General features: G+C 44.8%; 6 protein-coding genes and 1 pseudogene across 10 annotated transcripts; 4 read left to right on the plus strand and 3 right to left on the minus strand.

Annotated features, from left to right (window-relative positions):
- Positions 1–4,746: 4,746 nt before the first annotated feature.
- On the plus strand, positions 4,747–321,310 carry PLCH2 (phospholipase C eta 2). Its single transcript, XM_048824566.2, has 23 exons — positions 4,747–4,960; positions 37,580–37,962; positions 220,608–220,754; positions 225,617–225,860; positions 228,116–228,245; positions 241,656–241,826; positions 247,214–247,307; positions 257,751–257,954; positions 259,608–259,728; positions 263,488–263,659; positions 268,352–268,459; positions 272,340–272,498; positions 285,659–285,751; positions 288,958–289,058; positions 290,373–290,470; positions 291,352–291,534; positions 292,023–292,130; positions 295,305–295,429; positions 298,649–298,733; positions 299,385–299,531; positions 300,899–300,978; positions 313,340–314,399; positions 318,278–321,310. The coding sequence occupies exons 2-23, from the start codon at positions 37,851–37,853 to the stop codon at positions 320,020–320,022; spliced, it is 5,487 nt and encodes a 1,828-aa protein (XP_048680523.2). The 5' UTR covers positions 4,747–4,960; positions 37,580–37,850; the 3' UTR covers positions 320,023–321,310.
- LOC125624524 (large ribosomal subunit protein eL14 pseudogene) lies at positions 23,062–31,985 on the plus strand (annotated as a pseudogene).
- A 7,548-nt stretch (positions 321,311–328,858) lies between the features above and the next one.
- On the plus strand, positions 328,859–349,273 carry LOC125624195 (putative glutamate receptor). Of its 4 annotated transcripts, none has more exons than XM_048824572.2 (11): positions 328,859–328,963; positions 332,136–332,244; positions 335,452–335,483; positions 339,147–339,209; positions 339,945–340,124; positions 341,719–341,945; positions 343,325–343,422; positions 344,048–344,265; positions 344,688–344,913; positions 345,737–345,984; positions 346,955–349,273. In XM_048824572.2, the coding sequence occupies exons 2-11, from the start codon at positions 332,172–332,174 to the stop codon at positions 347,045–347,047; spliced, it is 1,458 nt and encodes a 485-aa protein (XP_048680529.1). In that variant the 5' UTR covers positions 328,859–328,963; positions 332,136–332,171; the 3' UTR covers positions 347,048–349,273. The 4 variants fall into 4 exon arrangements, with proteins under 4 accessions (XP_048680529.1, XP_048680531.1, XP_048680533.1 ...); XM_048824574.2 differs by having other exon boundaries at positions 328,860–328,963; positions 332,139–332,244; XM_048824575.2 differs by lacking the exons at positions 328,859–328,963; positions 332,136–332,244; positions 335,452–335,483 and adding an exon at positions 336,031–336,241.
- Positions 349,274–350,702: 1,429 nt separating this feature from the next.
- Positions 350,703–379,573, minus strand: PANK4 (pantothenate kinase 4 (inactive)). 2 transcript variants are annotated; one of them, XM_048824567.2, is made up of 19 exons: positions 379,442–379,573; positions 374,637–374,719; positions 372,719–372,927; positions 371,648–371,831; positions 369,815–369,907; positions 367,399–367,552; positions 367,020–367,201; positions 365,361–365,442; positions 363,962–364,062; positions 362,325–362,480; positions 361,304–361,416; positions 359,573–359,660; positions 358,676–358,827; positions 356,950–357,005; positions 356,246–356,295; positions 355,258–355,365; positions 354,130–354,230; positions 353,101–353,169; positions 350,703–351,295 (listed from the first exon to the last, which is right to left on the minus strand). In XM_048824567.2, the coding sequence occupies exons 1-19, from the start codon at positions 379,566–379,568 to the stop codon at positions 351,082–351,084; spliced, it is 2,322 nt and encodes a 773-aa protein (XP_048680524.1). In that variant the 5' UTR covers positions 379,569–379,573; the 3' UTR covers positions 350,703–351,081. The 2 variants fall into 2 exon arrangements, with proteins under 2 accessions (XP_048680524.1, XP_048680525.1); XM_048824568.2 differs by lacking the exon at positions 379,442–379,573 and adding an exon at positions 376,443–377,551.
- Positions 379,574–382,767: 3,194 nt separating this feature from the next.
- LOC125624202 (transcription factor HES-5) lies at positions 382,768–384,561 on the minus strand. Its single transcript, XM_048824587.2, has 3 exons — positions 384,453–384,561; positions 384,144–384,309; positions 382,768–384,026 (listed from the first exon to the last, which is right to left on the minus strand). The coding sequence occupies exons 1-3, from the start codon at positions 384,504–384,506 to the stop codon at positions 383,773–383,775; spliced, it is 474 nt and encodes a 157-aa protein (XP_048680544.1). The 5' UTR covers positions 384,507–384,561; the 3' UTR covers positions 382,768–383,772.
- Positions 384,562–395,041: 10,480 nt separating this feature from the next.
- LOC125624200 (transcription factor HES-5-like) lies at positions 395,042–397,350 on the minus strand. Its single transcript, XM_048824583.2, has 3 exons — positions 396,922–397,350; positions 396,329–396,509; positions 395,042–396,078 (listed from the first exon to the last, which is right to left on the minus strand). Exons 1-3 carry the CDS (start codon positions 396,985–396,987, stop codon positions 395,810–395,812), a joined length of 516 nt encoding a protein of 171 aa, XP_048680540.1. The 5' UTR covers positions 396,988–397,350; the 3' UTR covers positions 395,042–395,809.
- A 15,137-nt stretch (positions 397,351–412,487) lies between these two features.
- On the plus strand, positions 412,488–415,292 carry LOC125624201 (transcription factor HES-5). Its single transcript, XM_048824584.2, has 3 exons — positions 412,488–413,597; positions 413,821–414,001; positions 414,137–415,292. Exons 1-3 carry the CDS (start codon positions 413,535–413,537, stop codon positions 414,376–414,378), a joined length of 486 nt encoding a protein of 161 aa, XP_048680541.2. The 5' UTR covers positions 412,488–413,534; the 3' UTR covers positions 414,379–415,292.
- The last annotated feature ends 10,668 nt before the right edge of the window (positions 415,293–425,960 follow it).

The following is a 425,960-nucleotide window of genomic DNA, read 5'->3' on the forward strand; positions in this document are numbered from 1 at the left end:
GCTATATAAAAATAATTATTTGACATTTTATATTACTACAGTGCCTAAAAGTTCCAGTCAGGAATACGCAGGGTGCTGTAGGTTTTGTGTATGTGTTATGTTTGGTGTGTTCTCTGCATCAGTCGCTCAGCTTTAAGGGTGAACTCATTAATGTTTGTTTCACTAATTGTGAAAATGTATGTTAACTGTAACACCCCATAGTGCTCAGACCTGTTAAGGACCTGATCCTGCAAAGACTTACGTGAGTGCTTACTTTTATATGAGTGATCCCATCAAATCAGTGGATTTAATCAAGGTAAGCTCATTTGTAAGCCTTTGAAGAATCAGGGCCCTTTCTAAGCAGTTTGGTACTTTACTAAATATAAATTGTGTACTCCAGTCAGAGTAATATGAATCACCCATGTCTGAAGGGCAATTTCATCACTTTTTAAAGAATCATAGAATATCAGGGTTGGAGGGGACCTCAGGAGGTCATCTAGTCCAACCCCCTGCTCAAAGCAGGACCAATCCCCAAAGTGAGTTTATAACCCAGAATAGCGCCTTCATTAGGCCCAGACAGCTTCCACTTGTTCCCTTAAGAAAATTCAACCATTGGCTTGTGCCTTCTGTGAGGTCGCTGTGGTGCACTTGCTGTAGGAGTGAACCTGATCAAAGTTTTTATTTCACATCAGATTCCTACAAAGTCATGTTTTTTACATGTTTAAAATCAGGTGACAGTTAGCAAGTTAAACTGAGTTTCACTTTTGGGTTTGAACCTCTTGTTTCACAGTCCTCCGTAATCAATATTGTCTTGTAGGTGACAGTGGCAGAGCAAGGAGAAAAAGGAGCGAAGCAGCAGATCTTAAAAAGCAAATGAAGATTGCCATTTGAGAATTGTGTGGGCCACTTAGAAGTGGGATTGTTAAAGCACTTAGAAAAATATACTGTATGCAACTTTTCCTGCACTGGATGTTGCAAGAGGCTAATGGAGGGCTATGGCTCTTTTGTCATCTTTGATTTTTACTGGGCTCATTCTTCTTAATTTGTTGACTTCCAGCATTGTGGACTGTTACACAGATGCTGGGTTCCACCCTAGAAGAGGTTGTATTTGTGATGGGTGAAGTCTCTAGTGTATATATAATACCTAAATGTTACAATGCTTTCCATCAGTAGATCTCAAAGTACTTTACAATGGAGGACAATATCATTATCCCCATTTTACAGATGGGGAAACTGAGGCACGGAGAGACAAGGTCACCCAGTAGTCCATTGGCAGAGCCAGGAATAGAACCTGTGACTACTGAATACCACAGGGCTATAGTTTATTCAGAGTTTTGGAATCCTTATTGTATAAATGTAAGACGATGATGTCATAAAGAATGTGAAGATCTGAGTAATGTCAGTTTTACTTTATTATAAAACCCCCCTGTGCACTGAGAGAAAAACAGGATTAATCCATATCTGCAGTACAGGGGACTTGTGGCTCAGTGGTTTGAGCATTGGCCTGCTAAACCCAGGGTTGTGAGTTCAATCCTTGAGGGGGCCATTTAGGGATCTGGAGCAAAAATTGGGGATTGGTCCTGCTTCAAGCAGGGGGTTGGACTAGATGACCTCCTGAGGTCCCTTCCAACCCTAACCTTCTATGAATCTATGAAACCTCCAAGCTAGTTAATATTTGTACTGTGCTCTGTAGAGATGAAGTGCTGTGTGATTTTGTTAAAAAATAAAGGATGGCAACATTCTAGAGCTGCCTAGGGGGCAGCATTGACTTGTAATGTAGTTTCCTTAAAAAATAAAAAATTGCTACAACAAATATCCCATCACTTGAAATGCACACAACTTCCTAATGCTTCCAAAACCAAGACATATTGGGGACTGTTACCAGGTGTAGCTTTTATATTGCATCAATACAGTTTAAATATGGACAGGTTTGGGGAGGAGGGCATTTAACAGAAATGGTTCCATTCCCTCATCTGTTCCTGTCTTAAGATCTTAACTTCTCTTATGCAGAAAGGAATAAGAATGTGAATATTTTACAACTTTTAACACAAAAGGAAGATGCAATTGTTATGGGGGAATCTGGAGATTTCTTCCCAGAAATCATGGATCTGAGCCCTAGGTAGGAATTGAGATCTCTATAACTTAGAGCCAGGTTGTGTGACTCTGTTGTCCCATTGGTGAGCAGTTATTTGCATGACTAGTCCCCTTAGCTTCAGTGGGGGCTACTCATTCAAGTAACTCCTCCCCAGTGGGAGTAAGCAGTTAATGGCCTGACCCTTAGTTCATAAACCTAGTAAAAAATTACTTACAAACTTGTGGTCACTCAGGTTGAAATATTAAGTGCTCAAATTTCAGAAAATATTTAAAGTTAAGGCAAACTTGCATGCAGGAGTAGCTGTTTGTAGGACGGGGCCACTAGTTAAGATGTGACATGGCGAGGTAACTGAATGGTCTTCTCAGAAGCACTCTAGATACCTAGTTAATAAAAGAACATATCCTTGTGGGTCGCCTCCTGCTCTCGCCCACCTGTTTATTCTCTGCCTCATTTTGTTTCTTGCTGTCCTGCCCTGACTCTCTCCGCTCTCATGAACAGGCTAGTGAAGGAATGGAAAAGCAGATTCTCTGTCTGCCTCCCTGAGGGCCAATGACAGGCTGCAGGGGTCAATTCATACTCCAGCTTGTTTTCCTCTCCACTTATTTCTCATCACTGCTCTTTTCTTCTCGAGGAGAGCTGTGGGAGTGGAACCATGCAGCTGTTCTTCTCTTGTAAAACTGGCCTTTCCAACAGAAAGGTCTATCAGTGTCAACTTACATACTGGTTTGTAGGTATGGATTCATAGCCCCAGTGGGGCAAATAGTTTGGAATGTGGTGGTTGACTTATCAATTGTGTCCCCCCCCCCCGCATTTGGAACAATAATTACTTTGAAACAGCACTGTAATAAAATGGGTTAGTAATTAAGTGTCTTTTGGTAGCAATGTGAATGAATGGCACAAGTTAGTTCTGGTTCTAAAGTTATACAGGATTTGGCTTTGGTGTTCTGTTTGCAGTCTACTGACATGCATTCACATAGATCTATATTTGCAAAGGTTATTGTCTTTCTTCTGATTAATATTTTGCATGCTGTGGAAGCTCATATTGGACCAAATTCTGCTCTTGGGTGCCCCATGCATCCCTGTGGACCACACTTGAGTTTGTATGGGGGCAGCTGAGAACAGAATTTGGCCCAGTATGTGTTGCAACATTGATGGGGTTTGGTGATGTACACAATAGGAAACTGTAATTAGTCAAATTCCAGTCATCTCTGTGAGTGGGCTTGTGCCCCAAAAAACCCCCGGACTGAAGAGTGACTGTAGGGCATAAATCTTGCACTCTGAGCCCTACAGAGGAGGTTGGCTGGGGTGGCTTTGGGAATATTGTCTGCATGTTTCCAGATCAGATGTCCCGTGACCTGCCTATCCCATGTGTCTCACAAATTCCTTCCCCTGGCAGGATTACACTGAGTGCTGGAAGATGTAGAATAGGGAGGGGTGGCTGATCTGAATATGTGCCCGTGTTGGTGCTGTTTATGTGTGTCTAGGCCAACATATAGCTAGCATACTGTAATGGGAATTGCAGTGAGAAGAAGGCTGAAGTTAGAGTGAGATACGTAAGCTGCCTTTACAAAAGATACTGAAGCATGTTGCTTTTTCTTAGTTGCACACAGAGTAGTTTATTCCTGTTGCACTAGAGGAAATAATGTGGTGTAGCACGAGACCTAGGGCTTGTCTACACTACTGCTTAAGTGGTGTGAAAAAGCCACCCCCAATAGCGCTGCAAGTTACATCGACCTAAGCGTTGTCCACACCAGTGCTCAGTCGGTGAGAGAGGCTCTCCAGCTGGCATAGCTTCTGCCGTTCGTTGAGGTGGAGTAATTATGCTGACGGGAGAGCACTCTCCTGTCAGCATAGCCTGTCTTCACCAGACATGCTATAGGGGTGCAACTGCGCTGATGTAGCACGGTAGTGTAGACTAGCTCCTAGTACATTCCAAACATCAACTGCTAATCGCTGGCTATTCTGAATATTAGATAATTGAAATTGCCACAGCAGATCATAGCTGTAGCCCATCATGTATCCTCCCTCCAGCAGTGAAGATTGTCTGATTCTGCAGTGGAAAGTGAAAACCCCTTGAATGCACCTGGCTAATTGTTCTGTATTATGTGTGGTGGGAGGAACAGTTCCTTCCTGACCTGCAAGGTGATCATTTTATGCCCGGAAGCATAAGAGTGATTTTTTTACCCCTCCCTTTGCACTTACTCTGTAATTGCAAATATTGATCAGAAAACTATTTAGACCTTCTAAACTTCTGCTACACTGGCTTGAGTATAGGACTCAGAATTTTGCAAGACTGAAACTCTTTGCAGACCTGATCACTATTGAAATCTAGCATCCTGTTCGCCACTATTGCCTACAACAGACATGATAAGGGATTTATTCCACTAGCAACTAAACAAGGAAGTCTGAAATGTAAAACAAATGCAGTATACGCTAATGATTAACTTGTTCTCCCATGTATTGCGTGAGTGTGCATTATTAAATATGGTTTTATCTCCATGGGCTTGTTAATGTGGAAGAGGCTTGGAGTGTAATATTCAAACATGGCAACAAACAGATGTTTCAATTTCCAACCTGAAGAACAGGTTCCCCTGATAAAAAAGGGGCTTAACGTCTGTCCAAGACTGTTACCACCCTCTGCTTCCCTTTGCCTCCTCCCACTCTGAACTTGTTACCCTGGAGCTGAACTGTTTGAACAAGGACTGTAAGAGTTGCTTTGTGATCAGTGAGCTGAGAGCCTTTACCATGTAAAATGCAGGGGAGGAGCCTTTAACTTCAGATTGTGCTGAATTTTTTGTTTGTTATACATATGAAAGACTCCGGATACACAATGCAAAGAGGCTGGAACAGAACTGACTCTGCACAGTCCAGAGAAAAGAGATAAAGGTGTGTTCTTTATTTTTCTCCCCTGTCTCCTCTCCCCAAGCCTAGATTCTTTTCTTTGTACTTCTAACACTTCTTCAGTTCTCTGGTCTGAGAGGTTAGTTCAAAACTTCTAACAAGCTGCGGCAGGAATATCGACACAGTTGCAATAGCTTTACAGTTGCAACAGAACTCGCTAATTCTGTTGGCCTCTGCTGTTACCTAAGGAAAATAGCATGGAAAAGCATCCAGTTTGGGTGCTAAATTTATGTTTGTATATGCTTTTCCTTTGTATATTTGTATATGCTAGGAAAATGTGTTAAGCTTTGGATTGGGGTCAGCCCTAGGCTTCAAACTTTTCTAGCCACATAGGAAGGATGGGGACTGCACTTGTGTATAGACCAAAATAATATCGGCAGGTGGTGTTTTTTTTTTTATTGGGCAACTTTTTCCAACAAGGAGATTTGGTGCACTCATATCTCCAAAATGACAATCCCAGGCACTTCGGAGCACTGAGCTCATGCAAAGTCTGTGAGTCTAATGGGAGGTGGACTTGCAAAGGGAAAAGTTGATCATAAAAAGAACAAATAGCAGCTAGGTAAAAGCAAACAAACAAGCCAATCTACCTCTGTGATTGAGCAGTAAATGAAACTCGACTTGGAAATAAATGCCAGCATCATTTCGTGTCCCTTTTGCCTTTGAACAGCATGTCATATAGCATGGCAAAGGAATTCCCAGTTACATTCCTGTGCCAAGGATGCAAGTAGGATGTTGGAGACATGACAAAAGCAGGGATAGGTGAACTCTAGTGTACTGGAGATGAGCTCAAGTTGTGAAGTTTGGATGTGGATCTTGAGCGTGTCCAAAGTTCTATAGTGTTCAGCTCTAAAGTCTTGCTTTGACCCATTGTGGAGAGGGGGAGCAACTGTAAAAACGCACAGATCTGGGTTTGGATTCACTGCAAAGGCTGGGGATGTTGGACTCCCAGATTTTTGTTTGGGGCTCTCTGCAGTATCTAGCTCTAATTCCGTGTAACTGTTGGAGAGAAAGTGGTCAAAGTTTTTCTATTTAAGAGAGAAAGTCTCTGCTGTGATGGGGAGGAGGGGGCAGAGGCAGGAGTGCTCCCTGGGTACCATTCCTGTTTTTTTGTTGTTGTTGATTGTGTACAGGAGTGAGGGATGGTTGGGGACTGTTTGATCAGATAAAGGACAAGAATTTTATACATTATGAGAGGAGGTCAGTGGCTGCAAATGAAGTATGCTAATTATGTAAACACAAGAGAGGCTGAACAGAGTCTCAATTCACATCCCCGCCAGAGCTGCATTCTAGTATTGACCTGAACACCAGTGTGTGGAGAGCAGAACATCTGCCTGTGCATAAATGTCTCCTCTCTGCTAACTCACTTCACAGCTCTTTGCTAAGAGAGAGAGAGAGAGTGAGTATGTGCGTGTTTGTGCTACCAGGGCTTGCCTGTTCCCGAGGGCTGGTGTGATGCAGGAGAGGAGGATCAGATTCTATGAGAATTTGAGACTTTAGTCCAACTATGTGTGGGCTTTTGTGGTTTATTTAATAAACCAGCAGGTTCACCAGACCCTCTTATCTCGCTGTCAGACACATATCTGCCTTACAGTTGCATGATCGTGAAACAGAGAGGCCTGCATAGCTGAAACTGAAAGCATTAAGTGTCTGTGTCCCCCGCCCCTCCCTTCCCGACAGCTCACAGATTGTGTTGGAGAAGGATCAGCTGCTGTCATGTATTGAAATTCTTTGGCCTGCTTATGCAGAAAGTCAGATTAAATGATCAGAATGGTCCCTTATGACCCAACCTGTCCTGCTTACTAGAAAAGGATTTTAAGTGAGTTTTGTGCTAATGAAAGGTGTTGCATTGGTGGCCCTAGAGGGTAATGCCCTTTGCTTAGCCCCAGGACAAGTGCAGTGGCAGTAGAAGGTTGCCTCTATGCTGCTGTCAATGTGCTTCACTCCTGCGTTGCAGGAATCACTGATCCTGATCCATTCGATCCTTGGTACCTCTGCTGATCCTGCTAACAAGAGTTTGTGGTACTGGTGGCTGTTATGATACCTGGCTACTAGGAACTGGATTGAGACTCACCAAACTCGTTTCACACAAGTCACCAAGCGGCCTTCAGTCATTCCTAGCTTTGGGGTCACTTGTGATGAGTTTGAAACCATGACCGAAACTGTCTGATCTCCTACCAAGCTACTGAGCCATTAAATCTGCCCCTGCCACTTGGAAAGACTTCTGCCTTCCTCTGAAGCATTCCTCTCTTGTACTGAAAGTCTGGTCTGGTCATTCCAGACTCATCACAGACTGTATGAGAGGGCAGCTAAGTGAGCATTGCTGCTGAGAGCCCTTTCCACAACACAGGCTTGTTGATAGCAGCCACAAATCAGCAAAAGCCAGCTGCAAACATACTTCCCTCCCTCACCCCGCATTGCTGCTTTCTTTTTCTCCAGACATGCATCTGTGCCAGGGATTCCTGAAACTGATCCACCTCTGGCCTGTTGTAAAGGCTTCCCAACATTTCCCCAGACTTGCCCATCGCAGGTTTGTCGGGTCAGACAGGGTGTGCGTGAATTTCTAACTCGAGCAAACCAGTGAAAACACCACCTGCCAGCTGCTTCTGCTGTATCCCTTTCAAATTGTTTTAAAGCTACCTAGTACTTTTCAAAGGGTTCCTTTTTATGAGTGCAGAACTGCAAGAGAGGTGAAAGGCGGGAGAGCTTTTAAAAAGGGGCCTTTTCTTCTTGCTAAGAATACATGAGATACTGAAGAATACATGAGATACTATATGTATGTTCCTTTGTAAGGTTCTGCTTTATCTCTTTCACAAGGCCACGGAGGCACTCCTCTCCCGGCCTAGCAAGAGATCATTAAAATTGCTTTGATTATGGTGTTCACTTGATTTAAACTGAAATTTGCAAAGCACTCGACTCCTAAATACAATCCAAGGGAACCATCCTGCTGCAAATGCCATTGGACTCTGGTTATGGATGCAAATAAGAAGTACCATCTGGTTTAATAATCCAGACTGGAGCAAATGGCTGTAGGAGTAATATCTGGGTGGGTTAAGCAGGATGTGGATGAACAGCCCTTCTATAAAGATATTCTCCTTGAGTTTTCTGAGCTTGCCTGACACTTATTGCAGTTTGTTGGGTGCCTAGCAGGGAGTGTGATGTGTCCGATTAATGAACATGAAATTAGGTGAATAGGAACACTCTGCCAAGAGACTCTTGGATTGATATTAAATTCCTTCCAGACAGGCACTATCAGCAGTTCAGTTCTCTATTTTATTGTGTTGTCCTGAAATGACACATACGGCAGTTCCGAGTGAGCCCAATTGATTCTCAAGCTCTTCGCTGCTGAGAGCAATGGCAGAGTATTAAGCTGTGGAAGTGCAAGGGAGATTATTTCATGTGATGTAATTAGTGACCAGTGTGGGCCAGAGTCTCTTCTCAGCTATACCAGTGTAAATCTGGAGTTACTTCAGTGGAGTTATTCTTGATTTTATATCAGGGTGGCAGAGGGCAAAATCTAGACCTGCCTACTTAATCTAGTTGATGACAAAGTCCAGATTGTACTCACCTTTATGCTTGTACAGTCCTCTTGAATGAAGTGGGTCTGCCTGGCGTAACAGATGGCAGAATTGGTGCCACGGAGCGTCCCTGGCATCTGGAGTGCTCCCCTGTCACAAACCAGGGGCTTGATTCTCTATTGTCCTGCACCCAATATCAGTCCAAGAGCGGGTGTAAAGGGCTTCCGTTCTGATTTGGAAATGTTCCACCTCCACTTTGTACTGGGTGAGTAGAGATCCGGAGACTCAGTCCCTAGACTTCAGGGCATGGTGGTTTCCATAGCAGCATATTTTGGCAACCCTTGTTTTCAGGCTCAACCTCAGATTGGAGGCCCTGTGTAAAGACAGAAGTACTTGGGCTCCAGGCAGCCACCTGTAAGCAGTGCTGTGATAGGGGGACAATTATATGCTCATCACAGGGACTCTTAGAGGGTTTGGTAGGGCGTACTGGGGTCTTGATTGGGGGTGCTTATCACTTGGGAGGGGGGATGCTGGCTCCCCAAACTTTTCAAGGGGGTGTGGGAAGGTGTTTGTGGCATGCTAATACCTGGCGAAGGTTGTGGATACATGATGGGAGCGAGAGGCTAGTCAAAGGGCTACCCAAAAACTACACTCTAGCTCCCTGGTACGACAAGGTGGCCTTCTCCTTTAAGGCCCAGAAGCCAGGTGTCAGCCAGCCCTGTTCAATTAGCTTCACCCCACCAAACCTGGGCATGATGTGGGTCTCAAAGAAAGACCAGTGGTAGGAGGGTAACTGGGGAGGGGTTTAGACTGACTGCTCCTTCCTGAGGGCTGGCTGAGGATGAGACCTGAGGGAGAGTAGGGCTTTTCTCAACAGCTACACCTGCTTTGCTCTCAAGTCTTTCAGTGTGTTGGGGGGGTCTCTTGAGAAGGGTCTGGGGAAGGAACCTGAGTGAGCCTAGGACCAGGGCAGGGGAGGGGATTTTTCACAGACCCTAGTGGGAGGGAGCAGGGAGAGAACCCAGGCTGAAGAAAACCGAGGATGTGCAGAGTGGATGTTTCCTACCAGTGTCGGTGAGTGGTGGGGGTGAAGGAAGGCCTGGTAAAGTTCTGCTGTTCCATACAAGGAGAAAGAACAAGCTTGGAAAGAAGTCAGGAGGGACATGAGGCTTCTGTTAAGTTCAGGGAAGGGAGATGGTGGTGGTTGTTGCTTTGTTTTGAAGGAAGATTGTGGTGTGAAGAAGAGTTGAGAGTGACAGAAGGTGTCAGAGACTAAGGTGTCGAGAGTTACATTGTGGAACCTCAGAGTGTGCCTTTGAGAGGGGTAATAATAAATTAGCCTGTGACAAGGGACCCTTAGCCCAAGAGAGAGTTTAGAGTCACCCTGAGAGGGAAGGAAACTGAGGCTGGGCCTCTGCGGGGTGCCTTGCAGCCATGAGGGGCCCGCCTGAGGAGGGCCTGACATGTAACGTCTCCCCCCACCTGCTTCCTAGAGTGCCCTGCCTTCTGAGGGTCTGTGTTCCGGTCTGCAAGCTCTTTGGGGCAGGAACTGTCTCTCTGACTGTGTAGAACATGTTGTGCAAATACTAATATATGCTAAAGGCTGGTCTGTGCATGTGACTGTCTGTATTGAGAGGAAACTCATTGTACCAGTGTGTTTCTTGGGGGTAAAATGTGTTTTTATAATCTCAAAGCCTCTTTTGTACAGTTTAAACCCCAGTTCCCTGTGTCTAATGGGGGTATGCTGGGACTGAATGGGGGGCTGTGTGCAGTTCTAGAAGGGGACTGGAGTCAGAAGGAACAAGTCTCCTTTTTCTTTATAGCTTTAAGAGTAACATTATGTATTCAACCTAAATATAATTGATTTTTTTTAATAGTGAAAGGTGCCTTGGTTACTGTACCTGGAGGGCAGAAGTTATTTACACAGCATTATGCCGGCTCCGCTTTTCTGTTTGCTCTCTTATGCAGTCACAAATGCATATTTATCAAGACAACTCCTGCCTCACCTGGTGATAGCAATGAAACCACTGCCTTCAGGAGATAGGAGGAGGAACTGTGCTGACATGTCTGTCTTGCAGTCGGCATGCAGGAAAAAACCCCATTGGCTTCACTGATGTGCAGGAGATTGTGCAATATTGCACAGGGGAAAAGTTATGCTCTTGCATGTTTAAGATTTTTCATTGTGTCTATGTATATGTGTGAATTTTATTTATAAATTAAAATCCTTTCTTTATTTCTTTCAAAATACCTCATCTGGGGGCTATAAAGCAAGAGTAGATCTGTACTTACAGCCTTAGAATATTTGTGGGTGTGAACTGCTACAGTAAACGGGTTGGGCTGTGAATTATGGGAAGAGTCTAGGTTCGTGCCATCCTAAACATCTGTTTCTCTTTTCCTGTGTGATGAAAATAGAAATATTAATTGCATGGGGTTGATGCCAAAGCTTCATAGCATTCTGTAGCCTGGTCACAGTCAGTGCTGCCTGTATCCATCTCCATCAGCATCCCTGCCCCTCTCTGTCCTGGAAGGCAGAGCACCTAAAGGATATGTAGGATATGCCTGCACGTATAAGAAGTTTTGCATCTGAAGTAGGATGCATTGCCATTTTTGGAATAAATGAATAGTTTATTCCTGACTCCTTGTGGAGCAGAAGGAATCTGCTGTTGTTTTAGATTACTACTATTTAGAACTGTATCTCTTCAAAGCACTTTACTAACCAAATCTAATCTCACAATAGCCACTGTGAGGCCGGTCACTATTATTATCCCCCATTTTACAGATGTGGAAACTGAGTCACAGGGATTAACTGACTTGCCCAAGGCAGTAGATGGAGTCAGTGTCAGAACCATGATTAGAACTTGAAAGCGTTCAGGCCCATAGACCATATCTCTCTAATAGTCCAAAAGTCTGGACAGCATCTACCTGTGGCATGAACCATTTGGAAAATCTAGTTTATTACCTGCTAACATTTGAATTTCATATTCTCTTAGCAGTAAATGGTGCCTCGATTGGTAGCTGAAGCAAGTCAGGGGCGGTCTAGTGCATGGAGCACAAGAGAAGACTGATTTCTACACTCAGCTCCGCTTGCCATGTGGCCTTGTATAAGCTACTGTACCTCTCTATGACTTGGTTATCCTACTTGTAAAATGCGGAGCAATAGTTCTCCACACATTCTCTGTAAAGTGCCCTCAGATCTGTGGAGAAAAAAGCAATGTAACTGCAAAACTGGATTATTATTAATTGGCTCCTTAGTGTGGGAAGAACCTGTAATATTTGTTCTAAACAGATTGTACCAGATGTCTCTCTAGTTTACTCCGTGAAATCATTTTGATGGGTGTTTATAAATCTGTAAGTAATGTTTACTGATTTATATTACTTTTTAGGTATTTTTACTGGAATATGGAATAACATTCCTGTTGTACTTACTGTCATCTTTTCAATTTACTAAGATTTTGCTCGAGCTTGTTATCCATCATGGTAAAAGGCAGATAAATAAATACTGCAGCTGCTTGCCATAAATACAGCTTCTGTAGAATGCAATGGCAGAGAGGACTTATGAAAGAAACAGTTTTAAACTGCCTGTTCCAGCATTTGCCTCTCCCAAGTGCTCAAAAATCATGAGTCAGATTCCCCAAAAACTTAGATTGCCTTAAAGGTGACACCCACTTTTTCCCCTAAACTTCTGCAAGCCAAAAAAGGGGAAATTAATCCTCTTTAAAAAGAACAAACCCTTCACCAAGTAGAGTTTTGATCTTAGACGTGCCAGAGACTCCATTAAATCCATTACGGTCTCTGCTATTGCTATTGAGTTTACAGTACGTGGAAGGCACTCAGACAGAAACTACACTGTTAGCAGAAGAATAAAACCCTAAAACAGGTAAAAATGGTCTTTTTAATTGAGTTTTAATCTTAGGTCACACTTTCACACTTTTCTCTGCAACCAGGAGGGCTTGAAACTTCTTAAAATGAAAGCTGAGATTCTCACCTAGTAATTTGTCTCCAGGAACTGGGGCTTTAAATAAAACCACCACATGCCATAAGACTTTCAGTAAAATCACAAGAGTTGCAACACTGCCTTAGCTAAAAAATCCATGAAGTGACATACTAAAGTAGGGAACAATGGACGGTATTAACCCTGCTCACTGTGTCAAACAGAAGATTTGGAAGGATCATCTGAGCTGATGCTAGAAAATCCCTTTTAAAGGCCTTGTCTAAACACAGAAGCTGCACCAGAAGCTGGTCTGCACACAAACGTGCACTGAAATAATGAACCCAGTGCAGTCCCAGTATGTACACAGTTCTATTAGGCCATGTCTACATTGCACATCTTAAAACGGTGCGGCTGTGTGACTGCAGCCGTGCCATTGTAAGGCGCGCAATTTAGCTGCCCTTTTGTCGCCAGGAGAGAGCTATAAGCCATAAACAGCTATAAGCAAGGGGTAAATCAGTAAGATGTAATTAAACCAGTGTTAAAAATGCACCTTTAGTTATGCTATATCTACATTACAAATCACTTCGACACAATTTACATTGCTCAGGGATATGAATAATCCACACCATTGAGCGACATAAATGACACCGACCTAAGCGTCAGTGTGGACAGCACTGTGTCGGCAGGAGAGTTTCTCCCGCCGGCATAGCTACCGACTCTCGCGAAGGTAGGAGTTATTAAGCCGCATTATTAAGTTATTAAGCTGTGCTGCTGTAAATGTAGTACAGACATAGCCTTAAACTGAGGCAGGTTTGTGTGTGTGTGAACTGGGCCTAAGATACATGCAAGGGACTTTCTCAGACCTGGTGTATGTTGGGGATCTGGTCATTTCTTTCAGTGTGAAATTCCTCCCCAGGTCAGGGGGCCTGCGCAAGGCCTAGGTGCTAATTAATTCTCACTTATGGTTTAAAGTGGGGCAGAGGAGTCTCATGCTGGCTCTCTGCACAGACTTGGTGAATTTCACCCTCAGTACAGAGTTTCTTGTTTTTCAAAGATTGCATCATTGTGGAAATTGGCCATAATATCATAAAAAGAAAAGGAGTACTTGTGGCACCTTAGAGACTAACCAATTTATTTGAACATAAGCTTTCGTGAGCTACAGCTCACTTCATCAGATGCATTCAAAAGCTCACAAAAGCTTATGCTCAAATAAATTGGTTAGTCTCTAAGGTGCCACAAGTACTCCTTTTCTTTTTGCGAATACAGACTAACACGGCTGCTACTCTGAAACCTGTCATAATATCATAATATCTCATAGAAAGAATCTTGTTGCGACTGAAGACATTGTCTCTTACCAAATGTCTTTCTGTTTTTGTCATTGATTCACTAAACAGGTCTTTAAATATATTTAATTTAAATTCCAATTACATCCCTAGCACTCAGTCAAAATATCTTGTTTTAAAAGAAAATGATGGAAGTCTGGAAACTTGTTATGTGATAATGCTATAATTGTGTACCATATATAGATAGAGGACTCTCTGTTCCTTCTTCTGTACTCAAGCCAGACATAATAATAATAAAACAAAAACTATTTGTAGAGAGAAAAACTTCTCTCCTCTGTTTAAAAACTTGGACTGACTTGAAATCACTTGGATTCCAGTGGTGGAAAATAATCAGGAAACAATGCACTGATCTTAAAATTCCTGTAATTCACAGTTTAATGCCAGGCAAACAGAATTTTCCCTGACATTGTTATTGTAAAGCATTATCATTTGGATCGGACACGGCTTGTGTATGTGTTTCCTTTTTTTAAATGATCTCCTTTGCTATTGGATGATATAGTCCTTTCTCAGTTTATTTTGGAATGAGTGCACAGTTTGTCCTGAAGAGCAAATGTCATATTTAAACAACTGGCAAATAATTTTAGGAGAACTGTATTTTGGGAGGGAGAGTATACATCAGAATTAAAAGTAGCTTCATTGGACAAATGGGTGATTACTGAATCATAGAATCAAATAAATTAGCAGTAAGAAAGATTCACACTGGGCTAAGCTCATCCAAGTTGTCCTCAGAGTCACACCAGAGATGGATCTGGCCAATGCAGAATTATCCCCGTAGTGTATCGGCAATGCAGCTTTCCCCAGTCTGCCTGGGAGACTATTCCCCAGTCTAACTGATCTCACAGTTATGGTGTTACTGCCAACATTTAGTTTGAATTTCTTTTTCATTTCATCCCCTTATTCCTAGCTGTGGGCTGAAACCTGTTGTCACTGAAACTATTGGGAAAACTCTATGGCAGCAGGATTGTCCTGTATGTTGCTTGTAAGACTATAAACAATGCCTTGAGGCATGGGCTTGGTAGTAGGTTATGGGGCCAGGTATGGAAGACTTAAGGCAGTAATAGTTACCATCAGATGGCAGTTCAGAGGCCTTTGTGGTGCAAATGCTGTGCCTCGGTTTACTTGCTCCTGGACAGCTGTCCCCATCGCTAACCAAATGCAGCACCACGGTGGCCCTTGTGTTGTTGATCTCAGCCAGCAGGCCTAGGTTTGCAGGCAGTCAGCACGATGTTCTAATCTCTGTCATGTTACCACTTGGAACATAGACTCTAGCGGAGCAGAGAATTTCCAAATCTTTTATTCACTGTGTTACCAATTTTGCCTTTGGGGTGGGAGGCTTTTTCCCCTAGCATACTTAGCACTCAGCAGACTCCTTGGCTGTCATGCTTTCAGTCTGGAGCTCTGTAAATGACAGAGGAGGGATAACTGGAAAGCTGCAGGCTCTGGCACAAACGGTTACTCCTGCTAAGACAAATCTCTCTGTCTCTCTCTTCCTCCCTTTCTGTTGTTTTTCTGTAACCTGCTATTTGACAGTTTGCATGTGTGCTGTCAATGGCAATTTCATTGGCGAAACCCAAATGACTAGGCAGGCAGGCCCAGCACTCCAGTTGGGTCTGGAATGTTGGTTTGCACTGTGCAGCAAGATGCTTATGAGCTCACTAAAGAACAGTGACAGCTGGAGTCAAGACCCCCATGTATTTGTGTTTTCAAAGGTGAACTGCACTGGAGCTGTGCAAAATGTTCACGGATGGGAAGCCGTGGGGCTTAGGGAACAGAGCACTGGACTAGGACTTGGGAGACCTGGATTCTGTTGCCAGCTCTGCCACTGGCCTGCAGGGTAACATTGGGCAAATCACTTCAACTCTCTGTGGCTCAGTTTTCCCATCTGTGAAATGGCTGTAATGATACTGAGTTCCTTTATAAAGCACTGTGTGATCTATTGATGAAAAGTGCTATAGAAGAGCTAGGTATTTATTTTTGTATTTATTACACAGCCTCAAACCAGGGGAAACTGTCCAGCTATCACTAACACAAAATTCAGACCCAGTTGGTCAGACCCTGTGATCAAACCTGGGCCTGGTTTCAAAGCCCAGATCTTTGGTTTGGCACTGAAATCTCCCCAAACTTGTGGCTCCCAACTGACATGAAACCCACATGCTTTGGCTGAGTTGAGTGAGCTTTTCACTTTTTCTGAATTTGAAATTCAAAATGCAACTCATGGTATATGCCCCACACACAATTCCAGTCTGGGTCTGAACTACCCCAGAGTGTAAGGCAGCCTAGATTGGGCCAACGGTAGTGGTGGACTAGGTTGTCTCTGATCCTTGTCCAGGGGTTGAGGAACTCCCTCTCTGTAAAAAGAAAAGGAGTACTCATGGCACCTTAGAGACTAATACATTTATTTGAGCATAAGCTTTCGTGAGCTACAGCTCACTTCATCGGATGCATTCAGTGGAAAATACAGTGGGGAGATTTATATACATAGATAACATGAAACAATGGGTGTTACCATACACACTGTAAAGAGAGTGATCACTTAAGGTGACAGGTAAGCTGTAGCTCACGAAAGCTTATGCTCAAATAAATTGGTTAGTCTCTAAGTGCCACAAGTACTCCTTTTCTTTTCACTTAAAGTGAGTTATTACCAGCAGGAGATGGGAACAGCAACAGCCCCTGCATGTCATCTACATACCATGGAGCACAATTTGCCACAAAAAGGGTGGGGACAAGGTAAGCATGGCCCTTCCCCCTCTGCAGCAGCCTCTGGAGACAACTGGGCACACTGGGGAAGCAGTTTGCACCAGCCAAAAGACTATCCTGAATCTCAATCCCTGCCTGAGCTCCCCCAGGGGTGTACTGCTCTGCACCACTCCTGACGGGGGTCTGTCTGTGGCTGAAAGCCTGTTTTGCCATTAGATTGAGCTGGCTTCTGAAGCTTCATCTCTCTTCCCCACAGTTTGCCATGGGATCTTGAATGCCTTGGGGGTTAAAATAGAAACAAGGTGGGGAAGGGAAGGCGTCTACTGGACAGTCAACAAGCATGAGAGGCCGAGGGCTCTAGCGAGTGGGCTCCATTTCCTCCAGGTCTAGGTTGCTGAGGGGCATTGTAGGGAAACTTACATTGCCTCTGCTCATGGTGAACCTGTTTGATATTGAGGTCTTGGCTCCCCATGGTGGTCAATCCCAGACAAGTCACCCTGCAATATTTGAAAGGGGCACTGTTTATTTTACCTGTGATTCCAGATTTGTCAGCATCTTCTCTTAACTATAGCACAACTAGCTGAGGGCTGGGGGTGCACTGATGCAGTATTGGGAGGTTTCTTTTGTGGTACTCATGTTTCATTACATCAAAATAAAACCTGGGTTTTTAAGAAACAAACAAACTTTTTCAAACTCCTGTTTTTTGAGACCAGTAGCTGGTAGAATTGTAACTAACAAACAGCACTTCTGTGATATTCCTCTGCTTTCAGTGGAACAGAGCCGCAAATATATTATTGTGGTAACAATTCTTTTGTTCTTTAAAAAAAACAAACCAACCCAAAACTGGTGCTACATAAGTGCTGCATTTTCGTATTATCTACATTCACAAAAGTCCCTGTTTTCTGTAAATATATTATGCAAACTTGGCCATTAGCGTCAGAATGTTTAATCAAAGCTTCTTTTGATCCTTCAGTTGAAAGGAGAACTTAAGCAGGAAGGAATACTGTAGATTTGTTACAACTTCTACAAATGGGAACTATCCCCTCACTTTCCTTTGATGTATTTGGCTGTTTGTATTCCCTTCTGAGCTTCCTAAGCCTGTCCAAAGACTACTGAGGTCAAGACGCCAGTGACTTCAGTTGGCTTTGGATCATAATAGGCAGCAGGTTTAAAACAAACATAAGGAAGTGCTTCTTCACTCAATGCAGTTAACCTGTGGAACTTGTTGCTAGGGGATGTTGTGAGGGCCAAAAGTATAAATGGGTTCAGAAAAGAATTATGTTCCTGAAGGATAGGTCCATCAATAGGTATAGATAGTCAGGGACAAAAACCCTGTGCTGCAGGTGCCCCTAAACCAGAAGCTGGGGCTGGACAACAGGAGATGGATCACTGCCTTGTTCTGTTTATTCCCTCTGAAGCATCCAACATCGGGCACTGTCGGAAGACAGGTTATTGGGCTAGATGGACCATTGGTCTGACCCAGTATATCTGTTCTTATGTTCTTAAACCTATGGGAGGGGAGTGTTGGGGTATTTGTGTATGTTTTTACTGTAGATTTGGAGAGTGGGTCAAAACAAGATTTTGTTTTTTCAGTTCTGCACCCTCTGGTTTTAATGTTGATAATTTTTAGTAATCCACTTTGACTTTTGTGGAAGATATGTCTGTCTCTTATTGCATCTGGTGAGATTCCCAGAGGCTTCTAGGCATGGATTGCTGGAGAAATACAGATGTAGAATAATAATAGCTCTATCATTAATCATTAATAATAGCTCTATCATTAATTCTGGGGATCTCACTTCAGTCTTTCACCAGTAAATCAGCCATTCAAACCCAGCTCATATTGGTAGCAGACAGGTGTCCAGATCACAAACCCAACCACCTAACTGGCACTCTCAGTAGAGAGGCCAAAAGACTGAAAAGGCCATAGAAACTAAACTTGCTTGCTCACCCCAGAGGTGGCTCCTCTCTGTCAGGATATGGTCATGTTGGTGGGGCAAACTGGCTAGGCCTTGTCAGAACTGATGGGAGGGAGGGAATCTCCAGAGGCTGTCAGTATAGCACATTTTTTGGCTACTAAATGGACAGAACATTTTCAAAAATACCAACAAAAAAGAAGCTTGATCGCTAAAGCTTATTAATGCTCCAGGTGTTTTCTGACACAAGGACTGAAGTAGTCCAACCTTTCCGATCACTGATGCTGTGGGTTTAAAATAATGGCTTTCTCCACAGATATGTGGCTAACCCTGTACTTAGTGCTTTGTCCGTGTCTTGGCTGAGCTGATTGACTCATCTCTGGGTTTCCCATGTTGTGGTTTGTGGCTAAGTAAACAGACATTTATTCTTTAGCTTTCAATGAGTGCCATAGACACTCCATAGCTTTCTCACATCAATAAAACGTTGTTTACCGAGGGTAGATTATGAACCAGTTTTAAGAAGAGGGATTCCTGCTATTGTCCCCTAATCCTTCTGCAGATTGTTGTGCACTTTTGAGGATGTGTGACGACTTCACAATTCCAACACACAAAACTCGTTTGAGGCAGAAGTTACTGGGGAAAACTTGACTCTGATTGCTAGGTGGAATTGCTCACGGATAGAGTAAGAGACGTCAGTTTGATCAACACCACAGGGGAGCACACAAGGGTAGGTGGGATGGATAACAAGGGAATGACATAGAGCAGGAAGCAAATGTTTCATGTGCATTTTGAGGTCGTTGCTCAGAATTATCTTTGCGGAAATGGCCTTGTGAGATCTTTTAACACAAAATTTTTGTCCCTCCTACTATGCCCCCTACTCTCTGTGGTGTAATCAAATCATGGGGATCTCTATAAGGTAACAAGGGTCCACTTGGGAAATTGACTGTGTAAAAGGAATGGATGGAAGGGAGCAGAATGCGGGGCTGTATCTTGCTAAGTGATATGAACTGGGTAGTAGACTGGTGCTGTTGCTTCCACTGGTTGAGGAAGGCTTGCTTTATGGCCACGGAAGTTTATCACTTCAGAATAACTAATTGGTGGAGTGGTCCCTGGGAAGAGAACTGTTCTTTGTACCCTACTGTTTCTGTATCCATTGTCTGGCTCCTCCTCCTAGACAGATCCCATATCCTCTCTCTGGAGAGCGGATCGGCTGTTCTGATGTGTCAGACTTGTCTCCGGTGTCTTTGGGGGCCAGAAGCACCCCTTCTCTCCCCATTCTGGCTTGGAGAAGGGCTCCTCTCCCCCTGAATCTGGTGGGATGAAGGGTCACCAAACAGGGACTCCTGAAGTGGGAACAATGGGTTGAGCAAGTGCCCCCAGCCACCTCACCAGTAGATGGAGCAACAGCACCGCCACCTTCATGGTACAAGAAAATGTTGCCCAGCCTGGGAGTCCCCTGTCCACCATCTTGACCTCCACAGAAAGATCTGGGTCCCCCTTCCTTCTTGGCGCGGAGAGGGGGGAGATGCTGCTTTTGCTTCTAGGGAGAAAAGACAGGCCCATCTGATCCCAGAGGTAAGAGAAGAGCAATGTCAGCTCTGTCTCCCCCCCTGGGTCTCATTAGGGGTCTGTGGCTGGAATATGGAGGAGGTGGAATGGGAGCCCACGGAGGATTGAGCGAAAAGGGAAGGGGGTGGGATGGAGGAATGATGGAGGAATAGAGGAGGACTGTGGCTGGAGGACAGACAGGGAATGCAGGGTATGGACAGTGAGTGGGGATGAGGGATGAAGTGGCAGAGGGATGAGGGGTTACGGGCTAGTAGAATAAAATGTGAAGGAGAAAGGAAGAGTAGAGAGCCTGGGAGACCTAGTGAGAGAGCTGTATTGCTTAGGGAGCCCCGTGCTGGAACGATTGCATTGAAATGCATTTTGCTGCTTGCTTTGGGTGCCAGGGATATGACCGCGTAAGAGGAAGAGAACAGAGAGGCCTGGTGGTGCATGGGAGACGTGACCAATATGCTGGCATAGGGGCTGAACCAAATCTCATTGAAGTCAGTACACTCCCATTACCTGCAGTCTGCCATGGCTCTGGCCCATGGAGGGGACGCGATAACTGCTCATGTTTTGCCCTGTCGATGCTAGCCTTCAGCATAGTTCAGCGTGGCTGCTAGGGAATAAGAGAATAGGATTGGGGGCTCTGGGCTGTGGTGTGCTTTGCCTGAATGTTTTAACTAGGATGCAGCTTTCCACTGGCAGATGCCAGTCTGTGGTTGCAGTTCAGGGCCATCTCTGGTTAAATGGCTCAGATGGTAGCTTTCTCTCCTCTCCTTCCAGAGACTTTGCTGACAGAACATCACATCTACTTTGGAAGGCAGAGTAAGCGCCATGTGGGATATAAGTTACTAGAGCAGTGTTACTTAGATTGAGGCTCTTTAATGTGTCTCCTGCGGCTCTTTGCAGCACTTGATGCATGATCTCAAAACACTGCATGATTTAATTATTAACAAATCAGGCTGCTTTCACTATGTTACTAACTATGTTATTAAGTAGACTACTTGGTTGGTCATTTTGCTGTAAGAATAATTTTTATATATAGATATATATAGTAAATGAAACAGTGAATTCACATTACTGTGGCTCTTTTGGGTAATGTTGATGGCTAATTTGGCTCCTGAACCACTGAGGTCGGAGTATCCCTGTACTGGAGTAATCATCTCATTTTATTGAATAGCAAAATACCAAAGTCCATGGCAAAAATACCAAAGTCCATGGCAAGGACCATAAAGCAAGACACAGGGATACTTTGGCAGTTACAGGCTGGTGCTGTTTAAAACTCCCTTTCTTATAGTAAATCCAATGCTCCTGTGTGCCCCTGCCCTCTACTGGACAAAACTAGAACTGCTCAGCTGTGTCATAAGCTCTATACTGACAGGTTTCAGAGGAACAGCCGTGTTAGTCTGTATTCGCAAAAAGAAAAGGAGTACTTGTGGCACCTTAGAGACTAACCAATTTATTTGAGCATGAGCTTTCGTGAGCTACAGCTCACTGATAACAACTAATGAAGATTCTCCTTTGGTTCAAATGGTAGGAGCCTGAACTCCAGAGCAAGAGGATTTGGCTTCTGTCTCTTTCACTTGTTGCTGTGAAGTTCCTAAATGTGGCCATGGATTTCTTGTGCATATGTGCAGTGGTCATTTTAAAGGCCCACTTCCTGTGTTGATGTTACTATGGCAGGGTGGGGCAGGGGGATACCCACTTGAGCCTTAGCTATATCTACACTGCAGTTAGACACCCGCGGCTGGCCCGTGCCAGCTGACTTGGGCTCATGGGGCTTGGGCTAAAAGGCTATTAAACTGCGGTATAGACATTCAAGCTCAGGCTGGAGCTTGCGCTCTGGGACCCTCCCTCCTTGCAGGATCCTAGAGCCTGGGCTCCAGCCCAAGCCTGAACGTCTACACTGCAATTAAACAGTCCCTTAGCCCAAGCTCTGCAAGCCTGAATCAGCTGGCATGGACCAGCCATGGGTTTTTAACTGCGATGAAGACATACCCTTAGCGAGCATGCTCTTAATCCTAGTTGGATTATTCATAGCAGGGAGCGGGGATGGTTCAGCTATGAAAATCCTAATTAAACATTTTATCTGTGTCTGCCCCTCCTTAGAGCGAGTCATTCCTTGGACTCATGGAGAAGAGCTGTCAGATGGTGAGAGGGTTGGCAAGGAAGAATGCAGGAAGCACTCAAAGGGCTGAGATAGTTTCATTTTACACCAGAAGTGACCACCTGATCTTCTAGTCTGACCTCTGCACATCACAGGCCATTAATTCTCACCCAGATACCCCCTCTGTTGAGCCCAGTGACATTAGATAGACCTCAAGGCATTTCAGTCCTCAGGAGACGGAACTGTTGTGTGCTACAGGCAGAGAATAGGAGAGCCTGAGGTGTCACATTGCCCGGGACTGCTGCCCAGGTAATCATAACAGGAGAGCCATACTCCATGCTACAGAGGAAAGCGAACCCCACCAAGGTCTGTGCCAATCTGATTTGAGGGAAAACTCCTTCTCTGTCCCCAATGTGACTATCAGTATGACCACGAGGAAGCTATAATAAGCATCTATAACTGGTTTGGCTATCTCCAGCTAGCGTGGAGTCTAAAGGTGATCCATCTACCTGCAGTGGCAGCAATGTTCAAATATGAAGAGCATGAGTGATCTGAGAAACAGGATGAATTCCTCACTAAAACAGCCATCCTCCAGCTAGTCTAACCAAACAAAAGGGCTTTTAACGTGATGGTATCTTGGATGAATTTACCTCTTGTGACAAATAGCAGCTCATGTCAACTCAAGCCCCCCCTGTCTCTAGGATCTTCCACAGAGCTGCTGCGTTCAACTCTCTCTGTCTCTAGTCGTGTTATTCATGTAGTACACCATGGCTTTAATGCATGCCTATAGTTCAGAGCTACCTTGGGCCCCATGGGGAGGGGATGTTGGAATGTCCAGGCACTCCAGAACTGATGGCCAGTTCTGAGCAACTGTGAACTTCTGTGGAGCTGGGACCCTCTGAGATGGCGTCTGGCTTCATTTGCATTTAGCTGCTCCCCCGCTGTAAGGCTGAGCTTGTGTCCCCTCCGAGGGAGGTGGGAGGAAAGAAAAATGTAGCTCTACTAAGAGTCACACCCACAGCTCTCACAATGCTCTTCACAGCAACGTCTTCTACTAGAGCTTCCTGTGCACGGCCAGCTAAGGAGCTGCTGACAGACATAGCCTGTGGCAGTGGAAAAAGACAGGCAAGTGAGAGAGAGAGAGAGAGTGCACGCTCACACATAGAACTACTCCATCTGCACCCTCTCTCTGCACTGTTTGGCCTGAAGGTACCTCTATGGGACATGCTGCCTGAATTGCAAACCATGAGGGCTCCACGTTCAGCTGACTCATTTGTGCTTTTACAATAAGAGCATATATGTAAATCATCTGTCAATGGGAGAGACATCAATATTTGGCCCTAACTACAATGGAAAGGGATTACAGCTGAGATGTTCAAAGCGAGCCAGGCACCAAGTAACATTAAACTGCAGTGTGATTTGGACCCTAACCTCACTTGAACTCCCTGAAAAAATCTCAGCCCACACATTCAAGCAACAAGGAAGCCCAAGATAGACCAGGTTCACTGGTAAAGACTCTTCTTTCCAAACTCCATCAGTCAGTCTTCACACCATCTGCTGTCCTCTATTTAAGTCTCTTCAGGTAGCATTGTGACAGTCAGTGTTTCAGAATGGACCCAGCACTCTTTTCATGCCCACTTCTGCAGGGCTCATTGCAGGAAGGTCACATCAGTATTTTGATCTCATATCATCTCCAATTTTGAAGTCTTTCATAACTCACCTATATTTTGGCTTTCCTGCAAGCCATACGGAGTTTTTGCACATTAAAGCAATGCTTTACATGTCTATAGTACCTCTTCATTTGGGATCTGGAAGCTCTCTGAGAACTCTCATTGAGCCTCACAACAATGCCCATTGTGAAGTATTATGTATCCATTTTACAGGTGTGCAAACACAGGCATAGAGAGGGGAAGTGACTTACCCAAGGATATATAGTAAATTAATGGCAGAGTTGTGGTGCAGTTAATTACAGTAGTCCTGCCATTAGTCTTGCATCCCAGTCCCACGCTCTAATCTAGCGGTGTCCAATACATTCGCCACTAGCCACATGTGGCTAATAGGCTACTGAATTGTGGCTAATGCATGTGGCTTTTTTATAATGTGGCTAATAAGAAAAATTCAAAACCACAAGTGTGGCTAGCATCGAATTTCTGTTGGACACCGCTGCTCTAATCCATACCTAGACTGTTCTCCTTGCAGCTGTTCTGAAGGCTAGGAGTCATGGGTTCTTACACTATAGTTACGTGCTGCTATAAACTATATTGATATAGCTCTACCTTGGAGATCCTTACATGGAAAATGCAAATCACAAAAGTGCAAACCATTATCCTCCTCCCAGTCTCAGACGATAGATTGTCTGAAACTGGGTCCTGTGAATTACCTGCTGACTCTGACTGCGCATTCCAGCTGTCCCATTATCAGCCCTGTTTCATGCCTCTCCACAGGAAATAAAGCCATTCTCTTCCCTTGCGCATGAAAGCTGAGGTGAATCAAACACTGTGGTTTCCTGTCTCCTAACTCACTCAGTGAATCACTTTCTAACATCGCAGGGAGCTTTTGGTTTTAGGTTACATCTACATTTCAAACTAAGGGTGTAATTTCCAGTTTGAGGAGATGTACCTTCCTTAGCTCAGATTGAGGCATCATGCTAAGAACAGAAGTGTAGTCGTGGTGGCGGAGGGGCTAAGCGTTTGAGTACATACCTAGTGTCTGAAATGGGATTGTATTTGGAGGGGCTAGCCTCCCACCACCCAGGCTGCCATGGCTACACGGCTATTTTTAGCACACCAGCTCAGTCATAGCTAGTAGGAGTGTGTTTCCTTGAGCTGAAAATGACACCTTGTTTCTGATCTTTACTTGCACCCAGGGTGATCTTTGCAAACTCTTTGGGGCTGGCCCTGTTTTTATGTTTGTACAGTGCCTAGTGTCTTGTGGTCTCTAGGTGCAACTGCAATACAAATAATAAATATTCAAAATAACCAGCTGAACTGTTCAGAGCATCGCATGTGGTCAAGAACCTCCTAGAACTCTTGGTGCTCACTTTGTTTTAATTGCCTGTTATTTTTCAATCTCGGATTCTAATTCTACACTTTAACTTAATGCTAGACATCCTTCTATTGCCCAGTATTGTTGGACATCACTTGGGCCACCGCTAGTGTTTGATACTCACCACTGACTATAGGTATCCAAAGCTGGTCTTGTCAATTTGTAGGCCTTGCCTGATCCATTACATCCAGAGTTTTATCCCTTCTCAATTCTCTATAAGTAGGCCAGATAAGCACTGATCAAAGCTCTCCAGGTATACTAGTATCCACTCTATTCAGACTATCAGGCTGTCTGTGCTAGGAAGTGCAGTCATTATCAGTGTTGTTAAATCTCTGATTGCTTTGTAGATCTATTCATGTGTATCAAAGAGGTTTTTAATTTGATTTAATTGAGTTTTCAAATTGCTCAGATCTGACTGTATATATATTTTTGCTGTAGAATATGGCCAAATGATACAACTAATGGATAATTACAATTATTATGTGCCAAAAGATTGCTGGAATAGCGCAGGCAAAAAAGATCTCGACTTGTATTCAGGTTGGGTGATGTATTATTATTTTTTAATTTAGATTTAGGAGCTGTAAAATAGATACATTATTTAACAAGTGATAGCACTTTGCAAAATGTTTATTATTTTTCTCTCTGATCTTCTCCTTCCCCTTACCTATTGGGCCTGATCTTGGCCAGTGCTGAGCACTTTCAGAGGGATGCTGAGTGCCCTTAACTTCTATTGACTTGAGTGGGAGTATAGGATACTTATTGGATAGCTGGAATAGGCTGTTGCTCTATATCCAAGAGCAGGGGTGGGCAAACTACGGCCCACGGGCCGGATCCGGCCCCTTAGGGCTTTGGATTTGGCCCATGGAATTGCCCCCCTGTGGGGCCGCAGGCCCCGCGCCACTCTCAGAAGTGGCCGGCACCACATCCCTGGGGCCCCGGAGGCGGGGCAGAGGGCTTCATGTGTTGCCCTTGCCTCCAGGCACCGCCCCGCACAGCTCCCATTGGCCGGGAACTGGGAACCACGGCCAATGGGAGCTTCGGGGGAGGTACCTGGAGGTGTGGCAAGGGCAGCACGTGGAGCCCTGTGCCCCCCACCCCCACCCCAGGGGCAGGGTAGGGACCTGGTTCTGGCCGCTTTCTGGAGTGGCGCCACATGAGGCCAGGGCAGGCAGGCAGGGAGCCTGCCCTGGTCCCGGTGCATGCTGCTGCCACCCTGGAGCCGCTTTAGGTAAGCAGTGCCGGGCCAGAGCCTGAACCCCTCCTGCACCCTGCCCCCCAACTCCATGCCCTAAGCCCCCTGCCTGCACCTCGCACCCCTCCTGCACCCCAACCCCCTGCCCTGAGCCCCCGTCACACCTCGCATCCCTCCTGCATCCCAACCCCCTGCCCTGAGCTCCCTCCCCCAGTCTGCACCCCTCCTGCACCCCTGCCCTGAGCCCCCCTGCACTCCGCACCACTCCTGCACCCCAACCCCCTTCTCTGAGCCCCCTCATATGCCCTGCAGCCCTCCTCTGCCACAATGCCTTGCCCTGAGCCCGTTCCTGCACACTGCACTGCCTCCCACACCCCGCAGTCCATCCCGCACCCCAATCCCCGCCCCCAGCCCTGCATACAATTTCCCCACCCAGATGTGGCCCTTGGCCCAAAAAGTTTGCCCACCCGTGTCCAAGAGACTAATGGCTACTGTAATGGACTATTGGTTGGAATTGGAATGGCTCAACTATATGTCATATGTCGCCTCGTGCTAATGGAGATTCCTTTTTAGATGAAGTAGTAGGGAGACAGAGGCTGCTAGCCAGATTTCAATGGTATTGAAGAGTATGAATATTATCCAAATGCAGTCCTCCTCCTGAATACAAACAGCCTCAGAACCTAGAGCCTGCTCACCCTGCTAATGTAACCTGCTAATCCCTTGGGCAGTGTAAACCTCATTTTTCTTGCGGACGTCACCTCCTACAGAGCTGTCCCAGCGCTTCTGAGTGATGGCTGGAATAAGAGCACTTTAGGGAGTGCCTCCAATCCTAAGCCTCCTGGGAAAAGACAGAATTGCCAAGCCTTCTCAGGACTGAACCGATGGCCCCTCTTTCCTCTGATTCCCAAGTCTGCACAAAGCATTGCTTAATTCCTATTCACCCCTTACAGGCTGGATAACAATGTTGATTGATTTTCTTTCCTTTGTTCTGTGGGCCCCTGTGTGAGCTGTAGCTCACGAAAGCTTATGCTCAAATAAATTGGTTAGTCTCTAAGGTGCCACAAGTACTCCTTTTCTTTGTGTGAATCTTGTTATAGGATCACTTCACTCTCTAGATTTCAGTGTTAACTAGTGAACAGCAGCATTTAAAAAAAAATAGAAAGGAAAAAAGAAAGAAAAGCAAATAAGAGAGGGTTAAAACGACTCTCCCAAAACAAAACAGGGCAAAGGGGAAGTTTAAAAAAAATGGGAAATGAAAGAAAAAGGGTTATGTGTTGCTTCTCTCTTCCCTCCTTCCCTCTCTCCTGGGTTTGTGTGCTGTCTCCTGAAACTGTTAGCTCTTCAGAGCAGGGATCTGTCTTCTGATGTGTCTGTAAAGCACCTAACACATTTTAGAGTACTATATACTTAGGGCCAGATTTGTGTCTTTAAGGTGTGTCTGGAGTGGCAGCATGTAGCTACACTTCTGCAGGAGGAGCTGAGCTAGGACATAACCCCTTGAACCGCAATTCCCTCCTCCTTTCCCTGGCTTGCAGTCTGCACTGTCAGTTAGGGGCATCCATTGACGTTGGTGGAATCTAGATTTATGCTGGTATAATCAAGATCTGAATTTGGTCCTGGGATATAGTCACTGATGGGCTCTCATATCTTATATCAAACTGTTAGAATCCTTAGAGGAATAAAAGTTTTTCACAGGAAATCTTGCAAATTTCATATTGTACCATGCAGAATGAAACTTGAAACTTCCAAGTGCTTCATGAGATGAGCTCTCAGACAGCATCTTGTTCGTTGCCAACCAGTTCCCTGTGCTTTCTATGCACAATCTCCTAACACACATTTCTGAGTCTCCCCCTCTGCTCTACCTCCCCGTCCCCACTGAGAAATGCAGGTGCTTTTGGGAGATCACTTCTTTGGCAGTTGTGCAATGTGCTGCATCACCATGTCAATTTCAAGCTTAAGGTGTGTGTGAGCTGTCTTTCTGCAAGAAGAGGCTGGACTCCAAGAGGCCTTCTGGTAGCTCTTGGTAAGTAAGAAAACAGAACAAATGATGCAAGTAGAGCTGGCTTCTGCATATTCTCTTCCCTGGGTTCACCTTCCAAAAATTGCCACAATGTTAAATTTAGATTTGTAAAGCAGATGCTGAAATACATGTTATATAAGCTTATTGGTATAATTGGGCTCTTCAAGCCCGGACTGAATATTCTTTAGGCTTAATAACCATATTTAATTATTTGAGGAACGAATGTGTAATTATATCATTCTCCAGAAATGCAGAGCTACTTCTGCATTGTATACATACCCCTTCAGCTCTAGCTGTAAGAAAGACCTGCCAAGATTTAGAAGGTGTTCTCCGTAGGTACACGAAAAAAGAAAAGGAGTACTTGTGGCACCTTAGAGACTAACCAATTTATTTGAGCATGAGCTTTCGTGAGAAGTGAGCTGTAGCTCACGAAAGCTCATGCTCAAATAAATTGGTTAGTCTCTAAGGTGCCACAAGTACTCCTTTTCTTTTTGCGAATACAGACTAACACGGCTGTTCCTCTGAATCCGTAGGTACAACAGATCAACTGTGTTTAGGTTTTAACTGAAAGACTGGGCTGCTAGAGAAATGCGCCAGTAAATGTCATCTTTTCCTTTGATGTTGTTTGGTTATTTTATTTTTTAACCAAATCATTTTGCCATCCAGCTCCGTGTGAGGACAGTTTACAACATGCATGCTCTGTCCCCATGGAAATGGAATGCTACGTCACACCCTAAGGTGTGGGTTTACCCACTTGTTCCAGAGTACTAAAACAGCCTGCTTTCCTCTTGCAGTTGCCTTGGATGTGAAACAACTTGCTTGGGCGTGTAAATATCTCAACTGGAATTGCCTGACAAATGATTTTGCATTTTAAAAGTGAATAGTGTGTCATAGGGAACAGCAGCTAAGGTTAAAAACAACCCCCAAATTTCACTTGTTAATGCTTTTGAGTATCTCTTTGGTATCATTTTTGACCTCCCTTCCTTTTGATCTGCTTCTTGAGCAGATTCAGATTAATCTGGTGTCTTGTTTTTGTGAATTTTGTGTCTGTCATGTACTGTGGCTATTTTGTTATTTACTCTGAGAGGAAATCAAAGCTGATCTGTATGCCATTAGACACCAAGTGGTAGCTGTCTAAACACAAAAACATGGCCTTTTTCAAGTGAGATTTTAAATAGTTTATTAGCAGTGATCAAAACAATGGCAAAGAGGATTAGTAATGGCATATGCAGTCTTTCATCTCCCAGGTTTATGTACCCTGCTGTGAGGATTCCAATCACATTGCCTTCCCAAGGAATGTTGGATGTGACAAAGATGGTAGGATATGGCCCTGAGCCAGGGTCACCAGTTCAAATCCTGGTCTTATGGGTTTGAGCAAAAATTGTTAACCTCTGCTGGCTGTTCTGTGGCCTGTGTCAATGACCTGGTGGGCCTCAAGAGAGTTCCTAGTGTGCAAGAGCCCTTGTCAATACAAACTATTGTGGACTGTGATTCGCTGCAAGAAGAGCACTTAAGCATGTGCTGAACTCACATGAAAGCCAGCGGGCCTTTAGCACATACTTAATGTTAAGCACATGCTTAATGATTTCCTGAACTGGGGAACCACACTTTGTGTAGTTGTTTATGTTCTGAAACAGGAAGCTCTGGGCCCAGAATGAACTCTTCTCTTTCCATTAGTAGCGGCTCCTTCAGTCCATGCCAGCAGAGGATGGTGTGGGGGAATGCTTTAATTGTGCCAAACCTGTCCCTGTTCTGGGGATTCACATTATTAATTCTACACTCTTGTCTTGCAGTAGTACTTACAGGCCAACCAAGCATGGTCCAGTTGTGCTAGGTACTGTACAAACACAATAAATAGCAGTCCTTGTCCCAAACATTTTGTGTCTAAGCCACAAGACATGAGGAGGCTGAGACAGACAAGCAGGCTGCCATTGGGGAAGATGGGGTGACTAAAATACTAGGTGCATGCAATTCTTAGCCTGTCAGGATGAGTGAATGAAGGGACATCACTTTCCAGCTGATGTCAATTCATCACCTTTGCCACAGGGTGGTTTTTTTACATAGTTACCAGGTGTTTGCGAAAATACTTATTGATGTGGTAAAACAGAAAGTTGGTCACTTTTTTTAAACACTTCCTTTTAGGCAGTGTGGGCTAGAAGGTGGGGCACTGGGCTGGAACTCGTAAGATTGGGTTCTATTTGCAGATATGCTACTGACCTGCTGGATGACTTTCTCTCTGCCTCAGTTTCCCCTTACATAAAATGGGGATAATGGCTACTGATCTCCTTGCTTTGCTCTCTGCTGATGAAAAATGCTAAACCAGAACTAGGTGGTGGTAGTGTATCTTGCATGTATGGCAAAGGGAACATTTCATGTGTATGTAGCTTTAGCTGCATTGCAGTGAAACTCGTGAAGCCTAGCACTGGAAAAAATGTGAATGGCTCCAGAGTAGTGACAGTGAATTTTCTTTAAGGTACGTCCCCAGGAATGTAATTCTGAACACCTTCTTCTGGCAAAACTCCCGCTTGTAGTCAGAGCAAATTTGCCTGAAGAAAGAGTTCAGACCAGGACTGAGCTGAACTGCTACCTTCTGTGATAGCATTGGCATCTTGTGTCTGTAACTCAAATTAATAACATTGCGTGGATGTAAAGTACTTCGTTTATCACTGGTACAGACACAGCATGAGCAGCTCGTACAAGCTTCCCCCCACACCATCCTCCTGTTCATGTACCTCAGTTCTGACCATGAGGGACCATTTCTTGGGGCATAGTTCAAAGTCCATTTGGTCTCCCTTTCTGCTGAGGTTCCCAACAAGGCGGGCAGTTGTGGTGGTGGTTTTGTGATATGGACACCAGGGACCAGATAGTCAGCTAGTGTAAATGGACACTGCTCCACTGACTTCACTGACATTTCATCCTCTGAGCTCACCAAAGAAACTCACCATTTGCATTATGTTAAACTGTCTACAAAGATTAATTGTCCACCCTTCCATTGGCACCCCTTGGCTAAGACATGGCTGCCTGGGGAAGGTGAGGGCAGAGCTATACTTGGTGGTCAGAGGTGCTCACTCAGCTTTGTTACAGCTCCAGCAGTGCTGAGGCTGACAATGCTCTGGAGAGAACCTGGGCCCAATTTCAAGAACATGAGCCCAGTTCATGGCTGTGGGTCCAGAGAATGTGAGAAATGAACTGAAGGCGAATTTCAGGGAGTGAGAACCCCCACCTGCTCCCAAACTAAAGACAATGTACTAGTGAACCCCTTGCAAGAGATTGGCCGAGTTGCCTACATCTCCTTTGGGCCACATGTTGGCAAGCTGGTGGCACTTGTGGATGTTATTGACCAGAACAGGGTGCTAGTTGATGGCCCCTGCAGTGGTGTAAGAAGGCAGGCTATGCCCTTCAAGTGCATGCAGCTAACCGATTTTGTACTCAAATTCCCACACAGTGCTCGTCTGAAGCACGTGCGAGTTGCCGGGGAGAAAGAAAATATTAATGAAAAATGGATAGGTACAAGGTGGGCAAAGAAGATTGAAGCCAGAGAAAAGAAAGCCAAGATGACAGACTTTGATCGCTACAAGGTCATGAAGGCAAAGAAAATGAGGAACAGGATCATCAAGCATGAAGTAAAGAAGCTCCAGAAGCAATCTTCCAAAAAAGCATAAACTGTCAGTAGTCAAATAAAGTTCCAGTTTACTACTTTAAAAAAAAAAAAAAAGAGTCTCTGCTGGCATAAAGCATGGTAGCAAAATTGACAGAGCTCTAGCGAGGACAATTGGCACTAGCAGAGGATCTGGCCTGCTGAACTTTGCCCATGTCTGAAGGACACACTGCTTGGTGTGTAATCAGTCACGATTGAACTTCCTGTAGCGGGAGCCACTCAAACAAATCCTAAAGCAAACTGTTAGGAGTGTTTGGCAAAGCAATTGCCACCCAGCTCTGCTCTCTGAAGAGTGAATGGACAGATCCTGACTCACTTTTAAGCATTTCCTTCTCTCCCTGGGAATCATCCAGGAAGCCATGATTCCTTTCGTAAGACATGCAGTGTACACCTACCACAGCAGTGGTGTGGCTGGTGGGTGTACAACTATCAGTGCGGAATAGGCTGGGAGGAGAAATTACTTAAATGATTGAAAGTGCCAGATAAACTCTCCTGCTCTGAGGCCAGGCCTGTTTTTTAGCCCAGGTTCTCGGTATGCACAGAACCGTGGGCCAGCACTGCTGCAGCAAAGCAATTAACCACTTTTCTGGCTTCTTCAACTCACAACTTCCATGTTTTTCTCTCTGTCTCCTACACATCTTGGCTGAACACTGGAGGCACCTTTTGACCTATGCTCAATTCTCCCCCAAAGATCTAAGAAAACTGTGAGGCCTCTCTCTCTTCTTATTCATATCGGTGTAAGTCAGGAACCACTCCACTGGAGCGAAAGGAGTTACCAAGCTATAAGTGAGCGCAGTCTCTCTTGTTATGGGCCAACAGCTTCTCTGTCGCAGGTTTTATTTACTCTCATTGGATAATTGCCTGTGGCAGGCTCAGCCAGTCTCTGAAGATGTCCACTGGCTGGGGTGTAAAAATTAGACGAGGAGTAATCTGTTGCCACCTCCCAAAACATGAGAAAGGCGTGAGGTATAAGAGCAACACAGAGAGAGATCCTGATGCAGGATTGTATCCTGAGGCTTTTGCTGAGGCACACTCCCAGTGCAAACTCACTGATTTCAGTGGGAGATTGTCTGACTAAGGGCCGAGAGCAAACAAACGTAAGGAGCTAAGGGTTTGGCCTGCAGTGAATATTGCTAACATTACCTAAGAGCAGCTCTGTTTTACTGCACAGCATTTGCATGCCTTAGCGAAACATCTGTTCTGGATAAGGTGCTGCTGCTAACAGGCCTCAGCAACTGTTAGCTTGTATAGGCGCTTTGTTGTCTCTGCGTAAGCATGGGTATCCTTTACTCATTCTTGGTCTTTGATCACAGCAAGGGTTTGATATTGACAGGGGGATTAGTCAGAGTGAGATAAGCATCATATGTACTGTAATTCCTAGACCTACACTGAAGGTGGCCTGACAGCCTCAGATGTGGAGTCTGACTTTTTAAAAAACAGATGCACAATTGCTTGCCTAATGTGTACACTCAGTTATAGCAACTGCACATACAAATAGCTCATTGTGCTCACAATTGTCTTCTCTCCATTTGCACTCACAATTGCCTGATTTGCACATGTAATTATAGCTAAACTTTTCCAGGTTGTTGTGTGCGGGGGGGTTTTGTACCTCATCACAACATTATTTCCCTGTAACAGCTAACGCACAGTTCCTTAAGGAGATTTCTTATCCTTTGTACATGATATTATTACTATTTGTTTCAGAGTAACAGCCGTGTTAGTCTGTATTCGCAAAAAGAAAAGGAGTACTTGTGGCACCTTAGAGACTAACCAATTTATTTGAGCATAAGCTTTCGTGAGCTACAGCTCACTTCATCGGATGCATACTGTGGAAAGTGTAGAAGATCTTTTTATACACACAAAGCATGAAAAAAACCTGGATTTGTGCTGAAAATGGCCCAACTTGATTATCATACACATTGTAAGGAGAGTGATCACTTTAGATAAGCTATTACCAGCAGGAGAGTGGGGTGGGAGGAGGTATTTTTTCATGCTTTGTGTGTATAAAAAGATCTTCTACACTTTCCACAGTATGCATCCGATGAAGTGAGCTGTAGCTCACGAAAGCTTATGCTCAAATAAATTGGTTAGTCTCTAAGGTGCCACAAGTACTCCTTTTCTTATTACTATTTGTATTTCAGTAGCACTTAGGAGCCCCAGTTCCAGACCAGGACCCCACTGGGCTAGGCGCTGTACAAACAGATAATGAAAAGGCTGCCCCGACTCCAAAAATCATACAGTCTAAGTATAAGACAAAAGATAACAGGTGGATACAGATGGGGGAGCACAAAGAAATAAGGCAATGGAGTGTGTTTATTACACTGGGCTATGTATTTTGAAGATCCATTAGCAGAATGCATGGTAGTTTGAACCAAAAGTGGCTTCAGATTTTCCTCTCTTTCTAGAAAGTGTGTGTCTGTGTGTGTGATAGACAGATCAGGCACTGCGTTCCCCCGTGACTCCCACACTGAAAGGCAGACACAATGCCATTCTTTCTCTGACTACCTCTTCATCAGCTGCTTAGGATTCTGGAGCGCTCTAGAAATGCCGTTGCAGAGGACTGGTTGTGGGAGGTGGGGCAGTGGCTGTGTGTCAAAGTCTCTTGTGTTCTTTTATTTGCTCTAAGACGTGGTTAGGGATTGGTGTTTGGAGACAAGCCGAAGCCTGTAGAGATTTCCTGTCCCTGGGTGTATGGAAAGCAAGGGGCAGTATATAGTAACATTTAAAAAAGAGCTAGAAAGTTCACATGCACGAAGGAGAGTCTGGGTGTTTATTAAGTGAGGTGAGCAGTGCTGGTGTGTTGGATCCTTTAGTCGGGGAGTGGTGAGCATTACTGGATGGAGAACCCTGGAGACTGAAATCTTCCAACCACTGAACAGACACAGCCCAGAAAGTGGCAGTGCAAATTTCCCACACTGCCTTGTTAACGTGCTTCGGCCCTGACCAGGCTGGGATTGGCTGTGGGGATGGGGTTGGAATTCAGTCTCCCCCTAACCCATTCCATTTTTCACCTCTCTGGTGAAAGTGCCAACAAGGAGGCATCCATGAAGCTGGGTGTTGCTGTGTGGATGCTAGCATCTGGGAGTGGGATCAAAACCACCCACCCATTGAAACTATCTTTTTCTTTTCTTTTTTGGTATTGCAGTAGTGTTTAGAGGCAGCCATCGGGGACCAAGACCCGATTATGCTAAATACTGTGCAAACACGCACCAAAAAGATGGCCCATACCCCAAAGAGCTTACAGACAGCTTTGGGTCACTGTGCACCTGGGTAGCGTACAGCTCAATAGCAACTCCCTCAGCAATGACAGGTTTCGGAGTAGCAGCCGTGTTAGTCTATATTTGCAAAAAGAAAAGGAGTACTAGTGGCACCTTAGAAACTAACCAATTTATTTGAGCATAAGCTTTTGTGAGCTACAGCTCACTTCATCGGATGCATCCCTCAGCAATGGGCTCTCACAAGTTATCTCCGGGGTGGATGCTGTCTGGACTCCTCCTTCACCCACATGGTATTAAGGCAGTCCTAGTGCAGGCACTGAGAAAGGAACGGCTGCAGCCTTGATGGAACATCTAGATAGATAATAAATATTTAAAGGCTTTTAGCTAGGTCCACTGGAACTGAATCAGATGGTTCCGACGTTGCCAGCTCAGTCCAAACAGAGGAGCATCACACCCCAGTGAGAGCCGACTTTTGGGAGGGGGGATGATGCAGAAGAGTCTGATCAGAGTCCTGCCTCCTTTTCCCTGGCCCATGGAAGGGGAATGGCTGACGGGGTGGGGAGAGCGCCTGCAATATAAATATAAGGACACTGCTGGGTTGGGAAGGTGTGGGTGTGGCTAAGATGTGTCTTATGATGGAGAAGGGTCAGGAGTGATTGTATTGAATATAATGGCTGTATAACAATTCTCCTGAGCAAGGCTCCTGGATGCAGACAGACTTTGTGGCTCTTTCAGCCTTTCAAGGTCCCAGGCTGACGGCAGTCTGTGCTACTGAACGTCACCACACGGGGTCGCTGCAAGTCCTGGCTTGGGATAAGCAGGGGGTGATGTGCTGATGGAAGGAGATTGCTGGGATTATCGGGGGGACAATGGTACTCCTGACACCTCGTAGAGCCCGCGTTGTGCTTGCACACACTCATGCCAATGTATAGGGGTCTCTCCTCTGCAGTCAAGGTTCCCTGGTGCTGAGACCCTCCTGAGTGAAGCAACCCCACTCCTGAAGGATGCCCTTGTCTCTGGTGAGATCCTCTCCCATGTGGGTGTAAAAATGCTGTGGTTTCAGTGGCATTAACATTTTCCACTGCATAAATATTGCTAAGCCCTGACGTCCCGTATGTGAAGGAACTGTGCATTCAACTCACTGTCTAAGGATTAGTTTGCTGGCTGAGGCGTTCCTTCCTCCAGGGTACCTGGGGCAAGACAGACTGGGGGAGAAAAGGCTTGCAGTGTTGCAGTATGGAGAGGAAACTGTTTCCTGCTGTAGTTGGATGAGGGAGCAAACGTGGAAGGCCCCTCTCACTTTGACTGGCACTTGCTGTAAAAGGGACACCTTTGAACTAGATTTTTGTTTTGCTACAAGCAAAACACCTTAATATTCCCCCCTCGCCTCTTACAAATTCTGTAGTGATGCCTCATTGCCATCTCTGTCTAGAAGTTCACTTCAGACTAGATCTCTGTTATTACAGCAAAACCTGTCCGGACAACGTTCCAGGGCTTAACTTGTAATTAAAAGCATGGAGTCAAATGGTTACAGTGTTAATACAAGAATCGCAGAGTTTTCTCCCACAGCCTTTTCTGATCATTGCGTCAGAGTCGGCTCTAATTTCTTTGAGAGGAAGGAGGCCCAGGGAGATTTGTGCGGAGCAGAAAGTTGCCTTTCCTGCAGCCCATGCGAGAAGGATGCCTGGCTGGAAGGGCGGGGGGTGGGGTGGGGATGCAGGTATGGAGATGAGGTGACAGCAGGTAAGAGAAAAGGGAAATGAAGATATGGAAGCTAAGAGGAGGGGTGGATGAGCAAACAAACATCCTAACAGACGCTGCTCCCAGCTATTTGTGTCCATTAGGGACGTGGTGTATTCTCTGATTTCTCCTGAAACAGGGTTGCATTTGAAATATATGTGATAAACTGTAACTACAGCAAGATACATCTGATAGTGTCTAGAGAACCTGTAGCTGGCAGAACTGATCTCTCCCCGCTTCTACTCCAGCGCTCTTAAATTAAATGAATTGAATGAAATACCAGAGTCCTCTGTGCGGCTCTGCTCTCACTCCCACCTGTGAATCATGGGAGTTACTTTGGCTTTATACTAGCATAAATGAGATCACAATCTGCCCAATGTGTGTAAGCAGGAGCAGAGTTTGGTCCATTGTGGATAATCCAGCATGGTGCTATTATAAGCTTTGCTCTTCATGATAGAATAGATGAGGTTATTTCAACTATTTGGAAAAAAAAATGTCTTCACTAGGTGTGTAACACGCAGTACGTACTGGGAGGAGATGCTGAATTCCAGCTCCTGTCACTCTGACCACCTGGAATGCAAAGGCCAAGGGATTCACTACATCAAGGCAGAAGAGTGTGGTAACTTCTCTTTAGCAGCAGTACCTGAACATCTGTCCTCCATCTTGTATTGTAGGTGTCAATCAGACTGAGACAGGACAGTCTTCTGGACCTGGCAAGGCGAGCTTGGAATTCCAGAGAGGAGACTCTGCATGAATTCTATAGGAACCTGGGACTATCCTCTAAATGGCAGGAGAAAGCCCCTGATTCCCTGAAGATTCTTTTTATCACTGGAACTGAATCTTTTGTGCCAATATGACATTTTCCATTTTCCAGTCTGAGAATTGAAATAACACGCTGCGTGGCTTGGAGTGGACGTTCTGAAGGGGCAGCTTTGAGAGGCTACAATGGCTCTGGCATATCCAAAGGCCATGCTAGGGGACCTGCTGCATCCAGAAGAACCATCACTTGATAATGAAAAGTGTCACCACTTCCTGTCTGCAAACATCATCGCAGTAGGTAAGTGAAAGCTGAATAGCTCCTGATTTTATTGTTGTTGGGTATTTAAAACTTCTTTTCTTGTGGTTTTTCGTTTGGAAGCTGTGGTCTTACATGGGGCATCTAGTTTTCTTGATTATGGGCTGTACTACGGCAGTGGCTCTCAACCTTTCCAAACTACTGCACCCCTTTCAAGAGTCTGATTTGTCTTGTGTATCCCCAAGCTTCACCTCACTTAAAAACTTACAAAATCAGACATAAAAATACAAACATGTCACTATTACTGACAAATTGCTGACTTTCTCATTTTTACCATAGAATTATAAAATAAATCAATTGGAATATAAATATTTACTTACATTTTAGTGTATAGTATACAGAGCAGTACAAACAAATAATTGTCTATGGAATTTTAGTTTGTACTGACTTTGCTGGTGCTTTTTACATAGCCTGTTGTAAAACTAGGCCAATATCTAGATGAATTAAGTACCCCCTGGAAGACCTCTGAGTACCCCCAGGGGTACACGTACCCCAGGTTGAGAACCACTGCACTAGGGCATTGTACTGTGGTTGGCTTACAAACGATTGGGGCGGATTCTCTGATCTGTCCCACTCCCTTTGCACCACTCAGACAGTGCAGAGGGATGTGTTGAGACATGAAGGCAGAGTGGCCAGAATGTCATCTGCTCCAGCAATCCTGGGCTGGTACATGGTCCCTAGGAGACCATGAACCAGTGGCATAGCCCAGGACTCAACAGAGAATCTCGCCTCTTAAGTTTCACTGAACAGTAAATGTTCTGAAAGGCTTTTGTGATCAGTCTTAGTAGCGTATACAACACAACAGACCAGTCAGTCAGTCTGTGTCTGTCTGTCTGTCTCACTCACACACAGACTTTGGACAAGCCTGTTGCCCTTTTCCATGCCTCTACTGGTGTAAAGCTGGGTAAATTAAAATATGCTCTTTCCAGCACCTTTCACCTGAGCATCTCAAAGCACTAAACGAATAAAACCTCTGATCCCTGCCTCAGGTAAGTAAGGGGTATAGAGGGATCACGTCTTACAGCAGCTGTTTGATAGATGTCTGTTCTAGGATTTAGTATGCATCATTATCATCTCTAAGATTGCAGCAACACCACATAACTGTTCAACTGAACTGAAAAAGGATGCAGAATCCAGTTAAAACAACAGTCACTTGGTGTGGCAAAATGTATCTGCACTGGAACTTGCCCAGACGCCTGGGGTTAACCCCCAATGCTTACTAAGAGATGCACGGGATCTTTAATGACCATGAGTTGAAAGGACTTTGTTTGACAAGCTGTCCTTATGATGACACCTTAGCAACGCAATTTTTCATAGTACTATTCTGGCCCAATTCTAATTTGGAGGGAAGAATGTCCCCTTGCAAAGTCATTAGCGCCACTTCCCATAGCATCTCTTCATTCCTTTGAGGTCCCCTGCCCAAGTACTGACCGAAGCCAGCACAGCTTACCTTGGGAGAGCTGGGAGGATCGCTGTCTGTAGTGGTATTGGTTTACTTAGCCTTGATCTTTATGTTGGCACAGTGCACAGAAACCTCATGGTAACTATTAGATGGAAAGGTTGAGTCATTTGCCCAAAATTGCACATTGTGTCTGTGTTACAGACAGGATTAAAACCCAGCCTGCAGTGTGTTGTGTTCGACCCTAGTCTATAACTCATCCTCAATGCCTGTGTTACTGGCTATCATTTAAGGAGATTGAAATTGGAGCTGTGTTTATATATGTTGCTTTGCATAAAAGAGCTGCTTACTTTGTCTGTGTTCATAAGTGCATCCCATAGAATCTGTGGGATAATTGTGTTATGAATTTGTGGTACATAGTACCATAAGATTATTGTGGTAGTAAAGAGAGATTCATGTAGCAGTAAATGAAGCTTTCAAATGCTTCCCGAGTCATGCTAGGCCTAATAATCTCTTTATGTAGGCAATCACATTTAGGCCCCAATAGACTGTCTTAATGTTTTTGAGATCCACTTGAATAAATGGGAAACTGAACTGTGGTCACCAGGGCTTTAACACAGTGTTAACCAACATCACAAACTGGGCACTCCAGCTTGTTGGGGGTCTTATAATGACAATCCATATTTGATGTCATTCCCTAATGTGCCAAAATTGGGAAGCCTGGCACTAAAAAGTGGCATGGGCCCAATTTCACAGGGAAGTTGGGAAGGCAGAATAAAAGTACCCTTTATACTTACCAGTCTTCAAACAGCACTGGACTGTGTGGGGCAAGGAGGCCATCAAACCAGCTGTGATCCACCATCTCTTAGGAGGGATATGCTTTTGCAACAGAAATGGGTCTTTATGGGAATGAGGTGACTTACATCGACAGCTGGACCAGATGGGGCAATTTGGCCCCTGATTTGCTAAATGGTTCAGTATAAACCCAAAGTGGGACAGTGGGTGTGCCTGTAGAAATGCACACGTGCCCACAGAATGTGTGCACACACACACACATGCACCTATTATTCCAGACACAAGAATTCAAATCCCATCTGATGCGGCCACAAAATCAGTGCATTTGCACATGCAAATAAGCACTTTCAAATACAAATCCCAACAACTGTACACATAGGCATCTAAATATCTGGTTTGTGCATCCAAATGCAGGTTGTAGCAGGCAATGGCAACACGTTGTTCACCCTCCCTTTCACCTACTGTGACAGTTTGGCCTGAAGCGTCAATCTGACTGATAGAGGCTAACAGTCTTCTGAGGGAAAAGCTGAACAGCCCCTGCTAAGGTTCACCATCTGAATCTCTCACCATGCACGTTCATCTGCCGCTGAAGCCTGGTTAACAGTGATGCCCCTGACAAATAAGTTAATTAAATGGAACATCCTCATTGGACAGTGGGCAACTTGGTGACTCGTTCTCTTTGCTAATTTGCTGATGTAGGCTGAAAGCAATTAATATTATATGTAAAAATGAAGCTGGCAAGAGAGTTAATTACAGGTAGAAAGTTGATTTCTCCCCACATGAGAGAGAGGGAATTTAAGGCCAAGTCAAAACAGTCCTTTGAGGTCACCATTAGAAGTTCAGTGGAATGTGCATCATTTCTTGTTCAGGGCAAGTAACAGGAAACTGACCAAACACGTGTACTCTAGATCAGTGCTACTCAAAGTGGTGGTCCGTGGACTGGTGGCGGTCTGCGAGCCATCGGCTGCCGGTCTGCACGCATATTGGAAAAAAAAATTGCCAGTCCCCCACATCAGATAGCACTTGAAATCAGATTACAGGGATGAAACCTGTTGATCAAGTCAATGGGCTAGATCCTTAGATGGCATAGCTCCATTCCAGGTTGGGACAGCGACTTCAGATGGTATACGCATAGAAAATGATGGAATTGTCCAACGAGGGTGTGTTGAATTCTATTAGACACCTAAATCATTGGCTTGTCCAGGAAAAAATATTCATTAGAAACTACTGGGCATCCCCTTAAAATGGTTAAATTTAAAATGGTCAGTAAATGTAGGAACAGTTGATGCAATTCGTTGTGTGTGTGTGTGTGGTATGGGATTCTCTCGATGTGTATGAAGTTTTGGGAAAAAATTTGATGTTTCATGCAAATAGCATGCTGGCGCCAGAATGAGTTATGTTAGCGATCTCGGGGACTTGTCAATTATACATAAAATGGGTGAACAACTTCTCCTTTGAGCAAACTTGATACAACTAAAAGGGATAAGATGGGAAACACTGAAAATTCTGAATGCTACCAAATGGTATGTTGTCCTAACAGATCTGACTGGCCTTGAAAAGGTAGCTTAGCAAATGAATAACTAGCAGGAGTTCAATCTTTTTTAAAGACATGGATGATTAATGTAATTGTTGTTCGCTCTTCCCTCTCCTGTACTGGGAAGTAGCACAGAAGCCTGTCTTAGAAAAAAGTATGTCTAGGTATGTGTATGCTCAGCCAGGCTGTATCTGTGGGTTAGCATCCATACGACTGCATTACATTTAACTGTGGAAAATACAAAATTGTTAAAACAAACAGCCTGCAAAGCCTGTGTGTGAACATAGGATGTGAACTGGGGACCTGAGGCAGTGAGTTAATGCACTGACTGTTCTTTAGGCCCAGAGACCAGAGCAATGTGTAGTTCCAGTTCAACAGCAAGGCTGAGTAGCTGGTTTTGCAAATTCTTTCCATCCTTTAGCTCACAGTTCAGTGTTTTTTCTCCATGTTCAGGGGTTTCTGCTTTTCTGGGTCTTGTGCACTCTGATCTGTTGGGGCCCTCATGGGAGAGGAAGAAATGAGGCCAGTCCTAGTCATTGTTTCAAGAGGAGCATTAACTTTCAATCTACCATGGGCCAAATCTTAGCTCACTTATTTACTGATTGCTAAACTCCCATTGACTCATGGGACTAATGGAAATTGGCTTAGTTTTGAGCCATTGGAAAGCCTGGGATTGTTTACTATAGAAAAGAGACGAGTGAAAGGGAACATGATAAAATAATGAATGGAATAGATAAGGTAGCTCAAAAGATTCTGTTTTCCCTGTCTCATACCACAAAAACAAGGAGACAGTAAATGAAATTAAAAGGGGGCAAATTCAGTACAGATAAGAGAAATATCTTTTTACACAACGTGTAATTAGACCATGGAACGCCTGAAAATCATGGAGGCGAAGAACTTAGCAAGATTCAAAAAGGGACTGGACGTCTTATATGGATTAGCTGCCCTCACATCTGCTACTGTGTGGTTCTTACACCTTCCTCTGAAACTTCCTCTGATGCTGGCCACTGTCATGCAGGATAGTTGGCTAGATCCAGTCTGGCAATTTCTGTATTCCTAAAGTCCGTGAAAAAATGTATAAAGAACTCAGGGTTTAGCCCCATGCAAACTGTCAGCAGTAAAAATGTGTGCCTCGGGCTCCCTCACAGTCTCCTGAGAAGGGGAACAGCACACGTGCTGTGTCTGTTTGCAAGTCTGCTGAAACTTTTGGGAGGGCAAAAGATCACTGTGGTTTTTGCCCTTGTTCGTTTGTTTCCCTTCTTGTGGTAAGAGCAGTTGATACTAATAAGAAAGAAATGTCAAAAATTGTGTGACCTTATATCAGTGTTGGGAAACCTACAACCCGCAGGCCGCACGCGGCCCGTCAGGGCAATCCGCTGACGGGCCGCCACACACTTTGTTTACATTTGCATGACTGCCCACAGCTCCTGGCCAATGGGAGCTGCGGGAAGCCGCGCGGGCCACAGGGACGTAGGTTGCCCACCATTGCCTTATATAGAATTAAATGTCCCTTTTTATGGCTTGTGCTAATGCAACTTCCATGGCTACCTTTCATCTTTCACCTTTGCATCTTTCAGCCATCAGCGCTGAATTCACTTAAATAATTTTCTTCTTCTCTAATTTTTAATGAGTAAGTTCCAGAGGGAACACTGGATGGTGGAAACTTGTGAGGGAGTTTCGATAATCATCCCCTCATCATTCAGGTGTGAGGACAGTATGAAGAGCAAGTGAAACCCAATGATTACTTTTTAAAAGCCAAAGGTTCCGAGTAAGATCCTTGACTGGTGTAAATCAGTGACTTAGGGGAAGACTTTCAAAAGCTGCTATGTTATTTAGGAGCATCAATTGAAGATTGGGACTTATGCTCCTGCATTCCTTAGGTGTTTTGGAAAATCTTCCTGTTAAGTCAGTGGAGCAATCCGAATTTATACCCGCTGATGTTCAGGCCCCTTAACCCTAAAGTGTTTCAACATCTGAGTTGAGAGCTTACATATTTACCCTAAGAATGATGATCGCTCACTGTTGCTGCTGTTTGTTGAGTGCTGTCAGGGTGTTTGCAGGAAGAAATGGTCCCTAAAGAGTTTCTCATGCTACAGACAATTTAAAACATCAGCTGTTGAGAGAGCAGAGGAATTGTCCAGTGGCCATTGTTGAAAGTCTTTGTGGGCTCATGGGTGTTGTAAGAAGGGATTTGAAGGAGATGGGGCAGGTTGCTTGATGCACAAGAGGAGCACTGAATTTGGCTCCCATGGGAGTTGCACCTCTTAAAGCTAGGCTGCATTTGATTGAATCTAGCCCATGAGATGAAATTCACCCCTGTGCATTGGCATGTGCACTGCTTAAGCACTTAAAGTAGGGTTTAAGTTGTGCCTAGGTCTTGTCCTGGTCTTGCACAGGGATGAATTTCACCTGATGGGTCAAATCCCCATTTGGTATAAACCAGTGTAGCTTCACCCTTTTTACACAAGCTGAGGGTCTGGACCTACATGTGTTGCTCCTACTAATATTGATGGGAGTGAAACCCACTTCACTGGTTACAGCACGTCAGTGGAAAGATAGATCCATAAGGGATGGCAGCTGTGCCAGTTCTTGTCTCTAGTTACCTAAGTGGGTTTTTTTCCCCAGTAGAGCTAGTCCATCTAAACATGCTTCTTGGGTTCACAGGGAGAAGTAACTAGTGAGATATTCTGCACCATTTAGTAAGCTGTTGTGTAATTTGTTCCATGTAATGCAAGATAATCATCTGGCCACAAAAAAGAACCCCAGCTTATTCCAGCAATGCTTTTTACTTTTTCAAAGTAATCATCTGAAGAGTGAGAGGAAATTAACTGTTTCAAAATTTCCTGCAGTAGCAATTACAGTTCTGAGTTAACATGTGAAGACATGCACACTTTGTCTTCCTGGTCTCTCCTCAGGCATTTTGTCCCCATCTCTGGAAGGTAAGATGTAATTATAATTCAGTGGCCACAATAAGATTCAGGCCCTGATCCTGCAAGTTGTTCCATGTGGGCAGATCCCTGCATCCATGCAGAGCCCCAGTGGTTTAAATAGAGGAAGTACTTGCAGGATCCTAGCCTAAGTGTAGTCCCTTTTGAAAAAATCCTGTAGAATTCAATAAAGAATAGTAATTCTTCTATGGGATATTTTAGACTGTCTCATAGCAATATAGTTATAGATACAAACATTGATGTAATTCTCTGTTCAACTCTCTCTACGCTGGATTACTTTCCATAGAAAGTTTGTTTATTTTTCTGGAACCCCATTAAATGTCTGCTAGAATTGTATTTGTTTCATGGCAAATTACCAAAGCTCTTAAGCACGTGTCTGAATTAAGCTTGTGCTTAAGTGCTTTGCTGAACCGGGATGGACTGAAGTATTGCTTAAATGCGCTGATGAACTGGGGCCTTAATTCCATAGGCTATTTCCATAAGGTATATCAATTTATTGTTTGATGCATTCTGTGTTCTGCGGAAAAGGACCTAGGGGTGACAGTGGACGAGAAGCTGGATATGAGTCAGCAGTGTGCCCTTGTTGCCAAGAAGGCCAGTGGCATTTTGGGATGTATAAGTAGGGGCATAGCGAGCAGATCGAGGGACGTGATCGTCCCCCTCTATTCGACATTGGTGAGGCCTCATCTGGAGTAGTGTGTCCAGTTTTGGGCCCCACACTACAAGAAGGATGTGGATAAATTGGAGAGAGTCCAGCGAAGGGCAACAAAAATGATTAGGGGTCTGGAACACATGACTTATGAGGAGAGGCTGAGGGAACTGTGATTGTTTAGCCTGCAGAAGAGAAGAATGAGGGGGGATTTGATAGCTGCTTTCAACGACCTGAGAGGTGGTTCCAGAGAGGATGGTTCTAGACTATTCTCAGTGGTAGAAGACGACAGGACAAGGAGTAATGGTCTCAAGTTGCAGTGGGGGAGGTTTAGGTTGGATATTAGGAAAAACTTTTTCACTAGGAGGGTGGTGAAACACTGGAATGCGTTACCTAGGGACGTGGTAGAATCTCCTTCCTTAGAAGTTTTGAAGGTCAGGCTTGACAAAGCCCTGGCTGGGATGATTTAATTGGGGATTGGTCCTGCTTTGAGCAGGGGATTGGACTAGATGACCTCCTGAGGTCCCTTCCAACCCTGATATTCTATGATTCTATGAATACTGTCTGTCTGATCCAAAGTTCATAGAAGTCAAAAGAAAGACTTCTCTAAAAGCAGACCTTGCAGGGTTATGGATGCCTAGTGAAATTTGCTCCCATGTAGGGGGCTACTCCAGCACAAAGTTTAGGCTAGGGATGTAAAACTTTAACTGGTTAACCGATTAGCATCAGTCTTATTGGTTTCGGTTAACGATTAAACTCTGCTGCCCCACAGAGCCCAGGACTCTGACTGCTGCCCCGGGCGCAGCGGCAGGGGCAGGCGGCAGAGACCCTGGCCGTGGTGGCGGGCCACTGGGGCTGGCAATGGGCAGCGGAGTCCCTGGTCATGGCAGTTGGCTGTGGGGGCTGGCGGTGGACGGCAGAGTCCCTGAGCACAGCGGCTGGCAGCTGGGACCCCAAGCGCTGATGTGAGCAGTCCCATTAACTTCAATGGTACTCCTTTCATGAGGAAAGGTATGCACGCACTTAGGTGTTTGCAAGATTGGGGCCTAACTAACTACTCAGTCTTTTACAACATTGTCATGAGGTAGCTGGGTAAATAGTAGTATCTCCATTTTATAGATGGTGAAACTGAGGCACAGAAGGGGGAGGTGCCTGTCCAAGGCTAAAGAATGAGTCAGAGGTAGGGCCAGGATTAGACTGCAGGACCTCCTGACTCCTAGTTTTGTGAAGATTCCAGGGCAGAACAGGGGACTAGAAGTTGAGACTGCTGGGATCTAATCCTATCTCTGCCACCGACTTTGTTTAAGCAGGTCCTATGACCTCAGCATGGCTCAGTTACCTAATATACAAACTGGGATAATTCTCACTTATAGGAGGGTTTTCAGCTTTCTTCTTTGAGACCCTTTGAGATGTGCAAAGTATCTGTATAATATGCTCTGTCACTGCCTTCCGCTGGATGGAATGTCCTTTCCATGCCGGCTGGAGCAGATGTAATTATCTTTCCCAGTGGCTGCAGCCTACAAAAGTGACCCTATATAGTATCAAGGTAGAGTTGAGATTATTATCTAATAAATTTCAGGGGTCTAGCATTGCTTCCTAATGCAAATATCTGTCATATTGCTATTAGTTGTTCTAGATTTTCAAAGTTTAGGTATATGTTACAAGCATAAAGTGCTGTTTGTTGCACCTACTGAGTACGGCCTTAATGGAGTCCAGAAAATTGTATTAATCTTTAAAAAAATCTAATGTCAATTTCTTTGATGTTAGAACACACAGCATTCTATGTCTGTCCAGAAAATCCTGTTTCATCTGAGATCTATAATAGCTTTTAGCTTCTGAAATAAAATGGTTTTGAATCAGGGCTGCACAGCCGCTGACAGATCTGATTATTATTATTTATTCACTTTAGGAGTTCTGTCCATTTTTATAGTCTATTCAAATTAAGTTCTATGATGTTACAGACCTCTCTCTTATTTGCAAACCACATTGACAGCGATTGCTTTCTTTGTCTCTCTTGTAAATTGGGTTTGCGAGGGATTTGAAAAGGAGATAATGGAATCACAGAAATTTAGAGATGAAAAAGATGCATTAGATCATCTAGTCCATTCCACATGCTCCCAGTAGCACAGGATTAAGAAGAGCTATTCTGCTTGCTGCTGCCTTATATAAACTACCTTGCAAGAGGATTGTCATGGTTCCCTCCCCACTCTGAACTCTAGGGTACAGATGTGGGGACCTGCATGAAAACCCCCTAAGCTTATTTTTACCAGTTTAGGTTAAAACTTCCCCAAGGTACAAACTATTTTACCTTTTGCCCTTGGACTTTATTGCTGCCACCACCAAGCGTCTAACAAATATATAACAGCGAAAGAGCCTGCTTGGAAACGACTTTCCCCGCAAAATCCTTCCCAAACCCTACACCCCCTTTCCTGGGGAAGGCTTGATAAAAATCCTCACCAATTTGCATAGGTGAGCACAGACGCAAACCCTTGGATCTTAAGAACAATGAAAAAGCAATCAGGTTCTTAAAAGAACTTTAATTGAAGAAAAAAAGTAAAAGAATCACCTCTGTAAAATCAGGATGGTAAATACCTTACAGGGGTAATCAGATTCAAAACATAGAGAATCCCTCTAGGCAAAACCTTAAGTTACAAAAAGACACAAAAACAGGAATATACATTCCATTCAGCACAGCTTATTTTATCAGCCATTTAAACAAAACAGAATCTAACGCATATCTAGCTAGATTACTTACTAAATTCTAAGACTCCATTCCTTTTCTGTTCCCGGCAAAAGCATCACACAGACAGAGAGAACCCTTTGTTCCCCCCCCTCTCCAGCTTTGAAAGTATCTTGTCTCCTCATTTGTCATTTGGGTCACGTGCCAGTGAGGTTATCTTAGCTTCTTAACCCTTTACAGGTGAAAGGGTTTTTCCTCTGGCCAGGAGGGATTTAAAGGTGTTTTACCCTTCCTTTTATATTTATGACAAGGATATTTTTATTTTTAGGATAGATTATATTTTTGGGGCCTCTCAAACAATAAGTGCCTTTTACACGTAGAAATATTACAGATGGCTGTATGTACATGTGTTTTGATAAGGGGGGTGAGGGATAAAGGCTGTGAAGGGATGCTATGAAAAATAGCTGCAAGGAGCCAACAGCATCTTTATTGTCACAGTGCCGCTCTTGCAGCATTCCAGGGAAAGCGGGCTTGATCCCAAACAAAAGCTGGCCTTCTACAGAGGAATCCTTCTGCAGCCCTGCTCGTGACCTTACTTGCACCCTCTAGAGTCTGTTCTGTTCTTCTTAATTCCTAAATCGCTTTTGTGGCTAAGACTGACTGTTGTCTAGCTGTCACCATCCTACTGCACCCATCACTGATTTCAGCCTTCACATCACAATAAGTGCAAAGCAAAGCAATCCTCATTGCAGTGATAATGTTGGTGTTGGGCTGTTGCCTAATTCTTTGGAGGAAGGCAAAAAATCCTCTCACAGTGAAACAGGCCAGTTGTTCCATTTGGCACATGATGAGGTGGGATGACTTCTAGAACTCTGTGTTGATTAATTAGTTTATACTCTGAAATATGAAGCTTCGTTTGGATCAGTTAGGTGAGCATATGTGCAAGAAAGGGTTGAAGGAAAAGAGGAAGAAGGTTAGCTTTCTCACTGATATAAATCAGCGTAGCTCCATTGATGATAACCAGAGTATCACCAGATGCCTACAGTCTGCTACTGCATCTTGATTCATTGCTTTCAGGGGGTGCTTGAAACTCTGTGTTCTCTGTGATCCCCCCCCCACACCCTTTTGTCGATAAAGAGAGCAACTGCTTGTTAGAGCTGTTATGTCCTAAGGGAGGGAAATGCCCCTTTTCTGTGTGGGTCATGACTAACTGGTTGATCAGACATATTAGTAAGTAAAAATGATGGAACATGGATAAGGGGCTGCTACTAATCAGTTTTCTTGTTAATAGCTACATGTCCTCAACAAAGTAGCATTATTAGCAAAGTCAACATTAAGACGGATGTGGTAAATTCAGTAATCCTCTATTTCTAAAATATGCTCTGACACATCTGGGCCTACTTTGCCCTGTGGGTATGATGAAAGATTGCTATGCACAGACATGCAATCCCCATCCACTTTGGGTTACCATGCACCAGAGGAGAGAGAGGCACTGGTAAGACTGCCTTGGCTATGAGAAGATAGCGCACTGCTTGTCCACGTGGGCCATACGACCCGCATAGCAGGTTTTCGCATTCAGGGCTGCGTTAAGGCGACTACAATGAATGAAAGGCTGTTTGAATTGACATCAGCTCTCTGAACACAATGTTAATTGGAGTTGGATCATTGTGAACTCTCTCTGCGTCAGGAGTGAGATTTGAACTAATGCTAGGATTGTGCTAGTGACGTGGGTAGCCGGGAGAGTACTTGCTTAGAATTAGATGGCGCATCTCTTTATTGGTAAGGTTTCTCCAGGGTGTTTCAATTTAGCTGCAACCAGCCTATTGTGTTGCTAATGTGTAGTCAATGGACACTATAGAATCATAAGGCCACATCAGAATGGATAAAAATCAATGATTTTTTAAAAAAAAAGAAAAAAAAGCAGATTTTTAAAATTTAAATCGGATTTTTTTGATAAAATGGTTTTGAGGAAAAAACTTATCTAAAGATAGATACATTGTAGCTCAAAGATATCTCATTATGGAATAGGGATTATAAATTCTAATTCTATAGTAAGAGACAATATATTCATGTAATGTTTAAGAAAAGTTTTGTAAATGAGTTCCAATAGTTCACAGATTAGGGACCCAATCTTATGGGGTTCCACAGGCTTCTGTATAGGTTATTTAGGTTAATCTTTCTATCTAACGAATGGGACTCAGTGCTCAGTCTAGAAGATTCCACAGAGATACTTAGTTTTGCAGTTCTCAAACTGTGGATTTGTGTCTCCAGAGGTAACATGCTTGTTAACAGCAAAAATTTGATTTAAATCAAATCCACCCTGGGCCAAATCCTGAAATCTTTATTTAGTCACTACTCAGAGAAAACTCACTGGTTTAAATAAGAATTTTGCCTGAACAGAGACCAAATGAAAATAGAGTAAAGGCTGTAGTCTAGTGGATAAGGTGTTAGACTGTGAGTTGGTAGACCCCACGTTCTGTTCCCTGTTTTGCCAGATCCTGGGCAAGTTACTTCGCCTTTGTCTAATTTGTTTAGATTGTAAACACTGACTGTGTCTTAGTGTGAGTTAGCACAGCGCCTAGGGCCTGAATCCTGGTGGAGGCCTCTAGCCAGGACTGAAATAAAAATAAAGACAGCAGGACTTGACCCAAAGAATTTAGAGACGGGAGACACATGGGAGGTTCCGTTGTCAGGTGGAATTGTCAGGGATTGAGTTAATTATCAGCCATTTGTGAACCAACCTGCAGGCTATTGTTAGTGAATCCCAAGAGGAACAGAGTCCTGTGGGGTTTGCAGAACTAGAAGTATGGTCAGCTTCGAGTAAGTAGGGGATCTGTTGGAAAAGCATTCCCCTCACACAAAGATATTCTATTACAGAGACCCATAGGTATATTCCCAAGAAAAACAGTGGTATGCCTTTTGCAGTGAAGACTGTGTAATAAGTGAAGAGCATGTTGCAAAAGGCAAAGGTTGATTTACCAAAATCATTATGTATCCTAGGTAACATGCAGTTTAGTTTAGAGCTACCTAATCTAATTTTGTGAGTGAGATGATGTGCTAAGAATGGAAAAACGATGCAATTAATTTTTGTTAACATTAAGAGTAAAAATCAGAGAGGGACACAGAGGTGAGTTAAAATAAGTGTCAGTCAGTCCACATCTACTAGAGGCAGTGTAATCTTGTGAATTGAGCATCAGGATGGGAGCCAGGAACTCTCAGATTCTAATCCCCAAGCTCGGCCAGTGTCAAAGTTTCCATCAGATCCCAAAGCTGGTTCTTCCCCACCCGCCCCACGCACACCCTGACTTTCCAAAGCAAAGTAAATGTTACAATAATAATAGTACCCAGCTGTTGCTTAGCTTTTTTGGCCCATAGACCTCAAAGCACTTTACAAAGGCGCTGTCTTTATCCTCATTTCATGGATAGTGAAACTGAGGCCCAGAGGGAAGTGACTTATCCAAGGTCAGAGTTGGGAGAACTCTCAGGTGTACATAGTCCCAGGCTAGTCCCTTTCCATCTGCCAACCAAGGAATACAGACTGAAGACCCTTCTTCATCACACAGGAACAGGCCAGTCTGTCTCCTTAAGTAGCCTGCTTCCCTTCTTTCTGGAAGCTGCATGCATGTATCTAAATAGCAGAATTTGGCCTAGAATATTGAAAACTGAAGATGGGTAGTAAGTAAAACCAAAAGTGATTGCATTGGAGGAACACCTCCTCCCCCTTGAGGCCGCTAATGTGACATGCTGAATTAGTGACAGATTGTTATATCTGCACAGTGAGAGATGGACCCCTAAGTGCTATGCATCGTGTATGCACCTCCAGTCCCAGCTAACTCTTAGAGAGGGATCCATACTACCCTCTGATCTGAACATCCCCAAACCTAAGGGGAATTGGGATCCAGAATTACACTGGAACTTTATAGCTAGGCCCCAGCTCTATGGTGAGTCTGTTCCCAACTGTGGGATGAAATATTGGGTTAGTTTGCGTCCAGTGCTGGATTTGTACTCCGTTGCTTGGGCCTGTCCCTAGCTGGCAGTGCGCTGAGGCTATACTTCTGACATTTCCTGATGCAGCTTCTAACTATCGGTTTCAGCTCCAGCCACATTTTCAACAGGCCTCACGAAAAACAACCTGTGCTATTTACAGGTGCATCTGTTTATGCATGCAAGGAGGCAGCCAGAAGCACGGACTCATGTTTGCATGAGCAGGCACAAATAAACGCATTACGGTCTCAGCTCCTGGCCTGGAATAAGCAGGGGGGACCTTGCGAATTGAAAATAATAGTGCAGTTGAATTAATTTACTTGCGGTTTGTAGTTTAGGAAAATCTTTCCTCTGCAGCTCGTTTTAAATACCTTTCCCTGATGTGGGATACAAAATGTATGGGGCCCCCAGCAGGAGTAAGTTCTGGTTACAAAATCATCTGAGACTTCACGCCACACGTTGTTTTATCTCCTACTGTGAAAATCTCCCATTAAATTATGCCAAAGTGGTTATAAATTTGGCCTCTTATTTAAAGTGATGTATAATTTTAATGAGTAATATGTGCATGGGGCATGAGGGGGAAGGGAGGTTGTAACATCAGAACCTTCAGGGTCACTTATTTGCAAGAGGGAATACTTGCTATAAAGTTAACACTAGGGGGCGGGGGTGTTCTTTGTAATTTCCATGCTCAGTAAGATATAGGGCAGAGAGTTACAATTCATATATTTCAGAGTAGCAGCCGTGTTAATCTGTATTCGCAAAAAGATAAAGAGTACTTGTGGCACCTTAGAGACTAACCAAGAAGTGAGCTGTAGCTCACAAAAGCTTATGCTCAAATAAATTGGTTAGTCTCTAAGGTGCCACAAGTACTCCTTATCTTAATTCATATATTGGAGGAGGTACCAGGAAGACATCAAGTTTATATTCTGTTCTTGGCTTTTGCCAGAGTTGGCTGAATCTCTGATGTTCAGCCTGGAGAATTCAGGTGGAATCGCCTGGCCCAGAAATGGTGTGAGAGCTGATTTGTACACCCGACAGGGATTTCATCTTCTGGGTCCAGATAAAAATGGCAAGGTCAGAGAAACATCAGTCATTTAAACTGCAAATTTCTGTGAACATTTTGTATTTGTTCTTTCTTTGTTGGAACTAGTTTCCCCCCCTCGCTCCTTTTTTTTATTATTATGGATAAAATTGGATGTAACGGGGGAAATTATTGGGACCTAAACATGTGCTTAAGTGCTTGGCTGAATTGAGACCTAAGTGGTGCGAACTTCCTATGGTTGAGTCTACAGATGGTGACGCATAAAGAGAGAAGTCTGTTACTTTACAGTATGTGGAGGGGGGACGGTAAAAGGAGAGACAGAAGTCCTCAGCATAGATACATTGAAATAGCTCTGACGTTGGCCCTATATTTACAGCTCACTACTCTAAGCAGTTCTCTCATTTGTGACTCTTTGCAGACTCCTTGCACTTGGCTTGCCATGGTTTAGTGGTAAAACCATATGAGCTCCACACAGTTTTAATGCCATTTTTGATGCAACCAGATCAGCCATTGCTTGCTAACATCGAGCTCTAATGTTTTGTCTGCTTGCCGTAGTAGCTCTGCTAACTGGCATTGCAGGATTCATTTCTTTTAACTGATTTTGACAAGCAAGCATTCTTTTTTGGCTTATAGACAGTATTTATGTCAAAAGGAAATGATACAGTGCAATACAGGCCGCTGACTCGTGGCAGGAAGGATGGTCTTATGGTTCAAGCAAAGACACTTTGCCTGATTCTCTGCCTGGGCTCTGACACTGACACTCAAATCCTTTCAGTGCTACTTAGAATCATAGAAGATTAGGGTTGGAAGAGACCTCAGGAGGTCATCTAGTCCAACCTCCTTCTCAAAGCAGGACTAACCCCAACTAAATCATCCCAGCCAGGGCTTTGTCAAGACGGGCCTTAAAAACTTCTAAGGATGGAGATTCCACCACCTCCCTAGGTAACCCATTCCAGTGCTTCACCACCCTCTTAGTGAAATAGTTTTTCCTAATATCCAACCTAGACCTCCCCACTGCAACTTGAGGCCATTGCTTCTTGTTCTGCCATCTGCCACCACTGAGGACAGCCGAGCTCCATCCTCTTTGGAACCCCCCCTTCAGGTAGTTGAAAGCTGCTATCAAATTCCCCCTCATGCTTCTCTTCTGCAGACTAAATAAGCTCAGTTTCCCTCAGCCTCTCCTCGTAAATCATGTGCCCCAGCCCCCTAATCATTTTTGTTGGCCTCCGCTGGACTCTCTCCAATTTGTCCACATCCTTTCTGTAGTGAGGGGCCCAAAACTGGACACAGTACTCCATGTGAGGCCTCACCAATGTCGAATAGAGGGGAACGATCACGTCCCTCGATCTGCTGGCAATGTCCCTACTTATATATCCCAAAATGCCATTAGCCTTCTTGGCAACAAGGGCACACTGTTGACTCATATCCAGCTTCTCGTCCACTGTAATCCCCAGGTCCTTTTCTGCAGAACTGCCGCCTAGCCAGTCGGTCCCCAGCCTGTAGCGGTGCATGGGATTCTTCCGTCCTAAGCGCAGGACTCTGCACTTGTCCTTGTTGAACTTCATCAGATTTCTTTTGGCCCAATCCTCCAATGTTTTAAAGTCACTCTGGACTTTATCCCTACCCTCCAGCGTCTCTCTCCCCCCAAGCTTAGTGTCATCCGTGAACTTGCTGAGAGCGCAATCCAACCCATCCTCCAGATCATTAATGAAGATGTTGAATAAAACTGGCCCCAGAACTGATCCCTGGGGCACTCTTCTTGATACCAGCTGCCAACTAGACATCGAGCCGTTGATCCCTTTGAGCCCGATGATCTAGCCAGCTTTCTATCCACCTTATAGTCCATTCATCCAATCAATACTTCTTTAACTTGCTTGCAAGAATACTGTGGGAGACCATATCAAAAGTTTTGCTTGCCTCAAGTTCTCCATCTGTAATGTGGAGTTGAGGCTTCACTTTTAAGAAATTATCAGATCACATGGCGATCATTGGATGGAAGACGCTATAGAAATGCAAAGTATTTTTTACAGTTGTTTAGAGATGGGGAAAAAATTCAAAATTTGAAAAGTTTAAGCCTAAAAATGGAAAATTTCATTAAAACTTCTTCCAAGAAAATTACTATTTTTCTACCAGTCCTGAAAGTAATGACTCTGGATCCAAGTGTGTGTGTACATGTCTGAGACAGACAGACACATATGCATTTTAACCGTAGCAAATAATTATTAAATTTTAATACTTTTGCTTAATTGCAACTAATTTATTCAGCTAAAGCCACCACACTAGTTTTCAAGGTGATTTTAACTATATGGAAAGTTTCAAGTGGTACTAACAAGTCATTTTTGAACTAGAGGTTTGAACTAGCTACATTTCAAATTGGGGTAATCTTTATTGACCTGCAGTTCAAAATCAATTTGACCAGGCTTTCCAGAAAAACTCCCTTTTGCCTCCAGAGTAAAACTGGAATATTTCAGGCCAGTTCAGTTTTTCATAAATTCTAAGGCCAGAAGGGACCATTATGATAATTTAATCTGACCTTTTTGCAAAAAAATGCCTTAGAATGTCGCCTCGTGATTCTTCCATCAAGCCCAGTAACGTGGTTATGCAACAAGGATTAAATTAGGTTTATAATACAACCTGGCTACACCCTTAGGTATGGAAATATGACCAGAATTGTGTTGTAATATTAAGGTTGCCAACTTTCTAATTGCATAAAACTGAACACCTCTGCCCCGCCCCTTCTCTGAGGCCCCCCCCCCACTTACTCCATCCCCTCTCCCTCCGTCGCTACCTCTCCCTCACCCTCACTCACATGCACTGGGCAGGGGTAGGGGTTGGAGTGCGGGAGGGGGGTGAGGGCTCTAGCTGTGGGGGTGGGCTCTGGGGTGGGGCCGGGGATGAGGGGTTTAGGGTGCAGGAGTGGGATCAGGGCTGGGGCAGAGGGTTGGGGCACAGCGGGGAGGTGAGGGCTCCTGCTGGGGGTATGGGCTCTGGGGTGGGGCCAGGGATGATGGGTTTGGGGAGCAGGTGGGGACTCCAGGCTGGGACCGAGGGGTTGGGAGAGAGTGCGGGGTGCAGGCTCTGGGAGAGGACTCAGGGCTGGGGTAGGGGGCTGGATGTGGGAGTGTGTGTGTGAGGGCTCCAGCTGGGGGTGTCAGCTCTGGGTGGGACTGGGGTGGGGTGGGGATGAGAGGAGTGGGAGGGGGCTTAGGGCTGGGACAGGGGTTTGGGGGGGTGTGGGCTCTAGAGGGGAGTTTGGGTGCAGAAGGGGGCTCCAGGCTGGGGTAGGGGGCTGGATGCGGGGGGTTGGGGGGTGAGGGTTCCGGCTGGGGGTGTGGGCTCTGCGAGGGAGTTTGGGTGTGGGAGGGGACTCCGGGTTGGGGCATAGGGTTGGGGTGTGGGAGAGGGTTTGAGGTGTGGAGTCCTGGCAGTGCTTACCATGGCTCCCAGGAAGTGGCTGCCAGGTCCCTGCAGCCCCTAGGCGCATGGGTAGCCAGGTAGGCTCCGTGCACTGCCCTCATGCACGCCGGTGCCGCCCCTGCACCTCCCGTTGGTCACGGTTCCCAGACAATGGGAGCTGCGGAGCCGCCACTTGGGGTGGGGGCAGTGCGTGGAGCCTCCCTGCGCCTGCGGGCCTCAGGGACCTGGCGGCTGCTTCTGGGAGCTGCGCAGAGCTAGAGCAGGCAGGGAGCCTGCCTTAGCCCCTCCCCTGCTACGCCACCGACCGGACTTTTAACAGCTTGGTTGGCAGTGCCGGCTGGAGCCACCAGGATCCCTTTTCGACCGGGCATTCCGGTCAAAAACTGGATGCCTGGCAACTCTATGTAATATGGCAAGCCAGACACCAATGATCTGGATAGGAGGGTTGAATTTGATAAGTGCCATTGGCTTGCCAGTAAAATATTGCCGGTTAAAATGCCCATATAAAATGACAACCAAAGAGTGCATTCAAAAGAGGATGGCAAAGAAACAATCAGCTCAGTGATACTCACCAAAGAGGAAGTGATTAATGATTGTCCCTACCCATCTGTACATGTCTCTAGACTGTACTAATCTAGGGAGAGATACAGACAGGCGAAAAGGGAATTAAGGAAAAAAGCATCTTCTGAGCAGTGCATGTACACTGAACCTGATGGATGATACAAGACTGATTTTTCTAGCTGTTTAGCTGCCCAGGAACAGCATTTGTCTATCTCTGTATTATCTGACAGCTTGTGGTGTTGCTGGCTAGCAGCAGTGTATAATTTAAAAATAAATCTCTTACCCAAGTGGAACTTTCCTTAACAACAACAATAATGCCACAGTTTATGAAACATATTACCAGTTTCTCCTCTGAGATTTTGCAGTTTGCTTTTATTCAGTCTTCCTCATTTATCTGATTCTGTTTTCCGCTCTCCTCTGCACCTGTGGAAAAAGGCCTGCGATTCATTAAGAGTTTATATATCTTAAGGAGCATTGTTGTTTTCTTTGTTTGAAGCAGCATATAGTCTGTTTGCGCTGTCTTTGTCTACTTAAAAACCTGCTGCAGTATCAAAACCAGCATTGGAAGTATTAATCTGTCTTGGTAGCGACAAACCTGTGGGATGCTGATTGGTGGAGGGACATGGAAAATTCCAGCCAAATTCAAAACTGGTTGGAATTTTACTGCTCAGACCATTTGCATTAAAAACTTGGCTTGGCTTTTTTGAGTGAAGTGCATCCATTTCTGCTGAGAAGTGGACCTGTTTTCTGAGCCAGTTTGAGCCCGCTTTAGAGTAAAGAGGGCTTTGAATTAAAAATGTTCTAAAATTCATATATTTGCTGTAAAAAGTTACTTCTCTTAAATTCACATTAAAGCAAGATTTTGGAGAGTGCAAATGTGACAACACCTGGGGACTGAATTGGCTTTGTCCCCCTGTGCTGAACTGCATCCACAGTCTGTCTTCATTAAAACTTCGGGATCCAAAGTAAATGAGTTTGTCCTTGGCTGTAGATTATTGGCACCACAGTGACATGCTCATTAACATTAGCCAATGTATTCTCCTTCCCCTTCCTTAGGCGCCGTCATCTTTCATAAATAAAAAAAAATCTGCTTTTAGTGGTTTGTATCAAATTGGCAGGATTACACAAATTTATTTCCTAGGCTCAAGAAAGAAATCCCTACCTGCATATTAGAGCTCTGCTATACTTTAATCATTGTCTGGACACCAGAGAGATGTTTTCAAAAGTCCTCCTTTTATTGCACTTGCAATATTTGTAGACATGCACCTGTTTACGTGCATACAGCTGCCCACACATGTACACACTGTTATGCACAAGTGAGTGCTTGCACATGCATTTTGAGTAACAGGGAGAAGAATTGATTTGTAGGCATAATGCAAGTTTTTATACACTGTGCTGTGAAGAAGGTTTAGCCCACATTTCCTTTGACTCCTTTCATAGAAGGAGTGAGAGCAGTACAGTGCGGGGAAGATGGGATAAATGTTAATCCTGTATCAAGAGACAAGGTGGGGGAGGTAACATCTTTTATTGGACCAACTTCAGTTGGTGCGAGAGACAAGCATTTGAGCCACACAGAGCTCTTCTTCACATCTGGGAAAGACACTCAGAATGTCATTGCTAAATACAAGTTGGAACAGCTAATTTAGCATAAGTAGTTAGCACATATTCAGGGACCTTTCCCAGACCTGAAGAAGAGCTCTGTATAGCTCGAAAGCGTGTCCCTCCCACAAACAAGTTGGTCCAATAAAAGATATACCTCACCCACCTTGTCTCTCTAGTATCTTGGGACCGACACACGCTGCTTAATTTGTAACGAAAGAGGTGCCAGGGTTCAAGCAATTAGGTGCCAGGGCTCAAGCAGTTTTTTTACATTTATAACTTATGCAGCAAGCCTAGAGGTGCCAGGGCTATGAACTGTCAAGCCCACAGGTGTTGAGACTGTGAACTGCCAAGCCTAGAGGTGCTGGGGCTCAGCCCTGGCACAAATTAAGCGCTGCTGACATGGCTAGAACAACACTTTGTGCAATCCTGTATTGACACACTATAAGTCCCACGTTGTTCCCAGCACAACTAGTCCCCCTTTTATCTGTGTCGCTGTAGCAGGTTATCAAACCTAGCACCATTCACAGGTGTGCTCATATGCCTGCGAATGCAGCTGCAAATATTCATCATTGCTGCTAGATCTGATAAGTGTCGATCAGAACCTAATGAGTTCCAGCCACTTTATGGCCACAATCAGATTGCAGAGGGAATGACTTTTCAAAGTGACAAGCTTCTCCAGATGCAGTCTGAATTGGTGGGACATGGAGCAAAGGACTAAGAGGAACAGCACTGACAGCTGCAGTTCAGGAACTACAGTCAGAGCTGATTTCATAATGTAACTTATGCACCAAGCAGAGTGAGTACATCCCATCCTTTTGGGTTCAGAGGGGCTGCTCTCTTGCCATCTGAGCTGAGGCTTTCTCACCTGGTTGGCTAAAAAGGCTTTGATATGTTTCAAGAGAGATAGTGGATAGAGGCAAAGAACATTTATACACAATCTCTTGGGTGCTGCGCAGGATAAATATTCCTATACTGTACTGTCCCTGCACATTCTTCCATTCAGCAAAAGAATGAAAAGACACCATGTGCCACTAACCCCTCAAAACAGTATTAGGGCCAAACCTTGAAGTCCTTGGCCCTCGTTCTCCTCCCAGCATGTATAATCATTTACCCACCATGTAAAATGAGCTTAAAATGTTACTATTTTGGTTTGGAAATGTTTCACACTCACTTTGCACTGGTGTAAATGTTGCCATGAGGTACAGGGCAATGGAGAAGCTAGACCCAGTAGTCTAGTGGACTGAATGACACATGTTTTTCCTGCTGTTATTCATGCTCGTTTTCAGTAGACTCACTAGCGTTGGAGTTCCATTTCTTCAAGGATAGTGGTTTGACTCAAATGGTCTCTTGGACATCACCATTTAACCATATTGACTCTTTTTCTGGCCTTTGGGCTGAGGCAACTGGGTCTCTTTTGACTAGTTTTCTCCACTTTTTTTAATTGACGTCAATAAGATTTAGATTAAGTCAATAAGATAGGAGAGGAAAGATTGCCTAGTGATTAACGCTTCAGCCTGGGCCTTGGGAGACCAGAGTTTAATTCCTATCTCTGTCACAGACTTCCTGTTTGACCGTGGGCACGCCACCTAGGCCTTGTCTATGCTTGCTACAGAGTGTAGGGTGCATGTAGCTTACATACAGCAGGGAACGCAGGCTAAGTCCACACTATGAAGTGTAGCCACACCCTGCCGGAGCCTTTCCCTACTGCCTGCCAGAGCCTTTTCTTCACACCGGAGTCTTTCGATGTGGGCGGGAAAGGCTTCAGGGCACTGCCACGCTAAAAATAGCAGTGTAGATGAGGGTGGCACCACTCGGGCGTGCAAAGACCCATATAGGGTACATGCCCTAGGGTTCTGGTGTGTCTCTGCTCTGCTCACCTAAGCCTCACTGTCTACACTGCTGTGTATGCCTAGGCTGGCTGGGTGTGTAGTGTCTGTGCACTACACGCTGCCATAATTGTAGACCTTCCCTTAATTTCCACGCCTTAGTTCCCCATCTGTAAAATTAGTGATAGTAACACTGCCCTGCCTCACATGGGTGTGGTGAAAATAAATATGTTAAAGGTGCTAAAGCACTATGGTAGTGTGAGTCACAAAAGTACCTACATAGATTGACGTCAGGAGGGTAGCTGGGATCAACTAACTCATAGATTAGTCTCCATTATTGGAGGGAAGTTTGTAGTACAGATGTAGTTTTCTCCCCAGTCTTGGGGAAAATCTGTCTAGAGCACAGACATGACTGATAAAAAGACCGGAGCCATTTGCCTACCTAACCATGTTTCCTGCATTAGTTCCATCTCTCCTGTGTAAGACTCTTCACTCATTCGGCAGTTGTTGTAAAATAGAATAAAATCTATCTGAGAATTTATGCTGGAGAATCAATTTTTTTCTGTAAAGTTAAAAAATATCTACCAATGCCACACATATAATTATAGCCATATGGCTCTGTTATGGGAGAAATCTGTGTCTTAGTCAAATTTTGGGTGCTGTCATTTAAAATCCTTATGCTGCCCTGGATACTTTTGGGTTTGAAAAGCAAATTGACACATGGCGGGTGGATGGGATCGCTCTCCTTTCTGCTGTCTAGGATTTTCCTCTTCTGCAGATAAGGAGAGCTGTCAACCCCTTCCACCTGCACAGAACTCACTAAAAGACACAAGAGATGGATGATACCCCAAAGTTACATGAGTGCCTTGGCATCACAAGGGGCCGTTGAAAAGTTTCAGGCTTGGCAAGGGTCCTAACAATTAACATTGTGTCTTCTCAGGTGAGGTATCTGCCACTTTTTATGCTACACAGGCAGCCTAATTCACGCTGCTTAGCATTTGGCAGAGGAGGGATGCACAGGTTGAAAGATGCGTCAGACTTTAAAATTCCCCCTCAGCACTCTAGGTATTTCATTCAGTCTGTGCTTTGATATCAGTAATGGGTTCATTAGTTGGTGTTTTCATAACTCGCTCTCACACATACATACGGTTGACAGTGTCAGGCATTTATAGTGAAGGGATGGCTGAAAAATGCTCCTTCTCCACAGTTATAACCGTACAGCAGGGAATAGTTTTTCCTGTCACACTTTGAAAGCACCAGCTCCGTTTTAAGAGGAGAAGAAAAATTATCTCTCTCCACAGAACGGTTTGGAAATAATGCTAGAGCTCACACCTCTCTGCAGATGGAGTTATAATGGATAAGTGGCTATCATGGGCCAGAAGTGATTTCCAAAAACAAAAGTCATAACATTTTTCTCTGGTTATACAGAAGAGAAACATAATTTGCACAGGACAATTTCAGGGCTCCTGTGGGCATTGCCAGCAGTGGTGTGAAGTTCATTAATTTTACTTCACAGGGATTTGTGCCCCTGAGCTTGACTCTGAATTTTGTGTTTGAACAAAATCCAAAGCACAGTGCAAAACTCGGTTGAAACTCCAGAGTTTAAAAGGGGCTCGACTTCACTTGAAACTGGCCCCTGGTTTGTTTTGTTAGCTGGATTGTCGGCTGCTGTAAATCCATGTTGCGCTATTGAAGGTATTGGAGCTATGCCAGTTTATGCTGACTGAGGATCTGGCCCGGGAAGCTTAAATCAGCGCATGTGGAATCAGAAGCGTGCACCTAGAGTTGCTTTTGCTGTATTGATATTTTTGCACGGTTGTTAGAATTTGGCTAACACCTGAAGCTCCTCTCTTGTATTCCTGTAGTGTCCTGCAGGATTGTTCACAGTAGGCTTCCATGCCTGTATTTTGAATGGACCGGTGAGGCTCTGAATCAATACCAGCAAATAGCTCCAGGGGTGTTAAAGTTAACCTAATGCCACTGAAAGGTGCAATGAAAAGAAATAGGTCTACCCAGATGGAAGAAACTCTCTCTGGCCCCTTGGAGGGAGAGTAGATAAACAGGGAATGTGGCTGTTCATTACGTTCTCTTTCCACAAGTCTGTTTTTAAAATCAATGCTTCACTTTTGGTAAAGTTCCAGGTTGTCCATCCTATAATCATTGCTCTACCTCAATAGGGGCAGTGACCATTACCTGGCTGCTGCTTCCCCTCAACTCTCCCCAGAAATCACCTACCTGGGGGATGTTTGGGTGTAAGACTTTCCCTGGGCTGGTCTGTTTCTCTCTTGCTTTCCCCTTTACTCAGACCATGCACACCCAGATGGTCTGAGAGGGGACTTGTACTATGTTCCACTGAGTGAGCAGCAGAGGCGATGATACCAAAGAAGTTCTGGTTCCCAGCCCCTTGTCGATCTCTGACAGAGAACTGCTCTAGCAGTTATATGGATGTGGGTGTGGGTGCATCTTTCCAAGCGAAATTATTCACACATGAGATAGACTGGGCCATGACAAAGGACCTTTAACAAAGCCTGCTGGCACTGAGATAAAGAAAGCCCACACTCCTGTAGAGAGACATAATTTATTCAGACTTTGATTCTCCAATGAAGAAGAATCCCATATTTAACCAAGTAAAGGCCTTTTTTAATTCCTGTGGTGTCCTGAGTTCTTTGCTGCAGTCATTACAATGCCCAAGGTAAATGACAAATTAATTCTTTGCACAATACAGCAATTTGTAGCTGCATTTTAATTCCTTTTCTTTCTGGTGTCTGTGTGCCCTCCCTAAAGTTCTCCCGATGATGATAAGATTTCTTACTGCTGTGCGGTGACACCTACTGGTGCGGGTTGGAAATCCAGGCTCCCAATTCTGGAGCTCGGAACCAGTGGGCTGCTCTCTTCCTTGGGGGATGCTTCTGCTTTTAGACCAGTGTAGCCTTATGCCCCATCCCCTTAGGGGATAGATAGAAAAATAAGCCCTTATGTGGTTCTAACTATTTTGTGGCAGAACAGAAGGTGTAATTGACTTCTGCCCTGACATATTTAATCACTGAACTAAATTAAACCCATTTACTGCAGGCTTCAGATACAGTGATTTATTTATAGACCTTCCTATGGCGCTCATCAGCATAGCGTCCGAGCACTACAGAAATATGAATGGATTTCTTCTCCTAACACCCCTGTGGGACAAGTGGTGTCATCCTCAATTTTTACAGATGGGGAAACTGAGGCACAGACCTTGTGACTTGCCCAAGGTTATGTAGGGAGTCTGTGGTAGAATTGGGGTCACCTGACCCCTATACCCGAAGTGCATCCTTTCCTTTCTCCTTCTTCTGTATGTCTGCTACATACAGTAATTGCCTTTCCCACCTGCATTGCGAAGCAGAGTGTTAAAAAGTCTGCTTGAAAAGTACTGTTAAATGTAGACTCATGTGTCATGGGCCTTAAACTGCTAGCAAAGTAAAAATTACAGCGACATTTCAGCTGAAGTCCACCTGTCGCATCACTACCAATTCCCAGAGAATTCAAGCTAAGCCTTCTCCTCACAGAATTAATATTATTATTTGTAGTGTGATAGCACCCAAAAACCCCAATCACAGACTGGGGCCCTGTGGTGCTAGGCCCAAAAAGAGGGCCCCAGACCTCTTACAATATGAGGTTTGTCTATGCAGCAAGTTCCTGTGGAGCAAGCCAGGGCGTGAATCTACAGTGCATCAGGTTGCCGTGCGGTACCATCCTGTGAGGGCACAGTTACAGCGCACTGAAAGTTCCGGAATAGTGTACTGTATGACAGGAGGAGTTCAGCTGGCAGGCCTCTGTAAGTTTTACTTTGCTACATAGTTCGTTGATGCTGCACTTCTTAAGAAACATCCATCATGATTTTAAAACCAAAGCTGCCTGTTTAACAAATCGATAAATGCAGCAGCATATGCTACTGACAGAGTCTCACCTGGAGTGAAAACTCATTGACGACTTCTACGCCAAGCCATGGTCTGGGGCTTTCATTGGGCTGTGGCAGGATCCACACGGGACATCACTGCATAGCAAGCAGGTGCACTGTAGATTCACACCCTGGCTCGCTTTCTGGTAACTTGCTGTGTAGACAGAATAAAGTAAAATCTGGCCCTCTGTGTTTTCTAAGCATTACCTAAACAAGCAAAGGGGATATTGGAAATAGCTCCTGTCATTTGAGTGGAACTTCAGCAACATGAAAATAACCGTCAGCTAGTGAGATGTAAGTATCCAGCTTCTTTCTGCTTGTTCTAGCATTTAAATGTATCACCTGTACTAGTGTTTACAGTGAATGCAGCAGGAGATGTTACCTACCCTATTGGATAAACACATGTAGCGATCCCTCTGAAACACACAATTTCTTGTTACTCTTAATACTGCGCCTGTAAATGCCATTTTCAAATAGCAGGGAGATTTTTGTTCTTTTTTGCGCTGAAGGCTACAGATTATTTATATTTTTGTTGTATTGAGACTGTGAAGGTTGCTGGCATTTGAAAAGCATATCACAAAATGTGAGCATCAGCATGCCATTTAAACAGAAGGTGTAATCAGTAGGGTGACCAGATAGCAAGTGTGAAAAACTGGGACAGGGGATGGGGGATAATAGGTGCCTATCTAAGAAAAAGCCCCCAAAATCTGGACTGTCTCTATAAAATAAGGACATCTGGTCACCCTAATGCAATGTAACTACAGCCTAGCTACAGACACTGTCAGATCTCTCCCCACCCAGTCAGTCTTGGGGAGAGGATAAGCCACTAGAATGTCTGCATGGGGTCTTGCTGCTGAGAATAAAAGCAAAAGCCATTTTAAAGACCTGGTTTTTCCGACCATCTGATCCTGATGCGTCCTCCTCACTTCCTGACTGTGATGGAGTAGCCAGCACCACAGCAGTTTGGTGTGCTGCCACCAGAGTGGCTAGTGGTCGGAGCATCACAGTGGGGGTCAGGAATGCCTCAATTCTAATCCTGGCTCTGCCACTGATCTCTTGGGTGAGTCATTTCACCTCTTCATGGTTGCGCTCTGAGGATCAAATGCTTAGAGCTAGCTCTTTGATCCCTCCTTAATCCCAAAATTCAAGCTTTTGCTTGAAGCTGCCTGAATGCAGTGGTGGTGGAGACCTCTAGCATAAGGAAATCCTGAATTGGACCAGCACTATGCCAGTCCCCCTGCCTCCCCCTGCCCCTGCGTAGGGAGCATTCCAGAATGGGAAAGGGGCATGCCAAGGCAGAAGGGGGCAAGGCCAAAGTGTGATGTATTCTGGTGATGCCTGGTGGCAGAGTGCCTCCATGGCTTCTGCTAGAGCAGCCTTCAGACTGCTCTAACTTGCACTGAGGGCCATTTTGGCCCCCAGTGTTCCTCAGCATTTGGGGAGCAGAATGGTGGAACCACTGTTTTCCCCCTCCTCATAAGTGATGACTGCTTCTGAGGCATACATGGGGATTCACCCCTTGGGGTTACACATGTATATCAATGGGGGAAATGAGTCTGTTGGTTACGTTACTGCCATACTATCTACAATCACCCAGAAATAGCCACCTCGGCTACTTGTGGTGGCTGGCCTTTCCCACTGGGTACATACCACAGCAGAACTCAGTGATCTGCACTGGCTGCTGGTCGATTGCAGGTGGCTTTAACCCACAAAAGCCCTCCATGGATTGGTTTGAATCCCATCTACTGGAGAGACGTCTTTCCCCCTCATGGTATTATAGAAGTTGTGTTTCTCCAAGTCCTTCTGAGCTCGCTCCGAAGAAGGATCTGGGGCTCTGGAATTCACTTTCCATATTGTTTTTCCAGAGCCTGCTTCTGGTGGTCTGCAATATGGGTCGTAAGAGCCACCAGTTATCTCAGGTGATTCCTAGAGAGGAGGACTGGTGTGTTGGGAGGTAAGAAGTGGTAGGGGAGATGATGTTGGAGGTCATAAAGAAGTCTTTAATGGTGGCCAGGATGTACAGTTAGGTTTTGTACTGAGGCTTGTGCTGTAAGGGGGTTTGGGCCAGGCCTGGGAATGTTTTTCGGAGCTGTTTGTGAGGTACGTTTTTTGCGTATTGTTAATCACTGTGCTTTTAAAACTGTAATGTGCTTAGTGTTTGTGAGATTGAGATAAAAGTTCAGGCAAATTACCGTGGCATCAGTCAGCACCTGCATGGGATATAACCCACCTGTCCGTGATTTCTCTACCCAGCAGTTGTAACAACAAAATCAACACACGTCCTGCCTTTCAGAAGGTCATTCATTACTTTGAGGCTGTTTGGATGGGATACTGGATTGGGACTGGTTCTGGTTCTGTTCTTGGCTTTACCACTTCCCTGTTGTGTGACCTTGGACAAATCCCTTTCGCTCCCTATGCCTCTGTTTCCCCTCTCAAGATTGTAAGCTGTATGCTTGTAGAGCATCTGCCATAACAGAGGCCAGATCTGGCTTGGAGCCTATAGCTGCTTCTCTAACAAAAAGTTAGGAAAATACGTTAATATTGTGTTCCTAGTTCATGCCTCTGTCCTTACTTGTGTTCTTAAAGGGAGGTAGAGTAATAATAGATATTAGTCATTTGTAGTGTTTATATATCAAATACTCCTAAGCAGTTATCTAGAAAGGGACTTTTTGTTCGTATACTACATTTAAACACTAGTGATCTCTGAAGAAAATGGGATCACATTCTTACAATACTTCCTGTGCTTAGTTAACGTAATTGAGCAATACATTAGTGTCTGATACAGGCTGTAATTTATTTGGCGTGCTATGAAATCTTCAGTATATTTAGGAATTATCTGTGATACTAATCAGACTCTGACAGGTTTTTGTGCAAGTTGGGGGGAAAATGAACTTCCTATTAAAGCTTCCTTGCAGCTGTTAAAGCATTGACATCAGCGACAGGTGAGCCTCCCGAGTGCAGAGATGCCAGCCCCAGGCAGTCATGAGCGTGGGAGCCCCAGAAGTGCTCTGGGCAGGAATCTGTTCCTCCTCCTGCACCCACTTCAGATTCCCTTGCCTGGGTACACTCCTACCACTAGCTCAGGAGGAGAGGGAGCTCTGGTGGTACAGGGCTCCAGCAGCTGAGGTGATAGGGTTGTGCTCCAGGGAGTAGTATTGTTATGGGTTTCAGAGTAACAGCCGTGTTAGTCTGTATTCGCAAAAAGCTCACTTCATCGGGTGCACGAAAGCTGATGCTCAAATAAATTGGTTAGTCTCTAAGGTGCCACAAGTCCTCCTTTTCTTTTTAGTATTGTTATGGTAGGAGTCACTAGATGGCACTGATAGTCTTACAAGTTGTTTTTAGCATGCAAGCATTGTATAGTCTTTGAAGAAATGCTGTACAGTTGTTAGTTTTGTGATGGAGAGACTTTATGGGGATCTGTTGCAAACAGCAGGGAGATTGCTCTCTGCCTTAATGTCTCTAACTAGTGTCAATTCTTGGGGCAGAGTTGCTTCCTAGAAACAGGGCATTGATGATGTGTGTCACGGAGTCCCTGGGCGATGCTCTGGAACTGCTCCCCATGAAGTCAGTCAGGACTCTGGGGTAGTCGCCTTTCTGTGAGCAGCCTGTCTTCAGGACACACAGCTCACACAGCTTCCACCTTCCTGGGTCTGACCTCGGAGCATTCAGCATCCTCTGCCTCTCCGTGCGCTTTCCCCCAGCGAGTCCGCTCAGGCGGGGCTCCTGGGGAAGCCAGAGGGTCCTGCACCCCAACTTCGCAGTCAGACGTGACTCTCAGCCAGCCAGTAAAACAGAAGGTTTATTAGACGACAGGAACATGGTCTAAAACAGAGCTTGCAGGTGCAGAGAATGGGACCCCTCAGCTGGGTCCATTCTGGGGGGCAGTGAGCCAGACAACCACGTCTGCACTTCACTCCATGTCCCAGCCAGCCCCAAACTGAAAACCCCCTCCAGCCCCTCCTCCTCTGGGCTTTGTTCCTTTCCCGGGCCAGGTGGTCACCTGATTCCTTTGTTCTCCAACCCTTTAGCTCTCACCTTGCAGGGGGGAAGGGCCCAGGCCATCAGTTGCCAGGAAACAGGGTGTCGGCCATTCTCTGTGTCCAGACTCCTGCACACACCTGCCCTCTAGGGCTCTGCAATGATCATACACCCTTACCCCACCCCCTAGATACTTAAGAACTGCCTAGGGGAAACTGAGGCACCCCCACACTATTCAGAGGAAACATTAAGAACAGTCCCACTTCGTCACAATGTGGGCTTTGATCCCTGAAAGGGGGATTGCCTGCTTGCTGTTTGAGTTCAAGGACAGGTGTATACACTATAAGCAAATAAGTTGCACGAAGAAAATATCCAGATTTCTGCATCCCTGATTTTTTCCCCTCCATTGGGAAACCAGCCTGCAAGGCCCCAACTTTTGTTATTGCTCAGCAGAGTGGCAACGTTGTAGCTTAATATTTGTGTTGTGGTAGCACGGAGACAGCTTATTATGCTAACTACCAAGCATACTTAAAACAGCCTCTGCCCCAAATAGCTTCAGCCTAAGTATAAAGGGAGAGAGAACAGGAGACTAGAACAAGCAGATAGGAGGATGGAAGGAACCCAGAGATGCTTAGGAGTAGTGTAACAAGCAGCAGTCCCAACACACACAGCTGCATAGCCATTGTTGACTGTTCTGTATGCATAACAGCATAGCTGAATTTTAAAGAGTGATTTGAAGGAGAATGGCTTTGCAGATGTTCACAGTTAGCTCCTCCCCTGGATAAGCTATATATTGGTGGCCTGTATTTCAGGTTCCTTGTGGCACAGATGTGTCTGAACTCTGCCCATCACTGGTGCAGCACAAGGAATAAGTAATGTTAACACTGCTCTCTTGTTGCTATCTGCCTCTCTGGCTTATAGCCTTGCTGTAGCAGCATTGCTGAATCTCACGCAGAGCAGATAATGAAGATTTAATGAAGTATTTTGTCTTCGGTCCTTTCCAGTGTTGCATCTAAGAACAGGACATTTTTCAGAGCAGTTGCTTGTGGGGGGGAAAAGCATCCTAACATTAGACTATTGTGAATTTCACATTTACTCCGTTAGCCATATTGATTTAATTCCATCTTTAATTTTGTTTTTACACCCAGACTTAGAAAGAGTAGATGATAAAGCTCATGCTACCTCAGTGCCATTTGCATTGGCAGAAATATTTCCGGAGCTACTGTATCTGACCGTTCTCGAGGGTTACTGCATATGCCAACTATTCTCCAGTCTTTATTTTGTCCTGACAATGGACAACATATTTAAAGGATACACCATGGGTCTATGACAGCAGGAAGGCATGTTTGTCTATGTTTGATCCTTTGGAAATAATAATAATAATAATTAATAAGGAAAAATGTTCAGTCAGAAGCTTAAAATAAGTGCAATTTGTTTAGCGAAAACAGTGGAATGAATAAGCTAATTTCTGATTGGCTGAAATACTGGTGAAATAATTTCTCTCTTAGCCAATCAACTTTCCAATAAAGGTGACCCTTGTGATTTCTGTTTCATTGTCCCTATAACTTAAGGTTCCTGGAATAAAGTCTGGCCAGGACATTCACGTGGATGCTTGCCTGTCAGCCATATCCCTGGCTTAGCATCTGCATTTGTCTCAGGGGGAAAATACCATTACCCATGATAAAGTTTTACTCCGTTGACATTATCGCTAAGAAGTTGTTAAGATCTGGTCATTAAATGTGAATAAATCTGTCAATCACATCTGCTAGCAAAAATATCCAATACTCGTAAATATTGTTAAATAAAAGTCGACTCTCTCTCCCTCATGGACATTTTCTTACACATAAATTATTTGCATCTGATGATAGTTCTGGTGAATTTAGTCCTTTAAAAGTCACTGGATGCAGATACAACCAAGCTATTCTTAGCAAATCTGCCTTGCAGCATGGACTCATGCCTGGCTTCTAATTTGCATTTAAAGTTTGGTAAATGGCTTTTAAAGATGCAAGCCATCCGTCTCTCTGGGTTGTGATAATGGGAACATTGCCAAGATCTAGATCCACTCACCTGCCAGAATATAAATACCATTCACCCGTGTATAGGAATTTTTTTTTTATCTGTGTTCATAATCTTGTTTATCAGACAGGTCTAAAGTTAAATAGTTCATTGTAGGTTTAACAAAAGGATTTTCCTTTTTCTGCATTTCCTGCAGAGCAGATAATGACGGTTTGCAATTGTAATTAACTAACTAATGAACTGGTCTGTGTGTGCACGCATGTATGTGACTGCACTTCGCTGGATGGAGTCGGAATTTCTGAACTGTGTTCTAGACCCTATATGGCAAATAGGGAAAGGAGACTAGTTTAACTCAAGTGGTATGAAACTGTGGTGTTAGAGAAGGAGGATCTGAGTTGTATCCATGCTGTCACTGTGAAATAACAACTGCTTTCATATGAATCCTTCATTTGGAAGAGGCTCTGCATGAAAGTAACAGCTGCGAGTGATGCATGGAATTGGGGTGAAGGGGATTTTTTTGGTTATGTTTGACTTTTGCTTTTATTTACTCCTTGTTCTGAATGTGGCATAGGATGACCAGATAGCAAGTATGAAAAATCGGGGAAAAGGGGGGGGGAATAGGCGCCTATATAAGAAAACGCCGCAAATATTGGGACTGTCTCTATAAAACTGGGACATCTGGTCACCCTAATGTGGCAGAGCCCCAGTGTCAATCTGGTACAGTGCCTGTGTGCCCAGCATAGCTATAGCGTAAAGGACGGTTCTGTTTTATTTTAAAAATCCCCCATCTATTGAGCAGAGTGAGTATTGGGACCTCATGCCTTCAGGGACAGGGGATCAGGCTGGCTGGTGAATACAATACTTGGATTACACTCGATCAAGCCCAAAGTCTTGTAAACAACTGGATGCAAAAATCAGGTCTCATTGGTGCCACTCAGGTCTAAACTAAGTGTGACACTTGAGTAATCCCTCCCATGTGGCATGCAGAGGGGATATGCTGAAGGATGGAGCTTCCTGCTTCAGCAGAGGGATCCAGGGTCTAGTTCCAGCTTCCTCAGGTCTATGTGACGGATCTAGCAATTGTCTGTTGGCTGTATAGCACAGGGTTTAATCACAGTCCCACTAGGTCAGGTTGCAGCATGTTGTTGTCGGGGGATGGATGGGGGTGTGTGTCTGTCATTGTTTGTATTGTGTTCGTTCTTTGGTGCTCAGTGCTTTTGGACCAGAAGCACCAAGTTCACCCTGTTGATTTAGTCATGTATTTGAGCGAGTACTCTCTTCTCTCCCTCTGGAAGGTCTCTGAAGGTGAATCCCAACATTAAGCTCCTCTGTGAGTGCTAAGTTCGGAGAGTAGTGCCCTGGGGACCTCAGGTTTGTGCGATTCTGAAATGCTTCATCACATAAATTCCAAATAACCCCTTTGGTCTGTAGTGTCACCTCAGATAGATTAGCACCAACAAGAATAGCAAAATGGGATATGGAGAAGGCAGGAGAACAGTGGCAAGCTGGGGCTTTGGCATAGCTGCTGGACCTGGGAAGTGCTGCTGCTATTCTGAGTGATGAAGGGGTTTCTGCTGGTAAATCAGGTGACTGTTGTTTTCTCTGTACTTAGGCTTCTGGGACACTGCCTGATCTGAGTCCCCTTAGACAACGGCTGGCAGAGCAGCTCCAATGCCTGGCATCAGCTAGTGGAGATGATTAGCTGAGCAGTTGGAGGGCTCATACAAAGCACGCATGGAACTTGCTCAGTGCATGTTGGCTTATAATGGCAAAAGTGAAGCTCGCCATTCTGCAAACATGCACTTATTAATGATGTCCCTAGTTAATCAACTTGCTTGTTATACAGCCCTTCTCTAGCGTGGCAGATGCAGCTCCAGTCCCTCCTACAGCCGGTCCTGGGGTGCCTTAGCACACATTTTATCTCTTACCCACAAAAAGTAAACTCTGAGGCAGTTCTGTTTACAGTACTATGTTTTAAAAATGTTAATAATCTTCCTTAAAGTTTTGATTTAGAGTTAGGGAGCCACTTCTTTGGGAAGAGAGACAAAGCCGGTGCTCTCGCAGATTATGCCATTGATGATCTTTTGGCACTTCTTGCAAGAACTGGGGGCGTTAGTCTCCAGTGTCTTGACCAAATTCCAGCTGAGCATAGCATCCTGCCTCCCTTAATTTCCCTTGTACTTATAATTGGATATGGTACTCTCAACCACTACCAGTTCTAAAGCTCTCATTGGTCAGACCCTAATTTGTCAATTACCAATCACAAAAAATAAAAGAATCTTGGGAGCCTTCTCTGGCTGCGATGTGGGTGAATGAATGAAGTGGTTTCCCATCTAGCTATGCACACGTAATGGCAGATATTAATACAGTAAACAGGGGGAGCAACGCTCAATATGACCCGATTTTCAAAAGCATTCAGCAACCTGCTGCCGTTTTTGAGCTGAACATCTCTGAATATCTCACCATACACAACCCTCAAAGCTTAGGACCTAGCTACCTGAGACATCTCTCCCCCAATGGGAACAGTAGAGGCGCCCAAGCCAGAGTCCTGTTGGCAGGGCATATTCTGGGAGGACCATGTGGCTTTGGAATTCATGCTCTCTCCTTTGGTATAGAAGAGCATCTGAAGACCTTAGGGCATACTGAAAACATGTCTTTCTCTCCCCCCATCACCGCCCAACATGTGAAAATGAGGAAGGTGGAGAAGGAAACTGTAACTCTAATTTATAGACGGGTAATTGTTGGACAAGGAGGGGATTTGAAAGCATTTAAGTGGCTTACTGGTGGTGAGTTATCTGAAATGTCACTGCTGCACTTGAAGTTTATTGAAGCTATGTCAAGGACACTTACAATGTATGGAACAGGTGCTTGTTTTGCTGTAAATCTACATTCATACCAGCAGTCTTGCAGTAGCATGTGCTACGTGGGTAATTGCCGGCATTGATCTGTATGCATTATTGTAGCTCCGTCCTGCAATAGTAGACATTTGCTGGAAGTCAGTCTGTGTGATTTGAGTGAGGGATGTTGGGATAAGAAGCATTTTTTATTTAGGTACCATTTCAAGAGAGAATATATTTTTATATTGTTATGCTTAATCCAGCAGGCTTTCCCCAGAGCGTCATGGTCATTCCAGACAATCTGTTTCTCTTGACCCCATTTTTCTTGTGCAGCTCTCCATAAAAATGTGCAGCTGAGAAATTTTCTCCAGGGATGGGGATTAAAAACAAAGTTGAGTCCCTGCATTGAGAGACAGACCTCTAGCAAATGCAAATACTGCATTTCAAAGGCTCCCACTGTTCCAAATGACTGCACTCAACTGAGTAAAGGGAAATGCCAGCATTGGTGTCTTCTGAGACATTGTGTGAACGGCACCTGCATTGTAGAAGCCTGTAAGTAAGGGGGTGTTGCCTGGTAGGTGTGTAAGAGTAGAGTGAGAGTAGTGGGGGCAAAGCCTACTTACAGTTATGGCAGTGTAAATCTGGAGTAATTCTACTGAAATTATTCTACTCTGTTAGCTTGGATTGGAAAATGCTTTAAGATCTTTGGATGAAAGGTGCATAAAAGTGCAAAGTATTGCATCTCTCTCTCTCTCTCTCTCGCTCTCTCTCTCTGGTCTGCCTATCCTGTCTCACTTTCTTGACTTTTTTTTTTAATGACTGATCACATCTGACTGTATCTGGAATCTAAAATGTTAAGAAATTCCTTTTTCTAAAGGTAGTGAGTTAGTTTCTTTGGGAATAGTTTATGCTGTAGCACTTTTGGCTGTGACTATAAAACGTTTTAAACAATTAAACTTTAGGAAATGATGAGCACTAAGTCAATCGGATTTGTGCTCCTATGTCACTTAGATAGTACTGGAAAAAGTAGATTTTCAGTCTACGCTAAGTAGATTTGTCCTGGCAATTCTGCCTGTGTTGTATTGTCCTATTGAGCAATGGAGGGGGATGCCCTGGAGATCTTAAAGGAAGAAGCACTACTTAAATAATTGCCATTAAATAAAAGAAGGAAGAAAAGAAAGGAAAAAGAGGAAGATTCTCTATTGTCTTAGAAGAATTGATTCTTAGGCACTGGAGATCATATTACTAAAAAATAGTCATCAGTCTGTGAAGGGTTAATAATTCTAGCAAAAAGTAATGTAGCTAAAATCCTGCCCCTTCCCTCTGCTCCAGTGTTTTCTACAGTGAAGGAACATGTACCATCAAGAGCGGGGAGAAAAGGGAAACTGACAGTGATTCCTCAGTGGCTGAGCTAATAAAATGGGATGAAATTTAAACTACCTTCTCATACAAACACAGAGAGAGAGAGAGAGAGACGCACACACACACACGCACACACACAGACACATACACACACACACACACACACACACAAGCTACAGCAAAAGAGGGAGAGAGACAGAGAGGGAGAGAATGCTGGGAGTATTTATATTCTAATCTAGGCAACTGAAAAAAGTCTTATCTCTAGAAGACAATGGATTTAGGAAGCCTACCGCAGAAGCACAGTAGGTGGATTTATTCTTTCTACCGTATATTTTTTAATTTTTAGCCAGAGGGTAGATTGTACTTCTGCTTGCAAAATATGGCACAGTTGTTCTCTCTAGCCTTACTCAGGTTGATAGCAGAGCGGTTTGTACCCCCCTTTCTTTCTGTTCTGCACAGATATTTGTCTAGTTGAAAGAATACCTGTTACTTTTGGGACTGTAAAGGTTTTTTGTTTTTGTTTTTAATTTTATCAGTACAGTAGTTGGTTCAGAAGCTCCTCTTTCTCTAAATAGATATGGTTTATTAATTATGGCAATGGTATCCAGATTAAAAAAAAGTCTCTGCTAAATAAATGAAACTCCATTCCAGCGCTCAGAAACCAAATATATGCAGCAGCAATGAAACCTTGGTGGCAAAGCGATGTACTGAGTTAACATTTTATGTCAAATTTCAGCTGCTCCAGAGGAGTTTCAGCAGCTGTAGAGACAGCATATAAGCAGATCTTGCAAACTTTACCCACGGAGGAAGAGAAGATTTCGTTCTAAGTAGGAGGCAAGGAAGGTGATGCTTTAAGGAAGAGTCTTGCACTGCATTCCCAAGGAGTTAGGAATTGGTTCACATATTATTTGATAATGGCATTACCATGATAATTGCCACTTGGTAAACACAAAGCACTGTATTCCAAGTGTGGCAGTCACTCAGATGTGGCTGCATTCTTACTGTGGTTATGCAGTAGTTTTGCTTGTGTAGATGATGCTAATACCTTTTGACTGTGCAGCCATTCTTATCCTTAGTTATAGTGCACATTTCACTTAAGCATTAAATAGACATCTTAAATCTTAAATGAGGTTTTTTCTTCAGTACAGCATGTGTGTGTGTGTGTGTGTGCGTGTGCGCCAGCTGCATGTTGTATGACACAAGGCATTATCCGGGAGACAGCATTTTTCATATCTGTGCATTTGTTTAAGATAAGTCACTCAGATCTTTGGTGGTGGTTGTAAAATGTCAGGCATGCTATGTGATAAGCCATCTTGGGTAGATAATCAGTTAAATAAATGACTGACAGGTAAATTGCAGCTACCAGATGGAATACATCTGACTGGTAACAGCACCTGTAGGCATTAAAGCACAGTGTAATGCCAGCTCTTAACAAAATGCAAAGTAGGGAGATTAGAGAACCGAAGACTGTTTGAAATGTACACCAAGACTCACACAGGACAGAGTGATATCTTATAGTTCTCTCCATAGCCAAGAAGGCATACGTGATCTTAGTGATACCCTTCCAGTGGAGAACTTCTCTTCTCACGTCTGTCTTCTCCCTTCAGGCTTCTGATTTTAGTGATTTTGCTCCATTTTTCTAATGTGTTTTGGACCCGGTGATATGGACATATCTAAGCTTTCTCAATAAAAATATTGATAGGTTTCCCCTACCCCCTTTTAAATAGGGATAACTTGCAGACACCGGCTGGCCTAACTTGCAGACACCGGCTCAGTTTAGATTCTTAGACAGGGACTAGGGGAGGAAATAGTTTGTATTGTATGTGTGCCACATCAGAGCCAAGGTGTACCACAGTAAATGTGGGGCTAGATCCTCAGCAGATTTGTCCTCAATGGGGCTATGCCAGTTTACTCCTGCTAAGAATTCATCCCATGGTATTTTGTCTCTGGGTTAAATTGTGATATCATGTATGTCTGTGTAAATCCAGAGTAACTCAGTCAAATCCACTGAATGAGTGAGCTGCAGTTATTTTATACAGTAAAAGTTATTAAACAATACAAAATAGTATTGAGGTATGCAGGACCTGGATTTCCCACATAGATCAGAGCCAATGAGTTAATGATCGAATCATAGGAATTGGAGATGGAAGAGAGCTCCAATATTCGGTTAGCTACTCCAGCTGGGGCAGGATTTTCCCTGCCTCTCTGCACACCAGGACTTAGTTTGAAGTGTCCCAGGCAGTATGCACAGGAAGTTTCTTCTAATATTCTGAATTTCTTTCTATCATTGCATCCCTCTCCAGGCTGGGGACACTGATATTAGAGCTAGGCAAATATTTTTCAGTGAATGGTTTATCCAAGTTGACCTGAAATTCCCCCGCCCCTCCGTGATTTTTTGGTTCAGCCATTGAACTGAAAAATCAATTATTAGGCCAGCTGGAGCTGCTATAGAAAGGACAGCTTAAAATAAGCCTCATGCCCCCTCTGGCAGTTAGTAAGCCAACAGTAGCATAGACCCTTCAAAGGGACTTTGCTTTCAGTTATGCTGGTGTAAATGTGGAGTAAATCCACTCAAGGCAGTAGTTACACTGTGGAAGAATTTGGTCCTTCCCAGGGGCTTTGCGCATTGCTGCCTTTCCCATTCGCACTGCTGTCGATCCAGAGTCACTGCACCAATGCCAATGACGTTAAACATCAGTATAAAAATGGCATGAGAGCAGAACTGTGCCTCTTACCTTGTTTGATGTTACATCCGTCACTGTCCCTGCCTGTACGTTCCAAGGGGCTGATTCTGATCCCGCTTACATTGTGTTTATACTGGTTGGTGTTGCTCCATTGGAGTCAATCCTGTTTTACACTGGTGTAAGTGAGAGGAGAATTCAGCCCCAGGTCACCAGCTTGTGAGGATGCAGTGTCCTGTTTCATCAGACCTCTTGCCCTTTAAGTTTGAACGTTCTGACTCTATCAGACCTCGGCACTCGAAAACAGTTAGAAGTGGATATTTTAAAAGAAAAAACCAAACCCTTCTAGGAGGGCTCCCAGGAAGCCCCAGGTTCAAACTGGCTGGGATGGACTCTTTATCCTTTGGTGGTAGATAGGTGGATACCATGCTGCTTACTAAGTGGCTGGGGTTTATAATTTTTTCTTAATGAGGTCCCATCTACTCAGTATAGATATTACAGATCCCCAGGCACTTTATAGAAGAGCAGGGGAGTACACTTATAGCCTGGAAAAATCGGTTTTCCACGCCCTTCCCTAACTCCGGAGGCTGCCCTCCAGCCTACAGGTGGATGTATTTCAGTTACATTGCATATTAGGGGATGAGTCTGCTCTTGGTCACACCAGTGTAATCCAGAGTAACTCCCATCTAAATCCAGGGCGTTTAGATCACTCAGAGAATTTAGCCTTGCATCTAGATTGCAGAGCTCTGCAATTGAAGAGCTGATTGGCTGCCTTTGTGTGGAGTAGGCCCTGATTCCCTAAGTAGTCCCATTGCAGAGGAAGGTATACCTCAGGGCGAGTCCGTGGACAGAATTGGGCACATGGAGAGCTTCAGAAATGCAGATTATCAGTTTGGGTCCTGGCTGAAATATTCAGTGTAAAAGCTGTCCTAAAGCAAGTTGTGATGGGATTCTGGAGTCCAGTCTGGGTTCCTTAGGGAGATATGCTGGAGTCGTGGAGTTGGGATCTTGACTCCAAGGTGGTGCATGGGCCTGGTGTTTTGGTTTGAGGGGAAGGCCGGCTCTATAGCTAAGATGCTGGGCTGGGACTTCAGGTATGTCTACATGGCAGTTAGACACCCGCGGCTGGCCCGTGCCAGCTGACTCAGGCTCGGGGGGCTTGGGCTAAGGGGCTGTTTGACTGCAGTGCGGACATTTGGGCTTGAGCTACAGCCCGGGATCTAGGACCCTGCAGGGTGGGAGGGTCCCAGAGCTTGGGCAGCCTGAGCCCAACATGTCCACCACAATTAAACAGCCCCTTAGCCTGAGCCCAACATGTCCACCACAATTAAACAGCCCCTTAGCCCGAGCCCCAGTCAGCTGGCATGGGCCAGCTGTGGGTGTCTAACTGTAGTGTAGACATGCCCTTAGAAGATCTGGGTTCAATTCCTGGTTGCTCTGTGTGAACTCTGGCAGGTCACTGAGTCTCCTTGGGCCTCAGTTTCCTCTCTTTCCTTTCTGTCATCCTTTGGTTGTCTTGTCTGCTTAGACTGTAGGCTCTTCAGGGCAGGGACACTTACTATGTCTCTTTACCTTGACCTCAGATGGAGCCTTCCGGTTCCATTGTAATACAAACAAATACATAATAATGGTTTGGGTCCATATTTCTCCCTGCAGGAAACATGGCTGTTGTGGGTAAATCTATTTCCCTTTGCCCCTTGCCACTAACAATTCCTTGAAATGGAAGCTCAGTGTCTGCCAAGCTGTTGGATAGACACTTTGTCTCACAGAGAATCTGCCAAGTGATCGATGATTCCCCCTTGTGTCCTCTGCTTGTCACTCTTTGACCATCTCTCCTGCTCTGCAGGATGGCAGCACCCCCAGCAGCACCAGGCAGGGAATAGTTCCCCATAGAGAAATGGGATGTTATGAAAGGATTATGAAATTTGTTTTTCTTTCTTTCTTTGCTTGCTTGCTTGCTCTGCAGATTCTTCAGGATCGATCATGTACTGTCATTAAATTGCTCTGAGAGTCACTTCTGCTGCTCTGTACACAGAGCTGGTCTGTGATTTTTGTCTCTCTCTTTTGATCTTGAGAAACCTGCTAGCTGTGATGTTTGGAGAAACATTTCTTGGGGATTGGTAGTACATTTTAGCTTAAGATATATAGGTACTCAGGAGGAATGGTGTAGATAGTACTCCTGTCTGTCCATCACACAGTACCTATATAAGGACCAAGAAGGCAGTTCTTTCCCTTTCCTCAGCATTGGTTAGATCAGAGCTGGAGTGCTGCATACAGTTACTGGATGCTGCGCTATAGGAGAGACAGAGAGAAGAGCTCAGAGACCAGAACAAAGATGAGATAGGATTCAAAGGGAAGGTGCTATGAGAGACAGGGGCTGGGGAGGATGGATTTATGGGTAGAACAAAGAGTTGAGCATTTCCCTTTCTACCTCTGTCTCTGGCTAGAAGTGTGACTTTGTGTAATGCACTTAATTGCTCTGTGCCTCGGTTTCCCCATCTGCAATTTCATTTTGGTATACTCGTCAACTTCCGAACTGTCCTGAAGTGTAGCTGCGTGCTTTTAATCAGCTGCCATATTTTACCTGAGAGGTGGCTGAATTTCAGTGTCAGTTGAAGCGATTCTTGCATACAAGTTAAATATTTATTTTTAACTGTGCTTTGTGATCTTTCGATATTATAGGTTCTATATAAAAACTAAGATCTAGCCACCCTACAAATATCTCAATGTGGTTTTATCACCTTAGCACTCACTAGCACAGTAGCTGAGGTGAGCAGGTTAAGATTTGTGTGTTTACAAATATTAAAATGTTGACTTGATTCGTGTCAAGGGTGACAGAATGTTAAAGTGAACATGATAAAAAGGTGTAATATGAAAACATGTTTTCAGTTTAAAGAAACAAATTTGTTTTAACTGCATTTTCTTGGTAAAACACAAGACCACGACGCATCCCTGATGCAATAGCATTGACTCCATGGGAGCTACACCAAATATGTGGTTGCCCCATAATATTTAACAGTATCTTTTTGATTATCCAGTCATCAGTCTAAAATGTTTTGGCTTCTCAGGGTGTTGGTCTAATAATATCCAGTGTATTTTTATTTCCTGACCAGAATCCATGGTGCACCAGTGTTCCTACCTTTTGTAACGACAGTGCAACACACCTAGGTGTTTGTTTCTAGCGACAGTAGGCTCTGCAATATCAAGTAATTTCTGCTCCATTTTCACTTTGCAGTGGAGAAACAATTGTGATGTCTCCTGCCCTCAGCACCTGACCAAGTGATGCTTATGTTTTTTGAAGGAGGCTGCAGACAATGTAATATGCTCAGAGGTTTAGTGCATGACTTGAAAACATTGCCCTGCACAGGGCTAGCCTCTCAGCTCCTTGGATGATTGCAATAACGAGCTTTCTGTGGTTGTGTTAGAGATGTGGAAACAGAGTTATAATGATTGTCATGCTCAGTAACCAGCCGTTTACAATAATAGTTGTAATTAGATTTTAATTTTTAATGTTTCAAACAGGTTAAGAGCTGTGGTTCAGTTTATATATTTTCAGTTATCATTAGTGCAATGACAGTAACGATGAGCTGTTTGCTGTTAAAATCAGCAGTACGCCACCCCCAGGAATGGAATAATACACTGAAAAATAAACAGATTTTGGCAATCACCTTGAAGAAAGTAGCTTAGTTTGGCACAGTTTGAGGCGCTTAAGAATCATAATTTGTGCAGTGGATTGTATCCCTGAAGACCAGCGCCCGCCTTCAGAATGAAATAATTAGAGGCATCTTTCCATCCCCTCTGATGCTTTGGGGTTCTGTAGACATGCCATTGTGAGACTTATCTAACTGCGCCCTTGTCCATGACCAGATTATACGGCCCGATTCAAAGCTCACTGAAGCCAATGGGGGCTTTCCTTCGACATCAAGGGCTTCTGGCTCAGACCTTTAAAGTTACATCTCTGATGTTTCACATGGGGCTGTCAAGGGAATGCCATAATTGTCTCTGTTAAGGATTCCTTAGCTGGACATACGTTGTACTGGCCAAAGATTCAATTCTCTATCATCCTGTATCCCTGCTAAAAATGGTGGTCACTGCTCCTCTTGCATAGAGAACTGGAGTGCAGAGGATTCAGGGACTTGGGAAGGACAGCTGGCCTGCAGCTGATGTCTGGGTTTCATGATAAGGCTGAAATAATGGCACTTCTCAGGCCCGATTCTGCCCTTCCTTACACCGCTATAAACGAAGAGTGACTCCATTAAAGCCAATGGAGCTGGTGTAAAAGAGGAGAGACTCCACTGAAGCCAAAAAGAGTCATACTGGTGTAAGTGAGAGAAGAATCAGGACCACTGAGTCTATTTTGGCAGTATCCAGCGGTGGATTAAGGCAGGATCTTTGAATCCTTGGGATCTTTGGAACTATAATGGGTGAGGGTCCAGATGTAGCAGGTGGGGTTGCAGCGCAGCATGAACCACTGTGCTGGAGGGCAGTGCTTTTTGGGGGGAGAGCTAAAGCTTTGGTAGATCTTAATCCACCTCTGGTGATACTGTAACCAGTCTGTGGCCACGTGCTGCACACCGTGGCCTGCTCCAGAAGCCCCAACCCAAGCTACAGCAGAATCTCCATTAGCTGTGCATGCAGTATGGAGCACATGACACACAACCGAGCATGTAGAAGGCAATGGTGACAGTGTCTTTCTTTTATGAGTCCTCTTGGGAAAAGCCCTGAATCTGCATCCTGAAATGTGGCCAATGAATAGGGCCCAGGGCTGGGAGATGGGACACTTGGCTTTTATCCCTAGCTCTGTCATTGGCCTTCTGTGTGACCTTGAGGGAGCCACTTCACCCCTCTGTACCTCAATTTCCCCATCTGTAACATGAAGATAAGAGTAGGGCTGGTCTACACATGGAAATTGCTTCGATTTTAACCAAACTGGTTTCTAAATCACTTTAACTAAATCAGTGCAGCTTTCTCGTTAAGCTAAGTCAGTATTGGTTATGCTTTTATTGAAAACGATATCAGATATGATTCAAGAGTGTCTTTACAAATGGGTTGTACCAATTTATTATTAGGGAAAAAAGGGTTCCTTGTACTCCCCTGTCTGTATCTATCTGCTGTCTTTTGTCTTATACTTCGATTGTAAGCTACTTTGGGTCTGAACCGTCTTTTTGTTCTGTTTGCACAGCATCTAGCATAATGGGGTCAGGTCTATGACTAGGGTTCCCAGACACAATGGTAATACAAATAATAATAAGGACAAATCTGTTACCAGAACTGCTAGATAAACAGCCAAATTCCCCAAAACCAGACACTTTTCTGCCCTCCATGACTGGTTTTGATAGTGTAGGGGGAGAATTTGACGTAGTTAATTCTGTGTCCCTGAATCCTCAAATCCCTCTTTCCAGGATTCAGGAAGATTTCATTCCTTTTTTCTGCCCCAACTTATTATAATACACATGGGGGGCAGCGGGGGAAATGGAGGTGGGAGATGGAGAATTCGATAGCTCCCATGGATTTTTAAAAAATTCTCCAGGCATATTTATGATTTTTATCCTATTGTACAAATTTCTTTATGGTTTGAGACTGATAAAATCAAAGGCTCTGAATATTCAGATATGTCTGCAGAGACTGCTAGAAATCTGTACAGAATATACAGGTCGTGGGAAGTCTTTTATGTTCTGTTCTTGCAAAGCAGAATCCGACTAGCCTTTGAAAGTGATGGTTCAATCTGTGTTCGGAAATCTCAGTGTGAACCCCACACGCACACAGAAAGCAATCAGTCCTGGCCTAAATTTATGTCAAATAAATTCATAGCTGAGATTACTTAAGAAATGACTCATCACAGAGGGGCAGGAGCCAGGGCTTCTGTTCCAGTGTCTGACGGGAGTTGCATCCCTAACAAGAGGAGGTCATTGCTAGAAGAAGCTTGAAGTTGGGGGGGGGGGGGGAATCTTCCTCCTTTTCAGCTTCCTTCCACAGCTTCCTCCTTTTCTTTTCCTCATATCAGAATTATTCATGGGCCTGTTTTACACCAGGCGAGCCATGACCTCACTGTTTGGTCACTAGTAAACTGAGCACATGCGGGATCACTTTCTGTCCCTGTATTGTCTGGGTTTTGCAGTATAATGAAAACATTTCAAATTTCCAGCTTTTCAAATGCTGGAAAATATGAGCACCATTCATTGGAGGATCTTAAAGCACTTCAAAAATACTTGTTAAGCCTCACACGACCCCCACCAAGGAGCGAGTAGGTGTAAGCTCTGTGGAGCAGGGGCAGTCTCCGTGTTCTGTTTGTACACCTAACACAATGGGATGCTGGCCCATGACTGCATCTGCTAAGCGCTACAAATATTTAATAATTATGGTAGCCTGGTGACAGATGACTTTCCAAAAACCTGAGAAGATCTTGCATTGGGGATACTGAGACAGAGGTTAAGCCACTGGCCCAAAGTCCATACTGTGAATCAGCAGCTGAGGTAAGTAATGGATCTCCTGGGTGCCTTGCCTGGTAACACCCCTTCTGATATAGTCATTAGGGTAGACCAAAACAAGAGTAACATGAAGTCATTAGCTATATTGTCTTGACCTGTTTTTAATGATCTGCTAGCGAACTAGTAGCTGTTATCCAACAGCTGTTAACTGTTAGCACCAATAACCTCTCTGGCCATTGGGACAGGCATTATTCACAGTCTCAGCCCAGATGCATTGTTTCTTGGAGAGCACACAGATTGGAAGGATAAAACACATGTGTCTCCCATTCACCCACTGCCCTGGGGAAGTATTGGTAGCAAAAACATCTGACTTTCCTGTCTGTCTCCAAGCTCCTGTGTTATGTGCTACTTATGGCTCAAGGTCATCCCTCTGATCAGGACCTGGCCCTTTTTTCTTTTAGGATTATTTACAGATGCTTAGGTGTTGGGTTTGATGTGATATTAGATCTACTGGGAATAGCCAGGAAATGATTAAGCCATCAGGATAACCAAGTGAAAAATAGAGACATCAAATAGCTGTCATGAATGGCTGGCTCATCAGAGGTGGAGGAATGGATTTGCACTCAGAAGCTTGGGGCAGGGATTTATTTTAGGGGGATGCTAAAATGATTTGCTTGGATCGTTCAAGTGAGCACTTTGGAGACTGGACAGAGACACCCACCCACGCACATAACAGCCTTAAAAGCACCTCTAGCTCCTTTTCTTTCTCCTATTTCTTTCACTTGAAAAAAGTATGTAGGGCTTGTGAAAGCTGCCGGATTAAGAGCCATGAAGATGAGCTGCGATGCAGTTTAGGCCACGCTGGCAGTGTGAGCTTCTCCAGTGTTTCCCAACAGTATGCCTCACCTACTCACGTGGAGCCATTTGTATATGTGAAAAGATTTGGGCTAGCGAAAAGGAACTTCTCACAGCCTCTCTGCTGGGACTGCAAGCCTGGGTGTAAGTTGGTGCCAGCTAGTCTCAGTTAATTTCCTAGCAGTTAATAGGCTGTCCTGCAGCCACCAAATGGAAACAGCTTTCAGTCACTACCAGTTTGGGACCCATTTAGAACTAGTGAAGAGGTTTGCTTTCACTCAGTCCTTGCCCTCCTACACAATCATGTGGCTGGCAGTCTGAAAAGTGCCTTGTACTCATAATATTCTAGTACTCAGGTTTTCAGCTGTATAGTCACTGACCGGTACAAATGGAGACATAAAGAGCGTAGTGGCTAAACAATAATAGAAGAGCCTGTTCCAAGGAGACACCTTTTGGGTTGGTGCCCTTTGGATCTCATTATTTTGCTTTTTTGTTGTTGTTGTTTTTTCCCCTTCCTTCCAACACCTCTGGGAATTGAGTTTGAGTTTGAGGCGGTAATAAAATGAAGACATAGCAGCGAACTGAAAATTTTTAAAATAAATAACTTGTTCAGATTCCAATTTGCTTACAGAATATATTGTCCATGCAGAAAAATAGTTGAAAATCATTTCCAACCTCTACTTATCTGCTAAGAGCTGAGTTCAGGAGAGCAGATGGCTTTTTCTCTGCAACAGCTGTAGCACTAAGTTTACTCACAGTATTTTTAAAAAGACTATTAATGTGAGGGCCCTGAAGAAGTGGCTCACTCAGGTGGGGAATGCTTGCACCCTCTCTCAGATAAATAGTAAACTAGTGATTCATGCATCAATCAAAGGAATATGTATGATCCACTGGGCACGTTTGGGGGCCTGATAAGTTACAGATTTTCAAAAGTGCCCAACATTGGCCTAACTCTACTACCTCCACTGATGTTTGAGAATTCTTCCATTGACTTCAGTGGTTGTAATTAGATCAGTGCTGTGTGCTTTCGAAAAATCTCGCCTATGTATATGTACAGTGTGTGTTTGAAAATTAACTACTTTAATGGAGCTGTCTTTATGTAAAATAATATGCTAGAGATGTACGCCATACCAACATTTGCGGTGAATTTATCATCTTATGTGAGCTACGTATGGTTGGACTGGACCAGGACTTCAGATGGAACACCTAGTTTTTCTGCCACTCAGTCAAGTGCTATCATAATGAGACTAGCATGGCAAGAGCCCATGTTTGTGTCTCAATGGCTTTAAGAGGATGCTTGCTCTGTAAACAACCCAAAAGATTATTTTTATAATTGCTGTTGCTGTAAGCTCCACCTAAGATGTGGAACCCAGTGGGTTTCTGCAGTGTGTAGGAACTGCGCTGCAGTGCTTATTGAGATGATACTTGACTGCAACAAGGAGACAGACTTGCTATGATGTCCCACAAACAGTGTTGCACCCCCCCAGATTGTTATGTTCACTTGGTAGATTTCTGGCACCTCCGATCCTGCAGTTGCTGCCAAAAAGAACTGAATGGCAAATACTGTTAAAAAACCTTCAGTCATAGAGTCAGGCTGAGGGTGTGTAGTACTCCTTTTCTTTTTGTTAGATTACGTACTTCTGGAATCTGGCAGGTCATACAATGTCATGTAGAAAGTGAATTCCCAAAAGAAAAAGACAAAGTGAAGTGGGTAATAGAACTCCATGTGCACTGATCAACGGTGACAATCATAGTGTTAGGTGGCCACAATGAAGACGAATACTCCAAGCAGCACTTATCGTTAGCTAACTTTCCTGTACACCTTTAACGATGGCTTTAATAAATGGATCATCCATCTTTAATAAGAATTTAAGTCTATTAATAACACATACCATCGCTGCTAACAGCTGTAATGGGAAAAGCAAAGGGGTTTTCATGGAGAGCATTAGAGTCGGTAAACATAGCCTTAAGTCTCATTTTAATCAAACATACACTTCCCTTTTATCTGCGGGCGGGGGGGGGGGGGGGGAAGAACACCAAAGAGAGAACATTGCTGTAAGTTAATTGCTCTTGGCAGCAGGAAGTAAGTTCAAATTGCTCAGTTTGGTTCAAGAGAATGGGGGGGATTGGAAAAAGATTATGCAAATCTAATTGGCCCCTTGATGATTGCAAATTTATGTGGTTTTTATACAACCAATTAAATGCTTTAGGAAAAGAGGGTTTGTTTCTTGTTTCTTGCTGGTCTAATTCATTCCATCAGTAGTGACCCATGTCCAGATCAGAGGTTGTGGAACTATATGGGGTACAGGAGGGATTAGTGATGGGACACACACTCATCGCTGGTTCAGTTCAGGAGTAGGTTTGGAGTGGCCAAAAGTGATTACTGTCTGAATGCATCCGATGAAGTGAGCTGTAGCTCACGAAAGCTAATGCTCAAATAAATTTGTTAGTGTCTTAAGGTGCCACAAGTCCTCCTTTTCTTTTTGTCTGATGGTTGTTTCAAGGCCTGTATTTAATAAATTTGTGAGCTCAGTCCACGTTGCAGATGCCGAGCAATGACACTGACAGCTGAGATGTCGCGGACTGAATGGTCCTGGGTATTGTCCCATGGGGTTATTTCTCTGGGCACATTGGTGAGGTAGCCCACACTGTATCCTTTTGACTTCAAAGGTGTCAATGTGGCATGTTTCAGAAGCACAATGGGCTAATTTCTCTGCCTCCGTAACTTCATTGCCTTTGATGGAGTTATGCTTGCACAGAAGTTGGCCCACTGTACTTCTGAAACTCCATTGCCTTGGATGGAGCATTGTGAGCAGAGACTTTGCGCCTTTTTAATTATTAAAGGTTTTGGTGAGGAGTGGGAAGGGAAAGGAAAGTGAAGGGGCCAGGTTTTTATTGTTGGGTTTTGTATGGACACTGGCAATTTATCTACAATCATCTTCAAATATTCAGAACTGTATTTGATGCACTGCTTCTGTCAGTAATGGGTTATGAAAGAAAATCAATACCCGCTTACATTTACAATTTAATACCCTTTATGATAGGCAGATTTCCTTCACCACAGTCCTTTAAATCCAGTGTATCTCTGCCAAGTCAATGGCATACACAGAGCAGGTTGTTAGCTGTTTTCACTTGAGATGGTCCCTCATTTGGGGAGCTGGAGAACCTAACTTTTAGTCTGAGCGCATTCTAAGCATGTCCATTTCTCTTTGATAGTTTGCTACTGATAAAGTCATGAGAAAAAAGTCCTTTGGTTCAAGAAGTGAAATTGATCGCAACAGGATTTGGAATCCAGCATCTGTTGCTGAGGCATAGAGTTCTCTGCAATGTTTATGGAAAAACAGAAATAACCACAGTTTATTCCGAGCTCTGTACCCAACACTGTATCACACACTTCTGAATGTAGAATGTTCCCTTCTACCAGGTATATCTCAAGTCTGATACATCAGTAACAGAGAGAGGAGAAGCCAAACACATTCGGTATTGTTCGGTTTTTTGTTTTTATTTCCAATTTTCAGCCATATTTTCAGTCACCTTATCTGCACTGTGTCTGCATCCACACATACTTCTTTTTGCATGTGCTAAAGCAAGTTTTTTCCTGTACAAATTTTCAGAGTGTATTTTAGGAGGCTCTTTTTGAAAATGAGGCTTCATATATGTGAGATCAGTAACCTATTTGTGTAGACTGACATGAGCCTGTGAAACATTGCTGAAGGAGGAACATGGGTTACATGATCCGTCATGTGCTATCTCACTGCTACAGAGAGGACTATACCGGAAGCGTTAAAGAAAGTTACTGTGATGCACATGGTAAATTATGCAGTGGTGTTCTTTGGGGGAAGCTGGGAATTCTTTCCTGGCTCTTGTGGTGATCAGTTTATGCCTTGAAACACACAATGTTATTTACCTTCTCTTGACATGTTAAACCACAAATGTTGTATTGGTAACAAAATTATCCAGCTCTTAAAATCCAGCCTCAGCATTTTACTTTGACCTCCTGCAGCAGTGAATATTTGTTGGAGGTCTGTGACTTTATCACAGTGCTTAGGTATGAAGCCAGCTGATCACCTCAATGCCAGCATCTTTTATTTAATTAACTGAATCCCTTTCCTTCATTATGATGTGTTGTTTAGACATAGTTTTACAACATGTCAAAGGCACTAGATCATAGTCACCAAAGGTGTGACATCACTGAAGTCATAACACTATAAGTCAGTGGAATTACACCTGAGATGAATTTGGTCTATTGCGCTTAAAAATAAAATAAAATAAACATCAAGCCTGGATTTTGCTGCATGTTTGGTTTTAGCATTCTCCAGAAAAAGCCTGTTCATTGTAGATTTTGGTTCATGTTTGGGAATATTTATATCTGTCTTTAACACCCTTTATGTTTTCCACAAGATTTTTTTCACTCTCCATGAAAATTGAGAAATTTTTTAAAAGAAAGTTTTAAACCTTCCAAAGAATCCTCCTGAATTACAGAAGAACAAATTGCCCCAGACCTAGACCATAATATTTCCACACTGTACGTGTAAGTAAGTGTAACAGCATGAGCAAGATAAGTCATTTTGACAATTCAATCTGCAACCTTTCTTATGTGCAATATTGTAAGGAGATATTTTTAATATTTCACCCAGAAGCTAAAGCTAAAAATCAGTTAGGATATAAATTGATTGGTTAGAATAGAATCCATCTAAAATCTCAGAAACAATTTCTTCAGTATTTTCACTTATAGCAAGTGTGAATTTGGCAGGTGGGGAGGAAATTTGTGGAAAGGAGTTGTCAAGGTTCCTTCCCCACTGTGAACTGTAGGGCACAGATGTGGGGACCTGCATGAAAGACCGCCTAAGCTTATTCTTACCAGCTTAGGTTAAAAACTTCCTCAGGGTAGAAACTTTGCCTTGTCCTTGAACCCTATGCTGCCACCACCAAGCGTGTTAAACAAAGAACAGGGAAAGAGCCCACTTGGAGACGTCTTCCCCCCAAAATATTCCCCCCAAGCCCTACACCCCCTTTCCTGGGGAAGGTTTGATAAAACTCCTCAGCAATTTGCATAGGTGAATCCAGACCCATCTTAAGATCTTAAGAACAATGAAAAAGGAATCAGGTTCTTAAAAGAAGAATTTTAATTAAAGAAAAAGTAAAAGAATCACCTCTGTAAAATCAGGATGGTAAATACCTTACAGGGTAATCCGATTCAAAACATAGAGAATCCCTCTAGGCAAAACCTTAAGTTACAAAAAGACAAAAAAAAAGGAATATATATTCCATTCAGCACTGCTATTTTACCAGCCATTAAACAAGAGAAAATCTAATGCATTTCTAGCTAGATTACTTACTAACTTTTTACAGGAGTTCTGAAGAGCATTCCTGATCAGTTCCCGGCAAAAGCATCACACAGACAGACAGACCCTTTGTCCCCCCCTCCCTTCCAACTTTGAAAGTATCTTGTCTCCTCATTGGTCATTTTGGTCAGGTGCCAGTGAGATTATCTTAGCTTCTTAACCCTTTTCTGGCCAGGAGGGATTTTATAGTTCTGTATACAGAAAGGTGGTTACCCTCCCCTTTATATTTATGACAGGAGTGGTTTCCATGTTCAACTTGTGTAGGAGTGATTAAGTCCATATGTGTATTTCAACACAATTTTCACTGGTTTCAGAGGAACAGCCGTGTTAGTCTGTATTCGCAAAAAGAAAAGGAGTACTTGTGGCACCTTAGAGACTAACCAATTTATTTGAGCATGAGCTTTCGTGAGCCACAGCTCACTTCATCAGATGTGTACCGTGGAAACTGCAGCAGACTTTATATACACACAGAGAATATGAAACAATTTTCACTGCTTTGCTCTTTCCTAAATAGTGCAGGAGGAAGTGTGCAATGCACATTAAGTGTGTATAATTTTTTTCTTTTTTTCCCAGCATTTATATCAAGCCTGTTTTACATCTTGCATTGCTGCACATCACTGAAGCGGCACACTTAGTATCTCATTATATTGTAATGAAAATTCCCAGATTTATGAATAATTTTACACAGATACGTATGGCTTGTATTTTCCATTAATAGAATTTCATCAGGAAAAAAAGAGACAAACATGATTGCCTGTGACTGTGGCACTAAGATGTCTTGTGGGACACTTTTTCTGTTTTGCTTTCATGAAAATGTAAAAGAAACATTTTGTTAATTAAAAAAAAGTCTGGTGATGGTGCATTTCTAAAGAATGTGGGATCACTTATACGTGCCCTCCAGCTCCCCTAGGAGTTTCACTGGCAAACGCTGTTCTGCATTCTGTTGGCTCAGTGAGCCTTTAGTGTATTGAGTTGTCATCAAGTTCATATTGTTAATTTCTTGTCACTTTCAGGGACATGACATCTGTCACTCTTTTCTAACAGGGTAGTAAGGAGAACTGGGAAGATGGAATATCAGTTGTGTTGCTCATCCACTAAGCAAATGTTTTTCTGCTTTTGCTACTTCTTACATGTACATTTTGCTTTCAAGTTCTCCTGACATGAGTTTGACACATCACTAAAAGTGACAGGGTACTGAGAATCTAGCAATTTTTTTTTTTTTGGTGTGATGATTTACAAGCTGGTTAGTGTTAACTCTGGGCATTTCATGGTCTTGCTACTGATCTTGGATTGCATGCTGGGACTGGGACGTCTTATATGTGTGGACAGGGTAGCATGTTGTGAGTGCCATTATGATACAGACAACAAAAGAGCAATATAAAATCCCATGATGTGTAAAATGTGTGCAGATAGGATCTGAGAGCTGAGGAAGTGGACAGAGCACCTGAGGGTGGAGGCAGGAGTGAAATGATAAAATGTCAGGAAAAAGTTTATTATTTGCATTTGCTTAAAAGCCGCAACCAGGCACAGTACAAGTCCATAGTAAGAAACAGCCCCTACCATGCACGATCTAAATAAACAAGAAAAACAGACTGGATGGGAGGGAGAAAGAAAGAAAGAATTATCCCTGTTTTACAGATGGGGAACTGAGGCCCAGAGAGAGTAAGTGGCTTGCCCAACGCCCGCAGGGAGTCTGTGGCAGGGCAGGGAATTGACTCCACATCTCCTGAGTTGCAGCCCAAGCCCTTACTCACAAGGTCGTTCCTCATCACTAAGCAAACCCTTTAATAATCTATATAATATTATCTGTGAAAAAAGATTGAGATCTTGTTTCGGTTTTAAAACTTGGTGAAGGTGTAGGGCGGTGTGCCTAGCCCCATTTTCTACCCGGTCTAGAGGAAGGTCAGAACCGAAACCCTCAGGTCAGAATGCCCTTGAACTTTGGAGATATTTGGATCTGGAGTTGAACTTTTATTAAGTATTGTGCTCTGAATATACATGGAAACAAGCTACTAAGAATTGTCTGCAGGAAAGTCAGAGCTGTCATTCTGCTGCACTTCAGTAGGCATGAAAAAGTGGCACAGATGACCTCCAGATGTCTCCATTCCACACCTCCTCCACTGTAATGAGCTCTCCAGCTCTATTAGAAAGTTTAACTCCATATAAATAGACTCCTACGAAGAGCTAAACATTTGGATTCACTTGCTTTTCACTATTTCCCATTTTTAAAAGTTAAATACTGCGAAGAATTAGCCTAAATTATGCTACTCAGTAACTTGTATTTGTATGGGGGTGGGGGGGTTTCACCCTAAAGGATCTCAGAATTCTTCACAGATCTTGCACACAGAAATCATTACTCCCAGCACTGACATGCATTCACCTCTGTGATAGTGCATGATAGTTGTTTAATACCTCAGAACAGTTTAGGAAAGGAAGTGAGGAGCACCCCACTCAAATGAAACTGCAGAGGGAATCATAATACCTGTTAGGCAAAATGTGATACTATAAGTCACGGTGGACCAAGGCCAAAATCTCCAGTCCAGCACAGCTCTGGAGCACGTGTTTAACTTTATGGGTGTGAGTGGTCCCACTGAAATCTCCTGAAACTCTAAAAACTTATCTCTGCCGATCCAAATGGAATGGATACATAAAATCAGATAAAAGAAAAGGAGTTCTTGTGGCACCTTAGAGACTAACCAATTTATTTGAACATAAGCTTTTGTGAGCTACAGCTCACTTCATCGGATCCGATGAAGGCAGTGTTTTAATGGTAATATTCCCAATTTAAGTTTGCTTCTGTTCAGATGCGAAATAAAACTAAAAGTTACTATAACTTAGACTGAATTTATTTATTGGATTAAATAATTCAGGGAGGTTTTTGGTGACGGCATGTACTTTCACTGAAATTCTATCACCTAGGAAGGCTGTATGTGACATTTCGCGCTCTTCTATATACATAATTTACACTGCCTCCTAAATATGCAAATATGCGATAGCACTGTTATGCCCGCGTAGCCCCCAAACCAGCCACTTTCAATATGTATTTATATTTTGCTATTCTTTCTGGAGATCCTGCATATTTTTCCATAAATAATAACACTAAATTTAATTTCCAACTAAGATTTCTTTTGTCAGTGTTTTGTAGCATGCTTCTAAAGGCAGTTGTGTGCAATAGTTCCATAACAACACATCATGCAACTTGTAAATAAATATTTGAGGCTATGCCTATTGCTTTATTACAAGCTGGTGATCAGTTATAAATTAAAGTCAGACTGTGCTAATTGCTTTATAAAAGTATATGACCAAAAATAACAGTTCACTGAGATATTTTTTTTAAAAGCTAGAAATGTATTTTTAAAAAGTCTTTGAGAGCTTAGCTTCTGGATCCCAGTAATGATGTATTCCAGTAATGAGAGAGTGAGACTTTGGCATCATTTGGATATGTATCATGTCAGCAAATGTATTGGAATTGAATTGAGATTGTATAAGGATGTTCTGGAGAGCTCTCAAGCTGTTAGCATATTTACAGCAAGGAATCAAATATCTGGACTTTCCTTACTGTAAAATATTAGTGTTTTTATTAATTGGCTTGATTTCACTCTAGTAGATTTTAAGTGCTTTGTTCCTTTGATCTCTTTGGCTCTTCACTCTTTAGAGCACTGCTTCTTGAGGCCCCATTTCTGCCACCCTTCTTATTGATTCCAGTGAGAGTGCTTGTGTAGCGAGATACCATTTAGCGTGAGTAAGAGGGGCAGAATCTGGCCCTATATGTTTGAGCAAGGACCCTATTATACCCTACCAGATTATGGACTTGGTTCAAGTAACTTGAAACTTCGGATAACGTTTACTATTTGAGATGGGGGGAAATTTTCATTCTGCCGTTTTTTTAGATGGAAAATTGGGTTTACAAGTCAATGAAAATTTTCACAGAAAACATCTTCTTTCCTCAATAATGTTGGATTTTTCAGCAGAGAGTCATCAAAATATTGTGAGTTAGATGGTTCTTGGGGTAGAGGGCTGGCCATTAGGTGTGTTGTTGCCAAGGGTGAAAAATGTTTTTGGTGCCCTTCTGAATGGCCGAGCAAAACAACAACAACAGCAGCCCTGGTTTGGCTCCCCTGGAAGCTGGCATCCCAGGTTACTGCCCGGATTGCCTGCCCCTGAGGTCAGCCCTGTCAGGGTATGTCCTTCCCAATTAGAAGCAAAAGTACTAGAAATCTCATGACCGAGCTTGTTCGTGTGAGTTCACCAGCCTCTTGTCTCTGTCCTACTCCTAATGGGGGTGAAATCTTGACCCCATTGCAGCCAATGGCTAAGAGTTTAGCCATTGACTTCAATAGGAGTAGGACCAGGCACTAACTTTGTAGATAGTGGGATAGTTTGAGAAAACATCCAAGCTTTGGTATGTTTACACAAACCTTTTAAAGTTTACCCATTACTACATTTGATGCTTGGGTGAGATTCAGTTGCCTGATGAGATACATGTATTCTGAATATGCACAAATCTGAGAATTAGACTGAAAATGTGGTTTTTATATTTGTGATGAACCTTTACATTTTGTACAATTACAAAGTAAATCAGTGTGGAGCTTACTAAACGCCGGGGCTTCAGTTAGAGAACATGGCACATGTTAGAACTTCTAATATTGGAAAATCTAATTTTTAGCATGTGGTTTCCTCTGTCATACATGGAAATCAATGGGAGATTTTCACAGAACCCTATTAGCCTGAATCAGCTGGCATGGGCCAGCCGTGGGTTTTTTATTGCAATGTTGACATACCCTTTGAGTCCCAGACCAATTCACTGACCACTAGAGGACACTGCCTCTGTCTTATCACTCTGATCGTTAATTTTCTCTTTATTTTATCTACAGTTCCTGTTAATGTAATCTATTTTAGCTATCTCCTATACTTCCTATCTATTAATCTTTGGAGGGAGGGGGCTGTTAAAGCGCCTTTTGCTGTAGTATCTACTGTTGGACAAACTATTCATTGCAAACAATTAATCTGGTGCATTAGGCTCTTTTCTCTATTTGCAAAGGACCCAGGAACAGACTTTGATTTCATATGAATTTGCTTGTTCAGCGAGTATAATAATAATAATACTGTAAATTAATAGATTTGCTAACGCTGCTCCACTTAGTTTATATGCTTGTTTTTATTTAACCTTCTGCCTTTATTTGTTTATATTTTCATTTGCAGTAAATTTGACTGTTGTGGTTGAACAACTGTTTAAATGAAGCCAGATTATTTGTACCACAAACACTCCCTGTTGATGGTTTTTGGTTTTTTTGGCATGCATCTTTATGTACCTTAACACATGCAAATTCTGGCTACTGCTAATCTCTCTTTGCGGGCTGGTGGTAATTGACTTTATAGGTCAGATTCAAAGCCCACTGTAAGAGTTCACAATAATTATCCCCCTTTCCAACACTGTGTGTCTGTCTAATCCTGCTTTCTGGTCCCTTATGAGAAAGTCCTGTACAATTTTATAGACAACGTTCAGTAGGGTTTTTTTAGCCATGCTGTAGAATTTAAAACCGTATGCTTGCTATAGAGACGTTAACATTCTCTATAGACTTCAGTGGAGCTGTGCTCATTTACACCAGTTGTGGATCTGGCCCTGTAGATTTTAAGACTGTTGTAATTTCTGTAGTGTCCAATTAAAGTGTCTACAGAATTGTAGCAGGGATGCCAATCCAGCATTGGCAGCTGCCTCAGTTTCCCTTCTTCCCCAGTTAATCAAACTTCACCCTCCTTGTGTTTTCACAAGAACCCTGCCTTCTGGGAGTCTGAGTGATTAACACCAATCTTCCACCCTGATGGGTCACAGCCCTAGCTGCAGGGTTCTCAGCTGGGGCAGCCTTTCTCCCCTTGCTTTCCTAGCTGACTTGTACTTCCCATGTGTTCTACCTGGGAGCTCTGGATAGTCTACTCCATTGTGTGGGATCCCCTAATTCACGTTGACTTGAGCCCACAAGCTCCATATAAACTGTAGCCTTGTAAGACATAAAAGTCCTGCATCTGTCCCATAACCTGTACTAAATGAGGCACAGGTAAGGCTGAACCCTTTGAACAGAGATGCTTGGATGTGCATGCCCCCGGGGGCCAGTGTCGTTTTACAAGGACCATGTCCTATTGAGTGATATAGGACTCTTCTATAAGGGGTGTCGATCCTGGCCTGTGGTAGCTGAGCGCTCACAGGGTTGTAGTTACTGCCTGGAAGGAATCAGGCCACTGAGTCAGGTGAGGAAATCACATTCTGGAGTGTCTGGATAATCAGCATGTTGCACAGGAGTGCAGGGCAGCAGGAATTGATGTAATTTCATCTTCGACTTAATTGTAACAGCATAACACGAGCTAGACCTCCTTATCGGGTTGAGAACATTTCAGATTAACTGGTTATCACATTGGTACCATTGTTTAGAAAGCCACCTGCAGTTTAGACTTCTGTCAATGAGAGAATAATAGAATGAAGCACTTGTTCTCCCTCCCAGGGAGCATAGAAGGAAAGATTGAATGACTTCATCTGTCTTCCCACTAAGATTTGCCTGCTATGTTTACTATGTAAGATGCATCGGAAGACTTAGTACAGCTCTATTATATTGTGCTGTTGGGGAAGTCAGCTCTTCCAAGCTAAGCAGGCGTGGGCTGGATCAGGAGTGGATATCTGATCCTGTTATACCTGGCCCATGTAGTAGTAATAGTTCCTTACTTAGATGACAGGTTTCAGAGTGGTAGCCGTGTTAGTCTGTATCAGCAAAAACAATGAGGAGTCCTTGTGGCACCTTAGAGACTAACAAATTTATTTGGGCATAAGCTTTCGTGGGTTAGAACCCACGAAAGCTTATGCCCAAATAAATTTGTTAGTCTCTAAGGTGCCACAAGGACTCCTCATTGTTTTCACTTAGATGAGAAGGCCAGATACTATTGTGATAAGCATCATAGGAATTATTATAAATGCGACATAGGTTTACCCACTGTTGTCGCAACTGATGTGATGCTACTAAAGGAAATGTAGAATATCTGACTAGCAAGAAAGTCAAGATGTTCAGCTGTGGTAATGAAGGGCATATAGGTACATTGGCTGATAGAGGGAATGCTTCAGGGTCACAAACTCTGCTTTTAGAAAAGGAGTAATTGTGGCACCTTAGAGACTAACCAATTTATTTGAGCATGAGCTTTCGTGAGCTACAGCTCACTTCATCGGATGCATACCGTGGATACTGCAGCAGACTTTATATACACACAGAGATCATGAAACAATACCTCCTCCCACCCCACTGTCCTGCTGGTAATAGCTTATCTAAAGTGATCATCAAGTTGGGCCATTTCCAGCACAAATCCAGATTTTCTCACCCTCCAACCCCCCCCCCCCCCACAAACTCACTCTCCTGCTGGTAATAGCCCATCCAAAGTGACAACTCTCTACACAATGTGCATGATAATCAAGGTGGGCCATTTCCTGCACAAATCCAGGTTCTCTCACCCCCTCACCCCCCTCCAAAAACCACACACACAAACTCACTATCCTGCTGGTAATAGCTCATCCAAAGTGACCACTCTCCCTACAATGTGCATGATAATCAAGGTGGGCCATTTCCAGCACAAATCCAGGTTTTCTCACCCCCCCACCCCCATACACACACAAACTCACTCTCCCGCTGGCAATAGCTCATCCAAACTGACCACTCTCCAAGTTTAAATCCAAGTTTAACCAGAATGTCTGGGGGGGGGGGGGTAGGAAAAAACAAGGGGAAATAGGCTACCTTGCATAATGACTTAGCCACTCCCAGTCTCTATTTAAGCCTAAATTAATAGTATCCAATTTGCAAATGAATTCCAATTCAGCAGTTTCTCGCTGGAGTCTGGATTTGAAGTTTTTTTGTTTTAAGATAGTGACCTTCATGTCTGTGATTGCGTGACCAGAGAGATTGAAGTGTTCTCCGACTGGTTTATGAATGTTATAATTCTTGACATCTGATTTGTGTCCATTTATTCTTTTACGTAGAGACTGTCCAGTTTGACCAATGTAAATGGCAGAGGGGCATTGCTGGCACAAGGAACTTATCCTTGCAACAAAGCCCGTTGCCAACTGTGCCCACATATCTATTCAGCGGACACCATCACAGGGCCTAATAACATCAGCCACACTATCAGAGGCTCGTTCACCTGCACATCCACCAATGTGATATATGCCATCATGTGCCAATGGATACTTTATTCTAGCTTCATCAGAGAGAACGCATCACTGTGGCATATCCTGTGTAGCCACAATATTTAATAAAAGGTAACAACATAGTTCAGCCCAAGCAATGTTAAATAATTGATCTTATATGTAACAAGAATATTTTCGTGGAGCTGAGGAGTGCCACAGATGCTCACACTGTTGTGGAAAAAGAGGACGGTAATGGTGTGTGTAACGGATGGATTTAAAGGTGGGTCTACCAGATTGATAAATGGTATTAAGTTTTACCATTGCCCTGGGATGAGACTTAAATTGGTGTCCCCAGGCTCTACCCACTTACTGGCAGAAGGAAAAAAGATTTGCTCCCTCATAGGATCTTGGTGAAGAGTTCGGCAAGCAGACAAACCTTCAGGTATAGATAATAGCACATTGGACCTGGAGTCTGTTGGATCAGAGAGCATCTGATGAGCTATTTCAAAATATGCAACTGAGCCAAAGCAAAAGAGAAAAATAAATTGTTCTGTGGAAAATCATCTGTGTCTCCCCTTTTCTTACTTTCTTGACCACAGGATGCTGGCCCATTTGGTTTATAGGTAAACATGTCCTTCCCTAACATGCTTTCACTGGATGTTCAAGGAATATGCTTTGGAGATGTTTTATATATGTTGTTTGTGGAGATGCAGCCTAATGAATTACAAAGAGGCTCATGCAAAACAGAAGCTCTTTTCTCCAAATAGGATGATGTTTTGCAGTATCTTTATGCAGATTATTTTCCCTGAAGCAACAGTGGAATCTGGCATAATAGAAACTACTTTTCTGTGCACGTGTGTGTTTACAAACTCATGAGGTCTGATCCTGGACTGCTGAAGTTAATGAAAAAATTGCTATTGGCTTCAATGGGAACAGGATTGAGACCATATTAAGCTAGATAAATATTATCATGACGTTGCTTCCCCTTAACTTGGCCCCTTAGCCCTCCCCTCTCCACTCCTCCCCCCCCCCCTTTTTTTTTTTCTGTTTGTCTGCTTGCCTTTTTAGCTACTAATCTCTTTGGGGCAGGGACATTATTGGTGTTACTGGAAATCAGTTGTGCAAATAACCCCGCTGCTGTTTCACGGACAAGGCTATCTGCACCATGCAAGTAGCCGATTCCATTGGACCCTTCCAGGAGAGCTTAGAATCTCAGGTGCAGGATACCAGAGCCTGTTGATCCTGTATGATTCTGCAAAGGTTTCCTTCCCTGGGTGCCATCTTTTCCCTATATATTTCTCCCCACATCTTTTCTGAGTCAGTCACTTCGATGTTGGACCCCTGCTTTCTAGCCATTCATGTTCATAAAATTCAGCATTAGCCTTTATTAAAAAAAAAAATCATCTGGGATCAGAGCTGATGGTAAAGCTTTGATGCTTGCTGCCGTAGCACACCATTCAAAGTTCAGTCCCCCATGGCGCCCTTGACTCACTCAAGTCTCTTTGTTCATTCATATATTATTTAGCTAGCAATCTGAGTAGAAGATGCAAATAGGCAGCATTCATAATTTATCACTGAGGATGAGCACACAGTGGTCTATGGACAGGGAAGTGAGGACAAAATCAACTCGGGGTTGGCTTTTCATTAAAGAAAGAGTAAGACTGATGCTCTCACACAGCTGCCATGGACGACAAGGGCAGTCTCTGCTGGTCATCAGAGGGCTGCGTGTGTTACCTTTAGTGATGGGCCATAGCAGTTCAGGGCATTGCCAAACAAAATCAATCTGTGCAAAACGATGGGGTGGGGTAGTGCAAACTACTCTCCAGAAGACAGCACTCTCAGTAAGCTAATTGGGGAAGGGGGCCTGTGACTTTTCCTTTAATAGCAGTGAAGAATCTTACTAACACAGTGAGACTCATGTAGAGACCCATCTGCAACAGGTTCCCCTGTTTTATGACAGTTGAAGCATCCCCGTGGGATCTGTAGTACAATCTTAATAATGCCTACTTTGCCTAATTGGAAATCCGGCCCTGCTAGCACCTGGTCCTGATTGGAGCCTCTAGGTGCTACCTCAGTAGAAATAATAATAGCAAGGTGTGCGGCGCCCTCCCCTTGGCAGGACTCAGACTGTCCTCACCTCTGAGTGGGAGTGCTAGGATGTTCACTTGCCCCTTCTTTCCGGGCTACTTTTACCCTGGGTTTTTTCATAGGCCCAAAGTCTAATTTCCATTTGTTGCTGCTAGTATTGAGGCTTGCTCCTCTCTTTTGGCCTCTAGTTACTATAGGGCAATATAACGGATAATAAGTTAGCAGGTCTGTAGCCAGTATGCTATCCATAGTAGTCCTCACTGTAGACATGGGTGGGCAGAACGCTCCTCCATAATGGTATGGTCTATGGAATCACAGTCCATTTTAAACAGGGGCGTTTATGTAATAAGGCAGCTACAGACACAAAAGAAGCAGGCTTCCCACACAGCTTGTCTCACTTGTTCACCCTCCTGGGAACTCTGTACACAGAGGCAGCTAGTGGCTGAATAATGTACTGCAAGAAAACTTATTACTAGAGCTGGTTGGAAATTATTTTATGACAGTTTTTTATCAGATAATGCCAGGTGGTCAAAACAGGAAGTTTTGTGGGAAAGGGTCAATTTTGACAAAAGATTTGCCAGGAAAGTTTTTCAGGTCTAGGATGGAAATTTTTGGTCAAACTGAGGCAGAACGCTACCCATACTCCCCTCTTCTGCCTGATCTGGGGCAGGAACTCCTATATCCCAGCTGAGTGCCCTGAGCACTGGACTATAGAGTCCAGGTTGCTCTCTCTTGCCAGCTGGTTATTTCATTATTTATACAAAATGGAACAGCTCCACCAGGAGAGATTTTAAAAAAGAGACTGACTTGATAGGCTGGTAATGAGGGCACTTAGCTGGGAAATGTAAATCAGGGAGAGCAGGACTTTGAACCTGGGTTTCTCACATCCCAGCTGAGTGCCCTGACCCTCAGGTGGGGTCTCTTCTCAGGAGACATTTTAAAAGGTCTCCATTTCGTCCCAGTGTGGAACAAAATTAAATGGCAAAACCTCCAAACTATTAACAAAATGGAATTCTTGTTTTGTGCTCAGCCCTAATTTTGCATTCTGGCCTCCAAACAGAATTGGAGAGCAATGCAGATGAACTCTTCCCATCCTCCCCTTGGGCATTCAGAGCACCTTTAGCAAAGCTGTCAGCCAGATCTCTCCACATGCAGGTCTTTTGCTTGGCAGCCTGGCACGCTAATGGCTGAGCCATCCAGCTGCCTCCTCATGCCACCAAAGCTCTAGGAAACCTGACACAAACATTTTGCAGTGCTTTGATTCATAACACCTCAGGTCCCATTGGGTGTGTCTTGTAAGCTGTTCCAGCTAACCGTACAATGATGAAAGGACCCCTGCATATTGGGTACATCAAAGGGCTTTCAGTCCGTAGATAATTAACTTTGTGCTTCCTTGGGTGTGGCACCCTGCCTCTTCTTGGTGCTCTGGATCCATTTCTGCCTCCTTGGATCTGTGTAGGAATAATACTCAGTATGAGAGATGGAAACTGCAGCCTCCTTTCTGATAACAGATGCCTCCCACTTCAGGTTTTAAATATCTTATTGTACCATTTCACATTGCGGGTAGGGCACAGAAAATTTTCTCCTGATTCCCAAGTGAACCTCCATGTCATCATGACATAGTCTGTGTGCACTCCAACCAGCATTACTACTGGAAAATATTGATGTCATAAAACAAAAAACTGCATTTTATTGCCAGAAGCTTCCAAGGTACAAAAATCCTTCAGGAAAATGAGACTTTATATAAAGTGTCTTCAAGGCAAGTAATCAGCGTTCCCAAAGAGATACTGATTAACTGCTGTCCATCCCTCCCCGGAAGCCAGAAACAAACATGAATTTGAAGAAGAATCTTTCACTTCTCTCCCAAAAGCTGCACTGTTTTTATTATTACTATGGTTACTTATCATTCTGAGCCTTCCAACAAGCTCAGGATCTTCTCCACAGAAGGATTGCTGGAGGTTTATGGGAAATTGCCGAGGGAATCTGAATAAGATCGACTTTGGGCTTGTCTATATGGTGCTTTTGTCTGGACCGGGGAGGGGTGTACATTTTAGTCTGCACTAGTGTGCCATGCACTAACTGGCCCGTGTGGACCCAGCTGGCATGCACTAAAAGTTCCCTTGTGCTTATCAACATAGTCCTGCTAGTTAGTGCACAGGGTCCTGGTGCACACTACAGTTTACCCCTCTCTGGTATTGGCTAACTCAGTGTGTAGACAAGCCCTGCCAGTTTGGATAAATTTCCACTCAGTACTAGGATGAAACCTTCGGGCTGGATGGTCAGCTGCACTGAGCTGAGTGTAGCAGATGGGGGCTGTAAAGGAGCTGTCTGTGGCTCCCCTGTTTTGGATTTTGAGTTGAATAGACTTTGGGTACAAATAGTTCGGGGCTGCTCTAAACTGTGGCAGCTCGCTATAACCACCAGCAGCTGCTTCATCAGCTAGAAATTGAAAGGTAGCAGTGTTTTGGCTGCACCCTGTGTGTTGGAGAATATGCTGTAAGAACCAGCATAGCTGGCTCCATTCCACCCAGCTGGCTGGGTCTAGTGGCTTTATTGAACCCCTTTGCACTGGTGGACTGGAGCAAAGGGCTGTGTCATGGGGGAGAACCTGGCTCTTGAAGTTCTTTAGGTTAAACCCAGCTTTTTTTTCATGCACTGGCCTTTCCCATCAGAGAATCGTGCCTCAGAGTTCAACATGGCTGTGCAGCAGAGATCAGAGGGCCTTGGTCCAGAATTTGGGTTCAGGGAGCGTAGAAGTAGTATAGACATATCCTAAGTAGAGCAAGTCTATTGAAATGTGTTTGTGCAGTTTCCTGTGGCACGTTCTGCATGTGGGCTGGACCCAGGCTCAGTATACTTGAATTCTGTGCCTTCATCCCCAGATTTCTGCAGCAGAGCTGTTCAGGATTATGTTGCACTATGAAATGTATGTACCAGTTTCAGGTTCCTTCCATAGCAGCATTTTACTGACCTGAATATGAAAAGAGATAATGCAATTAGTAGAGTCTTCCCCCTAGTATAACAGCACAGGGCACGTACATGTGAATGTCCCAAATGGGTAATTGCATGCACAGAGTGGTCTCTAGGTGCAGTTTCAGAGGCTGCTTTGAAAATTTGCTTCCTAATCTGAACCACTGAGTTCCACTGTAGGGAAATAGCATCGGAAGACAGATTTTTTTCTGCCTTGCAGCTTTCCTGTCTAAATGATCTGCTCTCTTGCTCTGTGCACCCAGAGAGCCTGCATTCAGTTTGAATAGAGCTCTTTGTGTGCTAAGCACCCTTCTTTATCAAATGCATTGTGGAGCTGTCCATCCACAGTGAATACAGTTTGATCTATGTTATTTTTAAGTTGGGTGTCACTGGACATGTTTGGAATTTCTGCAAAGATGGTGAATGGGTTTTCATTGCAAACAACAAGGCTGACCATGGAATACAATAATGTTCATTCTCACTGAAATAATTTAATACATTCTCTCAGTGGTGCATAGTTAAGGACGAAGATGCTTTCATATCTTTATGACAGTATATCGCAAATGGCGATAAGAAAGCCATTGATTTCCTAAGGATATTATTGATTCTTTTGGAGCTATGAATGGCTTTTTAGAAAGCACTGCATGCTAATAACTTCAGATTAAAATGAAAATCAATCTCTTATAGCAGAATGCAAAGCTCAAAGTTAACATTCGGCCCAGTTATGGTAAAACAGCAGTGCAAGCCCCATATAGGATGTCCAGGCACCAGGAAGTCCAATAGGCACTTACGGCTGGGTTAATTCACATCAGTGTGTGGACTCCAGGTTCATAATTTTTAAGAAAACGTTCGAATGATTGAACTTCTAAAGACCTATTACTGGGTCAGCTTCTCAGGTACCTAGATAACATCGAGTCCAGATGAACTAAATTTTACTGCCCTTGTAGTAATCGTGACAAAAGTTATATAGTAAGATGTCCAGTATTTAAGTTGCTCAGACAGCTGTCTTCGCTGGAAGTGTGGGACATTTTCAGTGGGTTAGCTGGCTAGCCCATGGCTTTGCAACATCTCTTCTTGTGACAGTCGGATGGGCAATCACTTTACGTTTGGGAGTGTAAAGAAGAGATTGTCACATCGTAACCAGGCTGAGCAGCTCATTTTTTTGAAGCCCTGCTGTTAAACTGTAATATCCCCTCATTCTCATTTTGGAGAACAGATGGTGAAGATTGTTTGATGAATCTAGAACATGTTAGGGGTGGTGAGCCACCAAGCTTAGCTGATCGTTGGATCTTTTGTATTAAGGGATCCGTGGAAAGCTTTTGGAGTTGAGAAAGATTTTTGTTGTGTTTCATGGATTGCCTGGAGTGCAACGTGCTCATTCATTTGCAAGCAAATTGAAGGCCTGGAGGACTGTGGTTTAACTTTCTCTCACATCTGTGGTATTTTGCTGCTTTGGCTCAGAAACTGGAAAAAGAAAAGCGAACTTCTCTGGCTATAAAAACGCAAAGGAATGTGGAGTTTGGTGGTTTGTGGCTTTCAAATTTCAGGGTGGAAGACTTTTTTAAACACATTTTGACATAAGTGAAATCTGTATGTTTTTGGAGGATATGACATTGAGAAGCATCTTGCATTTCCACAGCTATTTTGCACCCACAGTTAAGTGTGGGCATATTACATAGCTTTTAGACAACTAGCTACCTGATCAGAGATGTCTACATGCTACAGATTCCACCTGCAGTTTATAGTGGGAGCAGGATTTGGGGGCAGTTTCCCTTTTTATAGGCATAAAATTGCATCTACAAAACTCAAAGACTGGTTTGAGGGGAAATGAAGACCTTAGTGGCTAAAATATATTGTCAGTAAAACTGGCCAAAACCAACCAACCAAAATCCTTCTACTTTCTATGCATTTAGACAAGGATCACCACAAGCCAAGAGAGAGGTCAGTTTATCATGTCCGTTCAGTCCTTGGTCTCTGCTGGAAAGCACTATCTAAGTTACTCTAATACACCAAACTTCTTGATTTAATGAGTGCTACAATATATTACTGTGAAATCAAACAAATGAACTGATTGTGTATGTGCATTAGTACAAATCTACCAAAAATAATGGCTGTTAATGACACTAGAATGATAGCTTTAGATGAGATTAACATACCTCTGAGCAGTGTAGATTAGTTGTTTTATACAGTACAATGCATCAAGGGTTTTTGGTATTTGTAGCATGTACATTCCTTAATTAGAATTAATTGAAATAGTAATTCTCACTACCTGGTTTATTATAAAAATAATGACTGCCTTATTTTTGGAAGCATGTGGGCAATAGGCATGCTGTTAAATTATAACAATTCTAGACAGAGTGGAGCGCTGACAATGACTGGATTAAAGGGAACAATACAATTATAGGCTCCAGCAGATGTAGCAGTATCTTTACGGGGAGGAGTGTGGGGAATGGCACATAAAATTCCACTCTTTACCAGTTTTTGAAATCAGTGACTAACTATGTTAGCCTGCGAGCTAAAGGTCCAGAAAATACAAAAATTGGCTACCACATTTTCTGTTCTATTGACAAATCCATATAATTTCTTAAATCGCCTACAGAGCATATCAAGGTCTATATTTTGGGTGTCACCATGTATTTGTGCATCCAGAAATACTCTGTAATTGATTGAATAGCATGGATTTCACAGTCAAATTTATTACAAATTTTGGTAGACAGTTTCAGCTGCATCAAGGAGTAAATTCTATCCTCTGTTACACCTGCATAACCCCACTACAATCAATGGAGTTGTACCGGTATAGCAAAGAACAAGCTTGAATCTATTTTTCTCCTCTACTGCATAATGGTAATTTGGAGATGTATCTTTTCCAAATGGGAGGTGACCCCGACATACCAAATTAATTTATAACCAAGAGGTTGAAACTAAATTTGCTCCAAGTAAATAGAATGTATTCACCTGTGATTAAGGAAAGTTTTTCCTTTTGTAAATTGCAAGCTGGGTTTTTTGTGGGGAGAGATTTGTTTTATTTTTTTGCCTTTGTTAGTTGTCTGTTGCTTGGTCAATCAGTTTCTTAAAGAATTCTGGGAGGAGACAGGAAGGTGGAGATTATTGGTGTCTTTTCTCATGGGTTGGGATCAGGAAGGATCTTAGAAAGGGGTTGGGTGGAAATCATTGGGAGCTAACTATTTTGGGGAGGTACTTCAAGGCGAGCCAGAGTGGATGTGGAACCTGTTGTGGGGGGTGAATTTGGGCTGATCCTTTGTGCAGAGAATATTAGTGCCAGTAACTGAATATTGGATTGGGAGAATTGCAAAATAGTAAGAGTCAGATGTTCAGCTGGTATAAACTGGTGTCAAACATCAGGTGTTATCCCGATGAAGAATATTGGACTTCAGAAAAGCAGACTTTGACAACCTAGGGAACTGATGGGCAGGATCCCCTGGGAGAATAACATGAGGGGGAAAGGCGTCCAGGAGAGCTGGCTGTATTTTAAAGAATCCTTATTGAGGTTACAGGGACAAACCATCCCGATGTGTAGAAAGAATAGTAAATATGGCAGGCGACCAGCTTGGCTTAACAGTGAAATCCTTGCTGATCTTAAACACAAAAAAGGAGCTTACAAGAAGTGGAAGATTGGACAAATGACCAGGGGAGAGTATAAAAATATTGCTCGGGCATACAGGAGTGAAATCAGGAAGGCCAAATCACACCTGGAGTTGCAGCTAGCAAGAGATGTTAAGAGTAACAAGAAGCGTTTCTTCAGGTATGTTAGCAACAAAAAGAAAGTCAAGGAAAGTGTGGGCCCCTTACTGAATGAGGGAGGCAACCTCGTGACAGAGGATGTGGAAAAAGCTAATGTACTCAATGCTTTTTTTGCCTCTGTCTTCACGAACAAGGTCAGCTCCCAGACTACTGCACTGGGCAGCACAGCATGGGGAGGAGGAGACCAGCCCTCTGTGAAGAAAGAAGTGGTTCGGGACTATTTAGAAAAGCTGGACGAGCACAGGTCCATGGGGCCAGATGTGCTGCATCCGAGAGTGCTAAAGGAGTTGGCGGATGTGATTGCAGAGCCATTGGCCATTATCTTTGGAAACTCATGGTGATCGGGGGAGGTCCTGGACGACTGGAAAAAGGCTAATGTAGTGCCCATCTTTAAAAAAGGGAAGGAGGAGGATCCTGGGAACTACAGGCCAGTCAGCCTCAACTCAGTCCCTGGAAAAATCATGGGGCAGGTCCTCAAGGAATCAATTCTGAAGCACTTAGAGGAGAGGAAAGTGATCAGGAACAGTCAGCATGGATTCACCAAGGGCAAGTCATTCCTGACTAATCTAATTGCCTTCTATGACAAGATAACTGGCTCTGTGGATGAGGGGAAAGCAGAGGACGTGTTGTTCCTTGACTTTAGCAAAGCTTTTGACACTGTTTCCCACAGTATTCTTGCCAGCAAGTTAAAGAAGTATGGGCTGGATGAAGGGACTATAAGGTGGATAGAAAGCTGGCTAGATTGTCGGGCTCAACGGGTAGTGATCAATGGCTCCATGTCTAGTTGGCATCCGGTATCAAGTGGAGTGCCCCAAGGGTCGGTCCTGGGGCCAGTTTTGTTCAATATCTTCATTAATGATCTGGAGGATGGTGTGGATTGCACCCTCAGCAAGTTTGCAGATGACACTATACTGGGAGGAGAGGTAGATACAATGGAGGGTAGGGATAGGATACAGAGGGACCTAGACAAATTAGAGGATTGGGCCAAAAGAAATCTGATGAGGTTCAACAAGGACAAGTGCACAGTCCTGCACTTAGGATGGAAGAATCCCATGCACCGCTACAGACTAGGGACCGAATGGCTAGGCAGCAGTTCTGCAGAAAAGGACCTAGGGGTTACAGTGGACAAGAAGCTGGATATGAGTCAACAGTGTGTCCTTGTTGCCAAGAAGGCCAGTGGCATTTTGGGATGTATAAGTAGGGGCATTGCCAGCAGATCGAGGGATGTGATCGTTCCCCTCTATTCGACATTGGTGAGGCCTCATCTGGAATACTGTGTCCAGTTTTGAGCCCCACACTACAAGAAGGATGTGGAAAAATTGGAAAGCGTCCAGCGGAGGGCAACAAAAATGATTCGGGGACTGGAACACATGACTTATGAGAAGAGGCTGAGGGAACTGGGATTGTTTAGTCTGCGGAAGAGAAGAATGATGGGGGATTTCATAGCTGCTTTCAACGACCTGAAAGGGGGTTCCAAAGAGGATGGATCTAGACTGTTCTCAGTGGTAGCAGATGACAGAACGAGGAGTAATGGTCTCAAGTTGCAGTGGGGGAGGTTTAGGTTGGATATTAGGAAAAACTTTTTCAGTAGGTGGGTGGTGAAACACTGGAATGTGTTACCTAGGGAGGTGGTGGAATCTCTTTCCTTAGAGGTTTTTAAGGTCAGTCTTGACAAAGCCCTGGCTGGGATGATTTAATTGGGGATTGGTCCTGCTTTGAGCAGGGGGTTGGACTAGATGACCTCCTGAGGTCCCTTCCAACCCTGATATTCTATGATTCTGTGATTCTATTATCTGGTGGCTTGTTCTTACTATGGAGTAGGGGCAGTAATTGGCAAATGCAGATTTTTCTCCCTGTTTGTCACTCAGAGAAGCTCTGTGATTTAGAAAACCTCATTGTCATAATAAACCCTGTGGCAGCATTGGGATTGCTGTCTGCTTCCATTTCAATTCCCCTGTAGGTACAGTGAAGCATAGCACATTCCTGCACTTTATACGCAGCGCTTAGAAGTGGAGTAGCCTGTCGCCAAACTCTGGCTAGTATAGAAGAAAGAGTATAAGGAGTTATTGGCATGAATATTGGGCCTAATCCTGTAGCCCTTACTTAGACACAATTACTGATGATGCTAGCAGGCCAAATTCCTCTCTGGTGACTCCTGTTGATTTCATTGGACTTACACTTCGGGTGGATTTAGCCCAGTAGGAACTTTGCCCCAAATCATTGAAGTAAAAAAAGGGTGTGGGGGGAACTGGAGATGTCCTAAACTCAAATATCCACACTTTATACACACGGAAATTCTACTACCATATTATGCTATAGAACAGAGTGGTCTGAAATGGATTTGCTCTCCCAGTGTTCAGCTCTTTCACACAGAGGAACTAAGGGCAGATTTCCAGTGTAGGAGAGAAATCCCTAGTAGCAGGCCCTCTGTCTGAAGAGAGCTCCCCAAGTGGACTGGGTTTGAGTCCCACTCACTCACATCACTTTTATGCTGGTGTAAGTCAGTTTATGTTAATGGCTGGGGTAATGTCACAGACAGGCCCACTGCGAACCATTCTCATGCACTTTCAGTAGAAGATCCACCTCCGTCAAGCAGCCAGTTTTAAGAGTCCTTTTTCAGTATACCCAAGCCCTCTCTGGGATAGCAATAAACAGCCACTCTACAAATGTAAACAGAATAGATGTGTCTTCCAGATGTATCCACTGTATTGCATCCCAATCAAAATCCCCCAAAGCACCATTAGGTCAAGAAAGCAGCTGTGTTAAGGGATATAACAAGGTCCTGTATTTTGTTCTCCCTTGACCATTTACATATCAGATCTGCTTCGTGCTCAAAACGAGGTTTTTCTGTCTACCAGCCAGGTCTGGTATCTGAAAAATCAAGCTGTGCTCTTCCCGCTTAGTACATGTGGAAGAAAGGCCTCTGGAAAAATGGCTCGGCAGGTTCCCCATGCCCTGCAGAGTAGCATGGAGGCACCACAGGGAAGAGAAGCCTGGACTCCCTGGAGAGGGGCCAATGTGGGACAACCCAGTGAGGGGGAAAGAGAAAAATCAAGGACTTGGAGCCCCTGCACCAGTGCTTTTCCCCCTGATCCTGCTAGATGTAATGTGACTAGAGCATGGCCCTACAGTTGTGGAGCCAGAGAGAGCTTTGCTAGTGAAGAAAGAGGCAGAACAGCATCCACTTTGCACTCTTGTGGCAACTCCGCCAACTCTGTCATGCTGACAAGAGGAGAAAGTTGTTTTTGTCGCTCCTCTGAGCAGATATGACTCAGAGAGGCATAGGAAGAAGTGTACCTCTCTGTTACGCCTCACTGGGTACGTCACTCACTTCAGGCCCAAATTTACCTCCAACCCTCACAAACCTGCTGTCGCCTCATGGTTTATTTCAGTGCCTTAAATGACTTCAGTTGAAAGGCTGAATCTTGAGGCTGGGGTTATGGAAAAGTTTATGGCATGTCACTCCCAGCTCCATCCTCTGCTAATAAATCTGCAATGTCACCGGGGGTCTTTGTCATGTATTTCAAAGGCCAGTGTATCACCTTTCAATCTTGCTGGGTTGGGAGCTGTGCATAGAACTGAGACAAGCACCAGGAAGGGGTGGGTTGGAGAGAATCACTTTTTGGCCATAACCAGATTTTCCAGAAGGGTTTCTGGTTGTATTCACATAGTTTTGAGACTGTATAGGCAATAGAACAATAGTTTGTTTGTTTTTCATTTGACCCAAAATTACATTTTACTGTAAAAAAGAGCAAGGGAACATGTATAGATCCTGGAATGGAATCTGCAATTAGTTATGCTGTCTGTATCACAGTATCTGATCTAGTCAGTCATATATCTAAGGTACCTGTCATATCTGTTTTACCTGCCACAGAACTCTTATTGTGGATAGGAATCTCTCTTTCTTAGGGACTTATGGCCCCATTTCCACAGTATCTGTGCACCTCTCAGTCTTTACTGGACTTGTCCTCACAGTACGCTGGTGAGGTAGGGAAGTATTAATCTTCTTTCTACACATAGGAAGCTGAGGCATGAAGAGACTTAGTGACTTGCCCAAGGTCACCCCGGTAGTCCTAGGCAAAGCAAGTAACTGAGCCTAGTTCTCACAGGTTCCAGGCTAGCACCTTATGCACAAGGAAATCATTCCTCCTACAGATAATGTAGTAAGAAGTATTCCTACATGATCACAAAGAACTCACTGGGGCACATTTTCAAATGCACATCACAGGTTGCCAAGCTTGACACAGCAATATGGGCCAAGTTCTGCTCATGGCTGTGCCAGCGTAAGGCTGGAGTAACTTCGCTGACTTTGGATTAACGCTGGTGTAACTAAGTACAGAATTCAGTTATCTCGGTTTAACCACAGGTTGCTGTCTCAGCACTGAATTCCATCCAGTCTGGCAGAATGGACTCCTTTGTGGGCGTTACCAGGATGAGGATAAGGCTTTCTCTGGGCTGCCAACATATTTATGTGCAGAGCTCTTTGGGACTGTCTTTCTGTTCTCTGTTTTGTATAGCACCTAGCACAATGGAGTCTTGGTCCATGACTGGGGTTACTAGGATGGTACAACCACACTAGAAAGAATTAATAACAACACATGACTTGACTGGACAATAGGTCACTCTGGCCTTTAGAAGGGGCCCCAAATATAAAGAATGAAAAGTCAGCCTCCATGGAGAGCATGAGGTCAGAACAGCAATGAAACCGTGTTGCAGACAGCAGGTGCTTGATAGATCACTAGATTAAGACCAGCGGTGCAATGGTGGCTCCACTGGACTAAAAGGCAAAATCTCATTGACTTCAGTGGGGCCAGGCCCTTCCTTAAAAAACTCTGATAACTGGTAGCAGTTGGCATCCTCTCTATGGCCCAACTGTAGAGGTCAGTATCACATGTAAATGTACACATGTGTGCACAGACAACAAAGGACCCCAGACAAAAAAGTAACTCATTTATTGTAACTAATCATTGGTGGGTTGTGCCTGTTTTTCATTGCTCAGAAGCAGAGCAGTGTAAGTTCTCTAGGATAAAAGGATAAATCATCTGCAACAGGGTGCAAGGGCACTGCCAGGGCCCCGACACACAAGGGGTTGACTCCTGCACCCCTTTTCCCTCTTTTTGCAGAGCTGTTCAGAATAAAGGCTGGTGGGGACCAGAATTAGAATATCTGGGAGTGACGAAGAACAGTGCAGGGCAGGCTCTGCTCAGCTCTGATTTGAGGGTTCTGTAGAGCCCCAAGTTGGAGACATTTTTGTTGGCTGTTCGTAGTGCTTGTATTACCTGGTTCTGATTTGGATTTCTCCCAATTGTCCCCTGCTGGACAGACCTCTTTTCCTGTTGCTGTGTTACTGCTTGGCTGTCCCTTGCCACCCAGCCTTATACCATCTTCCAAAAGCAACAAGAAAATGGTTACTCTGAGTCTCTGGCTCCATGCAGCATCTGCTTTCTTTTGAGTGTCATGAGCAGAGATGCGTAACAAATAGGTTAAAACACTTAGCAGGCTCACTGTGAAGGGTCAACAAAGTTCCTGATTCAACCAAAAGGCCTGCAAGCTACATAGGCAAACCCTGCATGTGGTCTGTTAGGATAGAAACAGCTAGAGCTCTCATCACGGCTTCCCAGCTGGAGTTCCCATCGTTTTCTTCAGTCAAGGAGCAGCTGCCACCATGTTGCGTTCAGACCAGAGCAGCTCAGCAGGAGCCCCGCAGATAACTGTGACAGCCTTGCTCTCATTATGTATCCACTGTATTCACTTCCTTAGGCACATGTATTCACTTCCTTAGGCAGCAAGCCCTTTCCTTCACACTGGAGATCACTCTTTACTCTTCAGAGGGAAAAAAGGAAGGAAAAACACCGATCGGGAGAGAAGAACTTTGGTTTAAAAACAATGAGCATTAAAAGTGAGAATAGATGTATGTAATACAGGCACATTTGCATACTTGGGTGCCTCATATTCAGGCAGCTCAACACGGTGGCCTGATTTTCAGAGGTGCTGAGTACCCACAAATCCCATTGAAATCCATGGGAGCTGCAGGTTTTCAGCATCCTTGAAAAGATCTTTTATTTTGGTACCTAGACATGAATTTAGGCAGGGGTTTTCAGAAGCACCCGAGTAATTTCAGAGCACAAATTCTCTTGGCTTTCAATGTGGCTTGTGTTCCTAAATCACTTGGATGCTTTTGAAAAACTCACCCTTATGTGCTAACTTCATGCACCCAAGCTTGAAAAGTTTGACCTACATAGAGGGGCTCAGGAGACTGGTCATGGTATATAAAGCCTTTCATGTTTACTGCACAGGCCAAATCCAGCTCAGTCTGGTGGTAACCAAGAGCTGTATGATGTTTTTCATGAAATAAATTGGTGCTTCCAGGAACAGTTCTTGATGGACAAAAATCTACAAACCACAAAAGCCACCATCATCATTGGCATGACTTTTGAACTCTCGGGGTTGGCAGTACGGATAGTTACACTTAACACGCTTGCGAAGTGTTTGTGGTCTAAGGATGGGAAAATGCTATGTAAATCCTAAGTACTAGGGATTTAGAAGCAAATTTGCCTCCACTGCATGAGAACTACTATGCTGCTTTTATTATTATATTTTTACTTTCACCCAGTATGCTGCATCATGAAATTGTTATTTTATGCTTAAAGTAATTTATCCCACCACAGCATTTTAACTAGTCTTTACGATCTTAGCAGCTGAGTGGTAAAGATTGATAAGGTATTTGATCATGTATTTTGCAAGAAAGTTTTAGAATGCAGCTTTGTCAGGGCCAGTTGCTCCTTGGGAATTCAGGAGATGATGCATTTTGGATGTTATTTTGAGCTCAGTGTGATTTGAGAATTATTATATTTTCAACTCATAAGGGCAGTTCCAATGGCTGGGTGATAAATCAAGCTGAACATTGTCAAAGGGGTGTTATTATTTGGTGAGGTTTTGCATTAGATAGAAACAGCGTGGTGTGACAGTGTTAATAAGTGTTAGACCTGGTAGTTTATTGAAATGTTCTAATTGTGTCCTGAAGGCCAGGTTTAGTACAGTAAAATATTATCAATATGAATTTCATATCAGCTTGTAAAGGATTCTTGTTTTGTCTAATTTATGTGTGAAATTAAGACCAAGGAATTTCAGATCTTCATTCACATACTAACGAATTTCAAACACACACACAAAGTGGCATGGGGAGTGGAAAGAAAAGAAATTTGATCCAGTGACAGAAGGCCCTGACCAATAGCATGGAGGCTTATTCACGTGGCAATGTGGAAAACAAGGCCACAGCTGAAATGTGTTCTAACTAATTACTGGATAATTGGGAAAAAATGTTTCATTTGCTGCCAAAAAATAGTGTGTGGTTATTGAAAAGTATATCTGTCCATCCATCCATCCTTCCTCTTTGTTCCAGCACCCATCTACCCTTCCTACTGCGCCTGTCAGTCGAGTGCACGCTTGATTCTGTATGCCCTAGGGCTGCTTAGAACATCCATTTATCCTCCTTTTGCTCTCGTGAATTAAGCAGGGATAGTGAGTAAGAGATCACTGACTGGCTGTAGCCTGCTAAGATTTCAGAATCCCCATTCTAGCCCTATTCTACCCCTGTCCTGAATAGCAAACTGAGACATGTGAAGAGAAAGGCTTAGCTGGTGATTTAAAACCAATTTGTGGCTTTTGAGTGTCAACTATTATGAAGAATAGAATCCTAAGGACTTTACAGGCATACTGTTTTGATAGCTGTCATTTTCCCTTTTGTCTGTTCCTCCGTTTCTAATCTATTTTCCTCTCCTCTCCTCTCACCTTTTAATCCCCTCACTTCTCCTCTTTTCCTCCTGGAGATTCCCAGGATCAGAAGAGCAGTCCAAAACTCAAGAAAAAATACAAGAGAAATCCCCCTAGAAGACAGCAGCTTTGGTTTGGGGGTCCTCCAATGTAGTGTGTGCGCTTGTACTCTCTCTCTTTCTCTTTCAGATAAGCCCTTTATATGTTATACTATTATTAATGATCACATATGTGGAATTTTCAAAAGCACAAAGCATAGACTTAACTTTACTCTTTAAATCTTTTAAATTAAATCTTTTACTGTCAATGGTGAGGTCAATGGTGAGGCCAGAGAAGAGTGCCCTTGGAAACCCTACCCATGAATATTATGATCAGCCAGGACCTTGATACGTTGCAGAATAAAATAAAATAAACCATGACAGCATTTGGAAACATCTGCGCCATTGGCCTCCTCCAAGATACTTGTTCAGCGCATCATTTATATAGGTGAAGTTACATCAGCTGCTCTGATGGAGAGACACAAATTAGGAATCTTTACAGGAATTGCTCGCATGTGAAGTTCCATTCCGAATTGGGACAGATATGGGCTTACATGCTTAGGGATGAACTTGCGCTAATACCCACTGAAGAGCTTATTATACTTGTTTCCTGCTCCTGCTGCTGCTCAGATTTTTCTGCTCCATCGTCCTTTCCTTAATGGCAGTGCTCATGATATTCTAACAGATCGCTGGTTCATGTCTTTTTATGGTAAACTCAGCCTCCTCTGTCTGTAATGCAGAGGGCATGAGGCTGTTTTCCATCCAGTTTTAGGTTTTATGCTTTTCAAAACATATCTGGGGCAGAAAACTCATTTTCTAGAGAGTCTGGCTAAATTGCAGCACAGTTTACCTGTGAAATTATTTAGCCCATGTTAAGAATTAGGGCTGGTTGAAAATTTTCCATCCTTCTTTTTTCCCAATGGAAACTGGAGGTTTTAACAAAATGAAATGTTTACTGGAAGTGTCTGCTTTGTGTGAAATGTTCCATCTTTCATTGAAGTTTTTCAGCTGAAAACAAAACTTTTTTTTAGTTTTTAGCAGTTTCTGTCCTAAAATTTTTTCAGATTTTGGCCAGATTTTGAAGGGGGTTCAGTTGCTGAAATAAAATAAAATAAAATAAAATTTAATCGACAAAAAGACAAACTTTTCCACAGAAAATGTTGACAAAAACAAAAATTTTCTTCAAGGAGAAAATTTTTTCTGACCAGCTCTATGTAGGGTATTAAGCTTTTGTGTTTTAAAAATACCAAATGATTAAATAGAAGAAGTTGGTGAATTAGCACTGTGTGAAAAGAGCCTGAGTGACAGCTCTGTAGACTACAGTCTCTCTTTATCCCCCTAACTGGTACAGCATGCGTCAGCAGCAGGGCATGCTTCTCCCGAACTGCCCCTCCTCTGGGCCTTAACCCTGACCAGGAAGGATGTCAATGGTTGTTCGTTCTCTGTTCTCATTCAGTCCTTGGTGTCTCTGCCTTGACTGCGAAGTGCTGACAGTTACTAACTAGAGCTAAGTGTGGTGGTGTTTGTGTGTTGATACTAGGCCATTAGGAACTGGGCTGAGACCCACCAAACTCATTTCACACATGCTCTTAGACAGCCATGAGATGGTTCTAGGGTTTTGGGACAACTAATGAAATAATGCGTCACATTCCGCCCTGACCTAACCAGTTGCGAGTCCTGCTGAAGCCAATGAAGTAGCACCCACTTACCCTAAGGGCCAAATTCGTCCCTGCTGTATGTCTACACTGCAGTCAGGGTTGTGACTTCAGCAGGTGTAGACATACCCCAGCTAGCTTTACGTGCTGCATCATGGACTAGCTGCTCGAATACGTAGCCAGGGTCCTGAGCGGAGTTGTACAGCAGTAGCTTTGCTGCTATTGTTTTCAAGCTAGCTAGATCAAAGCTCGCCCAGGTATGTCTGTGCCTGCGGCAGTCACGCCCCTGAGTGCAGAGCAGACATCCCCGCAGAGCAGTGTTCTGGTTTGGTGAAGCTCAGGTTTACCCCTTACTGTGTCATGAAAAGAGACACATTATAGAATGAAACCTTGCAGTCTCTTCTCGTTATCTGTTGACCAGCGACGCCCTTCATTGCTCCATGTGATAGGATTCTTCTTCTGCTTGGCTCAAGTCTTTGCCTGCATCAGGACCCCTAGAACACAGAGACTGAGCTGGCATAATCCCTGGAATTTCCAGATCTGAAACAGGAGAGCATGAGGATTATGGGCCATCTGTTCAGCGGCTCTGAGATCACCAGAAAGACACAAGATCCTGTGTACTTGATTGGAATTAATAGGGCTGCTGGCTTCCCTCAGCCTGGGTCAATAATTCAGCTGGTAATGCCACCAACAGCATTTCAGAGGCTGAGCTCTTTAAATGTTTAATTCCTTAAATCATGGGACATCACATTCTCTGAACCCTGCGAGTTTCAAACAGCATGAGCCTCCTTCAATATTTAGAGCAAAAGGAAGTGTGAAAATGCATGTCATTAGCAGGCTCTCTCGGTCCCCAGGCTGCTGTTTCACATCAAAGCTCTATAGGCAAAGAAGGCAGCAGAGCTGCACCAGGGAGGGATTTTGTCCTTTAGGAAGGCTCAGCTCACCCAAGTGGAGTGATAGCAGCAAGGGAATTCCTTCTGCCCCAAATCTAAACCCCCTGTGCCCTGGTGGTAAGCATCTGGGGTCAGTTTGTGGCAGATAATTGCAGCCCTGCACTGGGGGCTGTTCAGAACGGCACTGTCCCATGGTGCTTCCAGGAGGGATTGAATAGATCGTGGTCAAAATGCAGATGAGGGGCAGACCCAGCCAGCCAGAACAAAGGTCAGATTGCCTGGGTCAGGGATGCAGCTAGCAACACTCCAGTCTCCCATCAGAGCTGGCTCTGATCACAGAAAGTCTAAGTGACCTGCCAAGGGTCACACAGGGGGTCTGTGTCAGAGCAAGGAATTGAACCTTATCTCCCTAGTCCCAGGCTAATACCCTAGCCACTGGACTAGATCATCCTTCCAGATAACTCCCACCCTAATTTACCCACTAACACTTGAAACCTCTCGACCTTTAAGACCTTTCAGCTTTAAACTCCACTGAACTTTATTAGGAAACTTCTGAATTTGTGGGCCACTGTTGCCAGGTGCCCAGCTCCTCCTCCGAGGTGGTGAGTGCCTTCGAGTGCCATTGAGTGTAATCAGATTGAGGGCACTCAGCACCTTCCTGATGAGATCCTTGCTGTAGGGTCAAAGCTACAGGATGAGCTGGCTGCCCAAATCAGGAAACATTTTCATTACCAAGAAGCTATGTGATCAGAATTTCCTGCACCCAGGCAAAGCGAAAGCTTGGGCACCATGCCATGCGCACATCTGCCTTTGGCAAAGGACAGACTTTGCTTCCTAATGCTACCTGAAGGGCACCCTTCTTGATAATAATAATAAAACAAACAAATGCGTAAGCCCTGAATGTTGTAGTTTGAGATAAATGGTGGGATTGGGGAAGTTTGCAGGAGAACAAATCATTCCCTTTTCCAGTCATTCCGTGCGATGGTGTGCCAGACCTGAGCAGCTCCTGTCTCTTATGCTGCCGGACAAAGTCATGCATAGTTCTAAAACTGTGATGCTGCAAAGGAAAATAAAGAGAGACATTCTCTCTCACTATTCTATCCCTTCGCTGGTGCCGGAGTATGTTCAAAATGATTCCCATTGGCCTGGGTGATATAGTAGAGTGTACAAAAAGGAATAAATGTCTGCTTCAATATCCATGCACCGTGTGTGTCCAGATGAAGGGTGAAGAGGGGAGTTTCTAAGGAGCTTCAGGCTTGAAGGCAGAGGGAATTGGTGATAGGATGCTGGGTCAAATCAAACCCTGTGGCTCGCTGGCCTTGCAGGGCTCAGTGCTTCTCAGGATTGGGCCTGTGGTTGCTGCCATCTAAAGCAGTTTATGCAAAATGAGTTGGTGATCAGACTAATTCTTGGTGGACAGGTGTCCACATCATGCATGGGACTAACCTCTGGCAGTCTAAGCAGAGAAACTCAGGACTGAGTCAGCCATAGTTTGAATTTGCCTTTTGCTCCTAACCGAAGAGCCCTCCTGGGAAGCTTAAAGACCTGCTGCCTGATGTGAAGACTGAATTCTTCAGGAGTTGTCAGTCGAGTGCTGTTCCCCTGCAGAATACATAGGCATGAGATCAGAGTCCTGGACACTCAGGAATGGGTATGTCAGAGACTGTGCTGTCCAGCTGGGATCAGAAATCGCTCACATGAAGGATTGTTGTTGGCTTTGTCATTAATATAGTTGTGAAGTTTTGTAATCTGTAATTTACCATTCCATCCAGAGGAACATTGCTCTTCATTTGAGTTTCTCCAGCAGCACAACTTATTGGCTGCTCCGATAGAGCTTGTTTCCCTCTTTAAAGGTCACATTTCTGTGTCTTGTTTTTTTGGGGGGGGGGAGGGAATCCTATTTCTTGCCCTAATTTAACCAAAATGCCACAACACTGCAACTATTGTCTTGAAAATTAGTTAATCTTTTTCATTTTCTTTTGCAAAGCTAGGTTTCCATGATAAAATAACAAGGATCAAAATGTTATTTTTTAAATTCAGTTTTCATGGAAAGAGAGTTTAAAAAAAACCCCAAACCTGCGAACTTATCTATACCTGTATCTGTGTAATTCTGGTTTGTGGTTAGCCATAGTACAGTAGTGTGCATGTCTTATTTTAGGGATTGCTTCCTGTGTTAACATAAATGGTGCATTTGTGACCATCTCTATGAGAGGGCAGGTATTTGTCTGCCTTTCGGGGCTGGTTAGGATATAAGCGTCTCATACTGCCTGTAGGGCACTTAGTCTCTTGCTCAGCAGTAGAAGCTCATGCTTGTAGCTCTAAATGCCCCAGATACAAACCCACCTGTTGGTCCAGTCAGCACTGGTAAATGTTCCTTTCTCCATCAGCACTACGTTGTTCATTACGTAACAGGACATTTTCCTCCAACAAGACCAGCACCTGCTATGCATTCAACACTTAACTGACATGCAGCACACTGAAAGGAAAGACAGATGTGACACACAAGTGAGGAATGCTACCCAAATGCAGAGCCTTTATGATCCCCGACATTAATGGAGCTGTGCAATCCGCACGGGGCATCAACCCCTTTTTGCTTGATTATTACCAGCAGATCTTTGCACAACTTTGATTGGACATGGATTCTCTTGGAACTGATTGTTCGGTTTCCACACCCTGACTCACTTGTGCAGATGCAGGAAAGGATGGGGTTGTCTTCCACAGGGACCTGATCTGGAGAGGTGCTGAGCATCTGCAACTTCCTCTGGAATATATCTCACTAAATATTAACCCTAAGTGCTGTATTTCCTGAGAACAGAGCTTCAACAGAGAACAGTGAACATCCTCCTGGTTCCTTCCCCTTGCTTTCTAGCACACCCCTGTACATACCTCGAGAGATGGGCTAATGCCCCCACCTGCCTATCAGAGGGGATTCTCACTCTAAACTCCTCTAAATAGAAATGGGTTGGCAACTACATATCAGGGTTTCATTGTGTGTGTGTCTGTGTGTATATATATATATACATATACTGTGAAAACAATGATTATTACTTTATTTATTTACAGTAGCCTCCATGAAGAGCTTGGTGGTTTCCAAAAACTCAAGAAGGGTACAGTCCTTTCTCCCAGGAGCTCACAACCTGAGGACAGAGGTTTAGGGGAAAAGCATGGAGACAATAGGCAATTGACAGTCCTCTCAACTCACTGTAGGTAGCAGAAGTGGGTCTGTAAGAGGGACCTAAATGGGGTCACGATAGGGGCATCATGGATGAGGTGAGAGAGGTTGTACCATGACAGGAGGCCCTGTAAAAGAAGGCACATGGGTGATTTGGGATGGGGGGTAGGATGGTAAATGGGCATGTTATTTAATATAAAGGAACTTTGCATAATAGGAAAATGATCTGTGATTGAGAACTGGAAATAGAGAGAGGAGGGGGAGAAAGAGAGAAGGATCCATTGTTAAGGGCAAGACACAGCTCCAGATTTTAGCTACACACAGCAGAATCTCCTTTCTTAAATATCCCTTCCTTCTCTCAGAGAAATTCAGTTTTTACAATCTCCATAAGGGTTCACAGAGGCAGAAGATGCTAATTTTAGAAACACTGTGGCAGCATGTCTCTGATTTCCCCCACCCCCCTAGTTCGCTGAAAAAATGTATCAAAACAAATGATACATTGCATAAAGAGCAAAGCTGGGAGCGCTCAGGTCACCAGCCTCATTCCAATGGCATCTTCAGGAAAGTTAGGACTGCTTAAGGAAAAACCCAGGAGGCTTTACACATTCCCCTCCTTCTGGGTCCAGAGTTCACAGGAGCACACAGAAAGACAGGAGTAATAACTGAGCTGAAAGCATTTAACGGTGCAGTAACTAGGACTAGTCTTCCACTCTCGGTGAGCCGTTTAATCATGCAGCAGAACCAGAGGGAGCTCCAAGTTTAATATTTTATTTCCCTGGTGCCAAAAGTATGCTAAGGCACTTCATAGACAGGTGCAATGTCTAATGTATAATCTGGACTGATCTAGCTGTAGATCTGTTATTGAGCAGAGACTAGCTGATCACTCAAAGAGCTTCTCGTCTCTCTCTTACCCAGTAATCCCAATTCAAGGAGGCGCTGTTAGAAGTGATTGTATGTGTCTGTTAGAATGCATGCATTCTTGTACAATGCAGGGGATAGAATCGACTAGATGGAGCATTCGCCCACTCCTTCCTCATTTATCTCTCCCAGTTTATGACAGAGAATGGTAAGAATGATGGGACAAAGCAGTGAATACAAATTTTGTCCATCTACAAAACATCATAACATAAAGGTTGACTGTATTTGGGACATGAATAGTAAATAGTTACCAAGGACAGCTCTCCTGTTCTTATACCCTGTCCCTCTGCATTTTAGGAGCTGAAAGACCAATCCATGGGCTTGGCATTGACGTTGTGTTGACACTGAGGGCTGGAGCAGTGAGTTCTCAGGGTATGGTTGCCAGGTGACATTGCCGACCAGGCTGTTAAAAGTCCAGTCAGTGGCACAGCGGGAGTCTGGGGCTCCCTGCCTGCCCTAGCTCCATGCAGGTCCCAGAAATGGTCACCAGGTCCTTGCAGCCTCTAGGCGCATGGGCGGCCAGGGAGGCTCCACGTGCTGCCCCCCGCCCCCAGTGCCAGCTCCGGGGCTCCTATTGGCTGGGAACCGCGACCAATGGGAGCTGTGGGGTTGGTGCCTATGGGTGCGAGGGCAGTGTTTGGAGCCTCTCTGGCCACCCATGCACCTAGGGGCTGCACTGCAGGGACCTGGTGGCCGCTTCCTAGGAGCCGCGGTAAGCACCGCCAGGACCCCGCGCCTCAAACCCCCTCCCACCCCCCCAACTCCCTGCCCCAGCCCGTTGAAAGTGAGTGAGGATGGAGGGAGAGTGAGCAATGGAGGGAGGAGGGGATGGAGCGAGTGGAGGCGGGGCCTCAGAGAAGGGGTGGGGGGCCTTGGGGCAGGACAGAGGTATTCCATTTTGTGCGATTAGAAAGTTGGCAACCCTAACTCAGGGCCATGTGTGAATCCAAAGTAACTCCACTGAAGTCAGTGGGGTAACTATACCAGCAGCAATTATGATTCCCCCTGTGCTGGTTCAGCTGTTATCCAGAGCACGGGGGAGGGTGGAGCCAATGCCTCTCTCTGTCCACCTGCTCCAGGACGTGAGGACCTGTGTTAGGCCCCTACGCCCAGCTAGCTAGCAGGCATGTAGGGTGTGGCCTTACTCCATATGGTTGTGTAATTCAAGGCATGTTCTGCCTCCTAAGTCTGCCTGGGGGTTTCCGTCTCTGGTTTATACCCGCCTCTGCCCACCCACATAGGGAAACATTCCAAGTCTCTTTCTTTAAAGGGCCCTGGCTCTGCTAGGAAACTAAATGAACTGGGTAGTTACAGTGAGCTCACATCGAAATCTCTGTGCAGAGACTGGCTTCACTGGCAGCCCTTGTGCTTCATCTTAGAAAAAGAAGCGCGAGACACAAGAGAAAGGAGGAACAGCCGCTCTCTCTCCCTGGAGATGCAGGTGCGTCATCAGGGAGCCAGCTGAATGGTAAGGAGTGCATCTGAAGTGACTTGAAAGGTGTTGGATTCAGCACCGATCTGGTGGGAGAAGAGCCATTGTCAGTGTCTTTCCATTGCACTCATGCGCTGCAAAATTAGAGCACGCTGAGACAAGGCAGGCAAAATCTTAATATCTTAACAGGATGGAGGGCAGCTAAGGGCTTGTCTACACTACGCAGCTTTTGGTGACAAGGCTGTGTCGACACAGCCTTGTCGCTAAAGGCCAGTGTGTGTGAACGCTCTCTGTTGGTATTTTGTTGGCACTTTTGCTGACAAAATACTTCCAGCCCCGCAAGCGGCGTTAGCTTTGTCGACAGGAGAGTGCTCCTGCTGACAAAGCCACATTCACACTGCCACTTGCCTCGGCAAAACTTTTGTCTTTTACAGGGGGGCTTTTTAAAGTACCTGTGAAAGACAAAAGTTTTGTCAGCAACATCGCAGTGTGGACAAGCCAAGTGACACCAGTGTCCAAAGATGATGGGTTCTCAGTTGTTCTGTGCATCATACTCTGCTGCTTAATGTGACCCAATCCACAGGAACTTGAGCTATACAGGAGGCTTGCAACATAGACTAATAGCAGGAGCTAAAGCTGCTGCTGCATCAGCATGTGAGCTGCAGGATGGAAACAGGTTAGGAAAGAGAAAAGATGAAAGCAAATGTTTGTGGCCGTGTGGGGCCTCCCTGGGGCCATGAGAGAAACGATGATGATAGTAGTTTATTATTATTATTGGAGGGAAGAGAAGCTGAGGTGCTGATGTAGAGAGGATAATAGTAAAGAAAACAGGAACAATGATTGTATCTAAAACAGTGCGTGGTTAAAAGATGTGAGGACACAGAAAGGAGATTAAAGGGGGAAAATGCCCAAGGATTATATAGGGTAAAATGGATGAAGCTTAATAGAAATGGACTCTGGATCTGCACAGACCTGAATTCTGGGAAAGATCCAGGCTTTGCCCCCACCCATCTCTGGAACAAGCCCCATTTAAAGGCTTGATCTCATGAGGATGAGGGCTATTGACTGCTATTGATTTAAATGGAAGTTGAGGCTGCTCAGCACTTCCAAGATTGGGCCCTTACTTAACAGAAAATGACAACCCCTCCTTCTGGGAAATATGCACATCTGGATCACACCATCTCAAATTCTGATGAAGTTTCAATGAAAAATTGAAGTTTTAGGTCTTCATCCTGCAAAGCGCTTCTGCATGGGCACTTAAGCTGGAAAGCAGCCACATTAACTCAGCGGAACCACTCACATGTAAAAATTTGGCACCTGCTTTGGTGGAGCTGGACTTCAGTTTCCTCTCAGTTCCTATTCCCACCCTAAAAACTGAAGCGGCCTTGACATGAGAGTGTCCAGATATGGAAGGAGAAAGGGCACATGCTTCTCTGTATAGTTATCTGGAAACTTTTAGCGTATGTCTATGCTGTAAGTGAAGGTATTATTATAGCACAGATAGGCATGTGTGTGCTATCTTTACACTAGCTAGCATGGGTAATCAATGGTAGTGTCAACGGTGGCATAAGTTAGCAACCCCAGTATGTACCCATGATTCCTGATGGGTTTATACTCAAGTTGCTGGCCTATGCTGAAGCTCATGCTGCTATGTCTACACTACTGTTGTTATCTGGGTAACCATGCAACAATCACACCTTTAGTCGTAGAGTAGACAGACCCTGGAAGCGCCATGTCAGATCTAGATGTGAAGGAGTTACGATCTCTGAGCGACCCCCATGGCTCTGTGGAAGAACAAAGCAAAGCAATTTACAGTACATTTGTGCCTAGCTATATGCAATGATGGTGTCTTGTTTATAAAGTATAAGGCTGCAAATGCATAAAACAATTTAAAGAGCTTATTGCAAAGGCTTAAGCATAATCCTGTTGGATCTGATGTATGAGTCAATCACAATGTGTAATTTAAAAAGAATCTAAGATTGGTATCTTCTTTAGGGAAAAAATGAACTTTTAAAAATATAAAATAGGAAACTCTCTTAAATCCAAAATGCCTTTGTGTCTCTTGTCCAGATTGTAGCTCAAGTGTCTTCTGAGATCCTAAAACCCAAGTGTTGTGAAAGTTTTGGTTATCCCCCAAGTTCACATTTTATTTGTGACTGACACATGATCTTTCTTGCATATTTTGCTAGTGTTTTATGCCTCTGAACAGCCTGATGGAGAATTGGTATGTTCCAAAGCCTTGAGCAATGGAACTATAAGTCCCATAGGCTGAATGCTCTTACCTTCTTTAATGTAACTTTTGCTTCCTGCCTATACTTGATTCTCTTTCATTAATATGCAGTGAGGGGACACTGTGCATGCACACCAGCTGTGCTATTGTCCACCCTGTCAAACAAACCAGCAAGCCTCCATTATAGCAATGATCTTTTATTGCTTCCATCCAAGGCAGAATTTAGGAAAGAATGGTGGTTGTGGTTACCTTTTATCTTTCCACTGTTTCTGGCTTGTGGCATTGTAATGAGGTGAATCCAGAGTAGAGCATCACTACAGCCATGTTGGAAGAAACTGTCCAAATTCTGCAGGTCAAAGTTGAGACTAAGCGTTCAGAATTCTGGATCAAATGGCAGGATGCTGGGTAGAGACATGGGTTGGTCTATCTTTGATTAACCTAACCCGGTCAGAAGCCTGCAGAATCGCATAGGGCCATATCCAGTCCAGGTGTGACTCACCTGACTTAAGTTACACACTTCTGAAATGGCTGGCAGATTTGCATCCTTGGGGAAGCTGATGGGAAGCATGATGTGAAACACCATGAGAAGTGATGGAGTGTTTCCTAGCTAGGCATGGGAATGCCCAGTTATTTATACTTTCCTTTGGGATCTGGGGTGCAACGGTTGTATACAGTGATCTTGGAAATGGCCATATCAGTCCTGAATGGGGCTAAAGTGAGGGAAGAATCACAGCAAATGAAGCCTGTAAGAAGCTGAGAGTCAGGCATAGTTTTCTTATTTAGCAAATGCATTTTGAATGCATATAGCAATGCAGGAGAAAGGCCTGACTTTGGCAGGTTTTCAGGGGCCTGTATGGTAAAGCTATCTCAACCCTTTGTTTATGAAATTCTAATTGCTCTGCAACCCTTGTTAAAAGATGGAGTATTCACCATATTTCAAGCAGCTACATCTGAACTGTACATTGCTCAAAGAGCAGCCTGGGAGAAGGGCTTCATCAGAATTCCAGAGGTGCCTTCCATATGGTCACACAAAGGAACAGAACTTGGGTATTTGTGCTCTGCTCACACTCCTTTGCAGATGCTATCTCTCTGTTTTAAATCCTTCTGTAGCTGGGTTTTTCCCCCTAGCTAAAAAACTCAGAGATTCTGGGGAGTTTTCTGCAGATGCATTGCCTGTTCCGTGGATGATAATATTAGTATAGAAAGCCCATATTTATCTTGTTGTGATAACCAGAACAAATACATTCAAAGCTGAACTCAACCCCAGCCAACCAGCGCTGCTCAAGCAGCGTGCAAGCACCAGGATCTCATTTTTTATTTAATCTCTATGGTTAATGTGACAATTATTTTCAGCATAGCACAAAAAAGGTTCCTAAATCGTTAAATGCATGTAATGCTGGCTTATGTATATTTTGTCATCTTCTTTCATGGAGATGAGCAGACAGAGCCTGTTCTGTATAGATCTTCATTTTAGCAGAAACTGTGCTTTCAATTATTCCATGGGATCAGTTAACAAACAATTTTGCAATATTTTAAACATTTCTATCCTCTTTATAGAGAATGTGGACACATTTGATCAGGTAGGAGGTCTCTGTCCAGCCCCCTCCAAATGACAATGACCCTCAATGAACCAGCATCTTAGAGTGGTGGAAGCTAATCCTGCTTCAGGCTGAGATTTTGACAGGCATTTTTAAAGGTGTGTATGCATCGCTGTGCTCAGCATTGCCTTGCCTAGCTAATTCAGGATCCTAAATCTCATTTTCAAAAGGGATTTAGGCACTCTTAAATTTAGGCTCCCGAATTAGTTCGGCATTGCAACACTGAGCACAGCAACGCCTACATACTTTTTGAAATCTCATCTTAAGGTCCAACTCCCACTCAAAAAACCTCAACAGTGATCTCCGAACTCCACTGAATTTCAGTGGGATTTGGATATCTCTCGGCCTTAGGCACCTCTGACAATCCAAGCCAAAATGCGTATTGATTTCTTTTTAATCTTTATTTGTTAGTCCACATATGGCCACTGATCCCTTACACTAGGCTCTCTTTGGCAATTCTCTTTCTCTGTCTATTGTGCTTATCTGTGACCCCCTGCACAATCATGCAAACAATCTTTAATGTATTTATCCTACAACATTGCAAACAATCTTTAATATATTTATCCAGCGAGGTAAGAGGAGCACTGATTTCCCTTAACTCCTACTCCAACCAAAATCCCTACGAGAAGAGAGAATAAATGTGACATGAGGAGCGTGGAGGGAGATTTTAGCTGCACCGTTAGGTTTTCAGTCTGACAAAGTGACTTTTCCCCCCTGATGGATTTCTTAAAAGAAACTTTACTCATGGTGCTTCTTAAATATTTTTTTCTTTCAATACAAGCTACTGAAGCATTTGCCTCTGAGGGCTAAATGAAGGTGAAGTGCGCTCTCTCTCTCTCTCTTCCTCTCTTCTTACACAGCTGATAATATTTAACTCTTTGCCGGCTGAAAATGATGTCTAGGGTTCTGACCTATATCTTGATAAAGTTGTTTAGGCTCCTCACGGTCACAACCATCCAGAAGGTCACAGCCCTCAGGCATCCCAAGCACTGACCCTCCAGAGACGTTGCTCAACCTGTGCTCCTGGTGAGAAATTACAAAGCATCTGAGGGACAGCTGGTTGGAAAATGCTAATTATTTGATGTGGGCAATTTGATTGTTTTTTCAAAAATTCCTGTAAAATTTTCCAATTTTCCCACTGCTTTTGATTTCAAAAAAAGGTTTTGTTTTCTGTTTCTGATTTTGACCAAAATGACATTTTTCTGTGAAAGTGTGTGTGTGTGTGTGTGTGTGTGAGAGAGAGAGAATTCCAAGCCTGAAAACTTTTTTAGGCTAGAAAAAGTTTGCTTAACTTTATTTTTCCAACTCTGTTTCTTTTGTCTTTTGATCCATTAATTAAATGTTTTCAAGGTGCTTGGAGTCTAAGAATTCTGTAGAATCTCTCTTCAGATTGAGTTGTGTTGATTTCAAAATAAAAATGATGAGCAAAAATTCATACGATTTGTAACAAAGAGGTGAATTATTTTAGACTTGTAATCACATCCCAGATTTCAAGATGTTGGGAGACAGAAATTTCAAACTCATCCAGATGCCAAGCACTGGAGTAAGAAAGGCCTTGAAGTTGGAATATACTTAGAGTTAATATACTCAATCATGATACTATAATGAGTCTCATGATATGTTTCATTTAAAGCCTCAGCTCCTAGGGTCATGTGAAGAGAAGATAACCTTGGCTTTATTTTTTTTAAAGGAAGTTTCTAGCTCTCCTGGTTGCAGAGAAAAGCTTGAAAACATAACTTGAGAGTATCCTACATGCTGGAAACCCAGAGGGTAAATAAAAGGAATCCAAAATGTATTTTTAATCTCATGATTTTTAAGTCAATCTTATGATTTTTGCAGGGCTGACCCATGATTTGTGACTGCTAGGATTGGCAAGAGAAGACTGTACTATACTAGCATTGAAATGTGTCTTCTAGTCAAAAGCTTAAAGGAACACCAGAAGTTTGAATTTGGCTCAACCTTTAGGCTTTGTAAAACCAAGCTCATGATTTTTAAACTAACCGTATCCCTTTAATGTAGTACTCCTTGTTGTTCTGATTATCCATAATTAGTACGGCTCTGATCTGTGCTGCAGTAATTGTTTATTCCCTCAAAACATCTTTAGATCATCTCTCTTCATTACAAAGAGAATAATGCTCAAGTGAGCTAAATTAGGAAGTGTTGAGGCTTTTGTTTTTCTTTCCTTTGTGGTTTTGAAAATGCAAATTTTGTTGTTGAAAGTTCTTTATCCCCAATTTTAGTGCAGCCTCCTGGGGTCATTAGGGATGGCAGTTCAGTAGATGCTGATTGCAGTTGCTCATGCACCTTTTATCATGGTTACTGCACTGATTTCAGTGGAGAAGCTCCTGATTTACTCCAATGCAAATGAGAACAGAAATCCCTAGTTTGTGACTTTTCTTTTCAAAGTGGATAAGTGTAAGGAATTGAATCAGCTCCCATTTACACTCCCAAAGCCTGTGATGTGGAACATAAATCTATCCTGATTTGTGTTCTGAGTACAGAGAAACTCTTTGGACTTTACTTGATAGTGACCAAATAAGTAGAGCTCAGCATATCCGTGGATATCTGCTTTATATCCATGGACTATGTTTGGGATTGCGAGTTGGATGCAGATAAAAATTTTGTATCCGCGCAGGGCTCTACACATAAATGCATATGTGATCTAAGAGTTTGCTTGTCACTTAGACTTACTGTATGTCCAAAAATAATTTCCCTTTGACAGTAGTTGCCTAAAAACAGAAATAACAAATCTGTATCCTGGTATTTACTATGTCTGCTTTTATTCTTTACTTGACTCGCCTGCATAACTCACAATAATTAGCTGTTTGCAGAGGGTCAGGAAACGCAGAGACTTACAGGGGGTAGAAGAAGTGAGATGAGAACTTAAGCTCTCTTGGCATTAAGGCTGTGCACATTCCACTAGGTTAAGGGGAAAGCATGATGGTTAAGCTGCAGGAGGAGCAGAAGGAGAGGCCCTTTTTAAGTAGGACTAGTTCAGATTTTTCATTTGAAAGGTTTTTTCAATGAGAAATGTTTATTTGCCAAAAATCTGAAAACATTTCCATTTACCTCAAAAAAATTTATGGGAACAAACGCAATTTCCCAATCAGATATACTTCTAAGACCCTGGGTTTCAAAAACATTTGGAAAGGTGTCTGCTGTCATGGGAGCCTAGGAACTACCCAGCTTATTCTGTATTTCATTTAGAAATGCCCAGTGTTCCAATCAGGGTACAGAACAAAACCACTAGCACATGTGCTCAGTCAAAACCAATTTTTTCTGACCACAGGCCATTCACTGCTCCATGAGGAGTGCTTTTTCTGTGCCAAGTTGTACCTCTCAAGCCTGAGCTATTTAATAAGAGGTCACAAAGAATTGTTTTGTCATGGGAAAACTATTTCCCCCCACTCTTCTCTCGTTCAAAAATGACTGGAATCAGTTTTGCCCAAACTTTCCAAAATGAAGCCTGGAAAATGTTGGCCCAAAAGGTGAAAGTTCCACGAAGTTCTGGCCATCTGAGAATAGGGCTTTATAATGGAAACCATTTTGCAACCATTTCTACTGCAGCTTAATTTTCAAAGTTTACAGAAGGTAAACTTGGTGCTGAGGTGCTGAGTAGAAAGGTGCTGAGTAGGGCTGGTCAGAAACTGCCCATTGAAACTGTTTTCTGATGAAAAATCGCATTTTTGAAGGAAAAGTCAAATTTTCACAAAAAGTATCTGATTTCCTTAGAAAATTTTGACTTTTTGTTGAAAAACAGAAAACTGAAAATTTTCAGGTTTTGGTTTTTTGGGGGGAAAAGTTTAAATTTTCCATGGGTGAAAAACCCTTTATCCAAACAGCTTTAGGGCAGAATACCCAAAGTTCCCACTAACTTTGCATGGTTGCAGGTGCTTGGCACCTTGGTAATTGGTCCCATTGTGGTCACTGCTGTTAATTCTGTAGCGATCACAGTTACTAGGAGCTGTAAGTTGAGAGGCAGGATAATGATGCTGTGTAAAATAAGGCATTACCAGTTATTTCAGAGCAGATGCATTACTCAAAGCGTTTTTGGTTTCCCACAAGACCCACAACATTGATTTTTAAAATGTAAACATTGCTAATGAGGGGTCTGCTTAGGAAGGACTTTTTCTCTTCCTCTAGAGCTGGAAATGAAATGCACCAAAGTGTTCATTACATTCAGAACACAATGAAAACAAATCTGCTTAAATCTTACACACATCATAGTTTTAAACACCCTCCAGTGTTTGCAAGGGGTAACAGAGCATGAATCCATCCACTCAGTGCTGACGCAGAACAACATTTCTCTGTCTCTCTCGTCAGCCTGTTTGGGGGGATGAAATTGAGCATCGTGCAAATGTTCTGTTCCATAGCTAACTTGGGTTTGGAACAACACTGCTGTATATTCAGTAAGTGTTAGTAGCCCAGGCCCCAAAACATGTATATATTAACCTTTCACAAGACACTGTAGAGATCTTGCAGACACTTATCTGTGTAGCAAGGACATCCAGTTATGTTTGTAACAATAAATACTGTTTGTATGAACTTTCCTGTTGCAGACTACAGGCCATCCATTAACTAATGTGGGCAGGAAGAAAGTTCCTCTATACACAGGTTATTCCATAATTGTCCACTATGGGATTTTGTTGTAAGCATCCGGTACTGAGCACAGTGAGAGAGAGGATACCAAGCTATGTGAACAAACCACTGGTCTGATCTAGTCTATCAATTGCTGTGTGGGAGAGCCAGGTCACGTGTGTGACTGTGGATGAGCCAGGCATTAGGATTCTGCAAAGAGAACTCTTAGCTCCGAGCACATGTCACTGCTGACCTCCTTTCCCTACAGCATACACCTGTCCCCAGAAGACATTGCTGTAGTTATTGTTTAATGCTATTATGTCTATCTGCTTTTTTTGAAAAATAAAAACAATAGCCTATTTTGTGAATGCTCCACTCCTGTCTTTGGTTTTTAAAAATATGCAGCCTAGATACAATCTACGGGCAGGTATGTTATTATGGCCTTTCTCGAAGGGCTGTTTTGTGTGGTTCTGGCGGCAGCAATACCATTTTGGCTGTGGTGGTTTTCCACCCTCCCCATGGTGCTGTAGTAGCAAATATGGGAAGGGGAGCTCAGCACTTATCCCCTGCTCCATTCTCCACGACCGTCAGAGGAAGCTAGAATCTGAACAATCTGCTGCATGTGCTGTCCAGGTAAGTTCTTGTAGTTTTGTCTCTTAAAGAAAAATAAAAGATTAAATGGAGGGATACAGGAGTTTAAGGTCACTGTGAACTGCTGTCTGTCTGTCTTATAGTAGCACCTCCAGGCCCCAACCAAGATCAGGCCTCTACTGTGCTAGGTGCTGTACATACATGGAGAGAAAGACAGCCCTTGACCATAGCATTTACAAATCTAAACAGACAAGACCAGGGGAACCAGTGGCACAGAGAGGGGAAGGTCTCACAGAGAGCCAGTAGCAGAGCCAGGAATAGAACCCATTGCTCTGTTCACTAGAGCAGTGGTTCTCAAACTAGGGGTGCCACTTGTTCAGGGAAAGCCCCTGGCGGGCTGGGCCGGTTTGTTTACCTGCTGCGTCCGCAGGTTTGGCTGATCGTGGCTCCCACTGGCCGCGGTTTGCTGCTCCAGGCCAATGGGGGCTGCGGGAAGGGCGGCCAGCACATCCCTCGGCCCGCACCACTTCCCACAGGCCCCATTGCCCTGGAGCGGTGAACTGCGCCCAGTGGGAGCCGCGATTGGCCGAACCTGCGGACGCAGCAGGTGAACAAACCGGCCCGGCCCGCCAGGGGCTTTCCCTGAACAAGCGGCACCCCTAGTTTGAGAACCACTGGTTTACAGGCTTTAGCAAGGGTTTCATTTATTGGATTTTTAATGGATATGCAGTGAATGTAGGGACAGTGGGCCCACTCCTGCTCCCACTGAAGTCATTGAGAGTTTTGCCATTGACTCCAGTGCAATAAGGATCAGGCCCTATCTTAGTAGTTCATTGTAGGTACATATATTCAGCAAAAACCAAAACCTTACCACCAACAAAAAACCTGAGGCATTGAGTCTCAGTGCCTGGGTCAACTGGCTCATCCTGCAGGGCTAAAAACAGCAGTTTAGGCATTCAGGCTCAGGCTGGAATCTGGGCTCTCTGAGACCTTCCCACTCACCAGGTTTCATAGCCCAGGCTCCAGCCCGAACCTGGACCTCTACACTGCCCTTTTTAGAGCTGTAGCATGAACCCAAGTCAGTGGACCTGGGCTCTGAGACTTACTGCCATGGGCGTTTTTGCTGTATAGACGTCCCCTCTTCTGCCAGAAGACCTTAGTGCTTTATTCCCTGTGCTGCAGAGGTTCAGCCACACTCCCCTGGCTAACCAGCGGCTACTCTGTGCAGGCTGTAATCACGAATGTGCTCAGGGGGTGATGGGCTCAGCAGGAGATGCAGATGGGAGGGGACAGAGAGAGAGAGATTAGGCAGATTATTTTCTTTAGGTTCAACTCGTCTTTTCCCTTTAGGAGTTCCACCCTTTTAGCATCCCACATTGTGTCTCTTCTTCCTTCTCTCTTTTAGCACCTGCTTTCTCTCCATCCCCGCTGCCTTTTATCTACAATGTTATTTTTACTCATTCTCTGGCCACCACTGCCAGCCCAGCAGTGGGGGTCCTGGCAACCTGCTGGAGACTAGCCATTTGTTTACCTTATTGGCATTATTTCTCCAGCAAAACTAGTCAATAAGCCAGAATTTTGCTAACAACTTAAAATTCAGAAGGAAAGCCGCCCTGCGGCGCACAAAGGTACCCTGCAGCTTTAGAGATTAGTTGTTACCTCAGTCAGTTCCAAGAGGAAAACGCACCAGAAGCAGCAGTCATGAAGGGCAGCCTTCTGTTCAGCCAGAGGAATGTAGAGCTGATGAGTCTGGGGGGGAAAACACACCGCACTTTTAGTCCAGTGTTCTAGAGGCCCAGCTATATAAGGACCATCCCTGTTTCAGAAGATGCCCAGAGAAAAACTAAAAATATGTACTTAGGCCTTGGATGGAAAGATATGAATGATACCTAGACTGAGAACCAAATGGTGGCGGAAACCCACTGCAGCCAGTTGGGGTTGGAAGGGAGGACTCCTAGGGATCCTGGGCCAGAAACTCCTCTCTGCCACTTGGGTGTTAATCCTGGCTATCAGCACCATAGTCAGCGGAGCACCTTTGGATTTACGCTTGCGTAACTGAAGCAGAATGTGACCTGTTGTGCCTAGCTCAGGCTCAATGGGACCTCCTTCTGATCTCACTTATGCCAATGTCAATCAGGAGCTACATCCATGAGGGAAGGATGATGTAGCAGTTAATTCGCTGGAATAGGACTCAGGAGTCCTCCGTGTTAGGTTCCCAGTTTTGTCACAGACTCCCTGCGTGAGCTTAGCTGAATCAGTTCAGACTTGATCCAGAGCCCACTGAAGTCACTGGAAAGACTCAGATTGGCTTCAAAGAACTTTGGATCAGGTGTCCAGTCTGTCAGGGCCTCAGTTATCCCATCTGCAAAATGGGGATTGTAACCCATACCTGCCTTGTTACTGTGTGGGACACTGTGGTGATGGGACCATTCAAGGGCCCACTGATGCTGTGGGTGAGAGCAGAGCAGAGCATCCCATGAAAGCCTGCAGGGCATGATCCCACAACACTGCTTTAGCTCCCCAGGCTAGTGAGGAGGGGCGTGGGGCCATCACCTCCACTCTGCGCTCCCTGCTGTAGCATATTCCTATCTCCCATGTTCCTCATGGACAGCAAGGGAAACATTTAATCTTTTATCTAAGGCCAGAGCTGTGCACCCTGTTTGTGGCGGAGGGCTCTGCAGCTAGGATATTGTAATGGAAATTCACAGGATCACGGCGTCTGTGTTGTCACCACGATATTAGCAGCAGAAGCACTGTAAGGTATTTTAATTAATCCAGAGGCTTTGGAGACAGCTTTGGAGACAGATTTGGTGAATGAAAAAGCCATGGACAGTAGTCTGTAAAGGGCTTTGGAAGACTGTAAAATCCTTTTGACTAAAAATGTGTAAGTTTTAAACAAGGCTGAGGAGAGCATGCCCATTAACCTGTGTACTGCTGGCATCTCCAGCAACAGTCACCCACTGACATGGCGATCAATGGGCTGTTTGGACATGCCAGTTATACACCATCTCTGCAAATGTGTTTTACCTGGGCATCCCTGGAATGTCTGACAGCACTGCAGGTGCCTTCCACCTCGCAATGCTACAAGGTGGCAAAGTAGTTCAAGCAACTCTTCTCTTGGGGCACCAGAATTGCTTCTCCTCCTATTCCATTAGATTTTAGATTTCTTTTTATGGGCATGTTAAACACTTAAAATATTACCCGTGTGCTGACCTGTTAGTTATTAATTTAACAGCAAGACTATGGATCACTGAGCTTATGCTCATTTGGGATTCCAGCTCACTTTCTCAAATAGATCATGTACTTTGCATCACAGGATTATTGTGGATTGCTGCTTGCAGTGATCCTTTGGCTGTGTGGATCCAGACTTACCTTCCAGAAGCTGGTGTGTTATGTGTGCCCCAATTATACTAATCTGTGGGGTCGTTCACCCATCAGGCTCCCGTTAGAAGTGCTTCACTTAACATTTTTGCCAGGCTTCAGTTAAAATATGTCTCATTTTAGGGTAGTGTTATAGATCCAATGGTAATTTGACTGACTTTTCCAGCGCTAACATAGAATGTCTGTCATCCCTGCAGAATGGCATACCTTGCTGTCCCCTCTTCCCTTCTAGGGATAGCTCATGATTTCATGGATCTGCTCCTTGTGATTATTTGGAGGTAAAGATCACAAGAAGTCAGGTCCTTCTCACTGAATCTGACTGAATCCGCAACACAGTAAAACAACAGACTCTTCTGGTGGTGGGATGGAGAAATTCCTGGGTGTAGTCAGGGTCCAATGAAGGCAACAGATTGCCTTCCCAGGCACACCCCTTATCAGGCCTCCCATGGGCCAGCCCTTGTGCTGAGATTGCCTCTTTCTGGGTGGCATAGGGTTCAGTGTTAAAATGAATAAGGCAGGTCACACCTTTTGGAACTATTGTTTCGGGCTGTCTTCATGCTCAGGCAGGCATCATTTGCACTTAGTTTGTGTTATCAAGCTTTTTTTTTCCCTTTGCATCTATTAGGGCTAGAAACTTTAAAAAAAAAAAAAGAAAACTGAGATTCTGATCTCATCACTTGTCTGTAGGAGCTGGGCTGTAGGCATGGTCCTACTGTATCTATGCTTTAATCCAACCCGTGTGTAGGGTAATCCTTCCACACTAAAGTTTCACCCCAGATTTTCTTGTACACAATTGACAGTATGTGGATAATACATCTTCATAGTACCCACCAAACAGCGAGTGACCTCTCACATAGTTGTAAAATTCATCCCAGCTACCCATGCACTCCTCTTACATTGCAGGCGGCAGAATAAAGAGGCTTTCACGTGGATTGCCACACTTGTGGTGAATATTATCAAACCTAAGTTAAAAGGCTGGGATAATTTCAGTTGATTCCATTAGCACTTCATATGAATGGCAGCTACCTGAACACTGGCTGTTGCTGTAGGTAGTGCACACGGCATTCTTGCTGTACACATTGTAACAGGAGAGAATAGCTCTCTGTTCATTTTCTTTTTCTAATGTTTTAAAAATCCATATTAGACTTCTTGCTGTGACCGTGTTTCCCCTGTAGGGGGAGCTCTAAAAATACTCTGCAACCCATACTCATGTGAGTGGCTTTTGCTTATGCAAACATTGACTTTAGCAAGTAAGGACAACTCTGTGAGGGAGGGTGGCAGGATTGGGCCCTTATTGATGGAGAGCCTTAAAAAGCTTGGCATCTGTGTTCAGCTTGGGTGAACATCCAATAAAAGTTCAGCTGATTCTCGGAGGCATGGAGCCCCTTGACGCTGCAGAAGCAGTAATCTCATGAGAACAGGCCTTGCGAAATGTCAGTCCCATCCACACATCAGATGTATGGTTAAAAAACAGAAGAGTCCCTCTTTCCCAAAGTGTTGAGAACTTTTAAAAGATTCATTTCATGTTTCGTTCCAGAAATGAGCAAAAGTTTCAGAACATCTTACTTTTGTTTAAGTGGTGTCTCCATCTCCAGTGACCACCATTGATTTTGAGAGTCATTGAGTAAGTTTCATATCCTGACAGGATCTTGGAAACTGTCTGTTTCTTTGGCCATCCGATGGCCAGGTAATAACAATCTCTACCTCTTATGCAGCACTTTTCATCTTTTCATCTCAAAGCACTTTACAAAGGAGGTCAATCTCATTATCCCCATTTGAGAACTGGGGAAACTGAGTTACAGAGAGGAGTAGTGATTTGGCTGAGGTCACCCTTCAAGCCACTGGCAAAGCAGGGATTAGAACCCAGGTTTCCTGAGTCTCGGTCCAGTTCTCCATCCACTGGGCAGCACAGCCTCCAGAGACTTGTGTTTTAGTCACCACTGTGCCACTGACTCAGTGTGTGACCTTGGGCAAGGGACTTAACTTTTCTGTGGCTGAGATTCCCCATCTCTCCAATGGAAATATTGATACTTGCCCACCTCTGTGAAAACCCTAAGATTTATGGATGGTCATTGTCATGCATTACTATTTTTGAATAACTTGGAAGCTTTCCAAAGCTCTAATAACATTCTCTAAATGTCAACACTTGCCAGCACCGTACAGAAATCAATTTCCAGCTGCTATAGGCTATGTGGTAGGACACAGCATTTGCTGCTAATATGAAAATATTGTTGGCACTTTTTTTTTCCCCTTCCCCTTTGTGGACTGAGCTGATAATGCAATTGAATGTAAAGCTGGTCTGGTTGCCTCTGTTCTCCAGGCTGTTGCCTTCTGCTTTGTTGGAGCAAAGAGTAATTTTGTATTGAAGATGGGATTATGTGGGAGACAAGGCACGTGTGAGAGCAAGGAATATAAACAGGAGAGGGGTCAGTTTCCTAAAGCATTGTCCTGAGTGACACGCACATGCACACACACGCACACCCTCCCCCTCCCCCCCGGGGTAGTTAGATGTCTGGCAGACTGTGACATCCACTATGTTGTCTTTTATACAGAGTGCCAGCTGCGATGATCCCTTTTTGTCATGAGAAAACCCATTGAGAACTAAACTCGGGCCAACTAAACTCGGGCCCAATATCTCATTTCATGTAAGCCTCTGAACAACGCTCTGAAAGCAGTGGTGTTTGGTCATGAGCTGCAAGGTCTGTACTGAGCTGGTGAGCTAAGGAGAAAGGCTCCGTGTCCCAGCGCCATCCCGCATTGAGTTCAGTTGGTAGGACTGCTGAGAAGAGCTAGCTCAGTGACCTGACAGTACTGTAATGAAGGATCTGAGTTTCCAAATGTGTCAGCATTAGAGGATGGATAAATAATGAACAGGAATCTAATAACGTGTGTTCATGATGACAGTGAAGAATGTCTGCCTGTTATCCCATGAATGAGTCTGCCTTCTAGGGGACCAGTGATACACTCTCATGAGTCCCTTTCAGTCTATGTGCAGGGAACAAACACGTTATGTCGTGCAGAAAGCACAGTGTATAGACTGGAGTGCCTTGTAGTGTCCCTCTTCCAAGATCATCAGTGCAAATAAAACCTGGGAACTTCAGCATCACTAGCATTCTACTTTGTTGTTTGAGCTAAGGGGCAACTTAATTTACTAACTGGTACCAGTAGTAGTTTCTTATCCTGCATGTAGATCAGCCACAAGACCAGGACACGGCATGCTTAGTTAGACTGTTACATTCTGATAGACTCAAGTCCTGAATGTCCATTTTATACACTCAAGAGTTACATTCATGAGCTGGAAAGAAATAATTCATTAATTTGTCTTATTAATGGGACCCAGACAAAGAAAACTTCAGGGGTGGGGAAAAGTGGAGGGGTTAAGCAGAGTTGCTATGTTCTTAGTGATCACTTCTAGGACTAACACTCTTATGAAACTTTTGTTTACTAATTTCTAGGATTAGAGGATCCTTTCTATGTTGAATAAATCCAGGGAATTAAAATGTTCCAGCAGTCTGTGTGAGAAACTGTCTTGCTCATTTCACCCTTCCACTAACATCTAGTCTGATCCAGGTTCATACTGAATCGTATCCAGGTTTTGTATATGGTTTGGACTGCGGGGCTGTACTCAGGGGAGTCAGTAGATTTTGACATTTATCATGTAGTGAGTTATAAACTTTAGTAACCTTGAGAGGGGCAGGAAAAAATCTCTCACCAGCCCTCCTGAATGTAACACCTTAAGTGTAAGCAGAAACTACCGTAGTCTTGGCAGAGTCCTGTGGCACCTTATAGACTCCAATATGTCTGCTAGTCTATAAGGTGCCACAGGACTCTTTGCCGCTTTTACAGATCCAGACTAACACGGTTACCCCTCTGATACTTGATACCCTAGTCTTGCACTGGATCCTATCACACTTTGGTACTGTGTTTGGACTTTTGCTGGAGCACAACACATTATATACCATTCTGAATCCAGCTGTTGCCTGTCAAATCAAGGAAATCAGAAACCCCCTTTGAGCCTTGGATTCAGCTGTTTTCCTGCCCAAAATAACTAACAGTATGTAGCAATTAACCATTAATTGGTAGGCATTAAAGTTAATGTGCTAACATTAATTGATATTAATGAATGGTATTAACATACAACAGCAATAATTATTAATAGTTTCTACATTTTATACACTATTGCCAACCCCAACTGTTCAAAAATAATGAGTTTTTTAAAAAATATAATTTATTTTGGATGCTTTTTATTTACCTCCTTTTTTTGAGCCTTTAGGGTACATTTTCTTTGTGTTTTCAAGCTTTGCTCTGCAACCAGGAAGCTGGAACCTTTCTTTTTTTAGGGGAAAGCTGACATTCACATATCACATGACACCAGGAGCTGGAGCTTTAAGAAAAAGACAAGTTTTCCAAGACTTGCAATGAAATCTCAAGAGCTGGCAGCACTGCTTTCATCCCAGAAATTTCCAAAGCAACATCCCTTCAAGATTCAGCACTTGACAAGCCTTCCAACACTGCTGTGAGATGGAGAAGGATGATTAGCTCTCTGTTACAGGAAGTGTACAGAGTTAAAGGACGTACCCAAGGTCCTCAGGAAGTCCGTGGCAGAGCTGTGAACATTTGCTTCAAGACAAGCCTTTTCCTTACCTCAGATGTTATCTCAAAGTAGAAACAACCCAGTGCATCTCTTGTGGGCTCTTGACTAGTACATGCATGCATAAACAGAAGTAGAGCAAAGCCATGAAAATTCTGCTGCTGGATATTTCTCTTCCTAGGCATAAACCGGAACAATAACTTGGACAGGGATCTGGGTGTGATTCAGTAAACAATGCTATTTTAATAAGCATTTCTATCTTGGTTACACAGTTAAACCATGCCTGTGGACTGCATTCATCTCTGGCATAAGCTGACCCCATTCCACTGCCTTCCCTGGAGTTGTGGGGGCTTATACCGGGTTGGTTCTGGATCTCTGTCTCAATAAAACAACAGCCTGCAGAACCAAAATGGCAAGAAGCTATTCATTTTCTTGTCAGCCTTTCTATTGTTTATAAAAGCCCATCTCAGCCATGCGATATCAGTGACATTTAGAAGCATTAAATCAATGGACACATCGAAATATTGTTTTGTGCGGTGCAAACTAGTGAAAGTCCCAAGTAGAGAAACACAATGAATGGGTGGCAGGAAAGTGAGTGCATCGTCTGTCCAACAAGTCCCTGAAGCATATTGAAAGTAAAATGATTCTCTGTCAGTGATAATTGTTACATCAAGATTGGATGTTTTTGCTCAAAGATCTGCTCTAGGAATTATTTTGGGGGAAGTTCTGTGGCCTGTGTTGTACAGGAGGTCAGACTAGATAATCTCTGAATTGACCTGGAGTCTAGGTTACTTTGCCCAAGGTTTCTTTATTGCTATACATCCGACAGGAAAATTATAGGGCATGATTAGATCAGCTGGAAATTTTCCAACTCTGCATTTTTCCATTGGAAAATGCTGTTTTATCAAAATCAAAATGTTTTGTGGAAACATAGATTTTGATGAAATTTTGTTTAGATGATGTTGTTTTATGTTTTATAATTTTATATAATGTTTTTAACAAGTCAAAATTGGAACAAAACATTAAGATTATGTCAAAACAAATGTTTTGATTGGATTGAAAACAATTTTATTTCAGAATTGTCTTCTCAGGAAATTTAAAAATTTTTTTGTTTTGTTCCAATTCAGAATAAAAAATTTTGAAATGTCAGAATTTTCTATGGTACAGAAATTCCAAGTTTCAATCAGCTCTAGGCCTGATATTGATCTCGCTTACAGTATACCACTTATATCTACCCAAGTCCATAGATTTCAGTGGAGTTTCTCCTGATGTACATTAGTGTCAGTGAGAGCAGAATCTTTACCACAATGTGAAATATCTTTGGAAACAGAGACATTGCCACAGTAGAAGGATAATCTGCCCCCCACATTAGGTCTGATCCTCATTTATGGTAGTCAGAGATTGGCTTCACCCCTGAAGCATGAAGTTTAATATCCCTTCCAAAATGTTTGTTTGTAATCATTATAACAACTTGGAATATCTTTGTTATCCATGATTTTATCCTTTAATGACCTTGCATTCAGAGATCCTGAGCCCAAACCTCTCCAGTTGAAGCCTCTGAAAATCAGACCACAAGTGCTTAAGAGGTGATCTATCAAATCTGAGGTCTGACAGTAGCCTGAGTTGCAAAATGTGTTAGTGAAGAAAAGCTAGGAGTGCTAACTAGTCCTGAGCCCTTTCTTTCAGCAGGACGGCAATCACACCGAAGCTTCTGGTCCTTGCTGTATCTGAAGGCACCTTTTCATGAGCCTGGCCTGTGTGATCAACATTTCCACTACCCTACGTTTGTGTCCCAAATCTGCAATGTTTGTGACTTCTTATTTCTCTCTTTTTCCTCTCCACATCCATCCAGTTTAACAGATAATCTAGTTAGTCTCATGGGCAAATTTACTATGAAATTTAGGTCACATTGATGCAAATTAAATAAATAAATTAGCCTTGAACAGCTATGAAAGTCTGGATGTCAGGAAATAACAGACGGTGGTTTGAGTTGGGCGCTGCCTTCCCTTCCTGCTGTTGTACCTTGCCTATGTTGTCCCCAGTTTACCTGCAAGCCACTTTGTTTGATCACATCTGATTGAGTGAAAGACAGATATCGTCTACTGATCTTTTTCCTTCCCCTTTGTTATTGACACCCTCTAAATTAATCTGAGTGTAAGAGATCTGCAGCAATGCCTCAGCTCTTGTCCTGGATGGTCTGTCTATGGTAAATATAAATAAAAAGAAGAAATAGATTCACATGGTCTGGAAACTCTCTTGCTTATAAGTTGTTTGTCGTAAGTTGTGCCTTTGTTTTTGGAGTGTCTCATTGATCAGGGGGCAGTAGCAGTTTGTAAAAGCTGGGGGGGTGGCTTCGAAAATACACTCACAGCAAATTGGTAGCCATGGAGCCTCCTACCGTGGAGGCGTTTAGGGAGATGGTCATTTGTGCTGCCTAAAGCTGGGGCTGGGGGGTTGGGGTTAAAGACAATGTGACCTACTTCTATTAAGCCAAAGTCATATGTATGCAGCAGACAGGAAAACACAGGAGCTTTGTCATTTGGAAATTTCAGTGGCCAGTATCCATTGGAGCTGATGATAATTGTACATAGGTAGACTGAATACCAGTTCCTAAGCTTCAGAGCCCGAACTCCAGCCTAAACTGTAATGTCTACTCAGCTATTTTTAGCACCTTAGCATAAGCCCCGTGAACCTGAGTTGGTCAACCTAGGCTCTGAGACTCTGCCGCGGGCTGCAGCTCGCTGTGTAGACATAGCTATGGGAACCTGCAACAGAGCCAGGACCTAAACCCAAATCTGAGTCCCAAGGCAGTGCCTTAATTACAAGCTCATCATTCCTGCCCTCAAGCCTTTCTGTAGTCATTGGACTTGGGGTTAGCTTTAGTCTCACTCCTTATCCATCTCTGATAAAAGCAAAAGGCCATGAACAATGGGGCAGTACCAAATGATCTTATTTTATTTGTCTGAATGAGGCAAGAGACATTGCAGATGAACTCCAGACATCATGATGTTATTTGAAGCACATTTAATTTCAGGGTAACATGTCACAGCATTTTACCTTTCTCTTAGTTGAAAATGGCAAAGGTAGTGGCTTACAGGCAGTGATGGATTTGACAGGAACTTTCAAGGAAATTGTTATGTTGGGCAAACAGCTTGTTTGGATATGCTTTCACTGTTATTTTTCTATCACTGGGATAATTTCATTGCAAGAAACCCAAATGTGCTGCTCTCCATGTAGCTGGGCTTTTACCTTCCTCACCATTTCTCTGCAGAAAGCCCATGAAAAGTATTGGCCAGAGCTAGTGATTAGTGCTTAGTTCCTGTTAACATATGATTTAACAGTTGTCCAGTGTGAGACCCAGAAGTGAATAAAATGTCTGTAATGCTGTGGATACAGACTGTGTACAATCAGCTACGTGGTAGCATCTCATGGCTGCACGTAACAGCCCCTTCACAGCATCTCCACCTGTGAGAAAATCTGTGGCAAAAGGGGGAGGAGTCAGCTGCACAACACAGCATGGTCTCTACCTTAAAGCAGCAGAAGCCACAGTGGTGTTTGGGTTAATTCTGCATTATCCTCCCTGGAGGCATCACATGGCTGACACTTAGAGACCAGTGAGAACAGGGTAACTGAGCCTGCCATCTCGCCAGTGCTGGGGAGAAGCATGGGAGATCGGCAGCAGTTATGGAGTTAGGTGCACAAGACCGCAATCTGCAGCAAGTGGGTAGTTTCTGTGGCGTTGGCTGTGATTTGGAGGCCATGTCCCCAGTTCTTTGGGCTCCACTCTGCTTTGGAGGCCATGTTGCCCAGTTCTTTGGGCTCTGCCCTGCTCTACCAAAGTGCAAATACAGTTTCCTCAGACAGCAAAGTCTGGGATATTTCTTGGAAAGAGGAGAACCCATGGGAAAAAAACGATCACAAATTACATAGAATTAGCTGCTGAGATTCTTAATAGTCATAAAAGAATCAGGCCATTATATAAGTTATGGGCTAATTGATAGTAATTAAACATGAACTTCTTCATTTGCCAAGACGTGAATTGACTTCTCTTCACGTGCAGGATAAATATTATTTTTATTAAGTAATTCAATTGTGTGGTCGTTTCCCAAAATGTATTTATTAATCTTAATTAATTTTAGATAAGCAGGAGTAAAGAGTCAAGTAATTTTTTTTTTTTTTAATAAAAACAGTAATGGTAAAATAATTCTTTTCCCATCTATGTCCCTTAAAGATGAGGATTTCAAAGCATTTTCAAAAGACTAAATTTCCTCCTTCTCCTGGGAAGTAGGTTAGTGTTTGTAACCTCATTTCCAAGGCAGTGTGGTGGTGAAGCAAGCGAGTCAGGAATAGAACGCAGGAGTTCTGACTCTGTCTCTGCCCTGCTCTAAATATGAGCTCACACGTCTTCCTGGAAGCAGGAGTTGAGCCCAGGAATCCTGACTCCCAGGCCTGTGTGCTACTGCTAGTTCACGCTCCCCTTGCTCTCCAAGGAATGGTTGTGGCTGCATTTTCATAATGTGGCCCGAGTCCTGCATACCCCTTAAGCTAACTCTCTGATGAGCAAATCTTTTATAGTACTTGCAGCTTGGAACAGCAATTTGTAAACGTCCTCGGCTCATCTCCTTTGTTTTCTAAGTGGCAGAAGCAGCAGCAGCAGATGAAGTCTGAGACAGAATTTGGTTGGTGCAATGAATCATATTTCATCCTGGCAGGTTATTAGGAATTGTTTCCCTGGAGGTTTATGTAGAATAGAAGCCAGAACCAGAAACCTCAGAAATGTAATAGAGGGTTCACCCTGTAGAATATCCCCTGATTTTATTTACCAAAAAATATTTTAAAAATCTTCATTAAATGTTAGGTGCAAGTTTCTTGAGTTTCCCAAAGTCTGAGGGATAAAGCAGATGATTCTCATCTCACGGTAGTGCAAATGAGACCTGTGGGGGGTCAGTGCATTCTGCTAGTGCTTGTTTGTGTAGAGAAATCAGGGGCTCCATGGTAATAGCTGCTTCTGCGAGTGCAGAGGAGCCCAACCCATGCAGCTGGCTGATGAGGGGCGCCGGGGGTACGGAAGTGGGAGGAGGGGCGTGGCAGTGCTGTTTCCAGCCTGTGCTTCCCATTTCCATTCAACCCTGCGTAAGCCCCTAGCGGGAACCCTGGGTTGTGACTGGGCGATGGGTCCAGATGGTTCTCCCAGATCTGCAGGGCAAGTAGAAAGTAGTTACTGCAGCCACGTGGGTGGTGCACTCTCCCTCCCTGCCTGAGCAGGGCTCTTGGGCAGCTGGTGGGCAGGAGGGGTGGGAGCTCATTGGAGGTAAGAGATCTTCAGGCAAAGGCCTCTGAGGATACCCAGGAAGTACGGTTGCCAGGTATCCGGTTTTTGACCAGAACGCCCGGTCAACAAGTTTGTCTGTACCTGTGTTCCAAGCTCTGACCTTCCGCTAGCAAAGCTTTCTGGTAGAGGGAAACCATTGGCCACTTTCATGAGCTAATAACCAAGGGTTATCCTGTGGCTATAATAGCTCCAGTGACATTGATTCCTTCCCCTTTTGACTTGCCCCTGTCCCTACATCTTCAGTTCTTATCCCCACTTCACCCTCCGCCATCTGTCGCTGTAAATAACCTCACAGCTCGTATATCAGGGGCTCAGTCTGCCTGCCAGAGTGCTGTCAGAAATCACCACTCCCACATGTGCAAGTGGGCCCAGTAGATGGTGCCTAAGGTGCACAAAGCCGTGAGACGCAAGTGCAAAATCAAGGGTCTGCTCTTGAATACTGGCCCCTGTTGTGGTTAAGTGCCTGAGTAGACAACCAGGACAATTTGCAGATGGGGCAGTAGAGGGTGCTGCATGTTAGAAGCAGCCTCTGACCCCTTCCTTTTTTTCTTGTCCAGGGTACATGTGGTGCATTGGCAGATTTCTCTGCTATCCCCAGACAAGTGGTTAAAATCCTGCTCCAGCATATGAGCACTGTTGCTCTGGGAGAGCTGGCTTCCAAGGAGAAGAAAAGCCCTGTGCTATATTTTATTCTAAACAGGGTTTCTGTATTTAAACATCATTAATTCGTTTGAAAAATCAATAATTGCACTGAAAATCCCCTCCCTGCCTTTGTTTGCTGTGTAACTAGCAGAACAGCAGGATGCTGCTGTCCGTGATCATCCTTTGTCTCAATGCACATACACAGCTTCCAGATGAGAGAGGGTCATCACTAGCAGTGCCAGCAGCATCTAGCTCCTTTGCAGACTTCTGGGCAGGGCGGGTGGATGAGGACAGAGTAGGATGAGGATGGAGTGACTTGTCAGACTGTGAAGTTGTTAAGCTTGTATCCAGTTAGTTGGGCCGCCTTGTATTTAGGAATGTCTGGGATTTATACATGTCTGCCTCTTGGTTCAGGATAGATTCCTTGGGAAGTTTATGGCAGGACCTCTTGAAGGAGAAAAATGTTTCCTTCCCTTTGGCTAGCTCTGTACAGGGTGGGATACTAATGCCTGCCCCTTATAGGATTGGATTCTACCCTCTAATATGCACATGCATTTCCAGTTTTGATCAATGGGACCTATACATGCTTATGCGAAGGCAGAATTTGGCTCATGTAACACCTTCTTTCAGAGGATCCCATAGTGCTTTGCTTGTACCCATAGCAATACATTTAGCCTCACATTGGGAGGTACCTCAATACCATTATCAGAGGATGCACATAGAGTTTTAAGGGACTTATCCAACTTCTAATGGAGAGTCAGGGGCAGAGCTGGGAATGGAACCCAGGAGTCCTGACTCTCAGTCCCTTTCTTCCAGCCACTACTCCATACTGCCTCTGACGCGCTTAAGGGCTCCCTCCTGAATGGAATGATCACCAAGCGGTGGAGCTCTGCAGTTTTAAACCATCTTCATCCTTCTGCTACGACCTCTCTCCTACCACCATACCAAACAAATGTTTTTAGAAATGGCCTGATCCAGTCTACTGAAGCCAATGGAGAGACTCCCATGGACTGCAATGGGTGGCCTGAAATGGGCAGTTGGGCTACTCCCCTTCCACCTCAGAGCTGCATCAGCACCACTGTAGAACCATTGTCAAGGGAGGGCACATAAAGAAGATGGGGTGACCTTGTGTCAAGAAGGCGGAGATGGCTGGAGGGCAATTCCGACAGAGCACGGGAACTTACTTGATCAGACAGGAGGGGGTGGGGGAAAGGCGAGAGAAACAAAGGACTATATGAGAGCGAGGGAGAATCTCTGGAAGACATGGCGAGTTTGAGTGGTTTGTACATGCCACAGAACCCTACGATAATAAACCAATGGTTTATCATAGGCTCAGTTCACCTGCAGCTTACTACTTCTGACACTCAGACCCCAGTCCTTCTCAGATCAGAATCTCCAGTATTTGTCCCCTGGCTAGCGAGGTCACATCCCTCTTGCTGTTTATCTACTTTCTTTTTAGGTTGGTTTTATGTCCCCAACATGTTTCTCTTCATTCTTCCCATGCAGCAGCAGAACCGGGGGACACTGCAGCAAAAGCACAGGAAATTCCTTATTTAAAAGCAAAAAAGTCACAGAGGTTTTACATGGGATATCATGTGCTGCTATGCTATATCACAGGGCACGTTGCTCTGTCAGGCTCAACACTGCAAATGTGCAAATTTATTGGCAGCTTGTGGAATTACTCTCAGGGGGCAAATAGATTAGCCCCGGGGGATGCTGCAGGTTGCTGGGCCTAGTGCATTGCTCCTGGGGTAGTTTCACAGCTTTTCCTAAACATTTGGCAATGAAATCCTTTTCTGGAACCTCCCCATTCATCACATGTTTTGTTGCTGCCCTGTGTTTTGCTTACGTATTTTGTGCTATTTTTTTTAGCTGCCCTCTGCTTTTTCCCCTCTGAAGTACACTCGTAACTATGGGAACAAAAGTACCGTTGGTATGGGGGGACTTTGCGACACCCACATGTGCCAAACCAAGTCAGTTTATAAAAGGGTTTTGAAGTGATGCCATGAATTGTGAGGTTTGGGATGGGATTCAACAGCTTTCAGTGGGAGCTAGGTGTCTAACTCCCTTAAGCTATCTTGAAAAATCCCACTAAAGAGTAGATCTGATGTTCTCCACTTTCTGTCCTACCCTGTGGTGGTGTTGCTGTGCTCTGTCAAACAGCTGCTGCGTTTTGCCCCAGAGGTGGCAGCATGGAAATGATTTCTGCCTATTTGTGGCGGGAGAGTTGTGCAAACTAGGGCTCTGAGCGTGGTACTGAATGGCAGAAACTCCTGATGGACTGTGGGTCATGCCAGCTTGCAGTGCACTTTGGGGATCTTCGGGGGGAAAGTGCCAAAGGCATGTAGGAGAATAGATAGACAAGTGCTTATGTAATCCAGTGGTGTGTCACATGTCCTTGGTCCACAGAGGATGTGAGTCTGTTATGGTGCCACCTGGCAAGCATTGCTTATGCTTTTAGCTATGGAGGGACCCCAGTTCGACCTCTGGTGTGGAGCTGTCAAATACATGGCTCTAGAAATAAAAGCTTCAGCTGCTAGAGCTAAAGAGCCCAGTCTCACTACCTGAGAGCCATAGCAGACTCTCATCCTGTGTGCATTAAACAGGGAAGGTGACCGTAAGACACACTCACCAGTAACAGTGAATATCAGAACAGGTGATAAGGCCCCTGAGATGCAGAGAACCACTGTGGTTCCAAATAAAGAAGTTGTGCACCAGATATGGAGCCATGAGTTTCAGCATTCGAATGGAGTATACAAGTGTCCAGCAGGCACAAGGTCAGTGGATTCTTCTTCCCTGTCTGCCTCTGGTGTTTGTTCTGATGGCAGCTGCCTTTGGTGCGAGCTCCTCACTCCTCTCCCCTTGTGCTGTGGTGTCCAGTCCCTCTCCAAGAACATGAAGTGTCCTGCTTGGCTGGTTTGAAAGATCGAAAGAATGATGGAAATTGAAATACTTGCATCTGTCTCTGCCACCGCCTGGGCTGTGTCCCCGCTGTTGCCTGATATCTCTCCCTGTGTGGGGCCATCAGGGCGCCGAGCATGTAAAGGGGAGAGCGGAGGAGGCAGCGGTGTGCCACAGGGTCCGTCATCTGGGCAGAGGGAGGGGGATGAAGACAGATAGTGTGTCCAGAGCAGTGTGGGTGTGTGGGGTGATCCATGTGCTCGGAGAGCAGGAGTGGCGCTCTGTTCTGCAGCACAGGGAGGCGTGTTATATCACTGAGTCACACTCTGCATCACAGCTATCCCAGCCCTTCACCGTAGGCATGATAGGGTCGGGAAGAAACACCTGCTTCTGCAATCCCAACTCAGGACTCAGGGTGAGTGGAGATTTTTGGAGGTGACATCTCAAAGACAGCAGACGCAACGTGGGGAGGAAATGAGACCTCCCCGTGTTCACTCAGCCAACACCAGGCTGAGCTGTTGGTCTGATCTGTTCCCTCACTGCTGGGCAGGCTGAACAATCCAGCATCTCAGAGCAACGGGCTGGAACCCAGCCATGCCGTGAGGAGGCAGAGATGGAGACAGGGAAAGCAGCGCCAAGAGAACCGGATCCCAGCTGGACGTCTCTGGGGCACAGCGGCGGTAGGAAGATGTGTTCACACCAGCAAGGGACAAGGCCTCCAAAGCCCTCAAAGTTCAGCTGTTTCTCCAGACAAGTCTGTACAGCAGCAGGTGTGGAAATCTCCTGAGATGAAGCTTTCTAGCTAGATTTCAAGGGCTCCCTGGATTAATCAGAAATAGGAACACTGATGGGAACTAATGACAGATTAAAGCTCCCTGCTGCCCATGCTCAAGGCTAAAACCCTAGCCCCCGGAGTAGGTGCTTGCCGCACAAGAATGCAGGAAGTAAAACCACTTGGCCACATTCTCTCCAGGAAGCCCAAGGTTTACTAGGGCCAAGCTCCGTAAACGAGCACTGCTTCAAGCACACACAACATTGCGCTGGATGTGGTGTCCAGGGAACTGAAGAACATTGCAGCATCATAATGAGACACGGAGCCAAGTCCCATCATCACTAGCAGAATGATGAAAATCAGTTTTGTATCCCATCTATCTGCCCCTGTCCCCCGTCCAGCCCAGATCTATCTGTACTTCTTCCTGGGACAAAGCGTCTATCCCAATGTTTACCCTTGTCTAGTGCCTCCTACTGGAGGATCTCAGAATTTCAGTATACTTCTGTTGGCAGATAAACTATTTCAGCTACTAGTGTGTGCAAAGACATTGTACTGTGTCCTATATGTGTTATCAAATCAGATTTAATAGGCATGGAAACTAGACAACTTTCCCTGCTCTCTGCTCAGTGGAGGATGCATCCACAGATCGCGCTGTGGTGCTAGAACAGATAAGGCCTTGAGATGATGGAACGCTACAATTCAACACATGGGCGTTGCAGCTGTAGTGAAAGATCTCATGGAATCATGATTTCCTGTGTGAATCATTCCCACTGTAAACTGACAGCAGTGTGCTCAAAAGACTCACTCTGGGAAAAGGGGTCTTTTCACCAGGAAGCCATAGGGAAAGGTTCAGAATGACGTGAACAAGGGCAATTCGAGGACGGGTCTGCTCTATTCTATTCTATTCCATTCCATTCCATTCCATTCTATTCTATTCCATATATGTTTTTATACTACGCTTATCACCTTAGTATCTGAGTACCTTCCAGCAGTGCATTAAGCAACATGACTAACACCTGTCACATGGTGTTTGTTCAGCCACTGGAGTGGAGCCATCCACAGTGTTTCAGCATCCCTAGCCTGCTTCTTGCAAGAGGACAAATGATTCTTGTCTCTTTATATCCCACTGTTGTTAAGATGACTGTTATTTAGTGAGCAGTCAAAGCGGTAACCAAGCTCCCCGTAAGTAACAACTGAAGTTGCTGAAATCATTATCATAATTTTTTTAATTGAATATATTTAATGTCATCCTACAAGGAAAAATAAATAAATGGCAATAGCTACAAAGCCGTAAAGTCTCAATACAGAACCAGGCAAGCCAGCTACAGTTAGCCCTTGTTTAGAAAAGGCTGCAGAGGGGGAAAGCTGTCCCCTGCAGGCAGGTGACCAAAGGTAAATTGACATCAGAAGACAGCATGTCACATTGTGTGATGCTGACATCACCTTCTCTGCTCTGTGGGATGGATTCCACATCTGCATGCCAGCGCTCGCTACATTTGTCAGGTTTCAGAGGAACAGCCGTGTTAGTCTGTATTCGCAAAAAGAAAAGGAGTACTTGTGGCACCTTAGAGACTAACCAATTTATCTGAGCATGAGCTTTCGTGAGCTACAGCTCACTTGAGCTGTAGCTCACGAAAGCTCATGCTCAGATAAATTGGTTAGTCTCTAAGGTGCCACAAGTACTCCTTTTCTTTTTACATTTGTCAGGTAATTTTGTGTAAAGATATTGCTTCCAGCTCTAATGGACAGAGATTTATTTCCGCCCAAAGAAAATAAAATACAAACTTTGTCTTTAAGGTGCCACTAGTACTCCTTTTCTTTTTGCGAATACAGACTAACACGGCTGCTACTCTGAAACCTTTCTGTGCTGTATTGCAATAGCCGTCCAGTGGATTTATTAGCCTGGAATCTTTAAAGACTATTTTGTGACTGGAAATTGGAGGGAGCACCCCAGATCTCTGTACTGCACAGGAAAGCTCCCCACATTGAAGGTCTGGGCATGGGGGAGAGGAAAGAGCCACCATGCTACAATTCTCCCCACCTGAGCCCTCCTGAGCTGTCGGATAATTGTTCTTTGTTAAGGGCTGTAGCATCCTACTTCCCCTCTGGAGCAAAGGGGAAGTAATTGGATCTCTCAGCATTATATAATTCCTTTCCAGATCCCCTCTTGGAGTGGCGCTGCCAGGCGCTTCTCAGTGCTTGGAGCAAAGGCAGTTCTGCTCCTTCCAGGAGCACAAGAGGCTTTTCAGCCTCCTCACAAGCTAGTCTCCTTAGTGGGCTCATCTACAGTCCATGCCCCATCCCAGCCCTGTTCCACCGTGCCAGTATTCCAAGGTGGCTGCTGAGGGCTGTACACAGCCCTATACTGCACCTCTGCTGGGGTAATTCCCCAGAGCCCATTGTGTCTCCTTTATGGGACAGTCCCCATATGTTGCCAGAGTGACATGTGGGGGCTGGTCTGGGGGCCAGAATTTGGCCCTCAATCTAGCCCTAAAGGAGCAGTTATTTATATAGGACCAAATCCTGCCAACCTTACACTGCAATATTTTTCTCCACAAAGAGCTCTTAAGTATTATTTGTTGTGAGAGCAGCAGGATTTGGCCCTTATTTTGCAGACTACATTTTTTCCTGTGCAGGTTATTTATCCTGCACTGGGGACGTCCCCCTAAAGAAAGATGGATCACTGAAAATTAAAATCCTCACAAGCCCAACAGGTTCTCTTTCCAGATGACACAGTTTGTTTTCCCGTCCGTTTTGTAAACCCACTCGGTCATCAAGCAGCCAATGATGATGAATTGATGACATTTTACCCTCAAAGACAAGATACAGCTTAAATACTCAGGAAGAACATTGACAGCATCAGAATTTTAAGCAAATTAATATAAAATGTAGCATGCCATTTCTAAATGAGATGCCTTAATCACAGGGACTGTCATAAAAGACACAATCTCGCTCTTTATTTCAGTTCAGTGGCTCTGGACTGGCAGCATTTGAGAAACTATTGAATCTAATTTTGCAGATGTTTGTTTGTTTTTGTATTCTGTGCAGACACGAGGGTAAAATGTCACATCATATGATGGAGTGGAGCTTGGCATGACATCAGTTTGGCATCATCACACACTAGAAAATTTCTTTCTTTCGTTCTTTCCTTCCACCAGAAGTGAGTCAGGTGCCTGCTTTTTAAATCTACCCTTTGTAGGACTCCAGCATGTCCCACTGTATTTGGGGCATTCTCTCACCAGATCCGTCTGTGACCCATTAGGGCCTTGGGGAAGTTGAGTTTACAGACCGGTATTCGATAGCCATTATTTTTAGCCACAAATATATTGAATGGGTCTAAAATCATCCAGCTCTTTCAGATGATGATGTTTGTCTTATGGGAGTAGGCAAAGCTTTCTCCTAATTGAATCCTGTGTAGTGTCTAAGACAAGAGACAAGGCTCCCGACTGCTATAAGGGACCTGATTTTCCAAGTTGTTCCTTGAAAGGTTGTCAGCCATTATTGCTGTGTAAAAATAATTATAGGTCCCATAAAAGGCTGAAAGAAAAGAAAGGAGGGAAGAAGGAAAGGAAGAGAATCATACAGATAATGAAAACCTCAGATTTCTTAAGAGCTTCATAAAAGAAACCAGGCTCTTAAAACAATAACCCAGAGATTGTATTAACCTATGCTCCTGTTTTTATGAACAAGGCCTCAGGGCTCGCAACCTGGCTTGTAGAGTAGATCTGAACCGATGGGAAAGCCCGCCTTAATCCTCTGTTGTTTGTTCTTTGCTTCTTAGTCTTTCAAGAAAGTGTCCACAAACCTCCCTCAGGGGACCCACTCGTCTAAACATATCTCCTGTCATGTAATCTCTTCCCTCCCAGATCTGTTGAGGTGGGAGGGAAAGCTTTTGTCTCACAAGTGCTGGCCTATAATTTTCTTGTCAAGTGCCTGTGTAACCAAACAGTCTGAAGTGGGTCTGAGATCTGTAGGCTCAGAAACTGGATCACATTGTAAGGGAAGAGGGAATACATCCCCATAAAAGAGAATGGGGGTGCACAAGCTAAAGACCTGCCGGATGTGCACAAGAGACTGCTGCTTATTAAAATAGCAAGGGTTATGGTGACATGATCAGCAAGACTGACTGGGCAGTGCAGATAGTGTCACTTGAAAGATCTGCACTTTTAATCAAGATGGAGAACAATCTTTCCACCTCTGCATGTTGTAGCCCCATAGCATTAGCCTGCCATCTGCAGAGGCCTAGATTTAGTTCCAGGGGTTCCAAGGGTTAATTAGACAACATTAGTAGGACACTTTGAGATCCTCAGCTGGGAGAACTAGACAGTTTCAAAGAATGACTGTTACAAACTGGTTTTCAGGAAATGCTTTGGGCCTGATTCTCCATTGTAACCCACCTTGTGTTGTCATTTATACATGTGCAAAACGCTACCCTATCACAGTGGCTGCATCTAACCTCATTTTGCACAGGTGTAAATGACAATTGCAGGTTTGAGGCAAGTGGGGAAGATCAATCTCTTTGGCTTTGTTCGTAAAAGACATTTAGTGAGATGGAGAAAGTCCATTTGATGAATTCTGAATGTGTCAGAGTTTACTGGAAGCTTAAACATTATTTGCTTGACAACCGTTTGCATGACAGCCATTAAGTGCTTAAGAAGGCAGAGATTTAATTATTTCTCTGCTTCATAATATCTTATTAAAATTTCTGCAAGGTACTAGGAGCCTCATTTGAACAGTTGCTTTGTTATGGTGTAGATCATTTGTTTGTGTCAGGCTGTGTCTCCTCTGATTGCTTTCCTAATCTTTTTTTGCTTAGCTTGCTCCCAAGGACATCGTTTGAGACTGTGCATCTAGAATTTAATTTCTGATGCACCAGTGGGGCTCTAGTGAAAAACTGAAGGAGGTCTTTTAATGACTCAATTGCAGTCACTCTAGTGCTGCAGGGCAGAGCAATATAGGAAGGCCAGGGTGAATAGTTTGAGGTGGAAGGAGGAAACCATGCTTATCAGAGGACTTGACGCCCTCTAAGCAACCAGAGCAGAACTGCACTCCAACATCCTGCTCTGAAATCTAGAGATCTTTCCAAGCTGTTATTAGATTGGTTTGCAGCAAGGGGTCTTGTGCACTATTGCCAGAAACCCTGCAAGACCTGCTTTGCCTGTGATGTTTTGGCATAGCTGGATCCAGCTGGCTGGAATGTATAATTCCACAACCATGAAAAATAAACTGAAACATATGTTAATCAAACTCTTCTGAGCCTCCAGCAAGGGTTTGGGTTTGGCTTGATTTTTGAGTGAAGATCCAGGTTGTTTTTTGCCCATTCCTGGTACAAAATTTAGGGCCAGATTCTGCTAACCTTATGCTGAATATCCCCTTAGTTCTGAGGTGACCACGCTACTTACTGTCTGCCACTGTGGCAGAATTAGGTTTTTACAAAACTGAACAGCTTGACATGAGAAAAAAACAGATGGAGAAGATGATTGTGCAGTGGCCACAGGATACCATTTGCAGAGTGCCCTTTCGCACTGCTGGAGATGCTGGAAGCTGGAGTCTCGCCCACTCTGATCTTTACTGGGTTAGAGTCTCTAACAGATTCCTACCCTCTTTTCAGGGTGGGAGGAGTTCGCTTCAGGGAAACGCTCCTTTCCCTCCCTCCATTCCTGGCCTTTCAATTCCGTGCCATGTCTCAAAGGCGCTTCAGATCAAAGCACTCTTTTGCACAGTCATTCCAGTGATTAAATTCAGTGACTGTGGGCACTGAGAACTTCACAGGATTGGGCCTTTAGGACCCAATCCCACATCATTGACGTCAATAGGGAGTTTTGCCATTTGGTGTCAGTAGGAAGCAGGATCAGGCCCTTGGTGGGTTACAGACCAGTGTAGCTCTATTCTAATTACATACACTAGCCAGTCTATACAGCCAGGGGTAGATTGTGCCTATCTTGCATGGGTGTGAAAGGAGAGAAGTGTGCAAGGACCCTTCACTCCCTGTGCTCACCTGCCCAAGATCCAAGCCCTTGTGCTCATGGCATAAAAGGATGGGGGAGTCCGGCTTGGACACCACAAAGAGGACAGAAAGGAGAATGGAAGTGTGGCAAGGCCATGCCTCAAGCCACACCTCCTCCCTGGCCAGTGGGGCTGGGCAGGGGCAGAGGATATCGGGGTGGCTCAGGCTTTTGTTCTGCTAAGCGCAGCACTTTGTGAGGTGGAGATCCTCCAAGAGCAGCTGCCAGCCCCTTTCCACCCACTGCCCCATGTTGTTTCTTTGGGCCGGATTCCAAGCCAGTGGATAGACTCCCATTGATATCAAGGGAGATTGGAGTAGGCCAGGGGTTCTCAAACTTCATTGCACCATGACCCCCTTCTGACAACAAAAATTACTACATGACCCCAAGACGGGGCACTGAAGCCTGGGCCTGCCCAAGCCCTGCTTCCCTGGGTGGGGTGGGGAGGGGAGGGGCAAAGCCAAAGCCCAAGGGGTTCAGACCCGAGTCGGGTGGGGGGGCCTGTAGCCTGAGCCCCTCTACCCAGGGCTGAAGCTGAAGCCCCAGGCAGCAGGCCTTGGGTTTAGGTTTTGGCCCCAGGTGGTGGGGCTTGGGCTTCAGCAAGTCTAACACCAGCCCTGGCGACCCCATTAAAATGGGGTCACAACCCACGGCTTGAGAACCGCTGGATTAGGCTCTTTCTGCATAAATCTCCCGTGCTTAAAGCCATCATCTTGCTGTCCATGGAGGGCATCTTCAGTTGAAGAACGATCATAATAGGGCAGCCTGTTTTCTCTTTGCCTGCAAAACATTTCCATGCATCAAAATGTTTGTGGGACATTGGCTGCGTGACCCTTTTATAACCACCTGGTGGAAAACACAGAGAAATAAACCCTTTTCCCTGCTGTGTTTTGAGTATTTATATGTAGATCTCTAATAACCCATATTGATTCTGAATATGTAATGTCCTCATAGGTTAGGTGTTATCATTTAAAAACAAACTGTCCCCGCGAAAAGCAGCAAACCTTGATGAGTTTGAAATCAGAGGCTAACCTGAGAGTGAATTAGCCCGAGAGATTTGGAGCTGGTGTCTTGATTTTCTTTGTCTCTGAGCAAACTTCCGTAGAATAATAATCTACTGAGGGCAAGATTGTTCCTTTAAGCTCCCCAGAGGTGCCGTGCCTCAAAGGCACCCCTGAGAGTCGCAACCCCTGTCCTGCACCTCCCCTGTCAAGGGGAGTAGTCATTCATTGGTGGCCTACTTTTCCCACCTCTTCCTGTCCACTCTCTGCACACCTACTCCAGGAAGGGAGCAAGCACGCAAATAGCCCTGCTTACTTGTACACGGCGGGAGTCGAGGGCCAGGCCTGTCGAGAGAAATTGGAGGTTCCTCCCATTTCACTTTATTTACACAGATCTGTTACAGACGTTTTGGAGGCCCCGCTGAGCTCTGGGCCCCAGTACAACTCTCCCGCCCCATCTCCCTCTCTCATCAGCCCTGCCAAGGTCTAGGTAGCCTTTTTGAGGGCCCTGCAGCAGTGGACAGTCTGAGTCATAGCCTAGCCCTTAGAGAACACCTTTCATCCCAAGGCATATTACAGACTGTCTCCAGAGAGGGCATATTCAGCCACTGCCAGAACGCAGTGGCCTAAGGGGTGGAGGGCAGCAGGCTTGCTGACATCTGCTGTGCAACACTCTGCACAACTGTATGGGTAAGGGTAGACTTAGCCAAGGTCATTCGGCTACAGGCTGACTCTTCCCAGAAGTGCTCTAGGAGCTTTAATGCCCAAAAAGAACCTTGGGTGTTTATTATGGATTGTTCCCCTCCAGACAACATAACAAATAGTTTTACACAATACAGAGACAAAGGAAAACACAACAAGATAGGAAAAACTGCTTTGTAAGTTTATCCATATCTAGACAAATAAAGCAACTCAGCCATGGGGCTGTCAGAAGATAAAGTAGTATGTTGACACAGAAGTATTTTTGTACACATCCAAAATCAGATCAAAACTCCATCAGATTTGTGCTCCAAGAAATTAGGATCTTCATTCGTATTCGTTAAGATCAGACTCATTAATAACTTCATTAAATTGACCATTGTTTGATGTTGGCTTTCTTGGAAGCTTTGAAAATAGAATAAAAGAGTAATCATTGTAGCCTCATCGAAATCTGGAAGCTGTGCAGGATGAAACATTTCTACCTGAGTGCTTGTTTTATCGACCTCTTGCTTCAAGAATCTAAGACTCCTTCTGGGAGGTTGAGTTTCCTTCGTGGGTTCTGGAAACATTAAAGTGCCATGTGCCACATAATTGACTTGTGTTTGCCGTTTGCAGTGTTGGTCCCAGGACATTGGAGAGACAAGGTGGGTCCAATAAAAGATCATACCCCTCCCCCCAGACACACCCCTTGTTTCTCGTGTTAGCTGGTTTAGTTATGGGGGACATAGACATCTGAAAAATCCCCCTCTACTATGCTGCATGGAACTCATCTTCTCTCCTTCAGCAGGACAGAGGGGTGACCTGGGCTTCCAGACAGCATTAGGCTGCCATACTTCATGTTTAAACAACAAAACCATCCCCTGTTCTAGCCTTACCCTTGATGAGGATCAGCATCTACTAATAGCAACTCATTTACCAGCCCAGCAGGACGAGTGACGGGTTGGTGAGATGTGTTTTGCTCTTCCGTTGCTGCCTGGAGAATTCAGAAGGGATGTTCCTTTTTATCCTTAAATCTCTGATGAACCAATGGGAGAGCAAACCCCACAATCTCTCATGTAATGATTACATCCCTTTGAAAACTTGGCAAGGCTTTCTGTGTAGGGATCTTCTCTGTTGGTCAGCATTTCTTCTGCGTGTTTTTTTCCTTATGCAAATCACCTACATGCAAACAGGTGCAGCTTGAGCATTTCACCTGCTGCTGCTGTTTATTTCTCCACTTAGTTTCACAAATAGAGGATTATAACTTGTTATTATTTATATGGAACACGAGGTGTGCACCGTGTGTACAATGGGCAAGGCATGCCAGGCAATTGGCAGTCCCCTGCCCTGAGGAGCTCCCATTATAAAAGGCCCAGCAGCTACAATAGAAAACAAAACAAATGCTGAACAGTGTGAGTTTATGATGTCCCAGAGGCCTCCTGCAATAAGTGCTCCTATGGTAATAGGTTGCTGTGGAGATAGTTGCAATGTCTCAGAGGGCATGGTGGCTTTAGGGGAACAGTAAGCAACAGAGATCCTATTTTCATGCAGCTGTGCTTGAGCCAAGTCCTGACGTCCTTACACGGGCAATGATGTCAGCGGGAGTGTTGCATGAGTGAGGATGGAGCAGCACGTAGGAATTGCCAGATTGGATTAGACAGACTGATGGGCTGTCTAGTCTCCTGTCTTAGTCAGTGGCGATAACCAGACCCTACAGTGATGAGTGCCTGAGACAGATGAGATAGAATGAAAACCCAGCAGAACCATCAGATGCTGACAATGGAGAGTAATACGCATGCATTTCTTGCCATTCCTCTAGTTTGACCAGGCTGAATATAGTCATCACTCCCCAGCGTCTTTCAACCCAAAGGACTCCACAGCCCTTCACAGACTTTCTTACGTCTACCATTGCAATGCAGCCACCTCGGAAATGAAATGCCACAGCAGCATAACAACTCCACACAGCCAGTCAGGGAAGGAATGGCCTGATCCTGCAAGGAAATGAGTGTGTCTTACCTGTGGGATGCTAAGAACCCACGTGAATCATCCTCCTTCTCACTCACTGCAATCAATGGAAGCTGAGTTCTCAGCCTCTCTCAGGATTGCGGTGAAGAGGAACTCCGTGCCTGTTGAAACCTACAGAGGGTGAAGAGACCTGGGTTCAGTTCCTGGCTCTGCCATATACTTCCTGTGTGACTCTGGGCAAGTCACTTCATCCCCCCTGTGCCTCAGTTCCCCTTCTGTGAAACAGGGATAGTCACACTTCCTTTGTCTGCCTTGCCTATTTAGATAGTGTGCTCTTTGAAGCAAGAACTGTCTCATTCTCTGTATATGTACATCACCTAGCACAATGGCAGCCCGTTCTGGGTTGGGGCCAGCAAGCTTTCATGTACTATAAATTAGTGAGACGGAATGTATTTATTTCCTTTACAAGTTATCCAGGACACAGAGGTTTGTGCCCATCTTGTTGGGACACAGCAAACAGAGTGCCAGGCATTTGCATTATTCGCTGACTAGTGTCCATCAATTCTAAGTGACTATTTCCTGGCAAATTAAAAAGGAGAGAAACATGGGTTGTTTGCCAGAAAAATTAACAAAAAATTTAAAAAAACAAACAAAACAAAAACGAGACAAAAGTCCAAAGACAACAGCTTGCATGTCTTTATGAGTAACTCTACACTTGCATTCTGAAAACTAGCCGAGTAGGAGTGAGGATCTTAACAGGCTGGAGGGTACAGAGCTGGCGCAGGGGAGGTGTTAAAGCATACAACACCAGAGCAAGCAGTGAAGACCAAAGTAACGCTAAGATAAAGAAATGAACTGACGTCCTGCTGGTGAGAAGTGAAATTAGTGACAGCTGCCAACTGAATGAAACAGGTCCCAGGGAAACATGGCTGTCAGTTACCTGTTTGTTATTTATTTCCCAGCATCTACCATCCTTTCCTCTGGCACTTCCATGAGGGAACCAAGACTCCCATATCCCAGTTGAGAGTGGGGAGCAAAGAGTTAATTCACGATTATCCCAGGTGGCTGAACACTTGAGTTGCAGTGAAAGGCTGGTAAAATTCATTTAACTCCTGCGCTGGTTTCTACCTATCAACGGCTCCTGACATACTGTACAGGGAGTAAAATGAGCCTGTACAATCCAGAGGAAGCAGAAAGCATTCTTAGGAACTTTCTGACATTGCATTAAAGGCCAATGTGCATGCATTATTATTATTTGAGAGGATGCTTTTAAAGGCTCAGTGATGAGCATTGCTTTGGTCTTCATTGCTTTCTTTGGTGTTTCTTTCACTTGAGTCCGGCTGGAATATGGACGATGCAAGCACCATTAGATGCCTCAGTCAAGATAAAGGTAAGGGAAGATTTTTTTAAATCACCTTTTCAAAGATTTCGTTACACTGAGATGGAATGCTTAGTTCCGCCTACATTCTGAGTTGATTATTATGTGTTATTCAAACTGAGATGTCTAGTGCAAAGATGTGGCAGTTTCTTGAGTGAGTCTTTGCAGTAACTTGGCTTTTCCTGACGTTACCGACAAGCCTTAATAAATGTATACATACACACATGCACATATATGTTTGTAGCCAGGGTCTGCTTCTCACCGATGAGCAGAAAGGAGGCACAAGTTGCATCTATCTCCCTTTTCTCTTGTCTAGGTAGCTGGCTCTCACTGTAAAGAAGAAATTTCAATGTTTATCCTCAGACCTTTTGCTACCCACAGCAGAAGAGGAAAAAAAGGCTCCCAGAACTATTGCGAGTCAGCTGTTTGCTTTTCAAAGAATGCCTGTGATTAGTTTTTAATTTTAAACCTACCAGGCTAGACACACACTGAGCCATACTCATCCCTGGTGGAACCCCAGGTCTTCTCTGTGAATTGCCTCCAGCTGGTTTGATGTTGCTGCAGACGTTACCAGTCACTTGAATTTGGGGGTCATACCCTCAGCTCCTAAGGTCACCGGGAGAAATTATAATAATTTGAGCAGAAACTTGTGCAGTCTCTGGGCAGATCTACACTGAAAATGCCTCAGCGGCACAGCTGTAGCACTTCAGTGAAGATGCTATTACACTGAGGGGAGGGTTTCTCTGTTCGGTGTAGGTAACCCACCTCCTCGAGAGGTGGGAGCTATGTCAGTGGGAGACTTCTCCCCTCGACATAGCGCTGTCTACACTGGAGGTGAGATTGTTTTAACTGCATCGCTCACGGGTGGGGATTTTTCACACTCCTGAGTACCATCATTATACTGACTTAATTGCCTAGTATAGACCTGGCCTCTCTCTCTCTATTTTTAAAGCTGTATCATTGTTATTGACTTCTTTGGAAAGAGTCCAGTAACAGCAACCCTGAGTTGCTGTAACATTACATTAATGGAGTCAAATGCCTAACTGCTTATCTCTGCATATTTTATAGCACTGTATTTTATGCCTGGTAGTCATGCAGTTTTATAATCGTTTTGCAGGAAGTAAAGAGGTGTGACTTCTTATATGGCTTCTCTGTGTGCACTGGGTGGGGTATGTCAGTTATCTCCTTCACATCTGTTGGAATGAATCCCTAGATAATGCCACACCAGACCAGGGACATATTCACCGGGCTTACATCCCTTTCACACCACTGAAGATGGGTCCTGGCTGGAAGATTCACAGCCGGATTCAAACTTCCCCAAAGTTAGAACGGCACAGACCGGTGTGGCTGGGACCATTTCAATCATTCATCACTGAAGCAGTTGATGCTTTGGCAACCCGAAGACGTGGAAGCCAACTGGATTTTAAAAGCCTTGCTATACTGCAGTATTTCAGCAGTGTTAGAATAACAAGGGAAGTCTGGGGAACTTCACCTATGATTTGACATGTTTTCAGAGTAAACGGCCAGACTGTGGGCCCCTTACTCACAATGTTGAGCAGTACTCACCCAAGTAATTCAGTGAAGTTCACAGTCTGAACCCAGGTAGCTTGGATGCCCAACAAAATTCCTGAAGACCCTCTAATCTGTAACCACTAGCCCATGGGGTTTGCGAAGAATTAAACAAAATGGTAGAAGTATTTGAGATTCAACGGGGGACATGCTTTAATGATGACATCAACTTAACTCTGAGTGTGTTACAAGAGTATTGAGATACTGTCAGTGCTTTGATTTGGTTTTTTAATATGGTCAACTTGGTGGCAGTCATCTTGCTAAACTAATACTCTAAAAAAATCTTATTGTTTAAGCAAAGTTCTTAAAAACAGACTTGCTCATGGTAAGGGTTAATTTTGTGTATGGCAATAGAGACAGTGCTTGTGAATCTCTTGCGGTGACGCTAGATGACACCAAGGATTGGGAGCATAAAAGATTTTATCCTTAAAGGAGCTAAGAAGAGCTGGGTAGGAAATGGTTTCCCTGTTCCATAAGAATTGTTGAGGTATAAAAAATTCCTATCACAAACTGTGACAAAAAGTCAATCCCGGAAATCCAAGAGAATTTTTGGATTGTGTCAATTGAAACAGTTTTGATTAGACAGTTTTGAAAAGTTTCAATTTCAACCTTTTAAAAAATTTGATAAATTAACTTAAATTTCAAAATGAAAAGCCATTTTGAACCAAAACCCAGAACTTTTCATTTTCAAAAGTGTTGAAATGGACATTTCAACTATTTGAAACTTTTTTTTTCAAAATTGTTCTGAAACGGGAGAGTTGTCAAAAGTTTCAGTTTTGACAGATCGGCATTTCCCATGACAGAATGTTTTGTTGAAACATTCCCAACCAGTTCTAGTGTTGAGTGCCTCCAGGAGGATACTGAGTGCCCCCAATTCCTGGTAACCTGACTAAAGGTTGACAGCACTCCACGTTTCAGGTTTGGGTCTAATCTTTGCTCTCTGAGGTCAGCCACTCCACACCTAGGAATCGTCAGGTGGGGAAGCAATGGTAGAGTGGGAAGCATACCACCTGCAGCACCTTAGCCTCTTAGTCGCAACCCTGCTACTGCTTGTTAGTCTATCTGGGAAGAACAGACTCGGGGCACACCGGAGCGATGAGTTCTCAGACTTCCATCTCCCAGGCCCCAGGGAAGCAGTCAATCTCAGTTACTTATTTGAGTCCCATTGTTTAAGCCCCAGCATTGTCCAACTGTGGTTTGTGAACATTCACCAAGTCTGTGTTTTTGCCAGCGGGGGTCATTCTAAGCCAGTGATAGGAAGCATCTTGGAAGCAAAGGGTGCTGGGGCAAGAAGAAAGAGCAAAAGTACTACAAGACTCTGCTGTAAGGCTAGCAGCGAGGCCATTACATCATGTTTCTTTTGTACCAGGCAGGTGTTTCCTTCCTGTCACTTTGTGTTAATTGAGAACCTGATTCTCCTCTCACTTTCTCTAGTGTAAAGCAGGGATGACTGCACTGAAGCCAGTGGAGTTGCACCAGGATAGGAGAGAGCAGAACCAGCCCCTTACTGGAATGTTTTGTATCCCTGAATTACAGCCTGGTAGCGATGAAAGGTGTCAGCTCAACAGCTCTCGCGGCCAAAGCCCTCAAGTGACCCACAAGTTGGTAAGAAACAGAGAGCTTTTCCCCTGCAGAGACACTGTAAGATCACCCCTGAAGTGTTTAAAAAACGCTGCACTGCTCGGTAGCAGATTCCCAAATTTTCAGCAATTGCTCAGGACACAAGGGAGATTGGAAACAAGCATCAGTGAGAGCAGGGTTGGGCCCATAGGCAATAGAGCCCAAAGTCTGCGGAAGAGACTTTATGATATTAGGAATTTCCTTTCCATTTGGCATTGGTAAGAATCCCTACTGCCCTGATACGCAGCACCTTGTGGGTCAGTTCTAGGGTGTTGGTTAGGAAGTCAAATATATGTTCCCATTAGATGTGACCACAGAATCAAGCTGGAATTGCAGCTGTGATGAAACATCTGTAATTTTGGAAACACCAATATTCTGCTCTGAGTTAAACTGAGGTAAATCTGAGTAACTTTACTGAAGTGAATGGAGCTGCTGTGGATTTACATCATCTTAACTTGGAGCAGAATTAGGCCTCCAGTATACAATGGGATGGGGGCCAATTTATCAGATGTGAACGGGCATCTTTTATGGGCATCCTAGTTGCTCCTATTAGTTAGCTGTCTCTTTGCTGCTGCCTGACATTCATCTCACTGTGCTCAGTCCCGGCTGTCAGTTTAGCTAGTGTCAGGTGGAAAATGCCCGTTGCGGTGCTCAGTGTCCTTTCCTATCCATCAATCTAGAAGTGGTCCTGAGCTAGCTGACAGGACACTTTGAAATAGCACTCCAGGATCAGTTTCTATTTTGAAACCTTTTACTTACTACACACCTCACAAGAGCAACATATTCCTGTTTGCATTACTCCCAGAAATGGAATCTGATAACAAGCTTTATTGATGTGAAGTAGGGTCGGGCCAAAGAGCTGGTGTTCATTTGAGATGGGGATTCAGGTTTTGAGACTGAACGAGGGCTTGGATTTGATGGTGATGAAATCTCATGAGCTGCTGCAAGGTTGCTGCCCCCAAATTATAGCAATCTGCAAGAACAGCTGCTTTTGTGAGCTTTTTGCCATTTTGGGCTGAATCCCAATCTGAACAGACTCCTTCCTGGCTTGGATCCTCAGCCAAAAGCATTGGGCAGGATTGGATTCATGGAACTAAATCTGAAACAACCCCAGTGATTTGGTCCAATCTTTAGTAGGAGATAAATACATAACTGGTCTCTTCCATTATGGGTAAAGTTCTCCCCTCTGGCGGATCTGCATCGCAGACTCCACTCAGTCTTATACACGTAGCTTCCATTTTCATTCAGCTATGGTGATTGATGCAATATATTTGTCTTCCAACGGAGAAAGATATAGGGGAGGAAGGATGGTCTATCGAGTAGAGTACGAGTCTGGGTCTTGGCACACCTGGATTCAATTCCCAGCTTGGCTACAGACTTAGTTGTGTGACTTAGGGCATGTCACTTAGTTTAGCCTGAGCCTTGGTTTCCTATCTATGAGATGGGATGTAGCCTAATCAATTATTACACTTATCAGATCATTATCGAGGTGCAACATGCACTTATCACACACGACAGGTTCTTTTTTCAGGTGGCTACTTAGAGTTAATGGAGAAGATGAAATTTGGTGAAACACATAAACAAACTTTGAGCTTTACTTCATACAGACAAATATAATTGAAATAATAAAAAAATCAGTACACATAAATATCAGAATAAGAAGTACAGTAATATGGTTTCCAGCATTGTTCATATTTGTAATCTTGCATTGTGTATACTTACAACTTTATGAAGATCATTGGAAACAAAGACAGTATGAAAAGTAAATGGAGCTCATCAGCAGGGAGGCCCTGATTTGGTTTACACTGTCTCGGGGACCCAATGAATTCAAAAATAGGAACTAGATTTATCCCCCTTCTTTATGTTTGTTATCGGCTGTACAACCATATTTGGTCAATGTCCATGCATGCAACAAGATTAATACCTGCCCCTTATCCATATGTGGCATTCCAGCTTTCCATAGCTATGCCTTTAATCATGAATATTGCTAAACTATATCACACATTTCTGAATAATTCCTATACATTACTACGGTCTAACTACCTAGTTACAGCCTAGTAACCAGATTCCCTCTCCGCAAACTCCCTTCTGGCAGAATTCTGCAGCGTACTGCACTCTTTGTGGTTACTCATTTGTCTCTCGAAATGAGAGTGCAGAATTTGTGACCTGGAGTTATCTTCTTGGGCCTACCAGCTTTTAGCTAAACTTCAGCCTTTAGCATGACTACTCCCACAAGGCCTCACACTAATAACACAGGTCTTTAACTATAGCAAAACCTAACAATCCAATTATTTGTTCTCCTACTTGCTGTTACAGCTTTGATACCTTCCATTAAACATGCTTAACAAAGAAATTATATTTTACCCAAAACTATAAACCCTCCAAGGTCAGGTCAGAGTCATTGGTCAACAGGGGATGATGCCTCCTTATCACATAGTAGAGTTTTGAGATGACAAAATGAGTTAATGGCTGAGAGCTGCACTGTTACTATGATGAGGAGGGCCTCGGTAAGTTGATTTATAAACTAGGTTCGGTGGGTTCTTATGGGTGAGTCTACTGGACTGTCTGTTCTTGCAAGGTCGTTTGGGGGGCAGGGGGGGAGAAAACCTGGATTTGTGCTGGAAATGGCCCATCTTGATTATCATACACGTTGTAAGGAGAGTGATCACTTTAGATAAGCTGTTACCAGCAGGAGAGTAGGGTGAGGGGAGAGAAAACCTTTTGTAGTGATAAACACCCATTTTTTCATGGTTTGTGTGTATAAAAACATCTTCTGTATTTTTCACAGTATGCATCCGATGAAGTGAGCTGTAGCTCACGAAAGCTTATGCTCAAATAAATTGGTTAGTCTCTAAGGTGCCACAAGTACTCCTTGTCTTTTTAGTGGGATCAGTGTCTAAAGAGGAAACGCTCTAATTTATGATGGGGAGGAACATTTCTGATATTCCATCTGTGGAGGAGGTTTGTGCTAGTCACTTTTTGGTGTGAAAAGTGAACAAATGACAAAATTCCACTTGAAGAAGTAGGCACAGCCTTCCCTGAGCTGCTTTCATGATGTGTGTCGAAGTGAGATGAACAATAAGTCTGATACATCAAAGAGCCTATTACACTTGCCAATTGTCAGTGAATTAATTAAGGTGGAGGAATTTATTTTTATCTTTAGGAAACATTTGGGCCTAACTCTGTGACCTTTCACTTTGCATGGTCATTTGTAGGTGTAAACAGTGGTTTTAAAAAGTTACCTGAGTAACTTTCCACTCACAGCAAGTGATAGCATTTTCACACTTACTTTGCACAGGCATAACAGCTGACACAGAGTGCAAAGGAGCAGAGAATGGGGGCTCAGATAGGTAGCTACATACTGTAAATGTGTAAAAAAAATTATTCTGTCCAAATCTGAACTACATGGTTGGCCCTACTGTTGCATCATGAGTGGGGTTGGTAGCACCACCTAATATTAAGGTTGCCTGACACTTCCCAGTGCAAGACTCTGTTTTGAGTTGCTTATAACTTTGCCAAACTTTAACAGTTTGGGCTGAAATTTTCCATGGAGGGTGTCTGCTTCAGGAGGATTTTGAATTTTTTAGCCAGAATGGTTCAGTTGTTTACGACAACAAGGTTAAGGAAAAGTATGTTGCTTTGCAATGCAATGAATAAATAAATCAGGTAACCTTTCCTTTGTAGAGCTCTAGAGCCTCAATGCTTTCAAACAGGGACTGGAAATGTGGCAGGAGGGTGCCTTTATGTCAGGGATGTGCTTTTGTCTTCCTGGTGAAAATCTGCCCACGTCTGAGCATGTTGTAAACATAGGTGCTGGAACTAGGAGTGCTGGGGATGTGGCTGACCTCCTGGCTTGAAGTCATTTCCATCATATACAGGGTTTGCAGTTTACTTCAATGGCTCTCAGCACCCCCACTGTACAAATTGTTCCAGCTGCCCTGGTTATAAGTAAGGCTGCGATTTGATCACGGAGGTTGCAGAAGTCACAGAATCCGTGACTTCCACAGACCTCCGTGACTTCAACACACAGCAGTTGGGAGCTGCAGGCTACCCCCACCTCCCCTGGTGCCTGGGAGCTTCGGGGTATCGCTGCCGCCTGGAGTGGGGGGTTCCCCACAGCTCCCCAGCAGCCGTGGGTGCAGAGGAAATCCCCCAGAGCTCCCCAGTCTCCGCGGGTGCTGGGGATCCCCAGAGCTCCCCAGCCACCATAGGCGGAGGGGTGGGGAGAATTCCCTGGCAGCTCCCCAGTCCCCAGGTGGAGGGGTATCCCTCCCAGCTCCCCAGCCGCCATAGGCGGAGTCCCTCCCAGCTCCTAGTCACAGGGCAGGGACCGCAGCTTCCAGCCACAGCAGGGCAGGGTGCTGGACCCTCTTCCCTCCCACTTTTTGTCATGGACAATTTTAGTAAAAGTCAGGGACAGGTCACAGCTGCCCTGAATTTTTGTTAATTGCCCGTGACCTGTCCATGATCTTAACTAAAAATGTCCATAACAAAATCGTAGCCTTAGTTAAAAGCCTTGGAAGAATCTCAGTTTGCATATGCTCAACAGAGACTTAGATTTTAGAAGCTAAAATCTCTGAAATGTCAGAATTAAGATTGTCTGGGCAAACTTAATCCGCACCTCTTGTGTGTATGCTTTATGATCGTCTTTAATTATATGATCACATACTATTTTGTCCACGGGATCCCTGCCTCAGTCAGTGCACAGAGTGGATCTGCTCTGGGAATGAATCAGGGTTGTGTAGTTAAGGAGACTTGTGTGCAGGACCCCAGCTTTGTTTCTTGTAGACATCGGAAGAAGTGTAGTGTATGTGGCAGGGACTACAGGAGGAGAAAGGATAATCTCATGGCTAAGGCACCTGAATGGAGAACCATATTCTATCCCTGCCTCTGCTGTTCGTGTATGATGCTGGGCAAGTTGCTTAAACCAGACTTTTCACAGGGGGTCACTAACTGTGTTCCTCATTTTCTGGGTGTCTGACTTATGATCCGATAGCAGAAGTGCTGAGCACGCATAGCTGCAAGTGAAGGCCCTGGGAGCTGTGCTTTGAACAAATAAAGTGCTGTATGATGGTAAGGACTCTGAAAAATCAGGTCTCAAATTGGGCACCTAAAGCAATGTCCCACAGATCCCCATCTATGAAATAGTACCCTCTCACCTCACAGCGGTGCTGGGAAGGTAAGTTAATGTTTTTGAAGCACTGAGACATCATGGTGCTGAGTGCCATAGAAAAGCCATTGAGGAAGTTTGTAACTCTTCATAGCAGGGTTTAAACAGTGTGCAGTAAATAAGGCATAAGGCCCCACACTGAACAAAAGGGACAAAACAAAATATTGAATAGGTGCTCATTAAGTGGGCACCATCCATTCTGTGCATTAAATGAGGCAGGAGGCCTGGAATAAATAATACATGATCTTGTAGTTAAAGACTGTCGTAATTCATATGCACAAGAGGGTTGAATTAAGATTACAGAGACAACCTTATTTCTGACATTCCCTAACTTTACAGGGCTTGACTTTGCAAGCTTAATATTCTTTTAACATAACTGTTTTGTGCATAACATCTATGGAAGATAGCTACTATAATTTGTAGTCTAAAATTTGTAGAACTGTTAAAAAAGGAGAGAGCACAAGTTAATACCAAAAGCACAACAAATTGATGTGTTTCTCATTTAATGACGTCCCTAAGCGGCATATAAAGGATTATTCTCAGAATCTCGACCCTTTGTGGGCCTCTGGTAGATAATTTAACATAAATCTATATTTCTACACACATTAGCTGTACTATTTACGCTCCGCTCCTTGCTTTAAACATATTATCAGGGTATTTATTGCCTCAAAAAAAGCTGACTTTCCCTGTTAATAATACATGTGTTGAATCAAGCAGTTTGCTAGGCAACAGATCAAGGAGATAAAATTCAATTTTGAAAGATTATATATCCTGTGTTATGGAGGAATGAAATGGGGGGGGAATACTTTATTCATAAAACAACAAAGTGGGGAGAGGGCTGAGGGAAATGGTGTTGAGAAAGAGGAAGGAGAAGCCCTCTGAATACATTACACTGCACTTGTTAAAGAGAAACATAGCCAAGCCAGATTACCTGGGGGAAATTCATCCCTCTTCAGAGGGGATAATGCACCACATAATTCCCCACTTAAGTCTGCAGAACAGGTTTTAAGTGGTGCCTAAGACTTGTGCTTGTCTTTGTTCACTGGGGTGATTTCAGAATTTGTATAACTGAGGTCAGAACCTGGCCTTTGGACTCTACCTGGATTTCACTGGCTCTGCAACAGCTAGAGTTCATGAACCAAAGTTTTAGTAAAAATTTCTAGCTGAAATGAACTTCTTCTTGTGCTATCTTTCTTTTTTTTTCTTTTGTTATTGTTGTGAGCAAATTGGACTTTGTTTGTAGAGGACAGTGAGCTGTAACTATAACCATACAGAAACTGAATAAAAATGAATGCTGCTCATTCAAGATTTTTACCCTTTATAGGGGAGTCTGATTTTTTAAAGATGGTTGACAGCAAAACTTCACAGTCTGTGTCATACAGCATCCCATAAGCTAAGCAAATAGCCTGCAAATAATCATTTCTTCAGATTTAGCCTCCTTTTATCTTCACAGGTGGCAATGCTGTTAAATGTATTTCTCTGTCAAATTTAATCAACAAATATCTTTTCCGATTTTGTTCTCCAGGGACTGGTCACAGATACTTTACATTCCCGCTGGGTTGCTTAATTTTGATTGGCCAAATAAGTCAACGTGTACTGCTCCTTGATTGGATGCTCAGGCAAGCACTTCCAACACAGATTCTCTTATGTATAAATTCCATATTTGGTTTCTGTGAATGTTCACATATGAAAGCTTGAAATTTGCTTTCTGACAACTTTTATTGCTTGAACATGTATGGGAAACATGCACAAAACGGGTGTGAGCATTGCAAAGTGAATTCTTGTCAAAAAGGATATTTGCCTTATTCTCTCCCAGATCTATCTGTGATCAAGATTACCTTAGCTGGGGAGATCATTGCATGACGGCTTGATTCACTGCACAACAGAAGTTCACTGCACATAAACTGGTGGATTAGATGAAGGAAGAATCAGACATTCAGGGCAAACTGTCTTTTCTCACTTTGGTTTGTTTAATTTGGCCCATTTAAGTAGACGTCTTTAGCACTGGAAGGAGGGGAAATGATAAATGTCCTGCTTTTGAGAGGAGGAATGCACTGTCACTCATAATAATATACAGGAGCTACTGGGAATCTTTGTCTAGCTTTAGGACTGTAAATCAGGATTTCTCAGTGGAGAAATTTCACTGTCTTTGGTGTAAATCAAGATCAGTCATTATCTTTAGTAGTAGATGAAAGAATAGGAGAGATCCTTGTTGCTGTGATATATGCACCATTTTCTTCCAGGAGCTTTAAAACCCTCTAGCTATTCTTCTCAGACCTCTTAAACTGTAACAAAATGAATTGAATAATGCAATTCTTAGCTCTTTACATTTAAAAAGATTTTTAGATCGCAAAGGATTTTAGACTCATTAGGCCATGCAAACCTTTATGTTTAGTATGTTCCTGATACTGAGTGGTGGGGAATAGGGATAAAAGCTTCCCAGGAAACTGACATTGTGAGCTTTATCTTCCTTCTGGACAAATTTCTTCTGAGATTAGATCACATCATGGCCTTTGAGCTAAGCTCAAGGATCTGATTCTGATCTCACTCTTCTTTATAACAAGGGAGCGACTCCAGATTTACTGGTGTACGTGACAGGAGAATCATGCCCCAAGCATTGAATGATGAGGATGGGTGGACCTCAAAGAATGTGGAGGTTTGTTTCAAATCCAAGAGTCTGAATAATTGCCCAGATTTCTCTGGATCTCTTTGGTCTTGAATTCTGGTTACAGCTCCCATAAGAGGATCCTGAGGCTTCCAGTAGATTTCTGGTAACTACAAGTTACAGTTCAGTTGGAGGTATTGCAAAAATAGTCTTTCATGAGAGTTTAACATTTCCACTTCCTATACTAGCCCAAGCCAGCTAGTGCAGAGACCACACAGGGATTTTTCCAAGTTAACTGAACTTTTTAAAACATCAGGAAGGGTTATCTACACATTCTGGGGAAGATTCAAGATCAATTTTGATTGTGTCCCAGCCAGTCTTCCCATTGCAAATTCACAGTCCCCAGCTCTCTGGTTTTCCTGTGTAATGAGGAAAATGATCCAAGTCCAGGGGAAGTTCTTTTAGGGAAGTCAACTGGTAAAGTGAGTCCCCATATGAAAGTCAGTGTCATTTCATGCGATGGGTGGAGTCTTTAACATTCAGCCAGCAGCTTGAGATATAAAACAGAGATGGCCGGAGAACGTTCTATTAGTAAAGCCCTGCGCGGATACAAAATTGGTATCTGCATCTGATCCGTGATCCACTAACATGGTCCATGGATATCCGCATCCGTCCATGATCTCCAAACGGTCCATGGATATAAACCTCATATCCGCAGATTTGCAGGGCTCTATCTATCAGGACCCAAGACATTATGTTCCAAAGTGGACCTTGATCTGTTAAAGGATGTCTGCTCAACTTACCGCCTCGTATTTCAGGGCAGTGCTCAGATGTTGCTTAGAAGTTAAACAATTCACCCATCAGCTCACTTGCTGGTTTCCTTATTTCCATTTGTATATTTGAGCTTGTGGAGAGCTTAGATGCTGTCAGAGTAATTGTGGGAGAGTAAAATTTACCTTCAGTTCCAGTCTCTGGTTACATGTTTCAGACCTTGCTGTTCCTCAGCCATTCAAACCTGTTTAAAATTAAACATCAAATAACATTACCAAAGCTCCCACAGGCTTCAGTGGAAGACAAGGCACTCAGCACCTCAAAGGATTGGGACCTAACACATGGCATGCTGTATCCCCTTTTACAAGAAACTCACTTTTGGCTTATTTCAGTTGCCTTTTCTATATGCACATATTAAAGTTCTTATAGTTACAACTTGCTTGTGGTTCTGTTCTCAGCTCAGAGACCATGGCGATGGGCGTGCTATATGTGCTCCCTCCATCTATTCTATCCACCTGTTGCCTACAGTTTTATGTGAAGATTGTAAGCTCTTCAAGGCAGAGACTGTCGCTGTAATTTGTTTGTACAGTGCCTAGCACCATGGGGCTGGAGCCCTTAGGCACTACCATGCTACACAGCCACACAGCCAAAACACGTGTCCAGCCTCTCATTATCTCGCACCTCAACTTCTGCAACATCCTTCTGTCTGGCCTTGACAAATGCAATCTTGCCCTGTTCAGGTTGTTCAGAGTGCTGCTGCAAAGATCATATCCATAGCTCATTGCTTTAACCGTATCACCCCTCTCTTGACGGCTATACACTGGCTCCTCCTTCTCCATCACATCAGACACAAAATACGTGTCTTCCTGTTCAAGGCCCCTCGCTTTATATCCTCATCCCACCTATCATTTCTCATCTGCTATCGAGTTGCTGACCCCAGCCTCCAATCAGCCAGTCATCCCAGCCACCATCGCCCACTTGTTACATTCTCAAACCCACTCCGTTGTGCTTTCTCCCATGCTGTCCGTCATGCTTAGAATGAGCTTCCTGTAAGCATCCGCAGAGCTACTGCCTTGTCCTCTTTCACATCCCTCTTATAAGTCTCCTTTACTGTGATGCCAGCAAAAAAAGAATGATAATGGTTAGGAACTGGTGTGTTGAAACCACTGTCGGTCCTACTGATCCATATTGCCTCATTGTTTCCTTGTGCTCCACCACCTCTGTCTGTCTGTCTATCCACCTGTTTTCTCTTCTCTTACACTTAGATTGTAAGTTCTTTGCGGCAGGCACCATTGTTTGTTTTGTGTTTCTACCCTGCTTAGCACTACAGGGTCTTTGTCTGTGACTGGGGCTCTTAGGATACGTCTACATGGTTAGCAGAACCCTGCGGCAGTGAGTCTCAGAGCCCAGGTCTACAGAATCAGGCTTGCAGGGCTTGCACCACGGCACTCAAAATACCTGTGTAGATGTTTGGGCTTAGACTGGAACTTGGGCTCCGAAGTCTAGGGAGGGGGTGGGCTTCAGGCTCTGAGTGCCAGTCTGAGCCCGAAGGTCTACACAGCTATTTTTATAAGCCTAGCATGAATCCTGCAAGCTGAATCTGTCGATCCTGGCTCCGATACACACTACCGTGCATTTCTGGTTGCCGGTTAGACTTACCTTTAGGTTCCACTGCAATGCAAATAAATAAATAGTAATACCAGAACAGGTATGCAGAATGATGGAATTCATCACTTGTGGACTTGTACCTTTACGAGTTAAGTTTTGGCTAGGGAATAATATATAATGAAATAGTGAATGAAACTGTGTTTTGTGCTTTGCTCCCATTTGAAACCTTGATCAGGGTTGTATTAGCAGGGGGCAAAGTTCTCCTTTGGCACTGAGCTTCTCCTTCTCTAGTGAAGGCTTCATGGAGCCTTCACTGTCCTAGAGGCAATCAAGGGAAATCTCTAGCACAGATTCCCACATTGCTTCCTGCAGTCAATTAGCTGCAGGCCTCCTCTGAATTTTTGACCAATCTTCTATCACAAGGCACCATGCAGACAGCTATCCTGGTTCTCTCTGGACTACAGATGAATGAATGAGTACAGATAAAATAAAAACCAACTGGGGCCTTCATCAAAAACTCAGACTAAGCTTGAACAGATAGGTTCAGTCACTTTGTTAGGATTTTGCCTCCGGGTTCTGGCTGAGGTGGGAAGTGTAGGCAGGAATGAGAAATACTGTTTTCACGTATTTCTGCCCTAGGTACAAGCAGGAAGGTGCGGAAAACTTAGGCTCCCAGAAGTAGACCTGGGCAAAAGTTTTTGGCTGAAGCTTTTTTTCAGGAAAGAATGCAGATTTGGTGACACCAGAACATTTCACAAATTTGTGTCTATTTTGCCAAATAGTTTTAGTTAAAAAAAGAAAAGGAAAACAAACAAATTCTGACAAAGTGTAAATGTTTAATTGTTTGACATTTTCAAAATGAAATGTGATTTTTTGGTTCGAAATTACTCTTCATTTCAGAGTTTCCTTTAATTTTGTACAGAACCAATCCAAAACACTTTGAAATGGTCAGAATTGAAATGAAACATTTCATTTGAACTGAAACCATTTTTTTTTATTCAACTTTTCAATTTGCCAAAAATTTTGGTTTTGGCTCGACCCAAAAACTCTCTTTTAAAGTTATTTTTTGGGATTTCCAGCAAACTAAAGATTCCATTATTCACACAGCTCTGCCCATGAGCCTTTCATGTCTGGATAGTTCATAGAAGCTTCCAGACCTCTGGATGCTGACCTGAACAAGATCTCTGACCCTTTTGAGGCTTCCCATAAATCACAGATGATTGGGCTGCTAGGGACCCATTTGATAACTTGCTAGATTTACAGGATTGAACCAGATGATCTGGGAAGTCCTATCCAATTGCATCACCAAGGAGTCTGAATTATTGACCATAGCTACATCTGTCTGGCGCACATGATTGACTTGTATTGATAAAGACAAGATGCTGGCTGTCCAAGTGGGGGTTTCTATACAACACCTGGGCTTTGAGAGTTCATTTCTGGTATAAATATCATGGGCTGAATCTGTGCTGACTCTAGTTCGGGGGTTCTCAAACTGGGGGTCGTGACCCTTCAGGGGGTCATGAGGTTATTACATGGAAGGTCACGAGCTGTCAGCCTCCACCCCTAAACCCTGCTTCTCTTCCAGCTTTTATAATAGAGTTAAATATAAAAAATGTGTTTTTAATTTATAAGGAGGGTTGCAGTCAGAAGCTTGCTGTGTGAAAGGCATCACCAATGCAAAGTTTGAGAACCATTGCTCTAGCTGGCTTACACAGGGTGTGCATCAGAACTGAATTTGGCTGTGCTACTGTTGTTGTTTCTTTATTATTTCACTATTTTTATTTGTTGCCGGTGGCAGGGAGCTGTTTTGCGAAATGAATGTTGATAATTTGCTCTTGGCTTTGCAGAGCTTTGTGCTAATAAAAGAGGAATCAGTAATAAATTAAAAACCCAACAGGAGTGAACAGGAAAATGTTGTATGAGCAATAATTCCATTTCTAGTTATTGCAATGAGAAGACAGTCCCTAGGGTAGCCCCTGACTGACATCCTTGGGAGGCAGTTTGGTCTAGTCAGGAGACTAGGTTAGTTCTAATCCTGTCTTTGCCATTAAGGTGCCCTGTTACCTTAAACAAGTCACTTCGCCTCTCTGTGCCTGTTTCCCATCCTGCTGTTTGTTGTCTTGTCTGTTTAGACTGTAAGATGCTTGAGTCAGGGACTGTCTTATTATTTGTATGTGCAGCACCTAATGCAATGGGCCCTGATCTCAGTTGAGTCTCAGTGCTATGGTTATATGAGTATATGATAATAATTGTGCTGAGTACTGTGAGGGCATTGAAACTACTCACGTGCATAGTGTTAATCATATGTTAAATGCTTTGCTGGATTGAGGACAGAATGCTCAGGACCTTATGTGATTGAGCCCTAAGATAGTGAAGCAAATCTCAGGGTTCAGGAAGGAATTTGTATTTTCCCATTTATAACATAGCAATGTGCATGAGTGGGAATGGTTTGGGATTCCTTGGAAGCATCAAGCATAGGTCAGATACAAAAAACAGACTTGATCCAAGGCAATGTAAGGCAAATCCTGCTAAAGTTCCTGCTGAACAGAAAGACACTGTTGCCTGTCGTTTCTAAGCAGATACAACCAATGCGGATGAAAGGTCCTGGGTCGACAGTCCTAGAGACTGAGGGTATGGCTACCCTGCAGTTGGATTGCAGTTCAGGTAGGCATACCCACACTAGCTTTAATCTAGCTAATGTGGCCAAAAATAGCAGTGAAGTTATGGCGGCATGGACCCCGGTGCCAGCTAGCAATGTGAGCACATGCCCAGGGTTCCAGGCAGGGGTGAGCCCTGGTTTGTGTCACTGGAGTGCTACATCTTATTACAGATGGAGAAATGGAGGCCCAGAGAAGATGAGTGAAATGGCTGAGTTCACCTTGCCCGATCAGTGCCAGCTGTGGAAATAACGCCCAGGAGTCCTAACGCCCACTCTCCTGCTCTAACCACTAGGGAACACAAAGTGTATAAACCATCTGATGGGACTTCAGAAGTCTTGTCTTTTAGTGGGGGACATTTTGAATGCCATTCAGAAGACTCTGATATAGGCCTCTCTGTCTGCCATCAAATGGGCTATAAATCAAGAGTGAGTAATACAATCAGTGCTGCCCTTTGAGCCTATATTTTATAGCCTTGTGAATGAACACAGTGGAGGAGGGATGAGCACAGAATCCCAGAGAAAGCCAGTGTAACTGATGCTTATGGCAGAATCCAGTCGAGGGTTATTAATATGAAGAATCAGGCAGTGCATAAAGCTGTGAAATGGGCTATTTATAGAGTTGGTTTAGTCTTGATGGGCCTGTCGAACATGATTAATGTGAACAAGAATGCTGTCCATGCTGAACCTGGTTACATGCTGCAGATCTATCCAGAAGAGATTTATAAAGTAAAGGAATTTTTTAAAAGGTTAATCGTCGACAAAAATGCCAGATTCTGAAGAAAGTTACGACATGTGAGTAAAACCCTAATTACATCAAATGCAGAAACCCTTGAAAAGGTTTAACAGGTACTTACAAGTCTTCATTCAGACTCAAGGTTCTGTCTCGAGGGAATCCACTCACACACATAGGTGCACCCTTGAGGACCCTCCATATTCTGCTTAGAGCAGGGGTCGGCAACCTTTTAGAAGTGGTCTTCATTTATTCACTTTAATTTAAGGTTTCACGTGCCCATACTACATTTGAACGTTTTTTAGAAGGTCTCTCTCTATAAGTCTATATATTATATAACTAAACTATTGTTGTATGTAAACAAGGTTTTCAAAATGTTTAAGAAGCTTCATTTAAATTTAAATTAAAATGCTGATCTTACACCCCTGGCCCACTCAGCCTGCTGCCGGCCTGGGGTTCCATTCACCTAGGCCGGCAGCAGACTGAGCGGGGCCTGCGGCCGGGACCCCAGCTGGCAAGGGGCCGGCAGCCAGAACCCCAGACCGGCAGCAGGCTGAGCGGGTGGGCTGAGCGGCTCAGTGGGCTGAGTGGCTCAGCCCGCTGCCGCTCAGCCTGCTGCCGGTCTGGGGTTCCGTCCACAGTCTCTTGCCAGCCAGGGTCCCGGCTGCCGGCCCCGCTCAGCCCGCTGCCGGTCTGGGGTCCTGGCCCTGTCCACATAGAGTAGGTACCTACTTTCTCCCTGGTTCTGGCCCATTCTCTTCCTTTCCCTGCACTGAGCTGAGGGTGAGAGTGCACTGAGCACAGGGCTGGGGGTGAAGGAGCAGGCTGGGTGTGTATGAGGAGGGTTCAGGGATCAGGGCAAAGGGCTGGGTGTGTGTGAGGGAAGTGCAGGGGTCAGGGCAGAGGGCTGGGGGGGTTCAGGGTCAGGGCAGAGGGTGGGTGTGTGAGAAGGGTGCAGGGGTCAGGGCAGAGGGCTGGGTGTGTGTGAGGAGGGTTCAGGGGTCAGGGCAGAGGGCTGGGGGTGCGTGAGGGAGGTGCAGGGGTCAGGGCAGAGGGCTGGGGGGGTTCAGGGTCAGGGCAGAGGGCTGGGTGTGTGTGAGGGAGGGTTCAGGGATCAGGGCAGAGGGCTGGGGGGGTTCAGGGTCAGGGCAGAGGGCTGGGTGTGTGTGAGGAGGGTTCAGGGATCAGGGCAGAGGGCTGGGGGTGTGGGCTGGGGTCGTGGGGGTGCTCCCAGCCCCCTGCCCTGAGCAGTTCACGGCAGGGGGCTGGAGGGGATATGCCGATTCCACTCCCTTCCCCAATGTCCCCAGAGCAGAGAGTGCGCTGCGGCTCCGCTTTTCCCTCTCCCCTCCTTAGCAAGGGCCTGTCAGCTGATGGGCTGCAGGGAGGGAGAGAAGGAGGGGCAGGAACCCTGCACACTGGGGGAAGAGGCGGGGGGAGGGGAACGCTTGCCTGCCCTGCAAGGAGAGAGCAGTGGGTGGGGGCAGAGAAGAGTGGGCCGGGCCGGGCAGGATTTTTAATTGCATGCTGCTGTCCCCGGCAGACAGCAGTGTGCCATTAAAAATTGGCTCGCATGCCGTGTTTGGCACGTGTGCCATAGGTTGCCAACCCCTGGGTTAGAGCATGGGCTTTTGTTTCTGGCTTTCCTATTGACTTCACATGTGACCCTGGGCACATCACTATGAGGATGATACCCTCACTTGGGGTAATTCATATTTGTAAAGTGTGTTCAGGTCCTTGAAGGAAAAGTGCCAAGTAACATTACTTTTAGTAGAGCTGGGAGAGTGCTTATTTGCACAATTCATGTCAGAAGTGGATCTATATCTACTTTAGAAGAGAATTAAGCCAATTGAATAAGGCACACTTACTCCACAATAACAGCTTTCACACATGAAGTTAATCAGGAATAGGTAATCCACTTTAAATTCATACCCTCCCTTATTCCAGATTAATTTTCATGTACAGGTAAGCCCTAGGTACGTGACAAGAGATAACAATCAGGCGGGGGAGCACAAGGTAATAGTGAGATGATGGTGATTAGTGTCAGACATCAGTCACAGCATGCCAGATGACCAGTTATTGTCAAGCATTGGTTGATTGACCACTGCATTACAGCACTTTGACATCAGCGGGGGGCATGTGTTTGTTGTTCCTTTAATAAACCAGCAGCTAGCAGTAAAAAGAAAAGGAGTACTTGTGGCACCTTAGAGACTAACCAATTTATTTGAGCATGAGCTTTCGTGAGCTACAGCTCACTTCATCGGATGCATCCGATGAAGTGAGCTGTAGCTCACGAAAGCTCATGCTCAAATAAATTGGTTAGTCTCTAAGGTGCCACAAGTACTCCTTTTCTTTTTGCGAATACAGACTAACACGGCTGTTACTCTGAAACCAGCTAGCAGTAAGTCATTCCCTTTAAATATGCCATACTCAGCACTTTTGTTGCTCTTGGTTTCAAAGGGGTTTTGATTTTGAAATAATTGGTGCTTTTGGAGGCGGGATTGCAGCACAGGAATACCCAGATTTCAGCATGTTCTGGTTGAATTATCAGCTTGTTACAGGTTAATATTATGGGGTGTCCTGATTATTCGCATGCTTACAGCTTTGGTTTTCAGAGAGAATTTCTTTACAAGGATTTTATTGTCACTATTGTTGTTGTTTGTACTTATTTTATTCTGAGTTGATTAAAGCAGGGAGAAAGGAGCCAGAGTTTGCTCCCCAGCTCAACTGACTCACATGGCTTTGAATTAAGTTGCCTTACCCGAGAATGCTTTATAGCATACAATCCCCCTTATCAAAAGCATTTCTCCTGCTCTGCTCTTTGCAAAGGTCCTTTGAAAGGCTTGCAGTGAGCAGTCGAAAAAATCAAGGTGATTATTTATGGAGGCTAGGTTGCCACATAGAATCAGTGCACAAGTGTTCTCTTCCCCCTTCCCCCATGGCATCTTATCAACTCATGTTTTGTTAGTACCTAAGAACACACACACATTGCACTGTGCTTGTGGCCTTAAGTTCAAAGAGGTGTGCACATTTCTCTCCTTCATTTTTGCATACATAATTTCCTGTCGGTGCCTGATTGGCAGCCTTGGAGGTGGAGATCTGATCCAGTGTTTGCCCCTATCTGCGTGTACTCGGCTTGTTCTCCAGGGAACAGATGGGAAAGGAGAGTTCAAGTCTCCCTGCCCCATACCATCCTGTCCTCTTTGTGGAGACGGCCCTGCAGGAGGCAAGTCAGTGCCCATTCTCTTGGTGGGTTTTGACATGTGGATTTGTGTTATTGGCACGAACGTGACTCAGTTCCTGTAAGTGGCTGAATGGCCTTCTGATGGCAAGAATTTAAAGGGCCAAATTCAGAGAGGCCATAAATGGGTGGTAAGTTATAAACTGTCAAGTGGGTGTAAGGTAGTCCATGTGTCACGGAAGGGGATGTAAACTACACTAAGGGAAGACACTTCCTCTGCTTGAACACTTACATCCTCCTGTTAGTTCCTTGGCCTGCTGCACCTCGTTCTTCCACCCCGTGACATATAAGGAGTATCAGTTTAGACACCATTCGACCCATGACCAGCCTAGAGTTTAGCACCACTTTGCACATCACCTCTGACTTTGGCCCAGCGTCACTGCTCACCTGGGTCACTGCTCACTCTGGAACCGATGATGTTGTAGCAAAACATGCCATATCCCATTCGCAATACCAGTCTTCTGAGCCCCCCCCCCCCCCCCCCTTGCCCCAGAGCACATGAACCAATCAGCATAAGAATGCCGCTAGAAGTAAAAACAACAACAACAACAAGCCCTTATGTGAACTGCATTAATAACAGAAGCATGTATAAAACGTGCCTTTCACTGTGTCGTCACTACAGTGGTGGGCACAAGTTGGCCAAGAGCTGCTGCCATGTTTTCGATAAAGCTGTTTTCTTTGCCATAAACTGAAACGCTGGGAATGGTTTGTGTTCACCCTGCAGCTGCAGAATGTCTCCAGCATCACAAGAGAACCTATTCATTCCCCACTTAGCTAACTGTCTGCGAGAGCTGCCTGGTGGCCTTGATCTCTCCTTCCCTGGTATAATAATCTTGCCCATATTTGGGTCAAAGGGAATCCAATTTGGGAAACAACTCAAAGATTGGCTGCGTTTTATTTGCAGCTCATCTCATTAGTCAGCCTGCTTTGCAGGTAGGCAGCAGTAGCTGTCTCTCCAAGAGGCCAAGTGCAGCTGTCCTTTGTGAGCGGTGCAGTGTAATACCAGGAAGGGGCCCTTGGGTGAAGGAGCCTTGAAGTTAGTGTCTGAGTCAGTGCATGGTCTAGGAGGGGATGGTACACATTGGTGTGTGGGAGAGAGCTGTTCCTACACTGCACTGGGGTCCAGGCCCTCCAGGTATGAGCATTCTTGGCTTCCCCTGACATCAGTGAGAGCTGAAGGTGCTCGGGACCTCACAGGATTGGGCCTGAAAGGGTCAGCTGATGGGATGTCGGATGGGGCAAGAGTCCTGCTCATTCATAGAATCATAGAATATCAGGGTTGGAAGGGACCCAGAAGGTCATCTAGTCCAACCCCCTGCTCGAAGCAGGACCAATTCCCAGTTAAATCATCCCAGCCAGGGCTTTGTCAAGCCTGACCTTAAAAACCTCTAAGGAAGGAGATTCTACCACCTCCCTAGGTAACACATTCCAGTGTTTCACCACCCTCTTAGTGAAAAAGTTTTTCCTAATATCCAATCTAAACCTCCCCCACTGCAACTTGAGACCATTACTCCTCGTTCTGTCATCTGCTACCATTGAGAACAGTCTAGAGCCATCCACTTTGGAACCCCCTTTCAGGTAGTTGAAAGCAGCTATCAAATCCCCCCTCATTCTTCTCTTCTGCAGGCTAAACAATCCCAGCTCCCTCAGCCTCTCCTCATAAGTCATGTGTTCCAGACCCCTAATCATTTTTGTTGCCCTTCGCTGGACTCTCTCCAATTTATCCACATCCTTCTTGAAGTGTGGGGCCCAAAACTGGACACAACACTCCAGATGAGGCCTCACCAATGTCGAATAGAGGGGAACTATCACGTTTCTCGATCTGCTCGCTATGCCCCTACTTATACATCCCAAAATGCCATTGGCCTTCTTGGCAACAAGGGCACACTGCTGACTCATATCCAGCTTCTCATCCACTGTCACCCCTAGGTCCTTTTCCGCAGAACTGCTGCCTAGCCATTCGGTCCCTAGTCTGTAGCTGTGCATTGGGTTCTTCCGTCCTAAGTGCAGGACCCTGCACTTATCCTTATTGAACCTCATCAGATTTCTTTTGGCCCAATCCTCCAATTTGTCTAGGTCCTTCTGTATCCTATCCCTCCCCTCCAGCGTATCTACCACTCCTCCCAGTTTAGTATCATCCGCAAATTTGCTGAGAGTGCAATCCACACCATCCTCCAGATCATTTATGAAGATATTGAACAAAACCGGCCCCAGGACCGACCCTTGGGGCACTCCACTTGATACCGGCTGCCAACTAGACATGGAGCCATTGATCACTACCCGTTGAGCCCGACAATCTAGCCAGCTTTCTACCCACCTTATAGTGCATTCATCCAGCCCATACTTCCTTAACTTGCTGACAAGAATACTGTGGGAGACCATGTCAAAAGCTTTGCTAAAGTCAAGAAACAATACATCCACTGCTTTCCCTTCATCCACAGATCCAGTAATCTCATCATAAAAGGCGATTAGATTAGTCAGGCATGACCTTCCCTTGGTGAATCCATGCTGGCTGTTCCTGATCACTTTCCTCTCATGCAAGTGCTTCAGGATTGATTCTTTGAGGACCTGCTCCATGATTTTTCCAGGGACTGATTTGAGGCTGACTGGCCTGTAGTTCCCAGGATCCTCCTTCTTCCCTTTTTTTCCATTCGGATAATTCCTGCAGGAAGCTTCCCACACACCAGCTCCTCTGCATGCTGAGTTCCAGTGGGATGGGTGTTCTCGCCCAGTTAGTTGTTTGTGCCTCCCATTTCCTTCCTTCATCCTTCCTCCCCCTGCTAGTGGCAAGTGTCACACGTGGCTACTCTGGAGGCTGTCGGCACAGATCTCAGGGGGTGCTCAGGATCCCATTTTTGCCTCCTCCTTCTCTCTGTGCTTTGCACCCCCACCTCCACCCAGCACTAAGAGCCTGATCCAGGCACGACTGTTGCTATTAACTGTGTTGGGAGCAGGCCTGGTGTGCTCTGGGAGGGGAGACTTCGGGAAGTCACCAGAGTAGCTGTCGCTAATTATAAGAGAAGCACTGATTGTTCGGGAAGCTTGTCCCACATCCCAGCTCAACTGTACAGAAAGAAAGGGTGGGTTGGGGAAGGTTATTGGGGTGCACAGAGCCTTTAATCTCCAGTTAGCAGTTGCAGTCCAGGCCATTTGGTGGTCTCTTTGGAATGAGCGGAAGTGTCTCAGGCTAGTTACTAGCAGACAGATGTCTCTGTTACGAGACCATCTTTGAAATTACCCCCCTTGGATAGTTGTATCCTAGGCCCAAAGGAATGAATGGAACTGGAACTCCCCTGTCCCCTTCACCCCGCTCCTGGTCACGCTCTTGGGGTGGAGAGCAGTGGGGGAAGCTGGTACTGCCTCGCTGCTCCCTTCTGGAGATAAACAGTTGAGACTCTGTTTTCTAGGGCCACAAACAGAGCCCCCGTCACCAGCAGGAACTTCCTGTAGCACCAGATTGTTCCCCTTGCACTGGTGAACAGCGACTTGCATGGGCAGTGCTACTGAAATCACTGAGCTGCTCACCTGTGCGAATGAGGCCTTCACAATCTTCCCATCATTCAGGGGAAACGGTGCACAATGCTAAAGTGATCAAATCTGAGCGTATTCCTTCTTTAAAGAGTCTCCCCAAATCAGAATTGGGGCTGAGCAGGTGACTGTGCCGTGTGCATCCCAAGTGTCTTGTATTCTTCTCCCTGCTCTCCAACAGATTCAGTACTCGTTGCTGAGTATACGGACGTCCCTCAGCATTGCGCTGTCAAGAATACAATGCTCTGAATGTAAGTGTAGAAATAAGAGCAGCAGCCAGCATCCCTCTAGCCTCATGCTGGAAAGAGCTTTCCATTTCCATGGCTCTGGCATGTCTGAATGTTTTGCAGGTAACATTGTCCCTGCCCCTAACAAGGAAGCGGCACATCCCATCTGCTGTCCTCTCTCTTGCCTTGGTTTGTTTATTAGTAATTTTCCCATTTGCCAACTTGGGTGACTAAGGAAAGTACTTTCTTGGGTTTTGGATCTAGATCTGCAGCCGCCGAAGGCACCGTGCAGCAAGTACCATTCTTGTGTGTTTGCTTGTGAACAATGGGAGATGAGTTTGCAGTTACCAAAATCTGAATTCTTCCCTGCATTAACCACTGAAGGGTGCCAGGGGCTCCTCCCCTCACACCTCTCCTTTAGCAAGGAGAAAGCTTTAATGTAAGCAGGCTCAAGCCCCTGTGGCCATCACTCTTAAGAGACCTGGATTGGATTCCTTGGGCCCATCTCTGTCTCCTTAGGCCAGCAGGAGATACAACAGTGGAAAGAACAGTTCAGCTTCTAGGGAGGAGGCTGCAACGAAAGACAGAGCTCATGGGCGGCGCATGAACCGCCGACTGGGGGAGACTAGCCCTCAGCCCCGCCCCTTCTGCCTGAGGCCCCGTCCCTTCTACCCCCCTGCAGGAGCCCAGAGGTCCCCTCCCCCATTGCAGCTACCAGTCCCACCACAGGCTAGTACCCCCGCAGTCCCAGAGCGCCGGGAGAGCGGGCAGCACATGGCCGCAGCCCCCCCATCCCGGAGTGGGGAGCAGGACGCAGGGGGGGGCTGGGGTGGAGCATGAGCAGGGCCACGCCTGGCTGTTTGGGAAGGCACAGACCTATGCTACCCACCGCCCATGAGAGAGCACCGTGCCCTGGGAGAATGTGCCGGCTGCAATAAGAAAGGGAGAGCTCTCTGCTCAGGGAGAATGTGCAGGGTGCAGTGAGAGAGCGAGCACTCCCTGCCCAGGGAAAGGTGCAGGCTGCACGGAGAGAAAGCTCTCCTTGTCTGGAGAGAGCATGAGAGCTGTAATTAGTGTTGGCATGTGCAAATCTAATGAGTCCATCTGATGGGGAGCAACGTAAGCCTGCGACTGGACGTGCTGAAACCAGCACCGCTGTGCTCAAGGAAGTTCAGCAATGCTGTAAAATCTGGATCTCTGCTAAGTGTTATTCCCAAGGAGCCTACTTTCACAGTTCAGCCAGCAAGCCGACTCTCTCCAAGCTGCAACCAGCTGCCTATCTTCTGCTCCTGCAGCCCAGAGGGGAATGTCTATCTGACAGCTAAGTTTCAAACTGAAGGGGTTATTGGGGGACCTTGCAAAAAATAGAAACACTCTTCCCTTAAGAGCCCAGAAGCAAAATTGTTTTCCCTCCTCTGTGAATACCCTACCCTACCTACTGCATCCAAGCCTCATAAATATTCTGCAGTGAGCTTTATTGACTTGCAGCCATTGAGACAGTGTTGGGACTTGAACTCGCAAATGTCAGATGCAGAGGGCTACTGCTTTATTTGTTATCAGTTTGAGCCATGGTAGAAAGAACCAGAATTCACCTTTTATACCACATCCATCATATCTCATATAATTTTGTTAACATTTCCGCTTTGGGAATACAATAGATGATTGCTGCTAAAGGCAGGATAAAGTACAGTTGTATCCTTCATCCAAATTATTACAAAAAGATCTGTGATCAATTCCCAAGAGCCGCAGACTCTGGCTTCTCAAAAGTGTAATATTTTGCAAAATAAAGAAATAAATAAGAAACTGCTGGATAGCTGTTTTTCAAAAGCATTTGATCAAAATGTTAAAAAATGTTCCACTTCAGGGGGACCTCCAGGTAATGTTCCCAAATGGAAATGGGCTTGTCTGGACATGTGTGCTCAGCGTGAAACCACCACTCACTTCAGACCATGTGGCCATCAGCTCAGGAAGAGACATGGGGCCTGGAAAAGCAAGGAAATTGCAAGTGAGGTTGGAGGGGTTGTTGGCAGAGCCGTGAGAAAGGTCGGTCCTCGGCATTTCCTGAGTCTAATCTCATGCTTTTTGGAGTCCAATGCTCCCAGCAATCCTCTTACTTATAACTCCCCAGTCCAGCACCCCAGTCGCAGCTATTGAATCCCTCCCAGGTTCTGGAGTAAAAAGTACCATGAAGCCCCACTCGGTTGACAGTTTCCCAAACACCCACTCAGACTGAGCAGGCTGTAGATGTCTTCCTGAGGCTGCTGCAGATTTTACTTGGCACAGGGCAGCCCTAATCTTGGTAGGACCCTAAGGCCAGTTATGGGACAGCAGCCGTGGAGGCAGGCAGCACTGAGATGCATTTGTAGATCTGGGAACCCAGGAGAGCAGTGGGGTTTAGAATAGAAGGACTGTGCTGTGCTAGCAGAAGTATCTGGAGGAAGCCAGCAAAGTGCCTATCTGCACCATGTCTGGTTTTAGCTACTGCTATCAGTCATTCATTTTTATGAGCATGAGATTCACCCAATTAAAAAATATACAGCATATAAAAAAGCCATAAATTCTGCTTGATGGGCCTGTAACACAACCAGGTTCCAAAGCGATAAATCTAATATGTTACAGTTGCCAAGAATGCAGGAAACTAGAATAGTCAACTGTCCATTATCATTCAGTAAAATATTATGAGCCTAGAGAGATAAACACTGAATCCATGATTCATACATATTCTCCATCTGAAGAAATGTGGTTGACACAGAAACTTCTAGGGAGTGTCGGACCATTGATAATAGTCCTAACCAGGTCAGCAGTGATCAAGTGTTGTGTCATTGGAAAGCTGTTTTGTGGCTGGTGTGACATGAACTGGCTGTTCCATGTGGACTGGTGTCCACTTTGCGATTGATTTTCTTGCTGGCATACTCAGCGAGGGAGGCCCAGGAGAGAATGGAGATGGAGAATGAAATGACCAACTCCAACGGTGGTCCTTTGATAGCAGGCTGAAGTACACCAGCTGGGGCTGGTTGCCTGGGTAGCTTGTTGTGCCACTACACCAGTTCTATGGCAAAAGTCTTCAGCTCTGTTCCCCAGAGCTGGTCCAAGACTGTCACTTAGTTCTGGCAGGAAATTTTGAAAAAAAAAATTCCCTGTGAAATTATAATTTTTTCAAAAGCCATTTTCAGTTTTAAAAAGAATGGGTGGTGGTGGGGCGTGGTAAAAATGATCAGTTTTTGTAAATCGAACATTTTTACCAAAAACTGAATTGTTTTCCTAAAAATCCTTTGGCTTTCAGAGGGCTTTTTGGTTATAAAACCAGAAAATTTTGACCAAGAAAAAATCTTAAGTGAAAATACTCATTTTGGTTAAAAAAAATGTTTTGCAAGAAAATTTTCAACCAGTGTACTATTCACAAGTGCTAAATCCACTTAAAATGAATGCATACAATCACTTTGCAGGGGCCTGAGGTCTCACAGTGGGTTGATCGTTTTATTTCAGAATACCATTAATTGCATTAATTAAATGTAATGTTTCCCATGGGCTAATAGAAAAATACTATCGCCAGAAGGAGACAAGTGCAGATCTACACATTTTCTCTGCACTTTTTAGAAAAGAGATCAGTAGCACTCTGTATCGGTTTGATGAATAGTTGGCCCATTAAATAAAAACATTAATATTCATAGCTCCAAAGGACTAATTTGAAGGAAAACGCCAATATCTGAGCAGCAATACACCAAAAAAAAAAAAAATCTGATGTGACATAAATCCACAAAAACAAGGAAGTCAGAGCTAAAGTTAAAAGCGCATTCCTTTTCTTCATAAGACACCTGGATATGCCTTGGGTTTGCAGCTGATTACTGTCACGGTTCTTGCCACTGTCTCATAGCGATAGGTAAGGTCTCACTTGTTTTCCAATGGCGCACAGGAACTGATCAAATACATGCTCTATCCCTGACTCCAACTGTGGGCAGTTCTAGATGCTTCAATACGCAGGGAGTTGTAACATCATGCCTTTGGAGCACGTTTCTCTCTAACCCTGGGAAGCCAGGTTGGCTAGTGCCTTGCATCATGAGAGTTTAAGTCTTTTATTAATTTAGTCCGTAATCCAAACCCACTAGAATCTATGGGAGTCTCTCTGTTGGAACAGGCCTGCATATCCTAGCCAGTCTAACTGGGGGTGATGGTGTTCTTTTATCATTTATATAAATGTCTAATCCCTATATAAAATCCTGCCCTGCTTTGTACCTCTTTCCCTTAGGAACTGGAGACTCCAGCGGTATTGGGGGTGGGAAGGAGCAGGGATATTTTAAATTGGAGCATTCAAATTAAGGCCTTGGGAAGCCAGGCTTGTGGGGAGATTTACTGCAAGCTCGTGAAGTTTGGCATAAGAACGAGGATGAATTCTTTACATGCATTAGTTTAGCAACATGCATTTAATTACATGCATTAGAGTAGGAACAAGAATCAATTCTTTACATGTATCCATAGCCTCCACGAGAAAAGGTCACCATGTGGGACCGCTCTGTTTTTTGCCATGGCTGTGTGTGTGCAGGAGCACACAATATTACAGAGTCAGAATGTGAAATCCATTCCACCTGGTTTTATTATTCCTCATGTGGCGTTCTTGTAAAAGACATGGAGAACAGAGCCATATGCTGCCCTTGATCCGCATGCGCCGCTTCTGTGGACATCACGGAGAGCCTTCTGAGCAGAATGCGGGCTGGTCATGGCCCTTGCTAGGCTGAAAGTATCCAAGTTAGTTAACATCTCCACACTCCCGTCCCGGCTCATCATGGTCACAAGTGTCAGTGTGCTTGGTTGGCTCATTCTTTTTGCCTGTCGCCATGGTTTGGTACCATTCAGCCTGCCTTATGCTCTGTGCCCGCAGAGGGCCCAGATAGGAGATGCTGAAGGTCAGGTCTGAGAAGCAATTTGACACCAAACATCTTAACAAAAAATGATTCTCTCTCATTACTTAGATATTTAACGATGGGCTGAGCTTTGTGGTCCCAGAGAATGGGTGTCCCTGGCACAGAGGGAAAAGCTAGTTTTGCGGGTAATGTTTTGGCGAAGGAGACCTTGGTTCAGTTCCTGGCTCTGCCACAGACTCCCTGGGTCACCTTGGACCAGTCACTCGGTCGTCTCTGAGCCTCAGTTCCTGGTTTGTATAATGGGGATAAGGATAGTCCTTCACCCTGTGTCTGTCCGGTCTGTTGGGAAAGGGACTGCCTCACACTGTGTCTCTACAGCAGCAGCAGGGCTTCGATCTCGGCTGTGGTCGCCAGCCACTAGCGTAACCCCCGTCATACGCAGTGTGGCCCCGGGCACTGTTTGGTACCTTGGCTGGGAGTCTAAGCAGGGAGGCCCAGGATTTGTTGGCAGTTCAAGGCACATGAAGATTTGAGCCAGTGGAAGGAATGAGGTTGGCAGGAGGACAGTGTGTAGGGAAGCCAGTGGTGATGCACACATTGTACTTGTTGCGTGGATGAACAGAGGACTTAATTTTCCAGGACTCTGCACCTTGCACAAGGAGCAAAGGGACATTCCTGTTATTGAAATGGACAGATTTCTTGTAAAAGTGGTTAACTTTCCATCTCTGGAAAGCTTTTACATCAAATTTCAGGCTGGAAAAAGGTTTGAGATTTTACAAATCTTTGAAAATAAAGAGTGTTCTAATGGGAACATGAACAAACTCTCAAGCAGGTGCTAACACAACACTGCAATAAATAAATAGATCCTGCAATACATCATTTCCTCCCAAGTACTCTCTCAGAATAAGAGGTAATTGCCAGTTAAAAGTTTGTATAAGAAATAATGTTTTAGCAAACCCAAAGGTTGATCTATTGCTGTGCTGTATGTATTAATCACCTTGAAGAAATGCTGGTTAATTACACAGGACAAGTCGGATCCTCAGCTAGTGTAAATCGGCATGGTGCCATTGACTTTAATGAAGCCAGGCTGATTTTCACCACATGACGATCTGAATCTCTGTTCTCTCAGATTTAGGATTTCAGCTGGATTGTGTTTTTTAAGGGGGAAGTGGTGCATTCCAACTAAAGCCAATCCTCCATCTTCATCAACTCACAAAGGACTGTAGAAATTGGATATGACCTTTAAGGGCAGCTAGCTCAATTCAAGGTGTTCCAGGACAATGTATTATCCAAGACACAGAGACAGATGGTTTAAAACAAACATCAGAGAAACCAGTTGCACCCAAAAGAGAATGATCCCTTTTAGGGCTTGATCTTGCCCTCACTGAAATCAATGTCAGACTTCAGAGTTCAGAGTAGCAGCCGTGTTAGTCTGTATTTGCAAAAAGAACAGGAGGACTTGCGGCACCTTAGAGACTAACCAATTTATTTGAGCATAAGCTTTCGTGAGCTACAGCTCACTTCATCGGATGCATTCAGTGGTATTTTCCAATAAATTTGTTAGTCTCTAAGGTGCCACAAGTACTCCTTTTCTTTTAGACTTCAGAGTGAGCCTTTTCCACCAATGTGTGAGCTGCCCCCTGCTGTTAGAACTCCAGACACGCGGGAGTTTTGTCTCATTAGGATTCTATCTGTCTCTCCATCCATGTTAGGTTTCTCTGTAACAGCCATCACTGTAATACCAAGGCCCCGATTCAGCAAAGCACTTAAGCACATGCTTAACTTTGTGCATGTGCATAAATCCCAGTGTCACTGGGACTTGAGCACATGCTGGCGTTCTTTGCTGAATAGGGATGAACTCTCTCGTGTCTTAGTCCAGTGCATTAACTACCAGACCATTCCTCCTTCCTAGACAGTCAACAGAAACAAACTTTCTTAGAAGGAAGCAGCTCACACACAGCGAACGTTGCGGATCTGACACAGCAGGTGAGACTGGCAGGAGGGAGGGAGAGCATCTGGATGGCTGCAATATAGCATAATGCAGCCAAACTCTTGTGGTTTTCCTTTTATACTGGAATATTTTAATTACTTTAAAGGTCCAAAGCTAAATTAAAAGTCAGGAAGGGAATTTGCCCTGATCTTGTGCTTAGTGCAGACTGCAGATTAGCTGCCTGTGCCAATTGTTGTTGAAGCTTTGGGAGCGTCTCTCAGCATCCTGGTTTGTGCTGATGGCTTCGTCCTGAGACACACGTTGTATTTTTGTTTATGTCTGTCTCTGTAATTTAACGGAAGGTTCTGGTCCAAATATTTTACAGGAGCCATATCAAGAAGATGCAGTTCCCTGCAGAGCAAGTACCTTAGGTAGAAACTAAAAGTGCTAATTAGGTTCAGTAATATGGCTCAAACAGACACAATGGCTACAGATCCACCCTTTCTATATGGGTTACATGGATAGCATAGACACTTAACGTTTGCTTTGATGTTGCTCTTTGTAATCCTGTAGGAATCACTCTGCTCATTCTAAACACCTGAAAACATTTTGAAAGTTTAGGTGTTAGAGTACAGCTCCTTGATGTCTAGGTGTAGTTGGATTTGGATGGTTTACCCTAATTGCTAGGAAATGAAGATTCACCAAGGCGAGTTGTGCTGGGGGGTTGAGGGTGCGTGTGCAGTGAAATGCTTAGGATCAGGGTTTCAGAACTCCTAGATTTTATTCCTACCTACCTCTGCTCCCCAGTACAAGTAGCTCTGCTGGAATTTACAGAGCAGCCCAAGGGATTTAGCTACCCATCTCCCATTGAAAGTCAGTTTGCTTCTTTAAAAATTCCAGCCGAGTCTCCATGTTCAAACTGGGGTGCCTTCAGTTTACCACTTAAATCCATAGTCAGGCACCTAAATAAATGGGCTGATTTTTAGAAGTGCAATCAGCACCCTCATCTCCCACTGACTTATTCGTGGCCTAAATATGGTTGTAGGTGCCTAACATTAGGCATCAAGATTTCCTGTGCCTTAGTTTTGCCCTCTATAAAAGTGCTATCAAAATACTTCGCTACGTCGTGTTCCTTTCTTTACCTACATTTGAGTTCAATAGATGAAGGATGCTACAGAATAGGGGGATGCTATTATAACCTGTATGTGATATCAAAGTGAACCAAGCTATTTCTCACAAGTGGTGAAAATGGCTTTGCACCAAAATAAACAAACAAAATGCACATTTCCAAACCCCCCCCCCATCCATCTGAGATTGGTTGTGCACCACAATTAACTAGGCAAAGCAGCTTCCTGAAGAACGACCCTATCCCTTTGTAAGGTACCTGCTTGCGGTCTGTCTCATTTGATCCTTAACTAGGAGACAGAGACCTGCAAAATCTCATGGATTCAGGAGTGCTGCTGAGATGCTCCAGTGAATCTGTAATCTGCACTGACAAGGCTGAGATGAAGCCGAGATGGCGGTGTCCTGCCAGAGGCCGGGGCAGTCTCTGAACCCCGAGTGATACTGTGGTTAAAGGAAAATTGCTTTCCCTCCCGGCCTGAAGATTGGAGCCATCAGTAGCTGCGCTCAGATTTAATCATAACTCCCTTAGATGGATTGAGGTGGTCAGGGGTGTTTCTCAATTCTTGATTTTTATCAAGGGGATAAAATAGATTGTTCTGTGGAGATAGAAAACCTAGGCCTGGATTTTAGCAGAGTGAGGGAACGTGCTGTGCCTTTCAGAAATGAAGCTTCAGCACAACATTTAGGGCCTGATCCAACGCCCTTTGAATCAGTCAGAGTCTTTCCATTAATTTCTGTGGGTGTTGATTGGGCCCTTTAGAGCATGATGGTGTGAAGTGCTGAGCATCCCCAGCTCCCATCTAAATGTATGAGTGCTCAGAACCTTGCAGAATCTGGCCTTAAGTTAAGAAGCCCTATTGGTCTGAAACTGCAATGGACCCATCTCCAGGATCCGGAAGAGACGTAAAAATCTTCCTTTCATGTGAGCATGGGCTTCCCTTGAGGATGCATTTTTGACTGTTATTTTGAGAAGGGATTTGTTGATTATCATTAATCATAATAAAGGATGTGTATGTTGCTGGCACTTTCCATCCAAGGACTGCAAAACACTTTACAAGTGTGAATTAAACCTCACAGCATAGTGAGGTAGGAAAGCATTATTATCCCCATTTTACAGATGGGGAAACTGAGGCACAGAGTCGTGAAATGAGTTGCTCAAGGTCACACAGCAGTTAGTGTCAGAGCTAGGATTAGAATCCATGAGTCCTTTTTCCTGGCTCCCTGTTCAATCATACCTTGAGGCCCAGCCACAATTAGTGAGCATGATGAATTAACAAAGGACTCTTTCCTAGGAGTAATAATTAGATCTTTGTAACATCTGGGGCCTTTATGTCTTGCATCTGAAATGTTTGTACAATGCTATTCTGTGGTTTTATCCCCCAAAGTCCCTGCTCACAGCCAAACTTCAGGACTTTGTGTATCCCATTTCCAAGATGGGTTAATGCAAAGAAAGACAATGCAGAGAGGAGTTTGTAATCATCTCCAGCTAACAAGGCATACACACATATAATAGAATTGCTGGCAAGGAAGCAGTTTGCTTAGAGAGATCTAAGGTACAGGCATTAGCTGACAGTAAAATCATGACAAATAACATGAACCTTTCATCACAAGTCTCTGAATCACCTCACCCCATGTTGAAATGCAGCCACCTGCGGGGGGTGGAACTGAGCAGGTGCATTTCACTTTGGAGCTTCTTTGCCCTTTGTGCAGTTGCTTGTACCTTTGCTAAGGGAGTGTAGAGTGGGCGTAAGGTGCTCCTAGTGGGGCAAATGAGTTGAGAGTTCTGGTTTGGTAGCACGTTACATGATAACACAAGGTACAAGGCAGGGGAGAGTCCAGCCACTGATGTTCAGCAGCACACAGCAATGCTACACAGCAAGAGAAACATTGAATTCAGGTGAAACTGCAGAGGAAGCTAATACAGTTTGGGATATGGGCAGGACTAACAACCCTGCTCTTGTTCAGCGTGTGGTGGGTTTTTTAATGGGCACATTTGGTCAGGAAGATTTCAGTTGCTAACACTAGGCTGGGCCTCGAGTTCAGTGCTGAATTATAGAGAAGAACTATACCTACCTAAACACCTACCCCACTGCAGGAGCACTCTGGACTTAGAGGGTCCTCCATCCAAGTGCTGATCCAGCCCAACTCTGTTTAATATATGACAGCTGAGTTGAACACAGGCCAAGGCTGTGGACCATGGAGCACAAACCAAAGTCGATCCCTTGTAACAAAGCATGCAACCCTAATCTGATGTCTCTTGACACTAGGAGGGTCATCTCATGCTGGAGATGTTGTCTGGATTATGCATCATCTAATGGCTGCCTTTGTACAAGGTGGCACAGAGGCCTTGTTAAAAATGGACACACATGCTTTTAGACTGCCTGAGTGATAGGTGTTCAGTATGCATCTGGGAGTGGACTTGCCAAAGAGCCAATCTGCATATCATTTAACAGGACAGGCTGTCATCATAAAAATGTTACCGCAGCAGTCCACTCAGACTAGTTTTGGTGCCCAAGGGCATCATGTCAGCACCAGTCCAGCTCAGAGCTGGGCTGCCTTTGAAAATCCCAAAACAGTTTCTGCAAATGCATGAAGTGAGTTTATGGCTCGGGTGGTTCAGGATTTGTGCTCCCTGCAGGGGAAGGAAGGCAGTATTAGAGAAGTTTCAGAGGAGCAGCCGTGTTAGTCTGTATCCGCAAAAAGAAAAGGAGGACTTGTGGCACCTTAGAGACTAACCAATTTGTTAGTCTCGAAGGTGCCACAAGTACTCCTAGTATTAGAGAAGTCTCAGCTCCCCCCAACACCTCTTGCTAGGGAGACTTCCGCTACTCTGGGCAAAACTGCTTCCCCAGTGAACGTCTCTGGAGAGTGCTGGCCTTGATTTCCCTTCGCTTCCTTAGGCTGCTGCACTGGAGAGTATATAGCTCAGCATATACTTTGTGCTGAAGAGGCCCAGGGCTGCACCGCCCAAGGGAAACAGCCAGACTGGCGGGAAGAATTCCTTGCTGGTATAAAACTCGGTCTAATGGGAGCTATGCCTGAGTAAGGATTGAATAAAAACTGGCGAAGGACTTCAGTATGATGAATACTATGATTTTCTAAAGAGCCTATGTGATTTAGGAGCAGAAGTCAAATGAGCTCTCAGTGGGAATTGTGTTCTCAAATTACTTTGGCTCTCTTGAAAATCCTACCTTGTGTTTACAGTAATGGTAGTTTTCCTGCTAGGCTTAAGCTTAAATAGCAAAGAAAGCCAATGAATGCTGAGCTTGAGAGTCAGGGGGAGCCTTTGCTGGAGTACGGCGCTGAGCAATAGTGTATAACCCTCTGCTGCCTTGAGTAATCTGGCTGTAGGGCTCAGAAGGCCAGTATGGGGCATAATAGATACATCAGGGACTGGTAGAGGGATATGGAGCTTTTTAACTTCATTGGGGGAACATAGATCAAAGCATTGCTGTTGGAAGTTACTGGTATGGTCTGGTGAGTGCTGAGGAATGCATAGATTCTAGCCAACAGGCATTCATGCTCTCAAAAGCACTCTCTTGCCTGGCATCTGATGGTACCACCACTGGCAGCCAAGGGGCCAAAGATAGACTAGGCCATGGAAACTGAACTCCCCTCTTGTCCCTAGAGCGGATTTCTGGAACATATTGATGGGGAAGCTTGCACTGCTGAAGCCCCTGGTGCAGCTGCTCTGTGGATGATTAAAAGGACTTTATTGACAAAGGGTCAATTCCTTCTCCTCTTATTCACTGAATGAATGGCAATGAGCAGGGCAAGCAGGATTTAAACTAGTGCTGCTCCCAGAGAAGTCAATGGAAAAGCCCCTTAGGACCACCCCTGCTCTTGGTTACACGGGCATAAAACAGAAGTGACTCCATTGGACTCAAGGGAGTGGCACTGGTGTGTGAGGAGAATCAGGCCCCTTGACTTCAGCAGGAGCAGGACTGGTTCCTAAGCCATTGCCTAAGACTGCAGAGCAAGTCACAGGCAGAGCCAGGATCAGAACTCAGGTCCCGGTGGTCCGTATCATGCGCCATCCACTATATCGTGCTGTCTTTTGGCACTCTATATCCTGCACTTACAGGGAATACCTATAACGGTTTGACTCAGCCAGCAAGACAGCTGGTTAATTAACGTTTTCCCCAGCTGAGAACCTATGTGCTAAGACAGCTTGAATTTCTGTTGGTCAGTGACAGAATATTAACGCCGCCGTAGGCACGTCTGTTAAGAAAATGCCACTGCAGTGTAGGGAGTGCCAGCATTTTGAGATCCCATTTTTCTTTCCGTTGCTCTGAATGCTGCATGCTTCCCTTCTGCTCAGAATAAACATTATCAGTAGGATGTTATAAACTGTCCCATAGACTGAGATTATACGATTCCTGCTCTATCCTATTATACCAGCGTCATGAGTGATCTCCCATTAAAATGTAAACGAGGGATGTGAACCCGAGCCTGACATAAAGTTACAGATGAGAAACAACTAAAGAACGTGTCAGCTGAATGTATTCATAACTAGTAAAAGTGAAGCAATGAACACCCTGTCCCCTAAACCAGGCAGAAAGAAATGCCTAAACCAGGCATCAGCCACAGTTCCTAAGGTAGGTTGGCAGTAAGGATGAGCAAGACTAGCATTGTTTTGGTTGGGTGAATCCAGAATACAGGGATGCTTCAGAGCTAAATGCCCTTTTACCCAACCCACTGCCATTTGAACAATTCAGATCAGTGGTTCTGGTTGAGACTGCCTGCTAGCAGACCCTTGTAAAGTCCATTGTAGTGGAAAAGAGACAGGACTTGATTGTAATGAGTAGAAAGGGGGGCTCTTTATTGAGGGTGGACACAGATGGGACCCTGCAGCTCCAAGATGAATTAAATACAAACCATGTGCTATGCATCATTGCAGAGGGAGTTCTAGGTCCCTCACATGGTGGTTTCTGGCAAGCTGCTCTCAGGGCCAAGGGTAGCATCTGGATCACCTGCAGGGGGAGTTTGGCCCAGATCTTGAAAGGTATTTAGGCACCTAACTCCCATTGAAATCAATGAGAGTTAGGCAACTAAATACCTTTCAGGATCTGGGCCTTCGGCACTCCCACCTACTAGATGTCTCACATCTGTGCAAACACTCTGCAGTGGCTCATGGGGACTGCATCCAGTCCAGAGGATAGGTTCTTATGACTTCTTCTCAGGGTATCCGCAGCTGCATCCCCATGTATACCACCAGCCTTTCTTACTCCGAGGCAGCAAAGCAGACCTTATGTTGTACTCCATCTCCTTTGTGTATTTAAGCCTGGCACCAGTTTTGCTGCCCTGGTGGATAAGTGATCAGCTTGACTCTCTAGGGAAGCACATTTATCTCAGACTTCTCCAAGGGATTTCAGAACTCCTGCTATCTCCCTGCAGCAGCAGCCAGCATTAACACATCCACAACAGGGGTCTAAGGCCCGGAAGTGGGGAGAGGGAGCTATGGATAACACAGATGTGTAAATAGAGCAGGAGGACTAAGAAATCTGGTGAGGAGCCTAGGAAGAGAAGGTGAAGAAAACAATGAGGCCCTCAATATGGGATTCCCTAGTTCCAGAAAATGGGAATGAGTCAGTGGAGGGAAAAGACTCGATTCTTTGTCTGACCCACACAAACACAGTGTGAGTCACATACCCCTTGGGGGAGGGGGAGCTGGGCTACTATAGGATAACAGCCTACTACAGCTACCAGCTAGAGGAGTTACTCTTTTAGCTCTAATGGAAGAAGCTCATGTTTTTTGCAAAGTAAGTGCATCTTGGTTCCAACCCTGATGATGACCTAAGTGGGATGCGGGGAGAAGTGGAGGGCATTGTATTTGCACTTCCGTGGTTTGCTTTGCAGACCTGTTTCCATTCAGTATGCTGTCCCACCTATTACTCATTCCCTCTGCTGCTGGAAAAAAAGGAGCTCTCCCTATATGCTCATTAGTGCTTTGCCACAAGGGAGATACAGGTTTGATCCAGGGTGGTAGAGGCTCAGAGAGCTAGAGTTGTGCAAGTTCAGGGACCAGTGTAACTGGTCAAATTCGCAAGATGGATGTAGGCCCAGTCCACACAGAACTCATATCCTTTGCTGCTCAGAAGACCAATGGGAGGGGAGAGAAGCTGGCCTAGCAGCCAACACCATTCACACCAGGACCTGCCTTTGGCCGCTGTACTGGGTATCTTAGCTAGCAGCAAAGGAAAGCCAGTGCATTCAGACCCTGCAGGGAATAGCGGGGACCTCAGTGCTATTCCTTAGCCCTGTTCTGCACACTGTCTGACTGTGGGGTTTTTAATTTATGTAAAAATCCATTAAGTGACTTACTTTTTGTAAGCAGCTGCCTACTTTTGCGTTTCACTGGCATTCTCCGTGGTCTTTCCTTCTTGTTCTGCAGTCTCACACTGTCTGTCAAGCACCGGTTTAAAGCAAATAGCTACAACTGAGTTATATAAACCACTAACCAAAGGGACCCAAATAGCCCCATTACAGTCCTTGAGCTGGGAAGCTTCAGTGCCTGGGCTTTTAGGACATGAAGCTTTCTAGGACTGCATCTAGATCTACAGCATGGGGGGAAGCCAGCAGCCTTGAGAGTGTCTCCCTGAGATGGCTGACTCCTGGGTAATTCAAGAGCTAGGGAGTACACTCAGGGAGGGTGGAGAGTGGGCTCCTCCCACAGCAAACGCTGTTTCAAAGACCTGCTTGCCTCAGTGTCTAGCATGGGGGAAACAAGTTCTCACGCCCTGCCCTAGGCAATAGGTCAAGTCTCATCCTTGCAGTTTGGAGCTTCCACTTAGTGTCTCAGTCCTCTGAGTCACAATCTTTGTTCCTTTTTGATGAGGCATAAAACCCTTGGTATAAAAGGCCTGAAAGAGAGAGTTGTTACATGTGGAATAAAGCTGCAGCATCTGTGGGATTCCCGTTTCCTTTAAGGTAGTGCGGCTGCAAATCCCACAGGGGAGTTGGTGGGGACTACCGCCCTGACTGCTGCCTTGGGGAATGGTGACTTGAGCAGCAGGTTTGTTCCCTGATCAAGTTGACTCCACATACACTAGATTCAGGGAGCCATTCTCCCAGCTAGGTGAGCAGAGCTAGTGAGCTCACGAAGACTTGCAGTGGTGGACAAGTGTAGTGCATCTCTGTGAAGAGGGCTTTGCTTGCTGTCTTTAAATCTGTCTTGCTCTGACTTTGTTCCACTTTTTAAAAGTGTTTTGGTGTGAGGCTAATGGTTCAGTAACAGTGATAGATTGATTTTCTTCTCATCTAAATCTCCTTTCCCATGTTTGTTACTCATGTCACTGAACAGATGGTAAAGTGTTGAGAGATCTTTGGATGTAAAGAGTTTAAGATCTTACCTCGGTGATGGTGTAGGGTATCTTATTATGTCAGCGAGAGGTTGGCAAACAAGGTGACCTTAGAGCAGGATTTATAGTCCCTATTTCGGGCATAGAGGGGGGGAAAGGATATTCTATCCTGACATTTCTCTTGCAAACATGCAAACTTGCACTTTTAAAATTTTCATGTAAAATAGTTAATACACATTTTGTTCCTTGTTTCACTGAAGAGATCTTGAAAGCTGAAATTTTTCTACCAAATAGCTTCAGAATTCTTAGTGGAGTTCATTAGTAGCTCTCTCTTTTTATATCCTTGTAGGCAGAAAGCTAGATAAATATTGCAATGCTGATATATATTTTAAATGGAAAAGGGATAATGCTGCTTGTAGTGGTAACAGAATTTAATTAAGGCATTTTAAAATGTCAGACCCTGTTTCATCCTTTTTTTTTTTTTTTATAAATGCCTTAGGGACAAATCCATGGTACACTTATAATGCTTAATTGGTAAAACATGATAAAAACCTTAGTGTGTATTTATTAAAGCAACTGCCTTCCTCTAGGTGAGAGAAGCTATTTGGAGACTTTAAAAGCCAGGGATAAACACTCACTTAAGATAAATTAGGGATTTTTATTTATTTGAATGTGTTGGAGTATTTTGGATGCCATGAAGGAAGTAAGTCCACTGTGATTATTAAATGGATATATCGATAATAGATCTTGATCCTGCAAATGCTTAACTATTACATGGGGCTACTCCTGAGAGTAGATTTATACATGGGGCTCAAGTGACTGCAGGATCAGGGACTGCCTTTTACATAAATTTGCATGTTAATAATGAGGGAAATGCTTTGTTTGGGTTTTTTTAATATACAAAAAATAAGTTTGCAAATGGAGCTTTATTTTGTCTGACTACTGAAAACAAATAAACCTTTGCAGGAAGTTCCTGGATCTCACTAGGTTTTCATTTTTGTGGAATGTATGTGATGAGCTGTGTGCATTTGGAAGGAGCTGCCCTGAATAACGAATACATTGTGTTATTTCCAAGTCCTCTCTTGTGTGACTCTACATTTCCAATTTTATTTCATGAATCTTAAGAAAAACCTGGCCAGAGAAGAGCCGCTGAACGGTGCTGCTCTCACTGTCCAGAACTAGACAGGATAGGCCCTGGTCCTGCAATGAGCTCCGCAAGGACAGGCCCCTGTACTGGCCTGGAGCCCTGTTGGCAGTCAGTGGTGCTGAAGACTGGCACCATTACCAGAATACCCAATATCTGTGTATTTGTAAATAGTTCAGGTACCAGGAAATGGCACTCAGGAATATTTGTTGTAGTTCCTGGAACTTATAGACCCAATAAAGCTTGTTCTTGCGTGTGCTACAATTGATTTTTCTTTACACAAATCATTACATCAGCTCTTAAAAGCACAAGGGTCTGCCTACGTGGCTCATTGGGACTTTAGGTCCTATAACTTTCTTAGGCTCTGCTTTGCAGGCAGTTTGCTGTCTGATCACACAGTCCTTGCCTTGACTGTGCAGGCTAAAGATTGACATAATCTGATGATATGGAATGTGACATTGTTGCTCTTCCACTTCCTTGCTAGAAAGAATAGTAGCTTCCTGTAAGGACTCCTGTTAGCTGTGCAGTTTGACTGGGATTTTCAGAGGAGCTTAAGAAAGTTAAACACCCAAATCTCAATGACTCTGAAACTCCCATGGGCTCTCTTGAAAGTCCTGCTCTGCATGCATAGCTTGCCTCGCTACAAAATAGACATTGGTACTTTCACTATTCTTTTATTATTTAAAAATGCTCCCATCAGTCCTGAGGAGGCACTTCCACTCACATTTGCAATTTGTGTGTCACTAACGTTCAAAATATAACAGCTTCCCAAAGCCAGCCACAGTAGGACACTACCCTGTCCGCCCATCCAGCCACCTTTCCCAGCAAACACTTGGAGCTGGGGGAAGTGAGCTTTGCAGCATGAAAGCCAATCTACTTGACCTCTAGAGGGCAAGTTCCAGAATCAAGGACCAGGCCCCGAAAGACTGCTTTATAATCAAATGGCTACAGATTGAATTATATGTAAAATGAGAGGAGAAACTCTTTTAAAAATTGGTAGGTGACAAGCATAAATAAAGTCAATGAGCCCTGAAAAGGAACTTCCTAATGTGGCTAAAGGGGCCACTTCCAGGATTGTCATCGAGATAAGAGAGAAGGAATCCTCTAGCTCTGGGGGAGCAATCATAGCTGGGGACTGGCCCTATGTGTATGTTCCTATAAAAATGCTCTCTGCTTCGAGCAACCCTACTGAGGCCATGTCACGGTGCCTATGATAGGGGCAATGCCAGCGGTATCACAGTCTAAAATCTGTACTAGTGCATGTGTAATTGCTCCATGTCCAAGCCCATGAAACAATGAAACCAAGCTAAAAAGGAACCCTAAGTACTTTGTGATGGCACATTGCTTGGAACTCCTGTTAGCCTGAAGTGTTGCCAAGCAATTAAATTGATAGTTCTCCCTTTCCTGTGTCCCGTCCTGTTCCTGCCCCCCCCCACAATTGTCTCACTGTTTGCAGAGCCCCTTTGAGTTGCGCTATTGCGGTGGGTGATGGGTTACTTAGGCTCCAATACCTGTGAGTCTCCTCTCAATGAGCTTCCATAGAAATGAAGCCAGCTACTTCCATCTGTCTAAAGAAAAGGAATACTTGTGGCACCTTAGAGACAGCAAGGTGCCACAAGTACTCCTTTTCTTTTTGCGGATACAGACCAACACGGCTGCTACTCTGAAACCTTCCATCCATCTGTCTGTCCATCCACACACTGCTTGGCTCTTAATTCTTTAAACTGAGTTTCCTTTACGACTTCCCCCAAATAGCAGGGAATACACTAGAAAGCCTTATAAAGGATGGATGCATTGCGGGGAAAATCCTCCTCCCTCCAAAAGCTTACTGAATCTGTGCACAGAAATTGCAACATTCCCTTCTTCTGCTACAATTGTTGCACCTGCAGGAGGAATCCTACACGGAAAAGTCGTATAGGGCCATGCAGTCCATTGGAGTATGGGCCAGGCTCCTGCTAGCTCTGCTTTTAGGGCCATGTGGTTTTGAAGCCTAATTCTTGTACATTACCGTCCATTCTTCAGTACTTGAAAGCTGGAGTTCTTTCTCTGCTGATTTGGTCCATTTTTTTCAGCTGTCAAACAGATTCCTCACATAAGTCTCCACATAAAGCTGCGCATAAAGGGGATATCTCTTTGTGTCTGGGTGCAGCATGCCTGTAAGAAGGCATATGCCTTGCCTGGGGGCTCATGCTGTAGCAGAGATACCCCAGAGTGTACATCTTGCTGAAGAATCTGCCTGTCTGGGATATTTTTGCTTTCCAAAGACAATTGTGAGTTGGCTGCCAAGAGGAAGTGTCGTGGGGTCTCTTTTTCGGGAGCAGGTTATTGGACCCATACAGAGAAGGGAAAGAATGATGAAAGACACTTTCTCCCCTGAGAAAGAGGAGGCTGAAAGAGCCCGGCTTATTTTGCTAGGAGTGTTGTTCACAACCTCATCCCTAGCTCCTGCACGTTTATTTTGTGGCAGAAAAATCTTCAGCAAAAGACACTGGTTACGTTCTGGTGTCTTCCTTAATAAACCTGCTTGGTGCAGATGAGGCCTCACTAAGATCTATAAAACAATTGCTGGCCTTAGCTTTACCGCTAAATAAGGAGGGCAAAATGCATCTGTTGTTGAGAACGCCCTGTGATCTTGCACTGGTAAGTCATAGTCCCCTTTCTCATTCTTGACTTTAACAATAGGCTTCTCTGGGGCTGGTAGAGAATATTCTTATTAGCTGACCTACTTACTGGGCAATTATAGGTTAATGCTTTCTAATCCTTTAGCAGTGAAGTGGGTCAAGTGGATAGCAGGTATGTTTGTGTGTGCAGGAGGCTGTCTATTTTATCTGGGTTTCTAAAGAGAATGAGATAATATAGATTTTAAAAAAATCAGTACTTGGGTTTGATGTCTTTAAGAAGATCGGTCTGTATGGATTTCTTTGATATGGTAGCTCTGGCACAAGCCATCCAGAGGTGTCAGAACTCTTCCGACCCATATTCTGTTCTTTCTTTCTCTCACTCTCTCTGTCAAATTGCCACTCGTTGGCATCCTTTTGTCTACGAGAGACAGTGGGAATTGCAGCCTATGATGTAGATAGTTTGCAATGTGACTGAATAGTCCAATCTGAAATTTGCATGGTCTTTGGCAGTTATTACAAATGTATGTACCTGATGTCAGAGGAAACTCAGCTAGTCGAATATATAGTCTTTAAGAATGAGGCTGGCAGCCTTCATTCTGCTAGGCAAATGAATGCTCTGATTGTGTTGCACACATCTGCACTCCACAAAGGGTTGCAAGGGAATATGACAAATGTTACAGTGCATTCAGATGACTTTCATCTATGAGATTTCCATTCAGATTCCTGCCGAGAATGAAAGATGTGGGTGCTCTCCTGGTGCCAGCCAGCCTTATTCCTTCACTGCTGTGCTAACGAGTGCTGGCTCTAATCCTCAGAGAGTGATGCGTCACAGGAATTAGAGTGTCAGTTTTCAAACCCAGAGTCAGGCGAGGCAATAAAGACACACAGCGTATGACTGTGAAATGGGTTTTATTTATTTTGTACTAGCACCCAAATATTTGGAAAATGCCTCTGCTAGAGTGGGGCTGGAAATCATGTTCCTGTCCCATGAGAAATTTTGATTTCTCTTTCCCTTAGCAAATTAAGCTGAAAAGTCAAAACCTCACTTTTCCCCCACAGATTATCAGTTCATGAAAATTTTGAATCTGCTCAATCAAAACATTTTATATCAATCCTGACCTTTTTATTAGATATAAAATCATTTTAATGTTTTTACCTTGGTATAAATCAACATTTCAAAACAGAGTCATTTTGAATTTAAAAAATAACCCAAAGTTTTCATTTCAAAAACATTGAAACAGGAGTTTTTGACAATTTCAAAACTTATTTTAAAAAACTTATTTTAATTGGAGATTTGTCGAAACCGACCCTGTCCCATGAACTGTTTCAGATTTGGAAAATTGCCATTTTCCGATTTAGGGGGAGAAATGTTTCGTGGGAAAATTCCTGACCAGTTCCACCCTCCACCCTTGTTTCTGGGTTGGCAATGGAAATTTACTTAGCTGTACCTCCCCATTAGAATAATTCCCACCCTCCCCCAAATTCGCCTTCTCATTGAACTGGCTCTGTATTGCTTTTAAGATGACGCTGCCCATAGACTAGAACATGGGTGTCAAAGCACCTTTCAGATCCCAAAGTATGTTACAAAACCTTCCCATTGAAGTCGGTTGTGAATTAGATACTAGTTATGTGCTGATTAAGTAAAGGCAGCAGCTCCTGTCATTACATGTATAGCACTTTAAGCATTAGTCTTGGACACTAGGACTTCTGCTGGTGAGTGAGGGAATGTAAGGTGTGACTTGAGTTCCCTACTCACTTTTTATTGTTCGGGGGGTGGGAGGAGTGATGGACAGCTAAATGCAAGGGGTTTCTTAATTGGTCAGGGAATAGGACCTAGGGTTTAAATCTTGCCTGCAGGGCAAGATCATATGAAAGAGGAATAGATGGGGGATGTTCTTTAACAGGCATATTAATGAAGGAGTTCTCTTCTGTAAGATGGATGTGTGGGTAATATATAAGCAACTGTAGCACTTGGTTTATCTCTTTTGGGGGGGGGGGAATATGTTGCCTTTAACCCTCTATCCTCTTTGCTCCACGCTGTCTGTACTTGCACAATATCCTGCCGAAGCCTTTTCCCCCCCAACAAGGCACTCACCAAGCCATTAGAAAATATAAGTAAGACTCTGCAGCACTGAATAAAAGAAAGTGGACCTTGTCAGCTCATCCCACTCCAACAGAAAAGGGGTCAAAAGCAGGAGATGCCATTAATATCTGGCTGCTAGTGCATAAACTTGGGGTTTTCTTAACCTCGAACCTCTCCAGTTCAGCTAGAGATCCTCCTTGAATAAGGAGTGAGCCACCCAGCCTATCCATAACCAAGCCCCCATTACTGCAGAGTGGGCCATTGGATCACTGGCTGTTGAAAGTCTTGGATGACTGATTTCAACTGTATCCTTGCTATCCATCAGTCCCCTCTAGATTCAGATAATTTATTATCTCACCAAGTTTTTTGCTATTCCACAGAGGATAATTACTCTGGGGCTGCTAGATGACCAGGTGAGGCTTTGAGGGTGCGGTTTGGTCCCATGTGCATTGCCTGTTTCCTGGCGCCAATCACTTGCTTATTGGCAAGTTTTAGGATTGTTTCTCCTCTTCCAACTTAAGAAATAGTGTTGTCCTCCCAACCAGACGTGTGCTGTACTGCTTTCTAAAGGGAGAAAAACAGACAATGACTAGTTAACACCACACATGCCTTTTCTACTGGCCCTTGTAACTTGAGGCATGTGATAGGCACGCGGACTTAATGAGCAGTTGCCAGCTAGTCCACCCATCCAGCATTTCTCTGACTCAAACCTCTTGAAATTCACACCAAGGCCTTAGCTACTTGGCTTATTCACAAGACCTCATCCAGTTCTGGGAGAACACTTCCTCCAGGTCTCTGAGACACAAAAAACTCTAGAGACTAACCAATTTATTTGAGCATAAGCTTTCATGAGCTACAGCTCACTTCATCCGATGAAGTGTGCTGTAGCTCACGAAAACTTATGCTCAAATAAATTGGTTAGTCTCTAAGGTGCCACAAGTACTCCTTTTCTTTTTGCGAATACAGACTAACACGGCTGTTACTCTGAAACAAAAAACTCTGTTCAGCTTCAGCTCATCACTCAGGTTACTTTATTAGGAATAAAGAAAAGGAGTACTTGTGGCACCTTAGAGACTAACCAATTTATTTGAGCATGAGCTTTCGTGAGCTACAGCTCACTGAAGTGAGCTGTAGCTCACGAAAGCTCATGCTCAAATAAATTGGTTAGTCTCTAAGGTGCCACAAGTACTCCTTTTCTTTTTGCGAATACAGACTAACACGGCTGTTCCTCTGAAACCTTTATTAGGAATGTAACTACTCTCAGCCCAGGCTGGCTAGGTCCAGACACAGTTGGTTTATGTACAGGGTGATACCACACTTCCAATTCATGTCACACACCCCACAGTTTGTTAGTAGCAAGGAAAGATGTATATATTTACAGTTCTTCCATGTAAAGACCAATTGCTTTGCAAATTGCGTAAGGCAAGCCTATCAGCTTAGAGTGTTTCTGCTTACTTTGTTTTGTTTGTTTCTGCCTCCTTTATTTACTCTTTATTTACTCTTCACAATAGTTTCTAGAGCTTGTTCAGCAGTTACTCATTCAGGCATGTCTTGTCTTAACTTGGGCCTGCTCATGTCTGCTAAGCCAGCCCTACGTACATACGGTTGTGAAACCTGCTCATCTTGTCAGAGAAAGCTCTCTAGTGACAGAGGAGCTCATTAGAAGGAAGGTTTAAATAATCTCAAAGACAGCTGCTCACTAATACCATGGCTCAGCACTGGCTCCCTCCTCTCTAAACCACTTCCTTTCCTGAAGTTCTTGGTGGTTTGACCAGTAGGGTAATTAGGATAAATCCTTCCTATAAGAGATAGGCCAAGTGGAATGGTTAAAACCAGATTATGCCCTGTGTATGTGATGAAATAGTGTGTGCATATCATTGTCCTCTTCCAAATGGAATTGGAAGCGCTCAGCTGTGCCACATGCCCTATTCTGCTAGAAGTTAGCTTGTGATCATGGAGCAGGTTGACTGGAGTTCTATCCCTGTGGATGGCTGAATGGCCACACTGTGCAGCCCAGTGACAACTGTGAGATCTTGCATAACTCAGGATTTGTCATAATCAGCCTTGGAAAATTCACTAACCTAGGCACAAAATCTGCTTACCTGGCCTCCACCATTACAAGAAAACTACTTAATGAAAATTGCCTCCATTTGTACCCTCCAAAAAAAATTATTCACCCAAAGTGAGACTGATTAAGTAGAATTTTGCAAGGCTCAGCTCAATACATACTTATCTATTTTTTATTTATTTATTGTAAAATTGGAATTTCCCTGTGTTTCTGTCAAAGCTAGGATGTGCAGAGGCTGTTAGCAGAAATACCATGCAGTAGACTAGTTACTTATAACATTTCCAACTTTTGGCTGAAATCAGGAAGCACTGAAAATCTCCAAATTTATGGCTGTTCATCTGAAGCGACCCTCTGGAGGTTTTCCCTGTCACGAATTCCAATGCTGAAGTTGTCTTAGGCTGCAGAATGCACAATGGAGTGTGTCGGGTTTCAGCTGTAACACTGCTCTCAACGGGACTGCTTGCCATTTAAATTTGTGCAAATTAAAGAGGTGTATTGTGTGATATAACTGAGTCACTTAGGTCAGCTCTGGCTCTGTGTGAGGTTGCCGGGCTTTGGCTTAGTTCATGCGGTGTTAAAAACTGGGTGAATGTGTATGAGACAGTAAACAACAAAATCCCCACCTGCCATGGGGAAGATATGTGGCTTCAAGCATGACCATGGATTGATTAGAGTGCTTAGCGCTGCTGCCCATCTGGTGTCGCAGTTTGTAGTCGGATATTACTCCGATTGTGTCCATGTTGAAGTTCATTTAAAGACATATAACCATTCTAAATGTTCGAGTTAAGGAAAAAGCAGCTTATAAACTGTCATGGTATTGCTGTGACCCAGCTGGTCTTGTGAAAATGCCTCCTCAGTCTGTGAATTCATGAACCGGGGGGTGCAGGAAACTCAGCCATGACTCTGCATGTGTCTTCAGACATCTGTGGGTACTTTTCCCCTGGGAGTTGATGGAGCTGTGTGAAAGTGACAGCGCCAGGGAGCTTTTAATCTGAGATAACTATTCGGTATCCAGACTGGGCCTAACATACATCTGTTTACTTAAGTGCATGATCCTGGTTGCTTTGCCCAGAAAGGAACTAAACTAGAAATACAACCAATTAAAAGACTTGGTTCCCTGATGACATTTCTTTTTCCTTAATCCACTCCCCCTCATAGCAAGGGCTGCAGCACTGACAGAACCTGTTCCTCTGAGGGACCCAGTGGCCAACTCAGTGATGGATTTGTCACAGGCACGTGTGGTGACTTCCCCTGAAGTCTCTTGTAGAGAGAAGTTGGGACTCTCACAGAAAATAATAAATTTAAAAAAAAACCCTTAATGTTCATTATTGCTGCTGGTGGTTCCTTCTGGCTCTGTAGCTCCTGGAAAATCTCAGTTTGTGCTGCCTGGTGTCACCAGACAGGGTTTTCCCAACTCCTGGCCTAGATTGGCGAGGCATGGAGTAGATTGTTGTCTACATTACTCCCCTTTCTGTGAGACAAAAGGGTATTGGAATGGAGACATGCAGGACACACCACAGGGGAAACGACTCCAGGGCAACCAGCCTGACAGAAGACAGGCTGAAACTAGGAGATGCTGCTCTCCTTCGCTGTCTGAGAGGCGCTTGCTTGCATTCTCAGGAATGGGAAGACAGTTTCTCCTGGGAAAAGGCAGAAGTGGAAACCCTGTGTTTTGAAAGCTTGAGCCCCTCACTAGTGTCATGACTTTAGGTGACCAGGTCAATCTCTCTTGTGCTCCTGGCATGACTGTTTCTGCTGTGAGAGGGTAGTCAACATGGACATGATTTTGGGTAGGTGGGGTGGGGGAGGGGGAAGGGAGGTGGACCTGGATCTGTGCCTTAATTAATTAGAAACGGATTAGAAAAGTATCTGCATTTACTGATGGTGGGTTTTAAAAAATATATATATATTTCCCCTCTATCGGGTTTCAGAATCTCTTGTGTCTCTTGGCTAAATTACCGTCTCTCATAATTATTCATTTGAAATGTTGCTGCTTGGAAACTCTTGCATTTAACGTCCTAGTTTTTTGATTACACATTTCACATGCCGCCACTTCTAAACAGGCTCTCTTCTCCCTCCCCTCCAATCTCTCTCTTAGATTTACATAATTTCTGTCACAGTTGGGGTACCCACCAAGCTGTTAATGGCTTTAGTTTCCAGTGCTCTTCTGTGGGTCATGGGGTCCTTGCTGTCCCTTGGAGACCTGTAAAAAGCCGAGAAGCTACTTGGGCTGTATTTCTGGCTTGGAAGTTCCAGAAACATGGTGAATTCTTCTTTGTTCTCTTGAAACTTTTTTTGGGGAGGGAGGGGAGATGTGTCTAGAAATCTCATGAAGCATCAGAACCAGCATTTTGGAGATACCCCCAAGCATTGATGGGTGAATCATGTCACGTACCCATTCACCCTTCGGGATCTCCATTCCTTGTCCTTTTCTTACATGATCCTGGTTTATGTACTGTATCTTCTCAAAGGTGCTCGTGTCTCTCTTAGGAAACTACCCCTTTCCTTGACTCTTGCTACAGAAGTCACTTAGATTAAGACTACCCAACATCACAGCGCTGCTCTTGAAGACTTTAAAGTTCTGCTGCTAGCTACACCACAGAGCAAAGTTGGACACTTCCATTGGAAAAAAAAAGCAAACAAAACTCTGGTGACTGCTGGGAATAATGGGAAGTCTCTAAGAGTGCAATAGAAACAAGGCTTTAATCTGTGCGTTGTGTCACTCGAGGAAGATTTTTCTAAGGATGTTAAGTGAGGCAAGAATAGAAACCCTTTTCAATAGGCTTATGTCTAAGTACTTCAGCTCAATATGCTCTATGAAGAAGTTGGAGGAGGGATTTTGTCACATTTAACCCTTTTTGGTTTCCGATCTCCTCCCTGCATGGTTGGCCAGTGCCCGCCGTGGGTGATCAGTGGATGGAGGGGTTTTTGTTTGCATTTTTTAAATATTATGTTTGTTTTTGCTGTCTATGTGAGCCTCTTTGTAAGTGGCCTGAAGGACTGATTGATTGTCAACTGCAGTGATTACATTGATGGAAAGCTTCCTCTCTGCTTGTCTTGCAAATCTGTTGTTAGCTGTATATGAAGATGGCTTTTTCCACACCTCATCCTCCGCTGGGTTCAAAACCACCAGCATTTCTTAGTTCTGAGCTCTGGAAGTGCCAAGCCAAACATCTGAAGGCTCTTGTTCAAGAGCCTGCCTATAGGGAGGGAATTCTAACTCAGGACTGCTGTCAACTTAATATCTTGCGTAATGCTGCTATAGGAGCTTTGTTCCACCTCCCTCCCACCCCGTGCCCAGATTGATATCACATGAATGGTTAATGCTGAATCTAGGGTGTCCCTGCTGCAAATGTTGCTGCTTAGAAAGAGTGCTGCTCCTCGTGCATGGCGAGCCGGCTCCCAGGATTTAGCACTCCGAGCACTGCAGCCCGTTCTTCTCCCCGGGGATTCAGACTTGCCGTGGTAATGGTGCATGGGAATGAAGGCGCTCGATGGGACACCCTTTCTTTTCTTGGGAGAGGAGGGGGAGCAGGTGAGCACAGTCCTAAATCTTAGCTCAGTTCAACAGGCGCCATGTTCTATAACACCCCACCAGGTACTGTGGCACAGGCATTTCAGATTGTTTTACACAAACACGAGTGCAGACACTGCACGCTCAGCTAGCAGTGTAGATGGTGAGGCAAGAAGAATGCCTTGCACCCCTGAACCGTCAGGTGTGTTCCCTAAACGCTCAGACAGTGCTTCCCCTGTCTATGCTGCTGTTTTTAAGCAGCGTAGAGTCCTGCTACCAGAGCTTTTCTCTGCTGCCTCCACCTTGCTGGAGCCTTTCACTGTGGCATGCAGCTGCAGGCACTCTACATGTTGCTGCAAGCATAGATAGGGCCTCAGGTGTACTACGTCTTTGGTACCACCATCAGTGTAGTAGCTGAGCAGTTTAGTCCTTAATGTAGTTACCCTACCAACAGTGCTGTGTGGCAGGGAAGTGCTATTTTCCCCATTGTACAGATGGGGGAACTGAGGCCCAGAGAGGCTAAGGAGGTTGCCTAGCAGCACGTAGGAAGCCTCTGGTGGGGCAGCGAATTGAACCCAGCTCTTCCAAGTCCTAGACTAGTGCCCTTACCACTGGGCCGTTATTCCCCTTAAAAAAGATTCAAGTGTCTTTAGAACCAGGCTGTGTGGATCCCTGCCTCTTTCTCTCCAAAGCAGCAGGTTTTCATCCATAGATCTCGGAGCACACCACAAAGGAAGTCCCCATTCCTCAGATGGGGAGCCTGAGACCCAGAAGTTGGGAGGGGAGTGACTTGCCCAAGGCCATGCACTTAAGCCAGTGGCAGAGCCAGCTGTAGAACCCAGGTTTCCTGACTCTAGTCTGGTGCAGTATCCACTGTCTCTGTCCTGAGAAATGACATGAGGCAGCCGCAAGGTGTTTGTGGCAAGCTCATGAGCACATACATGTGCTCCTCACCCTCCCTCCAGTCCCAATCAGCAGTCTTCCCCCTGTGCTGTGCCAGATTCTACTCAGAACAGATCTCCAAGCTGGGAAACCAGCAGTCCATCCCAACTTGTGACCCTGTCCTGAGATGTGAACTCTGGACTTGAGGCAAAAAGACTGTCAAACTCCTCCTTTTTGAGAGTCACTTCTTTCTAGGTTTAGCTATTCCGCAGCTCCACTGAGCTGTGAAATGGGGAGTGGAGGATATTTTAGGGAGTGCTGCTTAATATGCAAAGGTCTTGCTCGGCACCCAGAGAGGTAAGTGGATCTGTTCTTAAACAGAACTGACAGGCAGACCCCCGCCGTCACCGAAGCCATAAGATGCATATTACACTCCCCGTCTGGCCCAGGAATGGCAGGAGTGAACTGGGTGCATATCCATGATCTACTGTAGGCAAGAAAAACTTGACACCGTTCCAAAAGGTGAATGCAGCTACTCTGAAGATTTAGGGAGACGGTTCTCCTGGAAGGTTCCCACTGGATGAGAAATGGCAGCTTTATGGTTTAGAAGAACCTTGCCAGTTTTGAGCTCTGCCTTTTTCCCGGCACTTGGAATGCTCTTTCCACGCCCCGCTAGCCGTGCTTGTGCTGTGGTGGCTGGCTGGTGTCCTGAGCAGGCGTCTTTTGGGGGCCGTCTGTTCGTTAGGGCTTGGCACTCTTGAATGGGCAGTGCAGTTGGAGAGAGGCTGCCAAGTTAGACTGGAGGAAAAATAATCGGAGGTTTTGTTGTGGTGGTGTTTTTTCCTTTTCCCTCCCCCTTCTCCTTTTTCTATGGCTGCAGAATGTGCCCCCTAAATGCCATGACTGGATAGGGCAGAAGCCAGAGCTTTAGGATTAGTGCGTAGGGAGGATTTAGGATTACAGGCGGACATGTATTGCTGTGTTTGGATTGTGTGTGGTTTCTCCTGGCCGGAAAGAAATAGTCTTCCTCTTCTAAACATGCCAGTTAGAATATTCAAAAGGCCCGTCTGAGGCTTGAAAGGGAGGAAGGTTTGAAGCAAGGCTTTGAAAGAGCTACATGAGAAGGGCATGTGAGCACACAGAGATGGAAAGAGAATGAAGAACTCAGGCACCTGGATGGACTCGTGGCGTGGAAGATGTTCTGAACGGTGTCCTTTGTGTTTATTCCAACAGACATTATTGTTCATGGGTGTAGGAGGTAGAGGCTGATCCTCACAGGAGCGAGACTTCAAGTGCTTTACAAATCCAGCATGTGTGAGGGATAAATTCACCTGTGTGTAAAGTCGCAGCTGAAAGGGGGAAGCGTCCTACAGACTCCCGACAGCTGAGGGCTGGTGTAATGGCGCGCTGGGTTCCCAACAGCTGATGACTTTTGGAAGGGAAATAAAAATATGCTTGAGAGGTCTTTCTGTGCGCCTTGAATGCATTCTTCCAAATCCTGCCTTACCTCATGGGACTATTGGAGCTCCTCGTGTCCCCTCTTTTTAAATAGCAAACTTGAAAAACACCTTCTTAACTACGAGATTCAAAACCAAAACCTCGTCATATAGAGTGACAACTGAATGTATTTTAATATTCAGTTTTGCAGCAGGTGGGAAGAGTCTAAATTAAACCATGAAATTGCTGTGTAACAAAACAGCCTGAAGAAACATCGTACTCTTTACTTCACTGATTAGCTTGAAGATTTTTTTTTCAGATTTTTGTTTTTGTTGGTTTTTTTTTGTTTATGGTGGTGTACTGGAAATTGCAACCACAGAACATTGGCCTCCGCTCGGGGGAAGAGCTGCCTGGAGCCCTGGCATACAATTCAGAAGCTCCCTTTTGTCTCCAACATGGACACCTCCAAATCTCCCTTGCTTCAAAATAAGTTTTCTGTCGCCCGCTTGGCTGAGGAGTTTTTCTGGATTGGTGGCAGCATCGTGGCTACGCCGAAATGGAAAATGGGCCAGATTGGTAAGACAGGGAATGTCAGAGTCCCTGCTGCTTAATTGCACAAGATAATAGTATCTTAAAGGCTTTCACATTTACATCTTATTTAATGACAGCTTTGTCTAGCCATAGCTGGGGTTGGGAGGAGGATGTTGACACACATTTGCAGAGCATGCAGCCCCTATGTTCTTTTATCTTTCATTGCTTTATGAGTTCCTGGCATGTCTCTCTCTTTTATTGTGAAAGATTCAAGAACTTTTGAATTATATTTTGACTCTTGATTTCATTTTTTTTATGACCATCTGAATAAAATGTGTATGTCTTAACACACGTTGACTTTGAAAATCCCTATTTTGCCATAGATTCCCCCCCCCCGAACACCCCCTCCGAAAAAGTAAAGTAAGTTGGTTGACTGGGCAGATCTGGTGTTAGCAGCAAGAGTTTGTGCAGTGTGAACCATTCCTCCTGGCTCATCGCTTTTCACAGTCTGTCCACTTTCAGCAAACTGAATCCTTCACCGTTGTAAATTTGAAGGAGCCGTGTTTAGAAGGAGCCATGTTGCCTTTTCCCAGATTCAGATCCCTTCCTGGGTGTTTAATTGTAAGTGCTGATAAGCTGTGGCACAATCCTTTGACCTCAGGATTGAAATTCTGTACTAGCTGGATGAGGTAAGAGCACTTTATTATTTAGGGAATAAAAAGGGGACACCTGGCTAGAAATGATATCATAAATATCTGCATGGTACAGTATAGTAATGTGATAGAACAAACAAAGCCTCCTGTTACATTGGTGCATTGTCACTCGATAACCGTGGGCTTGCCCAGATGTAACTGAGACTCTGTAGAAAAGGGGTTTGCCTACAGAGCCTTCTATTACTTACACCCTTCAAAGATCTACTTCTTAAAAGGAAGCCTGGGTTGGGGCTTGCTTGAAAACTGATCAGAGCTAGCTGCTTCTACTCTGGCCAGAACCACCGTCGTGAGTGGAGCACAGTGCTTCGGCAGCACCCCCGTCTGTAGGTGGGTTGAATGGATGTTAACATAACATAAGAGCATAAGAATGGCCAAAGGTCCATCCAGCCTAGTATCCTGTCTACTGACAGTGGCCAATGCCAGGTGTCCCTGAGGGAGTGAACCTAACAGGTAATGATCAAGTGATCTGTCTCCTGCCATCCATCTCCACCCTCTGACAAACAGAGGCTAGGGACACCATTCCTTACCTATCCTGGCTAATAGCCATTAACAGACTTAACCTCCATGAATTTATCCAGTTCTCTTTTAAACTCTGTTACAGTCCTAGCCTTATAGTTCCAGTCCAGAGGAGCAACTGCAGAAGCAACAGGTTGCCCGTAAATTAAGCTTTTTAATTTTTGCAGCGTTTCCAGTGTCTCTTTTCGCATTAACCTCTTTGTTAATGATTGTGCGCTTTAATAATGGAAGCATTCCAATACACTCTGCTTTGTATAGTACCATTTGTACAAACACTGCCCATCCCTCCACTTGCAGGTTTAAGCAGCCAGTAACTCAGTTCCCCTCTCCCTGATGTTTTAAGGGCTGTCTGCCCGGGGGAGGAGAAATGGGGTTCAGCTGAGAATTGAAATGAGACGTGAGTCAATGCAGCCAAGAACTTCAGAGGAGAAGGCTCTTGCACCAAGGGTGACGAGACAGTGTGCAGGGACAAAGGAGACCTGTTTATCCAGCACTGAGGCAACAGAGAGGCAGGAGTACAAAGAGAAACCAGGTAGAGGGAAGCTGAAGAAGTCTGAGAAAGGCAATTATTGAGCTGGGTCCTGGAATCAAGTGTGCAAATTGCTATCAAGGCAGCCCTCTGTGCCTGGTGCAGCTGTGACTTAAGTGAGTCTCCTTGGCTCTGCCGACTGACTGTACCAGTCACTGCAACACAATAGCCTGCTCTCTGTCTGAAATGGAGTCAACCCAGTGAACAGCAGCCCATGCATTGTGTAAAAAGAGATTTTCCCTCTCTCCCCGAATGCTGCAAAGAAAAGCATTTGCAGAACATCTGTCCTCCACTTCCATTTGTGTGCAGAGCCTCAATCGCTCTTGATCACAGGGGTAATTTAAAAGAAACAGGCATAGCTATGACTGCTCACCCATCAGCATAGGGGCGTCTGCTGCTAGTGGGAAAAGCCCACTCTGGAGCCAGTGGCAGATCGTCACGTTTCTGTAGTAACAGAACTCAGGGGTGAATTTCTGCAGGGTAAGAGTGAGTGGAATGCAAGGCACCTTACACTGAGCACTCTAAGGTGAGTTGCCAGGGAAAGGACTAGCTCCCAGGAAGCCACTGTGCCGCTAGTGGGTTGGCTTTTTAATATGTCCTCCAGTTCTGTGGCCCTTCAATGGAACAGAATTCTCAGAGCTGAAGTAGGATACCGGGGTCTAAATTGTATGTGGGCCTCGTTCCTCCTCCCCCGTGTAAACAGGGACTAATGTCGCTGAGGGCAATGAGACTGCAGCCGTGTACAGCTGGGGTGCGCTTTAGACCATGCAGGGGCTGCTTCGGGCTGGCAAATGTCACATACTTGGAGATCCCTGAAAGGGAAATGAGACTCTCGTTAAGCAGGTGCTCTCTCTGTCTCCGCCACCCCCTGCAGCGAAAAGATGAGCCGTTGTCATGCAGGATGCAGAAAACATGCACTTTGTAGGTTTCCAAGTCAGACTCTGTTAACAAAACTGGGCTGAAAAGTTCAGCAGAGCTGTGAGCGGCTGGGCTTCTGACCTTCCTAGGGAGCCTGGCTGTGCTAGCAAAGCTGCATGATGCACCCTGGAACCGGGCCAAGCTGTGTTTCTGAATGTTCTGAGAAAAATCTGAGCCCAGGTGTGAAGATACCCAACTGCTCCCTCCCCTCTGCTACCTTGCATCCAGTACAGGCAGTCTCTTCCCCTGGCCCCCCCTCCGCCCCCCCCCCCCCCCCCACTGAAAGCAGTAAGAAAAGTTACAGTGTTACAGTGGGGAGATTTATATTTTCTCTACCTGGGTTTCTCAATCTGTAAAGTAGGGCTGCATCCCTGTGTCACAAGAGTATTGTGAAGCTGAATTAGCGTTTGCAGGAAGGTGCTGCGGGGGTTTAGTGAAAGGGCAGAAATGAGCAGTTAAGGAAGGTAGCTGAGCTCTGAGCGCATAGGAATATTTATCCACCTTCTCATGACTGTTCTCATACATTAAGATTTTTCTACCTGTAACTTTCCTTGGTATAAATACCACCATGGAGCTCCTTTCCGTAGAGCTGCCACATCTCCTCTAGGGGAAGGAGCTCTTCCAGACCTTAGGAGGTGCCTAAGAAAGGAGTGTAATGTATGTTTGGGCTCCCCACCCTACCCCAGAAATTCCTCTGCTCTCTCTACCACCACCACCCCCAAACCTCCCCAGGGCTGCCTTCTTTCCACGTTAGTAGGAATTTGCAGTTGTGTGCACCCGCAGGATGCTGCACCGCCGAAATGCTTGTCGGCGGCATGTGTGGCGCCCTCCACAGGCTTCTGGGAATAGGAATGTGCTGTTCCCACAGAAAGGTTGGGGACCACTGGTCTAACCTAAAAGAGCCTTGCTCCCCCTGCCCCCCTTTGAATCTTGGCTTCTTTTGAGTCAAAGTCAAAACATGGCCATTGAGCGAAACTCTTATTACTGGAGCTCCTGCACCAATCCAGCCGACTGGAGGAATAGATATTCAAATACACAAGAGCAGTTAGGCTCCTGCTCAGATTGACTTTCAATAGCAGTTAAGTGCCTAGCTGTCTTTTTTCAGAGTAGCAGCCATGTTAGTCTGTATTCGCAAAAAGAAAAGGAGGACTTGTGGCACCTTAGAGACTAACAAATTTGTTAGAGCATAAGCTTTCGTGAGCTACAGCTCACTTCATCAGATGCATTCAGTGGAAAATACAGTGGGGAGATTTATATACATAGAGAACATGAAACAATGGGGGTTACCATACACGCTGTCTTTTGTGCCTCTGAAAATCCACTCCATGAATAACAAATAAAAGTGTTGCACAAGAAACGCCTCTGTGACACTGGATGGTCTGGGTGTTAAACGGATACAGGTGTCTTTACTTGTGCATTGGGTGCAACATTTGAAGATTTTTCTTAACTTGGAAAGAATCATATCTTTGTTCCATTGCTTCTCAAACAGACAAAAAGGAATTTCCGAAAGAATATTGCTGATAAATTCACATTAAGCTTGTTCCAGATTCTTTTCTTTCTTATTCATTTATTTTTATTTTATTTATTTATTCTATCCTTTCAAATCACACCAAAATATTTCTCATTTCTTTCTTCTTTACAAACTTTGCTACAAAGTGCAGTGCACATTGGAGTACCCTGGTGTGCTACCAGACAAGTTAAGGACTGCAAATCAATCTTGCCTCTGAACTTCCATGCATTTTATGCAAGAAACTTCTAACAGCTTCATGTTTTCTCCTGATCTTGCTCTAAATTATGGGAATGAGTTTACCTGAGACATGCCAACATTTGGGAACAGTTTTAGTTTTGCAAACCTAGGGGTGGTTCTGTTCTACTCCACTTATCACCATGGTTCTCAGATGTGGTTTCTCTTCTACCACAATCTGCAGATGTCAGGGTGGGATGGATAAGTGTTTGTCTCCTAAGCTTTAATGACTATATTAAATAGTATTGGACCACTAGACTTTAGGCTCCAATCTTGCAAATACCTAAACAACACGAGGCGTTTTACGGGGACTGCTCATGTGCTAAAAGTTGACTAATTTGTGTAAGCGTTTGCCCGATCTGGGTTCTAGACTTCAAGTGCTTTTTGGGCAAGGACTGTCTTCACTCTGGGCCTTGAGCAGTACTCAGTATTCAGTCAACATTTTAATAAAGTGTTCCATGAACTCCTATTTTTCAAATCCACATGAAAACAGACGGGGGGGATGGGTGGGTTTTCTTACTGCTTTTCTTGTACTGCCACCTTTGTTTTCTATTCTGTATAGGTGCTCATCACTGTAGTATCTGAGTGCCTTCCAGTCAGGGCATCAAGCAACACGGCTAACATCTGGCCTGTGTTTTGTTCTCTCCTTAGGAGAGTGTGCAGTTGAGGGGTTTTTTTTTTTGTTATTTATGGTTTGGATTTTTTTAAAATATATATTACACACCTTGCTCTGTTTGTTAGAGAAGGCAGGTCAAGGAAATGTGCATGGCACTGAATAGAAGGCAGACCGGTTTGGATCCTTAGTCCCTGGGGCAGTTCAGGCTAGTCTTGGGCTGGCTCCCAAGAAAGCTCTGTCTCCTGCACAGATGAACTTTATTTACCCTAATGGTAGAAAGTTCCAGTGTGCTTGAGGAGCGAAGCTGTCAACCACAATCTTCATCCTGGAGCTTTAGTTGATCTTTTAGATACCTTGTGCCCAGGCCATTGAGCACCTTGAACTTGATTAAATATTCTCGGAGAAGCCAGCTTGTGCTGCTTTTTGCTATCCGACTGTCACAGCTGTAAGCAGACCAAGTTTAATGATCCTCTCTTGAATAGTTCAGCAGCAGATGGGAGTGCTTTATTGTCTGCTGGAGTTCAGAGCTCGGAGCCATAACCAGAGCATTCAAAGAAAGGCAACTGCATATTTATCTTCAAAAAAAAATTTTTTTAAAGTATTAACCCTGAAGCTGGCACATTAGAAACTCCCTCCATTGCAGACTTAGCCACTGCTTCGTATTGCTGGTTTTTATTAATAAATCTGTTTCATTTTTATCTACGAACTTACCTTAACATTGGGCTCAGATGGCCCATTAACATGAAATGAGCCTGAGAATATTGGCATCTAACTCACAGCAGTGCAGAGAGTGATGCATGTTGGGGTTTTTTTTTTTTTTTAAATCTTACAGAAGTATATGATGCATAAGGAGAATGAGCATGAGTATTGATACTGTGGTGAGCAGCAAACAATTACCAAGCTCTAGTAATAGTCACTTGAGCATCAAACTGACTCACGGCTTCCGCTGCTCAGTTCCTAATGATGGGATGCAGGAGGTAGCAATGGTGCAAAGTTGGTTTGTTGCTTCTTCGAAGAACAGAACATTTAGGGAGATGGAGGGAATTGTTTTGGAATGCTTTGTTCAGCTCTGCGTCTCTCTGGCTATCGTACAAGGCACTTAGCATTACACAGAAGATAACTGCAGACTATTTTATAAGAATGTAGCCTCTGAGGCTGCCTTCGTCTTAGCAGATGGCCCTTTTAAAAAATAAATAAATGAATTGAATCCAGTGTGTGTTTCTAATAACCTTTGTGCTGTTAATTTTTAATGCCTCCCCTCTATAGTGGAAAAATGGTTTTTAGTTCTAAAGCAATTTGTACGCTAAGGACTTTTGTGAATTATTTATCAGGTTCCAGAATATTTGCTATATTCTGAGTGGCCAAGTTGGGTAATTAATTTTTTTTCCCTTTAGTTAATTGGGCTCCGGGTAGGCAGGATGCTAATTCAGCCACTTCCCAGGAAGCAAATTTATTTCTAACTGGGGATGCTGCTGCCCAAAACTTCTGACTTTGTAGTGAGAAATGGTGGGGAGGAGGGGAAAGTTATCTTTTTGTTAAAGAGGCAGTTGGAAGTTTAAAGGTCAGCTCTCAGCTGGTCGGTGTAAATCTGTGTAGCTCCACTGATGGTAACAGTTATGCCAGTTTTACATCTGCTGATCATTTGACCTAAAGGTTGAAATTCCCCCGCCATGCAGAGGGTCAGCAGGAGGCCTAGACATCATAAAAGTCCAGCTTAAGTGGTGCCTAGTTCTTGTGCTGACCTCCTGTGCTAGTGTGGATTCCACCTTAGATGTGGAGGTGGAGCTTTTCAAAGGCACAGCTGGGAGCTGTCGGCGAGAAGGGACCCCTGTGATCATCTGGTCTGACTTCCTGTGCTACTGAGGCCAAAGAACCTCCCCCTTTGACTTCCTGGGGCAGTTGAGTGCCTAACTGCACGTTGTGCCTTTCAGAATTTTGAAGAATTTCAGTCTTGTGTCTAACTCAGGCTGTCCTTTATTTCTCTCTCCAGTGGAAAGATGTATGAGCTGCATGCAAGCTGGTACCCAGATGATCAAACTCCGGGGCAGTTCCAAAGGGCTAGTCCGGTTCTATTACCTCGATGAGCACAAGTCGTGTATTCGCTGGAGACCGTCGCGAAAGAATGAGAAAGCCAAAAGTAAGTGCCGGCCACCGGGTCTTTCTACTGAGAATGAGAGGTTTGCGTTGGCACTGAGCAGCCGACATGAGGGATTCGGTAACATGGAAGATGACCAAGGCAAAAGCTGTTGCTGGATTGGCAGGACTGTGCCTGACTTGTATGAATGTTAATAACACGTCTGCTAGTTGAGGGCTAAAATAACCCCACAGACTTGGAGATGAGCTCCAAGCAAATCCTATGTGAATAACCCCAGATTTAGGAGAGTCTGCAGTTTGACGTTTGGGTCTTCCCTAGAAATGTCTGTGGGAGAAGGAAGGGATATTCCCTCCCCTCCACATCCATATCCCATGTGGCACAGCTAGCTAGCTGTATTTATGGTTAAGGCAATGTTCCTCTGAAGCACCTGCTAGTGATCATTGCTGGAGACAAGATCCGAGGTCACGTGGACCAGTTGTCTGATGGGTTGAGGGAGCTCTGGTAGGGTTTATCGTGCACCAGAAGGGTAATGATTATTGGTTGCAAATAAAGACCCCCAATCCTGCAACCAGGTCTATGTGGACAAAACCCCATTAGAGTCAATCAGGATCCATTTAGACACAGGGATCTGCCCTTGCAGATCATGCTGCATATTCTGGCTCCAAGAGCTGATATGTCTACATGTTGTGTTGTATTAGTCATCCTGAGAGCCCCCCACTGAAATCGGGGCTCCATTGTGCTAGATGCTGGAGAAAAAGATAGTGAAAGGCTCCCTGCCACAAGGGGCTTGCAATGAAATCGACAAGACGGATGAAGTTTGGGAGCCCCACCCCATCTCCCAGTGGCCTAAGGGTAAGGGTTTTTACCTGTCAGGACTTTTGTTCTTTAACTGGGCCGCTTTGTAATATTTTCCCCAAATGTGTGTGCATGTGTGTGTGTGTTTTTTTCAGTGTCTTTTTTCACCAGATGGTGGCTGATCCACTCCAATGAACATATACATGATTGAAAAGCAATGATTGCTTCACAGACACGAGTTGTAACCTGCACTAAAACAGGGCCTTCAATTATTTGTTTAACAAGATGTGTGAAACTGTGCTGGCAAGGAAATGCTGCAGAGAGGTGTCTGACAACCATCATGTTGAGGGGAGGAGCAGGGAGACTGAGATCTTGGGGACCAAATTAATCTTATTGTTTCCCCTTTCAAAACTACAAATATGAATGTAAATGTTGGCACAATCTGCATCTCTGCTTGTGACCTGTTTGTTGGTATGTAAAGATGCACAGGGAGGACACCTAATCTGAGAGAGGTGCTGGCATAGTGGTTAGGGACATAGTAGATTAGGACTTGGAAGATCTCTATTCAATTCCTGGCTCTACAATAAACTGCGTTGTGACTTCTGACAAGTCATTTAATCTCTCTGTGTCTCAGTTTCCCATCTGTGAAATGGGATAATAATCCCTCCTTTGTCTGTTTTAGCATAGATTGTTCAAAAGTGCCCACCATCCCTGGGTGACTACAATGGGAGCTTGAGGAGCACTTTGAAAATGTGACCCTTTTCCAGTGTTGACCCTAAACTCTTCAGGGCAGAGGTTGTCCCCCGCTAGCATGTTCATAGGGTGCCTAGCACAATGAGGCACCAATCGCAGTTGGAGCCTCTTGATTCTACTGAAATACAGATGAATAATAATGCACAGGAACGAATATTGAATAGTGAACTTAAACCTCTACTGAAATCTAGCTCTAGACTTTTCCTTTTGCCTCCTGTTGCATTATTCAGAACCAGCTTTTTAAACTGCATGCAGAAGACCTAAAAATTCCTTCAAGTATGTGAGTTAGAATTACTTGGCTGGTTGTTTAAGCAAAGATACTAACCCTAATAATAATTAATAACATGCACATCTTCTCCGACTAAGCTGTAACGGATTAGTTTAACCAGCTACCATTACGTTAAAGACATTTAGGAAATTGGTTTTTTCAAAGTCTGTGTCTCCTTGATCAGGCTTTTTTAATTTGCGTTGAGTGGCACAGTAAAGCTAGAAGCACTAGCATACCAAGCCACCTTGATAATGTCCAAAGTGTTAAATTTTTGCCCCGTTCTATAAAATGACTGCACGTAAATCGACTGCTCTAGACTATTAAAGGCTGGGCTTGGCGTTGACATTATCCTTGGCGTGAGTTGTGCCGTCAGCACAGAGGGCTCATAAACCGGAGGTTAAGTCTTTTTGCATTTCCTCTTTTGACATTTGCTTTGACTAGTGCTATTTGAGCTCTGTGTGTCTGTGACTGTCCCATACCCCCTTGCTAAATAACAGTAAGCCCAGAGGGCAGTGATGTAACACAACACGAATTCACTGGTTTCTGCTTCGTTTAATTTCATATGAAGAAAATCTGCCAGGGTCTGGAGTCTGTGTTGGATTTTAAATGTTTTCCTCCCGTCCGCTTTGAGCTAACTGCTTCCCCCCTAGAAACAGTTAATGGTGCAGTTTGGATTTTGGCCCTGCTGCAACACTTTTCCTTTTTTAAATCTTTTAAACTTCTGGCACGTGTAGATCTGGGTAATATATCCTCTGTAGCTGCCCAGTACACATACCATAGCAAACAGCTGTCTGCTTCTAGGGAGAGCCATGCTTCTTGTAATCTCAGGAGGACACTGTAATCTGCAAAATTAAATTCTGTGCTGGGGTTTATTTTATTGTTAAAATTTCTCTTCTTGACACTCAGGATCTAGGATCTTTAGAAGGGAAACAAATTATTCAAATAATTATCGGATGTGCTGGCTCTGAGTGCATGTGGATACTAGACACCGTTTCATTAAACGTAAGGGCACTCTATAGCATTTTAAGATTTGTATATTCAAGGGGAAGAGGAATGGGGGTTGACAACCATGGTAATTTACTCCCAAACCTAGATGTAGGAAGGAACCTGGTAGCTAGAAATGTGAACGATTAGTTGGATCAAGTCCTGCAAAGGCAAGAATTCATTCCTGAGTAAATGACACTAGGTGGTTCAGTGGATTGTTTCAGAGTCAGGGTACCTGGGTTCTGATCCTGGCTCTGCCACTGAACTATTGTGTGACCTGGGGCAAGTTACTTCACCTCTCTGTTCCTCTGTTTTGTCTCTCTTTGCCTGTGTTGTCTATTTAGATCAGAAGCTTCTCGGTGCAGAGACCATCTCACTGTGTATGTACAGTGCCTAGCACAATGGATCTCAGTGCTTAGAGCCCTCAACTATCATAATTATAGCTGTTCTACTGATATTGTGTTTCATCTTAGCCAAGAAGATTTACAGGATGCTTCACAACAGACTAGGATGTGCCTAATGTCCCTTGTTGGCTGAGCTTGCAAATGCCTAAACCCAACTCAGCGGCATTTCTCTATCTATAATATTAGAGAGACAAGGTGGGTGAGGTAATATCTTTAATTGGACAAACTTCTGTTGGCGAGAGATACAAGCTTTCGAGCCACACAGCGCTTTTCTTGGGGTCTGGGAAAGGTGCTCCCAGTGTCATGGCAAAATGCAAGGGGGAACAGATTGTTCAGTATTTGCATTTTCCTGTGACGCTGGGAATACCTTTCCGAGACCTGAAGAAGAGCTCTGGGCTTGTCTGCGCTTACAGCGCTGCAGCTGAACCGGTGGAGCTGCGCCACTGAAGCACTCAGTGAAGACACTACTGCGTGGATGGGAGAGCTTCTCCCTTCGGCGTAGGCCCTGCTTCTTGGGGAGAGGAAACCCTCCTGCTGACCTAATGCTCTCTACACCGGGAATTGGGTCAGTATAACTGTGTCACTCAAGGGTGTGGCTTGTCCGCATGCCTGAGCGATTTAGTTTTACTGCCATAAGTTGGTAGTATAGACCAAGCCTCTGTGTGGCTTGAAAGCTTGTCTCTCACCAACAGGAGTTGGTCCGATAAAATATATTGCCTCCCCCACCTCGTAGGCGTGTCAGTCCCAGGATATTAGACAGACAACACTGCGTAGTATCTGTAACATAACTTTGAATGCTCTAGCTGATCCATTCCAAACCTCACGGCATGTTCGAGGTATAAGTGGCTAGAACCCAACTGATTTGGAGAAAGGGGAAGAAATGGGGGCAGTAGGACACCTCTGCCAGCTCTTTAGCACTGTCACAGCCTCAGTGTGGGAAACTAGTTTTAAGAGCAACCATTCCTGGGGCAATTCTGAGGCTACGACTCATAAGAAATACTAGTTTTTAAGGTGTTTCTCTGAATTCTGCAAAGAGTTTTACCCACCTCTCCAGTGTTAGAGGCCTAGGATATTGACTGCCTGCTGCACAAAATCCGTTGACATTGGTGCTAAATGCTGGTGAGAACATGGGGGGCTGGCTGGCTGCATGTGCCTCTGACTCTTCCATAGACAATGTGTAGGCTCTCTTTACAATGGGTTGTGTGTGGGGAAGCAACTGTAATGTGCAAACTGTGTTCGATTTTATTTCTAGCTGGAGAATATAGCAAACCAAATATTGCCACAAAGAATAGTGGAAAAGTGTCACTAACAATTGATTGTCAATGCAGACAGGCTACAAAAGCTTAAAGGAAAGGCACGAGAGTACTAGAAACTAAACGGTGTATCATAAGATCCTGTTGTATTAATATGTAGATTACCTCATGCTCCTTCACCTTCTCAGACTAAAATAAGATCTGGATGCTTGTCTGGGCTCATTTTGTTACAAATCCTTTCCCCCCCCCCACCCCCATGGAAAAGCTCTTTCATTTATTAAGTCATCCTCCAAGTGATAATGCTCAGCAATGAGGATAAAGGGGGTGATTTGTTTTTCCAGGACAAAAAAAAGGACCCTTTTCCCTCCAAGAGTCTGATTGTAACTAACACAAATGATCTTCCACTGACCATCTCTAACGAGCCACCCACCTCTCTTGTTCTTCTAGTCTCCATTGACTCCATGCAGGAGGTGTGTGAGGGGAAGCAGTCGGAGATCTTCCAGCGCTACGCCGATGGCAGCTTCGACCCCAACTGCTGCTTCAGCATCTATTATGGAGACCACATGGAGTCTCTCGACCTGGTGTCCTCCAGCGGGGAGGAGGCACGCACCTGGATCACGGGGCTCAAGTACCTGATGGCAGGGATCAGTGATGAAGACAGCCTGTCAAAACGGCAGAGGACCAGAGACCAATATCCTTCTGTGCTGTGGGGGAGGGTGCCTAGCAGGGTGGGGCGGTATCACTCCTAAAGGAATTTGTGGAGCTGTCCTTAGTGCTTTATTTCACTGGCAGCAAGTGTGAGGCATAGGATTGCACAACAAGTCCTATGATACGTTCCTGTTCCCATGGGGCCCTACACAACCGAGTATGGGGTGCAGCGTTCCATGCTCTATTTCATCCCAGAGCAGATTCCCACTTCTGCGCGCTCCCATTTAGATCCCCTCCTCCAGTCCAGCCCACACACCCACTCTCCTGTTATCTGTGTCTCACCCATGCACATCCTGAAAAAGCCAGGGGGATATTTTCAAAGGCACAAATTAAGTGCATGACTCCCATTGACGTTCGGTGGGAGATGGGCTCCTACCTGCCCTTTGTGTCTTTGCCAATACCCTTAGCGGGTAGTTTTCAGCCTTCTGGGCTGAGAATAAGGGGCAAATGAGTGAGAGAGGCTGGGGGGTGGAGAAGGTGGGTTCTGTGTCCTATCACTGGTTGTCATCCTGCAGGAAAGTCTCAACAGCTGACACTTTGCATGTCAAAAGTCCTTCATTAGGATTAGAGGCTTGTGCTAGGCATATGGTGAAGGGAGAATGGAATTTTAAAAAAATAGAGGGCCACATTCTGCCTTCAGTTAGACCCTGTGCAGCCGTATCTATCTCTGCAGGTTGCAGAATTCAACCCTAAGTTTATATTTGTTCAGAGCTTAAAGCCATTTCTCATTGTGTATCTGTGGGTATATAGCCGGTGCTGCTGCTGAGGAGATTCACATGCGCAGGATTTTAATAGGCATCATTTAAAGCGCACGCGCAAGCAGACCAAAATCCTCTCCCCACATCTTAACATCAGGGACCGGAGAAAATTGTATTCATGGACAAAACTACATCAAACCCCAAATCAGGCAGTGAGATCCTGGCTTGGGGCTGCTTCTGAGATGCTAAAGGCCCCATCACTCTCTGCTTATTGCAATTCCTGGATCACTCCGCTATGCTGGGCTATTGCAGGGTATCTGCTGTGGTCACCACTGGAAGACAGAATTTGCTGCCAGTGCCCATACAGTGAGATCTCTCCGAGATGCCATCATTTTCTTTCCCTGTATTTAGAATAGGAAACAGATTGTAGACTTGCCAAATATTGTCCCTTTGGTAATCGCCACTGTACGGTATCTCTGATGTTAACTCTGGCAGGTAGGAAGCCTTTGCTGCTTATTAGATCCTGTTCTGTAGAGGAAAGCCTGTCCCCTGCTATTGCATGTAGCCATCTATTGTTATTTCCTTGTACGGAATGTTCTTGTGCTGGTGAGAAGAAAAGGGCATTGGGGTCCCTTTAGCTAACTGCTGCAAGGCAACGTTAGGTCGAGCAGTCTGAGATCCTGGCCTGGGAAAGAGGCACCATAACAAGGTGTGTAACAAACTGTCAGCCTTCAGGAAGGCTGCAAAGAACTTCAGCTTTTTTGGGGACCAATAACCTGTTTAACAAGCGCCAGCCAGGAAAGGGGCTGGGAACCTGTTAAAAGCTTGTATACAGCACCTGACGTGCATTTGCATCCTTTGGATTAGGGGGTTTTTATATCCAGCTTAGGCTGTCAGGGTTCCCAGTGACAAATCTAGTTCATGGGCAATAAAGCTGCTTTTATTGTTTTTCTAGTTAAGCTATCTTTGGTTAGATAGTAAGAAAACCTTTCTAACTATAAGTGTGGTGGAGCTCTGGAAAAGGCTTCTAAGGGAAGTTGTGGAATCCCTGTCAATGGAGGTTTTTAAGAGCTGGTTAGACAGACACCTGTTGGGACAGTCTAGGTTTAGTTGGTCCTGCCTCAGCACAGGGGCTCAGACCTGATGACCTCCTGAGATCCCTTTCAGCTCTGTTTCTTTGATTTTTATGTGTGGTTTACAGCCTCAGTAGAAAGTCCACTAGTCTGTAGTGCTACGGCTGTGCTGCTGTTCACTTGCAGCGTTGACACTTTCTGCGGTGAGAGAGGGGGATTTTCCACCACTGTAATAAATGTACCACCTGGAGAGGGGGTAGCTAGGTCAACAGAAGGTGATTTTAGTGGTCAATGGAAGTATCTTCTTCCATTTACCTAGGGGTGTCTATACTGGGGGCGTAGAGCAGCTTAACTACGTCTCTCCGGGTGTGAATTAGGTCCACGTACGTTTTAGGTATAGACTGGGCCTAAGTAATGTTCAGTAAGGTCCCTTGATGCTCCATTGCCTTCCTTAACTCCAATTAAATGTGGTTGAAGCAAACCTTTGATGAGGCCGATAAGAATGGTGATGGCAGTTTGAGTATTAACGAGGTGCTCCAGCTGATGCACAAACTGAATGTGAACCTCCCCCGACAGAAAGTCAAGCAAATGTTTAAGGTAAGACGTGAGAATGATCATTTCTAAGGGAAAAAGGGCTGAGCTGCAGAGATCTAATGTGCAACACGGCAGGAGAGAGAGTAAATGCTTCGCTAGCAAATTCCTTTTCGTTTCCTCAGTGGATACTGCATTGTGCATTTCAGCAAGTCGGAGAGAACTTTGGAAACAAAGGGGTCGTGAGTAAATTCTTAGCTGCAAAAGGAAAAGATACTTGCACCAAGTTGCTTCTGGAGTTTTACAGTGTAAGGACAAGCACAGCGCATCTGCCTCTGTCAGCTTCCGTGCCCTACCCTCCTGTGCTCGGGGCCGGATTCCAATACCCTTATTTGCATTGAACCATGCCTTCTCACTGGAGGAATCTCAATCTCCATCATGGGAGGTTTTTCGGAGCAGGTTAAACAAACACCTGTCAGGGATGATCTAGATAATACTTACCCCTGCCATGACTGCAGGGGACTGGATTAGATGACCTATTGAAGTCCCTTCCAGTTTTATGATTCCCCTAACTCCAGAAGTAAGGAACTCAATAGGACCACTCATGGAGTAGGGTGATACCCTTTCTCTCACAGAGTATCAAAATTTAACCAGTATTGTTATAAACCTGGTCTTCTATGGCCATTGATTTGATTATCCTTCATCATTTCCAGCTGTGAAGTGACATGGGCATTCTTCCATGTGCAATGGACTGCTCATTTGGTGATGGTGACTAGGTGGACTGTGCTCGCAAACCATATGCTTCATCCAAAAGCCAGCTGCTACCAAGTAATTTCTGTTACTAGATCTATTGCTCTACAAATACCTGGGGAGCCTTTTCGAAGTTTGAAAGGAAGAAATGACTCCGAAGGAGTACTATGGGAGGCGAATGCAGATACAAATTTAAAGATCCTATGGATTGACTGAGAAACACGTTAAATAGCAGAACCTGAATTTAGGTCCAATGACTATGAAAGCGACCCACTCTAAGGGGCTACGTTTCCATTGACCTGATCTGTAGCTAAATCCCCATTTCACTAACCTAATTGTCCTAATTTTTAATGCTCAAGCAAAGTGCTGTTGCTAAATAAGGTGAAGTGACTCACGCATGATGCCAGGTGCTGTTGGCAAACAGGGAAGTCATTGCATTTCTGTGGACAGCTGCTTGGGGTGATTACTGTGTGCAACAGTGGGGCTGTGGCTTCACCTTCCTTCTCTGTGATTCCCTTTCCTCCCTTTTCACTGTGCCTCTTCTTCTTTAAGTTTGGCCTAGAATTAGGTCACATGAGTTGCTGAGACATTATCTCCCTCTTGACTCCAGGGATCTCTCTTGGCATTTCCTCCTCTCTTCAAAGTGCTCTGACTGCTCTTTCAAATGAAGTCTTAATCCTCCTGCCAAATCTCTGAGTAATTATGACTGGCCTGCTCCCTTTCGCACAGCACTTTGTGAAATGCACTGCTTGTAGTGGGTAAATTATGGGACACCAGGTGATGTGCCCAACCTTTCTCCTCCGATATGCTCAGTGCTTCACCCAGAATACGTCACTCCTACTTAGTGGAGAAGGAAAAGTTCTCTCTGTGGCTGGGCTTGGAGTCGATCTCTGTTTAAATGTCCACTTGAGTTGGGCTAAAACGCTCTTGTAGATGTTCCGGCTAAGGGGAGCAATGAGTGAGGTGAAAGGAACTGATTGTCTGCGGGGAGAGGGAGTGTGTACGTAAGAGAGATTGAGAATGTGATTGGCTTAATACAGGGGATAACTGGCTGTCCAAATTCTTGCTATTTTTGTCCTGCTGTTGAAAATATGCCCTTAAGCTGTCAGGCAGTAAACCCAGAAGCCCACCAATGGGACCCTCTTTTTGTATGTGCAAGATGGGGAGAGAAGGGGTTAGTCTCCTTAGGAGCTGAATTGTGGTCCTCGGTGGTGAATTCTGTATACATGGGCAGCTACTCGGTGTGGTGGTGAACCTATTAAGCTAGTTTTTAATTACAATTCAGACTAGACATGAGCCATCACCCCAGGGATGATAGTGAATGTAGAATGAAGAGAAGTTTTTTTTTTTTAAGATGTGGCATTAGTGTTTTTTCAGGAGCCCTGAATCTGAGATCTGTTCTCTAGTTCTGTTGGGCTGTGCCTGTTCTGACCATCATCACGGTACTTGTGTACTAATCTGTCTTGTAGAATATGGACCAAATCCATTTTGGAAGCTGTAGCTTGATTATAATTATTTCCTTTAAAAAGCCTCAAATCATGCTAATAACAGGTTTCAGAGTAGCAGCCGTGTTAGTCTGTATTTGCAAAAAGAAAAGGAGTACTTGTGGCACCTTAGAGACTAATCAGTTTATTTGAGCATAAGCTTTCGTGAGCTACAGCTCACTTCATCGGAGCTGTAGCTCACGAAAGCTTATGCTCAAATAAATTGGTTAGTCTCTAAGGTGCCATAAGTACTCTTTTTCTTTTTGCAAATCATGCTAAGACATTCACAGAAAACATAACTTACATCCTAAATAAAGTCATCGCATAACAGATGGCTGCTGGAAGAACAAAAGCAGTCAGGAAACTTGACTACAGTAAGATCTTTGTTCATTAGAATGAGATGTTGCTGACCTCTGGGTCTTGCATGTTTTGTTTAAAATCTACGCTGCTGGTAAGATGCAGAGGATTCCTCCAAAAGTTCCCTGATCAAGGAAGGACATTTGTAAGGTGCATGTGTTTTAGAATCACATCCTGTCCTGGGGTCAAGTCCTCAGCTGGTGTAACTGTCCTAGCCCCATTGACAGCAGCTGAGGATCTGTCCTCTGAAGCCTTCATAGTGGAGAACTTAACAAGTTATATCTCCCATTTATACAGCAGCGTTGTTTCTTAAAGTCTGGTTTGGTGATAGACTTCTCTGCAGAGAAGTGTAAAGTCTGGTTCTTTTATATCCAAAGACATTCACTGGCCAAAAAAAAAAATTAAAAAAAAAATTTAAACCTACTCGATATTTGATAACTTTCTGCTAAATTGCTTTACCAGGGTTTCCTGTTGGGGCAGCCAGACATCAAAGATAATATTGCTAGATATGGCCAAAGCATGTATGACTGTTGCAGAGAAATCTTTCTTGACCTACCTGGTGATCTGAAGTCCAGTCACCGACTTGGTGTCCTCTGATCACACCTGCTACAATCTCTGTTTTTGTTGGAGTGTTGTATCAGGTGTGCAGACGCTCATATATGTCATGTTGACACAGCTACAACACTGCATACATGTCTGTTGCAATGCAGATAGCTGCTCCTTTGCAGTTAGTTCTGCTGTTGTCCTTGGCCCACTTTATTGTCTAATTGAATAGGAGAGGATTAAGGATACATCTGTGCCTCCACACCAATGATCAAAAAGCTGATTGTGCATGGGACCCTGCTGGGAATGAAGTCAGTGCGGTGTTTTTATAGTAGGCAAACAACGGCAGCCTTTGCTGTATGCCATGTGCCTCAGAAACATGCCAACAGTAGCAGAATTTTAAAGAGGCGGCTTTGCTGTTGATGATGTGCTGGAGATTGGAGAGAAGGGATGTTTTCAAAAAATCTAAATGGTGGGATTTCAATGGAGCGCGGCACCCAGTTCCCAATGACCCTCTGAGATTTTGGGCTCCATCGAAATCCAGCCTAAATCAATTTATCTTAGATGCTTACATGGCCCCCGTTACAGTAGTATCTGAGAACCTCAGTCTTTAATGTTGTTACCCTCACAACACTCCAGTGGGGTAGGGCAGTGCTATTATCCTCATTTTACAGATAGGGAAACTGAGGTAGACCAAGTCACTTGTCTAAGGTCACATGGAAAATCTGTGGCAGGGTAGGGAATTGAACCGAGGTCTCCCAAGTTCTAGATCTGTGCCCTAACCACAAGACCATCCTTCCTCTTTTACCATTTGTCCAGGTAGTGTCTCCAGCTCCTGTGCAGACTTGTACAGCTCTTGTACAGACTGCAACCGGTTTAAGACTCAGTGGTGAAAGATTTCTCTCAAAGTCCATCCCTTCATCTTCCAAGAGTTTTTCTATCCAGACTTCTGGACTCTCTGTGGTTGTGCTGGTCCAACAGGACTGGAATGAGGCTGCCTTGACATAGTGGGCCTCTCCTCTCGCTCTGTAGCGAGACAAATAAGGAATCTGGGCGTCATAGCCAGTGTTAAATTGCCATGGATCTGTATATGTAATCAGTTGGGTAAAAACCATTCCAAAGCTGCAGTCAGGGGAAATGCAGTTGAGGCACAATACGGTTTGAACTGTTACCAGATTCCTTTGAAATCCTAGTGTGGTGGTCACTGTGCCATGAGACCTTGTTTGACTGAGCTCAGATGCTTTGCGTCTCCGTGGGGAGGAGTCCCCAAATGATCTTCCAGTAACCATTCAGGAGCAGGCAGTGCCAATCTCTGTAGTCCGGTGTTCCCAGGTATGTTGTCTAGGGATGTCTGTAACTTGGGCTTCTGGGTTCTCTCACGGCTGCGTGACCGTAGACAAGCCTCTTACTTCACTGTGGGTGACATGCAACCCTGTGCAGAGGGCTAGACACTGCTTCAATCCTATTTGCAGGGCTTAAGTGGTGCATGGATTCACTGTCTGGGCAGTGCATTGAGATCCTTGAATGAAAGGCACTAGGAAAATGGATTCACTACTAGTAACAATAACAACTAGTCATAACATTGCCCTAGGGCGGGAGCAGAGCTCAGAAGAAAGAGTCCAGCCTTGATTTTTCCTTTGCAATGCAGACCCTGTCTGAATAGGTATCGTCACTCACGGAGAGCCCTTACTGTCCCATCCTGAGCTGCCTGTATTGTGTACACTCAGAGTGGCTCCTTTGGCAGTGGGGTAGCTGCTGGTGTGACCAGCAGAAATCAAGTCAGTCAATCCGTTTTTTACAGAGATCCCAGCCGGAACAAAAACACCCGTCCCCAGCTGGGTTTCCCAGCCCTCAGTACCCGTTCTGGATTCCTCTCCTTCCACTCTTGTTCATGCAACTGGGGAGAGAAAGAAAGGCAAAGTTAATCCCTTGCTTACTGGAAAGCAGCACTACCCTCACACCCGCCACCAGCAGCCTTTGTGGATAGACTTTTTGGCCTTTGATTTTGTTTTTTGCCTTGAGTTTTTTAGGAAAATGAGAAGGGGAGGCAGGGGGAAGGTGGCGCTTTGGAAATGATCTGTCTTGATTCTGGGGAGAGAAGAAGATGCCTCTGGATTCCTTCCCCTGCCTCATGACTGTGGTAGCAGATTTATTCCAGTGCCTCCGGGCAGAAAATATTTTTAGCCTGCAACTCTTTCTGCTGTGTTTTCTTCATCCTGCGGACAGCTGATGCTAAAGCCTGCCCTGCTGTCTCTAGTGTCCAATGTAGATTCCTCTATGGATATACAATGGTAGGATTTGCTCAGCTGGAGCATGGAAAACAGAATGGCTCTGTGGCTTGCAGCAGCGCAGGGTCTGGGGGAGGGGCGGAGAAGCTATTGCAGAGGCTGAGAACCCTCCAGCAACTGCAAAATACAGGTTACCCTGGCATATACTGTACCTGTAACTTCGGTGTCTCTGGTGCTCTGCAGGTATAGACATTGCTGCACTGATAACCGCTCACAGCTAAAAGATGGAAACACCAGGGCAGGAGCTGCTTATAGTGATGTCTTTCAGCCATAAACTTCACACACCCAGCAAGTCTGTGTTACTGAATAAAGTCTTGGATGAATAAAATAGGAGAGATTTTAAAACTCTGGGCTGAGGCTTTTTTTCAAAGGTGCCCTTGGGATTTGGGCACTTTGTTCCCCTGGTCAGCTTGGCCATCACAGCCCTGACCTTTGTAACAATTGGCACTGTTTCAGATTAATAAAATGCACGTGCAAATGGAAACTTAATAGGTGTGTTCTGGAACTTGTGCACTAGTGCAAAGTCTGGGCTCACAGCACTGCAGGGGATACCTCTCAGCGTAGAAATTAGCTTGAACTGCATGGAAACACTTGCAACCTAGTTAGGTTGTGGCCAGCCCTGCACATTAACTTAAAGGTTTTCCCCATCCTCCCTACACCGCATTCCTGACACACTTGCATCCACGTGCTCAGAGAATGCAAGGACTACGAGAGTTTGTAGCACCTCTGGGGGTGCTGGGTTCCTCAGGGGGTGTGGTAGGGTTTCTGACCCTAATCCAAGCCACAGAAGGCCATTAAATGCTGGCCTGTGGAATCATGTCACCCTCTAGTGGCTGCCCTGCTACCCACAGCTAAGGGAGAGTTTCCTAGAAATCCCAGGCCAGCTGGAGGGAAGGAGTCCAGGCCCATCTCCAAGGAGCATGTGTTACTCTGGCTGGTAACTGTCTTAGCTCAGTGCCTGGCTTCATTCTGCTCCTCTTGAACGGATGTTACAGGCACCACGCTCCCCCTGCACTGCAGGACGCATTGCTGCTTAATGGACCCACCACTGGGAATGCAAAGACTTTTTTTTTGGTTTTTGCCTTGAGTTTTATAGTTGTTTTTTTTTTGGTTTTTGCCTATGAGGAGGGGAGGCAGGGGGAAGGTAGCACTTTGGAAACGATCTGGCACTGGAGATCTGCGTTCTATTGCTGGCCCTGTCACTGGCCAGCTGGCTGACCTTGGGCAGGTCCATTCCCCTTGTGCCTCAGTTTTCCCCATCTGCAAAAGGGGGGTGATGATACTAGCCTCCCTGGATGGTGGTGTTACTGCCGGATGCAGCGTCGGAGGAGGCGAAGAAGCAGCTTCTCCCCAGTGCAGCCTGCTGAGCCACGCTCCGCACCTGAGCGCCTCTAACCAGGCGGGGCCTGAGTGCCTTGTGAGCATCTTTACCTTGAGCTGAAAGCAAATGTGCTGAGTGCGTACACACGTCTAGGTACCCCAGCTTTAGCCCAATGGGCCCATGCACCTCAGTGCATTTCCTTCCATTTGGGGGCAGATGCCAGGCTAAAAAGCTTTGTAGAAACATATACGTGTCCGCACCCGCAACAAGAGGCCCTTGTCAAAAGCTTGTTTTTGAACAAAGGCTCTTCCCTCCCATGGCAATGGGAAGATAATACTCATACATCTATTAATATGCACGCTGCCTGGCAGCGCTATAATCTGCTGATCCCTGTGTTATTAGACCCTGTGCACCATGGACTTCTGCTCCACTGAGAATCCTGTCCTTTCATCAATTGTGCTGGACTGTAATGAGGCTTTTGGAGCGGGGCAGGGGGGACATGGTGTCTCTGTACAAGCAGAACATTTTAATAATGTTTTAATAAAACTTCTTTGCAATGCCAGCAAATACCACACTCACAAATGCAGCACTGTGGAAAACAAAATTTCAGAAACTCATTACAATTAGTGGATTAAAGGGAGTTGCTTTCTAGGATAAATCATTCGGATTAACTGGAGCCAAAGGGTAGAGACTGGTATAACTTCTGTGACCAGAGAATGGGTTTCTACTAGTAGCATGCTAGACTCTTGTCTTAATAGTTTCAGATGAATGGCAATAATTAGAAATCCTGTTAAGGGAGGAAAAAATGGATGAGCCTTTTCCATATGAAAGTGTATAAATGAGAGCAGCCTGGTCTGAATTATGGATGTAATTGGTGTTCTGTGATATAAAATTCCTGATATTAAGCAGCCTTGAATTGCCTAATCAAAGCAGAAATCTCTGCCTTGGTTAACGAAAGAGCTAAACAGAACGTTGTTAAAACTAACATTGTATATCATACATGGGGTTTGAAGGCAGTCCCCTTGGGTTCAATTTTTCTAATTAATATCCTTTCACTGACTTGGATGAATGCCTGCTTTTATTAAAGTGCTGTATTTTCATTCTACCCAGAACTTTATTTTTAAAGGAGATGAATGTTGTGTGTTTGTGGCCCCCCGCTGCCCCATTCATTCATGGTGGTGGGAGGAAACAGTGCAATTTTATTATTAGCAAGGTTTTGCTCACAAGTACATTCAGATATGTTTCACTGGGCTCCTTTAATAAGTTCAGTGTCTCTGCATTGATTGACCTGTTTTATATTGGTGTCTAATTCTATTAACCATTTCAGAGCCTACACAAAATTTGGCTTCAGTGTTGTAGTTGCTACAATTCTAGAGTTGTTAAAGTGTCAGGCTGCTAAATAGAAATCTAACATCCAGGGCAATCAAGAGTTAGAAAGTGTGTGTGGATTCCTTGGGGGCTGAGAATAGACTAGGAAGCTGATAATGTATCGCTGATAACCTATTGAGTGTCTCTCTCTAAGTAAATCAAGGATTTTCAGTTTTGCCGTGTTCCTGGAGAACTAGCTGAGCATGGGTACTTAACCCTGGGGCTCCTAAATGGAATTTGTGCTGTTAGTTCAGTGCTGTTTGTCCATGGTCTTGGTGTGCTCTTGTCCATCGTCTTGAGACGTTTCCCAACTAACTGATAAAACTGCAGCCTTCATGGCACCAGCCCAAGGGAATGCAGCGAAGAAGTATTATCTGGGCTGTACAAGAAGTCTGAAACTTTGTCTCTGATCTGTAATGTGCTTAGGTTTGTCTACAGCAAAAATGTGCAAAGCAACCAGCTGACAACTCAATTGCTGGAAAACAAAGTGGGGGATGTGGGAGGAGCTCAACATTAAAGCAGGTCTGTGGAATCTTCAGTCCTGACACTATGCGAGACACACACATCCTGGCTTGATAATGCAGCAGTTTAATTCCAAAGGACAATGTCTGAAAGGGATGGTTAAGCTCTGTATGGTAAATGAGCACAGGCGTCTTACACTGGGAAATAATATATGCAATGTTGTTGTAGCTGTGTCAGTCCCAGGATATGAGAGAGACAAGGTGGGGGAGGTAATATTTTTTATTGGACCAACTTCTGTTGGTGAGAGAGACAAGCTTCCCAGCTACACAGAGTTCTCTTTCAGGAAAGGAAACAATGAGGAGTCCGGTGGCACCTTAAAGACTAACCGATTTATTTGGGCATAAGCTTTCATCGGTAAAAAACCACTTCTTCAGATGCATGAAGTGAAAATTACAGATACAAGCATAAATATACTGGCATGTGAAGACAAGGGAGTTACCTTACAAGTAAAGAACCAGTGATGACCAGGCCAATCCAACTCCTCGTTGTTTTTGTGGATACAGACTAACACGGCTACCCCTCTGATACTTTCAGAAAGGAGTCGGTTAGCACCATCCTAGCAAGATAATTACTGAGCAAATTTTTGATTCTCTTTTCAAACTTTTTCTTTCTCTCTCATGCTCCTGCAACAAGACACATTTCCCATTTTGTCTAGCCAGTGGGTTGATTCTCCAGCCTCACTGACAGGCACATTCATAAAAATGGGACCAAGTGAGAATAAGGATGGGAAGTGCTGATTCAGAGCTATCCTAAAAGTTCCGCACATGTGGCATCTGACTGGATAGTGCATTGTTCTGCCTGCCATCTGCCAAACTGCCAGGTGCATTTTCTCATAGTCTGAAATGGAGGTGTCTGGAGTTGTCACCTAAGGGTATGACCACACCGCAGTGAGGAGGTATGTAGATATACCCAAACTAGCTTACATCTAGCTAGATAAAAAGCTAGCTCAAGGAACAAGAGCAATGAAGCCATAACAGCATAGGTGGCTTCCTGCGCCCTGGCTACATACTTACGCAGTAGTTATACTGCTGTTGTTACTTGAAGTCGCTTTGATCTACCCATGCTGCAGTCACACCTCCTGATTGCAGTGTAGACATACACTGAGTAGCTCAACATTCCTATACTTGTCTGCCCAATTGAGTCTGAGGATGCTGGACTAGCTGTTCCCTAAACCATCTGCGAGAACCCTTCTCCGTTCGAATGCTTGGTGAGGTCTGACCTGACCGCTGCACCTTTGGTGGGAGATGTTCATTGGACTGAGATCTTCCAGAAGAGTATTTTTCAGGGGGGCCACGCTCAACAAACAAAATTCAGATCGGAGTTTGGATTTTAAGCATTCTTAAGCTTTTGATGGGTTCTGGTCTGTGAATGTTTTGGTTCAGGCTGATGTCTAAATGGTTTGCCTTCCTACATTTCTCATAGTTCGTCTATGGCTGATAGTGGCCCTGAATTTTACAGTAACCGCAGCAGAAATGTGCACTGGCTGACTCGGATCAGCAGTACTACAAACCTATTCAGCAGCTGTCTTAGCTTTTCCCCTGGCATCATCAGTATGTATGCCTTACTGGAGACTTCAGAACCTATTCCTAAGCATCACCCAGATACAATCAGATAATGTGTCATCAGACAAAGCGACTGAGCCCTGCGGCCTTCAAGGGGCTCTTTTTAATCCTTATGATTTACTCGTTGATTTTTTTCTTCTTCCTCCTCTCCTCTTCATAACAGCTGCTCAACTTTAATTGAAACTTCAGTGTTGATGTGGTGGACTCTACACTGAAGCACTGAGCTGCATTCAGATTCCTCTCGCTGTTCAGGAGATCTGCTGGCTGTTCTGGATGGCTGGCTTTTTTTCATTATACTCCAGTCGTCTTATGCCATTGTATTGACTTTACTCTGCCTTATCTGCCCTGCTCATTAAACAGAGCTCGTTTTGCATATTTCATATGCCTGCATTGTACGAAGTATTTTTCCCTCTATCTGCCCATCATAGACTGTTCCTAATTTAATTTTTAGGGAGGGATTAGCCATGGGAAGGGTGGACCATTCGTTCTCAATAATCTTTTTAAAACTCTGCCATTGGTATTGCTCAGCCCAGCAGCTCTGGGAGATTTGATTAGTCCTTTTCATTAGGCACAAAACCTTATGCCTCACATCAGCGGTTCTTTTTTTATGAGACACTTTATGGCAGTGGAGCTCCCCTCTATTCAGTTTGTGGGTGTGAGGGGTCTTTTCACAGCTAGCTTCCATAAGCTGACATGCAAACGAACAGCCATATTTACTCCGGCCACTTTTGTGGGTGGGTCGGTGGGGTCAAGGGGAATAGTGGTACAATACACATCTGCAGAATTTCTGCCTATGCTTTCTTTAGGCTTGCAGCTTGTTGTGGGTAGAAATCTGAGTTCTTTAATTGACAGATACCTAGCTGCAGTCACAAATCAGGTGCATAGCCCCTGCGTGGCTGGACTTTGTACGTTGTGCATTTCAAAAATACAGGTGCAATTTTTGCCATTGCATGTTTTGTCTACCAAAAAAAAGTTACCCTTTAAAAATCAGATCTCATACAAATTGCTCCCCCCCACACACCCCCAATCAATAGAAAAATCATTGAGACTCTTGCCTAGGGCACGGAGCTGGGTTTTGTTTGGTTCTGATCATGGCGGTTCCACTGACTGCATAGGCATCCCTGGGGCTCACTTCACCCGTCTGTAGAATCACTGGCTGTAATGTATTTACTTCACATGTTCTTGTGAGGTTCAATGCCTGTAACGGGCTTTTGAGACTGCTGGATGAAAGGCACGCTAGAGGTGCATCGTGAATGGCAATCCAAATGCCAAACCTCTTGTCCGTCTGTAATTCTCCACACTTCTCCTGTCATGCTCCCCTCTAATTTTAGGATATGTTAGTCCAAAAAGCTGGGGCTCCCTTTAATAGAGAGCAAGAGGACTGAAGTGAAGGAGAGGACCAAGAGTCACAGTACTCCTTGAGACTTATGGGTAATGGAAATAGGAGCTGATCTATATTCCAGAGGACATCAGAAAGCATTATTGCACAGGAGTTCTGTGTCATTAGCACTAATGGAGCGTGAGGCCTGCGTGGTGGCAGAGTGAAAATGGAATCAGATTTTTGTACTCAAAGCAGTTATAGGTGTAAACCAACTCTTGATAAACCGGCAATGCAGTTAAGATACAATGTGAAATTGCTAATCCAAACTGATGTGTGGTTATTTTGGTATCGTCAAAGCTGAATTCCAACAGGCTCTGATATCTTGGCATTTGCTGACATGGGACTATATTTGCACTTCATCCAGCTTTAAAATCCTGTGAAGAATCCTGTTGTTGATGGGTTGCAAAGGGGAAAAAGTGCTTCTCCCATTTGAAACATCAGAGCAATGATTCTCAACATGTGGCCCGTGGGCCGCTTGAGGGCCAATCAGCACGCAGCTGCTGCCCATGTGACATCCTCAGGGCTATACAGGTAGTATTGGATGCGGTAAATAGGTTGAGAATTACTTCATCAGAGGATAATTAGGGACAATGTAATGGGGAGAATTGGCTCATTTTCTGTGGTGTGGTTTGTTTGGGATTTTTTTTTTATGGCTACTTTGCTTCAAGGGATATTTTCACACTCCTGTATCTCCATGTATTTCTAATTGATGAATAATGTTTTTTTTAATTAGCGTTTTCACAAAGTGTGCCAAGGGAGAAACATGCCGAATGAATGTACAACATCTCTGGAGATGGTGTGTGTGGCTCACTGAATCCTATAGCTATACAGAAGAAGCATGGCCTTGTGGTTAAGGCACTGGCCTGAGAGGCTGAGGATCTGGGGTCTATCCTCAGCTCTGTGGTATACTTTATGGTGCCTTATTTTCCTTCAGTAAAATGGGGGAAATATTTGCTGTTCCATCGTTTGTCTGTCCTGTTTAGATTGTAAGCTGTCTGGGCAGGGATGGTCTCTAGTATCATGTGTTTGTACAACACCTAGCACGATGGGTGCAGGAACTCTGCTGGGACCTTTATGCAGGCACTACGGTAATATGGTATGTATCTCAGTGGCCTCCAGCACTTGGCGGTGCTCTAAGGATCAACGATAAGCTTCTGTGTTGGGCCCCACTGGTGTCCTGACACTCACGAGACTGGTCTGGAGCAGCCCCATTTCAGCAGTGATCAAATGGAAGGTTTTGTGCCGGGTAGGCTGGTGCAATTGGTCAAAGAGTGGAGAACTGCTGAGATGTGTAAACTTATTAGGCTGGGTGCCCGAGGGCAGTGTATTTTGCTGCTGCTTTATTTCCTCCGTAGGACCCTATTAAATTAACGTGTGTATGTGTCTCTGCCCTAGGAATTCACAGGCGTGCTCCTGAGCCATGGGCTTCTTGGCAGGATGGTGTTGTTTCTAGTGACCTTCCCAAATACACCACAAGTGTCCCCTTTTTCCTGGACACCTGCATGTCCTCTCCCCAGTACTCAATTGCATAGTGCCCTGCCTCATTGCCATAGATGGGAGAACCCTCCCAATGTGGGGGACCTAGTGAAGACTGCTGCCTCTGGGAAAGTGAGCTCTGGAAGCCTGCATTAAAATACAGATGTTTGGGAAGGTTGAAAGGGGTGGGGGTGGGGGGGTTGCAAGCCATTCATGATACCAGTTTCAGCCTGGTGAGCCAAATCTTCCTGAGCAGTGTGTTGCTAGGCGAGACTGCATTCAGGTTAAAAATGACTTTCTTGTGAAACACAAGGGTTTGTGTATTTTGGTTTTAGTTTTGGTTTCTTTTTCAATTCCCTCCATTGTAATGATCTTGCTGGGAACCGGGGCACCTTTAACGGCACCTTGCTGTTGCGTATCGCAGGAGGCTGATACGGATGATAACCAGGGCACGCTGGGCTTCGACGAGTTCTGCGCCTTCTACAAGATGATGTCGACGCGGCGCGATCTGTACCTGCTCATGCTCACCTACAGCAACCACAAGGACTATCTAGATGCAGATGACCTGAAGCGCTTCCTTGAGATTGAGCAAAAGGTAGGTGGGCACTGGGGAGAGAAGTGCAGCTTGGGTGCAGAACCCTGGTATCTCTCCCTTAGAAAGCTACAATGTTCCAACCTTCCACTTAAAGGTGACCTTTTAATGGTTCGCTCGTGGCTTCTTCCCAAAGTGGATAGAAACCCTATCAAACCTTGACATTTTATGTGATAACAAGGTCACCTGCAGAGCATGTCCAAACCTGTGCACAGAAACTTCAAGCCTATTGCCACTCAATGTTATTTATCCCAGCTGAGTTCTTGGTTTTGATGTCTTAAAATGGAAAGAGATTCTGATAAGCTAGTGCTACCTCTTTTTCTCTTTATATGCAGCACCCTTGGCAGGTTTGAATAATCGGCCTGCTCATTTAGGGAACATTGGAGAAATTAATACTCTCCATAAACTGGGAGAGCAAAGATGGGCTAACCATCTAATTTAGCATGGAAGATGGATTGTGTTTTACTCCTGTGGATCTCACCTGGTATGTTGATTTCTTAATGATCATAATTTGCACGCCCCACCTAATATCAAAATTGGATGTCATTGTACATAGCGTACTCTGTATGCACTGGACAGCTTTTTTAATTTAATTTTTTAAAGCAGTAATAATTGAGTGCTTTAATTGCGCACAGCAGAGCGTGGGCATGACTCTTGGTGACAGAGGGAATAATCCAAGAAAGAGTTAATGTTTGCCATATGTTTGATTCAAGGCCTCTTCCTAATACTGGTTTATGTTAATTTCATGCTTGTAAAAGAGAAGGACAAATAGAACTGGCCAGAAGCAGGCAGGAGATGGGCAGGTACTATACAAACATGCCATTCATATGTCTGAAAATGTATCCCAAGGTACCCCTTCTGTTGCAGTTATTAGTCTCCCAAAGCCAGAGCCTTCTGATCAGGCCAAACTCCATATGGCCTAGAAAAATGCATCCGTGTCCACCTCAGACCACTGAATTCACCTTTCCCATTTTCAGTGACTTTTTGAATAAAGATTTAGTTTCACGCTACAGACTGTAATATTGTTGAACAAACAATTGTCACTGTAGGAACATGTTTTGCAGTATCACACCTACCAGCTGCTTTGATGGGCCCTGCCTCACGAGCTTGGTTCACAATGGTTTTTACTCTACTAGACACTTATTACTGGAAAGATACATGGCTAGCTTTATAACTAAGCATTACTGTAAGGTTTCTGACCAGCCCCCTGGGTTCTAAATCTGCCATGTTTTAATTCTGTGGGTGGTATGAATTTTTACATTTGTTTCAAGTAGAGAGCATTTCCGAGGTGCAATTGAAAAGTTTAGTAGCTACCTACGTCTGGCCACTCCAATCACGGGGCATGTGGGGCACTCAGACAATTGGGTGACTTAGACAAAAGCCACTGATACCACTTCAGGCCTGGTGTGGATGTTTCCTGGAATCTCCTTATTCCCTCCCTATCTCCCTAATGCAGATCATTCTGCTGTAGCTTCCCTCCTTCCCCTTACTTTTCCTTTAGAAAAATCCTGCAGACATGTGGCTAGATGGAGACATTTGACTCTTTCCAGTATGAGAGATGGGAGTGGGAGGTAATATCTTTTACTGGGCCAACATCTGTTGGTGAGAGAGACAGGCTTTCACAGAGCTCTTCTTCAGGTCTGGAAAAGATACCCTGAGTGTCACAGCTAAATAAAAGATGGAACAGATTGTTTAGCATAAGTAGTTAATACACATTTCAAGGGACCATTCAATTGTTAACACCTCTCCAGTTATCACCTTCCCAGTATGAGGCAACCTGATCCAGTGGTGATGTTTTTGCCTCTGTCTCTGTCTTGCTGCATGGCCTTGTGGGTAGAGTAATGAAGTGATTTGCTTACTGGACAGTGGCCATCTTTTCCAGGCTTATTGAGAGGATTCACTGCTGGGTTGGATAGCCCTTTGGAGATAGAAAGGACTAACTGTTTGGTCCTTCTCTTGCCACTCTAGTGGGTTTTACAAGCCACACAATGTTCTGTCAGTTCATCTGATTTGAAAGAGATGAAGAGTTTATGGTCCAACAGAACAGGTGATTCTCTAGTAGAAGCCAATACCTAATGGCAAGCGTTACACCTAACGCTGTTCATAAAATCAGACCTTTCATATGTCTTCAGAGACTTTAACTCCTGGGTTTATAAGCTTTACTAGTCAAATATTGAATTTTACCTTGATGCCCTTGCCATAGTTATCAATGGGCTATCAGTTAAATAGCAGCAAACTAATCTCCGTGCACCCTGTTGCAATAGCTGCTATGTACAGTGGAATTAATGATTTGCTCCTTGTAGGCGAGGGCTAAACAGGAAGGTTTGCATTCTTTATGCATATTAGTCACTTTTATCCATCAACCAGTGCTGCAGATTAAAGATGTTGGCTCCCTTTCCTGACAGCTCCTGTAGGCTTTTGTGAAAAGGAAATAAATAGAGGTGTACCGTGCTTTTATTTTCTCATGGCTAAAGCTAAGTAGCTTCCTCTCTGCACACGTACGTACACATGCTTATACAAATGCATTGATCTATTTCATCTTCTGCATCAAATCTCAACAATACCCACCTTGGTGGGAACAGCCAACTGCCAGCTACGTGATCATCTTGGTTATTGGTGGCTTCAGTGGGCTGATCGTTTTAAAATAAGCCATGAATGATGAAAAATACAAATGTTAATATCACCCCTCTCAGCAGCCATAGGAATGGAACAAAGGCTGCCACATATTAGGGCATCTATGCCAGCAAACACTGGTATGTACCGAGGACGGCTGCAAATAGCTGGTAGACCTTGCCAGAAGTGCCAGTTAACCAGATTTTGTGACCCATTCATCTGTTGCTTAGTGTGAATGTGCTTTACTGTACCTGTACTATACTGTACCTATACCTTACCAGTTGTTCCTCTTATCAGGTTTTGAGCGGCTTCTGATGCATAGCTGTCTAAACCTTTTGGACTGCAAGGTTGTTGGCTGGTCTGTTCTGGGAAAGTTAAAGCCCATTGCAGTGAAGAGGCTGGTGGTTATTTTAAGTTGGCTGGTAATGGAGGAGCAATTTAGTAAGCTAGAGTGCCACTAGCAATGGGGACAGGGAAACCAGCCCACTATAAATGTGACCGAAGGAACATGTAATAAAAGACCACATTGCAATGCTTAAATAAAAGGGGAGAGGGAAGGCGGATGCCAGAAGCTGAAGGGTCAGTATGGCCCCAGAGGAAGACAGGAGCTATGAAGTTAAGGTAAAATCCAACCAGAGAGCCCTGCAGTTTAGAGTATTTCTTTTCATAGAGGAGAGAGGGATTCCAGTGGAATTTTTTTTTCAAGATTTCATTAAGTCTGAGAATTTAGTGAAGTTGTTTTGTTTCTCTCGCTCCACTTTAACATCCTCAGGAGAAAGGGAGCATTTCAACTGCCCATTGGCCCCACCCCACCCCACCCGATATAAAACCCCTTCTCTCCTCTACTTCTGCCCTGGAGGCTCCTCTGTCAGGATGAGGCTGGGGCATTCCTGGTTTTAGGGAGGCAGCAAAATAATAGCTCAGCCAGGACTTTTTTTTTCTCGCCAGAATTGTAGAAGTAGATGGGGTGGGAAAGAAAAACTACCATGGACAGCAATGGCGAAGTCAGCACGAAAACTCCTAGGCTGGGCTATCTCTGTCCATGTGCTTCTGCTTTTCATGCTCTGATAGAGTCTCATGAGTCATCTGCTAATTAAATAAATGAACACCCATCCCTTTGTGCCTATTGTCTCTTTAAATGAGTTATGCAGTGTGTCTGTTTCCCTGGGCCTATTGATCCTCTTCATGCTGAGAGAAAAAAATTAACTTCAGCCATAGGACTCAATCAGTTCAGCTCATCGCTGGCACTGAGCACTAAAAGCTCTCCAGCTTTCCTCCCACAGATAGTGCTGCCCTCTCTAATGCAATATGTCTAGAACGAGCAGGTGTTGCTGCTGTAGGTTTGAACCTTGTCAAAAACAGAACAAAAGCATGCAACAGCAGTGCTGAGCTAGCAGCAGGGAAAGGCCTTGTTGTGGGATTGGGACGAGAAATCTCATGAAAACCAATTTTCTTATGAGATCCTGCCTTTGCTGGTCATGGCCAAAATGTAAATGCTGCAAGAAAGGTGTTTTGGTAGGGAGACTTCTGGGCTTTTGTGTCTCAGCCCAGCCCAGCCAAGCCAGGACATTCAGTGGAAGGAGAATGCTTTTTTCATGCTCCTTAATCTGTTGTGTTTTGAACCTCCCCACAAGAAGGCTCCAGTCCAGTGTCAAAACTGCTGACCCTTTGGGCATGGGTCCACCTTGCCCAACCCACCACCATAATTAGTCCCTTTGTTGGCAGACTCAGCAGAGAGGGCAAGGACGGAACGGTCCATGCACTCTGAAGTCCCCTTGCAAGTGGTTCCTCCTGGGCAGGATACAGTTCTGTTTGTGCACTTCCAGAGAAGCTTGCACGGCCACTGCCATGCTGTAGGTCTTCTGTGGCTAGATGGAGAACGCCCTGCTCCAGGCATCTGTCATGAGATGTTAACTCCTCGTCCCGCTTTATGCTTTACTTTGGTTTTACGTGTGTATTTTTGAAAGATTCTGCTTGGCTTTTTAATCTGCTCCACTCTTTGGGACAGGCACCATATGGTCGTGTGTGTGCACAGCACCTCACACAGTGAAGCCTTGATCCTGATTTGTAGCACTGCTGATGACAGATGTAGTAAATAATTGGTCATCCAGTTCTGTTTACATAATGCAGGGCTATATGGTTCCTTTTTAAACATAAATGGAGCTAACCATAAATGGCCTAACTTTCAATTGTCAATGTCTCAGAACATGCAGAATTTTCTCTGTGCACACATCTTGAGGACCAGAATGAAATCCTACCATTGATCAAAGTAACGGATGCACTAGAAATGCTTCCAATAATCTCCTGTCCTTCTGATACCTGGCCAATTTATTATAATTGATACTTCTCTCCACTGGCTCCTGGAGTTCTGTTTTGTTGCATGCCTCTAAAGTAAAAACCTTTTGACAACACAAATTAATCCTGCAGCCAAAAGACCCTATTGGGCCATAGCAAAACACGTGCTGTTTGGTTGCCCTGTGGGCTTAAAAACACTAAACAAAATTGACCTACAAAGCAGAAATCGGGTTCTGTGTTTTATTGTGTGCTATCAGGCAGCTGCCAATGGGACTAACTTTTCACTAAGCAGCCTGATTCTTATCTGACCTGACACTGAGTGGCAGGAGTGGGAATTTTAGTGAACAGTGTAAAAATCCTAGTACTAGTGCAGAAAATACAGCCAGTTCTCATACTACACAGAGAGAAGAGAACTAGGGGAGCAGTGGATGATTATTTAGTTAACGAGATGTTCTCCACTTCATGTTCTGTTTCCTTTCTAGATGACTAATGTGACCAAGGAGTACTGCCTGCAAATTATCAATCAGTTTGAACCGTGTCTGGAGAACAAGAAGCAGCGGGCTCTGGGAATAGACGGTAAGTTGGTTTTTGCTGCTGTTCTGGAAAATGCCCAATGGACGGTAAATGCTAGTTCGAATTTGACACTTGTTTGAGTACTGTATGGTGTCACCTTGCATAGGGGATGCTTTGTCTGTGCTTTTCCGTTAATGTTGTTGACGTGGGCTGGGATTTTCAAAGGAGCCTAAGGGAGTTAGACACCCGGAGGGATGAGGCTCCTGTCATTGCAAGTCAATGGAGGTTGGATGCCTGTCTGTCATTTATGCCTTTGAAAGTCTCTCCCCAGGTCCTACTGAAATGCAATGGAATTTGGCACTTAACTCCCCTAGGCATCTGTGACAATCCCAGACAAAGTGTTAATCCCCCTCACCCCCCAAAGAACAACAAATGTTAGAGTGTTCATAAAACCAGTGTTCTGAGCATGTGTCGAAATTTACAATGGGGGTGGTAAATAATGTTGCCCCAAGAAGCACACTCTCTGCAGGCCCGGTGCTGATGGGCTCTCACTGAACACCAGGTGCTGCACTGAACAAGACTTCAGTGGTGGCCAGGTGGTACAGGTTGCTTTAGGGCTGATTCTGAATCCCTTACTCAGTACAGTGGCCCCTTTATCCACGGTGGTCCCATCAACTTCAAAAGCAGACAAGGAGTGCTAGTCAGGCCCTGGAAATGTTGTTTGGCAATAGATTGTGTGGGAAGTGTCTTGAGCTATGTTTTTAAAAAAAAAGCCGTAATATGCACATCTGTGGCTGTGTTGAACTAATGCAGAATGGCCAAGTATAAATTGGTACAGTCTGTTCTTCAACCCAAATGAATGGGGTAGTTTCCAATACCTGGAGTCGCCTCTTTGTCGTTGGTGAAGGATGGTTCCTATATAATGGATTCAGGTCTCTCCTGCTCTGGGGACTGAAATCGCTGTTGCCCTGTCCCTTTACAGCAGGTAAAACACTCCATTCGGGATGTGTTGTGCTTTACGCCCACTTCACCTGAGTGTGAGAACAAAGAATTGGGTCCATCAGCTTGGCTGCCTTGTGATTGGACATTAGCCTGATCTTACCTGAGACTTAGACATGTTAGACAAGAAGGGATTATTGTGATCATCTCATCTGACCTCCTGCATAACAGAGTAATTCCTGCAATGAACCCAGGTTGTCTGAGTGAGAGAGAACATCTGACTTTACTCTCATTATGTTTTAACACAACTTCTCTTCCTTCTTACCGTTAAACTCAAAGTGCATGGGAGTTACTGCTCACTCCTGGGCTCAGAAGACAGGTTGCACAGATATTAGCGACATTGGATTGCCTGTTAGGGTCTATAAGCATTGCTTATGAAGAAGTCAAGCCTATGAGCAACAGTACTTACCCCTAACAGGCAAAGCATAGACTGTGGGGTCACCTTGACAAGAGGCACAGAACTACATTACTCACGGCTGGTTGTGCTGCTGTGAGAGATTCTGGAGCACAGGTGTTACTCTACCATGAAATGGAAGTCTAGCACAGGAGCCAGTAGCTTGGTCCTCATTTGAGAAGTTATTGCAGAGGGACTCCATATGATTTCTTTCTTACTTTTTATATATACAGTTTCTTATGGATGGAAAAGATGCTCTTGTGCTTAAGGCACAAAATAGGGAGGCAGACTTGGTGTCTACTCTTAGCCAGTGGTGAGCTGGAGCTAGTTCGCTAGAACCGGCTGTTAAATTCCACGAGGGACAACCGGGCCTAAAAAGGCTTCTAAATTTAACCGGCCAAAAGTGGCGCCTTAGGTACCGACTCCATTTTCCAAGGGGAAAATTTGATGGGTGCAGAGCACCCACCGGCAGCTCCCCGCCCTACCCCCAGCCCCAGCTCACCTTTGCTCCGCCTCCTCCCCTGAATGCGCTGCCCCGCTCTGCTTCTCCGACCCCCCCCCCCGGCTTCCCGCAAATCAGCTGTTGTCACGGGAAGCTGGGGCGGGCTGAGAAGCCGGCGGCGGCTTCGCACTCAGGCCCAGGGAGGTGGAGGTGAGCTGGGGCGGGGGGACGCGAGGAAGGCTGCCCACGCCGCAGCATGTAACCGGGGGGGCTCAGGGGAACCACTCCCCGCCCCAGCTCACCTCCGCCACCCTCGGCCCGAGCGGGAAGCCGCTGCCTGCTTCTCAGCCCTCCCAGGCTTCCCGCTGAACAGCTTATTTGCTCTGCACCCACCAAATTTCCCCCTGGGTGTTCCAGCCCCGGAGCACCCAGGGAGCCGGTGCCTAAGGCGCCACTTTTGATGGGATCAGTGGGGGGAGCGGTTGCTCCCCCTGCTCCCCCCCTAGCTACGCTCTCCCACCCCTAGAAGCCAGAGGGACCTGCCGGATGCTTCCTGTGAGCTGCCCCAGGTAAGCACTGCCGGGACTCCCCACCTCGCCCTCCAGTAGGTCCATCTGGCTCTTAGGGGTGGGGTGGGCACCCACTACAGTGGCCCACGAGACCCTCCTGCCCAGTTCTGGGGGAAGTCAGGGGACAGGGGAGGGGGTGGATGGGGCAGGGGTCATGGAGGGGGCATCAAGGAACGTGAGGGGTTGGATGGGGCAGGAGTCCCAGGGGAGTGGGGGTGGGCAACGACCCCCTCGTGGGGTGAGGAGGGAACTGGTTGTTAAGATTTTGGCAGCTCGTCACTGCTCTTAGCTCTGTGCCAGATGCCCTATATACCCTTGGGTTTAGATTAGTCTCTGTCAGTTTTCCCACCTGCAAATGGGAGTAATAATAACTCTGACCTCCATTCTTCCCAGGAGGCTGTAAAGCTTCACTTCGCTAATCTTTTATGAAGCACTTTGAGATCCTGGCGCTACAGAAGCACAGAGCGTTGCTCTTTATTATTGTGGTTTGAAAATATAAAACAAGTGCTTGGGGTAGTTGACGGAGTTTATGATGAAACATGCTCCATTTCTCCGCAACTTTTTATTGATAATTGGTTGCAGTTCTAAGATCCTACCTGGTATTGACCAAGCTTTTGGTCTGCCAAAAACTGCTGAGAGAGAGAGAGAAAGTCTGGTAAATGTCTTGTCTGGGCTGCCTATCTAGGAAATACACCTGTCCCTGTTTTGAAATGTGCAGAAGACTGACAAGTTATGTATATCCAGGACTCTTGTTTGCAGGCATTGCAATTATTGCAATTCTTTCTGCTGGTCTACACATCTCATTTACCCATATCTTATCCCAGGACTTGATTTTGAGAGCCTGAATGCCTAATCAAATAGCTAATATATTTGGGGAGGAGGGATTGAGAACACACTTTATAGATTACTAGATTTTGCTGAGGATGGACAATAGCCAGGCCTGAGACTAATGAGTGAGCTCCAGGAGTTATTTTTCATTAGGATGAAGACAGGATGGAGAGGGACAAAGCCCCTCTGTTTTGCTCAGATAGTGTCTGAGGGGGGCTGTGTAGGGCTGTTTCCCAAGCATTCTCCCTCTTACTCCATTACCTTTTTTAAATTGGCATCTTCTCAGGGAAAAGTTCATTCTTCAGGGCTGTCCACTCTGGCACGTCTAGCTAGCCCCATGTCCTCTAAATGTTTTTTTTTTAATTCACATAGGGGGTTATGTAATCTTATAACCTCCTTAGACTTCAGAATGCTGCTGCTTCATTTATGTAATCTAGTACAGAGTTGTTCTTTTCATGGCTTTGTGTTCTCTAGACTTTAGGTCTCTCTTGCCCTCTATAAAGGCTAGCTGGAAGAGGGCTAGCTAGAGAGGCTGGACTGTAATAGTGCTGAAGACAGAAGTCCTCTGTTTTTCCTCGGAACCAGTATGGCCACACGCAATGCAGTGCAAGTTCCCTGCCAATGACTTGGAGGGCCCATTCTCTCCTGGTGATCTGTTGAGATTGCCAAGTAGGGATCTAATTTATGTCCTCTGTAGTTGGTGGCTTCTTGTCATGTGGCACCTGACTAGTAGGAACTGGATAATTTTAATAGGATCACGGTTTGCTGCTGAGCAAAATAAAGCACCTTGTGTGACAGGAGGCTTTCCTGAGAATGGAGTCAAGCTCTTGAGGTCTTCGTTTCACACTGCTGACAGCATCCCGAGGCATTCATTTTTCTTCATTCTAGAGCTGACGGACACAGTTAGTGTTAGCTAATTACAGCAGTTTCAGCATTAAACTTCAGCAAGTGCATGAAACAAGCACCAGGGCCAGTTCACAGGGGGCCCAATTAGCGATACACAGAACCGCTCCTTCAGCAGTCAAATCTATCATCCAGAATGAGGGAATGATTAATTTGCTGCAAGCAGCTGGTACTATTTTTGCTAGTGTGCAATACATCCTATTGATTTTTCATCCTAGCTGATCTTACTTGGGTAGCCTCTTGCTTTTACGCAAGCTATGGTAATGGTTTGCTGGAGGAGGTGTTCCGATCATGATATGTTCAATTCTCTTGCAAGCTGGCCTAAAGCTGCCATGTCTTAGTGTTGGCTACAGGAGTTATGAGCCTGCTGATTTGAAAGTGACTCCCTGCTACATTGCATTCAACACAGGCCATCAAATAGGGTGAAATCTTGTTATCAATAGTTGGTGGAAGTGGGGTGGCTAGTGCTATTATTGGGCCTGATTGCTTATTTCTGTTTGAGACATGTTTGATGGAAAGAGAAAATGCTACAGTGCAAACATTATGCTCCCCTCTACTGAGATAGTCTTGAGATAGCAGTGTGACTTGCCTATGTAGTTCGTTGGTATTTTTGCAGTTCTAGCAAAGATGTTGTTTTTAAAGAAAAATCTAAGTGGTATGAATGCAAATCAAGCAAATAATGATTTAATCAATGAAGATCAGGTGTCAGTTTATCTGCATAGATCCACAACTGAGCAATTAAATACAATAATAATTAATGAACAATTGTTTTTCTTTCAACATGTATTAACCCAGTTACTCTTATGGAAAAGTTCCTGTTGTGTTTAATAGGAATTAAACCAATTGGGTTCCACAGAAATTACTTTCACATATAGAATGTTAATAGATAATGAGAATCTTTTCTGTAGGTGGTATTTGAATTTTCTGTTGCAGGAACAGAATTCTCTGTTACATTCTGTAGCAGTGGTCCCCTGGGGGGAGCACTGAAGAATGTTTTGGGCGGATGCATCGGGCCCCGGGCCAGCCCCCATGGGGGGCAGGGAGGGAGCACCGCCAAGCTCTTCTCTCAGCCTCAGCTTCTCTCTGCCCCCAGTCCAGTTCCTCCCCCATCCCCAGTTCTGCCCCCAGCTCTGCCTTCAGCTGAAACTCCTCTGAGCCAACTGTGCAGTAACAGAAGGGGACATGGACTGATTCTATTACTGGTAAGGGAGGGGAGTGACAGGAAATGTTTCGGTACCACTGGTCTATGGGATGGCTGGAAAGCCTATAAAATGGTTACTGTTTTCCATTACGTCCTATAGAACTCTTCCATAAGAGTAGCGTGACCTAACTTTAGTTTTTGAACCTTCATGCTACGTCCTATAGAATTGTATGGAAAGGGAGGACACAGCTGAATACAACTGACAGTCTCTACTAGGAGTGTTATTACATTTTTGCAAGTCTTTGTGAGAACTTGCAGACTTTTGTTCTGAAGGTGAAACTTTTGGCATCTAAGATGGCATAGACAGGGATTTCCCTTGCAGGAAAAAATAAAATCCCTATGGAGACAAACATCTGAAAAATTGAGCTTTTCCCATTTGTTGCCTTCGTTTTTACCAGCAAAGAGGTGTCTGAGCTAAAATGACTGTGTTGCACTCTTTTTTTAATTTTACACAAGTGTTTGCTTCTGGTCTGACTTGTTTTTTTTTCTTTTTTCTTTTTTTCCCCATGGTTTCTAGGCAGGGAAGGATTGCCTGGCTTTGCACACCATTGTGAAAACTTAACAGCACTTAGTGCTTGCTCATGGGATTACTTGACTACTTAAAGTTAAGCCTGTGTTGAAGAGCCATGCTTTTGTTCAGAGCCTACCCAGGCAGGGACTGCACTAGGGCTAGGTTGAGGCTTTGGAGAGCTGTCTCAGGGTGGATTATTCAGCACTTAACTACCAAAGTTCTCATTGTAGCCTGTGTTTAACAGCTCAGTTTAATAAGCATGTTTAATTAACACTCAAAGTCAGAATTTGAAGCCAGCAAGAACCATCATAAAGGAAATGTTTTTGCAGCAATTTATCCCCAAGTTAATTTTCTCTGCAGCTTGAAGGTCAGTATTGGGAGGCTGATTCAGATTGTTTCTGTTTTCATTTCCTGGGTAGTCCTCTACTCTGTGACGGACTGATGTATTGTTTCACTAGAATCATAGAAGATTAGGGTTGGAAGAGACCTCAGGAGGTCATCTAGTCCAACCCCCTGCTCAAAGCAGGACCAACCCCAACAAGTGAGCGTGTTAATTCATTTAGGAGGTAGCAGCATCTTCTTATAGTCCCCACTTTGCTTATGGACTAGTGAGAGAGATGTCAGGGGAATGATTCATGGCAAAGCAGAGATTCCAGGGAATAAAGTCTTCATTGTTGTGGAGAGCTGTTAAGACCCAGTTGCAAATGGGGAACATGCAGCATTTCAGTGGAGTTTAACAAAAGGGATTTGTGGGACACTTAGGATAGAAGTTATGGTTTTTACTAATCCTCTGTCCTGCACGTACTGGGATGTGAGGCAACAGTTTCTCAACTATGGGAGAAAATCATCGTCCCAAAGCTACTTCTCCAGTCCCTTCTTCCCCCCAAGTCTGTAAAGGGACGTACAAAAAGATGGCATGATGGATCATTGTGCAGTGTCCTTCAAGGCAAGGAGTCTGCATGATCAACAAAAATTCCATCGCTTTGGGAAGCTAATTCTTCAGGTAGCATCTCTGTGCCTAGTCCAGCTGATGAGCGGCCTGGTGCAAAATCCACAGTATTTCAGCGACCTGCAAGCTTGATAAAGATACAGACAATAATGTGGTGCTGGCCTCTCTTGTCAGCATGCATATGTGGAAATGTGGTGGCCCGTTAAAGTCAGGGATTCAAGTATCTGTCTGCAGGAGCCAGGCAGAAGGGCAGACCAAGAACCAATGCACAGCCATGCCAGACAGGTTGGGGGCTGAGGCTTTCTCAGGAAGGCTCTCATGGGAGTTGGAGGAAAGAGAGGAATCCTTTCACGTTGTCCCTGGCTGTGGCCGGGCATCGGAGACTGTCTGCATGGATGACAGTAACCCCTGCAGCTGTTACTCTCCCTCTGCATGTAGGAGAATGGCCGGTGCAGCTATGTAATCATGGCTCAACTAGCCAGAAACCTTCATACTCCGGACACTGTGGTGCAGGGAACACCTGAGGAACAGCACTCTGGAGCATGCATGATGCCAGCAGCCCCTGAGAGAGTGGTCCTCAAATCCTGCCTTTCTTTGTGGAGTGAACCCACACTAGATTTGCCAAGTTAGGGGGGCAAGGTTTGGTCCAGACAATCTCATATGACCCTTACTCCTGACATGCAACACTGTTCTCTCAATATGAAATTCCTGACTGGGGGGCCTCTGAATGAGCCAAGTAGAAGTGTGGCTTTGTCATGTCCCCAAGGGACTGGAACGAGACTCCCGTCCCCCAAACTCATCTCACTGATAAGCAAAGGTCTCCAGAGGCTTCCATCTGCTCAACCCTTGGCCAGCATCTGTTTAATGAAATTAACCTGAATCATCAAATCTAGGCAGTAAAGAAACACTGCAGCCCTCTGTGCTGCAGAAGGCAGTCCAGGGCAATGTAGAAGGCAACCAGGAGAGATTCCAGACACCTTTTCCCTTTAACAATACATCCTCAGAACTAATTATCAGACTCTAGCCATGTGACAGTTTTGAGTTCTGTCTATTCTGGGTCTGGATTTTTTTGTTTTTATTTTTTTTTAACTACAGACTTTCAAGGTGAATGTAAAGATGCGTTCAGGGACTAGTTACTCCGAAGGTTACAGCAACAAATCTGTCACAGCCCAAGTACAGACACAAAGTCAAACAGCAGCACTGTTGGGAAGATTAGGATATAGCTAGACCAAGCAGCATCAGAGAGCTGAAAAGATACAGAAGCCACAACTGAAAAGTAAAAGGAATATTAAGACAGGCCGATGGAAGGTTTAAGGACTTGTATGTTGTGTCTGAACTGGTATTTAAGACCAATTATCAGCTGTTTGTAGCTTTATAGTGAGTTTGCCAAAGAGAAAGCATCCGCTGCCCTGGATGGAATGCTAGAATTTTGACAGTGCCAAATAGATTTCAGATTCTTAATATAGTAATATACTTAGGAATTCTGTAACTCTGACTTGTCTTGCAGCCTTTCACTTCCAAATCTGACATTTGGGTCAGCTTTTCTAGTCTAATTAAATCTCCATAGAGCTGGCTTGCTACTGTATTGGAAATCGTGAGTCAGTTGTGGCATATACTGTCCACAGAGGACATTAATTGCTGGAAGTCAGTCGTGGAGATAACCCAGTTGTTCGGTAGGAATTAGGATTAGTATCACAAATGGAACCTGGACACACACTGTCATGAATGATGAGAAGAAACTGTGGGCCAAAGTACACAAGCCTAAATGAACCTGATCTGAATTAATACTGTGACATAAAACCAGGTTACTTTCACATAGCTTCCAGTTCTGTTGCCCACCTAACTTTGTGTCACACAGGCCACCCATCACTTCTGTTATGATTTATTGCTTCTATTTTTCAAGCACCGAGATGCTAGGGCCCTGTGCTGCTAGGTGCTGTGCAAACATGTAACAAAAAGACTGTATTTGCCCAGAAGAATTTACATTTGAAGTCTAATAGTAACACCTAACCAGAGCTGAATCAGGTTAGTAACACCTAACCTGGACTGGCTACCTTTTGGAGAAAAGATCTCCATCCTGATCCTGATCCCCTTGGCCAGAGTTATCCCAATTAATTCATAACAAATTTTGGAAGAGATATTTAATCTCCTGCTTCAGGGTTAAGCCAGTCTCTAATTATTAGAGACCAGGATGACAGTTTACCCCACATATGGTACTGCAGGGGTTCTTTGCACCTTCTTCTGAAACATCGTCTACTGGCCACACCTGGAGCAGGATATTGAACTAGATGGACCTTGGGTCTGGTCTAGTTTGGCAACTTCTAGGTATGTGAAAGATGGCAAGAGCAACAAAGTGTTACCCTTCTGGAAGCGCAGAGAGATATGTGAGCGAGACCATTCTGAGCTGTTGTTCGAATCCCACTGAGGGGAGTAAAACAACATTCGTAGGGACAGCCAGGATGGATCAAATGGATCCGAGGATCAGGGGTCTATCTCGTGTAGTATCCTGGCTCCAACTGTGACCCACACCACATGCTCCAGAGAAGGTGCAAGAACCCTGTATTGATATTTATGGGATCACCTTCCCCTGAAGAAGGTTTTCCATGAATCCCCAATAGGATTCATGCCCTGAAGTAGAGAGGTTTGTATTCCTTCCAAAATGTATCTTAAAATCGTTGCTCTTGAAACTCTGAATGTTCTTCTTATCCGTATAAATGTTCATTCCTTTATTGCATCCTGCTAAGCTCTTGGCCTCAAAATGGAGCATTTAAAAAGCGTGTTCAGTAGGGTTATAGGAGAGGGAAGGTCTAGCAACTCTGCCTAACAATCTGTCTGCAGCATAGTTCCTTTCCTCTGGGGTTAGCAGCTTCACAGCATCGTCTCTGGTGACCTCCAGGAATAACAGTGGACACTGGGAATAAACACAGAGGGAGCAGAAAAGCATGAATAACCTTTTCATTTACACTTTATAAATGCAGATATGATTGCTCTCCAAGTGGGTGCATTTGTTTCGTTGTTTTCACAGACCCATATGCTCAGTAATTCCCATCAGAGAGCTGTCACTTTGCAAAAGAAAGTAAGGGTTTCTGAAAGACATCATGTTGGAAAAGAACCTGAGCATCTTGTCTTGCTTCTATAGTTCCCATCATCTCAGGGGCCAACATAACAAGGAGCTCTCTTAAACTGGGACTGGTTTTTCCGCAGGTCAGGGGATTGGAACCACTTGGTTTTGCCATTTGGGAGTTATTGGCCTGGTGGATGTAGAAATGTGCTCTGCATGGAACTGAAGCTGATAGGCGGCCAAAATGGTCAGTGGCCAAGGTTTAGAGTACATCATTTGAAAGGACTTTGACAGCTGTATGACTGTGTCTTCTCTCTGATTGCTGATTTTAAACCATGAAATTAGGTGATCTTGGTCTCCCAGTTTCTCTGCTTGCTTTTTCTTGAATCTCAATGAGCCCGTTAGACATGGAAAGAGTCAAAACCCTCCATCCTGTAAAAGGAAAACTCACCACTGCTCTCATGAGAATTTGGTGTTCAGACTGTTTCACGGCAGATGGGGTGCAGAGGGGTTTGTGTCAGACTGGTGTGTGTTGGGAAAGAGGAAGAATGTAGATAAAGGAGAGTTTATACCGAGCAATCTCTGATTCACATTCTGCTCTCAAACAGAACAACAAACGCTGTTGCTAGCCTATCGGTTTTTCCTACAGGCTTCACCAATTACACACGGAGCCCGTCGGGGGACATCTTCAATCCAGAACACTACCAGGTGAACCAGGACATGACCCAGCCTTTGAGCCACTACTTCATCACCTCTTCCCATAACACCTACCTCATGGGGGATCAGCTGATGTCTCAGTCTAGGGTGGACATGTATGCCTGGGTGCTGCAGTCTGGCTGCCGCTGCGTGGAAGGTAAAGACAGAAGGGAATAACTGTGAGGTAATCAGGAGGCTCCATAGTTCATGTGTCTCGTCTTTTAGGGAAAGAATCATGAGAGCAAAGTAGGTGGGTTGGGGGAAAGGTTTAGCACAATGTGCATTTCCTGTATAAGCAATGGCAAAACAGGGCTTCTATGACAGCAGTATTTATGGCCTCCTCGCTGGTGCACTTTCCATGACACAGCAATAGGAAGAGGCCTGAGGCCAGTGTTGTTGTTTATACTCATAAAAAATTTTGAATCCGTCTTTTAAGGGAGAAGGCTCTTTTCCCAAAGCTATTCTATGCTTGTTCTCCATTTGCTGCACAGGGCTTGTGATGTATGGTTGAGCTATACCGATTCCATCTAGTACAGGGCATTGGTGCACATACACACTAGCCTGGGATTTGCAGCCATGTTGCTAAGTGGGAGGGAGTCCCCCTTGGAAAAGGGGGTCACGCTATGAAACTGTTGTGACAACCCTTGCACTCCACAATGGGTCTGTTGTTTGTTGCTGGGGAATCAATCGTGGAGTCTGTTAGCGTAAAGTATCCTGTCGGTAGCAGTACCCATGTAGTCCCTGTCTCCAAAGTCTTGACCACTATATAGAGGGTCACCGTCTCCAGGAGGTAAATATGGCAGCCTGCTCAGGTTGAGGTTTGTGAATGTGGTAACACATTCTTAGGGGAATGAAGCATTACATGGAAATATGCCTATAGGTGAATGTAAAGCTTGGGAAATTCACTGGAGGGACAGAGGTGCTTAGATCTTAGCATTACTGCTACCCTGAGGAGCTCTGCTGAGACTCTGCTCTCTAGTCTAGTGCTGAATCCGAATGGGATTTTTACGCTTTAATATCTTTCTCCAGGAAGATATTCCTCTGCACTCACAAAAGAACATCTTCTTTGCTTGGGGCTTTCTCAACTGAAGGGATCTGGGTCAACTGTTCACAACATAATTTCATGGCAAGCAAGTGCCTGCAGAGGAAACCGCTCAGGGACCTATAGGGAGAGACACACATGAGGTGGGGGGAGGAGGCAAGCCTGCACTCAGCTGCAGGACAGTGGGGGGCAGATGCTGTGTCTGGGTCACAATGGGGAGTTGCAGGTTCTCAGCACCTTTCACAGCGGCACGGCCCCAAGTCACTCCTGGCAGGATGACACTACTGTAATGGGTGGTTATGCTGTTCAGCAAGATGCGCCCAGTACCAGGAAAATCTCTGGCTCTCTTTTTAATAGGCTTGAGTCTGTCTGTCTGTCTGTCTGAATTATCTGTTATAACAGGGGTGGCCAAACATGCTGACTTGCTGAGCTGCATATGATGGTCTTCAGAAGTTCAAGAGTGGGGTGCACCTGCCGGGGCTTGGGGTTTCAGCCCTGCTCCTGCTGAGCTCCCCCTCCTCTCTGGGCATAAGGCCCTATCCCACCACCCTGCTGCAAGGCAGAGGTCCCAGGCCTCCTCCCTCCCTTCCTCCCCCCCCCGCCCATGTCTAGTAAGTGGAGAGCAGGGATGGCATGGGGGGCTCCACGGGCTGCACTTTAACTGTAAAAGAGACACATGCAGCTTGCGAGCCATGGTTTGGCCACCCTGGGTTATAATCTATGATTCTAAGATCTAAAGATAAATGGGACCTTTTTTCCCCTCTGTAGTTGACTGTTGGGATGGGCCAGACGGCGAGCCAATTGTCCACCATGGATACACCCTCACCTCCAAGATACTCTTCAAAGATGTGATTGAAACCATCAACAAATATGCTTTCATCAAGAATGAGTACGTACCCAGCCTGCTGCTAGCTCCCTTGGTATCCCCTGGCTCCGTGGTCCTAGATCCCTGTTTAGGCAGCCTTGCTTCGTGCAAAGGCAGTATGCAAAGCTGACTCGGTACTGTATGAGCCAGACAAGCCTTTGCTCTCATGAGTCTGTATGAGCCAGACGTGCTTGCTTCTTCCTGCGGTGAATAACTCCTGTATGGGAGGCGTAATAAGGCAGAGATGCTTGTTGGCCTGATAACTTGCCCTGTTCTATTCATTCACTCTGAAGCATCGGGCACTGGCCACTGTTGGAAGACAGGATACTGGGCTAGGTGGACCGTTGGTCTGACCCAGTAAGGCCTCTCTTATGTGGAAGGGCAAAATTTAATTAGACCAAGTGGGGCTTTCCATAATCTCGTGTCTAAAAGTCAGAGACTCTAACACATTTTGACAATGAGTGCCCTGCTTATCCATGTGCCAGTAATACCAGCGTCACTGGGTGGGAAGTTGGGCAGCAAAGGGCTAGACAGAGGCAGTAGCCTGGACCTGGGTTACTCAACCCATTCAAGGGAAATGGGATTTGTCTGAGTCCAGGATCTGGCAGGAGACCAGAGAATCACCAGGGGGGAAGATGTTTCATACAGCTGACCATACACACAACCTGCACTTACGATGTGAGGAGTTGGGATTCTCTGGATATTGAGATGAAAGGGCAGGGCAGCCACCCAAGTGTCCCTGTAAAGGATGCTGTGAAAGGCAGGGGACCGGTGCCTATGGCAGTTATCTGTTTTGTTTTGTTTTTTTTTCTCTTTCCTTGAATTTTTGTCAGATGAAGCAACGTGCCTGCTGAAGAATGCTGGGGTTGGGGTACAGATGGGTGTTTCAGTTAAGCTTCCCCTGTTGCACAGCTGCTTTCTGAATTACCTCTACAACATGTGCCTGTGTGCAATGAAGGGTGGTTATTGTATCTCTAGTAACCCTAAGTAGGCAGGGACTGTTACCTGATGCTGAAAATCTGTTCCTGGGTCCTCTGTGTTTGCCTGGTCTGACGTTTTCTACAAAGCAGCAAATCTGATGAGCGCGTGAGCAAGGTGTGAGAGCACAAGGCTTTCACGCAGTTCTGGAGACCTGTATAACACCGCACTGGGAACATCTGGGTTTCCAGTATCACACCCATCTTTGTTCTCTGCCAGAGAGACAAAAAGCTGTGCAGAGCCATTGTAACCCCAGAGCCCGTACCCCACAGTATATGTCTGCTGCACCCCAAACACAGCCATGCTTGGCCTTTTCTCCTGATCTATAGTTCTGGGAGTGTGGAAGTGGTATGTGTGTGGGGAGAGTTATAGCAGCTTGTTCCACAACTGACTTCCAGGAACCCAAGCAATTCCCCAAACCATCTGCTTGGGTAGAGCAAACTCGTTACATAGACTTGTGCTTCTCCAGAGTAGCTTACACAGAAAAGCCCTGGTAAGTTATGGCCACTGTGGGCAGCAACAACTAGCTATTGACAAAAGCTGCACTGTGGGGTGGAGTGGTATAAATATTCCCGTGGAAGGATATGTGTGTGTGGTGGGAAGGCCTGCACCTCAGGCAGCTCCAAAACCCCAACCTGCATAAACACTAGACTCTGTAGCACACTTCTGCAGAAGCTCCAATGTGTTCAGGGCCATGTTTCCTCCCCATTATGTTGTTCATGGTGTTTAGCTTCTAGGCAGTGGATGTTTTCAGCTGCGTCCCATACCACCGACCAGATCTTTGTCTTTTCACTGGAGGGCATGGCGTGCCTCAGAGGAGAGAGCGTTCGGGGAGGAGGTTCCTGCTGACACTAGCCCTTACTTGGTACTTTTTAGAGCAGGCCCGTGGGTGCTGATTCCGCAGTTTTTGGAGGTTTCAAAATTTGTTTTCATTCCGCACTGGAAGGGAAGCCAGATCTTCTTAACGTGTCTGCGAAACAGAACTGTGTCAAGATTTCCATTTTCTGATCAAAGCCCAAGCTTTTCTATTCAGCAGGGCAGGTGACACAGCCGGTACTTGTATCCCACCATCTGCGTTACTTTCTGAAATCACACTTTAAAAAAAATAATATGTCTTTGCGTGTTGGATTCTGCATTTGTCCCAGAATCGTGTCCCCTGTAAGCTAAACAGAAATCCATCTGGCTTCGGTTTATATATAGTGCTGATCACCTTGGTTTCAAATTCTATGAATCCTTCTTGACGAGTTCTAAGGAGTGCAATGTGATTTCCCAGCCTCAGCCGGAAGGACCCAAAAATAGATGCTGAAAATGAAAAATAACCCTGGAAATTGATTGCCCTTTACACGATGCTGTCTGGGTTGTTAGACCTTGATAATGAACTTGTTTTGGCAGTAGTTCCGTGTGTGTGTGTGTTTCTTTTTGGTGGTCTTTTCTTATCAATAATCTAGAGCTAAGCTTCAAACTGAGTCCTGTAACCATGTGCTGTTGTAGGTGGTCCACATAGCTTTGATGCTGTTCCCTTTTGGGTGCAGTGTAACCCTTGGGAGCAATCTGGAATTAATCTTTCCAAATCCTAAAACTTCTGGCTATGTTTTCCAGTATGGAAAAAAATAGGAGAATTCTAGACCTGGTCCAAAGCCCACTGAAGTCAATAGAAACTCTCTCACTGACTTGAACTGATCCAAAGATCACTGATCTGTTAGCAGAAGCATGTATCCCCAAGAACATCCAAATGAATAGTGTCCTATAAATAGTGTCTGAGGGCTCTGGTTTGCCCACTTTCCATTTATATAGTGAGGTGGCTGATTATAAGACCTGTGGATGTCTGTGCTGGATAAATTGGGTGGTATTTCATACTGCATTTATCGAGCTGCCATCATTTTTATGGGGCTTTCCATCTCATTGTTTATCACCTCTGAATGTCTTGTCTTTGGAAGAGCGATTCATATATTTTTTTTTAAATGGCCTGGAGCCCTGCCGTGATCATGAATAGAATGAGGCACCATTAGGATTTGCCTGGGTATTTGTCAACAAGCTACTTATGACTCCTGTAGCTATTACACAATTGTTAGACAATGAAAGATGCTATGAGTAAGGTGAGGCTGTTAGAGACCAGATGGATGGTAAGCGTTTTAATAGAACAATCCTGCGGGGGCAGGAATGAGAGGCTCTGCCCACTTTGTTTGATATGTTTTTTGTAAAATACTGACTGAAAATAATTTTGATTTTTTTAAAAACGACATTTGTTTAAAAATGACGTTTGTTGCAAACCTAAAAAAACAAGTAAAAACAACTTTGTACCAGAGTGTATGATGACTAGCAGCATGGTCATGTGAATCAGATGCTGGCCTGGCATTTAGAAAAGCTTGGACAAGTCACTTTACTGCTCACTGCCTCAGTTTCCCAATACAGGATAATGATGCTGACCTTCCGTAAAAAAGCACCTGTAGATTTATGGATGAAAATCTCTAGATGAGTGACCATTAAACGTCACACTTTATATAGTGCTTTTATTCTCTCAAATCCAGGAACAATCTCCACAGAACCGCTTTGTGAGAAGCACGTAGGCAAATGTTATCCCCAGACATGAAAACCAAGATATGCCGAGAGGTTGCAATTAATTTTGGGTCTGTAACAGGACACTACCCTGTACACTGATTGGCTGAGTCAGTCCCTTGAGAGTGTCAGTAACTGTCCCTAGTCAGACTGAGCTGCTGAATTGGTTGGATTCTAATGGTTCTTTCTCCATCAGCTCTGTAAAAAGCTGACTCTGCAGATGGTCTTTCCTGGTTTTTTCTTTTCCAGGTATCCTGTTGTTTTATCCATTGAGAACCACTGCAGCGTTCTCCAGCAGAAGAAGATGGCTCAGTATCTTATTGAAATCTTAGGGGACAAGCTGGACCTGTCTTCAGTGCGCAGTGAGGATTCCACCAAACTCCCTTCCCCGGAAAGTCTTAAAGGAAAGATATTAGTGAAGGTAAAAGACCTGCTTGTGCTTGCTCTCTAGCCCTCTTCTTTGGTGGTTTTAAGCTCATTCTGGGTTATGAACCCCTTGCAGCTTCACTTAAATCAGATCATTAGAGGTGCTCTCAAGTCACAGAACTTGGATCCAGATTTCAGATTACTCAAAAGGCTTGTAAAAACCCAGGCGATGACCCAGATGAAACACAGCTACTGGGGACGGTAGGAACAAGGACTGAATGTGCTTGTCATACCATCCCTTTGCACTTTCCCCATCACCTTATATCAGTGAGCAATGGAGTGCCTGTTGCTCTGTCCTTGCACCACTGGCTGCCTTTAGTATGGTGGGGTGGCAATCAGAATTGAATGATCATCGTTCACTCAGCTCAACTAGGAGGTTCTGATTTTAACCCAAATTAAGATAAATATGTCCGGCTGGCTCTCACTGTAAACTTGATCTTTCTGTATTTATTTTACATTTGCACAAAACATCACGGTTTCTTGCTTAGATATTAAGTTGCTCTTCTGTGAATTGGAAGATGTCACCTGTATGTGCGTGTTTGTGTTTATACAAGCTAACATTTTTCAGGCCGTTAGTTTGTGATGCTGACTCTGATGCCTCTGGGTATCTGTTGGTGGGGGGAAATAAATAAGAGATGACAGGGTTATAGGATTTAGAATCCTGGTTCCCTTCACCTGCACATGCTGTAAATTATTTTAACAAATTGTTTGTAAGAGTATTTTCTTGCACCAAGACTCTGGCTGATGTCTTTTGCGCTTCCTTGGGGGTGGAGCACATAAGTGCTTTTAATGCTAATGACCCATTGAGAAGGATGTGTTCCTAACTGGCATGAACGGCACTCAGGCTGATGTAATATAAGAGCTGTTCTCTAATCTTTCCAGTCCAGAACCTGTTAAATATAAAGAAGTGTAGCTGTTTCAGGGAAGCCTGTGTTATCTATTGGCTCAGTAATGCATGCACTGACGTGAAAACCTTACCTGCAAATCTGTCCTGGCTCATTTTGGAAATGTCCTAAACTTTTAGGTCTATTGTATGTGCTTTCTTACAGTCCAGATGAAAGGGAAGGGTGCTAATTTGGCAGGTCTTGTGGCTTCATTAGAGCACCAGGGTCAAACTTCTGTCCTTCGCTTATGGTAGCTTAAGGAGTACCTGGGTGCCCCTCAGAGGAACTCGTGTGGGAGAAGGGGTATGTTTTCTCTTGCTGAAGAGGGGCTCTGAGTGCTTTAGCCTTCCCCCATGAAAACAGTTTGCTCCTGATCTGGTCTGTTAAGAGTGGCCTATGTGTGGAGGGATGAGATGCAGACTGAAGGCTTCATTGAAGGGAGGGTTTGTGGTCTAAGCAATGTTAGAGCCAGAGAAGAGGTTTGGGGTCAGCTCCTGGCTCTACCTCTCACTCACTGAGGCACCTAGGCCAACCACTCCGCAAACTAGGACTGTTTTCCCCCCCTGCACTTTGCCCCTCGTGCATGGACATAGAATTACCTGTGCAGATGGATGAAGATGTGCAAAGCAGCATCCATTGCCTGGTTGAAAGGAGCATTTGTATTCGGTCCCTAGTTCTTTTCAAAGTCAGGGCTGTTCCATATGACTCTTCCTTAAGGCACTTGAAATAGTCGCTGCTTAAAGTAGGTTTTACCTATCTAAATAAATAACTCTTTGACCGCAGCTAAATTCAACATCTCTGTGGAATCCTTCCAGCATCAATCAAGAGCTAATGCCATGTGTGATGTAGCCTGTAAAATTTGCCTCAGGAGGGCAGGGCCAGTCTTGGATCAACTAAGTGAAAAAAATATACAGTTCCTATTATCTATGTGTTGTGCAAGTAACAGGGCAGAGGCACAGTGGGCTGCTAGCCATGACTGGCAGTAGATTCCAGGTGTGCATCCAAACCAGCCATTCTGCACTTTTTACTGGAAAAACTAAATGTATAAAAACAAAGTCTCCTGAAGTCCATGTATGTTCTTAGATTAATTCAAACATAGCAATGTAAAGGGTTGAAATAAAAATGATTTTTCTTCACCCTACTCTGAACATTTAATGGTAGGTTTCCAGTGTAGCTCATGAGGGAGGTTCATTTTACATGGTGCTGAGTGCAGGACGCAAACACTAAAAACCAAATCACTTCTGTTTGTGGAGGTTTAAATATTAATACAGTCATACAGCCTTCCTCACTACAGTCTGCCAGCCTTTCTCCTTCTCTCCAGTCCAGAATAATAATGGGTTTTCAGCACCTCTTTTACCCTGGGAATCCAAATAACTTTACAGCGGTTTGTTAGTTAACTAAAACCTCTCTGTGCCCTGTGCTATACCTGTGTTGCCTGTCATATTCTTGAACTGGTTCCATGGTTCAAAGATGGGATTTTTCTTTGTTTCTTTTAACCTGCCTAGGTCTGGGTTTCATTTCTGATGCACAGGACACTGGCATCTCCATAACAGATGCAGTAGGTGAATCTCAAGACTATTAGAGTCCATTAGGTACCTAGTCAGACTTAGCACAAGTTCTTCAAATCTTGTCATCTCCCAGGCACCTGCTAACGAGAAATAACTTTCAGCTGCTTTTAACTTATTCAAGGCTAATCTATCAAAAGGGCCACTGGAAATGTCAAGGACGTTTTCAGAGATGGAATGAAACCAGAACAAATGGGATTAAGGGTAGGTTACAGCTGTGCTATTGTAGTGCCATAGAGTAGACGCATCCTACAGCGATGGAAGGGGTTTTTCCATTGATGTTAGGAAGTCCACCTCTCAGAGAGGCAGTAGCTAGGTCAACAGAAGAATTCTTTCATCAGTCTAGCCACGTCTACACAAGGGGTTAGGTGAACCTAACTTCAGGTCTCAGGGCATGATATTTTTTCCTTGCCCTGAGCAACATAGGTAGGTCAATCTAATTTTTAAGTGTAGACCAGGCCTAATATAACACAGAATAAAGCGGAGAGATACACTGGTGAGTGAAGATATTGTGGTGAGTGCCCTGGGACTGAGATGAGCTAGGCCCCAATCATCTACTCTCTGAATTGGGATGGCCACCTGGCTTAAATCAATTAAGAGACCCACTCAAAACTTGTGCCAGTCTTTGAGGTTTGAGAAAACCCTGGGGCAACTTATTTCTACAGCTCTATTTCTCTATCCCCTGTATTCTTCACATCCTTCTCTCTTCAAGTTTCATACCCAACTGGAAATGCCCTAAGAAATTTTCCTTGTGGCATTTCTGACCTACCCCATACCAAAGAGGTGCAAGGAATCTCATGAGACAAATGGTTCTGTGCAGGGGATGGACTGCCAAAGAGTGGCATGATGGTCTCAGACCAAGCCTTCACCTCAAACTGATCCAGAAATGAATGCTGCTTGCCCAGCTCCGATTCAGCCAGGCGATAAATACCTGTCTTCAGGAATAATCACACTGCAGCTGACGTTACTTATCTGTTAAATGTCCGCAGTTTCAATATGAATTACTTTACCCATGCTGCTATTCTGGTGGAGTCAGAAATGCTGGGGCACCGGGCTGGCACACTCTGTGGTTCTGGTGGTGTGAATATTTGCTTACTAGGTCAAAGGGTTTCTGCTGGGGCTGTACAGATTAATTGCTTTAATTGTACATGCTGAGTTTGCTTTTGTGCTGGCAAATATCAGTGACAGCCCTTTCAAATGAAATGAAATCTCTTTCCTGTGTGGACTGAATGGACAGGGCAGCTGGCGACTCAGCTCTTTAAATAATATCACCAGCTCCTGTTCTTCCTCTTTTGCTGCCATTTCAGCTACTGCAAATGGTGATAAGCATCCGTCGAGGAGATTTAAACTCCCATTAAATCCTGCTCATCAGCAGCAGTGATGGCTCTTAGACCAGAAGGCTCTGAAAGGTTCCATGATTCTACCCTTTCTTGAAAAAGCTCCAAGCCCAGCCTCTGTCCAGGTCACTGCCTGAAGCTGTAATTCAGGCTCATTCCCCTCTGCCACCCTTTGCTCTGTAGGTTGGGGCACACATTGAAGAATACTATCAAATCTGGAGTTTCCACTCTGGCTTGAGGTGGCTCATAGCAGCTACTGTGAGGGGCAGTAGCAGCTAGGTTTGGAGGAAAGAAAGGGAGATGGGCAGCAATGGAAGGGAAGGTATCTCCTTTGGGCAGGCAGGATAGATGTGCAGTACCCTTTTCCTAGGTGTATATGTAATGTGAGAAGGAAGCTAGGCTTTTCCAAGCCATGTCCACTCACCAACGACAGATTCTGTCCCCTTTTCAGTCTGTGATTTCACGGCCAGACCTTCAGAACTGCTCATTGCTCATGAGCTCCCATTGAGAACCTCTGGAGCAGCTGGACACTGAACTCTTCTGAAAATCTGGCCCCTCACATCCGCTCTCCTCATAGCCATTTCCTTCCTGACTATGTTTCTTGCATTAGTTCAGTCCACCTTGGGATTACTCAAGGCAAGAATTACAGCAAAAGGACCAAGGAGGTGGAACGCTTTCTTCCCTACAATATGGGCTAAAGGAGAGTCCTTTCTTATTCTTGAGTGGGTCACTTGACAACCTTAAACTTAATTGAACCCATGATATACTGACTCCACAGACCACAGAAAACCGGTCTGGACTCCCAGCCCTTCTTATGTCTCCAGTTGCACATTATCACTTTCCTCTCGTCATACCAAGAGATGCATGGTGACCTGCGTGTCTAATCCTTTTCGTTTTCCAGGGCAAGAAACTTCCAGCCACCATTAGTGATGATGCAGAGGAAGGGGAAGTGTCTGATGAGGACAGTGCTGATGAGATTGATGATGACTGCAAACTAATGAATGGAGATGTAAGTAAAACAGATACATGAATATAAATGTATGTTGACCTATTCCACTGCAGTGGGATGAATGCTGAGTTCATATGGTGTCTGGAATGTGAAATTAGGTTCAGGCGCATAGGGTTCTCAAACTTTGTGAGACTCTTTTTTTAAGGAGTGTGTGTGTGCGTGTGTGTGTGTGTGAAATAGAGCTGACCTGATGGTGACAAATCTGTTTCACGACAACTTTTCAAGGCTTCAAAATCTGGGAGATCTGCATTGGAATTTGGGAGGAAAACTAAACTTTCAAATATTTTTCACAAAATCGGAATTGTCTAAATGTCTGTTTTGGTATCAAAACCTGAGGTTTTCAATTCAGGCAGAGGTACCTCCATGAGTGAGTGAGTGGGTAAGTGGCCTTGTTGTGAGGCCACCGGCCTGGCATTCCATGTGGGAGAGTCCGGTTCACGTCCCTGCTATGTCTGACTCAAAACAGAGTTGTTAATCCCAGATGACTCTGATGCAGACAGAGCAGGGACTTGAATCTGGCTCTCCCATGCTATAGAGTTAAGTTAAGAGAGTCTCACTCTTTGTCAAAAACATTGTGACACAGTCTGCATCCAAACAAAATGGTTTGGCTTTGACAAAACTGCACATTTTGGGGAAATTTTATTTTATCAAAAATGTTCTGACCAGCTCGAGTATCAAATGTTCCAGATAGGTACAGATCTGGTTTATTTTTCTTTCTTTCCTGCAGAGGTGCTAAGCACTTACAGCTCCAGTCACCTTCATCTGGAGTTGGGGATGCTCAGTTGTTCTGCAAATCAGGCCCACAAGGGTGGGGTCTGCGTGTGTATGTGAGAGAGAGACGTACAATGCATGTATATGATCTGATTTTCAGAAATGCTGCACAACTTAATCTCCCATTGAAGTCTTTTGAGAGCTGCAAGTGTGAGAACCTCTGAAAAATCAGTCCATAAATATACATTACATGTGTCGGGGTCTATATATTAAATGTAAAAAAGATGCCCTGTGGAGGGGGTGGGAGAGAGCCATACCTACATGTGTGTCTCTCTATATATAATTTCATTGTAACTCTTAAACTTGGCACTCCATGTGTCAGAGAATAGACTGTAAAAAAGAACTGCAGCTGCTTAATCAATGGTAAATGACCGTGGGTAACAGCAGTCCAGTTGCTTTTTTCTAACTTTCCTTTGTGTGTGTGTGTGTTTAAGATAAAAATGTCACCTTGCAGATTCTTTGGTACCTTGGTGGGTTGTATTCTTCCAAAGTGGAGTATTCTTCCAAAAAATGTGAGCCCCCTTTCAATGCTTCCCACCCCATCTCAAACTGGGCCTTCTCTGGAGAATAATTTCCCCAGCTCTGTGGTCCTTTTATTGAGCACTTTTTGACATGTAGAATGCTGTGCTTAGTTGGCTTTAACTGTACAAAAGTGTTAAAAGGAAATAAGCTGTTCATTTCTGCTTACTTCAGCCTGAGAACACCTTATTCATTCTTTCCTTTTTAGAAGTAAAATTCTTCTGACACTTAATCTTCTGGCATGCAGTGAGTATGGCATTGCAGCTTATGGAAACTTAATATAAAAGGGACAGCAGAAACCTTTAATAACATTAAACCAAGATTGCCTTGGACGTGTGTCACATTTGCGGTCCTTTATTTTTGTCCTTCAGACTATTTCCTTCTTTCCTATTATGGGTGCAATTGTTTTGTTTTAGGTCTAGAAGAGAAACTTCTCCTTAGAGCTGTGCTAGCATGGAAGGGAGCGGGGGAGGACCTTGAAATCCATCTTAAGGAGGAGAATTGGTTTTGTTTGGTTATATTTCTACTGTAGCACTCTTAATTTTTTCCCCTTAATCTTGAGATCTGCAATGTTTTGACACTTTGCTGCTATGGTTTTTGTCTCTCTCTCTCTGCCTGGCATTACGTCCATTCAAAGTGGAAGGTACTGTACACCTAGGCTGGTGGTAGAGGTTAGCCTGCCGGGCTTTACATTGTGGGATCAGTCCTGTTACCAAGGAATGAACATGTGGAGCAGGGAAGAAAAACTCGTTGGAGGGTATTGAGGTGAAAGGCAAACCAAATTGTACTAAAAGTCCCACATTCACATGAACTATACAATCCGATCCCCCTGCCTTTTATGGTTGTGTATACGGAGCAGCTAGAGATGGGTAAATCAGATAAAATAAGAGCCAATGGAACACTCCACATCTGCAGACTTCAGCCCAAATTGAACTGAACCTTTCTACTGCCATAGGCCAGGGTCATGCAACTTGTTGTTCTTCTCCCTCCTGTTTTCCACATGCCTTTGTCTTCGTTCCCTGGACTCACCAGGGAGCACCCAGCATCAGAAAGCAACAAGGGAACCATTTCCTCATCCCTGCTGGAACCAGGAAGTGTTTCAAGAGCCTGTTCTCGTGGCTTTCCAGCCTCGTTTAGTAGACAGTTCAAGTAAACGCTCACATTTCTGGATGTTGTTCAAAAGCAAACTTTTGTGACTCTCCCATTGGTAGATTTTTTTCAAGCCCTTTTTGACACAGCTTTCAGGTGAACTTCTGTTTGAAAGAAGGAAGTTTTCCTCCCTCAAACAGGCAGAGAGAGCTGGAGGGTAGTAAAAGAGACATTCTTCCTTATAAAGAGACTCTTCCACTTTCCCTGCTACATCTTAGAGCTGGGCACATTACTTTCCATAAAGCCCCTGTAGGCACTGCCTTGCTTACATCTTTGTCTTCATTAACTAACAATTTGTTTTAGTCTGACTTGTGCCGACATCTGGGATTCCAGATTTGCTCGACCTGGCTCGCTCTACAGTGAGGCTTTGGGAAGCATGGGAAACAACAGCTTGTTTCCTGATGGAATTAATCAGGACATTTTAAGGCCTGTTAAGCAAACACAATCTGTGAGGGTGGTGGGTTTTTGGTTTTTTTAAACCATCCAAAGATCTGAAGTTGTGAGTTGCTCCATGTAAACTGCATGACTAGAAAAGAGAACCGTGTTTCCATCTCTGTTCCCCTACACCACTCCTCACCTCAGTCGTTCAACAGCCTGAATGGAAGAAGGGAGCAGGAACATGCAACAAATATTGCGTTTTAACTGTGGAAGTCCTGATTCACCAGCTGCTCCCATTCCAACTGAATCCTGCAGGCACTGTGGCTGCAGACACAGGCTCTTCCATAGCAAATAGTTGATGGTTTTGATCTCTTTAAGTTCCCTCAAACTTGATGTGGAATAGAAATGCCATGTTTTATTCAGCCTTTGTGGGTGTGCAAAACTTGAGAATAGCAAAGCGCAGTCACTATAGTGAAATAGATCCGACTGTTTTTGTAAATGAGTACTACAAAATGGAGCCTGCACTAGTCAAGTCTCCAAGGAATCACCTCAATACCAGCTATTTCCACCAGCACATCAATGGCTTGGTAACAAAGCCCATGCCACATGAGCAGCCTTGCTGACAAGCGATTTTGGTTCCACGCAACCAGAAGTTGTTATATTTTTATGTATGTGTTTATTTATTTTGAAAAATGTTTAACTTTCATTCCATTGTGGCTTCAGGTTATCTATTTAAACTCCCTAACTAATCTCCAGGTTAGGGCTTCACATGCCTACATATCTGCTGTGAAGCCCAACACTGGGCACTCTTATAATTGCAGATAACTGACAATGTTACTGTATTTCACAGTGTACAAACTAAGAGGCAGCTGGGCTATTAGCATGGAGAGCAGTAGTTAATAATAGTCCTTTAGAACGAAGCCTCAGTCCATTTCTTTTGCCTCATTTTCTTCTTATTTTTTTCCCCCTTAATGTACAGTTTTAGTTTGTGTTACCTCTTGTTGGAGAAATGAAGATTTCACATTAAATGTGCCCTTATTTAATGACCGCATTTCATTGATAGGCTTCCACCAATCGGAAGCGAGTAGAGAATATAGCAAAGAAGAAACTTGACTCGCTGATAAAGGAATCCAAAATCCGTGACTGTGAAGATCCAAACAATTTTACAGTCGCCACTCTGCCACCATCTGGGAAACTCAGCCAAAAGTCAGACATCAAGAAGGTGAAAATCTTTTTTGTCTTTCTCCGCCCATAACAGAGTTGACTTTTCATTTTTTCTCTCTTCCCCTGATGTACATTAGTATAATAAATATTAAGAATAACAAAGGTCTACAGAGCTACGTGCTTAAAGGTAGGCTTCTAAACACACATTAAGACTCCCAAATTGAACTGACTTGGCTTATGGGTGCTGAGAACCTGCAACTCGTGACACCCATGGGATTGGAGCATGCCCAACCCCTTTATTAAATTAGGTCTCTTCTATTTGTGCGCTTGGATGTGGATTTAGAAGCCTAACTTTAGGCCCTCAGCTGTTCCCCCTTTCCCTTTTTTGGCTTAATAAGTGTGTCTTGTTCTTTCCTTTTAAAACCCTTTAGCCCGAAGAAGGTGTGTTACTATAATAACCAGTATGACACTTAATTTGGATGAATTCCAATGTTTTTTTGATCTCAACGTATAAATCATGAAACTTTTTTTTTTTAAAGTATAGATTACTGTGATTGATACTTTTCCGTATTAAAAATGCTGGCTGCATGGGAGCCCTGAGTGCCCAATTGAATATTAATTTTGCAGAATTATAGTTCTGTGGTGCTTTCTGCAGCAGACAAGACCATGGAAAGGCTAATAATATCCCAGCTGTTGACTCCAAGTCCCACTGGAATCCCTTGTTTCCTCTCTGAGTGTGCACTGCAGTGGCTGCTGTGTGCAAGGGAGATATCCTTGCTGGCGATGTAACAAATTTGTGCCTCATGTTGAGTACGCGGTGTTGAACTTCACCATATGCAATGCTAAATATAGACTGGAGTCACTCTGTGTGTATGCAAAGACATTTCATCGTGGGAATTTAAAGAACCGGCAGCTAAAGCTTGCTCTCATTTGAAATCCATGGCAAAACTCCAGTTCTAGTTCGACTTCAGCGAGGGGGAATAATAAACCATATTAATTAACAATGGTTGAACCCCCACCACCCCAAAACCTGTGGCAAATAAGGCCAAACCTACCCTTTTTTTTAAAAAAAACAAACTGCTGATCTCAAAGCACTTGGGGTCAGAAATTGGAAAGAAACCATATCAGAACCCTCGAGCGTTCAAAAATCAGGTGTTGGCCTTCTCCCCTGCCCCAAGTCATGAATTTTTTTAATACTTTTGAGTTTCTTTTTATTTGCCTTCTGGTTTTGAGCCTTTATGATTCACATTATCCAGCTTCTCTGTGCAATCATGAGATCTAAAAACTTATCTTTTATTAATGAAGGTGGAGAGTCTCGTCTAATCACATGACTCTGGGAGCTGGGCCTTTACAGACCAACTTGCAATAACATGTCAGGAGTTGGCAACACCGAGGAGTTCTAGAGAGCCAGCTTGCTTGGGAGATTTCTATTAATGTTTGTTCTGGTGTCCTTAATCATGCAATTAAGTTGCATGGAAATCACTGTGGTTTACTTCTCTGATTGACCCTAAGTTAATTAAATTAACTATGGGAAATTGGGAGAAGTAAAAACTTCAATGAATCTCTTTTTCTGATTGTCTCCAGTTAATGACATGGAAGTAGCCAGGCTCTTAGGAGTGAGTCATCAGGAAGGCCTATAGTATTTCCATCCTGCATGTCCTTCCATATGCCCGTGAAGGAGCTATCTGCAGTAGGTCGAGAGTTTGTTATAATTGGCAGATATCATTCCCAAAACAGCCGGTCTCTCTCTCTGTCTCTCTCTACCCCACAGCCCCTTGGTCTCTTGCATGTAAGTCTAAAGCAGCCTTGACACTCTGTATATAAACCAACAGGAACCTTCCAGTACATAGGAGGTGATTGGGAAGTAAGTAGGTGGAAGAGTGGGAAAATACAGGCCTGGGATGGCATTGGAGATCTATCAGAACCGAAGCTCTGCAATCTATCTTCTTTGCAGCATGAGCCTGTCCTGCTCAACTCTAAGCTATACCCCCAAATGAGCGAGTGAGCTCAGATAAGCCCGGATTTATGGGTTTTGTGTGTGGACAGTAGGGTGTTGGGCTAAAACCGAGGTGAGAGCCTGGGGTTAAGCCTGCTGTGTAGCCATACCCTGTGAGGCACACCTGGCTGAGCTGCCAAATGCAGGGAGAGTGGAAGTGGCTGGTTTTTTATTAGTGTGAGTTGTATTAGTAGCGGAAACCATGCTGAGATCCACTGGGCTGTATTTTTAGAGTAACAGCATGCTTTGTTTGTAAATAGGGACACCTACATGTTGTTTAGTCTGCTGAAGCTGCCCGGAGAGCTCTGAATACCCTTCTATTTAATGCAGCTCGGTGCTTGTGTCATACTCTGGTATTTCAGTTCCTGGGTGGTGGCTTTCTGCTTTGGTGCATGGGAACATTCTGTTGCAAAGAGCTCCTTTTGTTCCTTAGCAGGCTCTGTCTGTTGACTGCTATAATGATAATACTTTGCCTTCCCTAGTGCTTTCCATCCATAGATCTCAAAGCCCTTTGCAACTGTTAACGAATAAATCTTCATAGCCCACATGTTATGCTGGTAAATCCCATCTCCAGTTTGCAGATGGGGAAACAAGGCACAATGCTGGCTGGTTCTTAGCGAAGTCTGGGGCAGAGTCTGAAGCAGAAAGCCAGATCTCCTGGCTCCTGTGCTTCAACCACTTAGCAGAGCAGGCTGCTCTGCATGTGGCTGCAGAGAGGGCTGATGCGGAGAAGGCTGCAGTTTCACACAGAAGAACTGTGATGCATTTGGAGCAAGAGGAAGCTGGGTTACATGGGATTGCTAGGCAGTAATGGCCCTGTTTTCATGTCAGTGTCATGAGGAATAAAAACTGAGGGATGTTAAATCCCAGGGGGTGATATTTCGATCCTGCTTTCCTATACTTTGCTTTCCTGTCATGGAAACAGGATCTCTGCTTCTTGAAGACTTCAGCGATCCGGCTGCTGGGGAGTTCGGTCCAACATGGACCCCACTGGGCAAGCTGGGTTCTGCATCGGAACCTGCAGTTGGAGTCAGTCCTATCATTCCGTGGCAGCACAGACGGTTGCTGTGGCAATGACTGCAGCGAAAATGTCCACAAGTCCCAAGTGAAAGAATCTTTTGTCTCGTCCTATTTCACACCTGTGCCCATCACAGAATTGCCATAGAGCAGGCAGCCCTGTTTGAGACTAAAATAGCAGGGATCTGGTTGCTCATGATCATTGAGGCAGGAAGAGCCGCAAATCAGCTGCATTGGAGTACGGGACTGGCAAAGCTGAGGGAATGCAGGTGCAGTTGCTAGAAAAGCATAGAGGAAGCATGCGTAGTGCCTGTCCCTTCTGCACCTCACTCAGTACATCCATAGCTGCTTTTCAGTAATGTAAAAGGTGTGGCGACTTGCATAAGGAAAGCACTCTGAGGCTTTAGCATTGGCCTGCTAAACCCAGGGTTGTGGGTTCAATCCTTGAGGGGGCCGTTTGGGATCTGGGGCAAATATTGGAGATTGGTCCTGCTTTGAGCAGGGGGTTGGACTAGATGACCTCCTGAGGTCCCTTCCAACCCTGATATTCTATGATTCTTTACGATCAGTGTTCCCGTCTCTGCCTGAAACCCGGTTCTGTTTCATGTGGTGCCAAGCGCATTGTCACTTGAGTTCTTACGAGACCCACCTTTGAAATACTCATGTCACTGGGCAAAGAGGGTTCTCTGGCTTTGCGAGGGGCATGGAGTACATTTCAGCAGACACAGCAGCCGTCTGAGGGGGCTTTTGTTTGTAAGTCCATGTTTTATTATTTGGGAGGCTTTCTACGATGATGGAGTCAGGCACATAATCACGGTTAATCCTGAATGATGGTGGGGAATCAGTTTTACCGCGTGTTGCTAATTTAGCTTGAAGCGTTAATGGCACTATTTGGCTTTCCCCTTAATCATAATAAATATTTGTCAGTCCACATCCACCGTCACCGTTTAGCATGCGCCATCAGATGCTTCGAGTGCAGTGAGGCATGCAAAGCCTTTCATTTTCCTGTAATGAACCATTAATATCACTTTTTGGCACACACACAGCCCTTGCCACTGCACCAGGTAGGAAGCAGGGAATATGTTTCCCTGGGCAGAGAGGGGGCCGGGGGGAGAGAGAGCTATAGAGTTAATTTCATTTAAAAACCCCATTGTTATTGGAAACTTGTGTTCAGGGGTAGAAGGTGGCAAACTGCTCACAGCCATTTCTGGGAGGGGCTGGGAGAAAGAGGCGGGCCACGTTGAGTTTTGTTGAAGGGTTGGTATCTGTAAATGGCAGTGCGCATGGCAAAGCCAATCCAGCTTTATAAAAAGGATATAAATAAAATGTTGCCAGGTTGTCTCATTAAAGAAGAAAGATGAGGAAAGGGCACTGGGTGGGCGCTAACAGCCTGGCCCAGAGCTGGCGAGTAATGGAGAAAAATGATTTGCACCGATAAATGCCGTCCTCCACTCAGGCTTTGGCTTATGGAAAATAGATGGGGGTGCTGTGTGCACACTTTTGGAAGCTCTGCCTGTAGTTTTTACGGATGAGGCTGTTGTGAGCAATCTCTGCCACTTTGCTGGGTGGCTGGAGATTTCCTTGTCAAAGGAGAGGGAAGAAAAAATGGTCTCACATTTTGTGTGCTGGTCAGATCAGAGTTTGTGCTGCTAATGCAATGGGGAGACGTAATGCTTCTAATGCAACAGTTTTCAACCCCCCCTTTTTTTTTGACCCCCTTTTCATTTGCGGACCCCTAAAATTGTTGAATGCTATTTATGGAAGGCACAATGGACAAATTAATTCATTGCTTTTTGCACCGCTTCAGTCCTATGTATAAAGAGGGGAGGGGGGAATTGCCTCGACTTCGAAGGGCAGCTGCTACCGATGGCCTTGTTCCAGCAAATAATTCAGTCTCGGGATGAGGCGCAGCGCTGGGAACGGGGCAGAAGGGCTCAGCCTGCAGAGATACAGCGGCAGTCATTTAAACATTCAAGCGCTTAGAGGCCTCGGTACTGATTTGCACAAATGGGATCATGGGTTACATAATGCTAAATAACAATAGCCCATAAGCCAGGAGCCGCATTCCAGCAGGAGGAGACTTGCAGAGTAAATATTTTGGGTCTGCAGCTTTGCAGGAGGCAGCACTGCGCTGTTCTGCTGCTGCGGCTTCACATCAAATGGTTGCAAACCTCTTCTTCCCCTTTCTCGGCAGCGGAAGACAAAGCTGTTCAGATGTGGAGCAATGGCTTTCTGTGCCCCCGGGATGGAACATTTAATCCTCCCTCCAGCTCCAGTTTTCACTGGATTAGGGGTTGAATATGATCTTTACTATTCAATACATCCCTGTGTCTGGAAAACTGTTCTTGGCAGTGGAGTAAGTAAAGGGAGAGATGTGCTCCAAGTTTAGAGCTGGGATCTGAATCTTGGCTGTCCGAGGGTGTCAGTAGGCTCCCTAGGCTGGCTGTGACTCATGGGAGACAGGACCCACAATACAGACATGGGAAGCAGGAAGTTGGTTGGAGATTCTGAAGGAACATTTTCCGTCTGAGAACGCCAGACGTGAAACATTTCATGGAAATAGTTTGATTTCAATGAAGTTCTGACCGACCCCAGGCAGGATTTCAGTGGAACCTTGTCTGGTTTCCAGCCCGCTCGCTTGCCTGGTTTCTCAGCAGCCCACCTGGTGGGATGCCAGGGAGCTGGAAACCATGCTCCCAGGATCCTAGCTCCTCAGCAGCCTGCACTCTCAGGGCTTCCAAGGTGTGGGGCAGCGTGCCAGGCAGACCCCCTTGGCTCCAGGGTTCCAGTCCCGTTCATGGAGAACATCTAAAGTCTGGGGCTTTGTCCTGAATCAGAACAAAGCCAAATTTCAAAATATCAAAATCCTCCATGAAACAGAATAACTTATTTGCCCAGCTCCGATGGGACACTTTGGAGAGAGAAGTAAAAGGCTGACGGTATGAAGTGGTGACGAAGGGAGATGTCCCATCACCTTGCCCGTTGGTATAATTTATCTATTGCGGCAGCAGCAGCCGCTGAACCTCAGGTGGAAATTAGAGTTGAATTGACTGTGTCAACCTGAGGCCAGGAGCACTGATGAAGCTACAGGATAATCCATCACTGCTGAAGCTGAGCCACTTCCCTTGCGGCAGGAAGTAATCGTTCCTGCCCTGAGACTTTCCAATCTAAATAGACAAGACAGAGAGAGGCAGGATTATTATCCCCATTTACAGACGTGGAAACTGAGGCACAGAGGGATCAAGTGACTTTTTTTCCCCAAGGTCACACAGTGAGTTTGTGACAGATCTAGGAAATGAGCTCAGTTTCATGAGCTGCAATCAAGACCATCCTTCTTCTCTGGGATCCTTTCGATAGAAAGGAACGAGTTTGAGACTCCATCCCAAAGCCCCTCCTCCACCTTTGAAACCTCTCCATTCCAGATTTAATCTTCATCCTGCGGTTCTTGTCTCGGAGGAAGAAATTTCTAACTGTCTTAAATCGAATTCACGAATGAAGGGAAGAAAATAATTTCTTTCCTCCCACATCTCTGTCCAAAAGTGTGCATGTGAAATGACTTGTTTCATCTGACATAGGAAACATTGCCATTTTGGTCTAGAAACCCTTGAGGACATGAATAGCAGGTTCCTTACACCCTACTGACGTCGTGGCTTGATTTTGCTGACCTTATGGTAAATGACTTTTATTTAACGTTTTTCACTCCGTTCATCAGAGGCACTTATCTTACACTAGGATCTGTATGCAATGCTCATTTAGCTCCTTTGTTTTAAGGCCACTGAGGTATTCCTGTGCCTCTCTGTGTTTTGCTTGCATAAACTTTTCTACTGCGATATCCTGTCTGGCAATTTGGACGCTACAGCTCAAATTGGAATCAGCTCTAGGCTGGTCTGTAAGACCGAGGCACACCCTTGGTGAGCCACCCCACTGGAAATAAATAGAGGAAGAACTTGCACAGAACCTGGTAGGAATTGACAAAGTTGAAAAATTCTCCAGCTAGGGATGAGCAAGGCAGTACAGATTAACCCAAGTCAGCCCTTCACCTGAAACATGAGCTTCTGTGACCCGTCCCCGTCACCTTTTCTCCTCCTCGCTTTAGGCTGCCCTTTCTAGTGCTATTTGGAAATGGAAGTGCTGAAACACTGAGAGAGGCAGGAAAAGGCAGAAATACTGTGGAAGAGGCTGTTCTGGTGAATTGTCTGTTATGATAAAGGTACACAGATGGACTTGTTTTAAAGAGATTAGTTTGTGTTTCCAGAATTAGAAGAATAGTGTGTGTGGGGATGGTTAAGCTGTTAAACACTTGAGCCGCCAGAGTGTGTTGTGGCAGTGAATTCCACAGGCTAGCTCATAGCACTGGACAGGGGTATTTCCTCTCCCATCAGATTTTAACCTTGCTGCGTCTGCATGTTATGGTGTCATGCAGGAGGGTAAATAGAAGCACCGTCTCTACCTTTTCTGCCATTCATTCTCACGTAGAAAACTCTCTCATGTCCCAAGGGGCCCAAGCACTGGGATAAACATCCAAATGTTTTAGGGACTTCAATCAGAGTTCAGAACCTGCACGGTTTGCCTGTCACCCTGCAGTTGTTGATGAACCGTTGTGTGAGGGAACTCCCAAGCCTTCAGGGCTGACCATCCTGCTCTGTCCTGACTGGTTCTTTTTGTCAAAGACAAGAGAATTACTCCTTTGAGATTGCGACGGTTCGAGGGACACACAAAGCTGCCAAGTCTGGCTTGAGAGTCTTGCCCTGACGTTACGTTGTTGGGGGATTTGAAAACATTTGACAGACCCTATTTGTAACCACTAATGCTTCCTGACTGAGCAATGAGAGCAAGCGCTCTGGGGGGCCTGGCTTCCTGCCACTCGCCTTTTGGAGTGGGGCTGGGCTCTCAGATCCTGTGTTCTGTGGACTCTGTGCAATTTCCAAGACCTCTTCCCCTGGCATGGAAAAATTATCCTGATCCTGGAAACATCGCAATTTGCAGGAGCAGGGAGCCTAGATGATGCTCTTACAGAGACTCTGAATAATTGTGGCTAGAGCTGGGTGAACCTTTTTAGCAAAATGCAGTTAGGGTGCCACTGGAACACTTAGTAAATTCATGCCGATTCTGCCAAATGGTTTTGGTCAAAAAAATCCTGAGAAAAATAGTCTAAAATAATCAAAATATTTCATTTCAACATTTTCTAAACAAAATGTTTCAATTTTTGGGTTCAAAACAAGTTTTTATTTCAACATTTCTCTTAATTTTATTTTAAAAAAATCAAAAATATCTAAAAATGGTTGAAATCAAAATGAAACATTTTGGTTTTGTTGGAACGTTCTTTGACCCAAAATGATTTTTTTTTTCTGAAAATTTTGAAGAAAAATGTTCCTTTTGGCTCAACCCTAAACTAATTTTTTTTAATTGTTTTTGAAATTGCCAGTGAACCAAAGACTATGATCCAGTTCTATTTGTGGTGGCACCCAAGAACCCCCCACTGAGTAGAGATAATTAACTTTAGCTTGGGCTCTAGAATTTTCAGTTGCTTTTGATTCCAGACTTGACCCCCTGTTCTCGGCTAGGTCGGATCACTATTGATTTGTCAGCTGTCTGCAGTTGTATAACATGGTTAAACAGCCTGTCTCCGTGTGTTCAGTGCACACGAGCATTTATTTTAACAACATCTACACCTGCTCTGACAGATAGTCAGGAATCAACTATTTATAAATAATGCAGTTCTGTAATATGCTTTTGTAAGTTATTAAAGAGATCTTAATAAATATTTAATAACTAGAAATAGCCATTTTTAAACGTGCTTTTTAATTTTAAAGAAGAAAACCATTTAAGTAGTTCAAACCCCAGATTTGCCGATATATGTAGGATAGATGTTCTCTCTGTTCTAAAAATGCAGTAGCTGTGTATGGAAGGGATGTGATGTCTTGGCTCTTTAGAGAGGAGAGAGATTCTTGAAAGTTAATGTGGGTCAGACCTAAGAGAGGCTATCCCAGGAACTGGATACCTTCTTTTTTTGTTTGCAGTGTTGTTGTAGCAGGGTTGATCCCAGGATATTAGAGACAGACCTAAAAGTCGCAATTCTTCAACAACAAAACTTCAAAAACAGATTCCAACAAGAAACTGCAGAACTGGAATTAAATTGTAAACTGGACACCATTAAATTAGGCTTGAATAAAGACTGGGAGTGAATGGGTCATTACACAAACTGAAAACTATTTCCCCATGCTAATTTTTACCCTACTGACAGGTTTCAGAGTGGTAGCAGTGTTAGTCTGTATCAGCAAAAAGAACAAGGAGTACTTGTACTCCTCATTCTTTTTTTCCTACTGTTACGCACACCTTCTTGTCAACTGTTTGAAATGGGCCATCCTGATTATCACAACAAAAGTTTTTTTTCCTCCTCCTGATAATAGCCCACCTTAATTGATTAGTCTTGTTAGAGTTGGTATGGCAACCCCCATTTTTTCATGTTCTCTCTGTGTGTGTGTGTATAAAAATATATATATAATATGTCTTCCTACTGTATTTTCCACTGCATGCATCTGATGAAGTGGGTTTTAGCCCACGAAAGCTTATGCCCAAATAAATTTGTTAGTCTTTAAGGTGCCACAAGTACTCCTCATTCTTTTTGCTGATACAGACTACATGGCTACCACTTTGAAAGGTGGGTGAGGTATCTTTTATTGGAGAAACTTCTGCTGATGAAAAATAAAGAGTACTTGTGGCACCTTAGAGACTAACAAATTTATTTGAGCATAAGCTTTGGTGGGCTAAAACCCACTTCATCAGATGCATGCAGTGGTGCATCCGATGAAGTGAGCTGTAGCTCACGAAAGCTTATGCTCAAATAAATTTGTTAGTCTCTAAGGTACCACAAGTACTCCGTTTCTTTTTGCGGGTACAGATGAACACAGCTGCTACTCTGAAACCTGATGAAAGATACAAGCTTTCAAGCTACACAAGTGGTGTTAATGTGTCACTTCACCGTGAATGGTCCCTTGAAATATGTGTTAACTACTTATGCTAAATAATCTGTTCTACCATGACACTCTGAGTACATCTCCCAGCCATGAAGAATAGCTCTGTGTGGCTCAAAAGCTTGTCTCTCTCACCGACAGAAGTTGGTCCAGTAAAAGATGTTACCTCACCCACCTAGATCTTCTTTTTTTGACATTTATTTTTTAAAATTATGGTCCCGTCCACCCACACCTCATCCCTCACACTATCAATGACCGTTCAGGAAGTGGCATAGCTTTCTGTGTGTAGAACCATTGCCCTCTAGAGGTGCAAAGCTTTCTTAGCCTGGAAAACTCTATTGTGTGCTGCATTAAGAGTGAGGATAGTCTAAGCCTCTCTTAGGGAACAATCCTGTAGATTTTAATAGAAAATAGCTGTTCTATGAGGGGTTGTGAAGCTTTCTAAAGAATTCTCTCCATGCTATAGAACGCTCCAGGCTTACATTTGAAATTTTATATTCATTTTTATAGTTCTAGATCAACCCTATTGGCTTCATCACTACTCAGTTCTGTAGGATTTTTCCATATGACTTGGAGCATTTTAGATTTCTTCAGTTGGTTGCAGGGCACCGCGGGTTTCTTTGGGTTATCCAGCAAAGTTTATCCCCTCTCGGTTTTGGAAAGCTGTTTGGTTGGCATTGTGTTGGATGTGAAAGCGCTTTGCTGACCACAGCAGATGGGTCTAATGCACAGTGTAAGATTTAGGTTTTAACTGGTATATACCAGTTTTTTACTAGTGAAATAAACCAAACCAGCAAATGTTGGTTAAATCAAAAGACACCTGAGGATCGTTCCTGCCTGTCGCCATCTTTCTCCTTGTGCTCATCATGACACCCTTGGTTTGCTGCCATGATCATTGCTGCACTAGAGGGACCCCTGAACAGTGGGGCTATGTGTATCAGGAGCAGCAAAATATGTACTGGAAATGACAGAATGAAGCAAAGACAAGGCTGTGGCGTGGGGCTCCCAACCTTTACTTAATATAGTAGAGTCCTGTCAAATTTCAGTCATGTGACGTAACATGTAAGGACCAAGATTAATGTCCCTAAGGCATATCCTCCCTATTTCAGCCTCAGGATATTAATGTCCGCTATCTTCATTGGCCAAAGATATGCCAGCAAGCCTGCTTATACTATTTAACTGCACTTTTACCTACCTGTGCTGTTTGGTTTCTTTTTGTCTGCAGCCAGAGACGGGACAGAGTCTGCTCTTGGATGGTTATAAATCCAGAGGTACTCCACGGGAGTTGTTCCACTTTTATAACACTCCAAGATTTGCTTCTTGTGGCGGTTCAATGACAAGACAGCACAGAGCTTTTAGCAAGCAAGCGGCTGGTCTGCTAACAGACTTCTGCCTGTCAGCTTTCCACCTTCCCCTTTATTCTTTCTCTCCCCCCGCGCATTACGTTCTCCAACAGATAAAAGGAATACACTGGCTTTGTTTAACATTCTTATTTACCAGTTTCTATCTACCACATTCCTTGCTCTCGGGCCTTGAGCCCAGTCCTGGGAGGCTTCCCACGGTTCATGTCATCTGGGCGAGATTCCAAGGTTGATGCCCTTGAAAGGAGCTGTGTGTGCACAGGTCCAGCACAACACTCCGGGTGTGCCCTGAATGTTGCCAAGTGCATAAACCTTGTATGAATCCTACAGCTTCTGACTGAGAATATTAAGAAAATAAAAAGGAAAAGAATGTTTCCCTCTGCTGTAATGTTTGTCATGGGTCTTTGTTGGTACTTTGAGTTGTTTATGTAAAAGCTATTTATGAAGAAAAATGTCTCTCCTGTTGATGTCCATTTAGAGGTCTCTTTCTGCTTTTAAGGGTGAGATATTTTTATTAGCAATTTGTATAGTGAATGCTGGATACAGGAGGATAATCTGTCATTGCACATGAATAATGGAGTGTGGCAGTCTTTGGAAATGCAAATTGGGACTATGGAGGAAAAGGTGTTTAGCAATCTACTTTGTTGGATTTTACTAGCTTTCTGTATAAATTGTTTATTAATGACTTTGGCTTCCATAGCTGAATGCACACAGTTAATGACGCTGCCAGGTGAGCAGCATTGTCGGAGACACAGGGCTTTTTTTCTGGCTCCAGCACAGAGCAACCGGGGTGTGACATATACACTGGTGACTTTTTTTCTTTTGAGCAAACAGAATTTGTGTTCCACTGTAAAGTGCATTTAAAAATTTGGGGGTTTTAGTGTAAGAAAAAAAGTGTCTATTCTCTTGTTTCACATTTTTAATTTTATAATAACAGTTATGTATAAAAGTGTACTCAGCCCACTAACTAAATTGCATGAACTTGAAGCACTGCCACTTTAGAGTTTATCATTAGCCACAAAGGGCTTAGGGAAGCTTGTTACATGCAAATTAGAAATGTTCTAGACAGGTTACTTAGCAAGCATCTTGGAACTAAAGCTAAACTAGGTTTAGAAACAGAACTCTGCTTCCCAAGTCTTGCTGGGGCTTGAGTTTGTGCATACTTTTAAACCTAGCTGTTTTCGTAATGTATCGTGGAGTGTAGTCCAGGTCAGGGCTAGGCAAGTCCCTGTAGGGACTGCACTAGGGAGAACAGGCTGTGTTGAGCCAATCAGGGAGACAGAGAACCCCAGGTTCTTGTCTACATCCAGTGGCCTCAGTGAAGAACCTCCCTTTAGAGTCCTAAGAAGTCTTTTCTCTTTCTTACTGTGAGGTATCCTATCATTACACATCCGAGCAATAATACAGCCACTCAAACAATAAGCAGAATTGTTTGACCTGATCCTGTTAATCCTAAAGAGTAGACAGCTCAGCTATTGTGAGAGAAGTAACTCCCATCAGTATCTGCCTTGCAAAACAATCAAATATTGATGCATGACACATAGTTTGTCACCGAATTTTTGCCACAGTGGACAATGTAATAAAGTTACCATAGACTGGTGCATGGGTACTTTATGTGGTTCTTGTGAAAGTGACCATGGATTGTGACTATACCAGTGGAAAAGAGCAGTTAATAAGATCATGCTGCTGACTTCAAAGGTCTTGCGTTGAACTGGTAGGGGAGATGTTGGTATCAGTCTGAGTTATGCTGAGGTTTTAGGAGGGATTTTTCAAACTTCTGGTTGTATTTCAGTGTGGTTCTCTGCAGCACTGCTGTCCTGTCTGCTATCCTTTCATAGTCTCTCTCTCTCTTGCTCTCTTCTTCCTGTAGAACAAACCTGAGGATGACGTGGAATCTGGAGAAGACTCAAGCACCAACAAACGGTACAGCCGATCGCTGATGGGCAGCTTTTCCAAACGCAAGGTTAGTCTCTCAACAGATAACTTGCACTGGATAGCAGAAGAAGCACTGAGCTCCCAGATCATAAAATCATAGAATATCAGCGTTGGAAGGGACTTCAGGAGGTCATCTAGTCCAATCCCCTGCTCAAAGCAGGACCAACCTCAACTAAATCATCCCAGCCAGGGCTTTGTCAAGACTGACCTTAAAAACCTCAAAGGAAGGAGATTCCACCACCTCCCTAGGTAACGCATTCCAGTGTTTCACCACCCTCCTAGTGAAAAAGTTTTTCCTAATTTCCAACCTAAACCTACCCCACTGCAACTTGAGACCATTACTCCTTGTTCTGTCATCTGCTACCACTGAGAACAGTCTAGATCCATCCTCTTTGGAACCCCCTTTCAGGTCGTTGAAAGCAGCTATGAAATCCCCCATCATTCTTCTCTTCCGCAGACTAAACAATCCCAGTTCCCTCAGCCTCTCCTCATAAGTCATGTGTTCCAGTCCCCGAATCATTTTTGTTGCCCTCCGCTGGATGCTTTCCAATTTTTCCACATCCTTCTTGTAGTGTGGGGCCCAAAACTGGACACAGTACTCCAGATGAGGCCTCACCAATGTCGAATAGAGGGGAACGATCACGTCCCTCGATCTGCTGGCAATGCCCCTACTTATACATCCCAAAATGCCATTGGCCTTCTTGGCAACAAGGGCACACTGTTGACTCATATCCAGCTTCTCGTCCACTATAACCCCTGGGTCCTTTTCTGCAGAACTGCTGCCTAGCCATTCGGTCCCTAGTCTGTAGCGGTGCATGGGATTCTTCCATCCTAAGTGCAGGACTCTGCACTTGTCCTTGTTGAACCTCATCAGATTTCTTTTGGCCCAATCCTCTAATTTGTCTAGGTCCCTCTGTTTCCTATCCCTACCCTCCAGTGTATCTACCACTCCTCCCAGTTTAGTGTCATCCGCAAACTTGCTGAGGGTGCAATCCACACCATCCTCCAAATCATTAATGAAGATATTGAACAAAACCGGCCCCAGGGCCAACGGTTGGGGCACTCCTCTTGATACTAGCTGACAACTAGACATGGAGCCATTGATCACTACCCGTTGAGCCCGACAATCTAGCCAGCTTTCTATCCACCTTATAGTCCCTTCATCCAGCCCATACTTCTTTAACTTGCTGGCAAGAATACTGTGGGAGACCAGATCAAAAGCTTTGCTAAAGTCAAGGAATAACTCGTCCATTGCTTTCCCCCCATCCACAGAGCCAGGTACCTCGTTATAGAAGACAATTAGATTAGTCAGGAATGACTTGCCTTTGGTGAATCCATGCTGACTGTTCCTGATCACTTTCCTTTCCTCTAAGTGCTTCAGAATTGAATCCTTGAGGACCTGCTCCATGATTTTTCCAGGGACTGAGGTGAGGCTGACTGGCCGGTAGTTCCCCGGATCCTCCTCCTTTCCTTTTTTAAAGATGGGCACTACATTAGCCTTTTTTCCAGTCATCCGGGACCTCCCCCGATCACCATGAGTTTTCAAAGGTAATGGCCAATGGCTCTGCAATCGCATCCGCCAACTCCTTTAGCACTCTCGGATGTAGCTCATCCGGCTCCATGAACTTGTGCTCATCCAGCTTTTCTAAATAGTCCCGAACCACTTCTTTCTTCACAGAGGGCTGGTCTCCTCCTCCCCATGCTGTGCTGCCCAGTGCAGTAATCTGGGAGCTGACCTTGTTCGTGAAGACAGAGGCAAAAAAAGCATTGAGCACATTAGCTTTTTCCACATCCTCTGTCACTAGGTTGCCTCCCTCATTCAGTAAGGGGCCCACACTTTCCCTGACTTTCTTTTTGTTGCTAACATATCTGAAGAAACCCTTCTTGTTACTCTTAACATCTCTTGCTAGCTGCAACTCCAGGTGTGATCTGGCCTTCCTGATTTCACTCCTGCATGCCTGAGCAATATTTTTATACTCTTCCATGTTCATTTGTCCAATCTTCCACTTCTTGTAAGTTTCTTTTTTGTGTTTAAGATCAGCAAGGATTTCACTGTTAAGCCAAGCTGGTCGCCTGCCATATTTACTATTCTTTCTACACATCGGGATGGTTTGTCCCTGTAACCTCAATAAGGATTCTGTAAAATACAGATGTGTGTGTGGAGGGGGGGAAGGGGAGGGGAGAGAGAAGGAAGATATAATACACAGTCTGACAGAGTCCCACTCCAGTGGTCAAGCAGGCAGGATGACCAGTTGCCTTTACTCTTAACAACTTGCTTAAGTTCACATCAAATGCCGACAAACTCAAGCTATCAGATCCAACCTGAAAAGCAGTAAGGTTAATTTAACCTCTTGTAGAGCAGTTTATTGCAATGTGACTTAGAGTAACAGTGGAACAAGAGAATCCTTTTCTCACGCCCTCTCTGATCATAGTAATCATAGTAGCACCAATAATAATTCCCCTTTAGACAGCACCTTTCATACTAGCATCTCTAGTCCCATTATGAAAGGCTCTAACCCCAGGCTGTCTCGTCCATGTGTTCACAGATCAGTTCTGGCGTAGTGCAGTCTCTTGCAGTGAAAGGTTGCCATTTCCCATGCCCTGGAAAAAACATGCTCCTTGAAAGAATGAAGCAGAATTGCATGGGGCAGTGTGGTCAAATGCTTGTCTGATGAGTGTGGCTTTAAAAGCTAGCTGGCCTGGATCAACTCCTGTGCCAAAATTTTCAAAGATGACTAAAACTCTGGGTGCCGAACTTGAGGGGCCTGTTCTTCACAAAATGGGTGCTCAAAATCTGGGCCCCTTTCAAAGTCCCTCAAATTGGGTACCCATAAATCTCTAGTCACTTTTGAAAATCTGGGTCCAGAATTATTTGCCACCATATGCAAATGCGCCACCAACATGGCTCGCTTGCATGTGAATGGTTAACCCCAGACGAGCTGATCCATCCTCTGACAAAGGCTTCCCAAACTTTTATCACCCTTTTCCTTTTCTAGCACCCTCTTAGAATTTTGCAGACATCTGTTTGGTTGTTCCCCTGCACACAACTTTTCAGAACAAATCCTAGGAGGTTTGCTCCACTTTGCTTGTAGCACTCAGGCACACATGACTAAATCTGTTTTTATTTTTCGCACACACCACCCTTTAAATGTTTACTTGGTGCCCAAGTGAAACCTAAGACTCTTCTGAACAATGATGCCTGTTTTGTACCGTGGTTTTGTTTCCTTTATGCAGAAAAAAGGAAGCAAATTGAAAAAGGCATCCAGCCTGGAAGAAGGTGAAGATGACCTAGACTATCAAGGAAACTTAGCCAGGGGCGCAGTGCATTATAGCAGGTTGGTAACAAGGAATCCTGGCCATTTAATGCTCTACAGAGGTGTGTACACAAGTGTAGCAAGTTTGGAAGCTATAACCATGTGATTGGAAGCCCATGTAAAGGTAGATCCAAAATGTTTGTGACTCCATCATCAGATTAGTCTCCTGACACGGCTCTTCCTAATTTGTCAGTGGACGACTGAGCCAGACATGTTGTTCAGACCTGGCTTGAGGTTTCACTACTTCGCCCAGCTCTATTGTGAAGATGTCTCTTAAGTTGGTGTAGCATTTTAGCCATGGGAGCCTTCCTGTAGCACAGGGGGTTTGTGGTGAGCGTACGAAGCCCATGGCTGTTTAATTTGTTAAATGGCATTGCACCTAAGAGTCGAAGTGCTGCTTTGATTTTGAAAATCATCCCTTCAAAACACCTGAAGCCAAAGCTTTTTTTATGAGATTATCTGATGGGTTCCAGACTCTGGAAGCAAGAGATCAGATGGAAATCAGGTTGGGAAGCTTAGGAGAGATTCATTGGGGCTACCAGGAGAGCTGACTGGAGGGCAGAAGAGGGTGTGTTGGAAAAAGGCCAGTGGAGTAGCCAGCAGCCTTGTCAGAGAGCTCCAGGATCATAAACCCACTTGGCACACTGTGGTGTTAACCAGAAGCAAATGGAAAGGATCAGGGCACCAAATTCTTTGGTATTTAAAATATACGTCCTTTAAGGACTAGTAAAATCATATCAGTTAGAGGTGAAAAAGACCTTTTAAAGGGCAAGTCCACCGTTCAACCTCCTGTCTAGCAGCACAGAGTATCTGCGACACACCAGATCTTAAAGTATAACTCTTAGTCAGAAGTTCAAGTCTTTTCTTGGCCATTAACATACAAGAAGATGAGGCTCTTTGGCCCAAATTTTAAAACATATTTAGGCATTGCTGTGCTCAGTGTCGTGATGCTTAAGTCTCATCTTCCAAAGGGATTTAGGTGCTCAGGAGCCAACAGCCCATTGACAGTCTTTCTGTGTGCTTCCAGAGCTGGTTTAACCAGAAACCTGTACTTTTACAATGAGTCTTCATGTGGTGTCCCTACAATTATGGCATAAGAATGGCCATACTGGATCAGACCAAAGGTCCATCTAGCCCAGTATCCTGTCTTCCGACAGTGGCCAATGCCAGGTGCCCCCGAGGGAATGAATAGAATGGGCATGGCAGCATGCCTTATTGGAAGAGACTCCTCCCTGTATTTCATTACCGTGCCAGTTATTTAAAAAACTAACGTTTTATGGGGGAAAAATTGTCTCTTGATCAGTTTATGGGAAACTGTTTGTTTTATTCACCCAGGATGAGCAGACAGAAGAAAACAATGAAGCTTTCCCGGGCGCTCTCTGACCTGGTGAAGTATACAAAGTCTGTTGGGATCCATGATGTTGAAACCGAAAGTAGGTTGAACTAAGTGTCTGCTAAAAACAAACTGCCGTGCATAGAGCTTGAAACTGGCATGGAAGGTTTATGTTCTTTCACTTAATTTTGATGATAAACGCTTTATTCCAAGAGGAATTTGACAGTAGAGCTGCATGCAATAAATCTGTGTCATTTCAAAGTGGCCAGTCATCATTTGTTAAGACTTGGAGTCTGCAATGTGAATCTGGATTTGTGCAGGAACTTCATTAAAGTGGATAAAAATAACCACATGTTGTAGTAACCCGTTGGCTACTGCCAATTGCTAGAAAGGCTGCTACATGCCAGTTCATACTTTAAGAAGCAGGACAATTCTGAAAGGACATTTATGCTACTCCCAACTAGAATTTGTGGTGGTTTGGAGAGGAATCACTACATGAGAAATTTTAATCTTCATTACAAAGCAATAGGAAAATCTCCAGAACTTTGGCTAAGTATATGAAAATTCAGGGGCTGCTTCAAAACAGTTGATTCTGCAAAATGAAACTGCTTGGAGAGTTTAGCCCTCCTTGTATGTTTTCTGCACCTGATCCTGAGCAGAACCAGAAATTCCAAATGCCACCTGTGGCAGAGAGAAATATTCAGGGATTAGGGGATTTCAACTTTCCTCAAGCCATCCTCAAACCTCAAATATTTGGGTCAAGTTCTGTGTGATGGTTCAGATCACTTATTGTACCTGACCTGGATTTCCCATCACTAACTCTTCCATGCATGAAGCAAAATGTGGTGATGGAAGAGAGAGAAAACCATATCTGATCAGGTTGTGTTTGCAAGAGGATTATTAGTAACGGATGGGATGTTGTTGAAGGGGATTGTTTTTAAGGGGAAGCCATCCCCTTCTAACTTTCTTCTCTCCTTGCAGTCTCTTCCAGTTGGCAGGTCTCATCTTTCAGCGAGACAAAGGCCCACCAGATACTCCAGCAAAAGCCAGCACAATATCTGCATTTCAACCAACACCAGTTGTCCCGCATCTACCCATCTTCCTATCGCGTAGATTCTAGCAATTACAATCCCCAGCCCTTCTGGAATGCTGGCTGCCAGATGGGTAAGCAAAAAGGACGTGTTGTTTTGTTTTATTTTTGTAACTAGGTGGAAATCTCATGCTTGAATGTGGTCCCAGAATCTATCTTTGAAAGACAGGCTGAACAGAAAGCACCAGCAAAGATCCCTGGGTTACCTGGTCATCCAACTCTCCTGACATCTGGGTCTTTGATATCTGGGGTATTGTCTGTGTCTCTAGTAGGGTAGGATGCCTTGAGTATTCATATGCCTAGTGGTAACTGGTGGCTGAGACATGGAAAGCAATGCCCTCTTGCCCACTTGCAAGAAACCCTACAGACAGGAGGAAAGACTCTTCTTGGGAGTCTCTGTCCTTGGAGCTGTGCTGTCTTGGGTTTAGGAGGAGAAGAGAGTCCCTTTTCCAACATCTCTGGCTCTCTGTCACCAGAGAACAAAGTTTAAAACATACGTCAGTTTTCTTTCCCGTGAATGCGCTGAACAGACTTAATGTTGTTGCCTCCTTCTTTGCAACAGTCGCATTAAACTATCAGTCAGAGGGGAGAATGCTGCAGCTGAACCGGGCCAAGTTCAATGCAAATGGGAATTGTGGCTATATCCTCAAACCGAAGTGCATGTGTCAAGGTAAGGAAAAGCCAGCCAGTAGGGACTGCAGAGGGAGAGGAAGGTTCCTGTGGGTGGGAATGGTACTTTACAAGGGAAAGATGTGTGGTGCTGCTATGCATTGTGGGATAGGCCAGCAAGCGATGGGAATGGAAGCAGTAGAGTGAATAACTCATTATGTTTGGGCGTGACTTTTCCAGCAGTTTCCAAAGTTGTTCGAGTAGTAGGGGAGTGTACGTGTACAGCTGCTGGGCGCTTTCCTCCAGCTTTTCCTTCTCCCTTTGAAACTTCAGGCCTTATCCTGCTCTTACGCTGGCGTGAGTACCGTTGACATCAGTGAAGTTGTTCCTGAATTACACGGGTGTAAGTGAGAGCAGGTTTGGCCCAATATCCCCAAGTGTCTCTGAATGCATTGGGATGGAATAATTTTCCCCTAATACATGTACCATAGACTTATTCGTTAGTACTTCTTGAAAGTAGAGACTGCAAGTACTGTCACATGGGCTGTGTGTAACTGTAGGCCCATGATACGTCATCTAAGGTAGTCACAGATAAATGAAAGCTAAATGAGGCCCATATCTCCCCACACACGAGAAAGACTTATCCTCTCTACAGCTTCCATATTTCGATCAGCTGGAGTTGTGGCAGTTTCCCCCTGAATGGAGTTTGGATTGTATTGCTCCAGGTATGGTGCCTTAGTATACATGACTGCAGCAAGGAACCTACGAACTACACACTAACCACTGCTTGCATCCAAAGTGATAGAGGGATTGGGATCAGTATATAAAATATCTGTTTCCTGGATCTCTATAAGTCTTTCACACATAAGGCACCATCTTCTCCCCTTCAGCCCAGCCAAGTCAGGCAAGAATTCACAAACTCCCACAGCATTAAGTGCTGTCCCATCCTTTCTCTTTAAGGAAGACGGAATCCCAGTTTAGAGCATCAGCTGACAGGTAAATGTAAGTTTGGCAGGCTCTTTAGCCTGTAAGGGTGACCAATTGCTCTCCCTCTAAATCCACAAAACACAGCATGGGGAACCAAATGTTATCCTGCTGGGGAGATGCCGTAGTAAATAAAGCTGGAATAGCACTGACAGGTATCCAAAGTGGTACAGGGATTGGGACCCAGCCCTCACAGGAGACACGTTTCTTGGTCCTGCTGCATGTGGGTTTATATAACTGTTTGTCATAATAATCATCAGACTTTGGGGTGGGGTTTTCAAAACTACTTGAGTGATGTAGGAGCCACAAGTCCTATTGAAAGTCAGCAGGACCTGGGTTTCTAAGTCACAGAGGGAATGTCTACACCAGCTGACTCAGGCTTGTGGCTCTTGGGCAAAGGGGCTGTTTAATTGCAGTGTAGACATTCGGGCTCAGGCTAGAGCCCAGGCTCTAGGACCCTGCGAGGTGGGACGGTCCCAGGGTTCCGGCTGCAGCCCAAGCCAGAATGTCTACACTGCAATTAAACAGCCCAGTAGCCCGAGCCTGCGTCTGCTGGTATGGTCCAGCCATGGGTATCTAATTGCAGTGTAGACACACCGTTAGACATCTTGAAATTTACACCCTTTGTCAATTATATTTTGGAATTTTAGGGGAGGGGGGCTTTGTTTGTTGAGTTTTTTTTGTGCAGTTCTCACCACTGCAGTCTTATCATCACTGTGGTGTTCATTACCACTTCCTAAGGGAATGCCATGGTAACCTTATCTACTTGCAAAAGCAGACATGCAAAAATTATACAGCAATTGCCATTATAGGCACTCAGAAGTTACCAGGGGTGCACGTTTATTAAGTCTAGTTTAATTAAATCAGTTACACTAATGTGTTTCAGAGCGGTAGCCGCGTTAGTCTGTATCAGCAGAAACAACGAGGAGTCCTTGTGGCACGTTACAGACTAACAAATTTATTTGGGCATAAGCTTTCGTGGGCTAGAACCCACTTCATCGAGTTCAAGCCCACAAAAGCTTATGCCCAAATAAATTTGTTCGTCTCTAAGGTATCACAAGGACTCCTCGTTGTTTTTACTAATGTGCTTATGGTTAGAACAACTCTTAAGCAGAGCCTTGTGCGTGTGGAATGTTTTATGGGAGTGCATAGGTCTGTGCAGGTGTGGTCCTCCTTTAGGCCTTACACTACTACACTGTATGGGCTGCGTAATGAACATCTCCCGTGAAGGCACCCAGCTGTTAAGGATCTATGTGTTTGTTTCAGGCTCTGCTGAAGCAGATTTGTCCCTGAGAAAGATGAAACCCTCATTTTTATTGGGTTGATTTCTCATTTAATTCGTCATTTTATCTCTGTCTGTAACCCTTTTATCTAGAATCCTGCATATTTCTAATAATGTGGCCTTGAGCAAAGTATTTTAATACTACCTTAGTGTTTGAGGTGTCATATGTAAACAACTCCCACTTTTCTTCATTGATTTGATATCTGCCCAACCCTGGACTTTTAAATAAATTGAATTTACTATCCTATCTTCTCTATTGCAATGTCCCATCTCCTCCCACTGCTCTACAACAGTACAGTCCATTACTATCCCATGTCTGATCTGGTCTTCAAAATGCACTTTTAACTTCAGATAACAGCCGACTGATGGTTTCTTTCTGTTCTAGTATAAGTCAGGTAGAGCACTTACTAGCATCCTAAGTCGAGAGTTTCAGTGTGTTATGAATTATTTCACCTCAGCAAAGTTCCAGTGTTTATGATCTAAAAGCGATTGGTGCTGGTTCCAAAGCCATAAAATTCAGGTCTGGATTTTGAAATCCACCACACACAATTATGGGGTGTTCAGATCCAAGTTTCGGTTTGGCCCCACCTCTCAGTGCCACCAGATCAGTAACCTACTACCTGGTGATTAATTTGGTAACATGCAATATTTGCAACTAAAGCTTTTTCCAATTGCCTTTGTAAGCAATTAACTTGTCCTTGGTGCTCGCTATGCTGAAAAGTATCCAGAATGCTGTACCAGTGTGTTATCTGCTTGTAAAGATGTTAATGACTATGGTGCATTTTTGGATGTTTGTACCTATAAGTGCTTGAGGGGACCGGGTGGGGCACCTTCCTAAGTATAGTTTGTAACAACTGATTGTAGAGTCAAATAAGCAGGGAAAAGAGAGAGGAAGAGCTCGACGAAAATGTCACCATCCCTAAAATAGCACCAGACCTCCTTTATGTTCTGCGGATTCTTGCCCCACAGGTGTCTTTAACCCAAATTCTGAAGACCCGCTCCCCAATCAATTGAAGAAGCAGCTGGTGTTGAGGATAATCAGCGGGCAACAGCTACCGAAGCCCCGGGACTCCATGCTGGGAGACAGAGGAGAGGTGGGAATGCTGAACGAGGGATGAGGCTCTCCTATCCGAGAGTGTCTGTCTCTCTGGGAGCTGGTCTGGACAAGGCCTTAACTTCCTGCATTTGTTTCTGTGGGGAAACACTGAGCTTCACTTGGAATATATCATGCAGCTCATTAGCTTCAAAGAGCACCAGGTGCCTTTCCTCCCTTAAGCATTGTGGAGCTAGTCCATTTTGCCTTATTCTCATACAGTGCCTCTAGGATGTGTAGGAAAAGCCAAGATGCTTGATTACTGTGATGGGTCCCTATTCACTGCAGTGCTCTTAAACTCCAAAACAGAGCCAGCAAAACCCTGCGTCCCCTAAACGTGCACAAAACTGCTGAGCTCGTCAGCAAGACAAATGAAGCTACTTGAGGGTCCCTCTTGTCCTCTGCCTGTGTGAGTGCTTGTTCTTTGAAAGCCTCTGGCAACTCTAATTGAAGCAAAATCAGCCAGTCCGTAATGAGCAAAAAATTTAGCCTCTTGACAGTGTTGGGGCTTTTTATTTCTTCTGCTGTTCTATATGGAATGCTTGTGGAGTATGGCCAGTGTGCCTATATTAATTAAACATTAGTTTTCAGAAATGTGAAGACCGAGCAACTAGCTCCTAATAAAACTTCCCCTCGAACCTTTAGCCCATTAGAACTAGAACCGAACCTCTGAGTGGTTCTGAAATGCTTGGATTTGTCACGAATACTTTGAAATACTCTTTCCCTGAATGCTTAGTGTTTAGAGATGTATCAGTCTGGAATGGCTGTCATAATCCAAATGAAGATTCTGGCCAGAAGCAGCAGGATGGTATGCGGTTGAATTGGTGGATTGTCCCCTTAGAGATACAGATTTCAGTCCTAGTTTTTCCACAAACTCACTGTTGGGCAAGTCACATAACCTCCCTGTGCCCCAGGTCCCCGTCTGTGAAACTGGGATAATAGTCTCCCTTTTCCCCACCTTTTGTCTGTCTTGTGTGCAGAGAGTGAAAGCTCTTTGGGATAGGGACTGTCTCTGCATCTCTGCAGCGCCTAGCACAATGGGGCCTTGATCTCAGGTGCAGCCTCTAGGTGCTCCTGTAATACAAACAATGGGGCGGGAGGAGCTGCTAATATTGAAAGATTAATGGGCTATGGGCTCCACATAGAAAATAATGAGTCAACATCTTCCTTTCACTTCCCTTTTTTATTGCCAAGGGCACTTAGGCTGTGCACAGGTTGTCTTCTCCTCAGAATGTTCATCTCTTTTCTCTCCTGCCTGTCTATTCCCCACCCTCAAGTGAGGCAAACCTCACTTTTTGACATCACAGTTAATTCTCTGGGGGGGTTTGTGATGTCACAAGCAGAGGGTGGTGACAAATGGGTCCTTTTGGCAGGAATAGTTCACTAATAAAGTTTTTTAAAAACAAAACAGGGGAAAGGTTGAGGGTGGGAAAAAGCAGAAAATAATTGAGTGGGGGTTGCCCCAAAACTCTGGATTCCAGCAACCATGATGGTCTGTATATCTGGTAGAAACTTGGTAATTCCATCCCATGGGAAATTACAATATTTCAGCATTTGTTTTTGTCCCAAATCAGGATGAAAAATCTACCTTGGAATTTTTTTTCACAAAATGAAATAGGCAACTTCTTATAGAATAGAAAAGTCAAAACAATAAAGTTGAAATGAAATGTTTGGATACGTGCCCTACATGACTTAGAAACACCATTGACCCATGTGCCCTAAAGTCCCTCAGGCCTGACCTACACTAAAAAGTTCGGTTGACCTACCTACATTGCTCCGGGCACGGAAAAACACTCACCCCTGACCAATGTAGTTAAGCCCACCTAACTTCGCTGTGTAGACAGTGCTGGGTCAGTGGAAGAATTCTTCCGTCGACCTAGCTACTGTCTCTCAAGGAGGTAGATTAACTGCAGGGATGGGAGAACCCCTCCCGTTGGCAGAGATAGTGTCTCCACTGACATGCTGCAGCTGTGCTGCTGTAGAATTTCAAGTGTAGACAATCCCTTAGCTGCTTTTGGAAACCCCACCCTTTATTTTATTGGCCGTGTGGTACGACCTAGAGGCCCCAATCAGTTATCAGGGCCTCGTTGTCCTAGGTACTATATACACGTTGTGAAAAGAGAGGCCCTGCCCCAGAGCCTTTTGCAGAATAGAGCTATATGAACAAGGTTCATATGTACTGAACATTCAGCTGTCTTGCAAGCAGTAAGGAGGGAGGTAAGACACTTGTGTTTTTCTTTAGTGACAAAGTATCCCGAGTGCTGAACATTTGTTTTCTGCTGAACACCAAAACTCTAGCATATAACCATTACTCAGTCCAGCCACTCTGTGTTTTGTTTTGCTTTTGTCATCCCAATTTAGCTGGTCTCAGATTTGAGATGATTCCTTATCGTTTTTGTCAGTTTCTTGGAGAGCAATTACTTGAAAGGCTCTTCTCCCTGCTGAGACTGTATTGAACGGTGGTTGTACGTACTCTGTGTTCAGCATACACTGACTGAAAGCAGTAGCAAGCTTTCCTAGGATCTAACTAATTGTTAAATTACTATTCTTCATCCCCACTATTCTTAATTTTAGGTCCTAGAAGTCCCAACTGAGATCATGGCTCCATTGTTCTAGACAGCTATAGACACCCAGCAAGACACATGCCCTGTCATGAAGATCTTCAGTTTAAACTGATAGCAGGAGGGGGAAAGGAGGCACAGAGAGCAGAAGTAATTTGCCCATGATCAGAGACTAGAGCAGAACCCACATGTCCCGAATCGTAATCCGTTGTTTTATTCACTGGATCAGGCTGCTTCTCTAGTCACCCAGATCTTCCACAACCAGAAGTTCCCTGAACTCGCTCAGTTTATGTTGTCTTGCAAGCTGTCTCTTTACAACTTCTTTGCAATGGTGACCACCTGAAGAAATTCTTAAAGCTTCTTCTTAGATGTACACTGAGTTGAAAGTTATTCAAATAGAGAGAACTGTTAACTTGCTGTAAGCTCTAACACCCATTTTGAATCAGTGGGGAAGTAGTCACATCATGATGATGAAGGTTATTATATTTTTTTAATGTGATGTAGTCCTACATCTTTTAGCAGCAAAGCAACAAGTTACCCATATGACCCTGGCTGTTTCATCTGCAATAGCGTGTGATGCCCGTGTGGTGAAGCTAAGGATATTACTTGATTTCTATCTTTTTCATTTTTTTAAATATTCTTTCCTTTCTCTTTTCCAGATTATAGATCCATTTGTAGAGGTAGAGATCATAGGGTTACCAGTGGACTGCTACAAAGAGCAAACTAGAGTAGTTGATGACAATGGTAAGACCATGGTTTGGGTGTTTTGTTTGTTTTATTTCCCCCTTGTCATCTATTACACACTTGGACATGAAGTTCGAAGGGTCATTTTGTCACACGGAGGCAAAATGGGCCAAACTTGGGATCCATTGCAGCAAAGCATTTAGCACATGCTTAAGTGTTGTTAACTTCAGTGACGATTGATTACACGTTGTTCCTATGTGTTTTGCTGAATCAGGGCCTAGGTAAGGGAGTGTTGTGTAATTACAGTCTTGATGCAATGAGATCAGACACACAGATCAGTCTGTATATTTATGTCACACTCCTCTTCATTAGTGGTCAGGACAGGAGACTGGAAGCCAGCAACTTCTTAGGTTTATCCATTCCTTGTTCTCCCACTTGGTAGACCTTTGGAGAAGATAAAAATGTTTGAGAGACATTAAAATCCTGTGTTTCTTATACCATCGCAGCTCCAACTGATATGAGTGGGAGTTCCAGATGTGCAAGGAATACAGAACCAAAGTCTTTATGGTCAATTAGAGTGACCATTGCTATGTAGGAATTGATGGATCTTCAGAACAATATAGCAAGAACTAAATGGGTTTCTGGTCTGTAGCTGGGGCTGCTTGGGGCTGCTGCAATATAAATAACAAAAGCTGATTCTCCAATTCCCAGGTTTCAATCCAATGTGGGAGGAGACTCTGGTGTTCACAGTGCACATGCCAGAGATTGCACTGATTCGCTTTCTGGTGTGGGATCATGATCCAATTGGGCGGGATTTCATTGGACAGAGGACGATAGCTTTTACCAGCATGATGCCAGGTAGGGCCGTGCTCTCTGTCTTGATGACCTACAGGATTGATTGGCTGAGGCCTTGTTTTATAAAATTGTGACAATTAAAATATACCCAAGGGTAGCTTTACCACGTGCACATAAATATGAATCTGCACTGGGGAGGAGTCGTGAGCCAGTGGCTAGAGCAGGAGACTGGGTATTCAGGACTCCTGGGTTCTGTACCCACATCTGTCACTAACTCATCCTGTGACCATGACCAAGTCACTTACCCTCCTCTGGCCAGATTTTCAAAGGTGCTCAGTGTCCAGAAGTTCTCACTGAGAACAAATTCTAGCTACTTATTTAGGCACTTCTGTGGACACTGGTGTTGAGCTCTTTTGGAAAATATGGTCCCTTGTGCCTCAGTTTTCCCACTTGTAAAATGGGGATGCTAATACTTGCCTCTGTCACAGGCATGTTATGCAGCTTAATCAGTGAATGCCTTACAATGCTCAGGTTTAAAAGTGCTCTTGGGTAGAAGTGCAGGGGATCAGGCAGGAACTAGGAAAGCACTATATAGCTATGCATGCTGGACTGGAAAGGCGACAGTAAATGGTCCATTTCTTTCTGTCCTGTTGTGCTACAACTTTTATTTTTTTTTCTCAAATGTATTATTTTTATTTGGCCACTGTTTGGCTTTTGACAGCATAAGTGAGATACGGTGACTTCCGTAGACAGTGGGACAAACGTCGAAAGCCTTCCTGAACAAAGCTGGAGTCGCATTTGGTCTTGTGTTTGCTGGCAGCTCACCAGTGGCCACAGTTATTGCCTGTGCTAGCTGAGTGTAAAGTAGGCTGCTGGTTGGGCTGCCGGTGAGCTCTGGAGATTTGTTTGTGTTTTTATTTGGGGGGGTGGTTGTTTTTGGGGTTTTTTTTCTGACTATTTTGTGCTTTTTGCGCAATCTTATTTCACATAAAGAAAACAGCTGCACCCACAGGGTGCTTTTACCCATCAGAACAGAGGAAACTTAGGTTTATTCAGGGGCCGGATCCCACAACCCCCATCTGGGTAATGAGAGTAACGTCTGCTGAAGAATTAATAATGGCCCCAAGTCTGCCAGGGATGAGCTAATCAATTTGCATTGCAGAATTGACAGCAGCAAAAGTGTAAAGTGGGAAAATTAGGGTGACTTTTTTTTTTCTATAATAAGGAAGGGACAGGGGAAAACACCAGTAAACTTTGTAAATGGCATATTGCTCTCACACAAATCAAGTGTGGCAAGGTGATGTTCAAGCCTGAGTGCTCAGCGGTTGGACATGGCCATAGAAAGCTTGTTAAATTTTTCCCTCCTGTGGTTAGAAATGGAAAGTCTGTAGCGACAGGAGGCGCTCATCTCTGCTCGCTCTGTGTTTCAGGCTATCGGCACGTGTACCTGGAAGGCATAGAAGAGGCATCCATCTTTGTTCATGTAGCTATTAATGACATCTGTGGTAAGGTGAGTGACTGACTGCAGCGCCATAATGCAGCCTGCATTTGTAATCGTGCTGGCAGGGTTTGTACCATGCAGGGAGGGGGAGAGCCCAGGGGTGGGACCCAAGCTGACCCATTTGTGGAATCCAAGTAACTGCTGCTCTGAGGTTTTTATAGTAGCCTGAGAATTCTTTAAACATCCATGTAGCATAAGCGAGTGGCACAACCAGATAAGGAACCTCCACTGGATTCCTATCTAGATACTCCCCATACAGTGCTTCGGTTCTGGGGCATTCTTCCATCGCTTCCCACTCTATTGCTCCTAACGAAGGGCCAAATCCTGATGCAGTTCTTACTCACTCCTTACGGCTACTGGACAAAACTTGGCTAGGAACTCTGGTGTAACTCGGAAGTGGCTGCACTGATATGGCAGAATTCAGCCCATTGTCTGAGTAAGGCCTTTGGGATTTCGCCTAAGTGTCCTGCTATCGATGCAGCCATATGCAGCAGCACAAACTGGCGAAAGCCTGCTTGTTCAGTGAGCAGGTTCTCTCTCTCCATCACCACATGCCTCTCCAGGCACCGGGCATGTCTTCCAGCCCTTATCGGGGAATCAGAAGACAATGGAGCATTTAGACCATATAAAAATGTGTCAGGCTATCTGTACTTTACATAACACATCTTCTGGTGGTTTCTGAACACCCCCCCCCTTGTAACACTGATACAAACACTCATGCAAAATGAAGGATTCACCCACCCCCAATATATTGTGTAATTGGTGGACAGCTCCTAAAGGGGACAGCAGCACCCTGCTGAGTGATAGCGTTTTATGTATAGGGTGTGTCTGATACATTTGGTGCTCCTAAATTAAAAGTGCAGACCTGAACTGTTGGGTGCTTTCTGGCTGCAGAGTTTATGCCATGAGTGCCCTGTCACTCTGTCTCCCTGATGCTTTAGCATTTTAAACATAGCGCTGAAGAGTTGCCAGCTTGGAGACTTTATCCCTGCTGCTGCACTTTCCTTTTCGGGTCTGTCTTTGACTCTTGTTGTGCTGAGAAGTGCACAAAGTGGCCTCCCTCCTGGTTTGTGGGGCTCAGTGGTCTCTCCCCACCTGCCATTCATCTGTCCAGCCTCTGGCTTGCTTCACATGCAGTCAAAATACAACTGCCTTGATGACATGTTCTGATTTCATATGAACAGTTCCCAGGTTGAAAGTACAGCCTAAGAGCTTCAAGCGTCCCCCCTAGCTGAGTCTGAGACTCTTTCCATTGCAGTCCATAGCGTTTAGTTACACATCTCCTATTCATTTTAACGACGGGCGCGTGGCTAAATCCCTGCAATGCTTTGGAAACTGCAACCGTTGCTTGGTATAAGGTGATAAAAAGAGGGGCAGCAGGCTGAAATATTGGCATTTGGACAGCAGGAGGCAGTATTAAACAGGCTGAGAAACCTAAGTGTCTCTAGTATTGCTCATTTTAGGATAATTTTTTTTAAAGGAATGTGGCTTTTTTAGGTGAATTCTAAAATAGGAAAGAGTTGGAATAACTCATGGGAAAGCTGCACTTTGGGGCATAGAAAGGGGGTGGGTTTCTGGAAGGAACATCCTACTGCTCATTTCAGTTAATGCCTCTACAAGGAGAGGAGTGTCCGGCTGTTATTGCCCAGGTATCTAATGCCTGAACTGACAGCTTTCCGGCATGTACATCTCCCTCCCTTCTGACTTTGCCGACAGCCTTGTCTGCAGCGTCTGACCCAGGATTTCATTTTCCTCGTGAGAGGAGCATTGCTCTCAGGAGCAGGAGACTTGAAAGCTTTGGGTGAGAGGGAAGTGGCTGGTGCTGGGTGGCGAGCAGTAACGTGCTCAGTGTCAGGCGCTCCAGCCTGTGGTGCGCCTATCCCCTCCACAGCTTGGTAATGCCAGTCCCCAGGAGCAGGAAAATAAATGGCAGGCTGAGAATAGCTATTATGAGACTGATTCTGCCTGAGCTCCCACTGCTATGTGCCTGAGATCAAAGCAGTTGCACAGGGTGTAAATCAGACCAGATTTAGCCTTCTATATAAGGGGGGAGGGATAGCTCAGTGGTTTGAGCATTGGCCTGCTAAACCCAGGGTTGTGAGTTCAATCCTTGAGGGGGGCCATTTAGGGATCTGGGGCAAAAAATGGGGATTAGTCCTGCTTTGAGCAGGGGTTTGGACTAGATGACCTCCTGAGGTCCCTTCCAACCCTGATATTCTGTGGGGAAGAGTGTGGTTTTGGCCCAGGGACCTGCTTTCAGATACGTGCTCCCTGGCCTGGATTCAAGCAGCATCATTTGGTTTTACCCCACAAACCTCTTTTTGATTCTGGGGTCACTGTGTGCAGGTTGATTGCCTCTCTCCTGGCCCCTCTTGCCCCACCACGCGCCTAGAGCTGGGAGAGCCAGATGTTCAGGGCCCTCAGGACAGTGGCCAGTGCATGCCTAACTGGGCCACGAAGGTGAAACAAAGCGTCTCAGGACTGTCCCCACTGCACTGACCTGCAATCACCTAACGGTGCCCCTCTGCTCCACTGGCCCAGCTCCTGAGCTGACTGTCCCCTCTACCCAAGGCAGGTCATGGAAAGAGAAGTGATAGAATTTACCAAAGCAAAACTTTTCCGAAATGCAGATTCTTCTCCCTGCCCCAGTCAGAATGCTACAAAACAGATAAATTCTTCCCTCCCTCCTGATGCAGTGTGTGTTCGCGCTGCTGCAGCTACTATGTGCAAGAGGGATTGTGCAGCATGATGCCGTCCATCAGGGGACACGGTGGGTATGTCTACACTGCAGTTTTAGACACCTGCAGCTGGTCCATGCTCGCTGACTCATGGTAAGGAGCAGTTTAATTGCAGCATAGACATCTGAGGTGGGAGGGTCCCAGAGCCTGGGCTGCCGCCTGTCTACACCACAATTAAACAGCCCCATAGCCCAGGTCAGCTGTCACAGGGCAGTTGTAGGTTTCTTAATCGCAGTGTGGGCATACGGTGTCTGGCTAAGCCGTCCAGGCCCTCTCCTTTCTCCTGCTCCTTTCAGGGACACTGTTGCTGGGGCCAATTGTGAGATCTCTGTTGCTTAGGCAGTTCCATAAACATGAGTCTGCTGGTGGAAAACAAAGCCAAATCCAAACACACACACACACACTCCTCTCTCTCTCTCTCTCTCTCTCTCTGTTTGAAATCATTACATTTTTTTTATGAATGTTCACCTGCCTCTCCAGTTCTCAGTTACAGCTGGGATAGGACGGAGAAGAACCAAAATAATACTAGGAGAGCCGGGTCTGGTGCTATTTCTGACCCAGCCTGAGATAGGAAATGCTGGAAATGTCCAGAGAGTGTCTGTTGGTTCCCGTGAGACCCTATTGTAACTCCTCGGCTGGGGCACAGATGCTTTGCTGAACTGGTGATGGCCCTAAGCCTCCGAGACTGTCACGGATGGCACAACTCACAGCTCCCCTGCCACTATAAACCTGTTTAATTGTGTTTGCTTTTGGGCCTCTGTTGTTCCACTGGTTTTTGACCTGCCATCTTCCCCCCCAGCCCCCCGCATCCTCCTGCCAAAAAAACCCCCAGAAAGGAATGGCTGCCACTATCCTTGCTACAAACCCAAAACAAGGGAGAGAAAAAGGCCAAATGATTACCAGTGCTGCATATCGTAGTATCCAGGTGATTATTTAGCTCCAGAAAGCTTTGTCTGTTATAGAAGAAGCAGCTTCTGGAGCTTAAATCCTGTACCTCCCAAATACTAGTTAGCACTTAATTACTGCAAACTCCACAAGGGGGTTGTCTTTTTTTTTTTTTAAGCTGGAGGAGGATGGAAAGGGGGGAGCATCAGGACTTCATCTATGGCCCCAGGTGATTGGAGAGGGGATGTACAGAGACTATTCCATTTCTGTTACTTCCTGAGTTACCTCCCTCTTTATAAGAGCTACTTCGTGTCTGGCCCCTTCTGCTGCAACATGCAAAAGGAGATGGGCTAGTTTTTGTCCATCTGAAGATGCCAAGAATGAAAACAAACCTGGGGATGAGGGTGGGAGATAAGAAAGAACTGATCCTAAAAACAACAGTAGGCTATAGCTTTTGTACATACACCTTCAAAGGTGAAAGGCCTTATATACCCTTACTATTCCCCTGAGCTATCCAGCTTTCCCAGAGCCATCAAGTGGCTACACTGGCAAGCGAAAGACAAAACTTTTGTTATTCAGAGGTGTTAACAAAAGCACCCCACTGAAAGACACAAGTTTTGCTGATTGCAAGCGCTGGTGGGAACACTGCTCTGTTGACAGGAGAGCCAACAAACAGCGGCTACACTACGTACCTTTTAGCAGCATGGCTGTAGTGTCACGTAGCGTAGACATAGCCTAAGACTCTTCTCTTGGTGAGTGAAATCTTGGCCCCTTGAAGTCAATGGGAGCTTTGTCATTAACCTCCAGAGGGCTGTTTTTAAAGCAGAGCCATTCTTAAACTTGGTTTCAGAGTAACAGCCGGGTTAGTCTGTATTCGCAAAAAGAAAAGGAGGACTTGTGGCACCTTAGAGACTAACCAATTTATTTGAGCATGAGCTTTCGTGAGCTACAGCTCACTTCATCGGATGCATCTTCTACATTTTCCACGGTATGTATCCGATGAAGTGAGCTGTAACTCACGAAAGCTTATGGTCAAATAAATTGGTTAGTCTCTAAGGTGCCACAAGTATTCTTAAACTTGGAAGTCAATTAAATTCAGAGGGCACATTTTCAACTCTTTTTTTCATCTCTTTTTTTAAAAAGCTTCTTAAATGTGCTGGGTTTGTTTTTTTTTTTTACATGGCCCTAATTAAAGGCAGGGGAAAGTGACAGGAGATTTTAATTAGGGCAGCAAGAAATAACGAAATAAACAATAAAGACTTTGTCTCAGTTCAAAGAAGTCTGAGGGGAAGCTAGGGAGCATCTGATGCCAGCCACTGATGGTTTCAGGGTAAAACTGTTTCAAGTGTTGCCTGGCAACAGCCACAAAGGAAGGGGAAGGAAAGTGCCCACCTGCCCAGCCACGTGCTGGGATCAGAGGGGATGGAAAGGGGAGCAATAAGATGAAGGCATTTAATTTCCAGTTAAGTTTCTTTCTAAGGTGCCCACTTCCTTCTAGCCTTTTGCTGCCAGTGGACTGGCTTGTGGTCTCTGGTTTTGTATCTGTTTGCCTTATATGATTCTTAGATGCAGAGAAGTTGTCTCTTCAGCCCTGGTCATCTACAGGTCAAGTTCTACAGTATCTCCTCAGTGCACCCTCTTATGTTACAGCAAGAGGAAGACGACCACCACAAGTACTCCTTTTCTTTTTACGGATACAGACTAACACGGCTGCTACTCTGAATCCTAAACCGTAGTCATCCCTAATCTTTGTGACTGTTTCCTCTGAAGTGTCCTTAGCCCCCTCTTGTGTGGCAGTTCCTTGGTTTAACTGCTCCTAGGAAACTATTTCATATCTAAATTTGCCTTTCTTTAGTTGAAGGCAGGCACTCCCTTTTACTACCTCCTTGGTCAGTCTCGTATAATTATTTGCTTTTCTTGATTTCTCCTTTTTCCCCCGACTAACTTGCTGATAGATCATTTTAATTTGCAGCAGGGTGACGCATTTGTTTAAACCTTTACAGGAACTTTGGGGTTGTTGGATTTTTTTCAGAAAGCTGTCTTACACAAGTAGTTATCTTTAAGCACATCAAAGGACCCCTGTTGTGTCTTGCTGTTTCATCCATGTCTTTATCTCTTAGCTTCCAATCTACTGAGCTGATTTGTTTTCTGAGTGCTTTATTTCCTTTTCATGTTCTCAATATATTACACACCGCTTGTTGCTTCTCATTACCACTGCAGCCTCTTTAGCTTTGCTGTTGTTTATATGCCAATACTGAGATCTCACCTCAGGAAGACACAGATTTTTAATGAGCCTGTGGACACTTCCAATCACATCTTCTACAAAACGTGAGACAAAACACCCCCAGCCCTGTGTCTCCACCTCGCACAACACCTGCTCACCCCAGTCTCTTTGGACCACATTCTGCCACCCTCATGTTAGGGTAGTACCTTGACATGTAAGTAGACTCATTGTAATGAACAGAACTGCAGATGGAGTAAGTTTAGACTCAACAAGGGCAAAAATGGCAGTATCTGACTCACAATCTGCATCTGGACCATTTCCCAGTTGATTATAAAGACTATCGTCAACAAGACTACTGTAGCCTCCATCGGAACCCCTACACCTCTTGTTAGCTCGGACTTCTTGCTTATTTCCTTGGATCAACTTCTGTTTGTCTGCTTTGCTAATGGTTAGAGTTGAAGTCTCCTGCCTCTTAGCAATGTTGCTCCAGTTTCTGTGGTTTGTCTGGTCTCAAATCACGGGATCAGTTCCTATTGTTTAGATTTAGGGCCAGGTCATGAGATGGTGTAAATCAGTGTATTCATTAGAGCTATGCCCAGTTTACACCTGCTGGCTAATTGGCTTATTAACATCAGTTAAGCTATTCTGTTTTATACTAGCTGAGGAATGAACCTTTAAACTGAAAGGATGTTGACTCCAGTTTTTCAGAAAGACTTCTGCTCCACTCCATGTTTCTATCTGGATATAAGTGCTAAAAGACTTTGTAGGCATTAATATTTGCTGGTTTTAGACATCGATGTACTGTAAAATGTCCCCAAATTTCTATTCAGGCTCATTGTATCTGATGTTGCTTATAAATAGAGATGGTTGGAAAATCTGTGAGTAGTTTTTTTATTATTTTTGACCAAAAATTGGGAACTTTCTTAGACAAAAATTTTAACCTCCCCCTCTTGGCATTTTCCAACCAACTTTACTTGAAAATATTATTTTTTTCTGAGTTTGAAAAAGAACTCCGAGTTGATCTCTGGTTAGGAACCTGTGTAAATGCCTTGATCATGTTAATTTTGGGTGGTTCTGTGCTGTGTTTATATTACTGGAACAAACAAATTTTCAAAAACAATTATCAATCAGTAGAGATGGATCAAAACCAGAACCGTATATCTATTTCCCCACACAGCTGGGTGAAAGCCATGTCACATGTCTCAGAACAACCGTAATCAACCTCTGGTTTTGCCTATCCTTACCGATCCATTTGCTCCAGTGCAACTAGCATTCTCCTAAACTTAGGTATTGTCGCTTCTTCGGTAATTCACAGTTGCAAAAATAGGGTGACCCAGCACCTTTAGTTAACTTAATACCTCTTTATGGGCTGTTCTGTCTCCTAAATTTGATCTTCTGTTTCTGTCTCTTCTGTAGTCTATTCATGTATTGTGGAATTTCTCATGTTTTTCTAGATGTGTGTATCTCTTAGAGCCTCCCTCAATGTTTTGTGTCTTACTTGCCTTTACTCTGTCTGTTTGTGATTTCAGTGGACTTCTCTATGTCAAAAAAAAGTCTACTTTTAGAAGCAGAGCAATTTTAGGAGCCTTGAAGGTACCCCCTCCTGACTCAGGAAGGTGTAGTGAGCACCACCACACACCTGCATGCCTCTAACCAGTGAACTCATTAGCATTGTTGTTTCCTTATTAGCATTTTGAAACTCTTCAACTCATATAACATGGATTGTGACATTTTACTTGGTTAGTTTTGTCGGGTCATTGATCAGCCAGAGAGCCCACCATTTATGAAGCAGATCCAGGATAAAAATCTTTCTTCCTCCCAACCCATCCCCTTCCCCCCCCTCCTTGTTGTCTCTTCTTCCACATCCTATCTTTTTTTCATTTTTTTTAAGCTACAGTTCAAACCGTTTCCTTCAGTTGTATGTGATATCATTAAACATAATGTGGTTAAGTTTTGGGAAAGTCAACAGTGAGGACCAAAGGGTCTGGTGCTGATTTCTATAGGTCTGCTTTGAAGAAGGAAATCGCCAGCACTGTTTGCAAAAGCTAGAATTGGAGCTGAAAGCAGATATTCTGGATCTTCTTCTAAATGACTCTTGTTTTTACTTTTTTTTTTTCTTTTAAACCAAATTTGCATTGGATTTGGGATCTTGAATCGGTAATTTGATTCAAGCATTAATGACAAGTCTAACAGATGCACCAAATAAGCTAGAATGATACCTGGGGCCCTTCACTGCACATCACCCATTCCATCAGTGGGCCACTTTCTTTCGTTTTAATTGGGGTTATTTGTGTGTGTGTGTGTGTTTGGAGATTTTTCTGAATTTTGCAAGTATTTTGTAATGGGTCTGATTATCATTTTATGGTAGTAAATTAGTGCACTTGCCAACTTGTCTCAATTGGATTCTGCTTGGAAACTTCATATTTTGGCTGGTATAATTTCTTTCCCGCTCTGGTTATTATCAGATGCGGTTGCTCAACAACAAATGTTTAACCTAGCTTTGAATTTCTCCAGTGAAGTTGAGTCCACAATCTCCCTTAACAGCTTGTTCTATTGCCCGAAATGTCACAGAGAGCTTATTTGTTTGTAGTGTTGTTATAGCCCTGTTGGTCCCAGGATATTAGAGAGATAAGGTGAGTGAGGTATTCTCTTTTATTGGACTGTCTTCTGTTGGTGAGAGATGCAAAGTTTGGACCTACACAAAGCTCTTCAAATCTCTTTTGCCCACACAGAGCTTATTGATATTTAACCTCAGTTTTCCCTGCCCTATACTGTTTGCACTTCCTTTGTTGGCTTATGGGAATAATCAGTCCCTGTCTTCTTTCTTTAAACAGGTATGTTTCTTCTTCACACAGAAACATGCTTACTCTTGCTGGGTGTAAGGCTGATCCAAACCCTACTGAAGTCGAAAGAGAAGTTCCTGTTGACTTCAGTGGGTTTTGGATCAGGTCCCTAAACTATGATTTTTATGGGCTAGGTTTATAGGCTCACACAGAGCAGCTTTATACCCAGTCTGGCCGGCTGGTTGAACTGGGTGTGCAGCTGCTTCCTAGCTCTGAAGCCATGCAGAGCAGGCAGAGCATCCTGGTGAATCTGACCATGTGTTCCGGAGTAGGAAAGTAAAATTAAATTGAACACTTCTGTACCTACAAATGGTATTGCAGAAATGTGACCTCCTCTGTGACATCACAGGGCAACGGATCCAAAGTGACTGCAAGCTAACTTCTAGCTGCTAGCGACACTGAATCAGTTGCAACGTTTATCTCCGAGCTGATAAATTTCAAGCCCTGGCTTATGGGGGCCTCTGATAAGAGCATGTGTACTCCTCTTTACACTCCAAATAGAGGACAGAGATTACCCTGCTACCACAGGGGAATTTGATCAAACTGCAAACGAGACAGAGTTCAGGGAGGGATGAACTGGTTAGAGCCGATCAACAGAAGCAAGTTATATAAAAAGATGCTCCAAGCACACAGTCAAAACCAAAGGAGCCCTTTATTATGCATGAGCATCTTGTTACTTAAAAAGTTGGCAAGTACACCTGGAATGTTTATAGGAATGCTGAAACTTTGTAAAATTCACTGAATTGTAAATCAACTGGGGGAGGGTGTGGGGAATTGTCTGTGTTTAACATTTGGATAAGCATTGAAATGTATTTATTATGGCTCTGACTGCCTTTGCTTGTTTATAATGTGTTTCTCCAATGATGAAAATGTGCATGAGGGACATTTGGATGAGGAGGTTGTATGATGGGAATTGATTAAAACGCAATCCCATGGGTGGGGAGGGCCAGAATACGTCCTTGAGACGGAAACATTTCTGGTGCTGGAGCCTGGATATATGGTCTCCTGTATGCTATTATTATGGCACCCATGATAGTCTTCTGTTTGCTATAGAACAGAATGTGGCATTTTATAGCTGTTTTAGACTTCCCTACAGTTACTAAAAAAATGTAAAGATCAGTTTGAATGACAGGGTTATTTTTGTTTTTGATGAGGCATGTGGGATTTTTTTAATTGAAGGGGCATTGTCTGATTAAACTGTCAGCTTAAAAATTGAAACCGCACCCATGTTACTAAGAAGGCATTGGCTGATTAAAAATGGAATGATTTTTAAAAATACATTTTTAGCTTGACCCCATTTCTGTTGTTTTGTGTTTTCAGCTGTTGTGTGTCAATCATTCTGGACCTCTCTGTTCTGCTTTGGACCCTGACTCTCTCCTGCCTTGCACACCATGTGCTCAGTTACTCCTATGCAAAGTGTTAGGGTATGTCTACGACGTGGCTATGTAGATGTGGCTCCAGCCCTGGGAGAGAGGTCTCCCAGCGCTGTAATAAAATCACCTCTGCGAGGGGAGTAGCTCCCAGCGCGGGTGCACTGTCAACACTGACATTTTACAGCGCTGAAACTCTCATCACTGGGGGGTGTGTGTTTTTTCACACCCCTGAGTGAAGAAAGTTGCAGCGCTGTAAGTGGCAGTGTAGACAAGGCCTTAGAGAGGGGAGAATTCTGATTGGAAGCATTTGACACCCACTCTGCACAGTTGTTAACTGACAGCACAAGATGAAAGGCCGTGGAGATTCAGCCCCATATTTCTACTCACTTTTTCTGCCGGGTACTCATGCAGTAGCCCAGTGCTGTTGTGTCTGGGTTTCCAGTATTACAGGTGACTTATTGAATTGCAAAAACATAATTTTTAATTGACTTTTTAAAAAAAACCTTTATTGGGTTTTTCTTCCAGACTGGCCTAGCCTAAATGAAGTGACTCTTTTAAAATAATTGTTTGTTTGCAATATATATTATTAGTTTTATTTGTATTATGGTCGGGCCAAGGGGAAGCCCTGTGCCACGGTATGCAGTACTGCTCTGCAGGGTGACACACAGCTCTCCTCTGAGACTTTCTGCCTTTCCTGGTGGCAGCTGGCACAACAGGAATGGCCTTGGTCCATAGCCAAGGAAAAGGTGGCCCAGGATGAGGGTGAAAGGAAAGAGGCTTGGGACAGTCACTCAGGCTGGCTAAATCCATGCTGTCGTCACTGGCTTAGTGAGGCGAGGGCTCTGCCAACACCAGTGGGTTAGAGAAAGGCCACTGAGATGTCGAGGGAGCCTCTGATTTTAAAAAGTGCAGCACAGTGTGTAGGCTCACAAATCAGCACGGGCAGCCCCTAGGGACTCTTTCCATTGGCTATTTCCCCTTCCTTTTGTCCTGTAGCAGAGCCAGTTACAGGTGTTTGGCCTGGCTGGAGGGGGAATGAACGTGGTGCTTGGATAAGCCAGCTACGTAAACCACTGCAGTGAAAGCGGGAAGCTGTTCCCTGGACATGCACAGCTGACGTCTTTATCTTGTTGAATGGTACCCTGCACCATTTCTAGGAAGCTTTGCATTGGAGAACCAGGGAGGGGTTAACGGCCTGCCTTAGATAGATACAGCAATGTCAGGTGAAAGAGCTCTAGCTAGGAAGTAACTCACAATACCTAATATTATTTTTTAAGGTGCTCGTCCAATTCCCATTGAGGTCAGTGGAAGAACCCTGTGGACTGAAATAGAGTTGGATCAGACCCTAATGTCATAACTGTCGCTCGGCTAAGAAGTTGCTGAGAACATTACAGGTGTAATGTTGTCCGTTTGTTGAGTGCCATCATTGTGGGACTCAAGACACTGGCTGATCTGGGTAACCAGAGACATTCAAAGTTGCTGTAATGTACATTCTTAATATGTTTTTTACATTTAGGGTTACTACTGTTTAAAGTATTTTTTTAAACATTAAAACACTTTCAGTGTTTGTTAAAATTAAATATAAATTAACTATTTTAAGCAGTTTTATTTTGTTAAGGGAAAGCACTAACTTTGCAACAAATTTGTAAGTCTCTACTTACCCTGGATTCCACTGAAGAGTTGATTGCTTCTTCTCCCCTCACCCCCAAGTTCTGCTCTGCATCCTCATAGTGAGCCTGTGGGTGTGAATCATTCACACTTGCGGGCACATTGGAGGGCTGACCCACCAGCTGTGCCATGGAGATAGCAAAACAATAACTAGTATTTTGAAAAAGTTCCTTGAAATTCATCGTTGGGAGCCCCAAGGCTGTAAATTTATGAGTACCCCAAAGATTGCTGCTTTCAGCAGGCATTGGGGCACTCTGCACCTTTCAGAATTCAGGTCCTTATTTAGAGTTTTTCTCTCCAGTATCTTGCCCCTGTGGATTTCCTTGTAAGGAGATGTGTAGTACTAATACAAGGATTATTAATACAAGAATAAAGCTAAAGGAAGGGTCATTAATACAGGAATAAAGCTGGTTGGAAAAATTAAAACAACATTTCAATGAAAAACAGCGATGAAATTCTGCAAACCAATTTGCCTTCTCCATCCCCGTCATTTTCCAACCAGTTCCGGTGCTGGGCAGTGACAATTTCACAGGAATTGGGGAGGGGAAACACTCCTTTGCACTTTACTGCACCTCAAGTACTTGTGTGCCAGGGCAGACATGCACATCTTCTATTACGGGGGTTTCTTTTATTTTCCAGGTCAAGCAAGCTCTGGGCTTAAAAGGTCTATTTCTCAGAAATCCAAAACAGGCCTCGCTAGACAGTCATGCTGCTGGTCAGCTCCATCGCAAACACTCCTTTAGCAGCCACATTTTACGGCGGACGGCCAGCGCCCCTACCAAGAGTCAGAAGAAGAACAAGAAAGGCTTTCCCGAGATTGTTATCGACACCAAAGACAACAGCTCTGAAGGGGCCAGTGAAGACCACGAACTGGAAGATTCTTCGCAGCCTCGCTTTGACAAAGAGCCAGAAAGCTCCTCTCCATCGCTGGCTCCCAGAGAGGGGGCCAACGGAGAGGTACATGGCAAAGGGTTGAAAGGTAAGGCCCATAGTTCTGGTAAAGGTAAAGGCCAAACTCGTACTCATGGGGGTGCAACTTTCAGTGAGCCTACACGGAGGTCCAACAGGGTCCGTCTTCAGGAGCACCAGCAGGAGAAACAGAGCGTCTTTGCACGCTGCGCCATCAATGGCTCTGGTAGGATCGGAGTGGCAACCAATTGCATGAAATGCATGATTGGTTCCAAGGAGAGCCCCGATCTAGAATGCAAGTGGAGTGACCATGCTACCAGGCTAATTGCTAAAGATATGCTGCACCATGATCAGTATAGCAGTATAACGGGAGACGAGAGGTTAGAACTAAAAAATTGGGGTATAACAGAGCAACCCAGGCCTCGGTCAGATTTGCAGACTTGCAGCAGCCTCGGAACGGCCAGTGATCAACCAAGGAGCACTCAGTCCTTTGTGACTCCAGGGAAGAAAAATGGTGAAACTAAATGTCACGGGATGAAAGGTCATCCCCGGCAGAGGTGGCCGTGCCAATCAGGTGGCAAGTATGGAAGCACTGTCAACTTGGTGACAGCCAGCAATGGCTCAATATCCTCCAACTCAAGCAGTCTAGAGAGTCTTGGAAGCCCAGAATTCCCCAAGCGCTTGTCTGAGAATTCCCGAAGGCAAGTGGGCACCCTTCAGAGGGAAATGAATGCCTTGTTCATTCAAAAATTGGAGGAAATTCGAAGTAAATCCCCTATATTCTTTACTGGTAAGACCAGATTTTTTTCACCCCATTTGCCTTAGATCACCTCATTGCCTTGGCTTCCTCATAGCTCCTCCCCTTAGAAGCTCCCAGATTTTTATTTTGCCATCATAGCTCATTTTGTTTTTTTCAGTGAAAGAAAAACATTTCTGCATAAATATGCTTTGTTTTGTTCCCTAGTTGTATCTGATCTAGACTGGTCCTTTCCATACCTAGCAAACCATCTTCAGTAGCACATCCATCTGTCGTCCATGAATGTGGAGTGGAGATTTTAATCATGAATAAAGTATGATACTAAGTAAATTTTGAAACTCCCAACCAGAGCATTGCTTAGAGATTGAATTGGAAAAGGAACACTGCTGTCCATCCTGATTGTCATCCTCATTATCGTTATTATCTGTATTGCAGTAGAGTGCACAAGCCAGAGCAGGATAGGGACTTAGTTGTGCTAAGCACTGTACAAACACACAATTAAAGACAGTCCCAGCCCCAAGGAACTTACAATCTAGATATTCTCTATTTCAGCTACTATTTATGGGCTCAATGCAGGATTACTGGGTGAGGTTCTCTGGCCTGGGCTACGCATTAGGTCAGACTAGATGAACATAATAGTCCTTTCTGGTCTTAAACCCTATGAATTTATAAACCCCATGACAATGCAAACACTTAAGTACCTGCTGAACTTTAAGCATGTGATTTCAGTGCAACTTACAAACATGCTTTAAAGTGAAGCATTTGTGTGTCTGCAAGGTGGGAGCCTACCATGGATGTCCTCTTTAATTCTCTTAAAGGACACTATCTAGATTAAAAATTATTCTATTTCTTTAAAAAAAAGTCTTGCTAATGAGATTGTAGATTATTAAAACTGAAAGATTTTTTTTTCAAACAATACTGTTCCCTGTCTTTGCCATCTGCCATCTTAAGGTTGTATGTCTGGGATTTCTAAAGCAGCTAAGGGAGTTAGACATCCAGGGTGAAATTTCAGAAACACTTAAGTAACTTAGGTGCTTTTAAAAAGATTATTGCCAACTCCCATTAAATTTCACTGCAGTTTATTTCAGGCTCCTTTGAGAGCCCCAACCAAAGCCTAAAGAGCTTCTAGAGGGGAAGCCAAGACAGATTTGCCTTCCATGGATTAGGCTGCTCCTTATATCTTTTTTAATTTCAATTTTTAATTTTGCTTTAAATGATCTGCTCTGAACATCTGGATTATGTTTTATCGCCAAGTCGCATAGCATGAAATTAAATCAAAACTGCGGAACCCTTTGTGTATCTGGATTGTTCATAAGCTCCAAGAGATGCAACATATGGAACCATTTACCATTGTCTGTGCCAGCGGGCGGGAGCCCCACCCCAGCCTCCTAAGTCACTGCAGAAATATTAAGATAGGCTCGAAATTTGATTAAATCCACCCGACTTCTCAAGTGTAGAATCACAAACCTTTAAAAGGATGAAAGAGGCATTTGGATTGGATGTTGATGAGCTAGTGACCAAATATTAGGGTTGCATAAACTGCAAGCATTCTCCGTCCACGTACTATTTCAGTGCACTGTGCAAAGACCCCCAAGGAGCCAATACAGATAGGCTAATCTAACGACACTTCAGAAATAAACGTTGTGTTGGTGAAAGATGCCAGAAGGATGGGACAGGAAACTGAAGGCCCCTGCTTGGCCACAGAATAGGGAGAGCTCTGGCAGCAGCAGTGTGAGCCTTGGTTCTTTTGCCATGCTAACGGGACAGTGAACATTCAGCCCTCGGCACTTCTGAGCGCCCACAGTGGTATTGATCAGCACCACTGGTAGGGAATTTTTTCACGTGGGTACTTGCCTTATAGATATTAGACTGAGACACCCTCCCCGACTAGTGGTATATAGGCCACTGAACAGCCATCTGATGCTTCCAGTCACTGAGCTAGGATGAAGTCCAAGCTTAGTATGCTCAGCCCCCGCACTGGGCAGTGCCAGAGTCAATGGTTCATGTGCAGGGGATCTATGAAAGGGATGTGCAGAGGGGGAGAAGTCTTTCCTTCCTCCAGCCTGCTGGCTTGGCATGGAGTTGGTATGCAGCCACTAACACAGTCTAGGGGCTATGAAAGCCCCATGGGTCCTTGCCTGCCCCAAGCAGTCTAGGAAACATACTGATTTGGGCCTGATCCAGGAACGCTGACATAAATGGAAGCTTTGCCATTGATTTCAGTTGAGCAGATTTGGGTCTTTGGGACTTTTTCTTCTACCTGGGAGGAAAAGGGCTGGAGAGGGGAGAAAGTTGAAGCTACTTACCAGTCCTCCTAGAAACCAGCAAGGTTGACTCTTGGCAGGGCATCTGCTTTCATGCAGCTAGACCACTAGACTGGTCCCATGATTGACCCCAGTCAGCGAGGAACTATGGCTGGAGATGGATGAATGGACAACATCCAGATGACAGCAGGAACCTGCCCCTGAACCTGTCAGATATGTCTACACTTATTGTTGATTTACCTTGCTGCATGCATGCCCTGCTTGTGTGATATGTAATGCAGCTTTATGCTGAAGTCATGTTCTGCTCGCCCCAAGATAACTAGCATCTGCTGGAAAGCTCATTTGTGCCCAGTTAGTGCTTCTTTTATAGCAACTCCAGAATGTCAAGTAAGGCAAAAATCAGAGGTGGTTTCAGACTCAGGTTACATGTTTCCAAAACTTCCTTGAACAGTTACAAATTTTCCAACTTCTTTTTAAAACAAAAACCTTTGGTCTGGGTCCAATTTATGCAATCCATTGTGTGCTCTGGTTGGTCAAAAATTCTTAGGATCCTACAAGAAATGTATTACTATCTGTGTCTATTTCCCTCTCGCTCCCCACTAATCGATCCTTTTATCTGCTCCTGCCTTCCGTAAATTAACTGGATTTTTTCCTCTGTTCTATCCTCCTCCACGTGCACACTCTCTCTCTGTAGTTAAGAACTGAAAGGACAAGCAAGTTCAAGGTAACTGTTTATTGAGTGTCACTGATGCAAGCATTGTGTTGCCCGGGTTCCTTTTTAGTTTCCAGGCATCTTATAACTACCTCCTCCTTGTACTCCTAAACCTGCTGCCTGGCTTCTTTCTGCTGCTTTGCTAGTTCTTGGAGCATGTTGGCATTTTGGTCAGCGGGCAGCCTTTTGTTTGTGTGTTTGGTTTTTTTTTGGCATGATTGTTTTGTATGTCAGGATATACAGGATAAAGAATATAACCTGAGCATCTGTTTTGTTCAGGCAACTGGCTACTCCAGTGACTTCTCAAGAGTGGACTGTCAGCTTTGTTTTCATCGGCATGCCTTCGTGTGTGGTCTTTGAAAAATAAATGACAAATTCATTTGTCAAAATAAGGTGGTGCTTGCTGATAAGTAACAAAATGGGCAAAAAGCTGAAAAGGATTTTTTAAAAATCACTTGGGTTTTCATCTCTTCCACTGCCCCTGCACCACCTTCCTCTTGAACTACGATGGATGCCAAACACGTCACCAGCTGGTCAAGCAGCGATCTTCTGACTTTTGTCTCATGCTGGCCGTTCTCAGTGCTGCTGAAGGATAGAACAGTTCAAACAGATGGGGGATGGGGTCAGGGTTGTTTTGCTTCTTTGGATATGTATAATCAGTGAAGTAACATGCTACAGATATGGTCAGAAGTGACTAGTTATTTTTGTGTGTCTCATTGATGCTCATCGCTTTCTGAAGATTGCATGTCTTCAGCTGGGTACCCAACATCACGACGAGTTACTTTTGAAAATCCTGGCCAACATTTCTGACAAATGACAGTTTTCATAGCAAAGGGATATTGAGTAAAATATGCATCTGTAAGTGAATCAGCATTGTTGATAGTTTGATTAACCTTTACATTGCCCATGTATTTTTTTTCTCTCCCTCCCATTAGGCGTCTGCCAGCTCTCAAGGCAGAGGTCAGTCACTTCTTTATGCAGCCTAGAAACTATGACCGAAGAACCCATCGTTGCCAATGAAAAACAACATGCTGGTTCTTGTATTCCTCTGCCTGTTAACCCCAGCAGCGATTCTGAACAAGGGTCTGTGTCTCATCATTCCAGTGAATCTAGATCGGCAGGAAGTAGCCCAACAGACCAGCCTGAGAAAGCTGCTCTTGCTCATGAACCACAGGCAGGCTTGGCTTCAAAAGACCAAGTGCTCGTAACTCCAGGGACAGCAGCCACAAGCACGTTGGGCCAGGAAGGTAAAAGTAGAAGCACAAAGGGACCACTCGAAGATGGGGGTGACTGGGAAAAAACCCATGGTAGTGGTGAAGATCAGTCTGGTTTGGCAGTGTATCCTCAACGAACCTGGGGGATGTTGGCACCGAGTGATACTTCAGTCCATTCCACTGAAAGCTGCCAGAAGCAACAAGACCGTGTATATCAAAGGTTACCAGATGTGAACTGCACTGCCGTATCCATAAGCCAGAAGGATGGTGCCACAACCAGCCCACCACGACCAAGCCACCTCAATAACAGCACCCAGCCGACTTTGCCTCTAGATGCTTTCCAGAGACTCCAGCCTGCCTGGGCTCCGACTGCTTCTGTTTCTCTGACCAGCTCTCACGTATTAGTGAGGAGGTCGAAGAACGAAGGGCACAAGAGTTCTGACTACTCAGCCTTAATGAAAAATCCAAGTAGCCTGTCCCCGGCAGCAGAAGTGTACTCTGATGCCACTGTTCATGACCAGATCTGGAACAAGCTAGATTCCAGCAGTCACCGGGACAGTATGTCTTCCTCCTCCAGCATGTCATCCAACGACACTGTGATAGACCTCTCTCTGCCCAACCTAGCTCGCAAAAGCCTTCCAGACCTAGGTACCCATCACGAAAACATTGAGACCATTGCTGTGAGAAAGGGCATGCGCCCCCGGTCTGCTACGACATCTGGTAATGAAATGCCAATAGTGACCAAGAGCAAATCCAATCCCAACCTGCGGGCCAGCCAGACGTCCGTTGATGAGCTGCATGCCAGGCCTCTGGCCAGGGTTCCTCAAGATGCATTAGCCTCCATCCCAAGGAGGCATACCTGGAGCAGGCTCTACATGGAAAGTCTCAAACAGTCTTCTGTCAAGTCCAAAGCCCAGGATAAAGCAGGGACCAGCCAGGCAAAATCCAAAAGCCTTGGGGATCTTACCTCCGATGACATTGCGTGCACTTTTGAAAGCAAGTACCGGAGCATCAGCAGGAGCTTCGTCACTAAGTCGATGCGAGAGCAGCGCCGCTCCTCAGGTATAAGGTCCTCGGCCAAGCCGCAGGACCAACTGACCGAGCAGCTGAAGAAGCTGACAACCTTTCAGGAGGAAAACGACATCACCTCCCCAACTAGCCTCGAGCCAGTTGAATCCGAGGAGGAAGAGGAGGGCTTGCTCCTCCGCAGGTCGTCCTCTCGCAGCCAGAGCAGGGTGCGGTACGTTGCCAATCGAGCCAAGCAAGCCCAGGAGAGGCAACGGCTGCAGAGCCTGGGCCAGATCAATGGGAGCCCCATTGAGGAGAGGGGGATCCCCGAGGGAGCCTGCTGCATTGCAAAAGGAGTTTGTACGGATTCAGCTGCCCCCCGTCTGCTGACACCCCAGCTAAAGAACCAAACGGATTTTAACCAGGACACTGAGGTCTTCTTCATGCTGAAACTCTAATGCTGGGAAACACTGAACAAGGTCGATATTTACATTCCAGTCTGAGCAAAACTTGGAAACCCGAGAGGTGTGAAATGTCCACACGCATGATAACATTTCTTCGCCCCCCTTGAAGATAAAGCAACCAAAGAGATTGGCTGTGAAGAGATGGATGACAGCGTATTGGACATCCAAAATTAGGGCAGGCCCAGTGGAGTCAGCAGTTTGCAGATACGGTTACAGTTTTAAGGGCCTGGGGTTTTTGGGGGGTGGCTTGTTTTGTTTTGGCAGCCTCTACTCTGGCCTTTTTTTCTATCTGACCACCAATTTGCTCCTTCAGTTGTCCGTGCACTCAAGCCACGTTGCTTCCGCCTGCCAGGTAAACCTCTGTGTGACACTAGTGGTGCCCACAGCTACTTGCTCCCGCAAATGCAGGTCCATAAAGGGAGGCCTGGCTTTAAAATCTGGCCCCCAGCTGTTTTTCTGAAGAGGCTGAGGCAGTCTGAGATAGTCAAAACCATAGTATAGCTGTTTTTCTGTGTTAATAATCCAGCCAGCAGAGTCCACCGCCCAGCCTGGTCTTGTATGTTCCAATGAAAGTCCCCAATGCCTCATTCTTTTAAGCTGAGGAAGAGAAATCTCTCCATGTTCAGAAGCAGTGCTTTTAACCCAGTCTGTCTATATATACAAACTGTGTCAAGTTATTGTTTCAGAACCCTAATTTTGGGGGAGAAGGAAGGTGCTCGAAAACAGACAGGAAATGTCTTCTATTGACTTTGTTTAGCTCTGCAATAGTTAAAATGAATGCTACTATTCCTTTGAAAAGAGAATTGACCCTTTTAGGTGAGATTTTAACCATGCTGCTGTACATAGCACCTTCAGGATGAATTTTACTTTTTTCTGTTATGCACTGCCATGCAAGATTTTTGAGCGTATGTTTTAAAAAGATATATATATATATATATATACACACACACACACACAAATTTTAGGTTAACATATTTAGAATGAAACCCAACCTAAACAGAATAATTTTTTCATTTTTTAACCTTTTTTATTTTTAGTTTATTTTTGTCAGGATTATCATTTGTTGTTTGAGATGAGATGTACATTTTATTGGTGTGGGAGGAGAATGTTTGTTGAGATGTGTTTTTAAAATGGAGCTAAAGTTTTAATTTTATTTGCCTAGTCCCTTTTATTGGGGGTATTTTTGTTTTTGTTTGTAACGATTCCTCTCTGGATAGTTCAAAATTTTAAAATCTATTTGTAAAGCCGTCTGACACTACTCAAATAAAAGCATTTAACCTTTTTCAGCTTCCAGACTGTTTAGCTGCAGCCAAACAAGAGAAGTTCCCGGGATTTCTTATGCTCCCTATAAGATTGTTATGGAAATGTGCCTAATTTCCCGTTTTCCACTTCCATGATACATGCCATTTAATGGACCACCTTTCCAAGGTGCCACCCATTTTGGATCCCACACAACTTATGTCCATCAGCTCCACCGAAATGCAGCCCACTCTGGTTAGAGGGTGGCCTCCCATTGTGTCACAATAGCCTCACAACCATTATTCAGGGTGTGTGGGTTCAAAAGGGATGGGGGTGCCTCTAGCTGACAATTCTAGGTGGCCCTGTATCTTCCCCCTCTATAAAGGCCTGAACCAAGGACCTAATGTAAAGTCCACTGAAGTCAATGGAAGACTCCCACTGAGGGCACTGAGATTTTGCTCATTCCTGTAGCAGTCCTCAGTGGCTGCCAAGCTGTTCGGTGGAGGGTCTCTATTGCTGCATTGGAGCCTGCGGCTAGAAGGTACGAGATACAGTCCTGGGCAGCTGCAGCCTTCTGGAGCGTTCATCTGTAAGAGCTGTCCCGTGCCCACGAAAGCTGCGCGTGGTGAGTAGAACGGGGGGAGGTAAACGTGGACTGTTTACTCTGTGGAGCAGTGGTGGAAGTGAGGTTAAGCTTGACTGAAGACAGAGTGGCAAACCTCTGCTCTGATGCTGAAGGCCCTTGGTCTTTGCTCTTTCATGTCTCTGTAGGTTTCATACAAAAATGCCCCTCCCACCCCCGTGTGCAGCAAGGTGCATATTGCTCAGTTCACGCTATTTACGCTGGAAGGACAATCCACCTGCTTTGTGTTGCAGGGTATCCAATACTCATGGAGTTGGATCCACAGATAGTCGGGGTCAATTTGGCCACAGGCATTTCAGACCTGGATATTGGATCATAAAGCCACTTTATTGGATGATCACTAGTGACTTGTTGATCACAATGCATAGAGGGACAGCTTAGGGAGGCTAACTTCTCTGACAGAGCTTTTAAAGTGACATTGAACTGTTATCATACAGCAAAGTCTAGCATCCTTAAATCTCCCCAGATGGAAATCTTATCACTCCAAATGCCAATTGGACAAAAGTTTTACTAGACTCCCAGGGCACAGGGACTATGGTAACGCTTATTGAAGTGGCCCAACGGGATCTTTTCAATCTCTGAAGAATAATGCCGATTGGCAAAGCGGAATGCGTGACTTGCCAGGACTCGTCCCGCATTGTCACCAACACAAAGCAGCTCCCATTAATATTCACAAGACACCAAGTTGGACTCTTATGCCATTTATCATTGGGCTGAAAAGCTGTATGTTTTTGTACTTAAAACTAGAAACCCATAGAGCAGAGTGTGTCAGTTTAAGAATGTTAATAGTTTATTTTAAGCTCCCCTGCTGGGTTCAGGTAGGGAATGGGGAGAGGCATTTAAAATGCATTTTAGTTTGGGGTTTTTTTAATCTAGTTTCATAATCTGATTCTCTGTATTCAACTGATTAAATACCTTTTTATTTAACTAATGAACAATATGAAAGTCAAAACCATGAACCACTTCCAGCCACTTGGCTTTTTTCACAGTTATGAAACCTGCATATTGTTTTAACACCCTCTGGTTCATTTGGATTTTGTCACCTGCTTGTAGGTCTATAGCAACTGTCTCTTAAGCACATTTGGACGGTTCGCAGTGTTCCAGTAAACCCAGGGGACAGTAAATGCTGCTACGTAGAAGACTTTTAATGATGTGTTCAAGTATCTATTCTAGGGGGATTTTCTTTCACGGTGTCTACAGAAGTTTAATAAGCCGCCTTAATTTCTCTCCTCGCGTTTAATCTTCTTGGCTAGCACACTGGTTTCTCTGTGTCCTATTCTGCATTCTTGCTCGGTTGGTTGGATGCTGCTGTCCAGAGCTGATCTGCGGATGGAAGTCAGGAAAGTGCTGTCACCCACTGTATTGCCTAAAAAATTGTGGGACAGGTGGGGGAGATTTTCTAAGGTACAAGCGGGAGCCAGGTCCCCAAACCCCACTGACTTCCACTGGGAGTTGGCGGGCGACTAATTGCACTATGTGCCTTTGATCAATCTCCCCTTCCGTCAATATACCAGCAGACACAATGAAAAGGCAGGCCCTGCCCGATGGAGATTACAATCGACTTTTAAAAAGGGAGGATGCCACAAATAGAGCACAAATTAACTGTCAGATTATGATGATTATTGTAATTAGCAGCAGTCACGGGACACCCCCTGCCTTGCCAGTATCATTCACTCCCGGACATCTGAAGTAATCAATAATAATCATGAATGATCAGTAGCTGCAAACATTCCCGTTCCTATAACAGGTGAAGTGGTTCTACAGCGCTCTCTGGCCTCAGAGATCTATCGGGGAGATATAAGAAACTACCCCCATTATACTGTTAACTCCATGTAACAACCCAAAGCCCTGGCAGATACTGTACACACCTCGTTCTGCCGGGCCCCATTTGGATTGTTGTGCAGCAGAATGGCAAGTGCCAGAGATGGAATGGCAGCAGGCGTTCAGAGGGGAAGTAGGCAGCAAGGGCAGGTGAATTCAGCATCCTTCCACAAGGCCAATAATGGAAAGGCCAGAGAGAGGACACTGCCATTCTGCTCTGAGATGTGAGTCCTACAGTAGCATCATGTTGGTTCAGTACTTTCCACTGACTTCCAGCTCCACCCTACCTGGTTTACACATTTAAAAAATGACAACCACCAATCCTGAAACCTCCACTTGTGATCAGAGGTGGAGTTCGTTCTGGCTCAAGCATCATCATCACTAATTAAGACCCTGCAGGTCAAATTCCATCCTCAATTACTAACAGGCAAACCTCATGGTCTACTAATTTGTCCCAAAGTCGAACCCGGGCCAGTCCATTGATATCTGAGCATTGGCACAGGGGTAACAGAATGCAGAACTTGGCCTTGCAGATGGAACTGTATTAACAATGTTGCTGTTACTGAGGCACAAGCCAGACTAGTGATACGGGTCAGCTGTGCCCAAAGTAAATAAAGCTACTCCAAGGGCACGTAGAGAGAGAGACAGCACTGTGAGGGCATTACACTGGTGAGAGCTGCAGTGTTGTATATAAAAACTCAGCGAAGCTCTCCTAATCCACTCCTCAGAGACCCTGGCACCCGCCAGGCACAGCAGGAGATAAATAGTGTTACACACCCATTGCTTTTTATATCCTGCTCTTTGAGCTTCTGTTGTCTTGCTTTCCATCTCCTCTGCAAATGTGCCACCTGCACGTGCAGCTGCAGAGTTATCGCACACCAGAAAATGCGTCTTCCCGCCATCCCCAAGCTCAGTGAACCCTCCGTTATTAGTATTTGAATTTTCCAGAGTTTGTGACGAACACAGCGTGAGAATGGAACTGTCAGAAGAGAGCAGAAGCCAGCGCTTTGCGCTTCTATACAGCACCTGTCTCCTAAGACACTCAGACTGCCACAGATGGGTCTGAATCCAAATTCCAGGTCCCCTCTTATAATATGGATCTGAACCTAGACCCAACCTTGCAGGCTGGGCCCTAGGTAAACATAAGGCTGGACTATCCGTCACATCCCAAATCCAAGCACCTCTCCACTCTGAGGAAACTTGGATCTGAGTTTTGTGAGTTGGATCCATTTCTATTCTATGCCCTGTCTAGGTCTTGCAGCATCCCAGGAATGTATTCTTACCCCAGTACTGCAATGGGGAATGGAGGCCCTGAGCAGCTGTGTCTGTCTCCCAGGAAAGAAAATAGGGTCTTCGCCACCTGTTGCTATGATGCAAAGGGACAAGGGAGTGAGGTAGAATCACAAGAGCAGGCGTAAGGTAATGGGTATCTAGAGTCACCTTGCTGCCCTGCAGGGTTGCCTATGCAAGCAAGTATTTTGCCTCGATGCTGTGATATCACCCACACCTTTAGAACAAAATATTTCATCCCTCTAAACACCAAAAAAGAAATGGTTTGGTCTGGAGCCCATAATAACGGCCACACTAGGTCAGACCAAAGGTCATCTAGCCCAGTATCCTGTCTTCCAGCAGTGGCCAGTGCCAGATACTTCAGAGGGAATGAACAGAACAGGAATCATCAATTGATCCATCCCCATATTTGTACCAGATACAGCAGTTGGGTCTTCCCAGGATGCTCTGGTCTTCGTCCCTCCTAGCTCCTCTTGGTAAGGCATCACATGCACCCAGCACTGCAGCTTGCTGGAAGAGGCAAAAGCATTGCCTTGAGTAGCCAGGAGCCTATGTGGAGAGACAGCAAGAGTTTTCCCCTGCCCTCAGTTCTTGCCATGAGGCCTTGCATGCTGCTCAATTCATTAAACCCCTGCAACTAGGACCAGTGGTTCCACTTTACAAGCTATTTCCCCCTCAGGGTTTGGCTGAGTGTTTGTCCTCCAAGCCCCTCGTGTAGCTCAGTGTTTGGCCTTGCTGATGGTGAGCACTTGATTGTATTTTTAAAAACTCATTTTGGCAAAGCACAAACATGCGCAGCAGCCCCTGGTTTTACTTATTAGCTGATTATCCCTTACTTGCCACCAGCTGTGAAGAATCTTACACATAATTTACACCTTCTTATAGCCCATAAAATTTCACAAGAACCAGCATGAAGCTGCTTACTCCCCCCCTCCCCAGTTGCTTGGATTCTTGCTTGACTCCTGGGAGCAGAGAGTGAAAAACAAATGGAGGGATGATCTTCTTAGCCTCTTGCAGGAAAAAGGTGTTTGTGCCAACCACAGGAGCTGGGGACTGCCCCTGCAGGGGAGCCAGGAGGAGAGAGCCGTGGCTGACGCCACTTCTCAGGGTTCTTTGACCCTTGCATTGCAGCCATAAGAATGAGAAAACATTTGAGCGTTTTCTCTTCCTGCCCCTACTTTCATCCACCATGGTCTCTTGTCACTCCTTGTGCTGTCTGTTCAATGGAGGGCCAGATCCAAAACCCATTGAAGATACTAGAAAGACTCATTGATTTCAATGGGCTTTGGCTCATGCGCTTGAACTGACCATTCTGTTACGCAAAGGTGTATGTAGAGGCAGCTCTGAAGGATCTGGAGCTGGCCGAGCGGCAGCAGGAGTTCGCTCTTTGCCTTGGTCTCTGAGTAGAGCCAAGGCTGGAGGCAGAGTTCCACCCTAGGAACAGTGGTGGGCCAAGATTCCTGGAAGAAGGGGTGTTGTCAGACGTCACCGGTGTGGTGCTCTGCTCTGTTCAGTGCTGATAACAGTCGGCTGCCTGGGTGTCTTCCCTCCGTGTGCAGCCCCGGCTCTGCAGATCACTGACACAGCAGACCCGAGAGAACCCCCAATGACCATAGACTCTGATAAGGTACGAAGGCACCCATCCAGGTTTATTGCCAAACGAAACACAGTTTCTCGCTCCCCAGATCAGATGTGTACAGTTCTGCTAGTACATATGTGCTCCCTGACAATGGATAACTCCGTCAGCGGTGGGATTTACCGCTGCCCCCTAAGCGTGACAAGACAACTTCTCAGGGGTAAATTCTTATACACGGGTACAAACAAGTTACACCTCACTCCTGACGTATTGAGGTACAACCCCTCCATATAGTAAGGTGCTGCCTATCAGCTTGTACATGTTGGTTCGAACAAAACAACTCTAGCCTTCATATTACCCTTTTGCCCCTGTCTTTAGGATGGGTCTGCCTGTTCCTTGTTATCTGTGTGGAATGTGTGAGTATCGGAGTGTTCTGGTACCATCCTGGCACATGTTTGTACCTCTAGTGTCCAGTACCTTGTAGGTATGTGTATTTTTGCAACATCAGCTCTTTCCTTGCCCGCTTCTGTGAGCAGGGCCTGCCTCTGGCTCACAGGTTAACTTTGCTTTATGTTAACAAAGTCTTGACCATTCCTTTAGTTCAGGCTTTAGGCCTCATACCGGGCCTCTGATACAAGGGTTTATGTTTCAGGGCCTCATCTTACCACAAGGGGTTGCCCTGTTCGCTCTCTGACCACCTCATTTCCGGGCTGCGGTACGTGTACAACTAAAGCCAGCCTCCACAGCGCTGATGTATCGTCTTCTGGGAAGCCACCCTGCAAGGCCGTGGGCATCTGGTACCACCCAACAGAGGGGCGACAGTGGACCCTGGTGAAGGGCAGCAGCTCCCTGGAGCAGGAATTGTGCCTTCTAATCCAGGTCTGTAGCCTTCACACTTCAACTGCCTTGCAAGGTGCGTTGCACCAGATTGCATTGAGTTCCCTATGAAAGGGAAGCTCTGTTCCTGCAAGTGGGTATGAATTTAAACGTCCAGGGGTCATGTACCTACATTACCGGCCAAAGCAGCGTTTCTGCCTGGATAGCACTGCGCTCCAGGCTGGCTCTTTCTGATGTGGAAATTGGTAAAGGAGACATGGCAGGGGCAGGATTTCACACAAATCTGTGTGTGATCAGATATTTTATAGCGTGTTTCAAAACACTGGTGAATATGCCTACAAACTCTCAATCACTTTGCCAGTTTTTATATATAATTATAATAAATTCTTTAATAAAAAAACAATTTAATTCCTCACTTAAACAGTTGGTTAACGAGGGGCAACGAGGCTTCAGATAGTAACGAGGGCCTCCCCGTCGCCTGACATGCAGCAAGGAGCACCCAGCAAACCATACCTTGCTTTATCAGCTCGCTGTTTGATAGTGTGCCTAAGGTGGTTGTCACCTTGGGGTCCGGGCGCGCTTTACATGGCTGAAAGTTGGGCTGTTAACATACAAAGCTAGAGGCAAGACCCACCTGCTGCAAATCAGTTTTCTCTTGCAAAGACACTGAACTCTCTAGCGGTCGCTGCTCAGAGCCAGCCCTGGTTCGTCTGTGAACGCCGTGAGCCCTTTGGTCTGTGACAGCTTGCCTGTCTCCTGGCACGTTCTTGCAGCGAGGGGGGTTTATCCCGAGAAGTATGTTCTACACATCTGATGGTCTCCCCCAGTCTTTGTAGGCCACATGTTGTGGCCTTACACTGGAAGCCCTTCAGCACAGAGACTGTGTTTGTGTTTGCACCTAGCATCACAGGGTCCTGATGCTGTGGGAAGGCCTGAACACTATAGTAAATAACAGACCTGTCAGACAGCCCAGCCCATAGCCTTAGTGGCTTAGATGTGGGATTGGTCCTGCTTTGAGCAGGGGTTGGACTAGATGACCTCCTGAGGTCCATTCCAACCCTGATATTCTATGATTCTATGTGCCCCGATGAACTTGTATAAGGAGACAAGCCAGCCAAAGAGCGGGAGGGTAAACTGAGGCACAGAGTGGGGGAAGCGCCTTGCCCAGACTCGCTCAGCAAGCTGGTGGCAGAGCCAGAACAGAACCCGAGTCTGCTGAGTCTGAGCCCAGCACCCTGCCTGTTGGAGCACTCTGCTTCTGAGCCCTCCACTTTGTTGGTATGACACTGCGTTGGCGTGAGCCCCCTCTCGCCTTCCCAGAATCAAGGGGCTCTTGCTGCGTGCTTGGAACAATAGCCAGCACTCTCCCTGCTGGAGTCCCCTTCGCCTGGCTCCTCCTACTGAGTCCAACCCTTTATCTAGGGGAAGGGGCGAGCCAGCCTGCATGTTCGATTTATCCCAGCTCAGAGTCGTTTCTGCTGCGGTCCCCTGGCAGACAAACCAGTCTAGGAGAGGCAAAGGGAATCGCTGTAAGTGAGACGCTACCTTGAATTGCTCCTCTTCTTGTTTAGCTGAAAGGCCAGGTGTGCAGCTGGCTTTTCAGCTCCGTCCGTTGGGGTCCTCTGTCCTGCTAGCTAGATTTGGCAGCGAACATGGCAATTTGCAAGAACTCTGCAAACGGTGGAGCTGGTAATACTGACAGCTTTTGTATTTGTTAACTCTTTGTAGAAGGAGAAAGCCCCCGAAGATTGCGCACCAGCTCTGCTTGTCTCCCCTCCTGCTTCTAGTGAAGTGACTAGCCCTCTCCCTGTGAACAACAGTAGTGCTAACTCCAAGCCAGTTTCCCTAGAGCTGTGTCGCTCTAGTCTAGCCCCCTCTCTAGCTTTCTGGAGACTGGGATGCCCTGAAACCCTTTGGGGCTTTCCTTCCCCTTGTGCCTGAGCTTACTGGGACCAAGTCACACACTGTTTCCTAGTGGAGCATGACACATGTTTGCATGGCCTTCCCAGGTTTTATTCCTGAGTGTAAGAAGCTGGAAAAGCTGGAATCTGTTCCTGCTAACCAGCATTTCACCAGGCTGTTTGCTTATGGCAGGCACAGGCAATTCACTACCAGCGCAAATCCAGTATATTCCTTGAGTGGAGATGCCAAGTCACTAGAAATAAATCCAGCACTTTACTGTATGTGCTCTGTTGTAAACGGCTGAGAGCTCAATTTGCAGTGTAACCCGGGTGGGGACTGTTTTTTTTCTTTATGTGCAGTGGTGGCTGATTTACCTGGTGTTCTGGCAACAGCTAACTGCAGCTGCTGCTCAGTCTCCACCCCGCAGTGATTTTCCAGAAACCCAGGTGTGCACCCCAGACTGAATTCTCGCCCTGCCTTTGGGATTTAACAATCAAACCCCACTTTTGAAGTCTCTTTATGAAGAAGGTTTCAGAGGAACAGCCGTGTTAGTCTGTATTCGCAAAAAGAAAAGGAGTACTTGTGGCACCTTAGAGACAAATAAATTGGTTAGTCTCTAAGGTGCCACAAGTACTCCTTTTCTTTTTATGAAGAAGGCAGCTGTAATGTTTACTCCCGAAAGGCTGCTTTTGCATCAGCTTTGGTTTCTTTCAGCTCCTCTTGCTCTCTTTGGAGGGGAGAAGGAAAACCTAGAGGGAATCCGCTAGGGAAACAACTGTGTCTTTGTATTGTTGAGTGTGTGCGGGATCCCGGGCTGGGGGTGAGCGCCACTAGAGCTGGGAGGAAGAAGTAAAATATAAATGGAAGCATTTAAGAGGCAGTTTGGGAAGCACAGGTGCTGAATGAGCCATTGTGGGAGCTGCTAGCACTTGGGAGGACTGGATTTGTTGTTTTAGCCCTGGGTCCCTTCCCCTGGTGAGTTCCCACACTGGGCGAACAGCTGGGGGAGCTTTGTGAGTCTGTCCAGCACCAAGGTTTGCTGGGACCCTCTTGGTTGTCAAGCTGGCAGTCTCTTTGGTTGGGATCCTGAGTGGTGCTAAGTCCCCCAGTTAATGGGAACTGAAGTCACTCAGCACCTCCCTGGATCCAGCCCTCTCTCAAGATCTGACCTGTGTGAACTGGACCATGAGTCCTGAGCCCAGCATTCAAACACGAGGAGCTGCTGCCTGTTTGTCCAGTTGAAAAAGAAGGTGAGCTTTTTGGAGCAAGGTAAATTTGAGAGACGTGTCTCTTCCCTGGGCTAAGGGTTGAACTAGGGATAGGGGGGCCAGGAGCTGATCTGGGAGGCTGTGCAGACCCAGTTCATTCAGCCAATGAGGTGGGGTTTTGAGAACGAATCAGCTTTGGGAGAAAACCTATTTTTCTCCCCAGAGAGGTGGCCTGGGCCATGTGTCCGGGCCAGAGAATTCCATCTACCCTCTCCAGCAAGATCTGAGGCGATGGTGGTGGGAACCTTAGAGGCAGCTGATGCTACCAAACTGTGCCCTGGTAACTCAGCAGTGTGGGCAGGGCCTTGGAAAAGTGTGTTAAGGTTTTTAAGTGGCTAGTCATTTTGGGTGCTTGGATACTGCGTGCCCTGCGTGAGGCACCGCCAGGGGTCCTGAGCTCCAGAGGGCAGGTGCTCCATTGTCTGCAGATCACGCCCTTTAAAATGCACCAAATTGAGCACCCAAAATAACAAGTTGCTTCTGAAAATCTTGGGCTTAGCTAGCTGCTCTGCCCTATTTTCTATGGACGGGGGACCAGAGATCCCTCTCCTTACCTTGTCTCTTAACCAGCTATTTGTGCTCAAACCACTAAGGGAGCGAGTCATTTCCAAGATTACAGCACCTTGCCCTCTCTTCTGTATAATTTCCTGGGGTGTGAGCTCTCTGGGGCAGGCACTGGCTTTGTGGTTTCGTGCTATGGCAATAGAGGAACTAGAGCCTTTTGCAATGGTCTGTGTGACTTGGCATAATACAGCACCATTGCATCTGTCATTGCAATTACAGCTGGTTGCAAATTTTTCATCAAAGTTGTTCAATGACAAACGGCTTTTCAAACTTTAGGAAAACCTCTGTTAAAAAAAAAATTTCATAACATTCTAACGTTTCCAGTTTTGTGAGGAAACAATTCAGAATGAAATTTGTTCATTGTTTGGTGCAGAATGAAAATGTTTCACTTCAAAACATTTTGGTGAAAAATCCCTGAAAAGTTTTGCTTGAAGCTGACACTTGTAATTCTGACTCTTTTCCCAGAAAACAAATCCTCCTTTTTTGTTGTTTATCCTGCCCTAATTGCAACTCAGGCTGCAGCACAAACCAGCAAGATTTCAGTACTTGGCCTGTGTCCAGTTGCTCTGCGCTCACTCTGCTTTCTTCCTCCTGCCAGCCCAAGCAGGCTAATGAGGAGCACTGCTTTTCTATTAGCACCTCATTACCACACACATCTGCAGCCATTTCTCTTCTGCCCCGGCACGCTAATTGTAAGTCCTCCCGTTTCCCCTTTCCTTCTGATGCAAGAACGGTGACTGGAGAACCCTGCTTGTGGCATGTCCTGGCCCTTTTGCTGCAGTGAAATGCACTGGTAACCCCTCACTGAGGTGCCTGGTCCCATAAGCCGTCATACTTTCCCCTGGAGACCTCCCTTTGAGTCAGAGATTTTTAAAAATACAATGCAGAAAATCAGCGATGCCATGACATTTACCCAGCCCTAGTGAACTGTGAAACTGACTTTACCCTACCTGCCTTTTGTCTCTAGCAGGGCTCCCTCTGGGCACCAGCTGCTTCCGCCCTGATGGAGGAAGCTTTTCGCTTGGCTTTGTGCGTGACGATGGGCCTGCTGCTCCTGGGGGGATCGCGCCTGGCAGGTGAGAGCAAAGTCTGCTCCAGACGTGGGAGGGACCATCCAGACACATTCTCACTCTACCTTGGGATGCGGTCATCTGTGCAGCTCCCTCACTGATGCGAGCATACGGGACTGTCCCTTGTGTATTCTGCTCTGTCCAAGGCTTTAGCTTGGCTACAGGGATGCAGCCAGGTGCCTTCTGCACTGCAGCTTGTAACCATGCTGCCACCAGGTTAGGAGACATGTGGCTAACCCCGTTTTGGTTGTAGAGTGGATGAGTGGGGCCAGGAGGCAAACTGGCTGGAGAGAACTGGGAAGGGAGGCTGGGTTTTGCTAAACCACATCAGTGAGGTGTCTGTAGCTAAAATCTCCCCAGCATTCCCCACTTTAGCCTGCCCCTTGCCAGTGGTATTTTCATGTAACTTGTTAGCATCTTGGAAGGGAAGTGTGAAACGGGAAGCAGTCATTCTGACACGCCTCCTGGGCATGGTGTGTCCCTGAGGGGACGCAGGGGCTCCAGGGAGGTGTTTGAGGGAGAGAAAAGCCCTGCTTGGTTTGTGGATAATTGATGCTGCGTTCCCTAGTGCTATCCACAGACAGCAACAGGAGCTTGGCAGGGGCTTGGCACAGTGAGGAACGGGTTCACCCCTCCCTCAGCCCTCTGCACAAAGAGCCAGTTTACTCTCCTCTGCTCAGGGGGCTTGTGTAGCCAAGGGAGCTGATGTTCAGCTGCTCAGGTTCCTTCCACTTCCTAGGTTCTCCCAAGTCGTCTGCTTCAGGAACAAGCTCTAGGGCAAGCAGGGAGGGGGCAGGAAATTGGGTCAAGCCCCCTCCTCTGAACAGTGGTGCAGGGTCTCTCACTGCCCGTGCGGAACGGAAAAGCCCTGGGCTAAGGTCTCCTCTGGCAGGCCGCTTGTGCCATGTGGCATGTCGACCGGATGGGGTAAGGGCTGAGAATACGAGACCTGCAGTTCTCAGATCTCAGGTCTGTTGCTGAGGAAGCTGAGGTGGCCTCTTGCCACTGGGAAAGGCTTGAGTTCAGGGGCACGGAGCGGGGTGGACGAAGGCGCTGCTGGCCTTGCTGTCCCCAAAATGCACAGTCAATGCGTGTCGCAGCCCTCCGGCTCCCCCCTGCCGTCCAGTGGAGCACCAGGCCCACACCGCCGATGGGAGCTGGACGTGTCCCCTCTGCAGCGCAGTCCCTTCATCCTGTCCCTTCCCCCGCTCCTGGCCTCTCCTGGGTTCCCTGGAGACGGGCTTAGGCCCCAAAAGCCACCCTCCCTTTGCGGCCTGCGAAATCGGAACCCACGTCTCGTTCCGTGGCTTGCGCCCTCGTCACAGGGGCGGGAAATGGCCGTGGCGGTTTGGCCCTGGAGCAGAGCCTGTTGCTGTTGAAGGGGCAGGGAGCAAGCGCCTACGTGGCCTAGACGTAGCGCTTCAGCCCTCCCCAGCACAGGTTGCTCTGTGTCCAGGTGGCTCACAGCTCCCATTTGTCTCTGTTTTCCTCTACCCCCTTCATTTTGTGCTGTGTACTTGGATTCTCACAAAGGGCCGGCCGTGGATTTGGGTGCAAATGTCACTGTTAGGGCTTGGCGCGAGTTATTTACCGTCCTTTCACACAGTGAGAGCTGGATGCGGCTCTGACAGTGAGGGTTTTGAACGGCCCCATGCAGCGCCGCTGCGGGGGGGCTGCATACTTCAACACAGATGCTTGTTTTGTTCCAAGAGTTCCAAGAAACTCTTCAAAAAGGAACCCAAAGGAACTCGTGCTGGCTCTAACTTCTGAAACAACAAAAGAGCTCCTTTGAGGAGGTTCCAGCTCCCCGGAGAACTGCAGCAGCGAAGGAGAAAGCTGGGTTTGTTCTACAATAAGCTAGATTTCAGCCTGAGAACAGAAGAGGCAAAGCTGATGAACCTTTGTTAAATGAAAGAGCCCAGCAGCTTCCATTTGAAAGTGCTCTGAATTCTGCTCGGGGTTTGGCCTTGCAGGCTGGTAGGTCGGTATCTCTCTCATCCCAAAACACAGGCTTGTGTTTTCCCGTGGAAAACTGATTCTGTGCAGCTAGTAAACGATGCTCTGGACTGTTTGCGCTTTTAGTCCAGCACCTCCAAGCACTTCCATTTAGCACTGCAATCCTGGGGTGGGAGGTGAGTATTAGCTGTAATTTTGTAGATGCAGAAGCTGAGGCTCAAAGGGACTTGTTCAAGGTCAGGTGATAGAGCTGGGAATAGAACCCAGGAGTCCTGATCTCACCACTAATAATAGTGTCCAGCTTTTATACAGCACTTTTCAGCCACAGATCTCAAAGCACTGTACGACGGAGGGCAGGGTCGTTGTCTCCATTTCACAGATGGGGAAACTGAGGCACAGTGCAGGGAAATGATTTGCCAGCAGGCCAGTGGCAGAGCCAAGAATAGAGCCCAGGTCTCCTGAGTCCCTGCCCACTAGGCCGTGCTGTCACGCACCAGACTAAACTCCTGCAGCAGTAACTGGCATTTTGCTCTGTGTGCTCCCGAGGGTGGCACAGTGAGGCAGCAGCTCAGGCTGGAGTCCGTTCTTCTCTCTCCCCAGTGCCATCATCAGTGGGGTCCCTGTCTTCATTTCACTCTTTTCAAAGACACGGCATCTTCCCAGCACCCTGCATGCCATGCCAGGGCCAATGGGCTCTCCATAATGGGGCATGGCGGGGAAGGATTCCTGCTTCCATCCTGGTGGCTGCACGGCCGGGTGCCTTCTGCTGCCCCAGCCCTATGCAACTGGAGAGTATGGGAGCCTCGCTCTGATGTCTGGGTGTTGTTTTGTTTTTTTTTAATAACTTCCTGCCCCCCCTACAGAATTTCATAGCGAAGATGATTGAAAAACACTAGGGAACGTGTCTCCATCACTATCAGCTGCAACAAGGCTTTCCCATAGGGATGCAGGTGAGGTCCCTGGGCACCCTTTCCTGGAGCGAACATTTAGGGCTTTCTGTACTGGTGGCAGCTGGGATTGTGGCATTTGGCCACATGTATCTGTAGGTATTTGCTACCCACTAACAGTGTGGTGGGAACAAGGGAGCACACAGAATAAACCCATCAAGTGTCATGAAGCCAAACTCTGAACCTGATACAGAGCCCCCTGAAATCAAGGAGAGTCATTCCCTGGATCGAATTCCCCCCTAGGAAATGTGATCATTGCCCTTTAAAAGCAGAGTAACCCTCACCAAAAACATTTTGTTTGTATTTGCAGGAGCTATCGAGACTGGAAATGCTGTCAGTAAGGTATGTCAGTTTGTTAGTACACAGCTGTGAATGTTCATGTGAAAAGGCCTGTTTCACTCCAGAGTGGGTTGTTGGTATTAGTGTTGTCAGTGCATAAAGTTTGATCAGGAAGGATTAATTTTTGTAATGAATTTTCATGGTTAATGACATCGGTTCCTGTGTGTGTGTGGTTTTTTTTTTTAATGGATTTTAAATTTTTTGCCGTATCAAAATAAGCCTCAAGGAAAAACCAACCTTCAGCTATTATTATTTCAGGACGATAGAAATAAACTCCTCACTGAGGGTCAGAACAAACACTGGATTGTCTGTTTTTTCAGCATGATGGAATGCTGCATTTTTAGCCAGACACGCACAAAATCCTTGTTCTTAGCCCTCAAGTTGTGTTTTAACTGCCAATAATTTCAATTAACAATAATTCAGGGGAAAGGGGAGACAGTGCCCCAGGTTTTTGCATGAAGGAAGAAATAGGCAATTAAAGGACGTTTACTAATTAAATCTAATCCTGTTTAGAAATAAACTGCAGGTCTGATAGCAGCTCGGGTAGGCATCCCCATGCTAGCTGTGATCTGGCTAATGCAGCTCAGGTTGGCAATGAAGACATGACAGCATGTGCTGCATGAATCTGCCTGGAAACCTGGGTCCACACTTGCATTCCTGGTCTGAGCCAGGGTCCACACTACCATGCCTTCACTGCTGTTTGAGTCGCGCCAGCTAGATTCAAGCTAGCACGGATGTATCTACCTGACTCCAACTGCCAGGTACACATGCCCTTTATTATTTTTATATTAGATAGTGTCTAGATGCCCAAGCCAAGCTAGGGATTCTGTTGTGCATGGTGCTGTACGCCAAAAGGGAGGGAGGGGAAACAGTGGCATAGAGAGGGGAAGTGATTTATCCAAGGTTACACAGCAGGGCAGAGTGGGGAACAGAACCCAGCTCTCCTGGATTATGGCTACACTCCAAAAAACAACCCCTTGTGCCAGTCAGGCAGCGCCTGGGGCAGCTGGCTCGGGCTGGCGCTCTGGGGCTAAATGTAGCAGTGTGGATGCTTCCATTCCGGCTGGGGGCAGCTCTGGAATCTGGTGAAGGGGGAGGGTTTTGGAGTTCAGACACCAGCCCCAGCGGGAACATCTACACTGCGATTTTTAGCCTTGCAACGTGAGCCTTGCAGCTCGTGGCAGGTGCCGTGGGGCTTGGGGGGCTCCTTTGCAGTAAAGACGTACCCCAAATTCCCACGCTGGTGCTCTAGCCACCAGACTGTGCTGCTTCTGACAGGGAGGCAGGTAGATAAACAGATGGATTCATTCACTGTGTTTCAGAGGAGCAGCCGGGTTAGTCTGTATCCGCAGAAAGAAAAGGAGTACTTGTGGCACCTTAGAGACTAACCAATTTATTTGAGCATGAGCTTTCGTGAGCTACAGCTCACTTCATCGGATGCATCCCGTGGAAACTGCAGCAGACTTTATATACACACAGAGATCATAAAACAATACCTCCTCCCACCCCACTGTCCTGCTGGTAATAGCTTATCTAAAGTGATCAGCAAGTTGGGCCATTTCCAGCACAAATCCAGGTTTTCTCACCCTCCAGCCCCCCCACACACAAACTCACTCTCCTGCTGTGTTGCTGATTACAAAAATAAATACTTCAGCTTCCTGCAGGGTCCCTTATTTTCTCCCCATCAATGCGACTCTTCCCGTTGGGCAAGTTTTTGTCTCTTCCTCTCGTTCAGTTCTTTCGATGGGACTGAAACGAACGCAGCTCGTTTGACTTCTGCAGCGCTTTGTGCGATAGTGGCAATTTCAGCATTGCTTCTAGAACAGCATCTTGGTTAGCTGCTGACGGATGGCACCCAACTCAGGCCCTGATTCTGGGAGGTGCCCAGCTCCTTCCATTCCAGGGGCACTCAACACCCTGGCAGATCAGACCCCCTTTTTCTGCTGCACCTCCTGCAAAAATAGTAGCTCTTGGTGTTTCTTTTGGCAGCAAAGCAGATGTAAATACGTCTTATAGAACCTGGCCTGTTTTCAGGCAAAGCTCAGAAGAACTTTAGAATGGGTCAGGTTCTGGCCCTAAAACCTTGTGACGGTGGCCGTGCGAGGGCTGTGAAGGTAGGAAAACACTGTTTTCCAGTTCAGTGCTCCATGCAGAACTGAATCTGTGCTTTCCTTACCTCCCCCTTATCTAATGCTCCCTGCCGTTCTGTGCCTCCTGGAAGTGAGCTCTAATGAGGCCTTAATTGGCTTCCAGCTGTTTTGTCTGCAGTGTAAATTGATCGTTTTTGAAAGAATGTGTATGTGCTGTGTATCCCAAGAAGTGAGACAACATGGAAAGTGATTTTTTGTTTGGGTAAAATATGTTGGCAACACACGATAAAGTAAACGGTTGTGATTTATTAATTACCGTTGGGGAGCGAGTGACAGGTGACGGAGTCGAGTGGGAGGGGGAGACATATCGCTGCGAACACTGGGCCCGCTCCAAAGCAGGTGAAGAGCTATGGTGCTTCATTGACTGCAGTGGGGTTGTGCTCACTTACACCGGCTGAGAATCTGGCCCTTTAAATCTAGACGTTCAGTGCTGGCAACAGCATGGAGAGTTGGCTGCCCTGAACATGGCCCCCTGGTGCCGGGACTGCAGGCTGGAGGACCAGGGCCTGTGTTCCTGCAGAACCATGTGGCAAGTGGATTGCTGCAAAACCTCATACTTTGGAGTGTGGCTCTCTGATGCTGCAAGGTGCCCACCTGCCCCAGCGGGGAAGGCACAGAGGACCTTGGGGGCATCGCCAGGTGTTTAGTGTGTGAACCGGATAAACCCCAGCGGTGAGTCTGCCATTATTAGAACCATTTAACACATGCCTGTGAGATGCCTTTACCCCGGAGTTCCAGTGCAGAAAGCAGAAATGAGTCTGCTTTGCTGGATCGAGCCCTTCCTGCCATTTCTATGCTGAGCGCCTCGAAAGGAGACGCTTAGTTTTTCTGGTGGCCTTGGCATTGCCATGTGCCTCAGTTTCCCCATCTGCCACATGGGGATAATGATATTAAACTTCCACCTTTTGTGGTGGTGGAGAGTATTTCCAGCACTTTGCAGGGCCGTGTTGGTAAGTGTTTGGCTTTGATGCAGCACTTTTTATCAGTGGATCTCAAAGTGCTTTATGAAGAAGGGCAGTATTGCTATCCCCATTTTACAGGTGGGGAAACTGAGGCACAGAGCGGAGACATGTTTTGTCCAAGGTCACCCAGCAGGCCAGTGGCAGAGCTGAGAATAGAGTGCAGGTCTCCTAAGTCCACTACACCGTGCTGACCCTGGTACAATGTGTGACGGGGCAGAGAGAGGGCAGTTTCACTCATTGCTGTCAGGAACGTGCCAGCATTCAACCCTTGATGCATGGGTGGAAAGTGGAATTTGCAGCCGTCCCTTCACTCCCGATGGCATGTGCCATTTGCTTTCCCACAGCTTGAAAGCAGGCTTGCTAATTCTGTGGTACCATTTAAATGGTAAGGCCCTTGGGACAGGGACCGTCTGTGTTCTGTGTTTATACAGTGCCTCGCACTATGGGGTCTTGTTTGTGACTGGGCCCCTAGGTACAATAACAATGGGTCGGGCTGAGCCGGCGCACTTCATGGCTGAGATCCAGCTGCTCACCCTGAATGCTTTGCATTGCAGGGTGGCGATGAGGAAGGACAAGGGGCAACGGATCCTCAGACGCTGACTGTCACAACAATCCTGGTAAGGCCAAGGAGCATGTTGCTGCTAGCAGCTGGGGTAGCGGACTCTCTTCATCCCACCCCTAGGCTTGCACGTGGCTTCGTCTGTTTTTGAGACCAAACTCCCTTCCTCTGTCTGTCTTCAGTGAGTCTTTCTAGGGCGCTCAGGTACCAGCTAGCACAGGCTAGAGGAAAGAGTGCCTGGAGGCTTCCAGGACAGAATGGACCCAATCCAGCAGGAGGGCTGGGTGGATGCTTCTTTCAAACACATATTATCTTGAGAGCTGGGCCTGTTCCCAGCTAGACGCGGCCAATGCCCACTGAGTCGTGTCCCGCAGCGGAAGCTGGTAGTGCCCAGACTTGTCGCTCAGCATTGTCAGGAGGCTCAAAAGCAGAGACAGATCATGTGAAAAGCAAATAAAAGCCTAAGTGGTAAAAAACGAGGCCGCCCTGCTTTAGGATTGGGGGAGTCTATGTTTCATGTGAATGAGTGACTGCTAGCATCTCTTACCAGGGAGGAGGTGTGTGGGGAGCAGATTTCCAGGCCCTGGAAGCACCACAGCTAAATCCTGGGTTCTGTCACCAGGTCTTGAATCTGCAGGTGGCCATCTGTTGGGGGTTTGGCAGGCCGAGGGGGGTGGAGGCTGCTGAAATGGGGAAGGATCTCACAGCCGGTTCCTGGTTGTTGATGGTGGAGCTGTCTGGTTTCAAACATCCTTCTCCTCCCCACCCCCCACCCCCGCCCCTTTGCGTGTAGCAAGACCCCTATGCGATGGCAAGAGGCACAGAGCTGGAGGGCTATTGCCTGGATCTGCTGGACATGCTCGCCAAGAAGCTGCACTTCAACTACAAGGTGACAATAGTGAAAGATGGCCGCTATGGGGCTGTCTCCTCCAGTGGGAACTGGACCGGGATGGTCGGCGAGATCGTCAGGCAGGTGACTTCTCGGGAGGGCTGAACTTCCCCAGGTGTGGGGGTGGAAACAACCACGTTAGCATCCCCCGCCGGGGATTCTTGTTTCCCTGACAACCCCAGGGAGCTGTCACCCTTCCCACTTCACCTCAGCACTAACAATCCAAGTGCCTAGTGCACATCTCCTCTTCACGCAGTACTTGGCAAGCATTTGGTATGGAGGCCTCCCTGTGAGGTAGGCCAGTAGTGTTATCCCCATTCTTCAGATAGGGAAACTGAGACACAGAGATGGGACATGACTGTGCACAAGACCACAAAGGAAAGTGGGAGTTCCTGGCTTGCTGTGTTGTGCTCAGACCACTAGGCTGTGCTGCCTCGTGGACTGCTGAGAGGTACTGGATTGCAACCGAGTGGCCGCAGTGTTCCATTCAGTCTGATGTGCCGAAGATAAAGGCTTTAAAGGAAACTGTCTTAAAACCAAACAATTGGCTGAAATACACCCGAGGTGCAGCCCTTGCTAGCTGGTATCACGGAGTCAGAATGAAACTGATGCAAACGCCTTGGAGGCTGGGACAAACTCACTTGCCAACTTTCAAAGAGACAAGGTGGGTGAGGTCACAGTTTTTATTGGACCAGCTTCTGTTGGTGAAGGAGACAAGCTTTCTTGACCTGAAGAAGAGCTCTGTGTAGCTCGAAGCCTTGTCTCTTTCACCAGCAGTAAAAGATACGACCTCACCCACCTTGTCTCTCTGATTTCCTGGGACCGACATGAGTAACTTTGAAAACTTTTGGTCATAGGTTTCAGAGTAACAGCATAGTAACAGAGTAACAGTCATAGCAGTTGCTCAACAAGGGTGCATTTACTGTACGCTTCCTGTTTTTCACATTCCATGGATCTATCTGGATACATGCTAGGGCTGGTCCAGAAATAAAGGGCCAGCCCAAGTGTATGTAGCTCCAGGTAGATTTTGGAGGAGGAGGGAGGGAGAAAGCAGGCCTCTTTGGGTTTATTACAATAAACTAGTTAAGGACACGTTTGAATGGGCGCCTTGTCCTGTCCTGTGCTGCCACCTGGTGGCAAGTTGCAAATTAGAGCCTACGCTGCCTTGAGTCTGGCCCTGTGTACCTACTTGCAGCTCTCCAAATCCTGGCTCTGGCTCAAGTTGCAGTGGGGGAGGTTTAGGTTGGATATTAGGAAAAACTTTTTCACTAGGAGGGTGGTGAAACACTGGAATGCGTTACCTAGGGAAGTGGTGGAATCTCCTTCCTTCGAAGTTTTTAAGGCCAGGCTTGACAAAAGCCCTGGCTGGGATGATTTAGTTGGGGATTGGTCCTGCTTTGAACAGGGGGGTGGACTAGATGACCTCCTGAGGTCATTTCCAACCCTGATATTCTATGATTCATGCCTGTAAATGCTGCAGCCTGGAGAATTGGGAGACACAACTTGCTTCTCAGCCCTGGCTCTTCCCGAAATGGGGATGGCTTGCCAGAATGGCAAATAGTAGGCTGCTAAGTGGGACAGTGATGGGGGTTGTCCGGTGGCCACCTGTCCACTGGGAACTGAGACTCCTCCAGCTTGTGTCCCAAGGGTTGCTGAGACATCACGGCTTGTCCTGCAGGAAGCAGACCTCGCTGTGGCTCCCTTGACGATCACGTCAGTGAGGGAAGAGGTGATTTCCTTCACCATGCCATTCCTGGGCACAGGGATCGGGATCCTGCTCAGGAAGGATGCTGCCTCCCAGGGTGCTTCTCTCTTCGGCTTCCTTGCTCCTTTCAGTAAGGAGACCTGGACTGGCCTGATGGTTGCTTACCTGCTGACCTGCCTCTGCCTCTTCCTTGCAGCCAGGTAAAAATACAGCTGCTGTTCTGTACAATGTGTTTGGCTTTCTCTGGGACCTATTGCTTTCCCCAGGCACCGAACAGACCCTTACTCCTAGCCAAAGCACTGGGTTGTATTTGCTTCTGCACACCTCAGAACAGCTCACTGGGCTAAAAGTGCAGATAAAGTGTCTCTTTTAAGGCCCACGGTACTTGAGAGATCTCAGCAAAATCAGGGTCTCTTCCCCTCTAGATAGTCACATGCAGCATGTCTCTAACATTCTAAGAAGCTTTGGATGCTCTATTTAAACACACGAATTTCATCCCTGTGCTTTCACCTTCATCCCAGTTAATTTCTCTCCCCTTAAACCTGACCATGTTTGTGTCTAAGGTGCAACTCACCTCTGGGTGCTTCACTCACACTGGCTTCAGTGGGTGGAATTCTCTCTCCTCTAGGGTGACCAGAGAGCAAGTGTGAAAAATTGGGACAGAGGGTGGGGAGTAATAGGAGCCTATATAAGAAAAAGACCCAATAATCGGGACTGTCCCTATAAAATTGGGACCTCTGGTCACGCTACTCTCCTCTCCTGCCCATGCAGAGCAGGGATATCCAGGCATGATGCGGGAGGAAGAACTTCACTCCCCACTTCCAAGCCAGCCGCAGCGTGGCCCCCCTGCAGCCACAGGCTAGAACAGCAGCTGCTGCTTTGCCTTCCTTGTGCTGGGATTTCCCTGTGGAATCCATGTCATCACAGATCCACTCGCTGCGCCTCCTGTCCCGAGCACCCTGCACAGCCCATCTCTGCTGCTTCAGTAGAGTTGAGGATGTGAACAGGGCCACTCTTAGCACAGCCCCCCAGTAACCAGAGGCCTTGGTGATCATCTGAGCTGTTCCCCCTCCTGCCTCTCTCACTTGGAACTGCCTCATTGGATTCGTTCTTCTCCTTTGGCCTGGGCATAGGCTGGGGCAGTTAAGCAACCCCAGTGCCAGTGCATATCAGCCACCATTCATGCCCCCAGGGCAGAGTGATCTCAGTGTGCTGGGGCCCACACCGCTCGCTTTGTACCAGGTCTTTCCCTTCAGTGCCGCCCCACTCCCTGCGGAAGGCCCAGCTTCGCAGCCCAGCACTTGTTCCTCCCAGCTGGCTGCCACCGTGGCCAGGTTGGGAGAAGGAGGCTTGTCCGTGTTTCTGGGCAATGCACCCGTCCCAAGCCTTCACTGCTGCGATGCACCCCAGGTCGAGGGCAGCATCAGCTGGTCGCTTCCAAGGTCATGGCCCGGGTGCTCCAAACAGGAACGCAGTCACTCTGAATCATAGACTGAAGCTGTGTGGGCCACGGAACAACCCCGGCCCCTCTGCGGTTGATGCTGGCAGGGCTGTTGTGACACCTGGTTTCTTTCCATAGGCTGAGCCCCTGTGAATGGAAGGAACCCAAGAGTGAGGAGAACCACTTCACCTTTCTGAACAGCCTCTGGTTTGGAGCAGGAGCTCTTACCCTGCAAGGTAGGACCCTAGTGGGGCTGTGGGTGTGACCAGCTAAACCTACAGCTGTCAGGGAGCCGATCGCACCATTTCGGCCCACATCCATCGCGGTGTAAAGACCTTGTGTGCGGCTGGCATGCTCTGCTCTATGGACGGCCCTGCCTGTTTGATTTTGATGGAGAAGGCCATCTCAGCAGGGCGTCCTGCAGCACTAACTCTGCCCACTGGACCACAGACAGTACCTTAGTCATCGCTCTGCTTGAGCACCGGAGGGGTGGAGGAGTCTGGCTGCAGTGGGAGGTGGTTTGAAGGGACGTTACCTGAACACCGGTGTTTGAGGTCAGAGGGTGCCAGGCTCTCCTTTGCCTCTGGCCATCGGTGTGGTTTCCCTGCAGCGGGTGGGTGGACTGGGCTGAGGCTGAGTTGCTGTCCAGGGCTCATGTACTAGCCATGGCTGCTGTGTGCTGGGCTCTAGCGCTGCAGGGGAAGTTTCCATCGGGACGAGTGTCGTTAAATAAAGAGAAACGCACTTTTTCAAGCTCCCTGAGTCCCTTTAAATACATGGATCCGCTCCAGGCTGCCCGCGCTGTCCGTTTCGTGAGCGTGTCAAGCTGCGAACCCTGCAGCTGCCTTCTCTCCTCTGCAGGTGCAGCACCTCATCCCAAAGCACTGTCCGGGCGAATCATTGCTGCCATTTGGTGGCTGTTCACCCTCTCTCTGCTGGCTGCCTATATTGCCAATTTCACCGCCTTGCTGCGTGCTGGGAACGAGCCGCTTCCAATCCAAACTTTTGAAGATCTCGTGAAGCAGAGAGAGATCGAGTTTGGGACCGTAGAAAGTTCCTCCACGTTTCAATTCTTCAAGGTGCCTGACCCTGTTGTAGAGTCCCTAAGAGCCCAGGAGCTGTGATTGTGCTCAGAGTCAGACTACGCACGTAGACAGCTTGTGCTAGCCAAGCTTTGATGAGCTGCTTTTGCTTAGCTAGTGAGCTTCCTGCATAGGCTGGATGTGTTCCCGCTTCAATTCTTGCTGACTTTTAAAGCTGTGTATCCCCGGTCTGCCTGGTGATGCTTTACCTTTTATCTGAAACCTGTGTACTTTGCTGAGAGACTGGTTAACTTCCCCACCAGGGATAGAGCATTGGCAGCTCTCAGTACAGAGGCTCAGAGGGAGAGAGAGTTTAAACTATCTTCTCCAGATGGCTATTTTGCAATTGGTGCACACCGGTCTTGTACAGCCGCTTCCTTGATCACTGCGAGTTTGACGCTTTACTTTGTGGGCTGCAGAACTCCAGGAATCCCATCCATCAGATGATCTATGAGTACATGGACAAGAGGAGAGACCATGTTTTAGTCAAAAGCTACCACGAGGCGGTTCAGCGTGTGCTGGAATCGAACTATGCCTTCATTGGGGAATCTGTATCCCAAGATCTTCTCGCAGCCAGGCACTGCAATTTGATCAGGGCTCCCGAGGTTGTTGGAGCACGGGGATTCGGCCTGGCCACAGCAAAGGGTGAGACGTGTCTGCTGCTTTGTTTCCACCCCGCCAGCTCCTTTCAACTCACTTGCAGTAACTTGCCACAGAGCTAAAAACCCCTGATTTCTAGATCCACTTCAGTGCCCTTCTGCCAGCCCATGGGACATAGGAAACTTCAATGGGCCAGGTCCAAAACAGCCTCTCCTGCCATGAGACTCCGAGGGGAGCTCTGTGACCCGAAGCAACGTCAATATCCAACATATTAATTCTGCTGATGACTTTGGGCTCACAAAGTTTTGCTCTCTGACACGGACCCTTCATTCTTTAGAGGCTAAAGAATCCTCTGCCAGTCAGTGATTGGTTAATTTTTTTTCTGTAGCCCCAACGTCCCAGAATAGCAGCCGATGCATACTGAGGACTTTAAAAAAAAGTAAAAGTTTGCTGGGAAGGCTTTGATGATTGTTCTCTTTAATGGCTGTTCTGCCTGTATTTTTTACATTGCCTTTCCCTGTATCTCTTTCATTATTTTTTTAGCATGAGCATTTATATTTTGGCATGAGGATAGCATAACTGTCCAACAGCTCAGCCGCTCCTACTGCATGGCTGTTTTGAGATGTGACTGTTTGTTTTTAAAATGCAAAGATTTAACATTATCTGTCATGGTTATCCCATCTTTCCTCTCAAAAAGCTTCAACAATTACACACACAATATATGCCTGGACTGCAGCCATTCCAGAGGTGGTAGGCAGCAGCCAACCGACTGCCTGCTGCGTATTTATGGGTTGTGCCTGAGCGGCTAGCAGTAAGTTGTGCAAGTGTCGTATAATGCTCCAGTTCACTTCTCTCTGCTACCCTCCAGGATCACCGTGGGCCAGTAAACTCTCCCTTGCTGTGCTGAAACTGGGCGAGTCAGGCGACCTGGACTACCTACGTAACAAGTGGTGGGAAACCACCTGTTTCCATAAGGGCCCGGACACATGGAGTCCTCTGAAACCGCAAGCCATGGGAGGACTTTTCCTGGTTCTTGCCCTTGGCCTCGTGCTGGGAGTGATTGTGGCTTTGGTGGAGTTGTCAAACAAGAGCCGACATGCTGCTGAACGGGAGAAGGTCAGTGGCACTGTGACACCTCCTTACCTTTGCACAGCTTTACTCTCATGCGATGGACCTAGATCCCTACCCCCAGTACAGCTGCACCTCCTCTGATGTAAGTAGCAAGTCAGAGAGGTGTCCTGGACCCCACCTGGTGGAAAACATTTGACATGGGGTAGATCTGCACTGCAACTGGAGAAGTTATTTCCAGCTCAGGTCGCAAAGCTAGTGTCTGAGTATGTACCTAGGATCTCAGACAGGATTGTCCATGAGCTGTTAGCCCATGACACCATTGCTATGCTGCTGTCTCTGTCAAAGCCAGTGTGGCTACAATTACTCAAGCTGGAAATTACATCTCTAGCTGCAGTATAGATGTATCCTTAGAAACATCTTTCTGTATTACTATGGATCTTTGCACAAAACTACGATCTCCATTATGGAAAGAAATCTGTTTATTCCTCACTTCGAATGATGATCTATAACATTTCCACAGCCTGTGATTCGTGATGATATCATTGAGGGTTATGAATTTATTTAGGGAATAAACTGGAGGAGATAAGAAAAAAAACTTGATTTTTGTTTAACTCTCGTTAATAGTTAGTATCCGTGTGCCTTCTAACTTGCTGTGGACAGACAGAGGACGAGTGTGTGTCAGAGTTAACGTCAACTGCATTGCTTAAGTTATGCTGCCGTAAAACTAGTGCAAGTGGAAAGCCTTGGCAGTACACCCACTTTATTTGCTACTTCTGTCCTGTTTCCTTGGCAATGATAAATTTGTTCTAAAGTACCAGTAGTTCTAACGAATGCTTTGACAAGTAAGGGAATGAATGCAAAGAAAAGACAGCTCTTGCAGTTCCTGTACTTGGATCTCAGCCTTGTTGTGCTCAGCTGATTCCTTAGTACAACCAAGGCCCTGTGTATATTAAAAGGGACTTTTCTGGGTCACATGGAACACCTTCTCCTCCCCCACCCCCTTCATATCTTTCAGAAATCTTGCTGCTCTGTTCTCATCGAGGAGATGAGTCATCGGTTCAGAATAAAAGAAGGTGCAAGAGAGAATCCAGAGAAGGTTAAACCATAAGAACCTCTTTAGGGAGTGGAGTCTCAGTGTTAATCAATTTCTTTCCTAGGGTGTGTATTCAGTAGTAGCTGTTTCTCTGCATGAGTTTTCTGCACTGGTACTGTATCTCTGTATACCTAGAGTGTAGCTCCCCTAGCACTAGGAAAGGTCAATCTCTATAATGATTGAACTGCAGACAGAGAACTAAATAGCTCAGAGGACTGACTCCAGATCCTGGCCGCTCTAGAGCACTAAATCCAGCCTAGCAATGATTACTGAAGATGTCAGCATCTGATGGCTACTGGGTGGCCCTCGTAAAACAGTCACAGCTCAAAGGTTGAGGATTGAGCAAACGTGGAGAATGAGCACCTCATTCATACAAGGTTCTGTCTACACTGGACTTGGAGGTGTGACTGCAGCACCTAACCATCGCAGTGAAGCCTTAGCAGCATGGGCTGGACAGCCCTCCCGCTGATGCTGGGGTATGTTTTGAAGCAGTTAGCCCATGTTACCCAAGCTAGCTCAAATAACAATAGAAGTGAAGCTGTGGCCAGTTTGTGTGTGCCCCTGTCACACCTGACTGCAGTGTAGACATACCCTTAGCATATGGCGACACTGCAGCTGGGGATGTGACTAGCAGCTTGTGTAGAGTGAACTAGCTCGAGTACCAGCTACTGCAAGTCTGTCTGCAGGCTGTGCCAGTCACACCCTCGGCTGCAGTATAGACGCACCTTTAGAAGTGGAGCCTGCAGCTCAGAGTGATGCATGTAAGCTGTCCCTGCTCTGTGACGCAGCAGAGGATTGTGGCTGTCAAGCCAGCAACCTCCATCAGCGGTAATTGTTCATTTTAAATGCTCAAAACTGAATGACACGTGGAGCTGCAAGTCAAGGGGATCAGTGTGAATATTCTGGAACCAAGCTTAGGAGACTCTAGAATGAGACTTCAAGAGCAGTGTAAAACAGAATAAGCAGCATTTTCCATGGGCTGCCCAGGTAACTGCCTGCCATTTTTCAGTATGACAAAGATTGTGTCTGTACAGAGCTTTGAATACTGAAAACATAACAAGTATCAAAGAACAGCTTTGCTAGACAAAATACACTTATTCGGAGCCAGAGCATGGGAACAGCTCTATTAAAAAACAAACTGATATTTAGCCTTTAAATTAATGCAGCTGCTTGCCACCTGCCAATGTTTATCAGTATAACTTCCTCCAAGTGAGATGCTAGCCAGGAGCATGTTGAAGGGCACAATGATTGAGATTCACTCTCATGCAAAACTTCCAGTCTCAAGTTCCTAGGTCTCACTCACCGACCACACGAAGGTGAGTTTTTTCCCAGTGAAAATGTATTGACTATTTAAAAAAAAAGGGGGGGGGGGGTGGGGGAGGGTGCAAATCTTGCTGCCTGCGGTTTTCAAATTGAATGACTCACTTAATATCAGCCACCTGTGGAAAGAGTGACTGCAATGGAATATTAACGGCCTCAGTTATGCTGAGCTTGAACTAAATAAAATGAGGTAAATCAACTAAAATAACCTGGCTCTTAAATCAGCAGGGCCAATTTAACTAACGTGTGATCCAACAGAAGTTGCATTTTTCTTACCCTTGGTTTCTGAGACTTTTGGTTGCCTTTCCGCATATCAGAAGAGTCGGGCTTAGTGGCAGAGCATGTTACACAGCATATGCATTGCCCTCCTGTATATACTGCCTTATATCTGCTGCTAGTTTTGCGTGGCTGTAGTGGGAAAGGGTGAAGAGGGACAGTCAGTTTCAGTAACATATTGAATATTGGCAACTGCAAAACTTGGGAAACATGCATTGCCTTGTGGTAGCAGGAACATCTGTAGAGTCTCTTTGCACCTGGCACCTAACAGTATATACAGGAGGGTGAAGCATAAGGGATGCTAAAAATGTTAGAAGAAAAGGAGGACTTGTGGCACCTTAGAGACTAACCAATTTATTTGAGCATAAGCTTTCGTGAGCTACAGCTCACTTCATCAGATGCATACTGTGGATGAAGTGAGCTGCCGCTCACAAAAGCTTATGCTCAAATAAATTGGTTAGTCTCTAAGGTGCCACAAGTACTCCTTTTCTTTTTGCGAATACAGACTAACACGGCTGTTACTCTGAAACCTGTAAAAATGTTAGAGGAACAGTCTGATCACTTGGCTGAAGTTACTTAAGGACATGTTTAATCCCGGCTATTACAGAGTAGGAATTTTCAAATTAAACATTCAATGTTACTGTCTGTCTGGCTTGTTTTTGACTGAACGATATAAGGGATCTAATCTAATTTAAGGGAGAATAAAGTAAGTGATGATCTCCATCTACCCCCGGAAAGGTAAGAGACCTCCATTTACTGTTTGGCTGGGTGGTGAGGGAAGAAGCAGCAGCATGTTGACTATGGTTCATATTCACCTTTGGGCTGACTGGAGTTTACTGTGTAAATACATGGTGCTTCATGGGGAGAGCAGACTTCTGTGCTGAGACTATCCCTCCTCTTGTAAGAGACATGCTAGTGCTTTAATACAAGGCTGAGAGCCACATAGCAAATGCTATTTAAAACTATGAAAGCCTGTCACCACTGCAAACGTAACCAGTCCGCCACCCTTAAAAAAGTTGTTTGAAAAAGAGCATGTGACTTACTTAAAACTAAATTAAATTAGTTCTTGACAAGTTGACTCTGCTCTTTCATCCCTCTAACAACACTAAATATCGGGACTCTCCCTATAAAATCGGGACATCTGGTCACCCTAAATAGGATACTGCTGCTAATTTAAAGTTCTATAGTGAAAGTCAGTGAAGAGTACGGAGTATCTTTCCTTGCAAGCTAATGGAGACTTCACCAAGCAGGCTTACGTTACTACAGATTTTCCACTATTTAGAATATCAGGAGCAGAGAAGAAACAGGCATCTTCTCGCAGGTATCCTTGGAGAATGGCCAGGAGGGAATCATTACCATTCACTCTGAATGGCTATTTGATGCTGAAGATTTGGCCATAACCCTCCAATTACTTGCCTTTATTTAAGGGAAACTGGAGCAGAGCTGAAATGAATGTGAGCGTGACCTGAAGTCACTTGTTACCCGGCGTGTAGGTACAGTGCTTTGAGCTGATCAACAAAAGCCAAGTAGTTTAGCATGGATATGTGTACGTTTGGCCAAAATCTTATTGCCAGGGAGGGTTTAACAAGCGGAACAGATTAAGAGAAGCATGCATTAGCTGATTCTGTCTTTAGGGTACAGGAATATCAAATGGAAGAAGAGAGTACATGGGAATTCTTGAAGGCCTTATTCCAGATTAATTTAAGTAGCTGTATGGGCGAGGAATTGAGCTTGCTTTGGTTCAGTCTTAAAAAATTAGACAATTTAGCTGAAGAGACTGGTTTTCCTTAACCCATTTAGATGGGATCCAGAAGACTATAAAACCCAGGAATGGAGGTGGACGAGCTTCAGGAATTTAACTTCACCCGGCAGCAGCTGGATAAATCTTAGCAGCAATAAGTCTGCTGCTCTCATTGACGATCAGGTCAGTTACTGTTCTAGGCTCCTGTGTGTCTGAAATAAACACTGCTCAGAGCTTGCAAGGAAATAAGTCTCTTCCTAGCTTAACAAGAGAGAATTTAGAAAGGTCTGAAGTATTTCATGAACTAAAATATTCAAATGCAAAGTCAAACGCTTTCAGCACTTTAAAAACTCTATTTGGTATGTGCCAAGTCACTGCTGGCATAGTAAGCAGAGATATATAAAAAGAGTTCATTGACATTTAAATATATTTCTATATGAATGTCTCACAGAACAAAAAAATAAAGTCTTTCCATCACAAATACTGCAGCATTAAAATAAACACTTACCAAAATAAACAGTGAGTGATATACATATATATTTTGGGTGTATTTTTTATATAATGAATATTGTTGCTTTAAGTCACAAAGCACAGTATAAATATGGAATTTCATGTGAATTCATTTTCCCTGTCGTAATAAAAATACATTCTTTACAATTAAAGTAAAACTAGTGCAAGTCCATTGCTGCCACACTTCAGGCCTCCACCCCAGTCACTTGCGTGGCACTTCATACTTAAAGATGACACTGAAGATTTTTCCGCCCAGCCGATCAGCCAACCATGAGTTTTTGATGACTGCAAGTTTGAGGCTCTCACACTGCAGAGCTGCATAGTAATTCGTATGGATAGCGCGGCCCATCCCTTCAATTATAACCAAGTCAGTCCTCCGCTCCCTGACCAGCAGGGCCAGGCCTTTGTCCAGCCGGCTGTAATGAGATGCAGATAGAAAATTTAATTGTCCAGTTATGTCAGTAATGGAGTAAGATCTGACTACACCTAAAACATAGGTTGACCTAACTATATTGCTCAGGGCTGTGAACAATTTGTCACCCTGTGTGACATAGTAAAGTAGACTTAACCCCCACTGGTCAACTGAGGAATTCTTCTACTGACCTAGCTACCATCAGAGGTGGATTACCTACGTTGATGGAAAAACCCCTTCCATGGGTGCACAAAGTATCTACACTACACCGGCATAGCTGCTATCCCGGTGTAGTGTAGACGCACCCATTACCTGATAGTCCATTTGGCTTGCAGAGAGCACCTTCAGGAGCTCCAGAGACTTTACCCTGCATGGCAGGCGGATTTAATGTCTACACTGCAATCACAGACTGTGGCTGCAGCTTGTGTTAGACATATCCTAGTTAACTGTGTGCTGGTATCAGGGAAGGCTACAGAAGCCTTCCCAGACCCTCAGGTAATTATTCCGGTTGCTAGCTTGTGCTATCATGGCTTTAGGGCTCCAGTACCTGACTTAGTGCCATTGAAGCTAGCTCAGGTATGTCTACACAAGCTGCACTCACTCCATGATTTCAAGGTAGATATACACTTAGCCAGACCATATAGGTGGTACCGCTAGCGTATCTACAGCGAGTTCTCTCCTTCCATCAGGGAAGGTTAGGAATGGTTGATTTGGTTATTCTTCCAAGAGGGCTATCTTGCTTTCCCCATGCATTGTTTCTTCTTTTAAAGCAATTAGTACAACAACTAGGGGATGAGAAGGGAGCAGGAGACTCATTCTAGCCCATTTGGAAATACCAATTGAGAGAAACCAAGAGCCACAAAGTTACATAGAGCAGGGCTTGTGAGATGTCCTCAAGCTCCCTTCCCCCTGCAATTTTCTCAAGCCAGGCCTATAGTGCTCTAGCTGCCTTCTCAAAAGACAGGTAGAATGCAAGCGAAGGGTTCCAGTTAACTTCTTTAGAGAGAATGAGGTGCCAAGGCAACAACATGCAGGATAGGAAATAAAGCATTACATCTAGTTCTACAAGTGACAAAGCTGTAAGAAGTCCAATTGTGCCAAGTACAGATGGGGTCAGGATGTTAGGAAAAAACCAAGCACTAGTGGCATTCAGCTTCTCAATGGGCTGCTGGAAAGGATCGCTGTCTTTCTGCATCGAGTTAAAGATCTTACTGCAGCTTTGATTTAATCACTAGACAATAGGAATCTGCGCGATGAGACTGAATCTTGGAGTTAAGTCCCCTTTTCTCTGCACCGGGGCAAGGACTCAAGTTAACCTCATGTATGGCAGAGAGCAGTCTGTGCTTGCTACCAAATCCAGTACATAAGGCACCTGTCACTGAGAAAACTACTTTAAGACAAAGAGCCGATCCAGGCAGAACTGCCTACAATAACTACAGGATTAGGCCTGTTACCCTTAAGAACCAATTTTTCATTTCCGACAATAACCACCTGATGTAGTTACATAAAAAATTCAGAGTAGTTGAATATTCTGAGCCAAAGCTTTTAATGTTTAATCCACTTGAGGGTGAAAGTAGATATGTTTGCTGCAGCAAGAGAGAATTAAGATATCAGACAGACAGCAGGGACTGATCATTATCATCATACATGCTTGTCTGCAGGTTTCAGCAAGTATAATGGATTTTATAGAAATGCTTTCTATTGAAAGAAAGAGGTTGGGTGGTTACTGTACTAAAGTGCAGAATCTACCTCACTGCATGGCAAAGGCAGAGAATTTACAATACACATTTCATCCACTGGTAAACATACCTCAGATCTAAACATGGGGAACTGGAGCCTGTTTGTACCAACAGCAACCTCTCTTCCGTCAGTGCAGATCTTTGGAAAAAACAACAAACAAACAAACCACATAATTTCTTTCGCTACCATCTAAACAAGGAAGTCCTGAAGGCAAGAACCCTTGGGAAAGCCAGGCCCACAATGCAGCCAGACTGGCATTAGTCTGAAACAACGCAAGACTTAACTCCCTCCTGCAGACCAGAGCCACGTTCTAGCTTGCCCCATCTGCCTCCATGGAGTAACCTACGCACTGAGGCTGAATTGTGAGTATCCAGACACATGGCTGCAGGCTGCAACGTACCCTGCCACCAAGATGCTCTGTGCCTGTTGCTGAGGATTGTTTCTCAATCTTATGTACCTATTCAGGCTGAGTAGAAAGGGGGGCATTTAGTCATCCTTTTCCAGAATTTCACTCTAAACTTACTACACGATTATGAAGCAGTTGCTCGGACAGTGGGGACATATTTCACTCATGCCCTAGAAGGGATGCTTTGTACACCACATTAATATACATTTCTCTCGTTTCATAATTCAAAAAAGTTAACACCTGTAAGGATTTGAGTGGCATCATGTAAGGGATCCCCAAGAACAGTTAAAATACATCTTTGGTGCTTTATCATCTTATATTATGAAAGCTGAAAGTTTGTGAATTCTAGCTTATTGTTACAGAGTAGTCAGTTTTGAATTTCCACTCAGTTTTCATTAAGTTTCATTTCAGTATTTCCCCATTTATTTCAGGTTCTGGTTCTCATGCATTAGCCAAATGGGGTTGAGTAGGAGATACAATCATTACAGGAGGTTTCTCTTCTCACTGACATTTAAGATATATTCAATCTTGTGTATATCATGTATTCTACACCTTCAGCATGGACAGTATTTCCTTTTAAGGAAATGACGGGGGAGAGGGCAGGTCAAAGTGCAGAATCTAGTTTAAGTATTTATAAATGTGGTCAGAGCCTTTTTCTTCACACAATTCAAAAAAGGAAAAAAGAGACTTACTGTATAATGGGATCCATTGCTGCTATCCGCTCAGCGACAATCAAGGATTCACTGTAGGTAACATCGTTTAGTGCAGGGCCAGAGTTACAAGCCAATATAACCTGCAGCAAAGAGATCAGAAGATTTCCCCTCTTATCTAAGATATTCACACATTCATCAAAACGGGTGGAGGTGGAAGAATGTCTAGCTGAAATCTCAATTTCAAAGATGATCAAGGTTGTTTCATGTTCTATGGCTGCCTTCAATTGCCCCTGCCAAATTGTGGCTTTACAATGACATTTTCCTAGTTTTGGTTTTCCCTCCCCAATACAGCATGGAAGATCACCACCAGCCACAGCCTACACCCATGCATGCACATTTTCCCGTTCTAATAGTTTATACAAATAGATAGAAGCATGGTTTTTAAATTTGCTAAAGCCAATGGTTGTATCAGACTTTTAGTGTATTCTTTTAAAGTTTATTCCACTACTGTCTAATACAACAACATTTTGGATTGGAGTTGCCAGTTTCACAAAGTTATTACTTTTACCAAGACTTGCTAAACTTTCTCTCAGATACCCCTAGCTTCACTTAAAAGGACTGAGGACCTCAAACCTAACAGCCATTTATTACTCAATTTACCCGTCACCGTTTCTTACGCTCCCTGTCACCACACTCACAACTCCCTTATCGGTAGTCAAACACGCAGTCAGACTAAACCCAACATTTAGTGTATTAAAAACAAGAGTGTCAGATTTTTACTGCCATTTAGTAACTCCTTAAACTGCTCCAGCACATTTCAACTAAAGAGATCATAGCACTTTTAATTTATCTCTCCCCCAAATTCCTCAGTTTCTCCTGCAGTAGGTTATTATTAGACTCATTTTACAGCTCATGAGACAGAGGCTGTGATTTTTTTAAGTCAGAGCAGAGATGAATCTAGAAGCCAGGAGTCCTGACTCCTAAATTCCCTTACCCATATCACTTGGCCACATTCCTCCCATTTGGTTTATTATTACAATTTCTGGTGCACAGAAGTGCTTTAGCAGATGTTAGTGGGAAGTAGTGTTAAGTCTTTCACTATTAGTGAACACTTCAAACAATTATAAAGCCCATGAAGCATCCATAATCCAGAGTACTCAAACTCACCTCTGTACCTCTAGAGAGTAGCTCTCTGACAAAGGGGAAGACTCCTAAAATGATGTCTATTCCACTGTTATCTGCGAAAATTAAGGCACATTTATGAGGGGGACCTTCCTGAAAGAGAAAACCAGTGCATTCAGGGTTGAGTTGCCAGTTCTCATAAGTTCAATGACTAATTTGTGTTAACTATTTACAAAGATTCAGATCAAAACCCCAGACTCTTAGTATCCAGAAATTAATGATATCGTTGGCAAATGTCTGCATGGGTCACCATTATTTGGAAGCAGCTCAGCTCTCCTGCTGGTGAAGAAGGCTATACTGACACTGCTGGAAACAGAAGCCCTATCCATAGTACAAGCAGAGCAAGATTTCCACAACATAGTCCTGCCAACGAGGTTTAAAGTAGCCTTGAACTACCCTATTCCCTTAGAGGTAGCATCTTCAAACTCTGATCAATTAATCCTAGGCCTGTCAACTAAAGTGAACTGTGGCAGTTTGTCTCATCAACACCAACTGAGGCTATGGAACAGCCAGAGACATTAACTACTCCATTGTCGCCACTGATCTGGGCTGCCTTAGTACTAGGCAACTAAAATGAAAAGCTTATTGCCTAGTCCCACTCCCCTTCAATTCACTCCAATTCTTAGGCTATGAAAACTTTAAAACCAGTCTTATGGTACTGCAATTCATGCTGCTTAAAGTATTTTCGTTAAACCCTGATTGAGGTTTTGATGAGGAGTAACAAACCTTTGTTTCGGGGTTTTTAAGTTATAGAAGGCAAGTAATATGTTTTCCACTTTAATAAACACGATCACAAAATGCAAATTTGATCAGTAATTACAGAGCTTGAGGATTTCTTTTTTTTTTTTTTAAGATGGAAATTTACACCTGAGACAGTGATTGCATTATGCAACTCAAAAGGTGATCAGAGTAATTTTTATGACTATTGCATAAATCTAAGTGAATAGTTAAAGCCACAATGGACCAAGCATACCTTTAGTCGTTGTATCCACTCACTGTAGGAATCTTCTAGCCACGGGCGCTCTGTAGAGTTGACAAAATCAGGTGGTTAGCATTTTTCCCATGGCAATCTTTGTAAGCATTGTTAGAACAAGTACTTATGAAAAGGCAGGTCAGGTTTATATATATCTGCTTTAACATTAAAACATTTGAGCTCTGGACGATGCTATAATATTAGATTTGTAGGTTCAAAGAATTCTTGGGCTCTTAACTGTGAAAGCAGATCAGTTAGTTTCCCTGAAATAGCACTTGATAAAGAATACAGAACAAGTCATAAGAGATTAGAGTCAGTGTCTCCAGTGACACACTGTTACCCCTCATAGGATGACTACTTTCTATTTGGTGTTGCTAAGCAGGAGGTATATTTAGAATAGCAGGCAGGAAAAGACGGTTGACATTCAGGCAGAGTGTTCACTGGAGCCTTTTTGCTCACTGGAAAAAAAAAAAATCTTACATGTTCTGGACTAAGAGGAAATGGGGCCCTGACATCTTTGGAATTCAGAGAGCAGCAATTCAGTGAAGTACTGTAGCATAGTCATCTGGAATAAAGACTAGACACCATTTATTTCATGTGACCTTCCTTGGTAGAAGAACTCTCTCCCACTAGACACTTTCTTGCCCACCTCCATTCTTATATTAACACGCACAGGCAAGATGCCACAGAATGATTCTCTATACCTTGCAATTTTTCCTTGGCTTCTTCAAATCCAAATTGTGGCTCAGATTCCAAAACGCTGCATCGGAAGAAAGACGAACAGGACAGCATTAAACAAGTTTGGACAGGGCATCTATGTGGGATAAACAGCTCTGCAGCTGAACAAACAAAATATCAGATGGGGGTTTTATAGCATCAGTTTTAGTGGGGGTGTGCAGAGATCCACTGGCTGAACAATAGGTGCTTTATATTATTTTTATAAACAAAAAATTCAGAGGTTTTAAACAAGAAGAACTCTTATGTTCAAAGGAAAGAGCTGCCAGCACCATGTAAAAACGTACAGGCACAAACAATAGGTTCTAGGGAAAGCATCGAATGGTAGCACCTATATTCTCATGTAAACATAGTTATGATTTATATATAATCATGACAAACTGCAAGACAAGCTTTGGATATTTTTGTACAGGAAGCAGTAATTTGCCTTGTTTAATTTGAAGATGACAGTAGAATTGGTATTGAGCATTTTGTCAAACTTTTAAACAAAGCCATTTTAAAGTTAAACTGGTTGACAACATATTGCAGACTTCCCCATCAGCTAGACATTTTAAGCAAAAACCTCCACCACAGTTAAATGGTGGTGTGGATGATGCGAATATGATGGCCTGGTTTAATTTCAAGTGATCAGCAGTGAAATGTTGCAGAGCTCTGCTGGGTTTCTCCACCATCCTTGACCCCATTCCCATTAGATGCGTAGGTATTGCCTGCAAATCAATTCCCACCGAGATAAAATTCCTTGAGCCAGTTGTGAATGCCATTAACTTGGACATCTTCCCTTAATCCTCTCCTCTGAGGGAAGAGAACATGCACTGATGAATAGGTGGGTGACCAGATCTATATTAGTAACTACAGTTGGTCATTTTAGGAACTGAAATTCTGTGACTTACTAGGCTAAAATCGGATTGGCCATGGAAACATTCACATAATACAAGCCTGTTTAAAGTGCTTTCCAAAGAGTGTTTTCTGGAAGGGGTCTATACCAGTATAACAAGCTTATACAGAAAGCCAAAGAGCCAAATCATCCTGGCAGGTGCACAAGGTCACCTCCTGTTGGTTTTAAAGGGGCGTTTTGTATGCACATCTCCCAGAAGTCAGACTCCCTGGGTTTAAGGCAGCTAACCCTGAGATACTGTGAGAATGCGGGTATTCAGGTATCTAGTGCTGACAGGAACGAGGAATTCATTTGTGTGGGAGAGTTTAATAAAAGTTTTCCAGATAAAGATTTAGTCTGAGCAAAGTATTGGTAGATTCCCATTCTATCCAAACTCGTTCAGCCATCCCTAATTACAAACTACCGAGTGAACACGTAATACAGGGTACTAGGACAGCACAGAATAACAGTGGGAAGTACACATTCATCTTACAGGAACATAATGCCAAGCTAAGTGGAACACATATCCAAAACAGTGCTAAAGATGTCCACTACAAGCGAAGTGCGCAAACTTTCAAATGTGAACCTCTGTATTATTACTACTTCATTCAAACATTCATAGTGACATCTGCCCGTTTTAAGGGTTGGTAATGGTGAATTTCCCGCAGCACCACAAGTCTTGCAAATAAACAACCAGCATTTGAAGAAGGTGACATACAAACTATTCCATTAAAATTGGATTGGTGCACTTGAATTTGTTAAAAGAAAGATGGGATATTTAGTGTCTTAAAAATGGTGTTTTTAAAATATTTAGCACCTACTCTGAGACTGCTTTTGCTCCCCAGTCAAAGACATTCCCCGCAAGAAGTCCTTTCACCAGAGCAAACTGCCTCTCCTCCCAGCCTAATGAATCCAAAGATTCGATTACGCTTGGAAAACATTTTAACGCTATGCCATTTTCTTTCTGCTTTACCTGTAAGAAAGATATGAGACATTGGATTTATAGATGAAAAATTCTTACCCATCATTGGTTGCCTCAGTGCCAAGACCACCTCCAAGCATTCTCCTCTAGGTTCATGGCCTCTAATGGACCAACAAGTTACTGTTATCAGCATGCTTAGTATGAACAAGTAAAAATAAAATATCTCCTTGGCTGCTAATAACTGCATTAATGCTAGAAAAAGAGCACAAATTGCTATTGTTTCTTTTCAAGACAGTGACAGGACAATGGATCTTGGCCAGCAGGAAGAAGTAGTGTCAAGTGAGCCATCAAGAACAAAAAAAACAAAACAAACTAAAACAACCCTAAGCAAAGGCATCCCCATGATAATCAGCCTTGCAAAATGCATGCATCCCCCTTATATTTACTATAAATGTAACAGTAAAAAAATCCCAATGATAATGATTAGACTATATAATTTGTATTCTGAGAGGTTAACAAAATATTTGATTTAAAAGGGTAAAGGTGTGCTGGGAATAGGGGAACAAGATTTTCTTTAGTTTAGATTGTAACAAAAATGTTCAATGCCTTGCAATCACCCTGATTGCCTTTCATGACCCCTGGGGGTAGCGACCCACCAGCTGAGAAACTCTGCCTTAAGCTATCCAGTCCCCACCTCCTCACCATGAGCAACTACCTACCTACATCAAGTTTGAGAGGAACCAAAAATATCTTGAACTTACATTTTTGTCCACCCTGTAAAGCAAGAAGGACTTACCTTTGAATAGGGATCTGGAAAGTTGAATTCATTTAGACAATGTTCCCGCGTATCCAACAAACTTCTAACTGTTAAGGTGCCGTAGGCACTGAAAGAAAGAGTGAGAATGGAGGATCAGCTGCTTCAGACAGTGGAGGAAGAACTGGTTCTCTCCCCATGCCCACCATCTTCAGAATCTGATTCTGTAAACTGACCCAGATGTAATACAGGTGCCACTTCACTATACCCTAGATTCACGACATCAGTCACTATTGTATCTGAGCATCTAAAGCAGGGTTGACTATTACACACAGGCTTCTTTTACTCCAGTGAGAAAAGTCCTATTTTAAAGTGGCAAGGATAGTGAAGTTTTGACCAAGAAACTGTCCATTAAACTATTCTAATTACTACTTCTAGGATCATTGCCATATCTAGACCATCAAGTTTTACTGTGCAATAAAAATTAAAATGTCTTTGTTAAGTTCTAGTAATTGTGGTCAAATCAATATGGTTAACCAGGAGCACAGGCACCTCTGAGGCTAGGAAGGTACTACAATATAAAAGGCTACCATACATAAGCTTGTCCACGGCAGTTTGTGCAAGCACAATTAGCTAGAATGAGACACAGTAATGATTAGCTGGACATCTGAATCTAGAGAGGTCCTTAATCTTATTTTTCATACTTTAAGAGGTAATGTATCAGTCCATAGTCTACTCTTAATACGGGCCAAGATCATAAAAAATGGGGGCCTACAGCAAGCTTTACTTATGGACATACAATGGAATGTTGATTCCTACTCTAGGAGACAGTTGTCGTTTTGATTACTTGGGATGTAGAAATATTTTGTTTCCTACTAATGAGTCTGAGCACCCTATATAAAAAAACAAACCCAATTTCTTCCAATATGCATCTGTAACAGGGTGGCCTGCCTCTTTAAGGGTAAGGAACCCCCAGGCTAGCCAGTGTGTTCAGATAGCCCCACCTCACCACACCTGTGCAGGATGTAGGACTTAAAAAGGGAGGAAGCCCAGCCATCAGGGGGATGGCAGTTGGATTGCAGCTGGAGAGCTAACTCCTGTAGGGTGTCACTGGAAAAATAGGCCAAGCTCCAGGGAGACAATCCGTGGGCTCAAGAGGAACTTGAGAAGGATGAGAGGCTCAAGCCTGGAGAGGGGTTAAATATGCTTAAGTTAGCTTTGTTTGTTGTTTTGAGTTCTACTGAGTGGTCCCCAGAGATTGACAGAAGAGTGTCAATCTGTTAAATTCTGTTTGAGTTGGAAGGACTTTGGTGCTGGCTCACAGAGGTGCCAGGTGAAGGGATGTTGAATAGGCCAGCCAAGAGAAGCCAAATGGGGGCTTGACAAGTTACAACTGGATTTGGGTTCCCCAGAAAGGGACTGAACTCTTAAGTGTGAGCTGGCCGGAGGGCCAAGTCATTCAGCCAGACCAACAAACGGTCTGAACAGCCATCAGGAGGAGGCAACCAAGCAGAAGGCCCAGCAATGCTGCACCCAACCATGAGAGGGCACCAGCTGGTGAGTCACCTCTGTATGCATGGGGCTCACTCTGGGGTAGGAACCTATAAAAGCAGTAGTTTTAACTTTTTATTTCTTATGCATATGACCTAAATGTAACATGTAGGGAACAAAGAATTACAAAAGTGAGCTACTTGCTAACAAATGCATATTAAACATACATTTACTAATTCACATCTAAGTTAACTGTGCTCACTGGAAAAAGCCCACACTTACAAAGGCTGCTGTCTGAGTGTCTGAAGCTTATTCCAATACTTCTGTCGGAACTTTTCAGCTCGCTCAGCTGCATCCATAGAGTCTGGCTGACTGATCATAGCACGATTCACTACCTGGCAGAGAAACAAGGAGGCTGGATTGGAGATACCAAATGCTTCTACCCTCACATGATGGGTAATGCAACAGTCTCAATGGCTGAAGTTCAGGCTTAGAAATATTTGTTCTGTCTTCTGTAATGTTCAGTGTGTCAATGCCAAAGAACTTTAGACTTGAGGTTTTCCCCCCAGATTCAAGTCGTAGGTTGAAGGATATGCAATCAGAGAGGAAACAGGCATCTAAAAATAAGTGCTTACTATTGTTTGAATAATACAGGTGGGGGAGGGGGGGGGGCATTCCAGATAATCCCAAAAGCTAGAAGCATCTGATACAGTATTCTACCAGTCTGCTACAATAAAGTTCAAATCATCCGCTCTTTAGTTAAGATGCGGGTTAGTTAATTGTTTTTATATCCAATAAATTCTTTGGATGGGTTTGCTTACTATGGATACAGGAATTCAGGAGTGATTTATAAACACAGAATCCTTGAAGAGCATGACAATCATGTGAATTGTTTAAGTTAGGCCAAACTGTATTCATCTGACTCACACCAGTAGTTCCACTGCAGTCAGCGGGACTGCTTAAAAGAATAAGGACAGCAGGATTTGGCCCTTTAGGCATGATCATCTTTGCCCTCTGTTTGTTTGTTTGTTTTTTTTTTTAAACAGGGAGCATTTTATTGTTTAGAAACCATTCAAAAAAGGTCACAAGAAAAAAAAAATTCCAGCTATGCTGAGGTAAGAGTGTCCAGAGAACCTCCACCAATGCACCTATAAGATTTGCTAGAGAGAAGGCTCCATTATCCACCAAGTGTAACTATGTGCTCAAGTTAGCAGTTTGAGCTCATCCATGTCAGCCCACAGAAAAATCTATTTGCCAAGTCATGAAACTATTTAGACACACATTACTGCATTGTGACCCTTACCCCATCCAAAGCCTCCTCAAAGCAAGTGAGCCAGTATTTCCTGGCCATGGCATCATCAGTGAGGTCAACAGTGTCAGGGATGTATGTGGATGGGTCCTTTAGCAAGGGTAGGTTAACAAGCGGTCGCTCCAACCGATCCATTTCGAACATGTCAAACTGGGAAGTGATGGGGGAAAAATAAAGGTATTAGACTTCTCAATTAAATTAACTCAGAAACAGGCTGGTCCAGTAAGATTGATTTGTAATGGGACTAGCTCACAGAAGTTACAGCTTAGTGGACAGCTGCCTTAGAGTGTGCATAGAGTATGGTAAAGAATGTTTCCACAATTGTCAAAGCTTTGCCTTGACATCTTAGGAGTTTTCATAAATAAAAAAAAGCTTCTTATAATCTCCCTATTTCTTTCCCCTTCCCACAAGTTTCCTGGTAAAACGAGAGGTGGGATCATTCTGAAGGGAGTATTCAAGCACACAGCTTTCACTTTATTAAAATGATATTTCCCCCTCCATTTCAGTTCACACATTCCTGTTTGCTGCCCTTCCCCCACAGCCCTTAAACTTATAGAAAAACAACACTGAGGGTCAAATGTTTAACAGGCAACACACAAGCAGTTAATTCCACATGTACAAATATTCTGTTGCACAGTTAAAAAAAAGCTAGCAAAGTGCATAGATTTATTTTTGCAAATGAACTGCATATTATGCACACACAGTTACCTGTTCTCACCTACGTATGATATGTACAACTTGGACACCTACTTTAAATTTTTTGCCATGTCAAATAAGAACTAGGAAGCTTAGAAACTGAGCGCTCAAGTATTTCAGTGGTTTTACATACAGCCTCTGAGCACTATTGTGTATATGCTACTCCTTATCTAGGTACAGCAATAGGCAACAAGAATCTCGTGTGTGTGAATTCCCAGATTTTTTTTATTTAAATATTCTTCTAAAATGTTATCCAAGATTGAGTGTAAATCATACAAGTCAAAAGTGTTCTTTACTTCAAAATTAACATTGACTGCGGCTTCTTTACTAAAGAATTCTACCACCATTCCCTGGAGAAAGAGTACACCGCATACAGACAGGTTTTCCACCTGTTGAGACTCAAAATCAAGCTTATGAGTCATATGGACATTACTAACATCTGAAATAGTTCAGTGTACTCCTTCTACTGCTTTAGGCATGAGCTGTAGCAATGGCTACAGAAGAAACACAAACACAAACACTGGTTTTTGCAGGTCTAATTGAAGATCTGATTTTTCACTTAGTTGGTTTTAAAACATTGACTTGCAAATGTTGGGCTCTGTTTTCAAGATACAGATTACCGACTGCACATGCAACACTGCATGCACAACTGTTGGGACTCATTTGCATACACAACTGATTTGCATGTGCAGTCTTAACAACTGTGATGACAAGACTGACACCCAGTTGATGGTTAACTTTCTTCGGGCAGGGTGAGAAATCAGGCTACAAATTATTTACTTGGGATCTTGAACTATAATTTAAGATGGGGAGGAGTGTGTGCAGGGAAGGTAGTTAGGAGTTTGATAGTTTTATTACAGTCCTGAAGTCCCATGAGGGTTCCAAATGATCTCTCAGGGAAGACAGCTTGTGGTCCTAGAAAGACAGTAACTTACCGTTCCACTCCTTGCACGTTGCATGGGGCAGAGATCGGGTGAAGTGCTCATAAGGCCAGAACTCCCAGCATAATTCTCTCCCCAACTGTACTGGTTGGGATCTGGAGGAACAAAGACAGAGATGCCATAAACTGAAAGTAAGACAGTCTATACCACAAGTGATTTTAATGTCTATATGCCTCTGTTTAGGTTTTAAATAAAGACAAATAGCCATGGAAATAAATGTTTTTTAAAAAGTGCAGTTACTCAACCATCCAGTTAACTAGTAATTTGGGGCTTCTTATTTACTGAATTCGGGGAGGGGCAAGAAACCTTAAGTTTCAGAAATGATCACTTCATCACTTTTTAGTAAAGTAAACTTTAAAAAAAAAAAAGCGGGGGGGGGGTGTTCTGTCAAGAGAATACATTTTTTTTCCCCCCCCTTCTGGAATTATCTCCAAGCCCCTATTTTTATTTCCAAACCTAGTACATCTTCGTCTTTAGAGCTATTAAAGTTCTTATTAAGAATGCATTGCAACCAATTAGTTTAATAAACTCTTTACAGCTATTTCTAGGAAGAATTGGCTCTTTTGATAAATTAAAAAAAATGCACTAGTCAGAGTGTAGGATATACAGCTACAGAAGAAGAATGCCTTGTGTTGCAGGGATTCCTAGTTACTCTTCCCACACCTACAGAACCTCCACCAATTTACATAGCTTCTTAGGACCTTAGTTTTCCATCTCTGTAAAATGGGTATGAAAATTTCCTGCTTTACAGGACTATTATGAGGCTTAATAATTTCTGTGAATGCAGACGTCACTGGATAAGTAAGGAGAAGTTTTATTAACCCCAATCTATCTGGTTCTGTTCCCACCCTAACACAAACTGAGTGGCTTGGCCATACAGCAACTACAAATAGTAGTGACTAATCAGAGAGTGCAGCACCAGAGCTCTATACTCAGCAAAAACAACCTGTAACTGAAGAATGCTAGGAGCAGATATGTGCTCTCCAATTATTGAGGCGTTTTTATGGGCAAAAGAATGCAATTTCATAATTCCATTATTTCTACACTAACACACTGGCCATATTCAGAAACTGTCCTCTCTGGAGCAGAGAGAAATCAGAAGCCTGGCTTCTCCCTCTGCCTTTAGAGAGGAGGTTGTTCTTGGCACAGTCATGCGGGGGATTGGGAAGAGAAGAAGCAAATCTTCCAGGCTCCTCAAAGTGTAGCAAGGAAGTGGAGTAAATAGAGAGCTCCTTGCCAGAAGAAAATAAGCGTTTACAAAATAAATCTGTGCTGTTAATGGCAAACGTATTTGATTAACCAATGATTTACATGCAGCCCCGTGAAAGAACCTTGGACTGATACTGACATTTCAGAACACTGCATATACAGAACATAGTGATGCTGTACTTACTGTCTTGTTCAGCTCCTTTTAAAAATGCCCCAATGGCTCCCAGGTAGCCTTCATGTCTCAGGAACAATGCCTGAACCTCTCCCTGCCACAATATGAAACATTGCATTTGGATGGCCCCTGATTGCTAACATGTACTTTGTCACTAATTTACACTTAACACAGATAAACCAGCTAGAATATTTTATTGTATCCATGCTACATTCCAACACACTTCAATAATTTCAAATGGTGCTGTAGGAGGCATGTTTGAAACATGTCTTTTCAGCATGTGCTACTTACACCTACCTGCCCAGGATTATGAGACAGCCAGGGAACATGCAAAGAGGAATATGCAGTTTGTTCTAAGACTGAATAATCCTGGAAGTGTAATTAGCCTCTGCTTCAGTATAGAAAGCTACTGCAACTTCCCATGGAAAAGTGCTATTAATGTCGCGGCATTTGGCACATTCATTCATGTTTGGCAGTGCATCTCTCAAATGTTCTAAACCATGACACTCGTTTCCTTCCTCTACTTCACTCCCTCTCACGTCGCACTGGCTCAAGATCCAAGCACACACTGGAATGTCCATGCAAATGGAGAGAGCCAATACACCTGCACATGCACACACACTTTGTTAAACCAGTCAGGGAGATATTCACTCGTCAACACCAGAAAGCAAGACCTCCGCAATACAATGCGGGAATCTTCGTGCTAAGGAGGTGTACCCATTATCCACCAATCCCCTCACCTTCCTAGGCAATCAGAAATTTTGTGGAAACTGGGAGGGAGAGAGGGGGGCAAAATCAGCTCCCACCTAAAGGAGCTCACAAAAGAATGTTTTGCGTGGGGTACAGCAAAAGACCAGCAATGACTTCACAACTCACTTACACAAGTGGAGGAAGTTTCCTAAAGCTTTCAGCTAGTCTATAAAAAGGCATTGTAGGGGTATGACAAAGGGAGATCAGAGAGAAACTGAAAAAAGATCCAGAGACCCAACCCTGGAGGGTTGAGTTGAGAATGAAAAAATCTAAACATTGATGCCTACGGGGTCCAAATACTATTAAGTTTATAAAGCCACCACACATGTAGACCAGTTCCCACTCTGGCAAACCAACAGATCTAAAACCAGCTCTTGGCTTTGGATTTCACCCACACACTCAGTTCACAAAACTTTGGAACTAGGGAAAGCCTCTGTAAAGGGGAAAATTACACTTTGAAATGATTTCAGATAGCTATTTTAGAAGGAATGGCAGTTGGTATTTTTTAAAGCTGGTATCAGTTGCAGGTTTTATCTTAGAAGAACAATCCCACACTGAACTTGACAAGGGAATGTGAAGTTTAACAAGAGGAATTGAATAATCATGGTAGCATGCGAGGAAAATTGAAAGGATCAATGCTAAGCAGCCACAGGACAACTGAGATGGTTAGAAAACCCACAGACAACTACTCTGCATAACTATTTGCAATTGATCTTTATAGCAGTACTTGACCTTTAGTAAAGGATGGCCCTAGTCAGTGGCCATTCATTATTAATAATCATGTGTTACAGATTCACTGCATTACTTTGATCATGCTGCCAACTTGGTACACTTGAAAACAACTATCTTAAGGTCTTCCAGCAAATTGGGAAAGGTACCCAAGACTTGTTCTAGTGTTCCTGAGAGCTTAGTTTTTATTACCTTGGAGAAGAAGTTAATACTGTAGGTGATTGTGCGCATAGTGACTGGGTGACCCCGAATGAAGAATCCTCCGAAGTAAATTTTGTGTAGGTTATGGAGTTTAGCATAGAGGCAGGCAAGCTGTCCAATGTCATTACTGATCATGTGCAGTAAACTCTTTGCCATATCATCTTTAGAAAATTCTAAAGAAAGAAATAATAAAATACATTAAAAATGGTTGAATCATGCCCAAGTGGACATTCTCATCCTTTCAGTATTTGAAAGTGTCACAAATATTCACACAATCAGCATACTAAAGTAAAATGGGCAATAGGCAAAATATAGTATGATCTGTACAGCAAAACTTGGGCAGACTCCTCCCCCTGCCCTGTGTTGGTACCTTTATCTGCTGTGGCAGATTTCCCAAAGCTGCTGGCTATTAGATTTCCACTTAACCCCAGTGTCTGGTAGGCCCCACCATACACATCTTTCACCAGCATGTCGACATTTGTATGCTGTCCCTTTGAAGCAAGCTGCAGCAATTCATCAAATTTCTGAGGAAGAAAAGCAAACGAACAGTGTTACTCCAGGTTTTCTGGATGGCCAGATAATTTTGTCTGAATCTCAAACTTCTGCAGAACTCTTAGTAAGACTAGTCATTCAAAAAAACCCAGCCCCCACCAAACAGGCATTCCTTGTATTTCATATCACAGGGACTGACTACCCACCCTAATCTTAGAGCAGAGCTTCAGAATCTCCTATTGTAACCACTCCTCTCTGAATCAGACCTCAGATGACCAAGTGATCAAGTGACCAAGATATGCAAGTAACTGGTTGAAAGATGTTCCTCCTGAAGACTGGAAATGAGGAATGTGCGAGTGTCCTCCAAGTTTATTGCTTGCAACCCCTTAGGGTATTGCTGCTTTCTGGTGGAGAACTCCATCCTAGACTAGCATGGTGCGAAATGAGACAAATATGTACCTTTCACCCAAACAACTCCCATGAATGGCTCAGAATTCAAATAGGGTTCCATAGGCATATATAAATAGAATGTGACCCAGTATCCCTAGATACTTTGGATTCTATGTTTCAAGAAGCAGATTAGCAAAAAGCCTTAGCTCAGTATCCTTCACCTCACCCTGATTACAGGGATAACATGTTTCACAGATTCATAGACTTTAAGGTCAGAAGGGACCATTATGATCATCTAGTCTGACCTCCTGCACAACGCCGGCCACAATCTCACCACCCACTCCTGCGAAAAACCTCTCACCTATGTCTGAGCTATTGAAGTCCTCCAATCGTGGTTTAAAGACTTCAAGGAGCAGAGAATCCTCCAGCAAGTGACCCATGCCCCATGCTACAAAGGAAGGCGAAAAACTTCCAGGGTCTCTTCCAGTCCAAGATTCACCAGCCAGATACCCAGTAAGTAAACTGTAGTGAAGCTCACAAGAGCTACTCTGGATCAACTTCTTAATACTCAGCCGTTGATTCCATTCCTTTCCTTGTTACTAGAGATTGTTGGTGTAGCCTAGCAACCTTTCAGGTATCAGCATGAATAGAATTCCAGCCAGAGCCTGCCACATAGGCAGCATACCGATCATCTACTCAGGATGGGAGGCCAAGTGGGCTTAGTTATAGGATGAAGTGGGATTATGTCTCAGAGGTATTTTAGTTCAAAAAGTAAAACTATAAAAGAGGCTGTCTGTCCAGCTACAGAGAGCTATTAAAAGGAAGCACCAAAATAAAATAAACCTAGCAGCAGACTAGTCCTGCCTTTCTGGGCTCCCCCACTGCTTACAGTTCAGCTATAAACTCTGTTAGAAGTCTAGACATGTTACTCCACCAAGTCCAGTAAAAGAGAACTTGTGAAGCTCTGCTCTGAGACTAATAAATGTATCTGACAAAACACTGCTAATATAGACTCTTCCCTTTGACCTTTTGACAGGTTCATATGTAACAGTATCTCCTCCTGTATAAGCTAACATTTACAGTCACATGCATCTTGGGACACAGAAAAACCACATGATTTAAACGGTTGAGTTAAAACACAGCAGTACCAGGTTAGGCTGTGGACTGGCAATTGGCCTTCTGGTCTCTGAACATACAAATCCCCTAAAATGCAACAGGAACTGAGCTACCCCTCTTGCCTCAGATATACTGCAATACTCAGGCTCTCTACTTTGCTACTCTTCAGGACTTTAGACTGAAACTGAACCTGGAGATCAGATCTCAAGGCGTGAGCAGCTCAATCATGTTGGAACACAGGGCACAGAAAAACAGGTAACATGGAGCAGACTACTCAAACTGTACACAGTGAGGGGAAAAGACCCTTCAAGAATAAAAGGGAATTGTACACTGCACCCTCTCCATGCAATCCTAGAAGCTGTAAAAAAAAAAAAAAAAAAAAAAATCCTCTATCCCAGGCAGCCTCAGCCTTTTGCCCACTTGACAGGTATTTCTTTATTGCTTTGTCCTCTGTGTTTCTAATGGGGCTTTTTTTGGTTTATTGCTTGGATTTATGCACCAGTATCACAAAGGATATTATCACAGCTCAGGGGCCCAGGTTTGTTGTTTAATAGTAGCAGCAGAGACAAGAGGGAACAAAAGAGCATTTAACAGAAAATATAAAAATAAGCTACATAGTGCATTAATGGCCATTTTAAAAAAAATTCTGTGGCAGAATAGTGATCCTTAATCTGTAACGTTAGAAATCATAATTCTCCACCAGATTGTTTGTTTCTCGTTTCTAAAGAGCAACACAACTGAAGGCCCCTGTATTTCCCCATTCTACTTTAAGTGCAACTGTCAAATACCTTTGTTTTTGTGAGTAAAGCTCCTAGACCCCAGAAGGTTCCCCCTCCGATTGAACTCCCTCCAATCCATTCAAATTTGTCCTCTGTTTCCACCTATGAGTCAAACACAAGTTTAACAATCAATCATGGATATAAGTATGAATACATACACAACACACTTATAAACCGATTAACATATGGACTCCAAAAAATGGAAAGGATGCAAACAGTATGAATAAATGCTGTTAACAGGGCTGCTTAATGATCTAAATATCAGGTATGAAATATATAGACTCCATGGAACTACATGATCCAATCTCGGTAGGATCCATTTAGCCCTTTATCTTCAGCTACAGACTTGCTGCATGAAATTCAGTTTATGGTCTTCAGGATGACTCCTTAGAAGTCGGAAGTCCTTTCTGCTCTATGGACAAACCAACATCTCACAGTATCTGATGTAAGAGTAGGGATTTGCTTAAGAGCCCTGGCCGAAATTTCCTCCCTTCTTCTCCCCATATGTTCAGTGTGCCAGCTGTCCACTTGGCTGCCACACTCCAACAGAGGTGGCAGCATTTCAATGGCAAAATTCTCTTATGTAAAGAATTTGTAGCGTCCTTGTCTTTAGATTATAAGAACTGGGTATGTCTGCGCTGCAATACAATACCTGCAGCTGGCCCAAGTCAGCTGTCTCAGGCTCATGGGACTATAGAATTGCAGTGTAGATGTTCAGGCTCCAGCCAGCTGACGTGGGCCAGCCACTGGTATTGTATTGCAATGTAGACCTACCCACTTGTTGAACATATTCGTACAGATCACAGCACAATCTTAATTGAGGCCTTTGGGTACTTCTACCACAATAGTTACAAAAATACAATAAGTTATCTATAAGCTGAGATTCCTTGCCTTTGTTACATATCCAAGTTATACTTTGAAATCCTACATTGCTTCTATAATCTCTCACTCTGTATCTGGCCCACTGGTTACCATATAGCTTTTTCTTTAACCCAGACTGCTTAGGGATTAGAACTACAGACATGCTTTTACAGAAAGAGTTGCTTTAATGGACTGAGCATGATTTTAGCCACTACAGATGTGCATAGGATAGTTACTAGATTTAATTTAGAGGATATTAACTATGACAACACAACCCTTGTCACATGCCGAGAGTTGGAAATTGTTAGTCACTAATACAACGTACAGTGCTTTCGATCATAACCAGTCCTCTAAAACTTCTGAAGCAGGGAAGCACTGCCACCCCCCATACCCACTTTATATACTGAGAAGTTCCGGCAAAGAAGTTTAAGGCAGGCATTCTTCTTCTGCTCAGAGCATCCATCTGAAGACTAAAGGCTTTTCTACCCTAGAAATGCTACCACAGTGCAACTGTACTGCTTCAGTGTAAACACTACCTCCACTGACAGGAGGGGGTTCTCTCTTCAGAAAAGGTAATCCACCTCACACCCCAGAGACATGACATGATGATGATGTAGTTTCCCAGTGTGGACCAGCCCTAAGCATTTATCCATAAGTGGCTGCCAAAAGTGTGTTTTTGTATTTGTCATTTGCAGCTGCAGTATTACACTAGCCTCTTTAAGCACAGCATTATCCAACTAAAAGGGGACAGATGGTAGTGCAGTGGAAAAGCAGGTAAAACGTATATTAAGAAATGGAAGTCAACATGTGTGGTTGTGGTTTGGGTCTTTTTGTTTAAAATTTGATAACCCAGAAAGGAAACAAACATCAATCTGACAGTCTTACATGTAGATCTAGATGACTACCGTTCATCAGTTTGAGGACACAACCCTCCCGCTCTCCCCACACACACTAAATGAAATAGTCTAATGGCTTACTCACCTTCACTATAGAAACCCCAGAGCCAATATTGACTAGCAAATAAGGGAAAATATTTGGATGATTTGTCTGAAATCGGAATTCCGTATCTGAATCTTTCTGGTATGCAAACACCTCATGGGGTATATTTTTTAACACAAAGTTACACCCTTTAATTAGGCAAGTCATTACATCTTCTTTATCCACCCTGAAGAGAAAACACACACACTTATAAACAGAATAATCCTAAAGACAATATGCCCTTTTAAAAATTACCTTTTTTCCACACACATCCAACAACACTTGGCAGGAAAACAGAAATCAACAATCATGACTTTTAATGGCTTATGATTTTGGACACAGTCTATGTAGATTTGTTATGTACAGAAAAATATTGACATGAGAAAATACAATAGTTACAGGCTAAAGATTCCAGAGCTTTGCAATTCCTGTTGTTAAAGAACTGATAGCATTTATATAGTGCTTTGAATTTTGAATCCACTGTGATAGGTATTCCAGAGATAGGAATGATGGTTTCCATAGGAACTCTCCTCAAAATGAATCCAAAGCACTTTAGAAACTGATGGAGAATCACTTGCCCACCACTGAAATGCAGCCACCTCTGAGATAAGAGTTGAACTGTCTAACATCAGAGTTACACTACATAGTGTTTAGGACACAGAGGTAAGATTACCATATGCAGCTGAAACCGCAGGGAGAGTTTTAGGGAAGCAGAATATATTAACAATGCTGGAGTTTAGCCAGGACCCTGAGGGTAAGACCCCTATTGTGTCAAATTTTCAGATCTTTAGTGACCTTCGTTATTTGTCAACTGAAAGATGGCATGTATGGCAGCACAGCACACCCAACCAACATGCTGGGGAAATTCAGTACCAACACAGAGGGACAAGTATCTCCTAGTGAATTACAATCACATCAACATTCCTTGATGTCACCCATTCAAGCCCAGCCTTGCTAAGCTTATGAGATCCTAGAAGATTACAGTACAAGCACGTAAGGCTACAGTCTAACATTTACTAGTGACAGTATTTTATCTTTCAAAAAGAGTTTGATTTTCAACCAGTTTCCACTTACTTCAGTCCTAGTTTCTTCTCAATGAGGTCTTTGAATTTGTAGGCACCACCCCCTGTGGCTTTGAGCACTTTAGTTTCTGTGTTGACAAGATGGTCTTTAATGAAATCTAAGCAGGTTTCAATGTAAGTGTTCTCAAATTTAATGAAGTGCAGTCGAGCCGTGATTTCCTCTTGAACTGTAATTTCATATGGAGATTCATGTTCTATGTCCTAAAAAATTCAGAGTAAGTATTTCTCTTTTGGCTTCACTTGTCAGGACATTTTTCTGAGCAGTAGAGTTAGTTATTCAGTAAGCTAGTGAATATTTCCATTTGTATTTTCTATGCATGCAACAACTACCTAATGGCTACCAAAGCCTCCCCACGAACACCCTCAATTTTCTTCACATAATATAATTGTAATACACACTAACTCATAGAGAATGCCCATTCCTCTATCTTTACACAGGCATACACAGAAAGCACCAGTGTACCAGACAGAACTTGAGTTTAGAACTTCAGCAGTCTTGTATTTTGTATATAAGATGGCGACCCTAATGTTGCATACATCAGCTGCATAGAGTCAAGCATTCCTTAATATCCAAGCCCATGAAGAGTATATATGACCATTGGTTTGATGCATGAGAGCCAACACCAAAAGATCGGTTCAGAAGACTCCTACCTTTTTATTCTAAGAACCAAGTAACTAGCCTTACTCATCCAATGGTATTTATTATTCACACAGCATGTCAAACAAGAGCGCCAAACTATACCATGGTCAAAGAGCCAACAGTTGGAGGAAAGCTTCCTCCCACCCCACAAATGCTGCAGTAAGACAAACTCTCTCCCTGCCCCCCCTCCCCCCACTTTGAAAGGGGGACTTGAAATTTGTGTCAGGAACGTCTTTTGCCATCCTTGTGAAAATATGTCCAAATTATCAGCCTTGGGAGGGGAATCGGGGGGGGGGGAATCAAACGAGGCAGGGATCATGTGGAAAAAATAGTCTGATTATGTGATCACATACTATCATAATGTACATCCATAAGGTGACCAAGTTAAGGCTGCCTGTGCAATCTCAAATCTGGCATTTCCTAACTTGACTTAGCAGCCTTAGTAACGTCCTTTTAACAAGTTTTTGTTGAGTACGCATCATGCTGTGTTCTTCATGCGAGCTTGGGACTAGAACTCTTCCCCAATGAAATAGAAGTGTCAGCTGGCACACCTGGGCCAAATGGTTGTTTCACCTGAAATACTGAATCAAACTCTATCGGTGTGAACAAAAACAAGGGTCTCACACACACGTAACCTGAAATGCAAGTATCTACAAATGGTTAGGTGCACACTCAAAAATTTCCGCATTGCAAGCTATAATGCAGGACAACAGTAATTGATAATTTAAGGTCTCAGGTAGGACAATCGCCCTGGAATTTCCTTCTTGACCCCCAGCAGCCTGACTTCCACCCTCCTCCAAATCCCTTCTCAAAACCCAATTCAGTATTGGCTTATAAGCTTAGATGTTAGGTTTGTTTTTCATTTCAGATACTGTACATGCACTGCTCACTCACGTGAGCACACAACCTTACTGTCATTACCAACAATTCTTCCTTGTGCTAAGCCTCCCATTTTGTTTTTAACGCCTCTTAATTTAGGGTCCAAACTTGTAAACCCTTACTACAGTGCTTCAGGTCAATGGGACTCCTCACAGCAGGAACCATTAAGGGTTTGTAGGATTGGACTTTAATACCATGAGCAACTCGTGGCAAGAGCTGTGCTCTGAAGTACCGTGCACATATATAGTGCTATATAAATAATAGATATTCCTGGTGCCGTCTGAAAATTGATATTATGGAAAACTGCCCTGTTTCAAATTTCCATTTTTTTTTGTTTTCTCATGCCTGCTCACATTAGAGGTTCTGGTTTGCTATATAATGCAATTCTTACCTTTCCAGAATGATCAAAAGATCTCACTCTTGCTACTTTATGCTGCACAGTTGAATAATAAGCCAACTTGGTTAACGACCCACCTGTTATCAAAAACAAGACATCATGCATCTCAGATTCAGGCGTCAGACAGAATTTAGATACTTCTGCGTATTAGTTACCTAGCACAGTTTTAAGAATGGCTTGGCTGCAAGCAGAGCTAATTAGGCAAAGCTCTTTATTCAGTGAACCAAAGGACAGTCATTTGGGGACTGTCTTGGCATAGCTAGATCCAGATGCATTGCGTGAAGGTAGAAGCTCCACAGAAGGGACTCAAGCCCAACTGATGCTGGGGTGGCTGAAGATGAACAGAGGTCATGAGTTCACTTCCTAGTTACCTCACAGTATGCATGTAAACAGACTACTTGCTTGAGTAAGGGCTATTCAGGTGATTATAAATAGATGATTGCAGGATTGGAAATTTAACTTCCGGCCCCTCCAAGATTCAAGAAAGCTTCTTTCCCCCATGAAATAAAATCCCTTAGCACAGACAGGCTCTCTACTGGAGGTAATGAAATCAAGCTTTCAAACTGAATGTGATCATTTTTAAGGTTGTACATCAAGAATTATGACTTTGCTAGACAGAGTAGAAGACGTCTAAAAAAACAAAGCTTTTAAACTAACAAGTATCCAAGCCATTTTTGCCAACAGTTTATAGAATTGCATTAAAGGCAATATAATTACAATGTTCTTAGGAAAGTACTTTTTCAATCTATTTTATAACTGCCAAAATAATTTAAGACTACTTGTTTTAAAGCAATGACAATTTCTTAAGGCTGTTGATCAGAATGTCGTAAGTGCTTGTTGCTTTGCATTACACAGAAATACTTTGATAGGCACCTTAAAAATATGCTTTCAAATGAAAACTGTTTCTCTTGCTTTAGTTGATTACATTTCCAGTATTTAGTGCGGTTGTCATCCAGAGTATGGCAAACACTTCACTTCATACAAGCAAAAGTGGTGCTTTCAAAAGGGTTTGCTTCAAACCCATTGGTAAATGTGAAATAATGTGTAGACTTCAGTTCACCTTTAAGGCTTCTCGGTTATCTATCACACACCTTCTTGCAATTCTATTTCTCCAGTACCATCCCATACAGGGATTACCCACTCTGACAACCCCACCCAAAACACAAACACAAACACACACACAGAGCTGACTGATTGTCTTTAAAATGGATCAGCATTGCCTATGCCCCAAGAAACCCAGCATCACCAAGATCACACACAGAGAACCAAAATCTGAGCAGTGACTGGAACCAAATTTTTAAAACTCTTTAGCCAGCACTCTACTAGTACATCAGTTTCCTTCATAATTTTATTTTACCTTCTGACTTTTGGACAGATGTTAATTTACAGGAGCCAATGCCCAAAAGCCTCTGGGCAATCTGAGAGGAAAATAAACCCCTATTTTAACCGCAAGTAGAAAATATTATTTAAAAGGTGTTATGGGCTACACATCACATAACTCCCTCCCTCCACTCCCACACACCTACATAGAAAGAAACACATCTTAAACCTTGCACCGAAGGATGCCAGTGATATGTTGTAGCCAACACAGGGCTACAACATATCAGGGCATTCAGAATCACAGATCCTGAAGGAAGATAGTGCCTCCTTTCCTCTTAGAACAGAGCCTAGGAGGGTTCTAGGTCTCGTGCTGCTGTTTTGCAAATAACTATACAATTAATTCTCCACCCTATCTCTCTCATCCAACTATTTGGAGAGGTGTCCCCTTATTAAGATCTGCATTTCTCTTAGAAAACATACAATGCACTCTTGTGGTCCACAGCAGCGTTCCGGATGCTGAACTGCCAAATCTCTCAGACACAGCCTGTGATTTTTCCAAAATCCAAGTGAAAATCTGCATGCACTAAGCCATATCATACTGCTTCACTAACTGATTCCTGGACTGCACACGTCCCCCATTGGTAAATTCAGTGTCACGCTTCTGCAAACTAAAATTTGCAGCACTAAAGATTTGTAATTTAGGCAAATGAGGAAAGTGGGTTTTTTTGTTTTTGAAGAGTGGTACAGAGGAGACACTGAGTGCCAGACAGATTAAGCAGCATATGATGGTCAGTTCCACAAGACCAATGATGACCATTTATGGTAACAAAAGCAGTGAAACTTAATAACCCTCAGACCTTCTGAAGTCCCATTCTGATGCATCAGCTGAAACTGTCACTTCCAGTTGATAAGAAAATAACTTTTTACCCTTCTCCTAGTTTTAACTTCAAAATAGAAATTCAGAGATCAACACAAGCTTGATGGATCTCTGCTGAGAAGGTACATTTACCTTCCCAACCTCTAAAAATAGGGAAATATAAAAGATAGGGATGCTTTGAAATTAAAGTGGTGTTTGTAAAGCACTTTGAGATCCCTAGATGAAAGGCACTGCAGAAGTACAAAGTTATTTCTTGATATCTACCTTGCACTGCAATTCTCTATCTAGCTAAATTGCTTTTAGCTTTATTTTCCCAGTTTGGAATTTAACCTGAGCTGCTTCACTTGCACCTAGAGAAGTATCCTGTCTCCCTTTGTGCCATTCTTGCAATGATCAAGTGCTGGCAAGGAATATGAAAAGCTGGGGGAAATCTATCCCTTCAGCCTCTGTTCCCTGGCATAAAGGTTCAACAGTGTCACAACAAGTAACATAGTAGTTTCATCTTCCCATTTGTTTGTTTTCATTTTTTGATTATATTGTGACATGCTATGCACCTTGGTCCAAGATGTCAAGACCTTTGTGTATATGCCCATTGGGTTTTCACCAGTGCATATTGGTACTTTCACAGAGAAATATCCAGTGGTGAGCTGGAGCCGGTTCGCATCGGTTTGTTAGAACCAGTTGTTAAATTTAGAAGCCCTTTTAGAACTGGCTGTTCTGCGAGGGACAACTGGTTCTAAAAGGGCTTCTAAATTTAACCGGTCAAAAGTGGCACCTTAAGCACCGACTCCATGGGTGTTCCAGCCTGGGTGCACCGGGGCTGGAGCACCCAAGGGGAAAATTTGGTGGGTGCAGCGAATCAGCTGAAGGGAGGAGGTGGAGCGGAGGTGAGGTGAGCTGGGGCCGGGCACAGGGTGGGGAGCTGCCGGTGGATGCTCTGCACCCACCAATTTTCCCCGCGGGTGCTTCAGCCCCAGTGCACCCAGGGAGTCAGTGCCTAAGGTGCCACTTTTGATGTGATCAGTGGGGGAGCGACTGCTCCCCCTGCTCCCCCCCTAGCTACGTTCTCCCACCCCTATGAGCCAGAGGGACCTGCCAGATGCTTCCTGGGAGCTGCCCCAGGTAAGCACCGCCGGGACTCCCCACCTCACCCCCTGGCAGGTACCTCTGGCTCTTAGGGGTGGGGTGGGCACCCACTACGGTGGCCCATGAGACCCTCCTGCCCAGTTCTGGGGGCAGTCAGGGGACAGAGGAGGGAGGTGGATGGGACAGGGGTCCTAGGGGTCGGGGGTGGGCAACAACCCCCTTGTTGTTAAGATTTTGGCAGCTCATCACTGGAAAAATCCCATCTCCCTAGGTGGCTGTGGGAAATGCGCACACATCCAGCTGTCAATATAGATAGGCTACTGGCATATTATAAATTCAGAAATTAGCCTTTCCTCCACCATCGCCCCCACAGTCCTTACATTCTCCCTAAAGCAAAGGGAGGGGGAAAGCAGGAGGAAAATCAGGAAAAAAAGACATAGCTAACAATACTATGTCTTTCTCCTGAATGTGTTTTTTGAGGGGGTGGGTAGAAGACAACGGCGTCAGAGTTTGTCTACAATGTAAGCTCAGGGTTAGTACAACTCGCATTAGCAGACCGTGGGGTTGTCAGCCTAGGTTTTGAGTACCCCTACGCTCACTTCTAATCTGAGGTTAGGAAGAGTTGAACCCCCAGCTCAACCTGGGGCTCCAGCATCTATGCGGCCCAGCGTTCAACCAGGCGTATCCCAGTCGTCCTAGCACCCTCTCAAAATGTGACCGCTCTAGCCTTTGTCTGCGGGGCAGCATGGGGAAACCTGACCGTCCACCAAGCTTAACTGTCCAGAGGACAAAGGAAGTCAGCCCCTGGGCCCGTCAACTACTTTTGAAGGACGCCCCCGAGCACAAGTCCGGAGGGGCTGCACCTACACCGAAAAGCAGCAGGGCTTGAACCCTGGGTCGCAGGGTGGGAGCCTGGGGCCGAGGCCTGAGTTAGCCTGATGTGTGCGCCAAGTTCTGCCTCCAGGCCCGCTCTCCCGAACCGCGCACCCGCCCGCGCCGAGGCAGCCCGGCCCCCCTCACGGGGGCTGACCCCCTTCACTCCTCTCCCTTGACGCTGCGGAGGCCTCCCTCAGAGGGGCCCGTCCCCTAGCCCCCTCCCCGGGGTCGCCCCCTCTCCTAGGCTGCTGTCCTCCGGCCCCCTTTCGTCTCCCCCGCAACGGGCCCCACCCCGCTCTCCTCGGCTGGCCCCTCCAGCCTGTTTACCACCCCGGCCGGCCCGTTAGCAGCCCCCGGCGGCATGCTGGGACTTGTAGTTCGACTGCCCGCCCTCTGCCTCGCCACGGGAGCGCCTCTGGACCACAACTCCCGCCGTGTCCCGCTCCGCCAGCCCGCCGCGGCGCACGCCGGGAGCCGTAGTCCCTCTCCCGCTCCAGGCAGTGTGCGTCGCGCCCAGCGGGACTGCATTTCCCAACGTGCCCTGCGCGCCACTGGCTGCCCGTCCCGGCGGTTTCCCTGAGCGGTCAGAGCCGCTCCCCGCCCTCGACCGCTGCCGCCCCCGAGGCGCCCGCCCGGTTACCGATGTCTATGGCGAAGCACTTGGCGTTCTCCAGGTTGCGGAAGATCTCGTCAGGCGGGAGAGTGATGCTCTTGTCCAGGCTGCTGTCACTGCCGCTGCTGGTACCTCGCCCGGCCCGCTCCGCCATTTTGAACGCCACCCACCACCTTGTCTGGCCTCATCGGTATGCAAATATATGCGCATATATTTACATATTAATATGGTATGTGCCCATATTATGCAAATGAGGGCAGGCTGGGGCTCCCTAAAGCTTTACCAGCATTCATCCTTTTTGCCCAGGGCGGTGTGAGAAGGTGGATCGTGGCCCCATTTTATCTGCAGCCGAAAAAGTTATGAGGGGGTGGAACTGGGCTCCATATTTTTTACCTTACAAAGTTATTGGTAGGTTAGAACTTTGATGCCAAATAATCTGCCCGCCCCCCCAAAAGTTACAGGGGTCTAGAGCTATGATCTACAACGTTATAGGTGTGTGAGGGTCTGGATTCACTTTTATTTGCACCTCGGAGTTGCTGAGGGGTTTCCACCTGGCCCCATTTCATCCTCAGCCCACAAAGTTACTGAAGAGATGGTAGGGGGTGTGTTGGGGGTTTGTGTTCCATTTCATCTGAAGTCCCAAAGTTATTGAGGGGAAAAGGCACATTGATACAAATAATCTGTTTGCCTCTTCTCTAATATAGCATCATCATTTATTTTTATTAGCAATGATACTTTCTATGGGTCTCTCATCCAAGGATCTCAAAGTACCTTATGATCATAAATTGTTGTTAATAATACTAGTACACTATAATATCCTGCATTTACAGTAGATCACCCCAAATAAAGACTTGTAGTTTGCAGGTCCTCCCTGCTCTTGAGAGAGTTTGTACCCCCGCTCCATTTTTGGTGAGAGAAAAGGAGATTTTTCCAGGTATTGCACAAAAAATTGAGGACAAATTATTGCGAATGGATTCAGTAACACATTATATTTTGATGCTAATCTGAAGACCCCCAAACCCACCCAAATGAGAAAGGTGTTGCAGCTTTCCGTAATATTGCTGTTTCATACTGACACAGTGCTTGAACTGGGCCACAGGGTGGCATAGCACAGTTGGAGATTACAGTTCTGCTTGTGCAGCAAACATCACATGATCCCTCCCTGAAAACGTATAAGTCAAAACTGGAGTGATGGTTCAATGTGGGTAAAGAAGACAGGAGTTTTTGGAGGGTAAAGTCAGAGTCAAACAAATGTCTCTACCTGTCATAAACTAACGATAGGGCAAACAGCAAGAGAAGTGGCAATACGTAGAGCTTACATTGATGCAGGGGCATTGCTGGAAACTCCAACAATTGAGCTATTTATACAGGACTAGACAAAATACTAGCAAATATGCTGTAGGAGACACATTAGATGAGACCTGACAGACCTCTAATTTCTGTGATTCTAGGTGGGATACATTCCCTTATTGCAAACACCATTTTTTAGCTCCTTGCTTATGTGCTTCTGCATTCTCAGGTAAAACATTTGCACTAACAAATATGAGGTAAAGGCAGGTTGGTGCGGAATGGAGGTACATTTGGGTTTAACTGAAATGAGGGAGAGTTAAGGGTTATCATCAGCGTAATAGCTCCCAGTATTCCTTTTTCTCTGAATAAAGGGATACCTTGCTGGCCTAACATATAGTTTGAGTTTTGTAGCCTCTAACTTTCCCACTCTGTGGCCCTAATACTGCTCCCATTCACATCAGTGTTGTGGGTTCAAGCCCCAGGTATACTGGCTTTTCCCCGCAAGGAAGAATTAAGTAGCTACAAATATTTCTGCTTTATGTGGAAAACCATTTGGATCTAAATTTTGTTGCATCTCTTAGTACTAACTGTTGCTGCCCCACATCTATTTAATATATAAAAAGAAGGGAATTAAACATTAAGTACCTAGCAAAGTTTATTTTCACTTATGAAGTTATTTCTTCCTTACTTGAAGTGGATTCTCTGTTTCTAAAATGATGGCCCTCATTTTTCTCATTCATAGATACATCAGAGCCACCCCGGACCTATCAGTCTGAATACGGGACCGAGACCCAAGAGCTCCTGAGTTAAATCCAGCTGTGACACTCACCTTTTCTGTGATAGGTTTCAGAGGAACAGCCGTGTTAGTCTGTATTCGCAAAAAGAAAAGGAGTACTTGTGGCACCTTAGAGACTAACCAATTTATTTGAGCATGAGCTTTCGTGAGCTACAGCTCACTTCATCAGATGTTTACCGTGGAAACTGCAGCAGACTTTATATACACACAGAGAATATGAAACAATACCTCCTCCCACCCCACTGTCCTGCTGGTAATCTGTGATGTTGGGTAAGTCACTTGGGTCTAAGTGTCTAGTGATGTTTGGTTGTCTTCATTTTGGGGGAGTGATTTCTGAAGGTGCTGAGCGCTCATAACTCCAGTTGAAGTCAGTGAAACTGTATACCTTTATCACCTTGGAAAATCAGGTCTTAGACATCTGAAATTGGGCATCTGAAGATTAGGGGCTTGTTTAGAATATTTTTACTTTAATCTCTGTCTCAGTTCTTCTATATTTAAAGTGGGAATCATAATATGTAAGGGCTTAATATTATTGTTGGACGTCTGCAAGGTGTTTGATTTTGTTTGTTAAAGGGGTATATCTAGCATGTGACTAAGAAGCTGCAAAATGATCAGTTAAAAGTACAGTACTAAAGTTAAGTGTCTGTCTTTGAACTAATTTGTGAGTAGCCTTGTTAAATGAATATGAGATCTATGAGAAGTCTGCTATAGAATCATATTTATTGGACTCTTCCCCTTAGCAAGGGCTTTGCTTTCCCCTCACTGTCTCCTGGCACAGTCTCAACAACTCAGGGATACCAGCCATGAGTATAGTGGATTTGCCTTATTAAACCCAAAGGCAGACACCAAATGGCCCATTAAAACATTTCCCCTCTGAATTAAAGAAATCCTCTGACTCTGGATAGTGAGTGTTGAGGGTGGGCATTCTGCTGCATTATAGAATGTGAGTGCTTGATCCTGCAAACCCTTACTCACATGAGTAATCCCTATTCACGCTTTCCTCACTGCTGAGGAAGGCTGACTATGGCTCCTTCTGGATCTTGTCAGTGCCATTCTGTATGTTAATCAATAGGAGTCATTCAAATTACAGTGCCTTAGATCAAACTTTACAAATCTGGGTTGCTCCACAGCTGAACTGTGATCTTTGTGTATCTATTGTGAGGTCTCCTATGGTAATTCTTTAAAGAGCACTATCCTGTGAAGCCTCTGTCAAAGGGGCATCAGTTAGGGATTTCTACACAGGAGAGAATAACTTGCTGCATATAGATTCAGTAATCAGATTTTATTTTAACAGTGTGTAAAGTTTCTGCAACTTTTGAAATTCAAAATGGTTTCAAACACAGATCATACAATCGGTGCACCTGACAGATACACATCAGAGCATCCTCTGAGGATTATAGTGAATAGACTATCTTCCATAACATTATGGTACCAAAAATGTAAATATAACTTGTACAGTTGCCTTTCATGAAAGACTTTTGCTAAATATTTCTTGTAAAACCGACAACACAAGTTGATACTTTCCTTCTTATGAGGATACAAAACAAGTTACTGCCTTTATAAAAGGCATTGCATATCCTGAACATAACAAACAATACTCTGCTTTTAAGAGTAATACATCCTGAAGAATCTCCTCTACGTAGCTTGAGTTATGGTGTAACACTTTTCCAAATACACTCAATAAACTCTATAAACATTATAGAACCCCTTACAACAACAATATGAGAGCCAGATTTTCAAAGGTGCCCACTAAGATTGAATGCTCACCTTATGATTTGTGGGTCATTGATTTTTCACAAGCGGTGAACTCCCACAATTCCAGTTGAAATCAAGTGGAGTGGGATGCTGCACGCTTCGAAAATCAATGTTCTGTGAGTCTCAGGTTGGGCCGCTAAAATTGGAGGCACTCCAGTTGAGTGGACGCTTCTGAAAACTGTAGCCTAAACTTCCTAGAAGTTACTTCTTTCTAAACAAATACACTCAAAAACCTCAGCAAGGTTAAAAAAACATTAAAAGTTCCCTTTTGAACAACTCCTCAGTCATCCTACCATGAGGATTACTTTGCACATTCTTTTAGAATAGCTACCTCTCCGCGTGGTGGGAGCATTTAGATCCTTCTAGAAGGGAAATTGACATCCAAGCATAAGTATGCTCTGTAAAAGGAAAGTATTCTTCCCTACTCATTAGAGGAGTGAGAGGACTTGTACAGCAAGTCACAGTCTCCTCTGGAATATGAGTGAATGTCCAGAAACCATACAGAAGTCCTTCTAATCTACCAGGGCCTCCAAAGTCTGCTGGTGGGTTTCAGTGCTGCTTGTTTTGCAGACATTTGGTGGGCTGCAGAGGATGGAGCTGGAGAATTTGAGTCCTTGGCTGTAACTTTAGGCCTTTGGAAGTGGCACAGCAGTTTCATCTGGGTTTCTGTGTTTGCAGAATGGAGAGACAAGAACTGCAGAGCCTCTTTGAGGCACCAGGAATACCCTTCACTGTAATCCTGCTGCAGGCTTGTAGAAGTGGGTGCAAAATCTGGGGAGAGAGAAAAGATGGAGATGGGTTTTAGATAGGGACATCTAGGCTGGAGTTTGGACCGTGGATAAATGCAGCACAGGGGAGTTATTTAGAAGCGAAGGGGAAGGCACTTACTTTGACTGTATTTTAGGTAGCTGACAGTCATCTCCAGGATGTCAGCTTTCTCCAGCTTGGAGTTGGGCTGGTGTCTCTGGAACTCCTCCTCCAGCAGGAGTTTCAGCTGCTCGATGCTACTGTTAATCCGGTCCCGGCGCAGCTTCTCTACAATCGGCTTTCTCAGCTGTAACACAAGAGGGGAGAGAAAGTTAGTGACCACATTTCTCTTTTCCATCCATTTCCCATCTTCTCTGTGTAATCAGCTCAGCCTGTATCAACCACTTGCCCTTTAGTCAGTGCATGTTGCAATATGCAGTAGATACTTACTCTGTTTTTCTCTTTGGATGTTAAGATTTCCAGTGAGATAGTATTGGGTGCCATTATCCCAAATGTTCAAGTGCAGGTTTCACTTCCAATCTTGCTGTTTAGCCAGTGCAGAAAGGAGCTGGAAAGCTCTTCTATTTATACCCATAAGCTGCATACAAATGTCTGGGTCCTAAGCTTCTTTGAGTTTCCCACACTCACTAGCCAATCCATGCATTTACCAGGACAATAGAGAAAGCATCTATTACAGCATGGTAAATTGACTGTGAATTGCCTGGGGATAATACTGTGCTCCCAAAGGAGCAGGTGGACTGAGGAGCGTGTTACACAATAGAGACTGGCCTTGGAGGGAACGTGGGAAAGCATTCGTAGTCATTATAATCAGTCTTGTGCCTGATGTTGGGAACATCAACATCTCAATATGCTGCCTTTTCCCAGGCTGCGGTGAAATTAAGCACAGAAGACAGCTCCCTGGAAGGGAAAATGTCCCCTACTTTCCTGTGCCCAGAAAAGAAGCTGTAAAGGGAAAAGTGCAGAATTAGAGAGACTAAACATTTTCATTGACATTAAACCATGCTTAGATGAATACAGTGCTTGTCAATTTTCAGGCAACTGTGATCAAAATCAAAAGGGAAAACACATGTTTTTGGGGAAGGGATCTTTTTAAGAAAGATACAGTTCAAAATGCTTTTCTCCCCATCTTTTATAGACATTTTGGTTCCTCTGTCATTCTTTAAAAGTCTTAAATCTTTCTTTTTTGCTTTTTTTTCTGGGCAATCTCAATTCCTCCTATGATGGTCTGGCAAATCTGTACAATAATAATTAATAGTTGCTTTGCCCTTCCCTGACATCTTCCATTTGATATCTCAGAGCATTAGACAAATAATCATGAACTAAGCCTCACAACACTCTCCTGTGCCTCAGCCCCCATGTGCAATAGGGGAATATCTTCCTTAACACATGGGGAAACTGGGGCACCAAGGAAATCATGCCCTCACCCACACTCGGCCTCAATTATCCTATCTGCAAAATGGCTATAATACTGCAAGATTTCCTGACTCCTAGTCCAATCTCTCTCTCTGTCTCTCTCACATACAAGCACCATTTTTTTTCCAATATGTTTGACTGTTTTATACCCCATATGCATTAGATATATTTGGCACAGTCAAATCTGCCACAGGGAAGTGTGAGAATAGCACACAGGTAGGTGGGTAGTCATCTGACCATGGGAATATTTTCTAAATAAATAAATAAATAATATTTGTTTTATTTTTCATCTGACCTGATGCCAGAAATCTTGGATCCTGTTCCAGAGACGCTGGCTCAGTGATTAAACTGGCTTAGAGAAATGCTTTTCTGGTCACTTCTTCCCTTACCACAGGCCCTGCACTCATGAGTATTTTGACTATTAATAAAACATATAGACCCAGATTCATGTTTCTTTCTTAATTTATATCATCAATGTAATCATCATCCTCACTGTTTAATGGTTAAAGCATTGCTTAACAGCCTTCAAGTCGTAAAATGACATAAAAGGTTGTTATAAAGAGGTGGGTGATAAATTGTTCTTCTTAACCAATAAGGCCAGGACAAGAAGCAATGGGCTTAAATTACAGCAAGGGAGGTTTAGGTTGGAAATTAGGGAAAACTTCCTCATTGTCAGGGTAGTTAAGCACTGGAACAAATTGCCTAGGGAGTTTGTGGAGTCTACATCAGTGGAGGTTTTTAAAAGCAGGCCAGAGGTGGTCCAGATAATACGCAATCCCGCCTCAGCTGTCTAGTCTTACATTGCTGCGATTCCCCATCAGACACACACACAGCTACACACATAGGTTCAAAGGGTGGACTGCAATTGAATAGTGTAATCCTAAAGAACAATCAGAAGTAGTGTACTGGAAAAAACCACCCCCAAAGTCACACAACATGCACACAGGAAATACGGGGGATGGTAACAGAAAGGAACCACTCGTGGTCACAGTAAAAACACCTTTTGGTGGGGGAAAGGTTTAAGATGCCATTTAAAGTGGAGTGGGAGGGTCTGAGATGTCAGTAAGTTCCACTCTCTAGGGAGGGGTCTGAGATGTCAGTAAGTTCCACTCTCTACCACACCAGAGGCACAGTCACCTGCTGACCTTAGCCATGATGTTAGAATCTAGAATCATGTGGTGTCAGAGCAAATATGTGAGATCTTGTTTTGACAGAGGCACCAATTCTTTCTATCATGCCTGGTCAAACTGCCATGTTTGCTTGGAGCACCATTGATTTCAGTGGGGTTTGGTGTGTGCAAATTTGTCCTCTCAGGAGCTACACATTCCAGAATTGTAAGCTGGGGCCTGAGAGAGTACCCAGAGCCAGAAATAATAACATCTAGCACTTATATAGTGCTCTTCAGCAGTAGATCTCACAGTATCACTGTTCCCATTTTACAGATGGAGAAACTGAGGTGCGGGGGGGGGGGAGTGACTTTGCCTTCCTCTGTGGTGCGGGGCATGGGTCACTTGTGGGGTTTTTTTTTGGTTTGTTTTTCCAACTAGAGTAAATGGGGGATTCTCTGTAACATGAAACCCTTAGATCAAGATTTGAGGACGTCAGTAACTCAGACAGAGGTGATGGGCCTACTACAGGGCAGATGAGATTCTGTGGCCTGTGATGTGTGGGAGGTCAGACTAGATGATCGTGATGTTCCCTCCTGGCCTTAAAGTCTGAGTCTAAGATCATCCAGTGTGTCAGTGGCCAAGACAGGAATAGAATACAGATGTCCTGAGTCCCAGTCCAGTGCTCTATTCCCTAAGCCAGACTTCCTTCCACAGAACCCAGCTCTTCAGCTCTGCTGTTCACAGATTAAGGACCTAATTTTCTACATGCCTCAGTTTCCCCATTGTTACAAAGACGTTAATGAAAGCCTCATCTAACACTCTTTGTCAACCTTTTAAAATGCAGAGAAAAAACAAATAAACTTTTTTCTCTAAGCTCACTGTATGACCTCTCCATACTTCAGTTTCCCCATATGAAAAATTGGGCTGACAATGGTATCACGTATGGCTGCATGTAAATAATAACACACACACCGTTGCTGAAAGGGCGAATCTGTTAAAGTTTGAAATCCTGCAAAGTATATTTTACTGGTCATAAAATTTTGTCATAAAGTTATCTAGCTGTTTTTATGAATCAGTTGCTGTAGTAGTTAACTCTATGACTTCATGTGACAATGAGTTCCTTTCAGTTACCCCAGGGCGTGTTATATGTTAATAGCTTATTCATTATTTTTTATTGTTTTTCAAAGCACGTGGGTGACTCAGCAACACAAGTCCCGTTAAAAGTCTGCCTCTAGGTCACTTTATACATTTTGAATTATTATTATTATTATTATTACTTATTATTTTATTTTATATTAGCCAATACAGGACGACACACACTTTGATCACTGTTGTATCTCACGGTGAAAATATAATGCAAAGCTCTGTACAGGATCAGCAGTATGTCACATGCATTGGACAGGAAGTCCTGCCACACGCTGGATGAGTGGGGATGTGTTTTCAGCAGCAGAAGGGCACCATCAGGTGGGAGGTTTCCTTCAGCCAGAGAAGCTTTTGATCCAATTTTCAATTCTGAAAATATGAAATGAGTGGTTTTAAATAATGCCATCCTCTCCCCGGCACAATGCCCGGGAACGCAAAGGACTGAACCAGCCCTTATTGATTAAAGCATTATCCCTTTCTCCGAGTGCTGGCCAGATGGTATAGAAGGCATTAGCTTTCTTCTCAGGACCTGCAGAAGCACACTTCTATTGTTGACAGTTTAACACTGTGAATGGAGTGATGTGTGGGAAACTCTCAAAATTCCGGACTCACACCATCTGAGGTGAATGGTGAACTAGGCAGGCTGCCTTGCATTGCATGCACAAAACAACAAGCCTCTGGGGTTACAAACTCCAGCTTCCCTCTCTCTGTGTCATCAGTTGGAAAAGACCAGAGCTCTAGCACCACCCTCCTCTTTTCCGCCTCACCCCCCTCCCCATTCACAAATCAAAGAAATAAGCCAGTCCTTTCATATTTGCTTTGATTGTATTATGCAGGTCTAAATACTTTATGGTAAGTGAATATTTGTGAATTAGTATTTCCTCACATGGTAATCTCAGATTAATAAAATCCCTAATTTTTCCACGGTATGCATCCGATGAAGTGAGCTGTAGCTCACGAAAGCTCATGCTCAAATAAATTGGTTAGTCTCTAAGGTGCCACAAGTCCTCCTTTTCTTTTTGCGAATACAGACTAACACGGCTGCTACTCTGAAACCTAATTTAAGGCTGCCACATAAGTAGATTCATATGTAATGTATATTTTATTTATTTCCACAAGGAAGAACAAACATTGACTATATAATCATTATCACCTCTGAATATGGTGGAAATCAGAGCGTCAAGGTGATTAGAATGGGATGCTACTGTACTTTAGCTGGAGTCATATTCTCCTCCCCCCCCCAAATATTCACTATTACATTTGAGCACCTGCAAAGCATCTTTGTGCATCAACATATCTTTATGTAAGTAGTCTATTCGGTAGGTCAAACTCTTCCCTGTGGTATTGCCATCAATGAAGTTACCCCAGGGATAAATTTGTCTGCCTCTATCTCATGTCCTTTGCACCACTTTTTTTAGTTTATCCCATGTAACATCATTGTCTTATTTTCTTTAACCCTGCAACACAATTTATGAGTCAATTTGAATGAAAAATACATGGTCTATTCAGAGTGGTAGCTGTGTTAGTCTGTGCAAAAACAATGAGGAGTCCTTGTGGCACCTTAGACTAACAAATTTATTTGGGCATAAGCTTTCGTGGACATCTAAGATATTTGCCCTTCTGGAAGAAAATAATTTGTATTGTCAACAGTCTGTTTGTCTTTAATAAAAGGTTAGTAACTAAAATGTTGGTCTTGTTTCCGTCTGGCAAACATGGCTATTTTTTGTTTAGTTTTGCTTTTTAAAGGGAAGCTGAAAAGTTCAGTTTCCGTAGCAGTTTGTCGTGTTAAAAACATGCTTGTGCTCCAAGATCACCCATTGTGGGAGGGGTTTGTGGCTTTCAACTAGCAGTAACTGTAGGGGAAGCAGAGAATGTTGTTTTGTGTGAGACTCACAAAAATCGTTATAAGTTGTTTCCCCCCCTCCCCGGTTCCCTTCCCCTCCATTGTTAATGGAATGATAGATTTAAAGAAACAAACCACAACATGCACAAAAGACACTGGAATCTAGATTATACTAATCAGGTAATTCCAATTTTTGTAGATCTGCTAACTGCAGTGGTCTAAATAATTACCCTCTTCTTTGTATGAAGTGGTGTTTTAGCAGTGTTGATCCCAAGATATTAGACAGACAAGGTGGGTGAGATAATATGTTTTATTGTACCAGCTTTTGAGTTTACACAGAGCTCTTCCTCAGGTCTGGGAAAGGTACTCCGAGTGCCACAGCTAAATACAAGGTGGAACAGATTGTTTAGCAAACATGATTAACACATATTTCAAGGGACCTATTCTAGGTGAAGTGGTCGTTAACACCTCTCCTGTCACAAGGGGGAGAGAAGGAGGAGGGAAAAAGCTGGGAGGGGTGGTTAGTGAGTTATGGATTGTTGTAATAAGCCATAAATCCAGTGTCTCTAAACAGTCCATGATTTTTAATGTCTAACAAAGTTATTAATTTAAGCTCCCAGGCTCATCTTTTGAAGGTGTTGTGCAAGCTTCCTTTGAGGATGAGGACTGAGAAGTCAGATACAGAACCATCACTTTGTGAGAAGTGTTCACTCACAGGTGATATGGTGGTTTTGTCTTTTTTTATAATTTTTTATGAGAGAGTTCATTCACGAGCGTAGTGATTGTCTTGTTTCACCCATATAGTTGCTATTGGGGACATGTAGTGCACTCTCTTCATTGTAATGCTTCCTGTCATATTTCATTGCTGTGAAATATGGACCAGATCTTGAGAGATGGACTGCAGCTGAGCACTTAAGCCATTGCACCTGTGACGTTCATTTTCTCAGTGGCCTTGTTCAATCATGAATCACGTTAACAGTCAATAGCAGCACTGTGAATATAGGACAGCTTCAAAACTATGATAAGAATCACAGAGGAGAATAGAGGGGCTGATCTATCTAGTTACGTTCATTATTTTCAGAGTAACAGCCGTGTTAGTCTGTATTCGCAAAAAGAAAAGGAGTACTTGTGGCACCTTAGAGACTAACCAATTTATTTGAGCATGAGCTTTCGTGAGCTACAGCTCACTTCATCAGATGTATGCATCTGATGAAGTGAGCTGTAGCTCACGAAAGCTCATGCTCAAATAAATTGGTTAGTCTCTAAGGTTCATTATTTTGTATTGATTAAAAATTGGCACCAGAAATCAGTGATGTCACAAAGGCTGAGTCTTCTGTACACTATGGCCATGTGACCCCCACCTGCTGTAAGGCCAGGCCTTAGTGTAGATGAGAATCAGGCCCATAACATTTTATCAGTCATAACAATCAAATGCATCCAGAGTTGCCCCCCCCCCTTTTTTTTTTAAACTCCCATCTCATCCTAGGTGACTATCCCCATTCTTGGCACTCTCCCGCCCTTGGGAAGCATGGTGTTTATTATGCTGATCCTACAGCCCAGGGATACTCTTCTGACAAAGACCCTATTAACCTCAGAGTGTGGGCCTGAGTTTCTCAGAGTTTCCCACACTTTCTTCCCTATTTATGACATTCAAGGGAATCACAAAAGAAGCGTGCCTCACAACAGCCCCCATTAGTGACACTCTTTGACTCCGCATTGTGATTACCAGCAATTCCTGTCCCAATAGACCATCTGGAGAGCTATTTTCCCAAGGAGCACATTGATCGATCAGTATTATCCAGGCCCTTTTAAAACTTGGGAATGTTATGCTCTTTGACACTAAATAGGTGGCTTGAGGATGGATTGTCAGCTAGATTTTAAGATATCTAAGGTGCAGAAAAAGATGATGATTGTTCTTTTAAAACACACACACACATGCAGTATCGATACCTTTTATGAGACAGGGTGACATGAAGTCAGGAAGTAGCATAAAATGCAAAAGAGGGTTATGTGAATGTAATGCTGGATGCACAGCCCAGGAGAATAAACTTCACTCTTTATCCACAGAGCAGGTACAAACCTGGCAGTGGAAATGCAGGCGTCTCTCTTCTTGATTTATACCAGGATGAGTGGTATGAGAAGCAGAGGGGTTCTCTGCAGGGAAGAAGGAAGAGAGCAGGAAGGAAGTGCTGGGAGTTGCTGCCAGTGCTTAGTAAAAGAGTAGGAAGACAGACCAGATCCTCAGGACAGGAGGACTGGGTCCATCTTGAGGCTGGCATGTAGATGCTGTGTGGGTTTCTGTGTTGTTGGTTCGGCATTGGTAGGTATATCCTAGATGGGGTGGACTTCTGTTAAATGATATAGCCAGAGGGCCAAGTCACTGCAGCAGCCACACCAGGCTGCAGGGTTCTTTGAGATGCCCTGAGAAGGGGGAACTGATACTGTATTGTTCTAGAGACACCCTAGGCCATGAGGGGACGCTCAGTGGATGATGACCTCTAACACTGGTGCAGTCAGCAGGATTTGTCCTGTGAATCCCCTTTAGTTAGAGCAGAGGATGGAGGAGAGGAAGCCAAAGAGCAGCAGCCGTAGTTAAGCCGTGGGGTCAACAGTAACTACTGTGGTTCCTGTTCCAGTTTTTAGAAGTGGACAGGTGGCACGAGCCAATCCAGGAAGTTCTCCTGGTGGATTTAGAGGCAGCAGGAGGCACTGTTGTGTCTGCAAAGATGGCTGGCAATCTTGGAGGAGTAGCAACAGGAGCAGCACCTACTGGGGATCCTGCAAAAGAAAACATCCGTAGTCACAGATATGGAGACTAGAGAAGGTATACTATGCCTGTGGGCAACAGGGACACCTGAGAATGGTTTGCCCCTATGGCACCATTGTTGAGATTGACTTTGGGAAGCAGAGCACAGGCTGCAAAGAGAGTGGCAGAGAGGCTCCTACAGGGAAAAGACCCCAGGCTGGAAGGCTTGGGAGTGGGTTAAAGAACAGCCCAAGTGGGGTGGAAGAACTCTTGTTTGTTTGGACTTCTGTTACATTGAAACCCAGGTGAGGGGGAAACTGAGGCAGGGTGCTGCAGTGCCATGCTGCCCACAAGGTGGCTAGACCCATGACAAATTCTATAAAATATTTTTGTGAGAGAGTGAGTGGGGAAGGTGCTCAAGGCTGGCTTTGTGTTACCCAATAAAGTAATGCGGGGGGCTTCTCCCTCCCATCCTCAAATCTCCTCCATCTGTCTTCCTTCATTTTCCCTGGCTTTCCATAATCTCTGTCCCTGATGGTTGAGTGGAGGATGGACGTAAAAGTTCTAAGGTACCTATCTTCCCCCCTCCCCGCCCCGCCGCTACTGCACTATTTGAGCACCTCACAATTTATAATGTATCTTATCCTCCGCATACCCAGGGGAGTCAGATAAGTGCTATTAACTGATTTTATAGATGGGGACTGAGACGTAGAGACTGAGTGACTTGCCCAAGGTCACTCAGGAAGTCTGTGGCAAATCAGAATTGAACCCATGTCTCTCGAAGCCCAAGCTAGTGCCTATGACCATGGTGGACAACGCTGCTTCTGCTCCGGCACAGTAGAACTTTCTAACACGGGTGAAGCTCATCTTTGCGGGAGACAGCGCTTTCTCAGGGGCTGCTCTGATGCTCTGGAACAAACTCCTGCAGGCGCAAAGGACCAACACAGGCCTCCCCACATTTCACTTCTCTGACCTGCCATCTCTAACAAAGACACAGAGCAGCATGGGAATCCTCAAACCTTCATCACCCCACCCCCAAACAAACCACCTCACTACAGACACACTTCCAACCCATCCAGCACTTCAGAGAGAGAATGAGAGAGAAAACAGCTGGCAGATGTTAGCCATGTCGCTTAATGCACAGCCGTACATGCTACAGTGATGAGGTGGGACAGGAACCTCGATAGACTAGTACAGAATAGAATGCTGCCTTTGTGCTTCTTTTCCAACTCCCAGGGAGTGAAATTGGCAAGCCTTCTCTTCTAAAGCAAAACACCTGTCCATTTTAATCCTTTGTCTGCTCTTGGGAACAGACCTGGCTGGTAATGTGGCTACTGCACCCACATCTGTGGTTCACAAGAAGCCTAGCACCTTGGATTTGTTTAGCTTGGGTCACCCAATTGGTGTGCTGGGGTTTTCAGGCTTTTGTAACCCCTCATTTAGGAGGGCATGTGGGATTTGTTTTCTCTGTTGGGGTAGGGGGAGAGATCAAAGTTGTCACGGTCATATTTTTGGATCTCAACTAATAGGGTTTGTGTTAAATATTTTAAATGCTGGAGTGTGGCAGTATTTCCTTGAGGCAAACAAGCCCAAGTTAAAAGTGTACAGTTAATACATAATAACATCTAGCATTCATATAGCAATTGTCATTCAGAGATCTCAAAGTGCTTTAGAAAGGGTGGGACAGCACTATCCTCCCAGGCCTACAGATAGGGAAACTGAGGCACAGAGGTGAAGTGACTCACCTGAGGTCACTCAGCAAATCAGTGGCAAAGCAGGGAGTAGTACCAAAATCTCTTGATTCCCAGCACTGTGCTTGATCTTCCTGGACTATAATGCTGAATTTCTGAGCCTTACTTGGATTCCTTAAAGAAGAGAGTAAAATGCTTTTAGAAAACAAGAGAAAATAATCTGGAAAAGGAAATCCGTAAGAGATTCTATAGATTTGCAATTTTCCTTTTAAAGGAGGAAGGAGAAGCTTTGTGTTACCTGTGAGGACCAGCGTTCTCCTAATCAGGTTTCTGTGAACAAGAGTTGTTAACATCAAAACACCAAGTGACCCCTGAATTTTCTCCTATTAAAGGAACTGGGAATTTTGCCAGTGACTTCAGTGGGAGCAGGTTTAGACCAGAGCAGAGCAAGGAGCTGAATTCTTCATAGTTCATAAGATGATGTCCATGCTACCCACCCCTGCAGGGTGGGGAAACATAGCACTCTGAACTCAGGGCTTGACAGGTAAGTTAACAGAGTTGGTGAGGGAGGGCAGTGACATTTTTCATGATGTTTTATTTTTGAAGTCTATGCGTGGTTTAAGGAATCTTACACATCTGTCTATAGCATTTCAATTCACCTTTAATACACATTAGGCCTTTGTAACTTTTATTTTTGGTACCTTTTTTGTTTATCTTTTTAAGCCAAATCCTGCTTCTTTTCCAGCTGAAATCTGTGTAGGTGCTTGCATGAGTGTACACACTGGAGTTAGGGTTTGCAACATTTACAAACAGCAACATCCCCACAGAGCCTCATTCTGGATATAGACTAAAAAAGGGGGGTGGTCTATTGTAATCTGAGAGCAGCAGAGTTCATAAAACAGTGCTTAAAGAGCACCCCGGCCCTAAGCAATCTGGCTTGATTCTGAAAAAATGTGTTTGCTCGATCTACCAGGACCCCTTGTGACACTCCCACCCCACACACTTCAAGTCCTGATGTTCCTCACACATTGTCCAATAAAATTCTATGTTTTAATGACTTCAAACAAAAGATCAATGAATAAAAAAAACATTTTATTGACATTTACAGTAATGGAACCAATGTCACTTTCAACATCACAACTTCATAAAAGTATGTTAAGCTCATCAGCACATTCAGTGAATGACTGTAGAGTACACATTTCCCACCATCCCTACTAGGTAAAATACACAGCAGGTACTTCCTTTACAAAAGGCATCAATTATCCCTCAAATGAGATTAACCCATGCTGCATGTTAAGAGAATTTCTCCTACAGTCATTCGTTATCATAATAACTTTGCACAAGAGATTATACTAAAATAGTATAGGAACTTCAGAAGCATCCATATTTCTGAATCAAATCTTTCACTCAAAAGGTAAAGGCTAGATTCTCTTTATGATACAAACTACATCCTCAAATGCCCCCTCTTTCTGAAGATCAGTACCTAATATAGGGCCAAAACAGCTCCTGAATCAATGCCCATAGAAATCCATGAAGATTCCCATTGACTTCAAAGGGCATTTACTGAGCTAAACTCTGATTGGAAGCCAATGGGAGATTTGCTCTGTAAAGTGCCAAAGGGCTTGGCCCTCTATTCAGCTAGGAGCCACCCATAAGGGCAGCATGTTTGCTGCAAGATACAGACACCATCCTTCACCATGAAGGGAAATTACTGCAGAGAGCATGTCTCATGACAAACAATAAAACCCCCTCCTGGAAATCAAAGTTTCCTACTTCAAAGAGGGACCATTAAATCAAAGATCCCTTTGGTTTTGCAGCACACACACACATAAATGTCCAGTCTACCATGGTCTCCAGATGGCAGCAACAGTCACAGGGATGTTCTTCTGGGAAGGATGCTTCCTGGGTACCAGACATGGCAGTGAAGGTGGGCTATGCATGGGGGTTGAGCATAGGTTGTCTGGAATCGTCTGAGCTTTGCAGAAATGCTTGATCAGCCGGGCCTGAGCTTCCTTCTTAGGCTCACAGTAGGAGAGGAAATGCAGAGCTTCCTTCAGGCACTCCAGGTAACCAGTGTTAAAATCCTGTTCTGGGCTCTTTTGACTGAACACTGGAAAATAAATGGGAGAAAATCAACATGTTAATGGTCTGTCCAGACTCTGAGCAGTGTAAATACATCTGCAGGGATCAACACGAGGGGCCATCTCCCACAAATCCTTGCTCATGTGGATAGTCCTTATGCAAATGGTCCCATTGACTCCTGCAGGAGTAAGGTCTACTTGTGTGAGCAAAGATTTGTAGGAGTCGGCCCTCAAGGAAGCAGCATCTGTGAGTGAGTGAAAAGCATGCTGCATACTCACTTTGTGTCTGCAGCTGGCTCTGCTGTTTCAAGTAGCCGACTGCCACTTCCAGGATATCGGCTTTCTCCAGCTTGGAGTTGGGCTGGTGTCTCCGGAACTCCTTCTCCAGCAGGAGTTTCAGTTGCTCGATGCTGCTGTTAATCCGGTCCCGGCGCATTTTCTCCACCACCGGCTTCCTCAGCTGCACAAGAGAAGGGCCAGGTTGTTAGGGATACAGTTGGATCCAATTTATTTACATAATCTCCATTGATTCCCACCCGCGTACATTAGGACAAATTTCTACTCAGTAGGAACTCTATGGTCCTGGCGTGTCTGTCTGTCCATCTGTCTTCCTCTTTTTTACCTCTATATGTCCATCCGCCATCTTTACGCCAATCTTTGTTCTCGTTCTTTACATCTTTTTTTCTTTTTTTACTCTATCACTAATCTATCTGTTTATTCTTATTTTCACCTTTCTATTATATCTCTCTGATGTTCCTGTATTAAATCGGTTAGGTAAACACCCAACTGGCTCTGAAGTTTCAGATGCATTAGGAGTCACACTGAATATAACCTAACACTCACTTTCCAGCCCTGTCCATTGTTTAACTTACTTTATTCTTCTCTTTTGGCAGCAGTTTCTCCTCCACCTGGGCCATGAAGCTGTTGCTGGGAGCCATTCTTATCCTTGCCAGTTAGGGCCACAGATCTGTGGATCAGGGGTTCCTGTGCTGAACACAAGGCTATGTGACAGCCTCTATTTATACCCAGAATGGCCAAGCCGATATGTGAGTCTCAGGCTCGTTGATGTTTCCCACACTTGTTCAGCCAATCCGGGCACATGGTCAAACAATAGAGGAGGCATCTATCAGTGCATGGTACATTGATTATAAATGCCCCGGAGAGAATAACCTTCTGCCCAAACCAACTGGTGGAGTGTGCAGTGTGGTGCTGCAGGGCTGCACTAGGATCTGGGAAAGCACTGACCCTCCAGCTGGTTGTCTGGGATCAATTGCATTCCAAAGTCGCAGCATGTGCCAGTCACATTCGTACTGGGGATGGAGGCACACGTTTCGGGGAAGGCGGGAAAAGGAGGGGGCAGTGCCTTAAGGGTTAAAATAAAGAGTTCTGCGTCCATCTCTCTGCTCTTTCTGGAGAGGGCATTGAACACCCAGCCCCGTTATCACAGAGTTTACCTGCTGAGGGTGCTTGTTTGTAGAGTACTTGGGGTTTTCCCAGTACTGACCAAATGGCAAAGTAAAATACTGTCTTAGTGTAAAATGACAGGCCCATTAGAAAAGCAGGTTTTAAGTGCTGAGGAGATTCTAAGTGATGACTGCTGGATGGCTAGGTAGGGGTGTGTACGGGGGTGGATACAGTTCACGGGGGTGGCTGGGTAGGGGGAGTGTATGAGGATGGCTAGAGCTCATGAGAATGACTAGGCGGGGGGGAGTATGCGGATTGATAGAGCCCGTGGGGATGGCTAGCAATATTGCCCTTTTTCACTGTAGAATGATAACTCAGGTAGGTTCCAGACTAGAATCCATTAGACTTTGCGCTTAACTGACTGTGTGACCTTTGGCAAGTCACTTCACCTCTGTTTCATGGTCTGGAATAATAGTAGGGCATGGAGACAAATGGATGAGGAGTGCGTTCTCCTTTTTTTTCTTTTCTTTTCTTTTTTGGCTGAAATCAGCAAGTGCAGAGGCACCTAAGAATTTTTTTTTTATTAAAATTTAAACTAACATTTTTGAGCCTCAGAACTCTCTCTTTAGGTTTAGTTCACATTGGGGCAAATGTTCAGGTCAGTTCTGATTTTTATCCAGTTGGATAAATTTAATCCCTGGGCATAATCTTAAAGGCAGCAGTGAAAATAGCGTAGGGCCAGATCCTCAGCTGGCATAAACTGGGATAGCTCCATTGATATATGATAGAGGGGTATACATGGAGATGGATTAAAGAGGGTTACACATGGAGCTGATCTCAGTAAAGCTATGCTGTTTACACCGGCGGAGGATCTGCTCCGTACTGTCTAAAGGATAGGAGCCCTTGTTTCTCTACAAATGATGGGCATGGAACATGGAGGCAAGGCTGATGAATAGAGAAACAGAACTGTTTCTAGTTGTGGGAACTCAGCAATGGTTAAAGAAAGCCAGGGACTGTTGCCTATGTGTAAAACCCTGAAGTAAAGCCTGAATTTAATAGGCATTTGTCAGGAAGGGAAGTCAGAGAAATAGCCAGCTTCATGGTTTTCATTGTATGGGCCTGAAAGGGCTTAGTTCTTTGTTAGGGACAGATGTTGTCCTCAGAGCCTTTTATTCCCTGTGTTCTGGGAAAGCCGGGAGATAGGTCATCTCATGAACATTTTGATCCAGTCAAAGGATTAAAACATTAGATAAGACGCAGCCCAGTGACGGTTCACCAGCACCACTGGCTTTTGCCAGCTCTAATAAGATGCTGCCCTTTTCCTTGCATCATTTCACCGCCCTGTCTCCAAAAGGCCATGTCTCATGTCATTTTTCCCAAAGCGCCAGAGTGATGGCAAGGGACCTTGAAGCTAGAGTCTGACAGGTAGTCGTTGTACCAAGCTGGTTAAAGAGACTCTTCAGTGTCAAAGAGCATCTTTTTCCCAACTTCTGAGAGGCAGCCCTGACCTTTATTGCTATATTATAACTGCTAGCCAGATGGTCTTTTGGGAGTTGGATTTTTTCCCTTGAATTCATTCAGGCTCAGGCACCGTCACTAATGTTGCAAGTCGTCGCAAGGCACACGTCTATTGTCCAAACAAGAAATGTTATCAATAGGGGGAAAGTGTGGGAAACTCGGAGAAATTCAAACCCACACAGCTTGGTGCTAATAATTCCTTTGTGGAGTCTGCGCGTCTGTCAATGCACCATGAATTCACGTGATTTTTCTCTGGGCGTCACTAAAGTGCTTGGATGGCCATGTGGGTAGGAGCGTCTCAGAGATCCTTACCGCAATATGGGGCAATATGGGGGGGCAAGGTGCAGAGTTACGCCAGTCTCTGGTTTATGCCCAGGGCTGGGATTCAGAAAATCTAGGCTCTACCACTGACTCCTCTGTGACCTTGGCCTAGTCCATAGATACTTTTCTGCCTTGGTTTACCCTTCCATGAAATGGGGATATGGTACTGACTTTCTTTGGAGGGGTCTTGCTACGACTGTTCATGGTCTACCTGCAAGCCTCAGTGTTGAGCCCATCTTTGCAGTGCCTCCAGTGTGCCTTTCCTGCCTCTAGGGCAGATGAGGCAGGTGACGGGGCAGGTGAGACCAGCTGAATATAGGACCCAAAGGAGGATGACTGTGTGAGCAGAGTCTGTAGGGAAAGCACTTCCCTGGAGATAGAAATGCCATGAGTGGCTTCTTCTTCCTACCCAGGAGGGTTACAGCTGGCAAATTCTCTTCTCCCCCCCCATAGGGGAGTCTGGCAGAGACCTCTTCTGCCTAATACACGTGCCATGCTCCCCTTGGCATTGCAGCTGGATGGGTGGTAAAAACCTTGCAGAACCTGTTCGGACTGCACTCCTGAAAGGGTGTTTGCTTATACTTTAGGCCAGCCCTGTGAAAGCATCATTGTGCAAACTCCCTTGACTGACTAATGCTCTAAGCTTCCTAGATTTTTAGAACGACAGGGTCAAATCTCAGCGGGTTCAACTCAGCACTCATCTTCCTCAGTAGATAAACTGAGTTCCATGCTCTACTCTGCATGAGGGTCTCTTGGATGAGACCTGGGGAGAAAAAATCATTCCTGTGTACCGTGCATGACCGTTAACGATCCTTTGGCACTTTCTATATGAGTAGCAGTTTAAAGTGGCGTTGTTGGACAAAATTCACTCTGCTTCAGTGTGCTGATGCCCCCCACTCCAGAGATGGAGTTATTTTAGTTGTTCTGTACTGTGTATGGCATATAGATTCTGAAGTGCTTTAGGGTGAAAGATGCTATATAAGACCTGATTCTGTTGTCCTTAGGTAAAACTCCTCATTCTGGGCCAGATTCTACCACTTTTATTCATGTTGATTAGTACTTCACACCACAAATAGACTAATGGAGCCACGTAGTATAAGTGTGGCTGAATCTGGCCCTTTCAGAGAAAAAGACATGATGATCGGGCCCATTATGTATAATTAATTCTTACTATGCCATTGTCTGGATGACTCCTCCTCTCACCTTCCCAATGCAGGACGCACGTACAGGCTTTTTTAATGCTGACCAAAAAAAAAAAAAAAAAAAAAATGAGGAAGACCTTTTGTAATGCAGCTATAAACCATTCTCCCTGTATGTTTAACCTTCAGTTTCTTATTGGATCCAGCATTCTTAGACACTCATTCTTAGGTGCTTAAGGGAAGGTAGGCAGGTTTTGATCATTGAGGAACACAAAACGCATGATCCAACCTGATCTGCATTTCCAAGGTAATTAGAGGTGAAATCAATTTCCCCAACTGCTTAAGTGAGTGACCCTGAAATACTCATGGGCCAATGACATATTCTCCTTACAGCAAGTATCAAAAATAATTAAAAATTAAACAGTTATTATTTTTCTGCCTAGTGGAAATTCCCACAAGTCACCTCTCAGTATATTCAAGGGTGCACAAGAAGGATTTATTATTTCCTGGTATATTGACTCTGAAAGGCCTGGGGATTACAGCTGTTTTGCACATGAATAGATGGAGTGTGTTGTACAAAAGGCAGGAGCTGTAAGATAATGTGTTTGGATGTGGGAAAGCGCTGACCCTCCAGGAGAGCAGGCTGGTGCCTGATGGCAGGAATCAGTTACATCTCAAAGGACCGCATTGCCCTGGGAGCAGGGGTTTATCAAAGCAGCCGCGTTACGTATTTATTCCTCCGCACCCTCTTCCCCTCCAAAATCAGAGAGATCTATTTTCAAACCTCTTTCCATGCATTTTTAAAATGGCCTCAGTGAAAGGTCCCAGGTTGAAGTCCTTTAATGATCCATAGAAACATGGGCACCAGCAGGGCAAATTTCCCTCCCAGCCCCAAGATGGCAAAGGTGAAAGAGACATGCGTGGGTAAGGATTGGTTCTTCAAGGGTTAATGCAAGAATTGTGCCCAGCCGAGCATATTCTGTGCCTGGCACTTACCCTTCTGCATGGGCTGCCAGTGGCCCTTAGCCCTGCCCTGCTGCAGGGCTGCCAGGCAGTATCATAGTAGTGGTGGTTTAAGTGAAGTGGCAACCAAGAAGCTGAACTGACACCCCTTCCACACAGGCCACTGAACAGCCCTGGGATGGTAAAGCCTTGTTGACATTACTGACCTGTGCTGGATACGAACAGGCAACCACGCGTTAAAGACTTTATGAACCTATTGCTGCTCCCATTGACTTAAATGGGAGCAGAAATGAGCCCTGTATCCCCAAGTAAGTAATTGACAGCAGGTTTCCTTGGGCCCTGAACTTGGCCTGGTGAGAAAAAGGGAGGGAGCAGCCCTCAGATTCTGAACAGAAATGATCTGTGGAACATAGGAAGCGAGCGGATCCGGCCAGTGGTCCAGCGAGCTCAGTGTCCTCCTGGCACAGGCAGTATCTGGTACCAGATTCCTCAGAAGGGATGCAAGAAACCCCATAATGGACAATCATGGGATAACCTGCCTAGAGGGGACGTTTCTTTTTAACCCCATCAGTCAGTGGTTGTGACTGCCCTGAATCATGAGGGCTTCTGTAGCTTTTTCAATATTTCATTCTGTCTAATATAACTGTGGATGTTCGCATTATTCATGTCAGTGACTTGTCCTTTTTTAATTATATCAGGGGAGGTGCCCTTAATGTTGTAGTCCTTTTTAGGCCTGAGTAATTAGCCAATATTCAGGCCTTGCTGGGTTGGTTCCATTAGGAAAATAAATTGATGATGGAGTCAGGTTCAGGCAACCCTGTTTGTTTTCAAAGTCCTGTTTCCCCAAATACAGTGGAAGCAAAAAACAGCAGGCAGTACTCGAAAATCCAGGTCTGTTACTCCAGCGAGGACTGTGTCCAATAGCAGCTCTGTCTCACAGCTTCCTTCCAGGCCAGAGGCCCACTCACTACTGCTTTTCTCGCTTTCTGCCAGCTTTCTGCATTCACACTTACAACCAATCAGTCCCCTAAACCCTGCATTTGCAATCAGTGCCAGGGAAACCCTTCAGCCTACACAGCTTACTTTCCTTGCCATGTGAAGCACGGCCTTGGGCGGTGGCTTCCAGCTATCAAGAGACATTCAATTGTTCTTTCCATATAGCATGAAAGAAAGGTGCTTAGCATACCCATCAACTTTAATGAGGTCTGTGATTGTCTCTAGATCAGGGGTGGGCAAACTTTTTGGCCCAAGAGCCACATCGAGGTTGCGCAACTGTACAGAGGGCCGGGTAAGGAAGGCTGTGCCCCCTAAACAGCCTGGCCCCCGCCCCCTGTCCACCCCCTCCCACTTCCCAGCCCCTCAGAACCTCCAACCCATCCAACGCTCCTTGTCCCCTGACCACCCCCTTCCGGGACCCCAGGCCCAACTGCCCCCTGGGACTCCACCCCCTATCCAACCCCCCCTTCTTGCTCCCTGTCCCCTGTCTGCCACAACCCCTATCCACACCCCTGCCCCTAACCGCCCCCCCAGGATCCCACCCCCTATCCAACTCCCCCTGCTCCCCGTTCCCTGACTTCCCCCCCCCCCCCAACCCAGAACCTCCACCCCATCCAACTGCTCCCTGTCCCCTGACTGCCCCTCAGGACTCCCTGCCCCTTATCCAACCCCCCCGCTCCCTTATCATGCTGGAGCCAGCCACGCCACCACGCTGCCCAACAGGAGCAGCGGGCCAGAGCGCTGCCCACATGGTGCTGTGACTGCGGGGGAGGAGGGACAGCGGGGGAGGGGCTGGGGGCAAGCCTCCCCGGCGGGGAGCTTAGGGGCCGGGCAGGACGGTCCCGCGGGCCGTAGCCCACCTCTGCTCTAGATCAAAGACCCACCGATGGCAGTCATTAATTAACAATACACACACACACATTCTGGTTACAGACCTGGCTACACAGCTGAAACTTTGGCTATGTCTACACGGCGCACCTTACCGCAGCACACGTGTGCTGCTACAACAGTGCCGCTGTAAGCTATGCAGGGTAGCCGCTCTTTGTCGGCAGGAGAGAGCTCTCCTGCCAACCAAATAAAACCACCCCCAACGAGGGACGGTAGCTTTGTCAGTGGGAGAGCATCTCCCGCCCACAAAGTGCTGTCCACACTGGCTCTTTTCATCAGTAAAACTTTTGTTAGTCAGGGATGTGGGTTTTTTCACACCGCTGACCAACAAAAGTTTTACCGACTTAAGTGCAGGGTAGACATAGTCTTCGGTTTGTGAAGGTTAATTTGGATGCTTCATTTAACTAGTTCCATATGCTTGCGTAATGGGAACATGATGATGATGATGATATGTGTGAAAATAGCAGTAGCTTTGAATCCTCACCAGGCCAACTTCATTGCTACAACAATCCTTAAAATGATCTTTTAAACCCAGCTACTTATAACTGGGTATGGGTATCTCAGGGGACAGACGGCTGTGGAGCCTTTCACCTCCTGAACTCTGCCCACACTCGGAAACTAGCCTATGGCTGATGCTGAGAAAACCCTAAGAGGTACAGAACACATGCTGGGCACCGTGTGATGAAGTTGATGGGGCTGTTCAGGAGGTGCTCAGCATCTGTTGGAGTCTGGCCATATTTCCAGCTCCAGATTTTCAAAGATCACGAGTCAGGTGCCCAATGGTCATGAGATTGGCTTAAAAAGCACGCAAGCTATTTTGGCGGTCTTTTTATTTGTTTTTTGGTTCCTGAGTCTTTTTGGCTGCATTTGGATCACACTTTCAAGTTTTTCTCTGAAACCGTGCGGGCTAGAAACTCTCTCTCTCATTTACTTATTTATTTATTTTATTTACTTTTTAAGTGAGAGAGCAAGCTGAAATTCTCATATATCCCCACATAAGGGGGGATATGATAGAGATCTACAAAATCATGGGTCGCGTGGAAAACATGTATAAGGAAACGTTATTTACGCCTTCTCGTAACACAAGAACGGGGGCGGGGGGCACCCAACTAAATTAACAGGCAGCAGGTTTAAAACAAACATAAGGAAGTACTTCTTCATACAGCGCACCGTCAGCCTGTGGAACTTGTTGCCAGGGAATATTGTGAAGGCCAAAAGTGTAACGGGGTTCAAAAAAGAATCAGATAAATTCAAGGTGGATAGGTCCAGCAGGCTATTAACCAAGATGGTCAGGGATGCAACCCCATACTCTGGGTGTCCCTAAGCCTCAGACTGCCAGATGCTGGGAGTGGGCGACAGGGAATGGGTCATTCCCTCATTGAGTGCCCTATTCACCAGGCATTGGTCACTGTCAGGAGACAGGATACTGGGCTAGATGGACATTGATCTGACCCAGTATGGCCGTTCTTATGAGAGATTATTACAGAGCAGTGGACTTAGTGTCAGGACCTCTGGGTTCTATCCCTTTACTACTTACAACTATTGAAGTCAGTGATGGAAAAGGGTGTATTAATGGTAGATAATCAAATCCATTCCCCTGAAAGAGCAGGATTTATCCCCCAGATATTCAATAGTGAATGAGTCAGATATTAAACTGCTCAACCTTAGCGGGCTTATGAGGCTGGATCAGTTAATGTTCCTACAGTTCTTTGAGCCTTGGATGGAAGGTGCTAGTTCTGTGGAGAATATTGGTATGAGGCAATGCCTCCGGAATGGGCACCCACCTCTGGGACAGGTTAGTTTGTAATCCAAACTTGTCTATTCTTTGTGTTACAGTGCAATCCCTCTTGGCCCTAACCCTCCAGTATCCCAGCCTGGATCTCAGCATGTGAGCTCTGCACTTTCTCATGCTCAGCGGCTGTCAGTCACAGTGCTGGAGCGAACAATGGAAGTGTGTCTTGTGAAACTGTCTTTTTCACCCTGCTGGGCAGGTGGGTTTTGTGGGACGCAGGAACATGTGCTCTGCTGGCAATAAAGTGAGGAGATTATGCCTGTTAAGAGCAGACGGCTGCCTTGCAGGAAGAGCTTTCAAAAGCCAGAAAACAGGCCTCTGAGCCTGCCAGAGTCCCAGCACTCTCTCTAATACATGGGAGCGTGCAGTAGTTCCCGCTGAAAGAGTTTGTGCGGTCTAAGAGCTCAGCCCTGAATGGGAATGCAACGGGGTACTGTGTGCTAAGACTTCCTCACCCATCCTCCTTGCACTGCTGGGGTAAAAGACCAGGGGAGTCCAGCGGAATAAACAGAGCCAGACTCCCAAAAAGAAGTGGGACAGGATGGGGTGAAGGTGGGGGCCAAGATCCTGACTTGCTTCCTTCAGCATCAATGATACGGTTGTGAGCAAGCCCTGCTCCCTGGAATAAGCTGCAGCAGTTGGTGCTGTTTTGTATCCACCCCCAAAGTCAAGCATAATGCCTCCAGGAGCTGTCACCGGGACAGTGTACCTCTGCAGGACCCCCCAATATAAAGCCACAATCCACTTCTAGCACAGTAGCTGTGTCTGGTACTGATGACTTGATGGCTCCAGAGGCTGGTAATGGGCTATGGAGCCTTTCACCTGTGAGGGCTGATCTGCACTAGTAAGTCAGGTCAACCTGGCTGCATCGCTCAGGGGTGTAAAAAATGCGCACCCCTGAGAGATGTAGCTAAGCCAACCTAAGACTAAGTGTAGGCAGAACTGGGTCCAGGGGAGAATTCTTCCATTGACTTAGTTACCACCTCCTGGATTTACTGCATCGACCAAAGAACCCTTCCCGTCGCTGTAGGAAGTCTACACAACAGCGCTACAGCTGAGCCGCTGCAGTGTTCCTAGCGTAGACATACCGTAAGTCACTGGTTCCAATCCCGGCCATATCCCTAGTAGCAGAAATTCATCACGGTCTGACGGCTGTTCAGTACCCTGGGTTAGTGCTCTCAGGTCAGTTCCTAGCTGAAACATATTTCATGAAACTACCCAAAGGTCTGGCATAATTGAATATAAATTGCAGTCTTTACTCACAAGAGCTTCAGGTCTAGGGATTAAACATGAGGTATTACTGACAGATCCATGTGAGGGTATATTGGCAGAATGAATGAGATGAGTGCTTATAGAGCAAAACCCACATTCTTTTCCTAGCTAGTCCCTTGTTACTGAATACATTGTGACAGGTTTCAGAGGAACAGCTGTGTTAGTCTGTATTCGCAAAAAGAAAAGGAGTACTTGTGGCACCTTAGAGACTAACCAATTTATTTGAGCATGAGCTTTCGTGAGCTACAGCTTCAGTCTGATGAAGTGAGCTGTAGCTCACGAAAGCTCATGCTCAAATAAATTGGTTAGTCTCTAAGGTGCCACAAGTACTCCTTTTCTTTTTGTGAATACATTGTGTAGTTCAGAGAGAGGTGTCAGCGTAGCCCTAGGGGACAGGAAGTCCTGCACTGTCACCCCAGCTCTGACATTAACTCCATCTGTGGTCTTGAACTAGTCAGTCTAGCTAAAACTTTCAAAAATGGCTCCTGATTTTTGGGTGCCTAACTGATGACAGCTTGGGGCCTCATTTTCAGAAGCATCAAGTACCCAGTTAAAATGAAAATGGGTGCTTTGCATTTCTGCGAAACAGGTATGTGAAACTGAGCACCCAAAACCACTGGCTGCTTTTGTATCTTTTGGGCTGATTCTCTCTGTGTCTCTGCAAAACACAGCGACTAAACAACCCTCACTCACAAGGGAGTTCTGAGATTTCATCAGCGACTATTTGTAAAGCACCTTGGAAATGCAAAGCACGAGGTATTATTCCCAGACGTGATCCCTCACCACATCATTAGAATCAGAAGTTCAGGCTACTGCATACAGACTCATGACAACATCCAAAAGTTTAAAAGGAAGTGAGATTGTTAAACCACCAACTGCACCCCCCTGCCCAGGCCAGATGTTAAGCCCTAAAGAACTGAAGTGGCACAAGGAATTACTTTCCCAAGTTCCCCCAGCTCTGGCTGACAGACCTTGATCAATGTTTTTCTCCACAGTAAGAGCTATGCAGATGGTCTACCCAGAACAGGGTTTCTATGAAGTACAAAGGGAAGTCAAACACCATTTCTAATTCAGCTTGTAGCATGGCACACTTTCATTATCCTCTGTCTGAATGCGGTGAATAGAGAAACAGTGTGGGAAACTCAGAGGAACTCCAAACTCACACAGTCTGAGGGCCTATAACATACTCTTGTCCTCGGTCCCACATCTGCCTGTAGCAGACACAAGGAGAGAGAATGACAGAAAGAAAAATCGGGTTATAAAACACCGCAAGGGTGGTGGTTGAGGGGAAAGCCAGTGAAGAAAAAGCAGGTTACTGTAGCTGGAGAGAAATTGCTGGAAATTCAAACGGGGAGCTCTGAGTAATATATAAACCCTCCTCACTCACAAGCAGCAGCACAGGGAATGACTAGGGGGAAAGGGCAGACCCAGGGCTCGATCCAGCACCCATTCAGGCCCATAGAAACAGTCCCCCTGAGTTTAGTGGAGCTGTACTGCTGGGCCAGTATTAGGTTCTCTGATCCAGGCCTGCATAGTGCCGAGTGCTTTGTCTTCCCCAGAGTGTGCAGTATGGGCCCCTGGGTTTTGCAAACGACTTCCTTGGTGCAGCTCCATATGTCAACTTTTACCAGCAAGAGCAAGAGCTGAGGTTACAGCAGCATTCCAGGTGTCTGATTCCTTTCATGCAGAGATCTCAAAGCCCTTTGCAAATATTAATGAACCAGGCCACGTGGCCCTCTTGGAAGTGTTTTTCTCCCTGTTTGACAGTTGGAGAAACTGAGGCACAGAGGAGTGACGTGATTTCCTTAAGGCCACACAGTCCATTAGTGACAGAGCCCAGAAGTCCAAATTGCCAGTCCATTGCTCTAACCCCTCCCAGCTCTGTCAGGACAGCTGCTGTCATCAGGGAACAGTCTGAGCAAATGTCACTACCCTCTACAGATCAGTGTGTTAGCAGTAGTGAATGTTGCGGTACTTGTCCACTGGCTTTGCACCATAGTCGGGGGCTCACTGCGTCCTTACCCAGTGAACTCAAATCCACAAAGTTCTCAAAACTCAGTCAAAGCTGAATCATCTTTCATGTGGAGGCCATCCCTGCAAAACCACAAACTGAGCCCAGATGGCCTCACGACTGGGCCAATGTTTGAGTTGTAGCAAAACAATTGCCAGATGCAGACTGAGTCCTGAGTTGGCAGCGAAGGCCGGAGCCTGATTTGCGCAGTTTTGCTGTGGAGGTTTTGCAGCTCTCTGATTCACAGAGCTGGAGAGGAAGGATGGCTGTGTGTGCAATGGGAGTCCTCTGGACTATTGCCACATCTGCCATGCTTCCTGCATGAACTTTAAAAAGTCACTGAGGGCCTGATGGGTTGGTTGGTTGTTTTTTCAAAGTAGATGCCCACTTGTATGTCTGCTTTACATTTGTGCTTACTGTGTGTGAAAGGCCAAATACGGATTTGCACATGCAAGCCACCTAAGTAGCACCTATTTAGCCACCTAAGTGTGCAAATCATGTGACTTGGGGACACGCGCGCGCACACACACAGAGTAAGTACACTCAAAAAAGTAGGCCCAGATCTTTATGAAAATCAGGCTTTTAGCCTATTGCTGCTCAGTTATCCTGTGAAATGGGATATTCTACCCAATTTGTTCATAAATGCTTGAAAAGGGCTCTCTGAGCTGCTTGGATAAAAAGGCCTGATTCTGATTGCAGCTATGTTGCTGAAAATCCGGGATAATTCCCTGGAAGATGGTGGAGTCACTCTGGATTTACATTGGTGTAGCTGAGATCAGAATATGGCCCTGGAAGTGCCAAAGGATATGGATCAAATCCATAAATCCTGCTCAGGCTTTAGTCAGGCTGAAATTCCCATTGGCTTCAGTGAGGGTTTCTTCCTGGAAAGAGTTTCAGGATTTGGCCCAATGGGAGTTTTCCCCAAGTAAGGTCTCCAGGGTTCAGTGCTAACTTTGTGTATCCAAGTCCACCAAGATCTTGCCGCCTTTCCCATCCCTCACACAGAGTTCCTTTTCTCCTAAGTACCCTACCATGGTAAGCAGCTTATTAACATAAGGCTGTGGAAGTTTGTGTACCTCCAAGTTTCCCACACCATTTCTTAACTATATTCATTCCCCACACAAAGGAAGTGTGCCTGGCTACAAACCATATTAGCAATGGTGCTTGACTTTGTATTGTGTTCAGTGGGAAACCCTACTCCCAAAAGGCCATCTGGGTAGCAGTTATCAGAAAGGAAGCAATCAGAGCAGTGATGATCTCTGAAGACTTGGGAAAGCAGCAGCTCCTTTAAAACGCCTTGAAAGCTAACATCTGGCAGAGATTCAGGAGGCAGGATATTGTTTACTCCACATTTCAAGTATGGTACCTGTATGTAGGATCTTACGGTCATCATCTGTTTTCTTTCCAATGCCGTGTGCTCTAGTCCCACAGTAGAAAGCAATCATTCTGACGTTGGGACATAAATTAATTCCAAATTCATGATCCCTGGTGTAACCCCATTGATACTTGTAGCTTTACACTGGGTATGAATCTGGCTCATTGCCCTTCTTTGGGATTTCCAAATCAAACTGGAGTTACAGAAGCTCATTCTCATGTCATGCCAAAGTGACGGTCTCCTCCAAAAGCTAATTCTTCACGGGTTAGTTAATTTCCCTTGTTGATTGCAAAGCCACAAAGAAAACCATGGAGTCATTTTTTTAGTTTATTTTTCCTGAAACTAGAACATTTGTTCCAGGAACTACGGTATCCTTGTTGTGTGACTCAGAGGGAGGCAGGGAAAAGCTGCTGTCAAGTCAGGGAGACTTTGCACTTATATCACTTTACAGACAATAGATGAACCCCACAAAACCAGTAAAACACACTTTACAGTCATCCCTCTTTTACAACTGAGGCCCATAGCAGTTAAGTGACTCACTCAAGGCCACAGAGCTCATACCAGAGACAAGGATAGAACTTGGGATTCAAGGGCTCCCAGCCCCAACGCAAAAAAAGTCCATCAAATTTCAAACATATCAAAAAAACAAACAGAACTAGAAAGTAATTCCCCTTCGGGGCTTATTGGCAGGGTCCTTGGAGGAAATCAAGTGGGGATTGAATTCCACACCGTTAATTTCCTGCAAGTGTTGATCAATCTCCAAAAGCCTTGAGGAGCTGGTGGGGGAAATATTATGTTCTTTTTTCCAATGCGGCAAATTCTGCTGTCCTTAATTGAGTGAAATTACCATTGACTTCAATTGAGCAATAGCAATTCAAGGTGGCAAGATTTGGCCCTATGTAATTATTTGATTACTCAGGCTACCTTCAGATGAGAAGTAAAACGTCTGTTTGCAAATTCTGTTAGTTTGAGAACATGTGTTCTATAAGCAAGGGCCAGATCCTCAGCTAGTGCAAATGAGTGTAGCTCCATTGACTTCTGTGGAATTATTTGGATTTATACCAACCGAGGGGACAAAAGTGACTCTAATTACCCCGGCACAGTCAACTAACAGCTCTGAGGATCTGGCCAGTTCTAACTGAGTCTGACCCCAAGGTTCTCTGTTCGAAAGAGCATTCTGAGTCCTGGCACAAAATCTCAGAAGTGGCCAGAAGCCCAAACTGTGATAGAAAACAGGCACATGCAGGACAGGCTCACCTGTGCACTCCCACGTCCATGCTAACAGGCTTTACCACTGAGAGCTCATTTTCTTCCACAAAAATAGAAGTCCTGAGATGGGCCAGAAAACTCACAGGGCACAGAACCCCTCCCCCGGACCCTCCCAAAAGGAGGGTAAGTGTGAAAATGCTTTGATTGTTCTGTACAACTGGTTATTACAGGGAGGGGCATCTGACACTTAAAACTGCTTTGTTAGATTAAACGTGGGGCATGCATGTGTGTGGTTGATGTTGCAGGGAGAATTTATGGCTCTTCCCGTATCTGGTTATTAGTAAGCGCATCTGCAAAGCAGGAACAATCTCAGGCAAAGCTGTTAGTTATGTGTGCGGGCTGGGGAACTGGCAGGTTTCTCCCAGTGTGTCATTGGCTAATCAGCCCTAGAAATGAGTTTGCTGCTTGAGAGTTTCTGTTTCAGAGGCTGTCCCCAAAGGGGCACGGGAGAGCAAAAGATGGGGTTTCTAGGTGGCATTAAATGGGCTCAGAATTAATCCACATGCTTTGGAGGAAACATGTGAGAGGGTGTCAGAAAACTTTCCCACAACTTGACATAAAAGACTCAGAGCTCAACAGCTGCTGTTCTGTACAAAAGAAGTGAGCCTATTCAAAGGCAGTACAATGGGGGAAGGAAAAGCAGATCCTGGAAGAGGTCTCTTAAGCCTTACCTGGTTTTAAGAATAATTGAATTAGAGAGAGATGGCTAAGTGTGTGCGTGTGTTTTCACTTTCATATACATAACGCACAGTTTTATACCACATTCCATGGCAGGATCCCCAAACTTTTAACAAATATAAACTGAGCCTTATAAGACTAGTGAGAGAAGGGAATATTATAATCCCCTTGTCACAGATGGGAACACTGAAGCACAGAGAAGTGAAGTGACTTGATTAAGTTCACACAGTGAATCCGGAAGAAATTTGAGAACAGAACCCTGTACTTCAGCAGCCTGGCTCCATGCTTTAACTCTACCCTTGAAATGTAACTAATTGGAATGGAAGACATGCACTGTTCTTATCAGGCTGACTCCATGCAATTCTAAACATACAGATGGTGCAGAAATCAATCTGCTTCCGTTTGATACTCAGCTTATCTTTGTGTGAGGTAATGTAATGCTCAGAAAAGTGAGCAAGGACTCCTTGCTATTCAAGCAGGCAGAGTGTAGTCAGGTGTAGTGCAATTTATTATTATTTATTATTATATTGTATTTTATTTTATTTATTGGAAACATGCAGCTCTAAGGATACATCTTAATATCCTAAACAGCAGCATCTCTTGCTAGTGTATCTCTAGAGCAGAGACTGCTAGTAAGATAAATTCTAGTATGGATTGTAGCCTAGAGAAGGAGAATGGAATCAGGACTCCTGGCTTCTATTTCTGACTTGCTGCATGACTTTGCTCTGTGCCTCAGTTTCCCCATTGGTAAAATGGGGATAATCACACTAAAACCTAAATTAATGTTCATTATATGTTTTGAGATTCTTGGATGAAGGTAATGCATAAATGCAGAAGTATTACATATATTCAGCACCCACTAAGATTTCCCCCTTTTACCTCTGGATTCTCTCTCGTATTTAAGAACAGATAAATAAAGTATTATTGTGACTATTTTTCCCATATGGGGAAGTTGAGATGATCAGAAGTGAAGTGCCTAAGATCACTCAGGACATCTGAGAACAGAACTCAAATCTCCTTCCTCCCAGTCCTCTGCTTAACCACAAGACTGTCCAAATAACAACACTCTGTATAGCTGTGTGTACCCACAATGAAGTGCATTGCTTATCCTGAATCAGACCATGGAGTACACGCTCTGTTTTGAGTCAGGCAACACTTGCATTGATGTCAACTGAGGAGGAACTTCAGAATCTGGCTCATTGTTATTAAAACAAACCCACAGAAAACAACAACCCTGGTTTTAAATTAGCAAAATAAAGTCTATAGTTTATTTTCAGCAGCTAGCGAACCCAGCGATCTTCGAGCAAGTGTGCTGCTTGCCTTCATCGGTGTGTCTGTGTGTGTGTGCGCGCCCGAAGTGTGTGCCTGGGTGTGTATGTTTTCAAAAAAGATACAATCCCATCTTTTCCTCTGCACAGATTAGCTTTTTTCCCGCCATCAGCAACTGGCTCCCGCATTCACCATTGTATGTGAACTGAATATTGTGTGTGCCCGGAAAGCTATTGATCTGCAGCATCAGTCAGCAGCCTTTTCTCACTGAGGGCCAGCTCTTTCCCAGCTTCTAACATGTAATTTGGATCCCAATCTTTCACATACCACACACTCCCCACCTGCTCATCTGGGAGAAGGTCATTATCCCCCAGCTATTCACTGGCGATGGAGCATGCAAGAATAGATGCTTCTTCTATTGTCCTGCTTATCTCTGATTGGCTCTGGAGTGTGGGAAACTCAACCAAGTCAGAGACCCACAGATTCTCAACAAGGTTGTGCAGTATAAATATAGGGCAGAGTCCGCTTCCAGCAGCACACTTCCACAGGACTTCAGCACGACTGAGATCTGCCTCCTTAGCTCAGGACAGATGGCCCCCAGCACTGTTTTCATGGAGCACAACAACCTGCTGACACCAAAAGAGAAAAACAAAGTAAGTACCTGCACAGGCTGCTTTGCTGACTGCTTCAGTGAAAGAGATGGGACTAGATCCTCAGCTGGTACAAATAAGCGTAGCTCTATTTCTGTGCTAATTTACACCAGCTGAGGATCTGGCCCAAACTAACTACATGCATTCAAACTATGCCCCAAACAGTCCAGAGATGTGGCAGAGTTAGGATGTTTTCTAAGCAAATCTTTTGTCCTGCTTTTTGCAGCTCAGGAAGCCAGTGGTGGAGAAAATGCGCCGGGACCGGATTAACAGCAGCATTGAGCAGCTGAAACTCCTGCTGGAGAAGGAGTTCCAGAGACACCAACCCAACTCCAAGCTGGAGAAAGCTGACATTCTGGAGATGACTGTTAGCTACCTGAAACAGCAGAGCCAGCTGCAGATAAAGAGTGAGTATCAGACTTGGCTTCACTCCTGGCTGTGTGCAAAGCAGTGATGTGCTGTATGAAGCTCCAGAGAGTGACATGAAGAATGAGTCTAAATCATGATCTCTTTTCTCCTCCCCTTTCTCTTTCTTTCTGTAGCTGCAGGATCCATCCAAAAAAACTCTCAGTTCGACTTCAAGGAAGGCTACTCCAGGTGCCTGCAGGAGGCTTTTCATTTCCTGTCTCTCCATAAAATCCAAACAGAAACACAGAGCAAGCTCTTGAGTCATTTCCAGAAGAGCCAGTCGGCTGCGCCAGAGATCATCTGCTCCCCTTCCACCCAGAACACCCCAAAGCGAGCATCCCTGAAGAACGTCAATGCTCTCTGGAGACCCTGGTAGACTGCAGGAGGAGGGGGCAGGAAACACTTGCTCTATGGACCTTTGTCTTTTATATTCCAGAGGATGGGTGTGACTGCATCTGATAGTCACACCCTGATCCTCTCTATGTAGGGAATATTATTTCCCATTTTATTTATGTGTGGAAAGAATGGGATACTTTTGATTCTTCAGTTTCATGTGGGATCCTCTGGAAAAGGTTCAGGTATTCTGTTGAGTGGTATTTAAGCTGTGCAGACACTGGTGATAGCAATGTACACCAGGGCACCCAGTTTAGGGGTGCGTGTCTTCATAATGAAGGAGGTTTTTGTAGGTGGCTAAATGTTATCAGTGTTACAGTTGTGTTAAGATTGTAACAGATAGCGGTCTCTGTAGGAGAGAATGCTCTAATTTTGCTTGTAAAAGCTTTCCGCTTTGCTCCCGCTTTCCTAGCAACCTTTGCTCACTCTTAATTTAGGACGAATTTAGTACCTCACTGTTGGTGGACGGTTTTACAAGTTCTGTTGCCCTCTGTTTGCTTGCAGCGCTTGCATGGCAGCAAAGATAGATTCCTAGCTTCTGTTCACCCATCACACTTTAGGGCTAGCAAGAGGTCACTAGATAAAACTATGTGGAATATTTCTACCATTTTGCTGCTTTTTCTGTTTAGGAAAATAATATTTTAATGCTTTATATTAAAGAAAAAAGAAGGTAGATGCAAGGTTTGGTGGTTCAATGTTATACATTTTGGCTGTCAGGCTAGCTCTTTCCAGTATGTTCATTATTATAATGATTGTTCTCTGTACTGAGCGGTTTCATTCATTGTGGATGGTGAGTTTCTCCCATGTTTGGGAATGGCCCTGGTGGGCTCTGTGCATACCATGTATGCATCTGTATCACATGATTGTAGAGAGAAATAAAAATGCATTTGTGTGCAACTGTTGGCTAAGTTTCCTTCTTGTCAGCTATGTGCAGCTGCACGGGCCATTGAAACGCTCTTTGCTAATTTAACACCACCACAGTGATTGCAAGAGGAGACTTTTCAAACCAAAGGAGTTCGTGTTCCTGCCTATCCTAGGCACTGACAGGGCCCCCATCAGTGAGATAGCGGAGCACCTCACCGCCTGTAACACATTGATCTGCACAACACCCCTGGGAGGTGGGGCAATGCTATGATCCCCATTTGTCTCCAAGTCCCTTATTTTACTCACTGTCTTGCCCAAGGTCACACAGGAAGTCTGTGGCAGAGCAGAGAATTCAACCCCCCATTCTCAAGCCCCAGGTTTGACCCTTAACCAGTGTCCCGTCCTTCCTAGACCACGCACAGTTTCTACAGGGATGAAAGCAAAGGTTAGACACCTCTGGCCCACTCAGCCTCCCTTTAGCTGTTTTGCCACCACACCACTGCCCCAGGGAGCACAGGCATCCGCACTGGCAAGCAACTCCTGCCATTCTGGGCTCTCTTAAAATCCAGGGACCTGATTCTGATCAATTAGGGCTGTGGATTTACACTTGCATAAAACTGATGTAAAAGAGTACAATAGAGGGAAGCTCCTGGGCTCTCCTCCCTCCTGCTTTACGCTGTTGAATGACTAAAGGATGTACATTGGGCAGGAAAGCATGGTTCCAGGGACACACCTGTTCATTTTCTCCATTGCTCACTATGCTACCTACCTGATGTTCTGCAGTAAATCCAGAGTGACACCTCCCAGCCAGGGTAACATCAATGCCATGCAGTACCAAGCCCTCTCCTGGCCAGAACCTGTGCCAGGTCACCTTGGATTACCCAGTGCTGCTGAGGCCCTTGCTTTAAATGAATGGTTCCAGTTCAGTGAAGTGCCAAAAGCCAGAGGCCTTTGAAAAGGGCCCCAAGCCTGTGTCACAACAAAGATCCCATGTACTGGCTAAAATGGAAAACCAAACCACCTACATTTTAAAAAAATACTAGAAAGGCCCAGAAGAGGGGCAGTGCTTATTTAGGGGAGGGATAGCTCAGTGGTTTGAGCATTAGCCTGCTAAACCCAGGGTTGTGAGCTCAATCCTTGAGGGGGCCGTTTAGGGATCTCCAGCAAAAATTGGGGATTAGTCCTGCTTTGAGCAGGGAATGCGACTAGATGACCTCCTGAGGTCCCTTTCAACCCTTATATTCTATGAACATCAAGATTATAACATGAGCCTTCACATCACTGCCTGAGGTTCTGGCTGGGCTCAGTTTCCAGATCTGCAGCAGCCTCCGTGTGAGCTGCTTTAATTCCTTTACAGCCATCCCACTTAACAAATCATGAGAGTGACCCAGGCAGTGTAAGTGGGTGTGAAGTTGCTGGGAAGAGGGATGTCCTGAGCAGGACTGTATTCTTCGCTAACAAAGCATGGAACTCTGCCATACCGTTTGCTCCCGCAGGATTGTGATTGTTTTTTGTAATGATAGGGTCTGGAGGGTTCCATTCGATTCTGTTGTTGATTTGTAACATACTGTTTTGGACTGATGCTGGTGACTCGGATTCCTTGGCCATGGGGCCCTCATAAATCAATCAGATAAACGCTGCACGTCTATTACAGTGTGTGCGGCACTAGCAGAATGGGGCCTTCATCCCAGCTGAGGCTTCTACCGTAACACGAGTAATAACGTGTCTTCCAAGCAGAGACTGGGCCTCGGCTGCAGAGATGTTGCTGTACCAACATAGGCGTAGTTTGACTTCTATGTTTCGGGGCAGGGGGAAGCTCCAGCCAGGCTAGGGTGACCAGAGGTCCCTATTTTATAGGGACAGTCCCCATATTAGGGGCTTTTTCTTATATAGTCCCTTATTACCTCCCACCCTCTGTCCCAGCTTTTAACACTTGTTATCTGGTCACCCTAAGCCAGGCCAATTGGGTTGCGCATGGGAGAAAATTCCATGCCTGCCTGAGGCTTGCGGTTTGGGGGAGCAATGCCCGCTTATACCCCTCCAAACTACTCCCATGTGTACAAACTACACCATCATGCGGCATTGTGGTATTATTTATAACCTATACATGCCCTTAAAGTAAAATATTTGACAATGTCTGTGCTGTTACTTTTGCAGACTGAGTATTTTAACCTTATGGCTCTAAAACACCTGCAAGGATTTTAAACTAGATTTCAAGAGAGCAGTTCTCCTTTTCCACCACCAGGTGTCTCTCAAATTGTTCTCCTCCTCCAGGCTGCCAGCTGTACAGGAGGAGGTGCCCTACACTCTCGGCTAGACTGGGGTCTAGAGCTGGCCTGGTGGGATTTGAGTTTGTTTACCAGCTGTAGTTGGTTTAGTCTCTTGAGAGGCCTCGGAGACATGTAGGAGGTCAACAGCTGTCTTGCAGAGCCTGGATAGTACACAGCACACTGATGATTAGTCACTGTGGTTACCTGCCGGACACGGTTTCATTTTAATGAGCAAATGTCACGGGGAAGTGGGGGGAGGTGGAAGCTGGAGATTTTAGGTAAGCTCCCCGTGCGCCACTCATGGCATTACAGTCATTTCCACAGCAACAAGCTGCAGTGCCGCATACAGGATAGTTCGGTATTCAGTAAAATATACAGGGAAATCTTCCTGCATCAGTACAATGGGGATCCTGTAAAAAATGCATATGCACCCATTAAACTTTGAGAACTCTAGGTTTGCTCTCCTCTAGGTTTTTATGTGGCACCTGTCATGGCAGTGTCTGAGCAGGCAGGCGGTTGTGGGCACAAGCCATCTCAGCGCATGCCAACACATGCACTCGCTCGGAGCACTGAAATGTGGGGCTCTGCAGGTGCATGCCTCACACCGACATTTGCAAATGCTGCCCACAAGGTGCCCCAAAGGGTCTGGCACTAGAATGTTTTTCAGTTTCCATGCTTAGTGTCTCCTTAAAGGGAATGCCGTCAGCTTTATAACACTTCTCACTTCTGTCTGCACAGCTTTACGTACCCTTAGTCTGAGGCAAGACTTCTGGCTCCCAGAAATGATCATGGTTCGAAGGACCCTGGTTTCCCAGTACTTGGTGCATTCAACAGCACTTGGGGGCAAATGGGAGAGGTTGGGTGCTCAGCACTTTTGAAAATCTGTCCCTATTATTTAGGCACTTATAAGCGATGCTGAGTGCTGTTGAGAAATACTGGCCATATTCGTGTATAGTCAGCTTCACGCTTTTCCCCAGTTACTTGTGCACGTGTGTCACTCAGCGCCAGGGGAGCGGAACGCATTGAAAAGAACAGGGAGATGTATAGGCCGGTGGGGCATCTGGACATACTCTGCTAGCTTGCGTTTTGAAAGAGACACAACTTCATGTTGGACCCTGTTATCAAACCGAACCCCAGCAGCTTGTGCAACAACATCCTGTTTTGAAAGGGGAAAACTCAGAGCTGTGGCTTTGTATTTGAAGAGAAGCGTTAGGCGTTGTCTACACGGCCACTGTCAGCGCTAAAATTTGTCATTCCGGGGTGTGAAAAAAACACCCCCATGAACGACCAAAGTTTAGCGCTGAAAACACCACTAGATACTGCCTCGTTCAGGGTGGTTATTTTTTATCACTGGGAAAGCTCTCACGCAGTGATGAAGTGTGACTACACTGCCCACGTCACAGCGCTGCTGCGGCTACACTGTAACGTGGGCAGGATAGACATAGCCTTAGCTGTAACCTTACCTTCCTGGGACATATGTGTGTGTGTCTTAGGGCTTGTCTACACTGGCAGGTGCATGCCCCACAAGTTATACCACGTTTATTAAAGTGCTGGAATTAAACCGCTCTTGCATGTCCACACTGTGCTCCTTGTGACGGTGGAGCGCATCCACATTACAGCTGCTTTTCAGCTGAAGTGGGGGTAGGAGGCAGAATGTGTGACAGGGAGAGAGAGAGTGTGTGTGTGTGTGGAGGGCGGGAGGAGAGCGTGTGTTTTGGGGACAGTGTGTCAGCACGAGCATTCCACATTAACAGTCTGCTTTGTGTCCCAGAGCAGATCAGCACAGCACACAAGGGCTGTCAGAAATGGAACTCTGAAAGGGGAGGGGCGCATGTCTCCAGGGCAGTCGAGTTCAAAACAATGAGCAGAGGGGCCACTTGAGGGATTATGGGACGCTTCTGGAGGCCAATTGATTGCTTTCTGCACCTCCGTGTGTTTACACTGTCAATACAGTGCTGGAGCCTCTGCCCTTTAAGGGTGCGTCTTCATTAGCAACCGCAGCAGCGCTGAAATGTGGCTGTGTAGCTGCGGCACCAGCACTGGGAGAGATCCGTCCCAGCGCTTTAAAAAGCCCCCCCCACGAGGGGCGTAACTCCCAGCGCTGGTGCACTGTCTACACTGCCACTTTACCGCGCTGAAACGTGCAGCGCTCGGGGGGGGGGTGCTTTTTCACACCCCTGAGCGAGACAGTTGCAGTGCTGTAAAGTGCCCGTGTAGACCAGGCCTAAGGCTCAGGACTCTCGTCGAGGTGGTTTTTTTGCAACGCTGCAACTGAGGAGTTTCTGTGCACTAAGGGGCTTGGCAGTGTGTGCACCTCGGGAGGTACAGCGCAGAAAGCTGCTTTACTGTGCGGTAACTTGCCAGTGGAGACAAGGCCTTAGATCATTAGTATCTGTAAAGCTCGCTGAGAACCTCAGCTGGGGGCGGGAACGACAGATGACAGTAAATAATTAAAGGAGAGAAGGATCTGTGGTTTAGAAGATCCCAGCAGACTTCTGCCTGCTGCTGTGTTTCTTTCCCATTATTTAACCCTTGCAAATCCCTGTTATTCCAAATAGTCTATTTGTTATTTAAAAGGGCAGAAATTAGTTTCACAAACCTCCCATGCAGAAAACTTTCACTTATACTTCACTCAGCCCTGCCAACTTCCTGGGAACCATGGCTGGAAGGGTGGAGAGCAGGATGGGCGGTGGGCCAGAGAGCAGGTAAGCGGAACAGCAGGCTGTCAGGGCTCCAGGGCCCCAGCTTTTCTACTCAGTTCTGGTTTTGTTTTATCTCCTTTCTCCCGGATCCTCAATTATGTTAATCCCCATTTATTAACCACACATAGCCCTTTTGGAGTGTTTTTCGTCTGCAAAGATAATCAGTGGCAGCCTCTTAGAGCTGGATATTTCCTGCCTTATTTTGAATCAGAGACTTCATACCTGCTGCTGTAAATTGGCTGTGAGTATCAAATGTCAATTCGAGCCTCAGTTTCTCCTGCCCACTTTCAAAGACCACCAGCTTCTGCTGTGATTGATCCAGACCCTTAGTCCCCCTGATAATTATCATCTGCAGATGGGGAAACTGAGGCAGAAAAGTTAAGTGATTTGGACAAGTCCACGGAGAGTGGCAGTGTCAGAGACACGATTAACACAATTAGAATAAATGAGTCCCTTCACTAATACTATTTTTAAAATAATATTTTCCTGTCATATGTTTTAACTGAATGTACAACAGTTTCTGACTGCTCCTTCCTCACAACAGTGAAACTCATGTGGCAATATTGATTTGCCGTTAGAGGCAAGAGCTGTGAATCGGGACTCCTTGGTTCTGCTCTTGGCTCTGTCACTGACTTGCTGCATGGCTTTGGCCAAGTCACTTCACCTCATTGTGGCCCAGCATGTACCTTGCAGCGAAAAGGGGGTAACAGCACTTCACTGTCTCAAAGGGCTGTTGTGAGTGTGTGTGCTTTGAGAGCCTCGGGCAAGAGATGCCATATGAAGACTAAGAATAACATTTTTATTGGAGCTGGTCAGAAAATGGTCCCCCCCCCTTAGGAAAAATGTCAAATTTTCAGCAAAAAATCAACATTTGAAATATTTCAGCCAAAACCTGGAAAATGTCAGTTGTTTGCCTTGTGGAACACAGCCTGGAAAAGACTTAAAGCTTAAAGCAGAAGACTGGAAAAATCAGCTCCTCTGCTTGCCCACCAAACCATGGCCTCCGGCAAGCGGTGCATTGTGAGTCTGAACTCCTGGTCTCTTCTCTCAGCTTGGGGCAGAGTGGTTAGAGCAGTAAGACTGGGATTCGGGGCTGTGGTGTTATAAACAATCTCTACTCCTGACGGGCTGTGTAACCCTGGGCAGGTTGTATGATACACTGCTTTGAAAGGACAACGTTCTAGTGAATTCCTATCTATGTTTGAAGAGACGTTTTTCCTCCACAGCCCATGGGTGTATGTGTGAGAGAGAAGAGTGTATGCAGAAGTTCTTGATTTATAAGAAGAAGAGGAGGACTTGTGGCACCTTAGAGACTAACAAATTTGTTTGAGCATAAGCTTTCGTGAGCTACAGCTCACTTCATCGAATGCATCCAATGAAGTGAGCTCTAGCTCACGAAAGCTGATGCTCAAATAAATTTGTTAGTCTCTAAGTTACCACAAGTACTCCTTTTCTTTTTGCGAATACAGACTAATACGGTTTATCAAAGCAGCCAGAAGCTGCTATTAGAGACCCAGGATTGACTGGTTAGTGAGACAGCCTGGCACTCTGGCCATGGAGTGTGGACAGGCTGCAGGGTGGGGGATATTTGGTACTTGTGCTGTTATTTCTTATTCATGAACTGAGCCAGGAGCCACTCCTGGAAGCAAAGCCCTGTAGAAGAAATGCCCCTAGTGGGAGAGCGGGGCGGACCCTGCAGGAAATGTTTGAACAGTCATTGTGATGTTCCAGGAAGCACATCCAAATTTCTTTCCTGAGGAGTGACTTCTTGGAAGGATGACGATGCTCACCTACTCATCAGAGGATCTGTGCAGCCTTCTGTGTGGCAGCTAGAGCCACGTGCAGCTGAGGGCCTGTTCAATAGGAACGCTAGGGAGCTGTGCTTTAGCTAAGATGAATTGCACAGGATAGGAGGGGTACGTGCAATGCATGCTGTGACGCAATCTTCCTCTGCTTATATCTATGCTGCTGCAAAGATAATTTCCCTGGCTTATCGCTTTTACCACGTCACTGGCTCCCCAGCTCCATTGCATCAAACACAACTTCTCCCTGCTCAGCATAGTGCCACGCTGCCCATCATCTCTCATGTACTATCCAGCTGTTGATTCTCGCCATGCACCACGTGTGTGTGTGTGTGGAAGGGGGAGGGCTAAACCCCTTCCCAGGGCCTGTGGCCCCCTGACTCATCTATTGCCACACTCAGAATCTCTGGGTCTGCATCTGATCCCAGAGTCAGGGAAAAGGCATGAATGAAATGTGCAGTACCACTGTCCTTCACAAGGGGTTAATATTGGTCTATCAATCACCTGACTTCCCTTCCTGATGGGCTAAATCTACCCTGTTTTTATTGGGCCTTAGAGACACTTAGAGAGGAGTTGCTAGGCAGGTTAGCAATGTAGGCAGGCCCAGCCTGATTTTTCCCATTGGTGTATTTTTGTGATTGGGTGACCATGATGCCAGGTCGACAAACCACTCTGATGCATCTGATGAAGTGGGTTTTAGCCCACAAAAGCTTATGCCCAAATAAATTTGTTAGTCTCTAAGGTGCCACAAGGACTCCTCATTGTTTTCACTCTTCCTCTGGCACTGTAATCGGTAGAGGAGGTTGAACAGAATGTGTTTTTTCGATTGGCTAGGGGAGACTTGTTACTAGGCAGAGTAGCCAACCCATTGTTGGAGCACCTTTAAAAGCAGACCCAGACAGGGGTGCTTGGGAGGGTGATTTTGCCCCCTCTAGGGGGGCCAGGGCTGGGTGTGTGACGTCTTGGGGTACAGTTGCACCCAGCAGCCCCGCTAGAGCCGTCTCTAATTGTCTCATGGCTTCCTGGGCCTGCACCGTCTTTCTGTCCATCTCCATGGGTTGAGGCTCAGCTGACGAGTCCAGTGGCAGCTCTGTGGGGCAGGGACCGTCTGTGTGTTCTGTGCCTGTACAGCACCTGGCACGGGGGAGGGGGCTGAGCCATGACAAGACTCCTATGTGCTACGTTAACACACAGCATAATAAACCCCAGAAGAAGGTTGGGGGTGGGGGGGAGGGGAGAGAGCAAAATGGTAGAGATGTTGCCTTTTCTTGTGCTCTGGGTGCTATTCCCTGAGCACAACTGGCCTTAGGAATCAGGGGTTAGAGTGGGCAGAGCAGAGATGCTGAAATCTACACAGGCAGCCCATTTCCAGATGATCATGTCCCCAGCGTTCGCTACAACCAACGTAAATGCCTCTCCTGTGATAATCACCATTCCCTGATGGGGAGACAGAGGAGGACTGGCTAAGGGAGTTGCCCAAGGCCGTAGAGGGTGCAATGTCAGAGCCATTATTAGCATAATCAGAATGACAGGAGCACGTGGCTTCATTAATACTAACAAATTCTAACAAAAGTTCTTAGGCCTGGGAGCTGCCGAACCAAGATGGGAAAGAGAGCAGGAGTCAGTCCTCACTCCAGCACCATCACTCCCAGAGGGAGCTACCCTCCAATCTGTGTGGCCAGCTTTGGTGTCCAAGTGAGAAGGTCCCTGACCAGCTATTCAGATCCTGGCTGCAGGTTAATAAATAAGCAAATATTATACGCTCTCGTAGTGGACTAGACTGCAACATCCTTTGTCAGCCACTCAAGGCAATAAATCCTACTCCTCCCCCCTCTCCCCAAAATCATGATCTGGTTGAGGTGGGGAGAGCAGGGGCTACCCACGTGATAAAGAGCTGCAAGCTGGTGGAGGGGGGAGGAAGAAGGAGTCCGGGCTGCACCCTCCCCATTTGCTAGCTAGGATAGTTGTCTGGATGGGGAACAGGTCCAAGAAAAGAGGTGAAGTGATTTTCTCATTCCTCCCAGCACAAGGGAGGCAGTGGGTCTTTGAGACACAGTTTGTTCTCTGCTCTGCTCCTGGGGTGGGGTAGCTACATGCTGCCCTTCACTCTGCAGATTGCAAAGGTACAATCTGCTCCTGAGCAAGAATCAACACGGGACCTGCTGTAGGCATTTGACAGTGGCATGGTTACCCAGTCCTTGCTTGTTACATTGGTTTGGGCTGTGTCTGACACAGGGGTGCCTACCCAGTTATCTGAGTCTGTATGGGTGATGGGTGCGTGCACAGGGTTTCAATTAGCATGCCTCAAGCTGAACACTAGATAAGACGCTCACCTTGCACTATCTGGTTTTGAGGCGGGGGCTCAGGCACAAATCTGGATTGCAACTTTGAAGAGCAGCTTTCTCTCTGGTTTGACTGCACATCTGTCCATTGCACTGAAGCGCCTTCTTGCAGTGCTCCTGAAGAACACATTCTCAAAGCCACCGACCAAGGAAGCCACAAGTACAATGTTGGTCTTTGTTGTATGCTTGCAGCGTGCTTTGCACTCTCTGTGAAGTATGCAAGTTTCCTGTGCATGTGAGGGGTCGGCACGAACTTTCTGAAGCAATTCAAACCCACGGTGCACACATGAGCACCTTTTGCAGCCTGTATGCAGTTTCAGAGCATGATATTGTGTCTAAGGGGGAGATCAGGCTTAGGAGACAAACTTAAATCACTCAAATGAATGTTTAGAAAACCATCTCCAAACACCAATTCTCTCCTGGGGTTAGGGCTAGCAGTGAGCCCGACCTCTGGAAATATAGGTCTTTATTCAGACCTTTTGAGGCTACTTCCCTTGTATTATTTATATTGCAGTAGCCCCTAAAGCCCCACTGAGATCAGGAGACCACTGTGCTAGGCACTGTACAAACACATACTAAGAGGCTGTCCCTGCCAAAGAGCTAGTCTAAGGGCATGTCCTCACGAAGCCTCACTCTCCCAGCACTGTAAAAAATCCACCCCCAGGAGATGAATAGCTCCCAGCGCGGGTGCACTGCCTGCACTGCCATTTCACAGCGCTGAAACGTGCAGCGCTCAGGGGGGTGTTTTTTGACACCCTGGAGCGAGAAAGTTGCAGCTCTGTAAAGTGGCCGTGTAGACAAGGCCTAAACAGAAAAGACATGACAAAATGTAAGAGAACGTGATCCAATTGCTAGAGTGAGAGAGAGAGAATGATCATCCCCTCTTTAGAGAAGGCACAGAGAGATTAGGTGACTTGGGCAAGGCCACGCACACTATCTGTGGCACAGCTGGGGATAGAGGAACCTAGATTCATGGATGCCAGAAGGGACCATTCTGAGCATCTAGTCTGACCTTTTGTATAACAAGCCAGGGAACTTCCCAAAATAATTCCTTGCCCCAATCTTTTAGAACAACATCCAATTTTGAGTTAAAAATCGCCAGCGATGGAGAATCCACCATGACCCTTGATAAATTGTTCCAGTGGCTAATTACTCTCATTGTTAACAATTTACACCGTTTTTTTCCAGTCTGACTTTGTCTAGCTTCAGCTCCTTTAGGCATACGCAGCATATGCGGCTGCGTAGGGCACCCGAAAATTTGGGGCACCATTCCCCTCGCTGACCGTGGCTGGAATCCTCTCTTCTCTGGCCCCGCCCCCACGCTGGGCCGGCAGGCTTCTCCCAGAGCAGCGCGGCCGGTCACTGATGGCGTGGCGGCCCGACCCACTGCCGCTCAGAGCGGAGTCCCTCCCTGGACCCTGCCTATGGGCGCCGCTCGGTCTCTGGCGGGGCCAGGACAGGAGGACCGAAACCTCCACGTGAGTCAGCGGGGGTGGGGGGGGGAGAATGGAGCGGGGGACTTAAAGTGACAGTGCGCTCACTGTCTCTCTCACTTCCCTAACACACACACACGCACACGCGCTGT

The sequence above is a fragment of the Caretta caretta genome, chromosome 18, assembly GCF_965140235.1.
Source record: "Caretta caretta isolate rCarCar2 chromosome 18, rCarCar1.hap1, whole genome shotgun sequence".
NCBI classification, from domain to species: Eukaryota; Metazoa; Chordata; order Testudines; family Cheloniidae; genus Caretta; species Caretta caretta.

Excerpts from the sequence above, each read along its gene's own strand:
- PLCH2 (XM_048824566.2), top strand. The coding sequence starts at position 37,851 with ATGGCTCTGGCATATCCAAAGGCCATGCTAGGGGACCTGCTGCATCCA. Across the intron at positions 263,660-268,351 it reads AAGGAAAGATATTAGTGAAG|GGCAAGAAACTTCCAGCCAC; the intron begins GTAAAAGACCTG and ends TTCGTTTTCCAG. Across the intron at positions 300,979-313,339 it reads TTAATGACATCTGTGGTAAG|GTCAAGCAAGCTCTGGGCTT; the intron begins GTGAGTGACTGA and ends TTTATTTTCCAG.
- LOC125624195 (XM_048824572.2), top strand. The coding sequence starts at position 332,172 with ATGGAGGAAGCTTTTCGCTTGGCTTTGTGCGTGACGATGGGCCTGCTG. Across the intron at positions 344,266-344,687 it reads CCACGTTTCAATTCTTCAAG|AACTCCAGGAATCCCATCCA; the intron begins GTGCCTGACCCT and ends TGTGGGCTGCAG. Across the intron at positions 344,914-345,736 it reads CGGCCTGGCCACAGCAAAGG|GATCACCGTGGGCCAGTAAA; the intron begins GTGAGACGTGTC and ends GCTACCCTCCAG.
- PANK4 (XM_048824567.2), bottom strand. The coding sequence starts at position 379,568 with ATGGCGGAGCGGGCCGGGCGAGGTACCAGCAGCGGCAGTGACAGCAGC. Across the intron at positions 371,832-372,718 it reads GAGAAGAAACTAGGACTGAA|GGTGGATAAAGAAGATGTAA; the intron begins GTAAGTGGAAAC and ends TTTTCTCTTCAG. Across the intron at positions 354,231-355,257 it reads TACTCTCTAGAGGTACAGAG|GTTATATTGGCTTGTAACTC; the intron begins GTGAGTTTGAGT and ends TCTTTGCTGCAG.
- LOC125624202 (XM_048824587.2), bottom strand. The coding sequence starts at position 384,506 with ATGGCACCCAATACTATCTCACTGGAAATCTTAACATCCAAAGAGAAA. Across the intron at positions 384,310-384,452 it reads CATCCAAAGAGAAAAACAGA|CTGAGAAAGCCGATTGTAGA; the intron begins GTAAGTATCTAC and ends CTTGTGTTACAG. Across the intron at positions 384,027-384,143 it reads CTACCTAAAATACAGTCAAA|ATTTTGCACCCACTTCTACA; the intron begins GTAAGTGCCTTC and ends CTCTCTCCCCAG.
- LOC125624200 (XM_048824583.2), bottom strand. The coding sequence starts at position 396,987 with ATGGCTCCCAGCAACAGCTTCATGGCCCAGGTGGAGGAGAAACTGCTG. Across the intron at positions 396,510-396,921 it reads TGCCAAAAGAGAAGAATAAA|CTGAGGAAGCCGGTGGTGGA; the intron begins GTAAGTTAAACA and ends TCTCTTGTGCAG. Across the intron at positions 396,079-396,328 it reads GAGCCAGCTGCAGACACAAA|TGTTCAGTCAAAAGAGCCCA; the intron begins GTGAGTATGCAG and ends TTTATTTTCCAG.
- LOC125624201 (XM_048824584.2), top strand. The coding sequence starts at position 413,535 with ATGGCCCCCAGCACTGTTTTCATGGAGCACAACAACCTGCTGACACCA. Across the intron at positions 413,598-413,820 it reads CACCAAAAGAGAAAAACAAA|CTCAGGAAGCCAGTGGTGGA; the intron begins GTAAGTACCTGC and ends TGCTTTTTGCAG. Across the intron at positions 414,002-414,136 it reads GAGCCAGCTGCAGATAAAGA|CTGCAGGATCCATCCAAAAA; the intron begins GTGAGTATCAGA and ends TTCTTTCTGTAG.